Here is a 572,981-nt window from a genome sequence, read left to right as displayed (position 1 = left end):
ATACAGACGTAATGTTTAATGTTATATTTCTTTTTTAAGTAAGTGTTTAACTATATTAAGATGCTCATGTTAGCGGGGTGTGCTAAATATCCATGCTTAAATTATACTAGTTAGTTAGTGAACACTAACCTACCTAGTCAGTGAGTTAGCTAGTTTACCTAGGTCATCTGGTCAGTGAGTTAGTGGGTTAGCTAAGCTAGTTAGGTTACCTAGTCAGTGAGTTAGCTAGTTAACCTTAACCAGCACTTACTTGGCTTTACCCTTGGGCATAATAACTAGCTTAGCTAACCCACTAGCTCACTGACTAGGTAACCTAACTAGCTTAGCTAACCCACTAACTCACTGACCAGATGACCTAGGTTAAGTAGCTAGCTAACTCACTGACCAGATGACCTAGGTTAAGTAGCTAGCTAACTCGCTGACCAGATAACCTAGGTTAACTAGCTAACTCACTGACTAGGTAACCTAACTAGCTTAGCTAACCCACTAACTCACTGACCAGATGACCTAGGTCAAAAAATATTTATCACTGAATGTAAAAGCGCATTCTGTGCGTAAAAGCGCGCGCCGTGCGTATAAGCACACTCCGTGCGTAAAAGTGCATTCCGTGCGTAAAAGCGCGCTCCGTGCGTAAAAGCGCATTCTGTGCGTAAAAACGCGCGCCGTGCGTAAAAGCGCATTTACGTGCGTAAAAACCCGCGCCATGCAAAAAGCGCGCCCTGAACGCAAACGCCCACAAAAAGTGCTCAGACAATAACCCACAATCTTTATAGAAAAACAAACACGTGACTACTTCTCAGCGCTTGATTATGTGTTTATATTATATTTATATGTATTTACCTGTACACTGACTCTATTTCACTGACTTGTAGCTCTGATAGGTTTATACAGAATCACTGTTTAAAGATTCTGTAGAGAATTATGAAGCTTCACCAGCAGAGAATCTTCTAACCAGGTGAAGAAATGTCTCCCCTAAATTCTCCACTCACTTCAGCTGCCGTAGCAACGCGCGCAGGGCCTCTGATTGGTGGAAAGAATTGTTCCCCAAACAATGAGAAGCGCTGAGACACATCTCACACAAAACGCCCTGTTTTATTAATCCAACCGCAATAATACTGAACAACAAAACGCAGCTTATAACTGTTCTCGTTTCGGAATTTTAATGTATTTTCCTACAAGAGACATAGTTTAATAAATGCTAAACTGTGTGTTGTTTAAAACATAAAAATACAAAAACAAGTAAGAGTAATAGTTTGTGAGGGAATATGGTGTACACAAACACACACCAAACAACATCAGGCACTTCTGAGAAGAATAAGACATAATAAAATGTATAAACTGTTTAATTGGCTCATTCAGTAGGCTAACTTTATGTTCTTCAATTACCAGCTTTCATCTGCCAAAATTATACTATTTCCTCTGGTGCTTCAATGAGTTTTCACTTTAGTTTGTTAAAGTTTGTAACAAAATTTCCATTAACGTGATTTAAATGAAAAGTAATCTAAAACTGTTCAAAAGATTTAAATCCCCTTTAAAGACACTTGTTAAGCGTTTAAATATATTTTTTAAATGTTTTATTTTTTTTAAAACAGTTTTTAAAAGTCAAAGCGCAGTCTCAGTCCACGACCAGAGAACTTTATTGAAAATGTAAGACTGAAAATTATTCTTTTGAACAGCGCATAAAATATCTTTTTGAAAATTTTTTATTTTGTACACTGATGTGATCTAATTTCCTTTGATATAAGAAGCTTTTGATCTTTAAAAAAAACATATTTGAGCCTTTTTTTTTTATAAATAAGTGTTAAATTAAGTTTTTAAACTCATTTAAAACACGTTGCAAAACAGACTCAAATCACATTTGGAAAGATTCATATTACCTCTATAAACGGGAGGAGCTGGGAGGGTTGATGCTTTCTTACTACTTAGTTTTGGTTCCTTTATCTTTCCTTTATCTTTCAAATACTGTCGTCTTCTCCTCCCCCGCTTCTAAAGAGGACCTGTGAGGGTCCGCGTGGCCGCGTGGCCTCCACCACCACAGCCGGTTTCAGCTCTGCTCTCCAGTGTGAGGAACTCTTGCTCCAGCTCTGAGCTTCTGTTGTTTAGACGTTTTGAAGTGTTGGGTTGGATGGTTCCGCCGCGGTGTCTGTTTTCTAGTTACCTGTTTGCAGGACGTCGCCTGGACTGACTGTCTCTATTCAGATACACCAGTCAGGAGATTCATAATAGACATAAATGCTTTACACTGTTTTATCGATTCACTGAGCCATTTCACTGCGAGTATTATAAGGAGCACTGCTCTGATTTTTTTTGCTCTGACCACACACCATTTGGTTCCGTTAAAAATATTTCATTTATTTTATTTTTTTGTTTATTATTATTTATTTGTTCGTTCAAAAAAAAAAATATATATATATATATATGGAAAGTTGACCTGGTCCTTGAGTATTTATACCTCTTTATACCTAAACTTTTCCTCATTGTTTCACATTACACTCACAAACTTATTGTATTTACTTGAGTATGTATTTTGTTGGGATGTTGTGTAATAGTAATTGTGAAGTGAAAAGAATATTATACATAGTTTTTCAATATCCTTCATCTAATTTGCAGCCATTTTATTTAACGGTATCAAAATACACTGGCCTAAAAACAAATACACTCCACACTTACCTGTCATTTTTTGGGCATCTCCAAGTGGCCTTTTGGGTATCTCCAAGTGTCCCTTTGGGTATCTCCAAGTGTCCTTTTGGGTATCTCCAAGTGTCCTTTTGGGCATCTCCAAGTGTCCCTTTGGGTATCTCCAAGTGGCCTTTTGGGTATCTCCAAGTGTCCCTTTGGGTAGTTTCAAGCGTCCCTTTGGGCATCTCCAAGTGTCCCTTTGGGTAGTTTCAAGCGTCCCTTTGGGTATCTCCAAGTGTCCCTTTGGGTATATCCAAGTGGCCTTTTGGGTATCTCCAAGTGTCTCTTTGGGTATCTCCAAGTGTCTCTTTGGGCATCTCCAAGTGTCACTTTGGGCATCTCCAAGTGTCCCTTTGGGCATCTCCAAGTGTCTCTTTGGGTATCTCCAAGTGTCTCTTTGGGCATCTCCGAGTGTCCCTTTGGGCATCTCCAAGTGTCCCTTTGGGCATCTCCAAGTGTCTCTTTGGGCATCTCCAAGTGTCCCTATTGGGCATCTCCAAATATCCCTTTGGGTATCTCCAGGTGTCTTTTTGCAGCATTGGCTAAAATTATTCTAACTATGACTCTTAAACGATCTTGTGATTCAGAGAATCCAGTGTTGTTTAGGAGGAAAATGTACACAGAATAAAACATACAGGTTTGTGAACATATTTATTTACCACAGAATGTGATAGAGGTGTGTTTTTAAAAAAGCTAATTCATTTCAAACACAGACAAATGCAGCTCCAAGTGTCCTTTTGGGCATCTCCAAGTGTCCCTTTGGGCATCTCCAAGTGTCATTTTTGGGCATCTCCAAATATCCCTTTGGGTGTCTCCAAATATCCCTTTGGGTATCTTTGGGTATCATATTTATTTACCACAGAATGTGATAGAGGTGTGTTTTTAAAAAAGCTAATTCATTTCAAACAGACAAATGCAGCTTGTTTACAGAACCACAAACATGGGCATACGAGGGCTGAAGATGCTAGTGCTAACTGCAGTATGTAACTCTGTTGAAGCAGGAAGGATAACGCTCGTGAAAAATGCAAAAAAACTCTAATGCTAACCCCCAAATAAACAGTCCATTAATACGGTTCATTTTTCCAACATTTTATTCACAAATTAATCAAAAACCTTACAACTGATGTTGTGTAAATAAAATATCTTTCAATTCTATCATGCTGATAAACATGTTGCATTAAGCTAATATTTCTGAAAGAAACAATGACAAAAGACTGTACAATGTGTTATCAATAATAACAACATAAAAAAACAACAATTATATGAAATATAAAACATTCTTAATAATCTTAATAATCTACCTGGAAATTACTTAATCACTTCTTAATGTTTCCTTCTGGATTAGTATCTTATGCTACAAGTTAAGACTTAAGTGTGCAGACAAGAATTCAAGCAGTTTAAAGGGTAAATAAATGCCCTGATTTTTGCTGGTTCCTCCCTCAGCTCAAATTTTTAAAAAGGCTAAGAAATGGGAGCGGTAGTTTCGGAGGGGAACTGGGTGATGTATGGGATGTATACATTTCTGCTATTATTGAAAAAAATATGGTTTAGTGGCTCTTTAAAATAAATATTCCTTAAAGTGTTAAAGAATGGCAGCCATTTATTGCATTTCCATAGGCTCAAATGTAATTGGACATTTTATTAATGAGAAGTTTTATGGCCAAGTTTAGCATATCCTCTTATAATTTCATTGGAGATTAAAAACATAAGGGCTGGAGTTTATTCCACATCATCTGTCAAACATGGTGGCGGCAGTGTCTTATTGGCACATAAGGCTATCTAGAAATAGAATATATACAGTACATCTAGAAGAAAGAAAATAAACTCTGAAGTATATAGAGCTATTTTTCTGCTCAGACTTGGCCAAAGTAAAATTGCAAAATTTAAACACTGTCCAAATTCTTATGGATACAACAGAACATACACCACTTAGGTATCATTAAACACTGGCTGGTTATGTAAGATACTGATTGGTTAGCTGATTGGTGCTCCAGTTGTGACCAGCTTGTAATAGGCTCCCTTCAGGGCCATGAGCTGATCATGGGTGCCCTTCTCAATCACATAACCTCGTGACATCACCGCTATGATGTCAGAGTTCTGGATGGTGGAGAGGCGATGGGCGATGACGATACAAGTGCGGCCCTCCCTCGCTTTATCCAGTGCCTCTTGTACAGTCTGTTCCACAGAAAGAAGAAGCAGGATGAATAAAAAAAAAAAAACAGTGTGAGGTGGAAAAGGACATTTAATGTCGGGACGGCTTTATGTCTTCTCTGTCTCAGTCTTCTCTTACCTTTTCACTCTCTGTGTCCAGTGCTGATGTCGCCTCGTCCAGAAGGAGTATTTTGGGGTCTCGTATGATTGCTCTAGCAATAGCGATGCGCTGCTTTTGACCCCGTGAGAGCTGTGAACCTTGCGAGCCCACATTAGTTTCATACTTCTGCAAAGACGGAAAAAGTGGACACACAAACATGGGCTGACTTAGGAGAGGACATCCTAAAAAGTTTTTTAAATTGTATTATTAATTAGGTGTAATGTAGTCTGAGACAAATCAAGTTTATTTTTAAGTATTCGTTTATTTTATTTTAATTTAGATTGAATAGGTTGGAATCTGGATTGAACAACATTACGGTATTTTGCTATGGATGCCCATATGTGCGTTTTTTTCACACAATGAGAAATGATCTCAAAATAATGACGTAGGATCTCAAAATACTACTTGTAATTAATTTAATTTTTTTATTAATAAAAAAGAATTGAAGGAAATATGCTTCCATCCATTTACATTTGCAATTTAGACTTGTCTAGTGTCTAGCCTCCGGTTCCAGTTTAGATATTTCCATTCATTGATCCACAGGATCTTCACCTTTATTTCAAGTTCATTATTTGTTTGCAAAAAGCTTCGGCCTGTTCTTCTTTATCATTTTCCAAAAAAGACATTAGCTTATTATCATTGGTCTTCTCTACAGAGCAATCCAAATGTATAGTATAAGAAGGCCTATAGTTAGTGTCTGTGATCTATACTGTTCTGAATAATTTTCAAAAAACATAGTTTTTAATGGTCTATCATTATGATGCACACTATGATGTCCATCATATTTCATATTGTACCACATAATGCAGTTATAAAGAATTTAACCAAGAAATTGTATTTTTACCTCAGGAAGTGACATAACAAAGTCATGGAGTTGGGCCTTTTTGGATGCAGAGATGACATCATCCATGCTGAGCACCCTCTTGTTGTCTCCATAGCGGATGTTCTCTAGGATGCTGCAGTCGAACAGAATGGGCTCTTGAGAAACGATGCCAATCTTAGAACGAAGGAACTGAACGTTGATACGGGAGGATTCACGCCCGTCAATCAGCTGGAGCAAAATTAAAATCCCAGAGCAGAGTGTTAAAATACAGACAAATTGGATGGAGAAGAATATTTTAATGAAAATATGAGTAGCCAAAATGGTAATGGAACACAGGTAAAAGTGTTTTGCTATGGAAGCCCATACCTGCCACCTATACAAATCCTTACAATAATGAATCATTATTTAAATAGATTTTAAATCATTATTTAAAGAGATTACATTTTGTAATTATCACAATGTTTTTGCACAGATCAAATATTATATGTTATTAAGATATATTGTTAAATTAAGGGGTTGAACACCCTCAAGTGTAAAAAATAAAAGTGAAATATTAACCTTTTAACAAATTTGGCAAAAAAACACCTTTTTTCACAATGTGTTTGTAGTGCCCATGGGGGTGTGATTTTTGACAGGGGTGCCACAATTTGGCACAATTTGGCACAACACCATTTTTTCAAAAATTTTTTAGAACCCAAGTGTTTTTAGTGCTCATGGGGGTGCAATTTTGGCAAGGGTGCCACCTGTTTTTCCCAATTTTTCAGAACCTGAGTGTTTTATTTTTTTTTTGTGCTGTAAAGGTTTGTGCTATAGTGACTTTCTAGAATGATCTAATAATCTAGAATTCTTCCCAAATAATACATAAATATACTTAACAAAAATCACAATTTAAATGTTTACTACCTCTGAAGTCAGATTTTATATTATTGCACTTGACCACAGTCATTTTCAATAAGTGTTTTCTCACCACTTTTCCGAAGTCTGGATCATAAAACCTCTCCAGCAGCTGGACGCTTGTGCTCTTGCCACACCCACTGCTGCCCACGAAGGCCAGAGTCTGACCCGGCTTTACACTCACAGTCAGTCCGTTTAACACCTGGATATCTGGTCGGCTCGGGTAGGTGAACTTACAGTCGATAAACTCGATGTCCCCTTTAAAATGATTCTAGAAAAAAAACCCAAAAGGAATAAGATTAGTTTTATAGAATTCCAGAATTTTAAAGGTTTGATTTTAACTTTTTTTGAACTCTTCACCCATTTGTCTCCTTTGTCACTGTAGACGCTGATTTTGGGAGTGCGGTCGAGCAGCTGGAAGAAGCGAGCTGCAGAGATCTTTGCTTTGGCGTAGTCAGGCGTGTATGAGGAAGCTCTGCCCAAAGCTGTTCCACTGGTCACAATAGCAGAAATTACCCTATCATGAGAGAAGGAGAGATTTATACACCTCTGATAATATAACCCATATTTAAAACCAAAGCAACATCATTGTTCATTTGAAACTGACTAATGTCCTTTTGATTGTGTTCATTTAAGTAAAATAAGGCCAATAGAAATGCCAAAGTCATGTGATTGCAGTATGTACTATAAATAGTATGTAAATTCTTTTTTCATTTCCCAGTGGATGGTTTGGCAATGCCCACACTTGTATATGCTGTGAGGTGTTATCTTGTAAGTGAGGCTGAACACTGTCCAGTATTCTGAAATGGAAGCGAAATAAATTATTTCAAGCAAGGCAGAGCAGTGATTGTTAGTGGTTATCCCATGGTAGTGATACCTGTCCTATGACTTTTGGCATATCAGTGTAAAATCTTTTTTACTGACTTCCACTAAAAGTTAATATGTTTTTTTAATCTCCTGTAAAGTTATCCCTTTGAATATTCTCTCACATCTCTCACACTCTCATATTTTCTTGCTCTATCCTGAGCTCTCAAACAGTCCAACCCACCTGAAAACCAAGCTGAAGTGAAGACCCTCGTGACGGACCAAGTATCCACCGAACCGATAGGAAGCTGAGTTTGCCATGAAGACCACGCACTGGGCAAACCCGTAACAGGCACCATATACATTTGCCTTCTTCAGAGCAGCGCGGTACGGAGCCTCCAGCTGAGCTTCATACATCTCTACGAACCTGCGCTCCTTTCCCAGACCAGCGATGGTGCGGATGTTGTTCAGAGCCTCACCAGATATCTGCAAGCAGTGCCAGAGAGAGATGCAGAGTGGGTCGAATAAGAAATACAGGAAATAGCTTGGTAAAAGTACAGTTAGATATATATCCCAATTTTTTTTTGTTAATTTTTCTTCGTTCATTTTTAATGTTAGTCAATTGACATCCACTAGCTTGGTCTCGCCTTACCACACAAAAGACTTGGGGACAATGCTTACTGATGCATAACATCACACTGGATGCACAATTGGTACTCTGGAGCTCAAAATTTGACACGAGTATTTGTATCTGTATTTTGTATATTTTTACTTAACTTTTAGAAAACTTGAAATATTTCATGGTATAATTGCTAAATTACAATTTTAACAATGTTTTTTTGTGTTTTTAACTTGTGAGGTGGTGAAATAAGCTGTTAAAACATTTAAAAACAAAATAAGAAGATTTTAAGATTTTAAAATGTCAGATTTATGAAACTTCAGCTTTTAAAAACTCAGATCCATACATTCAAATCTATCTGATTCAAAAATCAAGTTTCTGAGATGGATGAGAGATGGTGAAGTGATTTTTGAATCACATTGATCAAGCTTCAGTCATGTATTCAAACACTCTGACACCACATATTCAAACACATGGGAAGTTCAGATGTTTCACCTCTGAAATAAATTTGAGTTTAAATGTATTTAAATTCATAGATCTAATTTTTTTTTTATTTTAAATTCTTATTTTATTTTGTATTATTTTGATATGTATTTTTAACAGCATATTTTATCTCTGCTTTTAGCACAGAAGCTTGGAAACTAATGATGCTAACAAGTCATTGGATCTTATGAATTCCAACTAGTATCATGGAAACTGCATCTGTACATCATGACATTTACCTCAGACTGTGTTAGACTAGCAAATCTACTTTCTAACACTGTAGGGCTTACAAATTTATATTATGCAAAATAAAACTCTTTTCTGTTCTAAACGTTCATCAGGGTAAGGGCAAGAAATGGCCAGGAACCCATAATGACCAGCCTGAGCCTGGCTAGCTATGTTTTACCTGGGCTAATTGCACTAAACTGCTTATTCAGTCTTTACCTGCCCGGCTGCTTCCATGGCTTGCTTGTCCTGCTTTGCAAAGCCAGTGAGCATCTTAGCCTGAAAGCCTCCAGAAAGGGCGAGAAAAGGCAAGAAGCACATGATGACCAGACTGAGCTTCCAGCTGAAGTAGAAGGAGATGATGATGGCCACTCCAATGTTAGTCAGAGAGTTCACAATCATGCCGATCTGCGAGCCCGTGGCCTACAAAAGAATAACAGCACGTTAATAAAGCTGACAGGAAGGTCCAGAAATGCTTGATGCTTGATCAGGTTTAAATTATCTGACTTACTCCCTGGACTTGGGAGGCATCTGTGGCCAGTCTTGTGGTAAGGGCACCAGGGCTGTTCCTGTGGTCGTCAAACCAGCCAACCTCCTGACCCAACATTGCTTGGAAGCCTAGCCGCCTCAGTCTACGAGTCAGCAACTCCCCAGACTTAGAAAACGAATAACCCTGAGAGATGAAGAGAAACAGCAGAGTTAGGAAAAAGTGAGTGGAGGATTGTACACTGGAGTGAGAGACAGAGTACTGAGTTCAGCTGGGATTCTGTATATTGTAGATATGGATCTTTTAGCCTATAAGAAATGTTTACATAGTCCTACATGGCTTGTAAGACTCGATTCACAGGCAGCAATTTACACTATGTGGACAAAAGTATGGGAACACCTGCTCACCATTAGTTTCTTTCAAAATCATAAGTATTTAAAGTTTTTTCGCCAGAGAAGACTTTCCTCTAGATCCTGGAGCATTTCTATGAGGATTTGACTGCTGTTAGCTCCAAAAAATGCTCAGTGAACTCTGGATGTTGGTTGGACAATTTTCCATTAGGCAGTTCAAGAGTTAAATTGTGTTACTTACAGATTTGTATTCTTTTGTTTCCATTCAAACATTTTGAAATTAAATAATAACTCTGAAGGTCTAAAAGAAACTAAGGACTCCCCATTATATAAAAGAGGAGCATCTTACTACTCAATCTAACTAATCATAAATCCTTATATAATAAAAAATAAAACAAAAGCCATTGGACAGCAATTCTACCTCTGTATTAGTGCTTACCTGTAGCATCTGTGTGAAAAAGGAGATCACACCAACCAGGACAAAGAACATGCAGATTCCATTGATTTCTCTTCTCTGGGCAATAGGGTCAGACATGGAGAAAGTCTACCACAAAAAAGAGAGCAATAAGGTTATATTCCTACATTAACAGTGATGGAACAACAAGAGGTAAGAGACACAATTAAGTTTCCTGCAGTTTGTGGTTCTTACCGCCAGGATTTGGCTGAACAGTAATGAGTACACAGGATTGACCCCTCCGTTCACAGCTGCTCCAATAGATCCAAAAAACATGTAAGGCCATTCGGGGGCATTGTATTTTAGAATTCGAGCCACAGGAGCCGGTTCGACTTCCTCCTCCTCTTCTTCAGGGAGCATGCCCTGTAGAAACCACACTGCATTTTCACAACTGTGGTAAAATGCACTTTTTATTATCATTGGTTCTACACTTGTATAACAGCAGTGCTGCTGGAGTTTTTAAACAATGTCTGTGACCGAAATTGCTCCCTATTTACTAGTTAGGGCACTATTGAGTATGTCAGTCATTTTCTTTGAGTGTCCGAATCGTAAGGTGGAAATCGATTGTGATTTTGAGGGCACTATTTTGAGGGCTTACTACATGAGCGTGTCCCAGAATGCATCGCGAGTGTCGCTACTAATAAACAGACAGCCAAACAAATGGAGCCCTCAGGGTTGCCAGATTGTTACAGAGGGGTTCAGTTCAACTCAATTCACTGATAATACTACGTGTTTCAAGTCCGCCAAAATGCAGAGAAAACCGCCCAAATACAAAAGAGCTAGTGTTCAGCATATCAACAGTATTACACGGTTTATTCCAACATGATCTTAAATTACATACCTTACCATATTACTAAATACAAAAAACGATATTTAAAATAATTTTATCAGCTTGTGAGTATTATATATGTGTTTAGTTTATCACTTACAAGCAAGGAAAGAAGTAAATACTCATACGTAACTAACACATTCATAGCTTATTTAAATTTCCATCAGCAGGACTAGCTCTGTCTCTGCCAGGTTAGCATTATCTATCTACAGCACTGATGAGTTAAAGTACTTTAATACGTTTGGTGAAATCTGACCTTTGTTTTGGCCTCTATGGAAACATAGGACTCAGAGTATGACCTGGGACCCAGTTCTCCAGCTATCGGTACTGAGGACTCTGGAATAACATTGGACAACTGTGACCGAGATCTCCGATGAATGGAAGCCCTGCAGAAAGACAGTAAAAACTCAGAAATTACTACATATCTGTGATTAACTAGACATAAAGCAGTAGTATATAGTATATAATTTATTATAATAATCTAAACAATATCAGTACAAAACATATGAAACAGTGATACTTCAATATCACATTATTTCATTTTCTGATTTTCAATAAACTGAAACAAACAAAATAGAACAAGTAATGCCCATTTTTAAAGCGACAGTCTGTACAATTTAGAATTTGAGAATTTAGAGACCTCTCTGGTGAGAATGTGTAATTGCACAAAGCATGTGGAAGAGTACTTTTAATGCAGGTTAATGTTAATTAATTATTGTGTGTAACATTCTAATATGCTCAGGAAAGTGTATTGTGATAAAAAATTATCACAATAAAATATCATTACATTGCAGACCACTAATGGTAACAGATGATTTGAACTATTTGATTTAAAAATAACCCATACACAACAAAATATCATAAAAGCATATTTTATAGCTTAATTGGCAATACTATTAGCCAAAATATGCTCAAAAAAGATTATTGTGATATAATTAATCATTATTCCCACTCCAGAATAACCAGCTCAGAACAATGTATCAATATTAATGTATGTAGTTTATGAATAATAATACAATTTTATTGTTATATTTCTGATATATTATCATATATAATATATATGTTTTCTAACCTCAGGCTTGCCCGATAACTTCCAGCTCGAGACAGGCTCTTCTCTGTGTCTGCTTCTGCACTTGCCTCCTCTGCCACTGAGGACAAAACCAAATGATGATTACTTAATGCTAAATAATATAGCCAGTCTGAGATCAAATGCGTATACAGTGTGTGTGTGTGTGTGTGTGTGTGTGTGTGTGTGTGTGTGTGTGTGCGTGTGTGTGTGTGTGTGTGTAAATGACCTACTCTGCTGGGCTTTCTGGTTGAGGGCTTTGTCCCCCTGGGTCTGCAGGGTCACCAGGGTGAAGTAAACGCCTTTTCTGTCCAGCAGCTCATCGTGTTTCCCTCTCTCCACAGCTCGTCCGTGCTCAAACCCCACAATAACATCAGCATTCTTTATCGTCGACAGACGGTGGGCAATGGAGATGGTGGTACGACCCAATCTGACCTTCAACAGAAGCACACAAGTGTGAGTGAGAGATATTATACATTATGTGAACAATTTTATGCTAACATTTAAAGTCAAATCACATTAACAAATCTTCTATGCAAAACAGATCTGCATATATTATAAAAACAAATGTCTCATGCTCCCTGAATCACTCTTTTACAATTCCAGCCTCATGAATCCTGCCATTGTTATCTTGGAATATGCCTGTGTCTTCAGGGAAGAAAAAAATCCATTGATGGAATAATCTGTTCTATATTCAGTATATTCAAGTGGTCAGCTGACCTCATTCTTTCAGCACATACTGTTGCTGAACCCACGCCTGACCAACTGCAGCAACACCAGATCATTTACTTACTTAAATCCAGATGGCAACTTTTTTTTTGGCAGTGAATGATGACACAGATGATGTCCTACTTTTGATACCTCCTGTGTGTGTGTGTGGCAAGCCAGTCAGTCATAGATATTGGGTTGTCAGGAGCAAGTTCAGGTTCAGGTGAAAGATTTTTTTTAAATAATGGGATTTCATTGCTCAGCATGAGCACAGAAACTTTCTCAAGTTTTGAGTAGCTTTCTGCTTTTAGATAATTATACTAGACCAAATGACAGATAATGCAACTGTGGAAAAATATGTAAAATATGTAACAAAATATGCCCCCAACAGTTTTATCTTCTTGTCTGCTGATCTTCTTATCTCCGCTCCTGTAAACTCTCTTAAAATTTATGTACATTTTTATTTTTTTTAAGGGAGGGTGGTGTGGGTCACCACTGAGGTATTATTGCCCAAATTACATACAAGTAAACAAGTTAAATGAGTAAATAAAAAGTTAAAAAATTGTGCATATTGTGCATATTGACTGCCAGTGTTCAGAATGTTTAGTGTAAGTATTGCTGACCTTGTCTAGAGCCTCCTGAACAATAGCTTCACTCTCATTGTCCAGCGCTGAGGTAGCCATGTCCAGCAGGAGGATTCTCGGATTCCGTACTAACGCTCGTGCAATCGCGATCCTCTGTTTCTGACCACCACTCATCTGCCCACCACCCTCACCCACCAGTGTGTCAAATTTCTGAAATCAGAGCAAAAGAGAAAAAGAGACATTAAAAAGACCCTTAATCTCCTCAAAAATGGATCTTTTCCCAAAAGCACAATCAGCATTTCAGTGTTCAGCGGTGCTGCTGTATTCTGTGGGTGAAAGGTGGGTGAAGTTAAGGGATATACTGTACGTTTTGCAGTCAGATTTTACAGCCTACCTGCGGTAAGTCCATGATGAAGTTGTAGGCGTTTGCTTCTTTGGCTGCTTTGATAATGTCTTCATGAGACACCCCAGGGCGTCCGTATCGAATGTTCTCAGCGATGGTGGTGGCGAACAGGACTGGCTCCTGCTCCACGATGCCCATCAGTGAGCGCAGCCACTGAATATTCAGACCACGGATATCATGACCATCCAGAGTGACCTGCATACAGAACCAAACTAGTTAAAATATTTTCGCCTACTCAAAAATATTAAATCCATGTTTTTAGAAGTCTCTTTCTGCTAAAATGCACTTTTTCTTGTTCTTTGTGAAATGTTCTGTAGGCATGCTGCACATGAAACTGTTCTTTAATCCCCATTGTCTGCAGTAGCTAGTAAAAGAGAATATTCAGAAAAATGATTCAATCAGGAAAAGCTCAGTGTCTACGTCAACCAGTGAGTTCATGGCCTCGCCCACCTTGGCTCGGGACCGTCCACAGGCAGAACTAAAGCCATGCTGCAGCAGAGCCAACACTGTCTCGTTAGCTAAGGAGGAGCTTATTGCTTCTATTTACACCAGTTAGTTAATATTAGCTATCTTGTGTAAGAAACTATAGGTTTAAATGGGATCTGCGGTTGATTCCAAGCTTTACCAAAACCTTAAACATACACTAGGGAAGCACAGTTAGACAAGGCAGCACAACTCAACAAAACACCAGTCAAAGCGGGCCCTGTTCGCGCGAGGTTTTATGATATAAAGCGGACTCTTGAGCTTTAATATCAGAATTTCCAGAGTTCCTATCCAGAAAAATATCTCCATCTGGATAGAGTGAATTTGATTGTTGTTGTATAAAGTATAAACATATACCATTTTGACACCCACTACACCTGCACACGTCATATTATACACTCCAGCAAGAACATAGCATAGAGAACTCGAGCCAAATGTCCCAACTAAGCTTCTTTAATATGTTTGAGTTGTACTAAAATATATTCATTTTAAATGGGCATATATGCAGCTGAAATAGGGAAACTAATGCATCCTAAACTTTTGATACATCAAAGATTATCATTTCAACATAACATTACAGGCATTATGGCTTTTAGGGAAAACAAATTGAGGTGCTCCTGAGGTGTAGCCAAAGCTTTTGTCTTTAATGGCATTTTTCCCCTAATATTACTTTTACTTTTCCACTTTAAGTAGTTTTGAATCCAGTACTTTTACATTTTACTTAAGTAAAAAGCTTGAGTTGATACTTCAACTTTCATACAGAAGTATTTTCACATACTTTACACATACTAAATATTTAATATGCATCCAGACTTGTTTTGTAAGAACAAATGTATTGTAACTATGTAGTTATATAAAGTGTGTTTAGAACTTATATGAGATGTTTATATACCTCCAAAATTGAAACATTTTTACACTGTAAAAAAGAGGAATGTATTAGACTTTCCCAAAAGTATTGTTGAAATATATTATATCCCAAGAATTTCCCCCCGGGGATCAATAAAGTATCTATCTATCTATCTATCTATCTATCTATCTATCTATACACTATGTCAATATCATTTTTCCTTACCATGCCCTCCTTGGGGTCATAGAAGCGCTGGAGGAGCTGTATGGCTGTGCTTTTTCCTGCACCGCTTGGTCCAACAAACGCTGTGGTCTCCCCTGTCTTCACTTGCAGGTTCAGCTGATCCAGGATCTGTAAGAATTAATATGCTGTAATGCAGCTTCAACAAACAGTATTACAACTAATTTAAATATTAAGCAATTAGTTGGCTTAATGAGTTAAATTAGACTTAAAACTTTTAATTATGCCTAAACTGTAAGTCAGTTTAATTGATTAATGTTATATCAGTTGTTTGGCCCAATAATTCCGCTTTATATTCATGGTCAGATGAAAAAAAATAGATTCGTAAAATATAGATATGAAATACTTAGTTTACAGCTAACACAGATCAGCAGTTCATTTCAGAATGCTGTGCTTGCTCTTACAGCCTATAACATTGAGGCCTTCTCAGCTATGATACAATGGGGGTAATCCCTACACACTGAAAGTGAGTGTCAGAAACTGGGGGAAACTGTGTTAAAAGCCAATAGAAAGGTATCACTTCATGGCAACAGACTAAACTTATAAGTTATCACTATTTGATTTAATTCAAATAGTTTGAATGTACAGCTCTGGAAAAAATAAGAGACACTTAAAAAGGATGAGCTTCTTTGATTTTACCAAATTGAAAACCTCTGGAATATAGCCAAGAGGAAGATGGATGATCATAAGCCATCAAACCAAGCTTGAAGTTTTGCACCAGGAGTGCACCGAATAGTTATTCAAAAGCAGTATGTAAGACAAATAAATGTTCTAAATGACAATATATTTATTTGGAAATTGGGAAAAATGTTGTCTGTAGTTCATAGAATAAAACAACAATGTTCATTTTACTTAAACATATACCTATAAATAGCAAAATCAGAGAAACTGATTCAGAAACTGAAGTGGTCTCTTCATTTTTTCCAGAGCTGTATATGTGTCCACAAATGTTCACCTACCACAAAACGTTATGAGTTATCTTTTGAAATATCCATTTTACATAAAACAGACTTAATTTGTTTGAGGTTAAACAATTTGTGGGTTCACAGTGTAGTTAGTAAAGTGAGTACCTGTAGTGTGGATGTTTTCATAGAGCGCTAGGGATCACTAGAGGTCTTATAGTACTGAAGATGCTGAAAGTCTTGTACCTTCACTTCAGGTCTGGAGGGGTAGTGGAAGGTCACGTTGTGAAACTCCAGATCTCCCTTCACTCTGTCCAGCTTGTACCCGGCCTCAGACAGACAGTCAATCTCTGGCTCCTGCATATAGGACAGACATTGCTCTTAATTTGCTTTCAGAAAAGTTTCAAAACACCTTTTAATACAGTATATACTGTACATACAATATATAATAATATATTATGTACAATTATTGTCAACACTAAAGTGTTAGCGCACACGATTAATTTGGAATCAGTACTGCATTATTTATTTATTTTGTTTTATTTATTATGCCACCAAGTTTTTTTTTTATAATTTTTTTATTTCAAATTTTTCCATTTTCCCTCTAATTTACACAGCCAATTACCCAACCCACTCATTAGGACTCCACCTATCACTAGTAATGCCCCAACACACCAGGAGGATGAAGACTAACACATGCTTCCTCCGATACATGTGAAGCCAGCCACCGCTTCTTTACGAGCTGCTGCTGATGCAGCATTGCCAAGCAATTGGAGGAAAGCGCAGCGGCTCGGCTCCGGTACATCAGCTCACAGACGCCCTGTGCTGCGCACATCATGTAGGAGTGATGTGGGGAGAGAGCGCCATCTACCCACCCGGAGGAAGCAGGGCCAATTTTGCTCCCTCTGAGCGCCGACAGCTTGATGGCAAAGCTGCATGAGCGGGGGTTCAAACCTGCGACCTCCTGCTCATAGTGGCAACGCTTTAGCCCGCTGGACCACTCGGCGCTCTACGCCGCCAAATTTGACCCCAACATCTGCCGTAATCTGCCCCATCCCCACCCACCCTCTTTCCCAAACAAACTCTGGAGCGGTTTGCTTAATTGACACCACTAATATAAATATAATTTCATTCTAAAAAACATTCTTTCTTATATGTACACTTAAATATCCACTATAAAAACTTGCGTCTTAAGAAAAAACAAGAGTGATTACTTGCAGTAAATTATTTATTGCGAGTAATTATTATTATTAATTATCATTAATTTTTTTTTTTTTTTATCAATTGACACCACTTTTAATAATAAGTGCACACCACGCAGTGCAATTGAATAGCAGTACAGTTGTTGTTTTGTTTGCTTTTAAAATATTCCTGCACAGGCATTATAAGTGTTACAGAGCCAAATCAGGAAAAAACTGAACTGAATATAAAAGAGTTCTTACACGATCAATAGTCTCAAAGATGGTGGTTGCAGCTCCTCGACCTGCAGCAAAGGCCTCCAGGCAGGGGGAGGCCTGCCCCAGGTTCAGCGCCGCAATGAGCACCCCGAAAAACACCTGCAGCAATTACACACAAACCAGGAGTTTAGAGTATCTCGAAATGCATGGATTTGCAAGAAAACCTGTTCAGTCTGTGTGTGTGTGTGTGTGTGTGTGTGTGTGTGTGTGTGTGTGTATGGCTCACCTGAAGCAGTGTTCCAGGGCTGTACTCCAGTGTGTCAACCACTAAACTGGAGCCATACCAAAAGGCCAGTGCATAACACAGGAATATAATGAACCACAAGTAGCCGGTGAAGAATCCCATGATCAGGCCTTTCCTAATGCCCCAGCGCTGAGCTGAGATCAGATTATGGTCATACCTTAAAGAATGGGAGTAAGAGAGAAAAATTGATTGACTATATATTATTTGTTGGGGTGCCCAAATTTATGCACCTGCCTAATTTTGAAGAATTTTTGCACACTTTCTGTAAATCCTATAAACTTGATTTTACTTCTTAAATATCACTGTGTTCATCTGATATATGATATATTTAACAACTGAACTTGCTGATCTGAACAACCAATGATTTATAAAGGAAAATCATGAAACTTATCAGGGGTGGCCAAAATCTTTCATACCACTGTAACTAAAAAAATAACTTGTAATCTAACTTAGTTACTTTTAAAATCAATATATCAATAAAGTAACTTTAAATGAGAAATCAGGTTACTTTTTTAAGATAACTATACCATCACTGTAGGACATAATACTGGTTTGTATCTCATGATTTCTGGCATGTCAGTGTAATGTGATACAGCAGTGGTCTATCTAATGACTCTTATTTCAGGCACTTCTGGAATTCTGCAATACTGGAATACGATTCAGTACATTACTTAAAGTTTGAGTATGTAAGTTTGGTGTCAGCTCTAATCTCATGATGAATATTATTCAAATTAAAATACCCCTGAGCAGTAACTGAAGACCCCATCCCTGAGGGCTATTAAAACTTACCTCTCCACTTCTTTCTTCTCTCCTCCGAAGGCTGCCACAGTTCGGATAGAAGACAGGACCTCATCTGCAACTGCTCCCGCTTTGGCGTACGCTTGCAGTTCTCGTCCCGTCAGCTTAGCCACAAACTGCAAAGCAGTACATGCAACAGGGTGATATCGGGTCAAGGTAAAAAGGACGAAAGGCTAAAAGCTCAGTTTAAAAATGTAAATTTAGTATTAGGGATGCTGAAATGCAGATATACAGTTATTTATAATTAGACTAGACGAGACTGGTATAACTTTAAAACTTTAAAATGAATTAAAATAAAAAACAATTTGTTTAAATCAATAAATTTTAAGTGCATTTTGAAAAAATCATATAATTGAAAAGTTACTTTATTTCAGTAATTCAGTTAAAAATTCAGTTGTCTCATATATTACGTAGATATATAATGATTATGTAGCTATATGATGATTATGCCTTACAAACAATGAAATGGCAAAAATCAGTGTCTCAGAAAATCAGAATGTTATATAAGTATAACAATTGATACTTTTGGCAGTGTGCCAAGTCCTGCTGGAAAATAACATTCGCATCTCCAACTTGTTAACAGAGGAAAGCATGAAGTGCTGATTTTCTGGGGAAACAGTAACAGACTTTCCAAATCATCACTGATTGTAGAAACTTCACACTAGATCTTAAGAAGCTTGGTCTGTGTGTTATCTGCTGGTGTTGGTCCACTGTGATATGAAGTCCAAAGTCAATCTAACAGCACTTCATGCTTCCCTCTGCTGACAACTTTTATGAAGATGTGGATTTCATTTTTCCAGCAAGCACACTGCCCACACTGCCAAAAGTACCAATTAGTCTTATATGATATTCCAATTTTCTAAAACACTGATTTTTTTTGGCTGTAATAAAAGAAATAAATGCTTAAAATAGATCACTCTGTGTGTAATACATCTATATAATATATTTTCACATTTTCGAACTGAATTACTGAAATAAAGTAACTTCACAATGATATTCTAATATTTTGTTAAGATGCACTAGTATATATGGTTCCAGTTTTGGAACCAAAAAAAGTTATTCTATTTTCCAGTCAAAGAAACTGGTGAAGCACTTTCATAAACAGTGTTAATATTATATTTAACATATTTTATTGTACTTTCATTCAAAAAAAAAAAACAGTTCTCACCAAAGCCATGAGAGCAGCTCCTACTCCAATAAGTGGAGATACAGAGATGATGACCAGTGTCAGCTTCCAGCCCCTCACGAAGCCCATGAGGAATCCACAGACGAAAGTGGTGAAGCGCTGAATGAAGATGCTTACTTGGTCTGCTATGGCATCATTTATCTTGTTGATGTCACTGTGGTGCAGTTCATATAGAGGTATATCAGAACTAATAGTCTTCTAATGCATGGTAATATGAATATGTGTTTTTATTGCATGTGCATCTGTGTGTGTTTGTGTGACCATGGATCACTCAGACATGGATGTATGATCTTACTCAGACATGCGTGTATTCAGTTCTCCAACAGAGTTACAGTCAAACCAACCGATCTCCATCCTCATCACCTTGCCAAAGTACAGCCTGCGGATTATCTGGATTTGTCGAGCAGCTGACGTCACCCACAGGGAGATCTGAAAAGAAACCAACAAAAAAAATCCCTATTGTGTCCTTTTGATCATGTCTTTATTGATAAGTACTATGACAGAATGCAACATAACTTAAAACATACTACTCAAGATTTCCGTCAGATTGTAGTACTTTCTCAAACAGGTCATTGGTCACTCACTTGTAAATATCCTAAGATGAAGACACCACTTCCAATGCCCACGTAGTAATATGCAAAATTGGTCATCTCATATTCTATATCCAATAACCTAAAAGAGATGAATTGTTGTCAGTTTTTATTTTTTTCCTATTTTACAAACTGCAGCTCACATTTCCAACATGTAGAATAAAGAGTAAAGTGCATGTTGTGTTACCCGCAGGTTCTGGTCATGTTGAGCTCCAGGTTTTCCTCAGCAGAGAGGTTCCTCCATTGGATGGTGTTGTTGATGCAGCGTTTCTCTGGGTCCGTGAGCTCATTCAGCTCAATGTCATATTCGATGAACGTGTCCGTCAGCAACCCAAACACAAGCAGCATCAACGGCTGAGCTGAACCGTGCAGCACTGCACACACACTGCCACAGACCATCATACACACTTCTCGACATGTAGCAAACCGGAACTGTGCAAAGAAAAAAAAATAATCAAAGAAATATTTTAAAATATATAAAAAAAAATCTGTCAACTGTGCACCACACAGCTTAATTCAGGGAGCATCCGTGTGCCTTTACTATTGTAACGACAGGAAATGTACTCCTTGTGCAATTTAAAACACACAAAAGGCATGTACTAATTCTTTTTGGGACAATTTTGTTTTCATTTTTGTAAATTAGTTTTTTAAAATATTTTTTTCTTTGGTAATTTTGTTTTCTTAAATGTAATTATTCAAAAGGAAGATGGGTGATCACAGCCATCAAACCAAGTTGAACTGCTTAATTTTTTGCACCAGGAGTGGAATAAAGTTATCCAAAAGCAGTGTGTAAGACTGGCGGAGGAGAACATGCCAAGATGCATGAAAACTGTGATTAAAAAAAGGGTTATTCTACAAAATATTGATTTATGAACTCTTAAAACTGTATGAATATGAACTTTATTACTCTGAATTATTTAAGGTCTGAAAGCTTTAATTACAAAATTTTTATTTGGAATTTGGGAGAAATATTACGGTGGCCCTGAAGTGCAAAACAAATCAACATGTCAGAAAACAAAATTACAAAAAATAAAACAAAATTTACATACAAAAAATAATTACATTTAAGAAAACAAAATTACCAAAGAAAAACTATTTTACATGGGCAAAAAAACATTAAATTTCAGAAAAACAAATGTACAAAAATTGTCCCAAAATCGGCGCCAAAAATTGTCCCAAAATCGGCGCCAAAAATAATTACTACATGCCTTTTGTGTGTTTTGAGTTGCACAAGGAGTACATTTCCTGTCGTTACAATAGCAAAGGCACACTGACGCTCTCTAAATTACTATAGATCGATAAAATAGGGATCTTTAACAGTAACAGTTCGACTGATGAGTCTAATTGTTTCTAACTTGAAATATACCTGCAATTGGATGTTTAAAATGTGGCAAAGTTTTACTGCCAAAATATCTCACCTTGCAAAGAAGAGTTACTATGAGCAGGTCAAAAAACATAATCCATATCAACAGCAACAATCCAACAAAGTATCAAACCAAATAAAGTAACATAAAGATCCCAAAACTGTGTTCATCCCAAGATTGTCCATTTATAATTTAGTTTTAAAAATTGTAAATGATTTTACCAGCTGAAAGAACCCGATGCGGATTGTCTGTTCCTCCTTCTTTTTGCCGGCCATAGATCTGTAAAAAGAGGGAAATTTCAGGTCTGCCCGACAAACTGGCTTTTTAATTGGCTGAAATGAGATTTAAAAGTAAGCTTACTTCTTGTCCTTCTTAGAGGATGTGACTGTCCTGTAATAAGACATAAAACAGTCAATTTCAAAAAGCTACAGCCTCCATATCTGGTCTTGAATGAGTAATTAGAGTTTAGATCATTAGATTGGATTACTTTAATTCTATTGTCCACCTCAATCCAATTAGACTGTGGCTTTAACAACAACATGAAGACAGCACATATATTAAAACAATCAAATTAAAAACTAAAAACAGTACTATAGAGGTAGGCAATACATTATGTACAATGGCAAGCTGTACAATAAGAAAAGTGTACAGCATATAAACATTTTTAACAAGTAATTATTTTAATGTATAGTATATATTTACTGTCTTTTTTTGTCAAATGATCTGATTGATTGCCTTTTAGAATGCAAAATGTTCTAAATAATAATCTTACTGACATTTAATTGACGTAAATCTAGTTAAAATTAAGTTAAAATGCAATCTATTTATCGTTCTCGATATATATTTCTTCAATTTACATTTTTTATCTCCAATTCAGTTTCCTAATATGAATTTAAATTATTCAGACCTCAGAATGGTAGATTCTTCTCATTTTTTTCCTGCACCAAGCTGGTGGAATGAACTTCCACTGAGACATAAAGTGTCACTTGCTGTCTTCAAACTCTTAAAACTAAAAACTCATCTTCCTTAATTATCACTTTTCTCCTCCTGTTAAACATTATCAAAGCTTGATGTAACCTCAAACTAGTCTTTAACAAATGAATCACTTTTGTAACATGCTCTGGATAAGGGTGTCTGCTAAATGCCTTAAAGGTAAATGTAAATTAAGATGGTTGTGGTGCAAGTTTTGTGAGAGCAAGCAGCAGGAATATACATTATAAATATACACTTTTTTTCTAAATACAAAAGAGATCTGATTTCGTTTTTCCCATTTTCTCCCCAATTTACACGGCCAATTACCCAACCCACTCATTAGAACTCCCTCTATCACTAGTGATGCCCCAACAGCAGGAGGGATAAGATTAGCACATGCCTCCTCCGATACATGTGAAGTCAGCCACCGCCTTTTTTCAAACTGCTGCTGATGTAGGAGGAAAGTGCAGCGACTCGGTTCCAATACATCAGCTCACAAACGCCTTGTGCTGAGCGACATTACCCTTTGGTGTGATGTGGGGAGAGAGTGCCATCTACCCACTCAGAGAGAGCAAGGCCAAATATGCTCTCTCAGGGCTCCGGTAGTTGATGGCAAGCTACATGAACAGGATTCAAACCGGCGATCTCCTGATCATAGTGGCATCGCTTAACCTGCTAGAGCACTCGGAGCCCCTAAATATACTTCTTTGGATTTTCATATTTAAATGCTTAAATTCAGCTCAATCCAGCTGATGACTGTCCACAAACACTCGTTGTCTTATTATTTTACTCTTTAGGACCCCTGATGGTTCCTGGTGGAACCATCTATTTACCAGTTATATTTTTGGTGTAACGAACAATTTTTTTTTTGGGGTGTTTTTGTGAATAAAAGAATAGAAATTGGAATATTAATCTAAGCAGGTCCAGCTAATTAGTAATTACACAATACATTAAAAATTCATTACTCTTAACACATAAATCAGTTCATAAATCAGTTAAATATTTTTTTGGTACAGAACACTCACCGACTCACAGAAGTTAAAAAAAAAAGTCTACTTACATATAATCTGCATTTGGCTCTGAAATTTGAATCAGAACATTAATATTAAATGAAATATTACAGACTGAACACGTACACTGTATGAAGTGTAAAATAATACACGCTGATCACATACACCTTAAACTTTAACATAACCCCCATACCATCCTCACCTTCATCTGATATCTCAAAAGAGCCGTTCTCGTGTCCGAACGTCCTGATGCTGCGTAGCTTCACAGATCCTGGCATGGTGTTTTCTCCAGCAGATTAATTCAACTAGCTCAAAAAAACAGTTGTCAGGTAATCCAGTCTCGGGATCAGTCAGCACTAATAAAAGCTTTCAGTCATATCTGGCCGTGTACCATCTGACTTCAGTACTAGAGTAAAGCAGGACTGAGCAGTATAGAGTTTCAGTAAATACCTGTGTGTGTGTGTCTGTGTGAGTGTGTGTGTATTGCTGGACCATGTGGTTGGTCTGGATGTGCAGGGTAAGTGTCCGCCAGGTTTGTGCTGCAAACGGGGTGAATGACCCCCAAGAGCAAACACTGCTGAGATAATCCCCAAGAAATCAATTACACAACCTACACGTGTATTCATACCTGCTCACAAAGTAGCGAAGCCCTTGGTACACTGAACTTTTCAGGGTTCTTCAATTTGAAACTGAATTAATTGTAGATGAACCCAACAGCTAATGTCCTCAAAGTTAAATTAGGCCCGTCACAATAACAATGTTTTGCGAACAATATTTTTTCCCAGAATTTATTGTGATACACGATATTGTTGTCATTTTTAGAAAAAGTTCCCAGCTTGAACCAAAGTAGAACCAAAGTAGAACCAAAGTAGGCGAAGTGCAGAGGCAAGGGAACCGTGGGTCTGTTCCATACCATGACGTGCAGCCCCGGCCTGTCCCAGCTGGCCCGCATTGAACCAGCATTGAACCGGACCCCTGCCTCAGCCTTCGCTTCAGAGATATGCTAATGGTGAGAGGAAGGCTAAGGCAACATGAACCTAAGACACTAAGTTAAGCTTCCTCACTAAGTAAGTGCATTTTTGTAAGTGCAAACACAATGGACGATATCACGATTATTTAAATAATGAGGTTATGTTAAGTCATTGAACGATTGAAGACGATAATGTAGTTATTGTGACAGGCCTGCGTGAAACACAAACCATAAATACCTTATAATAAATAACAAAGTGTTTGTTGTACAAAGTTATATAAATCCATTTATTAAAAAACTGTGAAACTATAATAAGCTTAAAAAAGGATACGTTAACCTTAATATATCATAAATTACACTCCCAGTGGATTTTATTAGTGCATCATACCTCTTTTAATATGTAAAGTTTCCACATCAGGTTGTGTTTTGCTCAAAACCTTCTTTAATAAGATACAAACCAAGTGGTTGAGCAGATGTTAAAGGCAAGACAAGTTTATTTGTATAGCAACTTTCATGCACAGTGGCAATTCAAAGTAAACGGGGATAGTAGACATAAAAAACAAAATAGATGTAAAAAACATAGTAAATGAAATATGCATTATATTTGAAAGCAGTGAAAGTAAAGATATAAAGGAGAAATAAGTGCTGTTACATGATAGAGAATAACAGATTTTTTTAATTATTTAGGTATTTTGTCTAAATGTTACACAATTCACTTGTATTATACAGCTCTGGAAAAAATAAGAGACCACTTTAAAATGATGAATTTCTTTGATTTTACCAAATTAAAAACCTCTGGAATATAATCAAGAGGAAAATGGATGATCACAAGCCATCAAACCAAACTGAACTGCTTAAGCTTTTTCACCACGAGTGTCATGAAGTTATCCAAAAGCAGTGTGTAAAGCTGGTGGAGGAGAACCACCAAATTGTGTTGGAGAGAGCATGTAACTACAATTACTAACAAAATAGCAAAAAATATTGCTGTCATCAGAAAAATTAAGTTTCTACTGCTAAGACCTTTGTTGACCAGTTTGTATTATACAATGATTTATCCATATCTCTCATATTGTAACATTATCTGGGCCAGTACATTCAAAAGTAATATCAGCTGTTTACATATACTTCAGAAACGTTTCGTCAGAATGGTCACTGGGTCAACTATTTTTCAAGCTCCCGTCTGTTATTTCAGAACCTTCAGATTCTCAATGTATATGAAATTAATCAGTTGCAGATATGTCAGTTTATTGTTTCTTATATACACAATTTACTTCCTGACTGCTTTCAAAATACATTCCAATTCAATTTTCAAGAGGAGTATCTCCTCTCAATGGATAATTTAAATATTTGAAGTTATGATTCTCTACAAAATTATTGGGTCAATTATTGTATATATTCTTTCTTTACAACTCTATTCTGTATTAATGTGAGTATGTACATGTATATGAATGTATGTATGTGTGTATATGTATGTAGGCGTATGTATGTATGCAATTATTCTTTTCTTATTTTTTTGTAATTTAGAGGGAAAGTAATGTATATAAGCCCCTATGGGCTTTCTTACTTTCCCTGCACATGTTTTTGTTTCTTACTTATGTAATATGCATTCCTGTTTGCTTCCTTATTTCACATATGTGTGCAAATAAAAAATAAAAAAACAAAAAAAAAATGCTAAGATGCATGAAAATTGTGATTAAAAACCAGGGTTATTCTACAAAATATTGATTTCTGAACTCTTAAAACTGAACACATACTGATTTATGAACATCTTTGTTGTTATTTCAGCCATTTTTCATTTTCTGCAAATAAATGCTCTAAACGACAATATTTTTATTTGGAATTTTGGGAGAAATTGTTGTCCGTAGTTAGAATAAAACAATAATGTTCATTTTACTCAAACATATACCTATAAATAGCAAAATCAGAAAAACTGATTCAAAAACTGAAGTGGTCTCTTAATTTTTTCCAGAGCTGAATTTAACCCCATTAAACCATTTTTACGGTGTAGTTCAAACTGTCTCCTTCCTAACTTTCTTGGAATGTGTTGAAGGCCTGAAATGCAAGAATGTATGTATATTTACAAATAAAATATAGTTGACCGGACAAAACATGAAATGTATTTGTTTATTCTGTCGGCAATTAAATAAAAAAGTCAATGTTAATATATAAGAAGCATTGTATGTGTATTTTATGTATATTTTATTTTAAGTATTTTCCATACTGTCCCAAATTTTATCTGAATTGGGATTAACTACACTCGATTCAGGTAGGACTGTTGATGTTTCAATGAAATTTGGAAACTTTTTTCTCTGAAAGGTTGAACTTTAGTTTGAGGTAAACGTCCCGCAGGTCATTGCACTGCTGTGTTTCTGTGCAGTTACTGCTAAGCTTGGGTCAACCTCACAGCATACAGATACACGTCAAACGCCTTCCTAAAAACAGTACAGTGTCACAGCAAATGCTCTGAACATCCAGTTAATGAGAGTCTTCATCTGTCACCCATTTACTAACTCTCATTTTGTCATTTGTAATCGAATATTCAAAAGACTAGTAAAATATTTGATTAATATTTGATAGTTAGATTGATAGATCTACTGTGCGCTTCTAGTGGAGAAACAACGTGGCGGGCAACACAAGTCCTGTACTTTAGTAAAAGTACAAAAATATCTGAATAAAAATATTTAGCAAAAAAAAAATATTTTAGAACAGTATATTAGTCAAATGTTTAATTAATGTCAATAAGTTAAACAAATATATATCATTTAATAATTAAATAATGTCTTGTACAATGTTTTATATTGTTGTATAAATAACCCTGACACTGAGTGTAAATAGAGAGATAGATAGATAGATAGATAGATACTTTATTGATCCCCGGGGGGAAATTCTTGGCATCCAGCAGCAGGTTACACAATACACAAAGTTAAAAAAGATAAAATATAAAATATAAAGATACATATAAATACAATCAAATAAGAAATAGAATATACAGTGTAAATGTACAGTCTTCGTGTGTGTGTGTGTAATGGAGATGGAGTAGTGCTAGTGCTTTATACTAGAACAGCAGCATTATCTACCAGGCTTATATAAGTGAAATTTAATTTCTGTTCTTTGTACTGAAAATGCTATTTAAATACTGAGTTTAACAGTTTCATATTCAGTTCAGGAGGATAAATGTGATATTATATGATCTCTCAATCTTATGATCTCTAAACTTATGATTGCACAGGGTATGTTTTCTCTTAGATGACAGCTGGTAATTGATGGTTTCAGATCAATGCCATCATTGTATTATTTTAGTTCTGTATATATTTTTTTTAAAACGGACTGATTTCTGCATTTCCCTCTTTACGACACCCTGTATTTATATACATCCATGTCCTTGAAGTGTTCTGTTTTACTATTTTCAAAACATTGATGAAAAAATCCCAGCAAAAGACTCCGTATTGTCATATATTCTAATATATTTACCTTCTTTACTTGTAGACGCTTAACTAAAGTATACTAAAAAAAAATCACTTGTGTATGAATGTGTAAATTTGATTAAAAAAGATACAAAACATTAATATTACAGTAAAAAATATTTGATGAACAAATTAATTACATTTTGGATGTGTTTTCAGTAGTACACTGGCATTTACTGCACTAGTAGTATGGTTGTGCTGTACAATTCCTAGACACTCAATAAACAGGTTAATGTATTGGTTATATTCATTAGAGGATTCATTCGAGGATTTTTGTTAAAATCCAACAGAAAATCCAAAAGTCATATCCAGTTCTTTTCATGATGATTGTAGGGTTGTCCACTCTACATACTCAAATACCCATCCCAGGATGGAATACTGTTGGTGCCACTGGTCTACACTAGTTGGCTTAATATATTATGTAAAAAAAGTGATTAGAAAAGAACAATATACAATTTCTTATAATAGTTAAATTTCCGGGGCGGCACAGTGGCGCAGTGGGTAGCACTTCCGCCTCACAGCAAGACGGCCTGGGTTCGATTCCCGGCTGGGGCGACCCGGGTCTTTCTGTGTGGAGTTTGCACGTTCTCCCTGTGTCTGCGTGGGTTTCCTCCCACAGTCCAAAGACAGCACGTTCAGGCTAATTGGAACTTGATTGAAATTGCCCCTTAGGTGTGAGTATGTGAGTGAATGTATCTGTTTGTCTGTCTGTGTCCGTCTGCCCTGCGGGGTGTATCCTGCCTTCCGCCCGATGCCTGCTGGGATAGGCTCCAGCCCCCCCCACCCCCGCGACCCCTCACGGATTAAGCGGTTGACAATGAGATGAGATGAGTTAAATTTCCATTAAAATGTATTACCTTTGGTCAGTCAATAAAATGTCTTATAAAATGACGATATAGCTTATTAAAAAATAATTTGAACTTGGTTTACTGTGCGTTATTTGGATGGCAGGTGTCTGTATATATGAGTGTATATTTAGTACAATGTCCTGATCATACCTGTCAAGTTTTAGATTTAAAAATAAGGGATATTTTCCCCACACTGACCTTCCTTTTCAAGCTGATTGGCTGTTTTTCCTGAAAGGCGGGACTTTCTCCTTGAACCGCCTCCACGATTGGTTAAGAGACACAGAGCGGTCAGTGCCCTGTCTCCTCAATAATATACATTTTTTTTATTTTAATATAATACGGGAAATTTACGGGAAAATACTAATACGGGAGGACGGCGGGAAAGAGGAGTAAAATACGGTAGTTTCCCGGCCAAAACGGGAGACTTGACAGGTATGGTCCTGATACTGATGCTCAGCTGACAGCTTTGCACCTGTACTGCATGCATGTTTTCTTGGTCAGTCACAGTGACTTGATCAGTCTTGTGCCAGTGTCAACAACAATTTGCTAAATAAATAAATCTGAACTTTATTTGGTGAATCTAGGATATCTGTGTTATATAACTAAGTACTACACATCCTCTAACATTTAAACTAACAACATGTGTCCATTGAACTGTACCACTTATGAGGATTCATGCTTTTTAGATATGCTATTATGGTACTTTTCTCATTGGTGCCTTATTTTAACATTTCAGCAGCACTGCCTGCCAGTGGCGTGCACAGACATTTTGGGGGGCAAATTCTCAGGGGGAAGAGAGAGGTCGGTTGTGTGAGAGCTGATTTCAGGGCATTCTGTTTTCACTTGTTTTTAATCCCTCAGGTTTTCAAAAGATAATTTCAAACCGGCCTCAGTAAAATCTTAATAATAATATATATTAAAAAAAAAAATTTCAAACCGGCCTCAGTAAAATCTTAATAATAATATATATAAAAAAAAAAAAAAAAAAAAACGAAGTTTCAAAAGGGCACTTTGGTTGATAAAGGACAGAGTTGGTGGTGCTTTAGCACCACCTGATGTCTATGTCTGCACGCCTCTGCTGCCTGCTGAGGGTCAACTATTAGGAAATGGTGTCCATTCATTCTCACAGTACATTTTTGGAATCTAGTGTTTCGCAATCTTGGTCCTGGTGCCGTCCTTTCCTGCATATATTTGTGGTTTCCATGCTTTAACACAGCTACAGCCACCCTAAAGAGTATATACATCTATTTTCATAAATTAACTGTGCTATTTTTACAGTGTAATCTGCTCAATACTGACATGAGGTTTAAGTCAGTATACTGTATTTATTTTAATTAGGATCTGTAGGTTAGTTGTAGGCCCTGTGCATGGTTCTTTCTTTGAAAAGCACGCTTTTGAATGAACTCTCGTTATCATGACATTACCATCTAGATGTCTTAAACATATTAGCACATTAAACATAGCAAAATATTATTATGTGGTTCCATGTGCATTATCTGCAAATTGTGCATCAATCTGGTAATTACACAAAACTACTAGATTAATATTCTTTTCAAGCCTAAGTCATGGCACTGCCTCCACCATGGTTGATTAATGAGAATGAATGGTTAGGCTCATGAGCAGATCCTTTCTTTGTGCAGTTCTTTGATAATTGTTCTCTCTTTTCTCACCTTTAGAACGACTTCCTTTGTTTTCTTCAACAGACAACTCTCTATTGTTCATGTTGGTTTATTATATAAACAAATAATCTAACTTGGCACACATGGAAAACACGTTTGCTAAATGTTCTAACGTGTTTGTTTCCTTATAGATGGGTGGAGTCATGTTCTAATATGTTTAACACGTCTAGATGTAAATATCTACCTAATCTATTGTCTCACATTCTTATTTCGATCTCAAGCATAAGTGTATTCATTGTAACACAAAAACAATAGAGTGAGTAACAAAAACCTAGTACACTCTTTACACTTTTAATGGGAGAACATTGATACAATGTAAATACGTCAGTGTACAGCTGTAACTCAACACACAGCTATTAATGTCCAAACCACTGGCAACAAAAGTGAGTACACCCCTGTGAAAATGGCTAAATTGTGCCAAAGTTTCAATATTTTGTGTGGCCACCATTAAGAGACCACTTCAGTGTCTGATTCAGTTTCTATGATTTGGCTATTTTAGGTATATGTTTGAGTAAAATAAACATTGTTTTTTTTTTCTATAAACTACGGACAACATTTCTCCCAAATTCCAAATAAAAAATATTGTCATTTAGAGCATTTAACTGTAGAAAATGAGACATTTCTAAAATAACAAAAAAAGATGCAGAGCTCAAATAATGCAAATAAAACAAGTTCATATTCGTAAAGATTAAAGATTTCAGAAAGCAATATTTTGTGGAACAACCCTGGTTTTTAATCACAGTTTTCATGAATCTTGGCATGTTCTCCTCCACCACTCTTACACACTGCTTTTGGATAACTTCATGCCACTCCTGGTTTAAATATTCCAGCAGTTCAGCTTGGTTTGTTGGCGTATGATTATCCATTTTTATCTTGATTACTATCCCAGCCGGCATCGGACGGAAGGCAGTTTACACCCTGGATAGGCTGCCAGCCCATCGCAGGGCAGACAGACACAGACAGACACACAGAGGGGAACCTCTGTGGGGAAAACCACACAGCCATTCACATGAAAAGTTCTGAAAAAATATATATTTGTAGCAAAAAACATAACAAATTCTACTTATTACAAAGTATTAATATTATTTGGTTTGTAGTCTAATGACCTCATTTGCTGTTTTATGGTATTTATTTCTTGTTCATAGAGATAAATGCAGTCTGTTTTGGGTTTTAAAAGGTGCAGTGAAGTCTGGTTCAGTTTCTGAGGGCCGGGTACATAAAGGGCATAAGTACTCCAGAGGGTCCTATTCTATTGGGAATACTTAAGGTAAGTAAGTAGACATGATGTGTGTGTGCATTTGCAAACCTGAATCAGCAATGGGTGCAGCTTAAACTAACTGAGTGCACAGCTAAGTGCATAGTGTAGTTTATTATTGGGAAATCTGGTCTGTCTTACTTGTTCTGACATGACACCTGGGTGCTGTGCTGTATATTTGATGTGATGGCGCCTCCTGGCTGTTTGTGAAATATTCATTTGGAAATAAAATGTGAAAATCAGAAACTCACTGATTGGCTGAGGAGTTCACTTTTTTCCTACAGAGAGTGTAACTCAGCTCAGCTTTAGCAGAACTGTGAGTTCCTCTCCTGCACTACAGGACAACACAGGTACAGTAGCCTCTTTACACTCTTTACCTGAGTAAAAGCCTGCTGAGACATAGTCAAGAAATAAAACTGTTAGCATGTTGCTAAAAACAACGCCGATGTTTCAAATCTCACAGAATTAAAGCACGCACGTGAAAAGGATTGCGTTACCTTTAATTTCCGTCTTAAAAAAAAAAATAATAATAATAATATATATATATATATATATATATATATATATATATATATATATATATATATATATATATATATATATTAGGAATTTAATTAAATTACATGTTATCAATAAAAAAAACATTTGAATAATTTTAATACATTTCTCTAGTTATATATAAATGTGTTTTCCTTTGGAAAAGAACAAGGAGATAAATGTTTATAGAAAAGTAAATATTTTGCCATATAGTTATAATTAAATAAATGCTAGAAATGAACTTTTAGGAGCACAGTAAAGTGCCATCAAGTCAGAGTTTACTTGTATTTCAAACTTGTCAGGACATTCATGCAGTAAAATGCTGTGGTGAGGCTGAGGTAATTACTCTACACCAGGATAGCCCTACTGTGCAGAAGTATTTGTAAGAATTTTATGACAGAACCTTTTATTGTGTAAAAACACAAAAACATTCATTACAAACACAGTTTACATAAGTACAATTATAAAAATAATTTCAATGTGTTGTCTCTTAATAAGTTATTAATATATTGATTTAAAAAAAAACATTTTAAAATCCAAAACATGTCTGTGCACATTGTCCTTCTCATACAACAGGAGTGGCATGAAGTTTTTCAAAAGCATTGTGTAAGACTGGTGGAGGAGAACATGCCAATATGCATGAAAACTGTGATTTAAAACCAGGATTATTCCACCAAATACTGATTTCTGAACTCCTAAAACTTTATGAATATGAACTTGTTTTCTTTGCATTATTTGAGATTTGAAAGCTCTGCATCTTTTTTATTATTTCAGCCATTTCTCATTTTCTGCAAATAAATTCTCTAAATGACAAAAATTGACATAATGTGCATTTGCAGTTCTTATTGAAATTGTGTCAACATTTCTATATGAGTGGATCAATAGAAATGCACTGTAAAGTTGGTGGTAAAAGCCATTTTGGCCTTCTAGATGAATGTAGCCAAATGGAATGAATACAAAGTGCACAGGATAAATTGCGTAACCACAAGATTGTAGACTTAAGGATGAGGCAGTTTCATGGTAAACAGCTTTCTGAACGTTACATTTAAACTTAAAACCAACTAAATTTAACCTTGAACATATATGACATTCTTGAATTCTTTTGACATGCCATCACAGCAAGCATGCAACCTAGATAGCTGCAATACTAATAAATAGAACTAGAACTGCATATTAACATGAATTTTAGCACATTCTGCTGCTGATCTTTACAAAAAGATTTAAAGATCTAAAAATGCAAGGGAAAATGAAGCTTGCATTTGTGGTTCTTAGAGATGTAGTTCTATATCAAACTTTTGCCTTAACTAAATAACTCCTTTTAAGGGTTACACCCTGGAGCCGCCCTTGCAGGCAGTATCAGTTTAACAAGTTAATAAGTAATCCTCAAGTAGTGCCGGTGCTCTAATTTACATGCTGATTCTCCACTGCAGTAGACTCATCCTTGAGTTTACAGCCTTGTAGTTGCACAACTCACTTAGTGCACTTTGTATTTCTTCCATAAGGCTATACGCATCTTTCTAATCTCACTTCTGGAGTGTATTTCTCAATGCTTTGGCTGGAACAAAAATGAACTATGTGTAGAAGTAGGTGCAAGTGTAACAGGTGTAACAGCACAGGTTCAGATCCGACAGAACACAATAACATTACTCCACTAAATAAAATAAAAAATCTATTCTAAACATTTGTCAGTATTTTCAAGCAAATTTGCTAATTTTGAATCTTTTAAATGTGTGAGATGTTTCTATTGGTCACTAAACTGAAGTAACCCCTTGCTTTGAGTGCAGTGACCTGCTTTTGTTTGCAGCACTCTGCTCTACTAAGGGTAGATTTTCAGAACAGGGCCCCCTTGTTCCTACAAAAACATCCAAGGATAGAGGCCTCCATACTCACCATTGTTGGATCCCAAATAGAACCTGGATTCTTTGCTAAAGCACGTTAACACCCTCCCGTGGCTAGATCCAGGGTTTATTTAGAACATGTCATCTAATCTAATTAAACCATGTGAACTGTAATCCTTTACATATCTGTCTGCAATGTGCAGCAATCTGGGGTAGTGATTTTTATATATACAGTCATGGATTCATTGGTGCATTAGGAAGGAATCAACCAACTTGAATGAAATTGAAGGGATGGTCATACCATACTGTCATGGAGTGACTGAAAAAGTCACTTTTTTCTTATCTGTATGTGGAGGCACTGTGGAGAGCTCCAAGATTGATGCTTTGTTTTTCTGCGGAACACCTGGGTTCATGGTGTCGGGTGCAATTTTTTATGAAACCATGTATGATGCCACCTTTGGTCTTCATTATGTGCACTTTGACAACGCAATGTTCAAAGTTTTTTTGAATGCACTCTCTGGTGCGCCTTTCCAGCAGGACAGTGCACATCTTCATATCTCATTTATCATCATTTTTGTAATCTTTCTTTCAAATTGTAATGCACTCCCACACAGGGTGCAACTATACTTTCAACTATTTCTTAGACGATGAGCTCATATATAAAAATTGCAGTGTATATTGCAGTGTTACAACTGAGGTTAACACACTTTTGTCACTTCTCTTCTCTGTGTAGCAACCATGTGGATGTACTTAGCAGGGCTGGTTGTTCTGTACTATGTGGTGCGCTGGTACCGTGAGCTGGCGAGAGTTCCAGACAGAGGCAATAAGTACGTGTACGTCACTGGCTGCGACTCTGGCTTCGGAAACCTGCTAGCGCGCCATCTGGACAAGTGCGGCTTCTGTGTTGTGGCTGCGTGCTTCACAGAGAAGGGTGAAGAGGAGCTGAAAAAGTCCTGCTCTAACAGACTAATAACCACCCATCTGGATGTGAGGAAGACTGAGAGCATTGACAAGGTTGCAGCCTTCATCAAGAATCTGGTGGGAAACAGAGGTGAGGAAACTACAATACAAAATATAAATTCTACTAATTCTCTGAATAAATAAATCACACTAAAGTAAAATGTCTAAACTAGGGAAAGGCAATTCTGGAGGGTGGGATTCCACAGTTTTGTACTTTTACTGCTCACCTGATTCATCCTGTTAATTGCCAGGTTTGGTAGGAATGCAGGGAAATCAGTAAACTGTGCTGGACTTGGGCTCCAGTTGCCCATCCCTGCTCTAAATAAAGTTTACAGATATGATGTAAAATTATAGATAAGAATTGTTCACTGTGGTGTTAGGATATTTTTGTTAACTTAAAATATATATTTTTAAGCCTTTCATGGTAGAGAGGTACATCCAGGGTGTTTTAAGGCAAATTAGTTTATTTTTTTGTTTTACTGCTACTTTAACAATATCAACAATACATATTAAGCTTGTGTATACATTCACTTGTTGTTTTGTATAGTAAATAAACTGTCTAAATTCGCTATGTTTAGGCTTCAGAGATCTATAATGCGATTAAAAAACGATTATTGATGCTATTTGATGCATTTTTTTTCTTTCTCATTGCATTACTACTTGATCTGTAATGATCAATTCTCACTGGCTCCACTGAGTACACATGAGTGTCTGAAAATTTAATACAATTTACTGTAAGCTAAAAGCCCTTGTTTGTGATTGTCACTGGTGTGTAATGTCATATAGTGAAAAACCTTTAAAACATTTTTCACTCTTAAGTGTGATTTTTATTACAGTGTACAGAATTTTCCATCCAGACAGGATTTGCCACAATCCTGACAATATGATTTTACTGCACACAATTTTCTGCATTTATTGTTTTTGTTGAATATTTTGTTTAATAATATAGTATTATAATGCCTTTAAACATATTAATAAACTAACATGCCAAAATTCATGGGACAGGAAATAGTATCTTGTCTCATGACTTTTGGCATATTTCATTGGAAGCTAAAGAGCATCCCACCGTCCTGTGGGTTAAGTGTTTGGGGCCGGCTGAAATAAATGTGGATGAGTTTTTTGTCTTGTGTTATTGCATGGACAATTCTAGCCAGACGCCACCGGTCGCGATCAGTGCCTTCTATGATGAATTCCCTGAAATTAAAAGTCCCATCTATTTTGCACACCAACTATCAGACCCAACCCCCACACACACACACTTTTTTATAAGATTATATTGTATTCAGACCTCTAATAACAACCCTCCTGTAACCTTCAGGTCTATGGGCCATGGTCAACAATGCGGGTGTGTCTGTTCCTTCGGGTCCCTGTGATTGGATGACTCTAGAGGACTACAAATCCATGTTGGATGTCAACCTGAACGGTGTCATCGGGGTGACCCTGAGTGTCATCCCGCTCATTAAGAAAGCCAGGGGTCGCGTGGTGAACGTGGCCAGTGTATTCGGGAGAATCAGTCCAGTCGGCGGACCATACTGTGTCTCCAAATATGGCGTGGAAGGATTCAATGACAGCCTCAGGTACACTAGCCTTGTGCCTGTTATGCATTATCAGATATCAAGCTAATATTGTTTTATCTGTCATGTGAAACACACTAAATGTCCAAATGTTTGTGGACACCCTTCTAATGAATGCAGTTAGCTACTTCAATTTTTATTTATTGCTGAAATATCTCACACACACACACACACACACACACACACACACATACACATACACAACTGGTCTAGTCTCTATATTGCCTGTAGAACAGGACTCTGTACAGCAGATAAACATGAACCTGAACATGAACATGAACCGACAGGAAGAAGTATCAAATGCTGCACTGGCCTGTGGGATATGTGTTTAGGGCCTCCTGCATTGAATGTGGAGGCAGTTTCTGTTGCTTTTCTGTTTGTATGGACAATTAAAGCCAGACACCGCTGATAACGATACTTACCACTCACTGCCCTTTCTTGAGTTTCTTTGATTTTACCAAATTGAAAACCTCTGGAATATAATCAAGAAGAAGATGAATGATCACAAGCCACCTAACCAAGCTGAACTGCTTGAATCTTTGCACCAGGAGTGGCATAAAGTTATCAAAAAGAAGTGTATAAGACTGGTGGAGGAGAACATGCCAAGATCCATGAAAACTGTTATTAAAAACCAGGGTTATTCCACCAAATACTGATTTCTAAACTCTTGAAACTTCATTAATATGAACCTCTTTTTTTGCATTGTTTGAGTTTTGAAAGCTCTGAATATTTTTTATTTCATCCATTTTTCATTTTTTATAAAATTCTCGAAATGAATTTTGAAGAAATATTGTCCAAAGTTTATAGAATAAAACAACAATGTTAATTTTACGTAAAAAAATACCTATAAATAGCTAAATCAGAAAAACTGACTCCGAAACACATACAAAATATATTCAAATTACATACTTCAGCCAATTTAGCAACACATGTCTTTGCTGTGTTTCAGGAGAGGCCTGAAGCCCTTTGGAGTGAAAGTCCTGTGTATTGAACCAGGATTCTTCAAGACAAGCGTGACAGACACCAACCTTCTAATCAAATGTGTTAGAAGTCTTTGGGACAAATTACCTCAAGAGACCAAGGACGACTATGGAGACGATTTTGTGAGCAAAGGTACAGAACCTTAAATTTTACCTTCTTTAAAAATTGACTTCATCTTTTCACCATTTGTAAAACATTTGCTGTTTTTACTTTTTCTATTGTACTACGCTGTTCAGTGGAGAAGGTGATGGAAGAGACGTTCGCCAAGATGCCAGATAGCGACCTGATGAAGTGTGTGAGGTGTATGGAGCATGCGGTCTCGGCTGTGCACCCTCGCACCCGTTACTCTCCAGGATGGGACGCTAAAATGTTCTGGCTGCCAATGTCCTATGCCCCAACCTGGTTCTCTGACTACCTGCTGCTCAAAGACAACCCCCCACCTGCCAAAGCGGTCAACTAGGAGTCACTTAGGCAGCTGCCAGTGTGCATTATGAAATGCAGTCAGCGTGTACTATTAGATGAATTCAGTGCAGTTCAAATCTACCTAGTTTTTAACTGATTAAGTTTTAGTTTTGGATTAGAGCTAAACCACCAAACCAAAGCAACAGTTTTTGTCTACCTACTTATTAAATGCACTGTTTCTAATGGTCACACATTTAGGCAGGGATTAAGCCAAATTGTAGACTATACATTTCCTTTAAATGCAAAATCTTAACTAAAAATTTACTTTAGCCTTAGACTAGACTCAATCCCTGCATGGGAAAAAACAGGGATTTTTTTCATTGTTTTAACAGGACTGTGGATACTTGAGAGCTGCTTCACTGTGTATATTGAAGTGTATGTAAGGAAAATATATTTGTTCATTGCAATAAAACATTTAATACCAGAATAAAAAGCTGAGACTACCTTAAAACCAAACCTGTTCAGTTCCTTCAATGTAAGACATGATTTTCTACCAGGCCTAAGTTCAATTGGTAGTGTGGTATAGATCTTCAGACTTTAGGGAGATAAACTGTTGGCCTTGACCTGCAGATATGAAATGTACATCAAACACCAACAGCCTTTGTTGCACAAGCAAGCAAAACCTGGGTACGTATTATAAACTGCTTCTACTGGTCCATAGTGCAACTAAGACTAGAATATATCCTACACCCTTCCCTCCATGAAAAATGTTTATATATTAAAAAAAAAAAAAAAAGTTAATTATATATGAAATTAAGGAGCTTGGTCTAAGACAGATCAGTGCTTAAAGTGGGCTGAAACACACACAAAGTAGCAGCACTACTATATAAACTTCATCCCATCAGAATTCCTTTTTAGGGAAAAGGACTTCAAAACAGTAAAACCCAGCAGCTCAGTAACCATTTTACTTTTGAGTTCATAAGCTGCTACTACTCATTTACAAAGTGTACACATGCATTACAGATCTTAACCCAAGAAATTCTCAAATATTTGCACAGTAAATGAAAAACTCAAATCAGTTTTAAACCCTCCCTTACCACTGCAAGGTCCACAAGCAGACAATTTGACGCATTTAAACTAATTTGCCTACATTTTTAGATGCACACTAGTTTCCCTTCACACATCTGGTATCTAACATTTTCTGCAATACATATTTGAATTTTTAACATGTGAGGGCCAAAATGTAAATAAGGGAAGTACTGGTACTTTGTTCAACTCTTATGGCCTGACTGATGCTTTCTAGGCATGCGGCTTCAAAGCAGCATTGTGTTTATCCATAGGTTTCCACGTGGATGGCCATAATTATGTAGCCATCTTGTAGATGGTAAAACAGATTGAAAGCCATTGAGATCAGCTACATTTTGACCAATATGGAGAAACATTAAGGCAGTTTAGTGTTTGTACTCTTCAGTTCATTGTCACACAGCTTAATCACCATAAAGCACAGAAACAATATTTACGCCACTCGCACATTGATATAAAAGGGCAAACATGCCCAAGGTTATAAAACTATGAACTTGTGAATTCCAGGTTTACAGCCTGTGTGGACGGCCTTCATGTTGAATTTGTGACACTGCATTATCCAATCTGAAAGACTGTTGAATCTTTTTACCAAGTCATTCTAAGCAAGCACCATTGCTCCACCAGATTCAAAAGGCTATGTTGCTGTAACGACTCCAACTGCATATGGTTTAATCATAAGTGCAGCTGGCAGTAAAGACAACACAAGACTGTCACCTTGTGGTCAAAAGGAAACATGCTGCCATGCTTACCATTTTGCCAATATTACACAGACTTTACACAAATCAGGAAAACCAATCATAAAAATTTGTATCTGCAATTATTTTGAAAAAAGGGCAACACACGAGTCCATGGTAAAGACAGATTTATTTCCATCTTAAATTGGAAACATTAAATAGAACTCCAGGATGACTAATACAGGTACAATTGTTTTTGAATGTTACTTTACAAACCAAGTGCTCCTCCCTTTCCAGCTTCATCTTTTCCAACCCAGCCCAGACATTTGTTTGACAAAAATGTTTATGAATGCTCCTCAGCCAGTTTCTCTGCCTTCTGGACGACCTCCTCAATGGGACCCACCATGTAGAAAGCCTGCTCAGGCAGTGCATCATACTCACCTATGGAAAAAACAGAATTATTAACCATCGTCTCAAAGGCTTGCTACACATTCTATAGCCACAGAACTATTACCATTGTAAACGCCCAAGTTTTTGAGCCAGATAAAATTATAGAAAGCAGTCAAACCTCCTAGAATGCTCTTGAAGCCTTTGATTGTATCCTTGAGGGGCACCAGCTTGCCCAAGTGACCAGTGAAGACCTCAGCCACCTGGAAGGGCTGGGAAAGGAATCTCTGGATCTTACGGGCACGGGCTACAGTCAGCTTATCTTCCTCAGACAACTCATCCATACCCAGGATAGCAATGATATCCTGCAGAGACTTGTAGTCCTGGGGAGAAATGCAAAAAAAAAAAAAAAAGCATTAGCACACATTCAATTAACACCAGCAGTCTTGGCTTCCGAAGACATGATAGCACATTTGCTACAAATAAACAATACTTCACACACCTGAAGGATCTTCTGGACACCACGAGCAACATCGTAGTGCTCAGTTCCCACAATGTTGGGGTCCATGATACGGGAGGTGGAATCAAGGGGATCCACAGCAGGGTAGATACCCAGCTCAGCAATAGCACGGGACAACACAGTGGTGGCGTCCAAGTGAGCAAAGGTGGTGGCAGGGGCAGGGTCAGTCAAGTCATCAGCAGGCACATAGATGGCCTATGAGAAACAGGGACAATCAAGTTATCCAATAATACAGTAAGTGAGGAAAAAAATTAAAGCCTTTGTTGGGATAAGAATATGCCATACCTGTACAGATGTGATTGAGCCCTTCTTTGTGGTGGTGATTCTCTCCTGCATGGTACCCATGTCAGTGGCCAGAGTTGGCTGATAACCCACAGCAGAGGGGATACGACCCAGCAGAGCAGACACCTGAAGGAAAATACCACATTGAAATTCACAGATTGGACAAAATGGACTTTAAGAGCCTTTGGGACTTCTTGCAAAGTAATTACCTCTGATCCAGCCTGGGTGAATCGGAAGATGTTGTCAATAAAGAGCAGCACATCCTGTCCTTCCTGATCACGGAAATATTCGGCAACGGTCAGTCCAGTCAGAGCCACACGGGCACGAGCGCCTGGGGGCTCGTTCATCTGTCCGTATACCAGGGCGACCTATGTAAACAGAACATGAACACAGAACCAATTAATTTTGCTGCAATCATAATATTAATGGACAGTTGCTACCCAACTACACGGCCAAAAACTACATCAAGGGTTGCATTAAACTAAGCTGTCGCATCCCATCATTCACAATATTGTGATTGTCCTTTCTCTTTGACAAAGTAGTTTGCTGCTGCTAAATGAATTAAATAAATTTAAAGAAAATTAGATTCTTAATGTGTTCTGATACTGCCAATACCATAAAGATACTCTAAATATGTTTATGGCCCTAAAATAACATTTAAAACAATTACCTTGGATGTGGTGTCCTTCAGGTTGATGACACCAGACTCAATCATTTCATGGTACAGATCGTTTCCCTCACGGGTCCTCTCCCCCACACCAGCAAACACTGAGTAACCACCATGGGCTTTAGCCACATTGTTGATCAACTCCATGATCAATACAGTCTTTCCTACTCCGGCACCACCGAACAGACCTACACAAATATGGAGGGAAAGAGCATATGCAATTACAGAAATGTCACCGGCTGTCCAACACACAATATAAGCACTTGAAGCCTCTGACAGTTTGAGGATACTTGAGGGCTGGGGACGTACCAATCTTTCCACCCTTGGCATAGGGGGCCAGGAGGTCCACCACCTTGATTCCTGTGACCAGAATCTCCTGTTCCACACTCATGTCCGTGAACTCAGGGGCCTCAGCGTGGATGGGAGCAGTTCTGAGAAATAAATAAATAAATAAAAATAAAAAAGTCAGAAACATTTTAAAATCTTATACTAGCAAATATACTAGCTAAACAGAGGTCATGTTTACGTTTTTGTGGTGATTGGTCCTCGCTCATCAATGGGCTCGCCAATGACATTCATGATTCTGCCCAGCGTCTCGGGTCCCACAGGGATCCTGATGGGGGCACCAGTGTCAAGAACTTTCTGGCCACGCACCAGACCCTCGGTACCATCCATAGCAATGGTGCGGACAGTGTTCTCCCCTGGTGAAGAAAAAAAGAAACCATAAAATCATCATAATCATCGAAACATCAGTAAAGACAATAAAATTAAAAAGCCAAATTGATTGTAGCAGGCCTTTATCTTACCTAAAATGTCTGAAAACTTAAATCAGAAATTCTATTCAGCTAGTAAAACGTGAACATCTATGCCTTATGTTTGTCTGAATAAAAATAGACAGCATTAAATCATTGGTCTGTGTGAATTTACAGTTTTAGTGCAGCTAAAACTCCAGAGTAAGACCCACACAGCCAGCTACCTTATTTAAAGTGAATTATTATAGAACCAAAACAGCTTTTCAGTCAATGAACAGAAAAATAATTAAGTTTCCATGACTTTTCCAAAATGTCATGAGTTCATTTTTCAAATATTTATCCAGAACTGGAAATTGCTGTAGTCATAACCCTTACCAAACCTGCAAGAACCATTACACTGAAAGTAAACGCAGTATACTGCGGGCTTAGCTGGCCTACTTACCAAGGTGCTGAGCCACCTCCAGGACTAGCCTGGTGTCACGGCCGGCCACTTCCAGGGCATTCAGGATTGGGGGCAGGCCCTCGTCGAACTGGACGTCGACCACGGCACCGATGACAGCAACGATCTTTCCGTTGGCTGTAGCGGCGGCCGCGGCGGGAGCAGCATAATCCCGGCCTGCAACATGGAGGAGAAGAAGCGGTCAAACCTGCTCTCTGTAACCAACCCGTTTTTTTTATTTACGAAGATTTTTTCAATGAGTAGGAACCCTTAACTTAATAAACCTGAAATTAAAATACTTAATGAAGCACAAAGTCACATCTAACCTTTATAAACTTGCTAACGAGCTGTTCAATGACCTCAGGTCAAAACATTAGCGTAGCTAGCTAACCCAGGCGTACAGTTGCACAGTAAAGTAGCTAGCATTAGCTTTTCTGTTCCGGTTAGCCTTGCTAGTTTTAGCATTCGACTGAATGAACTGTGAAACTGACAAACGTCTAAATTCATTAAATTGCCAAAACAAGACAAAATGCACATTAAATAAAGTAACTTAAGGAAATGTTTAGTTAAACGCACAATATGTAACCTAGTTAGCATGTCGGTTTGAATTATATAAATGTTGAGAATAAAGGGATTTTACAGCTCACAAACTGACCTGTTCCCTCACAACATGCCACTAACCTAAGACTGCAATTTAGCTAGCTTAACTAACCTATATTGCTAACCAATGTAATACTCCTTAAAAATTAATAGCATATAGATTATTTATATTAAAAAGGCATGTCACAGTAAAATTAACTACTTATTGCTCGATTAAAATGTTGGGCACCATGGTCAAGTTTAAGTCCACGCAGTTGCTATCGCTAGCTACAGTTTGCTAAGAAGCTAAGAGTAGCTTAGCTAAGCTAGCTCAGCTGTCCCCCCATGACAAGTAAAGGTCATTCCACTTTAACGGACAGCTGCAACTTACAGCTACTAGTAAGTTAACCGAGGTTAAAAAGCGGTCACATTTCCGAACTAAAAGAACAAGCAGCCATTGTTTTAAAACAAGTGTAAGTCAAAGTTACATTCGCAGCTCCGTGCCCGTGGCCTGCACACCACGCATGCTGCCATTATCGTTAGCATTCACCGCGCCATTGAGCCGAACAAGACTCCCCAAAATCCCAGTTTTATCACACAAACAACAAACGTGCGCATAGCTTACGAGAGAAGAGCGCCGCTGGAGCTCCAGTGAAAGCCTTCAGGGGGCTAACCCCGGGCTTCAGCGCCTGCAGAGCCCCGGTGCAGCAGCGTCCCACAGCTCCTAACATGGTTAAAATGGCTGAAGGTGGAACGGGACGGAGGCGCTCCTTGGTTTATATAGAGGCCGCTTCAGACCCGCAGTGCGCATGCGTATATCACGGTGGCGCCTGAGCACGCATGCGCGCTTCATTTAAGTCGAGACGACAAGTTCGATTCAGTTGAACCGATTCCTCTGAACGGTCCGTTTACCGTTTACTTTTATACTTTTTTCTTAGTGTTGCACGCAACGTTAAGTGCATTACAAGATACACACTGTCTGTATACTTATTCTACGCAGAATTGAAGTTAATATAGTAAAATAAAAAGTAGCTAATACAAATTTAAGCCATAAAGAGTATTAAAAGGAGCCGATTCAAACGAACGATTCATTCAGGAGTCGGACATTGCTATCCTGAAGGACAGCTCAAGCAGACAAAAGTCAACGGGGACCACATATTCTCCTTCTTTCTATTTTAATATCGACCCTCTGGCTGCAGTTTGGCTCCTTCTCATTTAGAGACTGTGATAGATTAAGTCTTAAATGGCACATTTTGATAGGTGGGCGAGCTTTCAGTTCAGTGGCTAATCAATATGGAGTAAAACAATATCAGCAGGACTCGCATTACAACAATACACAATCTTGGACCTCGAAGTTTTGGTTAGGTCTGAATAACCAAAAAGTCTGACTGGAGATTTAAATTACAATTAAATGGCTCTCAACGCAGACTGTTCGCTTTCTAATTCTGTGATCTTATTCAATCTTCCCAACACTCTGTCTAAAGCATTTTGATCTCTAGATGGAGCTGTTTATCTCTGGTTATGTGGAAAAAACTTGGATCAGATGTAGAGCTCTGAAAAAAATGAGACCACTTCAGTTTCTGAATCAGTTCATCAGATTTGACTATTTATAGGTATATGTTTGTGTAACATTAACATTGTTGTCTTATTCTAATTATTCTAGTTTTAATGTCTTCAATATTCAATTTGCAATGTAAAAAAAATAATAATGAAAAGAAAAACAATGTTTATTGAATGAGCAGATCTGTGTCTATAACTGGTACTGTAAACATGTATAAAAGTAGCATTATTTTTATAGCTCTATTGACCTATTTAGTTAACAAGACTTTTGCTTAATCAATTTATTTTAGATTAAACTACTCTAGTGTGACTCTTGGTTCTTGGTTTAATTACATTTAAATAACTTAAAATAGCTTAGCCATCTGCAAGATACACTATATAGACAAAAGTATTGGGACTGCTAATTTACTTATCCATTGTTTTTTTTTAGGAGTGTATCATTTTGATATTACAAATGAGACAAAACCCTTTTTCTAAATAATTCATACTCTCTACTCCATTTATTAGTTAAAAAATGTATGATAAATCAATAAATTCTGCATGTTTAAATATAGACATAGAAAACAGACAACAGTAACAAAACTGTAGGTTTGGAGGATATTTACAGTTTTTTTAGTATTCACTAAAATATTTATTTTTGATTTAGGGTCGTTTAATGCTGGGCAGATTTATATGACCAAATGCTTGTAGGGGTGCCCACTAATATTTGGACATACAGTGCACATCCAGTTTTTATGTAAAACAGACTTAATTTAGTTAAAATTGCAGTGCTGGTTACTAGTGAGGTTGCTATAGAATTTCAAGTGGTTGCAATTATATGGTTGGGTGTATCTAGTGTTTTTGTAGCATGACATTTATTCCTATGGGAACAAAATTCAAAAAACCTGTTGCTATGTAGAAACTCTACATCCAATTACACATTAGTTATACTGAACAATTTGGAGTTGGAATGTGCTGATTTCTTAAAAACTGTTGGACAAGTTAGCCAGTAAAATTCTGGCTACAAATATTAATATTAATTAGATAATAACAATAAAACTACAAGCAACATATAACCACAATAATACTATTGTTGACTTTTTGACTATAAACATTTCTACATTATGTTACATATGTTCTTGTTTTTACTATTAAATAGCTAAAATACTCTTTGTTTGCAATGTTTATGACCCTGTAAAAGACTTATCCTGTAACAGTTGGCTCTGTTTAATGAATCCAGGCTCATTGCACTTTTGAAAAGACTATTAGTATAAATATACATAGATGATATGACACTTCAGTGCCATGGAAACACAAAAACTGCTCCAAAACAGCAATGACATCCCAGTGCCATTATCTCTGCTTAGTGTTGTCGTGAAGTAAAAGCTCAGAATACATTGTAGTCTATTTGTCTTTTTTTCTATTTTCAGACCTATTTTATCATATTTTTCCAGCCTGTTTGGTGGATATTTACAGCTGTACCTTATGCTCCAAGAATGGAGCAGCAGGCAAAGATGGTGCTGTGGATCCACTGTGCAAACACCACTGCAGAATTAACAGCGTTTACCGCTACATTAGGAGGTTTTCCCTGGATGCACCAGCACCTGTACGATAAGACAAGATTATGGCATTTTGTGTAACGGGGTAGTAAATCAGTAAACCCTGTGTTTTACAATATGCTATGATTTCTACTTGGTTTATATGGTGTTGTGAGAAGGTGTTGAATGATATAAGCAGTCATTCGACATCAATCATCTCCCCTGCTGATGGTTTATTCTGTAATTCACTTATTATCCTCACCAACATTAACTTCACAACAGAAAGCACATTTGCGAGCAGGCCTCATTTTTCACCCAGAGAACAAACAGACAGACTTGAGGACTTTAAACAGCGGAATCTGAACAAAAAAGACATTTCCAGAGAACATCAGAAAACATCATCCACAACAAATACGACAAAAAATCATTCCTGTCATCAAAATCTCAAGAACATGTCCAGTCATTCCTTTTCAATTCTTTCTGCTCCTAAAAACGGCCTAAAATTACCAAAATAATGGTACTATTGTCACAGTCACGCACTCCTGTCAACCTATGTCAGCCAAAAGAACTCACAGTAGCAAAAATAACTACTTAGGGGAACTCCATAAAAATGATAAAATATCTACAATAAATTCAGTGTAAAATAAATAATTCAGAATTGTTTAAAGTGGCAAACTGTCATAGAGACCAGAAATCTGAAATCTCTAAAAGGTCATTAAACATTATGAAGTGAAAGAGTTGTATTAAATTAAACAGTTATAAATATATACAGTTCTGGAAAAAATGAAGAGACCACTTCAGTTTCTGAATCAGTTTATCTGATTTTGCTATTTATAGGTATGTAGTTGAGTAAAATGTACATTGTTATTTTATTCTATAAAATACGGACAACATTTTTCCCAAATTCCAAAAGAGAAATATTGCCATTTAGAGCATTTATTTGCAGAAAAAAGATGCAGAGCTTTCAGACCTCAAATAATACAAAGAAAACAAGTTAATATTTATAAAGATTTAAGAGTTCAGAAATCAATCAGGTTCTTAATCACAGTTTTCATGCGTCTTGGTATGTTCTTCTCCACCAGTCTTACACACTGCTTTTGGATAACTTTATGCCACTCCTGGTGAACAAATTCAAGCAGTTCAGCTTGGTTTCATGGCTTGTGATCATCCATCTTCCTCTTGATTATATTTTAGAGGTTTTCAATTTGATAAAATCAAAGAAACACGTCATTTTTAAGTGGTCTCTTTTTTCCAGAGCTGTATGTACTGCTGGACACCAGAAATATTGTTTTGTAAAAGATTTGACTTAAAAAATATATGTTCCAAATAATGTACATACAGGGTTAGTAGGAATACTACATGGACAGAAGTATAGAGACACCTACACATCAAGTCATCCCATATTTCAAGACATCCCATTCTAAATCCATAGGCATTAATATTGACTTCATCCCCTCTTTGCAGCTGTAACAGATGCAACAGTCTGTGGAAAGCACAAATTTTGTACATTCATCCAGAAGAGCATTTATGATGTCAGACACTGGCCAGCACAGATTTGGACGACAGGTCCTGTTTACAGTCTGCATTTTAGTAGTTCATCCCAAAGATGAATAGAAAAGGCTCTTCCCAAAACTGTTTTCATAAAGTTGGTAGCATGCATTTGTCCAAAATATCTTGGTACGCTGATGCATTATGGTTTCCCAGTCAGGCAGGCAAGACTGGTCCATCAGACTGACATTAAGAGAAGAGTGGATCGCCAGTCCATGAATCATGTTCCACTTCTTCAGAGTCCAGTGGCTATATAAGTAGTGGTAGTAGTAGTACTATTAGTAACAGTAATAGCATAAGTATGGTGACAGTAGTAATGTTGTTTGTTTTACACCACTTTATTCTACACTTGGCACTGTGCTTGATGTTGCAAGGCTTGTGCGCAGCTGTTCAGCCATTAATATGCATGCCAATTTTTTGTGCTGTTGATAACCCCGATGCAGGTTTGGAATAATACCACTCAGTTGCTTGTGGAATATTTATGGAATATCTGTGGAAGAAATTTCACCAACAAACTTGTTTTAATGGTTACAGTACCACACTGAAATTCAATGAGCTCTTTAGAGCCACACATTTTTTCACCAAAGTTTGTGAAGGCAGAAAATTCTGCGTCGGTGGTAATAGGACTGAATAAATCACCTGAATTCGATAATTCAGATGAATGTCCCAATGCTTATGCTTATATAGTGTATATCATCACTGTTTACTTGTACAAAACAAGTATATCAATTTTGTCTATTTTTAATTTATTTCATAATTTGAACACACAAATGGTCCCTTACACTGCAGCAAAATGTCTTAATGAATTGACTGATTTAAATTATCTGAAATCTATCTGAAATAAAATATTTTTTACATTGACTTCCATTGAAAGTTAAAAAGGGTTTATCTCTCTCTAGCAAAGTTGCGGTATTGCAAATTAAACCATAGTTATTTTAGAATTCACAAGAGATTGGCTGAGAGCCATTCAATACTTTAACAGATGACTCGGAAGTAAGGAGGCCCCTCACACATTCCCTGCAGTACCCTGTTCCTTAGCTTCTGTGGGATATGGGAAAAGTCATGCACATGAGGCACATGATTCTAGTCCCATTTCCCATGACATTTGCATGTCAGTGTATACAGTATATAAATAAAAGTTTATTTAAGGGTTCTTATATAAAGTAACGGCAATTGCTGCATATAATTTCGCATAACCTGAAAAAGCACCAAATTATTAAATGGCTCTCTGCCTAGAGAAATGGTACAATTATAATCTAATTTTTAAATGTAATCTTGTAATCAAATGGTTCTATCTAGCATTTATTAGAGTAGGACAAGAATTAAAAGGAACCTTGTCAGTACTATATAGAACCCTTTTACTGCCTCGCCTTTTACTGCCAAATGAAAATCACAGCTCTTCACTTTTCTGCATTCTGGCTCGAATTACTGACATTGGACACTGTTAATAAATATTTTTTTTAAAAGCCACAAAAAAATCTCAGATGCTGACTATGGGCAGAGAGTTGCAAGTCTTTATCCTGAACACAACTTGCTGCCTAGGGATTCTGCACTGATGGCACTGTAAAAAGAAGCAGTGGCTGATTGTACATAAAGTTAAAGTGTATCTCTTCCCTTTGGAACCCTCCCCCTAGGAAACAGGACAACTCTTAAAAAAAGAGAATACATTGTATGCTAGTTAAAGATAACGGTACTACTAGCTGTGTTTTTTTTTTTTGTTATAAAGAAAAGGACAATTACAGAAAGGTAATAACATGTATATTGGTTCTGTAATATTATAAAACAAAATACTACATTTGTGGGTGTCTTTGGCCTCTGAAGAATCCCAGTCTGGAGGGCCATATAGCCCTAACACTTCATCCTACCACTCTATCCTAACTAGTAACGGGACACCCTAAGGTGCAAGGGTAAAATGGGATTGGGCCTGATTGTCTACACTCTTCTGGTAATCCCAAATTTTAATGTTTCAATGTTTCCAAACCTGTAACACCTTTAAATACTTATGTAAAGGCAAAATCTACTGACAGAACTGAAGATATGAAATATTGGCCTAAAAACTGTAACACATTCTGGTTGGAAGCTTGAGCCCATAGTGAGTCAGAAGGGTGAGATAGAAATCTTTTCTTCTCTTTTACAGTCTCAATGGTGTGATCCGAGGGCATTGGGATGAGCTTTTCTCACTCCAGCAGTGTCTTCAGTCAGGCTGACATGAGGCATTTTTCTTTTTAATAAATATATCTACCATAGAGGAGCACTTTCGAATGTCGCAAGTACTGTATCTTGCACAATGAGAAGCTGCACAATGTGTCAGCTATCCTCTACCCCATGGATGGATGCATGGATTATCACAGGACACCGTCAGGAACCTCTACAACTTAATGTCAAGATGTATTTAATACTGAAATACACTATGTCTATGTGTATTTGTAGCCCCATAAATATTATCAACATAGCAGTCTAAATTTGTAATCTTTTTCTGTTACTGGTAACCTTTACAGTATATTACTTTCGAATTTTATGGAAGTCAGTGAGATCCAACCCCAACTAATAGATAAGATAAGATGAAGTAAACATAAAGAAACACATTATCATGACTCTCACAAACTATGTATAGTATATACATATACAAGGGGCCTAGAGGGTGCTGGCTCTTGGGGGGCCAAAGCAACTGCTTGCACGACTTTATAGCAAGAACACTCCCAGTGCAAAGTGCACCTATAAGGTAAATCTGAAATAATGGCAAATGAGTATAGATACAAAATGCCAATATACCTAATAAACTGACTAATAACTCAATAATAGCCCATCAGTCCAGGTTATGTATCATCATGCGAGGGGCTCAGTGGGCTGGTATCATCTCCTATTGAAGGTGAATGACAAGAAAAATGGCTATCATTTGCTAAGTCAGTAGTCTGTGGTGGGTCGTGCATCACTGCAGGCGAGTGGGCGGGGCTTGAGTGGGCGGAGGAGCACGGAGAGTTGGTTGGACTGAGCTGAATAGCAGTGGTGTCCTGTAGTGTGTGCTCACTGGCCTCCATCTCAAACGCAGTGCCCGTCGCTCTCATCAGCCCCCAGTGGTTCTGCCCATTGGCTTTGCGCGACGTGTTTGCGGCTGGTTGGCGGCTACACACACAGCACACCCCGAAAAATGACAAAGCCACCAGCAACAGGAGAGGTCCGATGATGATGGGTGGGTTGTTAAAGGGTAGCATTTTGGAAAAGCCGAAAGCCCCCACCAGAGTGATGTTGATCCCTGCCAGCATGATGCAAAGTCCACAGGCGCAGCACAGAGCTGGGGATGGGTGGCCCTGCATGCGCATGAGCTTCCTCTGTCCAGGTTTATTCACTGGGGCCATATGTGGGCCTTTATCAGAGCAGATCATCCTTTCCATCAGATGTCCTTACCTTCTTGGCATTCACTGTTATAAGGTATCTGAGACAGAGAGAGAAAGAGAGAAAGAGAGAGAGAGAGAGAGCTTAATTAATTAAGAAATGAATTATATACAGCAACTTGCTTTTTATTTATATCTCATAAACAATCTCCCAAACATTTTTGGATCAGTGCCATCAGACAATTTTACATACCAGTATCAGTCAAATGTTTTTTATTATTAAATAAAAAAATAATTTTATTACAAAAAAATATTTAGTAAACCAACAAGAATGTGTCTTTTATTTTAGATTCTTCAAAGTAGGAACCTCTTGCTTAATTGACAGTTTTCTTTGCACATCCAGCCAAGATGTGCAAAGAAAACAAGTTCATATAATAAAGTTTTAAGAGCTCAGGAATCAATATTTGGTGGAATAACCCTGGTATTAAATCACAGTTTTCAAGCATCTTGGCATGTTCTCCTCCACCAGTCTAACACACTGCTTTTGGATAACTTTATGGCACTCCTGGTGTAAGAATTAAAGCAGTTAATGTAAACTGATGGAATTCCCCTATGATCCATTAGGGTTTATTACAGAGAACAAAACAATCCAGTCAGAACGAGCGGCGTGAACTCCTTTGTGCCATCCTTTCAGCACAGAGAAAGCAATGCTATCAATACCCAAGTAGAGAAGAGTGGGGTCATGATTATTCTAACGTTAAATGTCATCTGCTGCGTGACACATTTGCATAATACTGGAAAATAAACATCAACCCAGCCCAGCAGTAGCAGCAAATGATAAAAGAATATGGGGGAGCAGAATTAATGACTGCAGCAGAGCAGTGGAACAACATTTGCTGCTGCCGCTCTAATATCCGTCTGGTTGTTTGTTGTGTCATTTCAGCAAGAGCTCATGGGAGGAGCAATTCAATTAGTGCGGTCAGGTCCAGATGACTGTGATGATGAGAAGGTATGGAAGAGGACAAATTTACTGAGCAATATAACTTTATTACTTAGTACATCTGTGGACATGTTTCCTTTTTCTCCTCATTTGTCCAGAAAATATCTGTATAAAGGAGTTCACAACGGAAACAATGCTTTCGGAAACTCTTCAGACTGATAATTTACACATGCACTCACGTGCAAAAGGCGGAGCTAAACTGCAAACTATGGAAAGGAATTAGTGCCAAATAGAAAGCAAATACTACCGTGGAAAAATATAAATGCAATCTACAAGAAGAATTGCTTTTCCACATTAACATGCAGAATACGTGCCGACATGAAATGCAAAACCACTATTTGTAACTTGTATCAGAATTGATTACAATACATATCGAAATTTAATCAGCTCAACTGCATTGTATTCGACTGTGTGGCACTGCAAATGTTCCAAAGCAAATCACAATGCACAGGATTGCATTTTTGTCTAGGAGCAGCGTGGTATCCATGCCAAAATGAAATCTAATCACTGTCCAATTAGAACCCACTACTAAACTTGGGGCGGGGCTGAAAAACCAGTCAGAGTAAAACTCAATAATGAAAAGCATTAAGTTAAAAAATTAAACAAACATCAGTCATCTGTAACTGTGCCAGCCTTAATTTATGGAATTGTGTTTCTTTCTGAAAAGTGTTTATTTCTGCTTATATCATGTTGCAAAAGACATTTTCTCTGGTTTACAGTAGAGCTATCAGTGCTTGCTTCTGTAAATGTAATGTAATAGAGATTTTGCTTTTCATTTTGGCACATATTCTGCATGCAAGTGTGGAAACGCAATGCAGCTTGAGAATTGCATTTTCAGTTTTACACGGTAGTGTGTACTTTTTAATTTGGCCCTAATTCCTTTATATAGCAAATGGGCTCGAAAACAATTATCTAGACTAAAATCAACCGAATTTACTTTATATGGTAAAAATAATCAAATCTGTGTTACTTTCTGATTACTGAGTTTGCAAGGAGATCCCATAAACCTATGTATGTGTATAGGTACGCTAAATACACAAACAAACACACACAAACACATGCTCGTACACATACGATAAAATTGTTTATCGCAATAAATCCTGAGACAATTTAATGTAACAGATCTACCTACAGTGAAGCATGGTGGTGGCAGCATCATGCTGATTGGGGTGTTTTTTTAGTAGCTGGAATTGGGGGACACTGGTAAGGGTTGAGGAAAAGCTGAATTACAGAGCAAAGTACAGAGATATTCTTCATGAAAACATCCAGATACAGAGTAATCAGGACCTCAGACTGGGCAAGAAGTTCACCTTCCTACAAGTTTATGACCCTGAGCACATAGCAAAGAAGGTAATGAGTGCAGAATGATGGGGGGGAAAACGTGATTTTTTTTTTGCACAAAAGCATAACATACAGTGTAAAAATGACAAGGGCCTGCAGACTTTATAAATTAATTTTCTACAAGAAAAAGGGATGAAAATATAACAAATTTAACAAAATGAACACAAAGATACTCCACAGTGCACACACTGACAAACAAGAACTGCTGTAAAGAGGCAGTAAAGATAACAAGGAAATTAAGCACAACCAGCTCCTGTAAATAGTAAATGGATTAAATATTTAGCAAACACGAACAAAATGTGAATAAAAAACAGCAGAAATATAATTAAACATACTGTTTTATTATGGGTTACAGTTTTTAACAGAAAACTTTTTAACAGAAGTGTTGTCTTTATTAGTTGTGTTAGGGGGGGATTTTATAATTAGAAAACTCATTACATTCACAATACACTGTTTTAACAGCCCTAGCAACACTATATAACGTTACCACTTTATCCCAACTCTTAATCAGTTATTAAGTTTTCAACTGTTTTTATTGAATACCACAGTCCACCTATGGATTAAAATAAAACCTCTCCAACCCATTATATACTCAACAATAATTAATAAATCATTACATTTAGTACGAAGGTGCACCAACTCATTTCCACTCACCAGATCCGGATAAAGAGCTGCTTTTCTCCGCGACTCTGTGTTTCTCTGTGGATCAGCTCCCACAGACCCACACCGTGAGGATTTTCCTCTTCCACTCAACTCACAGCCCACGGTATCCTGCTCTAGGAGTGGCTGATGGTGTCTCGCGCCTGCGCTGGGATTGGCTGGTAATTCACACACGCAGGCGCAGAAGGCGGAGCTACACTGAAAACGGGCGGGAAAACAAAACACCGCAATCTGACTACAAATAGACAAATAGACTAAAGCCGAACTGAATGAACTGATTTGCTGCTACAGTCTTAATTTATATACATAAAAACGTATAACATTCTTCAGATATAATATTTAGGCCTCAATGGCAGGGGTGGGCATTTAATTTGACCAAGGGGCCACATAATACACTGGGGCTGTTTAGAAGAAATGGACAGACAGATTCTCCTCAATTTTGCTCAATGTTATTTAATCTCCTAAAGGTTTCATTCAATGCTAGTTGTGGTCTCTAGTATTAATGAATGTCATGTGACCATTTTTAGTAAAAAAAAAAAAAAAAAAAAAAAGAGCTCCGGTGTTTTTGTAAAACTCTGCTTTATTTCACTGGATTAGTGGTCTCTGAAGAAAGAAAGGATGTCGGCTCTTGCTCATAATTATTCATACACGCAAATATATTGCCTAAAGTAAATTTTACAGCTCTAAAATTCAAAGGACAAAAGATTTTCAGAGATTCAGCCTTAGTTATAAAATCTTACCTCAGACTTGCTAATTTGGTGCTTGGGCAGTTTGACCATGTTGAAGCCCCAGAGTCCGCTTTGTATCATAAAATCTGAAGCAAACGGCGCCTGCTTTGCCCAGTGTTCTGTCGAGTTGTGTTACCTTGTGCTTCCCTAGTGTATATTTAAGGTCTCGGTAAAACGCGGAATCAACCGGAGATCCGATTTAAACCAATAATTACTTACTCAAGAGTATTTTCTTTTACTAGCTATTGCAGACAATGGAGGTTGAACAACAGTTTTATATGGATCATGCATATACAACTCAGAGAAACCTATTGTATTTCACAAAGAACAAGAAAAAATGGATTTTAACGGAAGGAGACTAGAAAAATTATTATTAATGTTGTTGCCATGAGACAACTCGCCAACAGGGACCCGTCCACCAATCTCCCATTTTTCACAAAAATTTAACTAATGCCACAGAGGGTTAGTAAAAAAAAGACAAAAACTTAAAAAAAAAACCTTGAAAATTAATATTTTGCAAGGTTTAAAAAAATTGGGCTACATGTACTAGTGCCACATTTCCAACAACAAAATCAGCATGGAATAACAACCAGTTACCTATTTAAATTATAGACTAAAAGATAAACATTCTGATGACTTCCTTTCTGCTATTTTTGTCTTATCCAAGGACATCCGCAGTGCTTGATAGCTACCGTACAGCTCTGCTTATCTAACAGTTAGGTTACATCAGCTAAAACAGAGGATACTTCACAGATTTTTCTTGTTTTGTCTGGAACACTTTAAGCATTCCTTTTTGTTTAAAGTAATGAAGAGGAATTAGACCGTGGATCTTGTTTCCTTACAATAAATGTAGCAGACAAATATTTACTCAAGCTTGGGAGCACATCACTTCTTCTGTTGAGTTCTTTGCACAATTGCCACAACAGCAATGGAAGTGATTAGAAAATTGCTAATTAGAGTTTTGGGAAGCCTGATCTTCCTTTCCATCAGTGTCTGGCCAGACAGGAGGGCAGTCAATAACTCAGAGGAAAGCAGAGAGCTGGAATTAGATCTGACTGTTTTTATGGAGAACAGACAATATGCAACATTATCAGAGTGTGGCTAATGACTTATCTAGAGTGTGGCTAATGACAAATCTGAATAAAACAGCCTAACTAGGGAGAGAGCCAGAAGGTGTCATAGACAATAGAGCATTTACCAGCTTTACCATCAACAAACCTCAGGGACTGTGTGAAGCTGATGGGATGACAGCAGCAGCATCTCAATTTTCCACCATTCCTTATATCCATGAGCCCCTGGATCTGCAGCCTTATCTACGCGGAAACATTATTATATATGGCATGGAAAAAATGAACAGTGCAAAAGTTTATTTTGCATCAAACAACAATACTTTCAACAAATTGCATGCCCTACAACTGTGACTATTGTGCAGGTTCACATTGCAATGATGCTGAAAAAAAGCTGAAAAAATATATTTTGGAGACCTTGTGTGAAAACAAAAATGTTGTGTATACATGATTGCTTGGTTGAATAGTTTAAATTTTAACTTTATGCCTCAAAAAGTATTTATTATTTTCATTACAAGACCAATAAATCTTGTAAAGAGATGAGAAATGTATGATTATATAAGTGTCTTTTTCTGATGAAGAAGCGCTGATGCAGCGAGTTAAGTTCTTGTCACAGTGCCTCAGTCTTTTAAGATTACCTAACAAGGTGAGTCTAATGCCTCTGTCTAAGGTAATGTTAATTAGAAACTGAACTTTTGTTTTATGTACTGTTTAATAGTATTTTTTCAGAAAAAATAAAATTAAATATGTGTATTAAAAGTGATCATTCTTAATGAATGATAATGGATGTACAATGAGATCCAAACTATTTTACTTGTTTTTCCATTTTCTCCTTTTTATTTTAATATGGTAAAAAAAAATCATCTGATCCCAGTCTTATCTTGGTTTCGCCAACTCGCAGTCTCAGTCTTAACTAAAAATATCTGGATCTTGACCTGGATTCTGCATGTTCTTGGTTTGACTTCAATATTACTGGTGTCGTCTTTACAACTTTCTTAAGGAACTCTATGGAATTGTTTTCTTCCTTCCCAGTTCTCTCTTCTCAAGCGAGATTTTCTGTGTTGCACCTGTTCACATGCACAGCGCATTTCTAGGCCAGTCCTGAACAGGTCAGGTGACAGGCCCGAACCTCTGGTGTCCATTGCTCATGTCCATTTCTCCTTCCATCCTCTGAAATGTAAAATTCACATTTGTTCTCCCAAAATACCCCACAGGCATGGATCACCATTGTCTGAAATCTGCCTGCGAGTGGACGTTAATGATGATGAGTCATTTAGTCATTGTTACAGAAACTGAATAAAAAGAATAGCTCTCTGATTCATTTTCTGGTGTCTTTTGTTCCTCACAAGTACATGGCTGTCTTGCAACCATCATGCTGAATACAGTGAAGCTATAACAACTGTAAATCTATGTGACAAGTTATTTAATGTGTATACAAAGTCTAAGTACTGTAACTTTTACTTAAGCTTAAGGTACATGCAGATTTGGCATAATATCTCTACTGATCAGTGTTAGTATGTATCTTAGTATTACTCAGATCTACTAAAGCATGAGTAGACTAATAAATCACTCTGCGTATTATTTATTTATTTATATTAGTGTAACTGAGCTTTACCAGATTATGGGTAGACTAATGAATCAATGTGCTGATCAGTTATTTATCTCATAAGTAGTACCCAGCTCTAATAAAGCATGAGTAGACTGATAATTCAGTTATTTATCTCAGTGTTACTAATGTTAAAATGCTACCAGGATAGAAGATAAAGGTTACCAGGAACAATAAATTATTACAAATTTAGAATATGTCTATTGAGCAACATATAAAGAAGTAGTGTGTGAAGCATGTGTGACCTTTAGCATGTCACAATTCACGGGCATATCACAGAGCAGCTAATGTCCTGTCTCCATGTGACGGTTATAAATAACTTGGTAGAAGACAAGTGCGTATTTTATGTCTAAAAACTGGTAGCTGACAGTCTGGAATCCAGCAAATTAAGATGACAGCGACTCGGTTCCGATACATCGGCTCACAGACACCTTGTGCTGCGAACATTACCCTTTGGAGTGATGTGTGAAGAGAGCGCCATCTACTCACCCAGAGAGAGAAAGGCAACTTGTCCTCCCTCAGGGCTCCGGTAGCTGATGGCAAGCTACATGAACAGGATTCAAACCAGCAATCTTTTGATCATAGTGGCAGCGTCTTAGACCACTAACCTGCTCATCTTTATCACCAAAAATATACCTTGTAATACCCTGTAAGTTGAAGTGGAAGGTATTTTAACAAAGTTGAACTTGCCTCATTGTGTAAGCTTTGTTTTAGGGGACAGGGAAAGCTTAAGAAACACTGCATTAACAAAAGGCACAAAGGAAAACATATCAAGAAATAAATGTTTGATTTGCCTTTGCTTGAAGCATAATTGTCAAATTAAATAAATACACATCAAGTCACCTATCATTATTGGATAATGCATCATTAGTAAAAACTGCTTTAGACCAGCCGGCACAGTCGTCACATACTGTACGTCTCTGATATACAGATACATGACCTTGGCCTACTCCTCGCAATCTGAGAAACTAGTGAGCCGTATCACCTGGACATCTGAAATATGGACAAACGAATGATGATTGTTGAATGTTCTGGCAACCAAGGAAGACCTGCTTAGTTGCTATGGGAATCAGGTATCTATGGCAACTGGAAAAGCATTACACATTAGTGAATAATGTCTAAGACATAATGGGCCTAAGGAAATAAGCTTGATCCAAATTGTTTGCGTCCAAATTAGTTCCAAATACAAAAAAAAAAATCACACTACATCTCACCAATAGGTAAAAAAAACTATATACAAGAAATAAAGTAATCAGACAAAGTCAAGACAAAGACAGCCTGAGTAACCAAAAATACAATTTTAAATCAGTTTCTTTAATTGAGAATTTAATTGTGTTGTAATCCAGTACAAAGTGGATGTCCCTGTGTTACAAAGTAATTGCACCCATTGTTACACAGCCAAAATAGTTTCCTTATAGATACCTTGGTTCAGTTATCTACATACTCGGGCTTACTGGTTACTGCCGCCTGTCTAAATATAAACATGACTCTAAACATGACAGAACCTTTCTAGTAATAGGAAGTAGTTAAATGTCCTTAACTGTGATTTAAATAATGTCTAGAAGAGAAATATGGTGAAATATCTTAAAAAAAAGTAAAAAAAAAAAAAAAAAAAAAAAAAAAAAAAAAAAAAAAAAAAACTTTGAAGTATAAAGAAGCAAAGGACACAAACCAAAGATGTGGATGTATCTGAACAATCTGCCTTTTTAATAGTGAGTTTGAAGATGAAACCAAAACTTAAAGTGAAACATTGCTCCTTTTGCATATCTATATCAGTTTAGGAGTGTAAACTCTTCAGACCAATTTCATCTATAGGTCACATTATCAAACAAGAAAATGTTTGAACAGCCATAAAAAAAAAAAAATAAGATTTGGTGAGAAAATTACAATTGGTTCATTTTAACTGCTGTTTATAGTTCCAAGTCCAAGTAACTTCACATAACATACTGAAGTCAAATACTCAACCCTGTTGAATAGCTTTTATTTATTGCAGACTTATTTCTGAATTAGACTCATCTTTAGATCCTAATGACTAGATTATCCCATTAAAAAATATGCCACAGAACATTTATGATTGAGTGAGTGGGTCTGTCCAGAAGTGACCATTTATGTGGACAAAATAATTATTTAATATTAAGCACAGTCTTTTCCTGTGAGCACAGAATGCCAGTGTGCATTATCGCCTTCATTTTTATTAGAGCTAATGTTGTATGTATTTATGATGATGCCTTTATAGAGTTAAAACAATATTCAACCTACTCAATCCTGAATGAGCAACCACAAAGTAGATAAAAGAAGAAATGGCGACCTCTAGTGAGTTCACAGAGCAATGCAGGATAGTATTTTAGCAGTGGCTTTACTTCATTTCACACCAACCAGAAATGTAATAAAGTATATAAATAAATAAATAAATATATAAATGGATGAATGAATAGGTGTTCAGTCGAGTTGGTGTTCTACCCTAGTGTATATTTAACTGTAAAAAATACTAAAGAAACACCATATTAGAGCATGTTACCAGTAGAAGTCCCAGTAGATGTGGGTTAGTATATTTGGATAGCATAAATCACTGCATCAAAGTAAAGTTATGGCAGTGAGAGGTCATTACAAACAGCTTTCGTAATAAAAAAAAATAATAATAACAATTGTATTTATTATTATTAATTTTAATTTACACTTTTGTGCAATGACAGTGAGTCTAGGTTGCTAAATCAACGAAAAAATTGATTTATATATAAAAAAAAAAAAAAACACAAGAAATAATCAAATGCAGGTCCACGCATGCGCAGTGTCTTTTGAGAGCACGTATCGATGGGTAGCATAACTCGACAGAACACCGGATCCAGGATCTGAATAAAGATAAAAGTTAACTGTTTTTACTCAGTTCTTTATGTGATTTAAAATGAGATAGAAAGCTTTTTCTCTTCACACTAATGTTTAGAGCTTCAGTGGTAAATCAGCTTCAGTACTGGAATAAAAACCTGTATTTCAACACTAATCTCACATGTTGGATCCATTAAGTACAGTAAGCTGATATTCAGTATGTGTAACAAATTTTGTGTAAAATATCTGATGTTGTTGTTTACAGTACCTGGATTTGCTCCAGTGGAGGCTTTGGTGTTTCTCTGTCCATCCTTTCCACTCCTTAGGACGGATGGATTTGCTCAGTGCCTCTACCTCCCAGCTGTCGGTGAGTTTCTCATTAGTGAATATTACCAATAGAACAGAACTATCTGCAGCACATAAAAAAATCAGATCTGTATATAGAGGATGTACATGTGAAGTTGTACCTGATAGAACAGTGAGTGCGTGTGGAGGGTTTGAGCAGAACTGATGAGGATTCTTTCTGTTTTTCTGTTTATCTGCAGGTCTGCTCTACCCCCTTTTCTTCCCCCTGGTGTGGGAGGACAGAGCTGAGTACTGGGAGTGGCGTCTGAGCAGCCATGTTGCCCACCTGTGCTACATGGATCTGCTGTGGAGAGCCTACCTGAAGACCAGGGTACCGCCCATCTGCCTGCAGACAGCTGGAGCCTCGACCAGACAGGGACAACAAGCCGAGGGGCCACAGCATCGCTCTCCCTGAGGACGACTGCACACCACCTCGCAAGAGATGTCGCATCTGATGCACCTGTATCCTTTATTTATGAATCTTTATATGTCTAATTATTACTGATAAGTTTACATTATATTTTTAAAGTCAAGTTAACTTTATACTTTTATATTTACCATTAGACTTTAATTAACTATGTATTTGTTTAATGAACTGTTTTGCTGTTTAAGTAACCATTTATTTGTATAGTTAAATATTTATAGCTTAATTTATCTTAATTAAGACCAGTTACAGACCATTGTAAAAAGTTCTGTTTTGTTTTTTTCAGGTTTTGACCAGAGGAGGATGGGACGCTTCAGCTTAGAGTTTATATTTTTTGCTTTGCTCAATCGTTTCTAATGACTGTATGTTGTAAAAACTTTAAGCTGCATTTTATGTATGAGAAGTGCTTTATAAATAAATAAATATACAGATTATTATTACTCTAGTCCCAATATTCAAAAAATATTTAGCTCTTTAACAGAGTTCTTGCTCCTGTTACTTTTAAGTGTCAAATTTAACTTTTTAACACCTCTATAAAAATAATGTAAGGCCCAAAAATGTAGTAATAACTTCTTAAGTAAAAACTAAATTATTGTATTGAAAATTATAACTTAAAGTTTCCCATTTGTTAGCAGTTTTCTTTTTCAATTTTGTTCCATTGTGATGTAGAACATGTTAGCATGTTCACTAGCTCAACGCTAATGTAAGCTGGCTCTCCGCTAACCCTAGTTTTCTCCCTGGTGACGTAGCTAACTCGCCGCTAATGTTAACTCCGCTAACCTAAGTTCTCTCCTCGTTAACATTAGCTAGCTCGCAGTTAATGTTAGCTAGCTCTACTATAACCTTAGTTCTCGCCCAAATAATTCCCCGCTAATGTTAGTATGTGCTTTTTCACTGGCATTATTAAACACACACATCTAAAAATGTAATACCTACAGCAAATTTAAAACAGTTTAAGATTAAATTAAATTAATTATCAAGATTATAATTTAAAATACTTTAAGGCATTTTAAGGACCCACAGGAACCCTGTTTAAATTGTTAACAGCTATTAGTTTTCAGACATTTATCAGTATTTACAAAAGTTTTTAATTTTTTGTTGTACGGCAACAGATACTTTATTAGATTTAAAACTTTATAAAACAATTAGCTTTTCTAGAATTCTTAGAAGGTCAAATTTTCAAATAATTAGTAATAAGCATTTAAGAATACTTTTATTAATTATTTTTAGTTGGTTTATATAATTATTTTAGCTTTATATTATTATTATTATTGTTGTTGTTATTAATAAACTAGTATGCCATCATATTATATAAACATCACTAAAAACAAAGATCTAAAATAGACTAGACTAGACTAGCTCTGCAAGTCATGTAATGTTCAAAATGGCATTAAAGTACTGACATAACAGCAGAAAGATTTACTGTTTAACTCAGGACACAAAAATGAGTTCATTTGGTTTAAGAGTTAAATTCTCTATTAATTAACATTTTAAAAAATACAAATTAAAATCAATAACTGTAAACACAAATATAGTGTAAAAATAGAGATATGCAGAACAAAATACTTAAAAAAAAAAAAAAGAACAAGAACACAGCTGTGCAACATGTACTGACATTTACAAGTGTAAAATTAACCTTTCATTTTAGTTTAAACTTTCTAGAAGTCCAGCAATGTTTTTTACAAAAAGCATGCTACTTCCTGGCCGAGTCAGTAACACTGCTTGTAGTAAAAATGTGCAAAAACAATGTGCAAACTGGATTTGAGGTAAATATATAATCAATAGGGAGGTCCGTAATTTCACCACTCTTACACTGTATATAAATGTAAAAGGCAGTATGGTTTCATGCATTTCCTCAAGTCTCAAAACTATTTACACTGGCTGTTAAGAAGTACTGGGCTTAACTGTAGTCCCAACCTGAAACATAGTTTAAACCATGAGAACAAGACCACAACGCAACTAAAGCGAACAAATGTGCAACAAAACACCAGTGTTTTAAACTAAAAACATCCTAAAATATTTAGTTTAAAAAAACATACAAGGGTAAAAGAAGAATCATTCTAGTAAACTAGACTAAAATAAAAATATATCTATTTCCTTACTACCCAAGCACCACAGTAAATCTTTCTGAGCCACAAATATTTGGTAATAAATACTTAAATACTGTGTGTGTTTATGCATTTGTGTGTGTGTGTGTGTGTGTGTGTGTGTGTGTATGTATGTATGTGTAATTTAAGATCATCAAATGCAGCAGTGTAGTATGTGCATTTGTACTGAGAAAGTGTGTAGGAAGTATAAGACATGTTCATATAATGCATAGGCTTATTCTGGCACCTGCGCAGTAGACAGGAACTCGTTAGTGCTGCGAAGTGCAAGGGACTGCGCTCTGCGTCGGGCTAGTCTGGAGTTGGAGGGAGGTGAGAGTCTCATGGAGCATACGATGGCCCCGCCCTCATCCTGCTCCAGCTCCTCGTCCTGCTGAGAGAGCTGCCTGTTAAAAGCCATGGCCTCGGCCGCAAACAGAGTCAGGTCCTTAGTGCTGCACTTCCTAAGAGTCACACAGAAACAAACTGTTATTGATTATTAGTGACTGGACTCGTTTGAACAGTAAATGTGACTAGACGACCAAGCCTGATACTTAAAGCAAATGAGGCTTCATTATGTTTTTATGTTATTACATGTTATGTATTTTTAACAAAAGGTTTGTTCATTTTATTTTAAAGAAAAAACTGAAAAATACCTTTGTAAGACATGTGGAGTTGGAAGACCTCTTTCAGGAGCATTCTAAAAAAAAAAAAAAAAAAAAAAGTGTTACGGTTTAGTGGGGGGAGGTGGACTCAAATGCAGAGTTATTTTATTTGTTAATTTAATTATTTTTTTTTGCTTATTTATTATTTATTGGTAATATTATATTTGATATATATAGTGTATGCAGTTGGTTTGGTGTATCTGTGATGAAGTGCTTGAACCGGGATTCGAACTCCCAACCTTTGGAACTCCAGACGGGTGTGCTACCACTGCACTACGTAGGGTGTGTGCAGTGGCTTTGGATGAGGGCCTTAAATGTGGCAGTGAAGAAAAAGGGCGGGAAAATCAAACAAAGGATCTGCTGCCACATGGCATGGCTCAAACAAAGGAAATGAAATCAAACTTTAAGAAACTTAGGAAAGACTTCTTGAAAACCAAAAGTTCAAAAATAAACTGGAGATCTTTTCTCTCTCTTTTTGTGGCTTCTTTTAAGATCTCTCTTTTTTGTGAGCCTTTGTTTCTTTTGAGATCTCTTTTTTTTTTTTTTTTTTTTTTTTTTGTGAGCCTTTATTTCTTTTAAGATTTTTTTTTTTTTTTTTTGTGGCTTCTTTTACAATCTCTTTTTTTTTTTGTGAGCCTTTGTTTCTTTTTGGATCTCTTCTTTTCTTTGTGGCTTCTTTTAAGAGTTCTTTTCTTTCTAATCTCTTTTCTTCAATACCCACTGTTACCGGTCACCCCTCTACAAAGGTGTGACGGTGAACTGAGGTTTGGCTGGGGTTTTTAAGCTGTGTTCACAGCTGAGCCTGATCTGAACTAATTACCGCTGGGGATTCTGGGACTTGGAGTTTTTTGCCCCAGATCCACCAGCTCTTCCACCGCAGTGGCCAGGCCCTCTGCTGGTGGTTGGCGGCACATGCCGCTTTCTTACAGTACCCCCCCCTCTAGGGGCGGCACCTGACGACCCCAAGCCAGCAGCACGATCACGCCGGAAATCCCGGATCAGAGCCGGGTCAAGGATTCGGTTCCGAGGGACCCACGAACGTTCCTCCGGCCCGTAACCCTCCCAGTCAACAAGATACTGGGTGCTGCCCCGGACCTTACGCACGTCCAGCAAACGCCGAACTGTGAACGCAGGAGAACCGCCCACAAGACGTGGGGGAGGGGGTCGAGTTCCAGGTGAGGGGGCTCCACACACAAATGGACGTAGGTGGGACACGTGGAATGTCGGGTGCACTTTCATGGTAGACGGAAGTTGCAACAGATATGAGACCGGATTTACCCTCCGCAAGATCTTAAAGGGGCCCACAAATTTGGGTGCCAGTTTATGCGAGACTCCTCGCAGCGGAAGGTCCCTGGTGGACAGCCACACACGTTGACCCACACGAAACTGTGGGGCACGGCTCCTTTTACGATCTGCGACCCGTTTCCTGGCCTTTGAGGTCGCCTGCAAGGTGGCGCGTGCCTTCTGCCAGGCCCTGCGACACCGACGGACATACTGCTCAGCAGAGGATACACCCACTTCCCTCTCCTGTTCCACAAACAGCGGAGGGGAGAACCCGAATTGGCATTCAAAGGGTGACATACCCAAGGATGAATGCCACAGGGTGTTGTGGGCATACTCTGCCCAGAGCAGTTGGTCGGTCCAGGAAGTCTGGTTGCCTGCAGTGAGGCAACGCAGCAGTTGGCCAAGGTCTTGATTTACCCGCTCGGTTTGCCCATTCGACTGCGGATGGAAACCAGAAGTGAGACTCACTGTGGCTCCCATCAGCTTGCAAAAGGCCTTCCAAAACCGGCTGGCGAACTGGGGCCCCCGGTCTGACACAAGATCCTGGGGCATGCCGTGTAATCTCACCACGTGTTGTAGAAGTAGATCCGCAGTTTCCTTGGCAGAGGGGAGTTTGGGCAGCGCCACAAACTTGCATGCCTTGGAAAAGCGGTCCACAAGCACCATTACAACCGTGTTGCCCTTTGATGGTGGAAGACCTGTCACAAAGTCCAGTGATACATGGGACCATGGACGGGATGGGATCGGTAATGGGTGTAGGAGACCGGGCGGTCGGGACCTGGGTGCCTTGTTCTTTTGGCATACCTCACAAGAAGCCACGAAAGCACGAGTGTCTTTGTCCATCCCTGGCCACCAGAAGCGCCTTCGAAGGAACTCCGTAGTTCGGACTGCCCCGGGATGGCCAGAAAAAGAGGAGGAATGTCCCCATTGCAGGAGCTGCTGGCGGACGGCCAATGGCACATACTGGCGACCAGGGGGGCCACCTCCTGGGTCAGGCTCCTGTTGGAGGGCTCGTGCAATGGACTCCTCAATACCCCAGCGGAGGGGGGCAACTATTTTGGAGGCAGGGACAACTGATTCAGGGGCTGGCTCAGGTCCAGGAGGGACCCAACATCTAGACAGGGCATCAGGCTTGGTATTTTTGGAACCTGGCCTATAGGACAGAACAAAATGGAAGCGACCAATGAATAGAGCCCACCGGGCCTGACGTGGGTTTAATCGTTTGGCCTGCTGTATATAGGCCAGGTTTTTGTGATCTGTCCACACCAAAAATGGATGTTTGGCCCCTTCGAGCCAGTGCCTCCATTCTTCCAGGGCCAACTTCACTGCCAGGAGCTCCCTGTCTCCAATAGAATAGTTGCGCTCCGCTGGGGTAAGCCTGTGAGAGTAAAACGCACAGGGGTGTAGTTTCTTTGTTGGCCCTTGGCGTTGGGAGAGTACCGCTCCCACACCTACATCTGAAGCGTCGACCTCAACGATAAATGGTTCATTGGGGTCCGGCAGTTGTAAAACTGGTGGTGAGGTTAGCCTAGCCTTGATTTCTTCAAAGGCTTTCTGAGCCTCCGCTGTCCAGCGAAAGGGCCCCGGGGTTTTTCGGGTTAAGGCAGTAAGGGGTGCTGCCACCGTGCTGAATTGACGCACGAAACGCCGAAAAAAGTTGGCGAACCCCAGGAAAGACTGGACCTGCCTAAGAGTGGAAGGGCGCGGCCAGTCTTTGACAGCCTTGATCTTGGCTGGATCCATGCGAAGGGTGCCTTTGGATACCACGAACCCCAAGAACGATACGGTTTCTGAATGGAACACAGACTTCTCGAGTTTTATAAATAGACGGTTCTCCAAGAGCAACTGGAGAACCCGTCGGACATGTCCTATGTGTTCCTCTAGTGACCGGCTGTAAATCAATATGTCGTCAAGGTAGACATATGCATATTGGTCCAAGGCCTCCCGCAGTACATCATTAATGAAGCGTTGGAACACTGCGGGGGCGTTCATGAGACCAAAGGGCATTACACGGTACTCGTAGTGCCCTGTTGGGGTAATGAAGGCCGTTTTCCATTCATCCCCCTGCCGTATGCGAACCAGGTTGTAGGCACTGCGCAGGTCCAATTTGGTAAAAACTGAGGCCTGCTGCAGTGCCTCAAAAGCTGTCTGCATTAAGGGAAGGGGGTAACGGTCCTTCACAGTAATGGCGTTCAGTCCTCTGTAATCTATGCAGGGACGAAGTCCACCATCTTTTTTCCCCACAAAAAAGAACCCAGCCCCTGCTGGTGATGAGGAAGGCCGTATGAAGCCTGACTCCAAGGCTTCACGAATGTAGGTGTCCATGGCAGCACGCTCGGGAGGAGCGAGTGCAAACAATCGACCCCTGGGTGGAGTTGTGCCTGGTAAAAGGTCAATTGCACAGTCGTATGGCCTGTGTGGGGGCAGGACCTGGGACTGTTCTTTTCTGAACACCTCACAGAGGTCCCTATATTCCTTAGGAACTCTGTCTAGGTGAGGTATGGGCATCTCCTTTGGTGGAACTGCCCGAGGAAGTGCTTTATTGAGCTTTAAACAGTTCCCCTGACAAAATGGGCCCCAAGCATAGACTGAGTGGGTTGACCAGTCTATACGCGGGTTGTGAAGCTCTAACCAGGGATACCCAAGCACCAGCTTCAGGTGGGGAGCCTGAGTCAGGTACAATTCCACCTGTTCCATGTGGGCCCCCACCTGAAGGATTATTGGTTTGGTGCGATGGGTCACAGGGCCGGAGCCTACAACCCTCCCGTCTATAGCGAGGACAGGTAGCGGACGCTCTAAAGGCTCGACTGGGAGGCCCAAACTAGCTGCAAGGGAGGTGTCAATGAAACTTCCTGCAGCCCCAGAGTCTATAAAGGCCGTTAGTGAGGTATGTTGTTGAGGGGGCCAGGCTAATTTTACAAAGAGATGCAGTCCTGATATGGGGGATACCACAGGGTCTAAGGCCGATTCCCCCGCCCGGGTTAGACCCTGCCGTTTCCCAATCTGCGAGGAGCTGTTTTAAAGCCTTCGCCTGCTGTCTGAATAGGTAAACGGGCACCTCCCAGCTGCATGGGTTCGGGTGCATCTTGCGGAGATACACCTTGGATGGAGTCACCCGACCAGTGGTGCCCAAAACCTGGGGCACAAGTACTCCGAGCCCTTTCCCGAGCTCTCTGACGCATGCGGTTGTCCAGGCGGATGCATACATCATACAGCTCGGTTAAGGTGGAGGGAAGATCTCGAGTGGCCAGCTCGTCTTTAATTCTACTATTTAGGCCCCGCTGGAAGATAGCTGCCAAGGCTTCTTGACCCCACGCACTTTCAGCTGCCAGGGTGCGGAACTCAATGGTGTATTCCGCCACTGAGCGTGCACCCTGCGTAAGGTCTAGCAACCTGGGCCCTGCCTCCTTTCCTCCCAAGGGTTGGTAGAACGTCTGGCGTAAGGCCTTGGTAAAAGCCTGGACTGTGGCACACTCTGGGGAGTTTTGCTCGCATAGAGCTGTGGCCCATGCCAGAGCCCTGTCTGTGAGCAAGGACACCATGAAGGCTACTTTAGAGCGCTCAGTGGGGAACCGAGAGGGTTGCTGCTCAAACACTAGACTGCACTGTAGCAGGAACCCTCTGCATTTATCTGATTCCCCTGAATAACGTTCTGGAGTAGCCACCTGGGCATCATGTCCAGCTACAGCCACCTCGGCGATAGGAGGAGACGGGGTAGGTTGTGCAGGCTGTGCAGCGTCTGGGTTACTGGCCTGGTTCTGAATCAACAGGGCAAGTTGCTGTGTGATCTCAAGCAGCAGCTGCTCATGGCGACCAATGGCTGCCCCCTGGTGCTGCACCGCCTCTTTGAGAGATCCCAACTCTGCTGGGTCCATTTTAATGGTCACACCTTCTGTTACGGTTTAGTGGGGGGAGGTGGACTCAAATGCAGAGTTATTTTATTTGTTAATTTAATTATTTTTTTTTGCTTATTTATTATTTATTGGTAATATTATATTTGATATATATAGTGTATGCAGTTGGTTTGGTGTATCTGTGATGAAGTGCTTGAACCGGGATTCGAACTCCCAACCTTTGGAACTCCAGACGGGTGTGCTACCACTGCACTACGTAGGGTGTGTGCAGTGGCTTTGGATGAGGGCCTTAAATGTGGCAGTGAAGAAAAAGGGCGGGAAAATCAAACAAAGGATCTGCTGCCACATGGCATGGCTCAAACAAAGGAAATGAAATCAAACTTTAAGAAACTTAGGAAAGACTTCTTGAAAACCAAAAGTTCAAAAATAAACTGGAGATCTTTTCTCTCTCTTTTTGTGGCTTCTTTTAAGATCTCTCTTTTTTGTGAGCCTTTGTTTCTTTTGAGATCTCTTTTTTTTTTTTTTTTTTTTTTTTTTGTGAGCCTTTATTTCTTTTAAGATTTTTTTTTTTTTTTTTTGTGGCTTCTTTTACAATCTCTTTTTTTTTTGTGAGCCTTTGTTTCTTTTTGGATCTCTTCTTTTCTTTGTGGCTTCTTTTAAGAGTTCTTTTCTTTCTAATCTCTTTTCTTCAATACCCACTGTTACCGGTCACCCCTCTACAAAGGTGTGACGGTGAACTGAGGTTTGGCTGGGGTTTTTAAGCTGTGTTCACAGCTGAGCCTGATCTGAACTAATTACCGCTGGGGATTCTGGGACTTGGAGTTTTTTGCCCCAGATCCACCAGCTCTTCCACCGCAGTGGCCAGGCCCTCTGCTGGTGGTTGGCGGCACATGCCGCTTTCTTACAAAAAGAGGAAAAATTTGTGATGTAAATTAATTAAAAAGAAATAGAATAACAACAGAATTCTGTGATTTATCAAGATTCAATCCATTGTTAAAACTCTACATTGTTAGTCATGCTTTTAAAACTGTGAAAATTGTGCATTTTGCAGTTCATTTTACTCCACAAGATTACTTGACAACCAATAAAGTTTATCTTATCTTACCTTAAGAGGCTGATAAAAGGGAAAAGAAAGAAATCTGAAACAGTAGCAGTCTCACCCCTTGCACCCACGGGTGCTGTAGGACCTGTGCAGCACTGAGCCGCAGCATAGCATCTCGCACCAGCAGCCGAGAGATCAGGTCTTTGGCACTGTCTGAGATATGAGCCCAGTCCCGTTCATCAAACTCATATTTTCCCTCCTGGATTCGTTCGAACAGGTTGTTCTGTTTTCAATCCCACGTGGAGAGAGGCAAAAAGGAGCAGTGTGTTAGCTTTGGTAGTTTTGTTCTGATTGGTGTGATGACATAAAAGCTATAAACAAAGCACCCTTTAATATACTAAATTTATCTCTACATATTGTACCTGGCAAGCACGGCAGGTTTCACCTCGCTCCCAGCCACAGTCAGTGCCACAGTGGCCAGTGAAAGGGGGACTGCCACTAAGCAGGATGTAGAGTATAACTCCAAGGCTCCAGAGATCACATCGTTTATCGTAGAAGGTTGCCTCATCTGTAAAGACCTCCACCACCTCAGGAGCCATGTACTCAGCTGAGCCACACTAAAGAAATATAAAGGCATTGTGTTCGGTCAACCACAGTCTACAAAAATGTTAGAATTTTTTTATTTTATAATGTATTGGCAATGAACTTCCTGTTTTGGAAAGCTAACACAGCTCAGCTTGAATAAATACATTTATTATTAAATAATTATATATAAGGTGTGTGTTTATTTACATTTTTTATAATTATATTGAACCTAAATCTATTTTTATAAATAAATACTGAAATCAACCAGACTGTGAAGGAACACATAAGGAATCATGTAGTAACTTGTAAAAGGGTTAACCAAACCAAAAAAAAAAACTGAAAATATTCTGTGAAGCATTTATGTGACTCTTATCTGATGAAATTATAGGTCTTCCTTTTCAGGGGTTGTCCTGATGAGAGCCAGTTTCATCGTAACATTTTTTTATGTTTTTTGAAATTCCTGAAAGTATTTTTTTAACTTAACTTAGTTGAGGAGTTACTGGATTAGAACATTACTCAAACATGGCTTTTCCTGTGTACTACTGTATACCTTTTGACAACACAACTGATTTTTTTTTAAACACATTAAGAAATTCAAGTGGTTAACTCTTGACAACAGCACAGCTGTTAACTAAAATCTATTCCACCTGACTGAGAAAATGCCAAGATGTGCAAAGCTGTCATCTAAGCAAGAGGTGCTATGAAAATATAAAACATTCTGGTTTAACACCTTTTGTTTACTAAATAATTCCATATGTTTTCCTTCACTTTTTTAAATAGTAAAAGAAACACTGAAGTTAAGGTTTCCAACCCTTTGATTGGTAAAGTACTCTTTTGCAAAGTAAACTTCCCTCATAAACACTGACAAGGAAATAAGAAACCATAGTTCATCTTTATAGAAAACATAATTAGGCAAGGCTTCCAGGCAACTTAGAAGTGAGATAAAGCACACTTGTCCTGCCAAGTACAGCTATCTGAATACAAGTTTATATTCCTTCAGATTTTATTATCTTTCTTCTACAGAAATTGTTAGACCTCTAACTGTAAGCAATACTTATTGTTAGATAAAGCATTATCAGAGAAAAGCAAATAAGTCATTTGTTTAAAATCACTGCACTGGTTATATACAGTATTTAGGCAAACAATGAAAGGATGCAAGCTGCAAATGTTGCTGCATCAGCAATGTCCGTCAAACAGCAAGGTCAAAAAATGTGTGTGTGGGTGTGTGTGTGTGTGTGTGTTTACCGGTGTGGTAAGCTCTGGTGTAGTTATAGGAGTACAGGCACTGCTCAACTTTACTCCACTTCCCAGGTCAAAATCACAGATCTTCACAGGAGACACCTGAAAATTCCAGTGCAACATAAATACTTTAGTAAAATTACAAAACTCAAACAAACATTACAAAATGTTCCACTGTGTTTTTTAAAGGTTTTTGTCGACCTGTACAAATTACTTGTACTACATAACACTGCAATTGTAGAAATATTTAACTAACTACTTAAAACTGCAACAGTAAAGAGCAAGATAATAAAAAGCCTTATCCTCTTATCAAAAACACTGTCACGTTATCAGTATCTTCATATCAACTATATGTTAAAAGTCCTATAAAGCTATTAGTGGTGCAATAAACTGTACCTTATCGACATGTACACAAAGGATGTTTTCAGGTTTCAGATCCCGGTGAGCAATTCCTATATGATAGAATAGTATATGAGAATTTAAGATTATGCCCACGTGGTCACAATCAAAAATCAGCTAAATTTACAATATGAGGAATCACCACCTTTAGTGTGCAGGAAGTCAAGAGCATTAGCTATATCCCGGACAACATGACTGGCTTCCCTTTCATCAAAGTGCTTCCTCCTCTGAATGTGTGTTAGAATGGAGCCTGAGGGAGTAAGCGATTAGAAATGGAGGGAAACAAAATGAAAGAAAGTGAGAAGTGTGATATGGTAATCAAACCATTTAGACCAACTTGGCTAATTAATCTTTGAGAGATCTGTACCTCCATTCAGCTTTTCAAACACCAAATAAAAGCAGCTATTATCCTCAAAGAACTGAATGAGCTCCAGGATGTTTCTGTTGCAAAACACAGAGAGGACAGTCCATTAAGCCAAAGCAGTTAATTTTAATTAGATTAAGATAATTATCAGACTACTATCAGAGTAATGTTAGACAAAATATCTTACTTATTCCCCTGGCACTGATATAAGGTCTCCACCTCTCTGAACACCCTGCTCCGACTGTGGCCAGCAATCTTCTCAATGATCTTTTAGTACAAACACATTGAAAATACACATTCAAAAACCTTCCCAAAAATATTCTGTAACACTGCATGTACTCATTAAGCCCTAACCAGAAGGGATTAGTTGCTCAGGGGGTCCTGGGGTAATTTTCTCTTTTATGGGAGGTCTTCTGTAATTTTATTACCGTCCAGAACAACCATGTATGTGTTTTTCTCAGACATCCTCTGAGAAAATTACAGGCCGAATTACCTACCTCACATTGCATCGCGTCCGTTATATTTGATCAGACTTTTATCAGAAAGGTAAAATATTACACATAAGTTTCCTGAGAAACTAATCCCGTCCAGATAACATATTAAATAAAAAAAAGAATCAAATTCACAACAAAGCAAATTCTCACCTTCACAGCATATTCTTTGCCATTTTGTAGATTCACACAGCACTGAACTTTAGCATAGGCTCCTTGCCCTAGCACCTCATCCGTGAGTTTGTAGAGATCTACAATGTAACCATAAGTTTAGTCACACATTTTGTGTAGCCTGAGTGATTGAAACAGGAAATGTGATAAATATTGGGCAAGAGCATCCTGTCAATCTTGATGACAGAGCCATGTGTAGCTGAACACCGTCACACTTATTAAAGTACAGCCCTGTACTAGCATATTATTTGATCCAAGACATGAGTTGTACTTCAAAGACATGTTTACTTCAAAAAGATTAAATAACAGTTTTAGGAACTACCTTATTCCACAGTCAGAAGAAAATAAAAGTGTGTTGTATTGTTACTTGTTCACAAATGCAAAAACAACTGTGTGTGACATTTTAAGGTAGTGTATTGGCATACATAACAGTGATGCAAACAGTGTGATTAATAGATTTGTTTAGATACAAATACTGAAAAAAGGCAATGGAACATAATGTTTGAGAGAAATACCACTGAATGTGTCTGTTGAGCTGTCTGCGGCTCGGGTCCGGCGCTTTTTCTTCCTGCGTATCCCTGAGTCTGCAATATTCACTGGCTGGCTGCTCTCCATCCCCACTACAAGAAGATAAAAAGTAATCATACTGCAGTCAGGTTTAAAAGCATTATCCTTGTAATGAATTGACTATGCCGCAAAATGTGTTTGAGATATGAGTAGAATGTCATGTCAGTTCTGCTCAACTTAGGAAAGGCTGAGTATTGAATTTTAATGTCTCTACCTGAAGATGTCTGGGAGGCACAGCAGGAGGCAGGAGGAAGCGGAGGGAGGCCTGCATCACCATCTGATGGACCAGATGCCAAAGACTCTCTGGTCATCTGAGGAACACACAAAAAAACACACAAAGTCTAAAAAGCTACATCATAGTAAAGGTTGTAAAATAAAGGTTCATTACAGGGAGCGTGCATATAGGCAACCTGCCAGGTAGGTGAAAGAGGCCAGCCTGTGAAAAACATTTAGAGCCACAGAGTGACCTAGATATACTGGGGCTTTTCCATGTTAAGCATACTGCTTCCAGAAAATAGCAGGACATTTTAGCAGAGTAGTAAACCTTCAAAAGTGTCATGGTTATATATATATATATATATATATATATATATAGAGAGAGAGAGAGAGAGAGAGAGAGAGACTGTATGAATGACTTGAGAGAAGTTCTAAATTTACACCTGACCCCTTATCAAAAAAAGAGGAAGTGTGCTGAGTCATGACAGCAGGTGTAATTTTTTCAGAGTCACTGACCTCATGGGAACAGATATCAACTTTCGGGAATAGTGCTATCAGCTGTCACTCTGCGAAGTGGGCTCAACTATGCAAATAAACAAACTAATGGCGGGAAGCATAGGGATTAATCTGTAAGCTGGAAAAACCTGTTGTCCTGAAAGGACACTAAGTTTGAGAACAGGTTGTCAATATAGCTATACCCTAAGATACAGATAACATTAAGACATTAATAATGAAACATACGAGAACTAGGGTTAATTTTTCACCAGGTGCTTTATCTGGCAGTACACCTCTAATTTGCATTCCTTACCTGGCCCGTGCAGTGGAGCTGGCTCTGCCTCACCATCCCTGCAAGCTGAAAAACACAAGTGCAGACATGCTGATTAGCAGTTTGACCCATTTCTAGCCACTGATGAACAGCATTTCGCTAACTTTGAAAATGGGAAACTCCTGCCACCGCACAGCGGATGAGAGCACACCAAGTCCACCAATTACATGGAAGATGACATAGTTAGCTAGTTAACCGTCTAACATGCAATACCTTGTCTTGATGAAGAGTTTAACACAGAAATACAGCTAGCTATATAACTGGCTTATATAACCTAGCTAAGCTATGGTTCAACAGCAAGACTGCACAAGAATACAACCAAACAACAGGCACTAATACAACCCTAATACTGTTGAAAGGCTGGAAATATTTAATGTTAGCTAAATAACCTACAGTATAGACAGATGAACTGCACTTTCGTTCTAGCAGATATTTTATTTCGCAGTGTTTTCAGTTAGCTGGCTAGTTAGTTGGCTAGGTTAGGTAACTAACGTTACAGTCTGACTGGCTTGGATAGCCAGCAAATGCTTTAACTAGACAACCTAGGTTAACTACACATTTGTGCGGTATTCGTTAGCTTACTAGCTAGGAAAATATCGTAACCGTACTGCTATGACCATAGGTTAGCTAGTTAGCAACACAGCAAACAAACGTCTATAGAAAAGTGTTTTATCAGGCTAGCAAAGCTAACTGGCTAACTAACATTTATGGGGTGAGTGAATTCGATCATTTGACGCTGATACGTAGCCACGCAAACAACCACACAACTACTCACCTACTTCAAGGGTTAATAAATGTAATGTACTCATTGTCAGCTATTATGAAGTGGATATTATGATTATTAAACGGCTGAATATCGTCCAAACCTGGAGTTCGCGCCGGTCCTGCCTGCCTCTGCCAGTCTGTCAACTAGTGCAAGCGCGCGGGGCGGGAGACTGAGAAGAAAAAACACAGCAGTGGCTCAAGCCCCGCCCACACCACTTATCTGAGCTACCATTGGCTGCGCAGAAGCGCGCGAGGGCTTACGCTACAGTTTACACTTAGATTTCATCATTTTGTGATTTCTTGAATTTCTAACAAACCCATGAGCAAAGAGTGTTGGATTCAGTGTAACGTTTAGCAGTTTAATTTTCTGACCTCATCAAGCTAAATGTAAAATTAGAAAATTGGGTATAAACATTAATCATTACTTTTTTTCTTTCAGTATAGTGAAGAAGAAATAGATTTTTATCCAAATGATTAATCATCTCATTTTTAATTTCAGCCCTTTGCAAACAGAATTTCAAGAATTCATTTTTCTCAATTTTTAAATGTGTCTATTTTGTGTCTTGTAACAATATCTGATGTTATAATCCAACTTGCAAAATGCAAAAATAAAAAAACACAAAGAAAATAAAAGAAAATAAACAAAATATTATTATTTTCTTTTTTTCTTGAAATTACGATTGTAAGGGGCAGAGGTGAATTTTTTTTTGTTTGTTTTCTTTGTCTTTTGGACAAGACAAAGAAAAGTGGCTGACAGCAATCACATCTACAATAAGTGCAGGAGGCCATTTATGCAGGGCAGTGCAGCTCTTTAGCTTTATGGGACATGGCAAAAGTCATGGGAAATAATAGTATTTCCATGTCCCATGACATGATTTAACATGACGTTTGATACATCGTTTTACAACAGGTTTTGGGTAATACGATTTTAATAGTTTATATGTGTTAAATAACAATTACATTACTACAATAAGTAATTGTCTGCAGGATATAACACTTTGGCTGTCTAATAATTTTCTAAAACTGAATGATGATAAAACTGAAGCCATTGTTTTTGGTCATCCAGACTGCACAAAAGTAATAACTGATCACCTAGGCCCATTATCTGTAAATGTCCGAAATCAGGCTAAAAGCCTTGGAGTTATTTTTGATTCTGCACTTAAATTTGATAAACAGACAAACTCTGTGGTCAGTGCAAGTTTTTATCAGCTTAGAAAAATTGCCAAACTCAAATCCATGTTAACTGTTAAGGACCTGGAAATTGTAACTCATGCTTTTATTACATCATGTTTGGACTATTGCAACTCTCTTTATCTGGGTATCAACCAATCAGCCCTGTCACGTTTGCAGCTTGTCCAAAACACTGCTGCTCGACTCTTAACTGGGACAAAGAAGAGGGAGTCCATCTCTCCTGTACTGGCCTCCCTGAATTGGCTGCCTGTCAAATTCAGAGTAGACTTTAAAGTCTTATTAATTGTTTTTAAAGCCTTAAATGACATGTCTCCATCATACATCTCTGACCTTCTGTGTCCATATTCAACCCGAAGAGTCCTAAGATCTTCAAATCAGCTGCTCTTGGAGACGCCACATTCTAAATTAAAGTCAAAAGGTGACAGAGCTTTTTCCGTTGCAGCACTCAAACTGTGGAATAGTCTGCCTGTTTTTATTAGCATCTCCCACCATTACGGTTTTTAAGTCTAAGCTAAAAACCTAGTTGTACTCTCAGGCCTTTCAGTGTTTTTAGTAAGTTCAAATGACTTATCTGTATTTCCGGGGTTAATCTAAATCTTGTTTGCTGATGCTGCTTTTATTTACTTATCTTATATCTTATTGTTGTTTAGTCTTATACATTGTATTGTTCATACTTCTGTATTGTACAGCACTTTGGTTAGCCCTTGTGGTTTTTAAACGTGCTTTAGAAATAAATTTGACTTGACTTGAATTGACAATATTATTTCAGAATAAAAAAATGGCTGCTCTACAACTGTAGACGTCATAATTTCTGATTTGTATCACCAACATTTTTATTCAATACATTTTTCTGTATTTCTAGTTTCTGTACTTTTCATTCATACAGTTAAAAAACAAAACAATAAAGGAGCAGAATAAAAACAAGTCTGAAAACCTGACCTTCATACTGGCACTCATTCAACTTCACTTTCAAATTAATCACAAACAGACAAGGCATGCAGTTTTTATTCTCCCAGTCTTTTGGCAATGCAGCTGGTATGACAGGGGAAGATGTTCATTGGAAGATTCTGTTTCATTTAGACAATAGATAAAAACATGCACAAAGAAAATAAAGTGGAAGACACACAACATATTTTCATAAAAATGAAAATAATGAAAATGCAAGAAAGGGCCTGTGGCACTTTCACATTGCCAAGACTGCTGCATTTCAAACCAGCCCTGAAACATCAGGCATGTTATGTCATGCCCTGAATGCAACTGCTTGAAAAAAGGCATACAAAAACAAGTCTGTTCTCATCCTCAGGAACATAAATTATAACAAAAAACATTGTCAAACCACATATCAGATTCTCCAGAAATGTGAGTCTTTCCCATGCTGTGATAAAGAGGACATGTTCTGAGAGTACAATTATAATTTGATGGCAGTAGGGCACACCACTAGCACAGCTGTTTTGCAATGCTAAATATTTCTAGTGCATTTTTGTCTTTTAAAGACTGATTAATAACTGAAACATAAAGGACTTTGACACAGTTAGCATTATTGGTCCCAAAAACCTAGTCACTATTGGACTAACACTTCTGCCTTAGTTACATATGTTTGGCTCACTGAAGTACTGGGATGAGATCCTAAAACAAAACAACACAACGTAGATTAAGAATACATTGTTGTCCAGCAGATTAGGGAACAGTCACTATGATTTGTAGATTGCAGGTCTTAATCCCTAATCAGGCTGCTTGCCATCAGCAGCCGGAGTCCGAGAGAGAATTATTGGCCTTGCTCTCAATGGGTGGGTAGAGAGAGCTCTCTTTACCCACATCTCGGTCAATGTGATGGTGGTCAGCACAGGCATCTGTTATCTGTTGTATCAGAGCTGGAGTGCTGTGCTTTCCTCTGAGCACTCTGGTGACCCAGTTGAAAAAGAGGAATGTAGTCTTCATGCTCCTAGTTGGGGGCATTAGTAGTTATAGGGAGATTTGTTATGAACAAGCATTTGGCCTTCTGAACTGGTGAGAAAATGAAGTACAATAAGAAACAAGATGAAAAAAAAAATATATATATACAAATGTCCATTTGGCTTAAATACTGGAAATGCTTAGTCCATGGATCCATCACAGAGTGGGGGAAATAGCTTATAACAGTTTCTTTACTGTACACTTTCTTTAGGTACAGATCCTCTCCGTCATGGGCCTCTGTTGGAAAAGAAAACACATGGTTTTGGGTTACCAAATTCCTGATTTACCAAATTTCAGTATCAATACACTGCTGATTTGCTTAGACTCATTTTATTTAATTCATGTTTTTAATATACAACTTGGTGTAAAGGACTAGTGATCTAAGACGTTTCAGTACGTCGTTTACAGCATGTCATAAACCAACATGTCTGTTCCCGCCATTATCCTCCCCCGCTGTCTGCATTTGTAAATGATCTCAAGTTAAAACTCATTCTACTCACCAGCGGCTCCAGTTCTGAGTGATCGATGAGACTGAACTCTGAGATAAAGTAATAGTAGTGTTTGTAGCAGGTGTTTACATGTGCCTCGGCTCCCATATTGCAGATACTGTCGAAGTGGTGGATGTACACATGCACAAACACCCGGAATAGCCGGCTCAGGATCTTCTTACACACTTGCTGGAAGTTTCTTGGAAAAGGAACCCCTGCAACAACAAAGGAATCATTGTCAAACTTAGACAGATTCATATTTATATATGAGAATGGTCCAAGCTTGTGAAACATATTCTATGGATCACAATATCACAATAACCTTATCAATCATTGTTTTCCATTCGTATGATATCTTATTACTAAAGCCTCTAGCATTTAAAGCTGTGAATTATTGGTAATTTTCAGCCAGCTGCAAATGTAATTATTGAGCCAATAATGTTTGGTGTCTGCAGTTCGCTTTTGAAGTATTGAATTGTGTATTTGCAGGAGAATTATGAATGGATTTGCAAATGTGATTACTGGCAATGTTTGACATTAACCCACCGAATTTACACCTAGTTACTTTGTAATTGTAATGTAATTATTACCTGGCTTGTATCTTGATCAGATTTTTGTATCTTGATCAGGCTTTGTCTTAAATAACACAAAAATCCAAGAGGTGCATGGGCTGAATATACAAATTTGCTCATTGCACAACAAATGGAGTTGTGGGTTGTACAAGGAGGGGTTTCAATTGTCAAATGCATCTTGAAGAGATGAATGTGTTTACGCTGCTGTGTAGTGTGGCTCCAAAAGGGAAAAAATGGTACAGATATTTCCTGTTTTTCTGAGAACACTGTCTTAGCCTCTGATCTAATCACTGCGAAGCTCATGTGGGTGACCAGGTATGAAGGTTCAGACCTCACCATGGTTGGCACACCAAGTTTGATAGTTTGCAATGAATACTATCATCAGATGAGGCTGTCTAATGACGTCAATCTAGTATCCAAAAGTCTAGCCCACGTTTAACTTAATGTATATTTTGCTGATGATTTTACAGAGTGACAAATGTAGGCGTCTTGGGTATTAAGTTCTTTATGGTGTAGAGTGTTGTGCTTGTCTGACCATGGAATCAAACTCTAAGTAGGTTAAACTATTTTAAGTAGATTAAATATGTTTGTATTATTATTAAAGTATCATTATTTAAATTGTATTCACCTTTCAACAATAGACACAGACACAAACATTTACACACCTATGCGTGTAGGGAAGATGTCCTCATTGTTAATGAGCGATTCAATCCAGTCCATCATCAGATTCATGTACTTGAGGGCCGGGAGCTTGGTGGGCTTCTTGTAGTGGTCCCCGTCCTGCCATCTGTACTCATAGCGAGGGCCCCCAGACATGACGGGGCAGGTCCTCTCTGTGCAGAACTCGCTGACCGTTCCATAGATCAGGTTGATGCGGTTGAAGAAGTCCACGACGTGCACAGCGATCCAGTCATTAATGTTCTCTCCTTCTGGCAACTGAACCACCTTCCTGAGGTCCAGGCCAGACTTCAGCGATGCCTGTGCTCTCTTATACAGCTCAAAACGCTGGGTGCCTGGCTCGAATCGCTTCCGAGGCCTAAACGTCTTGTCTTTGCTGAAGACTTGCCCCAGGCACAGAGCCATGGGTCTCTGCAGGTAGAGTTTGTGCCAGTCAAGGTTTAGGTGGATGGATGTGTTCCTCTTCTATTCCATAAAGTGAGGATGTTTCTAGAATAGATAAAATAAAAATAAGAATAAAGCACTTCAATTTCTAACATTTCATAATTTGTTAGAATTAATTGTTATTTTATTTTTAATAGATTGAATTGATTCAGTTATACTAGGTATTTCTTGAACAAAGGCCACACAGTGTCACTGATAAGAAGCACCAAATTGCGAAAAACATCCTATGTATTTCAGAGCAGAACTCAAGCTTGATCATGCCAAAATCCATGGCATAATCCCATGATGCATCCAATTAGAAAAAGGCTAGAACAGCCCTAAAAATAAAATAAACAGTACTTTATTTAATCTGTTTATATACATCCATTCCGTTATTTTAAACCTGCGATACATTTAAAAAAAGCATTTACCACTTTATAATGTTGACATTCCTTCTCACAATACATATAAGATATTTTGCGACAGAGGCTACTAAGCAGTTAAGTATTTCGTATTTTGTAGTCTAATTCTTGCAGTAATCTATGTTTGCAGCATGTGTATTTGCACTGTATTTTTATAAATTGTAGTGTTGTCTCAGATGCAACATATGAAGAGTTCATTTGCAAAAAACAGATAAAAGTTTAACCCTGGTATTATGTTCATTTGTCAGAAACAGCAATGGTGTTCGGGGGTTAATCTCACCTGGTGTATGTTTGATTATCCAAAAGATGTCTGAAACCCCCCAAAAAATCCTTACAAGCAGTGAAAATATTTGTTTTACTAACTCCATTATTAATTATTCTATCAATATCTAGTGCCTCTAACAGGTGATGGTTCAATTAGGACAATTTACTTGTTTTTCACTAAAAATATATATATGTTCAAACTTTTTTAATGTTTCACCACTTTATTACTTTTGACCAACATATAAAACAACAGTTTTGCATAACAGTGAAATATAGCATTGCAATTTTGTTTTAGTTTTTGTAGGGGGTGGTTGCAAATATGTGAGATGAACTATTTTCATATTACATGTTGATTACACTAATTAAGGCAAGCAGAAGAAGTTTCATAGTGAAAAAATACTTTTAACTTTACTTTTAATTTTCCCTAGATCTTCAAATATTAAAACGGGTCAAATTGACTCGAAACATAACAGGAGGGTAAAATAATAGCATTGTTTTTCTTATTTACTCTTCATGTGTTGCTATGTTGATATAATGCAACTATTGTTAATTTGTTATATTTTTGTCAGAGATCATTGGTGTTCAGCTTAGGCTTGCATCCTTGCTCCTTCACACAGAAAATTATTTCCTATTCTTTCAATTTTTGTTTAATGATAATATGCCCTATAAATTAAGAAATTATCCAAAGATATGAACAATTTGAATAATAACTTCTAGAGAATAGCCCCCATGGGTAAGTCTCTAAATAACACTGACGTTTTCTCTGCATCATGTGTGTTTATTGTGAGGGAGGTTCCAGCAGTCTGACGAACATCTAATAGGCCCTAAGCACATCACTTAAACCCTATAATGACTCATATCTTATGAGACAGTAACTGTTCTGTATAAATATACACCAATCAACAAACATTCCACTCTACTGTGTTCAAGTCACACACCACCAAATCATCCTCCTAATCATGTATTCCCAGTACACTTTATACTGTGCGCTGAGACAGGTGAAATGCCAGCACAGCTTTAAAAACTGAATGTCCTATTGATCAGGGGCCCACCACTATCAGACCTCACTCCAACTCTACCTGATAATTAAATCAAGATAATTATCTTTAGTAATCAGTTGCAAAGGAGTAGCAGACGTGTTGTATCTGATACATCTGCAAAGATATAAGTCAGAAACCCAAAGTTAGACTCTATACTGACTTTATCTATAAATGTGATTATATATTGAGTGATTTCTTACGTCCAAACTGAGTAGCGGTAAACATTACTCATGGCCATTCCTAGTGATTAGTTAGCCTAGCCATTTAGCTGTTTATTTCCAATGTTTACTGGCTTTGTTTGACACCAGTGAAGCAAAGTCACAACTGAGGTGTAGATCACAATACAGAAAAATGTTCACCTGCGTCTTGATTTTTAAACAAGTCCAATTTGGAGGTAAAACCACGAACCTGGCAACTCTGAGTGTCCTCAGCTTGGCAACCCGAGTGAGCTTGGTGCCTGTGCAGGGGTGGGTGGTGATAACCCTCCTATGTGTTTTGAAATTGCATTGCCTTTGCAATTTCACACACTTGCTCTCATTTTCTACTGATTGCTCCTTTAATGTCACCTTGCTATGAACACACTAGATAGTGTTCACTCTCACTCACAAGATAACAAATCACAACTTATACACATGTGGGTGTTTCCAAGCCGTGCCCTAAGATAACTTTGGTATGTCAGAGTAAGTATGTTTTTGTGGACAGAATTTGAACATTTACAGTACAGAAAAAATCTGTTTTCAAAATGACATTAGTAGACTAGATACTTTAATCATTTCATGCACTTCACTTAGATATAATAATGATATTAGAAGCTGCTGACAATCTGCTGCTGACAATCCAGAGCCGGGACCAGGCCGCAGACAGAGAGGCTTAACCAACCGTCTGCGAGCTGCAAAGAGACGTTACCTAGATACCAATGTATTCAGACTGTGTCTGTCCCTCGAGTGAAACAAAAACATCAAAAAACTAAAACAGTCAATCTAAATAACTTAACTTATATTAAACAATCATATCCAGACTGTAGTACTAACATTTCAAGCCTAAAGATTGGTTTACTTAATATTAGATCTCTTAATTCAAAAGCAGTTCTAGTGAATGAAATCATAACTGATCAGAAATTCGATGTTCTGTGTCTGACAGAAACCTGGATTAGGCCAAATGAATATGTAGCATTAAATGAAGCCACCCCTGCAGGCTATAATTATATACACAATCCGAGATTGTCCGGTAGAGGAGGTGGGGTCTGCATACTTTTCCAAAGTACCTTAGTTAGCAATCAGAAACACTATGATAATTTTACTTCTTTTGAGCTTCTTTACACCAGTATAATTAATCCAGTTACAAAAAAGAATGCATTTTCCTTAATTAATATCTACAGACCACCAGGGCCCTATTTAGAATTTTTGGATTTTGTCACAGACTTAGCAGTAAGTAGTGATAAAGTGATTATAGTTGGAGACTTCAACATTCATTTCGAAAAATTGGATGATCCATTAAAAAAGGCATTCACATCGATTTTAGACTCAGTTGGTATTATTCAAAATATAACAGGACCTACTCATTACTGTAATCATACTCTGGATTTAGTTTTGACCCTGGGTGTGAGCATAGATAACCCGAATATTCGTTCTCAAACCTCCGCAATTTCAGATGATTACCTTATTTCATTTAAATTACATCTTAGTCATAATATACGTACATCCCCTAGCTCAGGGGTCACCAATCTTGTCCACATTGGGCCGGTGTGGGTGCAGGCTTTCATTACAACAAAGCTGTGGCACACCTGATTCCACCTGTTCAATCAGCCTCAGTCTCAGTCCCCAAACAGGTGGCCACCCATAGAGGGTGTGCCCGTGCCTGGTTGGAATGAAAACCCGCAACCACAGCGGCCCTTTCTGGACTGGATTGGTGACCCCTGCCCTAGCTACTCTGTAAAACGTTCAATTACGCCTTTTACAGCCCAACAATTTACAGGTAAGGTTCCCGATTTATCATCTATAATGTACTTTCCTGTAGACCCAGTAGAACTAGACAAACTAACCGAAGGTTTAGAAAATACCTTTCACTCTACCTTAGATGTTGTAGCACCCCTTAAACACAAAATAGAGAGACAGAAAAAGCTCGCACCGTGGTACAATGATCAAACTCGTACCTTAAAGCAGTTAGTACGAAATTTAGAGCGTAAATATCGGTCAACTAAACTGGAAGTGTTTCACTCTGCGTGGAAAGACAGTCTTGTAAAATATAGAAAAGAACTTAATAAAGCCCGCTCAGCGTATCTGGCCTCACAGATCGAGATAAATAAAAATAATCCTAGAGTTCTCTTTAGTGTTATTTCCAAATTAACTAAAAGCCAGGCAGGTACTGAACCTCAGATTCCAGCCATTCACACCAGCAACGATTTTATGGACTTCTTCGATAGTAAAATTGAAAACATTCGGGATAAAATTAAACAGATAAATATTACATCCTCTCTGTCATCTGGTGTGGCTGATTTAGAACAAAACCCTGTCACCGAAGTTAGGTTGAAAGTCTTTAACCCACTTCCACAGCTAGAACTAGAGAAAATTATCTCCTCTTCAAACAGCATAACCTGCACACTTGATGCAGTTCCCACAAAATTACTAAAGCAGGTACAGCCAGATATAATTAAACCTCTGTTAATGATAGTAAACTCATCACTCACCCTAGGCCATGTACCCAAAGCCTTTAAAACAGCTGTAATTAAACCTCTGATCAAGAAACCAAATTTTGATCCTAGTGTACTGTCTAACTATAGACCTATTTCAAACTTATCGTTTATTTCTAAGATTTTAGAAAAAGCTGTGGCCCAACAACTTTGCTCTTACCTGCAAAGAAACCAAATCTATGAGAAATTTCAATCTGGATTTAGGCCTCATCATAGCACTGAGACAGCTTTAGTTAAAATAACAAACGATCTAATTACAGCTGCCGACCAAGGCTGTGCTTCCCTACTTCCATACTGAATTAATGTTTTTTCCTTTAGATAAGGCTGCAGATTCAGGGGTTCATGGACAGAGGGAATTGTGGTAAACAGAGATGCTGGTGCTGTTGTTCTCCCACTGCACACGGTCACTCAGGTTTGTGGACGGTGGAGTGGGTGGATGCTGGTGTTTCAGGGTGCCTCCATGTCTATGTTACCTTTTGGCTCTCTGCCTTTAGTTAGGCTGTTTTATTCAGTTCTGCCGGAGTCATTTGCCACACTCTGATAATGTTTTATATTCTCAGTTTTGCATAAATCCAGTCAAAACTAATTCCATGCCTTCCTAATTTCTCTGCCTTCCTCCGAGTTACTGACTGCCCACCTGACTGACCCGATACCGATGTTGGACCCTCAGGCTCTCGCGTCTCCTGGCCGGCCAGACTGATGGAAGTTTCTGAAGTCAGCTCTTCTCCACCACCACCACAGATCAGCTGCTCATCGTCCATCTTATTCTCCACTACTGATTACATCCAAGCCATTAGTGGCGCTATTACACTCCTGAATACATAAAACCTATATGGATGTATAAAAGACTTTTTAAATTTTAATTGACCAGTGGTAGGATGGTCCCCCCTCAAATGTGAGTCTTGGTCCTCCCAAGGTTTCTTCCTCCTCCTGCAGCTCTGAGGGAGTTTTTCCTTGCCTCTGCGCTCACTGGGGGTTCTGTATTCTGTATTTTCTATGTTTAATGTTTTGCCTGATTCTTTGTCCTGTAATCATGTTTCTGTAAAGCTGCTTTGTGCCAACACCTGTTGTAAAAAGCGCTATACAAATAAATTTGGTTTGATTTGATATACTGATTTGTTTATACTCTTATTTTTGGTACCATTTTCTCTCTGTTTTTCACCACTTGCTTTGTTTTTGTGGGTCTGGCTGGATGAGATAACAGTCCTTTACTACACTGCTCACCATTCAATTCACAACCCTATTTTCCCCACATATCATTTTCTGTACTTCTGAAACTTTGCATGCATATTAGTATAACCAGGTCATATTGCTCTGCTGACCTGGAGTTAGCCCTTTCATTTTATAGAAGATAAAGCATTCAGCCCTTTCATTTAGCAGAAGATAAAGACGTAAATGCCACTGACCGCTGACTACCAGTGAAATTACCCTCTATCTGGACATCTGTGGGAAACTCATTTAAAATGACTGGAATTGAAACTTTTTTGTTTTCTGGGTCCTTGCCACGTCTCTTTTTCTAATGTGTTTTTCTCATTTGTTAGGTTTAGTCCAAAAAAGACCAGTCACCATGACCTAAAAAACACACATTCTGGTTCCCTAAAAGAACTTTCCGATAGAAAGTGGCAAAATACTTTCTTATTCACTGGTTTTCAATGGACATATTTTAGCTTTTACATTGTTGATTAATCTTGAAATCATCAAATAAAGAGACATATATGGAACAATGTAGTAAATAATCAAGTGTTTCACAAAGCCAAGAAAGGGTTTCATGCATTAGATTGTTCTAAGCCACATTTTGCTTTTATGACAAATTTGCAAACTCAAGCTTAGTGAAGTAATCAGATTGTGAGGTTGTCTTAGAATTGTCTCGGTTTTCCTTCACCCTGTGGTCCAAACCACCTCAGTTGGGTTTGTTTTTTTGTCTTTTTTTCCACAGAATAAAGATTCTCTAACAGTGGCATAATCTCACATTTATGTGTGATCTAGAAAAAAATAATTTCAATGTTACTGTAAATGATATGAGGCACCTATAAACAGACACCAATCAACATCCCATTCCATCATGTTCATGTCATGCACCACCTCACTCCACCCACCTTCCAGCTCCAGTTTCATTTCTAGATTATGCAATACTGGATTTACTTATCATTTTTTATTAAATTACTATGATCCATAACAGGTATAGAACAGCCAACAATGTAATGTATATATTTATATTTTATGAAAAATACATTTTGTCACATTGTGCTCGTAGCATTGAAATATGGAATAATAATGTAAATATCAGAAATACTATCTAACAGTGGGCCACAATAAACCATATGGTCCCTGTCCAATAAAAAAAACACACATCTCCAAAACAGCAACTTTACAGGAGAAAAAAAAACTTAAATTTCAATGGAATTCAATGTAAAAAGAATTAATTTTAGGTAATTTTGAATAATTTTTATTGGTCCATTCATCCAAAAAGTTTTACAGTGTAAGGGACAGTTTGATAGTTCACATTATGTAGTAAATTAAAACTTCACAAAAACGGAAATACTTAGTTTTCATTAGACAGAAAATATACATTATATTACATTAACATTTTCATAACATTTTTTTACTGTAAATGCTATAAATGTTTTTTTATAGACATTTATTTAAAATTAATGTTTGTTTGTTTTTTACAGTGCAATCCTGGCAACCACAGCTGCCAATCTTTTACTGAAAATTGTATGGATTTCTTTTTTAATCTGGAATTAAAAAAAAGAAAAAGAAAATAAAGAAAATTCAAGAAGGTGTGTTCAAACTTGGTGCTGATTACTACTGTTTCTAAGCCAATGCATATTTTCCATTATCAAAGCCAGTCCTTCAAACCTCCTCTAAATACCCGGAACACTGGTCTCACTCTTGTTTGTTTGAATTAAACTAAAGAGACCAACTCGGGCAGGGCAAGAAGAAGTTTAGAAACAGTTTAGAAAGCCCTCAAGCAGTGTAGTGAAGAACACTGCATGTCACCATGAAGGACACTATTGTGTTACTGTAACAAGACCGTTATGCTTCAGTCATAAAGCTCGGGAATAGGAATGAGAAAGTCTTCTATGCATGAGAGCATTCATTCATTCTCTGCAATGTATCGCTTCATATACAACAGAACAATAATTAAGACAAAAAGAAACATTAAGCAGACTGTATGTCCACAATAGTATCTTTATAGGAGAAGGCAAAACCTTTTTTTAATAGAAGTCAATGTAATCTCATTCAAATGTATTTTAAATGGATATACAGTATATTGACAACAACAGTTTTTTTTTAGAATATATTACATTGAAATGCTACAGTCTACCACGACTTCTGGGACTTTTTGAGCATTGAATGTGAATGGGAGTCATTCTGTATGCATGGACAATTCTAGCCAGATGCCGCCCATCACAATTATTACGACCCACTGTACTGTCCACTGTAGGTGGTAATATCTACCAGTAATACACATTCACTTGCCACTTAAATCTGCCTCACAAGGCAACACCTCACATCTTAAATTGATATCCCATGACTTTTGGCATGCCAGTGTATACATACATCCTGCAAAAAGGGTGTTTTTAAGGGTTCTTGAGTACAATTAGCAGTTCTCTGGGGAACCATAACAACACAAAATGCTTGGTTAAACCGATTGAACCTACGGTTGTAGATGGTTCTTTCACATGGAAAAATTATTTTATATAGCAACAAAATCAGTTCAATGGTTAGTAATAGTGACAATATATCCTTAATTTTAATGTACAGAACATACAGCATATAAAAATGTTATTCTGTATAAAATATACTTTTCTTTAGGGGGGGGGGGGGATCTTTAATGGATCTTTCATAAATACAATTGTTTTATATAGAAACTGAAATAACTATTTGAATGCTTAAATGGTTCTTAATAGTGGAAACCCTTTTGTAGTTTGTTCTCTTGATTAACATCTATTCTTTTTTTTGTTTTTGTTTTTTTGAGGTTGGTGGATCATATAATTTATTGGCACAATCTCAAGTATTCATGACCACACATTCAGGCTAGTTTTAAATTCTGTGAATAGATAGATATTAAAATAGATACTTTATTGATCCCAGACGGAAATTCTGAAGAAGAGGGAAATTGTGGATTAAAACATTAATTCTAGAGAAGAACAAGATAAAGCTAAAGCATTTATAAAGGTTCCAACATCAAACCATCTAAGGGAACTTTCATTCAAAGAGAAGCAGAGCAACAGAGAGAGAGAAAATTCCACCCAGCAGTACCTGGCCGAAGTCCCGTTTTGAATGCCTGGAATGCTGTGGGGATCTGTGGGAACGCTCAGGAGAATTTCACTGCCTCCACTTATCTCCCAGAGGACGTGGATCACGCTGGATTTCTCCTCTGAACAAACTCTGAGTCCTCTGCCACTCATCAGCAAACCCGAACGCTCAAAAAGTGCTGGAGAAAAAGCAAAACTGATCCACAAACCAAAAGAAAAGTTGTTTGGCTTCTCTTCCTGTGGTGATGTCACATCCTGATTTTGTCTGCTAGGCCCCACTGTCTCTGTCTATATGAGAGTGACTGTGTGTGTATGTGTGTGTGTGTGTGAGAGAGAGAGAGAGTGTGTGTACTAAGAGGCAAGCTAAAAGGGGATATTTCGTTGGCTGTGGGAGGGGCAGAGGCCTTTGAGGCACAGCCCTTATTTTCTTCCCTCCTCTTTCATCCCTCTCTCCTGCCCACAACCACTACCCATTCATTCTATACACGTGGACTGTATGGAGTCAATAAGCTATAATAACCCACAATAAAAATGCAGGCAGGACAATTAGACATTCTAGTCGTTGACCATATGCAGCATATTATCTTTGTCATAAACAATCTTATCAGAATATATGTCATAAACATAGACACATTAGGAACAACTATAAAGAGCTTGTACACGACATTAACCATATATTATCTTGCAAAATAATCCAACTTCCTTAAATGTAAGACTGAAGTATGCTGCTGGCTTAGGTACTTTGTTGGAAACCCCTTTTGCTGCAATAATAGCTTAAAGTATGTAAATAAAAAAATACATTTCTGATGGCTTAGCAGAATAAGGACGATTTTCACCTGTTTTTTACTAGTACACATGCTCCAGGTTGTTCTGATTGGTTGGGGTCCATACTGGTTAAATACTACCCCTGACTCTTAGTTAGGTTGATATCTCAAATTTGATATTATACCACAGTTAGTTCTGACCCAGTAATGTAATTGGCCGAGGGGCTTTTATGAGTGACATTATTAGCCGGTAATGCACTGTAACCAAAGCTCTCCATGTACTACATGGAGAGTAACCTACACACATACAGGTAACCTAGCAACGATTCTGATTCCTTTGACTTTGCACCATCTTTACAATATATCCCCACAAAATTATGCTGCCACCACACTTCCCTTTTAGATGTTGAGTGTTAATAAATGGGCAGTAAATGTTGGCCAGAAGTCATTAAACCTCCTAATTTTTAATAAGAGGTGGGTTGTGGGTTAGTGAGTTGCTCTAAAACTGTAGGACAAACTCCAGATGCAGATCTGATGTGTTATTTCTTTAGTAATGGCTTTATTTTAGCTCCCAAACAATACTCTATACATACTAGTGCACCTTCACGCCAGTCTCATTCATAATAAATGTATTGCAAATGGAAATTCTCTTAAAACTCAAATAAAAATCTAATATTTTTTTCAAATAAAATTTTAGTCTTTGCTCATATCTAATAGTTTCATTTTTGAAGGATCCAAGGATTTTTTTTTTGTCATTTCACATCACGTGTGGAACATGAGGTGAAACGAAATTGTATTTCCACGGTCCAATTTACACTCAAAGAGTAATTATTCAAATAGATAAATATAAAGACAAAATAATATAGAATAAAAATATGGACCCAAGCAAATGGGGTAGGCAACAGTGTGTAGTGTATAGGTCAGCAAAGGCAAAATATATTTTATATCGGTAAATACATTGCCATTGAATAAAATGACAGCAGTTATTAATAGTGTGTGTTTTCTAGACTTTTTATAGGCAGTGTCTGTTGCTATATGCTGTCCCAAGAACAATTTTCATTTTGTGAAAACACTGAAAACCTTTCATACATAAACTTCACACCATTTAAAAACTTATCTAAACGAGTTCTCAAAATGGACAAACCAACAAATAACCAACAGAGGGGAACATTTCATCTTTTTTTTTTTTTATGTAACAGTTGAATTAAGCAGACATATGGAAAATTCTGTGGAATTCCATTTAAAGTTTGGGCTTGCAACTTGGATAGAAGTGTACAACTAAGTTTCACACGATACACTGTGTGAAAGTGAAGTAAGTAAAACTACATTTTACATAGTACGCCAGTCCTGTATTATAACTGTATGGAAAGTATGTGGATAAATTGGAGGCAAGCTCGACTTGCATAAGAAAACACAAAACTGAACATTCCAGCTCACGCTCCACAACTGTTTACCATCCGTGAAAGATGTTGGACTTGTTTTGTTGTGGTTGTGTGCATATTTCTATTTAATGAATTATGAAGAGTGTATTACTGCAATTTACAGACTGTGGACATCAAGTCAATTCTGTTTATCCTGCAGCACCAGTTCTACTTAGCAAAAACAGCCCACCACACAATTCACATTCCAGACCAAAAGAAAGGATTTTGATACACTGATTGCAGTGTAGAAGAATCACTTTTGGTGCCCCAAAGCCCCAAAAAACTTGCCAATAGATTGTTGGTTAATAAACTAAAATTAAATAAACTGTAAAGATATCTATATAGACCCAATGCTTCTTCACATGTCTAACAATTTTCGAACCCATATGTTTATAACTGTAAAAAGTCCATGAGGAGTTTAATCAACAAGTTACACAACTGTAAAAAGTCTTAATAAATATTTAAGAAAATTTCTTTGCTGTTGCACTTCTATAGCAAATAAATCCAATTAATATATATATTTTTTTAGAATAAGGCAACTTTTAACTTTGAAGTGTGTAATAATTTATTATGTTCTGGGAATAAACTTTAGTTTCTGTATCAGTTTCTTTGATTTTGCTATTTATAGGTATATGTTTGAGTAAAATAAACATTGTTGTTTTATTCTATGAACTACGGACAACATTTCTCCCAAATTCCAAATAAAAATATTGTCATTTAGAGGATTTATTTGCACAAAATAGGTACTTTCAGACCTAAAATAATGCAAAGAAAACTAGTTTATAATAAAGTTTTAAGAGCTCAGAAATCAATATTTGGTGGAATAACACTGGTTTTTAATCACAGTTTTTATGCATCTTGTCATGTTCTCCTCCAACAGTCTTACACTGGATAACTTTATGCCTTTACTCCTGGTGCAACAATTCAAGCAGTTTAGCTTGGTTTGATGGCTTGTGATACATCTTCTTCTTGATTATACTCCAGAGATTTTCATTTTGGCAAAATCAAAGAAACTCTTTGAAACAAATACAAAAGTGAACAGAAACGGAAAAACACTTTTGGCTGTTGTAGTTTAATTCATATAGAATTTCTAATTTTATGGTATTAACTGCCTATTTGCTGGCTTTAAATTATAAGATGAATATTATACAGCAGCATTGAATAAAACAAATAAAACTGCTGTGCTGTTTATAATATTTCTATGAACACAGCATTTATGCAGTGTCTTTTATGCACACATTTAATGCACTGTTATTAAAAAAAAATAAAAATTGTTACATTTTTTTAACATAATCTAAATCTTAAAACTGTTTGTGGTACATGGGTATGTCAATGGATCAAAATAAATAGTAAAGAATTACCTGGATTAAATCTTTTTCCACTGATTTCTATTAAAAGTTGATTTTTTTCCCCTTTACCTTGTAAAATTGCCATTTTGGAGAAACAGGATATTTATATGACATTGATTAAATTTAAGTTAGCATTGAAAAAATTAACAGAAGTTTATATGGTAAGTAAAAAACTGCAGGCTTTAGGCGGTGTGTTTAGAGACATCTGCAAATTCCACACCTTCTAAAAAAAGATCATCTAACTCGGCTCTCAAAATGACTGTGTGTTTGCTGTCAAGAGGCCAAACCAACAGAGGGGGACATTTCATCTCCAAACCGAAAGCAGATTGCAATCAGTGGGACTGGCTTTTAATCTAGTTCATATTGTACTGTCTTTGTTGTCCTTTTATAAGAATTTAGGTTTACAATGGAGAGTGAACACAGAGGGAAACAGAGGAAAGGTTTGAGGATAAGAAAGTACAAAAATATATAAGAAAGAAAGAAAACAGAAATGTGTGAAGAAAGTCAAAGAAAACAACAGTGTAGAAAGAAACAGTGTAGATAAGTGACTTTTTTACAGTCTGTTACACACTGTTGCCTAGTTTTACAGTCAGATTAATTTTAGTCAGATTAGTTTTGTTCTGAGCAGTTAGCTCTGATATGACTGTTTCATTTTCTCGCAACACAGGAAGTAAAACTGGCCAAACCTTCAACACCCCCACTACACTCTTCACACCAGTAACCTTTCCTGTAGCCGTGTTTGATCCCTGACCTACTGAGCAGAAAAAGAGAAGAGTTTAACACATGACCACACCACAGAACATACAGCTTTAACAGCAAGAACTTACAGCGAGTGAAAATGAAACCTCGCTCTCAAGAACAGAACTCCAAAATGAACTTAATCATCTGTGTTAGCATAATAATAACCACTATTTCCACTATTTTGTGGTTAGTTAAATGGTATCTGAGTATTATCACTTTTACTAAAATGTTCTGAGACTGTACGTAAATACAACAAATAGCAAGTCATACAAAAACCCATGACCCTGTGATTCATAAGCAATAGAACACAATCAGGGATTGGCTTCAGGTGGATGACTGACAGCTTTAAAATCATAAGTAAGGATGAGCTTGACAATTTCTAGATGCTTTGGCTTTGGATCAAGAAACATGAAAAAAAAAAACCTAGAGCCAACATGGGACCTGTGTGAATGTAAAAAAGGATTATTTTTAACTGACAGGGGGCAGCACGTACAGTATAGTGTGGAGCTTTATAATGATGAGTTACATTAATTACAATTATAAATAACCCATAGAATACAATGTTATTCGAAAATAAAACTATACCTATTGAGCAAAGACACGTCCAAATAATGGCATTTTAATGTCAACGTTGAACGTTTAAAAGAGGGCCACAGATAATGAAGAATCAAATGTCCAAATTCAATTTTAAAAAGACAGTTTTTTAAGTCTATAATGAATTTTCAAAATATTCTTTTAAACATTCAGTCAGAGTTGCCAGGTCCAGCAATAATCTTGCCCAAGGTCTGTCAAAACCGCTCCCATCAGAAGTTTAAACAAGCTCGATATCTAAGGTTGCCACAGACTTTCACAACACAGTACATTTTCATTTTGAACGTTGTGCAATGAAGGCTTTTTTTCAGCTGTGATGAATATAAAAGTAGGCCCAAAACCAAAACATCCTGTGAATTTAAATTTTTTACACTTTATATTTTTTACAATTTGGTCGTGACATGCTTTGTACTTTTATACAGTGATGTCGACCATCAAAATGTCCGGCAAAATCTGTTTAAGGCCCGAAAATTTAGTTGTCCAGGTTTAGTAAAACATGCATTGGATTGGGAGCCTCACCAATAAAAAAACACAAATGGAGGGCATGACAAAATAAATTGTGACTAATTGTAACTACATGACTAATCGATCAACAGTCCAGTCGTCTACTAAAATAATCATTAGTTGCAGAAAGGCCTAACAGTGTGGGAGCAATGCTGGATGAGGTCTAGTGGCCTGCAAATAAGGCCAAATCCCATTTCTCTTTCATTTCCCTACCCGTTGTTTTCGAGTGTAACCCTTCTTTGTGGAACAGAGATAAAGTGTAAGGGAGGTAATCTCTCATTTTTAACAAGGAAAATACTCAAATTTGTTGGTTGCTTGTGCTGAAATCTTGCTAGTGATTCTCAAAGGCCCAATCCTATTTCACCCCTTGGCCCTACCACCTACCCCTATCACATTTTTTCGAGTGTAACCCTTCTGTTCCAAGGGGAAGGGGTGAAATCCTCCCCCTAAGAATTGTGACAACCCTTCAAGCACCCAATAAGTCATCAGGAACACTAAAGTTCAGTAACCTAACTGCTGATTAACTAGTTAACTTAAGGGCATTGTAGGTCTTTAGAAAGGGGGGAAGTGGTGCAGAAATTAATTATTATTGTCCATTCCAAAGATTTTATTTTACTTTTGCATTTCATCTTAAATACTGCAGCCCCTGCCATCTGTTGCACTATTTAAGGTTAATCTACTAGCAATCTTTTTAGTTTTAAAACTACACATTAAACTATGGTAATACAGTGCTAATCATCACTTAAAAAAAAAAAAAATACCTTCATTTGTGGGTGGTTGCTTGTTTTGCCATCTTACCAGTGAATCTCAAAGCCCTCTGTGCCTCTAAAAAATCTCTGTATGAAGAGCTAACAAGCCCTATCCCTTCTCCTAACCTACCCCTCCAACCTAACAAGAATCAAGACACTCTACCCCTTGGTGTGCACGTGCAAAACACATACCTGTCAAGTTTTGGACTTAAAAATAAGGGATTTTTTCCGCCGCCCCAACAGCCCAACCGAGGGCTAAAATTAATATGTGTATATATATATATATATATATGCACAAATTTACAAAAAGGACATGGATCAGATATATTCCATAAGTAAATAATAGTCCTAAGGGGCCTACACAATTAATAATCTTTCATTAATACTTCTTTCTATCGTTCAGTCCACTCCTGATCAGTTCAGTTAATTTCAGCCCTCTCCACATTTTCTCTCTCTCTCTCTCCAGCTCAACCATCTCTTCTACCCCTTCTAAATAATACATTACACACAATACTTGAGATTTAAACAAATTCTAACAAACCCTAAAACTAGCCATGAACTAATAGAGTTTGGAAATTATAGGTTTTGGCTGATCAGGCACATCAGGGCAGGGCATTATATGTATGTAGATTTTTCTCAAACCCTGAATATCTATCTAGCTAATTCTAAAGTTAAGCTAACTGAGTCACAAGCTGGATTTTATTAAACACACAGTGGGTTTAATTTATGTTTTGATTCAGAGAACAGTCTTTTTAACCAGCTATCAGAAACAATCTCATCACAGTTTACATGGTTAGTTACCTTTCTTTTAGAAAAATCTCCGTATATCCAGATTATTTTTAACGACAGCTGCTCCGACTAGCTGCCTGAACTCACAGCGAGGGGAGGGGCGGGGCTTCCCCCACACTAAACTGCGCTCCGCAAAACCAGCAAGCTGATTGGCTGTTTCTCCTGAAAGGCGGGACTTTCTCCTTGAACCGGCAACACGATTGGTTAAGAGACACACAGTGCATTGTCGCCTGTGGCCTATATTTTTTTTTATTTAGTATAATACGGGAAATTTACGGGAAAATACTAATACGGGAGGACGGCGGGAAAGAGGAGTAAAATACGGTAGTTTCCCGGCCAAAACGGGAGACTTGACAGGTAGGGGTAAGTTGTAGGGCCAAGGGGTGAAATGGGATTGGGTCAAAGTCCTCTATTTTGATTGTGCCTCTTAAAAATCTCTGTTTGAACACTTCCCCCTACCCCTCCAGCCTGTGTGGAGGGGTAGGGTAAGTGTTCAAAACAGATGGATAGGGCTAAGTGGTAGGGTCATTTGGTAAAATGAGTTTGAACCACGGGGTGCGCCATAAAGGCAGGGGGGGCATTTAAGGTGGAACGGCTTAGCTAATTCTGTTAAAGGGAAAGGAGGAAGTTAGCTTCTTCTTTTTTTTGTACCACGACAGCAGTTTTACAGATGCATTCACACCACGGTAACATTTATATCTCCACCACTTTCCTTTACAATATAACATTTCAAACAAAGACACAAACAGACATGAATCAACACATCATTAGCCAAACTAATGACGATAATAATGTTACCTCTTGTTATTGAAGCTTGGTGGGAAAAACAGTTCCTGCGCATGCGTGTTTGAACATGGTTCTTTAGTCCCTCAGTAGCTACTTAGTGAAAAGTGTAATTGCGTCTAATAGGCTAAATAAATACTGAAGGGTCAGCAAACACGTGTTAGATTTAAATGGAACGATTACATGTATTTTAATATTATTTACGGATGCAATCATATTGTGTGTGTTTTGAACGACAATGACGCTGTAAAACGTCCTTTGATTGGTCGGCCAGTGAAGCCTCTCTCTTTTTCCACCACCTTGCTGTTCTGAACGCCCACCTTTCCTGTTGCTGCAGGGCTGGGTCAAAACTTACTAAAAAGATCAAAATCAAGGGGGCGAGTTGAATTTCCTCCACGGGGAGCTGAAGGAAGCTCACAGCATCAGGCAGGTCTGTTTACTTTGAGATTAAAAGCGCATGTTTGGGGACTCTGTGAAAGGAAGGTGGATTTGTTTGGGTATTATTCTTTTGCTCTGTGAGGTTTGAGGTGAGGTGAGGACAAAGGGGCTTTTAGGCGACGGTCCGTCTGAACTTGTTTGGGAAAGTGGGGCAGTTAGGAGGGGAATTCATCTGAAAAGTTCTATTGTATTGAATTATTTTGAAAAAGGTCTAATTTTTACATTATTATGATGTTCAGTTCAGTCTCTCTGCCTCGCTCTGTAATACATCTGCACCGCATCACACGTTTTCTTGCGGAAATGAAATAAAGTGAAGTTTTGAATGAGGTCCAGCGCTTTTCTATTACCCCGCCCTCGCTGCGCTCTGATTGGCTGTTGGTTTCACTGTTCTGGTTTCTGATTGGTGGACTGAGTCGCTTGCTGTCGCCCCTGCACGTTTTCTCGGCGTGTCCTCCATCCGAGTGAGGAGAAAGCCACCGACGAGCAGGTGAGTACAGAGGTTACCTACTTAACTAAGTCCATTTATCTGTTAGTCTGGACCTTCACTTATTTTTAAATGCTTTAAAATCCGACTGAAAGGATACTAATGATATTTTAATGACGATTGGTATTTGCGATATGAATTACGTCACACGTTTCATAGGTATGAATCACAGGTAGCTTATCATCAGTAGTTTTATAACATTTCTCATTTAAATACTATGTTGGGAGCAACTTTTGTAAGCTACCTTTTGTGGAAGCTGTGATGGAAACCTCCACAGCTTTTCTGTAATTGGAATTTGGTCTCCACATGTTTACAAAAGTATTTTTTTATGGTTTCATTCGCTTAAATTACTAATTATAATTAAATATGAAATATTTTATACTGAATGCATAAATAAACCCCTGGCAATTCCTGTTATTTTTGGTGCAACATTTTATTTGAACACATTTTAAGAATATGCCTATATTTTCAGTTCTTTAGGCTAAAAATATATATCTTTTTTTATTAGAATGGTAAATAATCCAGAAAATACTACATTTTTCAAACAATGCGGTGGAAGCTCTGTTGTATTTATTTTATTTTTCCTTTTATTTCTCCTTGTATTTGCTTATAATAATCAACTACATTTTATGGTTAACATTTTCAATGGACTTTAAAAATAACTCCAATAAATTTTATCTGTACTTTTGCTACTTTTTAATTATAATTCATTTTCTGTCCTTTCCGCTTTTTTTTATTAATCTGTGTGGGTTTATTTTCTGAATTTTGCATTTTGTCCATCCCCCACAAGCTCACAAAGTGTTCAGTATGTTGTGATCACGTCACATCACGTCACAATTCGTACAGTCATCGGTTGGAAGTCAGGCATAATCACTATTTTTATAAATTTGTTTGTATCACCTCAGCAGCCTGACTTCATTACATGTTGTGTTACTCTGGTTACAGATGACTCTGTAGTTCAGCTCGAGTTCAGTTGAGATATCAAGGTGACTTTCCTCCATCGCAGTGTTTGAAACACAAACGTTGAGCCTAATGAGACTCAAACTCGCCGGTTGACTTGTGAAGGTGACAGGTCCTGTCCTGGAGCTAGTGCTGACTCTGTCAACTATATGTCTCTATGTGTGTGCGTCGGTCTTACACCTGAGTCTAAATCAACGTCTTTGTGCTGTTCTGAATGGTTGATGTTTATAACCGAGAGATGACACTCGTTGAACTTTGACCTTTTTTGTGACTGTATGTCTTGAGTAAGAGAGACAGCATTCTCCCTCATGGGTTATTGGAAGAACTTGTAATTATGGATTAAGGGTGAATGACATGCATGCCGTCCTTCCACTTTCAAAAAACCCACGCTTGCAGTAACTTAAGTGCAATAAAAAAGAAACTTGACATTTGCTGATTCAGATGATGTCAGCTAGAAAGAACTAATAAACCTTATATTAAATATGAAAAAAAAAAGAAAAAACACATTTCACTCTAATAAATGAAACGTAATACATTTTATTTTAGATCAGGATTGCAGAATAGATATTGGATAATTCTGAAGTTTGTATGAATAATATAAAAGCCACAAACGATTGCCCCCTTTAGAGGATTCACCATGTGATGGTATTTTGTAAAGAGCCTTGCTGCATTCTTCCAGCCAGTACGACTAAACAGAGCCATGTGATTCTAAAATCCAGCACACAAGGAAAGAAATTAGGATATCTGAATTGCATTCATGCTGGAGCAAAGGTAAATGTGCCCTGGCAGAGAGTCTTACTGCACCAAATGCCCAGACTAGTTGCTGAACTTTGATCTTGGCATATAAAAGCAATTTTAGCTCAACCCCTTTTTATTAAAAAGCCTCTTTTATAGCAGTCTTTTTACATAATTTCCAGCCTGAGTTACATACTTATCCATTCAACACGCCTCATAAAGCATATTAAAGTCTTTTGTTTTAGGGGAAACCTACTATTACTGATGCTCAATGACATGCGATATAGTCTGCACCATTGTATTCTAAGTGTGATATTAACAACAATGATCTCCAACAATTAAACAATTTAGTTGTACTTAATGCCACTCATACCACAGGTTATGCATTCCTGACATAGAGTACAGTGTCATTCTCTGAATAGTTGGATAATGACTAGGGCCTGTGGTGATCTTGTCTATTCAGCGATTACTTTGCTTTGTTTTTCTTTTTTTCTTGTTTCAGAATGATTTCCTCTGAATTAGTTAACCTTGTCGTAATTTATCTTGAGAGGACGCTCCCTTTCTAAATACAGCTTCCATGGAGATGCACTTTGTTCTGCTGCTGCCAGACACTTCCCTTTAACAGTGTCATTTATACAAACAAATGGCTGGTTTAGATGGCTGAGCGCAGGCAAAGCGGTTGAGCATTACACTGGCACAGGTGATAAAAGACTCGTTTGCATATATTCAGAGATTAACCAACTGGTTTAAGATAATGCTTTCATTTACATGGGCTGGATGAACACAACGGATTAGGAGAGGGTGGTGAGTGACCAGTCAGTTGTGGTTTGCTATACTGTTCGTAGTTTTTGAGTGGAGCACAGAACAAGAAAAATGGCTTAATTCTAAAATTTTACAGATTTTTTATATTTTTTTATTCCCATTTCTCCCTAATTTACAAGGCCAATTACTCAACCCGCTCATTAGGACTCCCCAAATTGCTAGTGTTGCCTCAATACCAGGAGGGTGAAGACTAGCACATGCCTCCTCTGATACATGTGAAGTCAGGCATTGCCAAGTAGCATCACAGCGCACTCGTAGGAAAGTGCAGCGACTTGGTTCCGATACATCAGCCCACGGTTGCCTTGTGCCAGAGAGAGCAAGGCCAATTCTGCTCTCTCAGGGCTTCGGCAGCTGATGGCAAGGTACATGAACGTGATTCAAACCAGTGGTGATCTGATCATAGTGGCAGCCCCACAAAACAGTTTTATTCAGTTTATTTATTTGTATATGTGCCAAAATAGTAACAAACAGCCCCATTTAGAGTGATCAACATTTTTTAAAATAAATTCTGTATAGAAGAAAAATAAAATCATTTTATTTGTATCGCAGACCTCTGAATCGCAGTCATATCAAATTGTAAGGTGCCTAAGGATTCCCAGCCCTAGGCAAAAACATTATATTTTGAATATAAGGATGTTTAGTCATGTGCACAGTACGCAGTGTTTATCCAAATGTTTAATTCTAGACCCTATTAGACTAAACTGGGGCATGTCTTTTGGAGTTCAATGAGCATCACACAACAGATCTTTCTCACTGTCTTCATTGTGTCCTGTGGTTTTGTTTGTGAGGGATGGTGAGAAAGAACATTTGAAATTTGAGAGCTTGTACCAAGGTCACAGCAGCTTGTGTTCTCTGTGCTTCTTTTATGAAACACAGAATCGCAGAATCCCACGACCAGAAAAATTAAAAAGTGAAAGTAAGCAGTCGTACAACATTATTTATGTTCATACTGTTGATGAAACCTTAGCCTCCAGATGATCGGACCAAAAGATAGTTGTGCCACCCAGACGGAAACCCAAAAATGTTTTATTGTTATATACAACATGCCGGCAAACATTTTAAAACACCTGTTCACTCTGCATTGTTTCTTCATTGTCTCTTCCCTAGAGCCCAGGGAAGGCAACAAGAGCATTAGTGAGGTTAGGGTGTGTGATGGTCCCACCCCACCTCATCCCCAACTCATCTCAACTCATCCCAACACATCCTCACCTCATCCCAAGTCCTCCCCTCCTCATCCTCATCTCAACTCATCACAACACACCCTCACATCATTCCTTACTTCCCACCTCTTCCCCAAAGTATTGGATAGAGCACAATCATTCAATGTGTAATGTTGTTTGGTATAAACTATTCTGTCTGTTTACTTTTCAGCCAAAATTAAAATGTTAATTGTATTGGTAAGATATGCAGGTTGTGATGTCACTGATGTCAAAAGTTACTATTTTAAAAATGACAAAGTGAGGCAATGCCATTATGATCAGAAGATCATTGGTTTGAATCTTTGTCATTCTGCATGCCATCAGCTGCCAGAGTCCGAGGGAGCACAATTGGCGTTGTTGTTTCTAGGTTGGTAGGTGGTGGTAGGTTGGTAGTTGGTCACTCCTATGGTGATGTTGGTCAGCACAGGCAACTGTGAGCTGATGTTTCAGAGAGTTGGGTCACTGCGCTTTCTTCCGAGCGCAAAAAGAAAAGAGTTGAAAAAGAGGCGGTGGCTGACTTCATGGGTATCAGAGGAGGCATGTGCTAGTCATCGCCCTTCTGGCATCACTATTGTCATTGGGGAGTGCAGCTTAGTGGGTGGGTTAATAAGCATAGATAAACTGGGGAGCAAAGCTTAATTTAAAAAAAGTTAATAATAATAATGTGTTCATTCTTTATATAATTTAAAAATGTATTAAACTGTATAGTGTTTGTATGCAATATAAACATAACTGTGCTGCACATTAAAACAATCTTTATATTTATATTTTTAGAACGACCAATATAGAATCATTGCACTTAATAAAGAACTCTAACAGAGCTATTATTTTTAAGTGTATCTTCCAGTAAATTGACTTTGTCATACAATCATACAACATATAGTCATGACCTTGGGTTTCTTGGGTGCATCTAAAAAAATTGTAATTCAGTTAAAAATGTGAACCTTATATATTATATAGATGTATTACACACACAGTGATCTATCTTAAGCGTTGAACTCCACTAGTATATGAATATACTTACTTTGCCAATACTGTAGCCAGTCACCCAATGAGTTGACTGTGATCAGTCGTCTGCAGGTTTTGCAGGAAAGGACCAGACTCTGGCATCATGAGAATGAGAGAAGAGCAGATGTTTCAGTGATGCCTGCTCTTCTGGCAGCTACAAGAGTGTGAGAGATGGATGAACTTGTCAGTCAGGCCTTTTTACAAACTCTCTGAAAACAAGAATAGCATGGTTGTTCTTGTGTTTGTCCTGAAGAGGAATTCTATCACTACTTGAACTTTTACATTTCCGACCTCACGCTCATGGCCGCCACGCTGAGTGAGACTTTTCTCTGTTGAGCAGGTTTCTCACTTCTAGTGGAATGTAGAAAGTTATTTGCTTCATTCGTAACTCTGTCAAGCACTTATGTAATGTGTTTAACACTTGGATGAAGTCGTAGTAGCGCAGTCAGATCGAGTAAGCAGATAGCTCTGTTGTGGAAGAGCATGTGGAAATGAATTGACTGCTAAATGCTGAGCTGTGCCGGTTTCACTTTTATGGACCAGGGAATTCTAATTTGATAAGTATAAAAGCAGTTAAGAGCATTCAGTATTTAGGTTTTATTGAGCAACATTAATGGACTAATGCAGCAATATAATATCTGCTAGTTGCATGCATGTAATTTCTTTACTTAAAACTGATTTTATAAGAACCTAACTTAAAGCTCTTTGCACCAGCATAACTAGACCTTTAATTATGGTAAACACGTGTTTTATGACCCATCATAATTTAGCTACATATGCATTTTCCACTGTTTAAAAAAACAATACAGCTGTGTTCTTGTTTGCTTTGGTGTCAGAAAGCATCTGTCAAACCTGTGGTAATAGTGAACCAGCCTGAAATTAATCAGAATCTGATTGTGTAAGCTATATGTAAATTAATTATATCCCAAGCTCATAATAATACTAATTATCTGGTTAACTTTTCTGGACTAGATCATTCTTGCAGCTAAAGATAGCTCACGTTTGTGGAAGCTTGCTGGGAATGAGGGAAGAACAGTGAGGAGGAGCAGGTGTTTCGGTGAAGCCCGCTCTTCTGGCAGCTACGAGAGTACGCTAGAAGGCATGGCTAAGTCTCTAGCTCTCTCTGGCTGTCTCTTTTTCTCTCTTTCCCCTCTTTCTTTCCTCCCTCCCTCTCCCTCTCTGACTTGTTCATCCTCTGGGAGTAGCGAGACTGGTCAGACTGGCTCTGGCTGTCTAAGAAACTGAACTGTTTTATTGTATACAAGAGTTTTCTACTGGAAACCAAACACTCAATACCCCCTGTTTTCCTGCAGGACAGATTCCAGGCCTCATCTTTCACCTAGCAGACAGGACCTTTAGATCTTTATGACTGGTCAATTAGTATGGCTTTCACTGAGATTATTATCTCAGAATAAATTGAAAAACTAACTGTGACTCTTAACAAGTTTTATGTTGCACAGAAGATATTCTTTGTTCTGTTTAAATTAGTGGTGTTGCTCAATATCACAATAGAATTCTGTTAATATTCACGATTAATCACACGTTGTTCCTTTAGACTTAACTTTAGGTAATGGGTATTTCAATGTGAAAAAAATAATCAAAATAAAATTCTATGGCTAAATCATTAATAAACTCATATTTATTAAATGTTGTACTTAACTGTATTTTTGGGAAGGGGACAGTACTAATAGTGTAGCGTGGTTTACCCATTTAGGGCATTTGTTTGCAAAAAAATGAAAAATGAATGAAATAACAAAGATGCAGAGCTTTCAGACCTCAAATAATTCAAAGAAAACAAGTTTATATTCATTAAGATTAGAAGTGAAGAGTTCAAAAATCAGTATTTGGTGGAATAACCCTGTTTTTTGCATCTTGGCATGTTCTCCTCCACCAGACTTACACACTGCTTTTGGATAAATGTATGCCACTCCAGGTGCAAAAGTTTAGCTTGGTTTGATGACTTGTAATCATTCGTCCTCTTGATTATGTTCCAGTGGTTTCTCTTTGGTAAAATCAAACAAACATATAATTTTTAAGTGGTCTCTTATTTTACCAGAGCTGTCTCATGGTAGTTTTGATGTTTTTTAAACTAGAATATTGTAATGTGCCAAGTTACTGAGTTTAACTAAGAACTTAAATTAAGAAGATATACATGAGTCTAGCTCCATATTCCACGTTCAACAGTTTAAAATGTTGCTGTTATATCGCTAAATAAAACTTAAAATGCACCACCAGGCTCTGTTTTGTCACCCAATTAGTTTGTGTTAAAAAAAAAAGTATGTGTTAAAGTTTCTTGATTAACTGCATTCGTTAACACGTTAATGTTGTCACCCTTATTTATCAAACTTCTCTGAGTAAGAACTGATTTAGGATCAAGTTTTCTGAATTCTATTAGACAGTTGATGACATCAGTACTTTGACTCAAAGATGCTTGATAAATGAGGCTCAGTGCACATTTTGTTTTTGTTTCTCTTAAACAGCTATCTTCTTACTAAACGTGTTTACATTTTATCATTTTTAACATTCTTTAAGAGTATATCAGGCTGGTATCATTAGAAAACCCTGAATCAGATATCGGATGGAATGAAAAGAATGTATCTGATATAATCGTGTTAGAAATCTCACCTGAGAGGACACATACTCTTATCCTCTGTGTTGTGATGTATTATGATGCAATGTAGTGATGTGTCTTCCTGTAGTGTAGTCACGTGTTTGAGCAGGTTGAGCATGATCATCTTCTTATAGATGCACATTTGTGGTTGAAATTCCTCAAATAAAAACAACTTAATTTATGTATTCTCTTTTTAATAAATTAAGAAATATTGAATCTGCCTCTTCTGATAATCATGATTCCACAAAGACCAATTTTTCTGAGGATACGCAGTCATCAACAGTTATTTAATTGTAAAAAAAACAAAAAAAAAACCTTAAGAGACTAGGACTAGCACTAGGTGGAGCTTCAACCAAATGTTTATTGAGTTATCACTTTGCTTATCACACATTTTAATACAGTCCTATCAGAACCTTAACAACCACCTCCTTGTTACTACACTCATTGTCTACCTTATCAGCTACATTGACTATATAGGAGCACTTTGTAGTTATATAATTACACACTGTAGTCCTGTATCTTTTTCTCTGCATACCTACTTAATTATATATTTTTCGTTCTGTTTTACAATGGCCAGGACCCCAATGGACCAGCACAGAGCAGGTATTATTTGGATGGTGGGTCATGTGGTTGTGCTGGTATGAGTGGAGCAGACACAACAGTGCTGCTGAGGTTTTTAAACACCCCATTGTCACTGTTTCCTTGTGGCAGTGTCCTGTGTGCACTGACAAAGGAATAGACGATGACCAACACAAACTATGCAGAAACAGGTTCAGAGCTTCTGTCCCTGAGTTTACATCTTCAGTATAAAGTGGACCAGCTAAGTATGAGTGTCTAATATTGGACAGTGAGTGGACACTGTTTAAAAACCACAGCCTCACATACCAGCATAACTACGGTGGCCGAGAAAGCCCAACGCAGTGCAAATTGAAAAGTGCTGCAAAAGCACAAAATACATCCATCAAAATTACAACACAGGCGCAGCAGATAGAAAAACGTGCTGCAAATAGAAAAACGCGCTGCAAATAGAACCACAACACAACGGAAGTGAGTCACAACACAACGGAATTTTCCGGGGGGACCTTAAAAGATACTGTACCAGCTAAGCTGCGTCTTCAGTAACGTCTCGGACTTCACTATGTGTACAAAGGACAATAAGTGGCAAACAAGGCGTTTTGTGAAGCAGAACTTTTAATAATATGCACACAACCGTGGTAATCACAGGTAATAAACATAACTTACTTTTCAGAAGCTTGTTTGCCACTTATTGTCCTTTGTATACAGCTGGTACAGCATCTTTTAAGGTCCCCCGGGAAAATTCCGTTGTGTTGTGACTCACTTCCGTTGTGTTGTGGTTCTATTTGCAGCGCGTTTTTCTATTTGCTGCGCCTGTGTTGTAATTTTGATGGATGTGTTTTGTGCTTTTGCAGCGCTTTTCAATTTGCACTGCGCTGGGCTTTCTCGGCCACCGTACATAACAGACTAACACACTAATCACCACCATGTCTGTGTCACTGCAGTGCTGAGAATCACCTACCACACAAAAAAACCTGCTGTGTGAAAGTTGAGTTTAAAAACAAGGTGGTGGTCATAATATTTTGCCTTGGCTCTGCAGTTAACATGGTGACACTACTACTTTTTTGGGTGAATGTTGTTTGTATTTATTCTAAGAATTAAATAAATGATTAATGCCCAGGTAAATAGCGCTTCAATTGTTGGACAGGTTTTTTTATTATTTATTTGCCTCATACTTTTTTTTAAATCATTTTCATTTATCTCACCTGCCATCACTTCCAGGTGTGAAGAAGCCATAGCAGTATACAGAATAGTCTGAAATAGAACTTCTGTCATGCGTAACAGGATTGGTATTTTAATCTTCTGCTCTCATTCAGGCTTCCTAGTTTGCTAGGGTGGTTTGCTAATCGCTGAAGATTGTTGTTTCTGGTCGATTGCTTGATGTTGATGTTATTATGGCCAGTTTAGCATTGTTGAAAACTGAATATCTGAATAAGGCCTGGGCATCACCGTGGTTCTAAGTCTTGCTGTGTTTAGATGCGTGTGCCGGTATAGATGGTGGCTTTGTGCTCGACGGGTGTGTTTCTGCGACCCCCTCCCACCACCCAAGGCGGCTGGTGGAGAACAATAGGCCACTTCTTAGTAACAGTGTGGCTACTGATTTCTTGCCCTCAGCTGGTGAATAACACTATGGGCTCAGGCCAGGCCTAAAGCTGTGGGCCAGGCCGTGCTCCTCAGCTCACCCCTGGCTGAGGTATGTTGGGAAGGGGGGCTCCTTGTCCCAACCCCACCCCACCTCCACACACAAACGTGTACAAACGGTTTTGTGTATTTGTACATATGCATATGATGTGTTTGCACTTTTATCTCATTTGCTCATCTGCTGAATACTGTTCGATATTTAAAGCTAATTTATTTGCTTTTTATTCTATCAGTCTATTCTATTCAATTTGTTTGAGTTAGTTTTACACAATACAGTTCCAGTTAGTTAAGTTTTTTTTCTTTTAATTACAGTTATTAGTTTCAGTTAACAAAAATGTTTTTTCACTTTTAATTTATTTCGTTCGTTTTCGTTAACGATAATAATAGATTACTTAGCTATATTGTGATTTATCATGCAAGAGCTTTATATAAAACAAAAATATAATAAAAAAACAGATGCCTACATCTCAGACTATTTTCTGGAGACCGACCCGGCCCGGCCCGAGGAATGAGGTGGGAAATCTCGGGTTGGGTATAATGGTAATATATGTATGCTGCAGTATTAAAACATGTTAATGGTATTTTCAAACAAGGATGGTATCCTTGGTATGGGATGGGAGGTAAAAAAAAAAAAAAAAAAAAAAAAAAAAAACATAGCTCCACCCTAGCTTTATGTTTAAGCAAAGGAGTGTGAAGGATGAGTCTTAGAAACTCTGGAGATCTCTGGACTGTGTGCACAGGGTTGGTTGTATCTTCTAAATGTGTGTGAATTAAGCCTCTTTTAGCTGGAACATGATCTGTGCTGTTAGCCTGTTAGCTAATGTTTTCTTCTGTTTTGTTAGCGGTTAGCCTGTTAGCTAATTTTCTCGGTCAGTGCAGTGGTGTTAGCGGTTAGCTTGTTGGCTAATGTCATCGGTCGGTTCTGATAGCCTGTTAGCTAATGTTATCGAGCTGTGCTATTAGCAGTTTACCTATTATCTAATGTTCTATTCTGTGCTGTTGGGGATTAGCTGTTTGCCCATAAGCTAGTTTTAATGCTGATAGCGTTTAGCGTGTAAGCTAACGTTAGCGGGCTACGTTAGTGTTAACGTTAGCCATTAGCGGTTAGCGATTAGCGGTTAGCCTGTTAGTTAAGGTTATCGGGCTGTGCCGTTAAGCGTCTTCATGTTAGCTAATGTTTTCTTCTCTTTTGATAGCGGTTAGCCTGTTGCCTTTAGTTATCGGACAATTCTGTTAGCAGTTAGCATGTTATCCTGTTAGCTAACATTATCAGCCTGTGCTGCCATGTAAGTCTTCTTTACTAGCTAACTAAGACTTCACTCTCAGTTTTATCATTGGTACTCGAGTTAGTTGGTTAAACACAGCCAATACTCTGTGTATCTGTACTAGAGGCTAGTTTAGCACAGCTGAGCTTCACAACCCAGCATCACCACGGATGAAACGCTAACCTAGCTAGTTAGGTAACGCTAGGTTAGGTTTATTACCTAGGTGATTTTTATATTCTCTTTATTTAATCGATTTTATTCTCGTCTAAACATTTTAACTATATGTGAAGTTTGTCAGACAGATTGGAGTGCGTTCTGTGATGAACAGAATGTTGGTTATCATGCTTTTCATTGTCTTTTGATTAGCTGTGCTAACTAAATATTTTTAATGGCCGGACTCATTGTTTAACATTACATTGTCTTTCCTTAACCTAGCTAAACTGTAAACATACTAAACTTTGTATTTGATCATTTTTCGGTTTAAAGATATACCAGAATTTCAAAGAAGTTTATGTAAATGAACAAAAGTAGTCTGTTTATGAAGAATTTCAAAATTTCATGTAAATCCCTGTCCCTGGTAATACCATATAAGTTACTTGGTAATGATTTGACACTGTATGACAAGTGGATACAGCCCAACCCTGTTGGACTTATGAAATTAACTAGAACATTTGGGCATAAATGAGGAAAAACATGCATGTAGAAAAATAACATACTTTCTACTGTTAAACATGGGGATGGATTGATCATGCTTTGTTTTTTTTTGTACCAAGTTCTGGAAATATAAATAAAGTTTATTCAGAAAACTTTTTTCTGAACGTTCATAATTAACTATGCAAGCCAAGTAAGATCCTTGGTAGAACACAGTCCATTAAGCTAACATTAGAAAATCTGTAGTTAGGCCCTAAAAGAACTGTAAATGCGAGATGGCTCAAAAACATGAAAAACTCTGAAGAATTGGTATAAAAATACCTCAAACTGAAATTTTTTTTACAAAGTTTTAGGACCGGTAAAAGGAAACCTGCTCCTCTTTTTAAGTGAATATTTTATTTCCACAGGGGGTGCCTAAACTTTTACCATATTGTATTGTACACAATAATATTGACAATTTTTTGAGTATCTTATTGCAAAAATAGCCTGAAATATTGTTGTTTTGGGGCCATATGGGAAATCTGGGTACAACTTTTTTGCTGTTTGTGATCTGTCAAATATCATTAATTTTACTTTAGTTCTGGATATACAGTGTGCATTATTAGTATTATGTCATGATGGATCATTGACTTCCGTAACAGTTTGGTGAAAATCTTAAGGGATGCAACTAATTAGGGCTGCAACTAATGATTATTTTGGAAGTCAATTAATCTGATTATAATTTTTTCAATTAGTCAGCAATTATTTTTGCCGTGTTGTCCATCTCTAAAAACAAGAAAAACAGCTGAACATTAGATTTAAAAGAGAATTAAATGTCTAGATGTTTAAATGTGGAAAGTACTGATTTAGTAAGTAAATATGTAATCTGTTGTGTTTTGGACACTTTTGGAGACACAGACTAAGTTGTGCATTTGTCCCTAGCAGTTTACATAATACAGTACTTTTATAAATTAAATTTGTAGTTGACAAATTTAAATAATCAACATTGTCTTTTTATTTAGACTAATCGTTGCAGCCCTATGTGCCATACAATCATATGCAATAACATCAGCAACAACAGTCACTTCTGCTTCCTGTGGATTGGCCCATATTGCACTTCTGTTCCTGTCATTCTTTAAAAAACCTACCACTCCTATACATAGTAAAACTACGCCTGTGCCTGAGTACGACTAGACGAAATAAGACAGGAGAAGAGAGTAAAGGGGCGGGGATTTTCAGGGAGGACGAGAACTCCCTTTTTCCATCCTGAGCTGTCAGTGCTTAAGCAGCCACTCGCATCGCTTTCCTGCTCGACCACCATCAGTTAAAACACGCCTGCCCTGTTGCACTGAAATTCTTCCTGCTCTTACAGTCAGTCAGTCGCTCGCTCGTTTACACTTGGTGCGCACCCGCACACACTCCTACACACCCGCACACACATACATGCACACACTGCTCCTTTTTCCTCTTTCTCCCCCTCTCTCTCTCTCATGCTCGAGCTCGCTCACACTCTGTCCGTGAGCCAGTTATTCATCCACTGGGTGAGTCAGGGTGGGAGGAGACTGAGGCCAGCCGTACCAGTCACCCGGCAGATCTCTCACTACTCTCTTTCTCTCTCTCTTTCTCCCTCTTCCTCCTTCTCTCCTCTCTCCATCACGCTCTCTCTGTCTCTGACTCTGTCACAGGACCCGTTTCTCATCTGATTCTGGAGAGCAGGACTTGTTTTGGCACGCTGGCGCTCAGTAGCAGCCTCTGAAGTGTAGGGGGAAAAAGGGGAAGTAGACCTGTAGACCTAAAGGTGAGTGGAACTTTTTTTTTTATTACTACCCTACTACAAATAAATGTTTCCACCAGGCCAGTTCAGGTGTGCAAGACCCTCCCCCTCCTCTCATTACACTTCCTAACTTTTTTTTTTCCCCTCCCCCTAAAATGCATTGTGCTATTCCGAGCAGTGCGGGTGGTTGCTGGGTGATGGCTCTGTTTGTTTTAAATCAGTTAGATTGCCTTTCTTAATGCCTGAGAAAGAAAGTCACGCCCCGTTAACAGACGCAGGTCCGGGTGTTTGCCAAATAGCCTCGCTGCCTCGAATCTCTGGGACACACTCCTCTCCCTCTGTTCATCATTAACTCCAAACCACGGCTCGTTTTTTCCACTGCATGATTCATTGACAGGATGCCTGTTTCTGCCGCTAGCTTGCAGCCTCACCCTTAACTTCGAGCTTTTGCTGAAGCAGCGTCACGCTCTGTGGCCTTGGTTTGAACTTGAAACTGAAGTTTTGCAGCTCCTCGGTAAGTGTTAAGTGTTGTGACACTTGGCTTATGTGATGTTGTGGTAAGGCTCATGTGATTTAGAAAGGATGGTACATAAGATCAGAAGGTCTGTATCTTTCTGGATTCTCAGATTCTTGTAATCTCTTGGTGGTTTGCCCTGATGGACCATAATCACATGACCGGCATGCACAGAGCAGGGTGGTTCCTCAGTCTCCACTAGCAACCATGACATTTCACGTCTACCGGTGAAGCCAGACATGCTGAATTTAACGAAACGTAAGACCTTGGTCAGTCTTTGAACAGTTTGTTGAAGATTGAAGGTCTTGTTGTTTAATAAGATTTAATGGCTTAACTCTGTTAAGCCAGGTGGAATTTGATTACTCTGAAATTTCCTCTTGGTTAAGAATGTAATAAAATGTTCATTAGAAGTATGAAAGAACTGTGCTCTCTTACTAAAATGACCATTTTTAGCAACACCATTGAAGAACCACCAAGGTTTGACTTTTGTGTCCATCAAAGAACCTTTTAATAGCATCTGTTAAATGTTGTAGAACTGACAGGAAATTGATTACTGTGAAATTTTCTTGTGGTTAAGCTTGTAGTTTTTGTAGTAAACTTTTCATTATGATGTATGAAAGAACAGTGCTCTCTTAAAATACTAAAATAAAATAATAATGCCATAGAAGAACCATTCTAGTTCCTAAAATAACCATATTTGTATTAATGTAGAACCTTTTAAGGCTTCTATTGGATCCATCAAAGATAACGGATAGATTGTTGATTTTTGTTTTCTCAAGATGCACTGATATAGAAATTTCTGCCCGAAATTGACTAAACAAAACCTCATTATGGCTGTTCCTCTTTCTGCCATCATTTTTTACATGTAGAATTACGTGTGTAGTATGATTAAAGATTAATCAGTTTCAGTGAAGTTGAGACAGTATTGGAAAACCAAATATCGCGATACTTTGATATATAACTATTTTCATTTTCTTTTCTTAACATTATTAACATCCCAGCAAATGGATTAAAATAAATTAGTAATCATCTGGAAGTTATGTAGCTTTTTCAATTGGTTAAAAGTCCTTCATTTGGGGGACATTTTATACTAGTTTGTTAGTGTTCATGTTTTTTTGCGATATATTTGGTGCATTTTTCTCTCTCCTTTGTGTTAGACCTGGCTTGTTTTCTTGTATCACTTTGTAAACACTGGTGTGTAGCAAACATTACATCAGCTATCAGGGGAGTAGTTGTATGAGGGATTCTCCAGGCAGACACTTATTCCGCAATCATTTAATCGTGGCAGAACTAGGCTCTACCAGAGGATTTTGGGGCTGTAGATTTTGGGTGTGTACACTTCTCCTGTTATCTTAAAACTTGTTTTAGCATATCCATGAGACAGTCGCCCTGTCTAGTGCAGAGGGGCCTTGAGGCCTCTCCTCTTCTGAGTCTTGAGGGGGGAGGGATTTAACCTGTGGCTTTGTGGGCAAATGTCAACACCCCAACTACCCCCCACCCACCACGCCCTGTTTGCGTTTTAGGACACTGTAATACCACACTAACGTGCTGTACTGTTAACACTAAAATCAATATTTGATGTTCAGTGTGTTCAGTTTAGTTTAGTGGCTGTAAGAGTCTTGGATCACTGATAGAAAACTAAATTCGAAGGATAAGTTATAGAGCTGAACTGAACACCATACTTATCTTAAATGTTTACATATGTACTGTGTTCGTTCCTAATTAAAGACATGTGACAGCATGTGCTGGTGGTTAACAGATGAGAGAAACAGGAACCTGAGGGGAGTGGTTGGTAAACTAGGCTAGCTATCAATAACTGTGTCTTTGAAGTTTTCTAAAGTATAGCAGCAGTTGTAACTTTACAAAAAAAAGCAGCATTAACAATGTTAATTGTTAAAGTAAATTTGTTGAATATTTAAAAACATTGAACATGATAGAGCTTCAAATGGTAGTTGGCTGTTCTGCAGTTATCTGGGCAGATTTACTATACATATAGTGCTGGCACTGAGTCTGATTTATAAGGGTAAATGAATAGGTTGAAAGAGCTTAAAAGCTGTAAGAGTTTTAACATAAACACACGTTTGTCACCCATGTCGTCATTCCGACGCAACAGTTTAAATAAGCCATAATTAAAATCTTGCATCATATGCAGCTGTAGTTTGCTGATTTATAGAACTAACCTATAGAATCATTCCAGCTGCAGATCAGCGTAACATCTGAGCAGCTTTGTAGTGCTGCTCTGGTGGTGGGCAATGGAAACATAGTCATATTACGGTAATAGTTGCTCTGATAGCAGGCCAAGTCGTATGTAGAGTCTCTCTGGCAGTAGATTAATTGTAGCAACGTCCTACAGTAGTGTTGTAGAGCTGCTCTGAAGGTGGGTAATGGAAAAATTCAAGTTGTATGTAGAGTCACTCTGGCAGTAGGTGCATATAGAATCGTTCCAGCTGCAGAGCAGCAAAACGTCTGAGCAGTATCTTTGTAAAGCTGCTCTGGTGGTGGGCCATGGAAACATATATCAACAATTCATATTAATAGTAGGGCTGTGCCATATCGTATCATATACAATAATATCACCAACATTTTTGAATATCGTGAAAAATATTATACCCTAAAACAGAGGTTGGCAATAGATGGCCCACGGGCCAGATGTGGCCTGCAAGTATGAAACAGCTGGCCCGTGAGATTGCTTGAACTATAATGAACGATAATTAAAAAAGGCCAGCTTTTATTTACATTCCTTCTCTGTCTCTCTGTCGCGCAAAACGTGACTGTAGTTTCCACCTGTTCTCGTTTTTCCACCCGTTCTTCGGTCTTTATCTCCTTATAAGGGCATTTTTTGCCGGCCGTGTCACAATTTACTATCCAGGGCAGCGGTAGTGTATTGGAGCGCAACCCTGACGACATGGGTTGAATCCCATGGGAGGGGGAAGGTTTATTTTTTTCCTTTCTTTTTGGGTTTACCTGCTTTGAAGTCAGCTGTTTTGTAATTGGGTTCAACAACCCTCTGGGCTGGAGAGCTACTATTCAGTAGCGCTCCATCCCATTACACTTCATTTTCCAAAACTAATGGCTGCCCTAAAATATCGTGCCATATCACGCACTCCTAATAGTTACTCTAATAGCAGGCCAGGGAAACACTCAAGTCACTCTTGCAGTAGATTAATTGTAGTAACATCCAAGTAGTGTTGTAGAGCTGCTTGGGGGGGTGGTCCTAAAGAGAGTCATCACAGAGGCAGCCCTTGGAAACATCCAATTTACATTTTTTTTTTTTACATTGTAGATCTGCTCTGGTGGGAGGCCATGAAAACCTCCAAGCCATGGTGTAGAGTTATTCTAGCTGTGGGCCTGTGAAACATTCAAACCACAATGTAGACTCATTCCAGTGAAAGATCAAGGGGCCTTTGTCTAAGCTGCATTGTCAAAATACTCAGGCAGCAAATTTGATAGCTCTGTATTTTTCAAGGATTCTCAATGTGATATTTTGTGCAGTACAATTAAATTTGTTATACTCCCCACCCATATATATTTCAAAATCCTTCGAAAGTGTTGGTGGCATAACTTGACCTCTTTCTCGAAGGCAGCGTCCACACCCTGCCAGAATAACAGAGACAGTCTTTCTATGACGTCCCAGAACACGATGCTACCGCGATACACTTCACGGCCTGAGGGTGTCCGATTAGGCCAGATGAGGGCAGCTGTGAATACACAATACATGTGTCTGTCGGCGTATAGGCTGGAGATACCTGCATAAGAGTTAAGATTGGGGAGACATTGGATTCCAGCCATTCCAGTCCTAAATGGCACTCGTGCAGAACCATCAAGGGAACTTCAGCAGAACAGTACGTGTGTGAACTGGTTTGTTGTAAAGAGATGGGCGGTTAAGCTGATATTATGCAATAGAATGTTGGGCTACACTTTTTAATGGTTAGTTGGTTGTAAAATGATATAATAGTAAGTAATGAAAATACTACAAAATAGAAGCTTGCCCCAAGACAAGGTGAACATGAAATAACAGTTGCTGTACAATTATAGTTTATATTCATAGAAGTTTTTTAATGTATTGTGATAATATACCATAACTAAATGCAGAATTATATTACAATACTAATTTAAGTTCATATTGTCCAGTCCTAGCTGACTGATGTACGTTCTGGTGCCTGGAAGCCACAGAGGTTAACCAAGGATTTCTGCCATTACTCAATGAGCTGTTCTGTGTTCTGCGCTACAGATTTATTATTATATTACTGTTTGTTCTTTGAGCTGGTAACACCTGATGCCCCAGCCCCAGTCTTTCCATCTCTTAATACCTACCAGTTGTTTCCATTCAATGTGGTAAAAACACTTAAGGTTAAAGGTTTTTTGAGTAGGCTGTATAATTAAATCATTAAGATCAATCAAGTTCAGACTCGAATAAACAAATCCCTAGCCTTATCATCTGGAGATTACTGGTTTAATCTCCAGTGATGTTGCAGAATTTCTTGGCTGAAAAAGAGCATCGGGTCCCAAAGAGCTTAATTTGCTCTTGCTGTTCTCTGAGAGTAACCAATCAGGATGTTCTTCAGAAGTGTTTGAACTACAGTACTACAATTCAGAGCTGTGTACTGTAGTAGTGATGCAAGATTGAAAGAAGCTTCTTGACATTCTTCAAAAGATATGGTAGACCAAATACTAAAATGACTATTTGGCAAATTAAAACCAGACAAATCTACAAACAGAGATACATAAGTGTTTCCAATTTACCACTGTTTATATTATATATTAAACTCTGGTACAGATGCATGTGGATTTACTGGTCACTTCAGATAAAAAATATAATCTTGGCATCATAACATCTGATGGTCATTGTTTCTAGTCTGTGGGTTTTACTACAATAAACAATTTAGAAACAAACTACTCTGATGAATTTCCAGGCTAAAATGACAGATTAGATTTTTTTCAGGGGTATGTGGGCTTCTCAAATCTAATCTTTTAAAATCAGCTTTAAGTTACTGTCTCATGTGGTACTAGATGTACAATGATGTACAATAAAGGAATGTGGACGGTCAGATCTGAAATTTTTTACGTGTGTGTGCTCGTGGATGTGTTGAATGTGGATATGATTTCTGCTAGATTTGCCTCTGATTGTGTGAACGGTTCTTTCCAGATGCAGCCAGTCATAGTCATTACCACCTACTGTGCTGTCCGCTGTGGTTGGTAACGTCTTCTTGTGCTGATTGATTTTCATGGTTAATTTGGTTAATTCGAATTACAGTTTTAATGCGATTTTCAAAATTGAGTAATCACGATTTTGCATACAGACATTTTATCTTTTTAATCTACGTTGACATTGTGGACTATGGCATGTTGAATTACCGCACAGCTTTGGAAATGGAGTGTCTTATTCTTCAGGTCTTGTTCAAACTTGCCAGCCTCATTTACAAGATTAAAAAAAAAATGATGTTCACACATTTCTAAGCTGTCTGCTGAGGCAACATCAAGTCTTCAGGTCTGCTGTTCTGATTGAAAGAAAAGTTTACTTTTCAGACAATCATATTTTATTTACAGTGAGGGTGAGTTTTGTATGACAAATTGCGATATGTCAAAACCCCTGTATTGTGACTCGTGTTGCATCGCATAGTATTGTATCATATCAGCAGGTTTTTACCAGTACACAGCACTAAAAGCCTTAAAAGGATATGGCTTGAGCAAACCTTAAACATGTCCTTTGAAATCCTATTAGTGGCGTAACTTGACCTCAGCCTCAAAGTCAGCGTCCACGCCCTGCCAGAGTAACCACACACATACACACACACACACACACACACACACTGATGTTTAGCTCTTCCTGACTCTCAGCCTTGTAGGCACTGTAGAAAAAAATGTAAAAGAAAAAACTGTTTAAGCTCATGATAAAGGATAATAACTTGGAAGCAGAGGGTAGAATCTGAGAATCTGGTGGTATCTGTAGCACAAAAGATGATCAGTTATCAGTTATGTGCGTGGAGGCGTCAGGGTTGGCTAGTAGAAAGCAGGGAGCCGGTGATGTGGGAGGTTGTGGTATGTGACTCTGTGCTTTTCCTCCGGCGCGACATCTGCTGTGAATCTGTGCTTGTTCCTCTGCATTTGACTGGAGTGACCCGAAAGCCGGGAATGGAATTCTGTTTCTTTTTTTTAACTATTATTATTGATTGAATAAATTCCTGCCTTCGCTCTGTGCTGTTCCTTCCTTTGGACACACCTGCACCTCTCCTCTGTTTGCCTAAACCCTGGCTGTGACTCAGCCGAGGCGATAAGAACGAGCCTCTCGCAGGGTCCTTATTACATACAGTGTGTTAGAGTTTGTTTTAGGGAGAGTCATTCTTACCTAGTAGTGTAATATAACTTTTTATTTTTTTCTATGTGTGGTTTAAAAGAAATAGGGCTTGTTTCAAGCACTAAAGGTTAGAGGAACACACACTCACTCGAGGGCTGTGTGTGTGTGTGTGTGTGTGTGTGTGTGTGCTGGGTCTTTTTTCCGTTCCCAGCTGTAGCTCCTCCCTGTCAGCATCACACCATGTCTGTCGAGAGGAAGAAAAAGGAAGGGCTGTTGTTTGGAGGGAGGAGGGAAATGGGAGAGGGAGTGGGAGAGAAAGGACAGGCAGAGTCACAGAGTCACTAGTTAACCTCATGAGGCCTTTTTTTTTTCTTCTTATCCCAGGCAGGCGTATCACATGTCAGCAGCATGCAGGTCATTACGATGATCATTCACCCCCCTCCCTTTCCCTTTCAGAAGGTGTCCTCTGTTTAAAATCCTGAAAGCACCCTTAAGAAAGTCCAATGTAATGAAATAAATGTAAATCATTTACACCGTGTGCCAAGCATGTACATCTATTGTTTAACTTACATATCCTTTGTCTTCTATTTCACAGGTTTTTCTATTCTTGCTGAAAGAAGTCCAGAAAGGGCTAACATGGAGACAGTCACAGACCGAGTGCTAGAAGTGTACAATAAAGTTCTGGAATGGAGAGGTACTGTATCGGCTCAATACAGTTAGTATTAAGCCACTGCTTAATAAAGCAGCATTTCTAATACTGGGGTTCCCAATCTTTTGTAATTCAAGGCCCACTTGACTCACCACAAAACTTTACACAGCCCCCTGGAATATTTTATTTGCCCTTTAAAACCAAATATATCTGATCTATTTTCTGATCCTGACCAATTACCCAACCCAATCACTAGCACTAGTGATGCCCCAACACCAGGAATTTGAAGACTAGCACATGCCTCTTTCAATACATGTGAACTCTTCCATCGCTTAATTTCGAACTGCTGCTGATGTAGCATTGTCAAGTAGCATGCTCTGAGGAAAGCGCAGCGACTCGGTTCTGATTCATCAGCTGACAGACTCCTCATGCTGTGGACATCACCCTTTGGAGTGATGTGCGGCCACCTATCCATTAATTGTGCTCTCTCAGGGCTCGAGTAGCCGATGGCAATCTACATAACCAGGATTCGAATCAGCCATCTCCTGATCATAGTGGCAGCACTTAGCCCGCTGGACTACTTGGAGCCCCCCAAAAATCTTTTTTTTTTAACCACTCACTTATAGTGTGTATAACACATATTACAGGACAACTGGCTGACAGATTACAAACCATTGTTCTTTTACACCGGTTGATGCAAAGGTCAGGATTACTCAGTATAAACAGTAGGCTTGGCTTTCCCCCTATCTTGTTGCATAGTTATTAATTTATTTGGTTAACTGAAAAAAAAAGTTTTATGACATATATTGTAGTTCAACTTTGTACTTCACTGTCACCAAACTATGAGCGCTTCCTTATTTTAGAGAAACTCAGCACATTTGCATTCATTTCCATATAGTTACTGATTAACAATCATTTAGATGTAAATAGTAACTGACAGGGTTGCTCTATGCGTCTTGGGAAATCTGGAAAACCTGTTAACCCTCTATGACATGGTGTTGCCCTCTGGCAACAAACCACCTTTTTTCTCTTTAATTTGTGTCTCACAATGTCGCAAAACATCACATTTAGAGTTTTTATATATATATATATATATATATATATATACACTGCTCAAAAAAATAGAGGGAACACTCAAATAACACAATATAACTCCAAGTAAATCAAACTTCTGTGAAATTAAACTGTCCACTTAGGAAGCAACACTGATTGACAATCAATTTCACCTGCTGTTGTGCAAATGGAATAGACAACAGATGGAAATTATTGGCAATTAGCAAGACACACTCAATAAAGGAGTGGTTCTGCAGGTGGGGACCACAGACCACGTCTCAGAACCTATGCTGTCTGGCTGATGTTTTGGTCAGTTTTGAATGTTGGTGGTTCTTTCACACTCGTGGTAGCATGAGACTGACTCTACAACCCACACAAGTGGCTCAGGTAGTGCAGCTCATCCAGGATGGCACATCAATGCGAGCTGTGGCAAGAAGGTTTGCTGTGTCTGTCAGCGTAGTGTCTAGAGGCTGGAGGCGCTACCAGGAGACAGGCCAGTACACCAGGAGACGTGGAGGAGGCCGTAGGAGGGCAACAACCGAGCAGCAGGACCGCTACCTCCGCCTTTGTGCAAGAAGGAACAGGAGGAGCACTGCCAGAGCCCTGCAAAATGACCTCCAGCAGGCCACAAATGTGCATGTGTCTGCACAAACGGTTAGAAACCGACTCCATGAGGATGGTATGAGGGCCCGACGTCCACAGATGGGGGTTGTGCTCACAGCCCAACACCGTGCAGGACGCTTGGCATTTGCCAGAGAACACCAGGATTGGCAAATTCGCCACTGGCGCCTTGTGCTCTTCACAGATGAAAGTAGGTTCATACTGAGCACATGACAGACGTGACAGAGTCTGGAGACGCCGTGGAGAGCGGTCTGCTGCCTGCAACATCCTTCAGCATGACCGGTTTGGCAGTGGGTCAGTAATGGTGTGGGGTGGCATTTCTTTGGAGGGCCGCACAGCCCTCCATGTGCTCACCAGAGGTAGCCTGACTGCCATTAGGTACCGAGATGAGATCCTCAGACCCCTTGTGAGACCATATGCTGGTGCGGTTGGCCCTGGGTTCCTCCTAATGCAGGACAATGCTAGACCTCATGTGGCTGGAGTGTGTCAGCAGTTCCTGCAAGATGAAGGCATTGAAGCTATGGACTGGCCCGCCCGTTCCCCAGACCTGAATCCGATTGAGCACATCTGGGACATCATGTCTCACTCCATCCACCAACGTCACGTTGCACCACAGACTGTCCAGAAGTTGGCGGATGCTTTAGTCCAGGTCTGGGAGGAGATCCCTCAGGAGACCATCCGCCACCTCATCAGGAGCATGCCCAGGCGTTGTAGGGAGGTCATACAGGCACGTGGAGGCCAAACACAATACTGAGCCTCATTTTGACTTGTTTTAAGGACATTACATTAAAGTTGGATCAGCCTGTAGTGTGTTTTTTCACTTTAATTTTGTGTGTGGCTCCAAATCCAGGCCTCCATTGGTTAATAAATTTGATTTCCATTGATGATTTTTGTGTGATTTTGTTGTCAGCACATTCAACTTTGTACAGAACAAAGTATTCAATGAGAATATTTCATTCATTCAGATCTAGGATGTGTTATTTGAGTGTTCCCTTTATTTTTTTGAGCAGTGTATATATATTTTTTGCAGATAGACCACTTTTGTTGGGAACAATGCTAAAGCTGCAGTTATTGCTATTATCCTTCCAAAAATTTATAAAATCCTTGCCATAAAGGGTTAGATTTATTCACTCGTGAAATCTTAGGGTGCACAGTATGGACAAAAATGTAATGTCTAGTGGTTTAGCGGACTAAGGCGCTGCCCCTATGATTAGGAAAACACTGGTTCTAATCCTAGTCACTGGTCATATGTTGCTTCGGCATCAGCAGCTGGAGTCTGAGAGAGAGCACAACTGGCCATGCCCTTTCTGGTGAGTGATGGCTCTCTCTCTCTCTCCCCACCTTCACTCCCAAGTTGGCTTCAGTGAGCTGCTGTATCAGAGCAGAGTCGCTGCGCTTTCCTCTGAATTTGACACGCTGGCTACTCTGTAATGCTACATCAGCAGCAGTTGGAACAGAGGCGGTGGCTGACTTCACATGCGTCGGAGGAGGCATGTGCTAGTCTTCACTCTCATGGGGTTGGGGCATCACTTGTGATAGGGGAGGGCAGCTGAGTGGGTGGGAAATAAAATTGGGGGGAAAATGTAATGTCTGACAATGTTGTTGGATATCCTGTTGGATATGAATGTAAAATGCGACAAATTAAGACCCTAAATTAATTTAAAATATTCAAGGGGTTTTCAGCACAATTTACAGAAAATGATCTCGTTGTAGGCAATGAGTTAGTACATTCATTTTATTTATTGTGGCAGTAAGGAAGTTCGGTCTGCTGTGGGTCAACTCCCATGGCACAGCGTGCAACGCACGAGAAAGGTACATTACAAAGTGAGTTTCCTGTCAGCTCTGTGTTGTCCTCTCTCTTGCTTGTGGCCTGCCAGGCCCCGGTGGCCACGCCCCTTTCCCAGAGTACAGGCCACACTATGTTGCCATATATGGAAGTCAGGGAAAATGTTCTAAAAAGACTGGAAGTCTTAAAAGAGGTTAAGACTTTAACACCAGGCTCAAATTCACCCTCAGGTCACCTCTCTTGCTCAGACCTCAGCTGTTACGTAGTTGAGCATTCTCTACAGATCAGAATGTCGACAACAATCTTTGCTGAGCATAAAGAATGTAGTTGAGTAGTTCAGATTTGCTGAGATGGACTGTATCGTTATAGTAATCTGAAACTAAAATCAGGTTGGAAATGATAAACGTCATTATAGGAGGAACTCAATGACCAAACAGTGTGACCTTTCACACACATACAAAGTTAATGTCATTTGGCACTACCATGTGTATTTCCTTGTTTATTTTGTGAAACGTACTATGCTATGTGCTGTTAAATAGCTGTGGGCAGAGCATGGATGTAGAGTTCCAGTCGTGTTTTTTTGTTCTCCACATTATTTTATTTTATACTATTCCAGCTATATTTAAATTAGGATGTTCGCTCTTTAACAAAGATTTTGCTTTGTTTCCATTTCAGACCCACGGCTACAGGGCTACCCGTTGATGGGCAGTCCACTGACCATGTCTGCTATTCTGCTCGGCTACCTCTTCTTCGTACTCTATGCAGGACCTCGGATAATGGCCAACCGTAAACCCTTCCAACTGAAAGGGCCGATGATTTTCTACAACTTTTCCCTGGTTTTTCTGTCTATCTTCATTGTGTATGAGGTGAGACTATATAAATGGTCTCTGTACATGTACTGTAGTAGTAGACCAAACACTGTTTTTTTTTTTTTTTTTTTTTTTTTTTTTTCCCCCCAGTGCAAATTTAACAACTGAACATTTTGGAAGTAGGCAGTCATACTTTTTTAGATCATTCATTTAAGATTATAATCATTCACTTCTATGCAAATCTAGCAAATCTGAAAATCCAGATACTGATGTTATCAGCTTCTCTTCCATGTTTGAAAGGCATCTTTTCTGTGTGTTGCTCATATGTGTGACGTACCAGTATATTCTTCCCTAAATCGTGATTCAGACTGATTGTCTGTGTTGTAGGCTTAATTTTTTTTAAGCTATGGCAAGAATATATAGGCAAGTAACAAATCATACTGGGATTGTAAAAAAGTTAATGGTATAATTACGCAGCACTGTCTTATGTGCAGTGTGCACATATGAGCTTCTCTAAGCGTTTAAATTAAAAGCTTCACACATCGGTCAGTTGGTGCACTACACAATTAGAATTTGGATAGGTTGCTAGGCAAGACAATTACAATTTTGGGGGAGCCGAGGTGAGGAAGTTAAAATTATATAGAATAATTTTTTTGTTTGTTTGTTTTTTCCTCTTATTAAGTGGAAATTTGCAATGACGTTCCTATGCAAAGGAACATGTCGATAAGAAAAGGGCACTGCTATCGTGTAGCTTGATTTGCTTACAGAAATGATAATCTATCTAGAAAAACAGGCTGTTATTGACACTTGCCTTTTCTTTGTTTTGTTTTTCTAGTTCTTGATGTCCGGGTGGCTCACAGGCTATACGTGGAGATGTGATCCTGTTGATTTCTCTGACAGTCCTCAGGCATTGAGGGTAAAGTTTTGCAGGAATATTTACTCACCATATTTTTCACGCTGTAAGGCTCACTGGATTATAAGGCACATTTTAAGAGATGCTATAAGGAACGAGCACTGGATGTTAATCTAAACAGATTTCTCTCCTGAAAACTGTTTATTTGGGTGGGTGAGTAAAGCGCTCTAGTTTATTTACAGTAAGCTTAGATTCACAAATTTCTCCAGCACTAAATGTGCAGCATTGGCATTAGCGGCTAACGGTTGGCAGCTAATGCCACCCATCAGCACTACACTGAGGAACCCTGAGTGTTCCGGTCAGCTAGGAAGGTATTAGCTAGCGGTGTTCGTCCCACGTAAATTGTTTTAATTGTAAGCGCACAGACTACAGTCCAATATACTTGCCTCTGACAAAAGACCAAAGAGCAGTTGGCAGGTAATGCTAATACTGCTCCAGCAGTGCTAGCCGGGGTTAGCAGAAGGCTACAGGCCCATAATACTCACCTCTGAACAGGGAAATGGCGGTTAGCGGCTAATGCTAATGCTTCTCCAGAGAACTAAACTGAAACTCCTGTACAGCACTGTATTTTAGTGGAGTGGTTTTACTGCTCCTTACAACCTGACTGATAAAATTCATACGTAAGGTGCACCGGAATAAAAGGTGCACTGATGAATTTTGGGAACATTAGAGAATTTTAAGTGTGCCTTACAGTGCGAAAAATACGCTACTGAAGTTTACTTAATACTTGATCTGAAACATGCAATATATATTTGCAAATGCTCAAATGCAGTCAAAAAAAAATATATATATATTTGTAATTGTCTTTTTTTGTAGATGGTCAGGGTTGCCTGGTTGTTCCTTTTCTCAAAGTTCATTGAACTTATGGATACAGTAAGATGTTTTTTTATACCTTCTTCAATAAAGTACATTTTATAGTTCGTTCTGTGAGTAAGTAATTGGTATTTGATTGTAATTTCTGGTCTTTTGTTTAGGTCTTCTTCGTGCTGCGTAAAAAACACAGTCAGATTACATTCCTGCACATCTTCCACCATTCTTTCATGCCCTGGACCTGGTGGTGGGGGATCAGCTTTGTCCCCGGTGAGTCTTTGCTTAATAATTGAAATGTATGTTGGTTCTGTTGGCTTCATGCTCTGAAAAACATCAAGCTGAATTTTCTCTTCTCTAACACACCGGGTTTGTTTCTGCAGGTGGAATGGGATCCTTCCATGCCATGGTAAACTCTGCCGTCCATGTTATCATGTACTTCTACTATGGCCTGTCTGCTGCTGGACCTCAGTTCCAGAAGTACCTCTGGTGGAAGAAATATATGACAGCCATCCAGCTGGTAAATACATAAAGAATATTAACTTGTGATTTTCCTGTGTCCCTGGTCTTGAATGACCTTTATTTTTATATCAGGATTTTGACATGGATGCATATCAAATAAGCTAACGTGTGTACCCATGACTTGTCTGTAATAAACAAAAAGGTCAATGTTAAATATTTATTTTATAGATAAGAGTTTACAATAAAGGCCCATCAGCTTGTGATAATGAGGGAAGTGACGTTTTCTATTTTGAGGGAACTGGTTTTCTATTTTCCAATTTAAAAGAAAGCTTATAAAAAAAAGTTCCCAAGTATGAGGTGTGAAGTTAGAATATCAGAATGACAGAAAAATGTTTTTTAATAAAAACGCTTGGTCTACTGAGTGTAAAACGCCTCTGACATCTCCAGAACTGTTACTTATATCAAATGCTATAGCTGCACAGCTGCACCAAGAGATGTGTGGGTACGAGAGAGAAGCACGTAGAGCATGCGTTACAGCAAAAAGCCACATGAATTCCAATTTGACCGTTTACGTTCATGACGCGTGATTGAATATGTATCCGATTTAGGACCACGTAGGAAAGTGGCTCAAATCTGATTTTGAAAAAAAATGGATTTGGCACGTTCACACAGCCATAAAAAAAATCTGATCTGAGCCACATTGAGCAAAAAATCGGATTTGAGTCACTTCAGACTGGTAATATGAACATAGCCTGAGATTTTTTTTATTAACATTGCAGCCTCCAAAATAGGAAATTCTTAGCTGGCCTGAAAAATGTCTAGGCTGTTTGCATTCCTAGATGTGTTGTGGAAATTGTCAGGATGGCACAGAATTCCCCTCAGCCCTAATAAAAACACTGCATTCATCTATAAAGATGATTTCAAAAGCAGGCAGAGTTACATCTCTTAGCTTAGATATTGCTCATTTTAATGGCACTCTTAATCAAGTGGATGAAAACACAACTAAGATTGGGAAGAGAAGGGAATTAAGGAATGTTGCTTTCTTTTTAAAGGTTTTCGATACATTTGAAAAGATTATAATAAAAATTCAGTTATTTAAGAGAGTGCTATATCAACCAGGTATCTGTCTCCGCACTAGACTCTACTAGGGCTGCAACGATTAGTCGATATTATCGACAATGTCGATTATTTAAAATTGTCGACTACAAATTCAATTGTCGACTGATTGTTAATCTGTAACAGTACCACATTACACATAGTGCTGTGGACTGAAGCGCAATGGGAGTTGGGTAAATGTCTCACTCACACAGTTTACACTCAACTTATTCTGTCTTTCCAAAAGTGCCCAAACACAACAGATTACATATGTACTTACTAAATATCAGTACTTTCCACATCTAGACATTTAAATGCCTTTTAACATGGGAGAAATATTCGCTGACTAATCAACTAATCTAAAAAATAATTATCAGATTAGACGACTGCCAAAGAATCATTAGTTGCAGCCCTAGACTATACATGTTTTTTGGAATATAAGCACATGACCAAACCTTATTATATAATAAACTGGACAAACCTACTGTTAAAAAGTTTAAATAATCTATTCTGCATTCACTTCTCTCTTTGTTTAACTGTTTGCTATCTTCTGCTTTTTTTCAGACTCAGTTCGTGCTGGTTTCCATTCATGCTACACAGTATTACTTCTTGAAGAGCTGTGATTATCAGATGCCCATCATCCTCCACCTCATTTGGATGTACGGCACTTTCTTCTTCATCCTCTTTTCCAATTTCTGGTACCAGGCCTACGTAAAGGGCAAGAGGCTTCCCAAGAATGCTGAGCAGCAGAGTCTGAATGGCAAGGCCAACGGTGCCCTGTCCAATGGTGCTGTTTCCAACGGTGCTTCTCTAGTTTCTAATGGCAATGGTGTCCATCATGAAAATGGTTTGACCAATGGTAGGAAGCACCATGAGAACGGAACCACCCACAGTGGGAAGATGAAGAAAGCCTAGATAGGCACGAGATAAGCATCCAAAACGCATGACCACGAGTGCCTGCACAAAACGCCATGGATTCCAAAGAGTGTTTTGGGACTGTTTTTCTCACCATGTATTATTATTATAATAATTATTATTATTATTGTTTGTTTTTCCCCTTTATTTTGTAGTTTTAATAATGCACAAATACACGGGGAGATGAATGAGTCTGGGATCCCTGTTTGTGTTTTTGTTCTGTTCTTGATTTTAATTGTTAATCTAAGGAAAATAATTAATGAGCACGATGTATGAAGAGAAGAGCAGTGATGTTAACTGGTTTTTCTTCACTGATATTTCTCACTGTGTCACGAGCAGAGTGAATGCACTCCCTACTCCCATCCTCACTCAGACTCCCCGTGACAAACAGCACTGTACAGTTCTTGTAAGCTCCAACTGTAAATACTGTAGGTTTACTGTCAAGAAAACTAATGGAATTGATACTTTAGGGTTCTAAATTTTTGTTACTCAAGTGTATTGACTTGAACTTCAAATAAATACCATTGTAAAATGGGACAATATGAATATTTGTTTCTGTCAAATAATTGTAGAGATGCACTGAGGTTGTTTTTTTTTTTTTCGCCAAAGCTGAAACATCAAAATGAAAGAAATTTGCTAAAGGACGAAAATCAGTTAAATTACCTAAATGCATGTAGTCTTTTTTTAAAATAAATATATAAATTACTAAACAATTTATCTATTATCCCAGCAGACATTCTAACAAAGCACAAAGATGACCCAAAATAACATGCACGTTCTCATTGGGAACACTTATCTTCAAAATCCAATTATAATCGTATGTCTTTTGGGTATACATCCTTACATTCTCCAATTCTTGGATCAGAGTAAGTTTTAAAGATTTAATTTAAGAATCAGCCTGCAGATGCATAAAAAGGGGGGTGGGGCACCCGCAAGATGCTGACAAAACAAAAAAACAAAAGATGTTTATAGCAAAAATAAAATAAAATTTTTTTAGTAATGGTTATTTTCACACACACACTACTGATTTTTAATGAATCGTTTACATGTAAAGATTTGTTGGCAGACAGTACTTCCCCACCAAAAGAAGTCCGTTCAGGTTATAAGAACCGTTGTGCATTCCAGTGAACCAGCCCGCTTTTCCACCAGTTTCCTTGAGGTCAAAACGTCACATCATATGTCATCAACAGAGGGCTTTGCACAGCGGCCTAGTATTTTTTGGTTCCCACTGCGAACTAACATTCCTGGTTCCGGAACCTACTTTTGTTGGTGGAAAATGTACTTGTGTAGGTTTCGTGTCTGTGGAAAAGTACTATTAGCTTTGTGTTTAAATCCTGCCCGCTGTTCTGATTACATACATTTAATTTATTTTTTATTCAGATGTTTTTTTTTTTTTTATACTACTTAAATACGAGTAAAAAAATGTTGACTTGTAATCATCTTGATGTGCGATTATATTGAATCGTAACCTCTTTATCATGATGTGCTTGATCTTTCCAAGTTACCAACACTGCCATATATACTGATTACCCAATTCATTATTCAATGTGTTGAATGTTCAATGTGTTCTGCAGTGATCAGATTAAGAAGTGCCTGTTTCATTTTACATTTTGCAATTCGGCTGAACACTGAAATAGCTTTTTCTTGCAAATTCCAGCACAGAAAATTTGGTTGCCAAATATTCAGTGCATCCCTGGTTTAATTTACATAATAGTTTCACATCTGAAAGGGGTGCTTTCTCCACAGTTCCTCAGCATAACGTTGGTGTGTCACAATTCTTCCTACTCCTTGTAGAAGGTTGGTTTCGTTTAGTGTGTGTGTGTGTGTGTGTGTGTGTGTGTGGTTCCGGTGCTGCAGCCTCATCTGTTTATTTCTAATCAGTTGGTTGAGCAACATCCCTTTGTCTCGGGGAGCGTGTGTCTACACGGCATGCTTTGTGCTATCTCTGCAATCTCAATTATGTCAAGCATGTAGGATGTATACAAGACCTCCATTCTCCTTGGTCTGAAAGGGGCAACAGACACTCTTTAGCGCGCAGCTGGCTGTTCAGAAAGCATCCTACGCTGTGTGTCTGTGTGTGCGGAGTGGAAAAAGTAAGAGGAAACCAGAAGGCAGGGTCAGAGGGTCCATTCTGGGGAAAGAAAGAAACCCAATCTGTTTAGTGCATATGAAAAAATTATGATCATCATTTACTACTCCATAATTTCAACAGCTTTTTACTTGCTCTTTTCAAGTGTAGGAGAATGTAGGGCAGAGGTCAGGCCACACCCACAGCTCCATTTCACACAGAACAGTAGGAGTCAAGCCGGGTGTTTGTACAGCGCAGACGTAAATGGTATTTGTACAGTGACAAGCGGGGAAGGTACCTGTATAATCTACAAACCAGGCTCAACCTAAAACACCCAGAATGACCTCTTCACAGTAGTACATGGAAGACTATGAACGCAGCAAATATAATGCCTAGAAAAAGAACTCCAGTTTTAGGTCATGCGAAGTTTTAGTCATCATTCGTTTATGATTTTCTGAATCCTTTGGTCTTTTTTTTTGTCTTGTTTGTCTTCAATGTTCAGTGTTGTTTAACATGCATGTTAGCCTCGCGCCAAAGTCCTCAAAATCTCCAAAAACGCTTATGTATGGCGCCAGAAACATGTACAGATAATGCTACTCGTCTAACAAAGCAACAGAGGAGTTGCTGCTGGTGGCAACATGATTTTAACACGACTCAGAATTTCTGAATGAATCCATTGGCTAGGTTTAAAGAGTCTACACCTAGAACCCTCACAAAGATCTACAGGAGAGATACAAAGCTAATTTTTAACATTACATTACAGCATTGTTTCTGAATCCTGGACCTGGCACCCATCTGTCCTGCATATTCAATTTATGTTCAGACTTCCAGCCAAAATCTTTTTTTCTTTTTTTTCATTTTTCATGTTTCATGTTCAGACTGAATATTAATAGGATTTGTGTATCTAATGCATGGGTTGCTGTACCTTTGGCATCTTTTTGGACCAACACACTTCCCCTACTTTATACATAAAGAGGTCATTATTTCTCATATTTTGCAACTGACGCAACAGGTGGTTAAAGTGACCAGTGTCCAGACTGAGATGCTGGTTGTAAACACATTTCAAACCACATCCAAATCCATAGGTTTAATGTGCTTTCTGGCTTTTCATAGCATCAAAATTCTCTGAAAATCTGTAGTCTAAACAAAGCCAAAACCCTGCGTTCACACTAGGTTGTGTGCCATATTGTATCATACACAGTAATATCGTCAACATTCTTAAATATTGTGAACAATATTATACCCAGAAATATCGTTCCAGATCACTCATCCCTAATTATCAAATCAGGGTTCTATTTTTTATTTATTTTTTGCTATTTTTAGCAACAAAAGAAAAATTCACACTCTTCTCATTTCCCATTATATATCTACTATATATCTAGATTATATTTGTCTAGTATAATTTATTTTACTTTAGTCCTGGATATATGGAGATATCTGGAGTGCATTATTAGTATCATGACATTCTGGACTATTGACTTGTTATGAATATGATAAAATTCTGTATTTTTAATATCTCAGTTTGGGGTGTGTCATATCATATTGTATGCAATAATAAAATGTAATTAGATTTTTTTCACAGCAGTGTATTCCTTTTATATAATTTTTTTATTTAGTGTTTTGTCATAACGCCAAGAGTATCGTTATCGCTAAAATACCATAAAATATTGTGATATTATTTTAGGGCCATATAACCTATCCCTAGTTCACACTGGCAGACGACAGAGCAACAGGCCACCATTCATTTCCTCCGAGAGGGCTTGAAAATTTGTAGCTACAACAAGCCACAAGAGACAGAGTTCAAATTTTCTCAACTTTATGCACATGAATTATGACACGGTGGGGTGACATTCTACACTAATAAGCCAAACAAATCCTTTGCACCAATCACAGACATGGGGTGCAAGGTCCTCTATGCTATTTCCAGTTCTAAACAGACAGAGAAGGATATAGTTGCTGTTTTTGCTCTTTCTGTTTTACTTGATCAGTTTTGCACAAACTCAGGAGCAGTTTGGAGAAACATAAAAGCTTGGAAGACAGTGGAGTAGAGCTTGATGGGTAGCTTAATAGCATGCTAACCGGCCATACCGATACCCACCTACTCCCGACAGCACAAACTGCCTCCAACCCACCCACAAGAGACTTGTCACTTGCCAGTGTGAACGCAGGGTTACGGATTGAACAGTCATCTCAACAGATCTGTTCTGTTTCAAGAAACAAATTGCCATTACCTGCAGTCTGAACACAGCCTTAGTACTTTAACACTTCAACACACCTGATTCAACTCATCAGCTCATTAACAAGCCCCTTCAGAGAGTCAGTGAGTGCGTTAAAGCAGGGAATACTCTGAAACAAGTGTTGGGCGGGAGGGGGACCAAGACCAAGACCGAGAAACACTGCGTTATATGGAGAGTGGTATTTTAGTAATGCAAATTTGCCACCGATTTTTTTTCAGTAATCAATAAAGCGAGACGAAAGGTTTAGAGTGGATTGGCTTGAATTATGAGATTTGGCACAGTGTGTCTGTCTTCCGTTTCATCCAGCTCTGGATGGTCAGGCAGATGGCAGCATGGTGGGGGGTCCGACAGGTGTTCTCTAGGATATGTCCTCCAGGATGTAGAAAATGAGCTCCAGCTGCAGGGCAGCGTGTCCGTGGCGCTGAGAGACGCTCTGTACGACGGCCCGTAATGACTGGTTGAGACTGTCCTGGTAGTGCAGCGGCAGAGCCTGGCCATTACTGCCTGCCAGGAACTCCATCTGAAACACAACGCCATTAGCAAAGAATGACTAAATAGAGTAGAATGTGTATTTGAGGGTTTTTACAGTACATGTTGTAAGTAAATACACAATGGGGCAGTTTCCAAGACATGGATTAAGCCTAGTTAAAGACTTTATAAAATCCTCATTTATAATGCTGTGTAGTCTAAGACTAAATTGAATCCCTGTCTAGTAAACATTCCCTTTATTTTAAAATGTGTGTGGAAACACCTTCTAATCTACATTAAGTTGTACCCTTTTTAGTCCCTGTTGAAAAGTGCTGTCAGGAATGATGTGTGGTGATGATCATTTAGCAATCTGATCTAATTAATAGTCTCTTCTTGTAAAATGCGGTCAAATATCCTCACAGCAATGGTCCAGAATCTAGACAGTTATACACAGTTTGACAATCGTAGGTTAAACTCTTTTTAAAACCCTTGATTTTGCAGAAATAATAAAGGTTTCCTAGTGTTTTTTTTTCAATGTAGAGTAGGTGGAAAAAACGCCCAGATGTGTTTTTACAATTCTATTTACAACTCTATTACTCTGCCACATAATGAAAGAGACATTACTGGCTTGTTTAAGATACTATAATGTCTCACAGGATAAGATTATGAGATTACGTCCTGTCTTATTCCCATTACTCTTCTGCCTTTTCTGCCCAATCTAGCGTTATTATCATTATTTTTTTTTCTGTTTACTCACCTTGCTTCTGCACACCAAAAAAAGGCCATCCTGATTTCTGGCTGTTTCCTTTTCACACCTTTGTGCAGTCTAGCATTAGATTTTAGACCTTGTATCTTCGCTTTCAAATTCTGCCAAGGTAGCTGTAAACCTAGCCCTAAAAATCCTTTAGAAGTGCAGTAGATCGATGTATATTTTAGAGGCGTAAAAATAAAAAGTCAAAACTATTACATAACAGTTATGGAATTGGTCTGATAGACTGTTTTATACCCCACTTTTGGTTAGGATGATATTCTCTTCAGTGAAGAGACAACATTTATATTACAACTGTTTAAAGCTGATGTCCATTTTAGGATTTATGCCCCTTTTTGGTGAAAATGGGTAATTGCATCGAGCATGTGAAAGAATCATTTTAAACTTCCAGGTTATGTTCAGTCAGAGAAAGAGAGAGAGAAAGCGTGCTAAGTCAGAAACTTTCCTTCAGCTACACACTTTGGTTTTACTATGAGTAAATGACCTACGGAGCACTGAGTTTCTCCTTCTGAAGTCTCCAATGCTCTACCAGCTCCTCGTGTTTAGTAAAACTGAGCCGGATCCTCTTTTAGAGGCTGTATGTGTAATGTAGGTTCGTAAAAACACGTGTGATGTGGCCGGAAGAACTCCCATGAAAAGTGACCCGACACCACAGTTTTTAGAATGAATATTTAAATTAGACTTAGCAGGGATGGTCGTTCCAGCACACTGGTACCATTAAACACAATATTTTATCTCTTCTTCATTTAAAAATGCTTCTGCTTTTAGTTTAGAAACAAAATGATATGGATTGTAACTTTAAAGTCTTTGCCACATGCTCACCTTCTGCCCGTCTAGTGTGACCCGCAGTGCTAGTTTGGTCATGCCATCCTCTTTCAGCAGGCTCAGAGACTGGCACAGTGCCAAACAGAAGGCCCGTGCCAGCCGTTCCGTCAGGCGGTTATGATTGGCGTTAGCATTTGGCCCGTTTGATTGCTCCTCCCTCTGAAGAAAGAACACCTGTGGAGCGGAAAATTGACACTCTGACAAAGTGTCTCCATAAAACACAGAAAACATTTCAGTGGCAACAGTAGTCATGTGGGTGCGTACCTCCGTCCAGCGTATGACCTTTCCGTTGGCTCGATATTCTAATCGTTGGTGTGTCTTGACACAACTGATGGATTCCATAGATTTGCCATCAATGGGGCTGATTATACTGTGAGTCAGAAGAAGATTGGAGACAGAAGTCTGAGTGCAGGAGTAATAAAAAATAAACACCACTGCGGTACAATAAAGGATTACAAGGCCACAGTAACTTTAGGAGGTCATTGACCACGGCAATGAACTCATTATTTGATTATTTTGATATCACCGTAAAGTTTTAAACACCAATCATCAGCACAGACCTTTATGATATGCAAATGAACTCTGTCTCTCACCCCTTATTGAAGCGAGGCTCCTCGTCTTGCCACTGAATGTGCACATACTCCTGTCTGTCTGACTGCTGGAGTTTCCCACAGGTGAGGGTGAAGTCCCGCATGTCACGGAGAGCTCGCCGCAGCTCCAGCATGGTTTCCATCGTAACTTGAACCATCAAACCATCTGAAAAGAAAAGACTAATCTGAATACACTATTACAACACGGTACAGTGGCTCATAAGCATTTAGAAGATGTGCAATTTATCTCTATGTTCTGTAATTTGTCTCTTCACACAAGCCTCCTCCATCACCTACACCTTTCCCCTCCTTTGAGCAGCCTAGCATTAGCTTATAGCCCTTATAGCCTCATTTCTATATATTAAGAGTGTACATATAAGCTAGCTGCAGTTGACTTTTGAACTGATTTTGAGGATGCAACTGGTTTATCCTCTTTTTATCCTTGGTTACCCGTAGTTCTCTGCTTATGTACAATGAAAACTGGGAACAGAAAACAGAGACTACAGAGCTGAGTCTGTTGTTAAAAGTTTTAGAGGTATTTAGAAGTTATTTGTGTGAGGAATCAGAAAAAAAAAACATGTGACAATTGGGCAAAATCACCAACAGGCTACTGAGAAACCTTCACTGAACAGTGCAACAGAAAGGACCCACCCAACCTCGACTTCAGCCTAGTTTTTGAAACGCAGCTATAGAAACACAAGACAAGACTATTACATTACAGTTTTGTGTACAATATATATATTTATATATACAGCTCTGGAAAAAAATAAGAGACCACTTAAAATTCTGAGTTTCTTTGATTTTACCAAATTGAAAACCTCTGAAATATAATCAAGAGGAAGATGGATGATCACAAGCCATCAAACCAAACTGAACTTCTTGAATTTTTGCACCAGGAGTGGCATAAACTTATCCAAAAGCAGTGTGTAAGACTGGTGGAGGAGAACATGCCAATATGCATGAAAATGTGACTAAAAACCAGGGTTATTCCACCAAATACATATATATTTTTTTAAGCTTTGACATTATGGTATGCACACACATTTTTTTTTTAGAACATCCCTACTTTTTAGTTTTCCAGTACTACGGGTGTATGGCCCACACAAGCTATATATAAGCTCTATATTTTCTTATGTTAACAAGGACTTTATTCTTGCATTTAATCTGATTTAAAGGTTGCCATGTGGGTCAGCCAGACACTTCTTGCTGTGCCAGTTTTCTACAGTTTCCAACAGTTTTATAAAGGGGTAGAAAACAGTAGTCACTGCTCTCTGGTCTAATTTGTAATATTTGTAATAAAGACTTATACTTTTAATAGTTACAGAGTTACCTGTAATTGTAGACTTCAGCATTTACACTTTAAAGGGTCATTCATCTCATACAACTGCATAATTCACTTGTGAAATTCTCCATTCTAAAGAAACTGACCAATTCAGAAATGTTCACAGTGGTGATGGTGGTAATACCCACAGCCATCTAAAGCTGTGTCACAAAATTGTTACAGGTTTGGATTAAATCGCACATGCTTAAAGAGCACTTAATTAGGAATACTATAATAACACTGAGTCAAGTCTTATTTTGCTCTGAAAAAATGAGTCAATTCTTCATAATTTGAATTCCTAAACATATTTTAGACATTACTTTTTCAAATTCTGGCCCGTGTTGACATGAGTGAAATTGACATGAACAAACATCCCTACACATTCTTTAGAAACACGCTGTTTCTACATGTTGTCATGCTGCAACTCTCCCTTTCTACCACATTCCATGGGTGTAAGTAGCCGTTAGAAGATAGGTAAATTACTGTCATAAAGATCAGCACAATCAGCAACAATACTCAAATATTATGTGGCATTTAAAACAATGATTGATTGGTATTATTGGGCTCACATGTGCTAAGAAAACATTGCCCAAACCATTACACTACCTTCACAGGCCTGGACTACTGTAACAAGGCAGGTTGTGTTCGTGGAATTCATGGACACAAGCTGCAGGAGCCTGTGTGTCTCAGACTCTTACAGATTCTTGAGACCAGGTTATGCTTTTCCATACTTTAATTGTCCAATTCTGGTGGACATGTGCACACTGCAGCCTCAGCTTTCTGTTCTTGGCTGACAGAAGCAGAACCTGACATAGTGTTCCAGTGTAATAGACCTTCTACCGCAAGGTTAATTTTGCTAAGCATTTTGAAATGCTTTACTGTTCCCCACAGTTGAACACAGTGGTAATCCTAGTTACTGTAACCTTTCTGTGATCTGTCACAGAAGTCTGGTCATTCTCCACAGGCTTCTCTCATCAACAAGGCACATCTGTCTACAGAAATTCCTGTCTGACACCAACAATTAGGCCATGTTCAAAGTCACTAGAAGCACATTTTCTTTTGCATCGCAATCAGCAGCCTAAGCCAGAGAGAGCCCAATTGGCCATGCTATCTCCCCTTTCATCACTTTTATTGTGAGGCTGATTGGAACAGAGATTGGGTTTTTGCATAGCATTCATGTCACATGATTGCCTAATTAGGGAAATTAGGCAATTAGACAAAATAACAAATATGTGTACAAGTATTGTATAGTGCTTGGTAAATTTATAAAACAAGAGACCACTTCAGTTTCTGAATCAGTTTCTCTGGTTGTGCTATTTATAGGTATATGTTTGAGTAAAATGAACATTGTTGTTTTACTCTATAAACTACGGACAACATTTCTTCCAAATTCCAAATAAAAATATTGTCATTTAGAGCATTTATTTGCAGAAAATGAGAAATGGCTGAAACAACAAAAAGGTGCAGAGCTTTCGGACCAAGAGTTCAGAAATCAGTATTTGGTGGAATAACCCTGGTTTTTAATCAGTTTTCATGCATCTTGGCATGTTCTCCTCCACCAGTCTTATACACTGCTTTTGTATAACTTTATGCCACTCCTGGTGCAAAAAAATAAGCAGTTCAGCTTGGTTTGATGGCTTGGTTTGATCATCCATCTTCCTCTTGATTATATTCCAGAGGTTATTATCAATTTGGTAAAATCAAAGGAACTCTTCATTTTTATTTTTTTCCAGAGCTGCATATTTCTATCAGAAGGATAAATAGAGAGCATGGTGAGAAAATAGTGTCCATACATAAAAGTTAAAGGATTAAAAGATTGTTGGTTCACAGTTCACTGGTCAGTTTGGATTGAAAATAAAATCCAACCTACAATTTACTATTTCCATGTCAAAATTTGTTGAATTTGTTAATTGATCTCAATGATTGAAAAAAATATAAGTGGGAATAAGAAAAGCCATAATGTATTTTAAAAGCTGTGACACAAACGGCTGTACATAGCTTACAGTTATGCATCCAATGTGTAAAACAGAAGCAACAGTAATACTAGCAGAGCTGCAGTTCCACAGTTTAGGCACTTCTCTGCCATTGTTTTAGACAAAATGTAAGCATTTTTAAGGAAGCATGGACAGGCAATACATTTAGGGCCCAATTCAAAATTTTACCAGTTTATTTTAGATGAAGAAACCTTTTTTTTTTTCTTAAAATCAGAGTACAAATAGAAGGTTACCATCTGTACACTGATTTAATTTTCTATAAGCATTAGTTTTCTTTCTCGTGACAAAAATCTACACTTTACAAGCTTAATGAGGTGTATTTTTCCATTTAAAAATAGGCACGATGGCTGCATTTGGATTATATTACATTAATGGAGAATTATAGATTTTTGCCCTCTGCAGAAACAAGCCAAATAAAATAGTCATGTTTAGTATCTGGTTAGAAATCCTTTGCAATCATCAATCAGCTGCCGAAGTCCATAACCTAAAGATGTCTCCAGACCTCAGTTCTCTTGTGTGTAGACTGTAGAACTTTAGGTCTTGCTTACTTTAGGTATTTCCGTAAGTGAAATGTTCAGTTGGATTTGACTACATAGACAATTTAAAATCTTGTTTTCATATCACTATTTTTTATAGGGGAAGTGGTTGGATTTGAATCAAGAGCAGTTCCTGTTTTCATACCAAACTGTCCTCATTTTATCAGTCTGGTGCAGTTTAGTCTTCCTCTTCGTCTGAAGCTTTTTAATGCAGTTCTTTGCTAACTTTGGGCTTGTCTTTTTGTTCTCGAGCCTTACCAGATGCTTGCATCATGCTGGTAACCCTCTAAGGACCTGCTAGTTTTGTTTTCATCTCTGTATGCCGGTCTTTGAGATGATGTCTTTACCTGGATGGTGCTTTGTTGTTGCTAAACTTCTCATGTATTTATGTATTTATTTGTTTTTACCTCTGAACAGTGTATCAATCAGCTATTATTAACACATAAGTCTGTTACGATAACTATTTTTTATACAATATGTTGTCCTAGAAATGACTGCGATAGGGAATATTATTGTAATTTTAAGACTGTTGTATGCTGCTGTTATAATGCTAATATAAAAGAATAATAAGAAGACTTATCAACTTATAACTATTAAAGAATATTCAGCCATTTGTTTAGGAATATTCTAAATAAATTAAACTCATTTTTTAAACAGCCCAGAAACAATATGCAATATCTAGGTCCGAAAAAATGATTGAGATCAATTATAAACATAAGAGTAATGTCACAAAGAGGGATTAAGCATAGTCTTGGTCTACAAGGCATTTTTTGGAGATTTCCAATTGAAAGGAATGTATAGTCTAAGACTAGGTTTAGTCCCTGTCTGGGACTTTTATTGGTTTGACCACGGCTTTAAAGATTTCAGCCTCCTTGGAAGGAAATGTCAATGTTGGTTGAGATGTGGCAACAAATGCCATTTACTAAAGAAATATATGTATTTTAAATATACATGTATATACCCTGACATTAAAGCTGGCAGATTCTACATATTAACATAATACATCATTTTAAATTCAATGTGCAGATATACAGAACTGTAGGACTTAAGCCTAGACCTGGACTACACAGCATTATCCACTGAAATGAAGACAAGGCAAGACATAAGACAATGACCTTTACCATTTGTGTTGAACACAAATAGAATTTATCCTCTGTCTGTAACCCATCCGTGCACTGAACACACACATACACACAAGTGAGGCAAACACACACACAGTAATACAATGAGCCCACATGCATGGAGCAATGTGTAGCTGTGGGGCCAGGGAGCAGAGAGGCATAAGGGTCTTGTGTAAGGGCCCAACAGTGCTAGCTTAGTGGATCCTGTCATCAATTACCCTTTAGTGTTTTATCCTTGAGCCACCAATGCCCCCAAGGTGTTATGAGATCCAGTAATCACCCATATCAATCATATCATTGGCATATCATGCCAATGTGACAATTTGGAAGCCACTGTTAATCAATGAAGGGCCCTATCTTACACCCTATTACACCCGCGCCATTTAAATAGCAATCCAAAGTCAGAGAGTACCTGGCTCTTAAAGGGAATGGCAAGTGACACAGTGATTTACAGGCTAAACTGTCCCTTCATACACATTAATATATACAATACTGTTCAAAATCACAACTTATCAGTCAATACATACAAATAAATTATACTATTTCTGAGTCAAAGCTCCCATTGAACGAGGATAGCAATTATAACTACTATGCAAAACATAGTTTATATAATCCTTAATTAAAATACATTAAAAGACAAAGTTCAGAGTTCATAGAGAAGTCAAGCAAACCTTTGATATATAAATTTCTTCTATTACTGAGGTGGTAATGCCTTTTATGATGTATTCTTCACTCACAAGATCACACTAATGCCAAACAACCTATACAGGTGTGGGAGTTACCAAGCCATCCCCTGACTCAACACCTCATGATCAATTTACATACTGTTATCTCATGACCAATCCCATTTTAGCATTTATATATATTTATGCATATATAAATACCAATAGCACATTCTGAACACTGTTTAAGGCTTTTTTGTATTTGCTGTAATGCTACACATATAGTATGATTCCCAGACCTAGACTTAGCCAAGACAAAAAAGAATTTCCCCACTAATCCTGTACTGTATTTTTGGACTATGATTACTCTCTGGAATATTGATCAATAATGTCTCACAGATAGAAGCTTATTTACTGCTGAAATAAATTTCTAATTTAAATAAACAAAATAAAATGTCAATTTTTCCTGACTAAAACTTTGACAATGAGTATAAACAGTACAGTACAGTAGTTCAGGACAGACACAAACTTCTAGTTAATTCTATCCTGGAAACACATTACCATAAAACCTGCACACTTCCAAACAACCAAATATGCAAACCATAGAAATAAACACACCAGTGTGTCCACAATTCCATGACACATTTGAGATGTAACAAGATGCCACAGTCAAATAATTAAAACAGGAGACCTTCAACAATGCTGGATTTGGCCAGGTATCCTGATGAGGCTTTCAAGGCTCCACTGAACACAAAAAAGCAGGAGCCTGTAACTGAAAAACACAAAGAAACATTAATTTTTATACAATCGTACCATTCAAAACAAGCAAATACGCATTTTAAAACCATATAGGACACTTTGAGCTGTGCTGTTAGTGTACCCTGGTGGTCAGTGAGGAATATTGCATCTAAAACTGTTCTCTAACCAAATGAGCTTTGTATTAAGGACTAGAGTAGTGTACAGTTTAATTTACTACTTTATGTGCATTTATCTTATTTAAGCTATACTTTTTGTTTGTACTTTATCTCACTGTGTAGTTGCATTTGCAATAGCGTGTGAAGCTTTGGACAAGATGTGTGTGTGTATGTATGTGTGTGTTTTAAGACTTTGTAACCCAGAAAACAGGGCTATCCTACAATGTCAAAACCAAAAGTACAATGTACATATATAAAAAGTACTATTTTTTCATTGTCATCTGCATAAATTTGCGACATAACACTACCATATAAAGTTCATAAAATCCAGATTACTACCATTTTTGCATGTTTGTCATGCAGGGGTTGGGAACTGAGGGAGTCCAGCATGGTTTGGAATTTTCAACTTGAGTAAAACCTGAAAACTATTGAGTGAGCTGAAACAGGTGTGCTGAAAATATGAATCCACACCTCCACTAAAGCACTTCCCCACACATGCAACAAATACAGAATATAATGGCAAGGACAGTGAAATATAAAACATAATTTTTGCATAATCATTTACATGTATTAAAAATATTCTAAATTGCCCACTTGAAATAGCAATTTCCCCTTAACCCAGTAACAAGTTCTGCAACAACTACTGCAGCCAGGTTCCTGGTTTCTGCTTTAACAGATATTTCAAGTGTAATCTGCCAACACAACTTTACTGACTGCTGAAGTCCAGAAACTGACTAAGCTTCTTTAGAACCTCAGTTTTACTTTAAGCCTTGCTTTTGTGCTTTAGGACATTTTCTTGAACAAAGCTGAATTTCACTCTTCCATTACCTGCATTAATTAATGCAAGTTTCTTAGACTATGAAGCAGCAAAGAATAGGCATTCATCAGGGACTTCTGGGAAGACTCACAAAAGTTCTCACTGTGGTATGCAAATTCTGTAGCTTTGCATCTCCTTACAGACATATGGTATATTTAGGAACTTTCTACCGTATGTATCTAAAAATCTCTTTAAATAACAGTGGCATAGCATGCTGCTTATTTTATCTACTTCACATTTCTAGTAAGGCTACAATTAAAATATGTTTGGATCCAATGGTACTGGAAATAATTTAATAATAATAATAATAATAATAATAATAATAATAATAAGTTTCTAGTTTATTTAATTGAGGAACTGTGAGATATAACTTTTTCCTTAAAAAGAAAAATATAATTTAAAAGCTTGATTTTGTGCTCAATTTTGCATAATGTTTTATATGTATACGACTCTGGAAAACAATAAGAGACCAGTTAAAAATTATGAGTTTCTTTGATTTTACCAAATTTAAAAAACCTCTGGAATATAATCAAGAGGAAGATGGATGATCACAAGCCATCAAACCAAACTGAACAGCTTGATTTTTTGCACCAGGAGTGGCATAAAACTATCCAAAAGCAGTGTGTAAGAATGGTGAAGGAGAACACGCAAAAATGCATAAAAACTGTGATTAAAAACCAGGGTTATTCCACCAACTATTGATTTCTGAACTCTTAAAACTTTATGAACATGAACGTGATTTCTTTGCATTATTTGAGGTCTGAAAGCTCTGCATATTTTTTTTATTTCAGCCATTTCCCATTTTCTGCAAATAAATGCTCTAAATAAAACATTTTTATTTGGAATTTGGGAGAAATGTTGTCTGTAGTTTATAGAAAAAAACAACAATGTTCATTTTACTCAAACATATACCTATAAATAGCAAAATCAGAGAAACTGATTCAGAAACTGAAGTGGTCTCTTAATTTTTTCCAGAGCTGTATATAATCACTTAAATGCAGAGTGCATCTGTGTGTATATTTTTCTATAGTGGGCAGTGGCTCAGAGGCTGGTAGTTAAGGGGTAGGCAAAATGACAATATTATATTGTATTATCAAGGTGCATTATACACTTTTCTGATCATCAGTTCTGACCAAAACACATATTTCACTATAAGGAGGCAGTACAGAATAGTATTTAAATAGCAATTGTTCGTCCGTCTACTGCTTCTACTGGTACAGCTTGTTTATGTATTAAAATACTGCAAAAAATACTGTGTACCATCAACAGGAATTTAAATATTGTGTTGTCTTGAGCTTTACACTGTACGTATGTGTGTGTTTACCTCTGCGTGGCTGACTGTGGATACTGATTGCCTGTGTTTGGTACTGTCCATCTGCAGTCTGCACACAGATGAGGTGGGAGTCGGCGCGCTCGTTAAAGCAAGCTCCCATAGCCAGCACTCTCTCATTCGACTTATTCAGCGCCTTCAGCAGCTGAGTGAGCAACCAGAGAAGACACATGACCTGATTTAAGGACTCACTATCACAGCTGCTGTGTGAAGCTGCAAGACGTACCGCAGTATAGCATGTTCTGGAATGTTACTTTACTTTCAGTCAATCTAACCACATATGTGATTAGATTTATTCTTAGAAGGCACACAAATTTCAATATACAGGAGTTGGACAATGAAACTGAAACACCTGGTTTTAGACCACAATAATTTATTGTCCCGACGGACAGTTCTGGTAAAAACAGGAGAGTTAAGGTGCACATTGAAGCACCCAAACATCCCTTTCAGAGAGCTTCCTCTTGCGTCCACAGTTAATCCTGTTGGATGTGCTTCGTCCTTCTTGGTGGTATGCCGACATTACTCTGAATACCGTGGCTCTTGCTGTCTTGGTCACAGATGCGCCAGCAAGGCGTGCATCAACAATTTGTCCTCTTTTGAACTCTGGTATGTCACCCATAATGTTGTGTGCATTGCAATATTTTGAGCGAAACTGTGCTCTTACCCTGCTAATTGAACCTTCACACTCTGCTCTTACTGGTGCAATGTGCAATTAATGAAGATTGGCCACCAGGCTGCTCCAATTTAGTCATGAAACCTCCCACACTAAAATGACAGGTGTTTCAGTTTGTCCAACCTCTGTATTTATATATATTATTATTATTATTATTAGAATTTAACTTAATTAAACATATGTAACATTTGTATTATTAACTAACAGCTTCAAAATCATGTTGATGCTCCACTGACTACAATAGGGAGAATGGTGCCTCTGTGATCAGCATTCTGAGCCGGGACACTATACTAGTGCTACTAGAGCTGCACAATATCATTTGTAAGAACTGCGTAAAGCAGTGTAACCCATGCTATACAGTGGCTTGCAAAGGTATTCATACCCCTTGAACTTTTCCATATTTTTTCACATTACAACCACAAACAAAAATATATTTCATTGGAATTTAATGTGAAAAACAAACACAAAGTGGTATACATGAAATAATAAATAAATAAAGTATAAATAAAAAACTGAAAAGTGTGGTGTGCAAAAGTATTCAGCTCCCTTTTCTTTAAGTGCAACCAACTGCATTCAAATTGCAATTATTTGTAAAAACTGTTTTGAACCATGCATCATTTTCTTTACACTTCACAATTGTATACCACTTTGTGTTGGTCTTTCACATTAAATTCAAATGAAATAAATTTGTTTGTGGTTGTAATGTGACAAAATACAGAAAAGTTCAAGAGGTATTAATACTTTTGCAAGCCACTGAATTTCTATTTCTACATCTGATAATGCTACCCGACTGCAACATTCCACATGATTCTTTCACTTTCACATCCAGTTTCCCACAAGGGGGAGCCCACAGCATAATTTGTATTAACTGCAGTTAAAACGTGACGTTTCCTACCTGTAGGGTGAACCCAGGGACAACAAATTCAAATTCTCATCTGTCATACTGCTACTTTAATTATAAAATTTGTTACATCTGAGCAGTAGTGTCAGAAGCAGCGTTTATTGAATGGTTCCTGATAAGGTGTGGTCTTGGTGAGCTTCATTACCTCAGCATGCCGTGATTTAGGAATCGTGATGCATGTGCTCCGTGCCTCCAAATCAACCATGAGGCCTGTCACCACCGGCAACGTGTAACGGTAGAAGCGAAAGTCCTAAGCATCAAAACATCAAAGACTGTAGAAAATATTACATCCTGTAACTCAATATAGAACCAAATATCACAAATGTTGAGACTTACCACTAGGAGTCTCATGATGCTGTTATTAATCTGGCCAAAGAGCGGCTCTCTGAAGCGCACACTGAACAGAGGGCAGGGATAAACTACAGGAGAGAAACAGGCAGACACAGACAACATCCAAACACTTAATATTAAAATACTATAGTGCATATCTGATACATCTTTTAAAATGAGCAAGGATATAAATTATGCATTATTTTTAATTGCATTTGTCCCCAATGATGCCATATTTGACAGGAGTGTACTAAATTAAGATGTACCACTTTCTTTACCATTACATAAATAAATAACCAAAAATACAGCTCTGAAAAAAATTAACAGACCACTTCAGTTTCTAAATCAGTTTCTCTGATTTTGCTATATATAGGTTTATGTTTAAGTAAAATGAACATTGTTGCTTTATTCTATAAACTACGGACAATATTTATCCCAAATTCCATAAAAAATATTGTCATTTACAGCATTTATTTGCAGAAAATCAGAAATTGCTGAAATAATAAAAAAAGATGCAGACCTTAAATAATGCAAAGAAAACAAGTTCATATACATACAATTTTAAGAGTTCAGAAATCAATATTTGGAGGAATAACTCGTTATTTTTTGATTATTATAGTTTTCATGCATCTTGGAATGTTCTCCTCCACCAGTCTTACACACTGCTTTTGGATAACTTTATACCTCTTCTGTTGCAAAAATTTAAGCAGTTCAGTTTGGTTTGATGGCTTGTGATCATCCATCTTTCTCTTGATTATATTCCAGAGGTTTTCAATTTAGTAAAATCAAAGAAACTCAGAATTTTCAAGTGGTCTCTTATTTTTTTTCTAGAGCTGTATTTTTTTTATTTAGAGTTTACCTATAACAACATCAGACAGACACAGCTAAACAAATGAGCCTGAATGAATTAAACACATGGACAGTAACACACAAACAGCCCCCCTCGTTAAAAAAAAAAAGAAAAAAAAAATTATATATATATATATATTATATATATGTATATATATAGTTAGATAAAGTAATAAATAGATAAACAGCTCCTCCACATAATAAAATTAACCCACATCTTACAAACTGTCTAAAGTTATATATAATCTAAACTATTTATGCAACCCATAAAGGGTCCCCAATTTTGTCAAAAAACTCCACGTTTATTCTTCATAATATACATATTTGACTTCTCCAATGTGAAATATTTGGTCTAATAGGATTGGCCAATACAGTGTCATACATTTTTTCGCATTTACGAACGTTTATAGTAATAGTAACTGTGATTTTTCCAGATATATACCTAATTAAAACAACTAATCTAATGATCTAATGGAATAGGTTTTAAAATAATTAGTTCACTTTGGCTCTCTTAAAACGTAAAACAGAAATTTTTATACATTGCCAGACCCAGTTAACCAGGGTTCCTTTAGGCTGCTTCAGTGTCTGGTACAAAACTACAATATTAAAATATGTATAGAACAATGAACATGTTTAATAATGCAGCAGACAAACAAAACACAAAGCACAATATTGTTTAGCATAGATTATTTGGTTTTCACTGAATCAATTATTTTGGCCAAATAATTTGCGGTACCAAATTTCTATTTATATAATCTATATTTGTGGATTTAATGTATCATTTCAAACCTTTAATCCTCCATCCTTTTACATAATCCAGCTTTTGATAACTGCAACTTTATGGCTGATATGTAAACAACATCTGTTCTGACTGGCTGTCCTCTGTTAAGCCTGATTCAGGAGCTGAAATATAAAGAACACCATGTTCAAATCAGTCTAGCCACACCTTCTGGATGTCTGGTTCACTTGAAAGGCTTTAAAATGATACATCTGCCTTGGCCGATAGTCAAGGACAGTACAACGTTAAATCACACCCCCCCCCCTTATCTCCCCCTCCCCATCTTCTTTCTTAATAACTCTGGTATTAATGGTCTGCAGTAGCAATGTTTCCTCTCATAATGACATGAATGGGCAGTGCTACACTGCAGTAAATGTGTTCATATGTATGACATCACAACTATATAATGAATATGAGCGTTTTAATCTAATATACATACAACAGAAAAAAACTACTCACATCGATATTCTGCACCCAAACGCAGCATCAGTCGCAACGGGAAGGCTTTAGCCCAGGGAATCTCAGCCCGCAGGATCAGCAGGCCAAACAAAAAGGGCTGTGGAGGCAAAGGCAAGCCATCCAGGGACTGGAACGTTGGACGCATGTAGAGAAAGCCAGCATGTTCTTTACTGCCCAGGAACCCTCGCGCCGCCACCGAGTGACTCAGGTGGTTCAAGAGCTTTCCTGCTGTAAAGTTAAAGCAGTAAAGAACATTAGCAGAATGTAGAATGGATTGGAACAACACTGAAATGATGCCAAAATGATTAAGTGTGGCATTCAGAAGCAACAGAACGTTTACCAGTCTGTGCATCCCAGTAGATCTGAATGAAGTGGCTGAAAATGTCTGTGGGGAACCTCTTCTCTTCGGGCAGACACTGCAACAGCACGACCACTTCTGGCTGACCCACAGCATGCATCCCTTTAGACATCACACACCAGCATCTCCTGTTCACATCTGCAGAAGAACACACACACAAATACACACACATACACACATGCACTCGGATTTGTTTTTTCTGTTTTCTTATGTTAAATATCTTAACATTGTTGCATAGCTGAATAAAAACTACTACAATGATTAGTATTATTTAGCTCTCTTTATAATTAAACATGCAATTGGTGAAGTACTGAAAACATTCACAATATGCATATTGTGGCAGAATTTACCACAATACATATGTGGTTTTTATAATGTACCCCCACACCCATATAACAAGCCCCCCCCCCAAAAAAACACTGTGATAGAAACGCATTTTTTTTCTCTTTTTTCTTAAGTTTCTTCCATTTTTCTCCCAATTTATCTGCCCAATTGTTCCACCCCCATTCAGCTGCTACTCAGCCCATCACTAGTGATGCTTCAACACAAGGAGGGTAAAGACTAGCACACGCCTCCTCTGACACGCACTAAAAGCAAGGCCAATTGTGTTCTCTCAGGGCTCCAGTAGTTGATGGCAATTAGCATGACCGAGATTCAAACTAGTAATCATTTTAGTCCGCTGGACAATTAGCAATACAAACTTTGCATTTAAAACCTAACTATTAAAACACCAAGTGGGAGTGTCCTGGACACACACATCCCTGTTTAAAAGTACAGCTAATAGAACAGGACTCTCATAAGCAGATAAATATGAACCTATTAGCACCGCTCCTAATGCCAGGTGTGGCCTGGAGAGGTATTAGCCTCCCCAGAACTAAGCAGAGGATCAATGGAACTGGGTTCTCTGGAATAATACAATTCTTATTGCCAAGCTCTGTTCCTACCACCTTATCACATTTACAGAACACATACATTTCTTGAAAGCATCCAAAACGCACAATATGTACATAGCATGTGTACACGTATACAATACATCAACCAGTTCACTCTGCCCAGACCATATTTCTAATCTCCATAATCAGGCCCATAATGACCAGTGTACGAAGATATAAGCAGACATACAGCTGACGATCTTCACCATGGCCAGAAGGTTGGCGTTGAGGACAAACACCAGCGGCTCGGTCTGACCTTGCTCCAGCTCCTCCAGCAGTGAGGACTCTGTCCGCTTCTCCTCCACCGTGTAATCTGCACAGCACAAATACGTCTAACTTGGATCAGCACACTCTACAAAGACAGTTAACCACAAAAAAATGATTCTGCTGAGGATTTGTATGTGTCCACAACACAGTGCTTGTGTGTAAAGTGTGTCTGAATAGGCAAAGTAGAGACTTAAAGAAAGAGTTCCCCTCTATTCATATTTTTAACTCTTATTAATGTACAGGGTGATTTTTAGGCACTTCAGAATGTCTTTATATCAGTTTTTTATGCATCTGTAAAAATTTTTCAAATGAAACGGCCTTCTTCTACTCTCACTGAATACCCTTCATTAACATACAGCTCTGGAAAAAATTAAGAGACAACTTCAGTTTTTGAATCAGTTTCTTTGAATTTGCTATTTATAGGTATATGTTTGAGTAAAATGAACATTGTTGTTTTATTCTATAAACTACGGACAACGTTTCTCCCAAATTCCAAATAAAAATATTGTTATTTAGAGCATTTATTTGCAGAAAATGAGAAATGGCTGAAATAACAAAGAAGATGCAGAGCTTTCAGACCTCAAATAATGCAAAGAAAACAAGTTCATATTCATAAAGTTTTAAGAGTTCAGAAAACAATATTTTATAGAATAACCCTGGTTTTAATCACAGTTCACATGTTCTTCTCCACCAGTCTTACACACTTCCTTTATGCCACTCCTGGTGCAAAAATTGAAACAATTATACAACACATTGTACACACATGCCTCTATTGAGACAGTCAAAAATTATGCTCTTTTCACACCCTTGATCAGGAAAGACATTCAAAGATTGCATCGACATTGCATCGACTGCATCACATCTAAATTCTTCTTGCTGTAGCTAAGTTAAGCTGGGACACAATAAAACCAATTCTGTGTACTGTGAATAAATTGCCAATACAGTACGTGTCACAATAAACTGTCATACGTGCCTAAAACATATAACATACACATCAAACTATCAAGCAAAAAAAAAAAAAAAAAAAGATTGAAATTACACAAACCTTACCTTACAAACTTTTTTGATTCATCTCGAAAACATTCCTAATGCAACCTAACATGGTCCAGATGTAATTTTTCCTTGAACATCCCCATTAAAAAGATTTCAAGAATGCCAAGCGGGATTATGTGAGACTTAAGGATTCACACTCTCATAGAAAACTAGAAAACTTGAACTGACTGACGCCAAATACCCAGCTATTTTTGACTAAGTAAGAGAATTTTCATACCTCCTTTAACCCCTGTAGATGTGAGGATGGGAGGAAGTCCCTTGTGTGGTAAGGGTTTAGCTGAGCTTCCTTTGGGGCTGTTGACCACTTCCTCCCTTTCCAAGCAAGGTGAGTTCAGCAACTCCTACAATAAAGAGAAGCATCCATATCATTCATTCTCAAACTCTTGAGCTCATTTTAAATGATTGTTCTTTAGAAGAGCTTTATTTCTTCTGCCTCAATTATAGAGTAATTTTATAGGTTAAAATCACACCAATCTATGTGGCAAACAATTGTAAATGCTAAATTCCTAAATGCTACAAACAAATGGCAAAGTTTATACCTTTGTCATATGATCGTATTGAATAATAAGAAAGGGACCTGAGAACTGGCTAGACAACCAATGATCCAAAAATGCAGAGAAACCATTACAATGAAGCCAATTAAGGTTGCCAGAAAATGAATTACCAAAATTAATTAACGACGGTTGTGCTGTCATGCAAAGTCCTATCACCATGGATAAAATTCCTAAAATACAGCAACTTTAATAAACATAATCTGTATAAACATACCTTTGTTTGACTGTCTAATTTCTGTGTGCTATATATACACAAGCTTACATGCATGGGATAGCAGAATGAAAACTGATCATGAAGTATTACTGCAGTGGATGGTTTGGGAACGTCCTCACCTGTATAAGTTGTGAGGTGTTATCATGTGAGTAAAGTTGAACACTGAACAAATTCCTTATGGCAAAGTGATGTAAATAATTAGAGTTTTTCACCAAACTATTACCCTGAGGTAATGAGAGTATTCAGAGAGTCAAACAACACTTAACCACAAAGAACACTACTTTACATTTTCATGCTGTATAGTTCTACAGTTACTGTAAAACAGAATTGCTGGACCACAAAAGGAGAAAGCACCCAATAATGCTTCTAGTAAGCTCACAGGCAGATCCGTTGACACCACTTGAGCTGCTGCAGGAGTGTGTGTCTGGATTGCATCCATGTGAGTTGGAGTATTATTGGCACTGGACGACTCATTTTTTGATTCAACACTGTCAGCAAACCAAACTTTCTTTTGCTCCTTCCGAAGAGTTCCTGTGAAGTACAGACAGAAAGACAAAAAGATTTATAGGTTACAGGAAAATCCATATTTAAATGAATAAACTGCTATCTGTATCTATTTGGTGATGAAAGTAGTGCTATGCCTTTAAATACCCACTGTTAATGAGAGTTGAGTGACAGGTGACACAGACACGCCCCTCTTTTCCACCCAGGTGAGTTAATCTGAATCTTAAGTCACAGCACACCACACAGAACACCTGCAGATCACACAGACCATATACACACACACAGACACAAGTGTAACAGACACTACTGCAACACAGACCACCAAGTCCCTGATTATACATACTGTTAAAATGTCAGAGAACACCATTCGTTTAGCTAAAATCCGATCAAATGTGCAAATACAGCGATTCATTTTTCAGCATCAGGACAAACAACAGAAAACATATATTTAACAAAACTTAATATGACTAATATAGCAACACATTGCTCAGTATTATGGACCCACTTTAAGAATGAGTTGTCTACTCCTTTTAAGTAATCTCAAACACTTTCAATGATATAGGGGTCTGGACTCTACTTGCTCTTCTTGAAGATTTTGACATGTACCAGTGCTTTCTTATTTTAGATTTAAAACAAAACTAAAAGCAATAAAAACATGCCATAGACTTGTTTTCTTGTTAATATTTTACGTAAAATGTACAGGAAGATATGGTGAATGAGGCTTTGATTGCTTTGAGAAAACCAACAGTACCCTTGTTTAATTTGTTATGCTGCATTCTAATTAACTCAGTGAAGCTGAGGATGATGAACCCACTCTGAGCTGAGATAACTTGATTTCCAAAAAATAGTTAGCTAACATTTTTGGAATATACCACAGCAGATTTTATGATCATTTATGAGTGTTTTATGGAAAATCCAAACAGAAATGTCTATTTTAATGTCCTATCTTAGCATTGTTAGCTGGGATCAGATGATCGCACATTACTTTGAATTTTGTGCACCTATTACCACAAAATCATGTCTACAGATAAAAAGTTGACAGTACTGTGAGTATGACAGAATTAATGAGACATAAATAAATAGAGCTAGAATAATAACACCATAACAAACGTGATAATAAAGTCTATAATACTACTGCTGTTATTACTGAATTCTGAACTGGGGGTTGGTGTCGCTCTGTGGAGGTTTTTTCAGTTAAAGTTCCTTAAAGTTTTTGCATATATTTTTATACTCCTTCTAGGCTTATAATCCTTCTAGGCTTACAGTGTATAGTCATGGCTAGACACATTGCATTATAAAGAGTAATGATGATAGCTTTAGTGGTTTACCAGGTCTTGCATTGATATGTTTTATTAAACATTTGCAGCTATTGCTAAGTAAATTTCATCTATTCATTTTGGTGGGGTAACAGTTTGAGATCCAGCCCTAATAATCTAATAAAAATAAAATACTAGTAACAAAATAAAAACAAATAAAAATATTTTTTGGTCGTAGACAGATAATACAAATTGTTATATATTAGGAAAGTATTTTGATAATGAACATTATCACAAATGCCCAAAACGAACTACTGCTCTGCAATACAACACCCCTTGCCCCCACACTACCCACCCAAATTTTTAATTAACTTGAAATTAGTCACACCGAATTAACTCTGCATTTCATAACAGGATTTCCGTCCCGTACCTTCCCGCAGGCTCTGCAGTGGTGCCGCCTCCTTGTGAAGGAGAATTTGGAGCCACATTTCATACACGCAGGAGCCTGCGAATCAGGGACCCACTGAGGGGCTGTGGAGCCCAGGGAGCTGCAGCGCTGCACAGGGAGGGCACCAAGAGACCCCCTCCTCACATGGGACGCTCCAATCTCAGACCCAGTCACGTTCACACTGGCTCTGCGGCCTGACGGTGACTCACACTTGTGGGCAGAGGACAGTGTGTCTGTCTCAGGCTGGCCTGGGTCACCCTGGGTCTGAGCATCTTCTGGGGTGGACGGCGCACTTCCCAGCACAACCTCCAGCTGCTCCTGCTCGCTGTCGGCCAGCTCCTTCTCCTCTATCACAGAGTCCTCCTTAAGGCCAGGCATGAGCCAGCCCTCATCCAGCAGTGCCTCCCTGGAGTCTTTCAGCGTGGAGTAACCGAAGCGTCTCTCCCCCCACACAGAGAGAGTGGCAGTTACTGCCTGCCTCATCCTCTCAGCGAAGTTCAGCCGGGCTCGCCAAGCTTGCCAAGTCACTCAGCATGCTTTTGTCCGCATTACGTCACGCTCAGCTTTGATTATCACCCTCTAATCAAGGCAGTCTGGTGTGGTCTGCAGGACAGTGGTGTGGTGCCTGATGGATCGCATAGCTGCCCTTCTCCCTGTGAAGATCAAGCCAGTGTGGGTGAATATAGGAGCGTGCTGCCATCACTATTCTGCAACACTTTAATAAGGAGGGCTTGCAGAGAGCACTGCTGCAGTTAAGCACAGATTTACAGCTAGGCATAGTCTCATGCAGTAGGTTTATGCCCATGCAGTTCACAATATGCTGACTTAGGCACTGCGATATTGGCTACTCTGCAGCTGGAAACCATCATAAGACATTTTGGTTTACCTCTAAAGAAATGATGTAACCTATGTAAATTAAGTAATACGAGGGGGAGAAATGCCTAATTTACAAAAACAGTGACCGAGAGTATTACCTATTGAGTCTGTCTTATTAAAGCTATTACAGGTCACAATTTCTTTTTAAAAATAAAGTAAAAATAAAGTGTGTGTGTATATATATATACACACACACACACACACACACACACACACACACACTTTATTTTTACTCTACTTTAACCGGGAACATTCCTAACATTATGTAAGCTAACAATATCTAACAGTTCTCTTAAAACTAGGAGCAAAAGTTCCGAAAGTAATGTACATGTAACATTCTAAAAACATTGCAAGAAGTTGCAAGTTGTATGTTTCCTTTTAAGGCAATCTATTATTATTATTTTTTTATGCATACATTCTCTGGATATATGTAGACATAGGTTTATAACATATGAAATAATAAAATGTGTACATATACAGGTCTGGAAAATAATAAGAGACCGTTTAAAAATAATGAGTTTCTTTGATTTTACCAAATTGAAAACCTCTGGAATATAATTAAGAGGAAGATGGATGATCTCAAGCCATCAAACCAAGCTAAACTGCTTGGATTTTTGCACCAGGAGTGACAAAAAGTTTTCCAAAAGCAGTGTGTAAGACTGGTGGAGGAGAACATGCCAAGATGTATGGGAAATGTAATTAAAAAACAGGGTTATTCAACCGAATATTGATTTCTGAACTCTTAAAACTTTCTGAATATGAACTTGTTTTCTTCTTTTGCATTATTTGAGGTCTGAAAGATCTGCATTTTTTTGTGTTATTTCAGCCATTTCTCATTTTCTGCAAATAAATTCTCTAAATGACAATATTTTTATTTGGGAGAAATTTTGTCCATAGTTTATGGAATAAAACAACAATGTTCATTTTATTCAAACATATGCTTATAAATAGCAAAATCAGAGAATGTAATTCAGAAACTCAAGTGGTCTCTTATTATTTTTTTCCAGAGCTGTACTTTAAATACCCAACTATAGGATTCATATTTATATGGTATTTCATGCATATGCATGTATATGTGAAAAAAATATTTCACATCCATAATCATACATATGTTTTATGAGCTCAACATATACAGAACATATATTTTATAGAATATTTTTCACATACATAAGAATTCCTATTTTATGGGCCCCACATACTGTAACGTTTAATGTCAGTATATAAAACTGCTTAAATAAATATTACTACAAAACTTGCTTTATAATGTTCATTAGTGCTTATATTTGTACATGCAGTTATTTTATATTGTTTTACTTTTATGCCCATATATTTCATTAATGACAAGCTCATATAAACGATAATAAAAACGAACCTATAACTCATTAACGAATCTAAAATAAAGACATATTGTTTTTAATAGGAACTTAGCTTAGCATAGTTTTAGGAGCCAAAAACTGAGCCCTAAAACAACACCTGCGTCACAGCAGCGCGTGCGGCTATTGTTACTGGCCCTGCAGCACGCTGTATTACACTGAGGGGGAAACGCCGGTAGCCCCCCGGGCTAGTGGCCTATCTATTCATTTTGGTCACCTCGTTTAGCCCCTTTTACCGGCCTGTCAGCACTTTCACAACTGCCTTTTACAACTCTCAGCACTTCTGCTACTGCCTACTGCTCTCCCGCATGCTGTTCTCGCTACTACAGCTGGGGTCCGGATCCAGGTCCGGAAAGTAGAAATCCATCCCAGGTTGTGCTCACTCTGACTGGGCGGCAGCGGCAGTTGGAGCACAATCCTGGTATGGATTTCTACTTTCCGGACCTGGATTACCCAGCTCCAGTAGTCAAGCCGCATCGTACACAACACACACATTTGCATCTTCGGTCAGCGCCCAAACGTCTTCGCATACTACGCTATAGTACAGACAGTCCTCAACTGATAAATGAATAACTAACTGAATAATATAGTTCATTGGTTATCTGTAAAAAACGCAGTCAGTGCGGCTACAGCACCCGGTCTCCCCGAGCCAGAGAGCCGGAGAGAGCCAGCCAAGCGACTGCAGCAATGCGACAACTCCAGTAAGAGCTGGTGGTCAGGCTGAGCCCCACATTAACATCAGCTTACTAGCTAACTACTGATCACAGAGCAGCAAAAAACACACACAGAGCGTCTCCTTTAGCCCACTCTAACACATCCATTCACAGCACACATTATAAACTAGCCTTATACAGAATAATATTCATTATTATAAAAGGTTACTCACCTTTAATCAGTTAAGAAGCTGATTTACAAACACTGACATCCTTCACATCCCATCCGTTCATCCCCCTGATCTGCCCCACAGCACGAATCAATATGAGCTCACCGCGCTCTTATAAACTACCTGAAGGTTGCTCTGAATTAAAACGTCCTATGAGAAAGGCAGCGGTGACTCAGGCTCGCCCCATTATATCACTGCCTTTCCTCAGGGAGGGTCTGAGCTGTGAGAAAAACTCCGGACAGATACTTTCAAGCAGACTGTGCTCATGCATCACTGCCTGAATCTCACCCTCAGTAATTCCACCAGTTTAAATAAAAAGAAATCTGCATAAAAATGGTAATTCATGAATTTATGCAGGAAGGTTTGGTGGACAAATAGGCAGTGGTAAATGTTTGAGTAAAATGAACATTGTTGTTTTATTCTATAAACTATGGACAACATTTCTCCCAAATTCCAAATAAACATAGTAATTTAGAGCATTTATTTGCAGAAAATGCTGAAATAACAAAAGAAAATGCAAATCTTTCAGACCTCAAAGAAAACAAATCCATATTCATAAAGGTTTAAGAGTTCAGAAATCAATGCTTGGTGGAATAACCCTGGTTTTTAATTACAGTTTTCAAGCATCTTGGCATGTTCTCCACCAGTCTTACACAACTCTTTTGGATAACTTTGTGCCAATGATGGCTTCTGATTATGCATCTATCTCTTGATTATATTCCAGAGGTTTCTAATTTGGTAAAATCAAAGAAACTAAATTTTTAAGTGGGATTTTATTTTTTCCCAAGCTGTATGTTTGTAATGTGTATAATAATAATAAAACATTTTTTTGTTGGTTTGATTGAAATCATCATAAATAATAATAGTAAAAACATTAAAAGAATATAACAATAGTTATATTGTTTACAAAGCTCATTTTTCATATGAAACTACACCAACTTTAGTATTTATTTTCACAAATACCAAAAGCAAATGGCCAAAATAATTTTTGTAAATGATAATTTTGCTATGCGATGTTCTACATGCATTCCTCAGGGGTTAGGTCTTGGATCTGATCTTCACGTTTAGGTTAAATGTTGCTGATAAATGGTTACGGCAACCTGGCTGTAGGATCATGTTTGGTTAAATATTGTGGTTTGGATCATAAACATCCACAGCAGCTTAGCTGTTAGGTGGAGAAGGTTACCAGTGTTGTGTAGGTAATAGTGATTGAGTAGGAAAGTACATATATATAGCACTGTTTGTTTGTTTGACCAAATACTAAACAATTTATACAAAACAATGAAAAAAAAATACATTTAAGCTATTTAATGTATGCAGGATAAACAAAGGAAACCCTTTGAAATTAAGCATTCAGTCTTCTGCTAAATTATTTTTGTTTAGCTTCAACCTAAAATTTTAATTTGCTTTATCAAAACATGACATTAGCTTATGGCTAAAGCTGGAACAGAGAGACAAAAAGGGGCAAACTCAGAGAACTTTGGGCTGGAAATCAAGCATCTTCAACTTGCCATAGAAAGAGTCATAGAAAGAGAGTCCCCCTATATTTTTCTACTATATTTATTTATAGGATGTTAGATAGGAAATTGGTGGAGGGCTTTAGGCATGTTCCTTCTCCCAAAACTTAAATTATGTCATAAAAGAACAATGAAGTGTGCATTTCATATCAAACCTTTCAGATTTTTTAAATTCTGATTTTCCTCTTAATTACTTGATTAAAGAGACATTTAAATAAATCTGTAAAAACGTTCAATTATTAATTCATTTAATTAGTTAATTAATAATACTTGCACACTTGAGTGCAAAACTATCTAAAGCTTCTTGAAATATGTGCTTTACTCTGCTCTCACTTTGGTGTCCTGTTGTAACCGTACATTTTAAGGTTGTGAGGAAATTTAACATTCTTCGATCCATAGGGTCATTTCTGTACCTGAAATGTTTTACAAAAAGCACTACTACCCACACCGAAATTGGTAGCTAGAATTGTCTACATAAAAAACACAAAAATAAAATGCAACCCTCTTTTTATTCCAGGGGTCCTGGCAAAAGTCACAGGACACAATGCTAGCTTTTGTTCCATGACATGACACATTTTTAATTTAGTGCTTATAGCACATGCTCAACCAGGCTACACGCACAGTTAAGGCCTTTGCTCATGGGCATCCAGGAATCAATCCTACAGTCCTGTGATGAGGATCCCGTGCTTTAATGACAGTCTCACATATCGCTTATTGGATTAAGAAAAGAAGCCCATGAACTGACTTATTTCCGCACTGTCCATAGGACTCAAACCCTTAAGCAACTATAAAAAAACACATCACTATATAAAAAGGTTTATGATATTTATTGTTTCATTGACAAAAATAATAATTAAGACTAGTTATTCCATAACCACACCAATCATGGTCAAGATTGCAATGTGGTATTCATCCTGAACCGTAAGTTATAGCTCATAACCGCCTTCTCATTTAAGTGCAAGAACCAGGCCAATGAAGATTATCTAGGCAGACCGCCAATTTAAAATACAAAAGTCTCTGCACTGCTGGATAGTGTTGAAATGATATGTCGCCAGTCATCTAATTTAAAATACTGCAACAGGGTCTTCCCTGAACTGCAATTCCAATTAAAGAGGTCGTGCGGAATCAGTTTGCCTCATTCTTTGATGCTTCATCAAAGTTCTCCACCAGATCTGGGGAAAGTAGAGTAAAACAGTGTTAAACAAAATAAATTGTCTTAGAATATTTAAACACACAGAAAGAGGAGTTTTCATACCTGGGACATCATCGTCCTCCTCATCAATATCTTCTGCTTTGGGGGCTTTGTTGTCGAGAACTTTAAATAACAAAAGAAAAAAGATCAGATACACTAGAACTTCTGACTACTTGAAACTTTACCACAGGGGAGGGGTGATGTAAAAAAGTGAGTGTTAAATAAGGGAAAAATGTGAAAAAGTCATTGTCATCTATGATGCAATGGATTCAAAAGTCACAGTAGATTGACCCAGTCATTTTCCTTTTTTTTTTTTTGCAGCCTTGTCCTATACCCACCTTGTCTGGGGAACTGCTCCGCTATTTTACGCAAACTTGTAAGACTGTCTGCGCCGAGTTGACTGAGAATACCGGGTAGCATCTCTGTCAACTGCTTGGTCTCTGCATGGCCTGTAATGGCAAACGTGTTGGCAGACAAAGACGCCTGCACTTTGGGATTATTGAAATGGATCACGGTCCCATCGTCCTTTATCATGTTCACCTGCAGGATAGACAATCATGTTAAAATAGAAATACACAACAGGACATGATTATTATGCTTAATCAATTGATGTGAATTATGATTAATCAATTTAGATGTTAAATAAAGGCTGATTTTTACAGTAATAAACTTAAGCTCTACCTCCTCTATGCCAGCGATGTTATTCACAGCAAGTTTCTTTAAGGAACTCTGAAGTTTTTTGTCGTCAGCTGTTGCTGTTCTGTGGACGACCTTCTTCTTCCTACGTGCTGTGCCCTGCAAAAAAAAAAAAAAGGACACAAACAGTAGATATGGCATTTGTCACGGTTGATATTTATAGTTTTTTTTTCTCTTATTAGCTTATATATTCAGAGAGGTGTGCCTTACCTTGCCCCCTATTCGGACTTGGGCTTGAAGTTTAGCGAGTTTCTCTTGATTCATATTGTCTTCTGCAAAAATAAAAAATGGAGTGTTAAGCAAAGCAAACTACGTCGTCCTAGAACTTTTATACAGGAGATACAGGCCAAATTCATCTAGGCATTAAAAAACTGAGGTACGTGTGGTTTGAAAATGTTTTTGGTCCCTGAAATTTTTTTTTAAAAAATGTTCACTATTTTTGTTCAGCTCATGTGGACAAAGGTATTCATCAAAAGTTCATTAAGAATTGTGAACTCTTCTCCAATAAATTTAAATTTAGAAACTTATTAAAACTTTTATAATGAACCTATTGAAGATGACGTTCAGAAAGTTATTGGTAAATGAGTCCCAATGTTTATAAAATAATTTCTCTTCATATTCTTATATAAAATTAAAGTCCTGGGTTAGTTCAGAGATAAAACTAGCTCATTTTAATATAACTGGTCCTGACACAATTTATAGAACAAAATCTTTTCTAAAATACAAGAAATGAAACTGGTCTGTCACTTATGTTACACCTGGATTTAAACTTAAAATAATTGGTTGTGTGTTCACAATAAGAAATAAAAATGACTGAGTTGCTCACTAAAGTTACCCAATTCTATTTTAAATTGGTATCAGTATTTAGAAATAGGTCTTGGCTCTCTTGAAACTGAAGCTGTAAAATAATGAAAAACTGGTTGTAAGGGTATTTGTATTTTATACTATTTTATAACTTGATATCTAGGCTTTTTTTTTATTATTTTAAGTATTATTAATATTGTTTTTGACTGTAAATGTTTTTGGTAAATATCGTTTTTGTTACGTGAGCTTGTTTGTTGCTAGTTTATTTGATGTAGGTTAAACAAATTTAGGTTAACAAACATATTTAAATAAAGTAACGTTAATGGTTAAGAAACGCTGCAAAAACTGTAATTTGTGGTGTTTGCCCAAACTAAAACAATGAAATTAACGAAATTAGCAAATATTGAAGTTTAACAGTGGACGCTAGCTAACGTTCAAAACATCGTTTAATGAAAGTTAGCTAAGCTAACTGGGATAGCGTAGCGTAGCAAAACAAAACAGGCCAAGTGTCGAGTTGGTTTGTGTAAAAAAGAAATACTCTCTATAAACTGATAACCAAAAAGTATTGAAAACAGAGAGCTATCTAAAAACCCGAGAAACAGAAACAAAGCGTTAGTGAGATCTCAGCTCTCTACGGGCTGAGTGAGGGGAGAGATGCCGGAGTTTAGCTGGGTGTTCGCGAGCCCGCAGGTTCAGGGTCTGTTTCCCTCAACTCGCTAAAGCTAACGATTCATCACAACCGTTAGCTAACTAAGCTACCTATATTATTAACCAACTAAAGCTAGGTACGATGGCTAAAACAGATGATAAAAAAACCGAGTTAGACTATAAACCCGGTATTTCATTAAAGCTTTTCTTAACATATTAGTAAAGAAAGCAGGCTAGACAGGCGGTCATGACTGACTTAGCTGGGCAGTGGGCTGTTCGCATCGCTCCGGTGTTCTGTCGAGTTGTGCCACCCATCGATACGTGCTTCCTAAAGTCACCGCGCATGCGCTGACCTACTCTTTTTTTCTCTTTTTTTATTTTATTAATCTGTTTTTTGTTGCATTAAACAATATGGAGTCACTGTCATTAAAATTATAATTATATATATATATATATATATATATATATATATATATATATATATATATATATATATATATATATATATATATATATATATATATAATACTTATAAAAAAATATAAAAGCAGTTTCTAATAATATCTCATTGCCATAACTTCACCATGATAAAGTGATTTATGCTAGCCAAATATACTAACACTAACTAACATCTACTGGAACTTCCACTGGGAACATGCTCTCTAATATGATGCTTCTTTTGTATTTTGACGTTTAAATATAATTTAGACGAGGGTAGCACAGTTTGACAGGGTAGCAGAACCTGACAGAACATCGGCTCTGTTAGCTCATCACCGCGGCTCCTCACTAACCTACATCCAGAGGGATGAAAACAATCCGCAGTGACAACTCAAAATACTGCTAACACACACACACACCAAACACACCAAACACACCAAACACACACACACACCGCGCCCCATGTCTTACTGATCAGCCACAGTAAAGGACGAGGAGCTGATAGGATCGATAAACAGCTGATAATCACTAACCTGTTCCCCACAGCTGCTCAGAAAAGCATGCGGCGCAGGAAGAAGGAGGAAATGAGGACACCAGTGACGTCACTTTTATTTTATTTGCTCGTACATGCGGCGGTGGGTTTACAGTGCTGCCCCTGCTGGTCAGGACAGGATCAGCTTCTGTTCGGATGGACCACAGAACATCTACACATCTACAAAGTCGTCTCCAAAAAAAAACAAACAGAACACACTCTAATATTTTTGTTGGACCACCTTTAGCTTTGATTACGACACACAATCGCCGTGGCATTGTTTTAATAAGTTTCTGCAATGTCACAACATTTATTTCAATCCAGTGTTGCATTAATTTTTCACCAAGATCTTGCCGCATTGATGATGGTAGAGTCTGAACGCTGCTCTCAATGTTTTTCAATGAGGTGAAGGTCTGGACTCTGTGGTGACCAATCCATATGTATAAAAATAAAAAAAAGAGGTATTTCTTTATGTATTTCTGCTCTGTAAATTTTTACTTATTAGTTGCTTCCATTTATCATCATAATTACCTAATTTTTTCATATATTTTTTGGTCATAGGTTGTATGCATAACTTGTAAAATTAAAGTAAATAAACAAATAAAATGAAAGAGATTGTATTGTATTATGACTTATGCAGCAAGGAAGAATAGGATAATTATCTTGAATAAGTAATACGGTTTCCACAGTTAGATGATATAAATATGGTCACCCTAACTTAAGTTCAAAAATCACTAAATGCAGATAAGTCTGCTGTGAGCTTATTTTACAAATTCTGATTATTACAAGATATATTTTTTAGATGTATTAATTTATATTTTTAACTATTTTATAAGTTGATAAGTGTAGCATTAGTCTTTTATTATTATTAATATTGTTTTTGAATATGTAACATCAGTAATATTTTGTATGTGAGCTTGTTTGTTACTACTTTGTTTGATGATGTAAATAAAAATAAAATAAAAAAATAAGAAACGCATCAAAGCCTGGAGTTTTTGGTATAATATGCAACAATTCTTGACAATACACAACAACAGCACAGTGGAAACTTGAGTAAAAATAAAATGAATATTTTTTCCAACTAGGAAATGTGGGTGCATCCCTGTTGGTCCATTATATTCTAAAATTTTGATGCAGTCCAAAAAACAGATTTCAGCTTCATATTATATCTAACAGTCCAAAAAAAAAGGAGATACAAAGATTTTTGGTCCCACAGCAACGATCTACTAGAGAATATAACACATAGCGACTTACAAAGCACAGTGAATCAAACACACTTTAGACAGTACATGTAATACATGTAATATTTTTTCATTGCACACATTAATGCTCCTATTAGTTTCCCATATCCTCAAAAAAAACCCATATATGTATTTTATGAAATAGGAGTAAATAATATGTTTTATCAGTCAGTTGACAATATCTTTTCCATCAATAATATGAGCAAAACAGTAATAATTCAGATATAATCTTTTTCCCTTTTCCATAACTTTTACATTCATAGCGTATGGATATTTCTGTGTTAAAACGGAAAAATGGCACTGAGGCACGCAGACAGGTGTTCATGATGGTTAGGATTTAAATACGTAAATATATTTTGCAGTCTCTATTAAATAAAAATAAATAAATAAATAAATCTGCAAAAATCCACTATTTCACTAAGCACTCATTAGTCCTGTGTTTGACCAACTATAATTGTGTGTCTACCACTGATTCGATTTTTTTTATATAGCTTAGTGCTTTTAAACTTAATTACAGTGAGACAAAAAACACAGAATTTTGGTAGCAAAAATACAAATCATAAAATATTACGTCATTATTTTTTCAGTTCATTTTAGTGAAACAAATGTTTTTCAATATTATGAATTAACCTTAATAACCACATAATTACATTTTCAGAAGAGATTTCTCCAGAAGAGGTTAAAATTTGAGGCAGCAAAGCAGGTACTGTGTGTGTGTGTGTGTGTGTGTGTGTGTGTTTGTGCCACACAGTTCTCTCTCTGGTTTCTTTATGGAATGAGTTTGTTGAACTCTGCCAATGGTTGTGTGGGTTTGCTCTGTGTACCAAAACCCCACATGATAGGTAATATAAAAGGCTTTAAAAGGCAAAAACGCCTCTAGGTGTGTGTGAATGGGTGTGGTTGGCACCCATTCTGTACAGTTACTCTGCCTTGTGCCAGAGTGATTCGGAATAGGCTCTGGACCTACTAGGAAGAAGCAGATGAGTGAATGTAGTGTAAAGTGAACTGCTGGATTAAAAGTTGAAATAGCTTGCCTCTTGTAAGCAAAGTAAAAGTATGTGACAGAGGAATTATCATAAATCAGATGGGTTCAGCGCCCCTGTCCCTATGGGATTTGCTTTCTCTCTCTCACTCTCTTGTTTATATGGAAGGACAGTTGAGGCCTAACCCTGTTTATTTATACATTTCTCGATTCTTTACTTAATGTGATGTACCGCGTCACTGAACATGCAGCTCACGTCTTGCTGGGACTTAACATCTCAGGTGTGAAATAGCACAGAACACCCAACAGACGACACTAAAATAACGCTGTCAAGCTTTAAAAAAATGGCTCTAGTCAATGTTTGGATACCTTACAGAAGCCTCAAACTGTCTTTATGACACACAATACTCTCAAAATCTCTTCATGAGCTTTCCCAGGATTTACATGGATTAAATGTAAGTTTTCACAAGAAGAAATATGAGAAGACCCCAGACTGCAGCAGAACAAAGGCATGCAGTTTTTGCCTCTCATTGCAGGGCTTCCAATTGGCATTTTTCAGCAAGATAATGCTCACCCATAAACATTACATTACATTACTTTAAAGGTCTCATTCCATTGTTTTTTTATTCATTTTAAAATGTTTCTTTCATCTAAACTAACGCTGCTAATCTCTCACCTCAGCCTTGGTGATTCGGTGCTTGAGCAGTTTCACCACGTCGAGACCTCAGAGTCCGCCCTACATCATAAAATCTGACACGAACGTCACCCGCTTTGACCGGTGTTCTGTCATGTTGTGCTACATTGTCAAACTGTGCTTCCCTAGTGTATATGTAAGGTCACCTTAAAACACATAATCTACCGGAGATACAATTTAAACCTACAGTTACTTACACAAGATAGCTAACACTAACTAGCTCTGTAAACAGAAGCTGCAAGCTCCACCTCAGATCAGGACCCACTGTGTGCAAGGCCATGAACTCACTGGTTGATGTACACACCTAATATTTCTCTGATCAACTTGTATTTCTGAGGATTTCTTTTACTAGCTACTGCAGACAAGGGAGACGGAAGGAAACCTTTAATGTAATATAATGTAATGTTTGCAGGAAACAACAACAGTTTTTCAGGAATGTCTCCACCAGATTAGCACACTTCATTGGCCTTCAATCTTGCTGGACCATAAGGCTATAACTTTGCATAAGCTAAAGGCCAGTTACAACATCTGTATTTAAATGTGCCGAATAATTCCATACAGAACCTGTGTGCCTCCATACCTAACCATATTGCATCTTGTATCCAGGCTAAAACACTCCAACATGGCATTAGAGCCTCCAGAATTCTGTAGAATTGTACAGAGTAGAGTTTTACCCAATGATCTTATCATCACTATAATATTTTAGTTACTTACATATATCATCATTACATTCACACATATAAAGTTTCATTACATTTCAACATTTCCAATTTGTTCCTCTAATCTGTACTGTTTGCACTTTTCACAGGATCTGTGTCTACAAGAGTACATTCTGTCTTCACTTCCCATTTTATATCCTTTACTCCTATATTCAGACCATATCCAGGCCTAAACCCTTCTCCTAATGCTTAGAGGATTTGCCCAATGGGTTTCATGGCGGTGCCTGCCAGTGATAGATCTTTCAAGTGGATGAATTCTGGTCTGCTGTTCACGGAGGTGCTGGTCTCCATAGAACTCATCAGAGCACTACACCTCCACCCAAATATGTGCTTTGGACGTGGGCTACGACACCCTTGTGTCAGCAGGAAGAGCCTCTTCAGGACAGCCTTGCGCAGGAGAATGTACACCCATGGGTCAAGAATCTGGTTCCATGTAGCCAGACGAACAGTCAGAAGCAGCTGCCTGTATTCGTCTTTTCCTTGCTCTTGGAGTGTTAGAATAATGATTTTAAACTGGAAAAAAGTCAAGAAATAATACAGAAAAATCTTAGTACTTTTTTTTGAGAGCCGTTTTTATAAGATGCAAAATATAATCTATCTGCAATCAATAATCTATATATAAATACAAAGATGCAGTGATTACATTCCAGACCAGAAGTGGAGCCAGACTTGACTTATCATTCAGTAAGGCCCTCCTCCTTCTCTGAGACCAAGTGTCTCAGACTGCCTTTATTGAGTTGCACTATTCAATATACCCAGATTGTCCAGTAAGTAATACAGCTCTGTAAAAAAAAGAAACCTACTGATGACGTGTTTCCTTGATTTTACCAAATTGAAAACCTCTGGAATATAATCAAGAGGAAGATGGATGATCACAGCCATCAAACCAAAATGTACTGCTTTAATTTTTGCACTAGGAGTGGCATAAAGTTATCCAAAATCAGTGTGTAAGACTGATGAAGCAAAATCAGAGAAACTGGTGGTCTCCTAATGTTTTCCAGAGCTGTATATATGTAGGGTATGGGGGTACGTACCAGCAAAGGTCCCCAGCACATCAACGATACAATCATGATTGCAAGAAGCTGGCAGACCATCTCAGTGTGGATGGAGCTTCTGTGATGGCGGTGGTGGTTTTGTTCTCTGCGCAGTCTGGACCACAGCACGGTGAATCCAGTCACAGAGTTGCACACAACTGAGACAAGAAGAGCCAGAAGTCCCAACAGAGAGAAGACCATGGGGAGAAGAATGTCCAACCAATCGCGTGTCCCCACCATGTGGAAGAAGCACCAGCTTCTGGACCCCTGAACCTGATAGGGCCGCTGCACTAGCAATGGCAGCAGGGCCACCAGCAGGGCCAGGAGCCAGGTGAGCACCAGCAGCTTGCTTATACGGTTGGCGGTCAAAGCCATGGAGTGAAAGAGAGGCCGAGTCACTCCAAAGCAGCGCTCCACGGCCATGACGCTTCCGAGCAGCAGGGGACTCAGACCGAAGAAAGCCATGCAAACCCCGAAGAACTCACAAAACACCTGCTTGGGGTCAAAGTTCTTCCAGTGTTTGCCCGAGGCATACACGTACAAAGCCATGGTGCCATTAATAACATGACCCAGAAAGTCAGTCAACACCAGACCACTGGCAAAGAACAGGAAGGAAGCTTTGGACTTAAGGCGGAAACGACGGTAGGCTTTTAAAACGATGAAGAGAGCCAGCGTGTTGGAGAGGATGCCCACTGTCATCGTTATGACTGAGGAAGTGACTGACATGTCTTCATTTCCACAGCTCTCATTATAGACATTGCTTGCTGGTTCAGCTTTTGGGGTCCCATTGTGAGACATGATTGACCAGTCTAGTCTAAAGAGAACAAACAAATAAAAGCATCAGTTAAGAACTTAAATTGATGATTGAGGTACAGTATTGTGCAACTGTTTTAGGCAACTGTGGGAATTTCAGTAAAGAATAAGTGTCTTATCTGTGAAGTAAGTGTTTATTAGCTCAGTAAAACACTAGCATTCCAATAAATACAAACAGCAATTTTACAAAAAGCAGTGCTTTTATAGCCCTGTTTTCCTTAAAACATCTCCTAATCTCTCCTCATCTGAGTTTAATAGAGTTATTTCTAGTTCTCATCATATCAACAACTGCTTTGGGAAATTGGTAAATTTGATAAATTAGGTGAGCTGCTCACGGAACTGAATATTATATACACATGCTGGCTGAGGAGCATCCAGGAGAAATCTGGAACTACACTTTGTTCTTCAGCTTGGCTCACAGGATAGACCACCACAGATCAGCTATTATTTGTGTGGTGAAGCAACAAAGCCTGGGTTAAACCTAATTTCAGAAGATACATTGTATGAGTGAGTCTCATAAAATACAACTTTTGTACATGTAGAATTCCACCAACTACTTTTCCACAGACATGAACAATAAACAGTAAATTAAGTTGTTTATTGGGTTTTGATATGTAATTCACCCAACTTTTCACAGTAAAATCTGACATCGGAAGAGCTTCACACTCTAGCTTAATATATACATCTCTGGAAAATAATAAGAGACCACTAAAAAATATTAAGTTTCTCTGATTTTCCCAAATTGGAAACCTCTGAAATATAATCAAGAGAAAGATGGATGATCACAAGCTATCAAACCAAACTGGACTGCTTGAATTTTTGCACCAGGAGTGGCATAAAGTTATCCAAAAGCAGTGTGTACGACTGGTGAAGGAGAACATGCCAAGATGCATGAAAACTGTGATTAAAAAACTGGTTTGGGTTATTCCACCAAATATTGATTTCTGAACTCTTAAAACTTTATAAATATGAACTTGAATGATATTTTATTTGGGAGAAATGTTGCCCGTAGTTTATAGAATAAAACAACAATGTTCTTTTTAATTATACCTATACATAGCAAAATCAGAGAAACTGATTCAGAACATGAAGTGCTTTCTTAATTCTTTCCAGAGCTGAATATACGTAATACACAGAGGACAAAAAAAAGTATTGGGACACCTGGTCTGTTCTTCTGAAATAAAAGGGTATTCAAAAATAATTGATCGTACTTTTGCTAAAGTAACTGTCTCTGCTGACCAAGAAAAAAGTCTACTTTATTTTGGCAGAAGATTCATGTTAATCTGCTGTAGAGAGGGTCCTATTCTTTTGGAATGCTTCTCTACAGGGACTGGACGAGCTACTTATTTGCATTTGCACATTTGTGTCAACAACTGGGCACAATTTAAAGCATCTGAAAGAATTAATTATTAGGTGTGTCCACGAAAATATGGACACGGGTGTAAGTCACACAGAAGTTTTAGAACAAAATAACGTACTGTAAATATTGTATATTACCATTGCAGATAGGTACAGCCAAGACATGGTCATGCAAAATAGCTGGCTTACACATTATTAACATTAAAAAACGTATATAGCATAATCTGTATTAAATATAAAAACTATTTCTGTGGTCATTTTTTTTCATAGCAAATAAATTTGCTCTATTTGTATAATCTAAATGTAATTATAGAGTATTTTCACTATAATGCACAATTTAAGATGAAACAACTCAGAATTTTTAAATCTCAATGTGTGAGATTTAAGAAAATATCCTGTACACTAGTTATACTTATACTACACATACTACACATGACTGAAACAGTGTAAGAGCTTTTATCAGATCAAAATAAGAAATTAGACTTACTGTAGCCAAGAAATACTAATACAGTCAGGATCTGGCAGTTGTTGCTTCCAGCGTTCAGTTGTTCTGAGAGATCTGTGCAGCTCAGAAATTACAATAAGATGTGAGTAATTAATTGTTCTTTCACACTGAGTGCTAAAAAATCCATTTAACAGTAAAAAAAAGTCAATAAAAGATATAATATAGACACAAAATGTCCTGCTGCAGTCAGTTATTAGTATCAGCATTCAGCTCATCCTCTATCCTCACTAAGCACTCTCTCTCAGAGCGCCCTGTTCTGCTGTGCTCCACCTGCACTCACACACTACACTCCAATCCAAGGGGAGGGACATTAATACACACCCACCTACAAATACATATTCCATATTCAGTAATGATAGGTATATAATCATTTTTCTTTTTTATTAATTTGTTTGTCCAGCAGTTTTTTTGTCTTGAGGTATCAAAATTCCCAACATCCCCTTTTTGCTTTTTCACCTTAAGATTGTCTATAAAAAAATAATAATAATACACTAATTGTGCAGCAACAGAAAGTCTGACCAGGTTACACAAACCTTTCCATTGCCATGCATATTTAGAAAAGAGATTCAGGGCCCAGATTTATATTACACCCTGTGCAAGGCGCATCACAACGTCTATTTTCACGCCTTGCGCCTGCATCGTTTAAATAGCACTTGTGAATATACACCCCTTTAAAAAATAAGAGACCACTTCAGTTTCTGAATCAGTTTCTTTGATGTTGCTACTCATAGGTATATGTTTGTGTAAAATGAACATTGTTGTTTTATTTTATAAACTATGGACAACTTTTTCCCAAATTCCAAAGAAAAATATTGTCATTTAGAGCATTTATTTGCAGAAAATGAGAAATGGCTAAATTAACAAAAAAGATGCAGAGCTTTCAGACCTCAAATAATGAAAAGAAAACAAGTTCATATTCATAAAGTTTTAAGAGTTCAGAAATCAATATTTAGTGGAATAACCATGTTTTTTAATCTAGGCATGTTTTCCTCCACTAGTCTTACACAATGCTTTTGGATAACTTTATGCCACTCCTGGTGCAAAAATTCAAGCAGTTCATTTTGGTTTGATGGCTTGTGATCATCCATCTTCCTCTTGATTATATTCCAGAGTTTTTTTGTTGGTAAAATCAAAGAAACTCATCATTTTTAAGTGGTCTCTTCTCTTTTATTCCAGAGCTGTATTTACGCTGATGGGTGTGGTGGTCTGTAGGTGTGTCCATGTACTTTTATGCCGTATTGCTATCTTGGAAAACTCAGGTTTCCCAATGACCAAAAGCAACCTAGACAGATGTCAGTGGTCAGACATTCATTGCTATCTTGGCAATGCAGGTGCACTGTATGCACTAAACATGCATACATCCCTGCTCATTACACACACACAAGAATGTGTAGCAGAGCACAGACCCAACTTTTACATCAACAATAAACAGAATAGAAAATAAAACAACACTGAGTGTACCTGGCTCTTAAAGGGACTGGCAATTGACACTTATATATATATATTTTTTTTTTTTACATTACGCCCAAAACACACTAATGATTATTTACGAGAATTAGTACATGCCAATTAAGTGTTTTGAGCTGCGCAAGGCATATTTTCTAGGACACATTCTAAGGATTCTTCGTCAGAGAATTGAAATTTAACGACTATAAATAACAAACTTGACATCCCCTTTTTGCCCTGAGCTTCAGGACTATTTCCTTGGTGACAGCATGATCCGGTAGGCTGTCACATCCTTTCTGGACATGAACAGTCTGTTTGTACCAGTTCTCGTACCTTCTGTTCGGAGCAGACGTGAGAGTTTTAACAGAAAATTCAACACAGTCCTTTAAAAAGCAAACAGCTGCCTAATTAAGCACATCGCTCAGATCATGCGTAATTACATGCATTTCACATGACTGACCTGTGAAGTCTAAAGCAAATAGGGATGGCACTAATGAAAAATGGGGATGCAGATAGGTCAGTGTAATGTTTTTATCAATTCAGTTTTCTGACCAATTTGGAAATTTTAAATTTCAGTTAAGAATAGGTAAGAAAAGATGTCTTCATTCATGTTTATAATTTTCTTTTTTTTTTTTTTTCATTTTTGCTGCTTAAAATATCAATGTCTAAAAAAGCAAAAAGAATCTTTACATTTTTGCATCAAATTTTAGCAAGTGAAATTATCTCATTTCAAGGAAATATATATTTTTTCTCTTGATAAGAATCCACAATAATTGTGTAAGTGTAAGATTATTTTTGTTATTTAAGGAAAAATGATCTTAATCAGTCTTACTTAGACATTTGAACGCAGAATAAGCACAAAAATCACTGTTCAAATTGCGTATTGTTTCAAATGCCTAATATTGTGTGCAAATTTAAGAGAGAATTTATTAGAGAAGTTATTTTTTGCTTGATCTCGCTCCTACTTTACTTATTTTGAAACTTTGAGATATCTCATTAAGAAAAAATTGCTTATTTTGTCTAGTTTTTTTGTCTAATTTTGTCTGTAAGAAAAATTAAGTAACCCATTTCGATTTGATTGTCAATAACATGTTGTATTAACTTTAAGTAAGTCAGAATCATAGGCAAACACAACAATTGATGTGTTGCACTGTCAATTTATGTAAGGTAATTTATCGAGCACATTAAGTAGATATCCGTAGTGAGACTCTAGAAAAAACTTCTTTGATTCTCGAAGAGCTGGACACAGATATATCACTACAGAAGGCTTTCCAAACTTCAAATACTCGCTTTAATGTTTCCACCAAAAAACAGCATAAAACATTTGGGAACCCTCCAGCAACATTTTGGAAACACTTTTTGGCAACATTTTCAAAATCCCTTTCCAAATTGTATGTTTCCTTAACCCTTGTGTGGTGTTCATATTTTTGTTACTCGTTTACTTTGTTGCTTTGTTTGTATTTAATTCAGCAAAATTAAGCAATTTTACATTAAAATGCTTTATGTTTATCGAAAATGTGTTTTGATATAATGATTTTTCACAAAAAAATGAGCCAATGCCAGTGAGTTAGAAAAAATATTTTTTTTGTATCATTAGATGAAAAACGAAAACGTGTCCCACAGACCCGAACATCACACAAGGGTTAAGAAACAATGTACTAAAAAGTATTAAATGACACCAAGTGGCTATGAGTGGTAAGAGCTGTCTGCCCTGCCTGCCCGTCTTCCCCTGGTGCAGAGCTCACATGGGTTGCCAGGTTGAGGACACTGAACCTAACCAACAAGACCAGTATAGGAACATTCCCCAAAATATCACATATGTAACTAAACTATATAGAGTCAATATAAAGAGATACATTTCTTATTTCAATCATATATTTCTGTCACACTTGTTACTGCCAGGTACCACAAGCATAGCAGATACCACAAAAATCACAATTATGGGAAATGTAAGGAAATATAACATAATAAACATTATACCACAGTTAGTTCCGACCATGCAATGTGATTGGTGAAAGGCGTTCTATGAGTGCTGTTATCAGCCAGTAATTCACTGTAACTCTCCATGTATTACTCCGCCACATACAGGTAACCTAGCAACGATGCAGCGCTTTCAGTACAAACAGTGCAGCTACAAACAGAGCAGCAATGGAACTATTTTAACTCGCAGAGTTTTTATAACCAGATTATCAGATTAATCATATTTTCTCATCCTCTTTAACTCAAAATCTTTTCATAAACAGCAATAATGGAACTGTGCTATAATCACAATAATACACTTGAGGTTCGTGCTATAACCTGTAATATTGGCACTGCTGTGCTAATCTACATCCTACGACCACAGCACAGCAGTGCCAATATTACACATTATAGCATGAACCTCGAGTGTATTATTGCTTAATTAACCGTATCAGATGTTTTTGATCCCAGCCTAATTCTCCAGACATCTCCTCCAGTGCAGGTCACATTAACTTTAACATTATAGCATCAAACCTTAATACAGCAGCAGAATTGTACAGCAGAAGAGTTAGAATTACCTTTTGTCTGTGCCAGTGTCAGTGTGTGCAGTGTGAGGTCTCCTGCAGCTGAACAAGATCTGAACAATTTTTGCAGCTTGAATGCTTTGTCTAGTAGGTGTTACACTTCCAATTTTATACTCTCCTTCCTTTCAGAAATGTGCTCTGGACATCACGTGTTCTGTGTCCCTCTCTCTCAGTCATTTAGACTACCCTGTGTGCCAGGCCCACTCTAGCGCCATGATCGGCTCCCCATCTGAGGAATAGAACATCCTCAGAGAGAAAGTTTCTCATTTGCTCTTCAGGGAGTCTGTGCCAGTAGAGTATGTTGCAAGCTGTGCTTGAGAAGAACACACCGAAAAATACAAGACAGACAGACAGTTTACCAATGTCTCGCCAGATATGTCGACTAAATCTTTTCACATTAGCTAATAGCAGGGCTGTGTTTCTTCTTATGACACAGCTTCCAACTGGCATTCTTCATTAGCCTGGCCTATTAATAAATGAATAACCAATCAAGCAGGACTGGGCTGCAGAAGTCTCCCTGAAGTTGCGGGAGTCTACCGTATATCAATACCAGCTTCCTGATGCTCACAAGTCAGATAAAATCTCCCGTAATCCAGAATGAGTAGCCAGAGTGAACACAAACATGCACGCAGGCAACACAGACCTTTTTACCCAATCGCATATGGGAAGGAGAGGGAGAGAAAAGCGCTCCCCTCATGAGCATGTTCATGAAGCGCATGCAAACCGAAAAACAGAAATGGTTCTGGTTGGCCTGTTCTCTGCAAATAGTCTGTGAATCAGCCACTCAGTTTTAAGTGTGTGTGGGCAGTGTTTTTTCCCGTCCTGGATGGGATGCATTCAGGAGCATCATGGTATCAAGTCCAGGTCCAGGGGTACCTCCTTGAAATTATTATTTGTTTGCAATTTGGGATGTCTGGGACTGTAGAAGGTCAGGAACCCAGCAGCAGAACCATTTTCTGCTCTATTATGTGAGGAAGAACAGAAGGATCACTCATTGGAGACCTACAAACTCACCTTCAATGAGTTACTAGTGTGCAAAAGACTTGTAAAAGACATGTACTCACAACCCAACACTGTGCATCAAAATTCATCATAGAACACCAAAATTGGCAGGTTTACTATTGGGAGCACATGTGACGGACGTGAGATAGTCCGGGGACACAATAATGAAAGTTGTTCCTGCCTTTAACGAGGCACTATACTCTAAAACATGTTTTTATTATAATTTTTTTTTATATAAAACATGTTCTTGCTTACATCCCGCAGGTTTAACTGTGGTATTGGCGAGGGTGATGTGTCCGTGTACTTTGGTACGCAAACACTCACAATATGCAAATCAATCAATCTCACACATACAGCTCTGAAAAAAAAGAGACCACTTATAAATGATGAGTTTCTTTGATTTTACCAAATAGAAAACCTCCACAATATAATCAAAAGTAAGGTGGATAATCACAAGCCATCAAACCAAGCTGAACTGCTTGAATTTTTACACCAGGAGTGGTATAAACTTATCCAAAAGCAGTGTATAAGACTGGTGGAGGAGAACATGCCAAGATGCATGAAAACTGTGATAAAAACCCATGGTTATTGCACCAAATATTGATATCTGAACTCTTAAAACTTTAGAAACATGAACTTGTTTTCTTTGCATTATCGGAAAGCTCTGAATCTGTTTTTTTTTTTTTCAGACATTTCACATGTTCTGCAAATAAATGCTCTAATTGACAATAGTTTTATTTCGAATTTGGGAGAAATGTTGTCCATAGTTTATAGAATAAAATAATAATGTTCATTTTACTAAATACCTATAAATAGCAAAAGCAGAGAAACTGATTCAAAAAACTAAAGTGGTCTCTTATTTTTTTTCCAGAGCTGCATTTAGGTGCTCTTTCTTTTACCAGAACATGATTTTTGTTTTCAAATGGCATAGTCAGATAAGAAATTGCCCACTGTAAAACACCCAGAACCACTAGATGGCACATCTGCTCTGTACAATGTTCATCAAAATACAAAATCTACAGGATCAATGTTTATTTATTTCACTTTTATCAGCTTTATTATTGCTGTGCTCTCAGTGAGAGTTATTGTATTCCTCTTTGTAAAAACTAATTCTCCTTTATTAAGCTCTTTTATTATTTAATAGTTTGTCAACTCAAGATCAGACAGAGAAAGTTATGTTGAAATGAGAGTTTAAATTTGTTGTTGCAAAGCAATCTATATGGCCTGTGAGTGAAACAATGCACAGATAATCAAGGTGATACAGTGCAGTGATGTCTAATCACAATGCAAAAGAAACAAAGAGTGCCTGAATGTGTTCTTGTTGTTCAGATGGTAATGGTAATATGCAGGTTTGGGTCGTAATAGAATAGAATTCCAGTATATTAGATAAAAGAATATTTGATAGTTAATAATATTACTAGCAATTATTCTCAATCACACATTTTTTTGTTTTTCTAAGTAGTCTCAAACAGTCAGCAGCCCTTTACACTAATGTTCCCATTTTGGAGATATTTTAAAGACATTTTGTTCCAGCAGTGAGGCTGTGTATAATTTAGTAGACATGGAATTGATAAGTTATGTATGCGTGTGACTGTTTTACCTGAGTTTATCTTTTTTCTTATTTTATTTTTTATTTTTCTTACGTTTTATTTATTTAGTTTTATTAATTTATATTTTTTTATACTTAGATTTTTATTCATTATGATTCATTTTACAATTTCTTATCACTTAAGATAAGATAAGATAGCACTTTAATGATCCCGAAGAAAACTGCAGTGTCACAGTACTGTACATACAACACACATGATCAAACATACATTAAGAAAACAAAAACAACAAAAGTTAAAGAGCTATTAGTACACACAATAAATAAATGAATAAATAAATAAGCATTGCTAATGAGGGTATTTTAAATGTATTTAGAGGCACCATATGTACTATTGCAATTGGAAAATAAATAAATGTAATTACTAGGAGCCACAGTCAGATAAAAAGAATAACAGTAAAATACTAGTAAAATAAAATGAATGCTTTAGATAACAACAGGCAATAATAATAATAGAATAAAATGACATCGGATGAAATAGCAGTCTAGATCAGAACAGTTCAGAAAATAAGATCAGAAAAAAATATCTCATCATTGAGTTTAATAGCAGTGGGAAGGAAAGATCTCACATTGCGCTCTTTAGTACAGCATAGCTGTAGCAATGTGCCAGTGAACGTGTTCTCTCTTTCACCACTGTAGTGTGTAGAGGATGTGATGCATTGTCCATGATAGCAAGCAGTTTACTGAGAGTTAATTTTTCAGCCACTACATTCAGAGTATCCAGTTTGACTCCTACAGTGCAGTCAGCCTTCTTGATCAGTTTGTCCAGCTTGTTTTTTGCCCTGTTGTTAATGCCTTTGCCCCAGCACACAATAGCATAGAATATAGCACTGGCGATAACCCACTGGAAGAAGGTCCAAAGGAGTTCCTTATCATTTACATTTACTATACATTTACTATACAGTTGCAATTCTGGGGAGTCAGTTACCCACAATTCTGAGTGCACATACAATGCAAAGTGAAAAAATAAACAGCACCACAAAAATTGGGCAAGAATATCGAAAAACAAAGAGGTTGAGACAGCCTGTAAAGCGCAAAATAAAAAAATTGTCCAATAAAAAAAGTTCAGTGTTTCTCACATTTACTTTTATTTATGTACAGACAGTTTGAACTCAAAATGTTTTATATTCAAGGCAATGCAAAATCACAAGCTACTCACATTACAAAGTCATGGCTGTGCAATTTTGAAACAAAATAAATAAATAAACTTGGAAAAAAAACGGTACATTTTGTGTCTGCACCTTATTTCTGCATCTTACCTGAATGATTCCAAGTTGTTTAAGTGTGCAAAACAAAAATATTTCAATAAAAATTAATCACTGTGTGTTGATATAATAGTTAATCAGGCTTACGTTACCTCCCGGCCGCTGCGCTCCTCCAATGAACGTCGCCTCGCTTTACCAAACAAACATTCACACAAAGCAATCCAGACTGTTCTCATACAGAGTTCCCCAATGGTGGAACAAACTACCCTCCACTACCAGATCAGGAGAATCTCTCGCTATCTTTAAGAAACTCCTGAAGACAGAGCTCTTCAAAGAGCACTTACTCTCCTAACACCTCTAACACACTAACTACTTCTAACCTCATTTCCTTCTTCCCCTTCTTCACTCCTCTATCCCATTATTTCCCTTTGACCTCCTGTAGGCCCTATCTAAAGTTGTTTTTACCTTTAACTTCTATTACTTTTGTACTTCACTATTGTAAGTCGCTTTGGACAAAAGCGTCTGCCAAATGTAATGTAATGTAATGTAATGTAATCAACAAAATGTATTTAGGTCTGGTACAAACATTTTTTTCATTGGCTTTATGTTTCACAGGTTCTCCATTTGATTCATTGGCTAATTATTCATAACATGACACTGTCCACAGTGGATGCAGTTGAGGTTAATTCATAGATATTGTTTCTGTCTTATTATACCTAAAAGAATAAGGCTAATATCTGAAAGATCTCACAGATATCTTGTCAGGGCACTGTCAAAGCAGCAAGGGCAAAGTCACCAGGCTCTCTCTTTTATTAGCACAGGTGGAAGACATACACACACACACACACAGTGCCTCTCAGAAAACAGTCACCTGATATCCCTCCTTGTAGACCAGACATCACCCAAATAAGCAATCTCTCACCTTCTTTTCCTCCCCACTTTCTCCCCTCTCTCTATTTCCATCGTCTTACCCTCCCTCCTTCCTCAGGTTTCTTTCTCTCTCTCTCTCTCAGCTGATGGGCGTCCTTTCAGGGTCACTGCTCCGCTATTGGATGTTGTTACAGGAGAGACGTGGTATTTGCTGACTACCGTCTAGCTGGATATTGGAGTCGCTGACCCTTCTGAGTCACCAGAGGTCATCAGGGAAATCCAGCGCATTTTCTATCCAATCACTCCTGCTATAATTAACACTGCTTCGATCACAATTACCCTTGTGAAATAACTCTGTTGATCTGATCATGAGGCTGTTTCAGGCAGGTAAAATGTAGCATGGAAAATAAATACAGGGATATTTAATAAGTGAAGTCTTTGTTTTGCCTAGGCTGGTTTTCTTTTGAAGGGGGAAACACCAGTGTTTGAAGTTCACGTGTAGCAGACACTCATTATTCAACAATGCCATGGAGACACAAAGCATTTATAGGCAACTTTGTAGGCAGCTCAATTTTGCAGTCGTCTTTCCAATGTCACCAAGCAGATATATGTATCCACTTATACAAGATCAGATTGTATATTTGATTGATAGTGGAGAGGCCATATTTCCTCCATATTCCTTAACATCAAAGGTCTTTTTATTAGTGGTCTCAATCGGTTTCATTTTTTTATCCAAATTCTAAACGCAACAATATTCTGAATAACTGTAACTATTCGCACCTGTTCTTCTTAAGATGCAAGTTTTTACAGTGGATATTTAAATGTAATAAAAGAATGAATGTAAGAAATATAAAATGCAACCATATTTTATTATGGAGACCAGATCATATTCTCACCACAAGCAAACTGCCCCAGAAAAAAAATCAAGGCAGATTACAATGGAATTTGGGGTCAAACTGGGTGGCGCAATTAATTGCGTTAAAAAATGCATTACTGATTCCAATTAATCATGTGCATTAACAAGAAAAAAACAAGGAAAAGTGAATCTACTATGGTATCCGTGAAACCATTATCTGTCAGCACTCCTTGAAGGATTCCCATCGAGCTCATCACTGATGATCACAGATGGCAGATTTTTGGAGTCACACATAAAAAATATGCACATGAGCACAAACGCACAGCGCTTAAATTATTTTTTCCCGCAATTATCACGTCTCTGTTTTCACATTAGCACTCCCCATAACCACTCATGTTTCTCCACATGTGTCTGTGGGGTCTCAGCCATTCTTCTGTTCATTAAATTCACAGCAGGGGATGAAACAGTGAAGTCTGACAGCAGTAGGAGAAGAAACAGTGAAAGAGAGAAGAGAGAAAAAAGAAGATGAGAAAATCCTTGCGAAAAAAAAAAAAAAAAACCCTGTCCAGCTGGACAACTTCGAAATCATTATACCTGTATCAGTGTCAAACTTTTAAATGGATGACAGCTAATTTAACAAGCTTAATCCAGCCACACTTGATGCAATACGTGCATATCAGGAAAATGTGAACGATTTATCTGATGAATTTCAGTAGAAACAGAAGAAGAGTGCAAATCAGTGGAAGGAAACCAGTATATACACAGAAGTATAATAAAAAACATGACAGGTCTCAGACAAGTGTTCAGAAATCATTCTTTCTAAGGTACACGATCTTCTTCTTGACACAAAGCTAAATTATCCAAGTTGAGCTCTTTGGGTCATTCTGTGAGCTGAACTGTTCAGGTTGCACAGGACTAAGGTGCTCATTTTCTGAAATTTTATATCATAAATTGCTAATATGGGTCAATTTAGTTTTCTAGCTGGCAGCTGGGTGAACATCGATTCATTGTTATCTTGACATGTTTGTATGTTTTGTGTGGCTCATATGGAGAAGAATAATACAATCATATCATCGTGGTCCTGTGAAAAACTATATCCAAAGCAGCAACTTTTTAGAACAGAGATAAGAGCCTTCTTAACTTTAAATAGAAGTCAATGTAAACACAATTTATATATGGGCATTTTAGAGAATTTCAATTAGTCCATTCATTAAGATATCATTGATTCATTGGTTCAAAATCAAGAAAATTGATTTTTTTTATTTTTGTGTTCAAATAATGTAGCAATCTAAAAATTGAAAAAAAAAATCTTGTTTTTAATTGGACAGCGGCAATATAAGGTTAAAGATTAGGCAAATACTGTATTTGCAAGTTTTAGAGTTTATGAGATTTTTTTTGTGGTAGGATGCCAGTTGTGGAAAACCGCTGGCTATATATATAGTGCTGTATCTCAGTTTTAGGGTGTAAGCAATCTTCTCACAGTTTCTTGCCATAAAGTTCAGTGTTAAATATCCAGTGGTTAGTATAAGAGAATTGTACCAAATTTACACCAAATTTAACAGGCCTGCTCCTCATTTACACCTGAAACCTTATAAAACTAACAAGTCACATGACACAGAGGAAGGAAATTAGCTAATTGGGCAAAATTTGTACTCATGTTTTTTTTGCCCGTGGTTTAGATAGTAATTGCTGTACGATGAGTTATTTTGAGGGCACAGCAAATGTACACTGTTATAAAAGCTACACACTGGCTACTTTACATTGTGTCAAAGTTAAAAGATATAATAAAATGTTTTGAAAAATGTGAGGGGTGCGTTTACTTTGGTGAGATATTGTGCATGACATAGTAGCATGTGAGCAGGTCCGTCAGGCATGCTTCTCTTTCCAACATTGAAAAAATTATCAGCAACATAAGCAGCTGTTCAGAGCAATGTGACTCCAGTTTGCTGCTGACCTTCCTGGTGTTCTGCTGCTTGTTGTTTTCCGAGGTAAACAAATGGATAGATCGACGTCCATACTGTTCACCTTGCCTCCAGAGGTGAAGGCCAGTGAAACCTTATCGATGAATCTGAGATCAAAAGTGTGTTGTGCCGTATTGATCCAACTCAAAAAAAAAAGCTGCTGAATGCATTGATGTGCTTTCTTTATTTTACCAAACAGAAAACCTTACCATGTTCTGAAGCAGTGTGCAAAACTGTAACATTTAAAGTTTAAATGGAGCGAGATATTCAATAGCAGCAGGGCTGGACTGGGAATTAAATTCATTTGCCCCCAACTGCTCCCTATTATCCCCTCTTAATACATGTTTCACATGTCACAACGACGAAATATAACACAAGAACTAGTATGGATCACTTTTTTTTGCAGTTCCATCATTGATTGTTTATTTGACTAAGAACATCTACTTATTACTCTCTCTGGCAATGCACCTGGGTTATGTGGCCCAATACACAAGTCAATAATATTATTAGGTCCTATTTTTAGCTCTTTTAGCGGCTCACCAGGAACTGTCCAGATACTCAGTCATCAGCCAATCAATCCCTGTATGGCACAAACATCAGTTCAACTGAAATAACTCCTTTTTGGTACTGTATATTAAAAAAATTGCCTACAGTAAACGTTATGTCTATAGTCAACCTTTTAGCTTTTAACATATCCTTTTTAATCGTTTTAACAGGAATAAAATATATTTTTTTTTTTCCCAGGCAGAAAGAACCCATCCTATTGATGACATGCTGAATACATGGACATACCACTTGTAATGGAGAAGGAACTATTAACATATCCCATGACTTATGCCTTGTTCCAAAAAATGCTGCACTGACCTCTGGTATATGCTTGTGAAGTTCCGGCATTTAATGTGGATGTGTTTTTGTGTCTGTCAGAGTCGTTTGTCTGTTTGCACGGATAGGTCTAGCCAGATGCTGACACTTATAGTCATTACCAATAAAAACATTGAAAAAAGAGGCATTATTATTATGATTGGGGAAGCCCCCCTTGGTATGGAGATCTGTGCAAGCGCAGTAGCCAAACCAAGCTAAAAAATAATGGTTTTTTTTGGGGTATTATTAAAGCTGGTGCCCATAAGTTTTGGGATTTGGGGATTTTAAAGCCCTCTCTGGTGAGAATGGGTAATTGCACCGAGCTTGTGGAAAAGTCATTTTAAACTGGGCGGGTGTGATGTGGTCTCCTTTCAGAGCGAATGAATCCAATTCTAGGTTATGCTCAGTCAGAGAGTGAGAGCGCGCTCATTTCTTTGCTTTTTTTACTATGGGTGAAAGCACTACTGAGCTCTGAGTTTCTACCTCTGAAGTCTCCATTGCTCCACCAGCCGCTCGCGTTCAGTAAAACTGAGCTGTATCCTCTTTTTGAGGCTGTATATGGGATGAGACATGTGACGTGGCCAGAAGAACTCCCACTAAAAGCGACTCGACACCCCAGTTTTTATAATGAATATATTATCAGGCTTAGCAGGGATGGTCATTTTAGCACACTGCTACCATTAAAAACAATATTTTGTCCCTTCTCCACTTAGAAATGCTTCTGCTGTCAGTTTAGAAACAAAATAATATGGACTGCCACTTCAAGCTAAATGCTACAAACAGTTCAGTGGGTTTTTGCTAAATTTTAGCAGTGGTTTAAAATATGATGTCAAAATGGTTATTTGACTTTTAGTTTCAGAGGTATTTTGGTCTTTCCCTATTCAAAGAGTTTAAAGGCTGGTCTTGCATGACCTCACATACAATAACTGCCCACTGGTGTTGCAACAATGGCTAGGGAGTGAACTGACTTGCCTATAAGGACTTGTAATGCTGTAGTAACGCCATGTGTGACACATGTGACACTGTGAAAGTTAAATGTCTGCACAGTTTTGGAAATGGCCCACTGGTTGTTCTGTGTTCAATCTCATTCACAAAAAAAAACCACCTCACAACTTATGAAGGCAAGGGCATTCCCAAGCAGTCCCCAGCATACAGGTGTATATGTTATCAGTATATTCTCTTTCTGTCAGACGTTTGAAAGAGAACATGGATGTGCTTCAACTGTAGATCAATGTTTCTAAAAATGATGGATACACTGTGGGGAAGGCTTAGTGCAAGCTATCATTGTGAAAGCAGCTTGCTGGGGGTCATGATGTCAGGCAGAGCACATGTGCTCTTGCTGCTGATGCTTGTCATGCTTGTCATTTGATGGATGACGTGTATGTGTATACCTGTATCAAACCCAGTTGGCTCCAAGCCATTAGCTTTAAGGATGGCATCCCAATATCTCACAGTCAGCCCTCCTACAGATATTGCACCACAACTAACAGCAACAACAAGGCATCATAAGAGATACACTAATCCCCTTTTCTGTTACAGCCTACTTGCTTTTAGGCCAATTAAATATGATCCTGTCAGACTGTTGAGCAAGTGTAGCAAACGAGAGGGTACTGGAAGCAATGCCAACAGTGTTGCCCATCTTCAGTTAGCTCTAGTTCAGTAAGTGGGTGGCTTTTTACTTATTATTATTTTCCAGGGCAAGAGCAACTGTGCAACTGTGCTGTTTGTACACAGTCCAGTCAGAATATTATAATCACTTCTATGCTTCTACACTCATTATCCATCGTAGCAGCTCTCTGTACCATATAGGAACACTTTGTAGTTCTACAGTATAATTATTCCTGTTATTTAATGGTCAGGACCTCACAGGATCAACATAGAGCAGCTATTATTTGGGTGGTGGATCATTCTCTGCTCTATAGTGATACTGGTATGGTGATGGTGGTGTGTTAGGGTGTGTTGTGCTGATACAAGTGGATCAGACACAGCAGTGCTGCTGGAGTATTTAAACATTGTGTCTATTTACTCTATCAAACACGCCTACCTAGCCGGTCCACCTTGTAAAAGTAAATAAAAGCAGAGACAGAGGCTCATTTTTTGCTGCACAATCCTTCAGGCTGTTGGCTAGATAATTCTAGTTCCTCTATTCTCAGTCCTGCAGTGACAGTAAGGTGTTGAAAAACTCCAGCAGCACTGCTGTGTCTGATCCACTCATACAGCTCTGGAAAAAATTAAGAGACGGCTCCAGTTTCTGAATCAATTTCTCTGATTTTTCTATTTATAGGTATATGTTTGAGTAAAATAACCATTGTTGTTTATTCTATAAACTAACGATAACATTTCTCCCAAATTACAAATAAAAATATTGTAATTTAGAGCATTTATTTGCAGAAAATGAGAAGTAAGTAATAACAAAAAAAAGATGCAGATCTTTCAGACCTTAAATAATGCAAAGAAAACAAGTATATATTCATAAAGTTTTAAGAGTTCAGACATCAATAATTGGTGGAATAATTCTGTTTTTTAATCACAGTTTTCATATATCTTGGTATGTTCTCTTCCACCAGTCTTACACACTGCTTTTGGATAACTTTATGCCGCTCCTGGTGCAAAAATTCAAACAGTTCAGCTTGGTTTGATGGCTTGTGATCATCCATCTTTCTCTTGATTATATTCCAGAGGTTTTCAATTTGTTAGAATCAAAGAAACTTATTATTTTTAAGAGATTTCTTATTTTTTCTAGAACTGTAAAGCACAACACATACTAATACACCTGAGAATGACCCACCACCTAAAAAAAATGCTCTGCGGTGGTCTATACTACGGGGTTCTGACCATTGAAGAACAAGACAAAAGAAGGATAATAACGTATGCAGAGAAACAGATACAGGACTACAGTCTGTAGTTATAAAATTTAAAAAAAATCCTCCTACAGTATATGCATAGAGGAAAAATGGATAATACTGGTAGAAACAAGGTAGTGGTCATAATATTCTGACTGGACTGTGCATAATTCTAACTTAATAAAGTGTGTCATATAATATGGGGCAGGTTAACCAATATCTCTGTCCATTAAACCTCCGTATTGAACATTCCCCCACAGATGTTACTCATGCTAATGCTAAATCTGTATTAATATTGATCAAAATGGCTGTAGCAAAATACATTCCATTAAAGTAAAGGGGCAATGATATTCGGTGTGCGGAATGTCAAGTTTAATCAGAGTGATATTGATCTTGGACACCAGGTTTAGTCGGGAAGCGAGAGGGAAAGCCTGGTGCTGGCCGGCCGTTTCGTACAGAAGCTTAATGAAAAGCTGGATATTGAGATTCAAGGTTGAATTCATTTGCTTGGAGGACGCTGCTCTCTGGTCTTTTGTAAATGCCATCTGATGGGACAAATTACTGTCACGGACAGTTACGCTAGAGTACAGGAACATTGCGACATGAGTATGTCACGAAAACTACAGAAAGAGAACATCCTGCCACTTTTCTGAAAAATGAATATATCCTCCTTCTCCTTTTGCTGTAGTAACAATCTCTACACAGAAAGCTTTACATTACCGTATTTTACACACTATAAGGTGTATGTATCAATGAACATACATTTTCTTGACTATTTTCATACATAGGGGGCATCGGATTATAAGGTACATAAAGTGACACTAGTAAGAATGCATATGTCGAAGTTAACAAGGAATGCCACGTTTCAAACTGTAATTGTTAAAAAAAATACCCTTTCTTTCAAAGTCAAACAAGCACTGAATGTTAATCTACCAAGATTTGAGTAAAGCGTTTCTGTTTATTTACAGTAAGTTTAGAACACTAGTCACGGTTAGCCATAGTGACAACTCCTGAAATCAATGGCTGCCCACAGCTCCAGGCACATGTTCTCACTTTATCACTGAGTGTGTCTTCTGATGGTACTCACTAGTGTGTATGTGTGTGTTTAGTTCAGAGGCTAAATTCCAGTATAGTGTATGGTTTTTAGATACTAGTCACATGATCTGATGTTAACATTATTAGAGTGTGCAAAGAAATAGTTTTGCAAACGTGAACAGTGACACTGACACCTAAGCATGGCCAAAAATGGTTCACATTGACCGGAAGCGGATGTTGGTCTAACATATAAAGGACCAAAGCCAGCTGGTTCGAAGCAGCATATTAAATATGTGAAAAATTCCTCTGATACTTGCTGATTATTTCTTTATAGCCATCTTTTCACACTTACTGATTAGAGTTTATCTTTAAAATTATAAATAAAGCTGTACGGAAGTGCACAGACAATCTTTAGAATAAAGACGCTTCAAGAGGTTCTTTGAATTAATGTCACATTTAATTGGCATCTTTCTAATACCCAAGGACACTTTCCAATCAACACTGTACAGAGTCCTTTACACCCAGCACTCAGCAAGAGACACGTCGGGCCATAGAACACAGTAAACACACAGCCGGAAATTGTGGGAGGAAACTGGAGTCCCTGGCAGAAAAAAAATATATCTCATTCAGCAGTATTTTCCTAAGAATTTTCTTACATTTGGTCTAGAGAAATACCATAGCAAAAAAGTCAAGGCCAGATGTATATACATCAACAGAAAAAAAAAAAACTGTAAATAAGAAAATATTGACGAATATAGTCAAACAAATATTTGTAAAACTGTATAGGATTTTAAGGTTAAAGGTTTCGTAGGTGAATAAAGACACGGGTCTATAAAAGACATGGGTGAATATAAAGAATTTTTTTTCTGTTTTTAAAAAAATCTATTACTATTGCAAAGCTATTTATTTTTTGAATGTTATGAGGAATGAAAAAAAACTAAATAAAAAAAAAGAAAGAACAGCTGATTTTCCTCAAAAGAGAGAATTGGTCAATATATGGTTATTTTTTTGGAAAAGCTCGGCTGATGTAAAGGTTCTTTAACAATTTCTTAATAAAACTAAAAATGGTTCCTCTACAGTATTGTTAAAGACCATTTAAACTGCCATTATTTCAGAGGAAAAATGCATTGTGGAGTTAGTTGCTAACACTGTGTTAAATATTGAAGCAGTCCCAAATAAATATTGAAGCAGTCCCAAATAATGTTTTTAAAAATATTTTTATGCACATATGGCCAAGAAAATATAATACAAAATGTGCTGATATTTGCTCTTATACTTTGTGATCAAAAATAAATTTGACTCTTAACAAATGTTATAACTGATCATAGTTATTGGTTATATTTTTATGTATTTAGGTTGTGAGTATGTGTAATTCAAACAACACATGTTTGATTTTAATTACAGTGTAAAACTACTGTATATCATTATAATTTTTATTTTCTTCTTTTTCTTCTTCTTCTTCTTCTTTCTCCATTTTATTCTTATTGTTCTGCCAGACTTACACTGTCATCCCACTGTTATCGATATTATTAAACTCCAGATTGTTCAGTTTGATTGTGTGATTGTGTGTGTTTGTATACAGCTCTTTGATTGAACCTTGGACCAAATCAACCACCAAGTAACCAATTATTAACCAAATAGCAACCACCTGAGATATTATAGCAACCACCTAGCAATGGCAAAGCAACCCCTAAATAATACCATAACAATCATCTTAGATGCATAACCAAAAAACATTAAAAACTGTGCACGTTTGTAGTTGATTTTGCAGAATTTAGTAATGAGTGTTAAAACCTCAAGTTTCTTACATAAGCACAACGTATGGGGTTAATTGTAATGTGTGCACTCACGCTGCTTTCAGCTTAATTGTTCTTAAACAGTTGGTTTTAAAATTATTGAATAAAATCCAGACTGCAGTTGTGGATGCGGCACTCAGAAAGAGGTATGGAGTATTGAAACAAATTGAAGGGCTTTTTCATGTAGATGGTTTTCAGTCTTTCTGTGCTAATCAGCAATGTGTCTCCGGGCAGCTGGCTAATCAATTTCCTGGATTAGCTCAGGCAGGAGGCAGGTGTGGACAGTGCTGGCATGAGTACAGGAAAAATATTTTCTTGGGTTCTGTTTGACATAGTCAGCCCAGATTTAGGGCAAGTGTGGCGCAGCTTAGGCTGAAACAGAAATCTGTTTATCTCATATAGTAGGAGATCAGTCTAGGCGTGTCACAATAATTCCATTACTAAATTATCTAACAATATATGTACTAGGGTTGGACGGTATCCACTTTTTTCATACGTTCATACTGTGGCAAAAAATAACCCCAGTATATGGTAAAACTCGGTGCAGGGATCCTGTGTTTATTAGTCTATAATACCATCAAATTCTGCATTATATTGAAACAGAAAAAAATTAAATACAAAGTTCAGTTTGGTTACGGACTAAGGGTGGTTTTACCAGAGTCTGCACCAAGGTTTGTGTCGTTGTCATATTGTATTTTGTATATTTGGTCTGGTTTTTTTAATGTACATCCAGTTTTCATCATCAGTTATGTGGGCTATGTCTCTCTATACCTCCTATTAATTATATTTTTGGTTTGTAGAATATTAGTTATGAGTTTGGCTTTAAATTGCTTTGCCAGGTGTTGGGACGAATTCTAGCTCTCTGTCAGAATCTGACTCCCCTTTGTGTACATGTGCTCCCTCAGCAGAATGAGTGTAAAATATTATCCTCAGATTCCCTTTATCTCTGTTTATAAATAAGGGTTGATCTTCTGTTACAGTAAAAAAATTAACAGTCTAAGCGTTTGTGTCCATACTGCTGTGTGATGTTCCTGCATGCCAATAGTACTAAAATATTTGCACCTGCCTGAACTTCCTGTGGTCTGAAAGTCTGAACCATCTAGTACTTTCACACTGCAAACAAACTCCTCTATTAGAACACCTCTAGTGCTTTGGTCTAGATGGTGATTCACAGCTCCGTTTACACCTGTTAATTTGGTTTAGACCCAAACTAAAAAGTCTGAAAATCCATACCAAACAATGCAGGTGTGTAAACAACCTAAAGGCATTTTCAAACCACCATTATTTGATCCAGATAAAATGGATTCTGGTTTGTTTGTACCCTTAGTGCGGATTGATTAAGAAGGTGTGAAAACAGTAATCGGTGTGGATCAAAACAACCAGACTGAGACCTGCTAAAGGAGGTACCAAAAAAACTCTGGAGCGGTTCTCTTGTGGTGAGAACGTTATCTGGTCTTGATTGACCAAACTATCAAATATACTCTTTTTATTTGAGCTAAACTGTTCATAAGGCTCAGTCTAATCTGATATATTAGCCAGATAACGTTAATTACCACAGCTGTGAACAAACAAAACTGTCTCTGCTGTCAATACTAAGCAGTTTCACACATTCACTCGCGTATTTTGGTGCGATTAGGTTTAGGCCTGTGTGAAATGAAACCAAAACGCTTCAAGTAAATTAATTCATCAACTGATCCAGACCAAAGAAACAAAGTGAAGAGTGTATGCATGTTTAAGTCAGTCATACAGTAAATAAAATGTCAGCACAGCTAATCTGAGCACTTCACGCTAGCATGATAGATAAAATTGTGTTTACCACAGAGCACATTCCACTCTGACTCTTAATGATAGTGATAGTGTAATGATAGTGTAACTGGATGGACAGAACACAAAAATGAGCATTTCTTCTGTGGTGTTCTGAGATTCTGAAGTATCATACAGCTCAGTACAGCTTTTAATTAACTAACCTGAGTACTAGTGATAAAAACTTGTGTCTGGGAGAGTGAGTTAGTGAAATAGCGATAGCTTAAATGCACATGAAATGAGACATTTTGGCCCAAATTAGCAAAACACAGAGCAGAAACTTGACACATGATATTTATGAAATCCCGTACTTGTTTGCCGTTAAAATGTTTTAATACATAAATAATACCATATAATATTATATATAGGTATTAAGGTTGTGGTAAATTAAAATTATACATTTACATATTACATTTTGGATAGCCAAGTTCTAGACACATATTCAGTTGATGATAATGTTTAGAATCTTCATAATCTTTACTGGTACTGTTTTATCTCAATATAAGGTACAGCCCCAGCAACAAGCTTTAGGTACTTATATTTCTTAGTGTGTATTAGCATTTTAATTTCTAAAAAATTCTTGTGCAACATATCATCAAAACAACATCTGTTATCGTGACAGCCTCTAAAAACTTCTAAAATTGTTTTGGATGCAAGATTTTGCTTTAAATGTTATGAAATGACTAAAATTATAGAATAATTACAATAACATCATCATTATTATCATCATCATCATCATCATCAAGTGATCACAGGCATTGCACTATGAGTCTCTCTTCCTATCAGCGTAAGTACAAGGTATGGTGTGTATCCACGGTGGGGGAGAGCAGTGGCACGCCAGAGAGGCTGGTGTGTAATTAGCAGGCGGGGAGCATCCTGTGTCTCTCTTGGCCCCGGATCAAGTCTGCACGCTCAAATCACTTTCAGAGCCATTGAAATGGTTCTCTGCAGAGCATCACCCGATCGCTCACCTGCTTAGTCATATCGTTTCAAGGTCGCGTCCATCCGGAACATCCTTTTCATTTTCACACGCACACACACACATATATATTTAACATACACTCCTGATAGGTAGAAAAATAATAATTTCATATTTAGATGTTTTAAAAGATAGTTGTTATAGATAAGTATTGTGGTTGAAAATACATTATAATGGAAAAATAATCAAGTTGTTCTTTTTTTATTTTATATATTGGGAATTGATTGTTTTTTTTTTGCATTTTTGCCTAATGAAAAAAAATATCACTAAACACTAAAATAAGCACCATTTTCCAAATATTAATTCTACATATTTTATATGTGGAAGGAATATACAACACACAATATTGTGGAAATTTGGTCAAAAAAAAGGCAGTAAATCCTGTTATTCACTTCTAAAGACACTGAATAAAATTAGAATTAGAATTATTGAACATTTTTTGTAAAGTTAAATATCTCATTTTAAAGAAACAAAATGGTTATTAGCAACAAAAAATTGCAATAAAAAAACCCCTTCAACCTCTTAAAATGTGAAAGTCCCTGTACTCCGTTGGCCGCACCCCCACAACAGATTCTGCTTTTTATTTCTTGATATGATTTCTTAATAAAATTTGGCACCTGTTTTTTATACTGGTTCAAAATTTCATGATGAAAGGACCAATGAGAATGTTCCAAAATTATTTGGGTTTTCTTTACCTGTAAATGTGTCATTTTGGAGATACAAGGTTTTGCATGACTGTAATGATATGTACCTCTCGTTATGCTTATTTGTGGTGGTTTGCAGATGCTGGTGTTGAACTTTAAGTGACACTCTCAGTCATCTCTCCCTCCCTCTTCGTCTCTCTCTCTCTCTCTTTCTCTCTCACTTTCTGTCACAAAAACAAACACACACACACACACACACACACACACACTCACACAGTGTTGCTCCCACCACTGGTGCATCATAGTTATTCAGCCAAATAAGGCAAGATTGGAAGGTGGGGGTGCACAGAGAGAAAGAGAGAGAGAGAGAGAGAGAGAGAGAGAGAAAAGGAAAGGAAAGGAGGGGGGAAGGTGGGAGACGGTGACAGGGGGAAAGGTAGTGTAAGGAACAAGAGAGAAAAAGCATCAGCAGAGCTGTTGCAGTGGATGCACAGAATTTAGTGCTCACAGAAACTGCTCCCTGCTGCCATCTGAGTTCTGACAGCTCATTAGGAGACTGAAAAGCAGGGATTTAACGGCTAATTCTCTTCCTGATCAATATTAATAGACAACTAATGGATAAATCCAACAGGCATAATGATCCACTTAGTGCTTACAGAAGCATAACTGCTCTGAAATGAATTGAAGTGTTTTTCTCTTTAATTCTTCATGGAAGTAACTATTTGAAGAGACGGGAGACACAGGAGAGCTGACCAATTAGCTGACACCCTGCCAAGAGGAGCCAGCAGGATGAGTCCAGCCAGGAGCTTCCAGCTAGTCCTGATCATCTGCCTTCAGCACGGTTACGGTATTGTTTCCAGCTTATTTACTGACTTCTGATCTTCTTTCTGAACTTTTTGATTGACAGAGGCTGTTTGAGTGGGAGTTTAAAGTAGAAAGTTTTGAATACTGCTTGTTGCTCCAGTTTATTTAGGTGTTCCAGGTTTTCTTTTTTTTCAGGTGCTGTGCATCTTAAGTCAACTCCTATACTCTAAGAAATATAAGTACAGATTTGTACTTAAAAGTGTACAAAGCTTGTCGCTGGGACTGTACCTTACATTGAAGTACAAAAAAAGTACCTTTCAGTGAAAGTCCTTTTTTGTACCCATTTTTGTGCCAATAAAGATTATAAAGATTATAAACATTATCATCAGCTGAATATGGCTCAAAAAACTTGATGATCCAAAATTGTCTGGCTTTTAAATAAAAAATGTGCAATTAAAATATATATTGTTTATTAGTACAGTGACACAGAATACAGAATGTACCTTTGACTGGTTAAATGGTACAATTTTGTACTTATTGCTGTTAGGAATGACTTATTGCTGTTAGGAATGAGGGAATAAATCTAATCCTGTAAAGACCAATATAGTACCATTGAGGGTACAATTATGAAGAGTGTACCTTTGAGTACAAAAAAGTACTCATATCGTAACTCTGTTTTTTAGAATGTAAGATGTGTTTTTGTCCATCCTTTACATGTCATCTTTACATCTTGCGGGCCTTAATGTAATGTCCTTGGTGATGAATTGACTGTTGGTTTTCTTGTATAGTTGATGGTTGGATATTTTGTTGGGCCAAAACGTCTGGCAAATTTGTCTGAGGCATCTGTGGTGTAAGATCTCAAGTCTCATAATGTCTGTACTGACCATACACCAACACTCTGAACCATACAGGAGGACATACATTACATAGCTGTTGTACAGGAGCATCTTCATTTTTAGACTATGTTGTTAAAACCTCTTGACAGAGTTGGAAAAAGACTTGCACTATTGTACTATTGGACACTGCTTGTTTGGTTGTTTAACAAATAAGAAGATACTCACTGCATCAGTTACGGTTAAATAACTTGTTGCCAACCTTGATGATTAGGCTGCCAAATCATCAAGGTTGGCAACACGTAATTTAACCCTAACTGATGCAGTGAGTATCTTTTTATTTGTTAAACAACCACATGGAAAGACATCCTGTGGTCAGGGAAAATCTCTTTATCTGTTTCAGAAGGGTAACATTATTCTCTGCATCAAGCAGAGAAAACATCTAAGAAGAATCAGGTTAAGAACTGTCGAGCGCATCATTAAAAAGTGGAAAGACAGTTCGAAGGCATCATTTTTAAGGAAGGAATGTGGTCTGGAAAAAGCTTGAATGAACATGCTCTGCAATCACTTAAACTTTTGGAGAAATCAAATCATAGAAAAACAACACCAGAACTCAGGGATATGTATAATAGTGAAAGTAAGAGCATTTCCACACATACAATGCAAGAGGAACTCAATGGATTGGAACTCAACAGCTGTGTAGGCAATTTGTAAGTACGGCTAGCTGAAAAACAGCATACATTTTCTAGAGAGAATAAAGATTGAACTTTGGAGCAAGTCCAGATTTACCCTGTTTCAAAGGGATGGGCACATCAGAGTAAGAAGAGAGGCGGCTTAAGTGATGCTCCCATCATTCCTAGTACCTACCATACAAGCCAATGTTGGCAGTGGTATGATCACGATTCATTGTGATTAGATTGTGAAAGAGTGCAGGGTTCAGGGTCACACATGGATTGACCACCACAGAGTCCAGACCTTAACCCCATTGAGAATCTTTGGGATGTGCTGAGAAAGACTTTGCAAAGTGGTCCAAATCTCCCATCATCAATGCAATGTACAAGCTTGTCAAACGATGCTGGATAGGTGAAGAAAGAGAAACAAAGCCCTTTATACGTTCAAGTAAGAATGTGCAAGTACACATTTTTACTTCAAAGTACAGAACTGTCACTTTTAAAAAGATCTGTGTGATATAGTACAAATATTGTATTGTATATTTATTTCATTAGTTAGATATAATGCACAAGCAGAGGCAGATTTAAAAAATGTGGTGTAAATTCTCAACAATACTTAGTACTGGTATTATTTTTCTTCACATCATCCCATTAAACAGGACTAATTAGTTTGTAAAGAAGTGTGCAGATTGATAGAGATCCTTGAGCACTCACAAAAACCTTTATATATTCAGAAAAATGTGTCTTATAGTAACAACAATTATCACAATACTACAAAACAGTGTTTCTCTAAACTTTTTAAACCATGTACCAAATATAATCTATAGAATAAAACTTCTCTTGTCTGCTTTTGTTATTCCTTTTTTGTGGTCAATACACTATGCCTGCTGAAATATATCAGAAAGTCAGAGGAAAATAACAAAAATAAAAGTAAGAAATAACAACTCCCCTCAAACTCAAAGTTAAGTATTTAATTGTTAATCCTAATGCTAATCTTTTCAGAACTGTGGAGTTCCACAGGGTTCTATGGTAGGGTCTATGAAACTGATAAAAATTAAAGAACAGTATTTGTTAGAATAACTGAAGTGTGGGGTTATACAGCTCTGGGAAAAAATAAGAGACATCAGTTTCTCTTATGTTGCTATTTATAGGTATAGATTTGAGAAAAAATAACATTGTTGTTTTATTCTATAAACTACAGCCAACGTTTCTCTCAAATTTTAAATAAATATATTGTCATTTAGAGCATTTATTTGCAGAAAATGGCTGAAATAACAAAAAAGATGCAGAGCTTTCAGACCTCAAATAATGCAAAAAAAAAGTTCTCCTCCACTAGTCTTACACACTGCTTTTTGATAACTTTATGCCACTCCTGGTGCCAAAATGTAAGCATTTCAGCTTGGATGGATGCCTTGGGATCATCCATCTTGCACTTAATTATATTCCAGAGGTTTTCAATTTGGTAAAATCAAAGAAACTCATCATTTTTAAGTGGTCTCTTATTTTTTTCCAGAGCTGTATATTATACAGGGTCAAGCACAAAGCACAAACAAGTCTAAAGTTATGAAAATTCTAGATTAAAAGTATATCAATTTCAATCATTAATATTTGTGTGTATGCAGGCCATCTGACAAGTACCACAGTTCGAGAACCGCTGCTATAAACTACAGTTATATTGCTCAGCTCTCGTTTAAAATGTTTGACAGTAGTCTGTTTTATTATTTACAGGCTTGTACTCAAAAAGGCACTAGGGATAGTGATGAAGTTGAGTCTGACCTCATGTTTAACAGGGTCAAGTCTTTATAAAAGCTCTAGAGAAGGTGTTAATGAGGTGGTTGCTGCTGAAGAGAAAGCTGAACAATACTGTTCAAACCTGCCTTCTTAATTAGCTTGAGAGTAAGTAAATATCTAGAGGGCATGTAATCTAACTTCTGTCACGTTGATGTTCAGCACTGAGGAACTTCTCTGCAAAGTAAAACTGACTCGAGGGATAAAATTAGGACGGCAGTTGATATCTTGCCTGGCCTCAGTGTCTTGTATTATAAACAGCATTTTTTTTAAAAGGTCTAAAACTGTTTTTTTTTGTGTGTGAAGCAGATGTTAATATTAGTTCTAAACAGTTTGTTTGGATGCTGTAAAAATTAAAGGGGTAGTGTCAGGAAAAACTAAATTAATTAGTATTTTTTATATTAAAAAAATTTATCCGTAATGTGACATTTCTCTGCTTATAGTTTCTGAACATATTGGGGTGAATAAGAAAAAAAAACATTATTTAATGCACCAATACTTTTACACTCTTGCCCCACATTTGAGTTTCCTTGTTTTTGTTTGTTTGTCACCATCCAAAACAATTTCCTTTCCGATGAAGGTGACATTTTAGGTCCTTTTTCAGACCTTGGCAAAGTCCTTGTGTTGGTTAATCTAAAGAGTGCTGGCAAAAATCCCTTTAATTTAGATACAGATACGTTGCCAGATGTAAGCAATCATGATCACTAACAGAAGGTTAAATGGTCTAGGCCTTGCCAAGTTAAAAAACAACAGATAAATACCTGAACCTACATTTAAACTTACACCTCAATCTAAATGTAACCTACAACATCTAAACTTAATTTTAACCAATAAATTACATAACCTAATATAACCTAATATACCTCAAACTAAACTTGTAAATACATTTACATTTAAAGTATTAAGCAGACACCCTTACCCAGAGCAACTTACAACAGTGGCTTTTTTGTTTACTTCAAAATATCCATAGCTAGTTTTGTAAAGACTAGGATTAAGAGATACACAACATTTTAAAATGTTTAGAACCCTATAGGAGATTTTTTTAAAGATTAGTTTAAGAACTCTCTGGAAGCCAATGGAAGTTCGTCCAACCAACTTGGTCCTGCAGCACAGAGAAGAGTCAGAATGTTTGTTTTCTGTTGGTTTTGAGGGATGGTGGGTCAAGCCAAGCCGTACTGGAAGCTCTAAGAGCTCTTGATACAGATCTGGCTTTGATAATTTGATAATTGCCATCAAGTAGGAAGGAGCTGGTCCATTTTTGGCTTTGTAGGCCAGCATCAGCCCAGCTGGCATTTCAACATTGATCAACGTTGATGTCATGGTTAAATCAACATTTGATTTGGTGTTGATTTTAAAAAGTGAATCAATGTTGACATGGCAACATTGTTTTAATGTCATAAGTTCAACCTTTAATAAACCAGAGCTAACTAAAACTAGAACATCCTGTGGTTAACAGAGTGTGAACAATAAACTCACATCAGTAGTAAAACTACAAACACTAAAACACTAAAACAAATTGAACATAAATATTCCCCCAGGTATTGTGAAGAATTGGTGTTAAATTAAAAAGCAATTACTTCAAATAGAAGTAAAACACTTTTTCATTCCTGCATCCAACCCTTTTTTAGAAATTATATGGTGATGAAATGTAAAATGCTGATTCAAAAGGCAGAAGGTTGAAGACATTATGTTGATTCAACGTTAAAATGTCAACGTTTGCACAACCATTTAACATTAAATGTTAATGTGTATTAGACAGTGATGAATGTAGCGAGATGGTGACATGCATAATCGCATTTTTATGCAAATTGCCTCATACCTTAAAAATATTCAGTCATTTTGTGACATAAAGACATAACGATAATTTCAGATCATTTACAGATACAATCTTTTTTTAAACCATTTTTGCTATTCCCAAAATGCTTTAAATTGTAAGCAAACTATCATTCAAATGTATACCAAGATAGACCATTATTAATGACTCAATGGGGAAATTTGCAGTGTTGTTTTAAATTTGGCTATATATTATCTTCTGCATTTTTAACATGCATGTTTATTTGTTTCTCTCTCTCTGTCTCTTTCAGTGTGCACACTAACACCAGCACGCGCTCATGCAGAGGAGAGACTGCTGCAGGTTTTATTCAGCCGCTACAACAAGCTCTCTCGCCCTGTAGCGAACATCTCCGACGTGGTGCTGGTCCACTTTGGCCTCTCCATTGCGCAGCTTATTGATGTAGTGAGTTTCAGTGGCACAAAGTAGAGAGTCATTAAAAAACTCCTGAAAATTTGTGCATTAGACTTTCTGACTTAATGACCACTTTTTATCACCCGATCTTTAAATCAAATCATCTGCAAAATAGACTTATTTGATCTGCAAATACTGTTTAAGATATATTCTATACCTTCCTGCAGGACGAGAAGAACCAGATGATGACCACCAATGTGTGGGTGAAACAGGTATGTTTTGATCAGTTGGAGCATATAATTGAAAATTAATGAGATTTTTAATTGGAACTGGGCTTCCATTACCCCACTCTCAGTTCTCTTGTCATGCCTGCTGATTCAGAACATTGATGAGAGTGTATGTGTCCTGACAGGAATGGAGCGATTACAAGCTGCGCTGGAACCCTGAGGAGTATGAGAATGTCACCTCCATCAGAATCCCCTCAGAGCTCATCTGGAGACCCGATATTGTTCTTTATAACAAGTGGGTGAATCTTTTTCCCTGAGACCAGATTTAGCCAGATCACTTACAGTATTTCAACAACACCAATCAGTTTGTGTTTTCCCTTACAGTCTACAAAACATTATGTGTAATTATTTAATTTCTCTTGCTTTTTTTTTCTTTTTCTTGAACTTTGACCACTACTTTATCTGCTGAAACGTTTGGAATAGGATTGTTATTACAGACCATAAAATATTTCAGAATACAGAATATAAAATATTTCAGCATTGTTCTACTTGTTAAATACAACCCTAAAATAAAATAAAAAAGTTGGGATAGTATACTAAAACAAAAGCAAAACAAAAATATGTTAGTATAAACTTAAGATACAGTACCAGACAAAAACTTGGGCACACTTTTTTTCAATGTAATTTTTTTTTTCCTTATATAATGGCTGATTTGGGATTTGGGATATCAGCAACATATTTAAATTTTGTGAACAATATTATACCCTAAAATATGGTGCCATATCACCCAGCCCTAATTATCACATCAGGGTACTACTTTTTTTTTTTTTTTTTTTTTTTACTGTTTTTAGTAAGAGAATAATTCACACTGTTCTCATTTCCCATTATATATCTACTAGAGACAGATTATATCTGTGCAGTATCATTTATTTTAATTCAGTCCTGGATATATGAAGATATTTGGAGTGCAGTATTAGTATCATGACATTCTGGATCATTAACTTCTGTTACAAAGCTGATAACATTATTGTATTTTTTAAATATCTTAGATAGGAGTGTATCATATACATCATGTTCAATAATAAAAAAAAAACTTTTTGTTGCAGTAGGCTATTCTTGAAATTATTATTATTTTTTTTAATTCAGTATCATTATCGCAAAAATACCATAAAATATTGTGATATTATTTTAGGGCCATATCGCCCACCCCTAGTTAGAGCATAGTGTGAAAGAAAAGCAGCAGCTTTTGTTCAGCAACTTCAGGAACTCCTTTAAGATGCTGAGAAAACACAAATTCCAGGTGACTCTACCTCATAAAGCCAGTGCTCAAAGCTAAATGGGGCTTACAAAAATCAAAAGTATAAAATAATTCCACATGTGCTCCTGTAGAATGTTGCTCTCTTCAATATTAAATTTACAATGTAACACCCATGCATTAAAATGAGCATTTTCAATACTATGCCATAGTTTTCTGATTTGGTCAGCAGTTTTCTGTAATTAATTTCACCCTTGGTGAAGATGGGTGGGAAAAAAAATTTAAAATGTTTATCAGTATAATTTTTCACTGCAGTACACAATACAAAACTGAACATTAAGAGCTACAGTGGGTTTGATCACACAGTTACTATAGTGTTGCAACACTATACAAGAATGTTAAATTAAATGTTAACAGACCTTACAATCACATAAGATACCAACCTGAAATATGTGTTTGGGCTTTTAAATGGAAGAATGGTCTTTCCTGTGCATTGATTTTCACATATCATCCAGAATGATTAAGAGGAGACTTAGTACTGCTATATTGAAAAAAAAAAGGTGCACAAAGTACAGAGGGCAGGGGAACCAATTATCTGTGACGCACACATAGAATGTGCATAGAATAATCAATGGAATATTTCTTTCCTGAATTTGACTGAAAAGGTAACAGCATTTCTTTTAAGCAAATCTGACTTGTTTTTTTTCATCTGAACCAAAGGGCAAATTCTGCAGTTCACTATAAGCTGTGTCCTTTAAAAGTAAATATAATTAAATTGATTTTTTATTTATTTTTTTATTTTTTTTGCTAGTGCTGATGGGGATTTTGCTGTGACACACCTCACCAAAGCCCAGCTGTTCCACGATGGCAGAATCAAATGGAAGCCTCCGGCTATATACAAAAGCTCCTGCAGTATTGATGTCACGTTCTTCCCTTTCGATCAGCAGAACTGCAAAATGAAGTTTGGCTCGTGGACGTACGACCGAGCCAAGATTGACCTGGTGAGCATGGATGATGACGTGGACCAGATGGACTACTGGGAGAGTGGGGAGTGGGTCATCATCAATGCAGTGGGGAAATACAACACCAAGAAGTACGAGTGCTGCACAGAGATCTACCCCGACATCACCTATTCCTTCATTATCCGCCGGCTTCCTCTGTTCTACACCATCAACCTCATCATCCCATGTCTGCTGATCTCCTGTTTGACCGTCCTCGTGTTCTACCTACCTTCAGAATGTGCTGAGAAGATCACCCTGTGTATCTCTGTCCTCCTGTCTCTCACTGTCTTCCTCTTGCTCATCACAGAGATCATACCTTCCACATCCTTGGTCATCCCGCTCATAGGGGAATACCTCCTCTTCACCATGATCTTCGTCACACTCTCAATCATCATAACAGTGTTTGTGCTAAATGTTCACCACCGTTCCTCGCGAACCCACCGCATGCCACACTGGGTACGACAACTCTTTCTCCAACTGGTGCCTCGCTACCTGTTCATGAAGCGTCCACCTGCTTCCGGTAAGAGGAATTGCCGGAAGCTCATCGAGATGATGCACAAGCCGGTGATGCCACAGGCCATGTTGCTTGGAGCCACTACCCTTCCCCCCTCAGAGAACCCTTGCCCTGATCCAGATGGGGTTTCCGCCGCCCAATCTGGTGGGCTACAGCGGGAACCGGCTTCCAAAACTCCTCTATTCTGCAGCTCCCCAAGCAGCCAGTACTCGATCCTACAAGAGGAACCCACTCAAGCACCTCGAACCCCTGAACTCAGGTTCCCGCCAACGCACAACTCCTCCCCCTCCAGCCTCTCCTTATCTCCAGACACACCCCTCGGCTCCCTGCTTCACACGCTTCCCCTTACAGAAATATGTGAACTCTACCGCCACAGCGCTGAAAGTGTATTTGTAGACTCCAAGGAAGGCTTACCCGAGACAGAGACTCTTCGGCACTGTCGCAAGCATGAGGGGGCAGCCATAAAAACCCACTGCATTGCAGAAGGGGGTGGAAGCACAGGGCAAGGCTCTAGACATAACCTCCTTGACACACAAAACTCAAGCAACAACTGCAGCAAAGAACCCAGAAAAACTGAAGAAGTGGAGATTCCAATATCTCAGTCACTGCTGCGAGCTCTCGAAGGAGTCCAGTACATAGCCGACCACCTCAGAGCCGAAGACTCTGACTTTTCGGTAAGTTTCTGTCTCGGTAAAGGGACTGTCGAATGCAAAACAGGTATAGAAGTCGGTCAGGCAGACCAAAAACATTTGTTTTAAAATTCCTTTGGAGTTCAGCAGCAGCACCACATTCTCCTCTCCCCAGGCAACACTTGCTGAGGAGTGAGGGACAGCTGACAGAATGAGCTGACAAACAGCAGATTTAACTTCAATTTTACACTGAATTCTTTTTTTAGAAAAGTGTTCAGTGTCACTTATTGACTGGAACAGCATTACTCAAGTAAATTCATAATTAAAAATGCACTGCTGAGGTAAATGTATAGTTCTTTTTTGAATGTTAAGTGGTCATTAAATATTTTTTATACTGTAGTTTTGTAATCGCCTTTTCTTCAAAAAAGAAGACAATACATTAAAGCGGTTTACTTTATGCAGTGTTGAAGTGCAAGTGACAAACTTATTGAAAACGTGAAAAATGTGCTGGGTTTGCTCTATTAATTTGGCTTCACAAATGTCAAACAGTTTCATCTCCACTCACAACCCCAAAAGGATTTGGGCTACTTTACGATTCTTTGAGCCACTTTAGGCTGAACATATTGTCATTATTTTTTTACCAGAAAGAAAAAAGGACAAATCTATAAACAAGCCACTTGCAGGAAACCAGTATTGCCTAAAAAATCAATTTCTGAGATGAACAGACTTTATTGGAAGTTGTAGCTTGTGATTTGATACTCATGTGATCTGCTTTTTCTTAAAAAAACAGGTAAGAGAAGACTGGAAGTACGTTGCCATGGTGATTGATAGAATATTCCTGTGGATGTTTGTGCTGGTGTGTATTCTCGGGACAGCCGGACTGTTTCTTCCTCCATGGCTGGCTGGAATGATCTAGAATTCACCAAGGAACAAGGCACTGGACGTGAGTGGGAAGGGAGATGGAGAAGAGACCTGCCAATCACTTCCTGTGTTCTCATTAAAATTGATCTGCTGTGGTTTTTCAGTGTGCATATACTATTTCACACCAGCGCATTCCACATTGTCCTGTGTGGCAAACATAATGATGAAGCATATTTTTTTTTACCATGAAGGTCAGCTTATATTTCCTTTGGTATGACATTTTATAAAGCAAATGTATTCATTTTCTGTCCTTTCAGCAATGTATGATTTCTGTTGAAGTGAATCTTTTGCACTGACTACTGCATCATTTTCATATTGTTTTTTTTGTTACTTTCATCTCTGAAATGTGTTTTTCTGCCCACTTGCATTGGTAAACTCAATCCACAAGCCTTTGTGTTATTCACTACAGACTAGGATTAAGTCAAATCCAGGACTATACAGCAATATGAATGGAGATTTTTCATTGAAAGGACAGTATAGTCTATGACTAGGCCTAATCCCTGTCTGGGATTCAACCCTATTCATTGGTTTCCTCAACATTGATTAAGTCTAGTACTGGACTACATACAGCTCTGAAAAAATAAAGAGACTACTTCAGTGTCTGAATCAGTTTCTTTGATATTGCTATTTATAGGTAGAAGTTTCAATAAAATTAACATTGTTGTTTTATTTCATAAACAACATGTATCCCAAATTCCTAATAAAAATATTTCATTTAGTTTTAAGTTTTAAGACTTCAGAAATCAATTGGAGGAAAACCCTGGTTTTTAATCACAGTTTTCATGCATCTTGGCATGTTCTCCTCCACCAGTCTTACTCACTGCTTTTGGATAACTTTACACCACTACTGGTGCAAAAATTCAAGTAGTACAGCTTGCTTTGATGGTTTGTGATCATCCATCTTCCTCTTGATTATATTCCAGAGGTTTTTTCAGTTTGGTCAAAGAAAATCAATATTTTTAAAAGGTCTCTTATTTTTTGTACAGAGCTGTATATGTTTTAATAGGAAATCTCAATTCACAGTGCTGTTTAGTCCAGGACAAAACTTATTGCTTGTCTGGGAACCAACCCTAAAAAGGGACATCGGTGGGGAAATGAAACTTCACTTTACATTAGAAGACACTTTATATATCAGATATTAAGAAAAAAAAAAAGGTATTATGTGTAAATGCCCTATTTGTACTGTGCCATAGTTTTTGCAGTTAGAAATTGACAATAAAAGATTTTAATACCTTTTTTTCTTGTTGGTGTTCTGTCTGTAGTGCTCCTTTTCGAATTTATTTAGCTCTCTGTCTCTCTGTGTACCCTTGAGACAAATCTCTCTCTGTCCAAACCAATCTTGAGTAATAGCCAGACCTCTTCTCTTCTCTTCCTGACTGTGACAAACGACTTGGCATGAGGTCATTATGGATGCCGATGGCAGAGTTAAATTAATGTTCCAATACAGGTGGAACGTCCCGTCTCCGTCCACATACACAGACAGACTAAAGGGATGGTGGCGTCCTCCGTTGAAGGTGCCACAACTCACACTTTTGGCAGTTGCATTAGGACACCCAAAACAAACAGTGAAGGAGTGAATCAGTACGGCAAGTAATTGAATTTTATCTCCCCAGCTAAAAAAAGAATACTTCCACACACATTTAACTCTCTATAATTTAGCTTGACAACCTGATAATTCTGGAAAGCTTTAAAGAGATGTACATGACTGTTTAATGTTTCATTAATTACTGAGCTGGATAATTTCTGCAAACTCACTACAAATAAGATAAAAAAATCAGCTTTGTTTGGGGGTGCTGCTGTAATGTTATCATAGCAAAATTTATTAAAGGCCAAGTTGTTAAATTACATATCCCAAACTAGGTTCCAAAGAAAAACAAAACAAAAATACAGAATATGCAACACAGCAGAGCTTTCTACGGCACTTTACTGCACCAGGAAGCTGCTTATTCATTAGTCTGGTATATCCTGTTTGGTCCTCCTGAGAGGAACCAGAAACCACATTAATATTACAGCACAGTGCAGTGTACTGTCTAGCATACAAATAAAACAAGATTTCTGGGCCATAATTTAAGGCGTAGAAAGGATTTAGATATGAATGGCTAATTGTTGACATTCATCATTAAATTAAATTAACGATAAAACCTGCTGAAGCTAACCATAACTAAACCAGCAGCACAATCAGTCAACAGGAGCCATGTTTGTGATAAACACAAGTTTAAAAAAAAATGTATTAAATGAATGGTCAAGTCTCATTCTGAGAACAGTGGAAAAAAAGTGTTCCAAGGGAAAATAGTTCAGAAGAAACAGTATTGTAAGTCATTTCAGTGTTTTCTTCTTTCTCATCTCACGGGCGTGGAAGTGATGTTGATCCCAAATTCCAAGTTGCACACTAACATGCACACTTGTACAAATGTATGAAAAACATATCTCTTCATAACCTAACAGCAGTATAAACAAGGTCATTAGACATTGTTTGCACTCACACTGGAGAGTTGATTAAAATTCTGTCATTTTCTTATGAGTGTCTGCTTTTTTCTGAGCTCTCTGTATAGACTGCTCCTGAGCTTTCAGCTGCTGCAGCAGCTTCCGAGATGCTGAGAGCTTCTCCTCCATGCGGCTTGTCAATTTGGCATCCCTGAGGAAAGAGAACACCAACTTCAGGAGAAACAAACAAAAACACAGAACCTGCGAAAATAATGGGGAACTCGCACAGAGTCACTCCTACCTTCCGTTTCGCCTGTTCAGAGACTCGGTGAGCTGCTGGATTTCTTTCTCCACCTGGCTCACTCTCTCTGTAGCTTGAAACAGCTGAACATTGAGTGAACGCTTGGTGCTTTTTCCTCCTTGGTAGGCTTCCACTCCGCTGACCGAAGAGCTAACTGAAGGGCCAGCAACAGAACGAGCATCATCGCCCAGTTTAGAGTTCAAAAAGTCAAATACATTAGGCCGTGTTGAAGTGGATTTCTTTTTCCTTTTTATTTTCCGTTTGCCAGAGGTTGGATTGTCTTTTGCGATAGCAGCATGAGTCTTCCGCTGAGTTAACTCAGCACACTGGTCCAGCGATCGGCCTTTGGGAAGGACCACGGCCTGCACTGGCTCCACACGACCAGAAAGTGTCTTTCCCAAACCTGCACAAACACATTAAAGCCTGAAAGTCTGCCTTTCGTACCATAAGTACCTTTTACTGTTGAGATTATATTGTGTTATACACAGACATGCCAAAAGTCATGGTGTAGCAGTATGTAAACTGATCATGAAGTACTACCTCAGAGAAGGGATAGCTTAAGAACAACTGCTTAACTTGTAAGGTGTTTTCTTCTCAGTAAGTCTGAACACTGGCCTGCATACTCATGGCAAGGCACTGTAATTTATCAAAGTTCAAGCGAGGCCTGATAGTGGAAGTAAGATGGACATAAAATTATTGCAAAGTTGTGTGGGCATTAAACATCCACAGTGCAATGTGTATAGCCCTGTTGATGTCATAGAAGCAGGGCTGTCCAAAATTCAGGATTCAATTTGAATTGAATCCAGCCCACAGAATCTAGAATTGAAGTTAAACTGAAATTACAGCTAGAGGAAATTAACTCAACTTGCAATTCAGAGAAATTAATTCTTACCACATATCAGTGAGAATGTGATGGTTTTAATATACACTTTTCTACCAAATGGAAGTACAGACACTTACATTAAGCATATATTCCCTAATGTTTAATCATTAGCAATATCTTCATTTTAAAGTAATCAAATAAAACAATGTTTTGGTACATGCAATTATCATTTATTAAAGTACAAGGTAATGTTGTTGCATCTATGTTTGAAAGTTATCAAAATTTTAATGATCTGTTTTACAGAGATTATATGTGTATTTAATGTTAATTTGTGGTTCATACAATAACATTTGTATGAAATGCATATTGTAATCAAATGTAACAAATGCTGTAAAGCTTCATTGTTAAATACACCTTAATTATGTATTATGAATTTCTTAGAATTTCATGGAATTCCAATTTTACTTCCTGTAATTTGAATTTAAATTGCAAGTCTAATTCCTGTCTGCAATCTTAAATCAAATTCAAGAACTGAATTGGAATTTATGGCTTATTCTCAATTCAATTCAGAATTTGTTTTACTGCCCTGCATAGAAGGCAGTACCACCCACAATGGACAGTACAGTGATTGGTAATAATCGGCAGTATCTGATTAGAATTGTCCATACAGACAGATAAGCCACTCTGGCAAAAAATAACATCACATTCAAATCCTATCACATTTAAAGCAGGTAACCTCACACGGATATCCCTCAGTGCAGCAATCTTTATCTTTCATGGGACACAATACTAGTTCCTGTCCTATGACTTCTGGCATGTCGGTGTATGTTTTTATCTAATGAAGTTGCTTACCTTTCCCCAACTCATAACCCATCTTCAGCAAGAGCTTGGAACCAATGCCGCGAGTATGAGCTTCCCAACCACAGAACTCAGAGCTGTTCAACTGAACAGAGTCCTCCTCTTTAGCAGAACTAAATACTGAAGTAAAAAAAAAAAAAACAAGTTAATGCACTGTTAACAATAAAACATAATAAAGAAAAATATGTTTGAGGGTCAGTAAAATAAGGATTGGTGTGAGCATTTCAACTTCAAATTTTCCTGGGGGATTCTCCACACAGACTTAAAGAAACAAACCTTTAGCATAACCTGTTTCACATTCCTCAGAGTCATCTTCCGAGTCAGAGGAGGAAGAGGAGGACTCATCCGGTCGCAAAGGGGGAATAACACTATCAGCCTCAAGGACAGCTTCCTTTAGCAGCAAGGAATCAAATTTAACCGTGTAGAAGCCATCCTCGATCTCTGTGAATGTGTATTTAAGTAAAAAAAAAAATTAAAAGAATAAAAACAAATTTATACAGAAAAATTAAGCATGAAACTGCCATGTTCATCATTGACGTTGAAATAAATCTTGACAGAACGGCTGAGGAGGTGTACCTGTGATTTTGGCAGGATACCAGATGCCGTCTTCATGCTTGGCCAAACACGAAGATCCTGCCTGCATTTGTGTGAGATCTGCTTCAAGAAATTCCCTCAGCTCGGACACACATACCACCTCCCCATGGGAGTACCTGAGTGACAACAAACAAAAAGACAGGCAGAGGCGGCTTATTATTTCCATATTACCCAGAGATGGCTGAAATGTCAATCACAAAACCAATCCAGTACAATAACACATGCAAATATGCTTCCACCTGAATGAATCTAAATTCTGTGCAAAATACCCAATGAAAAACAAAACACCAACAGATTGGTGCCATTTCCAATCTCAGGGTTATATAAACTAAAAATGAAAAACTCAAACTAATAATTAAACTTAATTAAAAAAATAAGGTTTTCATACCTGCAGCTATCCATAAAGCGGCACTTGCCATCCAGAAAGAAAGGGCAGGGCTTTATAGACTTGTGTGTAGGATAGAGGTAAAGGACTCTCACTCGAGCCTCATCCCCATCTGGTTCCTCTGAGCACACTACCATGGCATTGTGGTACTCAAGTGTTCCCCAAGAGGTGCGATAAGGTGCTCGTACTTTAGTACCACTCATGTAGTCATCTTCTTCTTCCTCCTCCTCCTCCTCATCATCCACTTCCTCTTCATCATCATCAGGCCCGCGGCTTTGTGCTACCTCCGCAGCACTTTCAGAAAGTCCAGAATAAAAGGCTGCAAACTCATCATCCAAATTGTTATTCTTCTTGGACAGTTCTTGGGTTTCTGCTGGCGCTTCCTGCTTTGTTTGGGAATCCTCAATTGAGGCAAAAAGTTGGCTCTTCTTGACTGAAATCAAGCTGGATTCAGTGAGCTCAATAAGTTGTACAAGATCCTCCTTTAACTTCAGCAGGTCTGCCTGCTCTGAAGCACCCAGACCACAAGCAAGTGCAGCTTCTACCTGCTGAAGCTGAGCATTGTAGGTCTCAATGGCTTGTTGCAGGTTGCCTTCATCCATGGTAGGGAGCTATGAAAGGAGGTGCCTGCAGATAAAGAGGAATAAGAGAATAATGCAGTAAAAGCTTTTATATAACATTTTTATTCTGTAATTGACTTGGGTATAAGAGAAAACAAGTTGTATATGTTATGCAAAGTGTAATTATGGTTATGAGACAGAAAGGCAGATTTAATCCTTTATGCCATTAATTGTATTCTTAGGGAGAAAATATATCATTTGTGAAAGCATGGAAGTCCCTGTGGATATAACAAACTTAAATTTAGATTTAGAATTATGATGACAAGCTATTCATTTGAATCAGGAGTTTTAGAGCAAGGAAGCTCCCAAAACATGCAGGCGAGAAGGTGGTCTGTAGGACCAGAGAAAAGAACCACTGCTACATCAAGCTTAATCTAACTAATGTGGTACAACTTAAAAAGGCAACAAAAACAGTTTACAAAAACAGTAAGAATATAAACAGCCAATTATATATTTTTGCACATATTAATACAGCTTGCAAAAAATTCTGAGTTTATTTGATTCTTAAACCAAGCTGAACTGCTTGAATTTTTGCAACCAGGAGTGGAAAAAAGCTTTCCAAAAGCAGTGTGTAAGACTGGTGGAGGAGAACATGCCAAGATGCATAAAAACTGTGATTAATAACCAGGGGTATTCCACCAAATATTGATTTCTGGACTTTTATGAAAATAAACGTTTTTTTTTTTTTTGCATTATTTGAGGTCTGAAATCTCTGCATCTTTTTTGTTATTCGAGCCATTTCTCATTTTCTGCAAATAAATGCTCTAAATGACATTATTTTTATTAGGAATTTGGGAGAAAAGTTGTCTGTAGTTTATAGAATAAAACAACAGTGTTTATTTTACTCAAACGTTTACCTATAGATCCAAGATCAGAGAAACTGACGTGGTCTCTTACAGACAAATTAAACAGGGGATAGGGATAAGGATAGATATAAAGAACAAGGAAAGGGAGAGAGTGGGTGGGTAGATAAGTAGATAGACAGATATTAACGATACATGAATGGATGGAAAAACAAAAAATGTGGTTTGTTGCCTATGGGCAGCACTATGTCCTTGATAGTTAAGTACATGTATCTCATTCAAAACGTAGTATTTGTTTTATTAGCTAGATAGTCTCGCCAAAATATTACAGAATAACATTTTTACTGACGAGCTTCTGCCTTCTGACCTTCTCCACAAATCAAGCTAACTAACTACCTAACCAGCTCACTTCCTTCAATAAAACCACTCTAGCTAATAATTAGAGTAACCAACTACATGACTGGTGGAACAAAAGTGTTTTTTTAAATCTAAAATTAACTAAGAATATCTGTGGAAGTCGCCATATAACTACCTCAACACAGTGAGCTAGCTAAACCTAGCAAGCTAATAACAAACCCGGCTTGTAGCTAGCTAGCATTTGGCTGTCTAGCAGTTAGCTTAGCTAAGATAATAGTAGCTGTTTAACAGCCTGGTGAGTTTAGTCTTCATTAAAAGATATTAAATAAGAAGTAAAAAAACACTCAGTATTTATATCTTACGTTACATAGTGTTCACGTCCGAGCGAATAAACTCTGCTGCGTTTCTGTAGTTTAAAGCTGCCCTGTGCGGCTCTGTAGCAGCCAGGGTTGCCAAGTCCAACGAAAATATGCAGCCCTAACTCAGTCTTAAACCCGCCCTTCAGAAGCTTAAACTAGCCCAAAATATGTCTGTTACACGTTTGAAGTAAATGACAAAAAACAATACGTGTACGACTTTTGTACACTTTGAGTATTTTGTTCATAAGGGATTTATTATTAGTATTGCTATTTACCTAAAAGTCATTAATAATATTGTAACATTAGTAACATTTAATAGTAACATAATTAGCAAAAAATGACTTTTACTGTTCTTGCCCCTCCTGAACTCTCTTCTCTCCTCTTTAATATTTTATTTTCATCGCCCTGTGATATCTTTTTTTTTTTTGTTAATTTTTTTTTTTTTTGGCGGCTGCGCTATTTTTTTAAGTAGCCCCCCCCCCCCCAAAAAAAATGCACCCCGCCACCCCTAAAATTTCAAAAGAGAAAAGATTTTTAAAACAAGCCAAATTTGGAGGAAAAAACGCGAACCTGGCAACTCTGACCGCCCACAGAGACACTACCTCAGCGACGTCACTCACATGCTCTGTGAACCTGAACCTTGGGGATATAATATGCTTTTTTCATACATTTACCTAGATATAGAGTATATTATTAATATCTTTATTTGTTCTGCTGAGAGTTGTAATGCTGTGGAGACAAATGAAACTTAAAAAAAAAGCAGAAACATGAACAGCAGGATTGGACAAAGGAATAATGATTTAAACCATGTATTTGAGGTAATGCAAAAATACTCCCTTTGAACCATTCATTACGTAACAAAAAGTACAATGTACTTGCCTTGACTATAGAAAGATATTATGGCTTTTTAATATCCTGTCTTTTTTTTTTTTACCAGACTCAATTGCTTAATCTACTCATTTTACATGAAAATAACCCTTATCTTAACTCTAAAAATAACAATTGCCTTTAATATAATGTCATTAATTATTTGGACACTAGTATCTATTAAAATATTCTAAACATAACACAAACAATTTTCATTAGATAAACTTATTGAGTTTATATTAAATAAATAAAAACTTGTATAAAACAGGCAAATAAATACATTTTACTTTATTGTACTGCTTTACTTATTCAAATAATGTATACAGGCATAGCCTAATTACATTACAGTAAATTACATTAATTTACTTTACATAACTATCCAGCACAGGTTCAGAAAGTTTCAATGTGCCTTGTCACAGTTAATATTATCCACAAATGGGAAACGAGACAAGAAATAAGTACAAATATATATTTTAATATAAATTTGAAAAAACACAAATACCATTGTTTTTATTAAAATAGTTAAGATAGCATAAATCATACATAATTTTTCATCTTTGGTCAATGAAACATTACATAAACAACCAAAACAAATCCTGCTTTTTTTTGTCATTCTGATAGAGAAAGAGTTCACTTAATCCTAATTAATCTGCATATCGGATGGTATTTCTACTTTTAACCAAACAAATCAGTATGTCTGGCTGGATTCCCCTGGTCAGGAGAAGAAGGATGATATCTTGCTCTGTGATTTTCCTGCTGAGAGTTGTGATGCTGTGGAGACAAATGAAACAAGACTAAATCAATATTGCATTATACTTCCACTATTAAATATATTTTAAAATATAATGACAGAATGAAGAATGAAAGAAATCAATGTTTTGTTTTTCAAAAAGCTGAATCTACTGCAGAACATGTGAGGTTTGGACTTGAAATGAATAATGATTTCTTCATGAAAATCAATAAGGATTAACAAATACATGTTGTGCTTATCCATGGAATCTGTGTAAATATCATCTGAGCCCATATTTATTAAAGTCCTACGAGTACGAATGCTGATATAGGACTCGACCATAATCTTAAACAGTAGTGCTTAAAGGACTTTCTGATCTTAGGCTGTGATGTATGTTAAATGCAGGCCCTGAATTCTACCTGGAACTGGGTGACTGGAAGCTTCTTCTGATTCTTCACAGGTCACTGAAGCACTGCCAGTCAAAGACTTTAACATCTCAGAGAACTGCTGACTGTGGTGTGGCGGGATGAACACAGATAACCCTAAACAAAAAAAGAAAAAAAAAAGAAAATCATCAGCAAAAGTAGCAGTTAAGTTTTCATATTTCTCTACTTATTTATAATAAGTATGTTTCTTATAAATAAATATTATATTTATTTATAATATTATAAGAAACAGCAAAATGTTTTCCTGGGTATGGGATTAAAACTCACGTCTTAAAAGGACAATGTCTTCGTCCCGCTCTGTCAGCAATCCCACAACTGTTGATACCATCTGCTCATAATTATTTGTTTTCTTGTACGTCTGCAACGCTATAAATAGTTGATTGGTTTTTTCAGAACCAATAGCTTTTTTAATGTCGGACAGAAGGGTAGCGCTGAACTGGCCATCTTTTCCTGACGTCTGTGGCTTCTGTGGTTTCTGATCCTTCACTGCACCCACTGTAAATGGAGAAAAATAGAGCAAATACCACATTAGAAGTACCATTAGACCTTAAGAGGTTGAAAATTGAGGACACAACACTTATTCCAGCAAACTAGTTTATTATTTATATGTGTGTGGGTCATTATTTGTGTTTTTTGGCATATACTTTTAATCTTCTAACTATTTATCATATTTATAAGACTTCAGACTACACAGAAACCCACCTCTGCCACTTTTTTATTTTTACTTGCATGTATTCATGTGTTTGTTCACCCTGTCATGGCAAGCTGCATGACAGGGGTGGACAATTTAAATAATAGAATTAATTTAATGAAAGCATGGTTGACTCAAAGCTGAGGATACACTTATTTTGATTCAAAAGATACAAAGATTTGCTGAACATTCAGAAAGTATCTTCAGTCCCTTTATTAAAATTAAATTAAAAATTAAACAGTGTGAGGGTTGTGATCACGCGGATGTCAGTGGTTAACTTCTTTTTTTGTAATTCTTTATTTTTTGAAGTGTGTCCTTCCAAGAATTGACATTTACAATGTACAATTTTTCTTTTGTTATCACTTCTGATATTAAAATTATCACATTTTATTTATGCCTTCAATATAAAAAAAGTATACAGAACAAGGAACTATTAACACGGAGGATGCCTTAAATCACTGTGCAATAAAAATGAAGTAAAACCGATGAGAAAGGAATAAAATATATGTTTTCTTGGTAGTAGTTAGTCTGTTTGTGTTTCAGTGAAATCTGGTCTTTCATTCTTTATGTAAATTGTCTATTTTGACAATAGTTTTGTACATTTTCACATCTGCAGCCTTATGGCAACTTTTTTTTTTCCAAAAAAAATTTACATTACATATACTGCATTGACCATATTAATCCATTACTGGGGAGTGGTTAATGTTTCTTCTTTAATGAAAAAGCTAAATAAATAATTGTCTAAACTGTCTAAATTACTATATATTATATATCTTTAAAACTTTTAGAAAACATACTTATATTACAAAAACGTATTTTATTTTTGAGTGTATTGTTACCAGAGTTTGTATGAATTATTCTACTGACACAAAACGCATGTTATATTAATACGGACCCTAATCTAAAAATAAACAAGATCTCACCAACATAGGTTCAACTATTTTGACCAACATTAGCATTTTTTGCGACATTAGTCTGTAAAAGGACTGAACGATATAGACGGAACAATAGCATTGCAATATTTGTGTTCATTTTTTTATTTTTTAACATAGTGCATGAGTAGCAAAGCTTAAGACAGATTTTGGGTACATACCACCACACAAATTGTGTGTTCCCAAATGAGAGCCGCCTTGATTCAGTTGTTTGCTCGAGTCTAGTTCTTTGATTGTGGCTTTTTCAGTAGTTTCCGCTTTTACTGTAAAAAAAAAAAAAAGAAAAAAAAAAAGAAGAAGTAGTAGCCATCGGTTCACATCAGTTTTACACGTTTTTTTTGCTGGTTTTATGTGATGTGTTTGGTTTAAAAGATAAAAAAACTATAATGCATGGTACCATGCCACAGTTACAACATGCTACCTGTTTGTTGTCTGAGGGTTTCCCTCTCTTCCCTTGAGAGCGAGTGCTCATGCTTGTAGCCACAGCCCTGGCCTGTAAGCACCTGACACTTCTCATCAAACTGCTTCTTGTGGTGTGGTCGAATAAACTGGTAGAGCCCTAGAGAGAGGGGAAAAAATAAATATATGTAAACACGAACATCAGAAAACATTGAGATTAGAAGGTGTGATGCATAAAAGAACACAAAGACAGAAAGCTGTATTGTTTTTCTCAATATATGGCATTCTAGCTAAATAAAAACAAACAAAAAAAAAAGCCTGTTTATTGGCATAAACGTTTTTTGGAAATACAACATGCATCACAATACAGGGGTTACAATTAAATGTATCTTGATAAATCAAGTTCAATCTTCAAGTAGACAAAGTTTTCCACTATTTCCCAAGTGATAAAAGACAGAATGAAACAACACTGATATGTCCATGTGTAAAACACTATTGGCAAGTTTTCACCAAATACTTAATTCCATGAAAAACTCTATAGAAAATGCATTCTACATTTACATTTTGTCACCTTCTTAAAATAATCGCAAGTCATTTTTTTCTTTAGCAAAATTTTAACTTCATGATGTTGCAGCCACCTGTAGTAAAATCGCCTACACTCTGAGTTAGTCAGATTATTTTAGGATAATGTCTAGCGTGTGACTTAAGCTGATTTATTATACCTAAATTAAAATAAAATGTGACTTAGACAATTTTAATAGCTTTCCAAGATGACAGCTAGTTACCTTCAGTGAACTAATCTCCACGATTCAGGGCTCGTCCACAACTGGTAAATAATGAGATTTTATAATATAAAACTTACTTCTTATTAATAAAGACTATAGTCTCCGTCTTTAGGTGGTATTTTCGTCAGCAAGACTAAAGTCTTGCTACAGAAATGCTACAAAATTTGTGGCTGTTAAAACATTAACTGTTTTCTGTCTTTTTAAATCAATATTTAGAATTTTGAAATATCCTTTTAAACAACTGCTAATTTTTAAGTAGCCATAACAGTCATGTTTCCTTCGGGATCAATAAAGTGTCTGTCTTGAAAATCTAATTAATTTGTTTTAGTTAATTTGTATTAAATAGTAATACGTATTATTTTAGGAAAGTGTCAGTTTTTACTTGTTATTTGTTAATTAACTTTCTTTTTTTTGTTCATTGTTTAAAAAAATACTTTTATACGTTTTTGCTGGCTCCAGAGTATACAAATGTATGTTTCTATTATGGTATGACTTTCCCTGTACTATCTCCATCTCACGCACGCACGTACACACTCACCTCTAAGCAGACGGTGTGTGTTGGGGTCTTGTAAAAGGAGATCTGCTGCTTTCGCCACAAGGTCATCAAGGTGATCAGTGGCCTTGTACACCTGGAGCGCATGCATGATCTTCGTGAAACTGTCTTGGCTCAAATGTCTCTTCAGCTCCACCATGAAGGCCTTGCCTTTGCCTGCAGCACTGGATTCTACAGGTTTCTAAAAGAAGCATTAGAGAGAAAATATATATACACAACTGTTTTATTATAATAAGAAATAAATTATGACCAATCTGATGATTATGAGCTATGATAATGTTCAGATAAAACGTTCTAATATTTCTCACACAACGAACAGTACGTTAGTAACGTACAGTAAGAAAAAAAAATTAATTACCCGATCTTGTACTACTCTGATTTTGCGTTTCCCACCCCTGCATTCATCATCCATGCGTTTATCATGTTGTAAAGAGAGTGTTGACAAGCGACTTGCCTGCGGAAACACAGGGAACCTCTCAAGGTCACAAATAGAAGGATTCAGGGTTATTTTTGATGATTTATAGAAATCTCAAAAGATTCTCTTACCCTCTCCTCTCCAACCATGTCGTCCCCTTCACCTGACCTCGGGTCACTGTTGTCCAGGGCATCAAGTAGACTCAGAGGCTTCTTTTTGGTGGAGCTCATCTCCATCTCATACTGAATACACAGCCCAGCTGTCCCATCTCTCCCAGAGTGTTCATCTACACCAGGCACATCAGCAGAGTGTGGAAACATTTAGTCAATGTTCTCCAGACACGTAAAACACATGTCTGAGTGCTGTTATGTGCTATGAAACAGTCACAACTGAGTTTGTTTTTGACCACTGACCATTTTTAAAACTCTGTATATTTTAGAACTAAATAAACTAAATTACTTTGTTGGAGTGAGTCATGCTTAAAAGCTGTCAGGTTGCAATATACAAACTGTAATGTTGAGGCTGGAATGGTCAGATGTGATTTAAAATATTAAAACATTTACTTCTTGAAATCCAGGCACAGTGAAATAGCTATAAAATTACTGAAGACAACATTTACATGCTCAATTTCATTATTCATATCATGCATACTTTTGCTTTTAGTATTTATCATATTAGTGGTTGAAAGTAACATTGTGTATTAGCAAGAACCTGGCAATACGATATGTATTACAATACAGGGGTTACAATAAAATACTTGCAATACTATTAGCAACACTATTTTAATGCGATTTAATATTTATTAGAAAAAAAAACTGTTGATACAAATAGTACAGAGGAAGTCATACAATAATAAAACAAAACTATTTTATTCTTAATCTATTTGTTATTTTAAAACATACAATTATAATACTTAACTATATCAATATTTTCTTACATCTCTAGAAGGAAGCCTGTCAATTCAGTTAGCAATTCTGTCACTTAGCAGTCTGTTTACAGTGTCAATTTTATTAAAAAAATGGCAGGCAGTTTAGTAAAAAGTTGTGGTCTCAACACAGTTTAACTGTTCCTCATTGTTGTTCTGAATGCAATATTACCAAATATTTCCACAAAGATAATACAAATGTATATTAAAACCATCTGAAAAAACATTTGTGTGAGTCTTCAATGTGCCACATAAGCAGTTCTAACCTATCAAAGTAAAAAACATCATAGCTCACATGAAAAAAAAAGACATAGCTCACATGAATTTTATCATCCGTTTGCAACAATGAGCCTTTAGTGCCCACAACTTAACTTAACTCAACAAGTGTACAAACAGGTTTTTATCTATTCCACTCCATTTACAAGTGTTAATGTAATGACTTTCAATGTTATTCACGTTACACCAGCAGTTTTAAATGTTATGGATGATTCATGTATAATATTTTTTCCACAGATACACACTGTTACTAAAGCACACAACAGTACGTGCATAAAATCTGCTTTTAATTTTAATAACTAGGTGACCAGGACTGTAACAATTAGTCGACCTATTTGACAATGCTAATGATTTAAAAAATAAATGTTGACTTCAAATTTCAGTGTGGACTAATGGTTTGTTTGTCGCAATGGGGAGGGGTAATGATTGCTCGCTCACTAACTTAGCATGGTCACCAACACTCTACAGACACATATTAACAACACATATTAACCCAATTAGCCCATTTAGTATGAACCAACTAAATATAGACAAATTTCACATTTGAATGTCTTCTGGGCATTTAAAGAGCATTTAAATCTCACATTCAGGTGTTTATATTGCTTTGAAGCGTATGTATTATACATAAATAAATCAAGAACAGTCTACTTTATTATAATATGAATAGATGAGCTAAACTGGTTTGAAACTTTAACAGAATTTAAACACAACAGCTCTTTAAAAATCATATTTAATACAATCAGAACATGGCCTACATTCGGTTTCTCTAAAGTCACTGAGAAGTCAACTCACCCAGTCTCCTCCTCTTTAGGCTGGGAACATGAGAGTCCAGTACTTTGGCTTTCAGAGAGGAGCTACTCTGCCAGGCACTCTGAGCTGGACGACTGCCTCCTCCACTCTGGCAAGTGTCTGGAACTGAGCAATTCTCACGCTCTGCCTTTTTCACCTTCTTCTGGGGAACTGGTCTCTAACATACAGAGAAACAGCACCAGTGAACATTTTAAATACATGTAAATCACAGTCTTGCACACAAAAAAAAGCTCAAAGCTGTTTCTGGCATTAAGAAGGAATGCATTTTTCTTAAAGCTCACATTAATGACAATGCAAGTATGTTACTCACAAGCTTCTGTGCAACCCGGAAAAACTGAGCAGCATCGCGAACCACAGTGCCGAAGTTATCCATCCTGACATAAGGCCGGACCCAAGAAGGAAGCTGAGCTCGAACATCTGTATTTTTGAACCTAAAATAAGAAAAGAGTTAATATGAAACGATTCAACATTCGTCATTAAAAAAGGGGAAAACTACTAGCTTTCTAATATCACACAAGAAGTATGCAGATGACATCACTCTCACAATAAAAAACATAGATGTGTTATTAATATTAATCTTGGATTTAATGGGCATTCAGCTAAATACCCTTTAACCTTCTAGTCAATTTGTTTTAAATCTGAAAGAATATTGCGAATTAATGATGTAATTACATTTTAAACTAAAATAAAAACTCTTGCAAAGTGATTGTTACTGTATGCAAGGTGGTTGATATGGTGGTGCTAAGTGGTCGCTATAAGATAGCAATATCATGGCAACCATCTGGTAACCATAGCTAAGTGGTTGCCCATGGTATCCCAGGTGGTTACTATGGTGTTGTTTGGTGGTTTCTAATGTGCTCCAAGAGTTTGCTATGGGGTTGCTAGAAGTAGTTACTAGAATATACTGCTGCTAAGTTGTTAGTTGCTAGGTGGTTGCTATGGTGTTGCTAAATGATGGATAGGCGATTGCTACACGAATTGTATTGTATCACAAGTGGTTACTTTGGTGTTGCTAAGTGAATTCTTGGTTGGTGCTAGTGTGGCAAAGTGACCCTTTTTTTCTCTTTTTTGCTGCCTGGAACATTGCTTTCTAATAGGGTTATACATATATTTTCATAATGTTGCTATTTTATATATATATATATATATTAATAGCATAGAGGTGCTTGGAGGAAAAAAAAAAAAATACAAAAAATAAATATCTTTCTATTTGCCACCAAGTTACCAACATCAAAACTACATATACGTCAGAAGACACATGTAGGTTTACTTTGTCATTCTGAATTGTAGGTGTGTAAACAAATTATTGTCAATTTATATTATTAGCATATATACAGCTCTGGAAAAAAAGAGACCACTTAAAATTGATGAGTTTCTTTGATTTTACCAAATTAAAAAACACTGAAATAAAATCAAGGGGAATGTGGACTGCTTGAATTTTTGCAGCAGGAATGGCATAACATTATCCAAAAGCAGTGTGTAAGACTGCTGGAGGAGAACATGCCAAGATGCATGAAAATCGTCATTAAAAACCAGTGTTATTCCACCAAATATTGATTTCTGAACTTTATTAATATGAACTTTGTATTATCATTTTTGCATTATTTGAGGTTTAAAAGCTCTTCAACGTTTTTGTTATTTCTCATTTTCTGCAAATAAATGCTCTAAATGACAATATTTGGAATTTAAATAAATCAACATTGTTAATTTTACTCAAACATATGCCTATAAAGAACAAAATCAGATAAACCGAAATTTCTGAATCAGTTTCTGTATGTGCATGTGTATGTGCATGTGTATGTGCATGTGTATGTGCATGTGTATGTGCTACTAATCTATTGTTAATTATTTGTTTTCTCGCCCATTAAATTACTCAGAAATATTGAAAATTTGTAACTGAGTTTTTTTTCTCTTTCTCTTTTTCTTATTTTTTTTAACCTAAACCTGATGCAGACTAAACCCTGATGTTATTCATGATGAAGAGGAGTTTTATTGGTATTAACAATGACAGAACTTTTAGATAAGGCACAGGGGTCCATCAATATAAAGTGTGACCTTGAATTCATTACAATGAGCTCTGACCTGTGGTCACAGAGGAATATCGCTCCGTAATCCTCGCGATGGCGGATTACTCTGCCAATGGCCTGGTTCACAGCGCGTGATGCCTGCTGCCTGTACCACTCCTGCCCAGACAAATACTGAACAGACAGACACAGACAAACACACTAAATATTAGCACTAGTATAACACATCACCAATTGCAAAATACACTGCATTTAAATTAAACACCACCCAGAGCATTGCACTGGAAAAAGTATGGAAGCTGCTACCTTCTTGCCACTGGATTTGTTCCTGCACATCTCATCCAAATACTGCATCTTCAGCACTACCCTCGGGTCCATTCTCGGAGGGAAGGGCAGACCGGTGATGATCACCCCACGGCCGTAGGTGTCCGCAAAGTCCAATCCTTCACTGGCCTTTAAAGCAGATAGTTAAAAAATATAAATACAATGAAATGTTTTTTTACTCAGCTTTGAAAATTCCCAAAATATTTGACCGAAATAAAAAAAGAACAGGGTAGTTTAATTTATACTATTTATAAAATGATTAATGGATCAGTTAAATTGTAGCATTTTCTCACATTAAGCTTTAGCATTGCTGTGGTAAATTTGTGTCTACAACTGCACTGCTGAGTTACATTTATGATTAGAATAGCAATGCTGAGGTAAATGCATGACAAAATTAAACTGCTTAAGTACACTTAGGATTAGAATGGCACTGCTGCTGTAACAAAAAAAAAGAAAAATAGCACTTTATATAGTACATTTTTCAATTAAAGTTAAGCACACTGCTAATATTACTGTTTTGTGATTTGGTTCATTAGCTGAATTCTAATAATTCATGTTTAATAATCATCACCTTTACATGATAGATTTGCTAACTTGCTGACTAATATCTTTTTCTGTAAAAGCAAGACAAAAAAATAATCAGGCAATTTAATACTGTATATGTAATGTTTAAAAAAATAGACACATTTAATGAAAAACAGTATTTGTTACTCAAAATGTAGCTAGTCTTTGCATTTGTTTGTTTACCAAAAACTGGCTGCCTTTCTCTGTATGAATTTCACTCACACACGACTCGAGTAGCATTGCTGAATTTATGGCAAATTTATGGCTACTGCACTGCTGAGATACATTTATGATTAGAATAGCAATGCTGAGGGAAATGCATGACAAAAATTGCACTGCAAAAAAAAAAAAAAAAAAGAGGGACACATTTATTGAAAACCAGTATTTGCTATTCTAAATGTTTCGTTTTGTTAAGTTTCAGTGTCTGATAATAAATTCCATCACGGTGCAACCCTGCTCTTTTTCTTACCTTTCCTCTGCATACAGCAAAGAAACTCCCTCCATTTGACTTTGGATCATTCACCTTGTCATAAAAACCATCAATCACCTGGAAGAAAAGGCATAGTGAACAGTTATGAATGATGGTTCTGATATAACAGAAGAATTGCAAAGCTTCAACTATGCCATTCATGTACGGCTTCATTTCAACAAACATTTAACCATTTTTTACGTCAAAAACGATAACATCACCAAAGAAACTGACAGTGACATACCTCTGTAAATGTGCCTTTCCCTCTGGGTTCTACAAACATGGGTTTCATATTCTCTATGCGGTCAGCATGGCCATTCGCCTGTTTTAAATCAGGAAAAGAACACACCAGTTGTATAATTTTGGAATTAGGTTTATGAAAAAATGGATTTCATACTTAAAACCATCAAACTTATTATACTATTACTTGTGGACACCACTTTTAAATAAATCAATCAATCAATCAGGTATTATTTGGTTGGTGGATCATTCCCTGTTCTACAGTGATGTGGACATGGTGGTGGTGTGTTAGTGACACAGCAGTGCTGCTGGAGTTTTTAAACAACCCAGTGTCTCTGCTGTCTTACTATGTAAACTATGCAGCAACAAATGAGATTCTTTCTCCTGATTCGTATCCAAAAAGTAAACCAGCTAAGTAGAACAGTGTAATAGAGCGGACAGTGAGTGGATACAGTGTTTAAAAACTCAAGCAGCACTGCTGTGTCTGGTCCACACATCCCAGCACAACACATACTAAACACACCACTACCATGTTAATACAGTACTGCAGTGTTAAGAAAGACCCACCACTTAAATAATAGCTTCCTGTGGTGGTCTATCCTGTGGGGTCCTGACCACTGAAGAACAGGGTGAAAGGAGGATAAGAAAGTCTGCAGAAAAAAAGAATCACTACAGTCTGCGAACTGTGAAGTGATTTTACATAGTAAGTGGAGCATAATTCAGTGTTTTTTTTAATTAATTTCTTTTAATTCCCATAGTCAAACAAAATCGTGTCTCCATTATCTTGTCCTTTTATGCATTTTCTTTAAGTAGGCAATTAAAAAAATGTCCCCGTCTTTACATACTATAATATAATAGATTTTTCTTCCCATGTGAAGATACAATTACGGACATAAAATATTATGTGCTGTACTGTACTGTACTAAGTTATGGACTGGCCCAAAACACCTCTCCAAACAGATCCTCTACTCCCAGCTGAAAGATGGTCAGTGAGCCCCTGGCAGGCAAAAGAAACGCTACAAAGACAACATCAAGACTGCCCTAAAAAATTCCACATACCACTGGATAGAAACCTTAGAGCAGGGGTCGGCAATTAAATGTGGCCACGGGCCAGATATTTTCCAAAACATTACGTGGCGGGCCACAAAAAAAAAAAAATATTTTTTGGAAAATGGAGTGTAATGGGATGGAGTGCTACAGACTAGCACCTCTCCAGCCCAGAGGGTTGTTGCACCCAATTGCAGAACAGTTCATCTCAAAGCAGGTTAACCCAAAAGGAAAGGAAAAAATAAATAAGTAAACACACCGATCCTCACGCGGGATCGAACTTGTGTTGCCAGAGTCACGGTCCAATACACTACCGCTGCCCCGCCTAATGGGTTGGGACACGGCCAGCAAAAAACGCCCTTATAAGGACATAGGGAGTCCAAGAACGGGCGGAAAAGCATTTTATTATTTTTTTTTTATTATCATTCATTACAGTACCAAAAAACCTCACAGGTTTTTCATGCTTGCGGGTCACATATGCGAGCCGCCTATAGCCTTAAAGAGAAAGTGTGTGTGAAGGAGCAGCATCTCATGAATACAAAGCGACAGATACAAAGCCACAGTGCCGCAAAGAGTGACTCAAAAAGGCTCCTCCACTATGAATTACCACCCCCAACTTCTCCTTTCCATATTGCACTAAAATATGTGGGTCTAGGATCGGCCTCTACAGCCATCTTAGGATCCACAAAAAATGACCCTATGGAAAACAGAAGAAGAAGAAGAAGCAGAAGCAGAAGAAGAAGAATGTACTCTATACCCTCCAGAATTCCAGAGTCTTGTCCAATACAGGGTATGAGGGAAAGAACACCAGCAGGCCGTGTGGAACTACTCGACTCAGATTTACTGCCACAAAAAAAAGAGAAAAATATAAAAAAGAAAACTAAGTTTCTTCTTCTTTCTGAAATCCAGCAACTGAGCACGAAGGCTACAGTATGACAAATACTTACCAATAGTATTTCCTAAGGACGCCATGTTCTCAGGAACAAACCTTCACAAAAGAAAACAATACACAATGCATTTATTATATAGAGTACAACAAGGACCACTATGCAGGAAACAAGTTTTGGAATTTCACAAAAGGAACACAGAACAATAGGATGCAGAACAGTCCAGCCCTGCTGTGCAGTCTTTTCACAGAGTGGAATCTTGAGGTAACTCAAAGCTCCAGGCATGTTGTTGCATTGCCTCTTAAGTGTAGCCCGTACTTGTAGGGGAGGCTTAAGCTGATGTAATATGTGGAAATATCACAGTGTGCAGTTCTTTACAAAGTGCTAGAGAAAAGATGCGCCCACCTCTTGTCAAAAGCTGTGCTGAGCTGCACTCCGTCCGGCCCTTTGTCAACAATGCTGACGAAAATCTGGTCCTTCTGAATGACATGAGGGTTTTCCAAACTCACAGGAAAGGGGCTACAGAGAAAACAGCAAAGCAGGAGTCTAGAGAGTGCTTTAACTTCAGCAACACTGTCAAATTTTTGAGTGGAAGGTGCAATTCTGGGACGAAACACAAAGATTCTTTATATTATATGTTACATTATTACTTGGTTCAATCATCCATTTTCTGGAGTAATAGGTTTTAACTTTGCAATACGCTTTGGCCAGTATATTGAATATATTGGCCAAGTGCAGTATCTGAATATTGCTTAAATTTATTTATTTATTTTCAATAATTTTGAAAAAATGCATTACTGTAGCACTACTGGTGCGTGTTCCAAGAAACTAAACCTTAAAACAAACAAAAAAAACTAAATACTGTGATCTCCATTGATTTTCTTATGCAAAGAACTTTTACAGCACATTTTTTGAGTTTATCTGTTTCTGTGCAAAAACAACCTACATTTGCATTTCGCAGGTGAAAGACGAAAGTGGCGAAAGAGTCCCGCTGGTCAGGATGATGCAGCGCACCTCCTGTCTGAGCAACTCTTGCATGCTGAAGCCCGGACAGAAACACCAGTAGCTCAACACATTCCCTAGAGAAGACACACACACACACTCTCATTTGATTAATCACATTACTGTTTTAATGTGACTTTCAAAATATTGAGACTGTACATCTTTACATACAGAAGCTGCCAGAGGGACATTTGTTTCTGTCAGAAACCTGTAGAGAACTTCGAGGCAGCAAAATTCATATTTTACACTTTTCCTTAACTAAAATATAAGGAGGGTATGTTTGTACCGTGTTTAATATAAAAGCTTAATGTAAGGTTGAAGGGGACTGCTTACTATTCATAAACAAATATAATGAATTGTAAAGGAAACAATAGCTTACGCATCACTTTAATTGGTGTTGTTTGTTATAAATAAAAACAAACAAAGTTGTCATGTAAGAATATAAAATCTAAATTGTAATTGTGAATCGATTATATATTTTCATTATATTTTATGTATTTTTTTATATCGCCCAGCCCTACATGTGTTCAGGCCTACATGCCAGTATTTTCTAGTTTGAGCCTGATGTTATCTAAATGTCTGTTTTAAAAAGTGCATTTAGACAATTGTATTCTACAACTTACTTTAAACAATGGCAAAAAAAATGTTGTTTAGTACTTTAGCATTATTTGTTACTTCAATGTGCACAAAAGCAATAGTCACATTGCAGGACATGCAATTACATTCATTTTAAAACTCTATAAATTATTTTGCTATTGTTACAAATGAAATATTTGTACTTTTATCATATTCCATGATATACAACTCGAGAAAAAAAATAAGATACCACATTTTAAGTAAAATAAATATTGTTGTTTTATTCTATAAACTACGGACAGAATTTCTTCCAAATTTCAAATTGAAATATTATCATTTAGAACATTTATGTGCAGAAAATGAGAAATGGCTAAAATAACAAAAAGATGCAGAGCTTTCAGACCTCATTCATAAAGTTTTAAGAGTTCAGAAATCAATATTTGGTGGAATAACCCTGTTTCTAATCACATATTTCATGCATCTTCTCCTCCACCAGTCTTACACACTGCTTTTGGATAACTTTATACCACTCCTGGTGCATTCAAGCAGTTCAGCTTGGTTTGATGGCTTGTGATCATCCATCTTTCTCTTGATTATATTCCAGAGGTTTTCAAATGGGTAAAATCAAAGAAAACCATCATTTTTAAGTAGGCTGGATCTACCAGAGGCAGTTTATTTTACTCCAAAATTGGATAAACAGAGAGAATTACGTGCATCACAGTATAATGCAGGATTATTTACATCAGTGGAAATGTGGTTCAAATTCTATTATTTTTATATTGCAATATATGTTGCAGAATATCAAAATATCATAATGTCAGTTTCTCATTCACTGCATTTTTTTAGGCATAGTCTGTTTTTTTTTTTAAAGACCATTATACGCTGATCATGATAAGACATGATAAGTGCGTTGTCTATTATTTTTAGCTTTATATTTTTACCTTTATCTCTTTACTGGTAACGCTCTGCCAGGCTTATCAAAGTGTCATTTCAGTTTTGTTTGATTTTTTATATAGAAATCTTTCAGTGAGTAAAAAGATTCTCATGGGGATCAGGTGTGGTGACTGACAGCCCATCAAAACCATGCCACTTTCTGTTCTTTAACAGCTTCGCAGTTGTTTCGGGTCACTGTCCTGCCGTAAGGGTCATCTACTACACTTCTAGCCATCTGGTTGGATCTACACTGCTGAGTTTGTGCCCTTCACAATGCATCCTACAGTCACATCAACACAGTGGACTGTCATAAAAGACACTGTCATGTTAAGAATATTATATTCCACTGCTACAGAGTTAATAAAGTAACATAATAATGCTATTAAACCCCTTACGTAGAGAAGTAAGCTTTTATTTATTTTTTTAAACCTACTAGTCTCAAACAATTCATTGCATTCATGCAGTCTGCTCTGTTTACATGAAGGTGCTATTATTGAGGCATAAGTAATTGAGACCCTGGTTAAACTACTCAAAAATATTTATACAAACAAGCAACTGAACTCAATGTGCAATATTTAGGTCAGCAAAAAATATTGAGGTATATGAGTTATATGAGTACCCTCATATACAAATACAATTTGGACAAATGTAGTATGTTATTTGTTTGTGCTTTACTTGTCGACCAGAAGAGGATGGGTTCCTGCCAGGGTTTCTTTCTCTCAGTCTTTTTTTTTTTTAATAGATTTATTCATATATTTTTTCCATTTTCTCCCAATTTAGCTAGGACAACTGTCTTACCCATTCAGCTGCTACTCTAATGTATATCCCCATCACTAGTGAGGTCACAACATAAGGAGGGAAAGACTAGCACATGCCTCCTCAGACACATGTAAAATCAGCCACAGCCACCTTCTGCAACTGCTCACAGACGCCTTGAGCGGATTAACATCACCGTAGGATTGATAAGGGGAAAGGGTGCCATCTACCCACCGAGAAACAGCAAGGTCATCTGTGCTCTCTCGGGGCTCTGGCAACTGATGGCAAGCTACATGACCAGGATTTGTTGGAGCACTTTGCGCCCCTTACACCCACTCTCAGTCATGGAGATTCTCCTTGCAGCTGTTGCCATTGTTACCTTTTTTGCTTACTCAAAAGAGGCTTGGACCGGCTGTGTGTCAACAAAAAGTGCTATATAAATACATTTGAATTAAATTGAACTGAAAAAGTTTGGCCACTCTTGGATCGAGTTATATTTTGTTAGTTTTATAATGCCTAGCCCTGACTACAGGACTTTAAACATCCAAACCCATTCAGTGAAGACACCCATGGAAACCCATTCAGTGAAGCTCTCTGTTCTGTTCTTGAGCAAAGTTTTTTTTTTAAAGCTGATTTGTTTGCGCTTTCAGTCACTTCCACTTTGTTATAAAATCACTGACAGTTGACTGTGGAATATTTAGTAGTGAGGAAATTTCAGGACTTGTTGCACAGGTGGCATCTTATTACAGTACTGTGATGGAGTTCACTAAGCTCCTGAGAGCGACCCATTCTTTCAGTAATGTTTGTAGAATCAGTCTGTATGTCTTAATGCTTGTTTTATACACTTCGTAGTAACATAGTGTATAATTAGATATATAATATTTGTTAAAAAAAATTCTGTCCATGATCGTTTTTAGTGATTTTAGTCACATTATCTTGCAAAAACTGTGCAACTTTCACTACTGTGGAGTTAATAAAGATTATCTTAATAAAGGATTATCTTACATAGTGCCATGAATTAAAACACCACACACATTTCAGATTTTAAATGAGGAGCAATGGTGTCTCAGGGTTTAGGGCACTGGGCCTTCAATAACAAGGTTGTGGATGTGGGTTCTAGCTGCCACTTTTGGTCCCTTGAGGTCCCCCCTTAAGGGCATATTTGTTCACTGTATGTCACTGACTGTGTGTGTTTACTAGTGTGTATTTGTGTGTTCATTGCACAGATGGGCTCGAAACAGAAGCCAAATTACATGTATGGTCAATATGGTTGTCTTGTCTTGAGAAGACAAGTCCTGACAAACAGAACCAAACGCACAAAACTGCTGCACAGTGAGACAAAGCCTTAAGTCATCTCCCATATTTGTTTAATCGTTTTTAATCTTTCAATAGAATTAATTTGCTCAAAAACACTGTTAGCATTAAGTGCTACCTCTGAAATAGCTGTGACTATTGGCGGTATACATTTGGTTTAGTACCTATTTTTCATTGAAATGGTACATACCTCTGTACTACTTTCACATTTTCAGAAAGACTGAACTCTACAGTCTGTCAACTGTTGTAGATGGAAAATTTAGCCTATTTATTTCACCAAAAATAAAATAATAATAAAAAAATAAATAATACATGTATATTGAAATTTTAACTTTCAGAACTTCTCCTTCATGGCGCCCAGTAAAATTTGTAGTTTATAATCATATCCTTATCCTTTTGTTAAACTGGCCACAATAAGGTAAGCCAGTGGTGTAATTAAAGAAATATATGTTACAGCTGAGAGCACTGTGGAGAAATCTGGAACCAAGCCTTTATACTTCTGGCTTCAAACTTTTTAAATATTAATTTGAAAATAAGAAATTCTCATTTTAGTGCACCAATGCCAATATATAGATATGTGTGTGTGTGTGTGTGTGTGTGTGTGTGTAACATATATATACACTGTATGTGTGTGTGCATATTCACCTCAGGCTAGCGTTGCAGTTTGTATGAGCTCTGTTGACTGTATCTAAAACGTTCTGTTCAGCTCGGCCTTTCAGGCATGACCCCAACATCACATTTCACACCAGAGAACTGTCATACACCCCACACTACAGAATACTCAGGAGTAGTAAATACAGAATATCTACCATATTCATAATTCACAGTCAGGGTGGCCTTGACTGCAGTAGAAGATAGACTGAAGCAGTAAATACTGGATTATAGACACCACACACTATGGGATCATCTGGATCATGAAGTGTTGATAATTAAACAGAACGTATTTTACCTTTAAATAAAATTAAAATCTTTAAAATGTAAAATATTTTAATAAATAAGCAATAATGGAACTGGGCTTTAATTGCAATTATACACTTAAATTTCATGCTCGAATGTAGTATAGCTCTCCCTCCCTTTCATTTATTGTTTAAGTGTACTCTACTTACTAGTGTGTAGCGTTGCTGTCCAATGAAAAACATGTATCTCAAAAACAACTTAATAGGAGAATGATAAAAGTCAATGAAATAGATGGAGGTCAATGTAAAGAGAGTTTATTTCATGTAATTTTGGTGAAATTATATTAGTCTATTGGTCCCTTCTTTAAGACATTTTGGCACAGTTTCGGTGTTCACATTACGTAGTAACTGCAAATCAACAAAAACGGAGATTTAATTGGACAGCAACGATAATCAATATCCGCAAAATATTTACTTGAAACTTGACTTGACTATGTTTGATATGCCTTTACCACCTACATGGTTCACCCAGTATAGACTGCATTCGGCTTACAGCTGGTATTATGCACTTTAAATGTATTTAAAATGTCACTGCTTTACTTCTAATACAGTGGACTTGAGTATAAAACCAAAAAAAAAAAAAAATGTATTTAGAGACCTAACATTTAAAATAATAAGAAGTAAAATTGTCTTTTTAAAATTTCTTTTAGTTTGACTGAGAGCTAACTGAATTTATGTCCATACCTTGTTTCTTCGCAGAAGAAGATGCCCACACGTCGGTGCTCTGCTTCTTTTTGAAGTTGCTTGTGTCTGGATGGATGTGTACCTGAAAGAAAGCAGAGGTTTCGCCTTCAACCAGAGAGGAACACATTCTGATACAAGAATATGCATGCAGTATTTTATAAAGTAAACCCTCCCACATCTCACCAACAAAGCATTCTTTAAATATATTATTTAGTTGACTTTTTGACAAGCTAGATACACTTGAGCTGGCAGTTTTTCAGACCTGTTGGCTGGTCTTTGAAATACATGCAATAGGGTAATCAAAGTTTTATAGTGTTGTATAGATGATGGTCAAAGACTCTCTCTCTCTCTCTAGCTTGTATATGGAGTAGCAGGTTTCATACATTTTTTAACCAATACCTTTTCATGATTTTTTTCAATACTTTTCCATGCCTACAAGGCAAACTTTCATGACCATACGATTTTTAAAACATCAGTGCAAACATGGACAATAAAAACAAAAATCAACTAGAACTACAATTAAAATTGATTATAGTAGGCCTAAAATGAATCTGATAAAATGTAGACACACAATCTTTAATAATAAAATGTGTGTCAGATCCTGAGAGCTGTATTGTGTAGGCTTACATTACTGAATTAACTCTAAGCTGATGTCTTTTTTTTTTTTTTTTAGCTCAAAATAGATTTTCTCCATCGATAAACTGAAACCCAAAAGATCTGTAGACCAAATTGCCATGACTTTTTCAAAACCTCCTGGGCATTTTTATTTTTCCAAAACTTATCCAGGCCTGAAAATTGCTATTTTCAGATTCCATGACTTTTCCAGGTTTTTCACGATCGGACGAACCCTGGATGGATGAACCACGCGTTGGAACCATAGTAGCCAGGTCACCTACATACTTTTTTTTGTACATTTTTTGTACATAGAACAAAATGTACTCTTGTATTCTTGTATTCTCTAAGTACTTCTGTGACATTTGACATTTGATTTAAATTAGGCCAAAAAGATACAAAAAAAAATCAGTTGTCACACAGGTTTTTACATGCCAACAACAATTCACGAAAAGCCACAGTTAAAAAGACGAACCTTAAACTGCTTCATGCTGTTCACCATCTGTGATTTCTTACTGCCCTCTGCAGGATCCACTACAAACACCAACTGATGGCACACAAAAAGAACTATAAATTATTTGTATTTCATCAAAGACAAACAGGAAAAAAGGACATGGTGTCTGAATAAACCTACCTGGATTATATCTGCAACCTTCTGCAGTCCGCTGGTGTTGAGAAAGATACCAGGCTCTATAAACATGTTCGAATGAGTTATTTCAATATCAGTGTGATTAAATGTATAAAAAACAAACGCACTGCATGATGCACTGCACGACACACTCGCTAAATAACCTACTTCCTGCCAGATATCCAGTGATCTGCTCCATTGCCTCCACAATCGCAGTCTTCGTGTCAAAGTTTACGTGTGTCTTTTCAAAAAGTTCATAAATGTAGCTAGGATGAAGAAGAAAAAAATGCAGACATTAAAACGGAGTAAAGAAACACTTTCATATGTTTAAAAATATTGACAAAGACTGTACATAAGGAAATAAACACCAATATTAAGAAAACAATTTTTAAGAAACTGTGAATAAAAAAAAATATTTACAAACCTGCCAGGCTTGGTAATTCCCTGGTTATTTGAGGGCATCTCAAAACTATTTATAGTAAGTTCCAGGTCCATTAAAATTTCTGAAACAGTAAAACAGAACTCATAAAGAGTGAAAGAATCGTTTACTGTTTAAAGTGTTCCATACAGTGCAATCTTTAGGACACATTTTATCTTTTTTATATATAGTATAAAATTATAAATAAAAAAAAAAATAAAGGATGTTATTACAACACATATTCCAGACATAAGGTACATTTACATACATTTTGGTTTCACTGTGTTGAAATGGCCTTTTACACTATTTTTTATTTTTTCTGTCTTTAAAAAAAGAGTCTTCTGTAAACAATAGACTATGACAAATAGTCATCCACCTCCTGAAGGATGTTTTTATCTTTTGGAAATACAAGGGAGGTTTTTTTTTCATACTCAATTCGCTAAATCTTTTTTTTCCTACCATTTCCTCGCTGATTATTAAGCTCATAAGTGCATTATTTCTTTCTAATGGCATCCCATACAACTGATTTTGGTATGTTTTTCATGATTTAGCCTCACAATAGCTTTCTTGACTACACAGGTATTTGAAAGCTTGGAAACAAATGCAGCACAAATCAATAGGTTATGTCTTAAGGGATCTCCTATTAAATAAAGACAAAAAAAAACACACAATTTCCTTGTTTTACATGGGACTGAACCTTTTACACAATGTTTCCTACAATTTGAATTTATTTTGACAGTTGATTATTATACATGGATAACACTTGACCCCACCTTCCACATTCTATAAAAGCACAATCTCTGTTACACTGCCAATGAGAGATCAAAACATACCCCATTAAAGGCTTATCTTTATGGGCTTTTTTTAAGCACAAGGTAAAGCCCACTTGGCATAAAGAGACATCTCCTAAACACATATTTAACCATGAGGTTTGCTAAATGTCAACAAGCTTCCATTACTAGTAAGCTACTTTATGCTTTTGTAGGCTGTGCTACAAACTACAATTTATAAATAAATTTTAGAAACAAACTACACGTTACTTACGTTTTATTTTAGCAATTGTTGTGATGTCCAGTTTCAGTCCTGTACAAAAAAAAGTACAAGAAAATATATTCACTTTTAAATAATGACATCGGTCAGCCCAAAAAAGACAGAAGTTGTTAAATAACATTATTACAAGCTTAACCTGAGTTTAGAGACTCGACATTAAAATCCTCTGAAGAGTCTCCTTTTCCAATATCTGAGGCCTGCTCCCTCAGAAGCTTGTCCACAGCATCAATGGCTGAGGTCAAGTCATAAGGCGTTAGGTCAAATGAAGTGGACTCTTCACACATCTTCTCCTGTAAAACATGACAAAAAAGAAATTCAGTCAAAAGCTACATGGTATAATCACTGCCCAGCAAAAATGTTATATCCATTTCTGACATAATTTGAATATCCTAGATGTTTTTTTACATGGTTTCACAATTCTAGAATTTAGGAAACTAAAAGAAAAATCTCCAAAAAGGAAGAAAGGTCCTTTCCCTTTGGTTAAGCTGTTTTGGAAATAAAAAAATTATAAAAAATGAAAATCTAGTTACATATGTCTTTGGTCTAAAAAAACATATTCTTACCACATTGTGTGCCTCATCAAAAATGACAACGGCTCCTTTAAGCTCTATGTTGTGTGCCCGGCGACTCTGCAAAACCAATCGGTTCATTACAATCAGTTTCCATGAATCCACTTCTCTTATTAAACATAATAAATAGTACTAAAATGACTCACCTTTGGATCCAGCAGGTAGTTGTACGGCATGAATATGAGATCAGCATGCTGCTTCAGAGAGCGGGAAAGATAATATGGACACACTCTGCAAAACAACAGCAATTGCTAATTGAATATCACTACTGAGAAGTCTTAAAATTGACCTTATAAATCATAAAGTGTATTACAGTGTTGGTAAGATGCTCCTTAGCATCTTCTAAAGGGGCTCTAATTTGCTGTCTTTCATGGAAACCAATGTAAATAATCTGGTTAATTTGGTGATATTTCTTTTCTGAACTTGTTTATAAATTGTATGTTACTGTTACTTTTTTGGCTTATGCATGATTTATGTGACAGCTTGTGACAACTATGTGTCCAAGGATGTACAGTATAATAATTAGACCTCTATACATAATCTTAGCATTACATGCATTACTCTCCTGTCCCCTGTCCAGCCAGACAGATGGAAGTCTCTGAAAGTCAGCCTTCCATGTCACCCAACACAGATGCCCATCATCCAGTTCTTGCACATGCCTCAGACTAGCTCTTCACTCTCCACTAACGATTACATCGAAGTTTTCATGAACTCTAAGTGCGTTGCTAGTGTTGCTATTAACCTGAATATATAGGACCTGTGTGGATGTATAATGACTTTTTAACATTCATTTAAAAGCTGCTTGACCAGTGGTAGGGTGGTCCCCCCTTATGTGAGTCTTGGTTCTTCTCCAGCTCTGAGGGAGTTTTTTTCTCTATATTTTTTCTATATTGTACTTGCAGTGTTTTGTCTAACTCTCTGTCCTGTAAAGCTGTTTTGTGTCAGTTGTACAAAGTGTTATGCAAATAAATTTGATTTGATTTGACAATTCATTTTATTTAGCATTAAGCAAGTCTAACTTCTTTTAATGATCAGTTGCTTATTCTGTATTTCACCACTATAGATTTTAGAGATGGAGTTTCTTGACCCTGGGCTCCCGCTACTGCACTTTTGAGACATACAGAACTATCACTCTAAGTAAAAGAAACATGTGGGTCGATACTGTAGTGTAATTTTGAAGGAATTTACATAAATATGACTGGTTATGCAGTGTTGTGTACCGTAGTTCTCATAAGAATTGTCCTGTCTGCTTCTACAAAGTAGCATAGTAAAGTGCTAAAGTAGCAACAAACATATCCACTATTTGCCCTATTAAATTATTTAGCAATTGTAGATTTAATTTTATGTTAAACTCAAAATCTACCTTACTAAAGTTAACAGGATCCTGTATAATGGCCATTAAAATCCATTTAAATATGCCTGCAAATGTACCCAATACCAATCTTAAACATATAATTAAATGAAATTATCCATTATTTTTTCAATGGAAACTTTGTAATTACTTCCAAATCATCCTTATAACTATAATGGTTTAGGTCTGAAGGCAACTTTTATAATGAAGAAATCCATACCTTTCCTTTTTACCAGTTTTCACAAGATCTTCAACATCCAGGATAGAGTTCATGATGTCTTTGTCAGTACTCTTCTCTAAATTTAGTAACACATAGGCAACATTAAACATAATTAACAGATAACACAAACAAATAATGCAAAGTTATTAGAATATACAAGTATTATCCAAGTTTACAGGTAGTCAGGTAAGATTATACGGTTTGAAAAAAAAAGTTTCTACCTATTGACCCACAATAACAAACAGTTCATACCATCAACATTGTTATAGAAGAGACATGAGCGGGTCGAAACTTTGGCTCGGCACATGTGGACCTGAAATAGCATTATCAAATGCAATGGAAGTTATATTAAGACAATATTTCACTACAGTACCAAAGCAGTGATCTAATTTTATTTTTTTATTGAATTCCAAGTTACTTATGATACGTTGTTATACATATACCTTGATGTGGTTGCTTTCCTGCTTCATTATTTCTTGGTTGATGCAAAGTTGTTCTCTGGACCCCAGAACACAAACCTTTGGCCTATCAATAAGATTAACAAAATGTTTTAAAAAGAGTATGATTAGATTAGATGATTATAGATTATGTCCTTTTTAACAAAAATGCATAGCAGGTCCAGATTAAAATGGTTGGAAATGTATTGCTGTTTGATTCTTTAAAAGGAAAAAAATACTCCAACAAAATTGCTTTTGTTTAAAAGCTGTTGAGAACAAGATCCATACAACCTTCAAGGCACTGACCTGTAAGCTGTGTTCTTCAGCTCACTGACGACTTGCGTTAACTGAGAATGTGTTCTGGATGCATAGATGATTTTGGGTATATCTGTGTAATATGCTGCTCAGAAAACACACACAAAATATGTTTTAAGGATTCCGATATTATTAACCAACGTGCATTCTTATTTAATATTAATAATCCTCAGGATATTTAGATATATTGATGGCATTTGCCAGACACTTAAACATTTTCACAAATGTAGCGTTAGACATCTTGCCTGTATTTATAGAGTTTGTACCTCTGATTCTGAATTATCCCCCATCCTGCACACTTAAGAGTAATCCTGGCTTAATTAGGACATGTTAATTAATGTAATTGGAATGAAACTGGTCCCTGATTATTAGATCAGGTATGCTGGTGTAAAACAGTAAAATGTGCAGTCCAGCACCACTTCATCCCCAAGCAGCTAACTGAATCACATTCCACCATAGGGAGGGCAGCAGTGTTATTCTCGATTCTATACCAACCATCCTTTTATCTATTTTTATTTTTTATTTTAGACACCAAATCAATGCACTAAGGAATGGTTAGCAAACTTGGACTCAAAAAAAATAATTAAAAAAATCTTGCCCTCCCTTTACAAACCTGGGACGTCTCCGTCAGTTGCTGCTGTTCCCCATGAAGACATGGGCCTGTCAGGAAAAAGCTCGGCACCTCCCATCTTCTCTGAAATCTTGCGAGCAGATATGGAGTCCTTGAAGTATTCCCTCCAGCCAAGAGTCGCACAAAGCAGACACAGGGTTTTCCCTGTACCTGTTGGACTTTCAAGGACTCCATTTACCTTCTAATACAGGAAAACAGAACACTTAGAATGTGGACACAGTTTCGTACAGGATGTACTCAGTCATGAAAGTTGATTACATGTTTGAATGCCAAAAGAGCCTCTTTTTCTTCTAACACAATGTTCTGTTATGCACAAATTCACTCCCTGGACAATAAAAAAAAGTCGCCATCTGGATTTAACTAAGTAAATGACCTGGGGTTGATGCTGCAGTTGGTCAGGTCTAGGTTCAGCAACAGTATGTGCTGAAAGAATAAGGTCAGCTGACTACCTGAATATACTGTCCACATATAGGCCCCCAATGGCAAGGTACAACCAAGATCCAGCCCATGTTTAACACCCCCCCTGGTCACATCACTGACATTCATGTGTGTGGCCAGCATGGAACCCATAGACAAAACAAGTTGGTTTATATTTAGTCCCATTACAGTACCTCTCAAATGTTTGCACACAACTTCTTACCCTCCCGTGAAGGAGCATGCAAGGAATCGTGTAGTAACTTAAAAAAAGTGTTAAACAAATCAAAAGACTCATCTGGAATTCTGTTAACTAGCGATTCTGGGGCTGGTATGTTTGATTAACTTATCCTGTGCAACTCTTGCTCGTCCTTACCAGGGGTGGTCCTGATGAGAGCCAGTTCCATCATAATGTTTTTGATGGTCTATGCGACTAAACTTGAAGATATTAATTTCTTTCATTTTTTTTTGATTGAATTTCTTTACTTAGTTGAGTAGTTCTTGCCATAATATTGATTGTACAACATTACTCAAATAGAGCTATTAACTCTATACCAACTCTACCTCTTCATAACACAACTGATGCTTTCAAACACATTAAGAAGCAGAAAATTCAAGAAATGCACTCTAGACAAGTTCAGCACAGCTGTTGACTGAAAGCCATTCTATGTGACTCTACCTCTTAAAGCTGACTGAGAAAATGGAAAGATGTGCAAACCTGTCATCTGAACAAATGTTTCCTAGTTTAAAGAATCCACAATATAAATCCTGTTCTGGTTTGTTTAACACTTTTTTTGTTTATCTTTTTTTCATAGATTGAATGACTTTAGATTTGAGAAAAAGAAACACTGGAGTAACAATCTAAGTGGGAGACAGCCTTAGTTTTTCAGCAGGGAAAAGTATTTAAAGGTTTTAGGTCCACTCCCACATATGCAATAGTATATTTGTATATGCTACAGGATATAACTAACATGTGTGATGAAGATTTAGATGGGACAAAGCTGCTACTGGGACAGGAATGGGAGGGACGTAGACTTCGCAATTCAGCTAACGTTATGCAATGTCAGATCCCGAGTACAGATATCAAGTTAAAAAGAGCAGAGAGGGCACTCACGCTTTGCAGGCATTCAATGACTTTGTTCATGTAATCCGTCTGACATGGATACGGAGTGAAAGGGAAATCCACATTAACTCCTCTTAAAGAGAGAACAGGCATCCTGCAGCCTCGCCGCGGACACCACGACACAGACAGCAGAGGACTGGGCTATAAAGCGCATAGACAGACCCAACTAATCAGCTCCTCTAATAATTAAATAAACAGCAGCTTCACTTTACCCAACTACATAACAACACATCCCCGCAGCGCGCCACAGCTCTTCACCGTCTTCTTTTACGAGCTGCCGAAAAGCCGAAATGCGTTCCTCCTGCCCCCTACAGGTCACACTGCTCTAATGCACAAACACTGATCACTATTTTATTTTCATTATTCTGTAACTCAGTAAATACAAAAATATTACACCAAATAAATAACATAACTACGTTGTTACGGTGTGGCTAAAAATTAATAGACGTCTAATGAAGGAATAATCTAAGTTAGAGGGGTGAGTTAGTATGGTTGTGGACTAGATGAAGTATATACAGTTCTGGGAAAAAATAAGAGACCATTTAAAAAGAATACGTTTCTTTGATTTTACCAAATTAAAAAATTCTGTAATATAATCAAGAAGAACTTAGATGATCAGCCATCAAATCAAGCTGAACTGCCTGAATGTTTGCACCAGGAGTGACATAAAGTTATTCAAAAGCAGTGTGTAAGACTGGTGGAGGAGAACATGCCAAGATGCATGAAAGCTGTGATTGAAAATCAGAGTTATTCCACTAAATATTGATTTCTGAACTCTTAAAACTTTATGAATTTGAACTTGTTTGTCTGAAAGCTCTGCATCTTTTTTTGTTATTTCAGCCATTTCTCATTTTCTGCAAATAAATGCTCTAAATGACAATGCTTTTATTTAATTAGAAATGTTGTCCGTAGTTTATAGAGTAATACAACAATGTTCATTTTACTCAAACATATAGATACCAAAATCAGAAAAACTGAAGTGTTTTTTCCAGAGCTGTATGTACTTTGGTGGCTCTCGGGCAAAAGGAAAACAGGGAAAGGGCTTGGGCAAAAATAATATATTTATAGGAGTCTATAGGAGATGTGGGATGAAAAACCTTTAACTGTGTTTAAGTGTTGAAACAAAAATACAATAAATAATAGAAGTTGTTTGAGGATTGCTAGGTGTTGCTATGGACTAGAGGTACTATGTGATCTAGTTCAGTAGCTGACAGGCAAAAGAAAAGAACAAGGCTTGGGGGGAAATTAATGGGAGTCTATGGGAGAAAAGTGGGATGAAATTTCTAAATAGTAAAAATATAAGACAGTGGAAAAAAAGATGGAAGAGATAAAAAAAACTGCAGGGGTGGAAAGTGGACAAAAATGTGGATTTTTTTCCACTGAATAACTTTAACAATATAATTTTGGAATAAAATTCTTTTAGACCTGTTATTGCTTTAAAACTGAAAAAAAGGATTATAACTATACGGTTATCAATTGGTGAAAGATTGGGCAACAGCCTAAACATCATAAATAACTCCTAAGAATATACTTTTTAGTAAAATCCCCTGAAGTTACAGGTAGATAATACTAAGTTAAAAACTGCATTTAGGTAAAAAGAGGTGCTGCTCTGTCCAGTGGCTTTATTTTCCTGTTCAGTGTTTCGTCACAACATGGCGACTTACTCAGGCGCCAGGGTCGATTTAAACACTGAAAACATTCAGGTATGTGTCTCTTAATACAGCAGGGCTGTGCTGGTTTTGTTTACTCGTGTTTTTAATGGTTAGTGTTTCTGTATGTGTTGCTTTTATCTGTGAATGTAATGGAATACAGAGGTGAAAACGCTGCGTGTGGGTCCTCCTCACTCCTCACAGCACAGGCATTAGTATTTACAGAGGAAGTAGCCGAGCTAACCTGGGTTAGCTTAGCTCAGGCTATCTAGCCCGCTAGCGGATCATACAGGACAACTGAGCTACAGATAGATACACACAGAGAAACAGAGAGAGAGACTCTCTGTTGTTTTCGGTATTAAAGTGAACCCTGTTTGATTCGTGGTGACTGCGACATGTGGGCTATGTTCAGAGTTAATCACGGTTACTACTGTAACCATGTAGGTTATGTATCTACGCATTTGTGAAACATTAGCTTCGAAGCTAAGCTAGCTAGCAAACTAGCTCTGCAGCCAGTGGATTCAGATTTGTTTCCCGCAAACTTTGTGAGCTCGGCTCCTCTAACCTGTATCTCAGTCGCACTCTGGCCTCGGGAAGGTTTTTTGACGTAGAAACAAAGGTAAAATAGCTGAGTCTGCAGTGTCTGGATGGTGTGGATGTTTGGCGTTTCTTTTTAAATGCGCTTTTAGGTATATTTAACAGCACATTTTTAGTATTTCAGCTAAGTTACACGAACCTCGATAACTGATTTTTATAGCCAACAGGTTATTGGTTAGCTGACGCTAGATACTCGTGCACTTGCTCCAAAATTAAGTTCGCCTTAAACAAGCTAAACTAAGTAACCTAACTATTTAGCTAAGCCAGACGGTTTTGGTATGTTTACATGACGTGTAGCTAGTAAGTTACTGAAATTTAAATATGTATAGCCCATCTAACCAACTATTTCTAAACAGCTTTCTATTTCTGTATTTGGTGGTTCGGTTTTAATCTGTCAGACAGCACTGCTCAGTCACTGGCATGCTAGCTAGCTAACTAGTTACTTTCACTTTAAACATGTTAGACGGCTTCGTGTTGATTAACTAATTATTTTAGATGTTTTTTTTTTACACTTTCTCATTAAGTTCCTATTTACCCAGGCTTATTTGTCATTTGTCCCATGTGGTGGCTGTTGGAGCTGTTGCAGTGCAGCACGTGGTGGGCTAATCTAACCCTGTGCCTCTGCCCATGACCCACTCTGCTCACTGTACTGTTTTTTATACACCAAGCTGTTTAAACTCATATATCTGTAATGTAGTTTTTTACTAGTAGAAACTCCTATTTCAGATCTGATTACTTTTAGCTACTACGAATCATCTCTGATCAATCTCAAGTCTATTAAGCCATTCTGACTAGTCATGTTACTAGTAGAACGTATATAATTTATTCATATGTTCCCATTGATTTACATGAAATTTCACTTATCTGTCATTACATTTTAAAAAGCAAAACTTTGTATTAATTTATTGGGGCTGTGTATTGGCAAGCCCTTGGCCATATGTACTTGATTTTGTATGAATGTATTTGGTATATCACAGCTTATTGCCATACCGTATGTATGGCGATTATATTGTGATTGTTTAAATAAAATGTTAGGAATGTTGTCATTCGATTAAAAAACAGAAATATGAGTACAAGTAAAGTTTACTACTTTATGCAGTCATAACATTGGGTTTTAACAACACTGCTATACAGGGGTATGGCTGGGCGATATTGTAAAAATAAATAAATAAAATAAAATACAAAATAATAATATATAAATTATTATTATATCAGTTAATAATATCAATATTTTTCAAATATATGAGCTATATCTTGAATAAGATTTTAGATTTTTAGTTCTTACAAAACTTAAGTTGTTTTATTTGTAAACTGACAGCACTATTTAAAGTGATGAGCAACTATTGTTTTTTTTTTTTTTTTTTTTACAGTTTTTAAAACAAATAGTAAGCAGCCCCCTTTACAGGAGCTTTTGTATTAAACACTGTACAAACATAACCTCCTTGTATTTCAATTAAGGAAAAGTGTAAAATATGAAAAGTCTACTGAACTTTACTCTGCGAGCTTCTTTCAGTCAAAGCAAACCAAGAGAAAAATGCAGGTTTACAAACACTGTCATTTATTTGTACACTAAGAGAAAATGAATTAAACAAAAAATAGTGACTTCACATATAAGTTGTTCATTAGGCAACCATACGTGTGTCCTTTAATGGTATTGCTGCAGTGAACTTTATTTTATTCTTAACTTTGTAAAGGCCATGTTTGGAAAACTTTTGTTAAGCATAGATTCAACTTTTAAAATGGTTAGAATGGACCATTAAATTACCAGACATGGGTTAATAACAACAAAATACAGTTGATACCTTGATCTAGTTGATATTTCAAAAACATCTCAAAAGTAATGTTTCTCTTCCCTTTCTCTATCAGTACGGGGTGAACACCATGGAAAGCACTGGTGTATGTGGGATGGAGGCAGCGACACGTGGAATTGTGGAGGGCAGCAGCTCTCCTCCGTCACAAGATAATCTTGAGGAGTTTAAAGATTTGGTTAACTGCACTGAAGAAGTAAGAGGGGAGACACCTGGGAGAGAAGATTTCCAAATTGACCCCCTCGAAGGAGAACTGGGCCAGAGCAGTGATCAGAGCAAGGAGCAAAACATGTTTGGTAGGTGGTGATTGAGAACTTGGATTTTTCTAAAATCTGATTGGTTTTTCTTATTAATAGTTTACATCAAACATGTAATACTGCAATTTTGTTGCGATAGGGAAAGAAGTCCTGTTACTGATGCAAGCCCTTCACACCTTAGCAACTCCAGAGGAGAAACTTGCTGCTCTTTGCAAGAAGTATGCTGACCTGGTAAGAGTCTATGGCTTTTAAAATACTGCTGCTGTTTGTTAGTAGAGTTTTAATATACGCAACACTGGATACTATAGAATATGTCTAAGTTCCTTATAGACAAGTTAAGAAGGTGGGAGTTCAACTGTACATTAATGGCAGGCATGTGCCACGTGGGGTTCACATAGTCTGTTTAAACTGATCACTTCATCTATCTCTAGTATCAGAATTTTATCTGGATGAGGCCATGAGACAAACAAGTGCAAGTGTAAACACACCCAAGAAGCATTTTAAAAAAGCAACAAATCCAGTTGAGATGCACTTGAGCCACAGTGCAGCTTTGTCAATGACGCATTCAGCAACCAAACCCTTCCCCATGCCTATTTAAAAAAAAAAAAGTCTAGACAGTCGTTTTCTCATCAGCACCGACTGACCTGTGGCCTCCTTTTAAATTTAAGGAAATGCATGACTGGGTGCAAAATTGGATGCAAAAACAGGACAAGAATAATTTGCTGTTGTGACTTGTTGTTTGCATATTCCATCTCACTTATTTCAATTGTACTATCCTGAGAACATTTGTTTGTCAGGTGTAAATGCATGTGGTTAAAATCAGAAGACTTATACTAGATACTAATCTCATGAACTAAAAAGAGTGTAAACATGGTGTTACTGTACTTTAAAAACATAAATGTGTCTTATTGATTAATAGCTGGAGGAGAGTCGCAGTATGCAGAAGCAAGTGAAGCTGTTGCAGAAGAAGCAGACCCAGGTCCTCAAAGAGAAGATTCATTTGCAGAGTGAACACAGCAAAGCCATTCTAGCTCGGAGCAAGCTGGAAAGCCTTTGCAGAGAGCTACAACGGCACAACAAGACCCTGAAGGTGCAGTGCACTTCTTTTAGAACCTTTATAGATTAATTTCTCTCTTTAAATGAAGAGAAGCATTTTGATGTTTACAAAGGGTACACAGTTTTTGGTCTTGTCTCAGCCAACAACATCACTGTCTGCAGTGTTAATCAGTGTGTATGGCTTTGTTTTTTTTGACAGGAGGAGAATGCCCAGAGGTTCAGAGAATACGAAGAGAGGCGTAAGGAGGCCACGCTGCACTTTCAGATGACACTTAATGAGATTGAAGAGCAGATGGAGCAGCATAACTCCCATAACACCAAGCTGAGGCAGGAGAATATGGAGCTGGCTGAAAAACTCAAGAAACTTATTGAGCAGTATGAACTGAGAGAGGAGGTATGAAGAAAGCAAATATGAATTACCATTCATACCTTTCCATTAATACCTAAATCTTGACTGTACGTGTAAAGTACAAACTAGAAAGAGGACTATAAAAAGTATTAATAATCCTTATTATAATGATTAACTAAATAATAGTCATAACCTGACATATTTGCTGATTGAGTGTACTGATAGCTGTGGACATGTGTGAAGTATGTGTAGGACTGCTATTTAAACAACAGAATTACAACCAAAGCCATTTGAACTGTGCTGGTACAAATATTAATCTTATTACCACTTGGTAATGCTCACTGGATTATGCATACCGTATATTGGCTACCTGCTAGATCTGGCTTAGCAGAGAAAGCCCAATGCAAGGGAACATTCCATTGCGTTCACACTTACTGAGAGTGTCAGGATCTTTAACATGTAGATTTCAGGAGTCTGTAGCTTATTTATTGAAACATGGTACTCCTTTAATTAACAGGCCTAGAAATATGGATAGCGCGCTTTAAAATAACAGTTTGGTTTTTTTTTCCCCCCCAGCACATAGACAAGGTGTTCAAGCACAAGGAGCTGCAGCAGCAGCTGGTTGATGCCAAACTCCAGAGAACAGCTGAATTGATGAGGGAGGTAGAGGAAAAGCAGCAGCGAGAGAGAGAACTCGTAAGTAATATCAATGTAGAGCCAGTATTATACTGGCCAATATTATTATTAAACTGGTATTATGTCATATGTTTCTTGCCATGTCTTATAGAAGTTAAAAAAAAAAGTCTTCTATGATGTATTTCTGACAGATGATTAAATATCCACACAACTTCAGAAATGGAATGTCTCATTCATTTGGCACCTACTATTCTGGCCAGTCTTTAACCTCACTCACAAGATAACACCTTAAAACTTACACAGATGTGGTTGTTCCCAAGCAGTCCCTTATAGTAACTTCATAATCCAATTACAAACTGCTCTCTCCTGACTTTTAGCATAATGGTGTATGTGATCTTAAATTAGAAATAAAACTCAAAGTATCCTGCTATTTAAAAGAATGGAAAATGAATAACAATAATAATATAGTTCTGCATACTAGAGTTTAGATTGTCTGCCATTGTGCAGGTAATTCTACTTTGGTAAAGTTTGACCTGCAACACTGAGGTTTATTCAGAAGAACGTTTTAACATGTTTTCATGGTTATTTCTTATCAGTGCAATGTTCAACATAGCTACTAACATGGTACTTATCTCCCCTTATTGTTCAGCTTCTGAAAAATGCGACTGAATCAAGACACAAATGTGAGCTGATGAAGGAGCAGGAGCTTCAGCTGAAACAGCAGCTTACTCTTTATATGGACAAATTTGAAGAGTTCCAAACAACACTTGCTAAGAGTAATGAAGTGTTTACATCTTTCAGACAGGAGATGGAGAAGGTGTGTAGCTGGCAAACTTTTTTATATGAAACAACTCTAATTAATTCTCTCTAATTATCTAAATATTTTTTAGTTTTGGGATGTTCTTCAGCTTTGTCATTCTACTGTGTGTTTGCTCCGCAGATGACCAAGAAAATCAAGAAGTTGGAAAAGGAGACTACTCTTTGGAGAACTAAATGGGAGACCAACAACCAGACCTTACTGCAGATGGCTGAGGAGGTGAGAAACTGTTCAGTATTATTGTAGGAGGCAGGCCTCTAGAAATGATATCAAATGCCACAGCCGTTCTGGAAATCAGACAATTAGCTGGTCCACCAGGATTAAAACAGACAGTCCTTCTAACAAAGTTCATTTAGTTAGTTTTACTGCTTTATTTTAGTGACACTGTGTGTGTTTAGTACTGTGTAGTAGCTGCTTCAGTTTGAGCGTTGGGCTGCGTTCATACATCAGGTAAAAGGCATTTTTTTCTTCTTTTTATTGTATGCGACACAAATATGTTCAATGTGGCGCATTGTGAACACACTGATTTCCAGCAGTTCGTCTCTGAACAGCCAGGTCAAAATTCATAATTTGACTTTTACATGAAGACATTCACTAAGGAAAAGGGGAAAATGGACGACAGCAGTGAGGGAGGCTTTCGGTGGCAGGATGGTGAAATAGCAGACCTCATATTTAGGAGAATGTCTCTGATCAAACCAAATAAGAAGGAAGATGTCAAAGTGAAATAGCTGCAAAGTAATATTCCAAGGACACAAATGAAAGAAATGGGCATGGCCAAATTCTTGTTAATAATCCCAGCTGTCTGACAGTGGAACTCTTTTATAACTTCTATACTTCTAGCATAATTATTTACTATAACATGATCTGTAATTTGGCTCCTGGTTGTGAACGATCAATTATTGTCCTTCTTTGTCCTCATATTTTGTAGAAAACTGTGCGGGACAAGCATTACAAAGCTCTCCAAGGTAAACTGGAGCGTCTGGAAAAGCTGTGCAGAGCCTTGCAGAGGGAGCGCAATGACCTCAACGAGAAACTGGGAGCCCTGCAGGGTCCTGCAAAGAATCCTGAAGAGGAGGGGACTGGGCCTCCTGACCCCCAACCAGAGGAGCCCCTCAGCCAGCCTGCTGATGGAGAAGTAGAGGGAGACATGGAATGTTTGGTTCCTGAAACAGAGAGGCTGGGGTTGCACCCAGAGAAAGAGCCAACCACAAAGCAGCTTGATGAGTCTACCCAGTAAGGGACGTTTCTTTTTTTTTTGTTTTTCTTTCTTTCTTTTTTTTTTCTTTGTGGAGGTATATATTTTTGTGTAATAGATATCATAATTAAAACTAAAAACATATGTATGAAAACTGCTCTGTACATTGGTGATTGGCTATGTGATGAGCACTTTTTACTTGCTTTTTTCTACCACATCTGTATTTTCTTAGGAAATGGTCATATGGTCCAAGGTGGCTACAGCTTTAGTCTTTCATGCTTAATTCCTTTTTCTTTTCCCCATCTTGCTGATCTGTGTTGCGACTGCAGATTTAAACCTTTCTTTTGATAAATGTAGCTCTTGGATCTGGCTAGAATCCTAGAATTGAAATAAACCGAATTCAGATGCATATACGAATACTGCTAATTTGACTTAGTCATGTGTAGTTCACTAACTTACTGTGATTACAGGGCATTCATGGAAGAGCTTAATAGATTTTTTTTGTGTTATTGTTGTTGCTCTTGTGATCATAAAACCACAGATGGCTTTGTAGTCCAAGAAGATCTTGGGTTTGGGGGTTGTTCTTCCAATTACATCTATTACTGAAATAATCTAGTCCTAAATGTAATCTTAATTTCAAATATTTTGTTGTTCATACTGTTTGTCTTTGGGATTTGTGTGATTAAGGGCTAGTCAGATTTTCAAAAGGCTGCTATTAACAGATTGTGACATTTCGGGACTACTTTGGCACGTATTGTCAAACAATGTCAAAGCCATGGTCTCTGCAAGGCTATTTTTGAATGTGGCTGCAGGTTGACTTTTTCTAATGCATTTAAGAGCACTTAAGGAGGGCATTCTAACAATATAATCGGTTAGTCTTTGAGAAAACTACCACTAAATGCGTAAACATACAGCATCTTGAATAAAAGTTTATTTACCTGTTTTGAGTTACAAAAAGATAAATTTGCCTATAGAACTTGACAGATAAGTTGCAGTTGTAGAAAACATGATTGTTACAGTGGTTTGTAGGCATCACTGGAAATTGCACATTTGTATGTTGTGTTGCAGGGGAATTCCACTGATTTTTCCTATTTTGTTAACAGTGGTTTGATCTGAAGTTCTGTCAGAATTGTTCACAATGGTTATTGAATGTGTCTGAGATCCTAGGAAGCATTTGTTTTATGTAGTGAGGTAAAATAACATCACTATATGCCATTTTTACATTAGTTGGATCTATAATTTTTCACTTTTCTTAAACAAAAAAAGCCTGCACATGCTACCTTTTTGTCAGACTGATGCACTGCTAGCTAGCTAGCTAACACAGACAGCAAGTGATTTTCCACAACAGGAAGCTAACTGACTGAAATTTCAAAAGGGGCCTTGACCTATTTAATACTTTACTGGAAAATACTGAATGTGATTTTGTTTCCCCCTTTTCTTTCCTCTCTTTGTAATGATCCAAGAATAAAATGTACTCTAAGCATTACACTCAATGCAAATGCTAATCTTCAGTAGCTGTTAGCATTGTTGCTGACAATGTGAAGCAGTTTTGTAAAGAGCTGAACTGATGAATGTAGAACTGTATCACCCATGTTGCCAGTGTCATGCAGACTTTTTTTTTCCAATAAGGCAAAGAGCCTTATTACAGCCCTCGGATTATCTATCTACTTGTTGTTCTGAACCGGGAAAACAGGGTGTCTGGAACACGTTCCCTCAGGTCACTATAGACCGAGCCGCAGGTCTGTGCCTGTTTGGTGCTGGGCCTGTGGTACCATTCCAACGTTATTTGACTTATGCAGATACATTCCACTATTCCAGTCATCTTATATTGTTTTACTGGGCACTAATTCAATCTGATGAGTCCACTGCTACTGGCTTTATGTACAAAGTACGTCTGGCATCTTAAGTGAACCACACCTGACTCTAGGCAAACATTTGGACACCCCTGGTTAAAGGACATTTTGTTCATTTTTTCTGAGATAAAAAAAATAGAAAACTTTAAATTTATGCACACAAAAGGATTGTTTTTGAGAAATTTCATTATTTAAATACAAAAAAATCCCAAATCTTAATATTTAACTTTCTGTAGAGGATTTAACATTTTACAAGTTGCCAAAACATTTGACCACGGTTATCGAGACCACATGATTTAGGGAACATGTATAGGAACATGGCTAAATAGAGCAAACAGTGCTTTGCTGAAACATTAGTCAAAGGTGGTTAGATGCTCACCAGCCCAGCCTCACCTTATGCAGTGTTTCATGATGCCATTTATTAAATCCCATTGCTTTAATCATTTATAAAATGTGAATGTTAATGAGTGTTAATGTTAATAAGCTGACCTCATCACATTAGCAGTAATATAACGGTGCATTACCTCTGTGTGAATAGTAATTCTCATACAAGTTAACATTTCACCTGAACCTATTTTGACATGAAACCTCAACAATGCTTTTTAATTTTTCCCCTCAAATTTAAAATTCCTTGAACACTTAATTTGTTATTTGGATTTGCAAGCTTTATGGAAAATTGACTTGGGAATTTGGTACTGTTGTTGCTTATGTTCCTCTTTTTTTGCCAGTGTCCCAGTTTGATTCTCAGGTTATGCAAAAAAATCTACCTCTGCAGGTAAGACTAACTGTGAATGAGGGTCAAGTCAGCAATGCTTTGAAAAACGCTTTCTCCCTTAACTGAACCTGTCTTCTCTTACATTGTATGTCCTGTAGTCCTGTCTTGCTTTTCAATAAAAATGTTTTGTAGATTTTTCTTTATTACTCTATTTGATGTCATGCTTTCTTTTCAAGATCGATCCAGTTCGTGTAGAAAAAAATTCACAGAGACCTTAGGTATCATTTGTACTTTATTCCTTTGTGGAATTATGGTAACCATTAACATTTTAGGAATACAAAATGAGCAATCATTTTAAAAGGTATTACAAAAGATTTTTATTGCAGTTGACAAGGTTTACGCACAAAAACTAAAAATGGGTTGGAGAACTGCTTTACTCTGCTCCAATTTAGAAAAAAATGATTCAAACAGCAGCGTCCACTCAAGTGCATTTTCTGAAAGCAACAAACTTTCACCGTCTTTTTGTAACAAAAGCATCAAAAACTGCCCAATAACTTGGCAATCCTAGAAAACACCTATTTGACACAATGTGGTTTACTGTTTCAAAAGGAAAGTTCCAAACAAACCTGAAGTTTAGAGTGCAGAGGGATAGAAAGGAAACTGAATAATACTTTCTGAAAAAAAGAGGGGGAAATTAAATCCAGCACTGGTTTATTTGGAATTGGTCTCTGGATGAAGACCTGAAATACAGCCATTTTTATTGTTTCATTTAATCCATCCAAATCGATTGACAAAGGATGAATCCTGGTTGGTACTTCAGTCTTGGGAGATGTGAACCCTGCTATTCCATGGTGGATTCAAAGTTTACGAAGCTTGACTCTCGAGCTCTGAGGCAGGAGTGTCGGGTTCCTCATCGTTGTAGATGTTCTCAGCCTAAAGAAACAAACAGCAGAGATTAAAAAAGTCAGCCAAAATAAAATTGCAGTGATTTCTAATTAATTCTAACCAGAAATAAGGTAGTACTGACCATTTGCCAAACTTGCATGATGTTGTCCTCAGACACAGAGCAGATCACCCAGGGTTCATTGGGATTCCATGAGAAATCAGATATTTTTGCTGTGTGCCCTCCATGAATAAACTAAATCAAGGAAACATCAAATAATGAGTTTGAATCATGCAGCTGCACAAATTTACCATACTGAGTTGCATTTTGAAGACAGTGTGAATAGGTTTGTAAACTCACCAGCAATTCAGGAGGCCCATCTTCAGCATCCTCAGCAGACTGTTCCTCTCCAATTTTGCTGCAAGAATATTAAACATAACTTGTGCATTAATAAGACACTGCCATAGCGGTGAAGAATATTGGATGTCAAATTCTGTGAAACTGACACACAAAAAAAAAAAATCGACAATTCCTGCTATTGGCTTATTTATAAGTATTTTATCCTCTACAGTAACACAGATGACATGAAGTATCGTACAGAATCGTCTTGCGATATCTCGAGTTTCACAGAACCACAGTATCATGATATGCCCTGCAATTCCCATCCCTAATTAACACTACATTTAAAATTCTATTTTCCTAATGTGCAATTCAGAAAAGCTGAAAGCATGGCTTTCCTCACTTAAGCCACATGCGATTTAAACAAAAAAAAATAATGCCTTTATACCTCAAGTCCCACACGTTAAGTCGCCTGTCTGTCCCACTAGAAGCCAGAATGGTCTCATTATGGGGCGACCACTGAACCTGTTGAGAGCAAAACAGTCTTATATTTTTCAAAATACTTGAATTAAGAAAGACAATACAATTCACCAACATAATCAACTGAATCAGCCTTATGGCCATAGGAGTTTAAGGGTGTAGAAGAATGACTTCTGGAGAAATCCTTACTAAACTGCAAAAGGTTAGACATTTATTGACTTAAAAAAAGTCTATCAGCAGTGTTTTCAGAACCGAATTCAGGTCTATTTTCATCACTACACTACTACTTGAAAAACTGCACGTTAATCTTTGATGTGTTAGCACCCCCTGGTGGGTTGGCATGATCACACAAGCAATTTCTGAACCAATTTTGTGTTCTCATGTGCTGAAACAAAGAGTCTGCTGGTATAGAACAGAAATATACACATGGACAAGGCATGTGTCAAATAATAGAGCAATATGTTTGTCACAGGATGAGGGTTACCTGAAAGATTTCATCTTTGTGCGACTCGAAGGAGTGAAGCTTTAGCTTCAGATTACGTAGATCCCAAAGCGCCACAGTCTGTAGGTGTAACGAAACAAATAATAGATTCCTTAACTTTACGAAGTATACTGTTTTTGTGGGAACAAAACCTCATATCTTCAAAACTGTAACTTTACAGAAGAAGAAAAAAGTAGATACGTTTTAATAGTAATTATGATTGTGTAATTTTATATGATTTCAGAGTATTTTCTTTGTCTATTTATCCTGAAAATTCCACACAAAAAAAAAACATTCATTCATATTACATACATTTTTTTAGGGTTTTTTTTCATAACAGCAACAAATGTGTATCAGTAAAAAGAAAATTAGTTGCAAGTCTGACAAGCTCTACAAACCTTATCTGCAGAACCAGTGGCCAGGATGAACTCACTGTAGGGGTTGAAGGACAAGCAGTTCACCTCAGCGGTGTGGGCATCCACTGCGTGGCTAGGCTTGGCTGTATTATTGGATCTTGTGTCCCAACTGTTAAATACATGCAGAATGGTTTCATTGGATCATCATAAAAATTACTGCTACTGAAGAACACTGATCATTATTTGCTGTATAATTAAAAAGTGCCATGACTCCTGTATATCTGAAACAAACCTGGACATCTACCCTAATTACTGATTTTAGGTACAATGATCAAGCAGTTCTACACAAACCCAAGCACATTAACACATTATCTTACATAAGTGTCAAAACAGAACATTCAGTCTTCCAGATGTGGGGAAAAAACAAGACAAAACAAATAAAAATTGACTTATTGAATTCAAGAAATTGTGTTCTTTATCACAGACTTTCTAAATCAAATCAGCAGAAGTGTTGTAAAGTCTTTAGTCTTGGCATATTTCGGAATTGTAATTAGGTAAGTTGTGCTCTAACACAGTATGTTCTAATTAAGCAAAGTAAATTGATGATTTTACTGTTAACCAAGTGAGAAGATGTAAACCTATATAACTTGTTTACAAACTGTTTTTATACATAGGAATCTGACTAGAAACTTTTTTAAACTGTGCAGTCATACTTACATCATGAGTTTCTGGTCATCAGCAACCGAGCCAAAAAGTGATTCATGGAGAAGGTGCCAAGACACGTCCTCCACCACTGCAGTATGGCCTGTGAAGATAGTCTTGGCATCTACAATCTTTCCTTCCTTAGGAGATCCACTGATGTCCCATAGACAAATTGTCTGCAGAAACGGCAGGTTTTAATTATTCATCCACTGACTGAGCAAAGTATCACTTACATAACCTTTAGGAACTCACATGGTCATCTGATGCACTGAGCAGGTTTCCACTTAGGTTGGGGTTCCAGGACAAACCATAGCCTTCCTTCTGGTGTCCCCTGAGTCTCAAGTCTGGGCTGCACTCACCGCTGGGGTCTGCAAACAGACAGAAACAACACTGTATAAAAACTGGCGTGACATGAATCATTATATTATTAATATAACAAAGGTCATTACATTTGTATAAAACTTGAAGTCTTGAATTCTAACAAATCATCTTTAGCTTACCTGGTTTGGAAGGGTGTTTAGTGTAGTCAAACACCAGCACGTCTGAAGTAGGGGTCTTTGTGGCAATAATGCAGGGGTTCTGTGGCATGTACCTGGCTCGGTTCACCTCTCCTTCATGATTGATCTTAATCTCAATTTCAATCTTGCCACTCACAGACCCAAATCCACCAAACTCTGAGAAGAGACACGGTAATACATAAAGTAAGATCAATGGAGTCTGTATTCATTCATTAGTCTTACTTAAAAAAATAATAATAATAATTATAATTATTGGTATTTAGCACAGGGATGAACCCATCCTCCATAAATAATAAGCATTTCTCTCTTGGTCTTTCAGCCACTTCAACCATGTGAACTTCATCCTTCCACTAAATATTCAGGAAATGAACGTACCTGCTGAGAAAACAAAACAAAAAAAGTTTCAGCATTCAAGACGTCAGCCCAATTACTATACAAAGTTTCCTAAACTAGTTTTATACCACTAACCTCCTTTTTCACTGTCATAATGCGATGCGTCAAACTGAGCATCATCATTTGGGATCTGAACACTGGCAATCACCAAGTGGTTCTGCTCATCAGAAGTGTGTGTCCCCAATACCAGTCTGTGAACTGCATAGTCCTTGCCCTCTGGCCTAAAGAAGGGACAGAAGGTAAAACAAATGTTTGCTATTTGGAACATTGATTGGATTTAAATGTTATATAAATAAATTATTCAACATAAAGTAAAGCAGCAGACAAAGTTGGTTACCTGTTCACATCGGGCAACCACTGCACTGTTAAACTTGGCCATTCAAGTGCATGTGTCATGACTAAGTCATAGAGAAAGGGTGTGTTTTTCTTCCATATTTTATATTCTTCGTTTATGACCCGCTCCTCTACAGCATCGTCGTACACTACAAAGAAAAACAGTAACCAAGAGGCACTTAGGACAACATTTACCTTTTTTTTTTTTAATAAAACATTACCAAGAATCTCTGTAAAAGTTCATAAACAATAATAAAACAAACTAGGACCACATACAATACATACACACTAAAGAAAATACTATTTTTTTATATAAATGCTGAGATGAGCATGACCTAAATATCAGTGTGAGGATAAAAAATATATATTTTGACTGTCAAATTTTGCTTTCTGGAGCATACTGTGGATACTGGCATTTGGGCAGTGCAGTGTGTTTAAAGCTACCATACTGCCCAACAAAATGTTCAGGACTATAAGAAGCAAAGAAGTAGCCGGCTATTTATACCAAACCTCTGAGATGCTAGAAAGAGCTCAAGAAGTCATTAGGCATAAATGTGACAGAAATCTGTTTTACTAATAAATAAATAAATAAATAAATAAATAAATAAATAAATAAATAAATATCACTCAATTTCAGATACCAGCTCTATTCTCAAGTGGGCTAGGACAATTAGAGGTGGGTTTGTACATATACATTACTGGGACACAGTTGGGCTTCCCAAATAGGCCTAATCATTACAGCCAACCTTATTCCCACATGGGCCTCATCTAGGCTGTGTACAAGACACTTTAAGCCCATGTAAAACATGCCCATCACTGTTGCTGATTTGGCCTCATAACTGACATCACATCAGAATGTGAGGCTAACATGGAACTAGTCGACAAAACTTTCTAATTTTGTTTAGTAGGTCTAGATATCAATAATGTTAGTAGTAGTCAAAACTGAATATACAGCTCTGGAAAAAATGAAGAGACCACTTCAGTTTTGAATTAGATTTTGCTATTTAAAGGTATATGTTTGAGTAAAATGAACATTGTTGTTTTATTCTGTAAACTACAGACATTTCTCCCAAATTCCAAATAAAAATTCATTCAAATTGTCATTGAGAGCATTTATTCGCAGAAAATGAGAAATGGATGATATAATAAAAAATATGCAGAGCTTTCAGACCTTAAAACAAGTTCATATTCATAAAGTTTTAATAGTTCAGAAATCAATATTTGGTGAAATAAACCTGTTTTTTAATCACAGTTTTCATGCATCTTGGCTTGTTCTCCTCCACCAGTCTTACACACTGCTTTTGGATAACTTTATGCCACTCTTGGTGCAAAAAAACTCAAATTTAAGTGGTCTCATTTTTTCCAGGGCTGTAGTTTGTGTTTATTAAAGATTGTTTTACATATCTAAATCTTGAATTGCCATTGTCTAGCAAGATCTAATAAGAATATAATCAAATATGTGTGGACCTTGATTTTTTTTTTACTTTTCAAATATATCACTAGTAAACGTAAGTTAACAGAGGTAGTATAGGTTAGCTATGGACTAGTCAGAATTTCTTAAGGTTGTAAGGCCTTATTCTTTTACTTGTAAACATTATAGCTTATATATAAAGTGTGAGTTTTTTTACTAGCAAAACTCTACATTACAGAGATGTGTAATTTGAGTTAGGACTTCATTGCTGTCATTTTTGGCTAAAACATTTGTAACTAGAGTGCTTGCTTTAGTGAGTTAACGTTAACTAACAAATTGCCATTAGCTACAATGCTAGCTAGCTAATTCTCATTAGCTACATCCCATTACCTTTCTTTAGGTTTAACTGACTGTCATTTTAGCCTCCACGATACCCCGCATTAACGAATAGCGCCAAGTTACCCTGTTTGTTAATGTTGTCTGGCTGTGTGGCTGATGTAAGAAACACACAGCAGTTGGTTAAATAAGTTCCAAGGGGTATAAAGAGCTTTGTCTCTGTGTGAGTATACAGTGAGTGTACACAGATACAGCGCTCGCGCCACTCTCAGCTACACCAGCCGCGCCAAAACTGGTGAGCTAACCCAGTTAGCCTCCTCCGACCCCGCGCACGCACACAAAGCGCGCGCCTCCTTCCTTCCCCACCACTTTACCTTCTTTATCCGCCATGTCTGAGGGTCCTCCGCAGGCCGGGAGCTGCAGAACTCTGAGTATAAAGGCCGAAGCTCGAGCTCTGCGCTACCTGAAGCAGTTTATCTGTTTTAATTTGAGCTCAGCGCGGCTCTCCCTCCTCACCGCTCCAATCCCAACTGCGCAGAAACGCCCGCCTGAGAACTACGTCACTACTGAGCGACGGAACATGAGCAGCCAGCCCTCCGTCATCACCGTGCAGAACAAAAGCAACAGGCTGAAGTAGACCCGGTTATCTGAGTCTATATTACACCAGATGCGTTACAATGTTATCAGCAGAGTCCTGCCAGGGCCTCGCTGAGACTCTGACCGAGACTAAGAGTCTGAGCGCTGAAACCCGGTTAGTACAGCCTGAACCAGAGACACCGGGGCAGCCGCCTGGAGCTGCAGCTCTCAGGTGGGTCTATGGGCGCCAGCTATGCTAATCTAACCAACCTATGTTAGCTAACCTAAGTATCACATTACATTGTAGATTTAGTCAATGGATTACCCAACTAACTAGGTAACTTGATAACCAACATGCTAACGATAGCTTACTTAACTAAGTAGCTAGCGTTACGTTATTTACAGAGTATATTTAGTCAGTGGGGTTGCTTACCTAATTAACTAGCTGACTTAAGTAACCTCGTTGTTAGTTTTTTTATTTGTAAATATTGTAACTAACCTAACTAACAGGTTAGCTAACTAGGTCACCTAACTCTTTAACCTAGCTAACTAACTGAAGTAAGTTGTTACAGTGTATATATTTAGATATACCAAAAGACTGTCGTTAATGGTGTTAATGGAATACCAGAATGTTTTGCCCTAAATGTGAAATAACAGTAACTCTGCAAACTCTTCTCTTTTACTTTTTGAAACATTCTGACTTCTCTATAGTGGGAAACAGAGACGAGCCTTGCTGAAGAGAGACCGAAGGAAACGAAAACGCCAGGCTCTTGCTAAACTCAAATCATGTAGGTCACACACTTAAATCATTAATACACAAACAGTGTTATTGCTTAATTGTGGCATTTTATAGTTTAGCTTGTTCACACTCACAGTGGACAAATGTCAGGCTTGTTCTAGTTCTGTCACAATAAACACTTTTTGGACGCTATGTTGTCCAAGAACAATTTCTTGCTGGTGTGCTACTGTTAGTCATATTTTGCATAATTATTACAGTTGTGTGATTTTTTTTTTTAATTATTTTACAACTGTATATGTACAGCTGTTGATCAGTCTGAAATTGGCCCAAATGTCCAAGATGATGATAATGGCGATGGTGACAGAGATGACAAGGAAACTGAAGAGGAAAAGTAAGCCATATGTGTCTGTATTCCTTTCTCTCATATGTCAGTATACTTAATGAATTACTTAATGTATTGAAATGTTATGTTTTGCCAATCCAGAGAACGTTTACACAAGGAATGGATGGAGAGAGAGCGAATTGCACAGGAGGAATTTAGGCTGAAGAAAGAGAAAGAGGATGGTGCTCAAAGGAGGAAGATGGAAGAGGAGGTAACTGAAGAGTTTTAGTAAAGTGGATTAAAATATTTTTCTACTGTTCACACTGAATTCTAAGATCCAATATGGATTGTGTTTTACTATTCACAGAAGAGAATCAGAGAGGAATGGGAAGAACAGCAGAAGAAAGAAAGAGAAGAGCAGGAGCAGAAGCAGCAGGAGAAGAGAGACAGAGAGGTGATCCCTGCATTCGGAGGATAAAGTGAATGAGGCTGATGTCCAAATATCCTCTCATTCCCTGCTTTTATATCTGCGTCACTAAGATGTTTTCAGGAATTATTCTCATAGTCTAAATCTGCATGTTAAGGGTGTGACAATTTCAATACATAAAAAAAAAAAAAAAAAGCTGATTAGTTGGAATGGGGCAATATTCCAAAAAGCAGAATAACCAATTTAGCAAGGTTACCCACAAGGTGAGGACCATCCCTTAGGAAGGTCTCATCACTCTTATCTTATTGGACAGTCTAGACTCTGGGTTTAGTTTATCTGGCCAGACTGAGAAATACCCCCAGAAATACAGTGAAAACATGGGTTACTGCAGGATCAGGGTTAAAAATCTGTTTTTTGAGTAAAGCTTGTGGTTGCACAGCTTGCAATTTTGGAGGCTTAGCTTTGTAACAGTGCTTGATTTACAGACACAGTTCTGTTTGAAAACTTGAATTAATTTAAGAGATCAGTGTCTGTATAGTTCAAAAGTTTTGAATCATTGTAATTAATCATTTTAGTTTTATACTCTAATAGATTCTTTTTTTTTTTAATCATTTTCTCTCAAGCTATCAGCCTTAAGGTTTAATTTCTGTTCATATGCAGCTCACTTAATCATTCTGGATCTTCCTTTTTTCATTCTTGATTTTCATTTAAAATGAAAGTTTAAACTTATGAATTGCAGTGTATATATAATAAGAAAAAAATCCTTTTTGCACAAAATTGCAAAGTCAAAATTTGATTAAATCATTTTGAACATGTATATTGTTACATCTTTACTTGTCAGTTTATTAGATTCAAATGAGCAGCGTGGTTATAATTATCAGAATACACCAATTTTATTTGATTTTGCTCTGTGTTAAATTGTCTAGAATTTGATTAATATGCTTGTTTCATGATATTCCTTAACCAAAATTCACACAAAAGAAAGGGATTACAGGCATCTTCTCCAACAGAAGAAAACGTATCTTTTGCTGATTAATAGCATAATGAATTTTTCCACATATATTACATTATATAGCACAAGAAACAGTATTTTGTGTTTCATGTTAAATACTGTAATATACTGTGAACTTTACATATACATTACAAATCTAATAATCTTAACTATTGCTAACAGATATGTGCTAGCTCACTGCAGGTTTTCATCAGCCATACTGTATGTTTGCACCATTTGTAGGAAGCTGTACAGAAAATGTTGGACCAAGCAGAGAGTCAGGTATTCGTTAAAACATTTGTATATAAATACTTTGTATGTTTGTATGTTGTATTCAGTATGCTTATCTTTGATTGGGTGGTGTTGCACAGCTGGAAAATGGAGGTTCTTGGAAAAATCCTGATGCCCCAGTGGATTACGGGACAGAAAAAGACAGGGCAAATTGTCCCTTCTTCCTGAAAACAGGATCTTGTAGATTTGGAGACAGGTAGGATATTCAGCTGTAGTTTTGGTATTGAATGATATTACCTTGTGAAAGATATTCTTCAGTTCATCCTGAACCTTTGGCTATTTTTCATGGACAGGTGCTCCCGAAAGCATGATCACCCGTTAACAAGCAGCACTTTGATGGTTCGGAATATGTTTGTTACATTTGGGATGGAGCAGCTGAAGCGTGATGACTACGACACAGATGCTAGTCTAGAGTACAGTGAGGATGAAATATTCCAACAATTTCTGGACTTCTATGAAGATGTGCTACTAGAGTTCAGGAATGCAGGGAAAGTGGTGCAGTTCAAGGTAGAGTAAGAAAACCTGATTTGATTCTTTTTAAGCCAGAACGTTTGGGGTGAAAACACATTAAACTGTTTCTTGCTTTGTTTTAGGTGAGCTGCAACTTTGAGCCTCACTTGAGAGGCAATGTTTATGTGCAGTATGAAACGTAAGTTAGAATGTTTTAGCTTATCTTACAAATGGATGTATCTATATGCAAAGTACCAGATGGTTTCTGGGTTTTTTATTGTTTTGTTTTGTTTTTTCCTTTCTTTTCTGCACAGGGAGGATCAGTGCAAAGAGGCCTTCATGATGTTTAATGGACGTTGGTATGCTGGAAGGCAATTGCAGTGTGAATTCTCTCCTGTAACCAGATGGAAAACTGCAATATGTGGTAAATATTTAATATTTAAGAAGTACTTTGTGTTTAATACAAATTAGTCTAGTGTTTGTGTAAATAGTTTAAAAGTGACACATTTTTAAATTAGCCAAAAAGAATTGTTTTTGGAAATATTTCATATATATAAATGTAGGGGAGAGTGGGGTCCATCTAATATCTTGTTAAATAAGTGTATAACTAATTGTTAAACCACTGTATGACTATTTAAATTTTAAATTAACAGGCAACATGTTTAATTTACCATAGCGAAGCACTGATTAGACATTGAGGGTCCTATCTAACACCCTGGACCAGGCATGGCATAATGCTCATTGTTATCTTGCACCCCGCAAGCAGTCAGGCATCCAAGCCTATGTATGTGTCAATGCCAATTTTATTTTAGCCAAGTAGAAACGGAGTTCTTTGAGAACTATATTGAATGTTTGAAATTGAGTTGCATCATGGTAAATTTGTGAAATAAATGTTGTTGTTTTTTTTATATTTTCTTTCAGGGCTTTTTGACAGACAGAAGTGTCCAAAGGGTAAACACTGCAACTTTCTCCATGTGTTTCGAAACCCGACTAATGAATTTTGGGAGGCAGACCGTGACCTTCATTTGTCCCCGGACCGCGGAGGTGGTTTCACTAGTCGGAGATCAGATCGTAGAGACTGGACTTTCTCACAGCGCAGCTACATCCCTGGGCGATCTCACCGTAGATGGACTGACCGAAGGAGTCGGAGTCGTGAGAGGTCCGATCAAAGGCGAAGAAGAAACAGTAGAGAGAGGCGGAGTCGTAGCAGAAGCAGAGAAAGTCAGAGGTCTTCATCAAGAAGAGGACATGGTTCTATCAGCGAGCGATACAGAAAAAGCCGAAGCCGTGAGAGACGGCGGTCACACAGCAGAGAACGAGATGGCATAAAAGACTCAAAAAAGAGATCCTCTAGAAGGTCAGAATCAGACAGCCCTGAAGAGGAATATGGGAATGGATCAGAAAAGAAGAGGAGCAAAAGCTCCAGTGGTTGCAATGCCTCTCCAGATGCAGTTACCTCCTCACGTCACCACAAAAGCTCTAAGAAGAGCAAGAAAAAGAAGAGCAAAAAGAAACAAAAGCAAAAGAAAAGCAAATCCCCCAGCGGGAGCTCTTCTGCAGGATCTGGTAAAGAGTCAGAGGATGAGAATGAAAGAACCCTAACAGATGCGGACAAACAGAAAGCAGAAGTGTCTGGAAATTATACAGAGATCACGGAGCTACACGTATCACAACATGATAATACAGAAAATCTTTCAGGTACAATATGCCCAGTAGAGGATGAAAGCCTGCCAATAACAGATGTCTCAAATTCCAGCACTGCTACTGAAACTAACACTTCACTTAATATGTGAAACTGCAGCTATTCAGTTCCAGTTTACAGCAGGAGCAGATTTTTTGGTTTAAACAAAGATTGTCATTTTGTCTATTTAAGTGAAACACTGCTTTGCCAACCTGTAGATTTGTAAATAAACGTTATTTTATTAGAATTAAAAGATTTTTTTTGAATTTTGTGGAATTTTGTTTTCTTTATGAAGAAATCTGTTGGAATCCTTAATGTCACTGGTAACATTCTGACATTTACAATCTCGGCCACCATTTTCATTTCCCTCTGGTTTTTAGGGGATTTTTGCCAGTAAGTGAACAGCATGTAGATGAATTTTGAGCAACAGGTATAACCAAAGAAGGCAAGAACTATTACACCACTTTAACAAAATTGCATTTTATTTTCAAAGAACCTTAGTATTTGCAAGAGATAGGCTACATAGTGAATCACAGTGTCAAATGAAAACCATTGATACGAAAAGGAATAGAAGAGAAATGTTGGTTCTTTGGCATGAAAAATAATCTGAAACCTGGAAAGTATTTCTTGAAGTTAGCAGTTGAGTTAAGTGTTTAGTATAAGACATATATTAAGATTGTCCAAAATCCCTTTTTTCTTCTATTGGACAGATGGGGATTATGGCTTACAATGTCACTATGTACTTGTGTTTGATTAGTGCAACAATGATATAACACTGGAAAAGATTCAAAATATGCATCATTATTGTGGTTATCTCTTTGAAAATCTTGTTGAATTCTCTTTGCAAGATCCCCAGGGGAAAATTACGCATTTCCACTGACTGTGCAAGAGTTTTAAGATATCCATTTAAGTAAGGAATCAAAATATGAAATACCTTTTTAACAATGCAATGCAATGCAATGCATGTACTCATCCTTAATTCTCTTAATATTTAAACCTAATATTGGTCTTAACTGCAATGGCAAATCACCATTCAGGTGGTAAATCACCTGCTTTTGTCCAAGTCTAGGCTTATTCCATCCCTGGTAAACTATCCAAAAAAAGTCTCTCTCAGCCTTGTTACACGAGTCACCCTTCCCTGCACATTTTAGTGTTTCTCAGAATCTAACACAACTGATTCATCTAATCAGCACATTAACACACCCCTTCAAAGTTTCAGTGAGTTTGTTAACGCAGAGAATCCACTAAAATGTTCAGGGAGCATCCAGACCCAGTGTACAGAAACACTCAGTACGGTATGCTAAGAAATGCCATTTCTAATACTGACATATGTGCCTTTTTTAATCCACAAAATACTGACCAATGAAAGTTATTACTTTTTACATTTTGATCTATTAAATCTTACACATAATTTACAAGCAGGTCTTTATATATTCTGTTTATAATATTCCCCTTTTTCCTTGTCAGCATATAATATTTGGTCCCAAACACCTAATTCAATTTCTTACAAACAGATGCATTTAGTCTCTATTGAGCACAAATGAACTTCCACCAAGTTGCATAAAATGCTGGCCAAGTACACCAACTGTGAAAGTGAGTCTTAAGGCAGTGGAGGGCATACAATGAGGTAATATGGCATATTAATGCAGAAGTGTCAATTAAAAGACTAATAAAGATTACTTGTTCTGGGTTATAATGAGGCTACAGTTCTCACAGTTATACACATACTGACTCAGAAATTAATGCTAACAGCTACATTGTCAGGTAGTGCTCCAAGAAACCTACCCACAAGAAGACTTAGTGTGGAGAAGCAAGTTAGTGTGGTAATTTCCCTTAATGTTTGAGTAAACCCAGGCATGTTCATTTTTTTACATGATATGAATACAAGATGGTGAACAACACATCTGTTTTGGTGACTGATGAATCTGAATACAAATGTACAATAAGGACCAACCTAAAGAAGAAAAATAAAAGGTTTCTTGATGGACAGATAGGTATGTTCTCTTCAGGTCTATGTTAGTCCAATCTCCTCCAGTACACTGCGTGGAGCTTCTGCTTCCTGTAAGATGAAGAGAAGAAAGTGTAGAAGTTACACAAACAAACTTTAAAACTATTTTTGTTTGGAAAACATATTACCCAAACAATGATCGTGATATACAATATTTCATAACTTAAAAGCATAATAATACAATTACATTCTTTAAAATGCAATGAACGTATGTTTGGAATTGTAATATAAAAAAAGAACCTGCTGATTCATATTATGGTCTTGCTAAGAGAAACAATACTAGGCAATATGGGCAATAGAAAAATCAATACAAATTGTTGAAGTCTAGAACGTAATCATTTTTGACAGGCCTAATCCAAACTGTCACAAATAACACAGACTATCAACTCTTGATCAAAGTCCCATTATCCACGTTGCCTTGCCATGAACACGTTGGGCAATGTTCAACCTCACTCACAAGGTTTGCAAGTGTCAGCAATGGACCCCTCCTCTTAAAGTTAACTAATATTCACTAATTAAGTTAATTAAGTCTTGTATTATAAAAATGTAAACATGACCAATTTCCCCACCTCTTGCAACATATCTGCCTGTTCAATGGCCTTCAAGACAATCTTCTTAGAAGTCTCCTGAGCTTCTCCACCCAGTATAAACTCATCCAATATGTAGTACGCCTTCTCAAAGTTGAAGATGATGTCTAGCTCACAAACCTGAAAGAGGCAGAGGACAGGAAGAGACAGATAAAGAAAAAGCATATGAATTATGTATCAGGAGCTGTTAAAAAAAAAAAGAAAACGTTTGTCTGTGACATCAAACTCACACTGCCAAAATACTTGTCCAACAGCTCTACGTATCTGTGGATGATCTCAAGGGTTATTAGTTCATTCTCCTGGTCTTCCACGGCACAGCAGAAATACAGGCTGGCATATCTGAAATAAAAATGAGAGCACACACAATATAAGAACACGCACAAAAGCACCAGACTGAGTATTGCTGATTTCACACCTGACTTCCTAGTTCAAATAAATCGGACTCTGGTTTGCTTACACCCTTAGAATACACCCAGGGATCATGACATCTTAAAAAAATAGATGTGCAGTGACACTGACATGGTGCTGGTGGTGGGGTGTTAGTGCGTGTTGTGCTGGAACAAAGGGATCAGATACAGCTGAATGTTCTGATATAGAAAAGTGATATTCGCTACTAAGGTTGTCTGGACCTTGACCAGACTGTGACCAATATGGAATATACTCCTTAATATGCTACAAAAATACTGCTGATGCACCAGCAGCATCTACTTTATTAGAAATATTTGCAGATCAACATGGTGTACATTTAGGTACTAGATCACAGTTAATGCACAATTTGTGACTAAACGCAGCACACCATACAGAACCGACGAACACCATGACCACTATACGTAAAAAGCCTTATAAATAAATATAAAAGATATAGAAATAGAGTGGGTTAATGATGATACCAAAAATTTTTAAAATGTGAAATATTTCTGTTAATTTTTTATGCTAATGTTTATTTTCTGCTTTTGGCTTGTGAAACAACTTTCAGTTTTACAGAGACATGATTAAGTTTTCCATTCATTGTTTTTGCTCATTCTAAAAAGACAAAAAATAAAATCTAAACTGAAAAAAATAAAATAAAATTAGAAAAAAGCACAGAAAATGTAGGATAAAGATAGATAGAACACAATAGAATAAGGTGGAAAAGCCAGAATATCATAATAATGAAGGACAGGTGATTCATTAAACAAATTATACAAATCTAACCGTAACTTAATAGGGTGGACCACATGCAGTGGCCAGTAAGTGAAAGCACAAATAGAATTATTTTTTTTTTTTTTTTAAACTGCCTCAGCAAAATGACAGCACTGACCTCTTGTAGACGATTTTCAAGTCTCTCCACTCCAGGAAACTGCACATCTTGGGTTTGCGTGCTAGCACCATCTGGATCACCTCACGGGAGATCTTCTTTTTCTGTGTGTCGGACAGGGCAACGTACCATTTCTGCAGCCGCAGCTTCCCCTGCCGACTGAACAGCAGCATGAACTGCATCTAAAAAGAGACCATAATAATATCAATTAGAAAATAACACATAGAAAAACAGATATACAGCAATAATAGAAGAATATCTAGGAGAGGTGGGCAATATGGCCCTAAAATAATATCACGATATTTCATGGTATTTTCATGATAATGATACTCTTAGCTCTCTGCTGTTTACAAACTGAAAAGCTTAGATTTTTTGTGTTTCAATTGAATATTTGAAACTTTCATAATATACAAAACGTATTGCTCAGTTCTATAAACTTATTTATTTCAAGTATCTAGGTATCCAATATTTCTCAATAGATCATATTTTGTTCCTTTTAATAGTCCTGTAGACATCTGTAATACTGTAGCACAGAATTCCATAGCAAAGGACAGTAACTATAATTTCAAAAAATCAACATTCATTTTTATTGTTTTTTTCTGATGTCAAAATTATTTTTTAGCACAGATTTTATGTTAATTCAACATTATGGTTTAATATGTATGGTTTGTATTATAGCTTACTTTACTTCCATTAAATATATGTATACATTGTTTGTAATCTATTCTTATAGTCTGTGTTGTGGGTTTGCAGTGCAGGAAAGGACATTTATTTAATAACTACTCATATTAATACCACCTAAAATCATTGTAAGTGTAGATTCAGGGCCCCAACCATTCAAAACCTTTAAAGGAACATTGATTCAATGTTAGAATTTTTAACACATCTGATTAACATGAAATAATGTAATGCAACCAAAAAAATTAAGGTTTATTCAATGTTCTTTGCTATCAGGGATTATTAAAAGATAGAAACAATACACTCTCTATATGTATTATTAACTGGTCTATCAAGATGTATCAATCAGTTAATCAGTGCTAAAGTTATCCAAAAGCAGTGTGTAAGACTGGTGGAGGAGAACATGCCAAGATGCATTAATGCTGTGATTAAAAACCAGGGTTATTCCACCAAATATTGATTTCTGAACTCTTAAAACGTTGTGAACATTAACTTATTTTCTTTTCATTATTTGAGGTCTGAAAGCTCTGCGAATGTTTTGTTATTTTAGCCATTTCTCATTTTCTGCAAATAAATTTGATTTAATTTATATTTTTCAGAAATTGAAGTGGTCTTTTATTAATTCCAGAGCTGTATATCTTTGATTCAGCGTTTTTTTTCTGTCTGAGACGCTCAGCCACTCCCCGGTATATGCGGCATTGTCCACAGAGGCGAGCTAACGGTAACTGATACTTGCTGGCCTTGTTTCACAGCTCTCTACTCTCCCTATAGTTAAACACAGGAGAGATACTGTGGGCTGATCACCCATAATCACATGATAACCACCTAAAGTATAAAAATAAACAGTTTAATTCCGATTTACCCTCTTTAAGAACAATGTTCTGAACGCTTTCTGGTCACAGCGCTCAGCTAGCCTACTAAACGCCAATGTTCCGTTTTTCTGGATGACGGTAAACTGAACCGCTAACCGGCTAACTAATAAAAACACAGCAGAAAAAACATACATTATCCTGATAGGTCCTCACTGTTCCTGAATAAACCGCAGTAAGACTTACCTTAACTCTCGCACAATACAAATGACTCCGTTCGCATGTGTTTAGCTTTAGCTCTGTCCCCACAGAGATGAATCCCACCAGAGCTGGTTTATTTTGGAGAGCCCACCCACTCCATATCACCTCCCCGCTATAGTACAAAATCACTGCTCACCGCCAGAGGGAGCCTAAGAGAGAGTACTCAATGAATATGAGTTAATACAGCTAAACCGCTAAAAACTCAAATACAAAATAGTTCCCAACCTTTTTCACATGATAAACCTTTAATTTTGGAAAGTAGAGTAAAGTATTTTACTAAGTCAGAGGAGAGATCATACAGATATATTTTTTTTATTTTATAAGGTAAACGGCTTTTAGGCACCAAAGGTGCTAGCGTTACTGCTACAGTGTGCTCACTGGTTGGAACTTGAACCTCATGCAGCTACAGATGGATGGATGGATGGATGGATAGATAGAGTTCGCAGAGGGAAATTCTAGAGAAAAAAGGCTTATAACTGGATCTTTGAAGCGTTGGAAAATATGTATTCAGTACTAAAACATGTGGTGTTGTTCTGTGTTGAAGAAATAAGTAAAATTTTCAAAGCAAACATGATCAAACATTTATAAACTCACTCATTTTGACTGTACTGAGTTGGTCCATATGAACCCATTCGTATTGGATTTACTCAGCAGCAGCGCCCTGCTGTGGTCTAAGAAACCCACAGGAGAAACTGAAGTGGGTTTTTTCCTCCCTATACATTCTCTGATCCCACATCACTCCTTCTCCTCTCGTTTCGGTTTTCAGTTGATGAAAAGGAGAGGCTCGCTGATTGGTCCAAACTCTCAGCGCTGCGCCCTCTCGTTGGTCAGAGCGGCCTCTGTTTTGGAAGAATGAGCCACTCTTCGACTGAAAGAGACTGTTGAGAAAAAAATATTTCTGTAGAATTGGTTATTATAATATTTTTGTTTATACGACGTTTATTTATTTGTTTTTACTTTTTTTTATCATGTTTCATGATTTAGTTCCCAAAAGTACTGCCCCAGACAGCAGTCGACTCCCATCTGGATCCGTTTTTCTTTCGGCAGATATGCTTAACAGTCACGCCCATTTAGTGGATGTGGCCCGGCTACAGTCCGGGTCCGGTTTGTGATAAGATTCCAATAATTTATCTGTCTAATGTTTTTTATAACTATGATTAAATATAGTATTAGTATAGTCATTGGCGTAGGAACCGGGGGGGATGGGTGGGACATGTCCCACCCAATATTGGAAACAGGTGGATTTGTCCCCCCCAAAAAATTATATCGTTTCGCTCAGATCAGCTGTACTATTAATGAGGAGACAGACCGGACCAATCACGGAGCCGGTTCAGGTATTAAGTCCCGCCTCTCAGCACGAACAGCCAATCAGCTTGCTGGTTTTGCGGCCCGCGGTGTGCTAGTGGGGGAAGCCCCGCCCCCTCGCTGTGAGATTTAGCAGCGGGATCGGGCTGCAGCAGCTTCAGCTGATTAAGATCTGGATATACGGGGATTTTTCTAAAAGAAAGGTAACGATAGGCTAACCACATAAACTGTGATGATGTTTCTGATAGCTGGTTAAAAATACAAGACTCTAAATCAGCACACAGTTTAAACCCACTGTGATTAATAAACTGCAGCTGTGTGAGTGAGTTAGCTTAACTTTGGAATTAGATAGATTGGAAGTCAACGTTAAAGAAAAAATAAACTATATACGTAATGTTCAACTTGCCCTGTACCTGATCAGCTAATTACTGTTTCATTTTTAAACTGTCTTTATTAATTTAGGATTACAGGATTTACTGTGAGCAATAATGAACAAAAATTCATTTAGTTAACTAGTTATCTAGAAGCCAGATGTAGTGGATAGTCAGAATTTAGTACAGTACTTTATGTTTGTAGTTTAAAGCAGTTTCTTAACCCTGATCACTGCCCCAAAATTGTGTTTTCCACCTGATCCAGCTGATCAGCTAATAAACAGCCATTTACTGAGTTTACTGAGTTTAATCATGTATATCCAGCAGTGTATTAGACACATCATACCACCACTTACTTTATTAAATGTCTTTAAAGCAGAGAAAGCTCTAGAATATGTAGAACAGTGTTAATATTCAGTAGAATATGTAAGAACAGGGTTCACAGTAAGGCCACATGTCCTGACGTTTATAATTAAAATCTTTATGAAACGTAAAGTTACATTCTTTTACATAAAAGGACACCAATCTTTAGAAGAGCTCTTAATAGAAAAATAAAAGCGTAGGATTTTTTTTAAAGAGTGGAGAAAATGTAAATATACAACAGAATTGACATGCCAATACATGATTATAATAATAATAATAATAATAATAATAATAATAACCAAATCTGTTATATTATTTTAAATATTAGGTGATAACTGATCATTTTTGTCATATGTATATGTATTTGCATAATTTTTTCTTACAACAGTAAATGTAATGTGAAGTAACATGTTTAGGTTGTAAAATCACCTTGTTAACTAATAAAAAACAAAATACAGAAAAAGAAAATTTTATTTGTGATTAAAAGTAATTTCCACAAATGTTGTTCTAAGAAACTATAGGGTGGGCTTGGGTTCATATTGGCAAATGTGTCCCCCCCAATATCAAACCTGCTCCTACGCCCTTGAGTATAGTACAAATGACATGGCTCCTCAAACCATGACTGATTGTGTAAACTTCACAGTAGACCTCAAACAGCTTGGAATGTGTCTCTCCACTGTTCCTCCAGACTCTGGCCCCTTGACTTCCAAATGAAATGCAAAATTTACTGATGATCAGTGATGGTTTGGAGAGCCATGTCATCTGCTGGTGTTAATCCACTGTTATATGAAGTCCAAAGTCAGTGGAGAATTTTCCCGCACAATCTTACAGCACTTCATGCCTCCCTTTGCTGACAACTTTTATTGATAAGCAGATTTCAATTTCCAGCAGGACTTGGCACACTGCCAAATGTACCAATTGGTCTCAAATAATATAATATTCTAATTTTCTGAGAGACTGATTTTTTGGGGTTTTCATTAGTTGTAAGTCATAATAATCAACAATAAAAGAAATAAATGCTTTAAAAAGATCAGTGTGTGTATTACATCTATGTGTATATAATATATAATTGAAACAAAGTAACTTTTTAATGATTTTCAAAAAAATTTGAGATGCACCTGTAGTTACCTGAAATTAGAGTAGTCTTTTTGTTTCTGCGCAGACCAGCACAACAAACATTAACACATGCAAATAATAGCATGTGTAGCTGTAGATATAAAGTAAAGAAACATAATGATTTTGTTTGTATATATATTTTATTTTTTATATAGTTTCAAGATTTGTATAAAGGATTTTATTTTAACATATACATAATTTCGATATGACTTAAATGTAAATATATCACTTGTTTGCATAAATTTAATTTATAAAATAAAACAAAAAGGATATTCTTTTGTGTTTTATAGCTTGATTTTTTTTGCAGTGTTGTGCTGTTGGCATTAAAGGTATTCAGTGTAACTCCCCAGTTAATACAGTATATCACAAGGAAAAATATTTTATCGCAAACCTGAGATAAATCTAGCCATGTTTTTACTCCAAATATTGCCTATAGAAATGATTATTTTTCATCAGATCTGTGCCCTTGTTTGTTTACTCCAGCCTCGTATTTAGTGCCTTAGCATAGCCTTAAAGCTCTTTAATGTAAATGCGCTGCTCTTTCACTATCTGTGCGTCCACATTTTTCTGCTGCATCCTTCTTTTTAAGCGGCGCCTCAGTCTCTTTAAGTCGTATATCTCAATCTTTCATCTTTCTCCTCCTCTTTCTGGTGCATGTCCTCTTTCTGAAGCTGCATCTCCTTCACCTTTCTGCGGCTGCATTTCCTCCTTCCTGCAAGACTTTTTCCCGGAGATTAGTATTTTCAACCACCACTTAAACGCCATTGTAACAGCACAAGATGTGCAGTGAGCTCAGTGTGATACTTTTGAGTGTGAGTAATTCCTCCTTTCTTCAGTAGGTGGCGGTGGTTGGTTGTGAGTATCTGATGGTTAAAAGCAGCTCAGATTCACTCTGCTCTCGCCGGGCGCAGTGGCGTGCGCCTGTAATCCAAGCTACTGGGAGGCTGAGGCTGGCGGATCGTTTGAGCTCAGGGGTTCTGGGCTGCAGTGCACTATGCCGATCGGGTGTCCGCACTAAGTTCGGTATCGATATGGTGCTCCTGAGGGAGCTCGGGACCACCAGGTCGCCTAAGGAGGGGTGAACCGGCCCAGGTCGGAGACGGAGCAGGTCAAAGCCCCCGTGCCGATCAGTAGTGGGATCGCGCCTGTGAATAGACGCTGCAGTGCAGCCTGAGCAAGACAGCGGGACCTAGTCTTTTACAGTAAAAAATAAATAAATTAAAGTAAATAAAACTGTTTAAAATTCGAATACGAATGTTTGTTTAAAGATCTGTGATAGATACATCCCACAAATCATAAACAAACTATACATTGTTATATTATATGTCTAAACACAAAAAATCAATATTATAAACTGCAGTTTTACTGTTGAATTCTGACAAAAACTGTTAAACAATAAGATAATAAGCGTTTATGCGTTTTTGCCTCCAATTCTGTGTAATAAAGAGACGCTCTGTCCTTTCAGAACACTATGGCTGCTGTGAACGTTAAAGAAGAAACGGCTGTATTTCACCGCCTCCTCGTGGCTGAAAGAGAAATTAGACTCTGTATTTAAACAATGAGAGTTTTCGTCTGTTGGAGTCGCTGTTAATCCTGTTAAATATTTATATCCACCTATAAACTTAAAACTAATCCAACTACAGTATAATATATGTATGCTGAACTTGATATTATTATTATTATTAATAATAATATTACTATTTTAATAGCTATTTTAATACTTAATATATTAAGATTTAGAGAAATACAGAATCTTTTATTTTATTATTTATTATATTAAATAAATAGCTTTATCATGTTTTATTCATTTACTTGCACGTTTTGGAAGCTCAGTAATTGCCTGGATTCATTCAACAGTTACAGTTTCTAAACATACAAATGTACAGTACGTCCACAAGTGGGTGCTGCTATTTAATTTATAAAAGCAATTTTATGTGATGACGACTTTTCTATTTAGTTTAATTAATGTTTTGTGGAAGCTTATGAAAACCTTGTTCCACTTTCCTATACTTCCTATTCCTATACTTTCATATACTATAATTTTTCCGAACTTATTGTGAATTATACTTTGTTACTGAAACACATTATATTAAATAAAATAAAACAATTAAAATAATTCTGAGCAATATATATATTATATAATTGTACTGCCTTAATTACTACAGTGTGTTAACAATTAATTAATACATTAATGAAAATATTTCTATAAATTTCTATTTCTGAACTAGGACCTGAACCAAGTACTCAGTGACCTTTATTTATTTAAAAAAAAAGAACATCATTATAAATAATTTAATTTGTATTGAAATACATTGGATAATTAAATGTCCACTGTTCCATGCATTGCTTGATCACCAAATATCACTGAAAGAGCTTATTGAGTTTTCTCTTCTGACTGTACTGCACAAGTCACATGTCTTCTTGTTCATTATTATAAAAAATAATAAGGACAGGGTTAGATAAATACACAACAATGTTCAATAATGTATTAGACCTACATAAACTAGTTGACTATTAATTAGAGACTAGTGAACTAGTGGACAACTGAGACTCGTCCGATTGAAATTTATAATATAATAAATCGGCTATTTCAGTGTAAATGGTTCTTGATATATGGGAAAAATGACAAAAAAATTACCACATTTCCTGGTCTCCCCTAATTAAAAGGCTAGCCTAAAATAGTAGCAAAATAACAGCAGGAGGCACTACTACATTTTAGCTACTCAGCTTTTTGGGAATTCTGATGTGCTTGTGATATCTGATTTGGCCTCCAGATGCCCATTTGACACATTATCTGTCAGAGCTTGGCTTTGAGTGTGACTGAATGATCTTCTGTAGCTGAGTCACTCCTGGTGTAAACACACACTGACAGGTGTTCTTCTGTTTATTGTGTAGTCCCTAACCCCAAAGGATTAATTACTGTGGCTATTTTCAGTGCATTACTGCATTCTCCTAATGAATGTCTTTATATCACTGTAAAATTTTATCTCACAAAAGTACAGGCAGAGGTAATGCTGTTTACATTGTTCACATTCTTGCCCATACTTGCCCGCTGGAATTGAATTTCCCTCTATTATCTTTAGTAAAGACTGGAAATTCAGTATAATATATCCCAATATGGTATTAAATATATATCACACAAAGATTTCAGGTCAACAGCCGAAATAAGAAAAAATAAGGAAATAATAAATTTACAATAAAGGGTGATTGCTTTAATGACAGACTAAAAAGATAATATTAAAAAGAAAGTAAATTCTAGTCAATTCAGTGCTCTACACTGTTAGCATTATTAACGAACACAAAACTTTAATGTTCATAATAATAAATACATAACATAAACCTGCCAAATTTAGCCTGCTGTATTTTTGTTCCACCCACTTTTCCTGAATTGTTAAAAAGTCCAACTGCTTTTGAAATAATGTACAACATAGAGTAGAACATAGAATCATAAAAAATTATAAAAACATGAAACATTTTCTGATCGTCCACAACACCTTGTTCATGCTGGGTGTTTCATATTTTATTTTTTGAAAATGTGATATGTTCAGAAATTATACTATATTTCTAATAAATATTTTAAATAATTAATGATGCACTCACTCAGTCTTGAGCAGGACAGAGCCTGTTGCATTCACCTGCCCAACCAGATTTGAAGCAATAAAAATAATTATCTGTACCTGACCCAGTTTCTTTCAGTGCAAAACGGTTTCTAGGAATAATCTGCTTAATTCGCTCTCAGACTAGTCAACAGCACCACTCACAATAAAACTACAGGAAAAAACACAACACTGCATATTCTGCATGAATTTTATGTACATTCTGCAAATACATGTATGACTTTGGGGTCCTTTTTTGTGTAGAGACTTATATAATAATATTAATAACAATCATGATAATAATTTTTGAAAGGTGCAGATTTCACCTAAAAGCATGTGTATGTGTGAGTGTATAGGAGTCCCAAACTCTCCAATAAACAAATTATAAATTAATGTTGATTTAGTGTAAGAAAGCTGATGTTAGGCAATGTTAAATAAAGGTTGTTCCATTAACATTAAATAATGTAAACAAGCAAAAAAGTAACATTTATAAAAATAAAAAAAAAATTGCTATCAGGGATTTTTTATCTAACCTATGCCCATTTTATGTTGTTACACTTGGCTTGGCACACTGCCCACATTGTCAAAAGTACCAAGTGGTCTTATACAGGTTAATATTCTAATTTTCTGAGACACTGATTTTTGGGTTGTCATTGGCGGTAAACCATAATCATCAACAATAAAAAAGTATTAAAATAGACCACTCTGTGTGTAATATATCTATATAAAATATGAGTTTCACATTTTGAACTGAATCACTGAAATAAAGTAACATTTTTTTTTTCACTAGTAATTCATACCATACATTCACTTCTGGGACTCCTCTACGACATGACGTCATTTTAAGACGGGAGCGCGCACGTACCCGCGTCCAGCTATTTCGGTCTATTGGAAGTGAGAGGGGAGGACGGGAGCGAGTTAGCGACACATCCCACGGGTTTTATGTTGCTGCTTTTGAGCCGTCAAGTGTCTCTGTCACTCGTCCGGCAAGTCACACCCCGCAGACTGAGTTCTCCGCTGAAGGCCGCCCCGCTGACTCTGAGATTAAGCGTTAGACTCTGCTCGGTCTCTGCTAAAGCTACCAGCCAACATTTAGGAGTCACCATGCCTGAACGGAGGCCCTTCGTACGGCTGCCCACCGACGTCTATCCCGTCAACTACGGGCTCAGTCTGAAGCCCGACCTCATCGACTTCACCTTCGAGGGCAAGCTGGAGGCGGCGGTGGAGGTAGGCTGATTATATCGCCGTTTAATGCGATTGCAGGGGAAGACGTAAACATTACCCGAGCTGTATGCGCGTTCACGGCTGGTGGGTTAGCTAGCTAGGCTAACTACCTAGCTAGGTTAGCTAGTAACGGTTCAGCTGCGGTTACTGCCCCGCTGCTGCTAGGCTAACTAGCTAGCTCGCGAGACTGCTGCGTTTTAGCTGTTTAGCTAACAGTCATAGCTTAGCTGCTACTGGCGGTTCGTTGCCTGAAACCTCCAGTGTAGCGAGAGTGACTGAGACAGACAGCGGCTTAGCTAGATCGATAGTTAACTAACTAACTAGCGCTAACTGAATATCTCGCTAAAAACGGCTCATACTCTACGTTGTCACCGTTGTCACTACGATAGCTAGCTAATTCGCTAAGCTAATTATTTAGCTAATAAACTAACGTATCGTTAAGCTAACCAGCAAAGTCAGCAGCAAGACAGCTGCCATTTCTGTAGCTATAACACACCACAACGTTAACTCAGCTATCTACAGTGTTACGGTCCGCTTACTGTCTGTTCCAGTTCAGCCTGAACGTTTATGGCACTCTAAACTAGTTAGGTTAGCAAGCTAACTAGCTAACGTTAGACAGCTCGCCCCGCCTCCAGCAGACTAACCTGCTGGGTTGTTTTCTCGCAAACGTTTCGAGGAAGTTTAAACGGCTTTACCAGTGGTGGTCACGTTAGCCTCCAGTAGTGATCGAGATCCATCATAAAGAGAGAAAAGCCTCGCCTACTCTGGTGATAGCAAATCTTTCCAGTGCAAATCTAAAACAGTAACTAGCTAACCTATCTAACGTTAAATCAGATGGGTCTTTAAAGAAAAGAATAGATCCAGTATGGAAAGCAGTTTTTGCCTAAATCAAGTGATCAAGAAGTCAGTTTATGTTAGTCAAAACCCAAATGAGAAATCTAAAGCTTCGAAAGTGTTAACAAGTAATAACACCAGGCCTACAGATCTGTAAAGCCATTCTGACTAGTCATGTTACCAAGATGACTTCCTCTGTGTAATTCTGGCGGTCTGATTCTGAATTTCACTCTCTCAAGTTTAAAATAAGTTGTAGGCTAGCAGACAAACAGAAATTGCATTTGTTTTTATCACATTGATATTCTAAAATTCCAGGTCCATAAATCAGTAAATTAACTAACTAGAACAAATGTTGGCTAGTTTGTAATGTAATGTAGTTTTCACTGGTAGTAAACTGCATTTAGAGATCAGGTATAGCTACAGAATAACATTAGATAACAACAAAAGTTGAGTAGTAGTAATAACATTACTGAAATCTAAAACTGCAGTTTTTACTCGTAAGAATTACAGCGTATATATGTTTAATTAACTTTTAGTGTAAAAACTTTTATTGCAGTACTGAATGTTTTTTTCTGAAGTTTTAATTATATGTTAAAACTACATGTAAAACTACATGTAAAACAGTGGTAACATATGTCTTGTAAATATAGCATTCTAGTTATGTCATGTTGGTAATATGACTAGTCAGAATGTCTTTTTTAAAGATCTGTAGGTATTACTGCTAAAATTACATATCTGATCTCTGAATAAAGAGTTCCTTTTGGTTGTTTTTTGTTGCTAATTTACTAGTAAAAACATTAATTTTAGGTTTAAACAGTTTGCCATAAGAACCCTGTTTGTGTTTTTTATGGTTTAGTAACTAATTAGGCTTAATTACTCCACATGTTTTTATTTTGTCACATTTTGGCATAATAAAAAGGACTAAGTTAAGTGCCTTGCACTTACACTCCACATACCACTTAAAGGCTTAAGGTAATTGGATTTGTAATTGGACAAGTGGTTGTTTGATAGATTTTGACACATGGTGCACAATAAATGACTTTTATTATGCTGGAAGCTGGTGATTATCATCATTACGACTCTGCAGTTAAGACACGGCTGACACTAAAGCAAGCTCTGGGTATTAAAAACATTCACTTTCTTGTCACACTCGCTCAATAATAATCTCTGGTTTCTGGCCTCACGACCATGTTTACGGCCTTGTTTACTCTTCCTGACCACAGTGGCAAAGTTATATTTGGTGGTGGGCTTGGAATTTGTATTGCAACAGAGATTTGGAGTTTTGTTTTTTTTTACTATTTAGTTGTATGAAGAAGAGTTGGCAGCAATTTTGTAGGCCACCACATTGACATCCTAAGTCGCTTTGTGCCTCACTCTAATGTAACCCCATTGTGAAATTCCCCTTCTAGCTCCGTGTGGCCTCTGTGCCAAGTCTTATTGGAGCATGAGATTAACTACATCCCCCACAATGCCACAAACTGTGACTGTCTCCTTCAATCAAAAATGGGCTGTGTTGAAACAGGTTGAAGGTTATGTGTGCTGCTGCACACGTCTAAACCTGTACTGAAAATTTACTGTACTGAAATGTTTCCTTGTGTTGCCCTGTTTGATAAATCACTCAGTGAGGAAGAAAAATGGAATGCATCAGTGGATAGGCCTAAAAGGGATATTGATTGTTCCAAAAAGCTAAAAAAAAAACTTCTTAGTGAGTAACTACTACATACTTTTAAAGCTTGCAAAAAAGATAGCCCCGTTGCAGGATTTTAGTCCAGGTATGTACAGAAACTTGAGCAAGGTAAATCATATTTTGGCAGAAAGAAAGCATTCCATTCAGGGCTGTTATAGCAGAGGGCTTACTTAGAGTCTAAACTTAGCTTACAAGGAGTGTTGTTTCAATGAATTTAAATCTCACTGCTTTATTATTTATGTGCTTGTTTATATTTGATGGTAAAACAAGCTCTCATTTGTGTGTTTTGTAGGTTACACAAGGGACAAACCAGATAGTGATGAACTGTGCTGATATAGACATTATAACTGCATCTTTTGCACCAGAAGGCGGGGAAGGTGAGTCTAATGCTTATCACAGCCACAGTCAAAATTTGAGAGTGTGACCTTGCAAAAATGTTTATAAAATGTGAATTAAGTAAATCTCAATCTGCATTGTGCTTGACTGTATATATATTATTTTTTTCGAAAGGTTAGCACCGGGGGAACCTTAAAACTGCATACCTAACATTATTGTTTAATGTGGAGGAGGGTTGCTTCAGTCTGACTTTGCATGAACAAATCTTTTCCCCAATGACTTTTCCAAAAAATCTGATTAAAATCAGCTTCCACACTATCCAGGCAACACGTTTTAGTTCTTTAATCCAGTAACATCAGTGGCTCCTCAGTTTGGTTAGTTGTGATCAACTCTAGGTCCAAGAAACTACAGCCTATTTTGTGTGTGCCAGGATGCAAGCCTGTGTCTGTTGTAAACAAATGCTGGTGTAATGTGATATCTCACACAGTGATCACAAACCTACGTGGATAGCAGCATTTTGGACACAAACCAAAGAACAGCGTAACAAATGCCTGACAGCTCATTCCCAAATTTACAGTTTTAAATAAAGTGTCTTTGTTTGTTTAGTTCACTTGCTGAAAATAAGAGTTTTTATACATGTCATTTTCAAAACAATGTCAAATTAGCTATGTTTGGCTGATATAGATGGTCACAGTTGGATACATCTAGGCTTACTACAAACACTAGAATCACAATATGTTTTCTGTCCCCCTCCTTCCACCCCCAGTTATCACCTCCCGAGCAGCTGCTCGCACAGGCTCAAATAAACACAGCCTGACTCTTTGAGTGAAAGCCTTATGCTTGTCCTCCGTCAGTGTTTCATCTTCCACACATCGCAGAGATAAGGTGTGTGCAGAATAGAGTCTGCTTTCTTTATCTGATCAAAATCTGAAAGATAAAATTATGTGCTAATTAAGTTTGAAATGTTTGTTCTCAGCAGGATGAGACGTTGCTGGGTTTTGAACAGTAGACTCATAAAGCTCATTTATACACTAACCATCACAGCCTCCATATTTTCTGTATTGTAATGGATGTTAAAATGTGATGTCCGATAATGCTTTTAGATATCACAATATTGATGTGAAATATAGATTAAATAAGTTATGTAAAAACTAGAGGCCAGTATATACTTCTGCATCAAACCTATGCCTTGTCCTATGCATTACCTGGTACCATACACCATAGCCTAACGCACACCTTTCCAGAAATATAACTATACATTATGCGACACGGACAGTAACAGCTGTGATTGGTCAATTGTTCATACAGCCATAGGGCAGTTCAGAGTCAAAAGCATCTGACATCAGCAAACATGATGAAGGTGGAGTAGGTTGTAAAAAAATGCGAGATGCAAATGATGCAAGCAGCTGTATATGGTTTTAAAAAATCCACCATAAGTTTCTGTTGTATTACAGTTTCTTCTTTCTTGTGTCCATATATATATATAGCAGTGGTTGTTTCACTTGAGCAGTTGGCTACACTGTCTCTCATGATTTTAAGTGATACTCTTTTGTTCTGCCCTTATCTGTAAGCTTTCAGAAAACTTAACAACTGTAATTAAAGTTTAAAGAGTATGGAAAAAAAGCATTTGTTTTTAATGAGTCCTTATTTAATGCTAAGCATGATTGAGGCAATGTAGCGACCTATACAATGGGGTCATATATTAAACACAAATACTTGACTAATACAGTGTGTTTCCTAACCATATTATGATAATGTACTAATGCTTTTTACATTTATTTTTCTATTTATTGGCAGCACTGTATTTTTATTTATATTATATTTTGCATATTGTGCAGCTGATTTTAAGCTATTAATATAATAACTGAAAGTATTGCTTCTGTTTCCCTTAGAAATTAATGCTACAGGATTCAACTATCAGAACGAGGATGAGAAGGTCACTTTGTCATTCCCCAGCGCTCTTCAGAAAGGTGAAAACCACAGCAACACCAGCATGCTCCGTCATGGGATCAGCTGTACTCATATAAACAGTCACTATGTAATCAGTTGCTATAGTTATCCTTTCAACAGCCCAGAGCCTGCTTTATCAACTTACTGTCAATGGATGAATGTGATGTTATTTTTTTGGCCTCACTGTAAACTGATCGGTGCTCTTTTCTTTCTACTTTTCAGGGTCGGGTACGCTAAAGATTGATTTTGTTGGAGAGCTAAATGACAAAATGAAAGGATTTTACAGAAGTAAATATGCAACTCCTTCAGGAGAAATCCGCTACGCTGCTGTCACACAGTTTGAGGTACGTCGAAACACACACACAGTGCAGCATCTTCATATGTGATCTGTATTTCTCAAACTGCTATCAAGTCAATCTTTTAAACTAGGGCTCATTGCTGGACTTAAAAAAATATCAAATAAAATCCCATTCCCACAAGAATCTGTCCCACTCTTGACAAAAATCAGCAGAATTTGTCCTGCTCCCACCCACAATAGAAACATTTTAGCTTGGTCCCGCCCACAGTCCCACATTTCAAATAAAACATTTTTTAATAGATAACCTAGGTAATGGACATCAAGCTATTCGAAAATGTAATGTTTATTTTGTTTGGCTATGCTTTGCCATAGTTAAAAAAAAAACCCTAAATAATCTTTTAAAAAATACTTGCATATACAAATATGTTTTTATATGACCTTCTGCAGACTCCACTCTTTCTGTAGCACAGTGATGCAATAATATAATCATGTGTTGTTCATGTGATTGATTGGTTGACAAATATTTAGAATCTTCCTTTTTTGCTTATGTAATTCTGCATGGCAATTTTTTTGTAATTAACATTTTATATAGACTAATTTTTTTTGAGTAAATTTGGAGATTTTTATTGCATGTATGTGTTCTACCTACTAAATTTGTCAACTCTCTGTGCATAACATTTTAAATTATAGTTCTGTGAGAGCAAGATACTGTAAAGGGACCTCTAAACCAAAGCAACAACTGGGAGTCTTCTGCTGCCAGCCATTTTATAAATATTGTAATGATTTATACCATGTTTTAGTTAGTTTTTTTAAGATAATTAACTTTTCATTGAATAATTATGCACATTAGGGGGCAAGGACAGTTCTGGCATATGTTCACCACTCCATTCTTTGTGTGAATGGTTTCTCTTTCTCCTTTTGTTTAGTACCTTTGTGTTGGACCGACACTGTTCAGCTTTTATTTGTAATACTGTGCCTGAAATGTTTAGAGTTTCTGGGGTATATTGATATGCTTTGGGGGCACACATGTCGGTCAGGTTCTATATTGTCTGTGTCACTGAATGTACAATCACACATACATACGCAAAATGATGTAGCAAGTGCCTACAACTCTCTGTGACCTCTCTCTCCCTCTTTCTTTCTCTCTTTCTTTCACTCCTCTTTCTTTTTCACTGACCCCCACCCCCATCCCCTCACTCTATCTCACTCTTCCTCTCTCTCTCTGCCCCTCAGGCTACGGACGCTCGCCGAGCTTTTCCCTGTTGGGACGAGCCAGCTATCAAAGCCACCTTTGACATCACCCTCATTGTCCCCAAGGACCGAGTAGCCTTGTCAAATATGGTATGTGTCAAGCTGCTATCTGCCCCTGTGGAAACACTAGACCTCGAACGGGCTTGATTCACATTACTCAGCGAAGGGCTTTGTGTTCCCTAGCAGACCGTGTGAGTGTGTGTTATGTAACAGCGGCTCAGAGGCATTGTGCTTCCTCCAGCTGATGTGGGCCAGCTGTCACTCTGGAGTGTTTAAGCACGTCTTTAATGTTCTCTCCACGTCTTGGAGAAGAATGCTAATTGGCTAAAACGCAGATGTAGGTCTGCTTCTGAATCAATGGAAATTAAAGACCGATTATGTGCTTGTTTTAAGAAATTTAAATTCAGATTAAAATGTATTGTCATAAATGAATACTGTCAAAAAGCAGCTTTACATAAATGTAGGTCTGAGAGCATCCAAGAAAATGAAGAAAAGTATAAATAAGGGGTGGAAAATATGACTCTAATATAAAATAAAAATTTTCAGTGATATTTATTTATATTATTATTATTTTTTTTTTTTGCAATAACGGTATTTTTGAAGCCTAAAATCTGATATAGAGTACATCAGTAGCTTATTTAGACTCTGATTTTGTTTTTATATGATAAAATAACAAAGAAACTGACAGAATAATAAAACAAAAAAATAATGTCATGTAGCAAAATAAATCTATCCAAAATATTTAAGAGCATAATGTTTAATGCATGCATCTAAACGGCAAACATAAACAATTAAAAAAACTGATCTCAAGACAGAATACTGCTATTAACATGAAACGTTTTTTTTTTTTTTTTTTTATTGACAATATTATTGTGTCATGATGTATTGAGTGAAACATTATGGCACACTCCTACTTGAGGAACATTCTTTAATGGGGAGTTTTCGTCTTTATTAACTAAAGCTAATGTGCAGAGGTTGATTGGCTAATGTAATCTAGAAGAAGTTACTAGAAGTGGTGGTGCTGCTGTTGATTGCAGCAACAAATATAAAGCAGCTGTCCAGTGTTTACACTTCCTGACTGAAAACAGAGTGATGCAATATGTGACACATGGTATTAAGCAATGGTAATAGTTATATTATTTACATGTACTAAATTTATTCGCATAACTTTACAATATGCTTGTAGTTTGAATATGGAGGCTTCTTGCAATGTATGGTAAATGTTATGTCCATCTCGTGTCCTAAGTCAGCAGATCTCGACTCCGAGCTGAGCAAGGCTGGGAGTCTAATGGCAGTGCAGCTTTGGTTTCACTATTGATTTTATGATTGAATGCTAATTACAGCAGCTAATGGAAAGAAGATGCAAGCAGAAACAAGCCAACATGTCTGACGGCTGAAAAGCTTCTGCTTCTAAATGTCCTCCAACCAATTAAACAACTTCAAAAGTTTTTCCCTTTCAGAACCTTTTACTCATCATTCTCTGATTCTTATCTCTGTTGTGTATCTCTGTGTTATAGAATGTTATTGATCGAAAGCCATACCCAGAAGACGACAGTTTGGTGGAGGTGAAGTTCGCCACCACACCCATCATGTCCACGTATCTGGTGGCTTTTGTCATTGGAGAATATGATTTTGTGGAGAGCCAGTCGTCCGACGGTGTGACGGTCCGTGTGTACACGCCGGTGGGGAAAGCAGAGCAAGGGAAATTTGCACTGGAGGTGAGGAAGCAGGATTGTTTCACTGGTGTACAGTGCGTTAACTCAGAAGCTGAATTTGAATGATGTAAAAGCCAGTGAAATATGAGCTGCCTGACACAACAGTGCACACTTTAATACATCTTAATTTTGTATGACCACAAGAAACCAAGCAGCTGAATTCAATAAGGCTCCCTGTCTGAGAAATGCCGCCCTATGCTCTCTTGTAATCCATGTTTAATTGTTTTAATCCTCACTAATGCATTGAAAGTAGAAATAAATTACAAACAGTCTTTTTTTAACCCTTTTTATTTATCTTTTTGGATTATTGTGAAAATTATTTTAAGCAGTGTCAGTATTGAAGCTTTTTTTATTATTATTACATTAATTGCTCTTTCTGTTTCTGTAGGTGGCTACAAAGACCTTACCTTTCTACAAAGACTATTTCAGTGTTCCTTATCCATTGCCTAAAATTGATCTAATAGCTATTGCTGATTTTGCTGCTGGTACGTGTTCTCAAAATTATACGTTCTCAAATTTTCAGTACTAAATTGTTTCCACATAATGTGTGATTTATATATAATATGCATAGAAAACATTTTTATTTCTGTTTTTTAGGTGCCATGGAAAACTGGGGCCTTGTTACTTACAGGTACAAAAAAAAAAAAAAAAAAAAAATATATATATATATATATATATATATATATATATATATATATATATATATATATATATATATATATATATATATATATATATATATATAATGTGTGTGTGTGTGTGTGTTACAAGTGAATATACAAGTTAAACAGTTACTTATTTAATTGAAATATTGATCAAAATATTTTATGAGCAAAATGTATTTGAATATCAAATATGTACTTTTTTGCCACATGCTTGACTATTGCACAACAGCCATAATGGTTTATCACTGCTGATTTTCCACAAAAATTAAAAGGCTAAATTTATTTACATAAATAAAGATTTTTGATGTAATACTTGGTAATTACCAATTATATTAAATTAATATATTTGTGTTTATTTGTTTTTATTTAGTTTGGTAAAGAGAAATGTGTCCTCAGCTCAAAGAATATTTGATAGTTGCAGTCCAAATAAAAACAAGCTCCTGTGTGCTGCATAGCTCCTAATCAGATTGCTGTGTTTCAGGGAGACTGCTCTGCTAATCGACCCAAAGAACTCGTGTGCATCCTCGCGTCAGTGGGTGGCCCTGGTGGTGGGCCACGAGTTGGCACACCAGTGGTTTGGGAATTTGGTTACTATGGTGAGTGTGTGATCTTGGCAACAGAGGTGATCTCATGCGAGATTTTTCTTTTATTCCCTAGTGGGTGTTTCTAGTGGTGTTACTCACAAACTATTCATTGATTTGTTAATATGTTTGTGTATTTGTCTGATCTAGTTGTACTGATTATTTTTACAAAAACAAAAAAAGTGATTATCTGAGATTGTTTTTTATCTATTTGCTGTTTACAGTAGCAGCTCTAGTGCATGTGTAAATGTGTTGACCTATAAAATCATATAAAAATGGTTTCCATAAATGATTGATTTTACTCTGCACTGCAGGAATGGTGGACCCATTTGTGGCTTAATGAAGGCTTTGCATCGTGGATAGAGTACCTGTGTGTGGACCACTGTTTTCCTGAATATGACATCTGGACACAGTTTGTGTCTGCTGACTACACCAGGGCTCTGGATCTGGATGCCCTTGATAACAGTCACCCGATTGAGGTGGGCAGAAGCTTGTATTAACTATATTGAAGTATTGCAATGTGTTGGATTTGTTTTGCTATTGATTCTCAATCACACAGTAGAGATTTTTAGAGATTTTTTTTGAGAGATTTATTAGTTTACATGTTTGGACGGGTGTTAGGCAGTGGTTTATTTAATGTTGTGGGTAAACCCCTGACTTCTGGATAGCAGTCTTATAATCTGTTCTGATTGCTTAAAAAAAAAAAAAAATATATATATATATATATATGTGTATATATATATATATATATATACATATATATATATATATATATATATATATATATATATATATATATATATATATATTTTTTTTTTTTTTTTTTTTTTTTTTTTTACTCAGTTTTAATGAGCAATAGTGATTAAATAGTGATTATCATCCTATTTTTTGCCACATAATCCTAGTATTTATTAATTTTTGTTCTCTTCTATATTTACCTGTATTTTTTTTGCACTAAAAATACTTTAATTTTCCCAATAATTATCAGTGTGTCTTATGTATATATATATATTTTACCAGCCAGGTTGTAAGGAGCACTAAGGCCACTCCGCTGAGTTACAAGAGTTTCAGATTAGTTCTCCAGCACCGAGGCTGAAGTAGCATTAGCATAAGCCACTAACTACTCTTTCCCTGTTCAGAGAGGAGTATTATCGGCCTGAAGCCTGCTCCTAACCCCGGCTACCACTGCTGGAGCAGCATTAACATTACCCACTAACCGCTGTAAGCGCTAGCTCTTTAGCTGTTCATAGGCAAGTTTTATCGGCCTGTAGCCTGTGTGTGTACCGTGTTAAAACAAACTTAGTGGGACGAATCGCTAGCTAATATTACCCTGATTTCAGGGTTCCTCAGTGTAGCGCTGTCTGGCTGCATTAGCTGCTAAACACAAGTGGTTAGCCGCTAATGTCCCAGTCTTACTACTGGAGAAATTCGGAAATCAGAAGTGATTTACACATTCAAATAAACTGTTTTCAGGAGAGAAATCTGTGTGGATTAACATCCAGTGCTCGTCTTTTTTTTTTTTTTTTTTTTTTTTTTTTTTACAGGTTTGTGTACTTAGCTTAGCTTTACCTAAACTAGCTAGCTAAATATACCAGAAAATAGACGTTGATTGATTGTGCGCCTTATAATCCAGTGTGCCTTGATAGTGTGAAAAATACAGTATTTCTTTTAAAAAAGCTTTTCTGCTTGTTTTAGCCTTCTGTATTATGATTTGCTGCTCTGTTGGTGAACCTAAACTTACCTAAATGTTTCTTTCTAGGAAGTATGAAATTTCATCTTGTTTACTTCAGAGTTATGCAGTTACGCTGTCTGCTCGTGCCTACACTGAAGTGTCACTTACTCGGTTTGCATTCCAATCCTAGACTTCATGAAATATGAGTAAGTGTTTCTGTTTGTGTCTGTATGGCAGGTTAATGTAGGACACCCCTCAGAAGTGGATGAAATCTTTGATGCCATATCGTACAGCAAAGGAGCCTCCGTTATACGCATGCTGCACAACTACATAGGAGATGAGGTAAGAAAAGTAAAACAAACAAAAAAAAAAGTACTGTGTCTTTAAAAGCTACACACACACAGGCATATACACAAATATATACACACCTCATATAGAGAGAAACCTTTCACTCTGAGCACTGAAACTGCCAGCATAAGGATTAATACTAGCCTATATCCATGTGTATCCTCTAACTTAATAGATGAATAGTACGGTAGCTGACCTACTTATTACTCATATAATCTGCAGGGCTGTGTTGGTTGTCCTTGAAATACAACAACAGTAAACCTTTGTGATCTGCTAAACAGTTTTTCTAGCTTAAAATCCGATGTGTTTACTGTACCGTGTATGCATTTTGGCTGCACGTTCATGAGTATTACTTTGTTTTTTTATGTTTGTAGGATTTTAGGAAGGGAATGAATGCTTACCTTTTAAAGTTTCAGCACAAAAATGCATCTACAGGTAAATGATCATTTTATATATATTTTTTACCTTGTCATTGCAATGTATTTGTGAATAATTTCGAATAGTGAAGTGGTTTTCCCTTTTTCTGTTCATATTCATGGAAGTACATGGCCGAATTGTACAGTTTTGACCATTCAGGGCACAGTTTGGACTTGATTAGTTCTAAAAGACACTACTATCTAATGTGAATTCAAAGACTTAATCATTAAATATGACAATAAAAATGAGTAATAACACAACTGATACCTGTTATCAGACTTGGAACAGGTCAGTCAATCTGGAACTTAGTAGCTAAATCAGTAGTACTGCAATTATAGTGTCTCACCAGGTAAGATTAATCTAGGTTAAATAGTGCATCTTAGTCATCACTCCAGTTTTTATACAAGCCCATTTCAGAACAAGTTGGGAGTATAGTATAGTTAATGCACTCTTATGTATAAATGATATTTATACTGAATTGTTTGACTACAACTAGGGGTGTGCCATATCATATCACCAACATTTTTGAATATCATGAATGGTATTATACCCTGAAATATTGTGCCATATGACCCACCCCTAAATTATCACATCAGGATACTCCATTTATGCTGTTTTTAGAAAATGAAAAATTCACACTCTTCTAATTTCCCATTATATATCTTCTAGAGACAGATTATATCTGTCCAGTATCATTTATTTTACTTTAATCCTGGATATGCGGAGATATTTGGAATGCATTATTATTACTATCATGACATTCTGGATTATTGACTTCTGTTACAAATCTGATAAAATCCTTGTATATATATTTTTTTATATTTCAGTTAGGGGTGTGCAATATCATATTCTATTTTGGCCATGTTCCATACTGTCCAAATCCTTTCTGATCCACAGTTATAATAGTTAACAAAAGGCTGTGTAATTTACAACATTATGATAAGATCTCTATGTTTTCTGCTTGCATGTAAAAACAAGAAATTTGTGAATGAGGAATGTATAGTATGCTGAATTATGTAATGGTCTAACGAAGGTGTGCAAGCATGGACCTGGTGGGTGTGCCTGCTCTTGAATCTCTTTTTTTATGGAAGTGTTTAAGGTGGTGTTTTGTTTTACTGGAGTCTCTGTTTGTGGTTCTGATAGTAAATGTTTTACCTACACCACACCACTCTTTCTCTTGCTCTTTTTTCTGCTCTTTCACTCACTCAGAGGACCTCTGGGACTGTCTGGAGCAGGCTAGTGGGAAGCCCATTGCAGCAGTGATGAACTCTTGGACCAAACAGATGGGATTCCCAATTATTGTAGTAGACCAAGAGCAGGTACAGACACTTCCAGTCCAGTTCTTGAAATTATGGTGTACTGGAAGCATAACTAGAACAACAAAAAAAGTTTGTCTGGTCCTCAAAAAAGGCTAAATCTGAACTGTTTTAAACATACTAAGACCACCAACAACAGACCTTTTGAAAATCAAGACAATCACCATGCTGTACTTTCTTTTTCTCTTAATTACTTAAGACCTTTTCACACTAATTCTTATGGCTTTAATACACACGGTGAATTGTAAATAAAGATTCTAAAAAGACAGCTATATTAATCTTGTCTTTTACACAGAATTTCTTTTTTTAATTCATTAAAATGAGTCTAACCATTAAATCTGCAAGCAAGGTTTTCAAATGTTATATGTTGTTATTATCCTATGCAGAAAAAATGAATTGCATCAAGGCTAAAAAAAAGGCAAACTATAGATCTCTGCCAAATAGTTAAACATTAAGAATGTTAACATTATAATGTGTTTCAGTTGACCAAAAAACTTTGCATATTAATGTGTAAATCAGTGTTCTCTTAAATTGACTACGGTAAAAAAAAAAAATATATATATATTTTTCCTTTTTAGCAAGGAGAAGATCGGGTGCTGAAAGTATCTCAGAGAAAGTTCTGTGCTAGTGGACCACACAACGGTAAGATCCCTTCCAGGATTTCAAATTAGACCAAATTCAAGATGCATCTTTTCAGTCATGATTACTTAATCAGATTAAAATTGACAGAGAAAATGAACTATAGCTGAATATGGTCTAAGTTAAACAGGTTGAAAATCAGCTATGAGTTTACTCTAGTTTACTATAGCAAAATAAGGCTATAAAATGATGTTATGACCTTTAAATGAAAACAAGTATGACTTGCAGAGCATTACATAAGTTTTGCTGATCTCTGCGGATACCCTGATATTGATTGGGGTGTAAGAAAATGTCAGTCCTATTGGACACACATTTCTAGTATTGTCTAGTATTGTTGCTGTGGTGTGATGTCTTTTCTACTTTGTATTGGTTTTTTAACATCAACATACTATTCTCAGTCATTTTATTATTCATCTATCCACTTGGCAATATTATTGATGAGTGTTATATGGTTTCATTTAGAAACGTGTCTTATGTTATACAGCCTTTCTGTGAGAAATGAAATTTAAAAATCAAATGATCTATTCAAATTTTAAGACAGTTTTTATTTTCCTCTCTCTCTCATTTTGTGACACACCAGAACCTTGCACAAAGCATTTTCTCATACCATTTGCCTTAGAGACTCTGCTCTGGAGTTGTCATGGACACAAGTCATGGATACAAGTGTTTGCTTTTACTTAGCAATTTCTGTGGTCAATATTGGCTATATTTTTTATTTGTGTAGGTCGGTGAATGCTGGCAGGTTCTGCGAAAAAAACAAACAAAAAAAAAACAAGCACAGTTGTGTTTCATGCATTTAGTGAGGTGTGTGTGTGTGTGATTCTGTGTGTTAGGGGAGGATTGCCCTAGCTGGATGGTCCCCATAAGCATCTGCACCAGTGAGGACCCCAGCTGCTCCAAGATAAAAGTTTTGCTGGACCAGCCTGAAAGCACTGTCACCATCCCTAACATTGGACCAGATAAGTGGGTCAAGGTTAGCTCTTTGTTTTTTTATCTACATAGATGTACTGATGTAGATTTATATGAACTTCTTAATACACAAACCTCTCTGCATTCGGTTTGAAGACTATAATGTAGCTTTCATTTGATTGGTCAGGCAGTACCTAGCTCTACTTCTTTCTTTATAGATAAATCCAGGTACAGTGGGCTTCTACAGGATCCAGTACAGCTCTGGCATGCTAGAGAGTCTGTTACCAGGCATCCGAGACCTCACCCTGCTCCCTGTGGACCGCCTGGGTCTGCAGAACGACCTTTTTTCCCTGGTGAGACAAATGCATTCAGTGCATTATGGGTTACCACAACATATGCTTTAACCTGCCTATTAATATACATGGGCTAATAATAATACACTTTTACTGGGATACCATGTTCAATGTGCTGCACTTAAAGGAGCAATAGACAATACTCTATTGGTTATGTAGGTGATTGCAACAATGCTGGAATGATTTCCCTCCCCCTTTCAATTCCACCATCCATTTACGGTCAAAGAGCTCTCTCTTTGAAAAGAGACTCATTGTATAATTAATGCTACCAATGTACTCTACGCCCTCTTCCTGGTACAGTTTCTTGTTCTTCCTTTGGCCACAGCATGCACCTTTCTCCTATGTCTAAGGGGAAGATGGTGTTAACATTTTAAGGTGTTATGTAGTTTTACCCAATAGGAGTGTAATGGTTTAGAAAATTCACGGTTCGGTTCACACCGCGATATAAACCCCACAGTTCGGTCCATTTTTTTGTTTTGTACGGTTGGTGGGAAAAATAAAGAGGCTGGGCATCCTGTATAGCCTCATTTAATAACCCTTTATTAACTTTATAATAACAATGGAACTTCATTATAAAAATGCTTTGTTTTACACTCTGTAGAATTATACAAGTTTACAGGAGGCTCCAAAAAAAAAAAAAATGCAGCGGAGCACGTTTATACTTTTGCATGCGCATATTGGCGGCTCTACTAATATAGACTTTTCTTCTGCTGTTATCATCTCTTGATCTATGACCACTTTCTCAAATTCAAAACGTTTTCAGTGAACTGAAGTTGCATCTGTTTAAATTACAAATTGTTCCTGCAAAATGTTCACTTATGAAACAGAATGTAATTCTGTAAATATTTGTACTAGCAAAATAATTGTTTTGTGACTAATATTAAAACACTAAGAATATATATATATATATATATATATACACACATTCATTATACATTACAGAAACTTTAGAATTTTATAAAAAAAAAAAAGGTGCAAAGCTTTGCAGAACGATTTTCAGTGCATCATGGGCATTAGAAATAAGAAACAGTGTAAGCGAAAAATAACTAATATTTAAGCGTGCTAATAATAGGTTAGATTTGTTAGTATTGCCCAATGAACATCATTGCTGACAGATTACCTTGACACAGACGCTTCATGTCTCCAAACACTGTTTGAGTCCTCAGCCTCGTGGCACCATGCACCACGCACCAATTTGACAGCATTTTTTATTACATTGAATTTATCTATAAATGTGACTTGTGATTAACACAGTAAAAGGCACCCAGTCTTTTGATAAACATACAAATGCTAAAGCTAAATGATCTCAGCTAATAGTACTATCCTAGCACTGTACAGTTTTTATTTTTCACATCAAGCATTGTAAGTGAACCCTGGAGGAAACACATACTACTGGGAGCTTAGCAGCATTCTTTCTCTCTCTCTCTCAGTCTCGCGCTGGTATGATCAGCACAGTGGAGGTGCTGAGGCTGATGGAGGCATTCGTGAACGAGCCTAACTACACTGTGTGGAGCGATCTGAGCTGTAACCTGGGCGTGCTCTCCTCTCTGCTCTCCTACACCGAATTTCATGAGGAGATCCAGGAGTTCATCAGAGACCTGTTCACCCCCATCGGCTCCAAGCTGGGCTGGGACAGCAAATCTGGTGAAGGTGAGCGACTGTGAAAGAGAGGAGGTGTTTAATAACAATAATTGAGTGCTGGTGTGAGAAGCTTTCATTGTGAAGGTGGTAGATTTAATATAATTACTTTAGGAATGTCAATTATTTATCAAATCAAATTTATTTACATAGCGATTTTTACAGCTGTTGTTGTTACAAAGCAGTGTTACAGAAATGTGATAACAGGATAGAGAATTAGACAAAACATTGAACATACAACACAAAACCCCAGTGAGCAATGGAGCCAAGGAAAAACTCCCTCAGAGCTGGAGGAACCAAGGTTCACAAATACCTTGTACTATCAATGCTAATATACTAGTGCAAAAATTAGAATATCATTTAAAAGTTAATTTATTTCAGTAATTAAGTTCAGAATGTAAAATATAATATATAAATATAGTATATAAATTTATTTACACACACAGTGATCTTTTTAAACGTTTATTTGTTTTTGTTGATTATGACTTACAGCCAATGAAAACCCAATAAATAAGTGTCTCAGACAATTATGAAGTGCTGTAAGATTTTCCTGGAAAACACTGCACTGACTTTGGACTATATATAACACAGTGGATCAACCTCAGCACTGAATTTTAGTAAATTTTGCTTTTTAAAGGAAGAGTGGAGAGATAAACAGTCCAAGCTGATTGAGGTCTAGAGTAAAGTTTCCACAATCAGTGATGGTTTAAAGAAAGAGAGACATGTCATCTGCTGGTGTTGATCCACTGTGTTATATCAAGTCCAAAGTCAGTGCAGTGTTTTCTTGGAAAATCTTAAAGCACTTCATGCTTCCCTCTGCTGACAACTTTTACGGATTTCATTTTCCAGCAGGACTTGGCACACTGGCCACACTGCCAAAAGTACCAATTTGTCTTATATAATAGTTAATTTTTTAAGATACTAAATTTTGGGTTTTCATTAGCTGTCAACCATAATCATCAGCATAAAAAAATAAACGCTTAAAATAGATCACTCTGTGTGTAACTTTCAAACTTTGAAATGAATTGCGGAAATAAAGTAACTTTTCATTGATATTGTAATTGTTTGACATTTGCTAGTATAAGGGGGTGGGGAACCCATCCTCCTCTGGTCTGACACAACGTTTTAAAACAAAATACTTTATTCCCTATAATCCGCTTCTGTGTTTAGGTTCTGATGGAAAATCTAAAAAAAATAGACTTAGTTTCAAGTTAAAATCCTGTTATTTCCTTTTCTCTGCATATTTGTTCAAGTGTCTTTCTGCCATGTGTCTTGACAGGTCACTTGGATGCTCTGCTGCGGGGACTGGTTTTGGGCAAGCTGGGTAAGGCGGGACACAAGGCCACCTTGGACGAGGCTCGGAGGAGATTTAAGGAGCATGTGGAAGGCAAGCAGATCCTCTCTGCAGACCTCAGGAGTCCAGTAAGACCTGCCCAGCCAAACACGTTCAGACCCTTTTAGTTTAGTCTGCAGCTATTTCTCACCTCATCAGTTGTGGGCACATCAAAGAGCTTCTTCAGCTATTTGTAGCTGTCCTTCTCAAGTGTTTATTTAGCGACAGCTGATGAACCGAAAAGTCCTTCCTATGTGTGAAAAGTGATACTTAAAGGTGAAGCATTGTACAGGTGTTTTTCTGTATCATTCCAGGTTTACCTAACAGTTCTGAAGCACGGAGACAGCTCGACGCTGGACACAATGCTAAAGGTAAACAAAAACAAAAATGCTGTAGAAAAGGACCTTTGCCCCTCAAATTTTCTTACAGACTATTCTACTAGTCTTACAAAGTGCTGAAATCCATGAGTTCTTATTAAATCTGTGTAATGCTTTTGCTTGTTTCCCTCTCTTTAGCTTCATAAGCAAGCAGACATGCAGGAAGAAAAGAATCGCATAGAGAGAGTTCTTGGAGCAATCTCCGCTCCTGAGCTCATCCAGAGAGTGCTAAACTTTGCCCTTTCGGTATGTATGTGTACTAAAAACACACACACACACACACACACACACACCCTTTTGTACACACACACACAAGCTCACAAGGTCAAAACAACAAAAGCTTTGTTTGTGGTTGTGCAGTTTTATGAGCGGCAGTGAGAGAAGGGAAGAAATTAAATAAGTACAATAGGAAACCAGTCTCACGTAAAGGTGGCTTTTCAGAACAAAGAGAAAATAAAAAAGTCTTAGGTCTCAAGCCATATCCGGACGGGAATTAGTTTCTCAGGGGGGCATCTGAGAAAAATATTTCACACTTCTACTCAGTGATAAAACTCTTGCATCTGGACTGCAAATATTTTTTTTTTATCTTATTTTTTTTTTGTTGGCTTTCTTGGTCACGTGACATCAGGTTCAGTAGCTCTTGTATTTCTACTCTACTGTTTAGGTGGATCTCAATGGAAATGTGTGCCCAAAGTGTAATTCATTAAACGAGAGAAAAACAGTAGGTAATTCAGCCTGTAATTTTCTCTGAGGACGTCTGAGAAAAACACATACACGGATGTTCCTGACGAAAATAAAAGAGAAAATTTACCCCTGAGAAACAAATCCCACCCGGATAGGGCTTTACATTATCAGGAAAAACTCTTGAAAAATTATTTGAAGATTCAAATGAGGTGCAATGTTCTTCCCAAATACATGATGGACAAAATACTAAGATTAAGTGGTTGTAAATTTATGTTCTCTATTGAAGTTTTTAAAGTTGTTTGTAGTGGAAAAGTTTAGAAGGTCTCTCAAGGTTCAAGCTAAAAGGCTATGAGGAAGTGACAGAGGTGGACTTCTCAGGATTGCTTAAATCCTCGTGATTTATCTTATTGTGAAATGCATTTTAAAGCAACTGTCTTTGAGGGTTTTTCTTATATTGAAGCAGTAGTTGTTTTTGAATGGGCAGACAACAAAATATAGTAATAAATGGTCTTTGTGTGTTGGCATGACGATTTCTTCAGTTAATCAGTCAAGTAAATCAACTCTTTAAACAGGGTGGTCTGGTTTGGTAAGTTTTCACATGTTTTGCATGCACAACCTCTTAAAAGGGATCCAGAATGTAAAATCTTGCTTTTGTGAGCAACTACAGCAATGCTAAATGCCCCAATTCAAGAGCTACTGTGAACTTTGAGATATCAGAGCAACAAACTCAGTCTTTACTTGCTCAATTTTGCATCATTTAACCAAAGAAACATGCTGTTGTGCATTTACACTATAGTCTGAGCGCCACCTCATGGACAACTTGGAGTATTTATTTGTTAATAAATTGAGAGATTAAGAACTGGCATTGGAAGGTACAGAAGTATGTGTATTGACAGCAAAATAATATTTTGTGGTTTTGATGTTTCTCTGCAGGAAGATGTGCGTCCCCAGGATACAGTGTCTGTGATTGGAGGCGTGGCTGGTAGTAGCAAGCAAGGTCGCAAAGCAGCTTGGAAATTTGTCAGAGACAACTGGGAGGAGCTTCATAACCGTTACCAGGGTGGATTCCTCATATCACGACTCATCAAGGTGAGTGGACTCAAACTCTAATATGCACAAGGCATGTTATAAGACATTGCTATTGTTTGGTGTATGAGCATTCGGTAATCAAACACTGTAAATATCAGAACTTTAAATACTCGATCATGGAAAATCAGATTTGTTGGATTAGAGTCATGTATGTCAGTTTGAACTAGTTTCATGCTAAATATGGAAACGTCTCTCAACTCTTACATTTTTTTTTTTTTTTTCCTCAGAACATAAACCCCTCTGGTCTAGCCAGAGGGCTATTTATATTAAACAAGTGTGAATGTTAATGGAAGCGGCTGTGCACGAAGTGTACAATTTAAATTTAAATTGATGTCTTCACTTATTTGAGATATTTTAGAGCAAGTATGTTGCTCTAATATGCTGTATTTTATTGTTTATTGTATATTGTTTATACTGGTGTAGAGTTGCAATCTAGGTTTATTCACTGTTGCAAAATAAGTTTATCAGCAAAATGTAGATTCTTTCAGTTGTTTGCTAAAAATCAACACAAGCGACCAAAGTAACCCACCTGATAATCACTATATTACTAATTTAATTAGTAGATTCTTCACAACCAGCATTAAATAATCACTAGTAGTACACCTTAGTAGCTAGCTAGCTAGCTTGCAAACTTTCCCGTTCCACATTAAACAGTCCAACAGACAGAGGCTGCAGCATTTAAGGTGGAACCAATAAATAAAAATAAAATAAAAGCTGGTTTCAGCTCCCTGTTCTTCCTCTGTTTTGAAGACATACAATGCTCTAAAGTTAACTAGATAACCAGCAGCTAGCTTTCTGGACGTTAGCGCTCCACTGCTATGTATCTGTATCAGGTGCTTGAAGGGTTGTCCCAATTCTTAATGGGAGGACGTTACGCTTGAAAACCAGGAGTAGAGGTAAAAAGAAATGGGATTGGGCCAAAATATTAGTAATCTTTTTGTTTATCTCTCTCTTTCAGCTCACTGTTGATGGGTTTGCAATTGACAAAATGGCTGCAGAAGTAAAGGTAAGCCACATTTTTGATATAAAAAAAATATTTTTACTGAAGATGTATGACAGAGAGGCATGTGATATTGGCCTGTGGCAAAGATTCATTATCCAGCGTTTTAGCTGGATTATTACAAATCATGTAATTGTTGACTACTACACATGTGAAACAGAAGTTGGTTATCTTTATAATTGATAGATCTGTTACAAGTAATCAGTATGATAAATGTGTGGATGAAATAAAGTTCCTCAATCTTGTCCTTGCGTTGTCACTCATCACTTGCATGTAGGGCTGGGTATCGAAATTCAATACCAAAAAGGCGCTGGCCGAAATGTCTTGGTAATACAGAGTACCAAAAAATTATTATTAAAAAAAAAAAATTGGTGCCACACTACACTATTATTACTATTATTCATGAATTATTCAAGTAACTTACCTGGTGAATTGTAGACTGACAGCTTATTCACGACCACTGGCTCGGTAGCTACAGGCGGAGGCACAGGTGGAGGAGTTGGTTGGTGATAGAGGGGCCTCTATTCAATTCCTAAAGGCCCCATTTCATTGAAGTTCCAGGGACGACCAACATAACCTAGCTGGTCGAACTTCGATTTAGAAAATAGTATATAAAAAAAAAAGTGTTGTGTTGGGTATCGGAACTGAATTCAAAGTATAGTATCAGTACTGGTGTCGAAACTTTTAAAACAATACCCAGCCCTATGTGGAGGGTGAAGTTATGATACAAGAAAAGGAAACAAAAATGCACAGTTTAAGATATGAAATGCACACATGAAGTCAGGTGGTTTATGGATGTTCTGTGAAGATGCAGGTAAATGTATGTACATTGCAACCAAGTAGCGTAACGTGACTTTCTATTCAACAGTACTGTATTCCACAACTCCAGTAGGTTAACGGTAGCACTAATTTTCATCTCTACTTTTTTTGTATTTATTTTCAGAGTTTCTTTGAGAGTCACCACGCGCCAGCGGCTGAGCGTACGGTCCAGCAGTGCTGCGAGAACATTCTCCTGAACGCAGCGTGGCTCAAGCGGGACGCAGACGACATCCACAAGTACCTACTGCAGCGCAAGGTGCCCCCAGTCTGACCCCACCCCCACCAGTGACCCTGGCCTCTCCTGACCTACTCACTCACTCACTCAGATCTCCCAGCAAATCATCGCTGCCTCCGCCCCTCCGCCGACCAGAGAGCGAGAGCGTCCAGAAACCAAACGGGCTTTGTTTTTTTTTTGTTTTTTTTCTATATCCAGTGACAAACAGAAACGAAGACTACAGCACTGCAGCTCCATCTTGAGAGTTACCCAAGAGAAATCAAAATCGAGACGGAAGAACTAAAACTGTCAGAAGTGTGATGATGATGATGAGGAATGCCGTACCCTGTTCTGCCTGCTGGAGTTGATACACGTGCAAAGATGTGAATGGAAATAGAAAATAAATTCCACATCTGGAATTTTGTCCTTTCTTTTCTTTTTTCATTTTTAAAGATGGTAACGCATGCATATGCTTTTTACAGTTAGCATTCGTTCAGTACAGCACAGCGAGACATTTCAGTACGCACGTTCACAGTAGTAGAACTGTGAACTTGTTTTTGCTCTTCCTCTTATCTCTTTAACAAGAGGCTTGCTTGCAACGTTTGATATCAATGATTTAAAGTTTCTTTCTTTACTTTTTTTATTTTATTTTAAATGTACGTTTTCTGTGCAAACAGTAATCTTCTGCCGTGTCATCCATGATGATGGCTGTAGCCTGATTTACCTAGAACCACCCTGAGGTGTGGCTTAGCAGAACGGGGTGAAAGGTCATGGCGACGTGGTTGTAGAATGGACATTTAACGGCAACGGCACTGATCCCCAACGCTACAACGGTTAGAACCGACCGAGCAGCGTAAGCATGGTACTGTATGTATATTATATAATGCGAGTATTCTTGCTGAGTCTTTCAGCTGATTTGAATCGTCATACATTCTTTCCTTCTGTATGAAAAGCATCCCCTCTCCTCCACAGCACACTCCCAGTGGCCTGTCCCCCTCATGCAACTATAGAATGGCAAGATAAGCAGCTGAGAAAGTCATTTAGGATAGCCCTGCATCTGCCACATAAAAACAGAGTTGTAAAAACAATGCATTTTATAAAGTGTATATTCAATGATTATTTTAATGTTGTGAAAATGGCATCTGAAGTAGAACGAACGAACATACTTGGAACGGGGCCCTTGGAATATATCAGCTCAGTTTAGTCCAAGACAAGGCCCACTTTAAACTCTGAAGTGATTTTGATGATGGTGATGATGACAATGATGATGATAATAATGATGATTATGATGATCATGATGATTTTCTCTGTTATTGTGCTCCGAGGCCTTAAATCGGTAAAACTGGTTCGCAATAATGATTATCCAAACCAGAGTGGTAATTGTACTTAAACATGCAAGTAAATATCAATCAGATGTTCCAGATAAACGTAGGCTTGTTGAGCAAGTATATCTATTAAGACTATATCTGATGTGGCTCGTAAATTTACAAGAGATCAAACTGTCTGACTCTTTCCCTGAAACATTTGTTGTGCTTTTGTTTAAGGATACAATTGGTGTTCATTAAAGATGAAAACTACTCTGAAGTAGTAAAACGATCCCATGTGTGCGTGCATGCTTAAAATATATAACATGCTTCTTACAAAATACTAAAATAACACTACAATTTTATTATAATATATATTATCTAGGCCTGTCACTATAACTGTTTTTATGGACAATATATTGTGACAAATAATTATTAGTCATTTTAGGACAATTAATTTTCTTTCTTTATTTTTATTTTTAAGAAACTGCGGATATATCTATAATATAATATCATACTTATAAAATGATTATTTTTTTACTTTTAATAATTGATCTTTTTTATCAGCTCTTTGCTGTTTTTTTTATTCTTGAGGTTTTTATATATTAAATAATTTGATTATGTTGTTATTGTGACAGGCCTAATAATATCATGTAATAATAGTATGACCTTTTTTCCTCTTATTTTTCTCGTCCTGCACTAATTTATAATTGTGATGTGGTATGTTTAATTGTATATATTTAAACACAATCACTTTTGATTCCTGTATAGCTGATTTGATTTGATGGGACCTGTGAAATCATAGTTACCTTAGCAGCCGCCTGTCATACCCTCGCAACCACTTAGAAACAACACATCAACTATCATGGACACCACAATGACTTGGCTACAATAGCACCATGTACAGTACCAGTCAAAAGTTTGGACGCATATTCTCATTAATATGTGTTCTTTATTTTTTATTATTTACTGCACTGTAGATAAATATTAAAGACTGGGAGAACCATTCCAGGTCCTACCTCATGAAGTTGGTATCAAAGCAAATGGTTGTACTTTTTAAGAATCTAAAGTATAAAATATATTTTGGCTTCTTTAACACTTTTTTGTGTATACTTCATAATTACATGTTCATTCATATATTTAATGTCTTTAATATTAATTAAATAAAATGTAGAAAAAAAGAAAAGAAAAAAAAAACATCAGATGAGAAGCGGGTCTGTTCAAACTTTTGTCTGGTCTTGTATATCTGTATATCATAGCAACCACCTGGGATATTAATGCAACCACCAAGCAAACACATAGCAACACCATGAAGATTGTCTGGAATACCACTGCCAACAGCAAATGCTTGAAAGTTTTCCTTAGTTTATGTTGACATATTTTTATGTCCACAGGAGGATCTTCATGGCCCATGTGAAATGTCACTGTGAGCAAACACCTGAGCCTACATAGCTGAGTGTACAGTAAATACGGATGATGTCCCCTGGGTTTTCTGAAACTTAGATAAACAGATGGGAAGATTATTTTATAGAAAGCAATAATGGTAAATATTAAGGGACCCATTGGAGCTGTATTTACACCAGCTTTATGATACTAAGTCATACTCACAAGAAGAGAAGTAACATTTTGTGATTGTAGGTCAAAATCCATTTATTGAATAAGAAAAGCTATTTAAAGCTAACAAATACATCAGCTTAGAGTTCAGTAACATAGCCCTTCACAATTGAGCTTTCAGGATCTGACACAATTTATTATTATTGAAGATTGTGTCATCATCGCTTAAAGAAATGTTTTTTGTCATTATAGTTTAAGTAGATTTTTGCCATGTAAATTTGCCTTGAAGGCATGAAAAATGAATGGAAATTTATTGGTTAAAGAGTGTATGAACCCTGTACTTATGCTAGTATATAATAATCTTATTAGTAGATTAAATGTTAACATGAACATTCTCTACACTTGCACCCGTATCCATCTTTTTTTTTAATGTTGTTCCAGACAATAGTAGCTCCTCACTTTTTGTTTTACATTGCATTGTGGGATAATAGTGTTCATTGTAACCTCAAAATCTGGCAGGATCTGAGTAAACTTAACAAATACAGTTTTATCTATACTAAATACTTAAACTAGTTAGTATTAATTAGTATAAAATTGGGATGCAGGCATACTAATGAGATGCTATGACACTATTATGAGATATGTCATAAAGTAGTAAGTCTGCCTAAATTTCCTTCGGGATAAATAAAGTATCTATCTACCTATCTATCTATCTGTCATAATGATCATTTTGAGTGTTAATTTATACTACTGAGGAATGGTGCACTCAATAAGGGTAGAGCATGATTACCTACCAAGTTTCAATCCTATCCACTCATTCCTTTTCGATATAAACTATTGTTTTATTAGAATTCCTGATTTAAAAAAAGACCAGCAGGTCAATCAGATAAAGTATAGGTAAGTTTTTCTGGATGGTCAGCTGGTCATGAGTTGGATTTTTTAGCAGGGGCTTTCTTAAACAGAATGGGAAAACAGGACACTGAACTTGCTACAGAATCCGTGTATCATTCGTTCATTTGATATTCAGTTGAGAATAAAAGTCAGAAAATGTATTTAATTTTTAATATTTGTTTTTGGTATTATTTTCAAAAATGAAAAAAATTAAATATTATATTTTTTTCATTGTCAGATTTTGGATTTTCCAATTAAAAATCTAAAGAACGAATGATACACGAATCCATACAGTACCAGTCAAAAGTTTGGACACACGATTACGATTTTTTATTTTAGAGTGTAAATTTAATATTGAAGATATTAAAGCTCTACAGGAACATGTGGAATTTTGTAAACAAAACGTATTAACCAATCCGGAATATGTTTTATATTTTAGATTCTTCTAAGTACCACATTTAGCTTTGAGGACAGATCTGCACACACGTATGGTATTTAAAGTACTGTGCAAAAGTTTTAGGCACCAAAGCAAATTACACTAATCCATTTATCTCAGCAATATGAGTGTTTTTACCTGAAAAAATCACCACATACGACACATACATAACAGATGCAGATAAACATACATACAGTAAAACGTAACAAGGGATTCTCATCTTTAACTAAATATGTTATATCCTGTGAGCCAAGCTGAAGAACAAAGTGTAGATATTCCAGATTTCTCCTGGATGCTCCTCAGCCAGCATGTGTATATGATAAGTTCTGTCAGCAGCTCACCTGATTTACCAAATTTACCAAACCAGTTGTTGGAATGATGAGAAATAATAATAACTCTATTAAACTCAGATGAGGAGGAGAGATTAGGAGATGTTTTAAGGAAAACAGGGCTGTAAAAGCTCTGCTTTTTGTAAAATTGCTGTTGTATGTATTGTAATGCTAGTCTTTTACTGAGATACTGAACACTTACTTCACAGATAAGACACTTATTCTTTACTGAAATTCCCACAGGTGCCTAAAACATTTGCACAATACTGTATACCTCAGTGGTTCACAGTTTTGATCTATGTTTTTAGACTGCGCTGTTTCGCCTCTCCGCCCAGTGGCGCTGCTGAGTCTCCACACGTGAGGAAACACCGCCGCCCAAAGAAGAAGCGGGAGGCGATCATGGCGGCGTCCATGTGTAGGACGTTACGGATCTTTAATCAGCCAGCAGGTCCCGGTTTAAAGGTACGGAACTGCGCTCCTGTTCTGATTTTTAAAGTCTCAGTACTTTGTTATTGCGGGTCTCAGGATTCCTTTACAGACAGAGAAGGGACCATTAGTCCAGCGCCCTGCCCACAGAGACATTCAGACCCAAGAAGAGCCGCACGCAGACAGATATACAGATTCTATTAACTAGCAGCTTCAGCATTATTATATAATAATGACAGCTATTTACCAGGCGTCGGTGATCAGTCGGCGCAGGCTCGGTAAACGGATTTCAGCAGTTCACACTACGAACCATCACTGATTGTAGAAACTTCACATTAGAGCAGATTGGTCTGTGTGTCTCTCCACTCTTCCTCCAGACTCTGGTGCCTTGATTTCCAAATTAAATGCAAAATTTACTGATGGTCAATGATGGTTTGACGAGACATGTAATCTGCTGGTGTTGGTCCACTGTGTTAAATCAAGTTCTAAGCCAGTGCAGTGTTTTCCCCCAAAATCTTACAGCACTTCATGCTTCCCTCTGCTGACAAATTTTATGGAGATACAGATTTCATTTTCCAGCAGGACTTGGCACACTGCCCACACTGTCAAAAGTACCAATTGGTCTTATATAGTATTCTAATTTTCTAAGACACTTTTTTTACATGGGTTTTGGGTATCCATTGTCTGTAAGTCATAATAATCAAAAATAAATAGATCACACTGTGTGTAATACATCTATACAATATAAGGGCCATTACACTGCATGGGTGCCATTTATGTCCCCAGGGATTTCCATGTATAAATGTGCACACAAGATAACTTTAAAATAAATCTTACCCAGTGTCTTGTACATTGATTTAATTGCAAAAGTAAGATATGTAATTAAAAAATAACAATAATAAGAAATGTTACCCACTGCCTAACTATGAATCTTACCATGAAATATAATTATTAAAAACCTTCAGAGATGTATGTTTAATCTTATTGTAACTATGATTTATGAGTCCACCCTCATTTCTGTTACCTAAATGAATTATTGGATTTTATTTGTTTGTTTTTTAAACACACATTTTGGAAAAATCACTAGAATATGATCAGTGTCCTCTATCAGTGGACACTATTTAACTATTTTTCATGTTTTTGCTAATCCGATGCTAAAAACTAATTCCTGTTACTTTCAGTCCTGTTACTCAAAACAGAGATTGACCAGTACATGTTTTGAATAGTTAAATATATGTTATTAAATTCAGATAAACGAAAAAAAAAGAATTTTTTGAGATACACTATTATATGCTAGCTTTGCTGTTGATCAGCATAAAAACAGTATTAATGGTTAATATTGATCACTGTACACTGATTTTATTTACTTATTAGCTTATCTATGTCCATGTAAAACAACTGAACAATCCTGATCCTTTGTGTTTATGGATACAGTGTGTTGCTTCCTTACTGGAAGTGCAGTTAGCCCAGCCTGTGGTGATTCCTGTACGGACAAAGAAGCGCTACTTCATCCCGCCCTCAGTTAGCATTAAGAGTAGGAGCCTCGAGGAGCAGGAGGCAGCGGTTCGGGCTGCAGGTGTGGTCGCCAGGCAGCAGTACATCGAGAGACCCATCAACATTTCATGCACAGGTACAGTAATTTTTGCTTGACCCTGTCAAAGCAGTGTTTTAAATTCATCTCATATCAAGTTAATCAAGTTCAATACTTTGCAAAGTTTAAAAAACATACATTTTTTTCTTGTTCTAAAATCCTTTGTTTGTGATGTTCTGTGTGTTTTTGACTTCTTGAAGGCATTGTGCTTTCTATTTTACTAATTGTCCTGTGATTTCTTTTTTGTTTGTAATTTTTACTATGAGTAGCTGGAATCGTGGATCCATACATCCCTCCCGAAGGTGATGCTCGTCTCTCCACTCTGTCTAAAGAGGGTCTGAAACAGCGCACAGAGCAGCTGCGACAAAGTGCTGCCTCACAGCTAGCGTAAGAACCTGTTTCCTATATGCTGCAAATACCATGTCTGTCTGATATTGCTATATTGATATTGTAATATAATAGATCATACATTCAGCATGCAGATCTATAGCAGTGGACCACTAAAGTTCAGCAACCTAGCTGCTGGTTAACTAGTTAACTTTGGGGCTTCCTCATTTGCCTTTTAGAAAGGAGGCAGGTGGTGCTGCAATTAATTATTATTGTCTATTTCTTAACCCCTCCCTAAATAAATGTATAAAAATAAACATATAAAAAAAATTGCTACTCAACGTTGTGATGATTTTTTTTTCCATTAATGTAGGGCTGCAACTAATGATTATTTTGGTAGTCGACTAATCTGATGATTATTTTTTCGATTAGTCTACGATTATTTCTGCCATGTCCTCCTTCTCTAAAAACAAAAACAATAGAAAAGGCTGAACATGGGTATTAAAAGGTATGTAAATGTCTAGATGTTGTTTAAATTTGGAATGTACTGATATTTGTTGAGCATATATGTAATATGTCGTGTTTGTGCACTTTTGGAGACACAGACTAACTGTGTGAATGAGCCATTTACCCATCTCTCATTGTGCTTCTGTTTCCAGCACTTTGTGTAAAGTGGTACTGTTACAAATTAACGATTAGTCAACAATGAAATTTGTAGTTGACAAATTAAATTAATCGACTTTGTCGATTATATTGACTAATCGTTGCAGCCCTATTTAAATGGAGGATAATGTAAAAAGAATTTTATTTTGTATTTAAGTTTCGACACAATGTAAAAATAACATGATTTAAATCTAGTAAAAAAAGTAATTATAAAATAGAGATACAAGGTTTTGTTCCAAACGTGCCTATATACTTACTGTCAGTGTGTGTTATAGTCATGTGATATATTCATACATTTTTATTTAAACTGTAAGTTTCTCCTAGGTCATAAACTGGTAACTTTTGTGTAATCTCTCTTAATATATCTGCGGCACTAAAATGTATTAACATTTTGTTTTTTATAGCTTTCGTAAGATAAAGGACCATGACTCTGAGTTCTCGTCTAAGGGATTTGCTGTTAAAGCTCAGGAAATCTTCATTGAGGCTCATGCGGCCCTGACAGAGTATGAAACATTTTTGTTTGTTCTGTTTAACATGAAAGCATTAATCTAATGTAAATGACTTAAATCCTGCCAAGTATAATAAAATAAAATATTTGTAGCATGACATTATGAGATTTTACATCGTAATTGTAAAATAAACAAGTATAGTATGTTTTATAGTATTTCGTTGAGAGTATCTTAACTAATTTGTTGTAATAGTCATAATACAAAATGCATCATGATTACAAGATGCTAAATGTGTCTCTTTATGTTCTAGGTTCAACAAAGAGAAACTTCATTCATTGGTCACAGAGCGATGTTACCCGGTATACACCTCACTATTTTGTTAATAAACATTTTAATAAATATGTTTGTTATTTTGTTAGAAAGGAAGACAATAATATGTCATGATATGTCTGTTTCTTAAACACGTAAAATATTAAATGTTCGAATCTGTTATGTTGCTCATGTTTCATTGTTGTAGGAAATGGTTCGAGGGAATCGGTATAAAACACTGCGCTGGCGCTTTATTGAATCACTGGAGCCGCCGAGGGTGGTTCATGCCCGATGCCCCGACATGGTCAGCAAGGGCAATATGTATGGTCAGGTGACTGTTCGCATGCACTCCAGACAGGTGAGGGCTGTGCTGTACTATAATGTAAAATGTGTAAATATGTAAAAGCACAGCACAAAGCACAGACTTATCTTTCCTTCTGGGTTTTTTGGGGGTTAATCAGACGCTGGCAATCTATGACCGATTCGGCCGATTGATGCTGGGGGATGAGGAGGAGCCCAGGGATGTGTTGGAATACCTGGTGATGGAGAGGCACCTAATAAACCCGTATGGATGCTGGAGGCTACATGGCAAGATTGTACCAGCCTGGGCACCACCTAAAGACCCCATCATTAAGGTTAGTGGTGGTGATGGTTCTTAAATTGATGATGGCTGATATTGGTAGTAATTGATCTACGTCCTTGACCTTTTGTTTTATTAGTGCTAAGGATGTAATTATACACAAAGTTTAAAATGTATATTTTAATACAAAAAAAGTGTTGACACTTTTGTTAATTAGACGGTATGAATATGAATAGCATATCAAAGTATAGTTTTTTTGGTCAAGACACACAAATTGGTTGCACTCAGAATTGTGAAAAATGTATTTTTTGCACTATAAGGCACACTCAAAATCCTTTAATCTTCCGAAGATTACTAATACTAATTATCCAGTGCACCTTATGTATAAATTCTACCAGTCAGGTTGTAAGGAGCAGTAAAGCCACGCTGTTTAGCGCTCTCGGAAGGCATTAGCTGGTAACTGCTAGCGGTTAGCCGCTAATGCTAATCCTCCTGCCTTAATGCTGAAAAAAATTGGGAAGTTTTTAGGAGAGAAATCTGTGTGGATTTACATAAAGCATTCATTTGACTTAAAAAATAAAGTATTTTTTGTTACAGTTTTGTTTACTTAACTTAGTTAGCCAACCCCCCCACCACCACTCAGCGTAGAGATCTGCTGAACTATAAGTTGCATATAGTATCTCTAAAAATGTGCCTTATAATTCAGTGCGCGTTATAGTACGGAAAATATGGTACTGCATTTCAAAGAAAGTTAGTAAATAAGAGACCCTCAGATGACAGCCATAGAGGTCCCTTTTTTAGCGCTGTAATAAATCGTTACACTCTTACTATGCAGTATTTATAATATCTTGAGTATTCAAGTTTTTTCAACATTTTTCTGTGGTCTAATTTTCTATAAATGACATAAAATAAATAAAATACAAGGCCATCACTCACTGCTGCTTGTTTTACCTCTTCTTATCAGACTGTCATGATCCCAGGCCCTAAACTCAAGCCAGAAGAAGAGTTTGAAAGTCTCAATTATGAGGTACCCAATCCCGAGGCAGTGCAATGGCACAAATAATCCAGAGGGTGGTGCATTCATGCTTTATGTACAGACTCTGTGTTGACTTATGAAATAAACTATGTTCATGTTCTGTCTCTTCTTCAGTGTCTTTCACTGCTTTTAAGTGTATGTAAAAAAATATATATATAGTCTAGTAAGTAGTATGCAGTCTGGAATAACTTGCAGTTTGCAGTTATCCAGAAAAATATAACGGTAAATAATAGCAAAAATTATTTGTGTACCACATAATCTGTATTTTAGACAGGGTATTGTCATTCATTACTCATGTAGAAGTATAGATACTAGAGTTTAAAATATGTCTGTAGAAGTTGAAGTAACAACTCAAGCTTTTCACTCAAGTGAAAAAGTACTGGTTTCAAAACTACTTAAAATATAAAAATAAAAGTAATGTAAAGGGGGAAAAAGACCATTAGACCACTTCACAGGGTCCCACTACACCCCCCCCACCACCCCCCCCCCCCCACCCCAAAACAAGTGTTACTAAAAGCCATAATGACTATAATGTTACGTTAAAATAATAATGTTGGTAAATTTAGGATGCACTAGGCTCCCTGTTTCAGCTGCATATGAGCCCATTGAAAATGAATGTATTTTAGTAAAATACAAATATATTAAAGAATCTAAGTTGTTAAATTTCACTCCCAACTAAATTCTCTCGAGTTCTCTTGAGTCTCTACATACATCTGCTATGTTCTTGCTGGAGTGTGACGGGACTTGTTCAGGTGCAATGGATAAATGCATATAATCCAATATATAATCCAAGTATTGTATATGTATGTACCAGTTAAAAGTTTTGACACCTTTGTGTGTTTTCTTTCTTTATTATTTTTTACATTGTAAATTTAATATTGAAGACATTAAATATAAACAGGAACATGCTGAATTATTTTGTAAACAATACGTGTTTAACCAGAATATGTTTTATACTTTAGATTCTTGTTGCCACATTTAGCTTTGAGGACAGATTTGCACACTCTTGGTATTTTCTGGAGGTGCTGAATAGGGCTGCCACAAACGATTATTTTTATAGTCGACTAATCACCGATTATTTTTTATGATTAGTCGACTAATCGGATCATACGTTAATTGAATATAAAACACAGTTTATCACAATAGAATGCAGCTGCTATTATACAACCAACATTAGATTTCAGCTATATGCTAACTAAAAATAAAAACAATTAAAATCATAGTTCATTAAACCTTTAATGAAATATGCAGCTTGTTGTAACAGACAATTATTTTACTGTTTAGCATAAAGTGTAAACAACTGTGTAAAATAAGGATAAGGCACTGGCATTTATGAAACATCTCAACCGTGAGGTTGTTTGAACTATTATGAAAAAAAAGTATATTAATAAAAAATGCCTCTCTGTCCAGATATTGTGTACATTACCGTACACAGGGCAGCGGTCTGCACAGATCTGATTGGCAGAGGAGAGCGTTTGATGATTTTACACCACACATGACTGATCTGTGAGTTTACTGCACTGAAAAGCACTGAAAACAGAAGCCACTGTCAGAATGAAATCCTTCTCTGTAGTTTATCGGTTTGGGACGGCATTTGTGACAACGTCTGGGTCCGGATCCGGATCGCGGTCCGCCTATTAGTGACCTCTGTTTTAAAGCTATCAAGATGAGTAAGTTAAGTACTAAGTTAACGCTCTGTTTACGCTAATTTTAGCAGCTAAATAGCAATTTAGCTTCTTAGTCATTTAATCAGCCACAACATGCCTCCTTTTCAGGTGCTCGTGCATCGCGGTTGTGCTGCCGAGTAAGGCAAGTTCTTCATTGCAGATATTGCATTGCACGCGTTTCACTTTTATTTTCTTGGTGATCCCACACTTTTGAGTTCTGTAGCGGGGTAGCCATGAAACCAGAGCCTGTCTGTATAATGTCCTGAGATGTCGTCCACTACCTACCCCGGTTTCCACTACTGCGCATGTGCATCCAGGACAGAAAGGCAGTCGCAGCAGTTTGGAGAGAAAAACTAAGAAAAAAAAAAAAACGACTAATCGACTATTAAATTAGTCGTCGACTATTTTACTAGTCGACATAATCGTGACTAGTCGACTAATCGTGGCAGCCCTAGTGCTGAACAATAGCTGCTGCTTTTCTTCACACTGTGAAGCTCCAGCTCATCCGAAATCACCATCTCACCATCAGTTGGATTTAGGTCAGGGGATTGCGAAGCCCAAAAACATTTTTTTTACTATGTTATTCCATATGTGTCCCTTAACTGTTTTTATGTCTTTAGTATTAATCTACAATGTAGACAATACATTAAATAAAGAAATTTTTATTGAACATTAAATGAGAAAGTGTCCAAACTTTAGACTGGTTCTGTATTTCAAATGTGAGGACAGAAGAACTTAATCAGTTTTGTGTTTCACTTCTCAAACTCAGATGCACCACTGAATGCAATAGCTGACAACAGGCCAGGAGTCAATGACATGAAACTGATTTGAAAGTTCAAAATAGTTTGTTTATATTTACAGCATTTGTAAACAAAACAATTCTTTTAATAAATGTATACATTTATATATCAAATTGAATGTAAACAAAACATCTTTAGAAATAGCTTATGGTAGTCACAGGTGGTACTGAACATTTCCTGAACACTGTTTCACATGCATCACTGCCATGGCAGTTGTTTTGTTCATGAACGCGGTGCATGTTTCAGAGCTGGGTATATATCACAGAAAACAAGTGCATTCATTGAGCAGATGCAGAATTAATGTTCTCACCTAATGAAATTCCACTACAAGAGAAATCTGAAGTGTAATAAAAATATTCTGACAACCATATACATGCTCTTGTTCTTGACTGGTATTTCTCTCGTTAGACCAGGTATTCTCTCAGATCTGAAGGTGATGCAGACGTGTGACTCATGATTAAAGAAACTGAACTGGCATACAAACACAAAGACACACAAAACGATAACAAGCTCAAACAGGGACTGATAATAATTTAGGACCAAAGAGGAATGTGCACTTAGATGGGGGCACCAATTTAACACCATGGTTTTCAGTCTTTGCATTTTCTTAACGAGCAGACATTTGAGAAGTACTATGCCATATTCACTATAGCAGTCTTCCTCAATGGTAGCCACTGCATTTCGCAAGGTGCCAGGAATACATTGTACTGTATGCCTGGTGGCTCAGTTTGTAACATTTGTCAATTTGTTGTTTTATGTCCTCGAAGATCAAAGCACAGTGCTAAACAGTTTATAAGTCAGGTGGGAAAATAAAGGCCTCAGCAGCAGTTTCTGCATCACCTTCTTCCTCCTCTGGTATTGGTTCCTCCCATGTAAAAACATCTGAGTTGTTATCATGCTCTATTATGGATGCTTGTGGTTCTCCCTCGATTTCCCATGGACACAGAGCATCACATCGGGTCAGAGGTCGAGTACCTCTAGACCCTTGTGGAGTATGTGCGCTACCTGCAGACAGTGGCGCATCTGTTTGAATGATTTGAGTGACACATTGATCACCACTGACTTCTTCATACCCTGGAATTGCAGAGGCATCATCTGCACAGGCACCTTCTTGCATTTTTGATATTTCTGAGTCTTCATGTTTTTGAGGATATATATCTGCTTGAGACTTATCTTGACTACTAGTTAGTTTAGGTGATTGCTCTGTGTCCCAGGGGCGAATATCAGCACAAATGCTTTCTTGCTTTTGAACTGGCTTTTCTCGCTCACTTGACTGCCTCGAATGAAGACTTGCTTGTTTTTGGTAAGATTTTACTGGCTGTTCAGTGTCCGGCTTCCCAGTTTCCCAAGAACAGATGTCTGAAGAACCAACCTCTTGCTTTCTGACTGGCTCACCAATTTCCCAGGGACAGACCTCTGAAGAACCAGCCTCTTGTTTTCTGACTGGTTCACCAGTTTCCCAGGGACAGACCTCTGAAGAACCAGCCTCTTGCTTTCTGACTGGCTCACCAGTTTCCCAGGGACAGACCTCTGAAGAACCAGCCTCTTGTTTTCTGACTGGTCCATCAGTTTCCCAAGGACAGACCTCTGAAGAAGCAACCTCCTGCTTTCTGACTGGCTCACTAGTTTCCCATGGACAAACATCTGCATGTTTACTGTCTTGTTTCAGGAGAGATTTCTCTCGCTCCTTGGTTTTGATACTGCCTTTTCCTTCTGTTCGCTCAGACTGCTCTGCCTCCCATGGACATACATTTGCATTCTTTGTGGCAGAACTCTGTGATGTTACCTCAGCTGTTTCTTTATTTGGATTAGAAGATGCTCCCTCTGATTTTGTTACTGTAGGTGTGGCTTCAGGGAAATCCCAAGGACATGTTTCTGCTGTGTTTGTCATCTGTTTAGTCAGAAGATTTTTCTTGACTGGGGCAGCTTCTTGTGACTGTTCTTTAGCATCGGTTTTTGGTGTCTGTTCCGATTCCCATGGGCATATGTTAGAATGTACCCTTTCTTGACTTTCAGGCCCTTTGACGTCTGGTTGAGAAGACTCTGAGTAGTCCCATGGACATGCTTCCGCATTACTGGTGAGCTGTTTAGTTAACAGACGTGTTTTAGTTCTACTGTCTGAGTCGGTTCCCTTGGTTGTTTCAGGGCCCTTGTCCTGCCCTGATTCCCAGGGACACACATTAGCACGGGCATCTTCTTGTTGCATCTGTGCTTCACTTGTTTCCCATGGACACACATCACTGCTAATTTTCTCTTGTTCACCTGGACCCTTCTTATTTAAGGGGCTCTCGTTTGGATGGGTATTTACATATATGACTCTCTCTGTTGGCTTTATTACTTCAGAAGTTGGTTTGGCAGGATCTTGTTTAACCTGAGGGGTACTGGTATCTGACACATCCCAAGGACACACGTCAGGCTTTATACTGCTTCGCCGTTGTTCAAATCCTTCCATAGATTTATGGTCAGTACTAGACACCACTTCTGAGGTCTCCCAAGGACAAATATTTAATAAGTCTTTTTTCTCTTTTGTCATTTGTGGTTCTTGGTCATCTGTTTCCCAAGGACAAATATCATCACGTGCTTCCTTGGCTTGTAATTGATCTGATTCCTCCACTTCCCAGGGGCAAATATTAGCAATGCTGCTTTGTTGATGTACTAGCTGAGGCTTGGTTGGAACATCCCATGGACATACGTCTGCCTTTGGAACAGTCAGTGAAGGTCTAACATGGAGCAAAGATGATTTGTTGCTGTCAGTGCTGAGGGTCAGTGACAGTCTATGTTTGCTGCCTTGTTTTTGTATTATACCTTCATAGGGATTTAGTTTTTTGACCTCCATTACTATCTCCTTTGATTCCCATGGGCAGATTTGAGTTAGAGCACTGCCTTTTGGGCTTCTTTCTGGGGAATCATATGATGATAGTCTTACTGCTTCCTGTTTCACAAGGCAAGGTTTTGTTTCAACAGTGGTCATAGCTCGTCTTGGTGTTTGTGGTGTCCTTCTCCCTGAAGTCGCAGCAGTGCCTGGGGTCAGTTTCATTGATGTGGCTCGGGTCTGTTGGGATGTGTCATCTTTACTGTTAGTGTCGCTTTTACTTTTATCTTTGCCACTCCCTTTTCCCAAGCCTCTTACCACAAGGAGGCTTTGAGTGGCAGAGCGGAAGGAGAAACCACGGTGGTCCTTTGGCTTGGCAAAGCCATGTGGTGATCCTGGAGCACTAGAGGAGATGGGAGGTTTTGGCCTTGGAGAGTCAACATCTGCATCTGCCACAAGCCCTCCTTCTGCTGCTGGAGGAGGAGGGGGAGGCAAACCTTCCCAGGGACAGACAAAGAGTCGGGTAGGTGATGATGCGGTCTCAGGTGTTGGGGGCTGTTCCTGAGAGAGAGAATAAGTGACGTGCTTTTGGTTCGACAGGTTTTTGCCTGCAGGCTGTTCCTCTTCAACCTCCCAAGGGCAGACCTCAGACTTGTCGAACGACAGACAAAGCAAGGCATTTGAGGTTTGCTCTTTGATAGAGCCCTGTGGTCGTTGAACCTTCTGTACAGGACTTGTTTTGGCAGCAAGTGACGCATCCTCCATGCTTCTAGTAGGGCAAAGAGGATAATGATCTCTGTGCTTTTCGGTGAAACTAAGAGACTTCTGAAACCGGGTAGAGACAGGCTGAAGAAGGTTATTGTCTACAGCAAGATTGTGAGCGCTGGCTGACTTACAAATAAGTAATGCTGTGTCAATAGATTCCGCCTCTGAGATATGCGATGACCTCTTATCAATGGAGTTTCTCATCGAGGATTTCCGGGAGCTGTCCTTCTCTGGGTAATACTCATAGGCACTAAGAGACTTTCGCATCTTTGGAGACGGTAGCTTTACTGTCTCATTCTTTATACTAGCGCTGTCAGGAGTTGACATGAAAGCTCCAGACCACTTTCGCATTCCTCCAATCCCTGACATGTCCTTCTCCTCACGACTGCACTGGCGACTCAGGCTCTCTGGGATCTCCGCTATGCGCTTAATAAGGGATCGTCCAAGCGTAAGCCGAGAGCTGCGCTTCTTCTGCAGGTGTGGGTTGTTGTTCGCCATCTTTTTGGTCTTGTGGACTTCCAACTGCGCATAAAGTTTCTTCAGCTCGTCCTGGTGCCAAAATGGTGCAGAGAGAGGGGATTCAGATAAGAATGAGTTTGAAGGGGCAGAGGGTAGATGTTCATGATTATTATAGTTGACAGAAGGAAACAGTAAAGACTCAAGGAAAAAAGGGTGAGAAAAGTGAAGGAAAGAGGAAAATAGGTGTCTTTTGTGTCTATAATTTCTATTGCACAAGTCAACTAATGTACTTATTATAGCAGTTATTACAGATTAGCACAATTTACTGCATTTTAATAATGAATTGCAAATTCACATTTTGGTACGGTTAATAAAGTGTTAGTAGACGGGTTTAGCATTTATTTATGGTTAGTTTAGTAGCATTGTTAGTTGGGCATAAACACTGTATGGTAATATCTGTAGTTCTGACATTTTCACATTTTTAGCACTATTATCTGTAAAGACCTGCCTATTGTTAGTGGCAGGTGTAATTTAGGCTTTTACTTGGCCTACATGTAGACATTATCATACAGCAAGCCCATAAGAGGTTATTGGGGTTTGTTAGTAAGGCTGCATGGGGATAAAGGACTTTACCCGGATGTCATCAGGGTCCAGGCTGTGGTCGCTCCAGCAGGTAGATGTAAAGCTACTGTTGAGATAAGAGCATGAACGTCGTAGGTCCACCTCATCCTCATAAACCTCTGCAGCAACCTCTTCTTTGACAGGTCGAGATATGTAAAGGAACTGTAACAATAAAAAACATTTAAATTGGTTTATTTATTTGCAACCTGTTCTGCAATAATATTACAATTCACTCTTTGGCATATGCATAAAACTCAAAATTGAAGTACCTTAGGAAGGAACAGCAGACCAAGGGTTACAGTGATTGTGACATGAGTATGGGTGAAGAACAACAGGAGCATCCAGTCAGGATGAAGAGATGGCCTTGCAAATCTGAGAGTGGCAAAAAAAACATCAATATATTCATATCAGTCTGTTATGTTTGCTCATGGCTTTTTATTTAACATGATTTATTTTACATTTAACACGATCTTGAATACTCACCTAAAAAGATGAAACATGGCGGAGAGGAGCAGCTCATTGTGGATGGCAATGCCCATGTAGCGAGGCTCATGGAAGGCAGAGGGAACAGCCTTCACTGCATTGCAGAGGAAGCTCCCCCAGCACAAGAACAATAACTCCGCTGAGAAATTGAAATCAACAGCAGTCAGTCTGACATACAGCCAGTATTCAGTGTGCTGTTTTGCTTGTTGGGTACTTCAGGCCATGGATTTGTTAGTTTGCTACTCATATCTAATCATTTCAAATAACGATTTTAAAATAAGCTTGAAAATCCACTGGATTAGTCTTCATTAATTATTTATTCAATCGCTTGATGGCTTCTCTCAGCAAAAAAACTGTAGTCTAGTTTCCAAATGCATGCTGTCCCATAGGCCAGTGTTATTTTGTTAAGAAGTAAGTACATAAAGATATCATAGGTGGGCCTGTCTGAATAATTACATTATAGTATTATTATCGTACAATACATAAACATGACCTCAATCATTTTTGCTGACCTTGATATTACCCATTGTATTTATTTTGCAAGCAGAGCCCATTAATGTGATCATATTGGTATGTTGACTTTGTTTAACCCAAAAGAGCCCAGGGTGACGTGACATATACTGAACACTTTTAGTGCATCACAGGGCAGTATGTGATCATATGGTCTTATTTACTAAATGTAGGTGTGCTGGGTTAATACAGACGTCTGTTCCAACCATTTTAACAATTAAGACAGTTTAATATATAGGTTCCATATAACTAGCACATACAACAAAACGGTAAAATAAAAGTTAAGTTGTTAAATGTTACATTGCCATTTGAACCTTAAAATGTTTTCAGTCACGCAAATCTTATTATAATAGCCATATTAAATTTCTGAATATCCTTTTTAATTAAAAGTTGATTAACATATTTTTGCACAAGGCGCACTCAAAATCCTTTAATTTTGGTGGCATTAACCGCTTACCGCGGCTAGTGCTAGCGGTTAGCTGTTAATGTAGCAGGATCAAACTTTAGTAGAAATCTGGAAAGCTAAGCTTATTGTAAATAAACGGAAGTGCTTTACTCACCCAAATAAACAGTGTTCAGGAATCTGTAGATTGACATCCATTGCTCATTTGACTTAATTTTTTTAAGAGTTTTGTTTACTTAACTTAGCTTTACAGGTCTCGCTGCCAAACAGCAATAATATTGTTTATGGCAATCATTTATGGGGCAATAGATGAAAAGAGTAGTTAGTGTGACAGGCCTAATCATAAGGTTGTAATCCTGCAGATTTCACCTACCCACAGCCATCATATGATCCCACCGGTCCAGGTCACACACACTGAAGCCTTGTCCATCTGAAGTGGTCGATGTAATCAGTACAGGCACATTGCGATCTCGGTTTTGTAGGACCCCCGCAGTCCATGCACACAAAAACCAGCTCACAGTGAGAACCATCACTCCCAGCATCTTCATTGCAGTAGTACTAGACATGTAGGGGACTCTCTGGGCAGTACGTGAAAGGAATACCTTCAGCACCCTGAGAAAATGAAAGACTGCAGTCAGGATAAACATTATTCAAATTATAATACTGCTTAAAGTTAAAGGTCAGGGTTTTAAAGTTTTAATGGTTGGTTTGGCCACACTCAAAATTAAATTAATAATTTCAGCCTTCTACAGTAAATAAAATGTGTAAGTTATATTAAAAAAACACCTTTTTCACTGTTTACACTGACATAGCAAAAATGGACAAAAATCAGCCAGTAACATATGCTAATATTTAGTTACCTCAATTTGCTAACATTGGGATTCATTTATCAAGCATCTCAGAGCAAAAGTGCTGATCTAAGATCACATCTTATCAACTGTCAAATAGAATGAAGTAAAGTTTAACTGATTCTGGATCAGCATTCTTACTCCGAGACTCATTTGATAAATAAGGGTCATTAAACAAGCCTTTTTCAGCTTATATCTTTTAAGGTAAACAGTCAGTCTGTGTCTAGGAAAATGAACTAATACCAAATGTGAACAGTTAAAAGCATTAATTTCTTCAGTTTATTCGAGTAGCGTGTATTAATGGACTTTCAGTTGGCATTTATTGTCTCCCTGCTCCCATTCTATAGTATTGCTCAGCTAGCTAACATTACATAGCTAACACTATTTACACTGCACTGAGAGAGAGAAAGAGCTAGCTTTAGCTAGTTATTATCATAATAAACATTGATAGTGCACATATAACAAGCATATCATATTTTAATACATATTATTTTTGGTAACATTTAGGTGATAACGTTTATAATTACACCATCAGTCTGGTAAAGAAGTAACATTACTGGTTAAATGTAGCTAGCTGGCTACGTGTGTTGGTGCGCTTGTTGCTGGCTACGTGTGTTGGTGCGCTTGTTGCTGGCTACGTGTGTTGATAGCCTGTTGGCCTTTTTTGCTTTTGCCAGCTTATATGGTTGTTTGCATTCTGAAATGTTAGTTTTTATGATTTTATTTTGTATGTTCAGGACAACGATGGTGGAGTTTTACAAAATATAGCAAAATAAAAGAGTATTTACTATCAATGTGCTTAATACATGTTTTAAAATGTTGAAAACAATACATGAAATACATGAATACATGCTATTTCTATTTTCACTTTACTGTATATAATTATTTTAATGAAAATTACCTGTAATGCAGTAATGCCTTTTAGAGTAGTCTTATATTTGCTGTGATAAAAAGGCGGCTCATAATAATAGGTTATCATTATTGTGATGACCTAATAATTACTGTGGTAAAGCATTTAACATTGTAAAGATAAAAACTGTGAATTTACTACAACATCTTACCAGCGAATTGCTGTTGCCAAGTTACTGTACATTTTTACACAACATTTGTTCTTTTTTACAGTGAATGATCCTGTCACATTATATGTGGCATTTTAGTGTGCATATGTGTTTTAATGGTATTGTTGAGAATCCTCAGCATTGCATGCTCATTCTGTTGTTGATATCTTAAGAACTAAATGTGGCCTGAGGATGCTTCATCCAGCATGTTGCTTGGTGAGTACGATTGTTCAGATGGATGAAAAGGGTGATTATCAGGTAAATTAGAAGAGATTAGAGTTAGCACAAGCTGTACAGACCGATACATTTTCAGTGTCAAAGTTCCATAAACGATGGCAAAGCCAAGCAGACGGACCCAGCGGAGTAGGATGCAGCGGAAAGTACTGGGTTTGAAATACAAGATGAAGACCTACAATTAAAACAGACATACATGTTTTAATTTTATAAATTTCAAATATTGATCAAATAATTCAAATGTTTCTGGACACATGTAAGTTAACTTACAGTAATATAGATTTTTTTTGTTATATGGAAAACCACTTAAAGTGTTTAATAAAATCATATTTATCCCCTGGTATTGTTTATTATAATGTGCCTTGAGGTACATACAGTATACAGTGCCAAAAGTCAAAAGTTTGGACACACATTCTCATTCATTATTTTTTGTTCTTACATTGTAAATGAATACTGAAGTCAGAATATGAAGGAACACATACGGAATCATGTAGTAAAATGTTAAAGTGTGCTAAAGTGTTAAACAAATCAAAATACTCTGTGAAGCATTTAGGTGGCTCTTATCTTGGGTGCTGTTAATTATGGTTTCTGAGGCTGGTTACTTTTTTGAGGTGGCCATGAGAGCCAGTTTCATCATAATATTTTTCATGGTCTTTGCAACTGGACTGGAGAATACTTTGTAATAAGTTCTTGAAATGTTTTTGATTGACTGACTCTTATTTCTTAAATATATATATTTTTGCTTAGTTGCGGAGTTGCATAATATGGATTATAACATCAAATAGGGATATTCCCTGTATACAAACTCTACCTCTTCACTACACAACTGATGCTCTTAAACACATTAAGAGGACAAGATATTTAACTCTTGACAAGACTTTACCTCATATAGCTAAATACGAAAATGCCAAGATGAGCAAAGGTGTCATTTTAGCAAGAGGTGGTAATGTTAATTTCTTGAAACACTTTAACCTGGTTTTAATATAATTTCAATGAAACTCAGATGAACAGTTTAATATTAGTTTAGTTATATAAGTTATGTATTACATTATATTTGAATCTCAGTACAGTTAACAGGGACCACAGATTTATAGATCTGCAGTTTAAATACATATTCATACTCAGCTCATAGTTTCCAGTGTGTAACTTGCAGTACACACTAGGCTTTTGCTGCAATAATAACTTGATTATGAAATGTTGAAATTTGACAATTGACGTCAAACATCCCAGCGCATATTACAGGTCATTGAGGAAGTGGCCTGTCATCAATAAAGTAAGTTTGAGTAACCTTAGCTTATGCAATGCCTCATTCATTGTCTGCTACCACCAATCCTGCCTCTGCACCCATTATGAAATAATCCCAAATGCAGAGCTGTAATCTGGAAAGAAGGTCCAGTTTTTAATCTCACACTCACCGGGAAGTAAAGGAGCAGAGACCCAAACAGAATCATCTCCAGCAGCATCAGGCCTGAGGCTCGGATCCGCTACCACACAGGAGTAAACCAGTGGTGGGAAGGGGAAGATGAGGGGACACAGAGACAGACAGAAAGAAGGATTAATTGAACCCATCATCAGTGCCTTCCATTAGTAGTGAGAAAATGAGGTCAGATTTGTTGTTTTTACTTCAGGCTAAAACAGTTTTGATGAAACTTGAAAAGATAGAGGCAAATGCACAGAAATACCTACATTATCATTTTAGACCAACATCCTTTTTATATTTTAGTTCACTATTTTGAGCATTAGTAATGGGATAAATGAATGTAAAAAAATGTAATTAAATTAATTTAAGTAAAGCTGACCTCTTATTGCTCTGCCCACAAATATACTTATTTATAGAAAGTGATTTATTTAGCTAGCTTTCCTTTTTAAATAAATAAATAAAAAAAAACGGCAATGTAGCACTTTAAATACACAACAATACACTTTCTTAGGTTCTTTAACACTACAAAAGAACATATTTACAGTGAGCACCTCTTAATACAATAGTTATTATAACCCACAGAAATGTGGGATCACATAAGCTAACCAAAACTAACTCAATAATGAATCACTGAGATGCTCATCATCCTCGTTTATGTTTTTTAAATCAGTTCTATATTTTCAGGCAAAAAAAAGGTGCATTTGATCAGTTTGTTTATATATGTACAGCTCCAGAAAAAAGTGAAGAGACCACTTTAAAATTATAAGTGTCTCTGATTTTACTATTCATGGGTATATAAACATTGTTGTTAGTCTATATACCATGCTTTTAGACCTTCAATATTGCAAAGAAAACAAGCTGGAATGTCTGGAAGTCTGATATGTAATCAAGAGGTAAACAAAGTTGAACTGCTTAAATTTTTTGTCAGGGTCGGCATAAGGTCACCCAAAAGCAGTGTGAAAAACTGGTGGAGCGCATGCCTAGATGCATTAAAGCTGTGAATAAAAATCAGGGTTATTCCACCAAATATAATTTTTGTAGCTGCTCCTGAGTTAAGACATTAGTATTGTTGTTTCTAATTGATTATGAACTTTCTTTATTGAGGTCTAAAAGCACTGCATCCTTTTTGTTATTTTGGCCATTTCTAATTTTCTGCAAATAAATGCTCAAATATCCCACCCCTCCCCCCGGGGATAACGCAGTTGACGATGAGTGAGTGATGAGTGATGTCAGGAGTTATGTATATACTGTAAACTCTTTTTTTCAATAACTGCAAACATATTAAGTACATAATTAACAAGCAAAGCACAGATACTCAAGTGTCAGGTTTATACAGTAAAGTGATATGTAGGATGTTGGTAAATCACTTTAGCCATTATAAACGCTTGAATGGGAGGTGGATTTACCCACTTATTAAACTCGAATCACACAATAGGAAAGTGTAAGATGTGGATTAAACAGTGTGATAAAATACATTACCAAGTAATCGCACTTAAGCCGAGGCAGGCATGTATGCATTAAGCTGTGTGGCTAACTGCATCATTGTGAATATGAGGCTTAATAATAATAGATCAACATTTGGATTTCCTCTGTATTTAGGCTGCAGTGTGTAGCTTTTTAATGCTTTGTCTTCTCTTTTAAAGTGATCTGTTGATCTGTCCTGTTATAATAAACATCTATTTTCTTGTCTATTTTCATACATAAGGAACACTATATTATAAGGTGCACTATCAAAAACGTTTGTTTTCTGGTCTATTTTCATACGTAAGACGCACCTGATAATAAGGTGCATTTTAAGCGACACTAGTAAGGAACAAGAATGTCACCATGTTTCCCTTCTAATGGGTGAGTAAAGCGCTTCTGTTTATTTACAGTAAGCTTAGATTTCCAATATTTTCAACAGCGCGGTTAGCAGCAGCTCTAGCCATGGTAAGCAGTGCTTAGTGCTAGTAAATGTCCTCCAACAGCAGAGGAACCCTCAGTTTTCTGGTTAGCCTGGGCACTATTAGCTAGCGGTTCTATCCACGTAGCTTGTTTTAACAAAATAAACATGCAGGCTGCAGTCCGATATACTCGCCTATGAATGGCGAAAGAGCTAGAGCAGTTAGTGGCTAATGCTAATACTGCTCCAGCCTCGGTGCTGGAGAAACTTCACTGAAAATCCTGTATAACACTGTACTTCAGTGGCTTTACTGCTCCTTACAATCTGACTGGTAAAATTCATACATAAGGCGCACTGTCGATGTTTGGAAAAATAAAAGGATTTTAATTGTGCCTTATAGTCCCCTCAGTGAGAAATGAGCTTCAGCAGCATCAGTATCGACTGACGAACACTGGCAAAATGTTTCAGGTAGGTAAACAGTGAGTGGGTGATGTGGTTAGCTTAATTAAACGTTAGCTGCAGTTATTTCACTCACTAACCATAGAACCCTTGAGACAGAACAAAATTGAGTATACAGTCTACCTTTGCTTTTGTGAACTCAGTAGCTTATCAGACACATTTACAGTATACAGGTAGTTGCAGGGTTTAGAGAAGGGTCATAATATAGAAGCTTAAGCGGGGTTAGTGTAGCCAGAAAGAAAAAAATGAAACGGCTTTAATAGAGGAAAGGACAGGGCCATGCAACACAAATGTGTTTTGTTTCTTTTTTAGCTTTCTTCCATTAAGCCTGTGTCATGTGAATAACTTGTAATTGTTTTTTACCAGCATCTGAATAATAAAATCACTAGTGATAGGAATGTTACCTGCATTTATTTCAGTAAACAGTTGCTTTAAAATGTCTGAACAAATACCACATTTGTTCTATTTAACATCTTTAACTCTTGATGGTCATACGAGTGTATTTTGATTTAAAAAGCTTAGTGGACTGTACAATATGGGCTGTGGGAATCCCTATAGATGGCAGGGCAATAGAAAAACACTATAATGGCAACAGGCACTCAGATAAGATAAGATTATACTAATACAAACAGTCGTACATAAATACTGAAATGTACATAAAATCAAGGCATTTGCCAAAAGGTCAGGAAATGTCATTTATTGCTTTCTAAAGGCAGTATTGGTGCTGCAAGCCACCATTTATAGCTTAAGAGCCTAAGCTGAAAACTATATACAATGTCATAAGAAATATTTAAAAACGTTAAGTCAGTGGTTCAATATGAATCTTTTGTACATGTTAATACTGAAAAAAATAGAAAATAAAATTTTTATTAAAAAAAACATCCTGCTCCTGTTACCCAGCCTTTACCTTTCTGACCTACATGCACTTAATAATAATTATTTTAAATAAGTTATTTTTAAGCATTTCACAGGCTTAAAACACTCATTAATGTTTATGATCCAGTATTAAAATACATATTTTCAAACGCACACTTAAAACTAATTTATAATTTCAGAATTAACTGTGGTTGACAACAGGTTATCAAAAGTGTATACCAGTCATAGTGCAAAGACAAAAATCGGGCATAATCATTTGCAAGGCATGTAGCCCAAGTGTTTCTCAAAATATTCTTTTTAAGATCAAACCTGTTGGTCCTTTATTGTTGACCGACTACATACAATTTATTGCTAATTGTTTCATAATACAAATGCAATTTATTAGTATTGTTTCTGTTTATGCATCAGTGGCAACAAAATCATGGATGTTGGTATGGATACTTATGCAAAAGTTTGTTGGCTTAATGTGAAAAACGTATAAATAAATAGTAGAGTATTTAACTTATTTGTGACAGCCCGAATTTTAAGCCAAAAAAACTTAAGTGTAACAGTTCCTGGTTTCTACCACCAACACTGAACAGCTCAGACTTACTAATTTTTTCTCTCATCAAAGTAAGTCTTTTCCCATCAATTTCCCTTTAAGATCAAAATCTAACAGCAAACAATGTTACAGTCCCATGTTTTAACAGATTTTGTTGATTGATGACAATTTAATTTTCTTTTTAACCAGACCTCCGATCTAGGTACACTTACCTTGGTCCTGCGACACTGGTATGCCCTCAACATGCTGAGAAGAACAAGAGCCATGAAGATACCCTGCACAGCCAGGACCGCCGCTCGCAGGAGCCAGTCTTCCTGCACCCAACAGGGGGAACTGTCCTTGCACTGCTTACAGCCAGGCCAGCAGGGTAGGCAAACTGGCAGGTTAGGGTAACAAGTCCGGGTACTATTTGAACCATCAGCCACTGTTTCACCACACAGAATCACATAGGACCAGACAGAGTATTATATGTACAGAATACAATTTGAAAATAGGCCCTTATTAACCTGGCTATTTGCATATACCCGAGCTAATAAATCATGTGATCTTGTTCTTTCATGTGATGGAGCCACATTTTCCTCTATTAGACTGCTCTAACTAGAGGCTACCAAGTCATGTACACTTTTTTGAAAATATTTTTAGTGTTTAAATGCATTAAATGTATTTTTGGTTGTTTAAACAGTCTACTATCAAAACACTAGTGTTGACCTAATACTTGGGAAAGCTTGCTAACAGTTCAATCAAAGGGTTTGGGAGTTTAATTAGATAGCTAGACAGCTGCATTTAGTACCGTATTTTTTGCACTATAAGGCGCAACAGATTTTAAGGTACACTATCAATAAACGTCTATTTTCTGGTCTATTTTCATACATAATGTGCACCGGATTATAAGGCACATTATTAACAATCGTCTATTTTCTGGTCTATTTACATACATAATGTGCACTGGATTATAAGGCGCATTATTAACGAACGTCTTCTGTTTATTTACAGAAACCTTAGATTTACAGATTTCCACCGATATACTCACCTGTAAAGAGAGCGAAAGAGCTAGCGCTTAGTGCGGTTAGTGGCTAATGCTAATGCTGCTCCAGCAGTGCTAGCAGTGGTTTGCAGCAGGCTACAGGCCGAGAATGGCAAAAGAACTAGCGCTTAGCGCGCTTAGCGGGTAATGCTAATACTGCTCCAGTCTCGGTGCTGGAGAACTAAACTGAAACTCCTGTATAAAGCTGCACTTCAGCAGAGTGGCTTTACTGCTTCTTACAACCTTTTGGGAAAATTAAAGGATTTTAAGTGCAACTTATAGTGCAAAAAATACGGTAGTCAAGCTGGTAAACACATCCTAGCTTTTTTGGTTCAGCTACAACTGAGGGCCATTATGACTAACTGGCTGTTGTGTTTTGTGCCTCATTTAAAAGCAGCGTAGATTGGCTATTAAGTCTGAAGTGAAATCCTTCAGAACAGACAAAAAAAGTAAACTGTAGGCCATCCTTTCAGAAGCATGGCTCTTCTGGATGGATGCAAATATACATTTGCTTTGCGACAGCCAGAAATAGCACAGCATGTACCAGTTACCCCATGCCTTTAAATAACTCTGCTATATATTGTCAGCAGGATTAGCACTCCTTATCATATCAACCTGAATGCACAAGCTAAGGTGGAAAAGGCATTTTTGTGGAATGTTAGTCATAGCTCAGCTGTGAGACCATAACCATGACAGATCTAAAGTGTGAGGTTTTTGTAGCATAGTTTTCTTGCATATGGACTGTGGGAGTATGGACTGAGTTGTGTAAAAGGGTAATTTGACCATTTGGTGCTTCATGGTGTTTTTATAAATAATCATCTACTTGTGAGCTTGAAATATTAATCAGATACTTTATAACAAAATGTTATAAATGATAAATTATGCCACTTTTTGGTAGTCTTACTTTTGTTCTTGTAATTTGATGGTGGGCTGTAGTATCCCTCTTTACAGCGGCAGCAGTACTGGCCCAGTCGAAAGCCCTGCCTTGGAATTGGGTCACACTGGGTGGAGTGAGAGAGACAAAGAGGGAGAGGAGGAGAATCGTGACTGAAACAAATGTCAAGACATCTATCAGTTGACTTTGTTAGCCTCCACTGATGAGTTATTGAACACACTCCAATATTTTTACATGAAAAAACAGTGTCTTAATGGCTTTCAGATCAATGACCAACTGCCTCCAGACCCCGAGTGTGTGTGAGCACTTTGATCATTCTTGGCTTAGAGATTAAGCCTGGAAGAGGCACTCAGAGGCCAGATTGCCAGTTCATGCCCATGGAGGACAGTGTGCGAGTGTGTTTGTGTTTGAGTGCTCTCTCTCATTAATTACATGAGCAGACTCTCATCAGTCCTCCCTTCGTTTGACCCACTCATCAGAAAAGCTGTGAGTTAATCTAAGTTAAAACGTAAATGGATGGGTAATGCCTATTGAAAGGACTATCTCTTTTTTTTCCCAACAAAACTCCTCCCCCCTCAACATGCGCACACACAAAATCACGGTCCATTAATTGCAGGTTTCTATAAAAAGCTCCTTACTTACTGTTTACAGATAATAACAGGGCGTTCCTCAGATTTTACAAAAATAATTCTATCACTGAAACGTAAACAAATTTATTCAGGTTTGGTGAGAAATGGTGCACTCTAGAGAAACCGATCTGATTTTTTTTTACAGTGGTGATGACTGTACCCAGGGAGTGTAGATTTTAAATGACAAAATATTAGTTTATTAACTTATAGAACCAGTAAAACTACATGTCTTCTGAAGCATTTATGTAATGTTAAGCATATGTAATCAATTTACATTTTAAAATAAATTTAAAAAGGACATTGCCTGGCCTGGGATTCGGGGGTTATAGCCCTGAATATTTTTTAACGAGCCCTGAATATGGCCGACATTGGTGATTTTTTTTTTTTTTTGGGATTAAGCCCCTAATGTTTGTAGTAATGCCCCAAATTTTCTGTCACATTCAGCAAAGGAACGCAGTAATTTGTTTTAGTGAGCAAAAGGAATAAATGGTAGTGTTACATAAAATGCATTGTTGATAATGTTTTACAAAGTATTTTTTTAGAGTAGAATCTCTGTGAAAACATCTCTGGGCTGTGTTCATAGTAAAAGCTAATGATGATGGTTTTTTTTATATTTTGAGAGTTTGTCACTTTCTTTTTCTGTTAAAATCAGTGTTTTCACTTATGTTTCCAAGTAGTTCCTGCATGCTTTTTTCGTTGGTAAATCTAAAAACCAAAAACCATAAACCATAAATCATAAGTTGTTGGTAAATCAAAAAGGTAACACTACATTTTATACAGAATACTTAAAAAATCTCTCTAAAAAAAAATACGATAATTAACTGGGCCCAAATGTTTACATACCCAGTCAATGTCCCTGGTAGACAAAGAACACTGGGAAACTGCATGTCAACTTAATTGATAATTGGCATTTTAAATCAAGTTTTTGATAGAATGTTTGGAATGCGTCAGTAGGGACAGTGTGCCTACATTCTTGATAGAGTTTTTCATCTCCATGACTTTATAACCTTAATTCCTTTTGTGTTTTTGGCTCATGAAGTCTTGTCTTCAGCAAGGATATTGAATCTTTATCTTCATGCTAGCTTAATGGTAGACAACAGCCTCTGGACTCCAGAAGCCACATATGCAATCAACTCTTTAACTTTTGTCATATTCTTTAAAAAAGCTACCAAAATATATAGCTAAGCAAGGCAATGTGGCACTCTTGTTCTTTTAATGTTTATCAGCCTTTATATCGTCCTCTACATTGGCGCAACAACATCCTCATAAAACCAGACGCTTCCTTTGTTTAAAACCCTGCGGTCACACCCTACCGGGGCACTACTCACCTGAGACCTACATAACTACACCCTAGTAGGAAGGACAGGAGGGAAATTTTGGGTGATTTTTTTATTGCCTGTTCCTCCCAACCAGCTGAGTGGTGTGCTGGAAAAAAGGATGTCAGCATCACTGGATTAACGCCATAATCCCCCCGATCATCCCTGTACCACCCAGCACAAAGATCTTTAAATAGAAGGTCTGGATGAGAGAGAGGACGGTGGCAGATGGGGGAGGAATGGAAAAGGGTGAAAGAGCACATGATGAGAGAGATGGATAGATAGTTAGAGAGAAAGAAAGAGAGAGAATGAATGAGTGAGGTGTCAAATTAAGAAATGATCATGGTAAAGTATGATCGCAAGTGACAAGGTAGCTGCTGGTGAGAATGAACTTTCAAAAGCATGTTGTGAACCAATTTAAAACAATCCCCCCACAACCCAACAGGGCACACCAGGTTACTGTTTCAAAGCTCAGACGTGTCACCATTATGTTGCACAACATTGTTTTGTGTGTCCTGCTACAGCTAAGGCAGGTGTAGTATTAACTACCGTAGTTTTATAAAAACATTGAGCTGAAGAATTTTGGATTTAGGTTAAGAACACTAAATATCAAAGTGAAATTAACACTTACATCTAAATGCAGATGTTGGAGAAATGAAATGTAATGAATCTTTTGATATAGCAATTTAGTAATCAATTTAACGCTCGAAACTCTCAAAAAAATAATTCATTTAAACAGGCTTAAAGAGTTATACATTGTTTTCTTTTCAATACAATAAATATTTGGAACAAGTATGAGGAAATCTCTAACACAGAGCTAACTGAAAGCTGCATGTGCCAAAAAGTTTTTGCCAATGTACTTAATTAATTATAATAAGAGGTAAACTGTTCAATTAAATGTGAAATTGACTTGAGGTCAAATTGCCCAGTTCTATAAAAGTATGTTCTGGGATCAAGTGTTATGATGTTGATACTGAAATCAAAATTCTGGAATCAAGACAATTTGGTTGATAAATAGAGGACAAATTAGTGTTATGTCTGAACAGCAATACACTTTCTCTGAGTGGACTATGTTGTTTTGTGTTGTATTAATTAATTTTTACATGTTATTTAAGAGTTATTTACACAAGAAATTGTAAAAAAAACAACTAATACTAGAGTATAGTGATGTATATACCTTTGAACATACACATTGTGATAAAAAAAAAAAAACAGTTCCACAGACCCCCCACAGTGGATTGTTTTTCTTAATTTCCTAACTAATTTGTAAGGGAAATAATTAAAAAACAATAACATTACACAACTAGTGTGATAACGTAACACACAATACCAGTCAAACGTTTGGACACACTCTCTATTTTCAGTTTTATCTACTATTATTGTAGATTAAAAATAAGGACATCAAAACAATTAAGGGACACGTATGAAATTACCTAGTAAACTAAAAAAGTGTTTGGCCTCCCCTGACCTAACAGCGTGAAGGAAAAGCAGTAACTATTGTTCAGCACCTCCAGGAACTCATTCAATTCACATTAAATGAGAGGAGGTGTGTCCAACCTGTTTGACTTGTAATGTTAAAAGTGTGAAATGGGCGGTAAATTTACCTCCATGCTGGTCCGGTTACATTGATGTGTGTCTGAAAACCACACATTTCCGCTGGCACACTGGTCCACATCAAAACCCTGAATATTCACATCCACACGGACCACCCCCCTGCCACCAGAACAGACAGAGAAAATCATAGTGAAAAGTTATAATAGTTATAGAAACAATTTGGGTCCTTATTAAGAGATGGTTTGAAAGACTAATTGAAACACAACACATTCAAAAACTGCTTACTTTACAAGGAGCTTGAAAGGTCATGTATAATACCATTTAAAAGTTTTCAAGCATATAATCATGTAAAATCAACTTTGTTGCAGATACATTCATAATATTCTCCTTTTTACAGGTTTTAAATCATTTGCTGGATGAATGATAAACAGAGATTTAGATTATAGTAAAATGACTGAGAAACTTAGAGTATATTTAAGAATAATATAGCACAACATTTAATATCCAGAATTATATTTAAAGTGGTTAAAAAGTTAAAGAATATCAAATACACTGTCTAGACAAAAAGTCAGCACCTGGATTTAACTAAGCAAATAAGTAAAAGCCTCCCTTAATAATAACTGGATAATAACTGCATGGGGATAATGTTTTAGCTGGCAACAAGTTATTATCCCTAATTCTTATTTGTTAAATAAATAAGCTGGCGATTACTTAAACATTTGGTAAAATTAGATCATAGAAAAAAAACAGCACTAGAAATCAGGGATATGTTTAATAGTGAAAGTAAGAGCATTTCCACACACAATGTAAAGGGAACTCAAGTGATTGGAACTAATAAGCCGCGTAGCCTTAAGAAAACAACTTGTCAGTCAGGTTCACCCGCAAAAATGGCCTCAATTTGCTAGGAAGCATAAAGATTGGACTCTGTAGCAATGGATAAAGGTCTGGATGTGGTCTATTAGGGTTACTGCAGTTGCTCAGGTCTAGGTTCTGCAATGTTATGTGCCCAAAGAATGTGGTCATCTGAATATACTGAATGACCAGATTATTTCATCAATGGATTTTTTTCTTCCCTGAGGACACAAGCACCTTTCAAGATGACAATACCAGGATTCATCAGGCCAAATTGTAAAATAGTCGTTCAGAGAGCATGAGATCATTATTTTCACACATGGACCAGACAAGAGCACCACTGACAATCTTTGGGATGTGCGGGAGAAGATTTTGCACAGTGGTTCAAATCTCCCATCATCAATACAAGATTTTAGGGGGAAAAAACACTGGATAGAATTAAATGTTGAGATATTGCAGAAAAGTGTAGAAGCAATGCCACAGTAAATGTGTGCTCAATCAAAGCTAAAGGCAGTCCAACCAAATATTAGAGTATGTGACTAGGGAGTTGAAATAACTTGAAATATTGAACAAAACATCTACATTGCTTTTTTACAGAACCACAAAACTTTTAAAGTTTAGTTCTTAATTATTCAACCTACACTGTGTGAATTATTAAATACTTTTAAACTCATAAACATCCTGTAAATATGGCAAATAATGCATACAGGACAGTATACTTAATCCCTCACCACAGGGTACAAAAGACACAGACAAAAAAGTTGACAGACCTGAACTCTGGGCTGAGGTCCGGCTTCAGCCCATAAAAGGGTATTGACAGGGTAAGGAGCCATCCAGGCAAGTAACGACCGTCCTCGCACTCCAAGAAAGGCGTCTCACCCCACCGAAGTCCACTGCTATTGGTGATGTAGCTATCCCCACGTGCCCACTTGGGTGTGTCCAGGGTGCTGAGGTCATTGAGCAGGACCCGTTTTGACAGGCCAGGGAGGGGTGGCATGCTGGACTTCAGCGAGGTGAACCAGCTGTGACCAGAGGGGGGAGAGATAAGGCTCTCCCAGGTCAAAGTGAGGTCCTGTGGGTAGAGGTGTTGAGATTAACTAGACTCACTCTTAATAACAAAAAAACAAATAGAGAAAAGCTCAGATTCTAAGTTGAGGGAAGTTCAGAAGCACTTCAAGAATATATTAATCATGGGTGAAAATTTGGATATTTGACCCTGGTGGAAACATTCAGTAATGGAGCTGCAAATGACACCAGGCCACTTATAATATTTCCCTTTGCCTAAAAGAAATTGTTTCTGTCACTTCCCAAATGGGTTCAATATACCATATACCTAGATAATTCCTGCCCAATCAATAAAACCCAATAATATAATATGCTCACATGTTGATCTGTTACTACATACACAACTCTTTGTTGCTAAACCTACTCAAATCATACCAATATGATACGTCCTTATTTTCCACTCGGATGTCCCTACCTGCAGGTAGATGTCTTGCGAAGGGCCCCTAGAGGCGCGGAGCACCAGCTGTGGTTGCGGTGCCGTAGGATCGGCATCAAAAGTCAGCAAGGCCCTTCGGACTAGGCCAGGCCTGTCGCCCTCCAGCATGCCCCGCACCAGTGCATGGTACCACTCAATGTCCTCCCGCACACTGGTCTCCCGCAGCTCACTGGCCTGGAAGATGAGGTTGAGGAAGTTGGCAGCATTGGTGAGGGACACAGCAGCCTGCCACAAGAGAGGCCTCAGGTCCGGCGGGAAAGTGCCACGCTGGGGGGACAGCTGGAAGGGCCGGCGACATCTGGTAGAACTGAGGGCAGAGGCATCGCCGGTGTAGAGGTAATTCTCAGGCATGGACGAGTCCTCCTCTTCCTTCTCCTCGCCTTTATCTCCTTCATCTTCTTTTTCTGCGTCCACCTCCTTCATCACTACCTTTGGGCTTGGGCCTACGCTTGTCATCTGCATGCTGGCCAGCTCCTCTTCTGCTGTGGAACTTGAGTAAGAGAGGGATGAGGTGGCATCTAGTCCATCAGAGTCTGAGCTGGACCGGAGCTGAGCAGACACCAAGGGGGGCAGAAGAAAAGGCAACAGCAGCAAGGTGACTTGAAAGCCCATGTTCCTGGAACTCCACATCTCCTAGAGCTTTTACTCAAGATAAACCACCTGTGGAAACCATCTTGACCAGCTTTGAGGGACCAGGAACTTCTGTGTCCAGGACTTATTTCTTCTGGGATTGCGCTCCCTAGTGCTTCCCAAGGTTGCAGCAGGTGGCAGAAGGGGTTGTGGCCGATGTCAGTGGGTCTCCCTTGCACGCTCGAGTGTCCCACTGCCATGGATGTAAATCAGCGAAAGAAGCATTGTTGATTAGCCAGCTGTCCCTTTTAGCACTGTGAGAATCAATGAGTTTCCCACAGCGACAAGCCCACTGTGACTCTCTGAGAGCTTGAGCCAGCCAGAGATTACGCAGCCTGCGGGTCTAGTGCTGGCGTGACAACAGGGGTGCTGAGAAGAAAGCGAGAGCCAAGTATGTCTGTGTGTGTGAGGGACAAGGAATAAGAAGCAGGGGAGGTGTGGACGAATGGAGTGGAGAGAATGCAAGTCTTTTCTTCTCTCGTGTGCCTCGTTCCTCGTTTGATCTGTGGCTCCTCTGCAAAGCCCCTGTCACTCGCTCACTCTCGCACATACACACTCTCTCTCCCTCTCTCTCTCTCTCCCACCCCACCCTTTCTCTCACTCTCTCTTCTCCCCCATCCCACCACTGTCTGATATGACCACCTCTATGAGAGGCGCTCAGAGTCCTGGGGGTGATGAGAGTGACACATCTGTTAATGTTAATGTTGAGTTGCAGAGTGCAGTGTGTGTTTATGTGTGTGTGTGTGTTTGTGTCTATGTGTGTGTGTGTGTGCTCACAGACAGGATGATGGACGAATGGAATAGAGGGTAATCCTCTCTATTTGGGCGTGCAGCAGAATCTCACCGCTCTCTGGATTAACCCGACACTCTCCTGCTGGGTCAGGGAGTGAGTGGTCTTTTATGGTCTTTTAGCGTGTTTGTGTGTTAGCACTGATATGTGCATGTGCGTGCAAGTGTGTGTGTGTGTGTGTGTGTGTGTATAGTCCAACTATTGTGTGATAGTGTGTGTCTAGACGTGTGTGTGACACAACTAGAGTCTTGTACAGCGCGTGGCACGAAAAAAAAGCAGAAGCAGCAACAACAACAACAACAACAACAGCAGCAGCAGCAGCAAGCACAATCAATGGAATCTGAAGATAGTTAATGGAATAAACAAAAATAAAAACACAATGTATGCAACACCTGTGGAGGCAACTGCGACATTGTACCTGTTAGAAAGAGAGAAAAAGAGAAAGAGAGAGAGAGGGAGCCCTCTCCTCCTTATGAATCAAGCAAGTCCAGTCATTCTGGGTGATGCAGGCAAATCCTTGTTTTGGTGCCATGGCAACAGGGTTCTGAGAATTCAACATCCATTCCTGTGGGTCCCCACCCCCACCAAGACTGCAGAGCATGTAGAAGTGATGTCTACGCGTGTTCGTGTTTGTATTTCATGCCAAAAAAAAGTATAATAAGGCTTGAGTGAACATGGCAATGTACAGTATTTACATACAGTACATGAAGACCAGTGCATATCATTGCTGTCCAATGAAACACAATTATCTCCATTTTTGTTGATTTTTAGTTTCCTACATAATTTGAATAGACAAACTGTCCCTTACACTATATAAAAAATATTGATGAACAGACCAATATAAATACTTCAAAATGATCTGAAAGAAACTCTTTTTACATTTTTACTCTCTCCTGTAAAGTTGTTGCTTTTATTGGACTTGTTTTTATTGGACAGTGACAATATACTATATATAAGCAATATCAGCATCTATCCAATCCCTTAATTGTTTTTCAACCTTCAGGTTTCAGTGTTAATTTGTCCTTCGCACAACATGTCATTCTTGTGGTGAGGCTCAGGTAGTTACAGCGTGACAAACACAGCAAAGTTACACAAATATACAGAACTATATATAATAAATAAAAACAGAAAATATACCAAATATACATAAATATACAACCATAAATCAGAAAAGATGTGACAGTATGGAAAATGCATATAAAAACGTGTCTGTAACATTTACTTGAACTTTTATTAAATTGCAGACAGTGTGAACCCAAGCAAGATATTTAGTGTTTTGTTTTATATATATTTGTTAATTTACATCCATGCCTGCATTTAAGGCCTGCTGGGTTCGTTTAGGGCTCTTAATGATACCTCATTAAGAGCCCTAAACGAACCCAGCAGGCCTTAAAAAAATAAATAATGTGATTTAAACAGGTTATATAAACAGGTGAATATTATCATAATTTACTACAAAAGCTTAAGTATCCTAAAAAGGCTGAGTCTTTCAGTATTAAAAATAAGCAGAAGAAAAAAAAAACGCGTGAGAAAATTATTGAAAGATTTAAAAACAGTGTTCCTCAAAGAACAACTGGAGGGGATTTATTATATTTATGTATACATGTATCCCTCTACAGTTTGTAATATTGTTAAACAATTGAAAGAATCAGAAGCAAGGGGGCAAACCTAAACTGAACACCTGTGTTCTCCAATCCCTCACATGGCACTGCACACAAAAAAAAACAATATTCAGCAATAGGACCACAGAACCACTCTGGCAAGGGATTACTTTAGCAAACCTTTGTCAAGCAATACAATAAATCAAAAATGCCATTTAAAATGTACTGTTCAAAACAGAAGCTTTAAATTAACCATGTCCAAAAGTGGTGTTGACTTCTCGGGTAAACCAGCACACAGTGGAAACGTGTATTGTGATCAGACAAATCAGTATTCCAGATAAAAAGCATCATCCAGATTGTTGTCAGCAATAAGTCCAAAAACCAGGGTCCTTAAAAGTATGTTCAGAAGAGTTGGTATTCACGATCTTTTTTGGAAAAATTAAGACAGTGTGCTCTGGACCAAAGATGGAAAGGACTATCCAGACAGTTATCAGCAACAAGTCTAACAGCTAAGGTTTCACATGATATGAGGATGTGTCAGTACATGCAGAAAAGTACATTGAAATCTAAAACCACATGTTGCTCAAATTACAGGGACATGACAGTGGAAGAAGACAGCACAGGGTCTTGACTAGCTTGTCCCCAATAGAGAATGTGTGGACAACTTTTAAATAAAAGAAGCCCGTGTACTGGTGCACATCTTAAGCTGGCGTTGGCACGAGGAATGGGACAAGATAACACCCGAAACACTTATTTGCTTGGTATACTCAGTGTTAAATGCCTCACTTTTTTAAAAATGTGTTGCAGGTCTGAAATACAGGATTTATTAATAAAAATAAGATTTCAGCAAAAAACTTTGAGTTTACTTTAGGTTCATACTGTCTGCAATTAAACAAGACAAGGACAAAGACAATGGAAATGAAAGAAGCACTGCACATAGTTAAATTTCCTATTTTCCATAATGTCCCAACTTTCTTAATTTGGGGTTGTATATTTGAGAGAATAATCTGAAGTATAAAGCTATAAATATTAAAAATACAAATACTGAATATGCAGCTTCAACAGTATTTGCAGGATAGTTGCAGAAGTTTAGCTATGAGTACTCCCAGCTGGCATTTCAACATTAAATCAACGTTGATGTTATGGTTGAATCAACGTTGGATTTGGTGTTTTTATAAAAAAGTGAATCAAAGTTGATATGGCAGTTGATTACTGCAGATGGAATAAAGCCACTTTTTCATCCCTCCATCCATCCAACCGTTTTTTAATTGTATGCTGATGAAACGTAAAATGCTAATTCAAAAAGCAGAAGGTTAAAGACATTATATTGATTCAACATTAAACCATTTAAAAACAGACATTACTTCAACCATATGTCAGCATTGAAGATTGGTTGTGTGCCAGCTGAGCTCCTAACTTGTTTGTTGTTATTGTCTATAATAGTATTATTTTGTCCAAATATATTCTTAAATTTTTGGAACAAAAAATATATAAATAATTTAAACGACAACTAATCACCAAAATAGTCTTTGGCAGCAAATACAGCCCATTCAATGCCATGTTCGATTCTACTGAAGAAAACATTATGCGCTCTATCGGAAGGGTTCACTTCTTTGTTTTTAGCGACATCGTGTGGTCGAGCCGCAGAATGCACGCGTGTAATCGTGTAGTGCTGGGAATAAACCTAATGATAGAGACACTTGGGGGGTGGGTTAGCAAGCTCCACTTAAAGACAACTCTGTATTTGCAGATGTTTGAAGATATTGTTTTAGATACTGATGGATACAGAGAAAAATACAGAGATAGAGAGAAAGGGAGCATTTACCTTAATAAATAGCAATAGTAAATAAACAGACCTTCAAGCTTCACAGAAAACTCGTTTAAATTGATGATAATAATATGGCTAGTAAATATAAGTCTGATATCGTAATATTAGTTTAACAGCATAATTATGTCAATATTACTGTCACTGCAGTTAATCTAATATTATCTAATATAACTATAATGAAGCCTTTCAGCCTGAAACGAACTGCTCAGCTCTTTTATTTATGAATCACGACGCCCCATAAATAACAGGCCATTCTCCCAACAATGCGGGGACACCTAACATCTGTGTGGCCAACAGGGCGGAAATAAACAGGCTCCATTACAGCGGCGGGTCAGTAAAGCCGGGCAGCGGTAGCCGGCGGCCGAGCCGAGCGGACCGACACCGACCGCGGCCGGTTTGCGGATGTGAGCGGGCGGGTGGGGCCTGCTGGATGTGTTTCCCACCCGTGTTCCGACAGGTCCCGCCCCCCTGCGCTGATTGGCCCGCAGCTCATAATAACAAGTGCTTCTGAAACCAGCCAATCACGTGTCAGAACGCGGGGTAGCTTACCAGCCCATTAGCCAACCCCGACTTGTGCTGAGGGTGTCCTGAAATTACAGTGTTATGTGACATTTAAGTATGATATTTTAGTTAAATTTAGATATTTTAAATGAGTTAGTTAAATTTACAGAACGCAAGTAATTAAACGTTGAAAATGTATTTTTTTTTAAGTAAGAAAGGTAAGAACGCTTAAAATATAAATATATCAGCACAGTTATGAGTTGTATATATTAAATGGCCAAATGAACCCCTTTTCAACAAATAACTATGTATCAAACATTTCTTATTTTTGGGAGAAATCAGTGATTTTCTTTACTATTGTACTATGTCTTTATAAATTAATAAATATGATACTAATAAAAATATAAAACAAACCAAGTTGTAGTTTTTTCATGTATTTCCAAAAATAAACTGAAATGTTACTATATTTATATGTTTTTTTATTATTATTATTATTATTCAGTTGAATGATTATCCCGGCCTACTTAAAATAACTGTTTTCTTGCTTCCTACCTGGCTTTAAATGTTTAAATGTTACCACTAGATGTCACTTGTTTTCCATAAGATGCTTTTAGAACCCATAAGAACACCATCACTGTCTCTTGGGAACAGCTCACCTGTTACTTTGTAACATCAGCCAAAACACATAATAACGGCAATTTAATACTTTTACAAAATAATTAGGAACAAACAGAAAGCTCTAAAATCAGCAGTGGTAGAGTCCAGTTGAAGTATAGCTTGTGCTGTGAAACTGTAGTGTTCATTTAATTCAATTCTAATAAATTTCCATTAAATCTTTCTAATGATAAAATGTATAACAGATTCAAAATCATGCCTGTTGCTCTTGCTTCTTCTGAATGAGTTGATTGCATTTTCTCACAAAATCACTCCTAGTGTGATGTTGGTCAGCACATGCGCCTGTTAGCTTATGTATCAGAGCTGAATGGCTGCACTTTTATTTGATTGTGATGTCTGCTGCCTGGCCAAGCTGCATCAGCGGCAGTTTGAAAAAGTGGCGGTGGATAAGGTTTAATTCATGGATAAGGTACTTCATATGGGTTAAGATTAAAAAATATTTATTAGCAAAAATGAAAGGAAATGTATTATTTTTGTATTTATTTATAACTATTTATTTATGTATTTCTTTTTTTTATTGTTTTATTTTCAACAAACCAACAAATCCATCCTAAATCTTAGCGCAGGACGCGTCACACTCGCCAGGGAGCCAATCGCGGTGCCGGGGGGTTCGGGGCTTGTCTGAATACGGGTGGGTAAAAAAACAGCGTATGGCGCGGGTGGGGCCTGTGTGTGCGCCGTAGAGACGGTAATGTGAGCGGAGACGCGCAGGCAGCAGCCCGTTCACTGAAGCGTTATAGATGACCCTGCGAGGACCCGCTGCTGTGTTTTTTTGTTCGAGCTCGGCCTGTAAATGCCGTTGTTGTGCGGGAAGATCCGGCGCCGCCGTGACGGTCGTGCGATGCTGAGCGAGCGGCCGGAGCGGCTCGTGCTGTGATTCGTCGTGGCGGAGGAGGGCAGTGCGGGTTAAAACACCACGAGCGAGAGGATTATTACGGCTTCCATTATGGTGCACTAGCCGAGCCTGATGCCTGGAGACTGAGGGGCGATGTGAAACGCATTGATCTCGCTCGCTCGCTCCCGTTCGGTGCACCGAGGACGAAGAATGAACGACGCGCGAGATATGTCTCCCGATTTCGTCTTGATGCGCCTGGTCTCCGCGGCCGAGGACGACCGCCGCCTGGACGACGAGAGCGGCACCGTGTCGTCGGGCGGCGGGACGCTCTTGGCTCACGGCGGCGTGAAGAGCAAAGTGGAGCGCGCGCGGGGGGCGCCCACGGCGGCGGCGGCAGCGGCGAACAACAAAGCGCCGCGGCACGGCGGCCCCGAGGCACCTGACGTCCAGGCGACGACGGGGCCCGCGGCGCCTCCCCCGCTTCACGCCGCCGAGGCCGCGCGGAGAGGTGCGATGGCGGGGCCTCAGCTGCTGGTGTTCCGAAACCTGCCGCGGGAGTCCGAGAGCTGCGACGACGCTGAGGGACAGGCGGGCACCGGCCTGAACGACGAGCTGGAAGGCGGCGCCGTGGACGCGCGACAACACCCGCCGTGGGCGCTCCAGCTCCATCCGCGGCTCAGACTGGACGGACCGGGGTCCGAGCTGTGCCACCAGCACGCCGTGGTCACGGACCGAGCGAACTGGCCATTGGCGGCGGCAACACCGGACGCCGGTACCCCTCTCGGGCCGGTTCTGGAGCTGGCGAGAACATTCGGGCAGCTGGGGGTCGCCGGCGTCCCTGAATTTCTGCTCAAGGAGGGCGAGCTGCCGCGCTGCTCCTGTCAAAGCGCCCTGGGACAGGTGGCGGTGGCAGCAGCGGCTGGGGTCCGGCAGGGAGAGGACCCAACAGAGACCAGTGATGCCCTGCTGGTGCTGGAGGGCCTCGAGTCTGACGAGGTGAACGGCCTAGGCCAGAAGAGCCAGCCCGGGCAGCAGGACAGGGATGGCAGTTGTGGACAAATCAAGGGGGACCTGGCAGGTGATGTGGCAGGTGCCGTGGCTGGTGCCTTTGCCCTAAAATGCTTGCCCACCATGCTGTCAGCGCAGGCCGTCGGGGTCAACGGAGCACTTTGCTCCACGGCCTGCCACGACCCGCAGCTGTGTTGTTTGCTGAGAGGCTCTCTGGCCCCTAGAGTTCAGACCAGTCCTGCTGCTGACAGGCTCTCGCCGGACGTCCCAGTGACAGAATCACCAGAATCGCTCCGGGACACTCCAGCTTCAAGTCCTAAGAGGACTGCTGGGGCACTTTCTCCTCCTGGTGCCAGCAGGGGAGGTTTTAAGACGCTGAAGGTTCCGGGCAAGTCAAGAAAAGGGTCTCTCAAAATTCGCTTGAGCAAACTTTTCAGAACTAAAAGCTGTAGTGGCTCCAATAACCTGCTGGATAAGAGACCTTCAGTTACATTCTCCATATCCTCAGCTGGAAGTTTGGTGGACATGTCAGGGGTGAACAGTGTGGAGCAAGACACAGCCAGGTGAGACAGATTTGTGCTCTCATGGATGAGTTCACTCATGAAAGTTTACAATGTTGTGTTCATGGTTTAGTTATTCCTAGTCTTTAGATTCACATGTAGTCATTCACATTTATCCAGGATCTTCTGAAGTGTAGAAACTGAAATCATGAATAATAATCAGGTTAATTTGTTAATCTCGTTATATACTGTTCCATTGTGTGTGCTGCTACAGAGGTAATGAATAAAATGCCTCACACATTAATGTTGTGGAGTATAGAATAGGTCATATGTGCTTACATCATATTTGTGTTGCAGTAATTCTTCACACCATCTGTTTTCCTCCAGCCAACCTGGACTAACAAGGGCCCAAAGTGCCTTCTCTGCTGCTGCTTTCACTCCTGTCTTCACTGGTAAGAAACACATGCTGAAAGGAGCCTGGGTTGAGACTTAATGTTGAATATGTTAAAGAAATATTCTGATAAAAATAACTGTTTTGTTAAGTCAGGAGCTTGTAAATTAACATGCAGCAAAAAAATGTACATGAAAAGATTAATAACCAATATTTCTTGTCCAATATCGATTCATGATCTTTAAGTTTCTGCCAGTGCTAAAAACTATAATATTGGAGACAACTCTACAACTTAACTATTCATTAGTGTCCTACAAATTGTGGCATTGTAGCATTCTAACTTGTTTCTACTGCTTTTCTTAAGTTTGAAAGTTTTTTTGGTATGGGTCTTCTCTATTGCCCATACCGATAAAATCATTAAGTGTCAGTATGGGTCTCAGTACCCGTACAGTATTAGTACCGGTACAACACTTAAGATGCATAAAATAACCTGGTCTAAATGCAGCTAAGAGTCAGGATTACATCGAGATAAGGCCAAGCCAAACACTACTAATAAAGATACAACTGTAAACACACTAAAGACACATTTAAAACAGATACAAATTCAAATGCTCAAACACATTCAGGAGGTTGTCTCAGACGCATTTGAGCCCTATGTTATAGAAATGTAAATGCATCTGTTTTTTGTAAGACACATTCAACAACTAAAACTCAAAAAACAGTAATAATTGATGTGCAGTAAAAAAAAACTTAAGTGTAATGAACAGTGAGCATATTGCATCCCACACAGCAGTCAGATTTCAGTCAGTCTCTTCAGAGACACATTTGGCTACTGACTGTAAATGCATGTGACTTAAATCTTACAGGATATAGTCCAGACTTGATGTGACCAGGTGTAAACAGTGCCTAAATGTAAACCTATCCCGTAATAAATATTTGACTAAAAGAACACACACTTGCACTGTTGTCAGTTGAGTGTTTCTTTGTTGTGGGTTAAACTGTATTTGTTTTATTGAAAATAAGTAAACATCAAGTCATTTTTCTGAGAAAAGTATTGAATCAGTATTGATATTGGACGGTTCTTAAGATTTTAAAATCAGAGCAAGTGTATTAGTTGGGGGCTCAACAATAGCTTGTCGCTTGAGCTTTTAGTTAGTATACTATAAAGCTATAAAGTTTGTACAAAATCTTTGCTCTTTATGTTTTGCTTTGACCGAATTCTGAAGTTTATTAAATATTACCCACTTAGTAACTTGCATCCATGTATTCAAAGTGCAGGAAAGTGGATGTGATGATGATGAAATGTTTAAATTCAAGTTTTTCATCACTCAATGTTGTCAGTCAGCCAAGACATGTCTGTTGTTCTGAAGCTTAAATTCTGTCTTTACTTTTGTATAGATAACATATGTCATACAGGGTCAATAGCTACTCAAACAAGTATGTGTGACATTTGACAAAAAAAATATATCAGTAACAACAGATGCAGTCGAATATAAGACATATTTAATAATGTCTTTTGTGCTTCTTGTGTATCTACAATGCTAGATGCTAGCCTTACATACTAAAAAACAATGTACTTGAATGATCAACACTTTCATCTTGGGAGATACACTCAAAAAAATCTAAATTAAGTTCACCAAATTGCTCAAAAATTCAGTCCTTATATTTAGCTGTGTGGAGAAGTTTAGACTTAAAACACTCTGCTGTGTTCTGAACTACATTATTTAGTCTGTATACAACATGAATGGAAATCTGGATGTAATTTAAGTGGGTAAAGTGGCTTTTTGAAAGGGTTTTTTTTTTTTAGATAAGCTTGTTGTTAGCAATATTAACCTAGCATCTTGTGTTGTAAACTACAGAAACTTGTCATGGTTAAATAAATGTTTCTGGGGTAAGTGATACATCATTTAATTCTAAATCCTTTAGGAATTAAAGACTTGTGAAGAAGTTGGGTTAATTGGCCGTTGAGTTTGCTTAAATGCTAATCGGAAACTGAAAGATTCTGTTAGCAATTAGCTGCAAAATTACTACCAAGATAAGCACTGAGTGCTGAGACTGCATTTGTGGTAAAGAGAAATGGATGTAGATTTTGTCAGGGCTGTTTTAAACTATGTCTGTCATAATATTTACATTATTGGATCACTTTTCAGTATATGGACATAATCTTAATAATTTCGCTGACCTCAGTATTACTATGTTTTTCTAAGCAAGAACACTCCATAAATGTGAATGTTGACTTTGTCAAAAACACTGTTTGCATTTAATCTATGTTTAGTTTATTTAGGATTTTCAGAAATGATTATATTTCAATTTCAATGTCAGGCGGTTTGTATACTTAGAAAGTTTTTGCCCTTTAAAAGAGGGTAATTGCTATGATATTATCATTATAGTAGTGAAATAATTAGTTCTGGAACAGTGTATCGTCTGAACAAACATAGTTGAACAAACATCACGACTGGCCTACTCTAAGCTAATAATTACAGTAAATGATCATGGTTATCATATATTAATCTTTTTTTCTTCTTTCATCCTTCTTGTTTGTTGGCTGATTAAAGGAGAGACTGTGTCGCTGGTGGATGTGGACATCTCTCAGAGAGGGAGAAACTCTCCCCACCCCCCAACACCCCCGCCCCCTCCACGCAGGAGCCTCAGCCTGCTAGGTACAGACACACACCCCAACAATTATTCATTTGATCTCTTTCAGTTTCTGTCGTCTCAGAGACCCCTCTTTTTCTCTTGCTCTATCTGTCTTCCTTTTTTTTGCTTATCTTACAGCTTTATCTTTTCCTACCATTTGCCATCTTTGTTGACATTCTCAGAATGTCTCGCTTGGCAAGATCTCTCCATCTCACCACATTTTTCTCCCACGTACCGTCGCCTTCATGCCACTTTTGTTCATCAGTCTGTCTGTCTGAGCTCTGTCTGCAGCGTTCAGAAGAAACAAATCAGAGTATCAGGATCAAAGAAATTGTATGGTTCCTACTCCAAATATAGTTTCTTCTTACTAAAACTGTTCTGAGATAAGGAGAGATCAAGCTACTGTTAGTGGTATCAGCAGTACAGCATGCACTGTGTTGTTTTTGTTGGGAGCTTTTCTGTTGGTCTGATCATCATGTAATTTGTACTTAATGTGCAACTGTGAATACTGCTAGATTCACATCATGTCAAAATCTGAAAAGTAACGTAGGTACAACAATAAAACAACCATAAAACACAATAGACGCAATAATGGCCAGATTCAGATTATGTCAAAAACTGAAATTGAAAAATTGAAAAAGATCAGGTCAGACTTAATTAAGGACTAAAGGAAGACAGGATTAAAGAATGTGTACTGTTCTTACTACAAAATTAGTTGTCTTTTACTCAAATGTTCTGAAGTAAGGACCGATTGATTTACTGTTTATGAATTATGTACTATTGTAAATTTGGTACTCATCACAGTATATATGTGGGGTATGACATGTGCAATGAAAAATTGGTTTAGAAAAAAACAGTCACGTTCTGCTGTAGAAATTGTTGAGTTGATTTACAGCCGTCACAGTTTGTTGTTTGGTCTGATGCACTAATATGATGATGCCTTTAAGTGACTCTTACGGGCCAACATGGCATTAAACATGAAGTAATCGTATGAGAACATCGGCACACTGGGGGACCATAACATGTCGTTGCTGTCACACAAAAAACTGGCATCTCTAAAAAGACTGCTTTACAAATTAATAAAAACTAAATGCTGGCTTTCAGTGGTAGTTTGAATAAAAAGATTTGTTTCCAAATAATTTTGGAGCATTTCTAATCGTTTGTTTATCATGAAATTAATAGACAATGTAAAGGTGAACTGCCAGATTCACATTATGTCAGAAAACTGAAAATCAGCAAAAATGGAGACCTTAGAGTTTTTGCATAACAGTGACAATATGTTGTTAATAATAGAATAGAAGAGTAATATGACATTTTCTGCATGTTATTTTGGAACATTTTGCTTCATACAACAGGACAATATCCGCTGTGCTTTTTTCTAGCAGAAGCAAGTTATATCTTCCTAATATAATTTATTTTACCACAATTTTCGAGACATAATGCATTTTTATGCCTAGTAGGATAATGGACTTCTGGAAACATCTAATATTTTCTTTGTATTTTTTAATATTACAATGCAATGCACAATAGCAATGCCAGTTGTTACAATATTAAGCAGCCCTAATCGGGATACATTCATTTGCACTGAGCTTGTGCATGTTGTGTAAAACTGTACATTGTACAGCGTAGAAAGCTCTTTCAACATTCCAAAATAGAGACTAACTAGAGAACTGAAAAACTGTAGTGACAGATGTACTGTTATTTTAAAAGTTTTTTATGTAATTATGTACCGAGTGATGTATATTGTAGAGATGTACGTAAGTAGTATAAATTATTCAGAACAGATATATATCATATTGGACTAATAACAACATACAGATAAAAAATAATACAGATATAAATATATATACAGTTTGCTATTGTTGTTTATTTGCCCGTCAAATGTCCCTCTGAACTTTTTCAGTACCATCCCTATCCCACAACAATGCTGCTGATAGGTCTTAGGAGGTCAAGCAGAGTGACACTATTTGGAAAATGTCCTTACTCAGTGCGTTAGCCCATCAACTCGGATTTCTTCGTGGTCCCTGGGATTGAAAGAGGAATAATCTCTGTGCTGATGGTATCCTAGAGTTGATTGAACTGCATTACAACATGGTCTTTATGGCCAGCTAGGGAAAGGATTAGATGTGTGTCACTACTGGATGTTTTCTGTTTTCATTTGAGGAACATTTTCTCAGTTTTCAGTCTTCTAAGATGAGCTGTTACATACAAAAGAAATGCATCTTGTTGTGCCATTATAGATTTAAACAGGTGCAGAATTTGTGTTTTGGCGCGTTGTTTGCCATCTCATAAATCCATGTTCCATCACAGCTTGAAGTGTTTGAATGTACACACTGGCATGTGTTCTCACTTTTGTGGACGTATCCCTGTGTATGGTTTATTTTGCAAATTGCATCATGCTGCAGAAGTCTGTGATTTGTGGCCTGTCAGTCTTACAACATGTGCTGTAAGAGGATAAGATGACAGACTGTGGATGACTTGTTGTGTCATCTAATTGAAGGGACTTGCCTAGTTGTTTTGTGGTTTGGAGATTTTGAGCAAAATATGTTACATCCACATCACTAACTTTGCTTGTAATGTGAAGATCTGCACAAAATACTGTTTTTCAGAAATTCCACTCCAATATTTGTTGAAAAAATGTAACTTTCATGTAGTATTTGCTTTGTAGTATTGTAGTATTGGCCATTCTTAGACTTACCCTGTTTTTGTATTATGGCCGTATTTATCAGATATCAGATACTTGCTCTAAACCACAAAGTACAATTGAAGACAGTGATATTTAAATAGATCTGCAAACCTACTCTATGAGCCTTGTACAGGGTCATGAGTAAGGTTCGGTTGCTTTTTGCAGCACGTCACTGACTTCAGCGTAACGGCATCCTCCTAGTCTCTGAAACTTTGCCACTCTGTTCCAGACGATATAGGTGGGCCGCAGCCCGGGCCTTTCCTAGTGAATGTCATGGGGGCATCCCTGCAGTCTCTCCCCCTGCCTCTTCCTCCACCTCCCCCCCTCCATGCCACCATCCAGCACAGTCTCAGCCTCAATGGTAAGGGTGCGGTGGCGGTAACGTGTTTTGTGTTGGTGTTTTATTTAGGAGCATTTCTGCTTCTAAAGGCAGACACCAGCCCGCTCTCCCCCACAGTCCCACTCTCAAACCAACTGTCACGTGTTCTTCCCTTGGAAACACATTCACTCCGCGAAACACCAAATATAAATGCCATGATGCTTGCAGAAATTCACATGTTCACTTTGAATTGAAGTTTTGTGTTCAATTGGACGACTCAATGAACTAGAGATGCACTGAAAAGATGTTTTGGTCTGAAATAAAATTACATTTTACTACTATTTCAAAATTACTAATTACTAATAAGTATTTATAAAATTTAAAATTGGGACTACATTAGCATTACAGATATTTTATGTATTTTTTCTATAGGGTTACAAGCAAAATCAAATTAAAGACTAGACTTATTAATGTAAAAAATCTGTGTAATTTGAAATTCCTCCTCCTTCAGAATAAAATAAATGTGCCACCAAATATTGGTGTGAAACCTCAGTCAAATATGTTCAGTAATCTGTTGCTTCCAGAAAACTTCAAAAACATCACGCCTTCTGCTGTTTGATTTTGTAGTGTTGCCAATGATTAGTGATTACTTTGATTAATCACTAATCACTGATTACAATGATTACTTTGATTTTGTAGTGTTGCCAATGATTAGTGATGCCAACCTTCCCCCATTTTCAGTTTCTCTTACATTTAAACTAATTTAGTTTTGGAAAATAATTTTAACTTGCTGATATAGATAGACACCTAAAGTTTTCCATATCTAAATCATAATGGCCACCCATGGGTTACTTTTTTAACTTTGTGGTACAATGGCAGTGTGTGTGTGAGGGAGTCTAAAATGTCAAAATTTTTAATAGTCTATATCGCTAAATCATCTTCTATCATAAAACGATTTTCACTTTTACCACTTAACAGTTATGTAAATAAAACATTGATGAATACATTATTAAAATAAAATGATAAAATAAAATAGATGCAAGTACATGTTGTTGAAAAGGCAAAACTCATTTAAATCTGTGCGTATCCGCACAGAGAATTTGTTGCTACTAAAAAACAAAAGCTGATTTGAAATCAATGACAAAAATCCCAGAGTTTGAGTCATTTTGACATCAGCAGCAGAGGACATATCCAGGGAAAAAGTGCATATGTTAACCCTAATAAACCGCAGTTGTTTCTTTCAGTAAGTGTTATCCAGATCTTCATTAAGGTCACACTGACTTGTCACTGTGCTTTAGGGCACAGTGTGCCTTACAGTAAACTGTCAAAACAAATAAAACCTTGCTGTGTCGCTTTAAAGCTAAACTTAAAATAGGAAACTTGGATACCAAACTTGGGTTATCTGATCATGTAAATTAGAATTTTCTCTAGGTAATTCCTAGTTCTGTTTATGCATAATATGGCAATATGAATATTTATGGTAACTAATAAGGTTTTATGATAATCTTTTTTATCAGCGACATTAAGTTTTGACCCACTGGTTTATAAAGATTACACACTATACCATACATCATTATTAAGTCCATGAGAACCAGAGAAAACCAAAAGAGGGCAAAGCCAGTCTGCTGACTTAGTTTGTATATTCACTAAACAAGTGTTGCATATGCTCCATGTTGTTTTGCTTCATGAAGCAAACAGATTGGGCCAGTGATCAATATGGCCTGTGCCCTGTACTAGAAGGTCAAGCTGAGAAAACATCTTGCCAACAACCAGCAGCAGTCACAGAAGGCAAAATGGGTGGGGGTATAACATTGGGCCAACAAAACAAACACCACTTAAAATGACCATCATCTACAGACTGTGCAAAGAAACGAATGCTGCAGCAACACAGTCAATAGGCTCTGTTTCATTCTTTCAGTGAGAAGTTAGAACTCATAAAATCTCCTAATGGGATTGCACAGTTCTTAAATTAAAATTACATTGTCAATAAATTCGCTCACCAATATGCCATTCAATTCTGGGTATTAGGATAATACCCTCAAGAGGGAGCTATTAAAGTTTTTATCATGTTTGTGTTCAGTAAAAAAAGCAGCAAGATTTCATAAGCGCATACTTATGTGTAGCTACAAATTACTGTATAAGTAGTAAGTATGTAGAAAAATGTATGTAGAAAGGTGTGCTATTTTGCATAGAAACATGTAAAAAAAAAAAGGTGTGTGTAAGGTAAATGGTATTGTTTGGCTGGGGCTAGGTTGAACAGATTGGCAGTAAGCTAAAAGGCTAACATTCAGTAACGGTCACATAGGCTTTACTGAAGGATTTACACTAAAAATTTAACAAAGAATCCTTGTCTGTTTGCTCACACCATAAATAACTGAGAAAAAAAAAAAATATATACAAAGCACTAAAATTCTTATTATTGTAGCAGTGGTATTTACAGCAGTTTAATTATACATAATTTCTGCAGTAATGATCTAAATAGTAAAAAATTAGGACTGGGCGAAATTGTACAAAAAAGTTTTTTGATATTCTTTAAACATATGAGTGATTCCTAATTACAACAACATTTTTTTGGTAAACAGACAGCACTATTTAAAATGATGCCCAAGCTATTGTGATCGTTAGAATTAATAAAAAAAAAAAGCTTAGGCTGCCAGATAAGAAGGCATTGGCTTAACTGTGCAAAGTTTAAATGACTGGATAAAAGCAGTGTTAAAGTTCTGTAAAGTGTTTTGTAATTTTCAAATGACTTTGCATAGTATGGTATTTTGTGTCCTTTAAAAAAAGCTCAAAAACAAATGATTATTAAATGAATCATCAAAATAATCAGTAAATACTTTATTAATCATTGTTGACTACTGGCTTCTCCATTGCTGCACTCGATGTTAAAAGAGGAACAGAAGCAGGGATGTAACCATTTGCCTCGGTGCAAAAAGCCGCCTATAATGAGCCCGCCTATATTTTTAATTAAATGTGTTTATTATTTTTGCTATGCATCAACAAAGACACTGTTCTAATGTGGGTTAACAATTAAAGTAATGTATTTTATATTCTATTTTGTGGCTACACATGAGTGTTATATTGCGTAATATTTGATATGAGATATCCAGTATATAAAAAAGGGGTGTGGAGCTCCAGACTGCAGTTATTAATATTTAGGCAAATACAGTAGATTAAAATGAAAGACATGCAAGACCACCCTTCTCTTGTAGGTCTATCAGGGTTTGGCCTTTTTGCTCTTTTAAACATGCATCTAAACATCACAAACAAGAAAATGTGTGTAAGGAACTCTTCCAGGGAATAGGGTGGTGACCCAACAACAGTGGAGCAAATTGTGAGCTACCACAGAGAACTGCAAGCAGGCCCTCTATCATTCAACAGGCCGACAGGCTGACCTGCATTCAACAGCTAGCAACCTCTCAGTAGTTAGCAGCTTGTATCAGGAACCACAGACGTACTGACACAGTCGCCACATGAGCCAAAAATCACAGAAAACCTGGCTACTTGCAGGGAGGGCATATTGAAATCTCAGCTTGATCTTGGATGCTGAAGTATCAGATAGGCTGAGCCAGGGCTGCAGGAAGGCAGTTTATGTTGGAGGTGCTTAAATAAAACAAAATATAGCCCTCTATGGATTACTTATTGTTTCATGAAACATGATTAGTAGTGATACACCATTTAGGAACTATGTGTTGCTGATCTGAAGTATTTTTTATGTTCACTGCTGATGATAATATTTATGTTGATTATATACAAATAAATAAAATGTAGATTTTGAGACATGATTAGCACTGAAGAGAATTATAGCATTTCTTTCTGTAGGGATATAAATTCAGCAAAATGCATTTAGTTCAGTGTACAGTCTGCTCCTGTACAAATAAATAAAATGAATACAATAAATAAAATATTGGTTTAAAATATTGGTAAATCTGAGCATTTTTTCATTGTATTTTAGAAATTCTTCCTAGTTGTTAGTATAATTTTACTGAATTTACTGCAGTGCTGGATTTGAAACTAATTTTTAAAATTCTTTTTTATTATTATTTTTGTTTGACATAAATGAAAATTTCATTTACTAATAAAATTAAATTTAAATGTCCTAAGTGTCACTCTATTATATTTTTCAACCCATACCTTGAAAGTTAACCTTAATTTGACACCACATTGCAGTATTAACTAAAAGAAATTCCTTTTTTAATTTGCCCCACTAAGTCAAAAAATTCTGCTAATTCTGCAATTTAAAGAGGTTAGATTTTATTTATCACATCAGCACTTCAGTCTTAAACATTTTAATGGCTTAATCTTATCTGCATGTAAAAAACAGATAATTACTTCCTACTGATGCTTCTTAGAAAACTACTGTATGTTCATCTGATTCTTATACTCTGCTCATAAATTTTGTTGCAGTAATACTATATATACTTGCTCTCTTTTGATACCAGTAAAACAGAAATTAACAGATGAAGACCATACAGAAATCTGAAAATAAAACAGAGATTAAGCCTAGTTTTAGATCACACAGTATTTTGAATGGAGATATCCCATGGAAAGGAAAACTTAGTCTAGGATTAAGCTTAATCCCTAACCGGGAAACTGACCAATAAAGTAGGAACTTACAGTCGTAAGTAGGATTACAAGGTCATCTTTACCGTAGAAGTATAGTTGTAATATATACATATATTGTTGCCTTTTTATATTGTTAAATATTTTTGATTTGTGTTCACAGATGCTTTCTTTCGAGCACTTCCTCATTCTGCCCCATCACCAATGGAGACTCCTCCACCATCGCGAGTGGCTCCACCTCCAAATCTGTGTCCTCTGAGGGGAGTTGATTCCAGCAGCTTCACAGCAAGCCTGAGGGAACTAGAGAGGGTGAGAATGTAAACCTGCCTAGAAGTAAAAGGTCATACGAAGCTCCAGTGCTCAGACATAGTCACTGGACACTTCTGTCATTATTTCAAAAGGGTGCTTTACCAAAAGTACATCATTTTACTTATTAAATATAATTGGTTCCAGCTTAACAACCTACATCTAATCATCCCAGTTTACTTTAAGACAAACACAAATCCATCTACACAAACATTATATTTAAACCAGTGCTCCACAATTCTTGCTCTGACACCTGTTTACACCTGGAATTAACATGAATTTTTGATTATCGAATCATGTTTGAATAAAATGAATTGGATTTTGATTGGCTCACACAAACTACATTTAGAGGTGGTCAGAGATGGATCTTGTCCATATTTAATATGAGTTCAAATTAAATCTGTTTTCTGTGAACAGATTCCATTAGGTAAACAGAATCTGGCGAGAGTATATCAAGACAATATTTGTTTACTTCATAGCTTTGGAGCAAAATACAAACCTAACCAAAGTATCAAAATCTGAAGAGACACTACTGTGGTTCCATTAAAGTTTCTGGGATCATTTTGAGTTTTAGTTGTAAAAATTGCTTGTTTTTTTGGATAGGAAAAAACTAATGATACTGTTATTTTGTAAGATATGACATTGCTTTAGATTAGCTTTTATTTGTCCCTGAGACATACATTTTTAGGCCTATATATATTGTCATTTTAGCACCATTTGAATGCCACTGACAAAATAATAGTAGAATAGCAGAACAAAGCATTTATACTCTTTTAAAGACAACAAATTTGAAATTAATTGTAGTATGGGAAATAATACTTTTATTTTCAGTGTGCGTATAGAGTCACATTTATTGAAGCAATAGTCATTGCATGACTGGCTAAAATACTGTTTATTCTTGTATATGTGAACAAACATAAACACAATTTACATAATCAAATATTCTTGAGGTAATGTCCATTTATTGTATGATAAGTCCATAATGTAATTATAGTGACAGACCTGCATAAATTGTATGTAGAGTCGATTTGAAGACTGGGTCCATTTAAATAAAAAGCAGAGATGATCACAACAGAATATATTACATTACATTTAGGTAAACAATAATTTCTCTAAATGAAATGCTATCCAGCTGAACTAAAATCAAACATACTGTCCACATTTCTTGTCTGATTAGCTGTGGTTTAATCGCTGTTTATGCAATCAACTGAAAAATCTCACAGTGGAAACTTTTTTGCATGTGTCTTGTCTGTGTCTCTTTTTTCACAGTGTGGCTGGTACTGGGGGCCGATGAACTGGGAGGACGCTGAACTCAAGCTAAAAGGAAAGCCTGATGGCTCCTTTCTGGTGCGGGACAGTTCAGACCCCAGATACATACTCAGTCTCAGCTTTCGCTCACAGGGTGTCACACACCATACACGCATGGAGCACTACAGAGGTAAACACATACATACACATACTGAATCTAACATACACATAATGAATGATCTTCATCGAATTGTTCTCACACCAAAGAGTCTCATTACTTCACGCGCACAAACAAAGAGATTTAGCCTTTTGTTTCTTTCTCCAGGGACGTTCAGCTTATGGTGCCATCCAAAGTTTGAGGACCGCTGCCATTCTGTGGTGGAGTTCATTGAGCGTGCCATCATGCATTCTAAGAATGGAAAATTCCTTTACTTCCTTCGATCACGTGTACCTGGTAATACTCCTATAATATTCTATTTTCAATATATAGTAATAGGTTTATCAATTAGGCATACACTGGTACTATAGCAGTGAATTTTTAAATACGTATATTTAACAGAAATGGCGTTTATACAAGCCAAATTCACAGAATGCTGGGATGTTTAATTAAATACAGGTAAAAGGAAAAAACAGTCATTTTTAACTTTACTACAAAAACAATATAATTGTAAGAAATGTAATGTTAATCTTTAAATGTTTTGTGACAAGTTTATTCTATGTCTGAAAATTAATGCAAATGATCAGGTTAGGGCTATATATAAAAATAAATAAAGTTTATGTTAAACAGGTGAAAGGTGGTCATGTTATAGTCAGAAGCTGCAAAGAAATGCTATCTGAATGGGTTTATGTTAACCAATTTGCAAACAAATGCATCAGAAAATAAACCAATGTTCCAAAGATGATTAATGAGCAGTATGATTGGAGGATTTTACCCTCTATATGTTCTCTGTTCGTATGTGCTGATCAGAGGAGATGTAATTCTAGGTTAGCTGAAGGTGTGTCTCCTTGCCTGAAATATTAAGACATACAATGGCATTAATGTGCCTGTTACTGTCTGTAGCTATAGTAGCTATAACATGTCAACTCAGCATCACTACCACAGTGTTAGCACACCGGCTGTGGAAATATCACACTGCCTACCACCCTTGTTCAAATTCCCTGCTATGTAATTTATCCCAGGCTCAGATAAGTTTTTGTCTTTTACAGTGGTCATTTTGTAGAAGTTTGTAGGTACTCTGGGATGAAGGTCAATAAATTCCCTCATGGTAACATACTGCGGACCCATTCCTGCTTTAATTTCTACATTCACTGACTACATTTTTCAGTCAAAATTATTCAAAGTAAATATCTGAGCATTTTCCCAATAACAGCTTTCTTGATTAATTGTCTTTATTAAAACTGAAACCTGAAATCACTCGAGTGATTTATCACTGCAGTAGGAGAACTCTTTCTTCAGTACTCTGTCTGCCCCAGGGACTAATGTCTGGTCTCTGTCTTTTCAGGGCTCCCACCAACACCAGTGCAGCTGCTGTATCCAGTGTCTCGCTTCTGTAATGTCAAGTCGCTGCAGCACCTCTGCCGCTTCTGTATCCGACAGCTCGTCCGCATAGATCACATTCAGGAGCTCCCTCTCCCGAAGTACTGAGATATCTCTCACTTGTGGTTTCATACTGCTCTCTGGGGGTTGTGTTTCTTACACTGCACTGAAAAAATGTGTTTCTTCTCTTTCTGCCACAGACCCCTTATTGTCTACCTGAGAAAGTTTTACTACTACGACCCAGAGGAAGAGATGTACCTGTCAATCAAAGGCATGCGCCAGATAGCGGGCGTGGACCAAGAGCCAGAGTCTGAGACGTAGCCGGAAGAGCCATGTTCGCAGTAAGACAAAAAAGCTTAAAATTGCAAAAATCTGTGTCACCCATAACACCATGTGTTTTCATAAATCAGTTTTTCATTATTTTAGTTTACAGGACTGCTGAACACCAGAGATTAATGATTATTAACATGACAATGTGAAGAATTCAGTGTAATAAGTGTAATAAAATAACATGTGTTAGATGCCTTAAAATTGCTTAATAAGTGTTTATGAAGAGAGTAGACATACCAGTGGATGAGTAGAGCATGCTCCTAAGAAAGAGGAGTCAGCAGAGACCCACAGTCACGGCTGATCTTACATCAGCAATAAATGGAATGAGGGATGGTTCATCCCAGCAGAAAGAAGACACACAGAGACAGTCAGATTTTGTGAGGTGATTGGAAACATTATCTAAGGTAAAAGAGAATACAGACAGAGGATCTGGCCAGCATCACTGTAGCAAACCAGCTAAAAAGGGAGAGCCAAAATACAAATAAAAGTCTCAAGTTCAAATCCTAGAGCACTGGCCATGTTCTCTCTGGGTGGGTAGATGCACTCTCCTTTCTCACCAGTCCTAGTGTAATGATGGCCAACACATGTCTGTGGATCCAGTGTTTTTACCTGAGCAAATTGGCTGCTTAGTGATGCTGCATTGGTGGCAGTTGGCAATGTCTGATTTCACATGTATCAGAGGAGCACTGCAAGTGATAGGGAGAGAAAGGGAGTGAAAAGAACAAAATATCTATATAATATATACTCGAATTTGTGTGTTTCAGGTGTTCTGTGTATGGGTAGCAGATGGGATAGCGCATAGACAGTGCTGGTGCACAGCTCTGCCCTAACTCCCCATCAGTCTTCCAGCAGAAGCCAATGAACATCATCGGAACTGCCCCCTTCTTATTTTGGTCAAAAAGAAGACAGCAGGGGGCAGTGGAATCCTGGAGTGCCATCCATATGAAACTGGCGAACAATCCAGAGACTGATCTGGCAGACAGGACTGAAAACTAACCACATAGGACATTTAATGTGATCTGGAGTTATGGCATAAACCTCCATCTGTAGCTTTCTCATGGGGAAAAAAACAACAGAGTTTTTAACCTGGACGCATTTGTGAATCACTTTCCTTTATTTTGGATCTTCTTTCTCTCCCTGTTATCTTGCTGTCCCCTTTATTTCTCCATTACCTCAACTGTAACTTCCTCAGTCTGACAGCAGGCCACATGAACCGTCTTTTAAGTAAAAGAAAATGAAAATGAAAAAGGCTTTGGAATTCCACTTTACTCGCTGCAGGTGTGAACTACAGTACAAATTCTTCTGGAACAAAAGGGTGTATTCATTCATTTCTAATGCGATATTGTGAGGTTTATATTCAACACTGACATGTGTACATCAATTAATTCAAATTCCTGGGCCGTCTTACCTGTCACATGGTTTAATTAATCTATATTGTTTCAGGAATGAACACAGCACCTGGGATTAAGTACAAATGGTCTATGCTACTAAGCATTGTTGTGTGAATGCATGGTTTTTACTAAAGACAAATATTCTTTAAAGTTATTTAAAGAAAGGCTGCTCTAGATTATAATAATTGGTTGTAAGAGACTACAGATAAACACTAGTTTACTTCTAATCACAATGATTACACTGTCCTAAATTAACAAAGACTTTGCACATGAGTAGCCAATCAGAACTGACATCAGGGAAGATGCATCAGTTTAAGACAAAAAATGAAAGACTAGCATTTATTGTTTTACACACCACACTATTTATTATTATCTTTCAGCACTTTTTAAGAAAAAAAAAAGCAAAAATAAGGCTTACTTAATTTTCCCAAAAGTGTTTTTGACTGTATATTTGGGGTAACACATAAATATCATAATTAGACATTTGTGTTTTTGTTTGCAGTGCTGCATTTCATGTACCTTGGATGTCGGAGCTGGGAGTGACGTCATACTCAAATTGACTGTGTTCTGGTTAAACATTACTTCTACTACAAACACTTCTAAAAAGACTTTTTAAAAGTTTACCATAATCATTTTATGGAAAATCAACTCAAAATATGTTCAAATATAATGTGTCAGGTTAATATTGTTAGTAATACCAGTTGATAATTATGCACTATGCTGTATTTTGCACATTTCAACACTACTGAAATATGTCCCCTGATAGAATTTAAACAGTACACCAATAGACAGATGTTCTAATGAACTGTATAATTGTGCTGCTTTTACTACTGTTGATGTGCAATGCAGCCATCTTGAATTCTTAACTCTCGCAACTTTCTGTTCCAGTATTAGTCACTGAGAAATTCCAACATCTGTTTTCAAATGGAATGCAGAATAAGGCTCACCAAATATGCTGTGTGTGTGCTAAGCTTCCACTTATGAAGACAGAAACGTCAAGTAATATAGTCAAGAATCAAGATGCATTAAGAATTTCGCACAGTGTAATCATCCAATCCTTCAAAATTTATTTTAACTGTTAGCAGTAAGATGCAGGCATTATTATTTTACTGAGGGGCCCAAACCTCACACAATCACACTATACTATGTATAAATATAGTGCACTGAATTAGAAATGCTTTAGAAATGCAAATACATCAGAGTTAATGGTGGTGATGTATAGAATTTGGAGTCAGAAAGCACAAAATTAGGGTAGATGGTGCTGTTTCCTCTCTGATTGTGATGCTGACTGGAACATGTATGACACATCAGAGCTGGGTATGTGCCACATTCCTCAGAGTGTGTTGGATGCCTAGTGATGTTGCATTGCCATAGGAGGGGTCCTAGTGGCTGGGTGCTTTAATTGGCTCAGCTAATTAAACAACTAAAGTGTTGTTTGGAATACACTTGAATTTACATTGCTCATTGAATACTATTATCCCCCAACAATTAGAAGAAAATGCCCTCCTTAAAGTGAAAGTCTACATTTTGGGAATTTACAGAACTCTTAATTGAGAAATGTTAATGCATGCGTAAAAAAATGACTTTTATACCTAACAGCGCTTTATCCATCAATTTAACCCATAAATTCTAAGATGTTCCTAAGTGACATATACTGAACCTCATGAGAGCATCATACGACAGTGTGTGTGTGAAGGTGTGTTCTTTTATCTGATCTTATTTACAGAATTTAGTTGTGCTGGGTTAGTAATGCAAACAAAATTAGTTAATTTGTGTTTTTTTTTTATTCTGCAGGTTTGTTCCAACCATTGGCACCATTCAAATTTCTGAGTATGGTGTTAAAATACCAGTTATTCATTTTTGTAGTGTCATTTGTTACATCAGCCATTTTATCTTAAAATATTTAGTCACATCCACAGTAAGAAAGAAAAACATTCAATTTTGAACTTGGTACCAATATTCAGAGAGATGTCTGGCCTTTTATGGGCTAAAAAGGAGAAATCTTAGGCAATTGATTTTTAATATTGAGAGTGACTTTTTGCACCTGGTTCAAGTACATTTGCAACACAGGGAGGCTAATTTCATCCCTTAATTTAACACTTTGCAGTCTAGATAAAGCCTGGGATTTCTGCATTAGCGTGGCAGCTAAACTTCAAGCCTCTTTTATTCTGTAAACTTTAGAATAAAATTAATCATGTGGGTAAATAAGGTGAGTTTTATAATGCCCATTGTATTCAAACAAATTTAAAATGAATTAAGGTGTAAGTGAGTAAAAATTTTGTAAATTAAAGGCAGTTTTAAGAATGTAAATTGCCAAAATTGTCTTTGGATCTCAATTTTTGTTCTTCTATTTTTACATAATTTGATTCTGGCTTGTTCTATAAACTGTGACAAAATGTCAATATGATCAGGAGATCACCGGTTCGAAACCTGTTCATGTATTTTGCCATCATCTACTGGAGACCTGAGAGAGCACAACTGGCCTTTCTCTCTCCCTACATCACTCCAAAGGGTGATGTCGATCAGCACAAGGTGTCTGTGAGCCGATGTATTGGAACAGAGTTGCTGCGTTTCCCTCCGAGTGTGCTGTGATGCTACTCAGCAATGCTGCATCAGCAGCAGTTCTAAAAAAAAAGGTGGCTCCTGAGGAGGCATGTGCTAGTCTTCACCCTCCTGGTGTTGGGGTATCACTAGTGATATGGGGAGTCCTAATGAGTGGGTTGGGTAATTGGCTGTATAAACTTGGTAGAAAACGAGAAAAAAAATTCAAGATGAATGGACCAAAAGACACACCTGGGAGCAAATTAGCCTAAAAACAGTATTTACAGTCTACTAACTTATTTACTGTTTAGCATTATATTATCGTATTATCTGTACCCCTGCCTCTTTCCGGGAAGGCTTTACAGTAGGGAACACCCCCCTGTCTCTACTGGAGACTCGGAGACTCACTTCAACATGGCGAGTCTTGAAGAGAGGGAGCAAACGGAGGAGAACTGGCGGAGAGTTTGAGGGAGACTTTGAGACTAAAGCCTGAGGTTTAGCCTCTCCGCCTGCGTTTAAAAGGAAACTCAAGCGTCTGCGAGTAAGTTTGAGCGGATCGATCAAAATGGATGTCAATTACTTTTGATTGATATGTTACAGCCATTTCTTACTGGGTGAGCTGGACGTCACTGAAATACACGGGCGCGTATCATTGGCTCGGGCTTGTTCTCTTCGCCTTTCACAAAACCCGCCCATTGTCCCTAAGCCGCAGCGCGCGGTTGGTTGAGCTCCCGCTCGTCAATTGTCACTGCGTTACTGAAGCGTTCTATTGGTCGGAGCAGATGTCAATCTTGGAGATGGCCTGTTTTGATTGGACGGGGCGGCTATCCCTCAGTTCTGCAGGTGCAGGCGGATTGGTGGAAGGGGGCAGGCGGTGTCTGTCGTGGGCTTGCTCTTGAGGGCTTCACGGAGAGCGAATGTCGTCATGAGCGGTGGGTAGGAATTATAACGTTGGTGTTTATATTACTATCTACTTTGTTAAACACATGGTTGTCTGTAATGCTCTGTATATCCAGAGAGAGAAGTGTACGACTCGAAAGAAACAATAGCCCGGCACTAGCAGGCTGCACACTTCCGGATTCGGGTTGCTTTTCCGTATCAAAGAGTTTATCTTAGCCAGTCCGGGGCTCGTTAGCATTAGCATGCTAACCTGCGGAGCGCAGCTAACAGCTCTGCAGATTTACCGTGTACGGATTTGGGTTAAGCCCCTTAGGACTGTGTGCTCGCATTTATTTTCACGCGTGTTTAAGTAGCTCCTCTTGAGTTTACTCTTACGACGCGGCTGAACTGTGGTATGAGTGCAGCGACGTTCTGTTTTAAGTTAGAAACACCGTTAGCTAGCGAGCTAACTAGTTGTTAGCCAGCCAGCTAGCTTTCCTAGCTCAGCCTCTAGCTCGCTCGCGCGTCGTCGTTGTGGTGTTTGGTTAGCAGCTTTAGCTGTGGCTGTGAGGTGGCGCTGTCAGGCCGCGCGCGAAAACTGTGGGTGTCTTTTAGCTAGTAAATATTTACTACTGAGACCTCCAACCCAGGCTAGTTTAGTCGTACATCATTTGCTAGCTTGATAAAAAATATTTTTCTGGATTTTTATGATATCGTTGAACTGTATGCCTGTAGTTAGATAGTTAAGCTTTTAAGTCATATAGTTAATTTCAACTAGTGACTTACTGCGACACAAGTTTTATTTTCTGTATAGCCATAACACTTAACTAATTAACGCTAGCGTTAACTATGCAAAGACCAGCATTAGGCGTAAATAAATACAAGTGTAACGTTAGCAAATTCATATACAGCTCTGGAAAAAGTAAAAGATCACTTAAGTTTTTGGATCAGTTTCTCTGGTTTTGCTATCTAAGTTATAGGTATATGTCTGAGTAAAATTAACATTGTTGTTTTATTCTGTTAACTACGGACAACATTGCTCCCAAATTCCAAATAAAAATACTGTTATTTAAAGCATTTATTTGCAGAAAATGAGAAATGGCTGAAAAAAACAAAAAAGATGCAGAGCTTTCAAACATCAAATAATGCAAAGAAAACAAGTTCATATTTATAAAGTTTTAAGAGATCAGAAATCAATATTTGGTGGAATAACCCTGTTTTTTTATCACAGTTTTTATGCATTTTGGCATTTTCTCTTCCACCGGTCTTACACACTGCTTTTGGATAACTTTATGCTACTCCTGGTGCAAAATTTCAAGCTTGGTTTGATGGCTTGTGATCATCCATGTTCCTCTTGATTTTATTCCAGGTGTTTTCAATTAGATAAAATCAAAGTAATTCATAATTTTTAAGTGGTCTCTTATTTTTTTTCCAGAGCTGTATGTTAGCTAAGGGTTATACCTGGTTGCCCAATTACTCATTTACTTGTTTTATTGATTAAGTTGACAATGCTGAGCTTGCTCTAGATATCTAACTAGAACAACAACTCTTTAGTTAAGCTAAATATCTATGAGCCTAACTGTGTGTAATGTAAGCTAACTAGGTTAGCTGACACAACCTCTATAATATAGTTAGCTTAGATAAATTCTAGCTATTATTCTGCTGTTTGAATTGTCTGTCATGAAAGCTTTTGAATCAGTTGTTAGCAATGTAGGTTATCTAGTGATGGACTATTTGTAAGCACGTACAGAATCAGGTCGGTTCAATCATTTCAAACGTTTCTTAAACAGCTTTAAATACAACATTTGCACAGCATTCACTGTCTTTACCATGTGCTTATTTATTTAGCTCCTGCAATCTGTCTTTAGTTTCACAGTTCTACTGTGGTGTTCCTTGCAGGATGTCTTCAGTGGTAAATGTCAACCGCAGGTGCACCTCTTTGCTTGTCATGAGTCCCACTTACACCAAGTTTTTAACAGTCCGGTTGTAAACATTTCTTTTGTTTGAGATTGTAAATCCAGAGTTCAAGTCAATGGTTATACATCTAGGAAGTGAAACAAGTCAAAAAACTAGTTCATATAAGCCAGAGTTCTTAAGTAATCAAATCCGTCACGTGAATCGTTATGGTCACCACTATGAATCACATAGTGAATCACATTGCCCTTCTGATTCATGCACATCTAAATAGTTAAAGGTAATGTTTATTGTTTTATATATTTGTGAGAGTGCATGCCAGAACAGGAGCATCATTTCTTTTATTCAATTTATGCACACATTACTTTGTAAATAAACTCAGTCATTGGTGTTTATTTTTTGTTTTGGTTATGATTTTGGCAGTATAGACTTTGTTGTCATCTATTAATATTTTCTGTTTAGCAGTGACTTTATTTTAGGCTACCCCTTTTTTAAACACTTGCTACAGTGGATTTTCTTCCTATGCATAGATCAAAAGGACAGTATGGCCACCACTGTTGCTGTCAGTCCCAGTGAATATCTCCAGCCTTCCAGCACCACGTCTCAAGTAAGTGCTAAAAAGTGTCTTCTTATTGATTTTTGCTTTAGTTTTGTGTTTGTTTTGTCGGGAACAATTTTAATACCTTGTCCTGAATGTGTGAAGTCATCTTTATACATGTACTGAGGGATGCTGAATGATATTTTCGGATATATGTTTTTTTTTTCTTTGTACAATGAGTAAATGCATAGCCTGTTTGTGTCTCAATGATAGGTAGATGTAGGTAACAAATACATAAGTTAATAAATAACACTGGTCCACATCTCTACTCTCTTTTGTCAATCTTGTAGGATTCTCAGCCCTCCCCTTTGGCCCTCTTGGCTGCAACTTGCAGTAAGATCGGCCCACCTGCGGCCCAAGCCCCAGTCAGCACTCCACCGGCCCAGCCAACTACGCGTCGCTTGCACCCCATCAAGCCTGCTCCCATCGCTCCGGCTCCGCCCAAAAATATGGCCTTCCTGTCAGCTAAGGGAAATGTGATCCAGCTGCCTGCAGGCTTAGGTTCTTCAGGAGCCAGCCCAATCCTTCTCACTATCCAGACCCCCACACGACCAGCAGGTACGACTGCTGCCAACATCCAGTACCAGGTGGTGCCCCAGATCCAGGGAGCCCAGACCATTCAAATGATGCCCCAGGGTGGACAGATCCAGATTATTCCTGGGACTAACCAGGCTATTATCACCTCCCCTGTTACAATGCAGGCAGCTACACCCACTCCTACAACTGTGGCAACAGTGCCAGCGACACAGAAGGCTGTACCAATCAAGCCATCAACGCAGAAGCGGCGGCAGAATAATGCCAATATTGCTTCAAACACTAATATTGTGCGTTTGTCTAGTGGGCTTACGCTACCCCTCAATGTTGCTACGGGTGAAGTCGGCGGAACGCAGATTGTTACAGAATCGGCCGCTGCCACGCCTCGGCCAGCAAAAGGTAAAAGAGGGCGGAAGAAACAGGTTGCCACCCCTCAGCCTGCCTCAACTCCTCCTACTTCTGAGCAAGTGGAAACAGTGCTGATTGAAACCACAGCGAATAATATCATTCAGGTAAGTTTGGCACTGTCAAGTTGGCATTCATTAGTTATGTGTTAACTAGGGCTAGACGATATGGGCAAAATTCATATCACAATCTATTTCTTTATTTTGTTTGATACAATATAATTCTGAAATCAACCATATGAACCATATAAAAGCCACCGCCTGCAGTGTATGTAATCACAGAATGACAGATGGGTGAAATATTTTGGCATGTAGACAAACAGACAAATGCATCAACAGTGATAGTTATGTTTTTTAGGTAATTTTATTATTATTCAGTTTTTGCTGCACATCATCCAATTACACAGTTTTTTTTTATCAAATGTACAGCTTGGTCAGTGTTCATTAAGCATTAATGTTGATCCCCTTGATATGCATATTAAAGCATAAAATATTGAAATATTGCCTGGCATTTTTAAAAAAGATTTTATGAGATTAAATTGTAAATAATACTAAGAAAACATATATGACACTTAAGTAGGGTGTGTGTGTGTGTGTACATGTTTCCACTGCTCCAGAGTCCAGTGTGCTTTACAAAAATATATCTGATGCTTAGCACTGTGCTTGGTGATGTAGGACTTTTATGCTGCAGCTTGGCAATTAAAATCCAAGCCTTGAAGCTCCTGGTGCAGTTTCTGTGCTGATTTCTCATGCTGAAAAACTTCTCCCAAGTTGTCCTTGTGTTACGGACTGAATCAGATTGTTCTCCAGGATTTTCCTATATATTGATGCATTTAATTTACCTTTACAAGGTTTCTAGGCCCTGCTGCCTAAAAATATATCTATATTATGATGCCACCACCATGTGTCATGGTGAGGATGGTGTATTTGTGGTGGTATGCATGTTGTCTGCCAAGTTTTGAGTCTTTCAGTTCAGTCCGTGCAGAGTCTCTCCCATCTCAGCTTCTAAAGCTTTAAGCATCCTTCAGAGTTGTCAGAGCAAAACGATTTTTTTCTCAGTGTGGGTCAGATATGATTTTTTCTTGGTTGTGTGAATATGCCAAATCCAATTTTTTCCAATCAGATTTGAGTCAATCCATATGTGATCCCAAATCGCATCTATTTCACCTTTGTAAAGCTACAAGTCGTCTCTCAAATATGACATTTTTTCTTGTTGGTGAAGAAGGTGACATTTATACGCGTATCAACGTGTGCATGGGAGGCGTTTCAGGGACAGATTTGTTCACATTACACACAGATACAGATCACTTACATTTGTAAATGTGAACCATTAAAGACCAGGACCTCTGTTGAATTTGGTCAGTCCTTTTGATGGGGGACAGTGCTTATGGAACCACTTATTTTACATTACACCACTTAATTTGCTTGACATTACTTGGTGTGGATTCATGTCAAAAATGTAAAAATTCTATTTTTAAAACCAATAAAATGGGCACAAATTAAACCTCCCTCTAGTAGGAGGAAATCTCTTGATGTTAAAAGATCCTATTAAAGTATCATGCTGGAATTCAGTGAGCTGTTTGGAAGGACTCATTATTTTACTTTCTTAAAAGCAAACTGATTAAACTATTGATAGGTTACAGTGGGACTAAATGAAAAGGTCTGAATTATGACCTGAAGCTGGGCTAACTTTTTATGGATTGGGGTTTTGCTCAAAGCTTTTTTCCAAAATCATAAAATTTAGTGTTTTAGCTGCATGTAAAAATATGACTGAACGAATGTTTTATTACAATGGTTTAGAACTCTTTAGATTGGGCTTAGTTTTGTGGGAAAAAATATATGCTCTGAATGTGGTGGTGGTGTTTAAAGATTTGATTTGGTGTATTTCCTTTCCTTTTAGGCAGGAAACAATCTTCTGATTGTGCAGAGCCCAGGAGGCAGCCAGCCAGTGGTGCAGCAGGTGCAGTTGGTTCAGCCAAAATCTGAACCACAGGTAGTGCAAATACCCCAGCAGGCTTTAAAAGTGGTGCAGGCTGCATCTGCGACACTTCCCCAAGTGCCCCAGAGACAACCTGCTGCTCCCAGTGTGCAGATGGCCCCTTCTGAACCCACACAGGTAACTCCTTTTGTTTTGTTTATTATATTTTTGGCATGTTATGACCTCTACGTAGACATTTAAGCTACTAGAAGCAGCTTCTACTTCAGTTTTCTTTTCAGTGTGATAGAACGTTTAGATTAGACAGTGCTGTGTAAGTTATTTTGATCATGAATGGTTGTTTAGTAAGTATGTATCATATTTGTATGTTTCTGCTGAATCTGTTGGTTTATAGGTGCTGATTAAAACAGCTTCAGGTGAGTGGCAGGCAGTACAGTTGCAGAAGACCATAGTTTCCACTCCAAATACGCCGGTTGCCACGGCCACCCCTACCACTCTGACTGTTGTCAGTAAAAAGGCCCAGCAAGGAGCACGGAAAGAGCGAACGCTGGCAAAGATCGCCCCTGCTGGTGGAGGGCCTATAAGGCTAAACACAGCTCAGCTTGCCTCAGCAGGTCCAGCTGTTCAGACCATCAATATCAACGGTGTACAAGTACAGGGAGTGCCTGTGACCATCACGAATGCTGGTGGTAAGTGTTTTTTTTTTTTCCTGGTTATACTTAAGTTTATTGACGTGTTTTATTAATAGTTATTAGACAATGTTAGATTAATAGGTCCTGTGACGTTTTGGTTTATTTTGTGCAGATTTGGCTTCTATATGCATGTTTACCCCTTAACTACTCCCCCTCACGTGTCATTGTTTGGTTGCTACTGTCACACCCGTTGCTAACAGTTGCAAAAAGACAAGCACACCACTGTGGATAAACATTGGCTGTAGAACAGATCTTACTGAAAAGCTCAGTGACTTTGAGTGTGCCACTGTCATTGGATCCTTCTTCATAAGTTAAGTCAGTTATGTCTAGAACAGGAGCACCAACAGCTCAGCCACAAATTGATAAAGCTCACAGAACTGTAGAACTGAACCTCAGTGCTGAAGGAAGTTACACAGAACAATTGACTACACTTTGTTGCAACACCTCTGAAGTTCCAAAGTGCCTCAGGAAGCAGAATTAGCACATTGTTAGAAGTTCCATGACTGAGCAGTTGCGCACAAGCCTTAGGTCACCATACAGAATGGTAAATTTTGGCTGGACTGGTGTAAAGTGCACCAGCAGAGAAGGAAGAAGACTGCTATTTCAGCATTGGAGAACTGATGCAAGCTTTGCTGCCCTGTCTAATCATAGAGTCTGGACACAAATATGCATTATACCTGTTTTTTTAGTAGAGTGCTTACTATCGTTTATATACTTGGTATGTAACAAAATAAACAGAGTAGGGCTGGAAGATATGGCCAAAATTTTTTTCAGTTAGTTAACGTTTTTCAAATTACTTGTATAACAGTATAAAAGCCACTACTGTTATTTGCCATCACACACTGATGTTGCTAGGCTATGGAAGTCTATGGTGTTCTGGCTTTTCAGCTCTGCTATGAGCTATGATATCGCTCTGAACGCCAGGCAGTGACAGATGCTGTAAATATTTCTATATTTCTGTATTTCTCCTGAAATATATTAAAAATGTATGTAGGAGACAATTACGCATGCCAGATTTTAGTTTCTGAAAATCTTAGTTGATGACAGGTGGTTAGATAAGTCTTGCTGTGTTTGATGTAAAACGTGTCTGTCTGTTATTTTGAATTTGTGGTATGAAGCTAAGTATAGTGGCTTAAAGGAACAAAAAAGTGATAAATGGCTACAGGAATCAAATTTCCAAACAGTGGAGAAAGTTTTCTGCCCCACCTGCTCCTTCTTAGATACAAAGCTCATGCGGGTTGCCAGATTGACACACAAAGGCAAGCGATGACATGTAGCCATAGCTGATCAGTGAATGTTTGTCCCCCAGTCCTATTTCCAGACTGGGGGACAAACATTCACTGATCAGCTACGGCTACATGTCATCGCTTGCCTTTGTGTGTCAATATTTTTAGAGATATATTTAGAGATATTTTTTTTGTTTTTCAGGTCAGCAGCACTTGACAGTCCAGGGGGGAGGGCTGCAGCTGGGCAGTGTACAGACGCAAGCGCAGCCACTGAAAGTGGACCAGACACTCGCACTCGAGCTGCAGAGCCAACCTGGTGAAAAGAAGCGACGCATGGCATGCACCTGCCCGAACTGCAAAGATGCAGAAAAAAGGCAAGAAAAACCCAAGTACAAATGTGATGCATCTGATAAAAAGTTGGCAGAAAAATTTAAGGCAGAACTTTTTTTTTCCTGCCTCTTGCCTTTTTTGTGGTAAATACTTTATCACAACCACCTGTATTTTACTGTATTATTTGTTACTGTCAGTCTTTTGGCTCTGAACTGCCCTCTATTGTATGAACTGCTTAACATCCAATGAACAGGATGCATAGAATTACGTTTGGAACAGACATTTTTTTTTTTTTATACATGAGCCTTCATGCAAATTATCATGAATTATTTTGTGCATTTCAGTCTTGCTCTAGACCAGGGGTCGGCAGTTAAGTTTGGCCGCGGGCCAGATATTTTCCAAGCCATTACGTCTGTTTTGGAAAAGGAAGTGTAATGGGATGGAGTGCTACAGACTAGCTCTCCAGTCCAGAGGGTTGTTGAACCCAATTGTAGAACAGTTGATTCCAAGAAGAAAGGAAAAACAATAAACAAATAAACACACCGCTCCTTACACAGGATTGAACCCCTGCTGTCAGGGTCGCGGTCCAATACACTACAGCTACCCCAGCTAGTGAATTAGGACACGACCGGGAAAAACGCCCTTATAAGGAAATAGGGAGTCCAAGAACGGCCGGAAAAACGAGAACAGGCTGAAGAGACTGTGGAGGAATGTTACAAATTCTCGCCACATCTGGCCCGCGGCCTGCCTATTGTCGGCCCCTGCTCCAAAGCACCAGTGATACCCACCAATGAAATTGACACAGGATCTAAGTAAAAGAAGCTTATATAATTAATTAATTTTCACTTGTATATTCTAAATTGTGTATTTTTTCAGTCAAAGTTTCATTGGTACCTGTTTTTTTTTAAGGCTGAGATATGCTTAGTGCTTTTTCTGCTAGTAAGCCATTTAAAAAGCTTGCATCACTCACTACTTCGATTTAGGTTGTGAAAGTGGAAGTGCCATGTTTACTCAATTTCTTGTCAGATATCACATGGAAGTTAATATTGTTGCACTTGTGCTTAGTCAGAAGATTTTTGCAAAAGTTCACCTTTTTAGGGGATTGCCAGAATTAATTATTTATTTTTTCAATTACAGGCCAGGTGAAGTAGGGAAGAGGAAGCATATATGTCATATACCAGGTTGTGAGAAGACTTTTCGAAAGACGTCTCTACTGCGAGCGCATGTGCGGCTGCATACGGGAGAAAGGCCCTTCGTCTGCAGCTGGGTCTTCTGTGGAAAACGTTTCACGCGCAGTGATGAACTGCAACGGCATGCCAGAACGCATACAGGTATAAGGCACACGGACACAAACCACACCATAATTTCTGCAGAACACTGGGTCCCTGATGTTTCTGCTGTTCAGTATAGTTTTCTCTATTGATAATGCGATGCTTTGCTGGTTATTACTGCAGATACTTGATATGTAAAGAAAAAAAAAAAAAACAAGAAAGCACATATGTTATACTGAGACCAGTTTTAATAATAATGGCAGAATCGCCAAAATGGGGCCTGCAGAAAGATACTATATACCATTATTATTATTATTATTTTTTAAACTGTAAACAAGGCCCTGACCAATTTATGACTCTTTACCAATTTATTTTTTGTTTGTTTATTTTCAGGAGACAAGCGCTTTGAGTGCTCAAAATGTCAGAAGCGATTCATGCGGAGTGACCACCTAACGAAGCATTACAAAACACACATCAACACCAAGAACTTGTGAACGCTTGCTTTCTAAAGGTCTCAAGAACTTAAAAAGAAAAAACAAAAAACAAACCAACAAAATGGACTCTTTCCCCTGGGATGGAGAGTAGGGAGGGATGTGTTTTAATGGATGACACCCCTCCCCCCTCACCTAAATCACACATTTGGTGTGTCCTAAACCAGGCCCTGTGGAGTAGTCTGCGCGTGCTAGCCCGGACTTCTCTCATATCTCATTTTCTACCCATCCCATTTGTGAAAGGAGGGCTGGCAGGCTACCAGGGCCAGTAACGCCGGCATCATTCGTATCTCGCTTGATGCAGAATCCCGACGTGGTGGCTGAGTAGTATGGGAAATCCTGAGTTTCTCAATCAAATTTTTCTTCCAGAGCTGGAAGAATGAAGTGAGTAAAAGAGAGCATCTTGGACATAAATTGCAGCACCAACTTTACTCCAGCCAAAAAAAAGCTCTATTTTTCTCCATAATATATATTTTATTTTATTTTTTTTTAGCCTTTTGACTGGTGTGTAGCAGCTCCTGGACCGCTTTTATTGTGTAAATGTTTGCTTGCATACAAACATACATTTGTACATACCTGGGCTATTTTGAAAATGAACATGCTTGGAGTGTCTCTGTAATCCAGCCAAGGCTCATTTCAGAATCTTACATGTAAATTTTGAAATGATCTAACTCCACTCTGTTAATATCTCATCGCTGTTTTATCAAAACCTCGTAATTCAGTATTTTTCAGGTTTTTATTTTTTATACTGTTGAAATACAGCAACCACCCTAAAATTGTGTGAATATTTCATTACAAATGGATCTGTAGAAATGGTCCAAAATGACATGGAGTTAAATTTTGTTACATTAACTTGCATTAAAGTTTTTTTTGTCTTAATGTAAAGCTTATTCTGAAACACAAGGTTTTGGTACAACAGTGACAACTTTTAAGTGATGTTTGGAACGAACATATTTTGCTGTGACAGGACAATCATGTCATTAGAATGGAAAGAAAAACAAAGACATTGACATCAGTTAATAATCGCCAGGGTAGGAACCATTAATTAATTTACAGCAAATTGCTAATACACATAGGAGGAAGTTGTATTTGGAAGACAGATGACATAGTTTAGTCATAAGTATTTAGGTGGTATATTAGGAGAAAATGTATTCAAATACAAAATCTCATTCAGATAGCAGAATGCAAAACCACATTACAATATATATGCTACCTTTACCAATAGAAATGTGCACTCCCTTTTCAAAAATCAAGATGGATGATTTTTATGACTTTCCTAAATACAGTTCATACTCAATGAGTGACTGGTTTTGAAACACAGCCTAAGAGATACCCAAGCATTTTGGAATTTATTCCAATCAACGTTATGTAAATGTTTAATGTTCTGGTCCTCAAAAGTGCTTTAGGGAGGGAGGAGTCTGTGCACAAGTATGTTTGTACTGTATGTCTGATTATGTACAAGTATATCTCAGAGACCACACAAAGAGTAGGATATTTGTTACAAAAATGACTGCATTGGCTGCTCTGGCCGAATCTGAAGGACGAGGACTGTGTACAGTGTAAATGAGGAAAAGAAGTAACATTTGTATAGTTTCATTCCTGTAATACACAAGCCTACTAGATGACCCTTTTTATTGACTTAAATGTTGCCTTAGAGAGCTGCACCCCTTATTTAAAGAGATTTCAGTCTAATTACATGGAATTGCGTTTGTAGAACTGCTTTATCTTTTGTCTAACTTGTATTAAGAAATGCCAATTTTATGTGCACTGACCAAATTCAGGGTTTTAATCAAGTGGTAAAGTTTAGTATTTTGTTCATGCACCATGACTGGTTTATTTTGTCAGAACCGGAAAAGGAAAAAAAAAGAGTCCTTCTTTCTATCTTTCCTAGATAAGACCCACACCTAAAAGTCCCTGTCTCTGAAAGCTGATGATAGGTAACTGTGTTTGTATAACTTGTACTGAGGAGCTTAAACAAGAGCTTGCTACTTTTTCTACAGTCAGCCCATCTCTCCCAAATTGACACAATAAAGCATTCAGATCACTTTGTGTTCGTGTGCGTCAATGCAAATGACAAGCTCATAATAATAGCTTTAACATAAATATTAATATATTATACTTTAATTGTATTTTACAGTGGCAGTGTAAGATAATCTATGTATATTGTAAGGCAAATGTAGGTTTTATAAATTGGGGCTTTTATGATTTTCACATCAGATAAATTCGTCAGACTTTTTTTTTTTTACATTAGATCTTTACATAGGAAGGCTTTATACATGAATTTATAAAGTTTGTCAGGAGTGTGTCCATCATATGGTCTGTATAGAATATTATAAGGAAGGATTCAGAACAATGATCAGCATTTATTTATATAGTTAATAATAAAATGATTGTGAGAGATTGAAAATTCTGTGCAAGGAAACCACATAAACTGATTTTATTGTACCTTACTAAAAAAATTAGCCTGCCTCAATTTTTTTTTCTTTTCTGGAAACACAAAAAAACATATGACAGTTGTTATGGCTATTTAATAATTAGATGTGAAAATTTGTAAAGGATAATTTATCATACATTTGAGCAGTAGAACCAACCAGAAACAAACCTAATTTAACATTAAAAATATATATATTGATTTAAAAGACAGAAAATTTATTTTATATTAATATATTTAATATTTTGACAGACACATATTTTAGAGCATTTCTAGCTAGCTTTATAGCTTTATCACTTACAATTCTTGATGAGCCCTGAATCATGGAGATTAGTTCAGTGAAGGTAGTACCACCTTGGAAAGTCACGTTTAGGCAAAAAAACTTAATGTTGCCAAAAAACTTATTTTAGGAAGGTGGTGGTGTAATTATTTACGGTTCTTAAATATTTTTTTATATTGCAACTTTGTTTATATTTCATTTTTTGTTCTTTATAATGGTGTAATTGCTTTATATTAACAAAAAAATCTAAATCTCAAAATGAATAATATAATTTATCGGAATAATTAGGACAATATGTTGTCCGAACAAAAACTTATCGTGGTAGGCATAGTTTTAATAGACATGCTAAGGTTTTTAAGACATGCTAAGGTTTGCGGAAGACGTTTATTGTGAGGGGATTTTTGGAGATCTGCTTGTATCCAGGCTGTGCTTGAGTGTGTAGTGACAGTAAGAGGAAGACTTTTATTATGAAAGGGGATTTTGGGAAATCCTCTGTGTAGTGACAGTACGAGGAAGCGGTGGGTTAATCAGCGCTGCTGGACGCAGGTAAGCGGTGAACTCAGTGAAACTGGAGGATTTTAGTTACAGTTTTTAAAGCAGCACAGATTAACTCTGAGAGACCTAATAAACAGTTTAGGTGTTTAGGCAGCTACCTGTCACCTCGAGTCCTCAGCTCAAACATATGTCTCACTATTTACCTGACTGACTGCATATTTATGAAGAATTATTCTGTAGCTCTAACTGAAACACAGCCAGGTTTGCTAAAAGCTAGGCTTAATTACTAGTTTTAAATACACAACTTGTTTATACAGAGTGTACGTTTCTCTAGGACCTTACTCCAGGTATATTAGTTAGTGTTTACAATGAAAGACAGAATAAATCACAGGAAGTAGCTAACGCTACCTTGTTAACTTGTCTTAAAGCATAATTTGATGGCAACTTGTTTTAGCCTGTGACACCAGTTATTTCAGTTGTAACCAGTACAAACTCATTCTTTTCAAATAACTGAACATGTAATTTTAGATATCAGCAACCAAATGTTTACTTGTAATAATGTCAGATATATCATAATACTGCTATTCTGATTAGTCATATAATACACCATTGATTTACATGGGATTTTACTTTGATCTATAATTAAAAACAAAACAACAGTGTTTATTTTACTCAAACATATACCTATAAATAGCAAAATCAGAGAAACTGAAGTGGTCCCTTAATTTTTTCCAGAGTTGTATATCTGTAATATTTTATACTATTAGAAACTGTAGTGTCACATACTGCTATTTCCTGCAGGAATAACGTTTTAAAATGAGTTTTAGATATAAAATAGAGAAGTACATTTCTTGAAGGACATTTAGAATGGTTGTGAGGCTTAACATGGCCATATTGATTGCCAGGGTATCCCAGTCATCTGATCAGAACAGTGTCGATATATTGAAAACTGCTTTGCAATGTGCAACTATAACAGTATCACTAGCCCAAACTCAAATTGTAGATAGCTAAAGTTTTACTATTTTAAATACGTAATTTAAGAGATTGTGATATGCTTTTTACTATTTGCAATTATGTCTTGTATTTCTAATTGTTAATGGAAACAGCTTGTCAAAAACATCGTCTTAATCTGTGTTTTGTCTCAGTTATGCTCCAGACGTCCAGATCATGGGAGGAAATGTAGCCTGGTTAAGGCCATCTGACATAATATCAGAACTGTGTCACACTGATGTGGACAATCCATTCCCTGTGTGGCAGAATGGCACACTGAGCCCATGTTTCAACCAGATCATCTGTGGATCACTGGCCCATGTATTCACTGCAGTCGTGAGTGCCTGCTACCTCAGTGTACCAAGGTAAGCTATACAACCCTATAAACCTTGCAGCAAGAGATCACTAAAATTAAAGCATGTTAGTGTGTTTAGAGGAAATTTACCACAACATTTAGTTTGCGCAGTGCTTACTGGATTACAATTGTTTTCCTTTGATTTTTTTCACCTAAATTCCAGTCAGCAAAGAGCAGCCACTGACTTTGTACCAAAATAAAAAAAAAACTCCAAGCTGTGATCATTCTGTGGTCATTTTCATGTCAAACACCCTTCTCCTGTGAAAGTAAAGCATGTTTTTGGGCTTGCACAACTTTTTGAAGTGTTCAGTGTTTAAAGTGGATGCACAAAGCAGGACTAAATACAACAAGCTGCAATAGTTACAAAAAAAAAAAACTTTTTTTTTTTTTTTTTTTTTTTTATATACATAGTACAAGATGACACCTGTGATTTCTGAGAATAAACCAATTAGCATTTTACTTGCCATTCCCTTTAAGAGCCAGCTGTGCTCTAACTTTGGCGGAATGGTATTTTAATGGTGCAGCATTTCTGCAATTCTCAGCAGAAAAAACTGACCTGCCGTCACTCTGTGAAGGTGCACGAAAAAACACAGATGCAAGGCCTAAAAAAAGACTGTTCACTGGGTGTATAAAGTTGCCGTCCATTTTTGACAGTTTTTAGTTTTTTACATCATTTAAAAACACAAACCGGCCTTTGATGAATGGACCAGTAGAAATTCGCCAAAATTACCTGAAGGTGACTTGCTCAAGGTGTAAGATAGGTGTGTATAGAGAGGATTTAAATGCTCAGACCAACACTGTGATTAGAGAAAAACAATATATATATTTAAATATATTTATTTTTTTGCAAATATAAAGAAGCTAACTTCAAGACAACAAACATGTTTGGCAAATTTACTAAATTTGAAGCAGGGTGTTTTTTCTGTGTGTGTGAACACATTTGTGGCTTGTTTTTATCTTTTAATCTAAGTAACTTGAGTCACATTTGTGTATACCCTTGACTCTTTACTCACTTTACAGTAATTTTGCATATTACTGTTATGAGTTTTAGTTTTGCAATGTCTTTAATACTCTGTATGCTAAAATGTTATCTATGTTTGCAGATTTGGATACTCTCTGCCTTCGTTGGCTGTGGGTTGGAATATCAGGGCTGCCTCTGCCCTGCTGCTGCTTCTCCTGTTCATTGGGGATTTGGTGTTGGCACTTGAACTCCATAAGCAGAGCATATACTTGGACATCTTGACCAATGGATGTGCTAGCATCGCATGGCTGGTCCACTTTGGTGCTGTTTTGGCTCTGCAAGCATCTGCCTACAGAAGGACGCGAGGGCCAGCACTATTTGCGGTCTTGGCCGTTCTTCCAATACCTAACTTTGCGTTTACCATTGCTGCTTACGTCCAGGACAGTGAACATCTCAATACCTCAAACCCATGGCAGGTTGTTCGTCTAGCCTTAACTGTGAGCAGAGCTGCCCTGGTCCTTGTGTACATACTAGCCTTTACCTTTCCTTGTTACAAGCCGCGAGGAGAGTCTCTTCATGTAAATGCAGACGATGTGGCTCCTCTTATTGTCACAGAGTCTTATGGAGGAGAAACGGTAGCAGAGGATGGCTGCAGCTGCTTGTCCAGGTTTCTTTACCTTTGGTTGAACCCTCAGCTTAAGCAGGGTCAACGTGGGGAACTGGAAAGACCCTGTGATGTTTTCCAGCTACCCCACAAACTTCGCACCAAAGCAGTAACTCAGCGATTTGATCAGTGTTGGACGCAGTGCTTGGCTGAACTTGCACTGAAAACATCACAAGGTGTGCAGACACCTTCTCGAGAGAACCAGCAGGACAGTTTGGTTAACTGTGGTCATGTCCAGGCTGGGGAACATTCTGAGGAAAGCAGTCAGGACGAAGTAAAACTCTTGTGGGTGCTACACAAGGCTATTGGAACACGTTACTACTTGTTGGGTCTGCTGAAGCTGTTAGCTAGCCTGCTTTCATTCGCAGGACCACTGCTTCTCAGTGCATTAGTGGGCTTTATGGAGACCAAGGGGGCACCGCTGAGCAAAGGTGTGTGGGTTGCTGTCGGTCTCTTCTTGACCACGTTCCTGGCAGCATTCCTGCGCAACATCTTCGTGTTTGAAGTGTCCAAGGTGGCTCTGGAGGCTCGGGCCGCTGTGGTGTCCACCATCTACGCCAAAGCCCTGCAGGTCAGCGGCTCGGCCCTCGCCCGCTTCAGCATGGGTGAGGTGGTCAACTTCATGAGCACAGATACAGACCGCTTGGTCAATTTCTTCCGCAGTTTCCACGAAGTATGGAGTCTTCCTTTCCAGTTTGCCCTTGCCCTTTACCTGCTATATCTGCAAGTGGGCGTAGCTTTTCTGGGAGGACTGTGTGTGGCTGTTTTGCTCGTGCCACTGAATAAGTTACTGGCAGCTCGCATCCTGGAGAACAACAAGCAAATGCTAATCCACAAAGACAGCAGAGTGAAGGTAAGAATGTTTTTTAATTTTCTAGTAAAGGAAATTTGATGCGAGTACGATATAAGAGATTGGGGTAAATCTGAATTTCTTATTGAATTGGTTTACCTAAGCCAGAGGTAACAACTGTCCAATAGACAAGTTCTCTCTGTTATTTGACAAGATTAACTTTTAGCTTAGAGCAAAAATTCAGTAAAAGGCTTGTTTATACATTCAAGTTACAATACGCCATGCAATTAATTATCCGAAACTTGTTCAGTGTCTACATATACTAAGGGTCTTTGTCCTCCTTAACATAATATCATGGGGTTGATCTTACAACATTTAAGTTTTTTTATGGTCACAGAGATAAAAAAAAAAAGATTGGGATTATTTGGATTCATGCATAATTCAAAAGGCTAAACAAGGTAAAACTCCGCATATTTCAGCATATTTCTTTTGATCCACAAGCTTACTTTTGTAACCTTGGCAATCCATATGCATTAATTTGATTTTTTTTTGCTGTCAAGGTTCAAATATCAACATATACCGCACCTTTAATCTAAAAAGTGATCCATCTTGCCTATAAAATGCACAAAAGGCTTTTAAAATATCTCCATTTGTCCATAAGAATAAATTGCTGCATGTCATATGGGTTCAGAGATTACATTAGCCTGATGGTTTGAGATGATGTAACCTTAAGAACACTAAATGGATCTGTCCTAAAGGTCCAAGCCAAATGAAGATTTAAGATTTAGGAAGCACAAGATCTTCTGACAATAATGTGTCCTAATTATTTTGTCCTTCATAAGATAATGACCGAAGTCCTGTTTGGAATTCGAGTTCTCAAGTTCTATAACTGGGAGGAGCATTTTACGCAGAAGATAAATGAAAGTCGCAAAAAAGAGCTGAGTCACCTGAAGGCCTTGAAGTACCTGGATGCAGTGTGTGTGTATACCTGGGCTGCTCTTCCTGTTGTCATCTCGATCCTCACCTTCCTGACCTATGTGCTGCTTGGAAACACTCTCACTGCAGCTAAGGTGAGCTGAATAAACAAAATTAGAATCAGGGATTTTTTTTAAAGGGGTGGTCGTTTGTCTAGTTGTAAGTGAAGCTAAAGACTCTGTGTCTGTCCTGGTTGTCCAGACAAAAATAATGCTGGATACTGTTTAGATATGCCAAGAGTCCGGTTTGGGCTGGCACTCTGAGCGTAGTTTGAGAAACTGTGTTAGAATGTGTAGAATGTTTTTTCACTAAGGGGGCGTGCTCCTGTGGGAATGTGATGTCTATACATACCCTCTATAAATGTGGAGTTCCAGGCCTCCTCTGGGATTAACATCAGCACAAATCTGTTTGCCGGGAGCTTCGTTGCATGGGTTTCTGTGGCTGAACAGCTGCATGCAAGCCTTGCATCATCCAAGTGGCGAAGAGCACCAATGCTCCTCTGAATAAATGGGCTAAACTTTCCACAGAAACACTCCAGTCTTGCAGAAAGTCTTTCCCAAAAGATTTGAAGCTGTTAAAGACACAACGTTTAGACCAACTGCATATTAATCACTAAAGAACTAGATGGGATAGGATTTATGAGCAGGTGTCACAATATTTTTGTCAACATAGAGCAGTTTCAAACATGTTTTATACTCCTGGCCTAAGACTTTTGAATAGCTAAAAAATAAAACATGACTTTTTTTGAAAGCTGTAATGCCTCTCCTGCAGGTTTTCACCACTCTGGCTCTGGTGGGGATGCTTATTCTGCCACTCAATGCTTTTCCCTGGGTTCTTAATGGCACACTGGAAGCTAAAGTATCTCTGGACCGCATTCAGCGCTTCCTCCTTCTGCGTAATCAGGACTTTGCTGCCTACTACAGCCAGGGTAATTCTAGTTTTTGGAAAATGCCAATAATATAAAAATATTGTGATTCTTTCATTTACTTTGACTTTATATAATAGCAGACAGTATTAGATATTTCATATATAAGATATTTTATGTCAGCTTAACTTCATTATTTATATATAATGTGAACATATAATGTGGGGGGGATGTGAAATATGAAATATGAACCTGTACCAGTCTTTACTAGTTTGGTGTTGTAAGTACCATGTTAAGACCTTTAAACTAATTGATTAATGACACTATGGCACCTGTACCCTTGATTTACCATATTTTATGGACAATAAAGCGCACTTAAATCCTTTAATTTTCCCAAAAATCAACAGTGTGCCTTTTAATTCAGTGCACATTATGTATAAGGAGCAGTAAAGCCACTCCGCTGAAGTACAGTGTTTACAAGAATTTTTGTGAAGTTTTTCCAGCGCTGAGGCTGAGTGCAGCAGTATTAGCATTAGCTAGCTTTTAGCACTAGCTCTTTTGCTGTTAGAGAGGAGTATATCAGACTGTAGACTGCACGTTTACTGTGTTAAAATAAACTACATGAGACAAACTGCTAGCTAATAGCACCCTGGGTTACCGAAACACTCAGGGTTCCTCAGTCTACCGCTACCAGGCAGCATTTACCAGTGCTAACTGTGGCTGGCTAGCGCTGCTAACCATGACTGGCTAGTGCTGCTAATTGGGACTGGCTAAGCAGTTGCTAACTGCAGCTAGCTTTTACCCTTGGGCAAAATATTGGAATTTTAAGCTTACTGTAAGTAAATGGAAGTGCTTTACTCACCCAAATAAACTGTTTTCGGGAGAGAAATCTGTGTAATTAATATCCAGAAGTCTGAATTTAAAAAAAGCGACAGGACCTGCTGAGTTAGAAAGTGTCGCTTAATGTGCCTTATAATCCGGTGCGTTTTATGTATTAATATACACCAGAAAACAGACTTTCATTGATAGTGCGCCTTAATCTAATCTAATCTGGTCCGAAAAGACAGAAAAATATGGTAAGTCATTCTGTTGCTTGGTAATTTCCAGCACAGATCTCTTTTGTTCACATTCCTTAATGTGACCAAAAGCAGAAACATGACTCTGAAATGTACCATTAAACAAATCTCCATTGTTCACATAATGGCACTCCATTGTGCTCATGAGCAGAACTTAGAAATTGGACTTCATACTTTCAAAATTTCTCAATACCAATATATGTCACAATAACATTAAGCAGAACCAGTTCTGTCCCACTTTATTGTACATCTTTATCAGTCTTTTGTTAGATGTATTATTTTGGTGGTCCGTGTTAAAAGGCTACTGTAAAATAAATGCAGAAAGGAACTGTGTTGTTTGTTAATTCTAAACTGTTTAAATTGTTTTCCCCAACATTTTCTCACAGTTTCTCCTGAAGATCCTCTTACGTCCATACAGATGACCCAGGCAAATTTTTCCTGGAATAGATCAGATGATTTAAATTCTGACTCTGATGGGGAGGACAGGGGTCCAACAGGCAGTCTGTATCTCCACAATCTTAACTTAAGTGTCAGAAAGGTATGTGATCTGTATAAAAAAAGTGAAAAGCTTATTTTTTTCTTCTAATTCAGCTACTACAATGTGTCAATATTTATTTGAATATTTAAATATTTATTTAAATATTTTTCATTTCAGGGTTCTCTGGTTGTTGTGGTGGGAAAGGTTGGTTGTGGGAAGAGCTCCCTATTAGCTGCCATCACTGGAGAGCTGAACAGGTATGTTAAGGCAGTTTTCTTTTTGTTAAAGCAAGACAATGTTTGCTCCTGGGGTTCCACTATAGAAAGGGAGTGTAGTTTGTGTGAGAAAAGTCTTTGCAAGATCAATCACTGAAGGATTAGTACTGCATTAATACTGGATTTTATAAGGCTTTTTCCTGCTTGCTTAATTAAAGTTACATAGTGCAGTTTCTGGCATGCTGAGACCAATAATGGTACTATTCCCTCTCTTTTATATATTAGTGGAATATCAACATATGTTATTCAAACAGTTATTTGAAGGTAAAAATGTAACATAAATTAAAATGAAAATTAATCCAAGTATACAATAGTGTTCAAAACTAAAGCTGGACACTTGCTGAGAAAAGGCTAAACATTTTTTTAGATTGACTCTTGTGTTAGGATGTTTTTATTTTCCTCTCTTTTTTTTAGATCTTTAAAATTATATTCTGACATTACATTATATTAAATAGGTATTTGATTAGGTAGAATTATAGAACATTTCCTATTTTTTTTATTATGTTTCTCCAACTCTCCTCTAGAAGAGCAACCTGCAGGTTTTCTCACATTTATTTATGTTCATCCTGTAGGTGTGGTGGTGTGGTGCATGTCCAGGGCAGAGAGAAGGGCTTTGGATTAGCAGCCCAGGAGCCGTGGATCCAGCATGCAACAGTGCGAGACAACATCTTGTTTGGAAAGGACTTTGACAGTGGCTTCTATCAGGCTGTGCTTGAAGCATGTGCTCTCACTGATGATCTCAATGTAAGCACACTGGGCCTTTGTGTTCCGAATATTTATGATATGGTATTATTGTACCATGAAGGGGTGGATTATTATTTGTTTGTGTGTTTATGATAAAGCAATACGCGCATGGTTTTCTGTGATCATAATTTTGGCCTTTATTTTAGTGAACTAAGGATGAGCAGTGTCTAACTGACTAGTGAAAATGTACAGTCCTGATATTGTAAACTGTTGCAGGTGTTGCCTGATGGGGATCAGACAGAGGTAGGAGAGAATGGTGTGACTCTCAGTGGAGGACAGAAAAGTCGACTCGCTTTGGCCCGGGCTGTTTATATGGTATGTATTGAAGTATGTAAAGAAGCATTTTTGAAGCAATTTAATGAATATTTTGTTGATTAACTCATTAAGCAATTTGAGTTTTGTTTGTTTGCTTGTTTTTTTTTCTCCTTTAAAAGCGGCAGTGAGTGAAAAGGCCAACCAAACAAAAACACTAAAACAAAAATGTTTTTAAAACATTAAAAATACATTTAATGAGTATTTTAATGTATTTTTTATAAACATATAAACAGTTCTAGATACAGTTTGCCTTAAAATTCAATCACACAGATTTTTTTCTTTTTCTAGTTGGCCTGTAAAAAACATTCTTAAATGACAAGCCAATCTAAGAAATGACAGCTTGTTTACATCACTCACGGCTCACAGGAGTTACGTTATCAGCTACAGCAATATCACCCCCCACCTTGACAACAGCCTAAACAAGTTTTTCATAGTTTTGCACTGTGGCAAGAATATTGTAATATTTTATTATTGTTTCTGACTATTTTGAGCATGATCTTCATGGTATGTCACTTCTATGTACCAAACTGTCAGTGTTCAGATATGCCAAAGTGAATACATTTTATATCTTACAGAAAACCACACATCTAAAATAGGGATAGGGCGATGTCATTGATTATGAAAATACAGACATATTTTTATAATAAATGATACTGGATGATGGTCTATCGAAGCAGTATTACTTCCTATATGCACAAGCATTCATGGTTAATGGTCAACACAGATGCATAATGGAACCGTTAAGTGCTGTGTCTTAATTACCTCATCTTAAAAGTCATTTCTTAAACACTGCTGTTATGGTAATGTCACATTGTACCATTTTAAACAAACTGTTTTCAGCTGTTGCATAACTTAATGATTAGAGATACTGGAGCCAGGAGGTGGTGCATTAAAGACTGGGATGTGTCTTGTATAAACTTTAATTTTCATGTCTTCAGTTAACCCAGAATTCTCTCTCATGGCAGGACAAGGATATATATCTGCTGGATGATCCTTTAGCAGCAGTGGATGCTGATGTGGCCCAGCATCTAATGGAGAAGTGCATTCTCAGAATTCTGAAGAACAAAACTAGAATCCTTTGCACTCATCGAATAGAGTTTGTGGAGAAGGCAGACGTGGTGGTACTGATGGACGGTGGAACGGTTGTAAAAACAGGTATTGACCAACCTATAACCTATAACCAAATCAATCAAACCATTGATCAAAGCTGGAGTGTACAATTAGCTGTTTATACACTGGCATGCCAAAAGTGATTGGACAGCAGTATGTACAATAAATTTGGTCAGGATGTCTTACCTTAATTAAGAGGTTATTAAGTTGAGAGGTATTATCTTGTGAGTGAAGTTGAACACCGGCCAGAATGTTCATGGCAAGGCAATAGGAATGATCAGATATCAAGCAAGGCTGGATAGTGGGTGCCAGATGGATGGGCAGATATTTATAGATTAGAAGTGTCTAGAATTGTCCATTCAAACAAATAAGCAACTGTATCACATCCACATTTAATGCAGGAGGGCCCATATGCATATTTTACAAGCCATGCAGCTTTCTGTAGCTTCCATGGGACATGTCAGAAGTCATGGGACATGATAGAACTTCCATGTCCCTTGACTTTTGGCTTGTCAGTTTATAGCATAAAAAGGTCTGTCATTTCACAGTTTGTTTTATAGACACAAAAGAAATAACACAAGTTTTATTATTATTTTTTTATTATTATTATAATTTTATGGTTTTATGTTTGAAGGAACACCCAAAGAAGTCTTATCTCTGGTGAAACCTGAATCAGATGGCAGTAAGAATGAAGGCAAAGTAAAAGGCAAAGGTATTAAATATACTATATCACCTGTACTAAGTATTATTGTGTTATCCATGACTGATGTTAACTAATATAGTAAAATAACATATGCACTAATAAATTGATTATTTTGTTAAGAAATACAGTATAAACATTTTGTACACACCTTAAATTCAGTGTTTTTTCATTATTTTTAAATGTTCTGTATTGAAGATTAATATTAAAGTCATCCAAACTATGAAGAAAAATATATGAAATTTATTTAGTAAAGAAAAAGTTTTAAACAAACCGGAATATGTTTTATATTTTAGATTCTTCAAAGTAGCACCTCTTGCTTAGATGACTTAATTTTGCACATCTTGGCTGGACTTTTCCATTGAGCTTTATGAGGTAGAGTCACCTGGAATGTCGTTCAGTTAACAGCTGTGCTGAACCTGTCAAAAGTTAATTTCTTGACTCTTGTCTCTTAATGTGTTTGAGAGCATCAGTTGTAAAGTTGTGAAGAGGTAGAGTTGGTATACAGTGAATAGCTCTATTTGAGGAATGTTCTAATCCATATCATGGCAAGAAAGTAAAGAAAAAAATACTTAAAAAATCGAGATCAGTTAATCTGAAAAATTGTAAGAATTTTGAAAGGATCCTTAAGGGCAGTTGCAAAGACCATTAAAAAACAGGAAAGTTACCAGCCTCAGAAGCTGCACGTTATCAGCACCCCAGATTATGCTCATTCATAGTCTGGATAGTCTGAAAAAAAATTAAAACATTGAATGAGAAGGTGTGTCTAAATGTTTGACTGATACTGTATACATTTTATAAGATAAAGACAACCAAGAAGAAGAAGAAGAACTGACCAATGAGCCAGTTCCAGAGGAGAGGCTAACCACCATCGGGGAGGAGCAGAAGCAGACTGGTGGGCTTGCCTGGACCGTCTATAAGTCCTATTGGAGAGCAGTGGGCGGGTGTATGGCCTTTTCTGTCCTTTTGTCCCTTCTCCTCATGCAAGGTATGTTGATATAGAGCAGTGTTTGTTTAAATTGGATATGAATTTCTTTTCAGAATTAATATCGATAATAAAGTCCTATGGTGATGTTTTCCCTCAGGCACTAAGAATGTGTCGGACTGGTGGCTGTCGTATTGGATCTCCAACGTGAAGACTAACGGGTCAGAGTTGGTGTCTTTGATGGCAGGTCCTCTCTCTGCCTCTGTGCTGCTCCTTCCAGATAGGCCAGTGTAAGTGATACTTAAACACAACATTTAATGTACAGTACAAGTCAAAAGTTTGGACACACCTTAAAATCAGTGTTTTTTCATTATTTTTAAAGGTTCTGCATTTAAGTTAATCAAAGTTACCATAGTTACCGCAAGTTAACATCACCCTAAAAAGAGCCATATTAATGCCATTTAAATGTTACCATATTACATGATTCCTTCTTCATAGTCTATAATTTTACAGCTCTAGGAAAAATTAAGAGACCACTTCAGTTTCTGAATCAGTTGCTCTGATTTTGCTATTTATAGGTATATGTTTGAATAAAGTGAACGTTTTTGTTTTATTCTATAAAATACAGCCAACATTTCTCCCAATTTCAAAATAAAAATATTGTCATTTAGAGCAAAAAAAAAAGAAATGCCTGAAATAACAAAAAGATGCAGAGCTTTCAGACCTCAAAAAATGCAAAGAAAACAAGTATATATTCATAAAGTTTTAAGAGATCTGGTGGAATAATCCTGGTTTTTAATCACAGTTTTCTTGCAACTTGGCATGTTCTCCTCCACCAGTCTTACACACTGCTTTTAGATAACTATGCCTTTACTCCTAGTGCAAAAATGTGCTAGTCCTTAGTAGAATGTTATTTTTGGGGTATTTATGTTTCTCTAAAATTCTAATTTCTTTTTAGGTTCCCTGTACCGCTGCTGCACTTTAATCCACTCAGTAATATGAGCTCTGAGCTCAAGTTCTACATGACCGTGTACGGTTCTCTAGCTGCAGCCAATACCGTCTTTACAGCAGCTCGTGCCTTCCTCTTTGCTTATGGAGCGATCCATGCTGCCACTGTTATTCATAAAAGACTGCTGAGTAACGTGCTAAAGGTAACGTCTGCAGTCATTTCTTTGTGTTATTGGGATGCTCAAAATGAAATAAGATTGTACAAATATATTTTTTTTGCATTTTGTGATGCATCAATCTGAAAGTAACAGTCTACTAAATTGATTTAAACTAGGGCTGCACAATATTGGAAACATTTTTATTTTTTTGACAATATATTACGATATTAAACAATGCAGGGCCCATGACGTCACCAGCCCCGCCCCCACCTAGGCACTGTCTCGCGTCCGGACTGATCAAAAACTGAGGTCCTTTAATCAGGCATTTAAATGGCTTTTTAAAAGGGTAAATAAAAGCGTTTCTCTGGGATTAAAAGCATGAATTCAGCTGTAACTGAAAATGTCTGTGGACTGAGGTGTACAGCTTTTGACACGTGCATTTACAAGCACGTGCCCAACCATGTGGAAGCCATGCAGTTATCTCGTGTTTACTCCTGCTCCCCTCCTTGAAAGCAGCAGTCTGTCACTCACACAGACACAGATACAACACTGTGTATCTGCTTCTAATGTCAAGAATCAAAACATTGCAACTTGACATTACTATTGCACATGCGCACATTGAGATGATGGTGCTTAAACGATATATCGTGCAGCCCTAATTTAAACCAAGTATAATTATTATAATGTTCAGTATTTAAGGTGCATACTTAAAATGCTGTACATTTGTGTTATGATTGCACCCCCACTTTATAAATCTGTTAATTTCTGTTTTTATTTTTTTCTAATTTTATATAATATTCTAATCCCATATTCTAGGCGACAGTGACATTTTTTGACACGACACCCCTGGGGCGTATTCTAAATCGCTTCTCCTCGGACGTCTACACCATAGACGACTCACTGCCATTCGTCCTTAACATCCTTCTAGCCAATGTGTTTGGGCTGCTGGGGATGTTGGTGGTCATGAGTTATGGTCTACCCTGGGTGCTGCTCCCTCTGGTGCCACTAGGCTTGCTGTATTACCAAACACAGAGGTTTTATCGCCACTCGTCCCGGGAGCTGAAGCGGTTGTGCAGCCTCACACTTTCCCCAGTGTACTCGCACTTCTCAGAGACCCTCAGTGGCTTGGCAACAGTCAGGGCTAGTGGACACGTTGCTAGGTATGATCATCATTAGTGCTGTTCTTCCGCTTTTCTTTCTCTCTTCTTTATATGAAAACTTTCTATATGATCCTAATGATAAAATGATCTGATTAACTATTAGTGTGTGTGTTTCTGTAAACGTGTCTGTGCAGGTTTGAGGAGGAGAACGAAAGGCGTCTAGATGAGAACCAGCGCTGTGTGTTCATCAGCAATGCTGCCGGGCAGTGGCTTGACATTCGACTGCAGATGATCGGAGTTGCTGTAGTGACCGGCATCAGTATAATTGCTGTGATTGAGCACCAGATCAGATCCATTGATCCAGGTTGGTGCACGCATTATTAAAACAGTCTAAACAGTTACAGACTTCCCAAGTCTACCGCAAATCAGTAATGGATCCCTGCTGCCCGCAAGTCAGATAAAATCTCCTGTAATCTAGAACGAGTGACTCAAGAGTGAACACAAACGTGCATGCAGGGGACACAGAGGGAAAGAGAGGGAGTGAGAAAGAAAGGCACTCCCCTTGTGTGCATATTGATGAAGCACATGCAAAACAGAGAGGATTCTGATTGGCCTGTTCTCAACAAAGAGTCTAGGAGTCAGCCAATCAGTTTACCTATACCTATTATTATCGGGTACCTTCCTGAAATTAATTTTTGCAACTTGGGATGTCTGCAATTATTATTTTTTTAATTCTCGCCAGCTTGTGGCTTGGCAACAGTCAGGGCTATCTACTAATTTTACATCTTGGTTAGCCCCATAACACAAACTATATACGCACTAATTGGACGTAACATTAAGACCACGTCATACTTATATTTAAAGGGCAGGGAAGAAAAGCAATACAAGAAAGGGCCCAGCCAGATGGTTATGCACCTTGTATGATAAAGGATTCTTCATTCTTGATAAATATTAACATTATATTATTAGGCAATCTAGACCCCATATTGGAACATTTTTTTCTTCTTAAAACGTTCACTTAGGAAGTTACCTACAGGAAATGCCAAGCGTGTCATATTGTGAAGGCAAATATAGGTCACTAGATCAGATTCAATCCATCCAGTTTTCTTAAGAAAACTTCTTCACGTTATTGATTTTTTGTTATATTTTTGTTGATATTTTATTATTCATATTAATTTATTGCAATACAGTGCACCCTGCGGGACCCTCAGTCATTTTTCCCACTGTGTTTCATTTTTGCCACTCTAGAGGGCACTTTAGCAACATTTTATTCAACTATGGAAGCACAAGCCCACACACCCAACCCTTGTCTGCCAGTGCCACCTTCCTGTTTTTTTTCTCTCATTGTACATTTTTTCAGTACCACCTAATACATAGGATCACTTTGTAGTTATATATTTATATTTATAATTTGTATTACATATTATATATTTATACTTTCACACATTTTTACTTGCTGTTTTTCAATGTTCAGAACACCACAAGACCACCACAGAGCAGGTAATCAGTAATGAAAAAAGTAAGAAAATTTGTGTTTAGTAGATTTTTTTTTTTTGTTCTAACAATGCTTCTTTGCAATAAATCCTATACTGTAGGAAAGGCAGTTTAATTTCACTTTTAAGTGGAGCTACGTTTGTAAGAAACATGCATTTGTGGGATGAACAGCAGAGCTGAGGATGTGGGTTGAAAAGTTTGACAAATCGCTGCAACTGCTGAACGGCTTATTTTGCTGTTGCTATTGACACTTGTTTGAGCTTCTGGTCAAACAGTAAAAGAGTCTATGGCACGAATAAGCTGTTTGGCATTGGCAGAGGGGATATGGTCAATTTTTCAGTGGTGCAACCCACATACTAAGCCCAACTGCTCATACCACAAATGCAAGTAGTCTTCACCCTCCTGATATTGGGTAATAGTGCTGGTATTGGATATAATACCTGCTCTATGGTGGTTCCTGTCATTCAGATGTTTAGTGACTGTGTTTTTTTTTATTATGTCAGGTCTGGTTGGTCTGGCTCTGTCGTACGCCTTGTCTATCACTAACCTGCTGTCAGGGCTGATCTTCAGCTTTACCCAGACTGAGATGCAGCTGGTGAGTGTGGAGCGCACTGAGGAGTACTCCACCAACATTCCACTGGAACCACAACATTGCAGCACAGCGGTGAGCAGTGAGACATCAGCATTTCTCAACTCGAGTTTTAAAATCCTGCCTACATTGAAAATGTTCATTTGACTGAATTCTCTGTCACGCTGTGAACACCACCACATCTCACAAGTCTGATTGGGTAAAGTACATAAAACATACATATGATTCATGCTACGTCATCACATATTCGAAAAATCCATATATCTACACATCTCTTAGTGATAAACGTATTATTCCACCTCATCCAAGTATGAATTTCTGGCTTTTCCAACCAGATTCATGAGGTCAAATATGGCATGGAAAAAAATAAAAGACCACTAAAAATGTCTCATTTTCTGCAAATAAATGCTCAAAATGACACTATTTTTATTTGAAATTTGGGAGAAATGTTGTCTGTAGTTTATAGAATAAAACAACAATGTTAATTTTACTCAAACATATACCTATAAATAGCAAAAATAGAGAAACTGATACAGAAACTGAAGTGGTCTCTTATTTTTTTCAGAGCTGTATACATATTGCAAAAGTATTCATACCCCTGTTTGTCACATTTTGTCCCCTCACAACCACACAATCCTCTCCACAACTTTATTTTCAGCCTGCCTTTGAGTTCCTTGTTTTTAATGATGCTGATTGTTCACTATGTGATTTTTAAAGGCAGTTAATTGCACTGGATTTCTGTTAGGGGGTTTAGATTAAAGAGGGGCTGAATACTTCTACTTTTCAGATTTTTTTTCATCATTTTTGTTCCATTCACAATACTACAGCCACTTTGTGTTGGTCTATCACTTAGAATATCTATAAAATACAAACTGTGAAAAAGTTCAAGTATGAATATTTATTTTTGCAAGCCACTGTATACTTGTGTTACATTTGTAATTGTTAAATTCAATCCATATTGCTTTATTTATCAATTTTTAGGTTCCATCCTCTTGGCCAGAGCACGGTCGGGTGGAGTTTAGAGGAGCTGTGATGGCGTATCGGCCTGGCTTGCCCAATGCCCTGGATGGAGTGAGCATGGCGATGTTGCCAGGTGAGAGGGTGGGTGTAGTTGGACGCACAGGCTCGGGGAAGTCCTCGCTGTTCTTGGCTCTGTTCCGTATGGTGGAACTGAATCAGGGACAGATACTGCTGGATGGGAAGGACATCGGTCAGGTTGGCCTGTCTCAGCTTAGGTGAGGATTATAGTTGTCTCTATGATGATACATTTCTAAGAAACTTCTGACACTTTTCCACTGCATTGTACCTACAGTACACTACTCGACTGTACTTACTTTTTTATACTTGGTACCTTGGTTTGTTTTTCACTGTCCTCACATCCACCAACAATGGAGACTGCTAAAGGGATTGTGTTCCAGAATCTTGGTTTGTGGCTTTTTGTGTAGTATGTAAAGTGATGGCCAATCAGGATTTTGAAAGGTTAGCATATCATGTTTTAGTTCCCTACTCTGCTCACTTGGAAGAACAAGCGAGTAGGGACTAGAAAGAAAGTATTTGGTTCCAAGTGCCAAAAGAAAATAAAAAAAGCTACATAGAATTGAGCTGAGTAGTCTTGGTAGAAAAGTGCCATATAAATACTCAATAATTCTGTGGAATGCAATGATAAATTTGCATGTTCTACAAGTGATTATGCTATGCTATGTTGTGTAATTTTTAGGTCCAAGCTAGCCATCATCCCTCAGGATCCCTTCCTCTTCTCCAGTTCAGTTAGAGAGAATCTTGACCCCAGTGGCCGTTACATTGATCAGCGGCTACTTGATGCTCTGGAACAGTGCCACCTGACAGATGTGGTCCAGAGAATTGGTGAGTGTAATGGGGTCGGTTTCCATGACAGAGATTAAGCTTAGTTGTAGACTGTGTTTTCTTTTCAGTAGAAAATCTTCTTTTTAAAATGCTGTTTAGTCTGAGACTAGGCTTAATCCTTCTTAGGGAAACTGCCCAAGAATTTCTGCATCTGTGCTAATTGTAAATTTAATTAAGCACTATTAATATATTTTTTTTAATTGACAGGAGGGTTGGATGCAGAGGTGGGAGAAAGAGGAAAATCTCTTTCAGTTGGCCAAAGGCAGCTGCTCTGTCTCGCTCGTGCTCTTCTAACTGAAGCAAATGTGAGAACTGCATACTAATGCTTAAATTCCATTTCTCATTTGTGCCAATACCACTTCTTTTCGAGTCTTTATTTTCTTTAGACACCACACTTAAGTGGAAGTAGTAAAGTATTCAACAGTGTTTGCACTGCAACTAGTTTATTTCTAAAATTTACTACTTAAGTCAGTCAAACGTCTGAATATCATAATGCAGAAAGGCAGCAGAGTGAAAGGCAGAATGGGAGCAGCGTGGTCTTATAAGATTAGCTTGACCGCTCGATTCGCTTAATGATGAGCAGCTTCATCAAACCTGTTAACAGTGCAGAGCATCTACCACTCTGGCAGTGATGATGTGGGTTTGGAATAGGGCTGGTTGATTTTCATGATTAGTTCGATTATTCGAATTACAGTTTTAATGATTTTGATAATGATGACGATTTTTAAAATTGGGTAATCACGATTTTACATACAGACGCTCATTTCTGAAGTGTTGATCCATCTTACCTTAGTTACCGGTGCCTCCCACAGACCAACCTGCGCATATTTTCTAACCAAAAAGTTCCAGCACTGTTCCAACATTTTCGACACAAACACCCGGTGGAATAAAGCATATATTTACTTAGAAATAAATCCTTCCATTTCTAAAAACTGCAGCGTCATTGCTCTCCGCTGAGAATCCGTAATTAATTGTGAAAAACAATAATGATCTCTCATTCAAAATTTCTTCTGTGACTCGGTTAGTGCTTTATTTCTCTATTTTCAGTCACAAAACCTGCGTTTTGCAGTATAATCCAGTGTCTGCATGGGCTTGAAAACAATGTTCTGAATCATTGATTCACTCGACCCAAAGCATCTGAACACCAAACAGATATAAATATTCCAAAAAATATAATACTATAGATCAGGTTATCTTGCGGCTGATTCCTCAGGTCTACATGAAGGCCATGTAGACCTGACACTTCACCCTACCTACCCCTCCATCTCTACAAGAGTCGGTAATAAGTGGTAAGGGCATGAGGAGAAATGAGGTTGGCCCTTTCGATTTATTTGTTTATAAAACAGGAAAATATCATTAGAATAACAAGAATAATGTGCATTATTTTGTTTCTTTCATTTCCTTTGTAGGTTTTATGTATTGATGAGGCCACGGCTAGTGTAGATCACAAAACGGACATGCTTCTACAGAAGACTATCCGAGAACGATTCAAGGACAAGACTGTCCTTACCATCGCCCACAGGTTCGTACTCTATTCTTTTATTCAAAGTATTTAACAGACAGCATGGATAAAAGAACATCTTTAAAAATATATATTTTAATATTTTCCTCTGTCTTCCTCTTATACTGCAGACTGAATACAATTATGGACTCTGATAGAGTTTTGGTGATGCATGCTGGGAAGGTGGTGGAGTTTGACAGCCCAGCTGTTCTGTGCCAAAGAGAAGATTCAGTTTTCAAGAAACTACTTTGTGGAACCGACTGATGGACTGATTTTATCATCTATTGTTTTACAGTCACTGGAATTCAGCCAGATTTCACACAGCAAGCTAAACATCAGTGGTCCTGTTTATATATATATATATATATATATATATACACACTATAGGTCAATTTCTCAGACAGAGATTGAGCCTAGTTTTGGATTACACAGCATTTTAAAGGGAGATTTTCCATTGAAAGGAATATACAGTCTACAGCTAGACATAAACTCAAACAGTACTATTCTATTCAGATAAAAATAAACATGAACCTGTTGGTACCACACTAAAGTGGTATAAAACACTGATTGATCTGTGGAATAGTGGAACTGGGTTTTCTAAAATGATAATGGTGCTCCATTCAGTCCTTTAGGGATGAGTTGGTTAATAAGGTTGGGTGTTAATTATCCAACTACTTGATTAATGCTGTTGTTGCTGAATGCAATCAAATCCACTAAGCAAAGCACCAACATCTAGAAGAAAAAAGGCTCTAAGTAAGTGCTCCAGTATTTTTGTCCATACATTAAATACACCACAGTTGTGGTAAATATATAAACTGACAAATTGCACTCATACACTAAGAGTCTTTGTGAATATGGATAAAAGTTTACTTTATACAGTGGCATTTTTTTTTAGAATGTTTTGTTTAGCCATTTTTATATGAAGGGTACTAGGATCTATATTATTAAAAGAAAAAAAAATCTTTTTCTTTTTTTTTACATCTTCAGGCTAAAAGGCAAACTATCAATGCTATGTTTTCTGTTTTATAGTTACAACAATTCTTAAGTTATTCTTCTGTATTTTATGTACAAATAAAAACAATTTTACTTTGTGTTGGGTCCAGAGTTTTGTGCCACATAATCAAAACCTTGAAAAAAACAATTGATTAGATAGAATTGGATTAGAACATGACTCAAATAGAGCTATTCACTGTACACCAACTCTATCTCTACACAACTTTACAACTGATGCTTTCAAACACATTAAGAGGCAAGAAATTCAAGTAATTAACTCTTTTACAAGTTCAGCACAGCTGTTAACTAAAAGCCATTCCAGGTGACTCTACATCAAAAAGCTGACTAAGAAAATCCAGCCAAGATGTGCAAAACCGTCATCTAAGCAAAGGTTTCTTACTTTCTATAATGTAAAGTATAAAACATATTTTGGTTTGTTTAACACTTTTTGTTTATTTAATAAATCCATCAATGTTAAAAAGGCCAATTTTGGCTGTGGCCTGATGCTCACCTCCTCCGAAATGTAACTATGCATTACAGTGATGCAGACTGAAGCAACTGTGATAGGTACGCTAAGAATCTTTGCATTACCACCTTTAGCTGCTGTTTTGGTGGTGTATTTGCAGCACAACACAGACACACCAACGCAAATGTTCATATGCTCACAACAACATAGGCCACTTGTGTAAGATACGCCGTAGACTTTTGTCACGTAAGATAAAATATAACTTTATTTATTCCGAAAGTACTTTTTTTTTTTCCCGAGTTACACAGACAACTATCACGTGAATATCAAGAGTAGAAAAATACCTAACGGATAAATAATACCCATATAAAACAGATAAAACAAATTTAAAAATCAACTTAACATCAAAATGAACATAATCGTTGTTTAAGACAGCTGACAACTTTTGGAGTAAGAATCTTTCCTTGATCCTGGTATAAAAAAGATATCTAAAATGTATGTGTAAAATGTAAGCAGAAATATAGTAGATAAGTGTGCTAAGATCATTTTACACCTCATTCATTCTTAATGGGGAAACAAATGGATTGTAGAGGAATTATAATTGCATCTTATCAAAAACCTCAAGGCCTCTATTCTAGCAATCTATTAACGAGCCATCAATCGTTCACCACACAGCTTGGTTTAGGGTGTGTTACTGTCTTCGCAACGATGGGAAAGGTACATATGTACTAATTCTTTTAATTAATCATGGGTGTGTTTTGGGCGTAATTAACCAATCAGCATGCCACTTGCCATTCCCTTTAAAACCACGGGTGCACTGACTTTGGCGTAATGGTATTTTAATGGTGCAGCCACTTTTCCATTAATAGCTAAAATGTGTTCCTTTTAAGTAATTAAATACCAGTCCTGCTTAAATTATTATAAACATTTCCTAACCCTTAAAAAACGCTTTTATTGTGGTAATTTCCGCCTCTGCAGTGCCCTCACAGGTTTAACTGTGCTATAATCGAGGATTCTGTTTCTGTGTACTTTAGCTGGCAGACACATCACAATATGCAAATCAGGCAATCAATAATAACGCCCCCCCCCTCCTCCTGACATCCAACCATCCAACCGCAATCAAAACTGCTGCTGCAGCTCAGCCAATCAGCTCTCCCTCCTGCCCTGCCTCTAAACCCATACATCACCCGATGCCCCTCCCAAACTACCCCTCCCATTTGATAGCCCCTTTAAACGGCGCAGGCGCAAGGTGTGAAAATTAACTGTTGATGGGGTGTTAGATGGCAATGAGCGTCGTAAAGTACCTTGCGCAGGGTGTAAGATAGTGCCAATTGTCTCACAACCGGCCTGAACAATCTGAAGTTGGAACAATGTTGATAAACCGAGGGAGAAGTTGTGGCAAAAAAAACCAACTTGGAGTTCACCACAGATTCCAACCCAGAGCCACCCTTGGAGTCTGCTCTGAAGGACGCCTTGGACATAAGCATACATAAACATACATAGACCTTTCTAAATGTTTATGTCAGTTGTCATGTAGCCTTCTTAACACTTTCCCACAGAAAAATGTTCCCAAGTTTTTTTGGACATTTTTCTGATGCATCTCATGACCATCAGGTGTGTCTTCTTGAACGCTCATTAAACATGCTGTATACATATTTACTGTGTTGTGTCAATGACGCGAGTACACTTTAGCACATTAGGAGGTGTATTCAGTATTAAATAGCCTCTCCACCCTGATCATCAACGCCCCACAGCCTTTCTCTGAGTCACGAGGGAGAATACAGGTGTGACCAGACTTTGTTGTACTTTATTTATTTTTTTGTTTAAGTGGTGTTTTTCCTGCATGGTAGGTTGCCATACCAATTTGTAGCTGGAATTTGTGGGTAGTGTGTGGACGGAGGTGTGAGCCAGGCCTAAACCAGTTTGTTGACTCTTACGACTGTGTGCTGCTTCTTTAAGAAGCCCGCCCCATAAACAGTCGGTGAAGAGTGGAGGTAAACATGGTCCTGCAGCTCAGTGCGTGGTAGCAGTGCTTATCATTATGGCAAGTTAACTTCAAGCTTTGGAAAGAAATCAACTAAGTCTTATTCAAGGTCAGGTAAGGTTATCTTTACCTTATTTCTGCTCTTAGAATTTGTGTTTTTAAAATACAAGCATAATCAAAATACATTTTATCACTGTTTTATTACTGTAATTATCTCATTAAGTGTATCTACATTACTTTTAGGTATATTATTCAGTGACTGTGTATAGTGTATAACATGAAAATAATTTTACCTGAACATATTTGAATCTTATAACATAAGATTAAATTAAATTATAATCTCTTTGATTTTATAACATAAACACTCAAACTTTCTAATATAGAGTATGATTAGAGGCATCCATGGGTCAACCCATGTCACATATCACATATTTTACAAGTCATTTTACATTTCACCCCCAAAACTAAGCATTTATTCTTTGAATCTATCTTTACTGTAGTTGAACTTGAATTCATGCTAATAACAAACTTATTATAAATAAAATACTTAATGGGATCCCAGGTTCACATGCTACATTCAGAACAGGTGACTGAACTCAGCCACTGATATCTAGGCAAGACCAACTTAAATCATGTCCTATATGTTTTTGTTGAAATATCAATGAACAGAGTATCACGTTTGTGCCTATTGTCACATTTTTTTCCTGCATGTAAAAGGTGGAGTTAGATCAGAGGGTGTGGCTGAGTATACAGTCCTCTTTTGTTCTGGCCTAACCCGTTCCTGGCTCTCGTCGATACACTTTCCCAGAACAATTCCATGAATACCTCGAGGTTTCGGCTCTGTTTTTTCCCATCTCTGCCTATAACTGTACCTGTTTGACAGCTGTGAAAGGATGCAGAGCTCAGTATGATTTTATTACACAGTTTTCTTCAAAGATTATTAGGCATGCATTTAAGAACAATTTTTCAAATCTTACTCAATTAAAAGTGAATGAATAGAACCATAAAAATAAACTACTAAAACGCTAACAATGCTAACAACAATAAAAGAAAGACAGTAATATTAATGCATGCAAGCAAAAACTAAAGTTTAAAGAAACAAATCTAGATACAGCTCTGGAAAATTTCTAAGAAATCTCTAATTTTGCTATTTATAGATTAATGTTTGGGTAAAATGAACATTGTTGTTTTATTCTATAAACTACAGACATTTCTCCCAAATTCCAAATAAAAATATTGTCATTTAGAGCATTTATTAAATGCAGACCTCAAATAATGCAAAAAAAAATAATATGCATAAAGTTTTAAGAGAAGTTTTACAAAAAACCTTTCAGAAATCAATATTTTGTGGAATAACCCTGGTTTTTATTTACAGTTTTATGCATCTTGGTATGTTCTCCTCCACCAGTCTTACACACTGCTTTTGGATAACTTTATGCCACTCCTGGTGCAAAAAACTAAGCAGTTCAGCTTGGTTTGATGGCTTGTGATCATCCATCTTCCTCTTGATTATATTCTAGAGGTTTTCAATTTGGTAAAATCAAAGATACCACTTAAAACATTTTAAGTGGTCTTTTTTTTCCAGAACTGTATAAATTTACCATTTAAAAGTCTGTACACACCTCATTCAGTGTTTACTTTCTTAAATTTTTTTTCTACATTGTACATTAATATTAAAGACAAAGACTTGTCAGATCTGTCTTTAAAGCTAAATGTGTTACTTAGAATAATCTAAAATATAAAACATATTCTGGATTGTTTAACACTTGTTCTTTACAAAATAATTCTGCATGTGTTCCTGAATAGCTTTAATATAGCCTTAAATATTACATTTACAATGTTAAAACTCATAAAAAGAAGGAAAACACATTGAATAAGAAGAGGTGTGTCCAACCTTTTGACTGGTACCGTGTATATAGTATTGTTTGGTGGTGTGTGATGCAGTAGGGTGTAGTGTGACAACAACAAAAACACAACTATAAAATAAACTAAAACATGTGGCACCATAACTGTCTAGCAAGGGAAAACAGAGATACTCACTTGGTTTTCGTTACACAGACAAACAGACAGATTTATTAATCCCAGAGGGAAATTCACATATTGTAGCTCACTGTACAGAAATGCCAAACAGGTTCCCAGCTAACAGCCTTTGGTTAGTAGAACATTTTCTGAAAGTTACAAATAACATTAAATCTGTCCAGTTTTCTGGATGCTCTCAGAATGTTATTTAACATTTTTTTTTAATGTTCTGCTAACATCACTGCAAGATCACTTGTGTCAATGTTTATTTTTTTTGTCTAGGAAATGTTACATTTGTGAGTTATCTTTTGTTAGTATTCGTCTTGCTGGGATCGTTATGTGAGAAACATTCTAATAACTCTGTGATGCATTCTGATCTTTAGTTAATTAGTTCTCACTGTAACTAATAGTATTTTAAATGAATGGTTTGGCCTAAATTACACCATTGTACACCAAAAAGCCCAAATTAAATAATTTCCCTTTATTCCAAATGTAGCCACTTATCTAACACATAAAGAAGTAACACTGTGAATGTTGCATTTTGGCACACAAAGTATTAAATTAAGAATAAGAGTTGATTTAACACTGGTAAATTTGCTATGTGCTCAATCATTCAATAACTTTTTTTCTTTTATTTACACTGCTGTATCTGATCTGCTCATACCAGCATAACTGGTATATATGCATACACTCATCCTCCAAAAAAAAAAAACTGCAAAAATAGTTTCACCCAGATGGAAGTATTAAACTGAAGTGCTATTCGGAAGGAAGATAAATGTTACCAGAAAGAAAATTTTGACTGATACTGGCACCTGTTAAGACATATTTATTGTGCCATACATACGTAGTGTGCCACACATATGCAATGCAGCATGCCAGACATTTTGGCATAAAGTTGTAGAGGTTCCTAATGGTGTCCTGTGGTAATTCATTACACACAGCATAAATATTTATGCATTCCTGCAAATTTTGCGGTAGGGGTGGAGTGTGGATTGCATTCTATATCATGCCACACATTTTCAATCAGAGATTTGAGGTTTGGCGATGTGGCTGGCCATGGCATACAGTATTATCTGTGTCTTCAAGGCAAGCTCTTGAGATTGTCCTGTTGTAATACTGTTTAAAGAAGGTAGGGCCACTGGTTGCAGGACCTTATTAATGTAATACTTGTCTATAAAAGTGTCTGTGAAATAAAGGTGATTTGGTATGTCGCATTTGTCTGTCATGGCTACTAACCAAGGTTCATTACTGTAGGTTGATTTCTCCTGGGTGTATATATATATATATATTTATGATGATAATGATGAGTTTATGGCTGATCAGCCACAAAATTAACATCACATCCTAGTGATACTGTTGTATGTGGCAAATTAAATAAGCATAGGAATGTCACACCATAACCATTTACTTAATTCTTATTATTCTTTCTCTTTTTTAACAGGCGTTGAACAGCCTTGAATGTGCTTTTATAACTATGGTAGGTGTATTTTCTATAATTTCCATAGTTTTATAAGTGTGTTTGACAGGAAATAAACTATTATTTATGCATTTTAACCGATACACTTTAGATTAAATTGCTTTCCAGTTATTGCATATGCCCAACCTTAATTGCTGTTTAATGCTTGTTTACAGCCTGGCCATAAAAGGAGCCTCTCTGCAAACCTTGAACTTGAGGATGATGACAATGGAGGTGTGCTCGTATCCAAAATTAAACCTGATCTAAAAGAACATCAGGGACTAAAAGAAGGTAAATTCATTGTACTGTACACAATAGCTTATATTTCTTTTTCTCCTTGATATGCCATAATTCAACTGATTTTTTTATTTTAATTTTAATATTTTAAAACATCTTGCCATACTAGGGTGGCAAATAATATTAGATTGGTATTTCAAACTGGAAATCGTAGGGTCACAGATGGCCCTGGACCATGTGTTTTATAATTTACTATAATCATTAAAAAACAAACATTATTAATATTCTAGTTGATTGTTTGTGTCCTCTGATACTATAGGAGATGAACTCGTTGGTGCCACAATTCACTTTGACCACCTAAAAAAGAATGAAGTGATTGAAATACTGAAGCTGATTGAACCGTACCAAGACAAGGTGGAAGTGCTGACAAAACCAGGTCTGAGAGCTACCAAGAGCTTGGACTTAGATAGCAGAATCAAAGCTCCAGATGAGGTGTGTTAACTGTGTTAAAAATAAAATACACATTTCTGTAACTATAGAACATGTTTTGCGATGCCAGGGTCCAGCACAATTTTCTTCTGGAGCAGTGTGATACATAAAATCAGGCAGGTACAGGCCAACAGGTTCATGAATGCTGAAAAAAACTGTGAAAAAAAATGTGAAATGTACAGTAACTTGCAGGCAGCAATTTTCGAGTAAGTTGCTTAAGCTAGTAAATTTACTTTAAAATACTATTATGTTTATTATAGCATTTATCACAGTCATCTGTATTTGCATCACAGCAAATATTAGACTACTTTAAAAGGCATTACTGCATTAATTTTAACATTTTCAAATTACGAATGGTAATATAATTATATTCACTAAAATTAAGACTATTAAATGATTCTATTAAACAAACTGGTACTAAATACATTTTATTTATTTGTAAAAAATGACATCACAGTTCTGAACATACAAAAGAAAATCTTAAAAAGAACATTTCAGCGTGCAAAGAACTATAAGTTATATAAGCTGGAAAGAGTAAAAAGCATTGTGCTTCACCAAATGAGCTAGCTAAGCTAAGTTAGCTTAGCTAAGTTAGCTAGCTAACGCTGTCTAGTAGTGCACATGTAGCTAGCTAGCAATATACACAGGCACACATAAACGTTTATCCAGTAATATTACTCCTACACAAAACTAATGAGGTTATTAAATAAATGTTGGCAGACATATGTACAAAATGTTTATTTTGTTAATTAAATCCTCACTAGCTAAGAAAGGTGTCCTCTTCAACGGTTCTCTCTTCTAGTGCAGTGTAGCTATGTAGAGAAGTACCACAGAACAGTGTCACTATCTTCTCAATAAACCTTTCACACTTTGTACACAGTAAAATCCACAATGTTAAAATCACAGTGTAAACATGTTTAAACTCTCTGTGAGTTTTTCTAACAACCCTCTGTGATAAACAAATCCACAAAGTTGGTTATTCTTCAGAGTTAAATTACTGGAGCGTTATTTACCCTCTTGGTGTTGGGTTGGATGCTACTGTGTAATGGGAGAACCACTGCATTTTTTGGCATGTTTTATGTCTCTAGTTTTGGCATGTCATGTCTCGCTAGTTCCAAATAAAGCTTAGATATGATAAAAAAGTAATTTATTCTGTGGTATAGCTCACATTTTATAATGTCTTATAGATTCTCTGGTATATGGTTTCGGCTTTCAGGAGTTCAGAAAATACACAAAAATAAATTATACAAAAAAATGTGAAAATTTTAATTAACATTTTGAGTAGTTTTACCCTGTGGGGTAAAATGTGTTAACACCGATGAGAGTTACATAGCGTTAATATATGACTCTATACAGAGTTGAATTAAGTCTAAAATTGTAACTCTTGTGAAAAGTTATTTTAACACTATAGAGTTTGGGACCATATGTTGTCTAGGACAGTGTTAAATTTAACTCTTAAAGAGTTCATTTAACACTATCAATTTTACTGTGTATCAGTTACTACATCTTTAAACACAGACTTAATGTTTACCACTTGAAATTAGGGCTGCCACAAACGATTATTTTTATAGTCGACTAATCACCGATTATTTTTTATGATTAGTCGACTAATCGGATCATACGTTAATTGAATATAAAACACAGTTTATCACAATAGAATGCAGCTGCTATTATACAACCAACATTAGATTTCAGCTATATGCTAACTAAAAATAAAAACAATTAAAATCATAGTTCATTAAACCTTTAATGAAATATGCAGCTTGTTGTAACAGACAATTATTTTACTGTTTAGCATAAAGTGTAAACAACTGTGTAAAATAAGGATAAGGCACTGGCATTTATGAAACATCTCAACCGTGAGGTTGTTTGAACTATTATGAAAAAAAGTATATTAATAAAAAATGCCTCTCTGTCCAGATATTGTGTACATTACCGTACACAGGGCAGCGGTCTGCACAGATCTGATTGGCAGAGGAGAGCGTTTGGTGATTTTACACCACACATGACTGATCTGTGAGTTTACTGCACCGAAAAGCACTGAAAACAGAAGCCACTGTCAGAATGAAATCCTTCTCTGTAGTTTATCGGTTTGGGACGGCATTTGTGACAACGTCTGGGTCCGGATCCGGATCGCAGTCCGCCTATTAGTGACCTCTGTTTTAAAGCTATCAAGATGAGTAAGTTAAGTACTAAGTTAACGCTCTGTTTACGCTAATTTTAGCAGCTAAATAGCAATTTAGCTTCTTCGTCATTTAATCAGCCACAACATGCCTCCTTTTCAGGAGCTCGTGCATCGCGGTTGTGCTGCCGAGGAAGGCAAGTTCTTCATTGCAGATATTGCATTGCACGCGTTTCACTTTTATTTTCTTGGTGATCCCACACTTTTGAGTTCTGTAGCGGGGTAGCCATGAAACCAGAGCCTGTCTGTATAATGTCCTGAGATGTCGTCCACTACCTACCCCGGTTTCCACTACTGCGCATGTGCGTCCAGGACAGAAAGGCAGTCGCAGCAGTTTGGAGAGAAAAACAAAGAAAAAAAAAAAAACGACTAATCGACTATTAAATTAGTAGTCGACTATTTTAATAGTCGACATAATCGTGACTAGTCGACTAATCGTGGCAGCCCTACTTGAAATGTACCAACTGAAAAGGCCTTGTCTAACATTAGCTGTCTCAGGAAAGACGAGCTGCCTTTTGCTGTACATTTCAGCTACATCTCCCATGTTGTATAAAGGTAATGTTTACATCAGAATGTGGGAGATATTTTGATCTTGTGCCATATTTATTTTGATTGATTTGGAGTATTTCTATAGCTGCTCATATCCTGAGCTTTCCATGCACAACAATCAAGAAATGATCAAGGAAAAGTATGTAAGTATGTAATAAATATTGGTAGAATTCAATCAAAATATTAATTCCAAACATTTTATTTCTGCAGATGCGTAAGGATACATACAGTACCCTTTTCAATGCCAAAGTCAAGAAATTTCTGAAAGAAGATCCAAATGGAAGAAATCAAGACGATGCAACCAGTTATCCAAATGGCCAAGCCACATTCTCGGGTTTCAGCAATGATGGGACAAAAAGTCACATCAAGGAGCCTTTATATAGCATCTCAACCATAGAGCGCAAAAAGGCAGATGTAGCAGCTTGCCTTCAAAAATTAAAATGCAAAGCTCCAGAACTCAATCCCGATGCTGTTTCACAATATGAATACAACTCTGCTTTACTGCTGCAAGGTTCTGATCTGCATGGGGCAGGTGAGGTTAAAGCCCCTGAACTTAACCCTGATGCACCAGAAGATTATGAATATAATGCAGACTTGTTTCTAAAGCTATCCAATCAACCAGAGACAGATGAGTGTAGGGTTAAAGCCCCTGAGCTTAACATTGATGCAACCTCCGAATATGACTATAACCCACAATGCCTTCTCCAAAGAAAAGATTGTGACAAAGGAGCAAGCTTAAAGGCACCAAAGGTCAGAACAACTGTTGATCCATCAAGTATCAGTGTTTCTGGCTTGATGTCTGGGTCAACACTATCAGGAGCTTTACCTGGAGCACCAGGTGTTAAAGACTTTACCAAGCCTGATTTAAAAGGTCCAAATCTAAAAGCAAATTCTCCTGAAATGGCTGTGTCAGACATAAATTTGGCCTTCCCTGAAGTTGATATGAAAGGGAAGGTTGATATGAAAGGTTCACTAGATATGAACTCGCCTGACATTAATATTGATGGTGCAACAGGACAATTCAAAATGCCCAAACTGAAAACACCAAAATTTAACATCTCAGGATTTAAAAGACCAGATATGGATGTTAATGGGGACTTGGATGGGCCAGATTTGGGTTTCTCATCACCCAATTTGGATGCCGACATTGGTGCTCCTGACATTAATGTCAGTGGGCCTAAAGCAAGCTTAAAAGGCCCCAAAACAGACTTCTCAGTCCCAGATGTTGAGTTACCCTCAGGAAAAGTGAATATGCCCAAGTTTAAGGTGCCTGATTTTGGGCTCTCAGGACCTAAAGTTAAAGCACCTGAGATGGATCTCTCAGCTCCTAAAATAAAAGGAGAATTGAATTCACCACAGCTTGACCTGAACTCTCCTGACATTGATATTGATGGTCCATCAGGCAAACTCAAAATGCCCACATTAAAAGCACCTAAAATTACCATCCCAAAACTTAAAGGACCAGACATGGATGTTAAAGGAGACTGGGATGGGCCAGATTTTAATCTGTCATCACCCAAATTGAATGCAGGGATTACTACACCTGACATTGACATCAATGGTCCCAATGCTAGTTTAAAAGGTCCCAAAACAGACTTCTCAGTCCCAGACGTGAACTTACCATCAGGCAAAATGAAGAAACCCAAGTTTAAGATGCCTGATTTTGGACTATCCGGACCTAAAGTTAAAGCACCTGAGATGGATCTCTCAGCTCCTAAAATAAAAGGAGAATTGAATTCACCACAGCTTGACCTGAATTCTCCTGACATTGATATTGATGGTCCATCAGGCAAACTCAAAATGCCCACATTAAAAGCACCTAAAATGACCATCCCAAAACTTAAAGGACCAGACATGGATGTTAAAGGAGACTGGGATGGGCCAGATTTTAATCTTTCATCACCCAAATTGAATGCAGGGATTACTACACCTGACACTGACATCAATGGTCCCAATGCTAGTTTAAAAGGTCCCAATACAGACTTCTCAGTCCCAGACGTGAACTTACCATCAGGCAAAATAAAGAAACCCAAGTTTAAGATGCCTGATTTTGGACTATCAGGACCTAAAGTTAAAGCACCTGAGATGGATCTCTCAGCTCCTAAAATAAAAGGAGAAATTAATTCACCAAAGCTAGATTTAAAATCTCCTGACATTGATATTGATGGTCCATCAGGCAAACTCAAAATGCCCACATTGAAAGCACCTAAAATTAGCATTCCAAAACTTAAAGGACCAGACATGGATGTTAAAGGAGACTGGGATGGGCCAGATTTGAATCTGTCTTCACCTAAATTGAATGCAGACATTGGCTTTCCTGACATTGACATCAATGGTCCCAATGCTAATTTAAAAGGTCCCAAGACAGACTTCTCAGTCCCAGACGTGAACTTACCATCAGGCAAAATGAGCATGCCCAAGTTTAAGATGCCGGATTTTGGACTCTCAGGACCTAAAGTTAAGGCACCTGAGATGGATCTCTCAGCTCCTAAAATTAAAGGAGAAGTCAATGCACCAGGCCTTGCCATGAATGCTCCTGATATTGATATTGACGGTCCATCAGGCAAACTCAAAATGCCCACATTGAAAGCCCCTAAAATTAGCATTCCAAAACTTAAAGGACCAGACATGGATGTTAAAGGAGACTGGGATGGGCCAGATTTTAATCTATCATCACCCAAATTGAATGCAGACATTGGTTCTCCTGATATTGACATCAATGGTCCCAATGCTAGTTTAAAAGGTCCCAAAACAGACTTCTCAGTCCCAGACATAAACTTACCATCAGGCAAAATGAAGAAACCCAAGTTTAAGATGCCTGATTTTGGACTCTCAGGACCTAAAGTTAAGGCACCTGAGATGAGATTAAAAGCACCTAAAATTAGCATTCCAAAACTTAAAGGACCGGAAATGGATGTTAAAGGAGACTGGGATGGGCCAGATTTTAATTTGTCATCACCCAAACTGAATGCAGGAATTACTACACCTGACATTGACATCAATGGTCCCAATGCTAATTTAAAAGGTCCCAAAACAGACTTCTCAGTCCCAGATGTTAACTTACCATCAGGCAAAATGAAGAAACCCAAGTTTAAGATGCCTGATTTTGGACTCTCTGGACCTAAAGTTAAGGCACCTGAGATGGATCTCTCAGCTCCTAAAACAAAAGGAGAATTTAATTCACCACAGCTTGACCTGAACTCTCCTGACATTGATATTGACGGTCCATCAGGCAAACTCAAAATGCCCACATTAAAAGCACCTAAAATTAGCATTCCAAAACTTAAAGGACCGGAAATGGATGTTAAAGGAGACTGGGATGGGCCAGATTTTAATTTGTCATCACCCAAACTGAATGCAGGTATTACTACACCTGACATTGACATCAATGGTCCCAATGCTAATTTAAAAGGTCCCAAAACAGACTTCTCAGTCCCAGATGTTAACTTACCATCAGGCAAAATGAAGAAACCCAAGTTTAAGATGCCTGATTTTGGACTCTCTGGACCTAAAGTTAAGGCACCTGAGATGGATCTCTCAGCTCCTAAAATAAAAGGAGAATTTAATTCACCACAGCTTGACCTGAACTCTCCTGACATTGATATTGACGGTCCATCAGGCAAACTCAAAATGCCCACATTAAAAGCACCTAAAATTAGCATTCCAAAACTTAAAGGACCGCAAATGGATGTTAAAGGAGACTGGGATGGGCCAGATTTTAATTTGTCATCACCCAAATTGAATGCAGACATTGGTTCTCCCGACATTGACATCAATGGTCCCAATGCTAGTTTAAAAGGTCCCAAAACAGACTTCTCAGTCCCAAACGTGAACTTACCATCAGGCAAAATGAGCATGCCCAAGTTTAAGATGCCTGAATTTGGAATCTCAGGACCTAAAGTTAAAGCACCTGACATGGATTTCTCTGCTCCTAAAATAAAAGGAGAAGTCAATGCACCAGGGCTTGACTTAAATTCTCCTGACATTGATATTGATGGTCCATCAGGCAAACTCAAAATGCCAACATTAAAAGCACCTAAAATTAGCATTCCAAAACTTAAAGGACCGGAAATGGATGTTAAAGGAGACTGGGATGGGCCAGATTTTAATTTGTCATCACCCAAACTGAATGCAGGAATTACTACACCTGAAATTGACATCAATGGTCCCAATGCTAATTTAAAAGGTCCCAAAACAGACTTCTCAGTCCCAGATGTTAACTTACCATCAGTCAAAATGAAGAAACCCAAGTTTAAGATGCCTGATTTTGGACTCTCGGGACCTAAAGTTAAGGCACCTGAGATGGATCTCTCAGCTCCTAAAACAAAAGGAGAATTTAATTCACCACAGCTCGACCTGAATTCTCCTGACATTGATATTGATGGTCCATCAGGCAAACTCAAAATGCCCACATTGAAAGCCCCTAAAATTAGCATTCCAAAACTTAAAGGACCAGACATGGATGTTAAAGGAGACTGGGATGGGCCAAATCTGAATCTGTCATCACCCAAATTGAATGCAGACATTGGTTCTCCCGACATTGACATCAATGGTCCCAATGCTAGTTTAAAAGGTCACAAAACAGACTTCTCAGTCCCAAACGTGAACTTACCATCAGGCAAAATGAAGAAACCCAAGTTTAAGATGCCTGATTTTGGAATCTCAGGACCTAAATTTAAAGCACCTGACATGGATTTCTCTGCTCCTAAAATAAAAGGAGAAGTCAATGCACCAGGGCTTGACTTAAATTCTCCTGACATTGATATTGATGGTCCATCAGGCAAACTCAAAATGCCAACATTAAAAGCACCTAAAATTAGCATTCCAAAACTTAAAGGACCGGAAATGGATGTTAAAGGAGACTGGGATGGGCCAGATTTTAATTTGTCATCACCCAAACTGAATGCAGGAATTACTACATCTGACATTGACATCAATGGTCCCAATGCAAATTTAAAAGGTCCCAAAACAGACTTCTCAGTCCCAGATGTTAACTTACCATCAGGCAAAATGAAGAAACCCAAGTTTAAGATGCCTGATTTTGGACTCTCGGGACCTAAAGTTAAGGCACCTGAGATGGATCTCTCAGCTCCTAAAATAAAAGGAGAATTTAATTCACCACAGCTTGACCTGAACTCTCCTGACATTGATATTGATGGTCCATCAGGCAAACTCAAAATGCCCACCTTGAAAGCCCCTAAAATTAGCATTCCAAAACTTAAAGGACAAGACATGGATGTTAAAGGAGACTGGGATGGGCCAGATCTGAATCTGTCTTCACCTAAATTGAATGCAGACATTGGTTCTCCCGACATTGACATCAATGGTCCCAATGCTAGTTTAAAAGGTCCCAAAACAGACTTCTCAGTCCCAGACATAAACTTACCATCAGGCAAAATGAAGAAACCCAAGTTTAAGATGCCTGATTTTGGACTTTCAGGACCTAAAGTTAAGGCACCTGAGATGGATCTCTCAGCTCCTAAAATAAAAGAATTTAATTCACCACAGCTTGACCTAAACTCTCCTGACATTGATATTGACGGTCCATCAGGCAAACTCAAAAATCCCACATTAAAAGCACCTAAAATTAGCATTCCAAAACTTAAAGGACCGGAAATGGATGTTAAAGGAGACTGGGATGAGCCAGATTTTAATTTGTCATCACCCAACCTGAATGCAGGAATTACTACACCTGACATTGACATCAATGGTCCCAATGCTAATTTAAAAGGTCCCAAAACAGACTTCTCAGTCCCAGATGTTAACTTACCATCAGGCAAAATGAAGAAACCCAAGTTTAAGATGCCTGATTTTGGACTCTTGGGACCTAAAGTCAAAGCACCTGAGATGGATCTTTCAGCTCCTAAAATAAAAGGAGAATTTAATTCACCACAGCTCGACCTGAATTCTCCTGACATTGATATTGATGGTCCATCAGGCAAACTCAAAATGCCCACATTGAAAGCCCCTAAAATTAGCATTCCAAAACTTAAAGGACCAGACATGGATGTTAAAGGAGACTGGGATGGGCCAGATTTTAATTTGTCATCACCCAAACTGAATGCAGACATTGGTTCTCCCGACATTGACATCAATGGTCCCAATGCTAGTTTAAAAGGTCCCAAAACAGACTTCTTAGTCCCAGACGTGAACTTACCATCAGGCAAAATGAGCATGCCCAAGTTTAAGGTGCCTGATTTTGGAATCTCAGGACCTAAAGTTAAAGCACCTGACATGGATTTCTCTGCTCCTAAAATAAAAGGAGAAGTCAATGCACCAGGGCTTGACTTAAATTCTCCTGACATTGATATTGATGGTCCATCAGGCAAACTCAAAATGCCAACATTAAAAGCACCTAAAATTAGCATTCCAAAACTTAAAGGACCGGGCATAGATGTTAAAGGAGACTGGGATGGGCCAGATTTTAATTTGTCATCACCCAAACTGAATGCAGAAATTACTACACCTGAAATTGACCTCAATGGTCCCAATGCTAATTTAAAAGGTCCCAAAACAGACTTCTCAGTCCCAGACGTGAACTTACCATCAGGCAAAATCAATAAACCCAAGTTTAAGATGCCCGATTTTGGACTCTCAGATCCTAAAATAAAAGGAGAATTTAGATCACCAGAGCTTGAAGTGGACTCTCCTGACATTGATATTGATGGTCCATCAGGCAAACTCAAAATGCCCACATTGAAAGCACCTAAAATTAGCATTCCAAAACTTAAAGGACCAGACATGGATGTTAAAGGAGACTGGGATGGGCCAGATTTGAATCTGTCATCACCCAAATTGAATGCAGACATTGGTTCTCCTGATATTGACATCAACGGTCCCAATGCTAATTTAAAAGGTCCGAAAACAGACTTCTCAGTCCCAGATGTTAACTTACCATCAGGCAAAATCAAGAAATCCAAATTTAAGATGCCTGATTTTGGACTCTCGGGACCTAAAGTAAAAGCACCAGAGATGGATCTCTCAGCTCCTAAAATTAAAGGAGAATTTAGATCACCAGAGCTTGACCTGAACTGTCCTGACGTTGATATTGATGGTCCATCAGGCAAACTTACAATGCCCAAATTGAAAGCACCAAAATTTAACATCTCTGGACCTACAGGATCACATTTAGATGTTAAAGGAGACTGGGATGAACCAGATTTGGGATTCTCATCTCCCAAACTAAAGCCAGACATAGGTTCTCCTGACATTGACATCAGTGGGCCCAGAGCTAATTTAAAAGGTCCCAAAACTGACTTACCATCAGGCAAAATGAACATGCCCAAGTTTAAGATGCCAGATTTTGGATTATCAGGGCCTAAAGTTGAGGGCCCTGAGATGGACCTCTCAAGTCCTAAAATTAAAGGAGAATTCAATTCACCAAACCTTTCGCTCCCTTCAGGTAAGGTTAAAGGCCCCTCTTATGAACAGCCAGAGATTGATATCTATGCACCCGAATTCAGTACTGATGTTCCTTCAGGAAAACTTAAAATGCCTACATTTGGACTTTTAGGTGTTCCTAAAGGTCCAGATTTTAAGGTTCCTAAAGTTAAAGGACAAATTGATGCCCCAGGGACTGAGTTCACTCTACCTGAAGGTACTCTGAACAGACCAAAAATAAATGTGAAGTCTCCTGATATGGACATTGATGGTCCAACACGTACTGAAGCTAACCTCAGAGCTTCACATCTGGAGGCAAGTGTGCCTACTGCTAAAATTAAAGTGCCATCACCCAAGAGCCCAAGAGGGAACTATAAAGTGACACATGGTTTGGATCTGGATGACAGTATTCAGTATTCTAATGGTGCTGTATGGGCTCCTGAAATTGACACCATCACATCGAGCAGTATGGGACACCCTTCTAAGAAAAATTTGAAAACTGGAATCAGAGGCCCAAGTGTTTATATAGATTCAGAGACAAAGAATCCTAATCAGCTTGGAAAAACTTCAAAAAGCAGTTTAAAAATGAGAGATCTGGAATCTTTGGTATCAGGAATGGATCTTGAAGTACCAACAGGCACCTTAAAAGGGTCAAAGTTTAAATTATTAACACTAGTGTGATGGATCCTCATGTTTAAAAAGGCAAAGATGATCTTTGATGGAGATTCAATTGTTCATATTTTGTAAAATGTATGTTAATATGCATGTGTATATAATTTAAAGGAAACTTGTGCCATCTGTAAAGGAAATGGATTAAAGTTGTAATTCACCAAATAATGGAAAAATCACATGATCAGATACGTTCTTCATGATATGAAATGTTTACATATTGATATGTGAATATGTGTGATTTTTTAAGTGACTTGCTCTTATATACTGTAGCACTATGCAAAGGAACATTATACATTTTGAAGTAAACGACAAGAAACAACAAAAGCATGAATTCAGCATGAAGTAAACTATCTGAAATGAATGTTTGTATGTGAATTATATTTTCCACAAATGTTGTCATTGTTAAGTTAATTGACAGATTTTGAATGTGCTTGTAAATACTGTCTAAAACATTGGAAATGTTATTGGTGTAAATGACTTTCTGTTTTTATATACAGAAATTATTTTTGTAATGGAAATATTTTGTTGGGTTTTTGAGGTTTCATTTTGTTAACTTGTTGTTCTTTAATTTTTTTAAATATATTGCTTATATGCATTGTTGTAAATAACAACTTTATTAAAAGCTAAAGTTAAAGCAATTATAAACTTTTGTGATTCTATTTCTTAGTTAAATTCACTGGAATTAAAATGGTGGAAATGGTTTTTTTTGTAGAAAATGTCTCCATAAAAAACAGGTAGTGTGAACACAATCTAGAAAATACAGTGTACAGTCTAAACAGTGGATTATGAAGTATGAAGACTTGGTCAATTATTATAAAGTTGGCTTTATAATAATTCAGACTTTATAGCTACAAAATAAAATAGTCTGGAACTTAATGTTATTAATTCTGTTTCTAAACCGTTTTTTAAGTCATTGTTTTGTTGATTTGATTGATTCACTTAAATATTATAGAATATATTCAATATGAGGTAATTTTTCCATGGAAATGTGCTTTCTATCTGTATTCAAATGCAATAAGAGAAGAAAACAAAACAAAAGAGACAGTCAAAACAAACGGTCATGTTTGTATTAGTGCAATGATAACTTCCTTTTACTTGGGTAACAGTACTCATAATATGGGGTTATTAGGTAACTGCATTCATAAAACCTACTTTTATTAACCCACTGAAAATATTAAATAGCAAATACTATAAATATAGTTTATATTATTATAAGTACAGTTGAATTGTTAGCTAACTATACTTATAAACCCACATTTGGTTGGCCAATAATATATAATTAAGGGGCAAAATAGCAAATTATTAAAATTATAAAAATCTGGTGTTTACTTAGACTATGCTCTTTAAAAGGTGTTGTGGGAGTCTTGAAGGTAAAACAACAACATTGAATGCTTCTGAACTATAATACAGCCAACTGTTTATGAATATGAGTATGAGCATAAAGTTTTCTTTTGAGAACTTCTTGTTTAATTTTCATGATGATAAAACGTTCCTTGAAAATGCAATTAGATAATTATAATAATAACGTAATGAAAACGTTTATATATATATATATATATATATATATATATATATATATATATATATATATATATATATATATATATATATATATATATATATATATATGAACAGGGTCCGTGGAGCTAATCCGCAGGCTGGCAGGAGAAAAACTGGGTTACTGACTAATACATTTTCGGCTCCAGTCGCAGAACTTCGGCCACCTGCCTCCATTTTGTGTCGGCTCCTCGGTTTCCGGGTTCCTTCGGTGCTGGAGTTGGAGTTCTCCGAAGCCCTGAAGGAAGAAGCAGTGGCCCTTCTCCTCCTCCTCCTCCTCCTCTCGGGCTGGGAGGAAAAGTTAGAGAGCTGCTGGGGTTGTTTTCGCGGATTGTGGCGGAGCGTCTCTCAGTTTGACAGTGTTTAGGGTGGAGAGAAAGTCTGTCAATTTGTCAGGTTAAATTCAGAGATTCGCCGCTCTAGTGTGCCCCGCCGGCGAGTTAAAAACATGAAGCTGTTTGGGATTAGTTAGTTACGTTAACGCTAGGGTAGTTTATTTAGAGTTAGTTTTACTTTACGAGCCGGTCGGTCGGTTGGTGAGTCCAGGGGCTCTGCTGGAGTAACTGACAGATTAACGCTCCAATTTACTCCAATGCTGCTGGAAACACTGAAGTTAACCTTTTGGTAGCACCAGGTGAGACATTACTGACAAATTCTGCTTCTTTACACTTTGTTTTTTCAGAGATTGAGAGTGAAGAGTCTGTCAACAGGATATTATGCTGCTGTTGGTTTATGGTTTAGCGGTGTAAAGGGCTGTTAAAACATTTTGACAGGAAGAATTCAACTTTTCCCACGAAGTGCTGCTGTTTAGGTCAATCCACGAATTACCTAAGCTAGCTACGCTAACTCACTAGTAGAGGTGGCTAACCCAGATCCAGAAAGTAAAAATCCAACCCAAGGTTTTGTACCAACTGCAGCAGAGCCGCCCAGGCAGTTGGTACAAAACCCTGGGATGGATTTTTACTTTTTGGACCTGGGTTAGCCACCTCTACTTACTAGCTTGGTTAAGTAAGTTACCTAAAATCTAGTCAGCTAAGCTAAAGCTACTCAATTGAGTTACTGACAGCTAGCTATTTAACCTAACTAGCTAATATAGAGAACAGTCTAGTTAACTAGCTAGCGTTAGTTAGCTAAGATAATTAGGAAACTGTCAAGCAAAGTAACCTAAGCTAGCTGTTAGCCTGCTTGATGTTTTCTTTCAGTAGGAGTTCAGAACGAGACTGGATTTTTAGTCAGTAGCAAGGCTATGAGCTAGCTGTCTAAAGCTAACCTGTCTATTTTATTGACCAAGCTGTGTTCAGTCTAACTTACTTTGCTACATTAGGCTTCATAACTAGCTAGCTGTATATAAGCTAACGTTAACCGTGTCCTGTCAAAAGTTTCAACACTTGTTCTAAACATTTAATTTTCCTGACATAAGATTTAACCTAAGTCTTGTCAAGTATACTAACGCTAAATAACCTAGCTGATAGCACAGGTAACACGCTACAGTCACAGGCTTTTACCTGTTGATTCATTTCCTTGTTCACACAGTGTAATAGCAAACTTCGACAAACTTCAGCGTTAAGCTAGCTAATTAAGTTATATACACGCAGCCTAACTGCATGAGTTGCGTCTCGTATGTTGTCAAAGCATTAACGCGTTTAATGAATGTATTATTACTATTATATCATTTTAAAATCTAAATCTGATAGGCTGTAAACCGCCATCAGGACTGTGTCATCTGGACCAACCTGTCAACACTTGCCTGCTGTATGTAGGCCACAGTAGCTAGTTACAACTGGACAAGACTGATTAAAAGTTTTAATCCTAACCACTTTACACTAAACGATCAGGATGACACGACTACAACTTCACTTTGGCGAGACTCTTGTGATTTTATCCCGACGCTGGACATTTTTCTGCTACAGTGAAATTGCTTACAAATCGTTAGGTTTAAGGTCGGCAATAATCAGATCTGGTCTAGCTAACCCTAGTGTTTTTAGATTCTGTTTCTGTTTGTCATCAGCATTATTATGTGAAAAAGAATGACTATCATAATTAGACATAAGTTTAGCCGTAAATTACTGATAATATTCTGTATAAATAGTAGGTTAATACATTTTCTAGGATGGTTTGCATAATAATAACATTATCGTTTATGTTATTTTATTGTATTTTATTGTAGCTTTCTAGTCATTGTATGTTATTTGTCATTTTTGTTTAGAATTTATTTAAAAAAAAAAATTAGGATTAGCAGCTGGCCGGTTAATTTTATCCAGCCTTAAATTATTATACATAACTTACTCCTTCCATTCTTTCTTCTGTACTTTTTTTAAATGCTTTCTATGAAGGTCACCCTTTTGTATTTCAAGATTGCATTATATGCATTATATTGCATTTTTAAATTCCTTTCATACAAAGGTGCATACTTAATATATCTAATCTTTTGGTTGGTAAACGCACTATAACTCTGCTGCTCCTTTCTGTTTTGCTTAACAGTATATTCAGTGAGTGAAGGTCACAACAACATTTGTTCTTCCAAAACTGGGATACAATATTTTTCCAGGCATTGTGCTGCCTGGGTCTGGATTGGGAAATTGTGCGAAGTAAAAACAAGATAAACTATAAGGCATACTTGAGGGTTTTAAACAGATGTGTTCACCTGAGCTTTTTTTTTTCTTTCTTTCTTCATTTCACCTGAGCTAGTTTCATAGCTGACACTTCTGTTACAGGTTTGGTCGCTGGTAATCCTGCCTTACGACATTCCTTTTAGAACTGAAAAAGCATTGTATCACTTCATATCTCTGCTTACCTGCTGTGTGTGTGTGTGTGTGTGTGTGTGTGTGAGTGACGAGAAAGAGATAGAGAGAGAGGTACTTTGGATGTTCATGTGTAAACCTGTTCAAACATTTTTGGAAAGTATGGATGTAGTCTAGGGTGTAAAGAAGGAAAGGCCTTTAAAAGCGTTAGCATTCTGCTCATAGCAGCAAGCCTATCAGACTGGTTTGGGGAGCTTTAGCAAGCAGGATTCAGGTGATCAGCGTAAAGACGGAAATAACAAGGTTTGGTTGATTTTGAATATGTTTACCCTTGTTTGCATGTAAGAAAGGGTAAACTGCTGTAGCACAGCTTATGTAAATGTTATTTACAAAATACGTAGGTCATTGTTAAATACATGCCTCACAACTAATATTAAATAAACTTGTGTGTTTTTCTTTTTCAGGGCCTTTTTAAGAGAATAAAGACGACTTGCTAAGATTAAGGCAACAACTGGCGTTCTCAGGGAATCACCAAGATGCCCATTCCTCCTCCACCACCCCCTCCCCCTGGACCCCCTCCTCCCCCTACCTTCAGCCAGGTAGCTACTGTCCAAAGATAACAAGTTTCAACATACTACTGCAGACAGTGGGATTTCATTTTGTTAGCTGTTTATAATTTAGAACATTACCTTTTTTGTTATTATTTTTATATATATAATTTAGATGGTAACACTTTACCACAATAAGCTCACTTTGCATTAAATGGTTTATAATAAAAACGATTGACTTTTACCTTTATTTTCCCTTTTACAGGCAAACACTGCTCCACCCAAACTAAGTAGCAGTGAATCTAAGGGAAGAGGAGCTCTGCTGGCAGACATATGCAAAGGGGCCAAGCTGAAAAAGGCCACTGTGGTCAATGACAGGAGTGCACCCATTATTGAAGGTAGGTCACAAGCATGTAGTCTAAGACAGATTAAAACTTTAGAGTTTTCGATTAAGGATGTAATATTTAATGTTCGCCTAGATGTATAATTTTTTTTTCATCCATCTGTTTTGTGTTTGTGTGTGTGTGTGTGTTTAGGTTCTGGAGGCAGCGGCGGAGGAGGTGGAGGGGGCAGCAGTAGTGGCGGAAGTGGAGGGGGGTTTGGTGGCAGTTCTGGGCCTATGCCAATGGGAGGCCTGTTTAGTGGAGGAGTGCCTAAACTACGACCAGTGGGAGGTAGTTTTATAAGGTCTTTTACAAAGAAAGACTTTCTGTCATCTTGAGCAAAGAAAACTCTCTTCTTGCATGTATGAAATATACTTATAAACTTGATGACCTGTATTAAATTATTCCCCAATGGCTGAAAGCATTCATGTTAGTAAAAGGATTTAAAAAACGACGAGAAGGGGTGCCCAAACTTTTGACTGTTACAGAGTATTTTTAAAAATGTTGTAATTTTTTTTTAGAAAAGTGTATATCTATCTAGTATTGGAAATTTAAAGTAATGCTTTTTAAATAAATGGTAACATTTAAAAATGATGATAAAAAATTTCAAATACTTATGGACCTAATTACGCATGTTGTTACTGAATGAAGGTATTATGCATAAAGGATTGTGATTCCTGTACTGTTGGGTTAATAGAATGTTTGGGGAATTCAGTTGTAGAAAATTATATATATATATTTTTATTGTAAAACGGGCTGTAATCTAAATGGCACTGATAAAGGTCTTTGTCTCCTTGCAGACACTACTGCTGGCAGATCAGCACTGCGGCCGCCTGGATCTCGACCCGCTGTACCACGCCAAGCGAAAGAGGAGCGTTCTTCTCCATCTGAGCAAAAGCCCAACCCCCGCCCCTCGTTACCTGACATCTCCAAACCAGCCAGTACTACGAAACCCAGCAGCTCTGCCCCACCTCCCCCTCCACCTTTCAATCGTCGGCCCAATAATCCCCCTCCCTCCTCCCATCAGAAGGTCACTGCTCCCTCGCACAGTCGTGAGAAGCCCCTCCCACCACCCCATGCAAACAAAGCTCCTCCCCCTCCATCACCTGCACGTGAGGTTCCACAAAAAAATGCACAGTCCTCTCGCACTCAACAAGGATCTTCCAGTGCACCACCACCACCCCCACCTCCTTACCGCCAGCCTCCTCCGGTTACTAATGGTGACCCACCACCTGAACTGCCACAGAGGCGCAACTCATTGAGAAGGAACCAAGGCAGTGCCAATGCACGCAGCCAAGCTCCGCCCCCTCCTCCACCACTCCCAGCCCAGCAAAGCAGCCGGCCCCCACCGCCATCACGAGATCCTCCAGGACGCAGAACAGGTAGATAACCCACCATTATGGCTCCTAATGTTGAATTGAAACGTTGTCGCTGATGAGGTAAAGAAGGGGTCGGAAATTCGTTTTGGCCGCGGGCCAGATATTTTCCAAGCCACTACGTGGCAGGCTACAAAAAAAAATCTGTTTTTGGAAAATGAAGTGGGTAGACCCAAGAAGAAAGGAAAAATATAAATAAATAAAGTCACCGCTCCTTACGCAAGATCGAACCCTTGTCGTCAATATTGCAGTCCAATACACTACCTCTGCCTCGGCTAGTGAATTGGGATACAGACGGAAAAAAAGGCCTTATAAGAAGATAGTGAGCCCAAGAACGGGCGGAAACTAAAGTCACGCCAAGCGCAACAGAGAGACAGGGGAGGCGTGTAAACTAAAGTCTGCCAGAGATGAGTAGTTTAAATGTAAGATGGGTGGCAAACTGTGGTTTATTTTGTGTTTGTGTTTTTTTGTTATTTGGGTGGTGTGTTAGTGCATTGTGCTGGTGTTAAAAACAGCAGTGCTGCTGGAGTTTTTAAACACTTCTGTGTCACTGCTGGATTGCATCAACAAATGCACTTCTGTCTCTTACTAGGTAGGAGTGTCTAATAGAGTTTACAGTGAGTGTTTAAAAACTACAGAAAACTAAATGAACTACAGTCTGTAATAATATAATAACAAAGTGCTCCAATATGCACTGGTGAGCTCAAGAAATGGATAATAGGTTTAGAAACCAGGAGGTGGTTAAAGTGTTTTGCTTAATCAGTGTAATCTTTTTATAGATAAAATGAATCAAATACATTTATTTTACAATACCTGCCACAGTTACAAAAAACTTAAATCATTTTGAAATGTAAAATAGTGTTATGTTTTTTAATTAATAAATGGATTATTTATTTTTTTATTATTAAAATAGCACCTCAGGCTCCTCCCTCTGGAGCTCGGAATGGCACAAGGGAAGCTCCCCCTCCTCCTCCCCCATACCGGATGCACAGTGGCACAACACAAACCTCCTCTGAACCCCCCACCAGAGGGAGGCCTCCACCAATCTCTTCCACTGGACGCCAGCCTTCAGGACACCCACCTCCTCCCCCACCTGTTCGCAATGGACACACTTCCGGTTCCAGAGGTTTTGCAGGTGAGTCTGCATTGTAGAAAAACAATGCTTTAACAAAATGATTCTTCTATAGTAGAATTTCCTGCAAAAACACTGTTATCAGAAATCAAAGCTACCTAAAGCAGAACAATACCTTAAAACCTAATATGCCCCAAAAAAAAGAAAATGTATAATAGTTTTAGTCTTTTAATTATTAGTTTTAGTGTGTTAAACTGTTAAAAACTTAAAACACAAAATAATCACTGTATAAACAGAGGAAGGAAGCTTTGTGGCCAATATAACCTAAACACTTTATCTGATTATCATGGATTGCATATATTCCCTTTAGATATTAAACAACGGTAACACTAAACCAGAGATTCATCTAACTAGCTGCCTAACCTAAACTAATGGACCTGCGTTACATGCATTACCTGCTTCCAGAAATCTGTACAGGCTTGCCTTTCTAACTATCTTGGTGACGAGACATATGCCACCAAAAGATTTTTATTCCACATTTTTTGCACTGAGTTTTCTTTTTTTATGGTAGCACCGTTGAATTCTCATAAATCCCTGTTTATTTCAGTAAGTAGAAGAAAAGCTGCTGTGTGTGGGGCTCGGTGGAACCGGTTATAAGGACCCCGCGTAAAGCAGATGTGAAAATGTGAAAATTAGCACTGCATGGACGTCCCTGAAGTGAAGACAAAAATGCACTGGAAAGTCAGCACTGTAAAACTAGATTTCCAATACAGTAGAGAGGCCAGTTCTACAGAACCTTGCCTCCTGACATCAGTAACTAATCAACATATCTGAGCATTGGATGTTATCAGCAATTCAAAATAGCCCTGCAGTCAAATTATCTCTTAGGAATTCAAATTGGATTTTGAAGTTCCTCTTTGCGTAAACTCGTAGACAGTATTCACACAGTTCACACATGCAGAGATGTTGTGAGGTCATTAACATGGCGTAAGAACATGCAGTACTGCAGTGACGTCTTCATAGGCAAATGGCCACTGCTCTGCCGTAGGAGGATGCTATTTATTTGTTGATTTGAGTTTGCATGTTTGAAAGAAACTTTAGCAGTTCAAATGTTAATACAATATTAAGGAAATTCCCTGATTTCCCCCCAAAATATTACACTGTGCTAATCATGGGTGAGAAACATGTCCCTAAAATATATCATGATATTTCAGGGTTTTATGAAGTTGGTGATATGAAAGAACACATTTTAATGTTCTATGTAGTATAACAGTTCTAAACATTTAGTTAAAAACATCTGTAAACAATAATAACTTACAAAGACTTTGGTACGAATTTTGTATAAAATAATAATAATAATAATGTGTTACAAAATAAATATAACATAGCAAAGAAATCTACTGCAAAACTAAAGTGCAGAATATTTACTGCATGCGTATGAACTGCAAATATAAACAGTTAGACAAATGCCCTTTAAAACTTGTAAATTATGAATTTTGCTATTATCACCATATGAATTTTTTTTAAGTCACGATATTACTGTGTCGTGATATGTTGTGTACAGCAGGATTTGTCACACAGGTGATTAGATTGCCATTATCTAGAGAAGAGGTCATCATGACTGCATTTTGACCACCGCACAGGTCTGGACCCAGACGCTGTCCTAACTGGACCTGGACCTATAACCAATAAACTATTGAGAACTATTTGCATAAGGTTTTTGCTTAGCCTTCATGGTACATCTTAATTAGTCTTCGAAACTCACAAACCAAACACATGTGTTTTAAATGTATAACAGGTTGATCCTAATTAGCCAATCTGATCTGTGCATTATGATGAGTGCTGCCACTCCAGCAAATGACACAGGGAGAAGATGAGACAGTAAAAAGATGATGCTAATTGTAAGGAAAAACTGAGCTTTTAATAAAAAATGGACAGACTGTCTGAACATTAAAAGCAGTAATGTCAAATACCAGCTTTTAGCATTTAGCTACAGTGTTTTTTTATTCATAATTCATCCAGTTCAGTGTGAGAACTGACTGTACGTATTGTTGAAATATACAGAATTGTAATTGTACTTGATTTAACACTCAATTGCTGAAAAAAAAATGTTGATATAACTACTTGGCTATATTCCATATACAGGACATAGCACTGAATCCTAATTTATAATTATCTTATGAGCTTGTCTTGAATTCATTTGACATTTTTTCTCTAACTGGACTTTATTGAGATTTAATTAAATGCCCCTGACCTAGTGCATTGCCTTTTCTATTTTTAACTTTCTGTTTAAACACACTCACAATCACACCTTTGTACAAATGTCAAAATAAATAGATTGCTATGTAGGGTCAGAATTTGTCTGAAGTTAAAACAAAGATCACACAAATAATACAGAGTTAATAATAAATAGTCATATTATATGTAAATAACACAGGGATGATGTCAGACAAGTTCCTAAGCTGGGTAGGGGTCCTCATGCTGTTGAGTGCACCCTAAAGGAACTTAGTTTACTAATCAGAAGGTTGTGTGGAAACATAAAGTACAAGATTTAGAAGGTAAGTAGATCTTAACCCTTTTCTCCTTGTTTCCTTCCAGATGATTTTGAATCCAAATACTCTTTCCATCCTGTTGAGGACCTGCCTCCACCAGAAGAATACAAACAGTTCAATAAAATCTATCCCAGTAAATCACAACGAGGTAAGAACTGGTTTTACCCAACTTCGACCACAATGTAAAATGTTTGTAGTCAGACATTTGCATGCTGTTTTAGTTGTTGTTTTAATATAAGGAACTTTTTGCACAATAACAAGTGTTGTAAATTAAAAATACAGCTCCGGAAAAAATGAAGAGACCACTTCAGTTTCTAAATTACTTTCTATTATTTTGCTATTTATAGGTATATGTTTGAGTAAAATTAACATTTCTACCAAATTCTAAAATAAAATATTTTCATTTAGAGCATTTATTTACAGAAAATGATAAATGGCTGAAATAACAAGAACAATGCAGAACTTTTAACATTTATATAATGCAAAGAAAAAAGTTCATATTATAAAGTTCAGAAATCAATATTTGGTGAAATAACCTTGGTTTTTAATCACAGTTTGCATGCATATTTGCATGTTCTCCTCCACGAGTCTTACACACTGCTTTTGGATAACTTTATGCCACTCCTGGTGCAAACATTCAAACAGTTCAGCTTTTGGGTTGTTCAGGTAGACTCTAGTTCAGGTAGACTCTTGATTATATTTCAGAGGTTTCAATTTGGTAAAATCAAAGTAACTCATAATTTTTAAGTGGTCCCTTATTTTTATGCAGAGCTATATATATTCCCAAGTCTTAATGGATTGTGTTGCTTTGTCCACTATGTTTTCTCTGTTTCTCAGTGTGGCTAGCTTTAAAACCTAGCTTCCCTTTAGCACCTGCTTCTTTTCCCACGGTTAGCTTTCTCACGTGGTGATTTTCCATCTAAATAAACCAAATGCAGGACATGTTCTCATGAGATGGTTGTGTCATAGGCATTCTTGTATGTAGAGTTGTGTTGAATTTTACTAAAACAGTAAACTAATTAACAACTATACAATCTAAAATCTACTTCAATACTGATATCAAGACATGATTTAATAAGCCAGATTTAGGGGTCCAGGGTCTAGTTTTTAAGTTTTTTCTATGCAGTTTACTTGAACTGAAGTATATTTATTTTAGTCTGCTTCCACTAGCAGCCAGGTATCTGTCTGCCCAAGAGCATTTCCTAGTGGAAAGACATAGAGAAGATGTTTTCTCATTATGACCACAGTGCTGTGCACACAAAGCAGACCATGAGTTCATTTCCTAGCTTGGTCCAGAAGAAGGAAACTGAACTGAACCTGAAATAGTTTTGAAAGTCTGGGCCCTTCTGGCCAAATGTTTTCACTAAAAATATTCAATATTTCAGTCATAATTAAATGTTTATAAAATCATTTTTCCATCATTGATGTTACTTAAAAACTACATTAGCTTTGCAGACAACATATATAGGACAGGAGGTTTTTATCACCTTCACTGTCAGGGTGTATCAGATTTTGCGTGTTTCTCCACAATTAACCATTTCACCCCAATTTACCCTGAATTACTTTGTTTACAGCTTATCCTTTGAATTATGCATAAAGAATGAAAAACAGGGACTGCTAGTGACTATCAAACATAATCTGGATAATGTTTAAACACTGGTCTTGTAGCCTACAGCTGCAGTTAGTTTTTTTGTGTAGTTCAGCACCACTCTTCCAAGTCAAAAAAAGAGAGCAGATCTGGGTGTGTTGAATGTGTGCTAAACATATTTGATTGTGTCAGTTTTTATTAATGTCATTTCCCTTCTGTCTGTCTTACTGTAGCTGTGATGAGAGGAGCTCCTCCACTGCCACCTGTTGCAAGGTGAAATACACTCAGGAAGTGAGGAACGACTATGAAATTTGAACCCAACTCCACACATTCACATCAGCACACTAATACACCTACCTGTACACTCTCAAAATAAATGTGTTAAAAACAACACATGGCATGCTACTGTTTGAACACACCTGTGTATCCAGATAAAGACTTTTCTGAATCGGTATGCTATCCGATTTAACGATTTAACACTAGCTGTGCATTCAGATGTGTTCAAATAACACAGTTCACACTAAGCGTGTGCCCTACACAATATGTGGTAAAATAGACATAAAACAGAAGTGTGTTCTTATATAGCACATTGTTTTGAGAGAATGCACACTGCAGTTTACCTCAACAAAAATATCTGTCTTGATCTGAATAATTAATTTATAATCAGATGAAGAAAATTAATAGGTCTTACACATCATATTTGTTATAGTAATAAATAATAATAATATAATACAAATAACAAAATAAACTTATATAATGGCAATAGTAATGTAATTTAATATTAACTATGCATTTAAAAAAATGCCAGGGGTGCCCAACATTTATATCTGACCAAATAGACCAAATAGGGAAACTAGATTACTTATGATCCCGTGACCACAACATGGGTTGCTTTTCCAGAATAAGCTAAGACCACAATACACTAAGCAAGATTATTTTTCACTGATGAAACAAATTTGGTGAATTCTCATTGCTGAATCACGTCTGAGAAATCAACCCTGTTTCTGCTCCGACTGGTTCCTAACAAATACCTCCAGACCATAAAACACTATGCAGTTTGATAAAGCGTGAAGCCTATATTGTATTGTGCCTCTAGATGACCCAAGAGAACTATTCTCTATATATGCATTCCTTCTAATGTGACAGCTGCACAATCTTTGCCAGAGATGGGCATCAACTAATGGACCAAGCACTTGTTTTATGCCAATCTATCTCTATCAGAGTGAAAAGAAAAAATAATTAATTAATTAATTAAGTAGACAATCATTACATTATGCGGAAAGTTTTTTTTTTGTTTGTTTTGTTTCATGTTTTTGCGCCTTAGAATCATAAAGTAATTCTTTGTTACTGTATCATAGACTGTTCCTCCCAAATGAGAGCTAATGTGTCAAGTATATTAGGGAAGATTGTGTGATTTTATTTTTTGTGATTATTTTGCCAATAGTAGGGGCTATATAGTAAATGTTATTGTTTATTTTTAGCCCTGTGTCTTTTGATAGAATCGTTCATTCCATTTGGATTTCATCTCTGAACAATCTGAGTGTTGTTTAGTACAGGAACGTGGAGCAGCCATTCCTTTGCCTTTCCTGCTGTGAGCGGCAAATACGTTGCAATGCATTTGAATTTTGTCTGTAAAGAAGGGAAATCTGATACCTTGATTTGTATGTGTTAAACTTACCTGATTCCTAACCACTCTTCTTTAGTACTGACCAAATATCCTAAGTGCCACTCAGCACACAGTGTATGCAGTAGGCCCTGACATTTTTGAGGGTCTGCTCATGGTGCAACATGTGCTGTAAAATCAGCATCATATTCCTTTATTATTAATTAAAACCTTATGAATTTCTCTGGAAGAAAGATGTCATTCACAGATTTAACTGGTACCAATGTTTTTTTTTCTTTCTTTTTTTCCTTTTCTTTTTGTTAAATAAAACACTAGTGTAATAATTAAGAAAATGAATTGTAATAATGTATATTACACTATATAAAATGTAGTTAAAGATTTTTATTGTAAAGTTTTGTAATACAGAGAATTAAACCTCTATAACAGTAAAACGTTTATTATGAGGAGACCATTTCCTATCTGGTCTTTTTCCGGAGAGCGTTTATCCGTATGTAGCCTCTAAGTGGCCAGAGGTGGGTTTTCTTCTTGGACTGTTGCAAGAACCTCTTTTGTCTCCTTCTTGGCCTGTTGCAATTTTATGTGACTTTGGTAAACAGTTCTAAGCTGCCAAAATGAGCAGTTTGTAACAGTAGACTGGCTATTGTGTTGAATTTGAAAATAAAGGTTATGGGAAGTATGTGTGGTTTCATTTGATTCACTTATTATTATTATTATTAGTAGTAGTAGTAGTAATAGTAGGAGTAGTTTACTTAAAATGTAACTGATTCTATGTATGTACAGGATCTTGCATATTTGAGAATATTCAATGTTGACACTTATCTATTGAGTATTTTATATATATATATATATATATATATATATATATATATATATATATATATATATATATATATATATATTCTAATACTCAAAAGGTAGTTATTATTAATTGAGATGCATTGCTTGTTTAAGTGATCATAACTCAGTGCTAACTTTAACAATAGTGATAATGTTTCGGGTTTCGTTTTTTTTTTTTTAAGAAGAATTAGTTTGGGATTAAGTCCTGGATAAACTGAAAACAGCACAATTCTGCACTGTAATATTTTTTTTCATTATTAAATTATATAAATATATTATTTAAAGAGATGTTGTTTTTCTATCTTAAACTGTTGCAAGAACCTTTTTTTCTCCATGTCTCCATTGTGTTGCAATTGTATGTAACTTTGGTAAACAAACTGGTAAACAAGGTGATTAAAGGGGCACTAAATCCCCTGATTTCTACTCCACCCTCAGTTTAAATTAATGGAATTATATTACATTAATAGAAAAATATAGTTTAGGGTTTAGTGGCTCTTTAACATGTCCAGCATTAGCTCACAATAGCAGAAATGTTAGCATCTACACTGCCTACAAAACGCTTAATGTAGGAAATGAAAAGGAAAATTCTTCATTCATCTGTCCAAAATTACACTTTGCCGTTTAGCTCCATTAACCCCAATTCATTAAGGACTCCCGGGTACCCTCTAGCGGTTTGCAGTCATTTTCTGATAGCACGGGAGATACTATTGGATATAGGAGGTGGGTAGTAACTACAGTACTGTGAGTTACATATTCAGTAACTTACGTCACACTAATACTATCGGGTACTATACATATATTAATATTAATAGTGCACAATTGACGGGGTAGTGCACACATTTAAAAGGTGATTTAACAATTTACCACATGTGAACAAAAGACACACACAACCCCCCTTCTAAATAACCACAACAAAGGGGAAAGGCGGCCGAAGAGCATATTGGGGGCTCAACAGCTTGTAAGACACCCACCTACATACTCTGATCTACCACACCAGCCTCCAGTTTACATTAGTTCAGATGATTATAAAATCACTGCAACGCTAACTTTACGTGGATATTGTTACAAATGCAGTACTGCCTTTGTGAATTTATAAAATCAATCTATCAATCTATCGAAACTGTGTTTCCATTGTATTGACTATAATGGCTTATTTGGAAATGTAGACTATGAATGTAAACTACTTAAATCGATTCTGGCCAGAATTATTATTCTTTTTAATCTTTAATTTTTTGTCTCCTTGGTCTTTTTGTCTCATTTGGTGGCTAAACAGTTTGCGCCTGTGGACAGAAGATTTGTTACACGACTATTGTGAATAAATACACGTTTTCTAAAGCGAAAAGTAAAGGATTATACGTTTTTTTTAGCAGAAATTCGCGTGGATGTTACTTCAGCAGCAGAGCATACTAAATATATTACACTCAGTTCTTAATGTTACGGATGTAACGAAGATTTCCCGGGAAAAAAAAATCCGCGAAAGTGTCAACAATGAAAACACCCGCCAACAGTGTTCAGGCTCCAGTAGACGGTGGCGATTGAGCGATTTGATTGGCTGTTCGCGGGCTTTGGCACTAAGCCAACCAATAGGGTTGCAGTGCGTAGACGCTGTCATAGGGTGGTGGGAGGTTCCAGCTGATCCTAAAAGACCCCGATTAGCTGAAGCGCGCCAGAGGAGAGACTGCTGACAGTGGAGCTGCGGGTGAGAGACTTCCTGAGGAAAAACAGAAGATTATTAAACATTTTATACAGGTAAGACTAAGATTTACTCGCAGTGTTACTGATATTTAATGTAGTGAAGAGCAGTTTATCAGAAATGGCGTTTAAACGCAGCGTTTTAATGCTTAGTTGTGGGTTGCTTGAGGTGGGGAGAACTTGGCGCCAAGTAGGAAACCTAGTTTACTAACCATTCAGCTGTGAATCAGGGGGCTTTTTAAGTTAGAATCGCTTTAATAATGTCTTATTTAACCTAGAAATCATTAGATATTAATATTCACATGTCGATTGTTTTTTTTTAGGCAGACATATGTGTGGGTGTAGGTGTTTTAACTATGTTTAGTGGCGGATCTGGGTTAAGCTAGTTAAACTAGCGTTAGCTATTTGTCTATAATATGTTTGCTAGCTAACTAACAACTTGCAAGCCAGCCACTGATCTGCGAAAAACCTAAAAAAATAACAAATGAAAATGCAGCTAGGCTTGATTAACGAACTAATAAGTTAGCAACACAAGTATAATAATTCTACCTAGCTACCCCCCCCCCCCCCCCCATGCTGTAGTGTTATCTGTTGGCGCTAACTTTCTCTAATCTTTCACGCTTGTACAAAAAAATAAGGTCTTAAATGCAAAAAGCAGTGTATTAATATTTTAAAATAACATTTCCTGATTTACTGTAAATGTGTACCTCTTTGACCCCCTCCCCCATTTTTCCTTTACTATCTTTTTCTCAAACGTATATTTTATTTTTAACTTATTATTTTTTAGTTAGCTAACTACTATGTATTTTTGAGAATAATGTATTGCCCTATGTTTGGGGATGTCTTCAATGAAAATAAAAAATGTTAAAAAATCTAACCCTAGCGAGTTTTTAGGTGGCAGTGCAGCAATGTTGGTTAGCTACTTAGCTTAGCTAACTTGCAATATAACCAACTGTAGACAACAGAAGCTAGCCTGGCTAACCCACCCCAAAGCTAACTGTAGTAAGAAGTCACATTTTGGTATAATTCTACGTTTAAGTTATTACTAATATCTTAAAAAGGTCGTCCTGCTAAAGAACTACTGTCTGTAACTTAATTAACTTTAAATGTATTTTTTATTTACTGTATTTTTACCTTATGTATTTTTTTTTAGTTTCCCCCTTGATGTTTTGAGAAAAATGTGTTACACTAGGTTTGTGCAAGGACTACTGTCAGGAACTTAATTTTAAAATGCATATGTCTTACTGCATTTTCCCCTGTTTATTTTTCTTTAAGTATTTTTGTAGTTTTCCTCATGATATACAGCTCTGGAAAAAAATAAAACCACTTAATGAGTTTCTTTGATTTTACTAGTTATTCCGCCACATATTGATTTCTAAACTCTTAAAACCTTATGAATATAAACTTGTTTTATTTGCATTATTAGAGGTCAGCTTTGTCTTTTTTGTTATTTCAGCCATTTTTCATTTTCTGCAAATAAATGCTCTAAGTGACAATATTTTTATTTGGAATTTGGGAGAAATATTGTTTGTAGTTTATAGAACAAAACAATAAATGTTCATTTAGCATATTCCTATAAATAGCTAAATCAGAAACTGATTCAGAAACTGAAGTTGTCTTAATTTTTTAAAACGTTTGTCTCTGCAATGAAAAGGTTTTTAAACTCTAGCTATCTTATTGAGGTGGCAGTGATGCAATATTAGCTAGCTAGTTAGCCTACAGTCTACTATAGATGACAAAAGCTAGCTTGGTTAACTCACCCCAAAGCTTATTTTAGTTTAGGTCACTTTTTGTATTAAAAAAGCTAAATTTCACCTTAGTAATGCACTGCTGTGAACAACTTTTAAGCTAGCTAAATTAACATGTTAGTGGTAGCAAAATGTCCTGAATAAACTGTGATAAATAGCACAGTTCTGAATTAAAAATGGCTTTTCTCAACTTAGTGTCACCCCATACACTGGCTTAACATCTACCTAACAATACCTCCCCTTTCCTTTTCCTCCCCCACTTAGAGCTGCAAACTGGTCCTGTTACGAAAATGCCTAGCACTCGTTCCCAGAGTCAGCCAACCCTCCAGTTCCCCAAACGCAAGTCTTCCAGGGTAATCCAAAAGTCCAGCTCCAAGCGTTCGTCTCTGCCTGATACTGAGAATGCAGTTCGAGACCTTCCTTTGTCTCCCAGAAAGCCACACTTGGTGGATGTCCGAACAATCCCACTTTCTCCCAGAAAGACAAACCTGGCAGACCTCCATACCATCGCTCTCTCTCCCAGAAAGACCAGTGCTGATGTCCAAACCTTCCCCCTCTCACCCAGAAACCCAGTGCTCAAAACCAGCTCTTTGGCTGAGAGACTTCCCCTGAGCCCCCGCAAACGCACAGGTATTAATTTTAACTTTAATTCAGAATGTTTTTGTACATTTCTGTGTGAATGTTCTGTGTATGTTTGTTAAAAGGTAACACATATTAATGTTTTATTATGGTCTTTTTGCAGGCGATGAGAACGGATGCAACCTGCCAGCGTCTCTGCAGTGTTCTCCTCCTAAACAGAGGCGCCCCTCTTTGGGCTCCCCCCGCAAACTTTCCTTCAATGAGAATGCTCCAGTCTTCGGCTCTCCTCCTCGTTCTACCCAGTCACCTTCTAAAATCCCCCTCTCGCGTCTTTCTGCTGCTTCTCCCAAACGTTTGCAGACCGTCTGTGCTGATTTAGGGTCACCAGCTAAAGCTGCAGTCTCTCAGCTTTTTGCTGAACAAAGTGAGTTCTGTTTGTTGTGGTGTTTGCTAGATGCATAGGTGTATATTAGATAAACATTTGATTCTGTAATGGTTGCTGGGCTTTTGAAGGGTGATATGACTAATCTAATATCTTGTCTTTTTATGTGTGTTTTTCCTCAACTTTTAGAGTCACACTACCAGAGTGTGAAGCAGTCTCTGCACACAGCTGTGCCTGAACGACTGCTCTCTCGTGAAGCAGAGCGAGCTACCATTGTTTCGTTCCTGGAGAACCATGTGGTGCCTGGCAAGCCCTCCAGCCTGTACATCTCTGGAGCACCAGGGACGGGGAAGACAGCCTGCCTAAACTGTGTGCTTCAGGAACAGAAGGTGAGTTCAGAATTTTAAATGTTAGATTATTGACTGAATTGTTAGTGTGCAGAAACCTTTTGTACATTGTAAATCTCTAACTATTGTCTCCCCAAAATTTCTGTTTTAGGCTCTGCTGAAGGGAGTGCAGACTGTGGTAATTAACTGTATGACCTTGCGTAGCTCCCATTCGATCTTTCCTCTGTTGGCTGAGAAGTTGAAGACCTCTAAAAGCTCCAGTGGTGGTAAACTGGAGAAACTGTTGACCAGTTCAGGGCCCACTGTGTAAGTATCTAAACAGCCTTTGGCATAATTCTATGGAAAGCCTTTTGTCTGATATGTTCCTGTTCTGGCTTTCTGTTTGTGTAAATCTCACTTTATATCTATCTATGTTTGTGGTAGGCTGTTGGTTCTGGATGAAATGGATCAGCTGGACAGCAAGTCCCAGGATGTTCTCTACACCATCTTTGAATGGCCTTATCTTTCAAAGTCCCGCCTGTGCCTCATAGGTGAGTTTCTTTTGCCTTATAGGAGTTATGCCATTTGGTTTATACACACAGGGAAGGGAGGGGCATGATGTGGATTTTTAATGTTGTTGTTTTTTTTTAAGCTAATGTACAGCAGGACAGACTTAATACAATCCTTGTTTGGTCTCTCTTAAAGGTATTGCCAATGCGCTGGATCTTACAGACCGTATTCTGCCCAGGTTGCAGACAAAGCCTCACTGCAGACCACAGCTCCTCCATTTCCCACCATACAGCCGCCAAGAGCTAACTGCCATCGTCCAAGACAGGCTTGCACAGGTAATACATCCTTCACATGTGCTCTTGGGCACATTTTTGCAAAGACAAGGTTAATAAAAAAAAAAATTCTGTAAGCATGTAACAAACTGCTAATGCTGCTCCCCCCCCCCCCCCCCCCCCCCCCTCCATATTTTTTGTTTCAGGTATCAGGAGAGGGTGTTTTGGATGGTGCTGCTATCCAGTTTTGTGCCAGGAAGGTGTCAGCCGTGTCAGGAGATGCTCGCAAAGCACTGGACATCTGCAGGTACAAAAACACAATACACTCTTTGTGGATACTTTTGTTGGGTAAAACATGACACAATGTTCTTAAGCTTAATTTTTCCCCCTTTCTTTTTTGCCTGACAGGAGAGCCGTTGAGATGGTTGAGTCCAACAACAAATCCAAAGAGGCATCAGAACCCGCAGCAAATGCTAAAGGTAACATTTCTAGAAATGATTAACGCTGTCTTATTGTAAATTGGAAATACCACTTTTAGTATTTAGTCATTACCAGGCGTTTTTCAGCTTACATTACTGTTTTTTTGATGCCAGCACATTTACTTGAGTAAAAAGCTTGTTGATATTTTAGCTTCAGCTAAAAAGTATTTTAAATGTTAGTATCTATACCTGAGTAAAGAATGTGTAGACTTTTGACTCGTTTGGTCATTTGTGTCCCTCACACTGTTTAAACACTGCAAGCAAATCATTACTGTCACAAAGTTTTTTATAAAAACCTTTTTATATCCATTCTTACTGTTCACTGATATTCTCGTGTGATCTGAACATATTGAGGATGCATTTTAATAACATGTTTTTAAAAAGTCTTTTTAGACTATATCCAGCTTAAATGGTCTGGGTACAAAATCCATGTTAATACCAGGTGTAAATCAACACAGCAGATAGTCCAGTATTGTATTTGAACTGTCTTTGATTTCTGGTTTGAACTGATGGATACTTCAATTTGATAGACAAGTCTAATGTGGAATGTTTTCTTCTCTTGTTGCAGCATCACGCGTGAGTGTTCCTCAGGTGGCTAAGGTCCTGTCTGAGGTGTATGGAGACAGGATGACAAGTAGTGCAGGAGGAGATGGAGAAAGCTTCCCTCTACAGCAGAAGCTCCTGGTCTGTTGCCTGCTGCTGCTCACACGCAACGGCAAGAGTAGAGAGGTCCAGTTAGGCAAGGTGAGTTTTTAAACAGAGTAATTTAATTGAAGAGATGAGGTGTGTGCAGCTGTGCAAAGACCACTTTTTTCCTTCTCTCTAAACTCTGTGCTTTCTTCTTTGCAGCTGTGTGAGGCCTACAGTAAACTGTGTAAGCAGAGGCAGGTCAGTGCAGTGGGACAAGGTGAATGCCTGTCTCTGTGCAGCCTGCTGGAGAGCAGGGGTATCTTTTCTCTGAAGAAGGCCAAGGAAGCACGACTCACAAAGGTAAGCTTTTTTTTTTTTTTTTTGGGACAGACTTTTTTATTTATTTATTTTTTTTAATTCCTGTGAGGAAAGTTTGGCCTTGTCTTGTATGAGGGATTTCTGGTTCTATCTGTAAAAACGTTTGGGCAGTGTAATGGTGTATACATTTCATGGTACACTACTGCTTCCTGTCCCTTTACTTTTGGCACAGCAGTATGCATGTGAGAGCAGCTGTTCTGAGGGATTTGCTTTGGAAATCTCTTTAAAACACCACAGAATCTTAAACAGTGTTTCTCTTCAGCCGTGGATTGAGGACCACTGTGCAGTCAGTATAAAGGTTCTATGAATGTGGTGGATTAATGTTTTTTTTTATTATTATTATTATTTTTTTTTGACAGATCTGTCTGAAGATTGAAGAAAAGGATGTGGAGAATGCTCTGAAGGATCGTGCACTGCTGGGCAGCATCTTGGCTGCAGGCCTTCCTTAAATTTTTAAAGCTCTGATTTCCCTCACCATGTGATGACCTCATTTCAGATATTTATTTTTGTAAATTTTCTTTTAATGAATTGTTTCTACAGCCCATAACCTTATGAAAGGTGTTTTTCCTTTATTTTTTTCTTTTAATTGTACATTTAGTGTTTTATATTAAATGTACAGTATGTTTTAATGAAGTCACGTCATTTTTGTGTAACAGTTTCAACAATTGTTTTGCATTTTATTTTAACATTCGATGTAAATAAAACTGGGTGACCTCCATGAAACTGGAACTGTCAGTGTTTTTGTCAGATTTAGATAAAGGTAAATTATGCAAGTTTGTAACGATCAAGTGATGAATGATTCACGAACCTGTGTGTACAGTGCTTATACAAATTATACACCCCCCTGGATGTTTTCCACAAAGTTAAGTAATGTAAATTAAATTCCTAATGTAAAACAGTTGGTGTTACTGTTCATAAATATGACCTGGAAGGTCCTGTTGCTGGATACATTTGTATTCCTGGCAACAAATACATTAAATAAGCCAAAAGAAAGCTATATAACTCTGAGAAAAGATTATTGAACAGTTTAGGGCAGGGGAAAAAAAAGAGTGAATAAATGTAAAACCCAGACCCCAATCTAAGGCTAACGTTCACATTACAAGCCACATTGCTTAAATCTGATTTTGTGCTCTGATTAGATTTGGCTATCTTGACTGTTCACATTCACAAATGTAAGTGACCTGTATCTGTGTGTAATTTGAACAAATCTGCCCCTGAATCACCTCACATGCGCACACTGAAACGTGTATAAACGTCGCCTTCTTCACCAAAAACAAAAAACATATTTTAGAGATGACTCATAGCTTTATAAAGGGAAATGGATGGGTAAGCAGTTCATACATGGAGCATCTTTTGCTGGTGCGGAGAGTGAACAGCTGGTCTGAAGTACATTATCAGGTCGAGAAGGTGGTTTGCTTTTGCTGTTTTTGCAGCTGTAGCTGCACAGCTGCACCAAGAGATGTGTGGGTACGAGAGAGAAGCACGTAACGCATGCGTAAAAGCAAAAAGATGCATGAATATCGACTTGACCGTTCCCAATTATGTCGCATGTCTATAGATCGGATATGTATCTGATTTAGGACTACATATGAAAGTGACTCACCTGATTTAAAAAAATCAGTTGAGCTTTTTTTTTTTTTTTTGTCAGTGTCCCAATGTGCAAGTCTTTGTACACGTTGATAGTGACAAAACTTGCTTTTACTGAACAGTAACTGCCATTTTTATCAAGCCAATCAGGGACGCAAGATAGAGGCCAAAACTCTGAAACTTGAAAACTGTGATCTCAAAGTGAAAAGATTTGAACCCTGAAAAGAAAATTCAAAACTGTGAAAAAAAAATACTGATTCCAAAAAACATAAAACCTAACCCTAAAAATATAAGATCTCAAATATCAAAATACATAAAGTGAAAATGAAGAAAATATATAGTTTAAAACCATTTCCAAATTTAATCAAAATTATATATAAGCTGAAAAAAACATTTGATAGATTTTATATATATATATATATATATATATATATATATATATATATATATATATATATCAGTTTCTATATATTTTTTAAGAGCCTTGAGAGATTTGGCTTCATACATTTTTCTTTGTAAAATCTTTTAATAAAAGCAATTAAAGACCACAGGTGGACACAAGCATGATGGGAGATAAAAAGTAAAAAATAAAAGTGATCAGGGGAAATAAAGTGTAACCTTAAGTCTTATATGAAGCATTTTTGTGAAAATTTTGACTGACAATGTTTGTACCTTTACTGTAGTGTGATTACAGCTGATAAAGGCTTTTTTTTCCTGACAAACCAGCACATGTGGGTGTCATAAACGTGTCTATTGCAAACCTGCAACAATCCCAATTTCCAGAAAGAAAATACACACAAAGAATCAATTAGTAACCATTTTTTATTTTTTTCTACAAAGTATGAAGTAGAAACACTATATAAAGACAATCCCTTGTCATGTATTCAACAATCCCTCTACAAGTTAATCATCACTTTCTGTGACACAACTCCACATTCTCTTCACTATGTTAGTGTTTATCCCTTACTTACCATTGGATGTATTTATTACATGGTAAAGAGCAAAAAAGCAGCTCTTTTAAATCTGTCGACTAGTGGACTTGGATGTTAATCTATCCTCATTAGTGTCTGTACATCTGGACTGACTGTTGAAAAATAGTAAAAGTATTGTGCCAGAGAGAAAGCATTAGCTAGCAAAAGGCCAGTGTATACACACGCACACGCACACACACCCCGCACGCTGAGGTGCTGCCCTGACCTGCAGTTCTGCTGCAGGGGGCTGAGAATGATATGATGAAGAATAACTGAAGACAGTATTTTTTTTTTTTGATAAAATATTGCAGCAAAAAAGTGAAAGTCACTCATTTACACATATTTAATTTGTTCGTTATTTTTGTTCAAGGAAAAATGCATATATAGTCAATGCCATACATTAAAATGGCATCAAATCAGCCAGTTTTAGTTAAAACCTTATATTGAAATCCACTTCAGCACAGTATATAAACCAGGGACGCCCAATCTGATCTGGAAAAGGGGTCAGTGTGGCTGCAGGATTTCATTCCAGCCACATAGAACATGACATTAGCTGTTTGAAGACTGATTTAACCAATAATAAAAAATAGCAGAATTATTTAATTACAATTTGTTTTTAAATAAACAAATAAAAACTGTTTAGCATCAAAATCTGCAGCAACACCCATCCTTTGCAGATATGTCTGAACATAAAACAATTATTATTTTTATAAGCCATTAAAAGCTTGTGTTTCCATCACAAGATCTTTGACTACATCATTATCATAATATTATAACATTTCTCCCCATCACTCAGCCAGCCACAAACTTGCTCAGGTAAGTATCATATAACAAAAAAAAGAAAGAAAAAATAGGCCAGTTTAAGAGTCTTGCCTGCTTTTAAATCCAACAATCATTATGTAAATTGAAGCCTCATTTAGAGAAAAGGAAAAAAAAAAAAAAAAGATCTAGATCTGAACTGGGGTCAGTTTATTCAGTCTCAGTGCTGGCAGCATTTTCCACAGTCAAATCTTAATAGCATAAAGAATAATAAAAAGCATGATTATCAACACAATAACTCAATAGTAAAATCTCTTTGGCAGTTTACCAGTCCTCTTGCCACCAAATGTGTTCGTACACCCACCAAAATAAGAGCCCTAAAATACAACGTTTTCTACACACAAAATAAAAGTAAGACGGTGTACACCATTGTTTTCATGAGAAGGCAGTGTTAAGTAATATCAGATTCTGTCCCTCGCAGCCCAGTGATAGTTGCATATAGTACAGCAGTGTGTGAGTGTGTGTGCAGACCCAATCCAGCTGAGGAATGTGTGAGCCACAGCCATCTAAGCTGAGGAAAGGCTCTACAGGGCAACGCTGAAGCAGTCACTCCAAAACACTCTTCCTTGTTGTTAAGCTTGAAGCAATAGTATTCTGTAAAAACACAACACAAACACCATCATGTTAGCATCATAGGGTTGCAACATTAGCAGTGACACAGTACTGTATTTTTTGCACTATAAGGATCACCAAAAAATGTTTAATTTTCCCAAAAAAATCATCAGTGCGCCTTAAAATCTAGTACAACTTATGTATAAATTTTTCCAGTCAGCTTATAAGGAGCACTAAAGCCACTCCACTGAAGTACAGAGTTATTCCACTGAAGTAGAGTTATATCGGAGTTTCAATTTAGTTCTCCAGTAGTATTAGCATTAGCTGCTAACCACGCTTTTGCTGTTCAGAGGTGAATATATCTGACTGTAGCCTGCATGTTTTTCTTGTTAAAACAAGCTACGTGGGATAAACCGCTAGCTAATATCTCCCTGACTTACCAGTGCACTCCGGGTTCCTCAGTTTAGCACTGTAAGTTGGCATTAGCCCGCTAATGCTAATGCTCCAGCTTTAGAGGAAATCTGTAAATCTAAGATTACTGTAAATAAACAGAAGATCTTTACTCCCCCAAATAAACAGTTTTCAGGAGAGAAATTTGTGTAGATTTGCATCCAGTGCTCGTTTGCAATATTATTTTTTTTTAACTACACTTTTGTTTACTTAGCTTTACAGGTACTGCCTGCTGAATAAAATGCGCCTTATAATCCGGTGCGCTTTATGTATGAAAACAGACCAGAAAATAGACATTTATTTATAGTGCGCCTTAAAAAAAAACGATGTGCCTTATAGTGCAAAAAATACAGTATTAGAAAAAATTAAATAAAAGTAATTTTCATGTTGTGTTCCTAACCATAACAACTTAAATTGCTGGGAAAGAGGAAATAACTATAAATGTCAACATTAACGTGTTAATGCATGCAGTTAATCTGGAAACTTTAACATGTATTTTTTTTTACGTGACAGAGCCTGACCACATATTAGCAGTTTATTAGTTTTATTTATTAACACAGCAACGCATACTGTTGAGTTGAGAAGATAAATTAGCTGTTATTTATGCTGAAGTTTTTCACACACAAACACACACACAGCTGATGGCACATTTCCTCCATTTGAGTTGTTAGTTGTGGAATATGGAGTTAGCTAGCATTTATTTTCTCAATTACAAATTTCTGTTGAACTCCGTAGCTCAGCACATTACGATATCCAAGCTATAAAACTACCTTGAGATAATTATAATATAGTAAATAAAAAAGGCTCAAAGTATGCCACTACACCATCATTTTTGTCCCCTTTCCAAAAATACAGGTAGTTACCTGCATTTCAAAAAGTAGTCATGATTGGCCATGGGGAACCAAAAAAACAAATGAAAACCTTGTTTTAGCCCAGCTTTGCACAAAACAAGCTAACCAGAATAAATGCATTGTTCCATTTACCTCACAAGTTAGATGTCAGAGCTGGGAATGAGATTTAACCCATGTTATCTACATTCCAGTTAAACATTCTGATAGTTGTAAACAATTTATCTAAAAAAACAGTTGGCCACAACTGGTTTTACACTTTTTTTTTACAATCACATCATACAGAAACACGTACACAGAGTGTAAATGTGAATAATCACATTGAAAATGTGAGCTTGCCTGCATTACACTTTCAATTAACTAACAATTTCTTAAATAATAGGCCTGTGCTTCTTTCATGCTGCACTGTTCAATTTGAAAATGTAGTTAAATGTCAGTTTTTGGGTTTAAATCGGGCTTGGGCTTGCTGATTTTGTTTTTGGCTCGATCTAAACGCTATAAGCAGTTTAGCCGTTTTGATTTTGAACTCAAGGTTGGTAAGGCTCTCGAGACTTTCCAAGAAAATCCGATTTGGGGTGTTCCACAACAAATCAGGAGAGTAGCAAAGAATGTAGAGAAACGGATGACTACAATTTGTAATTACAGGACTGATAAGTGCTAAATAAAAAAAATAATATTCTGGTATGTAGTGTTAATAGAAGAACAGCAGGTAAGCGAGGGAGTAAAAGACTGAGTGGGAGAGAGATGTGTTTAAACTTGTGTACAAACCTGTTGTTAGCAGGCATCATATGGTCTCTGCATTGAGTCAAAACCTTGTGGGTAATCATCTGCCATGTCGAGGTCCTGTTGCATGGGGTCATATCCATAGGCAGGCATGGCAAAGCGAGGATCAAGATCTGTAAAACAGAATTTATTCAAAAAATGCTTTTAGGCACTGAGTAGATTACTGGTACAGGAAATGTTTATGTACACTGTTGTTCGTCTATCTTTGCTGCCTTGCACAAACTATTATTGCTTAAAAAAATACCTAGTGAGATCTGGACTGAGAAATGTACTAGAATAAGAGCTTATTATTATTATTCTTTGCTAATACAATATGCATTACATATAATGAGTATTTTACATCAATACAGACCTTCTGGTGCATATCCAGGATCCATCATCGCATTGCTGTGAGCCTAAAAAAGATGAAAAACAATTTAAGATCAGTCTCAGTGGAATTATAATCTAGTAATATACTGTAGCTGTATATTTACTATCACCAGAGGGCGCACACTTACCATGTCCCATGCTGCAGGATCATGTTTGAAGAGAGAGTGCGTGAGCTCCACAGACACGCGCTTCTTGTAGTCTGCGTTTTTGTCTTCAGAAATACGGAAAAGCACAGCTGCCGCATAAGTAGCTGAAAGAGAAAGGTAATATAATCATTTCAGCTGTACTATAAACTTTGTTCACACACTATCACATACATGCATATACATGTACTTTATTTTTTTTCCTGCTTGCCCAACAAACCACTCGTTAATTAAATGTTTAATTAATGGCATATGCCCTCTACTGGATTAGAAAAGAAGACAAAGTAGGAAAAGTAGGGACACTTAGGTCTCCAGCCAGACAGAAAGGAGATGCAGTAACACAGCAAACCTGAGAACATTAGGTCACATCCATGTCAAACTAGCACAAGTTGATTTACAATCTACCCACAAACAAACGTTTCTATGATTATAATGTAATACTTAAAGCAGCATAATGTGAGAATTGGAATTTCCATACAAATTTGGGTGGTATTCACACTTTAAATCTCCACTAAATTACATGTTTTACACATGCATTTGTTGACAAGCTCAGAGATAGAATACTGTTGCTGAGTGAAGTGAAGGAAGCACATGGACAAAGGCAGAAGAGTAATTATCAATTTTCTTCTTCCTTTTTTTTTTTTTTACAAATATGACTTGAATTACATAACATTACTATTACAATTCTCACATGTCACTGTGGCCACAATGGAGACTATATTCCGTTATTAAATTTAGTTAAAGTCAGTGCAGCATATATTTTAAATAAGCATGCTTTTAAAACTGACAATTTAAAGTAATAATGCTACATAAAAACTAGTTTTAAACTAGCACATACTACCAAATAGGTTTTTAAGCTCGTTTTATGAGAATTGGTCACATGTTGACGCCTGCTTTAGTTGAAGTAAAATAAAGGAACAGGATCCTTAAAATGATCTAAAAATGAGCATATTTAGCCACCAAATGTTTTCTCTAAACTACTGCCCTGCTATGTATCTGTGATTTGGCCTATTTAATCGGATGTCTTCAAGCTTCTCTTCCACTCACCAATGCCCTCGTTGCTTGAGTGCAGCAGCTCCATGAGTGGAGCACAGGCTCCCTCATTATCGATGACCACTGCTGACTGTTTATCCAGAGCCAGCTCACATAGCACACCAGCAGCCACTCTCTTTATGTTATCCACTGGGGAGTAGAGCAGCTAGAGAAAAAGAGAGAGAGGAAGAGAGAGGGGGGTTAAGGAAGGCATACTATACTTCAAAAAGCCTGTCCCTTGAGAGAGAGTGAGAGACTTTTCTGCTCAGTGAGAAAAACAGCACTGAAATAGATCTACACAGCTGAAGAAAAGACTTGTTGCGACATTAACCTGCACAAACAGTGGGATGGTGTTCATGTCAGCGATGACTCCTCTACTCATGGGATCCCTGGCCATGATGTGAAGCGCCCCTGTGCAGCCCTCCACAATCTCCTCCATTCTCACTCCATCCTAAGAAAGAACAAGAAAGAAAGGGCATGAGGTGTTGTGAAACTAGATCTGGTAACTGCACCCTTTCGTTTTGGTGGTTTGGTTAAATAATTCATGGGGTGACATCAGAGATGTTCATATGAATGGCTGAAATGGTGGGTTAAAGAAGAGTCTTAAGTCTGAATGAGTCTCAAGTCTTTAGTAAAGAATTTTTGTAATGTCTCTTCATGAGCTGCTAACACTGCATTACAATAACAAAGGGGTAAATAAAAGGGGTATTTTTTAATTCGATTTTTACTAACAATATAGATTTGATTTCTTAAAAACTCACAAAAATTCCAGCTACGATGGCTGGCTACGACACCATCTAGCATGCATGTATTTAGACTATAGGCTAGGCTACATTCACTTTAGCAGGTTTACCAGTTTTACAGGTCTAAATGTGACCCAAATCCAATTTGTCCACTTTTATATTTGGTTCTAAATGGGACATATATTTAATTTGTGGGCATGTCACATCAACATGCTGGTTCAGATCAGATTTCATGCATCTGTATTAAGGCTGCAACGATTAGTTGATACAATGAACAATGTCGATTATTTAAAAAATGTTGTCTACAAATTTCATAGTCGACTAATCTTAATTTGTAACAGTATTGCATGGGGACAGAAGCGCAATGGGAGATGGGTCAAGCTCTCACTCACACACAGGTCACACTCAACTTAGTTTGTATCTTCAAAAGTGCCCAAACACAACAGATTACATATTTAATCACTAAATTTCAATATTTTCCATGTTTAAACAACATCCAGACATTTAAATGCCTTTTAAATCTCATGTTCAGCTGTTTTTATCATTTTTAGAGATGGAAGACATGGCAGAAATAATCTGACTGATCTTAATCGACTGATCAAAAAAAAAAAATCATAAGATTAGTCAACTACCAGAATAATCATTAGTTGCAGCCCTAATCTCTAACTCTAAAAAGACTCTTTGCACCAAAGTCAGTTATTTCCAAATACACCAGACTAAATCAGATTTATCAGTGATTTAAAGGTCTCATTTCATGTTTTTTTTTTTTCTTTTCTCACTAATTTTGCAGTGGTCTCTAGTATGAACCAATGCCCCTTGAGCCGTTTTTGTTTGTTTGTTTGTTTCAGGCTGTTTTAGTTGGGTGGAGGAGTGGGCAGCAGGGAAGAGAACAGCAGGATTTCAGCTGTTATTTGTGAATATTTAGGACACGCCAATATCTAGCCTCTGACTGGCTAATAGCACTGTGATGCTCCCTCTACTGCTCTGAAGTGGGTGGAGCAAGCCAAAATGGGAGAGGGCATGAATTCTGATTTATGGGTTGAGGACAGTCCGGGGATTTTCCTGATTCACAAGTTTTTCTGTCTATTTATTTTCATTGGCTAATGCAGGCAATGTGGGTAGAATAGCAGTTTCACATGAAGCATGCATATGCAACTATAAGTGATCTATCTTATTTAAAATGGAGCAAGTACTAAATGCTTTCCAGCGAAATTACACATTTAAAACATCATTAATAAAATGTAGTGTTTGGCTCAAAACAGCACAAAAAAAAGTAAAAAATTCAGCTTGAGCTTTACACATGGTCAAAACAGGCATCTTTTACACACGTTTTGTTTGATTTATTAACTGGATTACTATTTTGTAATTGGAATTTGGAAATTCTCAAACCTCGAGTTTTTAAGTCATTTAAGTCAAAACATTTGAGTCTAATCCAATCTTCAAATCTTTGCAATAACAGTCATTATTAAAATCACCTGTTATGCACATATTATTGACACACAGTCTACCTGATATGTTTGCTGGCTGGCTGAGCCGTGCTTCTGGGCATCCTGGTGGGCATTTATTAGCAGATTGACAAGCTTGGGAATAGCGTCTGCATCTCTGAGAGGTGCCTGATTGGCTGGACACAATGCCAGGTTACGAATCAAGCCAACCACAGCCTAAAGAGAAAAGAAACAACCATTAACACGACAACATTTGTTTATGATTACTAACAATCACATAATAAAAAAAAAATATATGCAATTAGATTTCATGTATGCTAGGGGAAAAATGTTAAAAAACAAACATTGCTTTAAATACCATATGAAATAAAATGGAAAAAAAAAAAAAAACACCCCAAAAACTTAAACCTTCTTCACTTCATAAGAAATGTGTATAAATCCTAAAACCAAAAATGTTAGCAGTTTTGTCCGTCATACTTTTCACAAATTGGTTCTCACCTTGACAACAGGCCAGTAGTATGGTTTGTTGAGCAGTTTGACGATAGCAGGGATGCCGTAATGTGTGCGGACGGCGTTTTGAGCCAACTCTGCTTCTGGGTGGCGGCTGGTGAGGTGGCGCAGGGCACAGGTAGCCGGTTCAGCCACGTCCTCCTTCTCTCCAGCCCGGAGCAGGGCGTGGATCAGTGCCTCCACTCCGTTGTTCTGAGTCACGTGAGTCTTGTTACGAGCATTGTTGCATGTGAGATTAGACAGGATTCCCGTAACACAGGCGAGCATGTTCACATCATCTGTGGACAGCAGGCCAATCAGCACCTGCAGCAGCCCGTCCAGTCCATCCTAAACAGAGAAAAAGACAACGCACATGGAGAACAAAATAAATATCATTAGAACACAAAATTGTAAGCTCAGCATTATAAATCAAATACATTCCTACTAGATATAATAGTTGACAGTTCAATTCAATAATTCAATAGTGTACAGTTCAATTGCTAAAACACAATTTTGTAAACTAGGCTGGTTTTATCTAAAGTCTTAACACAATTCACAAAACCACACAGCCAAACTGCGAAATACCTCATATATAAAACTACATACAGCTCTGGAAAAAACTAAGAGTTCATTTCAGTTTCTGAATCAGTTTCTCTGATTTTGCTATTTATATATGTTATATGTTTATATGTTTGAGTAAAATGAACATTGTTTTATTCTATAAACTACAGACATTTCTCCCAAATTCCAAATAAAAATACTGTCATTTAAAGCATTTTATTTGCAAAAAAATGAGAAATGGTTGAAATAACAAAAAAGATGCAGAGCTTTCAGACCTCAAATAATGCAAAGAAAACAAGTTAATATTCATAAAGTTTCAGAGTTCAAAAATCAATATTTGGTGGAATATCCCTGAGTTTTAATCAAAGTTTTAAATGCATCTTGGCATGTTCTCCTCCACCAGTCTTACACACTGCTTTTGGATAAATTTATGCCACTCCTGGTGCAAAAATTTAAGCAGTTCAGCTTGGTTTGATGGTTTGTGATCATCCATCTTACTGAATTTGGTCAAATCAAAAGCTTATCATTTTAAGTTGTCTTATTTTTTTTCAGAGCTGTATAGCATTATGAAAACTACATATATCAGTATCATATTACCTCATTGTTGTATAATGGAAAGCACTTTCGTCTTTAGTAAGCTTTGTCATAATAATAAAATTATTATTTCAGCAAACAAGTCAGCGCAATATACTGCAAATATATCTGTAAATGTCCAGATGACAGTAAAATGGATAAAGTTGGGCTGCATCCTTTGTCCAGCCTCTGGCATTTTTCAGCACATGGTTGATAACGTGATTGGCTAAGGTTGCTCTGATTTCATTTGAAAGTTGTTGTTTCTTTGGTCATGAACTCCTCAACCAGCTCTACCCCTCCCTTTCCTCCCTCTCTCACTCACTCTTCCTCCCCCCTCTCAAAAAATGTATTTAGAGTGTTGAAGACTTGAGAAGAGGTAATGGCCTCTGTGTCATTTTAAATAATTGAGCTACGCCCATCATTTTAGTGTGTTCACAACTGAAAAAAATTTAATAGCTGCTATCATTTCTAGCATGTAAGCACATGTCAGTTTTCAAGAAAATCTCCCAGACCTGTTTGGTAGCAGCATCAGAGAGGTTCCTCAGAGTCCACAGGCAGTTCTGTGACAGGCGCTGGCTAGAGCCTGTTACATGTTTCCCTAGAGCCTGCATTCCACCTGTGAAAGAAGGAAAGAAAGAAAGGAAGGAAGGAAGGTAAAAAAGAGGAAGGAACAGGAAGAAAGAGGTAGCAAACAACAGTAATTTATTAAACACCCACACACAGATTCCTCCACAGTTTCTAGACACAGAAGTACAAGACACTGGATTTCCTCAGTTCAGCTACAGTTAAGGGCTAATGAATGGACAGACCACATGGCACATTCCCAGTTAGTGCACTGCAGCAACAAGAACACTAACTGGATATGCATGAAAAGAGTTAAACGAGGGAGGGATGAATGCACAAAACAGCAATAAAGAACGGCTGAAAGAAAAAGAGGCAATGCTCTCACTGAGGCTGCGACTCCCCAGAGATTGATTGTCCTGCTAAAAGAGCAGTCGGTCCCTGGGAGCGCGCTCAGAGCTCTCCACTCTCACTCACCAGCTTCCACTATAGCCGGCTTGTTGCTAGGACACACAGAGAGAACTTTGAGTACGCGGCTGGTCGTCCACAGCAGCTTCTCGTAGTTGTAGTTTCTCATGATCTGCACCAGACCCTCTGGACCCCCGTTAGCCAGGATTATCAACTGCAGGTAAGGAGGAACCGATGAAAATATTGAAAAACTGAATCCACATATTAAATATAAATAAATAAAAAAATACTGTGCCAATACAGTTTATGTTTTTTGCATGGGCTTTTTAAAGTCAGTCATTCAAATACTGACCAATTAAACACAGGCAGGATTTCTATACACATCATGCATATAATCCCGTGCACACACACCTTGCTCTCCTGGTTGCCGTATGAGAGAAGCTGAAGGCAGTCTGTAGTAATAGCGAGGAACTTGGGATTGCTCTTCTTCAGCAGTGGGACCATCCTCTGCAGGCCATCAGCCAGACGCACGGCCATCTTGGCACCCTCCTGGTGCAGAAGCAGGTTGTGTAGAGTGGTGATGGCATAGAACAGAACCGACTCCATGGGAGAGCTGCAATAGAGACATTGACTATATATAAACAACAAGGAAAACTGACAAACAGTGATACAATTCTTTTAATTTTTAAATTTTACTGGCAAAACTATGGGCGTAACTACTCACAGTTTAAAGTATTAAAACCAAATATTATAAGATCAATGAATGTCATTTTTCTGGTCTATTTTCATACAAAAGACGCATTGTACAACACTAGTAAGGCACAGGGGGGGTCACCATGTATTCCTTCTAATTCAGCTTGTAAAGCTAAGCTAAGTAAACAGGACTGTAATTCTTAAAAAAATAAAACATTTTCTTTTAAATTCAAACGAGCACTTAAAGTTAATCTAATCTAAATAGATTTCTCTCATGAACTACACTGAGGAACCCTGAGTGGCCTACAATGTTATGGCTATAAAAAATCTATATGTTGTTTTCCCATCCCTGTTTCTTCTCAGAATAATAAGGGACCATCTTTTCAAGTTATCAATCTTACTGTGAACGCTGGTGTAAACTGGAGATGTTCGTGCACCTAAGCCTAGATCAGATGAGCTGAAACTGTGATTGTGTGACCTGAATGTACTAAGCAACTTTCTGTTAAAGGCAGAAGTGACGTCAAAATTGTCCTGGGTTTTTGTTCTCAGATGGCTGTATTTTACCTGAGCATGCGCACCAGGGCAGGGATACCGCCCGACTTGAAGATGGACAGCAGACCCTCGCGCTGGTGTGAGAGGTTGTGCAGGATGCTGGCTGTGGCTCTGGCTGTCTCCATGTCTCCTGTGTTCTGCATGGCCCTCACCACTGCGGCCACCATCTGCGGCGACTGCATCAGAGCCCGCCGGGACGCCTCCTTCTTCGTCAGCTGGTTTACAATCTGTGCTGCCTTGTTCACCACAACCTGGCCAAATGAATCAATGGTCAACGGGGTTCAAGTGGTCTGAGTGTTCTTAACTTAATGGAATGTTCTATTCATTTCAGTCAAACATTTAATTCTCAATGTAATAAAAACAAGCATTGATATAAAGGGAAAGGTTGAAAAGTTTTAATACCTGGTCATCATCATTCAGCAGCTTAGTGAGCTCAGGCACGGCACGGGTTGCCAGCTCAGCATCATCCTGATAGTTGATGAGGTGAATGATGGCTGTCTTGAGCATCTGTGAGGGCTCAGCCAACTTCTGCACGTTGGTCTGCTGGGAGGAGTCCAACTGTGTGGACAAAATAGTGGTCCCTCCTTCCATCGTCTCAGGAAACATGGCTGCCCTCACACGCTGGGCCCGGGTCATTGTGTACTGAGACTCCAGATCTGCAGGACGACACAGGAAGAGAGTGTGTTCAGTAAAAACACTTTTGATGGTAGAGAAAGATCTAGCTGTGGAACACTGTATAGGATTATGGAAGTGATTACTGGAATTAACGTGTGTTTTTGGTTAACGTAGCACATTTGGAATTTACCCCTTCCTGTGAAACGCCAGGTGGGAACACCTCTAAGATGCATTGTGATAAGAGTATGATTGGATGGCTCCAACCACATTCTATTTTAGTCTACAATGCAATAAGTTGTTTATGATCTGAGAAATATGCCTTAAATAGAATTTTTAAAGCAATGTTAAAGGCAGAAGTGAGATACACCGTCCTGATATTTTACTGTCAAATGACTGTATTTTACCTTGGGATGCGCAACTGAGCAGGGATACCACCCCGATTTGAAGACGGAGTGCAGAAGCAGAATAGTTACCGTATTTTATGGACTATAAGGCGCACCGTAAACTAAGATGCCTCTATTTTTTTTACATAAGTCTCACCAGATTATAAGGCACATTCTAAGCGACAATTATAAGGAACAAAGGTGTCACCATGTTGTTAATCTACACAGATTTCTCTTCTGAAAACTGTTTATCTGGGTATGTAAAGTGCTTCAGTTTATTTACAGTAAACTTAGATTTCCAATATTTCAATAGAGCAGTTAGCAGCAGTGTTAACTACAATTAGCCGGGCTTAGCGCTAGTAAATGCTACTGGACAGAGCTACACTGAGGAACCCTGAGTGTTCTGGTAAGCCAGGGCACTATCAGCTAGTGGCTCGTCCAACGCAGGTTGTTTTAATATGGTAAACACGAAGATTATAGTCTGATATACCTACCTCTGAACGGGAAAAGCACTAGCGCTGCAGTTAGCAGCAAAAATTACTACTGCTCCAACCTCTACTTCAGAAGAGTGGCTTTACTGCTATTTACAACCTGACTGGTAGAACTTATCATACATAAGGCGCACTGTCAAAAAATACTGTTTCCTTGCAGTTTGACAGTCATTATCTGATAGGGGTAATTAGTAGGACAATTTTAAGGAGAACAGGAGTTTGTTTGTGTTTTGTGGCATCGACAATGTTCGTGACTTATCAGTTTCTACATATGAAGTACTTCCAGAAAATTAAGTATTTTAGCTAGTGGAAACTTCACATCTTTCATATTTGTAACCCTATGAAAGTTATTTCTGGTGGCGAAAAGTGCAGGGCAGTCTACTAAGACGTGTTTAATAGTTCGAGGAGCATTACAGAATTGGCAGGTTGGAGCCTGCTTGCCACCCAGGAGGTGGCAGTGAGTAAGAGCAGCATGTTCAATTCGCCACCTCGCCATGATTGTCTACTAAGGAAGTCCATATTGCATTTAATATCAATGACGGGGGATATTTTATACAGTTTATTTTGTGGATTGCTAGACCATTCATTTTGCCATATTCTTCTACAGTGAACTTCGACTAGGCGGTAGGCATTTGTATTCGGAACATAGTTACAAGTGAGTTCCGGGTTGTTTACTGGGAGTAAAGCAGAAATTATGTACTTATTGTATCTTTTTCCTGCAGGAAAGTAAAACCAGGTCTTATTTGTTCAAACAAGGGACCCACGTTAATGACAAGCATAAAGTGAATCAAAGTATATTTTCTGATTATATCCAGATACAAAACTTGGGATAATCAGGTAATTATAGGTCATTATAATAACTTCTGAGATATAAAGTAGTGAGGATATGAGGTACAAGGATACTAAAACACAACAAATATTAACAGTCATAGTCTAAACTGAGATAGAGTAGAAAAAGCAAGTCAAAACATCAAGGTCTAAAGGTCAAGTTTGCATAAAACACACACACCAAGAGGTACTGAGTACTGGCTATATTGTGATTATATTGTGTCTGAGTGCAGCAGCTTACCTGCAGGGTTCTCTGTAACTGTGGTGGTGAAGGTGTATTTCTTGGAGCTGTATTCTGTGCCATCATCATCTGAGCGCACAGTGGTGGCTCCTGATTGGATTCCTGAATCGCCTGCATAATATGTCTTCTGCCATTCTGTAACCTTCACCACACCTTCACGCTCACCCACTACAACACACAGAAAGACACCAGTTAGATCAAACCGTTATCTAAGGGTAAAGCACGGTAACTAAAATTCAACAGTGTAATATTTACAGCCATTATATATATTTGTAAACAAATGATTCGGAAAAGTTTTTTATTGCACTATTTATTTTATATATTTTACAAACTCAGCAGATTTACATTTGAAAAAAAAAGACTTACTCTGCATTGCCATCTTCGCCTCCTTGGCTCAAGCCTAGTCCAAACTTTAAAACCTGCAAAAAAAGAAAGAAAAAAGGTGTCAATTATTTCAGGAAAGGGATAGCTAACTGTGTATGAAGCCCTATAATGTGTATGCTGTTCAATGAGCAAAGTCTCCTGGTAAGAGCATGAGCATGCATGTGCATACAGAGGTAGGAGAGGGAGGGGCACCGCTGTGTGAGAGGAATGCCAGCTGCAGATTTTTTTTTACCCCTGACCCCAGGCTCCACCCACAGCTTCAGCGTGGGATCGAAACGGGCAGCAGCGACTACAATAACTCATCAGACCGGCTCAACTTGATTCAGCCTTCACACACCCGTACACGCCTAATGCTGCCCTGAGGTGTCTTCCCCCTTAACTAAACCAATCTTACGACTCAAACCTCAAAAACTTTATTTAGTCCATCAGAATCATCAGTATTCACTGATGTAATATCTCTCTCTCTCTCTCTCCTTATGATACCTCTCACACACACAAACACACACTTACGAACTGAACAGGAACAAACACTCATAAGCTGGTTCATGAACTCAACAGGGAGTGTCTTTGCTTATCAGGTGAAATCTCATTTCTTCCTCTCTTCCCTTTTACTCCACAGCTTGACTGTACTTATTTCATCATTTTCATCATCAGTTTTTCTTTATTTCTCTTTTACACCTCCCCCCAGGCATTCCACCCAATTTCTCTTTCTTAATCTCCTCCCCACTCACTCACACACTTACACACAACCTGATACCACTGACTCATCACTGTGTCTTTGCTGTTCAATGACAAAGTCAGTGTGTCTGCAATTCTAATGACGTTCACACTACATGCTACAGACTTACAGGAACTACAATTTAGGTTTAATGACCTGAGTCATCATAAGTAGTCTAAAGTCAGTATTTAACCAACACATCACTTTCACATACAAGACAAATTTTTATTTACACTGATTCATAATTACTTTATATTAAATACAAAATACCTAATTTAGATGGTCCTGTGCTTACATAGATTCTATACCATCTATTCCTGTGTCAATTTACAATTAAGAAATTATCAAATACAAGTTAAGTGTTCTGACAGATTAACAAACTAAGTGAACATGGTGCACACTTTTAAATTAATCACTTAAGAACTAATAAATAAAACGAGGCAATCTGACATTGCAAAATATTTTACCACTAAAAACCAGGACAAAAAAGCTGATTTGCATATTGCAGATCATCATAACATTCATAAGTCTGATTGATTAATACCCCAATAATTAATGGATGCCTGTTTAGAATGGACTGACCCAGACTAAACAAAAAGCTGAAATTAAAGTTGTATTTTTCATGGTATGTTAGTTCTGCAGCCTTCTTGCCAGGGCTGGACGATATTGTTGATTATGTAAAACAAAACAAAACAAAACAAAACAAAACAAAAAAAATCTATATTCTAAATTTAGATTTTTAGTTATTACATGCATGATATTGGATGAAAATGTTTTTTTTTTTTTTAGCATTTTTTTAAATGCTATGCCCCTATCGATTGTATTGTAAGCCCATTGGGAGCATGATATTGGATGAAAATGTTTTTTTTTTTTTTTTTAGCATTTTTTAAAATGCTATGCCCCTATCGATTGTATTGTAAGCCCATTGGGAGCATTGGCTAAAAGCTCCCTGGGTATGCTGGGTGTGAACGAAGGTGGGCTATTCAACATATGTTTATACTCATCATCATTTTTCATTACTACACCCAAAGTCATTTCTCCTTTAAAAACACTGACTCACTACATATTTCTTCACATAAAGTGTATTAGTATTGTTTAATCAGAAGAGGTGTGATAAATTGAGTAAAAACTACTGAACTATCTAATGGGACAGTATTTGACAATTTTCTGGCGTGTTTTGTGTATTGTAAAAATGTCTTTAAATATCATTATATATATTTATATCTAAAGAATAAACAAACACACATCGCATGTCGTAATGTTATTTTCCAAAGTCGTAGTACTACAGTTTTTGCCACAGCAGCCACACTGTGGTGAGGGTTGAGAGTGCCTCAGCTAAACTGGGCTTCCAAACACAGCATTACTCTTCACAGCAGTAAACCATCCTCTGACCAGCAGGAATTTGACACTTGGCAGCTGCGCAGCCCAAAAGACATAATAAGAGCTGTGAACACTAGTTGTGCATGCTGTATGCTGAAAGCCAACATGTATACAATTAATAAAAAAAAAAAAAAAAAAAAAAAACAAAAACGTTAATGATATAGATGGGTTGGAAGTTCCAGCGATATTTGGGACAGACACTTGTATTTAAGAAAGAAAAAAAAAAAAAAAAAAGCACAGATCCAACTCTACAAATACTTGTCTTTAAAAAGAGGATACACTACTTAGTTTACTGCATTTAGTTTATGCACAATAGTTAGTAGTTTCTTTTTTTATGATTGAAGTATTGGAAGCAAAAATGCATCTAAAGCATCTGCTTAATTTCATGGTTTATAAAATTACCTGGAATTGCAGTTTTCTTAAAACAAGGATCAAGTTAAGTCGAGATGTTACAGACAGACTGCAATAAAATTATGTTCCTCCAGAATCTACACAATACAACATGGAACAAACGGCACAACATAGACAACAAAGTCCAAATGTGCAACAAATTGTAAAACATAGAACTAGAAAACTATAATAAATACAGCAGATATGAGGCAGTACAATCTACAAGTGTGTGGTGAGAATAAGATGCAGAGATATGGAACACACTGTGACATATAGGACATACAAGATCACAGCAGTTACTGTGGTATAGAATATATACATCATGGAGGAATATAGAGTTAGCAGCAAATATTGCTGATTGGTAAAGTTCTGGGGTTTTCCAAAGACAAACTTTTCAATTTTTAAATGCATCATCCAGAAATAAAATACAAATCCAGTGGAGCTTATTTGATTAATTTAATAATTAGAATGTTTTAAGATTTATTTTTTATTATATAACGCACTTCTATTACAGTAGATGTTAAAAACACTGAAAGCCTATCTGATATCCCTGACATGACTACGCCTACACAAACACCTGGTTTAGCGTCGCCATGGAGCTGATAAGAACAAGCACAAACACGCAACAGGTATGACTAGTGTCCTCCTCCCAAGCAACACATCACGCTGCCTCAACCTCCCGGTGAAAGTGTGGGTGTGACCACTTTCTCAAACAGCACAAACACACCCAGAATTTATAGAGACTTTGTGTACCCTGAACAGCTGTCATAAAGTACAGCTTCATTCCAACTGCTGTATTTTTTTGATTGCTTTTTAAAGCATTAATAATTCAGCATGGCCAACATACATCTGCACAAGTCAGCTTTTGCATGGTATGCGTAAGTAATGTACTTGTATGTTTATGTTGTGTGCGCTTAGATTTACTGAGTGAAGCCAGACAGTTAGGAACAGTGACGCCACTAAAAACAAGCTGACAAACTCTCTCTCTGCCTACATAATTCTTCCTGCAGTTGGTATTCTACCTCAGCTGACCCTTTTCCAGTCTTGGAGCCTGTGTACCAAGTATTACCAACAATAACATAGGCCTAGCTTGCTCATACAGTGACTTTTAACTCAATATTCCTGATCCTACTGCAGGCCAAACTGTGTCGTTCCAAAATGGTAACTTAACAGGTGAAACACAAAAGACAAAATATCAGTCATAGTATAAAAAGCTACATAAGGTACTGTAGGTTGGGGATGAGAATCACATGGCTTTTCATAATGCAAAATGAGCACTTTGTGACGATTGAAATAACAATATCATTATAGTCTGTGATACACAATATATATATATATATATATATACATATATATATACACTATATATATATGTATATATATATATATATATATATATATATATATATATATATATATATATATATATATATATATATATGTATATATATATACACATATATATATATTGTTTTGCTATATATATATATATATATATATATATATATATTTATATATATATTTATATATATATATATATAATTACTGAAGAGGTTAAACAAGGAATTATGAATTTACTGGTGTCAGTTTCACAATATCTGACAACCAATATACTTTATTGAAGGTTTACCAAGGTTTACTTGATTAGCGCAGTGAAGCAGTAACTTTAATACCTCAAAATGGGGAGTGCGAGTCTTAGAAGTTTTGATTAACTGTGTTTCAACAAAATCATAAATACCACACACATATCGATAAGATATGAAAAGAAATGTTTGAAACAATATATTGATTTATTGATCGATCCCTACAGCTAAAACAGCTCTAACCCATCGATGTATGAACTTCACAAGTCAAAGCAAGCATTCACTTTTTCAGCATTTTGTGCTACAGTAGGCCTAGATCTTTGGCAAGGCAGACTAGATGAACTAGCCATAGCTTCTTGCATATATCAATGTGTATTAAATGCCTAGAACACTAATTCCTGTTTCTGGTTTGCTTAAAGCGCTTTTGGTACATAGCCTACTGACCACTACATACAAGCAACAAGCCACAAGACTTTCCTGATGTTTTGATGTGAACTCACTATTCAATTGCTGCTTAACAAGCATAACTCACCACTTTGGTGATAAGGCAAATTGATGTTATCAATTTTAATGTCACTATATTCCGGGTGACTTTTTACATTTAAAAATTTCAGTGTAAAGGGCAGTAAATGCTGATCTGACCATAAACGCTCATTTCACCTACCCACATATCAGATATGCATCCAGTCCACATGTTCCACATGAAAATGTCTGAAATCTGATTTTAAAGAAAATTTACGCACATCTGATCTCTGCCACACCAAGGCAAAACCAAATCAGATTTGAATCACTTCAGCCTGGCAACTTGAATACAGCCAGGTTTTGTCCTCACAGCAACAACAATGGGGCATTTTCAGCTGCACTAGCCATGACAATAAATTAACTCGACAGACAGATGTGAGGAAATGGATACGATTGTTCCAAGGCTGCCTAAATATGGACAGATGTACAGTAGAGTGCTGATGCTGGCTGATAAACAGATAACACTCTGTGGCAAACTTTGGACTTCAGCCCAGGCTGAATGATGGGTTAATGAGTAACAGTCTCTCAATGCGCTTTCTGTTTTTCTGAGGAACAGACAAATTACTCAGACTGACATCCCTTCACTCAGTGCTGGCTGGTTTTAAGTTTCCTGCTCAATCAGACTACAGAGAAAAACACATACGTGCATATATAGGCCTGGACAATAATTCGATATCGGTATTTATCGCGATAAGAAATGTTTCAATAACGGTGATATCATTTTTGTGGTATATCGATATGTATTATTTACAGAATCTGTCACGGACAGGCGTTTTACTGGCGTCAGCTCGCCGCACAGCTGAACACAATCAGCCTCCGTAGCTGGACTATCTCTGTGCGTGATGTAATCACATAGGCACGTAGCCAGATAGGCTAGGCTAGGCTAGGCTAGATTTGGCTAGGCTAGGCTAGGCTAGGCTCGGGTCCGCTACGCATCTAAAATGCCTCGCGCTGGAGCCAAACGGAGCCGGGACGAGCGGATCCAAGGCTAAGGTAGGCTCGGTTCGCATCTGAAATGCTCCGCGCTGGAGTGGAACGGAGCGGAACCAAGCCGAGCCTAGCCTAGCCTCGGGTCCGCTCGGTCCGCCCACGGGTCCGCTCGGTCCACCCACGGGTCCGCTCGGTCAGCGGTCAGTCGCGGGTCCTCTTGGCTCCCAGCACGGGACATTTTTGATGCAAAATGAATGCCCCTGCCGCTTCCACAAGTGATCAATTGAAGGAGGGAGGTCTAATTCAGTGGTGAGGATTTGGTTCAACTCTCGAAGGTCTGCTAAACTTCAGTTTGCTGCAAATTGTGCCGGAGAGTGGAGCAGGTTAGCAGCGGTAACGTTAAAACATCTAATCTGTTCCACCACCTCAATCAGTTCCACTACATACAATATTTTCCTTATACTGGTTGAATCACTTTTATAGCGTATGTTGTAAGTTATTTAAGTTATTTAAAGTTAATGAATCCTTTAGGTTTGTTTATTTGACGGGGATATCATGTTCCTTTTATGTTTATAAAGAGTTCTATTTTGGCTGAAGCACTTTTGTAGCTTATATTGTAACTAAGTTATTTATAGTTGATAAAGCCTATAGGTTTGTTTATTTGACAGGAAAATCTTGTTGATTTTATGTATATAAAGGCTTCTTTTATTCTTTATCCTAGTTGAAACACTTTTGTTTTGATCTGTTAAATTTGTTTACAAAAGAATAAGAAGCTCTGCTTCTGTCCTAATTTAAAGTTATTTTTATTGGTACTAGTTATATAGGCTTATGTTTGACATGGATGTCATGTTTTTATTTTGCTATATGCAAATAAAATTGAGCATTGATTTATCTTGACTATTTTTTATTTCTTAAGTATTATAATGTTTTCGTGAAAGGAGGTTTCAAAGACTTAAATAAAATTTTCAGACAGTAGTAGGTACATATTTCCATTGCAGGGATTCTTCGCAGTTTTCTGTGGCCTTCTAAGTATTTATATCGATATCGAAATTATATCGTATCGACCGAAATTAAGGAATATATCGTGATATGAATTTTGGCCATATCATCCAGCACTATGCATATATTGGGTTCCGTTTAGTACTGGTACTGTCATTCCCTCTTTAAATCCCCCCCTTCAAAACTAACTGGTACACTCTCACTCTTACACTGCACTACTGTCTTGTGACTCTTGTCTCACGTATGTATATTATGTCTATATCTGCGACCTTGTTGTACTATACATTTAGTGTCTCTCAGTCTTTTATTATTTATATTTTTATTTTTCTGCACTTCTTGTAACTCTGGCAAGGAGAGTAACGCAATTTTAATGCTGTGTATGTCCAGTACATATGCAGTATTAATAATAAAACTACCTGACTTGACAAACACACACACACACACATATATTAAACTTCTTGGTTGATAACAATAGCCAGTAATTGTTGAGCAAATAACAATACAAGACACAGCTCATTTACATAAATGGAAAGAAAAACAAAAATAAACCCTAAATAAATCATAGATGAGACACTTAATTTGATGTAGTACATATATAATACATATTAATGCATAATATGCCTAAACTAGAATAATAGAGAAGTAAGCCATTTGTTTTTTACTTTGTATATTTTATGAAACAGTATAAAATTGCGAGCACATATTTTGCAGAGGGCTTTTAATTTAAGCAAGGGATACAGGAAGTGCTATAAGAGGAAGAGAGAAATAAGGAAGAACAGTAGAGACTAGTGAGTAAAATAGATTTTACAGCCTAAAAAAACAATCAATGAACAAGCAATGAAACCTAAATAAAACCTGTTGTGTACCGGCTTCATTATCTTTTATCAACACAATCAGGCATATCACATCGCACTGTTTGTTTCCTTTAATTCTGTGCCACAACATTTAGACAGCACTACATTAAATTAAAGCCAATTTGACACCACAGAAAGTCGTATTACATCACATTGTGACCTGAAATTTTGACAAAGAAAGGCAGTAAGAATTTTGTGAGACAAATCCTGTTACCTGTTACCTCTGCTAAGTTTACAATCCTAGTCCTGTACAGCTTTTATATTTCAGCTAAAAGACAGACAGTTTGTGAAATGATGCTTAGTAAACTAGGTAAACACATTTTAAGTGTCGCTAAACACTGCAACTCAACAGTTCAATAAGCAACAGAAACATTGGGTTTAAAAAGAACCAATCTAAATAATTGGGGGGTGGGGGGGGGGGGGGGGAGCGTACTGAACCCATCCACCCTGATGTCACAGCCCTGATGCCTCTGGGCAGGGTGGGTGTTTCTAGAGTGCTGGTGATTATTACACAGCAGCACTGAAATAAAACAGAGAACAAGGCCTAGCCCCACTAGCATAGCACCTCCCAGCCAAGCCCAGCCAAGCCCAATTCTCTATACACTCTAATCCTGGTGTGACATTCCTCACCCAGAGCATTCTCACACTCACACACACACATATCGCGTGCACACAGTCCCCCGCCACCCCCATTGCTCACTATACTACTCTTTCACTGGCTCTGACTCACTTTTCTCACTATCTCTCGACCAATCTCTCTTCCCAGCTATCTCACTCCCAGCCACACCCAAGAGTTAAGGGAACTGAGGCACACAAGCAAGAAGGCTGATCATTAACAGTCATGAACAAATCTGCAACTGCAATAAACACAGACACATACATTATCTCAGAGCTTCGCTCCGCCTCTGCTTCACCCCTCAGGGCTGACAAGAAGGACGGTCACATTTAGGTGGGGCTTGGGCTTGTTCAGCCGTTCCTCGTCTAGTTTGCACAATACAGTGTCTGAGCCACAATCATTTAAAGAATCCAGAAACTGCACAGTGGATTTAATGGCTGTAATTCTGATTTAATAAAAATGTATTTAAAAAAAAAATATTTTTTTCCACCATTTTTTCTGCGTGGAGTTTCTGGCAGCACGAGGTATAATTCCAAAATGCTCACAGAACGAGCCAATTTGAGGAGCATCGTTGATCCCTGCATTTCCAGACAGCTGTGTGCCATTAGCAAAAATGCTGCAAAATGATGGCCAATTTTCCAACCAATCAGCTGGGTTCATCTGAGACGTAGATAGACACAAAGATAGAGTGAGTACCCAAAGAATACAGCCTCTGTGTCTGATCTCCTCAATAGCGCTGCTCAGAATCCACACACACTCACACACACACACACACATACATACATACACACACACACTTAATGGCTCTGGAGGCAGACACAGCTACCAGCTGAGCCAGTACTGTTAAGAGCCTGTGGTTACTAAGTGGTCCCCAGACAGGAGCTAACTTCCGCTGGAGCATGAACGGGATATCGGCAATAGCAGGTGGCTAGCACCGGGCCATCCTCGTGGGGTGAACTTCAAGTAATAGTGAATTAAAGGAATTATACAACTCTCCCATTGAGTTAGACAGAATTGATTCTGTATAAGTATTCAGAAGGACAAAAATAATGGAAGCATTTTTGATGCACTATTAAATCGTGTTTTAAGGATTCAGATCAGTTTTCCTTCATAAAGAAGAACTATTTAACCAGGCCTTTATTAAAAAAAGTTTGTTGTTAGGCTATGCATCACATTGATCCATTTTTAGACAAACATTGCTCAGACGTAAATTTAGCCAATCCTGATAGTTGGTCCGATCACATGATCCTTAATTTCCATGAGTGGCACAAGGTCAAAACTCTCAAGTGTACACCATTTCACCGAGTACAGTGAGTATCAGCAAAGCTAGCCAAGACCACTAATGACCCTCTGACTACCAGCTCAGTCAGAAGTGCACTGTGAAGATCAGAGTTCCAGAGTGTTTTATATGCGGTAGAATTTAAAGTACATTTCCTCAAGAGACAATGCAAAGAACATTATAGAATCTTCTATGTATTGTTAATGCAGCATTCATTAGCGGCATTCAGTATCCTCAATATGTACAGGCTATCGACTGACCGTGCTAAAAGGTCAGAAACACTGATGGGTTCGCTGTCATGGTTCCCTATAAACCCCTTGCCTTTATTGAAGAACTCTTGAATGTAATCAATCAGCTAAGCCGATCTAGTGCATAAACTATGTTTCTTTCTATTTGTACTGGAGCTACAAGGCTAACATACTTATGTGACCTGCATAAATGCCAAAATCAAACACTTCCTGAAACTATGTTAAGTACTCTCAAATGGACTCGCTAATGTGGTTTCTGGAAGCGTATGACATGCAAAATTAATGAACCAAACATTTAGAGCAAGAAAAAGGAATGTGTAGATTTATTTAGCTAATTAATGCTCAATACACCATCCGTGCCCTCACAATACGTGACCATCGGCCTGTCATTACACAGCTCATTACACTAGCATTACAGTGGCAGCGCTGCATTATGCAGCAAAAATCACATTACGGGCTTGCACTGTGGTCACTTCCTGAAAAGAGAAGAAAAAGAAGAAGAGTAGGAAGAAAAAAAAAGTACATTTCCAAGCGTCTGGAGTAATTAGAGCCCTGAAGAGGATGCAGTGACTGCCCCAGAAGCTTCTCAAGGGAATGCAAGATATCTGCCACAGAACTGGCCTACACCATTAGTCACTGATGATAAGGCAGTAAATGGCTTCTTCAGCAGCATCTCAAAAGATGTCTCCCTGTTCATTAGCCCACCCAACGAGGAAACAATGAGCCATGTTTCAAATAATGATGGCAAGACAACACAAACGAAAATGACAAACCTCCTTAGAGAGGACAAAAAAAAAAAAATCAAGTCAATGTATTAACTTGGTTTCTCCTCAGGTCCCTGAGCTGATTTAATGCAAATATATAAACAAATACAACACAGGCATTACTGTTCATGATAACTCTGGTGTGATTTTTCCCAGAGGGGATCATAAAAGTATGATAAATCATGAGTCTTTATATGACAGATTCAGCAGTCAAAGCAGCCTGGGATCATGTGATTTCACTCAGGAGTGATAGTGATAGCTCTAGTTACAGCTTTACAGTCACTGGAGTTCAGCAAGCTTTGACAAGCTCTGGCATTCTTTCCTTTTGCACGAAGACGATTTGCATGGAAAAGCAAAGCTATTACGGCAGCAGAGCTGTAGAATAGTACAAGATCTGGATCTGCACAGACATGTAGCTTAAAACTGCACATCTTGTTTAACCGCATTTGGTGGGTGGCAAACAGTAGCAGTCAAAAGATTTTATTCATTTAAAGATATCTGATATTCTGAACGTCTGTATTTAAAAAAAGATAGTAGTGGAGACAATGTTTAACCAGTCTACACACCACTTTAAATGCAAAGTGGTAGAGCACAGACAAAAAAAATAAAGAGAAAGCAACTGTCCAACTGCAACTGGGCTCTGCAGAGTTGAAACCAAGATTTTATCAGACACAGTAGCCAAGATTAGCAAGATTGAAGCAGGTTAGTTACAATGCTAACAGCTGGGTTCAGCTGGGTTGAGGCCATGATGCTAACATGTACAGCAGCTAGGCTTAGCAGGGTTGGAGCGGATTAGCCACTGATGATAACAGCCAGGCTCAACACAGTTGAAGCTGTGATGCTAACAGGCAGAGCCCAGCAGGAATGGAGCTAGTTTGTTGTGAAGCTAACAGCTGGTCTCAGCAAGGGTGGCACTACAATTTCAAGACAGCAGCCAGACTCGATGCTACAAGTGTCTGCAAGGTTGGAGTCCTGGTGCTAACTGACAAAACAGCTGGGTTAAAAAGGGGTGGAGTTGGTTGGCCAGGATGCAAACAGCCAGGCTCAGCAGAGTTGGAGCTGAAATGCTAAGACACAAAAGCAAAGTTTAACAAGATGGTGAAGGTGTGGTTATCTCCAATCACACCAGTCATTGTAATTGGAGATAACCACACCTTCAATGGTCTCTATAGACAAGAGATGAAATAGTGCTTCCTTATGGAAATACTGCTAATGGGTCTAACATTTTTCAGCCTAATTGGCCTCATCTACGGCTACGAACTGGTAAAACAGAAAAATCTTTTTAGTTAATTAACACTAAGAACAGAGTGCAGGCACAGTGCTGCAAATTTATTTTTATGCAGAGCAAAAGAGAGCATTAGAATGCTTGCTCCCTGCATTCTTGAGGAGAGACACAAAAAAAAAAGAAAATGTGAGAGAGCAAGAAAACAAGACCGGGAGCGAAAAAGAAAGTAGGAGAGAGAGAAAGAAAGAACACAGTGCCCTCCCTTCACAGAAGGAGGAGTGAATCAGGGCCTGTTCTGGGTGACAGATTCACTTCACAGCAGAGCGAGAACGAAGATATGCAAGTTCATTTTTACCACCATGACCAGGCATGTGCTCTGAACCACCACATAGATAATATTCTGTACACCATTCAAAATATATTTTAAACAACTAAATGTCTGCTTAGACCTACACATGCTGGACAGGAACATTTTTCCTTCTCAACATTATTTGAAAAAGAGCCAATTTAGAGAAAACTAGAAAGCATAGGGAACTAATTTAGTGACATTATTGCAAGATGCTTTTAAATGTCCATTATTGCAACTATTACGTCTAATGTGAGCAGTTCAACTTCTAAAATATTACTGCGAATGGCAGCGTAAAAGCTTTTCACTCCTAACTGCAGCAGCGAGTGCTGCCTTATCTTTAGCACACTGTCCCAGCCCAGACGTTTTTAGGTTAGCTGGGAGGCTACGTCACGATAGGTATGCATGAGTTTGTACCTCACAGCTGAATCAATGTGACAGTTGGTGAATATTTCATTGGTTCCAGAGGCCCTATGGGAAGCTGTGCAGGCAGAGTGGAAATCTGATGAGACACTGAACAGCACAGCCGTCTCGCACAGAGCGTTTGGTTTGCAAAAAAGAACACACTGTAAAAACTTGGTGAATGATTCAGTGAATAAAATTACAGATTGTAATCTAACTTGGGGGGGAGGGGGCAACTAGTAGTAGTGCTTAGCATTACAGTGCTACACCCATCAGGAGACATCTCTGGAGATTCAGCCGTGTCATTCACTGCCTGCGGTTAAGAGAAAGAAATTGTGCACTCGTTTGTGAACAAAATGAGGCGTGACTATGCTGTCTGGTGCTTAAGATTCTCCCACTTTTCTGATGTATCTAAATTTGGAATCACTGCTTTTGTAGGGTAATGAAAAGTGACACATTGCAGGTTCCAAGGTTGCCAGGCTGTCTGAGCCATGGCCCAATCACTGCTAGTTTGAGAGATGTTGTTTGCTGGTTCAGTCACCTGTTATGCTACAGGTGACTGTGTCCAGGAGTCCCACAGAGCATAATTGGATTCACTCAGGGTGGACAGGCCACCAGTCCAGGGGCCTCATGTACTAAGACTGTGGAAATACTACAAAATTTTGTGTACACTCAAAAAAAAATCCAGATGCATCAAACGTATGTACACAGAATCCCACACACATCGTAATCAGCTTCATAATAAGCGCACATGCAGGAGCACAACACTCTTTCAATTACACAGACTATACAATGCTAATTAGTACAAACAGGCCTTGGAATACTCTTATTGAAAAAAAAATGGCGAAGAAAAGGATCTTTACTGAGTGTGAATTAAAGGTTTTTCTGTCTAAGGTAAAGGCCAAAAATGTGTATTTGGTTCTGTCTTCCAAGATAAACAATAAACGCAAAAGGGCAGAATACCAGTAATCATCTTGGGCCCAAAACAGATCATAATAGTTACAAAAAATAAGCTTTCAATGAATTTGGTCATTGCAATATCTTCCAGTAAGCCAACGTTGCCATCTCCAACATATAGATTGATAATTGCAACATTTTACACAGGCTAATATAATCTAGGCTGAATCTAAATTGATATACATTTATTAGTGATTATTTCAGGAAACCAAGGAAATTGTCAGAATAATTGACTGATTTTTATCAATAATGGCTTGTTATAATGGGGGCATGAAATATCTTATTATTCGGAATTTCAATGCAGGGCTAACTGGCAAAAACATTTTTAAAAACGCTTGTACGCCTGAAATGAAACTGGTGTGGGGGAACGCAAACTTACGTTAAAGTCACATTTAATGCAAGAGAGTGAAGTATGACCTATGCAATGTTTGTGTACATACACAACTTTAGTACACGAGGCCCCTGGTGTCCGTTATATGTTCATTATGTAAGCATACATTTTCGGAAAGATGACCAGTGCTTTTAGCAGAGTGTAAATCACATGTTGAAGTTATAAGTAGTGTTTTACTTGAACAATAAAGGGCAGGTAATTATTAGAAAGTTAATTTTAATAAGATTCAGCTATAGAAAGAATAATGAGGTTAAAACGAAGCAATATAAAATTAATTTGCCTGATGACTTTAGTTCAAAACCTAAAATGGACCTCTAGGAAAAATAACCAACAACAAAAACAAGCTCATGCAGACCTGTAGGGCTGTGCTTAAAATGATTGATAATTAATTCTTGATTGACTTAAAATGTACTTGATAAGGGTATCAGTAAACACTGGGCAAAATAACTTAACATTTTCAGGCACCTTTACATGGATATTCTTGTATTGTGTCTAATGACTTTTGCCAAGTCCCATGATTTCAGCCAGATGCTGCCCTTCACAATCATTACTACCCACTGCACTGTCCGCTGTTGGTGGTAATGTCTCCTATGACATATTCTCAGACACTGTGATGCAAGGAAAATTAAACACCCACACAGCCTTGAAAATGTAAATGTCCCATCCACCCTGCACCCGCTAATTAGGCCCTGCTCAAATTCCTAACACTGGTCCGTGTTCAACCTCAAATCACAAGAGAACATATTATAATCTTATTCACCTCCAATATACTGACGTCCCACTCTTCAGTTCATCCCATAGACTTCTGCTTATATATGATGGATTTGGCTGTACTTATTGCATTCACTTAATAAAATAATAAGTAAAAATAAATAATGAAATAGGTTTGTGCAATTACTCAGCTGCCAGAATCTCAGCTGCCAGAGAACACCAGACAACTTACAAACTTGGAGGGGACAGCCCTAGAGGCATCATACATATTGAATGAAGCGTGCGCTGACCATGCCTGAACCAGACTGTTACCGGAGCCTTACACTGGGAGACATTCTGACCACTGCACGAAGACTCCACAATGATGAAATGGGTAAGAAAAACTGTCAGCCTGCACAGCAAGAGCAGTTCCCCTCAGAGCAAGGCATTTCCTGTTAATTAAAACATTACAATAGACAAAAGAGAAGCGAGCGCATCCTCATACTAGGAATGAATTGTGTTACAAACTGAACTGACTGGAAGAAATAAAACGGGTAACTTTATTTCGACTGCTTAAATCAGCAGATTGAAACTGTCTCCAATGTGTGAAGATTCACTGAACAGCACTGGATCTCCGCACCCCTGCCTTGTTCCTGTGAGCATGTTTGGATTAAGGAGTGGTAAATGGCTGAGTGGGATGACACATGCCTAACTACTCCCACTTCATTGCTTCACAACTGAGGGTGAAGAACTGCAGTGCGGTTCAGATGATAAGAGAGTAAATGCTTGGTAAAGAACGACTTAGAATGGGTTTAATGTTTAAACATGCACTCTTAAATTATTTGTTCTGGAGGCAAAAACGTAAAACAGCATAAACTCTTCCATTCTTTAATTAACACATATTATATATATTATTTGATTTAATAAATATTATATCATACAATACTATTTATTTTGTAAATGAAAATTAAATAAAAATGCACAGTGCCATCAGAACCATATATGTATTGGAAGAAAAAAAAAAGGCAGATATTTATATTTAATCAACATTTATGAGCTGTGCTACTGTGCATTTAAATACTCTTAGTACAACATTATACACACAATATAGTATTTATGTTTAATCCAGGTAAGTTATGAGTCCCATTGTATTTTCATTTCAAAAATGTTTCTGATGCGGTTTACAATATAAAATGTAATATAAAAAAACTTTGGAACGCAGTCCATTTTTTTATTCTTAAAATCAACCAAAAATATATAAGAGAATATAAGAACACTCAAGATTATTGATCCAATGGTGCTCTTAACTGAACTAAAAATGTCTTGACTTGCCAAAGGGAAGACCTATAGACTTCATGTTAGTGATCATGACTGACCACACCTGTTAGCTTCTCTGATAGACCACGTATAAAAGGGTTTGTTTGCCAGTTCCCACACTGAACTGATCACATAAAGAATAAAAGAAAATTATTTCCAATGAGCTCCAATGAGGAGTGTAATCTGAGAATGTCTGAGAATATCATGATCATGTTTTTGGAGTCATGTTTTTTGATACACAACTGCATATTCCAAAATTCTCAGTTTAAACAATTGAAAACACTAATGCCACTGTCTACAGCAGGGGTAGATCGTTCCAGTCCATGAGGGTTTTTGCTTTTTTCCTGCTCAAGCACACCTGGTTCATCTTACCTGATAATTCCCAGGTTGTGCTGTGTTCCATTTACCTCAGAAGACATATGTCAGAGTTGGGAATGACATCACACAAGTTAACAAAAGTTAATTCCAGTTAATCATTCAAATAATTACACTCTACTTCAAACCATTTCCAAAAACATAGTTAAAAACTTTAAGACAGAGTTTACTTTAACTGGTTTGACAATTATTCACTGGTGTTTTATGATGAATCCAACTAAAATGTATTACACATTTATGTTGGAGGTTTCTTACTCTTAGAAATAAAAGGTTAATGATGTGTTACTGAGTCATTTTTGCATCCAAACAGCACAGAACAAGTCCTAAGGGCAGTTCAAAGATTTAAAATTAGTAATAGCCCAACACTGCCATGACATTCATGTCCATGATGAGTAATTAAATATCTGGCCAGAACAGTATGTAACCTACATGAACATCAGATATAGTTAGCAGAGCAGAATTGCCATATATGTACACCCAAAGATTCTATATCCCTAAACTAACTATTCATGCCTATTATGTCTATTCATGCAGGATAATTGTTCATTTTGAATCTTTAAACATCAAATGTTTATATCTATAGGCTCCGAGTGGTACAGCGGGCTAAGTGCTGCTACTATGATCAGGAGATCGCCGGTTCGAATCCTGTTCATGTAGCTTGCCATTGGCTACCAGAGCCCCGAGAAAGCACAATTGGTCTTGTTCTCTCTGGGTGGGTAGATGGTGCTCTCTCCCCACATCACTCAATCAGCAGCAGTTCCAAAAGAGGTGGCAGCTGACTTCATATGTATTGGAGGAGGCATGTGCTAGTCTTTACCTTCCAGGTTATGGGGCATCCCTAGTAATAGAGGGAGTCCTATTGAGTGGGTTGGGTAATTGGCTGTTTAAATTGGGGAAAAATGGGAAACATTTAGAAATAAAAAATCTAAAGATTAAAATGTTGTCTTTCTGAGAATAAAATGAGAGTGAAAATTAATCAAATTTAGGTTATAAAAGTATTTGTCTTGGATGAAAATTTTGAGCTGTGAGAAGGAAAATACTATATATAAATAACTGCAGAAGCAGGCCAGTCAATATAGCCACATATTCAATATGCAGGCTAACTACATCTTATATGTTATATCATGCTTTTCATAGCAAGCGAAATAGCTTGAAAAGTCGCATGAAGACCAATCGTTAAGAGCAAGGGCAATATTTAAGCTGATTAAATCACTGATACAAGATTATTCCCATACATATTTATGCACGTGGGCATAAGTGCAACAAAAGCTGTGCATGGTGCAGAGGTGCATTATTCTGTTAGTAATTTTAATGCTTTGAATTTGGTTACTTTCATAAAACAGTCACTATAGTTACTGCGACTCTATAAAAGTTATTATTAGAGTGAGTAACTGAAGTTACTCACTCTAATGTTTATAGTAAACATCTAAAGAAAATTAATGACTTTATAACAGTAACAGAGCTAGAAAGCCTGAAAAAGTGAAGGAAGCTACAAGAATGATGCCAATCAGTAATCCCCTTCCCCTCTTTGAAAGTGTATTTATAAACTAGGGGATCACACAGTGCCCCTTGCTTTCCTAATGTAGGGCAGTATCAGGGATTTACGCTGACTGGGGGATTAGAGGCCTTGTGTGTGTCCAGATGCTGTAAATCTCAGCCTGAAATCTGTAGCCAACAAGCCAGCTTGTCCTGACCGCACTACTAAACATCGTACCACAAAAGTCAAACCCCCCTCCCCACCCCACACATACACACACAAACACAAGCTGTGTTTTCCATTCAAACATTTCCGACAAATCACCCAAGCATTGTGAGCAATTACGACGTTTCTGCATGTCGTGTTATGCAAAGGAACATTAAATGACTTAAGCTAATGTGCTCTTAAGTGGCATTGAAATAAGCAGGCAACACCACAGTTTGGACAAGAAGTAGCTAATCAAAAAAAAAAGAGCTGAAATATCTGATTAACTTTGATGTCATCTTCCATGCATCTGGGAGCACAAACTCACTAGAGAGTTTTTGGGAAACATTGTGCAAAGCCATTTTTCAGATAAGCTTAGGACTTTTAGACTGTCTGAAGCATCCTTTGAATGGCTGTATCAAGATCTCACAACCAGAAGTGACAGAAGTTTCCAATCACTGTCCACCCGTGCCAAATGATAATAGAACTGTCACTGCTTTATAAAAGCTGGACACTTGTGTGAAGTATATGGGAGTGAGGAGACGTTCCAATGCAAGCCAATAGGCAACAGTTAATTGTTAGGTATACACGGGATATAAAGCAATTACAATTTAAATACACTGACATTTTGGAACATTGTGCAGTATGCCAATTGATCGTGAAGTGTTATATTAGGGGACAGCTGTAGAGTTGGGAGGTGTTATCTTGAGCAAACCAGATGAATGGGGCATTTCATTTCTTCAAATTGTGTGGTTATTTAACATTCCTCAATCCACAGAATCACATTCAACTGGAAAATATCATAGAAGCCATTATAACCCACAGTCGACAGTGGGTGGTAATGATTGTGACCTACTGTGTCAAGCAACTCATCCCTATTCAATCCAGTAGGCCCCACAACCATATCCCACATCAGTGGAGCATTCCTTCTTCCATGGGAAGTGGCAAATGTCATGGGTGCACAATACTAGTTCCTGTCCCAGGACATGTGGCAGGTCAGTGTAAATAGGACGTTTTCATTTTGAACTTGATAATGAAATGACAGCTGATACTTCTATCTTTTTATTAGAAAAGAACCTATATAAAATATTAGAACATTACTTCTAATAAATATTGTTCAACATAAAATAAAGATAAACTTTTAAAAACATGACATTTTACTTGCAACAGTAAACACTACATTTCTATTCCTCTATTCTTTCTAGGTCTCTGTTTTACCACAAAGCAAGTACAGAGAAGTGCGCCTCTCATTATTATCCTCCTTGCTTCCTTCTTAATTAACTTCACACAGAGCAAAACCAAGACAGGACTGATGTTATCCACAGCTGGAGCCCAATGAGGAAGACAAGCTCCTGTTCAGACTGGCTTAGTCTCTCTAATACTGACCAAATCCATGTCATTAGAAATTGGTGAAATTAGTTTAAAAGATTGCTCTTCGCTAAGACCCTGCAGATGTTCAAAGCAAATTACATCCACTCTGCCAAACAGGAAGGGTGGATGTTAAGGAATACTGCTTCCTCCAAGATATTATTAACATGTTCCTTTAAACACAGACACTGTAAACAGAAAAATGACTGGCACTGTACAGCAGTATTGACCTTATCTCATGCGAGGTAAATCCAGTTTGCTGTTGAATGCTGACAGAGGATTTCATCACAGCCTCACTGAGTTCACAGAGTTAATCACTGCGTGAATCAGCCATACCACAGCCACACCCAGGTCCCTTTACCTCTCTCTCTCTCAAACATGTACACACTCAAACACACACCACAACAATAAGTTTGAAACTCTAGCTGTGGGAAATATGGCACAAAATAAAATGTTGCGATAGTGTTGCGATGGCTGACGTGTTCACTAGACATATCAGCATGTTTGACGAGAAAGAAACAGAAGAAAAAAAAACTAGGAATAAAGTGACACTGTGATTCGCTAATAAACTGTAATAGGTGGAGTGAGGCTAAAATTAGCCTCACTGCATATGTAACTTTAATAAGTATATAAAAGTTGAATAAAAACAGGGATTTTAATAAAATATCTGTCTGTAACCATCATAATGTCAATAAGAAACAATAAACACTGCTCTTATCAATCCATCATTCTGTGATAATTTTCTGATTTATAACTAATCCTGTCAGGATTATCCCAATAACATCTTTATAATTTTGCCGTTCTCAATATTGTAAAATAGGTTTTAGTATGAATTAACTGCTTTGTTTAAAAACTGTTTTATTGGTTGGCTAGGGCTGCAATAATTAGTCGATATAATCGACTGTTGACTACACATTTCACTGAATTAATCAACTTAAATCTTTAATTTATAAACAGTCCTGCATTACACAAAGTGCCGGGGACAGAAGCACTATGGGAGATGGGTAAATGGCTCATTTACACAGGTTACACTCAACTTAGTCTGTGTCTCCAAAAGTGCCCAAACACAACAGATTACATATTTAATATTAGTTATTTCCACATTTAAACATCTAGACATTTAAATTGTTTTTTTTAACTCATGTTCAGCTTTTTATATTGTTTTTAGAGATGGAGGACAAAGCAGTAATAATCGTTGACTAATTGACCAATCGATTGGCAATGTGCTATTTTATTTAGGACATATTTCTATCAAAATTCCACTGTCCGAATATCTTAAGAACTAAAAGCTATTTGGTATTTAAATAGCTGTAGCTGTTTTGTGCTCTTTGTTACTTTGCTATAAATGGCCTTAATTGGCCTTAAATTGACAATGTAATTATTAGTATTTATCACAACAGTTATCCTGACAGGCCTACCTATAACTACCATAACCTTTACTTCACTATTAGGAAGAAAGTCTTCAAACCACCTGACTGCTTCACTTTTTCAAAAATGAAGCATTTTGTAAGACTTTAACGCTATAACAATTTAAAGTTGTCATACATCTGCTTAATAAAACACTGAATTTTAAACACCCAAAACAATTACGAAAAAAATGTCTCTTAAAACACCCAAAACAAATAGTACTCGAATGTTCCTTAATTAATAAGTGCATTTCTACTTTTAAAGTCTTTTTTTTTTCAAAAATAGCTAGCTTACTCTTCTTAAACTTAACTAAAGAAAGGACAAATTAAGTAATACAAACTTAGCAACTGCGTTCACAGACGGTGTCACGTAAAAACAACCTTTTACCTCTTCTCTAAACACCAACAGGCACAGTGTGTACACTATCATAAAGGTGTTTCTAAGGTGTGGCATTAGGGCGGTGAGCTCCTACATCGGTGTGTTCACTTTCATTGAAGCCATTAGTCACTCACCCACGCCTGTCTGGGCTTCTAGCTAAATTGTTTAACTAACTAGCTAGTCTGAAACTGAAGTTGCTTAGCTAACCCTGTAACGTTACCTGGTTACCAAAAAGTCTGACTTACCACCAGACTCAGCTCCTGGCCTTTGTTTAAAATAAAGATCAAATATTTCGCTAGCCTGCCTTCCGATATTTGTCTGCAGAGAGCCCTGACATTTTAATCGTTATTGTGTGTGTGTGAGTGAAAAGCTCTGGCAGAAACGGGAGAGCTGCAGCTGTTTCCGTGCTGGTCTTGAAAGCGATATAAAAAAAAGCGTCAGGAACACAGGGAGCACAGTCTGATATTGTTGGATAGATACGGTGGACTGGATCCTAACAAACGACGCAGCTAGGAGGGGAAAAAAGTTGGAAGCAACAGAAACCCGACACTTGCGGAAGTGGGAGCGAATTTCCCCGCAGGTAGGTAATTTAACCTACCTAACGTTAACTAAACCAACCTAGATAGTCTACTTTAGCTAAAACAAACAATACAGTAGGTTACGTTTTTTTCACGTATCTACGAGTTTAAGAATACTTTTAAAGACAATTCAAATATACAGAAAAACAAAACACACAAAAACACACACACACACACACACACACACACACACAGGCAGAGCAAACAACGTTGCTAACCTAACGTTACGCTCCCGTCGTTAAGGCTACGCAAACACTAACGTTATCTAGCTTAGGTTTAACGTTAAAGTAGCTAACTACAATAAATTACAATAAACCAGCCATTTAAACCCACCTTTCAGTTGCCGTTTTCAGAAGAAAATAGGCGAAAACAGCTCTTCTCCAAACTCGCACTTCTTCTCGAAACCTCACTCTACAGGCTGCTGCTGCCGCTCCGTGTGTCCAACCCTTCGCCTGAATTCCTACTGGGACGGAAAGCGTGTGTAAAAGCAGAGAGAGAGAGCAAGAAAGAGAGAGCAGCCCAGCGGCAGCTCCGCCCCCCGATACCAGCGTCCCGGCCACACCCAAAACCTACACACCCCATAACACACAGCTCGACCAGAAAAAACACAGCTAAAACAGCCTGAACTCACAGAAAAGAGCAGCGCGTTTACAAACTGGGGAATTTGGCTCATTTGTGGAAGAAAATCTCTGACCCGCTACTCTGAATTAGTCTTTTAAACTAGTTCGCATTTAATAAAGAGAGGGCTGTAGCCTTTTACAGGCTTCCGTCGACTACCACAGGACGAGTTTCCACAAGCAGACGAGTGGCCACACCTGCAATTACATGCTAAACATGCTAAAGTCATCAGCCTTTCGGTTCATGAGTCACAGTCCTGCCTAGACATGAGTGAGTCTGTCGTGGCGACTTAGCCAGCGTTAGGTTACTTTACTTTCTTGTTTATTTTATTTCTTGTTTAATATTTTTTATTCCAGGTTCTGATATAACAGACACACTGTATACTGTTAAAATGACTTGAGCCATTATTAAAGTATTATTATTTATTCATGCTGGGCTCTTAAATTGTGGGTTCATGTTGTCCTACGTCTTGAATACTGGGCACAGAAATGATGTGGTGGGCAGAACTGCGTCAATATCAATATAATGTGCCCTTTGTGTTCCCAGCATAGTTGTTTGAATTTCAAACAAACACTGTGTAACAGTCTTCTTTTCATGATTTACTCTGAATTAACACAGTATCATGTTTAGATAAATGTTATCATTTACTTTAAACATCTTTTTGTATATTTTATATAATTTTCTCATTCCATTGTCTTTTTATTGATTTTAAAATGTACAGTTGTGGTCTCTAGTATGAATGAATGCCATGTGAGCTGTTTTTTGTAAAATAAAAAAAAGGTGCTCCGGTGATCCGGTATAATGCTGCTTTACTCCAGTGGAGTGAGGGGGAGAAACAATAGGATTTCGAATCTTGCTCATGAATATTCATACATGCAAACATATTGGTTCTGATTGGCTAACAGCACTGCGACAGCCTTTGCAATGTCATATGTTACTTTACAACATGTGTAATGCAGTTCAGCCACTGACCTAGTCTCTGTAAAATGCAAAATCCCCCAGAGATCCTATGCAAACCTATGAAAACACACAGAGGTGGGTAGTGGATTTTTGTAACAATTTATGTAACAGTTGTGAGTATGAAATGTAAATTCACACCTGGCTGTAATTTACAAACACTCCGGAGAAGATCTTGAGAAAGGCTGTGACTGCTGTTCCATTTCAGATAGAATGGAAAACTGGCTACATTGCATTACATTACATTTAGCAGACGCTTTTATACAAAGCGACTTACAAATAATGATGTTCATCAGCAATAGAGGGCATAGAAGTTCAAGGCAACAGCATTTTTAGACAGGGTCTAAAGGAGGCCAAAGGGAAATAGTGGGATAGAAGAGGAAATGGGGGGAAGAAGGAGATGAGGTTTGAAGTAGTTAGTTTGTTAGAGGTGTTAGGAGAATATATGCTCTTTGAAGAGCTCTGCTCTGGTAGTAGAAGGTAGTCAGGAAGTAACGTAAGCCTTTAGGAGTGAGTGCAAAAAAGAAGGAGCCTGTTCTGTTATCACTTTGTAGGAAATTTTTAAGAGCTTTGAAGCTAGTGGAGCTCAACGAGTTGTGGCTTTCGAGGAGGCTAGTTAGTATGGCACTGCAGAAATTGAGGCGTGAGATGACCACTGCTTGTACCAGGAGTTGGGTGGCCTGTTGTGTTTGATATAGTAGAATTTTTCTGATGTTGTTTAGTGCAAAGCGGCACTATGATTTGTAAAGGTTAAGTGGTCATTAACCATTAACACCCAGGTTTAGCCATTCAACACAACTTCACCATAACCATCGACTTACTCTCACTCTCCCCGACTAAGATTGTGAAAGAGAAAGTATGGGGTAAATGCTAATACTAACTTATTTGTTAAATGTGAGTGAGATATAAATTTACTTAGATTGAGAAAGTTCTTGTTTAACTATTCTAGCAGGCTGTAGGATCATTGAGTGAGAGAACAATCATTGTCCACCCTGTTGTGCAGCTTGCTATGACAGGGTGGATAAATCCATACATGCAAATATATGGTGTGATTAGTGCTCGGCGATATGGCCAAAATATATATCACAATATATTTCTTAATTTCAATCTTTACAATATAATTCCAATATCAATATAAACATTATTAAAGCCCCACCTTTATTGTATGTCATGCACTGCTAAAACTGAGCAATATGGTAAAAAAGATTATCACTATATATAAAGATATTTTCACAATGCACAGTATTTATCTCAACATATATTTCAACACAAAATCCATCAGCAGCAGCAGATGCTTATTACAGCATATTGTCAATAGACTTCAGTGCTTAGCTGACTAATGTTAATTTAATGTTAATTTAATTATTTTGCAGCATATGTGGACAACAAGATGTTGTTATATTGGGATTATATAATATATTATATGGGATTAATATTATACTGTTATATTTTATACCCTACCCTACAGGTAATATAACCCTCTATGTGTTGTGGGTAGATCTTCTAACAAATGGAATGAAGCTGTATTTACGTGTTAACAATCTGGTAAACTAGTAAATTATACTAACAGAGAGGCATATCATATTTTATTTACATGGTAAAATATTATCTGTGGTAGTAGACTAGTGGGATTGGAGGTAGACATTCATTTGGGAAGTTGCTGTTTAAATCTTTCCTGTTCCAGATCCGTCATTGTGGTTCAAGTTGCACCACTATGGGTCATTAAACTAAAAGCTGTCCCCTCGGGGTCAGAGAAAGGGCAAATGACACAAAATACATCATTTACTGGTAAAAGAATGTGAAACAATGACCAGCTAGCAGTCCAGAAATGTTTTGTGCTGATGTTTTTTATTTGAAAAGACCAAGTGCATTTTTTTAGAATTAAATGGATAGTCAGCATATACATACTTTACATGGGTCAAAATGTTTATTACTGTAAAAAGCTATTAAATGCAGTTAAACAATGACCTGATTTCAGTCAAAGTTTACAAATGTATTTAATATTTCAGGCAATATTACCTAACTGTAAATCATTTCCATCATTTACAACAAAAAAGAAAGAAAAACTTGACTGGATAGTCAGTACTTAGTAACACCCCCCTTTGACCTATATCTCAACTTGTAGACTATATTCTTACCAGCTAAGAGTTTTCAGCTCTTGCTTGTGGACTGTGCACCTATTCTTTCTTGTCAAAGTACTTAACCATCATTTTTTTCTGTTAACTAACATTTCTTAAAAAAAACTTACATACTAAAGAAACAGCTACCTCTTTGCTGTTCTTTTAATTTCTTTTCTCCTCCATCATTGGCATCAAAATTTTAGAGGAGCCAATGGCTTCTGATTGTTGGGACACGGTTTGAGGAATTTTGAGGAATAGTACTTAAAAAGTTTTAAACAAGCTTGGTTTTTCACTCTAAAATATAAAGTATAGTAATAACTAAAAAAAATATATTGGACCTTATTACAATACAAAAAAAACTTTTTTAACTTTTCACAAATCAGTTTAACTCAACTCACTCTAACAATTTACACTAACAGACATGCTGACAAGGTTTGCACACATTAATTCAGGCAGTTTTAGTTTTTAAAGTACACAGTAATGCACAGTTGGAATGTCTAGATCTATAAATGATTATCATGCATTACTGTCTGCAATGTTATATAGGCTTACTACCCATCTAAGCTGTGGCTTATCCAATTTACACAGTCATAACAAACAGAAACACCTGTACAATAAAGGCCTCACATTTCAAAGTTGTAGAGTTTGGTCATGGGGTCAACATTCCCAGGCAGGCTCCCATAGTTAGCTATATGAGCCAAAATAGCACGCAGCATGTGCTTCACCCTGCTCTCTTCCTGCATCAGTGCTACATTTAGCTGCAGTTAGCCAGACATCTCCATCCCCCCACCACTCTTCAACAAGGAATATGTTGTACACAACTCTAATTTTCCTACAAGTGTGTGACAATTACACTCCTTAATATTTCATAAAACATTTACTAATACTTTTAAGTATATCATAAATAATTTTTTTATCATATCAGGTCTTGTAAATGTATGGACAATGTATTAATATTTAATAAGTATCTTTACTCAGAAAATTAAGAACTCACACAAAGGTGAGGTAAATATTAATTAGTCGATGCTGCATTGGAAAATTTACATTCAAGAGGGATTATAGAGGTAATCAATATTCAGTGCAATATTTCAGCATATAATAGCTGCATTATAATAAAAACATTAAAACAGCATAACATTTTTTTGCAGTGTAGGCAAAATAGAACAGACTTGCTGTTTACTAATATTCCGCAGCAGACTGAGGTTTTTAGACTGTCTTTGCAGTATTTAAAGGGCATGAAAAACACAATGACTAGTTTTACTCCTAACTTTAAAAAAGAAAATAGTTTATAAAAATGTAGATTAATACTGTTAAATTGTATAACACATGTTCCCTAGGTAATTCAACCCAAATGTAGAAACTAAACTGTAAAAAAACACCAGCTTTCCTGTCCCTGTCCCTCCCCATCATGCTGCCACCAACATATTTCACAGTGATTCTGACCTTACACTAAAGGTTTTTAAGCGATTTCACTGTCGCAAACAAATTTCAAGAGTCGGGATAAAATCATGAGTCTTGTTAGAGTGCTAAACTATGGAAGCCCATTCCCGCCACCTAAAAAAAATAAATAATCCAGCAAAATGTTTTTTTATTATTATTAAGTAAACTGCTATCTCAATATTTTGAGATACTAAGTCAATATTTTGAGATACTAAGTCAATATTTTGAGATACTATCTCAATATTTTGAGATACTATCTCAATATTTTGAGATACTAAGTCAATATTTTGAGATACTATCTCAATATTTTGAGATACTAGTAGGCTGTACAGAGACAGAAGCAGGTGAGACAAAGATGCAAAATGGATACCATCATTGAGGACTACTTCAGACGTGGATTCACAAATCATGAAATATTGGAACTTTTAGAGGAATCACACAATATCAAAATAAGCCTCCGGATCTTGGACGAGGCTGAAGTTAGCTTCTTATTCGCCAGTGTCTTATTCAGATTTCCGTTCCACCTTAAATGCTGGCTGAACATTCATGCGGCCGCCTGTAGATGTCGCATTTTAACAGTAAAAAACAGCATGTAAGCAAAGTGCTGTGAAAACGCTCTGAATAAAGGGGAGAACACAATGCGAGGGACAGAGTTTAACTCTGAGTGAAATATAATGTAAATAAAATTAAATATGAATTAAAACGTTATTGCTCTCACTTTTGGCCTAATTCCCAGGTCATTATCTACAGGTGGCCGCATGTATATTCAGCCAGCATTTAAGGTATCTCAAAATATTGACTTAGTATCTCAAAATATTGACTTAGTATCTCAAAATATTGAGATAGTATCTCAAAATATTGACTTAGTATCTCAAAATATTGACTTAGTATCTCAAAATATTGAGATAGTATCTCAAAATATTGACTTAGTATCTCAAAATATTGACTTAGTATCTCAAAATATTGAGATAGTATCTCAAAATATTGACTTAGTATCTCAAAATATTGAGATAGCAATTTACTTAATAATAATAAAAACAAAAATTGCTGGAGTATTTTTATTTTTTAGGTGGCGGGAATGGGCTTCCATACTAAACCACTGTTTACATCCCATAACGTTAGCTTCAGCTCCATGCGCCGCCATCACTGTACTGAAAAAACAACATGAGCTGAAGCTAACCTTATGGGATGTAAACAATATTTTTTTAAAAGCTTCTTGTGCACTTTTTATGTTATTAATTCCTTGTTTTAAATGTCAGGGCTCTTCGGATTCTAGCAAGGAGGTGTGGAGCTACTTTAAGCCTGGATAACAGTGAAAGAAGCCATTTATTGGGGCAAATCATGCCCTGTGTCACCCAGTCTGAAGGGTGTTTGGACAAACTGTTAAAATTTCTGGATCTCGGAATGCTGAAGGAGAACGAAAGTGTGCTATTCATCAAAGGTAAGTACTTTTTATCAGTCCATTTTACACTAGATTACTTCTTTAATTATATCTAAAAAAAACAAAGGCAAATGGACAGCAGTAAAACAGATTATTTGCTATACAAGGTTGTAGTAAAAAAGGTGGGGGGAAACTTATAGGCACAAAATGAGTTGAACACAAAATGTATTGTATTAAAAAAAATAAAGAACTAACAGTGTGGCAGAAAAATAAACTGTTGAATGGGGACAAACATGGTGAGTCTCTGATAAATTACAGTATTGATCTACAAAGGCAGCTGTGTTCAAAAGGTGCTTCTATTCCTGCTACATTGTTCTCCACAGCTTCTCTTCCTGTTAAACTCCACCAGAAGTTTGATGGAGAATAATCTCAGAAAGAATCTAATTGCAGTCTTGCTAATAGATTCCCTGCAAAATCCCCAGTCTTTTTCAAAATTGTAGCCTGTGACTTAAAAGTCTGCGAGTAAAATGTAAAAAAGTGACTTGTCTTTAGATGTGAGAGGTTGTCAGACTTTAGTCTGTTAAAAGTATTTTCAGAGTCTTTTCAAAGTCATCTAGTGTATGGTTTGCTTGGTAATAGTGTGTTCAGTGTGATGTGCAGTGTTAGTTTCCCACCACACACAGCATTTTGCATTTAGGCCAAAATGTTCAACTGACCAGAACATCCTCTTTCACATGTCTGCTGTATCCCCTAAACAGCTTATGGCAAACTCCAAATAGGACTTTGTATGGCTTGCTTTCAAAAATGTCTTTCTTCTTGCCATTCTTCCATAAAGGCCAGATTTATGGAGATATATTTATATACAAATGTTTCAGATAATTAACCACAATAGCAATACAATATCAAATATGGCATTATTTCACTTCATAGCTTTTTCAACTCTGTCAGACACAAACAAATATGCTATTTTATTTAAATCGGTAATACAAGAGAGAAAATACAAATAAAATAAAAGTATCTATTTACAGTGTTCTGTAATAGACTTAAATTACACGCTGTTTTGAAAAATCCTGTTGTGAAATTGTATATCTGTATTGTTGTATATGTATTGTCAATATTAAGCATGCGTTCTTATGTTTTAATAAATATACGCAATAAACTGAACAAGAAGTAACCTATTTCTAAAAAACAAAGACAAAAACCTTAATCCAACAGGGTTGACAAGCAACATTTTATTTATTTAATAAATAAATAAATAAATAAATAAATAAACAGCCCCAAATAAAAATATTCCTGATATAATTTAATAGTGTACTTTTTTCATGACAGAAATGTTTATTTATTTTATTTTGTTTATAAATTTATTCATTTGTTAATTTACATGTGCATTCGTTTATTTCGCACATGCTCAGTAATGTATGTTGGGTTTTCGGGTTTTGTGTCAGTGAGAGAGCGCCCTCTAGCGAACCCCGGCTCTCAGAGAGCTGCGCAGGTCAGCTGTGTGTTTGACTGCGAGCCCGGTCTCAGTCCGCTCCAGGCGGTGTGGAAAAAGTTCCCTCGGGCTAAAAACTCGGACAGAAAGTGAAGCGGCGGGGAAGGACAGCGCGGGCCGGCGGTAAAGTAAGCTTTATCTCTTCTGAAGTTCACTGATAATGAAATATCACACGCTTTATGTGTGTCCAGCACTTTAAACTTACAGCGGCTGCGCGCGCGGGGCTTGGCCGGGTGGGACAGCAGCGTGTTTTGGTCTTTTTCTGGCACTCAGCCCATTTCCAGCAGTCAGTGTTTTATACAGTAACTCGGCTAAATGCTTAATACACTAATGTTTTCTCTGGTAAACAGTGTTTAGGTTATCAGAATGCCCTGAAGAGATATTATTTTTCTCTGTATTTTTATAGTCTGTGCTGCTTTACTTCCTTCCTTCCAAATAAGGTCCAGTTGAGTCATCAGGAGTGTTTCTGAGCTAAAAAAAAAAAAAAGGAATCTGTGCCTGAGAAACTGAGATTAAGAACCTTTATATTTCCTTTTTCTTTTCTTTAAAGCATTTTCTTTAGTTATAATTAGATACAAAATCCATTATTTTATTTTTAATTAATTAAATTTAAATCTCTTTAAATCTTCTTATGACACTTTGACTCCACACTGACTCCACCCTCAGCCAAAAAATAAATAAACAATGGATGGGGTAGTTTGCCAGGCTCACTGGGTGATGTGTGGGTTTAAAGATGGGAAAGGAAGGAGAGCTTATTGGGCTGAGCAGTGTGCCTCTATTTTAAATAATATCACGTGTGTTTTTTGATTTGTCTGATTGTATGCATCTTTATTCTTCTTTTTTTCAAGGGCTTTGGAAGGCTCTTTGGGTCTTACTATGGTAAAGCTAGAGTAAACCAAACTAAATGTCAAATGTTCAGATAAGAGAAATGGGTGTGTTCCAATTCTGTATCAATTACTTAAACCAGGTTCTGAGTGTAAAGTATTTAGTATAGATAAAATTGTCAACTATAAGTTGATGTCCATGATACATACTCAGAACTGGTCAGTTTTTGCGTGTGGTTATGATGGACACTATATAAAACGTGATGTGTTCCAAAGCCTAGGCTGCAGTCAAGGAAAGATGAGTTCTCAGTATCCTGTTAGTCACATGAATGAAACACTCAAATGAGGACTTGTGGTGATTTCACGCACAAACTTAATGTGGTGCCATTTCAGCTTAACCCTTGGTGTTTATTAATTTCTACAAATAAATAAATTATGTATTCTAATTATTAAAACTAACAATTTAAAAAAGCAACTTGAACTCTGAATGCAGACAGGCTCCTCTAGGATCCTCTCTGATCACGTTTTAATCTAAACTAAAGTGCTGCAACTGATTCTAATTTTACACATTATAGTAGTAGTATTTAGCATGGAAGGAACATGTGGTATCCTACATTTTTCTTCAGGAAAAAACAATTCTATTAATTATAATTAATGTACTGATTTGTAAAAGACAGTTCTTCGGTTTGATGTGTTCAGTTATTTTAACTCCATCTATCTGTATTGTTCAAAAAATGTTTTAATATGTCAAAAGATACAAAATATTTCAAAAGCTATCTTTTTTTACATGACTTTTGAAATGACGGTATAGGACAATAAATTCAAACTGTGTCAGAAGTTACAGGATAATATCACATCATTGGACCTGTAGTGATTCCCTCCCCTAAGTTTTTTTTTTTTCTGATAATAAATAGACAGTAGCTATTGACGTAGAGGGGGCATCTAGCTAATTATACTTTAAGACATTTGTTGACCCCAACAGGTCTGCAGCTGTGATCTCAGAAGAATGTTTGCACATAGAACTTTCCTTCTATCCATGTGTGGGGGCAAAAACACTTTTACACTTTTATTTGAGTAAAATACCTGAGTTAATACGTCAACTTTTACAGAAGTATTTTTAAACCATAGTATCTATAATACTTCTACCTGAGTGATGAATGTTAATATGTAAATTGTTTGACACCTTTGTTCCCAAATGCTTAAAAATATCTATTTTTGTAATTAATTCCCAGACATGGATGCTATAGCTTTCAGAAAGTAAAACCATGGTCTCATAACAACGTGAATCAGGAGTTGCTTCGGTTGCCGTCTATAAAAAAAGGCTGATTTACTTTTAAAGCAGTTCACAGGTTGCTTCATTGTTGACACTAAAACCTGATTCAGGATTTAGTGGTGTTAAGGACCTTACGTACTTACAGACTGCTCATTTATAAAGCGTTTTACTGAGTGCCTCGGTGGTGTTATAGTGTTTGAAATGAGCTTTTGCCATCAGCGGAGACTAAGCTCAGTACGTGCAAAAGGCACGTACATGTGGAGGCACTAAATCATACAGATTTTTTTTGATGATCTTGTTTAACATTCGTCACATGGCCACTCTATACCTGTTTGTAGAGCTACAGTTCTCAAATCTCTGGGACCTTTTAGTGTACTGACCTCTAACATTAACCTTGTTATTGTGTTCAGTATATACATTTAGTACTGAGAAACACACTCTTCATCAGCTTTAAAGATATAGAAGAGCTATATTTGTTATGTGCGTGACCACATGCTGTGAGTTACATGAATAGATGAGAATGGGATTAGGTGCTTTTCAGACCCCTCTGCAGCTCTGCATTTACATCTGTGTTGTTTGCAGGGATTTCATTAGGAACTACTTACTGTGGGCAGAAACAATATTGTTACCATATAGTTCAGCCCTACTTTGAGCCCAGTTGTATGAAATAAAAGACTATGGCCCTGTTGTAGCGATCTATAGGTGAAACCACACAACTTTATTCAGGGTGTGTCAGTGTGTCTTTACGTGTGCTATCGTAACGTCAGGAAAAGTACACCTTGCACGGCTTGAAACATGCAAAAGGCATAAACTAATTCTCTTAATTAATCATTGGTGTGTTTTGGGCATAATGTAAAATAAAAAGTCAGCGTGCCACTTGCCATTCAATTTAAGAGCTAGATGGGCTCTGACTTTGGCATATTGGTATTTTAATGGCGCATCGCTTCTGCGATTCTCAGTAGAGGAAAACTGAGGTGCTGGTTCTTGCTGTGAAGTTGAGCAAGCAGCTCTTTTAAATGAACAGAAAAGTTATTTTATTTTGTATTCTGTTTATTGTCGATATTTAACTTGTGTAACTAAGTGTCTGTGCACTGCTTCATGTCCTTTTATGTGTGTGTGTGTGTGTGTGTAACAAGTGGGGGTGTACACGTGACCCACCTGCATTGCCAAGATAGCAATGAACAACTGACGGTTGACTGTTGTCAGGGTTCAAAATATATGCCAGAAATGTACCTGAACACACCTCACTTTCAGGCCACCACACCCATCAACATAGACGTATATATTATCGCAGGCCTATGAGAAACACTTTTCTCCATTTTTGTAGATTTTTAGTTTACTACATAATTTGAACAGACAAAATATCCTTTACACTATGCCAAAATTTCTTGATGAATGGACCAATAGAAACTCTTCAAAATTACCTGAAATATTTTTTTTTACATTGACTTCCATTGAAAGTTTACAAGGTTTTTTCTCTCTCCTGTAAAGTTGCTGTTTTGGAGATAAGTGTTTTTCATTGGGCAGCGACGATATTCATTAACTCTGTTGCTATTTAAGTGACACAGGTGCAAGGTATGTTGTACATCATCAATAAACAGAAGACACAATAAAAAAACATAGCTGTTTGCACACTTTCACAGCGTGTACAAGCAGGTTTCCTCTACAGAGAAGTGCAGAAGGGCTGCACCATTAAAATAGCAATGCAAGAGCAAGAGCACACCTGGCTCTTAAAGGGAATGGTGATGCGCTGATTGGTTTATTTCATGTTACATCCAGAATGCACCCATGATTAATTAAGAGAATTAGTATATGCCTTTTGCACTTTGCAAGCAACGTATAGCGTACTTTTCCTGCTTCCTAGCAAAGACACATTGACACACCCTCCTAAATCATGCTGCTTAGTTGGCACGCATATAAGTTGCTAATAAGTTGCTAATATAGGGCCCATAGAGTAGCTATATTTGGTACGAGTGTGACAGCATGCTGTAATTTACATGAATAGATGAGAATGGGATTATGAGCTTTTCAGACCAGCCTGCAACTCTGCTTTTTGTTTTGCACTGGGGTTGGTCCTATGCTTGTGGACAGAACTCTCACCCCATGATTTGCATCTATGTCTGTGCTTTTTGCAGGGATTTCATTAATCATTTCAGACCCAGCATCCATTACAGTGGACATCATGTATTTTCTTTTTTTTCTTTGATGTTTTGTTGCATATAACGCTATTTGAGAGTTGTTGTCTATCAGAATACACTATGGACCAGCCAATACAAAATCCGCAAGCCAATGAAACAGTAGATTAGCCCCGCCCACTGCTCTGAAAAAATACAAAGGCTCCTATTTCTTAATTTTATACATTTTAATATATTTATTTTTTTAATTATTAATATTTATTCATATAAAATAAAATGTTAAACAGGCATCCAATACAATGGACATTAAAATAAATTCAATATTTTAGTTAATTGGATTTCATTTTTATACAGATTTTATATTAGAGTATTTTTGTGTGTGCATTACAGACAAAAACAGCATTCATATAATTTTCTGTCACTGAAACATAATGAAAAGTTCTGAATCGGATAAGAAATACAGTAGGCAGACACTACCATATTGCCCAGCCATATTTTGTGCCAATTATTGGAAATGAGAGATGAAATATTTATATATTAAATTATATTATATGTTATTGCTGGTATTTCTTAGTCCAGTGATTGTAGGATATGTAATATGATAATAAAAATCTGTATTAATTATTTAAATACAGGCACAGAGTGGAAAAAATTGCTGGACTAAAAGAAAAAGGACCCAAATGTAATTTAATAAGATTGATTGATTAGTGAGGAAATCTGTGCCAGCAACAACTACATTGATGTATGAGTGCTGACTCACAGTCTTGCTCTCTCTCTCTGTCTCTCTTTTGCGCTCTCTCTCTCTCTCTCTCTCTCTTTCTCTCTCTCTCTCTCTCTCTCTCTCTCTCTCTTTCTTTTTCTCTTTTGCTCTCTCTCTCTCTTTCTCTCTCTCTCTTTCTCTCTTTTGCTCTCTCTCTCTCTCTCTACTTTCATCCCTCCCCCACCTTGTGGCTCCTCCCATTCTCCCCCTTTTCTGATACCTCCCTTTTCCCCTCCTCCGCCCCTCCCTCCCTTTCTCTAAACAGTAGGTGCTTTCACTGCATGGGATACTAGAGAGAGAATGTAGCCGGGGAGTGTGCAAAGGACAGGACAGGACAGAAGCTGTTGAACGTGACTTCTAGCCTGTCAGCACTGGAGGACAGACTTGCCCTTTAACCCTGTGCAGGATTCATTTAGCGAATTCAGTAAGTAACCTAACAGAACATTTACACAAACCTTGTATTTTTAACGATATGATCCTGTGTATCACATTGTTGCTGCAGTCTGTTGGCTAGTTTTCATATCATACCGGTGTTGGACTCCACTCAGTATAGTTCAGTACAGTGGGCTGAAATAGATATTCAGACATCTATTTTAATATCTATTTTAACACACTTGCGAATCGTCACTTAACTGAATTATTGCTTGAGGACGAGTCCAGTTAGGGCTGTTACAATATAGACATATTATACAATATATATGGACATAACCTCAATCATTTTGCTGACCACAATATTGTCATTATGGCATTATTAAAGGCTTAAAATGGCAATAAAATTATTTATCATTTAGGGGAAAATACATTGTTCAAAATGTTTTTAAATTATGTTTGACAGGTGTAAATTTGGTTATAGGAAATGAGAAAGACAAAGTCTTAAAATAATGTTTGGCATATTTCAGTAAACACAAACATCATTAGCCTTCAATCATTATTTTTGCACTTCAGTTTCTCTGCTATTTATAGTTATATATTTGAGTAAAATGAACATTGTTGTTTTATTCTATAAACTACGGACAATATTTCTCCAAAGTTACGAATAAAAATATTGTCATTAAGAGCACAAAATGAGAAATAACAAAAAAAAGATGCAGAGCTTTCAGACCTCAAATAATGCAAAGAAAACAAGTTCATATTCATAAAGTTTTAAAAATTCATAAATTAATATTTGGTGGAATAATCCTGTTTTTTTTGGCATGTTCTCCTCCACCAGTCTTACACACTGCTTTTGGATAACTTTATGCCACTCCTGGTGCAAAAATTCAAGCAGTTCAGCTTGGGTTTGATGGCTTGTGATCATAAATCCTCCTCTTGATTATATTCCAGAGGTTTTTAATGTGGTAAAATCAAAGAAACTCATCATGTGGTCTCCTATTTTTTTCAGAGCTTACAATGACTTAAATCGAAAGTTTAGAAAGTTGTTTCCTAACCATAACCCTGTGATGTTGCCAGATTAAAGACTTTTAAAGTGTTTTGTCTGACACTGATGATCTCCATACATATACTTAACTTTTGTGGGAGAAAAACATATGGTAATTTTGGCATGGTAATAAGCACTAAATATTTTTTTCATTATTTGACGCTAGAGTTCATATTAATTAAAAAAAAAAACTTTCCACACCAAAGTAAAGTGCTAAAATTATCCAGTTAGCTATTTTGTATCTGTAGTCCCTGTGCGGTCATAAAGCCAATGTTAGATATATAAGCAATACAACAGCTGCAAAAAGTACCCAACAAATACAAGCAGTGTCACAGGAAAAACTTTTCATTTTTCATTTGCAGATTTGGTTTGCTAATATCTCTGTCTGAATAGCTGTGCGCTAAAAGACATCTGTCTCTGAAGCCAGGTGTTCCATTCAATGGCCATGAGGTTGGTAAAAGCCAAAGCAAACATTAATAGGAGTCATGTGACACTGACTGATTCTTAAACTAATGGCATCATAGACGTAAAAAAGATTATAAAACAAAAATGTTTGTAATGGTTTAAATGTTTTGATTTAATTATCTGGACATGACTGCTGAATACAGACTTAGTTCTCGATCATGATTTTTTTTTGTCTGCACATAGTATCAAAATGTTCAATACTATAATACTAATTTTATATTTCAGTTAGCTAGAAGAGAGTCTGAGTTAACAAGAATGATGATATGGCCTAAATAAAAGTAATAATTAACAGTATTTCAGGGTGTTTTTGCAATAATGCTATGTTCTATGTTCTTTGCAATATGACAAAATACTCAAAATTATTTTTTAATTCCAAGAATAACAAACAAATGCACCACAGTATTAATTACTGAATATTTAGGGCATGCATATAAAATGCAGACATGAACACTTGTACAAAAAAAATAACCTTAAAGTTTCACAGTAAATCACAAAAAAAAAAAAAAGACAGCATTTGAGACAGAATACAGCTTTGATCACAATATGGATTTTTGTAAATAAAAAAAATTGACAATATTTTTCAAGTGCTAGTGTTAAGTATATAGTATATTGAATAGTATACGTTATTAATTCCGCTAATTATTTGGAGCCTTAGCCTTAGACCTAGATTTAAAAGATTAAGACTAGACTTGGGATGCACTAAATATTCGGCAGCCAACATTATTTGGTAAAAAAAAAATGCACCAAAAAATCCTGCAAAAAAACATGCTCATATTTATCCAAATATTTCATTTTGTTTAGCTTCAGTTACAGTCAAAAATTTCCATACATAGTATGTTGCTACTAAACCTATTTTCATTGCTGATTAAATGTTAATGCTGAAATTTGGTCCATGACTATTCCCGAACACCAGTCATAGCTTTTTTTTTCACTATTAAATTATGTATTTGTGCCTTAACATCATTTAGTATTATCACACCTTTTTGTAACTGGGTTGTAAACATTGTTGTAAACAGTGGCTGTTTTCTGCATTCAATCAGTAAAAGTTCACATATCTTACACTGCATTCAGGGTTACCAGGTTCCAGACTTAGCCGGCAAAAATGTAAGAACATTTAAGGCCATTTAAATGGTCTTCACACTGTCTGGAAAGGCTGCTTCTGTGGTAAGGGAGACATGGGAGCTTGTACAGGAATCCCATACAAACACATGCTATCTTTAAATAGCACTGTTCTTAATCTGTCCCCCAGTTTAGAATATTTTAGATCATAAGAGAACTACACACAGGGTGGGTGAGTGGAATCACCAGTGCAATCTATTACTGAGATAAACTGGAAACAGTGTTTAAAAAACACAGTCAGTTGGAAACAGAAGTATCAGCTTAATATTCCAGAGGTTTTCAATTTGATAAAATCAAAGAAACTCATCATTTTTGTGTGGTCTCTTATTTTTTTTCCACAGCTGTATACCATGTGTTGTTATAAATTGCTGTGTAGTATTTCTTTTGCCATAACTGATCATTTAATATGATCACTGTTTTATAAATAGCACGAGAGACACCATCCACCCCCCCCCCACCAAGTTTTCATTGATTATGTATTGTTTGTTTCTTGAGTTCTTTTTAGAAATAAAACATTATTTCTCTACTTAAAGTTATATACAGTCGCTATATCTTGTATTTCACACATTTTAACAGTTTTTATGTAATTATGAAGTGACAAAAAAATAGCTAAATCTAAATGACGTGTAATTTCAAACGTCATTCACTCTAGGATAATACACCCCAGCCACTGTGCTTTAGACCTTTCACACACCTGGTGACTTTTTGCACACTGACGTATTGATGTAGCTTGGCTGCTGTCATAGTTTCAAATGTAGTTATACTGTAGACATTAGGTGGTATCACCTTATGATTGGCATTTATAGGAAATTGTGGTGAGCAAAGGCAATTACTTATTGATATGCATCTTTAACAGCCTACTGTAAGGTTGCTTCTTGGCTGTGATCCCAGTTAGATGTGAATCCAAAAGACAAAGTAATTCAGGAGAAAGAGAAAGTGCAGAAAAGCAAAGTTTAAGTGAAAGTGTGGGTCCTGTTTTAACATTTCCTCAACTAACAGTATGGAGCCAAAATATAGTTTTATGAATGTAAAAATGTTGTGTAAACAGTAAATAGTCAGTCACACTTGATGAGCATAATTGTTGACAGATAGAGGTTCTAGCTTAAATATGTACAAAGTATTCAGTTTCATTGATATTTGATTAGAAAATGTCTGAAATGTCAGAAAATATATGCATTTTATTAAATAATATTAAATAGGTTTTAGAATATACTTAGAAGCTATGCAACAAAACATATTACTCATTTTACACTCAGAACAATGCCTTATTTTGAGTAATAACTCAAAACCATTAGAAGGTTAATGTAACATCTGGCTTGTATAGCCAAGCATGTTTTGTTATCTAGGTTGGCTCAATAACTGTAAGGCTATGAATGCTAATTAAACTGAAAATGTAGCTGTAACGTGGCAAATGTACAAACAAATGAACAAATCTGACTGTTAAAATAGTGGAAATAAACATTAGCAGATTAACACCAACAGTTTAGAACAATACATTTATAATGTAATTGTAAAATAAAATAAAACACATCTTTATTTGTTTTTCTTAAATGTATTAAAACTACTTTTTCTACATTTTACTCAAGTTTATTGACTGATTCCTGTCACTGTCACTGTCCTATGAAAAACATTTATCTCCATTTAGATTTTTAGTTTACTACATAATTTGAACAGACAAACTGTCCCTTACACTGTGCCAAAATTTATTAATGAACGGACCAATAGAAACTCTTCAAAATGACCTGAAATTAACTCTTTACTTTTTGTTCTGATTAGCTTCAGGTGCTGCTAATTAATGCTGTTAATTGAGCCATTTGCTGGTATGTTTCTGTGCCATAGTCATTAATCCAGTCTCTGGGCCACACAGTGAAGATAAGCCCAGCACAATTTAACCAACAGACTCATCTCAGCTGTTTTTAAAAGTATGCTTTAAGTTCAGTTCAATTCAATTCAATGTCATTTATATAGTGCTTTATAGCTTTATAGTGCTCTTTACAAGAAATGTTGACAAAGCAGCTTTACAGAGAAACGGGTCCAATCCTCTTATGCGAGCACTACAGTGATGCCAACAGTGGCAACGTTGTGGTGGCAAGGAAGTAACATCTCTGGAAGCTCCTGAACATGGTTACTGGCTCTTATTCTCTGGGATCAAATATGTATTGTCAGTATTGGCCAAAACCTCAATATTGGTATCTAAAAAGTGTAATTTAATTACAACTTGCGTGAATGTCAGGGTGTGAGAAGTTGTTTTATTTGTGTATTCAAATTTTCCGTGATAAAACATCACACATGACTGCATTACTTCATGAATGAAAATAAAACCATTACCTTCCCCTTTCCACAATAACTGAGAACAGACTGTATAATTGGAGTGGTGGCTGAAATGTTAACGTGCTTATGGGAGAGGCAGCAGTTTATAGTTAATGTATAACTACCATTCTAGGTCTGTCCTGTTTCGCACGTGTTTAATGTGGCGTGCTGATTTGGACTGAATGTCAGATGGCTTCCCTACTTGCCTACTCCCTATACAGTGCAAGTACATAAGTAGTGAAACAATACTGAAATACATGGGTACATTAGGTAGCTGTGCAGCACTACAACTGAATCTCCGAGGGCTATCTGTCTCTGTGTGACTTCTATTGCTCATGTTAAGTGTGATAGCCATTACTAATTGACTTGTGCAGTGCACTGCTTGGCACTACATGGCACTACATGGTTACCTTTTGTTTGTATACATAACAACATTAACTATTCTGCCATGCTGTATAATACCAGTGCTGAGGGTAAATAAAATGATTTGTTGTCGATAAGCCTCTTCATGACGTACAGTTTTTTAATTTGTCTGTATGATAAAGCTTAACCACATGAGATTCATTTTAGCCAGACATACAGCTCTGGGAAAAAAGAGACCACTTAAAAATTGTGAATTTCTTTGATTTTACCAAATTGAAAACCTCTGGAATATAATCAAGAGGAAGATGGATGATCACAAGTCATCAAACCAAGCTGAACTGCTTGAGTTTTTGCACCAGGAGTGGCATAAAGTTATCCAAAAGCAGTGTGTAAGACTGGTGGAGGAGAACAGGCTAAGATGCATGAAAACTTTTATTAAAAACTATGGTTATTTCACCAAATATTGATTTCTGAACTCTGAAACTTTATGAATATGAACTTGTTTTCTTCGCATTATTTGAGGTCTGTAAGCTCTGCATCTTTTTGTTATTTCAGCCATTTCTCATTTTCTGCAAATAAATGCTCTAAATAACAATATTTTCATCCCCCCCAGAAAATGTTCATTTTTAAATGTATACCTATAAATAGCAAAAGCAGAGCAACTGATTCAGAAACTGAAGTGGTCTCTTATTTTGTTCCAGAGCTCTGTATAGTTTTAGCAGCAGATTTACTGATTAAAGCAAAAGTATGACATTGAACTGACTGACTGACTGTATAGTTTATTCGGCTTTGTGGAGACCCACTGGGTTCTATTTCAGGGCATTTTAAAATGAAGAAATTACTGGAGAAAAGACTGGAAATTGAGAATATACAGTGGATTATATTAACAATAGTCTCTTTAGTCATTATAAAATAAAGGCCAAGAATTCAGTATGTTACAGCAATTCTGATATTATGATTTTACACAAGTACAGTTGATAAGGTACCTGTTGGTGTAATTTTGTGAGTAACATTTACGCCTTCGCCCTGGCAGACTGGAGTTTAATTATCTGGTCAGGCAAACACACCACACCTAAACCAATAAAAATAATTGGACAAGACTGTTACCTCTACTATGGCCTATTTAATCCAAACTGATATTGCAAGTGTCATGGATTTATAGTACATAATTTGATGATAAACTGTTACCACAGGGATGGATTAGGAATGCCCACACCTATATACGTTGGGAGGCATTACCGCATGTGCGAGGTTGAACTGCTAATGGCAAGATGATGTGAATTATCGATCAAGTTTTACTTGAGGTACATTTCTGTAGTTGTAGGAGAACAATGATGATATTACTGAGCCAATATAATGCACATCTAGAAGATGCATTATATTGCCAAAGTATCTGCTTGCCTGTTTGGTGATGCAAGGCTAGGATGCAGCTGCTCAGCCATGGAAACCCATTGAAGCCATTACTAATTGACTTGTGCAGTGCACTGCTTGGCACTACATGGCACTACATGGTTACCTTTTGTTTGTATACATAGCAACATTAACTATTCTGCCATGCTGTATAATACCAGTGCTAGGGTAAATAAAATGATTTGTTGTCGATAAGCCTCTTCATGACGTACAGTTTTTTAATTTGTCTGTATGATAAAGCTTAACCACATATGATTCATTTTAGCCAGACATACAGCTCTGGGAAAAAAGAGACCACTTAAAAATTGTGAATTTCTTTGATTTTACCAAATTGAAAACCTCTGGAATATAATCAAGAGGAAGACGGATGATCACAAGTCATCAAACCAAGCTGAACTGCTTGAGTTTTTGCACCAGGAGTGGCATAAAGTTATCCAAAAGCAGTGTGTAAGACTGGTGGAGGAGAACAGGCTAAGATGCATGAAAACTTTTATTAAAAACTATGGTTATTTCACCAAATATTGATTTCTGAACTCTGAAACTTTATGAATATGAACTTGTTTTCTTCGCATTATTTGAGGTCTGTAAGCTCTGCATCTTTTTGTTATTTCAGCCATTTCTCATTTTCTGCAAATAAATGCTCTAAATAACAATATTTTCATCCCCCCCAGAAAATGTTCATTTTTAAATGTATACCTATAAATAGCAAAAGCAGAGCAAATGATTCAGAAACTGAAGTGGTCTCTTATTTTGTTTCAGAGCTCTGTATAGTTTTAGCAGCAGATTTACTGATTAAAGCAAAAGTATGACATTGAACTGACTGACTGACTGTATAGTTTATTCGGCTTTGTGGAGACCCACTGGGTTCTATTTCAGGGCATTTTAAAATGAAGAAATTACCCGAGAAAAGACTGGAAATTGAGAATATACAGTGGATTATATTAACAATAGTCTCTTTAGTCATTATAAAATAAAGGCCAAGACTGTTTGGTGATGCAAGGCTAGGATGCAGCTGCTCAGCCATGGAAACCCATTGAAGCTCATTTGAAGGTCTCTACACTCTACAGTTCTTCAGCTAATCTGAAGGCCACATAGAGTTTGGAGGTATGTAGCAACTGACTGCAGAAAGTTGGAGACCTTCACACTCTGCACCCCGCTCTGTCATTTTACATTGAGAGGGGGAGTTGTTTTCATTACCGGATTCTTCTACTTTGTATTATAAGATGACTGTGGAATATTTAGTAGTAAAGAAATTTCACAACCGGACTTGTTGCACAGGTACTGCATCCATCATGTTGCCATGCTGGAATTCACTGAACTCCTGAGAGTGACCCATTCTTTCACTAATGCATGCCTAGGTGCTTGGTTTGTACACCTGTAGCTTTGGAAGTGATTAGAAGTAACCTGAGTTTGGTGATTTGAATGGATGAGTAAATATGTTTTGGCAATATAGTGTATTATATGTAAATAAAGAAGGTGTGAATTTGTTTTTAGTATCATGCAAATGGTGTCAATCGAGTATTTGACATTGCACATTGTCCCGTGATGTGACTGGGCTGTACAAGATAGAAAGACATAAACGTACTCCGCTGCCCCTTATCTACATTTTACCACACCTTTACTACAATGTACACAATATTGCTGACTTCCAGGCATCAGGAAAAGCTACTGGAAAACTTTGAATAATAATAAAAAACATATAGTTACTCTTGTATGTTCATTGAAAGCATGTCTTTAGGTTTTGTTGCATTTTATCTGTAGCATACAGAAAAAATGTGAGTGTTTTTTAAAGTGGCAGTCCGCATTATTTTGTTTCTAATCTGAAATCAGAAGAATACAATATTGTGTTTAATGGTACCAGTGTGCTGGAATGACCATCCCTGCTAAGCCTAATTTAAATATTCATTCTAAAAACTGGGGTGTGGGGTTGCTTTTCGCGGGAGTTCTTCTGGCCACGTCACGCGTCTTTAACGACTTATGTTACACATACAGCCTCTAAAAAAGGATCCGGCACAGTTTTACTGAACGTGAGCTGTTGGTGGAGAAATGGAGACTTCAGAAGGGGAACCTCAGAGCTCAGTAGCTCATTCACTTATAGCATGCTCTCTCTTTCTCTCTGACTGAACATAACCTGGAATCGGATTCATCGGAAAGGAGACCGCACCACAGCCGTCCACTTTAAAATGATTATTCTGCATGCTCTGTGCAGCTAAATCACAAAACTTATGGACATCAGCATTAAACATGATTGAATTTAAATTTAAAAGAGAAACTATTTTACTTCACCGGCTCAATGTATCATGTGACCTATGTGTGTAAATCCCCTGACTGTGCAAAGGAAAAGACATGACCAACTTCTGCTTTAGTTACAGTGAGCAGACTTGACCTGAAGTCTAAATCAGGTTCTTTCCTTTTCCCTTATAACTTTATGACCTTATCTTTTAATTTGTGACCTCTGACACTATTGTTTTTATACTACACGTGTATGTGTATAATCAGACGCTGTGAGTATCTCTTTGGGAAGAAGGAACTATTTTTAACCTTGTGGTATTGTTCTTCTAGGCATTATTGCTGTGGATTCTTGGAAACCTTTAATGAGATTTTATCAGAATCTCTTTCTTTAGAGCCAACATATTAAAAATGTTCATGGATTATATTACTAGCCCAGGTCAGAAGGTATAAAGCCCTTTCAGGTAAATTAGGATATAGGTGTCTACCATGCTTTGTGTTTAAGCTTTTGTGCAACTTTTTGTCCTTGAACACCTTTGGCAGTCTTGGCCTGTTAATACTGGGGAGAGCGTGCAGATTAGCATGTAGGCAATGGGAACTGTTTGTTAGACAACACCGTATGAGATAGTGGACTGATAGCCTGAGACTTATCTCTGAACTGTGTGACAGGGCCTTAAGCCATCCTTCAGTGTCTGCTCTAACCTTACGGATTTCAAATTGATGAATGGATAAAAAACAACAATAAGTCTGTTATAGTGCTATTATCTAAACTGTTTTAATATAAAACATATTAAGTATAAAAAGATATAGACAGCTTGGTGTAATAACACGAATACAACAAAAAATAAATAAATATTTTCTAAAAGTGATTTAAAAGGAACAACTATGGAGTAAAATACCCTTTTTTGTAACATTTTACTGTACATACTGTTGTAAAATAATATCACAATATTTCAGGGTATTTTTGCGATAACAATATTCTTGGTCATATGAAAAAATCCTAAACAAATAAAAATAATAATATTTAATATTATAATAATATTTTCAAAAATACAATACACTACTGCAAAAAATGATTATAACATTTTATTTGGCAATATTATTGCATACAATATGACATGGCTAATTTTCCACCAGATTGTAACAAAAGTCAATGATCCAGCATCTCATGATACTAATAACACACTCCATATATCCAGAACTGAAGTAAAATAAATGCTAATAAACAGATATAATCTGCCTCAAGTATATATTTAAAGAGAAAAATAGAAATTGATTTTTTTTTCTTTTGCTACAAACAACAAAAAACGTTAACTCTGTTGACCTATATGGCCCTAAAATAATATGATATAAGGGGATTTTTTGTGATTGTCATTTTACAGTCTAAAGTCAAAATTAAAATACAGAGTAGTTTACGTTGCACAAGTAGCACAAATGTTTCTGTGTTTACATGGCTTTTAAAAAACAAATTTCAGTTCACTTACAGGGTCATAACCTAAATAAACACTGTGCTAAGATTTAAGAGAATAGCTGGTTAGCGTTAGCTTAGTTAGCAGCATTATAACATTCTCTTAACAACAGAACCTGTTTAAGACTGAATGAAAACCCACTTATACATTTAAAGGCTGAAATAAAAGTTTTTACTGTCGTATTTAGGTCCTGTAGCTAAAGCACTTGCTAAGCTAGCCTCTTAGCTTAGCTAAATTGTTTACAGACAGCTCAGAGCAGCACAGCACTGACAATAAAAATGTTAGTCTGAATCGGACGGGATTAGTTTCTCAGGGGGTGCTGGGTAATTTTCTTGTCAATGTCATGTTTGAACTCATAGTTGGACAGCTAGGCTTTGATAAGTTAGCTAGCAGAGTTTATTTCTGCTAACTGAAGCTCAAATTACACATGCTTAGAAGAGAAAGCTTCATATCTGAGAGCACACAGTTAATTGAATGGTCTTAGGAGTGTTTTTCAACTATTTTGAGACACATTTTTTAAACTGTATTTAATTCAAAATACAGTGCGCTTTTTGGTGGCAGTATGTTTAAACCCCAACTGTTTTCAGAGCATGACATCAACCAGTCATTGACCTCCCACAGCGTCCCCACGCACTGGCCACCTTAAATGCACAATAATGATTTTCACAATATCATTATGCACAATAGTCACAATAGTGGTTTTGGTTGTGTGCTACATAGACAGAACAGAAATTTCACATATCACACACGTCATAACTTTGAAAAAACATCCTCATATGTGATATCCTCATAATGTTTAAATACTCATAATTCTATTGTTAATTTATAAGTGTTTTTTCTTAGTTTTCTTGCAATATAAAAATGTTAAGATATTGACTATGAAACACTAGTAGAGTAATATTAGGATATTTTAGCATTATTGTGATTAACTTTTGTTATGGTTATACTGTGAAACATGTTTTATTACAAATGACACAGCATTTATTAGCATTTCATTTGCATTTATTGATTCTAGTTAACTTTAAATACAAGTCATTGCACTTAAATATCTTGGTGTCAGTTTTTAAAGTCTGGTAATAAAGAACATTTGAAAGGCCCTGTCTTTTTGTAGTAAATTATTTTAGAACCATAAAAAAATCGATATAACCTATTGTTCGTTGTTTCTCCTTTTAAAATTCTAAAATCATTAATTTGCTAGTGCTAGTTTATCTTCCATCAAGCACAGTCAGCTTTTTTTGATAACATTTTGAAAATGAGCTGTATGGATATATGTATATGTTTTATATCATATACAGCCCTGGAAAAAATAAGAAACCACTTTAGTTTCTGATTCAGTTTCTCTGATTTTGCTTTGTATAGGTAAATGTTTGAGTAAAATGAACATTATTGTTTTATTCTATAAACTACGGACAACATTTCTCCCAAATTCCACATAAAAATATTTTCATTTAGAGCTAATGCAATGCAAAGAAAACAAGTTCATATTCATAAAGTTATAAGAGTTCAGAAATCAATATATGGAATAACCCTGTTTTTCAATCACAATTTCATGCATCTTGGCATGTTCTCCTCCACCAGTCTTACTCTGCTTTTGGATAACTTTATGCCACTCCTGGTGCAAAAATTCAAGCAGTTCAACTTGGGTTTGATGGCTTGTGATCATCCCTCTTCATCTTGATTATATTCCAGAGGTTTTTTAATTTGGTAAAATCACAGAAACTCAACATATTCAAGTGGTCTCTTATTTTTTCAACAGCTGTATATGTTTTTTGTCCTGCCTCCAGTATTTGTTATTGCGTTTGTTTAGCATAGTTGCTGACACAAATGAAAAAAATTTTGGTGATATGGTCAGATTGTGAAAACTAGAAAGACTGGTTTACCGCTGCTCCTTATCTACATTTTACCACGCCTTGTAACACATTGTACAGGCATGATATTGATGACTTACAGGCACCAGGAAAAGCTCCTGTGGAAAGGAAGTTCCCAGCCGGAAGCTTCACATTGTCTTACCTCTTATCGCCTCTTGATTTTTCATAAGCTTCTATTTACTCAGAAGTGGGAGTGAGACGTGGAAGCAAAAGGCTGTTTGTTTCTCGTGCAGGAACTTGCCTGGATTTCTGTTAGTTTTCACATAGAAGTGAGGTGAGAGGAAAATCTTTTCTGTAGTCATCATTTCATAGATTGACAAAGCAAAGCCCTTTATATCAGTGATCAGTAGATGAACAGAAGGTCAGATACACCCCTGATGAAAGCGATTGGTGGTACTGGAACAGAACTGTGGGAAGTCAATGTGTCAGTTGTGTGGAAGTGAGGACTATGGTAAACTTTTTAGAAATCTTTTATGCTGTATAGACATTATAATTTTTTGCTATGCATTAATGCTGTGATTCTTGATCACTCAGACTTGCTTATTGGATTTGGAAACAAATTGATTGCTGTTTGCATGGTGATATGGTTCTTTAGATTCTCTTTTATACTACTATATGAAAACTGCTCTTTGTACTAATTACAGATTTAACAATTACTCTTTTTAATTTCTGATACTAATACAAAAATCTATCTATCAGATGTTACAGTGTAAAAATCTGCTTTTTTAATTATTGTAAAAGTACTTTAGTTAATACATTAAGCATCACAGTGATGAGTTCAGTGCTACTCATTTTGGCCTTCCTTGTCACTGTGTCTAAATCCATAAGAACAGTGTTTCCCAACCCTTGTGCTGGAGGCACACTGCCTGTGCATATTAGGCTGTGTTCAGACTGCAGGGAAATCGGATTTGTTTCTCGCACCAGATCTGTCAAGATGATGAGCTGTCCACACTGTTATTTGAAAGTGATCAGATCGGTTTGTGTTAGTGCATTTCTTGTATCCCTGCACTTTTGATGCATCTGAACTGGCTGAACATCCCAACCCAACCTACACATCTAATATCTGAAAGGAATTTTAATGGCTTAATTAGTTGGATCAGGTGTGTTGGGAAATGTGCATCAGAGAATGGGAAATTTGCAGCTGAAATTTTTCACTGTAAAATCTGCAGGAACTGCATGAAGCAGTAACCAGAATCCAAAGAAAATTTTCCAGCATCTTGTGAGATGCAAGTACCCTGAAGAATTATATCAAATTGTTTGGAAAGCAAAGAGAGGCCCTACCCAGTATTAGTAATGCTACTCATAAAGTAATGTATAGGTTAATGTGTATATACACACAGTGATCAGAAGTCTTGAGACATTCTATGAATACATTTGTCTTGTATTTATTTAATACAATTAAATCTAAAGGTAACATTGTGTTTATTTGTGAAAAAAACATAAACATCTAAAATTGAAGTTGATTCTGATCATTTTTCTGCAAAATAACAAAAGTAAGTTTTAGAAGTTAAAGTACCAAAACTTTATTTGGCCCAACATTAGTGCCTATTTCCTTTCTGTGGGTTAACAATAAGGTTTTAGTTCAGTATTTGTGTTGTGTATACTTTTTTTGGCTTAAAATCTTTGAGAGATTGATTCCACATGTGTACAAAACAGAGGCTTAACCACACTTGGATTGTTTTATTTGGGTGGTCTGAGCGGAGTGTGGGAACTGAGAAAGTGTGGAACACCTCTTGTTTACCTTTTTTTTCTACTTCAGGATATTTTCACACTGGATTTTGGAATGTTTCATTTATCTGTTTTTTTTTGTTGCACATTTTGACACTACAACACTGTATTTGTGTCTGATTCATATACATATTTTTAAACAAAATTTTAGTTACTTTTTTAATCTATGGGTGGTGCTTTTCTGGAGGCATTAAAAAATCACAGCTTTAATCATATCAAAACTTATTTTACTTTTTGAAGTCTCACTGTAGGTGGATTAATGTTTATAAATAGTGCTTGTGAAAGACTGTAGATATGTTATTTGTTTCAATGAAAAAATGCTTTTGTGAAAACATTAGTTGATTGCAAGATTATTTTTGATAGTTTAGCTCTATTTTTACTAAAAATAATGTTATTATAGGGTCATATGTTTGGATGGCTGATGTGCTGAACAGCATATTGTTTCAGCATTGCCATCATGTTTTTTCTTCTTAATGTAAGGGAGTTTTTCCCTGCAACTGTTGACACCACAATAATTGGCATCTCTGTGGTGCTGCTAATAGAGGCGTGGACCTGTTTTTTCTCTGTAAAGCTGCTTTGTGGCAACTTTTGTTGTAAAAAGCACTATATTAATAAAACTGAATTTAATTGAATTTAATTACAATGTGAGCATGCACAACAGTCACTGTAACTATATTCCCTATAGTACCTTTACTCATTCAATGTGTTTTCTTTTTTTTTGTGTAAATTTAATATTAAAGACATTGAAGCTTTACAGGAACATATGCAGAAGTGTTAAACAAACCAGAATATGGTACACACCTGGTATTTTAGTCTCAGTGACTTCGTGAAGTAGAATCACCTGGAATAGATTTCTCAGCATCTTGAAGGAGTTCCTGAAGGTGCTGCACAATAGTTGCTGCTTTTCCTTCACGCTCATTTGGTTTTAAGTCAGGAGATTAGGGAGGCCAAACATGTTTTGGTTGCTATGCAAACAATTCCATATGTTTCCCATAATTTTGTTCCTGTCTAATATTAATTTACAGTTATATACAGTTATATGTCTATACTTTTGACTGGTACTGTATATGGAGTTCAATAGCAATACTGCAAACCAATGCAGGACTTGTAAAATAAAAATATTCATTAAATGGGTTCTTTCAACAAATAACCATAAATAAAACATTGTTCCCTTTAAGATAAAATAGTTATCAAATAGTTATAGTTGGACATCTTTTCATAAAATAAAAAATTAAATGTGCTTTATTTAGACCTATATTAATTCTCTTAAATATTTCAAATTATAATATTATGTGATGGAAGGGCTCAGTTATGTAAAGATTATACTGGTGAGCCTGAGTTTGTGAACCTGTGGTTTGCAGGTGTTCATGCTTGGTCTGATCAGGGTGGTGGTTTGTGCTGCCAAAGCCCCACTGACTGACACTCCATGTGACCAAGCCTGGTCATAGTCCTCTGGTCTCCCAGGAAACCGCTCAGAGTGCCTGTCCCTTTCAGCCAATCACAGACGAGATGTCCCCTGAGCATTCAGCTTGCCCCTCCCCCCTGGTGCTCACTGTCTAATTCAAGTGTGTTATTCAGTATGGTTTTGACAGGCTGAAAAAAGGGGTTTTATCTGAAGTGCTTCCCTTCATCGTGTTTCCTTTTGTCCTTTCTGTCTGTCTTGCTCTCTCCTTCCCTCCCTCTCTCCCTCACTCCCTCTCTCCCCCACTCCCCCACTCCCTCTATAGCCCAGCCTCTAGCCTGTGTGACAATACACACGTACACACCCGGTGGCTACTGCTCGGCTGGCACACGGCCGGGCTGAGTGGGTGCAGACTGGCCTTGAGATATCCTACACTTCAGCTTTGTACCTCATGTGACCGTTCTAAGAGTGTCCAGAAATAACTTTTAAACTCACGTTTTAATTACTTCAATAATATATTTTTGGTACATTGAGCAGTTCCGGCCAAAAAAGAGTTTGGTAGTATGTTTGCAGCTTTGATGCTTAAAGGAATTACTTTAATTTTTCCTAAATAAAATACATTTTTAATCAATTTATATTTTCTTATTTAAACCATTTTATGTAATAGTAGTTCCATAGTCAAATTAAATGTATTTATGATTTAAAAAATAATGATTAAACAGACAAACACACATCTTATTTTTTAAATACACAATTAATGCACAATTTAACATTTTTTATGTTAAAGATTATGGCAGACTTAATATCAAGTAATTTTTTTCCCCATTTTGTCAAATTAAGAAGTTGAGGGACGTTTTCTATAAAAATGGTACAAAACTCAATGTAGGAATTTTGTCTGCACTGTAAAAAAATAATAATACCACATTTCCCCCCAGAATTGAGATATCTTGCACAACAAATTAGTTTCTCTTTTTTTTTATTACTTTTTAAAAACTATTTATATTAATGCTCCCTCAATTAAAACTTTGATGTGCAGTTATTTACTATTTAGCAAAAAACATGTTAGTTAAGACAGATTGTGTTTTATGTTTAATGTTTTTCAAGTTTAGAATGTTAAATTAAAAAATAGTCACCTGTAATCATATTGAAGCAATGTTTACACCTACCACATTGGGTTCACATTGGGGTTATGCAGACATGTCGCCATATTTATTGTATTTCCAAGTTTCTTTAGCCTACATTCGTAAAGACGTCACATATACATATATATTAATTTCATTATATATTATTATAATTTCTACGAATTAGTCTGGATACTTATGGGCCTAAAGTGTATTGTTTAGTTTTTTTTTAGTAAAGTATCTGATAGACTGAATTCCAAACTGGATTAAGGTCATCAAACATTGTTTTTCTGGTAGTTCCTGTAGTAAAAGGTGTCAAAGCAGCTTTTTGTTTTTCTGCTTGAGAGATTTAAATTCTTACTCGGATATGTTTGGCATTCAGCCTCAGTTTACTTTTTTAGTTTAGCTGCAATGCTGACAAACACTGTGCATGGGTTACAGTTTATCTAGGATTGGAGAATAAGCTGAATTGATATTTATCACAATAGAAACTATTTAAATCACTGTGATATCATCTATAAACTTATTTTTGATATTACAAAATCTGTCCGTCTATCTGTGTAAAGGCTTGTTTAAGCTGGTTTAAGCTAAAGACCCTGAGTAACATACAGACATCATACACATATAAAGTCATTCTCTCATCAAAAACCAGCAACTCATTTAGATTGGAAAAACAGTTCGCATTGTGGCTAACATTCTACAAGCCAGCTGCTGAGATCAGCCAAAGGCTCAGGCCAGATCCAGATGCCATTTTTGTTTATTTTGGACTTTATTATGTACACAATATGGTAAAATATCTAAATTCTGTTCATATTTGTGTCTTATTTGTAAGCCTTTTTAAACAGGGCTGGTATCTTTTGTTATTACAGAGCAACGTATTTCAGCTATTAATGTCTTGGAGTGTAGTTAATCTTTAAGACACATTTGAGAAGCCTAGGGTCTCTTGAAAATAAAATGTGGCATTTGTGAACATTGTCTGTAAAATCTTTTAAATTTGTAGTCAAATAAAGGTACATTTAACTAAAAAAAAGAAGTTCTAAGTTACAGCTCTGGGAAAAAAATAAGAGACTACTTAAAATGAGTTTCTTTAATTTTACCAAATTGAAAACCTCTGAAATTTAATCAAGAGAAAGATGGAAGATCACAGCCATCAAACCAAAAGCAGTGTGTAAGACTGCCAGGATGCATGAAATCTGTGATTAAAAACCAAGGTTATTCCACCAAATATTGATTTCTGATCTCTTAAAACTTTATAAATATGAACTTATTTTTTTGCATTATTTGAGGTCTGAAAGCTCTGCATCTTTTTGTTATTTCAGCCATTTCTCATTTTCTACAAATAAATGCTCTAAATTACAATATTTGTATTTTAAATTTGGGAGAAATGTCCATAGTTTATAGAATAAAACCACAATGTTCATTTTACTCAAACATATACCTATAAAAAGCAAAATCAGAGAAACTGATTCAGAAACTCCAGAGTCCAACTTTCCAGAGTTGTATATATACAGTATTTTTTGGGCACAAACAACAACAACAAATCATTGCAACAACAGATCATTGCCAAGCAAAAACGACAGAAAACTGTTGCAAAAATTATGTTGAATATTGAAATAAATGTTGTCCATATTGTCCTGGACTAATTATACAGCAGCTGATAATGTTATTGTTGTGCCAGGCTTCCTTTTTACAGGCTTCTTCTTCAATGGCTTTGCAGGCCTTTACCTACACATTCTTGAAAATCAGTGGATAGACTTTAACAGAGCAGAGCATGACTTAAGAAGCTCATAGATCTAGAAGCTTTTTGCAAAGAAGAATGGTTGGAAAATCCCTGAAACATGAACTGAATTATTCTTAACAAGAGTGCTACAAAAGTGCTTTTAAGCTGTGATACTTGCCACAGGGGTTCTTTCAAAGTACTGACCAGACAGTGTGCAGCAATTTGGCTTGAGGTCCTTTTATTTTTTTTTGTTGTCAATTTGAAACTGTACCAGAAAATATATAAGAAATCTTCTCTAAAACATTTAAAACGTGTAAACAGAAATCTAACGTTATTGCATTTATTACATTATTATTATTGGTTAAAGCTATGGCAGTAATAATAACCTCTCACCTTAGTCAACCTAAGGAGTTTTGAAGCTCCAAGCTCCAAGAGCTTCTGTTAGAGACACCACCAGTCTTAACAGTAACATCATGTGCATAATTTAACAACGCCATGTTGATTTGATATGCGATATAAAGGCATCATTATTCATGCACATATTATTCATGTAGTCATGAATGCAGCACTGCTTTGGCCCATCTTCTGCAGTGGCTAAGTCAGTGTGTATCCCCTTACAGATCAATGCCACTGTGCAAGCTGGCCTGCTTTCCAGAGAAAGTGATATGGGTTTATACAAAAGAGCCACTGTTGTTTTCCCATGTGTTCATTTTCCCCCCACGCTGTAAAAGCAAGTTTCGAGAGAGTGTTCCTGGCTAAACATTCAGCCTCTCGATGTGCATTTTTTTCAGAATAGGGGTAAACAACAAATCAGCACAGTGTGATATCTGTATTTACAGAAATACATTATTAATTAACTGTTTTAGGTCTAAATAATAAATGGTAGTGTTAACACTGAAAGTCAGTTTGTATTTTTTAAACCATAGTAAGTGACATTTTGTTGCAGTAACTGGCTCTACTGTTCTGTGAAGGCTTTTTACTGCATGTGTTGGATCATTGCTGTGGGGATTTGACTAGATTTAGCCACAAGAGCTTTAGTGAGTTTAGTTACTGAAGTTGGAGGATTTAGTTATGGATCATAAATCCTGCTCCAGGTATTTATCACTCTGAAGAACATAGGAATTACGCTGTTCCTCAGTCCAGAGCTAGTTATCCTGTCCCCTGACTTTTGCCATGCTCCATAAAGGCTAAATACTGCTCACAAGATAATACCTCACAACTTTTATCAGTGCTAGTGTTCCCAAGCTGAGAGGGAACACTTTGTGTTTACTTTACATTATTATACTGTATAATATTCTGTATATGTGTAGCACTGATTGTGTTTTTAAATAATTAATTTTCTTTTTCCTGTTAGTTTGTACAGCAGTAAATGTTTTGCCCTCTGTTTATCAGACATCAGACATAATGTATTGCAAGCTGTATTAAGGCCATCAAATGGAATGCTGCTAATTCCCATTATGTGACAAAAGCAGCTTTCTGTTCTTAGATTCTTTGCTTGCCTCAATCCGTTTAGCACCTTTTGTTTATGAATAAAACAAAACTAACAAAAAAATTTATTTTACGACGCATCTAAAGCTGGATGCTATCTGAATCGCATGCATTTGTTGGCATATGGTGTTGTTTATGTAATGTAGATGACAGTGACAGTAGTATTAGTAATAGTAATAATGGTGGCAGTAGTAGAAATAGAGATAGTAATAGAATTAGTAATATCAGTAGTAGCAGTAATAGTAAAAATGGAAGAGAATCTCTAATAGTAATAATGGTTATAGTAGTAGTTGTAATAATTTGTTTCCATACTGGAAATATGGAAACATTTCTCATATTTTAAAAAACATTCTTCTGTACATGCATCTGAATGTGTCCATACAGGGCACATTCTAGGAAGTGGCAAATTAACTTGTCAGAAATGTGTAGGTTTTTATCTGTTATGGGCGTTCTTGGCAGGTTATCAGAATCATATTATATCAAATACCATTATTGCTATTGTTTTTATACGTTTTGACAATTTTGTCCAGCCCTAGGTTTGTAATAGTAGTAATAGTAATAATGGTAGTTCTAATTGTAATTCTATTAGTATTAATGCTTGTTAAAATAGTAAATGGAATAATGGCAATATTTATAACATTAAAGGTTGCTGTAATACTAAGTACTAAGTAGTAATAGTAATAATAGCAATACTTATAATATTAAGTTTTATATTTCTGTTTAACTGGGTTTATCTAACGTTAATTGCTTGTTATAAAGATTTTTTTGGGTGAATGGAGTAGTAATGTACTAATGGTGGTAGTAATAATAATAGTACTAATAGTAATAGTAATAGTAGTAGTAGTAGTAGTAGTATTAGTAGTAATGTGGAATTTTCATACAAATTGAAAAAAACTTTGTTAATGTTTTCAAAGAGTTTAATTGACTAATTGTTTAGTACTAAAATTAGAACTAATATTTTAAGCATTTGCTTATATTAAGTTGAAAGTATTATTAGAGTTAACATTATAAATCTTTTATCTTTTTGTGTCTTTTTCAGTAAGTGATGTGAAAGTGCCGTCTTCACCTGCTCTTCCCTCTGAGACTCTGATCCACTAGAGGGCAGCATAGCCTTTCTGTACTGGCTTTAAGCACACAGATCCTGGAACTTCACTGGCCTCAGTGGTCTGCACCTGTTACCCCTCTCATCCAATCCTGTTCCCTCTCCTCCAACCTGCCCCACACAGGGCCTCCTGGAGCCCCGGGCATCCTTCAGCCTCTGTGGGGAGCAGGAGGAGGGATGTGGCTCCCTCTCCCAGCACCTCTGCCTCGCGCCTGGAAACCTGAGGCCTGGCCCTGCCCTGGATAAATCATGCCAGGATGTATCCACAATCACAGGTAAAAAAAAAAAAAAAAAACTCTGCAGTTATTAATGTAGGCTGTAATGGTCACTTTCAGATTTTACTGTCATGTCCTTGGATTAATCCTATAGCTGTCATGTAACAAAGTACAAATACTTTAACTTACTTGAGTAAAAATGTTAGTTTTCTATACTTTACTGAAGTAATTATTTATTTCTTCTACTCCTTACATTTTACCATATTAATCTCTGTATTTTCTGTTCCTTACTCTTACTACTTACTACCCTTACTACTTAATTTCAGCTTGTATCCAGCATCCCATTGTTTAAAAAACCCTATCCAGATAAATCTCTCTCTCGTTCAGATAGAATGAATTTGATTTTGGTTGGATAAGAAGTATTAAACATATACTATTCCAACACCCTATTGGTTTAAACATGATCTATCACACTTGCACACATAACGTGACAGTCCAGCAAGAACATAGCAGATGTATTTAGCCTAGTATGAAGATGATCCATAACTCAAGAGACTTAAGAGGAATTGAAATGTCCCAACTACGCTTCTTTGATATATGTACTAAAATGCATTTATTTTTAATGGGCATGTATGTTGCTGAAAGTATGTGGGAGTCTAGTGCATCCCAAATTTTTCAATATTAACATTTTAATATAACGTTATAGTCAGTATGGTTTTGGATTTGAGGAGGGGAGTAGTGAACCATAGGCTCCTGTGGCCCAGCCTAAGCTTTTGTCCTTAATGGCATTTTCCCTCTTATATTACTTTTTTGCCTTTCTATTAAGTAGTTTAGAAACCAGTACCTTTACCATTTTACTTGAGTAAAAAGTTTGAGTTGATACTTCAACCCCTACAGATGTATTTTATAATACTGGCAATACTTTTGACAGCCTTGATTAAGCCGAGTATAGAACTGTGTTGTTAGGTCACTTGAGACAAATAGAAATGGTAAAAAGTTTTATCTAATTGATTAAAAGTGATGTAATCTAGGAAATAATTATTCTAGTCATTTCATATTCTTCTATTACCATGTTGGTCCAGTAGGGTGCAGCAAATACTGTTCTTTTATAGTTCTGAGTTCTGAGTACGTTTCATATCAGTTTGATCCATATTGTATGAAGTTCTAGTCTCCAGGATGCCACACTCAAATGTGGATGTAAAAACCATGGTTCGTGCATGTTGGTTGATTGTCTTGGCATATTAATTTATATATTAGTCAAAATATATTTACAAAACAAGCAACAAAAAAAATCTGTACTTGTTCCAATAAGAAATAACCAGTGAGAAATCTTGAAGTTACTATGTCTGCTAATTTCAGGGAATTTTATTTTTAAATAAATTGTTTAATACAATATCAGAAATATAAGTAAACAATGAAAGTATAGGGAATAATGTTGCCCTGTCTGTCACACACAGACCTGTGTTCAGGTGTGGACCTGCCGGAGGTGGAGATTGTGAGTTTGCTGACTGAGAAGTTACCCAGATACACTCTGCGGGCGGACCATGTGTTTGGGTATGATCATGATGACTGGCTGCACACTCCACTGTTGCCTCCAGAGGCCGCTCTGGGACTCACCTACGAGCAAATCGACGAAACCTTCAAATACTTCTGTAAGTCCCTTTACACTTTACAAATCTCCTTCATCATCTTCTTTCTGCTGAATCACTGCCTGTGCCTCAGAACTGATTATGAGTTCAGGACACACCTGTTGAATCATCAGTTACTTCAGTCAACAGTAGGGCTAGACATGATGGCTAAATGTTTAGCTTTATATGTTTAAAGTTTTTAGTGGTTGCAGTTTACATCACATTTTTGTATTTATTTATGTATTTTTATCATTGTTCCTTTCAAAACAACTTATTTCAAAGAAGATTTTTTTAATCCTAGTGCATATCATATAAAAACCTAAAGGTCAGTGTCTCAGAAAATGTCAATATTATATAAGACCAAATAATTTTCTGGGAAAACACTGCACTGCACTGTCCACTGTGTTATATCAAGTCTAAAGTCAGGGCAGTGTTTTCATTTTGCAGCAGGATTTGGCACATTGCCCACACTGCCAAAAGTACCAATTGGTCTTATTTAATATTCTAATTTTCTGAGACACTGATTTTTGTTTTTTTTTTGGCTTTAGGCCGTAATCATCAACAATAAAAGTAATAAACGTTTAAAATAAATCACTCTGCGTGTAATACATCTATATAATATATGAGTTTCACATATTGAACTGAATTACTAAAATAACATAACTTCTCAATGATAATATTTTTTATTTAAATGCACTAGTATGACAATGTATATAAAGTAGGCTTTTACAGACTGATGAATTAACCTGTACATGTGTATAGTAAAAGTACAAAAGGCATAAAATATATTTCACAGTACAAATCATCAATTATTGATAATTCGCACATTTTAAGATATTGATAAATACAAGTTTATAGATATTTATAAGTTTCCCCTGTGCACATTCTTTTTTTGATGTTCACATATCATAGGTAAATGGTATTTTTATCTTTATTTCAAACCCTTGGATTTCTGTTTCCACCTTTATCTCGTTTAAGCTGTCTGTTAACTGTAACTGTGTAGACATGGCAGTTATTTACTGTTATGAGTCCAAAGGTTGTATACAGTAGATGACAATGCGTTAGGATAAAGGAGATTAGTTTTCTTATCCTGTTCCTGCTTTATCATTCTGCTCAGTGTGAAAACATCTTTTGTCAGTCTTTAAAAGTGCTTCAAATGGGCTATTTGAGCTCATTTATCATAGAAGAACCACTTTTGGATCCTTATAGTGCCATTTTTGTTGTCATGATGTTTAAAAGGGAAACCCCTTTTAATTTTTATTACAAACATGGCACTATAAGGATCCAAAAGTGGTTCTTCAATGAAATAGCTCAAATAGTGTGTAAATATCTTTGTTCTAAGTTTGTAAAGTATTTTTGTATTTAAGTTATTATAAATTAGCAATCAGCTCTGGAAAAAATTACTTCAGTTTTTAAATTGGTTTCTCTGACTTTGCAATTTATAGGTAAATGTTTGAGTAAAATGACATTTATTTAACATTTATCCCAAATTCCAAGTAAAAACTATTGTTATTTAGAGCATTTATTTGCAGAAAATGAGAAATGTCTGAAATAACAAAAAAATGCAGAGCTTTCAGACCTCAAATAATGCAAAGAAAACAAGTTCTTATTCATAAAGATTTAAGAGTCCAGAAATCAATATTTGGTGAAATAACCCTGGTATTTAATCACAGTTTTCATGCATCTTGGCATGTTCTCCTCCACCAGTCTTACACACTGCTTTTGGACAACTTTATTCCACTCCTGGTGCAAAAATTCAAGCAGTTAAGCTTGGTTTGATGGCTTGTGATCATCCATCTTCCGCTTAATTATATTCCAGAGGTTTTTTGGTGATTTGGTAAAATCACCAAAAAATCGATTTGGTAAAATCTGCAGTGTAAAACCCTTTTCTTGATGATTCTGACTTTTGAACCACTTTTATGAAGCTGATACAGGCTGTTAATATCCATTCATCAACAGAATAAATCATTTGACACCACTTTATATGCACATGCACCAGGCAGCAGTCCGTAGTTTAGTCATTTAATGTGATGAGTGATTTCAATTTAGTGACTGTGACATCACCCACTATCAGTTAAAGAGTGAACTGGTATCTTGTACTGTCGTGTAAATTGCCTGTTTTTCATAGTTATTAGGAAGGTCTGTAGTTCTTCATACACGACTTATAACAGCTGATAAATAAAATGTGTAATTTGTACACCTTAGCAAATTTAAAATCAGGCTTAGTTTTTTAGTGGTTCTTGGAGAACAGTGGAAAAATATATGCAGCATGCTAATTGCAGACTAATATTTGCCAGTTAATTGAGAAGGTCATTTATTAATTAACTGAAAAATTGAGTTTATCAGTAATCATGACAATTCTACAGTTTAGTAACTTATCAACAAGGTTGTTGTTATCCTTTTACCATTTCTCTATACGTCTCCATCCTTCTAGGAATTAGTTAAAGTAAGTTAAACTGCCCCTCCTAGGTGACCCTAAACACTGTGGAAGGATTTAGAGAAGTAGGTTGACCCCTTATGCAATTTCTGTTGAACCTGGCTAAACCATTAGCAACTTTTCCCTGTGACTCTGTTTGAACCCCCTACTGGTGCTATCTTCAGTACTGCTGTTCACCACTAGGGCACTTGGTCTTTTCCACCATCCTTATTTAAATCCTGATCACTTCCCTTCTGCGTGGCAACAGATGCCAAATACCTGTAAGCTGATTAACCGCCTGCTTTTTAAGTATTATTAGCTGCTCTGCTGCTCCCGACGGCCTCCCTCGGCCAGGCGGCACCTTGCCTGGACCTTGTTTCAGCCGCACTGACGTCAATACGGCCAGGTCAGGCTAGACAGGTCGCCACCCTGCCCTGCTTCAGGTGGATACTCAGTGCTCGGGTGGACTAAACTTGGTAATTACACTAACGCTCTGGTGTCCAGTCTCTAGGCTGGTGGGTTATGGGCTTAGTGGGTTTTGTGTGCACACTTACGGGCTATATTTAAGACCTGTGGAGATTTGGTAATAAAGCTAATAAAGCTGTTCACAATAAAGCTATAAAGCTGTTCACAAATCATTAAACTTCTTGAGGGGTTTAATGATATTATGTAATGGAAGAAATAGATAAAAAAAATCCCTTCCAATCTTTTTGTAGACCATCTCCTCAAAGACTCATACTTTTGTGAATAATGCTTTTTTTACATGACTAGTCCTACAATAAACTGCTCCTGACCCAAATAGATGTATGTTAAAAAATAATTCCATATTTTGAACAAACAGACTGTCCCTTACACTATGTAAAAAAATAATTAATGGACGATGATGACTTTCATCTCCCTCCTGTAAAGTTGCTGTATTTCAGATGCATTCATTTTTTGTTGGACATAAAAAAGCTTTCTTACTGTCTGCAGTGAAAAAAAGTTGCACTTTTATCACAATAATAATAATAATAATAATAATAATAATGCCTGTGACAAATATTTGGAATTATGAATAAATGGCTGCTCAAAGTATTGTTGACATCATAACATTTACACCTGATCAGAAACCATAGAGACCATTTCACAATAGCAGTTGCTCCATTTGCTTCAGTCATCCAACATTAGTTTAGAAGTTAATCATCTCTTTTCCTCTGATCCCGCTGGCCTTATTAACTGGACGGTTGATCGCTCAGCATTTGGTTGTGTGTTGTTTGCTGGAGTATCAGGTACTGTTGTTTTGGCTCTGACGAATACTGGACAAGCTGTTCTCACAGTGATCTTCTTATCCCTGCAGCCAACACACAGCTGCTGGCTCTTCTTACAGATATCCACTTGAGTACACCTGAACTTCTGTGCATGTCTGCCTTCAGGACATCAGTTAAATTTGTTAGACTTAATGCCCTCCACAGATTTGTATTGTTTTTTTTTTTCTTTTTAGCATACTTACCTTTTTTTTATTCTCAAACACACTTAAATATCAGACAAATATAATCTGATTAAATATAAAAAAATGTTTTTAAATAATGATTTGATTTGAAAAGGGTATAAAGTTCCTAGCCATATGTGAAACAATAGCAACAACTGCAATCAGATGTTAGCAATAACTGGTAATGATGGTAATGATGTGTCCCAGCGTCTTGGAACTCTCCCATGAATATCATTTTTGCCCAGTCTCTTTCTTATTATTGAATCATGAACTTTAACCTTAACTGAAGTACGTTAGATCTGCAATTTTTTTAGATGTTGTGTTCTTTTGTGACTTCCTGGATGAGTTGTCCATGCCCTTTTGGAGTAATTTTGGTAGGCTGGTCACTCCTGGTAAGGTTCACCGCTGTTCCATGTTTTCCATGCATAATGTGTTGCTTTTTGATATATTTTACCCTATTTCTTGTTGTCAGACATGTTCTGTTTAAGTTATGACTTGATTGTACAAAGTCTGGCTGTAATTAGGTCTTAATTATAGTTAATTCAAACTGCTTTTTGTATTTTATATTTGTCTGATAGTATGTCAAAAAACAAAATACATCTGTAAGGGGGGAAATACCTTTCACTGCAATGTACATAAATACACACACACATGTATTACATGTAAACACATAGAGAGATGTCTCACTATTTTAATAACAGTCACTAATAAAGCTTTGCTAATGATTTCCAACCTTTGCTATTCTCTGTAAAGTTACACAGCCAAGCCATAAAGTGACTGGGCTGTGGCCTCATAGGGAGTGCTGTGTTAAACATTAATCATTAACCATTCACCTTAATTTGTGAAGGTGCATCTGGGAGTTCAGCTTCTTCGCATTGCTTTCTTCATGTCTGTAATAACTGGGGTGGAGCTAAGAAAGCTGGTTCTTTTTTTAGTACTGAGCTGTTCAATCACTGTAAGATCCATGTTAATCCAACCAAAGCCTTTTGACTCTCAGATATGCTGTTATTGTCCCCAATAGATGGTGTGTGACGTGAAGACTGAATGTAGGTGTGGCCTAGGGCTGGGCAATGTGATACAAATATTTTATAATGATATTTTGAGATATTCTGAGAATTATATTTTAACATACAAATAGCTGGGCAGTGTTCTTTAAACACAGCCGATTTCAAGAGAAAGCTCAGAAAATACTATTGTATATTGCAATGCCAACATATACCACTGTGGGTTAAAGGAGGACTCCAGTGTAAAATTGACTTTGGGTATAGCACATGATACATGATAAAGAGTACTACCTTTGTTGAATAGAACACCTCCACTCCCCTGCAGCATTCTGAGATCCTTTAATTTTGTGCTTTTTGTCCAGCACTATTTACAACGGATACTTTGTGGCATCCATTTGCCGCTGCAGATAAATCACTTTTTACACCGTTATCCAGGCTCAAAGTAGCTTATTGGTAGAATCCGGAGAGCTCTGACATTTAAAATGAGGCATTAATAACTTTAAAAGTGCACAAGAAGCTTTTTAAAAACCACTGTTTACAGCCTGTAGCAGAGCCTAATATCCAGACGCTACCATCTTGACAGACAAATCTGACGTTTCCTTCAGAAAATAGATAGGAAAAAACACAGGGCCATCATTGTTGTAAGCCCTAGTCATATAGAAAAGCTACTAAACCTGGACCTAGGAGTCTACAATATGTCCTAAGATATATAACGTAGATATATATTCACAAGCTCTGCCGCTACTGAAGCAACATAGATGCGAAAGCCATGGAAATAGATAGCATTGTGTGTAGGATAGGACCCTGAATGTTGGATAATATACTATCATATGATAATTTTTGATTTTTTGAAACGATTTGTACTCTTATAGAAATCTTTCAGTGCCCATTGTTTGCTCTCATTGTCCAGCTTTTGTTAAAGTTAGGAGATAAAAAGCAGAATGTAGTAAAGAAGCAGAAATAGGTTTGTGTATTTTCCTTTGCCCTTTGCGTGATCAAGTTTTTGCCAGACTTTGCTTTATACCTGACCCGGAATTGACCGTCTGGATCTAAAATATAGATGTGGTTAAGAAGTTAATATTTGATGTGGAAAAACACTTCCAAAATGGAGAAACTAAAGACTGTGCCAAATTCAAAGTGATTTAGTGCTGTACAAAGAGTTCAAACCAACTGCACTATAAGTATAAACATCCCATAAAAATGTCGGGATATCAGTGGGTTCAGATGCATAGTTATTATCTCACTGAGGGTTTCCACAGGTAAGACAGAAGTGGTTCTAATTGATTTTGTTTTAAATAACTACAAAATATTTCATATTCATACACATGCTCGCCACACACTATTTCTTTTTAGTTTTTTTACAAAAACAAAAGCTATAGTAATATTGTTGAGTAAATAGGGCTACCTATGCTAAAGCTTCTACAAAGGCTTAAAAAAGCAGATGCAAGTCTGCCTGAATTATTCATTCTAAAGTCTGAGCTGTCAGGTCCGATTTTTGGGTCAGAGTTTTTGGAACTCCAGTATACGTTTTTACAGTAGGCTGAAAATGGGTCATACTGGCTGGACTGGATGTTTAGCTCATGCTGCTTGCGCTTAATGACTAAAAAAGTGATTTGATAGTAGTCAATAAACTATTTTTTTAAACATACATATAAACCTATAATGTTTTATGCATTGTATAATCTATAACATTCTCTTTATATTGTTGTAGGATTAGAAGAAGGTCAACTGCACTGTACATGCAATATGCAAGCTAACGCTACCATGCATTTAATTAGTTTCACTAAGTAATGTAATGCCAAGTAATTAAGCAATTATGAACTAGATATGCTGAAAGTGTTGCTAGTTTTGTGTAAGATGCAAGAAAAAATTATTTCCTTCCTTACTCTGGTCATTACCTTGCACCAGTTCTCTGCCCAATCCCTCTGAGCTCTCCTCCTCTTCCTCCTCAAGCTCTTCTTCTGCGGCACTGTACATGCAGTATCCAAGCTAACACTGCTCTGCAATTAATTAATTTCACTAAGTAGTGTAATAACATGTAATAAGTAATAAAACAGTAACACTAGTACTAATATAAAACAAACATTTTCTTTTTTCGCGATAACGATACTTTTGGCGATATGAAGAAATTAAAAATGAATTAAGAAAAATATTTCAAGAATACACTCCTGCAACAAAATGAAAACAAAATTTTATTATTGAATAGGATATGATATGGCACATTCCTAACTGAGATTTTTATTTTAGAATTTGTAACAAAAGTCAATAATACAGAATGTCATAATCCTAATAATGCACTCCAGATATCTTCATATACCCAGGATTAAAGTAAAATAAATGATACAGGACAGATATAATCTGTCTCTAGTAGATATATAATGAAAAATGAGAACAGTTTGAATTTTTCTTTTGCAAAAAACAGCAAAAAAATTATATCCTGATGTGATAAATAGAGGTGGGTGATATGGCACGATATTTCAGGGTATAATATTGTTCAAGATATTAAAAAATGTTGGCGATATTATTGCGTATGATACGAAATGGCACACCCCTACTTTCAACAGTCATGATATTGTCAAATTTGCTCATTTATATTTATTTGTTTTTGTTTATTGTCTATTTGCTAGTAATAATGAACTAGATATGCTGAAAGTTGCTAATTTTGTGTAAGACGCAAGAAAAATGCAACGAAAATACTAAAGAATAAAAAACGTAAATATTAAACAATGCTGCCTTAGATATTGGAACTTTTTAAGTGTATAATTTAATATATAGTTTAGCTATGTACATGGAGTTTATATAACATATATAATTATGTAATGGTGCTAAATTGTAAAAAATATTCCTTTCTTTATGTACCTTTTTTTTTTTTTTTTTTTTTTTAATAACCTTACTGTAATACATGATGCTCAGCACTGTACTGAAATGTGGATCTGGTAAACAGACACAATTACACCATGTGTTTTGGGTGGGGAGGGGTAGGGGTGTCTGTCACGCTCTTTGCTGCACTATTGCGTCCTCAGATGGGCAACACACGCAGCAGACTGGAGCGTACCATTAGCCTTGGGGGTGTTCCTCAATAATATCACTGTAATCTTTTTTTTTATATAAGATATTTAAACCTCCCCACCCAAAGCTGTTATGATGGAAGGATATAAATAAAACTACTGACACATACCATTTTTTTTTACTGTAGTAATCCTTCTTGACTTTACCTTTACCCTCCCTCTCCCCTTCCTGGCTTTGCTCTTATCTCCACCCATGGCTCAGAGCAGCCAGGTGAGTATCAGCAGGCAAACTGCAGCTGAAGCACTGAGAGGATTTATCATTAACGACATTACATACACACATTCATCTAGTGTGTGTGTGTCAGTGTGTACTGACAAGCGTTAGTGTGTGTAAGTATTCAGCAGGAGTGTATGAGTCAGGGAGTTAACTAAGCAAACCCAGGCTGTAGAGAACAGAGAAGAGGAAGGTTGTGAAGAACAAAACGAGGGATTATTGGAGAGTTAAAGAAGAGCAGGGATTTATTGAGGAGATAAACATGGAAGTATGGAGCAGCTCGGGCACGGAGGAGAGCGAGCAGGAGACCAGTGGCAGCCAGGGCGAGGAAGAAGAAGAGCCTGAGGAGGAAGAGAAGGAGAGCACAGAGGGATTGTGCAGAGAACTGGTGCAAGGTAATGAGTCAGGAGTCAGAAGGGATATACATTTTTCTTGTGTTTTTTTTTTTTTTTTTTAAGCATTTTTCTTGCATCTTAAACGAAAAATTGCCAACACTACACATCAACATATCTAGTACATAATTTGCTATGAAAAAGGCAATGAACGAAACAAAAATAAGCAAATTTGACAATATAAGGAGTGTAAAAAGTGTCGTAGTGAGGTGGATGTGCATTCAAATGTGAAAAAGATGTTGTCTGACCAGGGGTACCAAAACTTTGCTTCCATATTTAGTCTCTTCATAATACAGGAATTGTTTTCTTTAGCAGGAATTTAATTGTATTTGGATGTGAAACACAAACATAGTGGTGCTTTGCATCAGTGACACTGCGTGCACTTGTTCATTCATTACAATGCACCTATCTTACTTGGTCTGAATATATTTTCTACTTGTTAATGCGCTTTATCTTTTGGCATATATATATTCTACTAAAATGACAGCTGATGTCATCTCAAGCGCATCACTAGACTAGAGTCGATTGCAAATTCACAGTGTGTGTGTGTAGGTCAGTGGTGCTGATGGAGGACACTTGAATGAAGTCATTGCAGCGTCTGTAATAAAAACGCACATTCATTCATTCATTCATTTATTTATTTATTTATTCACACATGCTCAGAGGGTGTCTGCATCTCTGAAGGAGATCCTGAAGGATGACCCATTATTTGTATGATTAAAATTAGGCAGTTTCCATTTCAAGATTTCTCAGCATCCACTGAGAGCTTTTTATGAATCGTTTGGATTTAAGGATGTAAGACATTTTATGTATAGAGGGTGGTGCTGGGCACAAAAACCATTAAGATAACAAATCAGATTATATAATGATATGAGGTCAGCCGGTTTCTTAACGGTTGAACACATGCAATTTGTTTAACCTTGAGCTGTTGTGCAGAGTGTAACTAAGAAAGTGTAGTTTTTGAATTATAGATTAGGAGCTAGACTTGCAGTCAGACTTTATAATCAAGGATAGAGGTTGCCTCCTCCTTTTTTTTTTAAATTTTGTATTTGCAGATTTGAAAGTATTGTTTTAGTTGCAGGTTGTAGAATTGTGTTTGTGTTGGGATCTTTTAAATTAAAATAATTGGTAAGATTCAAATACTCAAAAATTAGTCTCACAGCTAGAGCTACAAAGCTATAAGCTATAAACTAGAGTATTTTACTGTTCTTTCTCTTGTTGTTGCTTCATGAGAGGTGAAGCTCATTTTGTGTTCAACTAATGATTATTTTCAACAAAAAATGTATCTGCCAATCTTTGTTTTATTTGATTTATTGCTTGTTTGAATTAATATTAACAAGTTAGTGGATTTTTCTTCTCCACCAGTGCCAGTTTTAAACTAATTTTCATGATATGAAAACCATTCATTTTTACACTACAGTGTTATATCACTGCAACCCTACTCACAACACCTTTTAATTAATTATTGGGTAGTGCATAGTATGAATGTGATTTTAATCTGAAAAATTCACTGATAGTGATGGTGTGACCACAGCTATGGTAGTAATAGTAGCTTACAGGTTTTTTTTTTTAATTGTGCAAATTACAATTATTTGAAGTGAGAGTTGAATATGATGCAGATTTTATTTTACTTAAATATGATAGAGCTAAAATATAAACTTTCAAAATATTGAACTTACAAATTTTGAATCTAACATCTAAAAAATGCACATTATAATACATTTCAAATTCTCACCATAATATTATAGTTTAGCGTTTTTTTAAATATATATTTATGGAAAAATATTTGTAAAATGTGTCAAAACTTGCAAATGCCTGTTTAAATGTTAAATTAAGCAAACGAACTTTAATAGTTGTATGTTAAAATGTTAAGAAATGTAGTTTATTTTTAAAAAGTGCAAATATAGATTCTCATTGAGATACTATTGCAGAACTGAATAGCTGAATATGATGACAATTTTTATATATTTTTATATATATTTATATATACTTTTTAATATGTAAGAAAACAGATTTGTAAAAAAAAAATGTACCAAACCTTGCAAACCTGTTTACGTGTTAAATTAAGGAAACAAACTGAAAAAAGTGTATGATAAAATGTTTAGAATTGTAGTACATTCCTTAAAAGTGCAAATATAGATTCTCAGAGAGAACAGCTAAATATGTTGACAATTTTTATCACATGTCATTAATATGTAGCATAATCTGTGCACTGTAAACACACTACCAGAGCCAGTTGGATTTACTCTTGTTTTAGGCTCTGAGTGACGCAGTTAAACTAAACCTGACGGAGCTAAATTCAACCAGGTCAGTATGCGTATTTTCAATCCAGAGAGGTCACAGAGTCATTTTATGTAGGGCTGTTCTTAATTGGACATGGAAAACCGGCCCTGTGAGGGTTAAGATGATCTCAGTAGGGGCAGGTCATGTTGTGGAAAAGCTGAATTACAGTGTAGATGCTACTGTACCGCTAATTAATGCAGATAATGGGGGCTAATGGGATTGTGGGGGTACTATTAACAATCCATGCTGTTACCATGCAGTTTTTGGAAAGCCTTGCGGGGGGGTTTAAGCTATTATCTTGTCATCTTTACAGTCCATGCTGTTACTGTAGTATGTTTCAAGGTGTAGTTGTGTAGTGTCTGCTATTAGCATGCGTTTTTAAGTTGTAGCCTTGTTTTTGTATATAGCCCATGCTGGTAGCATACAGTTTTTTAAGTTCTCTTATAAGTGTTTAAGTTATTGCATAGCCTGTTCTGTTAGCATACAGTTGTTATATTGCGAACATGTAGCCCATGCTGTTAGCGTACAGTTGCAGCTTCATTATGTTTTCAAGTTGTAGCATTGTCCTCTCATATAGCTCATTTTGTTAGTATTACAGCTGGGATTTACCAAATCGTTTCGATTCCATAGTCCACAGTGAGTCTTTTCTAACTGCTGCTGATGCAGCAATGCCTAGTAGCATCACAGTGCGCTTGGAGGAAAGGGCAGCGACTCAGTTCCAAAACATCAGCTCACAGACGCCTTGTGCTGCGCGACATCATCCTTTCGAGTAATAAGGGGAAAGAGCGCCATCTACCCACCCTGAGAGTGCAAGGCTAATTGTGCTCTCTCAGGGCTTCGGCAGCTGATGGCAAGCAGCATGACCAGGTTTTGAATCAGCGATCTCCGGACCATAGTGCTCCAGTTTAGATATGTTTCAGGTGTTAAAACAGGTTTTACTTTGAAAAAGGGATTGTGGCAAAATTTTTATTTGGAATTTGGGAAAATGTTGTCTGTAGTTTATAGAATAAAACAATGTTTGTTTTATTCAAATATATACCTATGAATAGCAAAATCAGAGAAACTGATTCAGAAACTAAAGTGGTCTCTTAAAATTATCCAAAAATAATCCAAAATATTTCAAGGTAAATGTAACTACAGCCAAACAAGCTATTGAGGCTGGGTGAATCCTAACAACCGACATATTTGCTATGCTGTGATAGCAAAGCTAATGCCATTATATTTACAATTAATGATCCTGCTTCACCTGCTTTACACTGCATACACACTCCTCCTGGCCTCACGTGATGGACAGTCAGCTTTAATCTGTTTTTCCTTTGTTCTCTTATCCAGACCTTTTAATATTAAATCCTCTATCGTGGGTTATATTTTATAAAGCCACCAAGCACTCATTAAATTTAAGCTTTGTTCATTTGTCCAGCTAAGACATAATCCCTTCAAATGGAAATAGGAAAGCAGGTAGTAATTGCTCTGTAATTTACAATAGCTTACTCTAATGTGTTTTAGTGTTTTGGGTCACGCCGGAACTGAGGGAACAAATGTCTAGGTCACGTTCATTTTTGTAGTCTCTAAAAACTATACTCACGTGCACATCCGAAGGCTTTTATTCATTTTATTAATTTACATTTTCTTTTACAAGTTATCCTGTTCTATATAAAGTTCTGTAAAAAAAAAAGAATAGACCGCTTAAAAGTGATGAGTTTCTTTGATTTTACCAAATTGAAAACCTCTGGAATATAATCAAGAGGAAGATGGAGTGGAATAAAGACAGTTATACAAAAGCAGTGTGTAAGGCTGGTAGAGGAGAACATGCCAAAATGCATGAAAACAGTGATTTAAAACCAAAGAGTTTTTAAAAACCAAATATTGATTTCTAAAATCTCAAAACTTAATGAATATGAACTTGTATTCTTTGCATTATTTGAGGTCTAAAAGCTCTGCATTTTTGTGTTATTTCAGCCATTTTTAATTTTCTGCAAATAAATACGTAGTTTATAGAATACAACAGCAATATAAAACCTATACCTATACATAGTGAAATGAGAGAAACTGATTCAGAAACTGACCCTGTTTTTTTTGATGCATGCTTCAGTTCATAGCTTTAGGTAGAAGATCTGTTATCACAGACAGGAGTTCACACATGTACAGACGACAGCTTGGGCATCTTTGCACTACCTGCTGTTTTTTGGTTAGACTACAGGTACAACATGGCCTCATTCGTGAGCAGACTCAGCTTTTATAGTCCCCTCCTCTCTCTCTCTCTCTCTCTCTCTCTCTCTTTATTCTGCATCACCTCTGCTGAAGGGTAAATGCTTGATTTAATGTGGACTCTGCAGAGCTGTAGTTCACTGATGCTTGATTCTCTACCAAAACGAGGAGCTGTCTGGCACTTTCGTCCATTTAGTAATTGGTTGTAAAATACTTTATGTTCAGCTGAAGGATGTTCCTGCTGCTGTAGCCCAGTCCCATTTATTGCTGTTGATGAAAAGCTAGTCACGAAAATGTATAGCATACACCCAGACAGACATGTCTGTTTTTAATACAGTGCTACCTGAGGGCCCAAAGATCACCAGCATCTAAAACTGATTGTCTGTCTTGTTCCTTGTACACATGGGTTTTCTTTAGATTGTCTGATATTACGTACGATATTACATACTGATGGTGGGATTTTTAAAGTCTTCACAGTTTACATTGACAAATATTTTTCAAAAAATTCTAGAATTAAAATCACGATTGTTCAGCGGAATAAAATCAACTGTGTTAATATTATCGTAAGTCTTGAGACTTGGCTCACGCAAATAGTGACGTGAACAATATTAACAACCAATAGGAGAGCTACGGGAAGCCACAAAGCAAGCGCAGCAACGTTTATGGAACTGGACATGGATGTGACTCTGGCTTTATTTTTTGCGCTCAAAAGGTGCTTCTGATTCTGCTCCATTGTTAAACAGCTTCTCTTCCTGTTGAACTCCACCAGAAGCATGATGGGAAATGATTTAAGTAAGAATCTAGTTGCAGTCTTGCAAAAATCCTACAAGAACCCCAGACTTTGCTCAATTTTAGCCTGTGTCTGTGAGTAAAAAGTCTGTGAGTAAAAAGTCTGTGTCTAGGTCTGTCACAATATTTGCAATATCATTATTGTACTATAAATGAACATGACCTCAATCATTTTTGATAATCGTGATATCGTCTATTGTCTTTATTTATATGTTTGTTCACATATAAAACAGTGAACAGTATTTAGCCAGTCATGCTTTAATAACTGACTCCATACACACAGTGTGGACTAAAGTAGGTGAAGAAATAAGTATATAATTCCCTAAATAATTATGATAAATGATTCATTCAAATTTCGCTGTCTTTAAAAGGTGTATAATTGCTTTTTTAATGCTATTCTTTTATTCTTTTATTATGGAATTTAATGTATTAGTCTTAAAATTACAAAAATAATGTGTATCCCAATAATTTCTGGAACGATATATCGACCACAAAACTTTTTTTCTGTGACTAAAAAGTCAGTGACTTATCTTTAGATGTTGTGAGGGTTTCAGACTTTATTAAAGGTCTTTTAAGGGTCATTAGTTGCTATTTGCACATATTGCAACAGTTTTTATTAGTACCACTTACTTTTCCACCCATTTGTTGCCCCATCCCAGTGTGAAATGTCTTACTTGTGTTTTATTTTCTATTGTGAATAAACTATAATCTGAGAGATTTACATTTATTTACATTCTACACAGCATATTTACATTTTGGAATTTGGGTTATATTTTGTCTTGATATTTTTGTTTTTTTTATGTTATTTTTGATAATATTAATGTTGCTTTAATGCTTTTGTAAGCTTATTTATCTGTAACTGTTTTGATATTTTAAACATTTGTGAAGCACTTTGTGTAAGATCTGTGTGTGAAAGGTGCTATACTTCTACTTACACTACTACTGCTAATAATAAAAAATAAAATAATGTGTTCAGAATCTAAAGATCTTTACACTGTTATATGGAGCCACTCTCTGCTGTTATCATAATGTATTTAATTCACTAGCACAGAAAACATTTTCATGCCACTATGTGCAGCATCATCATGACGTGAATGTTTTATTCGTTTGTGTGTGTTCTTTCGTGACATAGCATAAATCAGTGCAGTAAACTGAACTGCACTGTAATCCTGTGCTGTATCTTTATCTTATCACTGCAGTTCAGGCGCGCTCTGTTTGTCAACTGCAGGCTTGATCTAGCACACAGATATATTTATCAGACAGACAGAGAATGGCAGACTTAATCTGCTAATGAAGATCTTACTAAGAGGCTCAGTGCTAGGAATGGTCGGATTGATTGTCTAGAGGCGTGTCTGTCCTGACCAGGATGCAGAAGGATCCAATAAAATGCAGCATTTTTAAGCACAGGAATCTCAGCAATCTGAGTTTGTTGTTTATTAATTGCTTGACTTTCTTTGCTTTACATATTTATATATATGTGTCTTTATTTATCAAGATTAAGCTATAATATGCAAATCAATGTGTTTAGGTTAGTAAATAGGAGTGGGTTTTATGGATATTGTGTGACATTCCACAATGACAATGGAAGTGATTTATTGTGTCCCTCATCACATCAGTAGGTTCAAACTGATCATGGAGGAATGTGTTGATGGGATTTAGAGTTATAATCTCTTCACTCTTAATGAGCAGGCATTTAAACAGCTGTGGAGCTCAATTTGGAGCTGTGAAATTCCAATTTATAAAAATAAAATCTGAATAAATGTACCTTTTTTAGTAATTTTATACTGCTTTAGGGAGGGACAACTGCTTATTTCTTTATTTTCTACGTTCTACATTTAATTTTAAAGACTTTAAAACAGTTAAGGGACGCATTTGGAATTATGTAGTAAACAAAACATTTTTGGCCTCCACAGTCCCCTAAATTAACTGAGGTGGGTGATTTGAGGTGATTTGGAATGAGCTGGAGCTTCACAGCATGAAAGAAATGCAGCAGCTACAGGAACTCTGAGAAAACTATTCCAGGTGTCTCTACCTCATGAAGACACTGAGATTAAAATACCAAGAGTGTGTAGATCTGTCCTCAAAGCTAAATGTGGCTACTTTTACAAAACATATTCAGTTTTAACACCAGAGTTTTTTTTTTTTAACAAAATAATTCTTTGTGTCCCTTTATAGCTTTAATGTCTTCAATATTAAATTTACAATGTAAAAAAATAAAAAGTAAAGAACACACATGAAAAGAGGTGTGTTCAAACTGGTACTGTAAATTGAGTGGGAGCAACACAGGCTACATATCTTTAAAAAAAAAAAATAATAATAATATTTAATCAGTTTTAGCTACAGAATTTAAATTTCTCTCTGGGATCAATAAAGTATCTATCTATAGCTCATTTACTATGGTCTTTTAGAGTTACAGTTTTTGCCTGAACTCCGTGGTCATAAGATCAGTTTAGTCCCATACGTACGCACATCTCTGAGTTTTGTCTCCTCGTGTTTAATACGCAGTGGTCCACATAAACACTTTTCTTTCTGAAATGTATCTCTCCTAAAACAAATTCTAACTACATCATGTGTAGATGTGTGTTTTTCCGTGTTACACATGTGCTCTTACCCTGTTAATGGCTGTACCCGTTCACACTTCACCTCTCTGTGTCTCTGCACCTCCACAGTGCTGTGCTCTGAGAGAGTGGGTCAGGTCACCAAGACGTACCACGACATTGAGGCTGTCACACATCTTCTGGAGGAGGTAAGAAACGAGGAGTTGCTTGAACTGGTCTTACAGTAGATCTAGGGTCTATATAGAGATCTATAACTGAATGTCCAGTTATCTAAATGTCCAATTGCTTTTTTTATGCAGAAAGAGAGAGATCTGGAGCTTGCTGCGAGAATTGGCCAGTCGCTGCTGAAGCAGAACAAAGCCTTGACAGAACGCAACGAGCTGCTGGATGAACAGCTGGAGATTGCGAGAGAAGAGGTAAATGTCTCTAGGGCTGCAACTAATGATTATTCTGGTAGCCGACTTTTCGATTAGTCGACCAGTCAACAATTATTTCTGCCATGTCCTCCTTCTCTAAAAACAAAAGAAAAACATCTGAATATGAGACTTAAAACCAATTTAAATGTCCAGATGTTTTTTTAAACATGAAAGGTACTGTTATTTAAATAAATATGTAAAGTAAATATGTAATCTGTTGTGTTTGGGCACTTTTGGAGTTGAGTATAAACTGTGTGAGTTAGACATTTACCCATCTCCTATTGTGTTTCTATCCCCAGCACTTTGTGTAATGGGGTATAAATTAACAATTAGTCGACAAAAAAAATAGTCAAATATATCGACTGATCATTGCAACACTAAATGTCTCATGGACTCATGCACTTCGTTTCAGAAGTATCTGAAAGTGAACTTAAAGTATGTTTTGGCCTCAGGAAAAATGGGCTGCTGTAAATACAACATGAGTGGTTTGTAAGGCGAAATGATCTGTTAATGTGAGCTAAACTGCAAAACTGTATTTTACTGACGCTTGTCTCTCTGCCAAAATGTAAAGCTCCAAAAGCCCTGACACATTGGGCACTATGACAGTAGCTCATGAAATGTGTTATGGGCTCCTGAGTGGTTCAGCTGTCTTAAGCATTGACTCCATCACTTAAAGACAACCAGTTAAGCCCCAGTGATGCCACAGTCATACGTCGCTGAAAATTTCAAAGAGTATTTCTGGCTTGACTCTTGTTGGGTGGGAAGGATGGTCCTCCCTCTCCCCCCTTTCTTAATGTAATACTAGCCAGTGCAGGTGCTAGCTAATATAACAGACAGTAGTAATTGACATAAGGGCTCTCCTTCAAGTGTGTTGAGCTGATTCAGATGCTTTTATAATCCCAGCAATGATGCAGTTGTGCATTAGGGAAAGTTTTACTTTGATATAAATACAACCTGTTGTGTGTTAAATTAAATCGTAAGGAAGATGTTTGAAGCATTTGTGTATGAGAGTTGGTATTACTTGCCTCTGGGCTCCCCCAACAGTCCAGAAGTAAAATATATGCTTTGAGCTACCAATGATGGACACACTTTTCACTTGCATTTTACAAGCTAAGAGACCCACACCAGTCATTTAAAAGAAAAATAGCCATTACTAGATTTTGCACAAATTTCCAGAGCAGCATAGTGCAGTTAACAACATGCAGAGCCCAGTGTAGCAAAGATAGCTTCACTACTCTTTCTATTTCTATTATATATTATTTCTTTCTATTATAGGTTGGTGGATCACAGTGATTTTAAAGCTGTTATTTTAATGTTGGGTCTTTCTGTTGTAGATCGCTCAGCTGCGTCATGAGCTCTCCATGCGAGATGAACTCCTAAATCTGTATGCCAGCACTGAGGAGATCGAATCTGCAATGGAATCACGCTCACCGTGAGTAAAACACACACACAGGAAGATGGATAATCACAAGCCATCAAACCAAGCTGAACTGCTTAAATATTAGCACCAGGAGTGGCAAAAAGTTATCCAAAAGCTGTGTGTAAGACTGTTGGAGGAGAACATGCCAAGATGCATAAAAACTGTGATTAAAAAACAGGGTTATTCCAGCAAATATTGATTTCTGAACTCTTAAAACTTTATGAATATGAACTTGTTTTCTTTGCATTATTTGAGGTCTGAAAGCTCTGCGTCTTTTTTTTATTTCTCATTTTCTGCAAATGAATGCTCTAAATTACAATATTTTTATTAGGAATTTGGGAGAGATTTTGTCTGTAGTTTATAGAATAAAAAAGCAATGTTAATTTTACTCAAACATATACCTATAAATATCAAAATCAGAGAAACTGATTCAGAAACTAAAGTGGTCTCTTAATTATTTCCAGAGCCATATATACATAAATGCATATGTGCTTGAACAGTCTATTTAAATTGTGTCTGTTGCTTCTGTTTTAGAATCAGACGCAATGAGTCATCCTCTTCTCTTACCAACTACATCCATTACGACTTCCTACAACAGAAGCTCAAAGGTCTGGAAGAGGAAAACCTCAAACTACGCACCGAGGTCAGTTTAATCATAGCACAGATTTCAAGGGTTTCTTTGTTTTGCAGGGGTCCCCTTTTCCAGTCCTAAGGGGCCACAGTTTAGTAATTTAAAAAATTTCCTGCTTAAACAAATCCCATGTGACTCTAAATCAGCGGATGGCCCATTAGATAGGAAAATCACCACACACTGTTGGGCTGTGGTCTTCTAAGAACAAAGTTGTGTAATTCTAGTGTGTACTGCGGCCCACTTTCAGTACTTATCTTGATATAAACTTGTAGAGAGTAATGTAAGAGCTTTATAATATTTTTATTACTTTATATTTGTAGGCTGATGAACTAACATCAGAGACCACCATCTATGAGGAGCAGGAGCAGCAGCTGATGATGGTGTGTGTTGAAGAGCTCTGTAAGTAAATCATCATACTTTCACAATAGGCCCTGGGGATCTTCATGTAGTATCATGTCGAATATCAGTAGAAAGTGTAATGTAGACACTTCTAACACCACAAATCAATATCTCCCTCTCTCTCTCTCTCTCTCTCTCTCTCTCTCTCTCTTTCTCTTTCTCTCTTTCTCTCTCTGTTTCTTTAGCATCAGTGAATAAGCAGGTAGTAGATCTGTCAGAGGAACTTGCCCGGAAGGTGGAGGACTCTCTGCGGCAGCAGGAGGAGATCAGCTCTCTGCTTGGGCAGGTTGTGGATCTGCAGCAGCGGTGTAAAGGGGTGAGCAACATTCATAAGCATGAAATTCCTTTATTTTTATCCTCCATTTATTTCAGATATTGCTTGCTTCTTTATGTAATTACAAGAATCCCAGGAAATTTTAAGCAAATAACATTTAAGGTTTAAAGATATAAAGATACATAAGATATGATACATAATAATACAAACATAAATTGGCTACATAAATTCCTAAAAAAAAAGGCAAAGTGATATCTTAATTTGAATAAAAAACATACATAACAAACTTATTAAATAATTTTGGTTTCTTTGGTGGTGTGAAATATTGTGAATGATAAAAGAATTGTCAAGATAGATTACATAAATAACATATAAATTAAGTTATTTTATTAAATTAAAGCACATTTTCATTTGTGACTATTGAATAAATAAATAAATCAATTTAATTAAAATTGACTTATTATATTTCATACATATTTGTGATTTTTAAGTATTTGCAACATCAGTGCAGTAATTACAGAGCTTATTATCCTAAATTAAAAAAAAATAAATCTGTGCACCAGAAAAATACATACAGATTTATAAGCTCACAATTACTTGACTAAAACTAAATAAAAGGGTATACGTGATTAAATGATTTTGTGTTCTTTGTTTTAGTGAGTAAGTAATAAAAAAAGTAAGTAATAAATTACAGATCAGATATTGTACAAAATAAAAGTCACAAATGGTGCAATTTTTCATCAGTTATGTGGTTGTGTAGACATCTTTAAATAAGCTTAAAGTAAAAAACATGTAATAATAAATTACACTTAAATCAAATATAATATATATATATATATATATATAATAGTGTAGCTTTTAGTAAAATTAACAAAAATTTGACTTTACTGAATAAATATCAGTTATGTTTTTTATGCGTAATTGTTTGTTCTGTTATCCTGTTCTTCCTGCAGCTGATGAGAGAAAATGAAGAACTGACCCAGCACCTGAGTGCTACACGAGAAAACCAGTCACAGCTCAAAACAGAGGTGAGACCTTCTTTCCTCACTGCTATCATCAGTCTTATCAGTTTTTTACAGATCAGCAGAATTTCTTCTATTTTCCCCCCTTGTTTTGAACATGACTGTGGCTAATAAAGCACTAAAACTGCTTTCACAGCAGCTGTTATTGCTGCAATTACTGTATAGGAATGTATGGCTAATCTGTGGCCTATATACAAGTCCATGCCTGACTCTGGACCTCGTCTCCCCCTGTCTGCAGCTCAAGGACCTGCAGGAGAGGAACTCGGAGAGTGAAGACATGCTGCAGGAGGCCAGAGAGGAAATAAAGAACCTGCGCAATAAGAGCCTGCCCAACAGTACAGTGCAGCGCTACAGCTCAATCGCTGCTGTGTTCCCCATGGACTCACTCGCTGCAGAGATAGAAGGAACTTTCCGCAAGGGCCTGGACAGCCCAGCTCCCTCAGAGTACAAGTCAGTCATGCAGATGTGTACCGTAGCTTGGTCAGCTTGTTTATTTAAGTTGCTGTGTAACAAATAAGCAAGCTAGGCTCGTTCACACAGCAAGTGAAAGTGGTCCTGATGTTTATTTTTGGGTTGTTCACACAATTTTACTTATATCTGACACTCATCTGACACTGGTTGCAATGTCTAACTGATTAAAGCATTAGAGCTTAGATCAGGAACAAAAAATCCAGCGCGAGCCCATGCACGTATAAACTGTATAAACTGGTTTTGTGAGCCCGAGTCCAAGTTCGATTAAACATGAAATTTTTTAACTAAGTAGAGCATTAAAACTGAGCTTTTTAAAATATTTTTGGGCTGTTTGAATGGGTGAAATCCATTCAGAATGATGTTAATTAACACTGCAACACTGAAGAAGCATAGACTTTTTATTTAAGAACAATGTTTATTAAGATCTGATCTCCCCGTCTGCTCTAATATTAAATTAACAATGTCTAAGAATATAAGACACTTTCTGAACAAACATTTTTTTAAACATATAAGACCACGCACTGCACTCTCATTAAACCAAAATAGACCAAGAACAATAACATAAATTACAGTTTACTTCTACTCTAATATGATAACAATGTTTAAGGATGTAAAACACTTTCTGAACACACAATTTATTTTTATTTTAAGTATATAGCCTTAGTGCAAAATACATAAAACAACAATAAGGCTGCGTGATTATAACCTTCTAACTTGTGCGACATTTTATTTAAATCACAGTTTGATTTGTTACTTTGCTATATTGTGATTATCACTACAGAATTTTATATAAAATAAAAATAGCATTAAAAAAACGCCCGAACCGGCCCGAGGAAAGTGGTGGGAAAACCTTGGGTCGGGCCTCAGGTCGGGTTGGGTTCGTTCAGAGAATCTAAGCTCTAACGTGCATGCACAATGATTCATAATAAGTTTCAGTTTCATCCTTGCCAGAATCACATAATCTAATAAAAAAACTATACAGCTTGCTCCTCCTTATTTATTAATGTTGTCCATTTACCTTCTTCTGGTGGCGTTATTTTTTTTTACGTGTTCTTGTGTGTTTCTCACTGCTACACACTGTGATTTGTCACCTATGATGTAAAAGATCAGATTTGGGCCACTTTTACCTGCTTTGTGAAATGTAGAAGCTTCTAGCTGTTACTCCAAGTTACTCCAAAATTATATTTTTAGTTTACTGATTGGTAATGTGCTCTGTCTCTTAATGTACCACATAAAAACATAAAAAAAATGTAAAAATCTATTCTAGGTTTCTCTTTTGACTTGTGGCCTTGTGTCAATAGGGCCCATCCTTGGCGTGTGTTTGAGACGGTGAAGGTGGCAAATCAGGTTGCTCGGCTGCGCTCTCAGTGCCAGTCCCCCCAGGTCCCGGGTTCTAACTCCGCCTCCTCGCGGTCCAGTCGAACCAGCACACCACGCACCAGCTATTACGGCTCTGACTCAGTCAGCGTCAACCTCGAGGACAAACATGCGTCTTCAACACCATCACATGAGCAGAGGTGAGGCCTGTGTTATATTAGTAAGTAGAGTATCAGGTAGCATCCCATACATTTTCTTAGTCAGAGATACGTCTAGGGACACATATACATACATAATTATTTTAAACTACTTTTAAACTAGTATTTTGTATATATATATATAAGTAGTATATATATGTGTTGTTGTGGCTGTGCAGCTGTGCAGAGTCGAAGCGTCTGGGTCAGCCGGGAACTCCAGGTGGTCAGGATCTAGAGGAGGCTCTCCGTTCGCTCTCTGCACGACAGGAGAGCCATTCTTCTGAGCGCCCGTTCTTTGAGGTCGAGCGGGAGAGAAAGCTGAGGGCGCTTGGGGGCAGTGGGAGTGGCAGCGTGGGCGTGTCCAGTGGCTTTCTCACGCCCAATGACAGCCTTGCTTCCACAGGAACAAACTACTCAGGCAGCTCCCATCATTCTTCTGGTTCGTCCAGCTCCCGCTCCTACCTGCCTGAGCGCTTACAGATCGTCAAGCCACTGGAAGGTGAGGAAAACTCAAGTATAAACACACACACACTCACACATGCACAAACACACACACACACACACACACACACACACACACACACACACTTGAAGCACCTTTAAAGCATTCCAAAAAAGCATTTAACCACAAACATATTTATATTGTATCTGTCCTGTAGGTTCTGTCACTCTGCACCACTGGCAGCAGCTAGCAAGGCCCAACCTTGGCGGCATCCTGCACCCACGGCCAGGCATCCTAACCAAAGACTTCAAGGAGCTGGATGTGGACTATCAGCATGTTTATAACCTCAATGACCTCGAGGAGGACGAACCTGACCTGTCTAAACTCTGCAGCCCTTCTCATCACGCTATGGGTAAAGACTGCAGTCTTTTCTTCATTCTCATAGTTTTTTATATCCAAGATTTGTAATTATTTTACAGCTCTGGGAAAAAATAAGAGACCACTTTAAAATGATGAGTTTCTTTGATTTTACCAAAGTGAAAACCTCTAGAATATAATCAAGAGAAAGATGGATGATCACAAGCCATCAAACCAAGTTAAATGCTGAGCCAGAAGTGGGATAAAGTTATCCAAAAGCAGTGTGTAAGACTGGTGGAGGAGAACATAAAAAACAGGCTTAAAAACGAGGGTTATTTCACCAAATATTGATTTATGAACTTGTTTTCTGTGCATTATTTGAGGTCTGGGAAAAATGTTGTCCATAGTTTATAGAATAAAACAACAATGTTCCTTTTACTCAAACATATACCTATAAATAGCAAAATCAGAGAAACTGATTCAGAAACTGAAGTGGTCTCTTAATTTTTTCCAGAGCTGTACGTTGTAAATACATATTAGCTTCCTTTTCTTCGCTCCATTAGTCATTTGCTAGTTTTGTTTCACCCTTCATGTTGTTATGAAGTACATTCGTGTAGTACATGTTCACATGTATTGTGAATAGTGTGTCTTAGTGAGTGTTTGTGTGTGTGTGTGTCTACCTCAGTCAATTCCCCTGGCCCCAACCTCCCCCACACCAGTCCAACCCAAACCATCACCAACTGCCAGGTCCTCCATCCCTCTCTCTTGCTGCCATCCATCACCACTAGGTAAGACACCATTTCATCTCATGCTACCATCGCTCTAGATCAGTGATCTTCAGTCCTGGTCCTGACGCTCCTTCAGAGTTGCAGTGGGTGTGTTAAAGCAGACATTCTTCTAAAATGTGCTGGGCATAGGGGGCACCAGAACCAGGATTGAAGAGCACAGATCTAGATGCCCTAGATGCCTTACTCTCTGTTATTTCTTTGTTATAACTCCACAAATTTTATCAGATTTTATCAGTATCAGATTTTCAGTTGGCAAGGAATTCTAGGAATTAATATTATTGCACCTGTGTCAACATTATAAGGCACATCTTTACAGCCAGTGTGTAACTGTAATAATGTGAAAATCCAAGCAAATCACTTCTGATTTGTTTAGTCTTTAAAAATAGAAGGAAAAATAAAATATTCTGGGAGGAACTGTGAAGCATGGGGATGGAAGCACTGTGTTGTGGAGCATTGTATTTTTCTGGAAAAAGGGATTAGTGGACTTAAAATAGATCATACATGGATCATGTAGCAAGATTATTTAGAAGTGCTGAAGCAGCACCTCAAGCCATCAGTCCAAAAACTGAAACTTGGACAATGATCCTAAGCATTTCTCCAAGATTTTGACTCTTTTAAAATGGTAATTTTCTTATCACAGTCCTGTCCACTCACATGTAATTAGTAATTTGTGGAAAAAGCCTAAGAAGTGTGTTAAAGCATAGAAGCAGGTCAGATTAATTGATAAACAACTGTAGGTAGGTTTGCGGTTTTTTTTAGTTAGCGCCATCTAGTGGCTGGTGTCTAACTCTCCACATCTGATATATTTCATGGTCCACAGCAAGATGTTCACCAAAACTAAAGTTGGATTAAAAATAGGATTATTTTGGCTGTAAAAAGTAAGTATGATGGGAAATAGCCACCTTTAATTGATTGAAATCTGATGGGGTAGATAAAAACAAAAAAATAAATTAGGCTCCCTTAGTTATTATTTTGAAACGACATCTTGTGCATATGAAGTATACATTCTAACTTAATAATTTAAAATGAAATGTGTGGTGTTGTAAAAAACTGTTTTAAAATATGTTGCTTATACATTTATATAACCTTTTGACCTCTTGATGGGTGAGGGAGAGATATTAGGGTAACTTTCTGGTGTTTTGCATCCAAACCTCCTCATATAATCCACATAGTTAGACAACTAATATACATGTCATATGTCATTAAACATACTAGTGCATCTCAAAAAATAGAATATCATTGAAAAGTTACTTTATTTCAGTAATTTAGTTTAAAATGTGAAACTCGTATATTGTATAGAATAAGCATTTTTTTTATTTTATTGTTGATTATTATGGCTTACAGCCAATGAAAACCCAGAAAGTGTCATCAATCATGGTGTAAAAAATCTTACAGCACTTTATGCTTCCCTTTTATGGAGATGCAGATTTCATTTTCCATCAGGACTTGGCACACTGCCAAAAGTACCAATTGGTCTTATATAATATTCTATTTTTTCAGATTCTTGGGTTTTTATTGGCTGTAAGCCATAATCATCAACAATAAAAGAAATAAACGCTTAAAATAGATTACTCTGTGTGTAATATATCTATATAATATAAGAGTTTAATTTTGAACTGAACTACTGAAATAAAGTAACATTTTAATTATATAATTTTTTTTGAGATGCACTAATATGTTATTATGTTTTGTCCCATCATTCTCATCTCCATATAACCTTCATGTCTTGTTCTTATCTTGGCTAATGCTCCAACTGCATTGCTAGGCTATTGTGAGAAGTTATGTGCTTCTTTCTTCGGTATATTGGATATTATAATTACAATATAGGTAATCCCATTGGCTGTGCTCAGTATAACACTTTTCAATCTGGATAAACTTTCTCAATGACAGGAAGCGCTGGTCCAGACTCTTCCAGCAGCTGTAATTAAACCTACCTCCAGAAAGTAAGAACCAGTAAGAATCATGTCTGAAAAAGGCACTGGAACACTGCATCAGAGCTGCATCACATGCACTAAAGTCACCAAGATAACTTTAGAGCTCTCAGACATGAGGCCATGCCCACGCTTTTAGCAAGCTAACTAATCAGCATGAAACATGTATAGAATATAGCACTAATACTAATCATTTTATACTATTTCAGTATGTGTTGCCACAATCACACTAGACTTTTGCATTTGTTTGTGATGCCGTGCAAAATAGCCATAACTAGGACCTTGACTGGAAGCAATTAAAAAGAAAAAAAATGCTAGCTAACTTGTGTACACTACACAGTAAAATCACAGAAATGTAATAATACAGTCTTTTGACAGACTCAGCCTGTGGTGATACACTATTTTATTCTCTTATTAGTTTATTAAAAACCAGTGTGGAAAAACATTGTGCTTAGACACATCTAGCATTGCTTTTATCTCTGTTTGCAGAGGATTGCACAGCAAACGCAGCTGTGCTATTGGTTGTGGATGTGAATTTGCATGTCACCAAAGTTGAATTCAACAAGTTTCCCATGCGAAATGTGTTTACTTCGGAAGATATCTACTTTATTTTAAAGCTTTCTACATAGAAAATTACCTCATAGAATTACCTCATAGAATTACCTCATAGCATTGATAAGATAGTATTTTCTTTAAAGCAATGCTTAAAAATGTATGAATGTCAAATTCATAAGATGATCAGGATGTATTATGAGATAAAGCACTGGCAGCTTTTACAGCAGAGCTTAAGCCTGCATGTTCTTATGTGAACTGTGTGGTTCATCACAAAAATCTGAGCGGGATTTCCAATGTCCAATTTCCACACTCAGGGCTGCCAGGTATAGAGAGTCTCAGGCAAACAGTGTGGAAACATGCAAGCTGGCTATTTTGCTGAACAGGTAATCACTGAGCTTCAGTAAGGTTGCTAACCATAGTTAGGTAACTTACCACCACCACTAACATAGTACAGATGGGCATTTTGGAGATTGAAATGTACATATTAACCAATCAGCTACAGAGTAAAACTTGTCACTGCTTGCCTTACATGTGTGTCAATATGGCAACACATGTAAGCTTCGCATGTGGGGCAGAAAACTCTCTTCAATGTTTGGAAATGGACGCCTGTTGCTATTTTGAACACTTACTTGCATTTATTACAGATTGTTCCTTTGTTTATTGGTTTAAACTAATATTTGTGTATGTTTTTTTTTTTTTGCTGATCTAAAGCATTTAGTCTATTTTTGATACTAACTACCATGCTATGCATTATTTGACTTTAAGCTCATCTTCTTTCAGTGTCTCACCTACCATTTTTCTTTTGTTGTTTGTTTTTGTTGTCCATAGCCTTCACACTCACAGCTTGCCCACTGGTGGGAGCTGTGAGCATGTAAAGACCTCGTCGGATCTCCGGCAGTGCTCGACGTATCCTGGACACTTCCATAGAACTGTCATGTCTACCACACCCTCCCTAGGTCTCCTCCAGCTGCTTAAAGATCGAGGCATCTCTGCTTTAATTCGACCCAGCTTGCCTTCCATATTAGCAGGACCTCCTACCGGCATAGCTTTAAAGGACGAGGGGAGCAATGTGGGAAAGGACACTGGAAAGGAAAACAAGAGGAACATTTTCAGCTTCAATCTGGTTGAGAAGCTTCAGAGCCTTGGTCTTCAGAAAGTGGTGGCCAGAGGATTTATAGACTCAGGAAAGGAGGGAAGTCAGTCAAGTAAACCTCCCTTAACAAAACGCTGATTTGGTGAACCGTCTTCCAGTTCTTGTCCAGTAAATCCAGATCCGGTTTCTTATCCAGCTTTGTGTTGTTCACACTTAGTGTTCACACATTGAAAAGCCATATCCTTTAATTTGATTATGAATTAATTTTTTAGGAGAACTCTTTCGTTTTCAAGGATGTCCCGCTAAAAATCTGCAGGACGGACAATAGCCAGACTGGTTTTGATCTGGAGATGTTTTTACATTGCTGTCGTAATGTAATCCTGTGTAATTTATGAACACTCAAAAAGGGAATACCTGTTCTTTCATTGTTATTTAAGACCTCACCCCACATTTTGTCTGTCTGATTTTGTGTACTGGTCACCACCATTATGTCACCATGTGTCTTGATCTGTAGGAGCACTAAATAATATTTATTAGTGTGTGTCAGCACAGAGAAATACACTAAGTCTTCTCAATGTAAAAAGTTGAGGGGTGTGTAGAGCTTTCCTTAAGGCCAGTAAAATATTTATTAGGCATATTATTATAAAAATCCCCATTAGCTCTTTTTAACAACAATCTGTGCATCGTGTGTTCTTGCTTTTAGAATTACTGGATCTTCTGAGCATATTGTTCAGTATGTCTAGTCGAACATTTCACACTTTTTATATATCTAGTCACTTTTAGAACTCATTTAAATCACCGTAATTCACTGTAATGGACTGCAAAGGTGCTTCAGAATATACTTGAAGCTTGAGTTGTTCGTATTGTTTCTTTGATTGTATTGTTTTCCAATTTCCAATTGTTTTGTGTTAAACCTGCTGTATGATGGCATGCCATGTCCAACCAACTATTTGCACATATTGAATATGGAGATTTTGGAGATACCTCATCCACCTCATTCATGTCATCCATCCACTTGATTCACTGTAACAGAACAGTTTAACCTAGGGATGCACTAAATAATCAGCATGCATATTAAGTAAAAAAAAAAAAAAAAAAAGTATAAAAAAGAGTATAAAAAGTAATTTATGCCAAACAATGAAACCTTGTCTTTGAAGACATTTAAAAGAAAAATACATTTTAGGCTATTTAATTTATGCAATAGTTTAATAAAAAAAAGGTGGACAAATTTTATTTAAAAATTATTTCAGTGCATCCATAGCTTTATCTGTACTTTAGTTTTAGTTCCTAGCTTCAGTACTTCTGCATAATATGACACACACCATTTCAAAGACACACTATCAGCTGTGTTTGTTGGTATTGTGAAATGATGAGTATATATACCATAGAATCTGTAAGTAGAGACATATTACACTGTTACTCAAGGAATGGGATGCAGAAAATTGCTTATATTATGGGGAGGGGGCCACAGCACACCCAGATTTTACATTAATTTAACTGCAGCTGCTTATTAAAAAGAATAATCTAAGCGTAGTAAAGATCTAGATGTGCTTGTGTTCGATTGGTTTTTGGTTTTAAGTTGATTTTATCTTCTCAAACCTGCAGTTAGCCAATTCATGTTCCTCACCAAAAATTCCAAAAGGACTTTATAGGGCATTTTCACACCTTAAAGTCTGGACCAGACTCTGATTTGTGGCTCCTTTCACACCTGCTATTTTGGTTCAAACCAAACTGAGACCTCTGAAAGTCTGGACAAAACAAAGAAGGTGTGAAAGCACCCTAAGAATGGAACAGCTCAAATAAAGTAAAAAAAAAACAAATACTACAGCAATATGCAGCATATAAATATATATATATATATATATATATATATATATATATATATATATATATATATATATATATATATATGCTTCTAAAACTACAGTCCTCAAGAGGATTTCTGTATTAATACTTTGTATAGAAGAGGCTGCAGTCAGTCTTGTTGTGTTAGTACTACTGATTGATTGAGTGCTTTTTTTTAATACAAGGACTATCAAAGATAGTTATAAAAATATGGAAAAAGGTTTTTGTTCATTTTAAACACTTATAAACACCCAATGCCCTCATCTTCTGTATTGTGTATTTTTGTACATGTTTATATTTCAAACTCCAAACGAAATGAAAGAGATTTGATTTGAAGATTAAAAAAAAGACTTATGGGGAACTCGGTGAAAGCAGTGGGTTACAGTGAAAACTGTACCTAAAGGTGGCCTACTGTATAAGATTAAGTTCTCAGATTTTAGTGAATGACAGTGATATATTTTTAATATGGGAAATAATGTGGAGAGTGGAGGAGCTGTGATGGTACCGTTTGTATGGTGTTGAAGTTCAAGTGATGAAGATGATGAATGAACTTATTGAGCCCCTGTTTGTGGTAAAGTAGAGAAAAAGTGAAAGTAAAAGTAAATGAAAAACCAAACCCCGCCACACACAATCACTGCATTTTCATCTGTAATTAATTGCATCTGTAATTAAGCAGTAAATGGTAATGATTTAAGTTGGCCAGCACCGATTAATGATTGTATGTTTTCTTTCATTGTCTTAATGTGTTCTGTAAAGACATTGGCACTGTTGCTTGTTGTTGTCAAGCATTAAATGAACAACTGGGTTCTCTGTAATTATAAAATGTGTGCTTTAGTGAGTCACATGTACTGTAGCATATGTAAATTAATGTACATTTACAGTTCATTTTCAATAAACACAAAGCAAATTCATGTGTTTTTTTACTATAGAGATTATATACAATATAAACTTAGCAGAAAAAATAAAAGTCTGAAAATGTACAGCTGATTCAGATTTCTTTACAATTACACAGCAAATTTACCATTAATTTAACACTAGCAAATTAGCTGTTCAATCAATAAGCCTATGTTTGTTTTTTGGTCAATCATTTATTTAATAACATAACACGTTTTCAGTACTTTCTCTTTGACACAGTCTAATTATTTAATAATAAAAATTATATATTTGCTGTTTAATTGTTCTAACTTTCATTTTTAATCCATAACCTAAAAGTTGCCTGAATAACATAAAAGTTTTTTTAATTATTTTACCTGAACTTTTTGGTCAAACACGATGCCACCAGAACTTCTGTGCTATGCTAAGGTTTCTGACCATAAATCTTTTACCTGACCACTAGAAAGAGTCAACTATATATTTTTTTAATCAAGTCTGTCTATATTATAGATTGAGAATTAAAAATATAAGAATTCATAATTATGATAATTCCTTTTCTAATGGAACTGAATCAATGCAAGAGACCAACAAAATCAAATGTTTTTTCACATTGCAAAACATATTTTTATTGGCTTAAAATACATTGTGTAAAAAATAACAAACATTCCGCTCTTTGCAGACGTGAACATGGGCATTAGCAAAACAAACATCAGAAAAGTGTAAAAGTTTCAGGTGCATTTGAACATTTAAACAGAGAGCTTGGCTTTAGTCCGTACTCCTGCGTCCAAAGTCCACCCAGCCCTGATAGTCTGAAATGCACTCACGTGGAATTATCTCTGTGGAAATATAAAAAACATATAAATTACTTGTTTGACCTTCATGAGAGATTCAGAATGTGCTCTTTGCTATTTCTCAAAACTGAAATGTAGATTCATTAGTTGTACTTTCTTGAGCTCACATCAAGCTGCAAGTAAGGCACCGTGGGTAAATTACCTGACAAATTGAGTAATAAATAAATTTTCTGATACTGTCACTTTATTATGTCACACAATTGTAAATTTTACAAACAAATTACTAATTAATTTTAAACTATTTGTAATAGTTAAGTAATGTATTAATCTCAATTATTATTAAATACAGTGGTCTCTATGATTACTAAATAAATAACTGAATTCTCTGTAATTATGAAATGTATGCTTTAGTGTGTCCCATTTACTGTAGCATGTAAATGAATGTACATTTACAATTTATTTTTAATAATCCCAAAAAAAATCCCAAACAAAACACAGTGGTCTCAAACCAATTTTGAAAATATATATAAAAAAATATTACATATTACATTTTTTTATTTAGTCAATTCAGTTATTTTATACATATATAAAAATACGATAATCTAATAATAATTGAGTTATATCTACTAATGTTTGTTTTGTGCAGTAATTGTGCCAGGGTCTCTAACTTCAGCTTTTTCATATAACGTTATAATAAATAATTAAAAAGCGAATTTCAGTAAAGATTCCTTATTACAGCAAGAAACTACAACTGCACTGAGAAAAATGGATACAAATATCAAACAAGAACGTAACTTTGCTTCAGTCACCAACTGAGCATATTAAGAAAGATTCGTTTCAGTCGCGAATCACTGATTCGCTTACTTAAACGCTCAATCGGTTTACACGGGAAGGTCTAATGAATCGGTTCAGTGAACTGAATCAATCTCCTGTCCGTGACTCCGCTCTTACCTGCTAAAGCCTGCAGGATCTGTTTGGTGATGATTTCGCGCTGATCCTCAGCCAGCCGCTCCGTCCTCTCCGCCTGCAGCTCCGGCTGGAGGGAGAGAGCCGTGCCCGGGTGGGGGCCTCTCCTCCCCGCCTGCTCCTCAGCCCCTCTCGGTGAGTGGGAGAGCGGCGACCCGCCACACACCAGCACCAGCACCGCCATCAGCATTAGCGACAGGAGGGGAGCTGCCATAGTCTTTACTGTAGACAAAGTGAATCTTCTTCACATAAAAGTGATATAAACACCACAGAACAGATTAATGACTAATAACTGAACCCCACAGAACAGACTAATAACAATACAGATACATTTGAAAGGATTTAGACCAGGGGTGTCCAAACTGCGGCCCGTTTCCTTTTTTGGAGCGGCCCGCGAGGTGTTTTAGAAATAGAATGAAAGTCGGCCCGCTGTTAAGCAGGTTTTTATAATGTGAGATTCAAAGTTTGAACGCTGAGAGCGTGCGCATTTCTAGCGCAGAAAAACGGGCCAAAGAGTCTAAAATCGGAGAGAGTGCGCAATTTTTTAGCGCAGAAAAACGGGCCAGAGTCTAAAAGCGGAGAGAGTGCGCATTTCTAGCGCAGAAAAACGGGCCAGAGTCTAAAAGCGGAGAGAGTGCAGGAATCAGGAAAAACATATTATTTAAAGTGGTATATTTCATTATTTGTTTTATTACAGAGTGTGGCCCGTGACTTCAAATATATTTCTCCTTCTGGCCCCCAACAAAAAAAGTTTGGACACCCCTGATTTAGACAGTATAATTTGCCCTTTCTATGATTAACTTGTTGAGTAGGTTCAACCCGAAGAGGTTTGTCAAATATAAACATAATATGACAGAAAAGTTCCGTAAAGATTCATTATTACGGCCAAAAACTACAACTGCACCGATTAATCTAGGTGTTGATAAAATTGGATACAAATATCAAACATGAATCCTTTTTTACTTCATATTTAAAAAAAGATTCGGTTCAGTCATAATTCAGTGAATCATTTAATTAATCTCTCGAAACATTTACACAGGCAGCTCTAATGAATCGGTTCAGTGAACTGAATCAAACTCCTGTGATAAAATTCAAATAAAATATAAACACAGAGCAGATTAATGACTGTTGGCAAGCTAACAATATATATATATATATATATATTTATGAAAATTTAAACCGTATAGATTACCTTTTTGGTTTAACTAGTAGAATGTAGAAACTGTAACATGTTTTTAACAGAGATTTATCTGAAATTAAACCCTTAGCACTGGTGCTAATTTAACTGCTAATTTACCTGAAAGAAGCAGAAGCAGGAGTGGTGTAGGCAGTCTTACTGTTGTGTCGTCTGTGTTCAGTTTATCTATCCTGTTATATAGCAGACTCGTACTGGAAGTAAAACTGTACCAGTCAATAAATCTTCACTGGTTGAAAGGAAAAAAAGTGTAATGTTACCAAAATAAACCACCAAAGCTAACGTTGCCAAGTATAAATGGGTCACCTGACCTCTGGGTAGTCCATACATCAATAATAGCTAAGCACACAGAATCACTATTTGACACTTGCTGTATATATTAAAATAAGTTTATAAATGTCTATATTTGACAGTACATTTAATTTTTACTGAGGAGAGAAAAGATACAGTTTGAGTTTCAGAGTAGAAAACACTAGCTTTAAACTCTGATAATGCACTGATATACTTTTTAGTGCAGTTACTTTAAGCCTCCTGTATATCTGAATGACATAATGACAGTAATGGCGGTGCATTTTTATTGATTGATTGAAGCGGTAATAAAGGATTAAATGGTTTTACTGACGTAAACTTTCTTGTATTACGTACAGTGGACACTGAGTCTTGTCTTACAGAAACTCAGATCTATGTACATAAAGATTTTAAGCAGAAATGCGTATCTGTACGGTAGGTCTCAGTGTGTGCCAAGAGCAAACAATTCAATACAGCCTGTCTCACTTCCAATAATCAGACGCAGAAGTCTAATTCAATTCCATGTGTTTGTTGTGGTGGGCATTTTAAAGCTGAAGGTTACCAATGACTACATGTATTTTGGAACAAATACAGTAAACAGTCTAGGGATATATTCTAATCAGTATAATGCTTCAGAATAATCAGTATAATTCTATCAGGCAAATACTTTATCCTGACATAAATACTGATGAAAGTATGCCCATACTTTGAAAGATCTTCCTCTAAAAATGAAATTTCTACAGTGTATACCAATAAAACTGTGAACAGTGTAAATGTAAAACTTGTTTAGTGTTTGAATTGTTTCAACTAATATCTTTAATAATATCTCTAATATCTGGTACAGAGCATTTCTGGCATCCTATTAGGTTGTGTTTGTAAAAAGAAAAGAAGGAGAAGATAATAGCACCGGCAGAATTTCTGATATTTTTTAATCAACAATTACATCAATAAAACAGCAATGCCCATGATATAACTGTGCATAATGTTTGACAGATGTTTTTGGATCATAAACATTTTATTTTCCAAACAGGGCAATTTAGGTTTTACCTGCCCAAAAATATTTTCTGGCTCTAGGCACTCTTTTTTGTTCTTGAGTGTTACCGTTGGCTTGAATCGTATATTCTATATTTATATTCCGGAGAGTATTTATATTTTTTATTGTAGACTTTTACTTTAAACTAGAAATTTGTTTGAACATTTTCTACCAAGAAAGGAATTTTGTGTTCTTGTACTATAATTGTCTTTCCTGTCAGTGTCGCTGAGCTCGCCAGTACACTCATTCTTCCAAAGAATTGTGAATCTGGCCACTCCCCATTGTTCTGCTATTTCTCTGAGGTGCGTTTTGTTTTTGTTTAGATTTTTAGCCTGAAGGTGGCTTCCTTCACATGTCACCTCTTTGGACAGCTCATTAAGAAGCTAATTGGAATTCTCTTGCTAAACTACTTCCCTTTAGTCACATCTTTATCACTTTATTTAAAAATAAATAATTTGTGTTAATTACAGTGTTTTGTAGCAGTTTATATTTATATTGTTTTAATATTTTACGGTTTTTACAGGCTTTTATGTTATATGCATGCATGTTTTTTCATGGCACGTTGTTTACAAAATAGACAAAGGTTTACAGCTGAAATGTATTTTTAAATAAAATTAATAAATTATTTTAAATTATTTTTTTCCATATATCACCAAGAATATAATTATTGTAGAAATACCCTGAACTATGGTGATATAATTTGAGGTCCATATCACCCACCCCTAAATGTTTGCAATATATGCAAAAAGGAATTTTAAAAGTATTTGCTGTGACTGTAGTTTGGTGCACTACACATGCACCAAGGCTCTTTCATCAGTATGTTTGTAGGTTTGTTAAAAAACATATATCTTTCCCATTGGCTTCTGGCACCATATATAGAAATACAAAGGGTATACTATATTTGAATACACCCCCCCCCCCCCCCAATTTTAGTTATTACTGCATATACTGCTCTGGAAAAAATAAGAGACCACTTAATGATGTTTTTCCTGGCTTTTACCAAAATAACCAGGAGTGGCAAAAAGTTATCCAAAAGCAGTGTGTAAGACTGATGGAGGAGAACATGCCAAGGTGCATAAAACTGTGATTAAAAACCAGGGTTATTCCACTAAATATTGATTTCTGAACTCTTAAAACTTCTTAAAACTGCATTATTTGAGGCTGATCTTGCACTGCATCTTTTTTGTTATTTCAGCCAATTCTTATTTTCTGTAAATAAATGCTCTAAATAACATTTTTTTTTATTTGGAATTTGTGACAAAATGTTGCCTATACTGAGTTGAGTAAACATTTGTATTTTCAGTTAACCTGCATCTTTCCACTTCAGCAAAAATAGAAAACATCCCAGGTTTACTGTGCATTCAAAAACAATCACATTTTCACACAGGGCAAGGATAAGGCACAATTTTCCCACACCTACTAAGAGCGTAAATACATACATCTAAAACTAAGCAGTGATCCTGTCATTCAGATGGAGATTCTGCAAGTTTTGGCAGAGATTGTTATCTAGGCATGGTAGATATGTGTAGAAGGTGAACACACCCATTTCTTTTTAAACCCAAAATAAGAAAAACATTTCTCTGAAACAACAGACTACTCTTAAATGCTTCTAGAGAATGTGAAGGATTCACTCTGTGTTTACACATGTGCACTGAAAGCAGAACTTGTTTTTCCAGGAAATCTTCTGCAAATCCCACCTATCTGAAGCTGAATTTAGGTAATGAATAGATGCTTCTGTATCTGTAGGAGCAGTATCTGTTCTATTTGAGCTGTATTAAAAGATGGCTCTTCTTTAAAGCTTCTTTAAATGAAGTGCAAAGCCATGAAGGGCATTAAGAGAGATTTCACTTGGGCTTATAGTTTACTTAAGAAATTAATCCATGCGTTTAAGCCTGTTTTGTGACATGAAAGTGAGGTTAAGAGTCCAATTTGTCAAGGGGTACTGATGATTATTGAATGGAGTGATGACTTCTTGGTTTGTGTTTATCTGTCTGCTCATGATTCTGCTTGTTAATGTTATTTGTCATGTAGTTTGACAGAAAAAGCAGGGGATAAAGTAAAGATTATAGTGGCATACAGATGTTTGGGCACCCTAGAAAACGGCTGTGTCTTAAACGTAAGAAATGCTGCCTACTTAAACAGTCATGAATAAAAAGTCATGTCAGAGTTTAAAGTAATCAAGCCTTCTAATTTATTGTGCGAAAATACTTACTGTTAATGACAGTACAGCTAAACACTCTCGGATTTATATCTCGGATACAGACGCCGTCATCACTACTCTGCCTTTAAGTAACATAATGTAGGCAGCAAGAAACATGCGAATGTGGGGCCTGTATATGTTGCGCAAATGTGAACCAGAAAGTTTTGTCCTCAGGTTCTCACATGTTGGCCCCATTTATGGGCTTAGACCTGTCACGATAACTGTTTTTATTTATTTAGATGATTAATTGTCCCCAATAAAATTGCAGTAAATGGTATATGTCCATGCAATAACACCATTTAAAGGGTGCTGAGAAGTTTGATTTGGAATATACATATTTCATATCCTAATTTAATTTACTAAATAAATAAAACAAAAATTCAGTCATGATAGCTAGCTAATTAGCTCTCTTTGCTAAGAAAAGAATAGAAAATATCTTGGTCAGAAGAAAAAAAATGATTTAGATCATGTCTATATATTGTATGATCAAACGATAATGTCATTATTGTGACATGGCTCCACCCATGCCGTACAGTGGGACTAGATAGGACCCATGTGAGATTAGCTCAAAAGAACCTATGACCCTTTAAAAACTGTGTAAAATTCCTTACAGTGCTCTGAACTTCCTAAGTGACACTTACTGAACATCCCTTAGAGCATCACTACAGGACAGTGTGTGAATCTGTGTTTCTTTATCTGAATCATAAAATAAATGTTTTTTATTCTTAAAATGAATGCCTGTGTGAATGAGCTCATTATTAATTTCAGGTTATAGTGAGCGTATTTGCTCCCAAGATCAGTTTTTAATTGATTTATTTTTATTTCTTAAAATCTGGAGCCTATTTTATACTAAACCCAATTGGATCCCAGTAACAAACCATGTACAAACCCAGTTAGAACCCATGCCCGTCTGGAACAAATCTAACCCATGTTCTACCCACGTGAGCCTCGCATGAGCATGTTGGCTGGGATCTGGATCCTTATGTATGTCCTAAAATATTTTTGCCTATATTCTTTAATGCTAATGTACATCATAATTTGTAAATCACTTTGGATACAAAGGTCTGCTAAATGTAATGTAATGTAGTGTTGGACTTTGTCTTTCATGCACAGATCTTTTGTAGCCTATATATCTATCGATTTTTGAGAATGTTCAGGTCAGAAGACATAAACCTTATATTTTTTATTTATTCTTTTACCCTGTTGAATTAATTTAGCTAAGAGCATGAAGTCATGCTCCATAGTAAAGAAATAACAAGCTTCGTGAGATATATAAACATATAACAAAAACACTGGGAAAATAAATGTGTATATTAGTCATAGTAGCCACCACACTCCTAAATAGGGGTGGGCGATATGGCCCTAAAAAAATATCATGATATTTCATGGTATTTTTATGATAACAGTTCTCCTGGCGATATGACAAAACACTGAATTAAAAAAATATATATTTAAGAAATACCTTACTGCAACAAAATGAAAATGTAATTTTATTATTGCATACGATATGATATGGCACACCCCTAACTGATATATTAAAAAAATACAAGAATTTTATCAGATTTATAACAGAAGTCAATGATCTAAAATGTCATGATACCAATAATGCACTCCAGATATCTCTATATATCCAGGATTAAAATAGGATAAAAATGAATGATACTGTACCAGAGACTGTAAAAAAGATGGACGCCGTGTCTCCGTTCCCATTCATTCAATGAAAATGAAGCCAAAATCTTCCGCCATGTTGGCGATCCTGCCACCTGATTCTGCGCAGCAGAGACCAGAGGAGGGAGTAAGACTGTGGAGAGCAGCCTACTCATTTAAATAACCCCGCGCCTGACTGCTGCCTCGCGGTCACAGGCTGCAGAGCGGGGCGGAGCGGAGCTGACGGTCTGTTATTGGTCCCGCCCATAAGCAGCCCTTTTACAATAACCACACCTTTTTTGAATAGAGCTCAATAGCGTTGTTAAAAACGAATTCTGTGGGAATATAAAAATTTGACAATATAAGCAGAGGTTACACTAGCTGTTACAGTATATGTAGAATTGTAGTGATTGAAAGTTGTCTGTTTTGCCATTGAAACCTATGGGGGTGGGTGGGGTTACACGGCTTTCTGCAGCCGAACAGCAGGGGGCGCCCGACCTGTGGTGGCTTCACTTTTAAGAGACGATGCTCTGTCCAGCTATATACAGTCTATGTACTGTACAGATATAATCTGTCTGTAGTAGATTTTCAATATTTAGAAATGTTGGCAATATTATCGTGTATGATACATTATTGGCACACCTCTACTCCTGATGCATTTTGATTATAGTAAAAAGAAATTGCAATGGTCTGTGTAGGAAATAAATTATATTTAAAGGATTCATTTGCAGTGCAGTGCCCTGATCAACAGGTAAAGAAATCTGTCACGCAGGTGGAATGTCTGTGCTAATATCATTAACACCTCTGTAAAATCTTTAGAGAAGTGTGGTTAACCAAAGTAATCACTGGCTTGGGGACTAAGCATTTTTTTTCTCTTTCTTTTCACAGCTATGTGCGTGCATTCTTTCATAAACAGGAGAGAAGAATCCGTTCTTTGGAAAGGCGGGTGTGTTTGTATTGAATGTGGCGTGGGATGAGATGCTGCAGACCTTGTTCGGTAACTATCTATCTACGCCTATATAAGAGCTTCCCTGGGAGAAAGCAGCTCACAGAGGCTCAGGGTCCAGTGAAGGACATTGCTACCATGCCTGTTGCAGTTCTTCATCGCTCTTCCTTCAGCACCAGCAGTGCTCTCAGGTCAGATCTCCACAGCTCGAATGGAGGGAAGATGCTGAACGGTTCGGGTAATTCAGGTATTTTTGATTCTTTTGGTGGCTATGGCTCTCACAGCTCCAGTTCTTCATCTTCCGTGGTTTCTGCATATGAGGCTTCTGTGGGTTCCAACGAAAAGTTTACCATGCAGAATCTCAACAGTCGGCTGGCTGCCTACCTGGAGAAGGTAAAGTAGATTTTTTTAAGCTACACTAAAACAGACATAAGGGTCTTTATATAATAAGTTGAAAGAAATTTAAAGTAGAGTAAATTTCAGTTCATGTTTGTTTTTTTTTTTTTAGGCTTTTTCTTGTATTTTACTTATCATTTATCATTTTGACCGCTTTTTCTTTTAGAATGATGTAAAAAAAGTTACATATCACAGTCATGTATTGCTGTTGTATCTCTGTTTTATCTTTTTGTTTTATTATTTAAAAAATACTACTCTAAAATGAACAGAATAGCAAAATTTTGAATCATATTGTACGAAATATTACCATTATTTTTTAATATTGTGAACGATATTATATTCTTTTGCTGTTTTACTTTTCTCATTTCCCATTATATATCTACTTGAGACAGATTATATCTGTCCAGTATTATTTATTTTACTCTAATCCTGGATATATGGCGATATTTGGCGTGCATTATTATTATCATGACATTCTGGATCATTGACTTCTGTTACAAATCTGATAAAATTCTTGTATTTTTTAATATCTCAGTTAGGATATCATATTATATTGTATGCAATAGTACAATTTAATTTCATTTTGTTACAGTAGTGTGTTTTGTCTATCGCCAAGAGTATCGATATTGCAAAAAAACCCATGAAATATTGTGATATTATTTTAAGGCCATAACGCCCACCCCTAACGCACAATATGCCTTAAATTACCCTACAATATCTTAATATGATTAGGACCTCGGATTGGTCTTGTCCACTCCAGTCAAACTCTACATTTCTTTTCTTTTAGACATTCCTTTCTTGATGGATTTCCTTAAATATTTTGGGTCATTGTCATGTTGCATTGCCATGTCTGCTTAACATTCATTTTCGGATATATGTAGTCTCAAAGTTTCCCCAAAAACCTTCTGATACAATAAAAAAAAGTTTTAGTGAATTCTGTAATGGAGTTTAATTTATTAACCTGGCAGTTAAAAAATATTAAAAATGGAAGCTAGTTTATAGTGTAAAAAACTTTGCAAACTTTTTCTTCTGTAAAGATTTTATTGTGAAAATAAAAACTTTAGTTCTGACAGCAACTATATGTAATTTTTTACATATATTATGTAATATGACCTCTGTTTTGACCTCTTGTATTGATTTGCACCATGTATTCTGCCTCATTTAACATGTGTGAGTGGGCAGGCCTGAAATATCATTGGATGAATATGCAAATATATGGTGAATACATTGAGGGGTTGGGTTGTGTGACTAGCAGCTTTTGCTGTAATCTTTCATAGATAGATTATAAGGGTTTTAGAGTAAATGGTTGATGCTGAAACACAAACAGCATTAAATTCTACTCAGTTTTCCACGATACTGACCTTTAGTCTACTTATTTATTGCAAGTCATGCTATGCAAAGGCCTGTTATTACACAGGTAAACAACATTTTTATTTTTATTTATTTATTTTTTACAATGAATTTTCCTCTAATCACATTATATTTCCCGCTTGCTAGGTGCGCTCTCTGGAAGCTGCCAACAGAAAGATAGAGCTGCAGATTAAGGAGTTTTATGAGAGCAGGGGCCCCACTTACCAAAAAGATCTGACTGGATACTACAGCACCATTGAAGAGCTCCGGAAACAGGTGCAGCAGCAGCTTGTGAACTCCCGTCAGCTCACACCTGAAAACTATGATCATGTTGACATGTCCTAATCCACATGTCAAAGTGCTTAGAAGCAGAATATCATTAACACCCAGAATACCATTATCATTCCTTTCTTTCATCTGATGTCAGACATCACTGAAACAGGTCATACTAGTTCTGCTGACAAGTGACATTTAACATCTCTCAACTGATCTTAAACTCTTAACACATTTAACCTTCTAAAAAGGGCCTAAGGGCCCGTATGTGAGCCAAACCTAAATTCCTTAGTATTGTAATGGCTACTTAAATGATTGTTTCTGTATCATTTGTTGTTGATAAAATCATCAGCCTTGAGGGAAAAAACTTAATGGTAGACCTAGGGGTCAGATTATTATCTCCATTTTGCTGTGAATGATCTGTATAATAGTTTAGACAAATTGGGACACCGTTAAATATTTAATGTTTCCTTATTCTAAAAAAATAAGTATAAAGTATGAAGTAAGTATAAAGTATTGTTTTTTTAATCACACCCCTATTTATTTCTTTGGTTGCAATAATTTTCCATAACCATCTACCAATCTCTGATATCGATTGGAAGAACATTTTCTTCACTCCTCTATGCAGAATTCTTTCAGCTTTTTAATGTTTGAGGATTTTCTTGCATGCACAGTATGCTTTAGATTACCCCACAGCATCTCAATAGGATTAAGATCTAGGATTTGATTTTCCGTCATTTCAGTCAAACTCTATTGTTTTTTTTAAGACATTCCTTTCTTGATGAATTTACTAAATTGTTTTGAGTCATTGTCATGTTGCAAGGTCCACTTCAACCTAAGGTTCATTTCTGGATATATGTATTCTCAAAGTTTGCTCATAAATAAAGTCACAGTGGAATATATGAAAAAGCTCTTAATTTTAATAACCTGATAGTCAACCTCACTACATACAGGCTTCCCTCAAAAAGTCTTAAAATATGAGTAATTAAGGTCTTAACTTATTCTAAATTTAGTGTAAATTTGCTGTAGGTATTACATTTTTAGATGGTGCATTTAATGCCGGTTGGAAAACACAGTGTCCAATCGCAAACATCAAATCCGGGGAGAAAACTAAGGTTATCAGAGAGCTAGCTAACATACTAACTAACATATTGACTTTAGCTAGCTAATGTTATCAGGAATAGAACTAAGGTTAGCGGAAAGCTAGCTAACATTCGTGGTAAGTTAGCTAACATACTAACGTTAGCAGCAAGCTAACTAACATACTAACTTTAGGCAGCCGAAAAGAGATAGCTAACCTTACCAGGGATAGAACTCAGGTTAGCAGAAAAGCTAGCTAACATTAGCGGCGAGTTGGCTAACATACTAACAGCAGCAGAAAGTTAGCTAACGGTAAAGGGGAGAGAACTAAAGAAATTATGACTATATTTTTAGGGGTTAAATTATATTTGTTGAGGTCTTAAAAATGTCTTAAAAAGCATTGAATTCGACTTTTTAAATGGTGCAAAAACTCTTTACATAAAAAACACAAACCTGTAAAATATTGATATATTGCTGTTACCATAATTTTTTGTCTAATTGTTTGCACTTTTTTTCTTTGTTAAAGATCATTGCACGATACAAAGAAAACGCTCAGCTCCACCTGCAGCTCGACAATAACGGCATGGCATCTAGTGACTTTAAAACAAAGTGAGTTTATCTTCTATTTGTTGCATTTTTAACAAGATATGTGCTAAAGGTATATTGGAATATTGCGATAAATAACTTTGTGAAGATGTATGCATGTCATGTTAATGAAAGTTAATTATATAATATTTTTATATATAATCACAGAATCCATGATGAATCATTTTTATTATAATATGTTATAAAATATTGAGTTCTCTTTCTAACTCATTGCTGCAGGTTGGAGATCGAGATGAATGGGCGTTTGGCTGTGGAAGCAGATCTGGCTCACCTGCGAGGAACTTTAGGGGAGCTTCAGCTGTCCTGTAAAGACTTGCAGTTCCAGATTCCTAGTCTAAATGAAGAGCTGGCATATCTCAAAAAGAATCATGAGGAGGTGAAATCACTTTTATTTTTTTCTGTTTTTTAATATACAGCTCTGTAATACAAATTAAGAGACCATTTCAGTTTCTGAATCAGTTTCTCTGATTTTGCTATTTATAGGTATATATTTGAGTAAAATGAACAGAGTTGTTTAATTCTATAAACTACGGACAACATTTCTCCCAAAATCCAAATAATATTTTGTCATTAAGAGCATTTATTTGCAGAAAATGAGAAATGGCTGAAATAATAAAAAAAAAAATGCAGAGCTTTTAGACCTCAAATAATGCAAAGAAAACAGGTTCATATTCAGAGTTCAGAAATCAATATTTGGTGGAATTTCCCTGTTTTTATTCACAGTTTTTATGCATCTTGGCATGTTCTCCTCCACCAGTCTTACACACTGCTTTTGGATAACTTTATGCCAATTCTGGTGCAAAAAATCAAGCAGTTCAGCTTTGTTTCATGGCTTGTGATCATCCGTCTTCCTCTTGATTATATTCCAGAGTTTTTTTGTAATTTGGTAAAATCAAAGAAATCATTTTTAAGTGGTCTCTTATTTTTTTTTATCAATTATTAGGACAAAGGCCATGTTGATTATTTTACCTACATTTTACTAGATTATTAAATTGTTCTGTTTGCTTTTACATCATGTACAGGAGATGCACTTGATTCGGGCCCAGCAGAACGGCTCAGTGAATGTGCAGGTAGACTGTGCTCCTTCTGAGAACCTTGATAAGGAGCTGCAGGAGATGAGGGACCAGTATGAGGCCGTCATCCAAAAGTACCGCAGAGATGCTGAGCACTGGTTCCAGACAAAGGCAAGTCAGTTTTGGTCACATCAGGGTGTGTTTTAGTTGTGGAACCACTAAAGAAACAATCCGTGTAGACCTGTAGATGGATTGTGAGTTAATGTATGTTCTGTGGAACATGTTATTTGCTTAATTTTATTGGCTGGATTAGAGGTGGAAGAGAGAGTAGTGGAATAGCAAGGTGACACATGATCTTATAGGTTAATATTATGTTTTTCCACACACTGGTACATGGTCACATCTTTAAGTCATGTTTAACAAAACTTAATATGAGCTTTTCTATGAGTATTTCAAATCTGAATTTTACTTAAATGAAATCAAAGAGTGGACTAAATACAATTCTATTTTATTCGCCTGATCAGTAAACATAACTTAAAAATCTTAAAGCAACTGGTTTCCTCAAATAATTTAAGTACATTCAAATTATTCAGGCTTACAGTGTTGAGATTACAGGTTACAACCTTATTGCTTGATTAAATAATACATTTTATACCTTTAAGTTAAATGTCTCAAAATCAGAAACGTGTTCATAATTGTTGGTAAAAGCAATTCTTGACTTTGGATTTTAACATACTCACTCACTCACTCACTCACTCACTCACTCACACACACATACATTTAGCAGACTTTACATTAAGATAATTCTCCACAAGGGGGCCCTATTAAAACTGTTTGTGCTTTGCATCAGTGACACTGTGTGTCCTTGTTATAACTAACATTCACTCTTAAGTCACTTCTAAAGATACTATGCTCTTATTATTATGAGTTTAATTGGAGAAATTAGTGTCACACACCCTTTAAAAACATACAGATTTTGTTTTGAAGAGAAAGAAAGTCTGGTTTCATCACACTTCAGACCAATTCAGTTAAAGGGTGTAGTTTAAATACTTGAAATGCTGTAAATGTGAGTGAGACAAGCCTGTTTCTGTGGATTACGACTGAAAGGCCCACTTAAATAAGTAATTGTATATTATATTGAACAAATAAGCTTATAATTATGCCCACTTAAGAGTGTAATTACCTTAGAATACATTGTACTAGTCTGACACAAGTAAATACTTTTCAAAGGGCAGGTGTGAAAGCAACATGTCATTCTTACAACATTCTTTCCCAGCAGTTTGAACTTTTAACCTCCTGTCAGATTAAGAAGTTAATCCTTTTAAAGCTAGTACTGATGATTTTAAAGAGTTACTCACTGTTTAATGATAATGTAAGTATGTTAAGGGTTATGAGAATTTGAAATATGATGATCTAATGGGTTTTTTTGGTTACTATTTTTTTAAGTAACTGCATCATCTTTGCAACAATGTATTTTTTATTTTACTTAGGACACATTATGTCATAATAGCTGCTATTTCTCTGACATCAGTCACCGATATCGATTGGGTGAACTTTTTCCCCTCTCCTCCATGCATAATTCTTTCAGCTGTGTGATATTTAAGGTGATGCATAAACAATATGTTTCAAATTACCCTATAGCATCTCAAAAAGATTAGATCCAGGAATTGACTTGACTCTTCATTTCTTTCTTTTGAGCGTTCCTTCTTTGGTGGATTACTAAAATGTTTTGGGTCATTGTCATGGTGCATGGTCTACTTCAACTTTAGGTTAGTTTTTTTATGTATATTGTATATCAAAGTTTCCTTAAAAACCTTCTGATGCAATAAAAGTCATAGCGGAAACCATGACGACATCTCCAATACTTGTCAAAGGGCAGGTCTGAAAGAACATGTCAATCTTTCCACTTTCTTTCCCAGCAGTGTGAACTTTTAACCTTTTTGTCAGATTAAGAAGTTAATCCTTTTAAAGCTAGTTCTGATGATTTAAGGAGTGACTCACTGTTTAATAATATTGTAAGTGCATTTCAGGGTTATGGGAAGTTGAATTATGATGATCAAATGATTTTTGGTGGCTATTTTACAGGCAGAAACATTGAAGACTCAGATGACCAGCAGCTACACTGAGGTCAAAACATCTCAGACAGAACTCACTGACCTGAAGAGAACCTTCCAGAACCTGCAGATAGAACTAGATGCACTTCACATGCAGGTAAACACAATTAGCTGTTAGCATCTGCCTCACAGTGGACTATGGCTGCAACGATCAGTCAACATAAGCATGGGACAAGATAATATCAGTACTCACTGTATACCAGCTTATTATACATTTGAAAATATTCTCAAAGTTTAAATCCCACATATAGAGCTTTCTGTTGTCTTAAGAGCAATAAAGGTAAAGCAGACAGTGAGTTGCAGCCAGGGTTGCCAGGTCCAGCAAAACATCCTGCCCAAAGTCTGTCTAAAACCCACCTATCTGAAACTTAAACTAGCCCAATATCTAAGGTTGCCACAGATGAATACACAAATTTTTCATTTTGAATGGCATGAAATGAAGGCTTTTTGGCCACTTCGATAAAAATAAATGTAGCCCTCGTCCTTTTAATTTTCACCTGTGAACAAGCCCAATTTGGCGGGAAAACTACAAACTTGGCAAATTGGTTACATAGGCAATTCAAGAGCGCAATACATATGCGAAATATTATTACTGAAAGAAGTAAATACTAATAAATAAATAATAAACAATAATACAGACTTAATGGCAATTTTCATTATTAAAAAAAAATTAAGTTTTCAGTAAGTCAGTAAAATACTAAAAAAAAACTCTTCACAATAGAAGAGATTGATTTATTTTTTTATTAAAACATGGTCAAATGCAAAGCTATATTGTCTGTTAATATTAACATCTCAATTAAAGACATATTTAAGCAGAATTAGTTGAAAATAACAACATCCTGCATGTACGAATGTCTCCTATAATATGCTTTGCTATTTTATACAGTCACTACTTCTATCAGAATGTTCAGTAAAATCTGTTTAGGGCCCTAAAAGTTTAGCTGTTAAGATGCAGTAAAACAAGCGCTGGATCGAAAGCCTCACCAGTAGGAAACACAAATGGTGGGCATGATAAAAACAATGGCGATTAATCATCTAATCGAAAAAACAATTGTCAGATTAATCGTTGCAGCCCTACAGTGGACTACAGCAGTGTTTCTGAACTCCGGTCCTCAAGGTCCACTTTCTGCCATGGAGCTGCAGAGCTACACTAAAAAGATACCCTGACATAGGAAGAGAGACCTATATATTGAGTATAAAGCCCGTCCACCAAGGACAATTATGGGTCTTGTGAACACAAAGACAGACCAGTCAGGATGTAAATTCTGCCTACAGAGCACACTGACGGGTCTAAACAGCCATACAGACCAATCAGGATGATCTCTGTGTGTCACAGTATTGCTGCGTATGTCACTCATTCACACGCTCTGTCATCACTGATTGTTCCCAAAAATTGTATAAGCATCCATGACTGTTTTCTGTTTTCCAGGACATTGTGAATGATTTGCATGCAACAGAGAACCTATATAAATACCCCCCACTCCCCCTATAAATATGTGTTACCCTTTTTAACTAATATATATAATAATAAACTGTTAATCAGACAATAAATTCAGTTAGTGCTGGGATCAGGGAAACTAATACGATTGCTGGGGGTGGGCCTCCAGGATCAGGGTTCAGAAACATGGACTGTGGTTTCAGTTCTCCTACAGCCTCAGTTTTTTTTTTATAAAGAACTCAAAACTCTGATTTGGATGACTGTACATTTATACGAACAATGATTTAATTACTGTGTATTAACCCTTTCCTCACCTCTCCATTTATGGTACAGAAACAAGTCCTGGAGAAGAACGTGGCTGATGTGGGGATGCGCTACAGCGTCCAGCTGACTCAGCTGCAGACACACATAGACCGCCTGCAGGAGGAACTCCGGCAGATCAACGTCAACATACAGCAGCAGGCCACCGAGTACGAGCTGCTGCTGGACATCAAGATGAGGCTGGAGCTGGAGATCGCTGAGTACAGGAGGCTTCTGGAGGGAGAGGGTGGTGGGTGAGTGAGACCTTGATTTAGTTTTTTTTTTTTTTGTGATAAATTGAGATTTTTGTGTTGCTATTTAAGTGTCTATAAATAACAAGAACAGCTCTGTTTATAACCTGTATTTCTTTTTCTTTATTGTGTTTAGAAGTGTTGTGACCTCTTCTACTAAGACATTAACCGAGACTGTGACCGAGACTGTAAAGACCGAAACAGTGAAAATAGAGGAAAAGGTGGAAGAAGGTAAATAAAAGTGCATTGATTTTATTTGGGCCATTTATATATTATACTTGTATGTACATGTATTAATATGTATATATATATATATAGATCAGTCTAGTACAGAGTGTGGAATCATATTGTTACATGATATGAAATTTTATAATGTTAATAATATTGGTTTATTTATTTTCATGTACCAATATGCAAATAATAATCAAATCAAGTTAGTTAAATTGGTTGATCATCTAAGATTTAAACATGCATGTTTTCTATTTGAAGGTTGATCATATTTGTAGACTAGCTAAACCAGGTGTCAAGTCAAAAAGTCCAAATAATTTATTAGCTTACTTAAGTAACAATATTGGTTATCTATAATTCAGATAACCAAAAATATTTTAAAAATAAAAATGACCACATTACTATTCAATTTCAGCCTGTCTTTTTTAGCTTCTAATTGTTCAAAAAAATAAAATTAAAAACTATTCAGAAATCTCTGAATTCTAATTATTGGATATTTTTTTCCTTATAATACTTTTACTTTTATACTTTAAGTAGTTTTGAAACCAGTACTTTTACACTTTTACTTGAGTACAAAACATCTATAGAATTTTTTTTAACCCTGGTATCTATACTTTTACCTGAGTAATGAATGTCAATACTTTTAACACCTTTGTTAACCTGACCAAGCACCATATATATACCAGGTGTTTTTACCAGTGAAACTGTTTTTTTAACCACCTTAACCATCATAAACCAGCTTAATCTGAAACCATATTTAGCTGTATTTTTTAGAAGAAAAAGTCTAATGCAATTAAGAAAAAACAAATGAAAAAAAAAAGTCAAAAAGTGGAAATCTTTTCAACCTAAAGAAAAACATTATTTGTTTACAAGTATTTAACCTGCTTATTCAACCCAAATATATACTTATACATTTTTAGAAATGTTATATATTTTAGTTATCTAATACATAAATTATTGAATTATTTTTGCTACATTTTTTGTTGCAAATATTATGTATTCTTTTTAGTTTGTTACTGAATGTTAGAATAAAATCAGATTATATCCCTAATTTTAAATGTATTTGTTACTTTAAAATGCAGCAATTGAATTATGATATCAGTGTTCAAACTATTGCAAACAATTAGGCAAAAATCTTGCATTTTCATGTTTTGTATTTTAAACTTTTAGACTGTTTAAATAAATTTCTACTGAAAGATAAGAGTTTATTCTTTATTGTTTAAAGTTGATATTTTTGAGAAACAAGGTTTTTGTCTGACAGTGATAATGTACGAGTGACTTCATACATTTATCTGTAACCAAGCAGGATGCATTTTATAACCTTTGATTGATTTCAAATATTTATTTTGTATTTGAAACTTTGGATTAATAGATTATTTTACTTGCCATCTCCATCCTTTGATTCTTTAATTACTTCCTCCATGTTCTTCCTGTCACTCTTTTTCTGTTTCACTAGAGACCGTTGGCCGCTAAGCAACTAAACATAAATCTCTATAGTTCTCTGATGTGATCCCTGATTGTTTGTGTGTTTGTGTGTGTTCTGTCTCTATAGAGTATAATCCTCACGTTCAGAGGCGAGTGAAGGTCATTGTGGAGGAGCTGGTGGACGGGAAAGTTGTCTCCACTTCAGTGGACGAGAAAATCCAAGAAGTGAGCAAATGAGTGAAAGATCCAACAGCAAAACACAGATTTCCAGATTTCTACAGTTCTTAGTTTAAGAGCAAATGAGCAGAACAGAAACATTTAAACATAGAGCTGATTATTCTATAACACATCACTGTACTTCTGTACTATTATAAAAGCATCTGTATGGACTCTCAGTGAGACCCTGTGACTAAATATGAGAGTATGAGAAGAGTAAAGCATTGTTTTTTTAATAGTAATGTTTGGATGCGGGGTTTCCTTCATGTGGGGTAACATACTGTACCTTTATATGCATGTGCGCTGTTTAGCCACTAGGTGGCATTATTCTCATTCTCATGTGGGTTCATTCCAGTGCATCATTGGGTGGGAAAAGGTGAGCTGTAAAATCCTGTAATCACAATAGATAATAAATAAACATCTTACTGAACATATTTTTGTTCATATATTAATATATCAACACTGTTATGCAAAAATCTTATATCTGTTTTTGACTATCCTTAACTATATTTTCTTCTGGTCATATTTATACAGCTTGCTGATTTTCTACAAAGGGCATTTGGATAAATAACACAAAAGAAATAAAAATAATTTGCAAAAAATTTGCTTTGTATATTTTTGGATTTCTCAGTCAAGAAATATTGCTTGTTAGAAATGCATGAACGAGACTACACCCCATTTCAGCAAAAAAATAAATATCTATATATGTATATATATATATATATATATTGAATAAAAAGCACAATATATTTCATTGCTGTCCAGTGAAAAACAAGTATCTTTATTTTTGTTGTTTTTTTTAGTTTACTACATAATTTGAACAGACAATCTGTCCCTTACACTGAGCCAAAATTTATTGATGAGCAAACCAATAGAAATATTGCATAATGACCTAAAATAAACTCTTTTTACATTGACTTCCATTGAAGCTTTAGAAGGTTTTTCTTTTCTCCAGGAAAGTAGCACTTTTGGAGATGCTTGTTTTTCATTGGACAGCGATGATTTACAGTATTTGTTAATAAATTAGTATTTTCTGAAAAATCCTTTCTTATTGATTAAATATAAACTATAGGCCCCCTCATGGGAGCACTGCTGTGCACTGCTGTGTTTCAAAATAACTGTCTCACTGTGTGGGTGAATGTTGTGTCTTGTGTCAGAAAAGCTAAAATAACTACATTAATCTGGTTAAATTGGTATTTAATGTTAATGGCCACTGCGTTTAAAGTCCATGCTCGAAAACCATCAAACCTGACTAACCTGGAGATGTTTTGGTAAGAAGAAAACCAAAAGCCAGACTCTCATTGAAAACTATAGGAGGCAGGTAAAGACTGCAAAAGGAGAATCTACTAAATATTGGTGTAATTTTTCTGTTGGGGTACCAACATTTATGCACCTGTCTAATTTTTGTTTAAAGAATTATTGTACGCTTTTTGTAAATCCAATAAACTTTATTTCACTTCTCAAATAACAGTGTGTTCATCTGATATATGATATATTTAACTAAAATTTCTGATCTGAATATCCAATTATTTATAAAGGAAAATCATGAAAATGATCAGGGGTGCCCAAACCTTTTCATACCACTGTAGAACTATATCTTCTTACTTTATCCAATGAAAAACATGTATATCCAAAACAGTAACTTTACAGGAGAGAGATAAAAGCTTCTTAATTTTCAATGGAAGTCAATGTAAAAAGAGTTAATTTAATTCTGGAGAATTTTTATTGGTCTATTCTTTAAGAAATTGTGTCACAATATAAGGGACAGTTTGTGTGTTCAAACTATGTAGTAAACTAAAAATCAACCAAAAATGGAGATACTTATTTTTCATTGAACAGTGATGATATACGTGAATACATATAAGTATGTATAAAAGTACCAAAAGGATGTGCAAAGTATTAGAGGTATACTTTGTGGTTCGTGTTGAGAAAAAAAAATCTCAATAACATATCATCCTTACTCAATGTGTCAAGTTAAGAATATATATGGCTAATAATAGAGTTTAGGCAGCTATAATAAATGCACTGGATGTTCTTTCCTGAAGAAAAAGAAGGAGTGATTGAAAGAGTAATGGTGATATAAATGCTTGTGGAAGTTTTCAGGCTGTTGGCTCTGTGGATAAGATTATACAAGCTATGAAGCCTTGCCTGGTCTTGTTTTGGTTCTTTTGGGTAATGCTGATAGGTAATTATTACGGTAATTCCAGCTTTCTCATGAACAAAAAAGGCCTTGAAGCTGTTCTGATGAGCATAATATTCACATCCATGAATGGCTATAGGTTACCATCAGGTGCTGGTGATCAGGAAAACAAAAAACTCTTTCGCATTCGCATCATATGAGTGTAAATCTGGTCAGAGTTGATGGGAAGATGGAATTGGGCTAAATACAGGATAATGCAGAAAGAAAACCTGTTGGAGGCTGCAAAAGACTTGAGACTGGGAAGGAGATTCACCTTCCAGCAAGACAATGACTCAAAACATACAGCCAGAGCTGCAGTGGAATGGTTTAGATCAAACAATATTTATGTGTTAGAATGGTCCAGTCAAAGACTTGAAACTGCTGTTTACAGATGCTCTCCGTCCAACTTGGCTGAGCTTGAGCTTTTTGGAAAGAAGAATGGGCAAAAATCTCAGTCTCTAGATGTGCAAAGCTGGTAGAGACAAACCACAGCAGACTTGCAGCGCTAATTGCAGCGAAAAGTGTATGCAATACACGTAAGTATGCAACAGGCAAATAAAGGAATTAACAAGACACCTCTTGTTGATGTGGATCTCACATGGGAAAAGGGTGGAGATCAGCATTTAGCTTAAATAGTTAATTGGCCACACATACTTGAGCAATTTATCATTGATCCACCTAAAAAAGCTTTGCAGAAAAAAAATTTAAAGGGCAGATATCATTATTGTTTTTTTGTTAATATTTTATAAATAGTTTTTACATATAATTTTTTTGCCTGACAGTAAAGGACAGCTGTTTTCTGACTGTTATGCACAGAAATGACGACTCTAATATTCTATTATAAAACCTATATAGCAAATAAATCCAGTTTAACTCAAATATTTAATAGCTTTTTATTTTTATTGCAGTTCATATTGACCTTATCATTTCATAAACCATCCCTAAACAGTCCTTAAAACATGATTAAAATGCGTTCTACATCACATTAAATTAGAAATAATTGTCTGTTACTTTGCCTCAATGGTTCTAGTACTACTGTTTTTCCAGTGCAGTGGAAAGACAGCAGCCAAGTTACCGTTTCATTGGTTTAAAAACTTGTTAATTGGCTGGTTCATGGTCAATTCTGATTGACAACAGCTATCAAATAGTGTTATCTGCAACAAAACATTTAAAAATTAACAAACTAAATCATGTTTATTGTAATGAATGCAGTGTCTGAAAGAGGTAACTAAAGCAAAACTAAAGCAATTTCTCTGTTAACACAACAAGTGCATTTACATACAGTATATCTGCATTTAACCCACTGCATTTTAGCCATGCTAACATGTTTTATTTGTGTATTTTGTTTGTCCAACAGATGTGCTTTACATTGTATTAAATTCTATATAATGCTTTAAATGGAATACAATCTTTTTACACTGTTTTTTTCCTTCTCCTCTAAAGTAGCAATTTGAAATGACGGCAAAAAAAACCTAAAAGAACAATTATTTAGAATGCAATATGTACTTTACGTACTCTATTCATAATAAATTATGTGTTTTAGAAAGAACACGGCTAAATTAAGCTGTCCTTAGAGTGAGTGAAAATGTTTTTTTTTTATATCGTTTTATTATTTACACATCATTAAATATCTCTCCTCAGACATTTAGATGAGGGATATTTGTTAGAGACTCCTCTGCCTCTGACATGAAGCAGCATGAAGACTGGCTGAGCTACCAAAGAGAAATGAGAATAAATCATGAGTCATATTCACAACAGCACTGCAGGTCTAAACAGGGTGGAAATGAAAAGGTCATGACAACTTCAGGCACATCTAATTGATTGAACTGCTGTATGATTCCAACTCAGCTTCAGGGAGAGGAGGGATCTAACAGATCATACACATTTAACTCCCTGTCTGAGCAAAAAAGAAATGAAATACATGTTATTTTTGAAAATAATGTAAAAGTAATGTTATGTCAAAATAATATGTCAAAAAATAATGTCAAAATTTCTGTTTATAATGTATATTATAAATATGTATTTCTAATTCACCACATCATTTGAGCACAGCGGCAGTCCTTCACATTGTATCAGAATTTCATGACGAACGGACCAATAGAAATACTCCAGGTTACTTCCACTGAAAGTTAAGAAGGTTTTTCGTTTTCCCTTAAAACTGTAATTTCGGAGATACATGTTTTTCTTTGGATGTTATTTTTGATTAATTTGCATATTGTGAGTATCCATGGAGTTCACAGACACAGCTGTACTGCTGGGGACATTATTTAAACATTTTAAGTGTATAAATAGACTTAATATACCTACCTTGTTGTTGTCCTTGGGGGGCTTCCTGGGGAATGGCGGCCATGTTAACTCCCCTTCTTGTAGTATCCTGGGAGCTCCGGATGTGCTACAAGATGGGGGGGGACTCCTTACTCCTTACACCTGGGGAAGAGAATAGTTAGAACAACAATGTGTTCTAACAAATGCTTGCCATCTATGTCCAAAAAGTCTGTATGTAAATGTAGTGTAAATAATAAAAATACAAAAAAAGGGCATTTATGTATGTTTTTTTGTGTGTGTGTGTGTTTGTATGTATGTGTGCGTATACCTTTATTTAAGGTACCCCTACCCTGTAGTAATGGTATGGCCCAGTTGAGGAAGGGGCAGACAGGATTATTTGGTTAAATGTGAGTGCTGGTTGAAAGGGCTAAAATTTGTTAGTGTAGAGTCCTTTGTTTTTGTCTTTTGTTTTTGTCTTTCTCTTCTTCCTATGGTGAATCTACTACCCACTAGAGGTGGGTAATCCAGGTCCAGAAAGTAAAAATCCATCTCACGTTTTGTACCAACTGCCTGGGCGGCTCTGTTGCAACTAAAAAAACATGGCATGGAGTTTTACTTTCTGGACCTGGATTACCCACCTCTACTACCCACTACCTAACACTCACCTGCACTACCACAAGGGCAACCTTTTTTACACTGGTATGTTCCACAAATTCAAAGGAACACATATCAGCTATTAATGAAATACACATTTACTTTATTTCAGTGCTGAGTGTGTGAACCCAAGATATTTCATGTTTTGTATGGCTAATTTCTTTTCATTGATAATGTACACTGCCTGGCCAAAAAAAAAAAGTCGGCACAAAAAAAAGGTCACACACTCTAATATATGTTTTAATAAGCTTCTGCAGTGTCACAAGATTTATTTCAGTCCAGTGTTGCATTAATTTTTCATCAAGATCTTAAGCCTTCTCCAGCACATCCCAAAGATTCTCAATGGGGTTAAGGTCTGGAATCCATGTGTGAAAATGATGATCTCATGCTCCCGGAATCACTCTTTCACTATTCCAGCCCCATGAATCCTGGCATTGTCATCTTGGAATATGCCCTGGTATATTATCGTTTCTGTCTAGTGAAAAACAAGTATTTCCATTTATGACGATTTTTAGTTTACAACATAATTTAAACAGACAAACTGTCCCTTATACTGTGCCAGAACTTCTTGATAAACAGACCAATAGAAATTTTTCAAAATGACCTGTAAAAAAACTCTTCTTACATTTATTAAACATTCAAGCAGTTCAGCTTGGTTTAATGGCTTGTGATCATCCATCTTCCTCTTGATTATATTCCAGAGGTAAAATCAAATAAACTCATCATTTTTAAGTGCTCTCTTATTTTTTTTTCACAGCTATATGTGTATATGAGCTAAAATGGCTTAGAATGCATGCAGATACATTTTCCTCTGTATAAAAAGTCCTGATGATAATCATCTTGCTCAGAGATAAAGAGAACAAAAAAGGTAACAAGAAATCTTTACATGATAAAGCAGAAGCAGGCTACAGCATGTCTGTAAACACACCGTGTACTTTGAGCACATAGGAATTCCGTTCAGGTCCAAACGTTGAAATGTGAAAAATTCACCAGGGTAGGATATTGTACAGCTTTGAAAGGACTTCAGAAACCTCCAAGCAGTGTGATTCATATCGTCTCTGTTTCATCTGCACACCATGCTACCTGCATAAACCACATAATTAGCATTAGATCTGAGATCTGCTCATTCATTTGGTTTCTTCCAAAATCAAAGGTGTTACAAAGAGCTGCTCCTGATTTTGTTGGTGCAACACTTTCTACTGTCTAGCAACGTCTTTCTACTAGATTTTGGGATTTTCCTGTAAGGATTTGATTGCATTTAGTGATAAGAGTGTAAGTGAGGTCAGGATGTTGAATGATCACAACCCCACCTCATTCCCAACTAACCAACTCTTCCCGAATGTACTGGGTGGGGCAATGTCAACATTCCGGAGAACACAGTTCCACTGCTCCACAGCCAAATGCTGGGGGCTTTATACCCATTTAGAGGTTTATGTGCATCAAGTTGTGTATAAGTAACTGAATGTGTTCATTAGAAGGAGTGTTTGGGCATGTATTTTTCTCTGTTCCAAAAATGTAGTGTACATTTGAGTCCTTAGTTTCAGCCTTTTAGAAACTACATACTGGTACTGTATACAGGCCAAACTCTGCAAACACTGATACAAAATACAAACCTCTGAAGCTGTATACAGTGAGGAAAATAAGTATTTGAACACCCTGTGACTTTAGACTTTTAGAAATCATGGAGGGGTATCGCAATGTATGATTTTTAAATAATTTATTTGTGTGTTACTGCTGCAAACAAGTATTTGTACACCTGTGAAAATCAATGTTAATATTTGGTACAGTAGCCTTTGTTTGCAATTACAGAGGTCAAATGTTTCCTGTAGCTTTTCACCATGTTTGCACCAAACACTGCAGCAGGGATTTTGGCCCATTCCAGGGTTTAGGTCTGGAGACTAGGCCACTCCAGAATCTTGATATGCTTCTTACAGAGCCACTCCTTGGTTGTCCTGGCTGTGCGCTTTGGGTCATTGTCATGTTGGAAGACCCAGGCACGACCCACCTTCAATGTTCTAACTGAGGGAAGTTAGGGATGTCCCCGGTCATCCTCTCCCTAATACAGTACAGTCGTCCTGTCCCATGTGCAGAAAAACACCCCCAAAGCATGGTGCTTTCACCTTCATGCTTCACAGTAGGGATGGTGTTTCTGGGATGGTACTCATCGTTCCTTGTCCTCCAAACACGGCGAGTGGAATTAGGATAAAAAGTTTTATTTGGGTCTCACCTGACCACAGAACTTTCTCCCATGATTCCTCTGGATCATCGAATCAAATGGTCATGGGTAAACTTAAGACGGGCCTGGCCTGGGCCATGTGTTGATTTAAGCAGGGGAACCTTCTGTGCCATGCATGACTTTAAACTATGACGTCTTATTGTATTACCCACAGTAACCTTGGAGTAACAGTGGTGCCAGCTCTCTTCAGGTCAATGACCAGCTCCTCCCGTGTAGTTCTGGGCTGATTCCTCACCTTTCTAAGGATCATTGATTCGCCACGAAGTGAAATCTTGCATGGAGCCACAGTCCGAAGTAGACAGAGGTAGTTTAGCTTCTTTCATTTTCTAATAACTGCTCCAACAGTGGATCTTTTTTCATTAAGCTGCTTGGCCATTTTCCTCATAGCCCTTTCCAGCCTTGTGGAGGTCTACAATTTTGTCTCTAAGCTTTTTGATCTTAGCCATGTTAGTAGTTGGACTTTTACTGATGTCTGGGGTGGACAGGTGTCTTTATGCAGCTAATGACCTCAAACAGGTACTTCTAATTTAGAATAACAAGTGAAGTGGAGGTGGACTTTTTAGAGGCGGACTAACAGGTCTTTGAGGGCCAGAATTTTTGCTGATTGGCAGGTGTTTAAATATGTATTTGCAGCAGTAACACACAAATAAATATATATTTTTTAAATCATACATTATGATTTAGATTTCTCACAGCAGACATTCACTTAAGATGAAAATTGGGAGAACTTGCAAAGTCACAGGGTGTTCAAATACTTATTTTCCTCACTGTATTTGTGAAGAACACTTCAGAAGTTCATACTGGAAAGTGAACAGAACTTGAGACAAAAGCAAGTCTGTTCTGGAAATGCTGGCTTGACTCCGGGGTAAAAACAGAGCCAACTTAGCAGTGCAGTTCATTCACTGTTTATGAGTGTTGATCAGACCCTGCTCTATGTTGCTCTGGAAACACCGGTGGGCACGACATGGTCCCTCAGAACTTGATATGAACATTTGGGACACATTACCTTTCTTTTCTGCATCATATTTAATTATGAGTGTTACTAATCAGAGGTGTCAATCAAATAGTACGTTACTTTACTTAAGTAGAAATGTAGGTTATCTATACTTTACTGATTTAATTATTATTCAGTTATCTGAACTTTCTACTTCTTACATTTTAAATATAGCCTTGTTACTCTTATTCTGGCTTCTTATTGTTCGAAAATCCCTATCCAGATAAATCGCTACATCCAGAGAGAGTTAATTTAATTGTGGTTGAATGAGAAGCATTAACATATTCTATTCTGAAACCCTTTTGGTTTATACAAGCCATATCTATCGCACCTGCACATCACGTCACGTCACACTCCAGCAAGAACCTAGTGTCCCAACTAAGCTTCTTTAATATAATTACATTGCACTAAAATGCATTAATTATCAATGGGCCTATGTGCAGCTGAAACAGGTAGCCAAGTGCATCGCAATTTTGTCAACAGAAACATTTTAATATAACATTATAGTCATTATGGCTTTCAGAAAAATAGTTTTGGGGAGGTGGGGTGGTGGGTGGGTAGTGCACTATAGGCCATATGAAGTCGTTATGAAATGAGTTTTGAAAGCTGTACTTTTACACTTTTACTTGAGTAAAAAGCTTGAGTTGATACTTAAACTTCTACAGAAGTATTTTAAACCCTAGTATCTATTTGGCTCTGCCTATTCAAAACACAGTCCTGCGGCTATGGCTGGATGATGGCTTTTTTGCCTTAGGGGTTTGAAATTAAGACTGCAGGAATGTTGGCACAAACATGTGTCTCCTTCGAGCTTTGAAATTATCTGTGAATGAGGGTTATTCAACCTAAATAAGTGGAAATGTGGGTTGTTTGGTTGTTAACCCCTTTACCGGAAAATGTACTCAACTGTCCAAATATTTAATATGAATTTTAGCCACATATTATAGTATATTTACCTATAGTTCAGTATATTTATCTGACATTATGCAACATAGGGATATATGCATTCATTTTAGATTCTCTATTTTGAAATGACAATATTTTATTGACATAGTCTCCCTGTGTCTGTGCATGGTGTTATATAGTCTGAAGTTACCATTGTTTAACATGAAGACTAGAGAACAAATTCAGAGCTGATATGTGGATGTAAAACCTTGAGGTAGCCAAAATCAGATGTGTAAAATTTTTATATGGAAAAAAGGAATGCATTGGTTAGCTCATTAATCACGGAAGAACTGGTAGGCCAAAAAAGACACGTACTGCAATTGGCAGAAGAGTCCTTAATTGTCTGTTTTCAGGAGTTGGTGTGTATTTGTCAAAGGATAGAAGACTTCATAAACACAAATTCAAATCCTATGATGCAAGATATAAACCATGAAAGCAGAGACACAACGTGCTAGGGTCTGCTCAATTCTGGAAAAGGTGTAGCAGTCCATGATTAACTCATGGCTTGGTCATGTATGCTGCCACATGCAGCTACTAGCAAACTTGTCTTCATTATTATTGTGAAAGCAGTAGTACACTGAATTCTGAGGTGTATTGCTCAGGCAATGAAGGTGTTTTCCAAATACAAGGTTGTTTATCACAATCACAATTTCTCTAACCACACCAAGACCTGATTACTGCAACACCTGTTCTAAATCAAGAAATCACTTAAATATGACCTGCCTGACAATGCAGGAACAGTGGAACATGCCTGCACTGTGGAACAGTGGTGAACTTTCCCAGGAGTGGCCAGCCGACCAAAATAACCCCAAGAGCAGAACAGCGATGACTCATCCAAAAGGTCACACAACAACCACATCCAAAGAACTGCTGGCCTCTCTTGCCTCAGTTAAGGTGTGATCATGAGACCACCATAAGAAAGAGACTAGGCAAAAGTGGCCTAAGTAAAAGTAACAGCGCATTCTGAAAGGCTAAAGAAAAACAAAGTGAAGACTATGGAGTGGCCTAGTTAAAGTCCCAACCTGAATCCTACTGAAATGCTGCGGCATGACCGTAAAAAGGCGGTTTATGCTCGAAAACCCTCCAATGTGGCGGAATGAAAACAACTCTTCAAGTGGACCACAATTTCTCAACTGCGCTGTGAAAGACTCATTGCAAATTATTGTAAACGCTTGATTGGAGTTGTTGCATCTAAGCAATGCGCAAACTGTAATTAGGTTTAGGGGCGAAACTATTTTTCACACAGGGCCATGTAGGTTTGGATTTTTGTGTACCTTAATAATTAAATCCTTCATCTAAAAACTGCATTTTGTGCTATTTTTGACAAATATTTAAATTTGTTTGATGATCTGAAACATTTAAGAGTGACAAGAAATCATGAAAGGAGCAAACACTTTTCACACCCTGCAGTTGAAGGGGTTAATTGCACAACTCTATGTACATTCCCCTTGATTATTCTGCATGCAGTCTTCTTCACTTTGCCAGGTTTTTCCCCCCCTGGTCATGTAGTGGGTGAAAAGCAACGTTTTTTTTTTTTTTTTTCATTTTTACCAACATTACTCCTCCATAAGTTTTGATTTACACCAAACCATTTGTGTTTATTTCATGCTAACTACTTTTGTGTGTAACTGATTATAAATATATTATAATAACCTAAAGTTTTGATAGATCTTTAATCCACTACATTTATTGCCATTTTAAAAATGACTGAATATCTATTTGCTTTTCATGGCCTGCAGGTCTGTTGGCATCATTGTTCTAAGCTCATACAATTAATTTTGGAGTTAAATGAGAATACTCATACAGATGACATATATTGTGCTATTTTTCACAAGCTACCTTGTGTCAGTTTAGTAAGAACCTTTGTTCTAAGACCTTTTAGTTTGTAACATCTTGTGTTGCAAAAAATTGATAAGTATGATTTTATTAGTAAATAAAATATATACATGCGCATTAATTACAACAACAAATACAACCTTGATGGGGCTCATGGTTAATCCATCCTGGTCCCATCCCAGACAGTAAAAAGGACCCATCACTGGCATCTGTATGTGGGGCCAAGATAGAACCCATAGACAGTGATGGGAGTAATGGCGTTGAAATAAACGCCGTAACTTTTTTCAGTAACGAGTAATCTAACTAATTACTCTGACTGTAACTATAACGCTGTTACCATTTCCGACACCCCGTTACTGCACGTTACTTTAGCCGCTCAATTAACTTTTTTTTTTTAACTTCGCGCATACAGACAAAGGAGCAAGTCAGTTAGTAACTCAGTTACTTTTTTGGAGAAGTAACTAGTAACTATGACTAATTACTTTTTCAAAGTCACATGCCCAACATTGCCCATAGATAAAACTTTCTGCTTCTCAGGTGAGCTACCCATACATGAGCACTGTAGCGGCTCAGTGGTTTAATACCTGGTGCTAATTGAGATGTTGAAATATTTTTAATTGGGCGCCAGTTATTAAATTAATTTAATTAGATTAATTAATTAATTAATTAATTAATTAATTAATCAAATTAATTAATAACACAAGACATCTCAGGGTGTGGTTTCTACAGGTGACAGAAATTTTCATAACCAAGTTATCCAGAAAAACACACTGAAATGACAGGTTTTGTAAAATAAAAGTATTTATTAAATCACACAGATATGAGTAAATAATTCATTAAAAAGTCATAAATGTAGCCATTAGCTATCAAATCATAGTGTAGAATGATAAATGAGAAATAAAAGAACAAACACGTTATAATGCTGATATGAAAGGAATAAAGATTAATATAACTATTAAGTGAGTATTTCTAAATAAGGGTCTAAGGCATTTTAAGTCTACGAAACCAATTCTTATTTCCAACCAAGCCACTCAAAATGAGTCATCTATACTAAAGACGCTCTATTAAAGACCCGACCAAACCATGACCAACAGACACCATCTGCCGAAAGATTAAACCCAGCTCTGCCTTACTCTGAGTTGTTGAAGTGGGCCTTGGTGACGTCCGCCTGGGTTGGTCGTCTGCTGCTTCACCCCGAAAAAGGATCACGTGAGCCTGTCTGCAGGGTGGGTGGACTTCCTGTGTCAGCACGGAGCCCCATTAGAACCCACAGGGAAATCCCTTCGCTCTCAGGTGGCTTGCTGGTGGCCTCCGGACCGCAGATTTCTGGGTTGGATCTGGCGGATCTCTTTTTCAGCTGTACTTTAGCTAAACTTAGATGGAATAATGCTTGGCTTCGTAGATTGTAAAATAACCTTAGATATTTTAACTAGGATAGCTAATATTAATATACTTGAAGATTAAATGCACTAGTCTAAGAAAACTAACTTAAGATGACTAAACTAACAGTCTATCCTTCCTCCATCTCTGGGCTCCCTAACCTCTCTCCTCTAACTGTTTTCCTCAACTCATCTTCTCCAACTCCTTCTCCCACTCCTTCTCTAACTGCTTCTCCTCCAACTGCTCTGACCTGAACTGGAAACTCTAAACTGGAAAACTCCAACTGGCAACTCTAAACTGCAACTGTGTCTGCCCAGTTTACTATTAGTCTCTGTGGCCTGTTTGGCCCCTGAGCTATGATTGGCCCTGTGGCCCAAATGTCTGTGTTTTGATTGGTCTAGGAGCAATTTCAAACTTTGGTGGGGATTCACAAAGGGCCATAAACCCCCCCCTCCTCACATGGTCAACATGCTTCAGCATTTTTCTAATAGATCAAACCAAAAGAAAACTCAATTAAACAGTGGATCAAAATACCTTTTTCAGCATATCAGTTTGTGAGGATAAATTCAGGAAACAAACAATCTTACAATTGAATCACAATAAATGTAATATATATATATTTTGCCCACAAACAGTTTTGTAATACTCAAGATAATCTTAGGAATACAATGATGGATGGTACTCTGTCAGAAAGAGATCAAGAGTCATGTTATTATTTAAACCCAATTAAATCACTTAAAAGATAATACATGGTTAAACCACTGATAACCAAATAAAGCTAAATTATCAAATGCTAGTTAAACCTTGTTGATTCAGACTTGAATGTGTAGGAGAATTTAATCAGGACACATCCAAACACATATACCATATACCAGACACATATACCATTATCTAGTAAACATTCTATAAAACACCTTTTTTATATAGTCAATATATATGTATTTTAAGCAAAATCTTCTCAGTGAGAAATTCCTCTTCTTCTGCTGTGTTTAGATAAGCGGCTGTCGTCGGAATTTACGACCGTGGGGGAAGTTGGTGAAGTTGGTGTTGGGAATGTAATTTCCAAGCTAAGGGCATTCATTTTAACTTCATGAATCTTATTTCTAAGTGGTTGCAGAAAGCACAAACCCCTAAATTGGTATAATATATTTGGTGAATTTACAATTTCCAAGGCATTCATTAAGTTTTGAACCCTCTCTCAAGTCCCGTAGTCCCGTCCTTGTCCTGGTGATTGTGCTGTTGGCAAAACCACAATTGTGCACAGTTCCAGATGTTTAAACATTAACGGTCCTAAATCCAGATTTACGACTGACAGCGTCTGAAGGAATGTCAAAAAAAGAATTTAAAAATGTTTACCCTGACTTGCATTTAGGGTTCTCGAGCGAGGCTGAGTGAAGAAATAGTCAGGAAATGTCATTTTGAAATTTAAGGCTGTTTGAAAAAGATAACTCCAAGGCTTTTAGAGTGTTCTGGGGGTTGAAGTTCCTTATAGACCATAAAGTGGGGGTAGTGTGTGTGTGTGTGTGTGTGTGTGTGTGTGTGTGTCCAAGCGATGCAGGAATCCTCTGTCTAATCCACTACATTCCCCCCCCATCGATCGATGGGCCACTGGACGTTGGGTCATCGGTCGATGTCAACGTGGATTTCTGTAGACAGAGCATGTTAGGGTACATCTTTCATGCAATTGGTGTCTTGTTGGTCATGCTTTCTTAAGACAATCTACTACAAGGTCGCTGACAGAGTTTTTGGTCTAATGGATATACAATTTCTCTGATGATCAGTTTTTTTTTTTTGTTGTAGCTATTGGCTTTTGGTTCTGAATAGAATAGTTAATTTAATGTGATAGTGTGGCAACAAGCATATGAAAGGGTCACAAATAGTTTGCTAGCTATTTGTTCCTTTATAACTTTATCAAGACAACCTACCCATAAGGTATGCTTCAATAATTAGCCACTACTTAGTCAACAATTGAGAACAATATAGCGGAGCAAACGTAGTCAGAAGGGAAACAAAATATGTTTTGGGCACCTGAAGAGAAGAGAAAAAAAAAAATTGGCACCCCCCCTTCTCCATGTATTTATTATACTGCTATGCTAATGGTTTGAAATGGTGATTCAAACACTAGGTTTAACAAAATATCCAATTTGTTGTGAGTTATGCTACTTGGATAGGTGAGTTCCAGACAGTGAATGTGTGGTACGTTCTCAATTTAACAATTGCGTCAGGTCAGAATATGGTGGACAATGAACACTCAGTGTGTCTAGGTATTTAGCCCCGTATTATGATTTAACCTAGGGCATTATTGGTCCCGACTTGTCCCATGGGGCTTTTGCATAGTTTAATTGGGTTACAGTGAACTTGTTTGAGAATCGGTTTAATAAAACACTGACGATGCGGGATTTGGTTCCAGATGCGAGGCAGTTTGTCTGCCCCTGCATGAGGACCAAACCAATGAGACCTGAGCTCGCGAATTGTTTTGCCAGTGCTGTGCTGGGACCTCACCAGTAGCTTGTCAGCAGTGTAGCACAATGGTTGGTATCCAAGCGTGCTTTTTCCCAGTTTTGGGTGTTTCCGCAGTTCTCCGCTAGAACGGTGAGATATACCAACACCTGAGAAAGTGTGGTTCAGCGAAAAAGTTGTGGCCTGAGCCGTTTCAATAGGGTCTGGGGGACGTCCCCTCCATCTGGCAAATGCACCTGCCACAGTGATGCGATGTTTGTTCCTTCGAACAAATTTCATGAGTCTTTCGACCCAATCCATTTGTGGAATTGGCCATATACCACACAGATCTTCTGAAGATTGGGGATGAAAACACACTAGCCTTTTTCCAACAAGTGGCAGATATGTCAATTGTGGGAATGCTTGGTGTGTTTCCCCCATCATTTTGTGGTCCACCCATGGGTGATCGAGGGCCTGGGCCAGGCTCTCCCCCCCATGGCGCTGAGGCACCACGAATGAAGATGAAGCGTGTGTATCTGGGGCATAAACAAACAGGCCCTTGAGCATCCTGAAAGACGCACAGTAAGTGGCAAGTGGATCAAGTTGAAATGCCAGTGTTCTGAAAAAAGTGTTGCCACATGCACCAATTGTCATGTTAACTTTCCATTTGATCTGAGCATTCCGAAAAGCACATCCATCTGTGTAGATGGTGGGAATGTTTTTACATTCATAAGAATCCAAGGGACTGTGTTTGTCTGGAACCACTGGTGCAGGAACAAGAAGAGAACAATCCTTTTGGTGCACGAACAGAGGATCACAGTTAGTCCGTGGCAAGGAACCTGCAGGTGGTCTGTGAACAGCTGACTTGTCAGCCCATGGAACAAAGATTTCACCGTTGACCGTTGTGTTAAGAGTGAATGACTTTCCAGCTTTTGGGTTGTACTCATCTACAGCCATAGAGGGAGTCAATGCCCATGAACAGGTGTTTTGTTTTAGAGTCATGCTAGGGGACTCTGAAGATGGTGGTTTCAGAATCCTGACTGTGAGCTTCTCATTGATTCCCGTGGAATTTGAAGGTTCAATGAGCTTGTGTGGCTCAATGTTGCTAGCAACATGATAGCATTGAACTCTATCCTGTGCCTTAGGACAGGGCAGGGGTTCGCAAACCTGTGCCCAGATTCTACGATGCTGAAAGTCAATCAATGGTTTGAACCGGTCAAGGAGGTCTTTGCCAAAGAGCAATGGGACGTTCTCCAATGGAGAAATGTGAATTGGATGGGTGAGGCTCATTGGACCGATGGCAACGTGCACCAGGGCTGCAGAATGCAGAGTGATACCAGTGTGCGAATATGGTTGAAGGTGAAGAGCACACTTTTTCAGAGGTATCTCTTTGTTGTTTCGGCGGGCTGTCGCCCTCACCTGGTCAAAAAGTGAATTTGACATTAAAGAAATGTCTGACCCCGTGTCCAAAAGAGCTTCATACCCGAACACATCTTCCAGCCAGGTGGCTAGGTAGAATTTTGGTGTTGAACCTTTCTCGGTTAAGAAACCCAAGAATTGTTTAGGTGGTGGATCCTCCAGGCTGAGGAAAGAAGCTTCCTCAGTGTGGTTGTTTTCAGCGTCTGGCTGTACAACCAAGGCTGCATTGGAGTGGATGGATTTCGCACCCCCCCAAGCAGGTTGATCTGGAGCATGGACAATTGGCAAGAATTCAGATTCAGCATTGTCCTGCTTGCGTATTTCGTTACGAAATTGTCTGAGCAGACTGCCGTCTTTAGTGCTCAGGTTAGTTGAATATGTCTCATGCTTGTGCCCTTTAGGTGGACACCAACGTTTGTGGTGCTTTGGGCTCTTTCTCCTGAGCGGAGATTGAAGTTTGCTGGAGCTCTGTGCTCGAGCATGGTGCTGTGAGTGTTTGCCATTCCAACTGCGTTTTATCCTACCTTTCCTTCGATAGGAGGGCTTTTGGTCACTTTGCTTGGCCCAATGTAGGGACGAGCGACGCCAAGAGTGGAACACTCTCTGGTTTTTGTGGTTTAACTGGGTCTTAGGTGGCATTGGAGCCTTGTGTGCCCCTTTTTGCTTGACGTGGGAGGACTGCTCATTAATTATCAGGACGTCATTTGACTCTGATTTTTTATTAATGTTTTGTTGGAACTTAGCAAATCCTCTGAGAGCCAAATCACGCAGCTGCCGGCTTGTTAGCGTACGAGGGCAGGCTGCGACTCCAAAAGAGCGACTGGTGGAGGGATGGAGGTTTCTCACGAACAATGTTTTGAAAACTTCCTCTTCCTCCATTCCAGGCTCATTTCTATAGCCGAAATAAGCTAGCCTGAGGCGGTGATAGTACTGTAGGGGTGTTTCCTGGCGTCTCTGCTTAATTGCAAGAGCTGCAGCAAGGCCGGTTTGAACAAGGTGGTTGGAGAACTCATTCTCCAAAGCCTTGCAAAGAGCAGGATAATCTCTCTTAACCTGGGGTGGTTGGCGCTCAATGAAACGTCCAACTTCCCGACTAGAGGACACCTTAATGAGGTAGATTTTATCATTTACCGTGGCCTTGGGGAAACGGCGTAAGAAGAAGTCAATGTCGCGAAGATACTGGTGGACATCATTAGAACCGTCCGGTTCTGGTTCAAAGCGTGGGATGTTACGCGCAATTTTGTCCAAATCTCTATCAGAGGGTGCTTGAGGTTGCACAGAGGTCCCATGTGGCTGGGAACGCTGAGTGAACCTTGGTTCTACTGGCGCTTCAGCACCTTTAAGGGAGACTAGAGGGATTGTATTTGTGGATGGTTGTTGCTTAGGATCCGGAACCCCAGGGGTTCCTGATTTACCAGCTGGATTGATGGGGGAGTCTCCCTCCATCATCAGCTCAAATGTTAACTCTGTTTGGTCTCGAGTTAATTTGACTGCATTGTTAGCATGTGCTAATTCAGTTTGTAGCTCAACCTGTCTTGCAATAGCATGTTTTAGTTTTTCCTGTGACTGAGCTGCAAGTTGGGTAGCTATGTTGGCTTCCTTTTGAAGCAGCTGCACTTCGGTTTTGAGGTCTCTTTGGTTAATTTCAGACTGTACAGTTTTGTTCTCTAGGTCTGCAACTCTATCATTTAAAGTCACAATCTCTGCTTGGAGATTTTGAATGGTTTTGGAGGAAGCAGCAAGTTGATCCTGTGACAACAGCAGTTTTTTCCACAGTATTAGGGAAATCGGATCCACTTGTTGCTTGCCCTCAAGGATTTTAGATACACACTCATTGAGGCTTTTGGCAATTAGTGCATGGAGACCCCCACTGTCCATTTGTTGGACTGGGATGGTAAGTCCTGGGGGTAGACCAGCTGTAAGCTCTAAAAGAGCTTTTTCGGTGGCACACATTTTGATTTACGTAAAGCCCGTGGAATCAAACAATTTTGATGACAAACAAGTTTATTTTATGTTCGAGTCAATTAGCATTGTGCCTTTCCTAAGAAGAAAATCTGTTAAAAGTGGGCGACCTAAGGTTACAATTAGTAGATTAATTTTAAAAGAATAGTTAGATTTGTTGTCAGTGATGCTAGTGAACAGTTTAATAACTGTAGGGCACTATACACAATGTCTAAATCTAAATATGGGTATAGTTATTAACTATGTACAGGATGGGAGAATTTAACTATGTATTAAGCACAGGTGTGCTGGGTATATGGTTGAGTAACTGATAACTGGATAAGTTTTTTTTTTTTTTTTTTTTTTTTTTTTTTTATGGTTAATCAATTAATTAATTTCAATTAGTTATTAATAATTGATCTTAATCGATCAATAATTAATCTTGATTTATTTGAAGATGGTTGAATTAAATTGAAAATAATTAATTAACAAAAATTTAATTAACTTTACTTAATCAAATTGATTAAAATGACCAGTTAATTATTTTATGTTGTGATTAGTTACTCAATGGAGATAGCTATTTAGCTTGGTTCAATGTAACATAAAGAGTAATGTTTGAGAGAGCAGACCTGAAACTTTAAATTAAATTTGATTAAATGAATGCAGTTATTTGTTTACTTATTTACAAACCATTTAACCCAACCACAATGCAAATTCCCTTTATTAACTTAACAAAAAGTTTGTTTGAAATTGGCACCCTCTGGCGACAGAAACTCTAAATGCACTCTACAGGATGATAGCAATTACACAAATACAACACCAGGTGGCGACACAGCTATATGGCTAAGTGGCTCCCTCTGGTGGTCAAACAAATGAAATGCACCTTTCTGCACTGTATGCAGTTAACCAAATCAAACACCAGATGGCGATGTGGCAGTGTACCCCCCCTAGTGGTGAGGGGTAGTAAAACACCCTTTGAGTTTGAGTGTAAATAGTCAGGCTGTCCACCAGATGGTGGCAGAGGCCGACTGGTGGGAGTGGTCACGCCCACTGATGATGCCACGTTAAGGACCGCCCCTTGGGTCTGGGACCTGGTCAGCAGATTTGACTGACTCAGTCGACTGTGAATAGCAGAGGAGAAGGACACGGCTGTCCGAAAGTTTAACACAGCAGCAACACACTTCACAAGATGAGCAAAGAGGATTTACATCCTGGCGTGGTTAGTTTAATCACGCACACAATAAACTTCCTGCCACTCAGGGTGGTGTTACGTAAAAGTTAGCTACTCTTTTACGCACGTGGAAGTGTCCAGTACTGCAGGATTTTACGGATTTCGCGCAAAAACCGGCAGTTTTAACTGGAGCGCGGAGTCCATGAGCCGGAGATCCGCGACTCAGACCTGCGCGAAGGCCTTATCAGATCAACACTGGCAAAATATGTCTATTTTACCGGAAACAGTTCGAACTTTATGTAAGTACACACGTATATACACGTATATACACGTATATACACCCGGGTTTAAGGTTACCCACACACGGCGGTGTGTCAACCAAGCTTATTTTACAAATAAGCGTAATGTTTTCAAGAGCGCTCGCATACCACACACACAACTGTACACGTTATACAGACACACAGGGGACCGTGCGCGCGACGCGCACACACAGCGGGGGACTGGCCAGTCCTGAATTGTAAACAAAAACACGTGTAGCACATGTGCGTGTGTTTCTAACACGCTGGGTTTATGCAGTTAACTCCAGCTAGGCCAGCTAGCCAGCAGCTAACGCATTTAATAATGAAAACAAAATACACTTTATTCTGCAACTTACAGCGCTATTTTCTGGAACTGGTTATGAAATGTGTATATATTCTGGTCTCGCGGCGGAGAACCAATAAGAATATAATCCTGCCCCACGTTGGGCGCCAATTATGTAGCGGCTCAGTGGTTTAATACCTGGTGCTAATTGAGATGTTGAAATATTTTTAATTGGGCGCCAGTTATTAAATTAATTTAATTAGATTAATTAATTAATTAATTAATTAATCAAATTAATTAATAACACAAGACATCTCAGGGTGTGGTTTCTACAGGTGACAGAAATTTTCATAACCAAGTTATCCAGAAAAACACACTGAAATGACAGGTTTTGTAAAATAAAAGTATTTATTAAATCACACAGATATGAGTAAATAATTCATTAAAAAGTCATAAATGTAGCCATTAGCTATCAAATCATAGTGTAGAATGATAAATGAGAAATAAAAGAACAAACACGTTATAATGCTGATATGAAAGGAATAAAGATTAATATAACTATTAAGTGAGTATTTCTAAATAAGGGTCTAAGGCATTTTAAGTCTACGAAACCAATTCTTATTTCCAACCAAGCCACTCAAAATGAGTCATCTATACTAAAGACGCTCTATTAAAGACCCGACCAAACCATGACCAACAGACACCATCTGCCGAAAGATTAAACCCAGCTCTGCCTTACTCTGAGTTGTTGAAGTGGGCCTTGGTGACGTCCGCCTGGGTTGGTCGTCTGCTGCTTCACCCCGAAAAAGGATCACGTGAGCCTGTCTGCAGGGTGGGTGGACTTCCTGTGTCAGCACGGAGCCCCATTAGAACCCACAGGGAAATCCCTTCGCTCTCAGGTGGCTTGCTGGTGGCCTCCGGACCGCAGATTTCTGGGTTGGATCTGGCGGATCTCTTTTTCAGCTGTACTTTAGCTAAACTTAGATGGAATAATGCTTGGCTTCGTAGATTGTAAAATAACCTTAGATATTTTAACTAGGATAGCTAATATTAATATACTTGAAGATTAAATGCACTAGTCTAAGAAAACTAACTTAAGATGACTAAACTAACAGTCTATCCTTCCTCCATCTCTGGGCTCCCTAACCTCTCTCCTCTAACTGTTTTCCTCAACTCATCTTCTCCAACTCCTTCTCCCACTCCTTCTCTAACTGCTTCTCCTCCAACTGCTCTGACCTGAACTGGAAACTCTAAACTGGAAAACTCCAACTGGCAACTCTAAACTGCAACTGTGTCTGCCCAGTTTACTATTAGTCTCTGTGGCCTGTTTGGCCCCTGAGCTATGATTGGCCCTGTGGCCCAAATGTCTGTGTTTTGATTGGTCTAGGAGCAATTTCAAACTTTGGTGGGGATTCACAAAGGGCCATAAACCCCCCCCTCCTCACATGGTCAACATGCTTCAGCATTTTTCTAATAGATCAAACCAAAAGAAAACTCAATTAAACAGTGGATCAAAATACCTTTTTCAGCATATCAGTTTGTGAGGATAAATTCAGGAAACAAACAATCTTACAATTGAATCACAATAAATGTAATATATATATATTTTGCCCACAAACAGTTTTGTAATACTCAAGATAATCTTAGGAATACAATGATGGATGGTACTCTGTCAGAAAGAGATCAAGAGTCATGTTATTATTTAAACCCAATTAAATCACTTAAAAGATAATACATGGTTAAACCACTGATAACCAAATAAAGCTAAATTATCAAATGCTAGTTAAACCTTGTTGATTCAGACTTGAATGTGTAGGAGAATTTAATCAGGACACATCCAAACACATATACCATATACCAGACACATATACCA

The 572,981-nt window shown here is 37.1% G+C and overlaps 30 protein-coding genes and 2 long non-coding RNA genes across 59 annotated transcripts; 16 read left to right on the top strand and 16 right to left on the bottom strand.

Moving 5' to 3' along the window:
- Positions 1 to 3,752: 3,752 nt before the first annotated feature.
- Positions 3,753 to 24,320, bottom strand: abcb11b (ATP-binding cassette, sub-family B (MDR/TAP), member 11b). 2 transcript variants are annotated; one of them, XM_022669665.2, is made up of 28 exons: positions 24,015 to 24,320; positions 23,863 to 23,881; positions 22,191 to 22,220; positions 22,052 to 22,109; positions 20,654 to 20,898; positions 20,461 to 20,548; positions 20,172 to 20,305; positions 19,859 to 20,030; positions 18,682 to 18,806; positions 17,875 to 18,049; positions 17,634 to 17,747; positions 16,438 to 16,548; positions 15,275 to 15,400; positions 13,711 to 13,914; positions 13,356 to 13,526; positions 12,258 to 12,459; positions 12,031 to 12,106; positions 11,215 to 11,344; positions 10,325 to 10,492; positions 10,115 to 10,219; positions 9,350 to 9,511; positions 9,058 to 9,261; positions 7,756 to 7,997; positions 7,068 to 7,224; positions 6,781 to 6,978; positions 5,835 to 6,041; positions 4,970 to 5,116; positions 3,753 to 4,854 (listed from the first exon to the last, which is right to left on the bottom strand). In XM_022669665.2, exons 1-28 carry the CDS (start codon positions 24,088 to 24,090, stop codon positions 4,654 to 4,656), a joined length of 4,047 nt encoding a protein of 1,348 aa, XP_022525386.2. In that variant the 5' UTR covers positions 24,091 to 24,320; the 3' UTR covers positions 3,753 to 4,653. The 2 variants fall into 2 exon arrangements, with proteins under 2 accessions (XP_022525386.2, XP_022525387.2); XM_022669666.2 differs by lacking the exons at positions 17,634 to 17,747; positions 17,875 to 18,049; positions 18,682 to 18,806; ... (6 more) ...; positions 23,863 to 23,881; positions 24,015 to 24,320 and having other exon boundaries at positions 16,360 to 16,449.
- Positions 24,321 to 32,297: 7,977 nt separating this feature from the next.
- On the top strand, positions 32,298 to 38,836 carry LOC103028830 (retinol dehydrogenase 7). The gene is made up of 5 exons (XM_007240169.4): positions 32,298 to 32,378; positions 35,137 to 35,454; positions 36,682 to 36,940; positions 37,887 to 38,050; positions 38,155 to 38,836. The coding sequence occupies exons 2-5, from the start codon at positions 35,142 to 35,144 to the stop codon at positions 38,376 to 38,378; spliced, it is 960 nt and encodes a 319-aa protein (XP_007240231.3). The 5' UTR covers positions 32,298 to 32,378; positions 35,137 to 35,141; the 3' UTR covers positions 38,379 to 38,836.
- Positions 38,837 to 40,248: 1,412 nt separating this feature from the next.
- On the bottom strand, positions 40,249 to 44,476 carry atp5f1b (ATP synthase F1 subunit beta). The gene is made up of 10 exons (XM_007240168.4): positions 44,329 to 44,476; positions 43,128 to 43,301; positions 42,460 to 42,634; positions 42,243 to 42,364; positions 41,937 to 42,121; positions 41,476 to 41,634; positions 41,270 to 41,392; positions 40,967 to 41,179; positions 40,646 to 40,847; positions 40,249 to 40,518 (listed from the first exon to the last, which is right to left on the bottom strand). The coding sequence occupies exons 1-10, from the start codon at positions 44,432 to 44,434 to the stop codon at positions 40,421 to 40,423; spliced, it is 1,557 nt and encodes a 518-aa protein (XP_007240230.1). The 5' UTR covers positions 44,435 to 44,476; the 3' UTR covers positions 40,249 to 40,420.
- Positions 44,477 to 47,159: 2,683 nt separating this feature from the next.
- On the bottom strand, positions 47,160 to 54,744 carry LOC125782316 (transmembrane protein 275-like). The gene is made up of 2 exons (XM_049466006.1): positions 54,656 to 54,744; positions 47,160 to 51,761 (listed from the first exon to the last, which is right to left on the bottom strand). Exon 2 carries the CDS (start codon positions 51,718 to 51,720, stop codon positions 51,145 to 51,147), a length of 576 nt encoding a protein of 191 aa, XP_049321963.1. The 5' UTR covers positions 51,721 to 51,761; positions 54,656 to 54,744; the 3' UTR covers positions 47,160 to 51,144.
- A 4,904-nt stretch (positions 54,745 to 59,648) lies between these two features.
- Positions 59,649 to 62,599, bottom strand: LOC125782271 (uncharacterized). The gene is made up of 2 exons (XR_007424895.1): positions 61,154 to 62,599; positions 59,649 to 60,911 (listed from the first exon to the last, which is right to left on the bottom strand). It is a non-coding gene; the product is annotated as an uncharacterized LOC125782271 (long non-coding RNA).
- Positions 62,600 to 63,058: 459 nt separating this feature from the next.
- On the bottom strand, positions 63,059 to 76,397 carry mknk1 (MAPK interacting serine/threonine kinase 1). The gene is made up of 14 exons (XM_015603344.3): positions 76,308 to 76,397; positions 75,424 to 75,468; positions 74,614 to 74,710; positions 74,348 to 74,452; positions 73,815 to 73,912; positions 73,358 to 73,437; positions 73,174 to 73,247; positions 72,952 to 73,056; positions 72,804 to 72,859; positions 72,414 to 72,509; positions 71,006 to 71,200; positions 70,702 to 70,866; positions 64,395 to 64,438; positions 63,059 to 64,202 (listed from the first exon to the last, which is right to left on the bottom strand). The coding sequence occupies exons 2-14, from the start codon at positions 75,457 to 75,459 to the stop codon at positions 63,977 to 63,979; spliced, it is 1,377 nt and encodes a 458-aa protein (XP_015458830.2). The 5' UTR covers positions 75,460 to 75,468; positions 76,308 to 76,397; the 3' UTR covers positions 63,059 to 63,976.
- A 1,987-nt stretch (positions 76,398 to 78,384) lies between these two features.
- Positions 78,385 to 90,556, bottom strand: mob3c (MOB kinase activator 3C). The gene is made up of 4 exons (XM_007240166.4): positions 90,193 to 90,556; positions 81,076 to 81,577; positions 79,851 to 80,053; positions 78,385 to 79,587 (listed from the first exon to the last, which is right to left on the bottom strand). Exons 2-4 carry the CDS (start codon positions 81,491 to 81,493, stop codon positions 79,558 to 79,560), a joined length of 651 nt encoding a protein of 216 aa, XP_007240228.1. The 5' UTR covers positions 81,494 to 81,577; positions 90,193 to 90,556; the 3' UTR covers positions 78,385 to 79,557.
- An 8,002-nt stretch (positions 90,557 to 98,558) lies between these two features.
- elovl1b (ELOVL fatty acid elongase 1b) lies at positions 98,559 to 128,487 on the top strand. Of its 4 annotated transcripts, none has more exons than XM_007240162.4 (9): positions 98,559 to 98,804; positions 111,934 to 112,046; positions 119,427 to 119,525; positions 123,616 to 123,806; positions 124,585 to 124,665; positions 125,479 to 125,535; positions 125,637 to 125,742; positions 125,853 to 125,989; positions 127,591 to 128,487. In XM_007240162.4, the coding sequence occupies exons 3-9, from the start codon at positions 119,468 to 119,470 to the stop codon at positions 127,939 to 127,941; spliced, it is 981 nt and encodes a 326-aa protein (XP_007240224.2). In that variant the 5' UTR covers positions 98,559 to 98,804; positions 111,934 to 112,046; positions 119,427 to 119,467; the 3' UTR covers positions 127,942 to 128,487. The 4 variants fall into 4 exon arrangements, with proteins under 4 accessions (XP_007240224.2, XP_007240225.2, XP_015458817.2 ...); XM_007240163.4 differs by lacking the exon at positions 98,559 to 98,804 and adding an exon at positions 111,674 to 111,789; XM_015603331.3 differs by lacking the exon at positions 98,559 to 98,804 and having other exon boundaries at positions 111,818 to 112,046.
- A 1,566-nt stretch (positions 128,488 to 130,053) lies between these two features.
- Positions 130,054 to 156,543, bottom strand: zfyve9b (zinc finger, FYVE domain containing 9b). The gene is made up of 16 exons (XM_015603330.3): positions 156,305 to 156,543; positions 153,152 to 153,822; positions 151,617 to 151,716; positions 151,341 to 151,492; positions 150,411 to 150,534; positions 149,064 to 149,186; positions 147,924 to 148,079; positions 147,584 to 147,811; positions 145,504 to 145,586; positions 145,313 to 145,417; positions 143,588 to 143,738; positions 141,224 to 141,304; positions 134,902 to 135,064; positions 134,573 to 134,678; positions 134,306 to 134,482; positions 130,054 to 132,766 (listed from the first exon to the last, which is right to left on the bottom strand). The coding sequence occupies exons 2-16, from the start codon at positions 153,650 to 153,652 to the stop codon at positions 132,605 to 132,607; spliced, it is 2,412 nt and encodes an 803-aa protein (XP_015458816.3). The 5' UTR covers positions 153,653 to 153,822; positions 156,305 to 156,543; the 3' UTR covers positions 130,054 to 132,604.
- Positions 156,544 to 158,630: 2,087 nt separating this feature from the next.
- On the bottom strand, positions 158,631 to 162,259 carry btf3l4 (basic transcription factor 3-like 4). Of its 3 annotated transcripts, none has more exons than XM_007240159.4 (6): positions 162,130 to 162,259; positions 159,917 to 159,978; positions 159,692 to 159,805; positions 159,349 to 159,550; positions 159,074 to 159,133; positions 158,631 to 158,990 (listed from the first exon to the last, which is right to left on the bottom strand). In XM_007240159.4, the coding sequence occupies exons 2-6, from the start codon at positions 159,968 to 159,970 to the stop codon at positions 158,944 to 158,946; spliced, it is 477 nt and encodes a 158-aa protein (XP_007240221.1). In that variant the 5' UTR covers positions 159,971 to 159,978; positions 162,130 to 162,259; the 3' UTR covers positions 158,631 to 158,943. The 3 variants fall into 3 exon arrangements, with proteins under 3 accessions (XP_007240221.1, XP_022525846.1, XP_007240222.1); XM_022670125.2 differs by lacking the exon at positions 162,130 to 162,259 and adding an exon at positions 162,068 to 162,121; XM_007240160.4 differs by lacking the exon at positions 162,130 to 162,259 and adding an exon at positions 161,415 to 161,477.
- A 2,034-nt stretch (positions 162,260 to 164,293) lies between these two features.
- ptgfr (prostaglandin F receptor (FP)) lies at positions 164,294 to 167,596 on the bottom strand. Its single transcript, XM_007240255.3, has 2 exons — positions 166,799 to 167,596; positions 164,294 to 166,277 (listed from the first exon to the last, which is right to left on the bottom strand). Exons 1-2 carry the CDS (start codon positions 167,594 to 167,596, stop codon positions 165,954 to 165,956), a joined length of 1,122 nt encoding a protein of 373 aa, XP_007240317.2. The 3' UTR covers positions 164,294 to 165,953.
- Positions 167,597 to 191,414: 23,818 nt separating this feature from the next.
- chrna4b (cholinergic receptor, nicotinic, alpha 4b) lies at positions 191,415 to 202,014 on the top strand. Its single transcript, XM_007240156.4, has 6 exons — positions 191,415 to 191,772; positions 197,106 to 197,257; positions 197,434 to 197,478; positions 197,619 to 197,728; positions 199,500 to 200,877; positions 201,623 to 202,014. The coding sequence occupies exons 1-6, from the start codon at positions 191,715 to 191,717 to the stop codon at positions 201,746 to 201,748; spliced, it is 1,869 nt and encodes a 622-aa protein (XP_007240218.3). The 5' UTR covers positions 191,415 to 191,714; the 3' UTR covers positions 201,749 to 202,014.
- A 1,538-nt stretch (positions 202,015 to 203,552) lies between these two features.
- Positions 203,553 to 209,385, bottom strand: zgpat (zinc finger, CCCH-type with G patch domain). Its single transcript, XM_007240157.4, has 7 exons — positions 209,281 to 209,385; positions 207,142 to 207,765; positions 206,736 to 206,869; positions 206,436 to 206,600; positions 206,154 to 206,279; positions 204,479 to 204,881; positions 203,553 to 204,388 (listed from the first exon to the last, which is right to left on the bottom strand). The coding sequence occupies exons 2-7, from the start codon at positions 207,738 to 207,740 to the stop codon at positions 204,250 to 204,252; spliced, it is 1,566 nt and encodes a 521-aa protein (XP_007240219.3). The 5' UTR covers positions 207,741 to 207,765; positions 209,281 to 209,385; the 3' UTR covers positions 203,553 to 204,249.
- A 1,214-nt stretch (positions 209,386 to 210,599) lies between these two features.
- On the bottom strand, positions 210,600 to 236,921 carry rtel1 (regulator of telomere elongation helicase 1). Its single transcript, XM_007240158.4, has 33 exons — positions 236,642 to 236,921; positions 235,096 to 235,294; positions 234,474 to 234,567; positions 234,174 to 234,255; positions 233,983 to 234,043; positions 233,731 to 233,806; positions 232,306 to 232,390; positions 232,154 to 232,219; positions 231,727 to 231,880; positions 231,585 to 231,623; positions 230,547 to 230,625; positions 230,291 to 230,388; positions 230,129 to 230,184; positions 229,970 to 230,041; positions 228,883 to 228,964; positions 223,608 to 223,740; positions 223,067 to 223,180; positions 222,722 to 222,762; positions 222,532 to 222,617; positions 220,732 to 220,809; positions 220,488 to 220,565; positions 219,437 to 219,583; positions 219,189 to 219,304; positions 217,417 to 217,537; positions 217,089 to 217,263; positions 215,227 to 215,381; positions 215,039 to 215,134; positions 214,666 to 214,861; positions 213,365 to 213,502; positions 213,105 to 213,206; positions 211,588 to 211,815; positions 211,294 to 211,416; positions 210,600 to 210,915 (listed from the first exon to the last, which is right to left on the bottom strand). Exons 1-33 carry the CDS (start codon positions 236,741 to 236,743, stop codon positions 210,860 to 210,862), a joined length of 3,528 nt encoding a protein of 1,175 aa, XP_007240220.2. The 5' UTR covers positions 236,744 to 236,921; the 3' UTR covers positions 210,600 to 210,859.
- Positions 236,922 to 238,252: 1,331 nt separating this feature from the next.
- Positions 238,253 to 247,793, top strand: txlng (taxilin gamma). 3 transcript variants are annotated; one of them, XM_007240153.4, is made up of 9 exons: positions 238,253 to 238,353; positions 240,763 to 241,000; positions 241,101 to 241,192; positions 241,881 to 242,051; positions 242,217 to 242,411; positions 242,943 to 243,062; positions 243,652 to 243,819; positions 243,943 to 244,038; positions 244,748 to 247,793. In XM_007240153.4, exons 1-9 carry the CDS (start codon positions 238,303 to 238,305, stop codon positions 245,054 to 245,056), a joined length of 1,440 nt encoding a protein of 479 aa, XP_007240215.2. In that variant the 5' UTR covers positions 238,253 to 238,302; the 3' UTR covers positions 245,057 to 247,793. The 3 variants fall into 3 exon arrangements, with proteins under 3 accessions (XP_007240215.2, XP_007240216.2, XP_007240217.2); XM_007240154.4 differs by lacking the exon at positions 238,253 to 238,353 and adding an exon at positions 238,566 to 238,739; XM_007240155.4 differs by lacking the exon at positions 238,253 to 238,353 and adding an exon at positions 238,764 to 238,918.
- A 68-nt stretch (positions 247,794 to 247,861) lies between these two features.
- rbb4l (retinoblastoma binding protein 4, like) lies at positions 247,862 to 254,348 on the bottom strand. 2 transcript variants are annotated; one of them, XM_007240152.4, is made up of 12 exons: positions 254,189 to 254,348; positions 252,072 to 252,216; positions 251,810 to 251,955; positions 251,324 to 251,500; positions 251,076 to 251,191; positions 250,839 to 250,999; positions 250,164 to 250,290; positions 249,769 to 249,846; positions 249,253 to 249,329; positions 248,826 to 248,883; positions 248,610 to 248,720; positions 247,862 to 248,515 (listed from the first exon to the last, which is right to left on the bottom strand). In XM_007240152.4, exons 1-12 carry the CDS (start codon positions 254,202 to 254,204, stop codon positions 248,447 to 248,449), a joined length of 1,281 nt encoding a protein of 426 aa, XP_007240214.1. In that variant the 5' UTR covers positions 254,205 to 254,348; the 3' UTR covers positions 247,862 to 248,446. The 2 variants fall into 2 exon arrangements, with proteins under 2 accessions (XP_007240214.1, XP_049321284.1); XM_049465327.1 differs by having other exon boundaries at positions 251,324 to 251,497.
- Positions 254,349 to 254,398: 50 nt separating this feature from the next.
- On the top strand, positions 254,399 to 259,557 carry zrsr2 (zinc finger (CCCH type), RNA-binding motif and serine/arginine rich 2). Its single transcript, XM_007240151.4, has 11 exons — positions 254,399 to 254,622; positions 255,102 to 255,178; positions 255,433 to 255,520; positions 255,614 to 255,722; positions 255,819 to 255,905; positions 257,113 to 257,151; positions 257,241 to 257,356; positions 257,454 to 257,667; positions 257,754 to 257,809; positions 257,925 to 258,034; positions 258,532 to 259,557. The coding sequence occupies exons 1-11, from the start codon at positions 254,492 to 254,494 to the stop codon at positions 259,401 to 259,403; spliced, it is 1,899 nt and encodes a 632-aa protein (XP_007240213.3). The 5' UTR covers positions 254,399 to 254,491; the 3' UTR covers positions 259,404 to 259,557.
- A 198-nt stretch (positions 259,558 to 259,755) lies between these two features.
- On the bottom strand, positions 259,756 to 265,035 carry ap1s2 (adaptor related protein complex 1 subunit sigma 2). 3 transcript variants are annotated; one of them, XM_049465328.1, is made up of 5 exons: positions 264,917 to 265,035; positions 263,187 to 263,365; positions 262,117 to 262,225; positions 261,869 to 262,006; positions 259,756 to 261,350 (listed from the first exon to the last, which is right to left on the bottom strand). In XM_049465328.1, exons 2-5 carry the CDS (start codon positions 263,363 to 263,365, stop codon positions 261,303 to 261,305), a joined length of 474 nt encoding a protein of 157 aa, XP_049321285.1. In that variant the 5' UTR covers positions 264,917 to 265,035; the 3' UTR covers positions 259,756 to 261,302. The 3 variants fall into 3 exon arrangements, with proteins under 3 accessions (XP_049321285.1, XP_049321286.1, XP_049321287.1); XM_049465329.1 differs by having other exon boundaries at positions 264,866 to 265,008; XM_049465330.1 differs by lacking the exon at positions 264,917 to 265,035 and adding an exon at positions 264,724 to 264,747.
- Positions 265,036 to 272,550: 7,515 nt separating this feature from the next.
- npepps (aminopeptidase puromycin sensitive) lies at positions 272,551 to 296,627 on the top strand. Its single transcript, XM_007240147.4, has 23 exons — positions 272,551 to 272,909; positions 275,720 to 275,804; positions 277,656 to 277,733; positions 277,936 to 278,057; positions 279,245 to 279,352; positions 280,780 to 280,980; positions 281,366 to 281,462; positions 281,575 to 281,608; positions 282,124 to 282,238; positions 282,538 to 282,702; positions 284,133 to 284,237; positions 284,618 to 284,678; positions 285,870 to 285,979; positions 286,555 to 286,618; positions 287,449 to 287,588; positions 287,743 to 287,877; positions 289,308 to 289,527; positions 290,795 to 290,937; positions 291,163 to 291,219; positions 291,364 to 291,471; positions 292,843 to 292,998; positions 293,957 to 294,004; positions 294,942 to 296,627. Exons 1-23 carry the CDS (start codon positions 272,625 to 272,627, stop codon positions 295,086 to 295,088), a joined length of 2,784 nt encoding a protein of 927 aa, XP_007240209.3. The 5' UTR covers positions 272,551 to 272,624; the 3' UTR covers positions 295,089 to 296,627.
- A 3,272-nt stretch (positions 296,628 to 299,899) lies between these two features.
- Positions 299,900 to 305,026, top strand: mrpl45 (mitochondrial ribosomal protein L45). Its single transcript, XM_007240146.4, has 8 exons — positions 299,900 to 300,007; positions 301,406 to 301,601; positions 301,832 to 301,949; positions 302,957 to 303,055; positions 303,312 to 303,360; positions 303,519 to 303,668; positions 303,772 to 303,945; positions 304,855 to 305,026. Exons 1-8 carry the CDS (start codon positions 299,945 to 299,947, stop codon positions 304,951 to 304,953), a joined length of 948 nt encoding a protein of 315 aa, XP_007240208.3. The 5' UTR covers positions 299,900 to 299,944; the 3' UTR covers positions 304,954 to 305,026.
- A 2,259-nt stretch (positions 305,027 to 307,285) lies between these two features.
- On the bottom strand, positions 307,286 to 329,971 carry gpr179 (G protein-coupled receptor 179). Its single transcript, XM_007240145.4, has 12 exons — positions 328,515 to 329,971; positions 327,805 to 328,106; positions 326,233 to 326,341; positions 322,693 to 322,789; positions 320,977 to 321,188; positions 317,002 to 317,070; positions 315,652 to 315,761; positions 313,820 to 314,058; positions 312,534 to 312,672; positions 312,320 to 312,422; positions 312,063 to 312,212; positions 307,286 to 311,519 (listed from the first exon to the last, which is right to left on the bottom strand). The coding sequence occupies exons 1-12, from the start codon at positions 329,163 to 329,165 to the stop codon at positions 308,184 to 308,186; spliced, it is 5,517 nt and encodes a 1,838-aa protein (XP_007240207.3). The 5' UTR covers positions 329,166 to 329,971; the 3' UTR covers positions 307,286 to 308,183.
- A 5,237-nt stretch (positions 329,972 to 335,208) lies between these two features.
- On the top strand, positions 335,209 to 352,168 carry socs7 (suppressor of cytokine signaling 7). Of its 2 annotated transcripts, XM_022669671.2 has the most exons (10): positions 335,209 to 336,966; positions 337,291 to 337,355; positions 339,850 to 339,954; positions 342,847 to 342,978; positions 347,663 to 347,808; positions 349,075 to 349,243; positions 349,379 to 349,507; positions 350,556 to 350,691; positions 350,791 to 350,931; positions 351,685 to 352,168. In XM_022669671.2, the coding sequence occupies exons 1-9, from the start codon at positions 335,606 to 335,608 to the stop codon at positions 350,909 to 350,911; spliced, it is 2,364 nt and encodes a 787-aa protein (XP_022525392.1). In that variant the 5' UTR covers positions 335,209 to 335,605; the 3' UTR covers positions 350,912 to 350,931; positions 351,685 to 352,168. The 2 variants fall into 2 exon arrangements, with proteins under 2 accessions (XP_022525392.1, XP_015458799.2); XM_015603313.3 differs by lacking the exon at positions 342,847 to 342,978 and having other exon boundaries at positions 335,210 to 336,966.
- Positions 352,169 to 355,251: 3,083 nt separating this feature from the next.
- sp2 (sp2 transcription factor) lies at positions 355,252 to 367,171 on the top strand. 4 transcript variants are annotated; one of them, XM_007240143.4, is made up of 8 exons: positions 355,252 to 355,393; positions 358,176 to 358,252; positions 358,534 to 359,289; positions 361,082 to 361,297; positions 361,512 to 361,806; positions 363,238 to 363,409; positions 364,503 to 364,696; positions 365,030 to 367,171. In XM_007240143.4, exons 2-8 carry the CDS (start codon positions 358,190 to 358,192, stop codon positions 365,128 to 365,130), a joined length of 1,797 nt encoding a protein of 598 aa, XP_007240205.2. In that variant the 5' UTR covers positions 355,252 to 355,393; positions 358,176 to 358,189; the 3' UTR covers positions 365,131 to 367,171. The 4 variants fall into 4 exon arrangements, with proteins under 4 accessions (XP_007240205.2, XP_007240202.2, XP_015458820.2 ...); XM_007240140.4 differs by lacking the exon at positions 355,252 to 355,393 and adding an exon at positions 355,427 to 355,784; XM_015603334.3 differs by lacking the exon at positions 355,252 to 355,393 and adding an exon at positions 355,777 to 355,802.
- A 1,115-nt stretch (positions 367,172 to 368,286) lies between these two features.
- abcc10 (ATP-binding cassette, sub-family C (CFTR/MRP), member 10) lies at positions 368,287 to 387,594 on the top strand. 2 transcript variants are annotated; one of them, XM_007240139.4, is made up of 22 exons: positions 368,287 to 368,384; positions 369,479 to 369,688; positions 370,782 to 372,156; positions 372,936 to 373,163; positions 373,840 to 373,996; positions 375,396 to 375,547; positions 375,665 to 375,744; positions 376,335 to 376,506; positions 376,723 to 376,821; positions 377,787 to 377,976; positions 378,566 to 378,643; positions 379,434 to 379,619; positions 379,717 to 379,846; positions 380,515 to 380,707; positions 381,479 to 381,822; positions 381,957 to 382,126; positions 383,760 to 383,920; positions 384,827 to 385,080; positions 385,563 to 385,708; positions 385,916 to 386,013; positions 387,118 to 387,230; positions 387,341 to 387,594. In XM_007240139.4, the coding sequence occupies exons 2-22, from the start codon at positions 369,501 to 369,503 to the stop codon at positions 387,471 to 387,473; spliced, it is 4,647 nt and encodes a 1,548-aa protein (XP_007240201.3). In that variant the 5' UTR covers positions 368,287 to 368,384; positions 369,479 to 369,500; the 3' UTR covers positions 387,474 to 387,594. The 2 variants fall into 2 exon arrangements, with proteins under 2 accessions (XP_007240201.3, XP_022525385.2); XM_022669664.2 differs by lacking the exons at positions 385,916 to 386,013; positions 387,118 to 387,230; positions 387,341 to 387,594 and having other exon boundaries at positions 384,827 to 384,938; positions 385,563 to 385,703.
- A 3,048-nt stretch (positions 387,595 to 390,642) lies between these two features.
- Positions 390,643 to 406,281, top strand: si:ch211-69b7.6 (neuroblast differentiation-associated protein AHNAK). Of its 9 annotated transcripts, none has more exons than XM_049465504.1 (7): positions 390,643 to 390,766; positions 394,113 to 394,148; positions 394,304 to 394,418; positions 394,684 to 394,856; positions 397,795 to 400,945; positions 402,107 to 402,157; positions 402,545 to 406,281. In XM_049465504.1, the coding sequence occupies exons 2-7, from the start codon at positions 394,146 to 394,148 to the stop codon at positions 405,643 to 405,645; spliced, it is 6,594 nt and encodes a 2,197-aa protein (XP_049321461.1). In that variant the 5' UTR covers positions 390,643 to 390,766; positions 394,113 to 394,145; the 3' UTR covers positions 405,646 to 406,281. The 9 variants fall into 9 exon arrangements, with proteins under 9 accessions (XP_049321461.1, XP_049321460.1, XP_049321462.1 ...); XM_049465503.1 differs by having other exon boundaries at positions 390,644 to 390,766; positions 397,795 to 399,940; positions 400,328 to 400,945; positions 402,107 to 406,281; XM_049465505.1 differs by having other exon boundaries at positions 390,644 to 390,766; positions 402,107 to 402,483; positions 403,255 to 406,281.
- Positions 406,282 to 407,369: 1,088 nt separating this feature from the next.
- On the top strand, positions 407,370 to 419,753 carry wipf2a (WAS/WASL interacting protein family, member 2a). Its single transcript, XM_007240137.4, has 8 exons — positions 407,370 to 407,827; positions 410,399 to 410,533; positions 410,748 to 410,880; positions 411,019 to 411,156; positions 411,666 to 412,247; positions 413,155 to 413,376; positions 415,912 to 416,013; positions 417,687 to 419,753. Exons 2-8 carry the CDS (start codon positions 410,471 to 410,473, stop codon positions 417,728 to 417,730), a joined length of 1,284 nt encoding a protein of 427 aa, XP_007240199.2. The 5' UTR covers positions 407,370 to 407,827; positions 410,399 to 410,470; the 3' UTR covers positions 417,731 to 419,753.
- A 1,764-nt stretch (positions 419,754 to 421,517) lies between these two features.
- Positions 421,518 to 427,808, top strand: cdc6 (cell division cycle 6 homolog (S. cerevisiae)). Its single transcript, XM_007240136.4, has 12 exons — positions 421,518 to 421,663; positions 423,619 to 423,984; positions 424,097 to 424,357; positions 424,505 to 424,704; positions 424,814 to 424,968; positions 425,086 to 425,192; positions 425,347 to 425,486; positions 425,630 to 425,730; positions 425,832 to 425,902; positions 426,471 to 426,646; positions 426,752 to 426,892; positions 427,270 to 427,808. The coding sequence occupies exons 2-12, from the start codon at positions 423,645 to 423,647 to the stop codon at positions 427,357 to 427,359; spliced, it is 1,782 nt and encodes a 593-aa protein (XP_007240198.3). The 5' UTR covers positions 421,518 to 421,663; positions 423,619 to 423,644; the 3' UTR covers positions 427,360 to 427,808.
- A 1,493-nt stretch (positions 427,809 to 429,301) lies between these two features.
- Positions 429,302 to 465,328, bottom strand: jupa (junction plakoglobin a). Its single transcript, XM_007240135.4, has 16 exons — positions 465,163 to 465,328; positions 443,414 to 443,466; positions 443,048 to 443,215; positions 440,892 to 441,145; positions 440,502 to 440,740; positions 439,656 to 439,857; positions 439,314 to 439,458; positions 438,788 to 438,891; positions 437,151 to 437,489; positions 436,716 to 436,868; positions 434,796 to 434,915; positions 434,480 to 434,630; positions 433,418 to 433,539; positions 433,273 to 433,315; positions 432,906 to 433,033; positions 429,302 to 430,881 (listed from the first exon to the last, which is right to left on the bottom strand). The coding sequence occupies exons 2-15, from the start codon at positions 443,424 to 443,426 to the stop codon at positions 432,912 to 432,914; spliced, it is 2,175 nt and encodes a 724-aa protein (XP_007240197.3). The 5' UTR covers positions 443,427 to 443,466; positions 465,163 to 465,328; the 3' UTR covers positions 429,302 to 430,881; positions 432,906 to 432,911.
- Positions 465,329 to 472,825: 7,497 nt separating this feature from the next.
- Positions 472,826 to 499,165, top strand: LOC103044803 (uncharacterized). Its single transcript, XR_453816.4, has 3 exons — positions 472,826 to 472,965; positions 478,095 to 478,253; positions 498,978 to 499,165. It is a non-coding gene; the product is annotated as an uncharacterized LOC103044803 (long non-coding RNA).
- Positions 499,166 to 509,072: 9,907 nt separating this feature from the next.
- On the top strand, positions 509,073 to 531,352 carry hap1 (huntingtin associated protein 1). Of its 3 annotated transcripts, XM_007240133.4 has the most exons (15): positions 509,074 to 509,448; positions 517,395 to 517,471; positions 517,583 to 517,699; positions 519,034 to 519,131; positions 519,654 to 519,762; positions 520,071 to 520,149; positions 520,335 to 520,465; positions 521,377 to 521,451; positions 521,684 to 521,895; positions 523,218 to 523,433; positions 523,610 to 523,929; positions 524,090 to 524,284; positions 524,915 to 525,017; positions 526,908 to 526,960; positions 528,332 to 528,421. In XM_007240133.4, exons 1-14 carry the CDS (start codon positions 509,316 to 509,318, stop codon positions 526,939 to 526,941), a joined length of 1,899 nt encoding a protein of 632 aa, XP_007240195.3. In that variant the 5' UTR covers positions 509,074 to 509,315; the 3' UTR covers positions 526,942 to 526,960; positions 528,332 to 528,421. The 3 variants fall into 3 exon arrangements, with proteins under 3 accessions (XP_022525394.2, XP_007240195.3, XP_007240194.3); XM_007240132.4 differs by lacking the exon at positions 526,908 to 526,960 and having other exon boundaries at positions 528,332 to 531,352; XM_022669673.2 differs by lacking the exons at positions 524,915 to 525,017; positions 526,908 to 526,960 and having other exon boundaries at positions 509,073 to 509,448; positions 528,332 to 528,502.
- Positions 531,353 to 531,912: 560 nt separating this feature from the next.
- Positions 531,913 to 534,584, bottom strand: LOC125782282 (uncharacterized). Of its 2 annotated transcripts, XM_049465864.1 has the most exons (3): positions 534,369 to 534,584; positions 533,057 to 533,293; positions 531,913 to 532,150 (listed from the first exon to the last, which is right to left on the bottom strand). In XM_049465864.1, the coding sequence occupies exons 2-3, from the start codon at positions 533,283 to 533,285 to the stop codon at positions 532,080 to 532,082; spliced, it is 300 nt and encodes a 99-aa protein (XP_049321821.1). In that variant the 5' UTR covers positions 533,286 to 533,293; positions 534,369 to 534,584; the 3' UTR covers positions 531,913 to 532,079. The 2 variants fall into 2 exon arrangements, with proteins under 2 accessions (XP_049321821.1, XP_049321822.1); XM_049465865.1 differs by lacking the exon at positions 534,369 to 534,584 and having other exon boundaries at positions 533,057 to 534,029.
- Positions 534,585 to 540,346: 5,762 nt separating this feature from the next.
- On the top strand, positions 540,347 to 552,538 carry krt99 (keratin 99). Its single transcript, XM_049465862.1, has 9 exons — positions 540,347 to 540,773; positions 542,274 to 542,402; positions 544,006 to 544,088; positions 544,305 to 544,461; positions 545,108 to 545,273; positions 547,188 to 547,309; positions 548,984 to 549,204; positions 549,338 to 549,432; positions 550,982 to 552,538. Exons 1-9 carry the CDS (start codon positions 540,396 to 540,398, stop codon positions 551,089 to 551,091), a joined length of 1,461 nt encoding a protein of 486 aa, XP_049321819.1. The 5' UTR covers positions 540,347 to 540,395; the 3' UTR covers positions 551,092 to 552,538.
- Positions 552,539 to 572,981: the final 20,443 nt, after the last annotated feature.

The sequence above is a fragment of the Astyanax mexicanus genome, chromosome 16 (assembly GCF_023375975.1).
Source record: "Astyanax mexicanus isolate ESR-SI-001 chromosome 16, AstMex3_surface, whole genome shotgun sequence".
NCBI classification, from domain to species: domain Eukaryota; kingdom Metazoa; phylum Chordata; class Actinopteri; order Characiformes; family Acestrorhamphidae; genus Astyanax; species Astyanax mexicanus.
Note: the sequence above shows the minus strand (reverse complement) of the source record. Positions and strands in the feature narration are given on the sequence as shown.

Bases quoted from the DNA above. Each gene is read 5' to 3' on its own strand.
- btf3l4 (XM_007240159.4), bottom strand. From the start codon at position 159,970: ATGAATCAAGAGAAACTCGCTAAACTTCAAGCCCAAGTCCGAATAGGG. The intron at 159,806-159,916 runs GTAAGGCACACC...TTTTTTTTGCAG, and splicing joins AAGTCCGAATAGGGGGCAAG to GGCACAGCACGTAGGAAGAA. The intron at 158,991-159,073 runs GTATGAAAACTC...TACTTTCCCCAG, and splicing joins GGAGGACGATGATGTCCCAG to ATCTGGTGGAGAACTTTGAT.
- LOC103028830 (XM_007240169.4), top strand. From the start codon at position 35,142: ATGTGGATGTACTTAGCAGGGCTGGTTGTTCTGTACTATGTGGTGCGC. The intron at 36,941-37,886 runs GTACACTAGCCT...GCTGTGTTTCAG, and splicing joins GGATTCAATGACAGCCTCAG to GAGAGGCCTGAAGCCCTTTG. The intron at 38,051-38,154 runs GTACAGAACCTT...TACGCTGTTCAG, and splicing joins AGACGATTTTGTGAGCAAAG to TGGAGAAGGTGATGGAAGAG.
- txlng (XM_007240153.4), top strand. From the start codon at position 238,303: ATGGCGACTTACTCAGGCGCCAGGGTCGATTTAAACACTGAAAACATT. The intron at 241,001-241,100 runs GTAGGTGGTGAT...TTGTTGCGATAG, and splicing joins CAAGGAGCAAAACATGTTTG to GGAAAGAAGTCCTGTTACTG. The intron at 242,412-242,942 runs GTATGAAGAAAG...TTTCCCCCCCAG, and splicing joins AGTATGAACTGAGAGAGGAG to CACATAGACAAGGTGTTCAA.
- zgpat (XM_007240157.4), bottom strand. From the start codon at position 207,740: ATGGATGAAGGCAACCTGCAACAAGCCATTGAGACCTACAATGCTCAG. The intron at 206,601-206,735 runs GTACACCTCCTC...ACACATTCACAG, and splicing joins GTATCCTGCCAAAATCACAG to AGATCGAGGATGGCTTCTAC. The intron at 204,882-206,153 runs GTAAGCAACTTC...GTGTTTGTGCAG, and splicing joins GGGTTATGAGTTGGGGAAAG to GTTTGGGAAAGACACTTTCT.
- mrpl45 (XM_007240146.4), top strand. From the start codon at position 299,945: ATGGCGGCGTCCATGTGTAGGACGTTACGGATCTTTAATCAGCCAGCA. The intron at 300,008-301,405 runs GTACGGAACTGC...TTATGGATACAG, and splicing joins CAGCAGGTCCCGGTTTAAAG to TGTGTTGCTTCCTTACTGGA. The intron at 303,669-303,771 runs GTGAGGGCTGTG...GGGGTTAATCAG, and splicing joins TTCGCATGCACTCCAGACAG to ACGCTGGCAATCTATGACCG.
- wipf2a (XM_007240137.4), top strand. From the start codon at position 410,471: ATGCCCATTCCTCCTCCACCACCCCCTCCCCCTGGACCCCCTCCTCCC. The intron at 411,157-411,665 runs GTAGTTTTATAA...GTCTCCTTGCAG, and splicing joins TAAACTACGACCAGTGGGAG to ACACTACTGCTGGCAGATCA. The intron at 412,248-413,154 runs GTAGATAACCCA...TTATTAAAATAG, and splicing joins TCCTCCAGGACGCAGAACAG to CACCTCAGGCTCCTCCCTCT.
- cdc6 (XM_007240136.4), top strand. From the start codon at position 423,645: ATGCCTAGCACTCGTTCCCAGAGTCAGCCAACCCTCCAGTTCCCCAAA. The intron at 424,705-424,813 runs GTGAGTTCAGAA...TTTCTGTTTTAG, and splicing joins GTGTGCTTCAGGAACAGAAG to GCTCTGCTGAAGGGAGTGCA. The intron at 426,647-426,751 runs GTGAGTTTTTAA...TCTTCTTTGCAG, and splicing joins GAGAGGTCCAGTTAGGCAAG to CTGTGTGAGGCCTACAGTAA.
- mknk1 (XM_015603344.3), bottom strand. From the start codon at position 75,459: ATGGTGAGGCAGAGCCAGCTCCACTGCACGGGCCAG. The intron at 73,913-74,347 runs GTATTTCTCTCA...GTTACATTGTAG, and splicing joins CTCAACAGACACATTCAGTG to ATCTCTACAAACTCACGGAT. The intron at 73,248-73,357 runs GTAAGATATTTT...GTTTTGCAACAG, and splicing joins TATCAGTGCCAGGGGAATAA to AAACATCCTGGAGCTCATTC.
- socs7 (XM_022669671.2), top strand. From the start codon at position 335,606: ATGAACGACGCGCGAGATATGTCTCCCGATTTCGTCTTGATGCGCCTG. The intron at 339,955-342,846 runs GTACAGACACAC...ACTCTGTTCCAG, and splicing joins CAGGAGCCTCAGCCTGCTAG to ACGATATAGGTGGGCCGCAG. The intron at 349,244-349,378 runs GTAAACACATAC...TTCTTTCTCCAG, and splicing joins ACGCATGGAGCACTACAGAG to GGACGTTCAGCTTATGGTGC.
- npepps (XM_007240147.4), top strand. From the start codon at position 272,625: ATGTTGCTGCTTTTGAGCCGTCAAGTGTCTCTGTCACTCGTCCGGCAA. The intron at 275,805-277,655 runs GTGAGTCTAATG...TGTTTCCCTTAG, and splicing joins TGCACCAGAAGGCGGGGAAG to AAATTAATGCTACAGGATTC. The intron at 278,058-279,244 runs GTACGTCGAAAC...TCTGCCCCTCAG, and splicing joins CTGCTGTCACACAGTTTGAG to GCTACGGACGCTCGCCGAGC.
- ptgfr (XM_007240255.3), bottom strand. From the start codon at position 167,596: ATGTCTCACAATGGGACCCCAAAAGCTGAACCAGCAAGCAATGTCTAT. The intron at 166,278-166,798 runs GTACGTACCCCC...ACTTTTTTCCAG, and splicing joins TGTGCTGGGGACCTTTGCTG to TTTAAAATCATTATTCTAAC.
- hap1 (XM_007240132.4), top strand. From the start codon at position 509,316: ATGGAAGTATGGAGCAGCTCGGGCACGGAGGAGAGCGAGCAGGAGACC. The intron at 520,150-520,334 runs GTAAGTAAATCA...CTGTTTCTTTAG, and splicing joins GGTGTGTGTTGAAGAGCTCT to CATCAGTGAATAAGCAGGTA. The intron at 525,018-528,331 runs GTAAGACACCAT...TGTTGTCCATAG, and splicing joins CTGCCATCCATCACCACTAG to CCTTCACACTCACAGCTTGC.
- jupa (XM_007240135.4), bottom strand. The intron at 441,146-443,047 runs GTAAGCTGCTGC...GTCGTCCTGCAG, and splicing joins AGTTACAGAGAACCCTGCAG to ATCTGGAGTCTCAGTACACA. The intron at 434,916-436,715 runs GTAGACTGTGTG...GTTCTTTCTTAG, and splicing joins CCAGCCAGCAAACATATCAG to GATGGAGTGAGAATGGAGGA.
- zrsr2 (XM_007240151.4), top strand. From the start codon at position 254,492: ATGTTATCAGCAGAGTCCTGCCAGGGCCTCGCTGAGACTCTGACCGAG. The intron at 257,152-257,240 runs GTATTCGTTAAA...GGTGTTGCACAG, and splicing joins TGGACCAAGCAGAGAGTCAG to CTGGAAAATGGAGGTTCTTG. The intron at 257,357-257,453 runs GTAGGATATTCA...TTTCATGGACAG, and splicing joins TCTTGTAGATTTGGAGACAG to GTGCTCCCGAAAGCATGATC.
- elovl1b (XM_007240162.4), top strand. From the start codon at position 119,468: ATGGAGACAGTCACAGACCGAGTGCTAGAAGTGTACAATAAAGTTCTG. The intron at 119,526-123,615 runs GTACTGTATCGG...TTTCCATTTCAG, and splicing joins TAAAGTTCTGGAATGGAGAG to ACCCACGGCTACAGGGCTAC. The intron at 124,666-125,478 runs GTAAAGTTTTGC...CTTTTTTTGTAG, and splicing joins ACAGTCCTCAGGCATTGAGG to ATGGTCAGGGTTGCCTGGTT.
- abcb11b (XM_022669665.2), bottom strand. From the start codon at position 24,090: ATGCCAGGATCTGTGAAGCTACGCAGCATCAGGACGTTCGGACACGAG. The intron at 9,512-10,114 runs GTAAGCACTAAT...TTCATCTCTCAG, and splicing joins TTTTCACACAGATGCTACAG to GGTTATTCGTTTTCTAAGTC. The intron at 4,855-4,969 runs GTAAGAGAAGAC...TCTGTGGAACAG, and splicing joins TGGACACAGAGAGTGAAAAG to ACTGTACAAGAGGCACTGGA.
- chrna4b (XM_007240156.4), top strand. From the start codon at position 191,715: ATGAGTCCAGCCAGGAGCTTCCAGCTAGTCCTGATCATCTGCCTTCAG. The intron at 191,773-197,105 runs GTATTGTTTCCA...TGTCTCTTTCAG, and splicing joins CTGCCTTCAGCACGGTTACG to TGTGCACACTAACACCAGCA. The intron at 200,878-201,622 runs GTAAGTTTCTGT...TTAAAAAAACAG, and splicing joins CCGAAGACTCTGACTTTTCG to GTAAGAGAAGACTGGAAGTA.
- rtel1 (XM_007240158.4), bottom strand. From the start codon at position 236,743: ATGCCTGTTCTCTCTTTAAGAGGAGTTAATGTGGATTTCCCTTTCACT. The intron at 232,391-233,730 runs GTATGGATTTCT...GTTGTTTTGCAG, and splicing joins AAAACTGGTAAAAAGGAAAG to AGTGTGTCCATATTATCTTT. The intron at 228,965-229,969 runs GTTCGTCTTTTT...GCTTTCTTTCAG, and splicing joins ACAGCATGAAGCAGTTTAAG to GTACACATCCATCCAGACAC.
- abcc10 (XM_007240139.4), top strand. From the start codon at position 369,501: ATGGGAGGAAATGTAGCCTGGTTAAGGCCATCTGACATAATATCAGAA. The intron at 379,847-380,514 runs GTAAGTGATACT...ATTTCTTTTTAG, and splicing joins CTCCTTCCAGATAGGCCAGT to GTTCCCTGTACCGCTGCTGC. The intron at 380,708-381,478 runs GTAACGTCTGCA...CCCATATTCTAG, and splicing joins TGCTGAGTAACGTGCTAAAG to GCGACAGTGACATTTTTTGA.
- zfyve9b (XM_015603330.3), bottom strand. From the start codon at position 153,652: ATGAGGCAGGCAGTAACTGCCACTCTCTCTGTGTGGGGGGAGAGACGC. The intron at 145,587-147,583 runs GTGAGTAGTTTT...TCTCTCCTGTAG, and splicing joins TTTGGGTGCAGAATATCGAT to TTTATCCCTGCCCTCTGTTC. The intron at 135,065-141,223 runs GTCTCCTGTTTT...TTTTCTTTTCAG, and splicing joins CAAATCCAGCATTGTTGAAG to ATGGTTTGATGGTTCAAGTT.
- LOC125782282 (XM_049465864.1), bottom strand. From the start codon at position 533,285: ATGGCAGCTCCCCTCCTGTCGCTAATGCTGATGGCGGTGCTGGTGCTG. The intron at 532,151-533,056 runs GTAAGAGCGGAG...ATATTTCCACAG, and splicing joins GATCCTGCAGGCTTTAGCAG to AGATAATTCCACGTGAGTGC.
- LOC125782316 (XM_049466006.1), bottom strand. From the start codon at position 51,720: ATGGAAAGGATGATCTGCTCTGATAAAGGCCCACATATGGCCCCAGTG.
- mob3c (XM_007240166.4), bottom strand. From the start codon at position 81,493: ATGGCTCTGTGCCTGGGGCAAGTCTTCAGCAAAGACAAGACGTTTAGG. The intron at 80,054-81,075 runs GTGTGTAAATGT...TTGTTGTTGCAG, and splicing joins CATCTTCCCTACACGCATAG to GGGTTCCTTTTCCAAGAAAC. The intron at 79,588-79,850 runs GTGAGTAGAATG...CTTTTCCAACAG, and splicing joins ACTCAGAACTGGAGCCGCTG to AGGCCCATGACGGAGAGGAT.
- atp5f1b (XM_007240168.4), bottom strand. From the start codon at position 44,434: ATGTTAGGAGCTGTGGGACGCTGCTGCACCGGGGCTCTGCAGGCGCTG. The intron at 42,635-43,127 runs GTAAGTAGGCCA...TTTCTTCACCAG, and splicing joins GGAGGTGGCTCAGCACCTTG to GGGAGAACACTGTCCGCACC. The intron at 41,635-41,936 runs GTAATTGTTTTA...CTGTTTACATAG, and splicing joins TGAAGGACACCACATCCAAG to GTCGCCCTGGTATACGGACA.
- ap1s2 (XM_049465328.1), bottom strand. From the start codon at position 263,365: ATGCAGTTCATGCTGCTGTTCAGTCGGCAGGGGAAGCTGCGGCTGCAG. The intron at 262,226-263,186 runs GTCAGTGCTGTC...TTTTTATTTCAG, and splicing joins TTGAAAATCGTCTACAAGAG to ATATGCCAGCCTGTATTTCT. The intron at 261,351-261,868 runs GTGGGGAAATTG...TTCATCTTACAG, and splicing joins AGGCAGATATGTTGCAAGAG to GAAGCAGAAGCTCCACGCAG.
- rbb4l (XM_007240152.4), bottom strand. The intron at 249,847-250,163 runs GTTTGTAGAGCT...TTACACCTACAG, and splicing joins CCACTGGTTCTGCAGATAAG to ACTGTGGCGCTTTGGGATCT. The intron at 248,721-248,825 runs GTGAGTTTACAA...TCCTTGATTTAG, and splicing joins ATGGGCCTCCTGAATTGCTG to TTTATTCATGGAGGGCACAC.
- sp2 (XM_007240140.4), top strand. The intron at 363,410-364,502 runs GCAAGAAAAACC...TTTCAATTACAG, and splicing joins TGCAAAGATGCAGAAAAAAG to GCCAGGTGAAGTAGGGAAGA. The intron at 364,697-365,029 runs GTATAAGGCACA...GTTTATTTTCAG, and splicing joins GCATGCCAGAACGCATACAG to GAGACAAGCGCTTTGAGTGC.
- gpr179 (XM_007240145.4), bottom strand. From the start codon at position 329,165: ATGTGGAGTTCCAGGAACATGGGCTTTCAAGTCACCTTGCTGCTGTTG. The intron at 321,189-322,692 runs GTAAGACTACCA...GTGGTGAAACAG, and splicing joins ATCAAATTACAAGAACAAAA to TGGCTGATGGTTCAAATAGT. The intron at 314,059-315,651 runs GTCTGTACAGCT...TCATTTTCTCAG, and splicing joins TTGACACTGAAAATGTATCG to GGTGCTGAAGGTATTCCTTT.
- krt99 (XM_049465862.1), top strand. From the start codon at position 540,396: ATGTGGCGTGGGATGAGATGCTGCAGACCTTGTTCGGTAACTATCTAT. The intron at 544,089-544,304 runs GTGAGTTTATCT...TCATTGCTGCAG, and splicing joins TCTAGTGACTTTAAAACAAA to GTTGGAGATCGAGATGAATG. The intron at 547,310-548,983 runs GTAAACACAATT...TTTATGGTACAG, and splicing joins TAGATGCACTTCACATGCAG to AAACAAGTCCTGGAGAAGAA.
- si:ch211-69b7.6 (XM_049465500.1), top strand. The intron at 394,419-394,683 runs GTAAATTCATTG...CTGATACTATAG, and splicing joins ACATCAGGGACTAAAAGAAG to GAGATGAACTCGTTGGTGCC. The intron at 394,857-397,794 runs GTGTGTTAACTG...TTATTTCTGCAG, and splicing joins GAATCAAAGCTCCAGATGAG to ATGCGTAAGGATACATACAG.